The 576,716-nt window shown below is 38.0% G+C and overlaps 3 protein-coding genes across 16 annotated transcripts in view; 1 reads left to right on the top strand and 2 right to left on the bottom strand.

Annotated features, from left to right (window-relative positions):
* PATJ (PATJ crumbs cell polarity complex component) overlaps positions 1–142,138 on the bottom strand; it is a 167,885-nt gene extending 25,747 nt beyond the window's left edge. The window contains exons 1-34 of the mRNA XM_081325227.1: positions 142,066–142,138; positions 140,103–140,214; positions 138,700–138,754; positions 138,429–138,595; positions 130,262–130,444; positions 129,056–129,195; positions 127,301–127,496; positions 123,792–123,920; positions 120,099–120,320; positions 116,494–116,584; positions 115,412–115,503; positions 113,467–113,596; positions 111,868–111,981; positions 108,712–108,788; positions 108,116–108,172; positions 106,301–106,435; positions 101,989–102,156; positions 99,113–99,247; positions 72,419–72,628; positions 69,528–69,644; positions 68,434–68,802; positions 68,146–68,224; positions 66,984–67,116; positions 66,127–66,198; positions 63,974–64,151; positions 61,897–62,007; positions 61,619–61,687; positions 53,397–53,517; positions 30,663–30,859; positions 21,207–21,298; positions 13,351–13,423; positions 6,981–7,052; positions 6,506–6,626; positions 5,566–5,696 (exon numbers count right to left, since the gene is read on the bottom strand). Of these exons, the coding sequence (XP_081181353.1) occupies positions 5,566–5,696; positions 6,506–6,626; positions 6,981–7,052; positions 13,351–13,423; positions 21,207–21,298; positions 30,663–30,859; positions 53,397–53,517; positions 61,619–61,687; positions 61,897–62,007; positions 63,974–64,151; positions 66,127–66,198; positions 66,984–67,116; positions 68,146–68,224; positions 68,434–68,802; positions 69,528–69,644; positions 72,419–72,628; positions 99,113–99,247; positions 101,989–102,156; positions 106,301–106,435; positions 108,116–108,172; positions 108,712–108,788; positions 111,868–111,981; positions 113,467–113,596; positions 115,412–115,503; positions 116,494–116,584; positions 120,099–120,320; positions 123,792–123,920; positions 127,301–127,496; positions 129,056–129,195; positions 130,262–130,444; positions 138,429–138,595; positions 138,700–138,721 (4,203 nt within the window). The 5' untranslated portion in view covers positions 138,722–138,754; positions 140,103–140,214; positions 142,066–142,138. The remainder of the gene's footprint in view (positions 1–5,565; positions 5,697–6,505; positions 6,627–6,980; positions 7,053–13,350; positions 13,424–21,206; positions 21,299–30,662; positions 30,860–53,396; positions 53,518–61,618; positions 61,688–61,896; positions 62,008–63,973; positions 64,152–66,126; positions 66,199–66,983; positions 67,117–68,145; positions 68,225–68,433; positions 68,803–69,527; positions 69,645–72,418; positions 72,629–99,112; positions 99,248–101,988; positions 102,157–106,300; positions 106,436–108,115; positions 108,173–108,711; positions 108,789–111,867; positions 111,982–113,466; positions 113,597–115,411; positions 115,504–116,493; positions 116,585–120,098; positions 120,321–123,791; positions 123,921–127,300; positions 127,497–129,055; positions 129,196–130,261; positions 130,445–138,428; positions 138,596–138,699; positions 138,755–140,102; positions 140,215–142,065) is intronic.
* Positions 142,139–152,158: 10,020 nt separating this feature from the next.
* TM2D1 (TM2 domain containing 1) lies at positions 152,159–208,977 on the top strand. 12 transcript variants are annotated; one of them, XR_014025862.1, is made up of 11 exons: positions 152,159–152,469; positions 154,180–154,249; positions 154,837–154,945; positions 156,161–156,252; positions 161,398–161,471; positions 163,111–163,229; positions 172,170–172,681; positions 191,129–191,333; positions 191,922–191,954; positions 192,137–193,110; positions 193,626–193,911. XR_014025862.1 is itself a non-coding variant. In XM_081323210.1 (8 exons), the coding sequence occupies exons 1-6, from the start codon at positions 152,359–152,361 to the stop codon at positions 163,219–163,221; spliced, it is 567 nt and encodes a 188-aa protein (XP_081179336.1). In that variant the 5' UTR covers positions 152,159–152,358; the 3' UTR covers positions 163,222–163,229; positions 168,355–168,376; positions 172,170–172,184. The 12 variants fall into 12 exon arrangements, 3 of the variants coding, with proteins under 3 accessions (XP_081179336.1, XP_081179338.1, XP_081179337.1); XR_014025864.1 differs by adding an exon at positions 179,924–180,078 and having other exon boundaries at positions 191,129–193,110; XR_014025860.1 differs by lacking the exons at positions 191,922–191,954; positions 192,137–193,110; positions 193,626–193,911 and adding an exon at positions 208,261–208,977.
* Positions 208,978–240,413: 31,436 nt separating this feature from the next.
* On the bottom strand, positions 240,414–564,087 carry NFIA (nuclear factor I A). 3 transcript variants are annotated; one of them, XM_081325217.1, is made up of 11 exons: positions 563,928–564,087; positions 550,615–551,146; positions 381,903–381,968; positions 354,607–354,681; positions 337,162–337,279; positions 331,030–331,157; positions 300,150–300,275; positions 285,207–285,385; positions 280,376–280,541; positions 272,584–272,675; positions 240,414–248,233 (listed from the first exon to the last, which is right to left on the bottom strand). In XM_081325217.1, the coding sequence occupies exons 2-11, from the start codon at positions 551,030–551,032 to the stop codon at positions 248,216–248,218; spliced, it is 1,386 nt and encodes a 461-aa protein (XP_081181343.1). In that variant the 5' UTR covers positions 551,033–551,146; positions 563,928–564,087; the 3' UTR covers positions 240,414–248,215. The 3 variants fall into 3 exon arrangements, with proteins under 3 accessions (XP_081181343.1, XP_081181342.1, XP_081181344.1); XM_081325216.1 differs by lacking the exon at positions 563,928–564,087 and adding an exon at positions 556,809–557,081; XM_081325218.1 differs by lacking the exons at positions 272,584–272,675; positions 563,928–564,087 and adding an exon at positions 556,809–557,082.
* Between the last annotated feature and the right edge of the window lie 12,629 nt (positions 564,088–576,716).

Genomic DNA, 576,716 nt, shown 5'->3' with positions numbered 1-576,716 from the left:
CATGCAGCTATCAGTATTTACAACTATGATGCTGTTGCAAAATGTTACACTGCCGTATCACATTTCTAATTGCTCTGTTTGGGTTTTGAGGGACATTAGTGGCCATTTATTTACAGAACACCACAGAACCGCAAACTGCCGATTTAGGAATCAATCTGTTTACAGGAAGCTGCATAATTAAATTACAATTACTGATACAAAAATATGGTTTACACATGCTAACAGAGCGATATCGCTTTAGAGGGGGGGGAAATGAAAAATTCAACCAGCATAGGCAGAAAATTAGAGAATGGGTTGGGGTTTTTTTTAGTAGTACAGCAGTCGGTTTTTCAGATTGCGTCTCAAATAAACAAGATATCAAAGATCTGTGTGTCTTAGCTTAGACAAGAACTACAGTACAGTCTAAAAGTAAGATATGTAGATTTAATGTTGCACAAATCATAACTGTAAGTCCTTGACTTACAGCAGTTCATTTAGTAACCATTCGAAGTTACAATGACAGAGAAAAAAGTGACTTATGGCCACTTTCCACACTTATGACCATTGCAGCATCCCCATGGTCACGTGATTTATATTTGGAAGCTTGACAACTGGTTCGTATTTATGACGGTTGCGGTGTCCTGGGGTCATGTGACCATTTTTGAGATCTTCTGACAAGCAAAGTCAATGGGGAAGCCAGATTCATTTAACAACCATGTTACTAATTTAACAACTGCAGTGATTCACTTAACAAATGTGGGCCAGAGAAACAACATAGTCTAGCGCGGATGTATACATATACATGGCGAGAAAAACGAATCTTGCGAGTTTACCGGACGGATGGCTTAGGGAACAAAGCTGTTACAGAATCTGATATCCTACTAGAAATACTTCGAAACTTCCCCCTAGAAGGGAGCAACAGAAACAGACCGTGAAGTGGGTGTGTGGGGTCTAACAGTGCTTTGAGCTCTAAGCGCATAGCGCTTATAAGCAGCATCCTGAATACCAGGAAATGGGCTTCCTATAATCTTCGCAATTGTCCTTACCACTCTCTGTATGGACTTTCTATCTGAGGCACTGCTACCACCAAACCAAACCGTAATGCAGTTTGTTAAGACGGTCTCAATCGTACTTCTGTAAAAAGTGGCCAGGACAGAAGGAGAAAGATGTGCTCTCCTCATCTGATGCAGGAAATGCAGATGCTGGTTTGCACACTTCACTAAGGATGATGTGTGGAGAGATCAAGTCAGATTGTGGCTTATCTGCACCCCTAGGTACTTAATACCATTGACCATCTCCACAGCTGCAGCTTGATACAGAGTGGAATATGGCTATGCTGGCTCTTTCTAAAATCTACAATGATCTCCTTTGTTTCATTAACATTCAGAACCAGGTTATTTTTATTGCATCAGTCCACCAGAGACTTCACCTCTTCCCTATAAGCATCTTCACTGTCGTCCTGGATAAGACACACCACTGTCTGTTATCCACATACTTCACAATATGATTTGTAGCAGATCTGGCACAGTCATGGGTCATCAAGGTGAACAGTGATGGACTCAAGACACAGCTCTGTGGGGAACCTGTACTCAAGAAACTTTTCAGGGTAAAAAAAAAAGTCAAGATGGTAGTAATGACAGTGTGACAGTATCACAAGGCTCTGTCTTAGGCCCAGTAATCCTCAATATCTTCACAAATGACTTAGATATGGGAATAGAAGGGGAACTCATCAAATTTGCAAATGCCACTAAACTGGTAGGAATAGCCAACACCCCAGAAGACAAGCTCAAATCCAAAAAGATCTTGACAAACTTGAACAATGGGCCCTATCCAACAAAATGAACTTTAATGTGGAGAAAAGCAAAGTTTTACATTTAGCCAGGAAAAACCAAAGGTGTAAGTACAGATTAGGGAAGACCTGACTCAAAAACAGTAACTGTGAGAGGGACCTTGGAGTCCTAGTGGATGATTACTTGAATATGAGCCAAGAATGTGTAGCAGCAGCCAAAATAGCTAATACAATCCTGGGTTGTTTAAACAGAGGCATAGAATTAAGATGATGTGAAGTATTAGCACTGCTTTATAAAACCCTAGTAAGACCACACCTGAATACTTCAACCAATTTTGGTCATCATACTATAAAAAGGATGTTGAGACTTTGGAAAAAGTTCAGAGAAGAGCAACTAAAATGATCAAAGGCCTGAAGACTAAAACAAATAAAGAATGGCTGCAGAACTTGGGTTTGGCTAGTCTTAAGAAAAGAAGAAATAGGGATGACATAGTAACAGTATTCCTGTATTTGAAGAGCTGCCACAAAGAAGAGGGGGTCAAATTATTCTCCAAAGCACCAGAAGGCAGGACAAGAAACAATGGTTGAAAACTAATCAAAGAAAGAAGCAACCTGGAATTAAGGAGAAAGTTCCTAACAGTGAGGACAATTAACCAGCGGAACAGCTTGCCTTCAGAAATTGTGGGCGCTCCATCACTGGAGATTTTTAAGAAGAGGCTAGACAGTCACTTGTCTGAGATGGTATAGGTCCTCCTGCCTGAGCAGGGAGCTGGACTGGAAGACCTCCAAGGTTCCTTCCAGCTCTATTCTATTCTTTTTGATAGAAGCTCTGCTCATTTTCATGTGGGTCTGCACTCTGCAGATAACCCTGAATGAGATTGTTGCAGAAAGTATACCTAATTGATTACATCATCATAATTTTTCTCAATGGTCCTAGAGAAACACTATGTTGCAATGACATATTTATATCCAGAGCCCACTTAGAAGAGACATAGGAAACCCAAGATGTGGTATTGTGGGTTTGCTGAACTGCAACTAATAAGCTGAATCGAGGAGCTGTTCACAGTGTGCTAATTCTGCTCCAGGAAAATGATCAGCCCATGCAGTTTGGTTTCAATAATAATCAAAAGGTAGGCAAAATTTATATATGGATGTGAAAGTTTGCATTCTTGGAGGGAGAACAGATCCATGTGCGATTGTCATTAGGTACAAACAGCATTAACAACTCAAATGCATAGCCAAGTACCATTGCAACAAAATAGGCAATGTGATGTAGCTGTGTGTATGTATGTATGTATGTATGTATGTATATATAAACCTAAATAACCAAAGATATATATAATATATATATATATATATATATATATATATATATATATATATATATATATATATATATTCATTTTTTAAAATTTGAAAGAAAGCATATCCATATGCATTTTAATGTAATTTTTCATACCAAACTATCAAATGGTTTCAAGGAAACCACTAATATTAGCCTTATGCTTAGTTGAACCTTGTAGCTACATCTGGTCCCACTATTGCAGGTTGCATACTAGTGCCTTTATAGTCATAGCCTTTCAGATTTTAAGCCTTGAAACCTACCATTTTAATAGCAATATTCATTTGCATTTCTTCAATGTACTCTTATAAAAAGTTTCCTGGTTTATTTTGATATAATTAAATTAATTTAAATTTTAATGATTTAAATATTTTTAAAACATATTTCTGGCAATCATGTGCTGTAGCAAATGGTTGAGTTGTGTTTTAATAAAACAGAAAAGAAAGAAACTTGACAAAAAGGTAAAGCAAATAACTACTTTGCTTTGATGAGGTAGCTTTATTAACCCCACTGCCCCCACTCCCAAAACATGCTAAGTAAGCAGAAATTAGAATAAGAAAATTATGCTTAAGTTGCAAAATTCAGGTAACCTACTTCTTAGGCCTATTGATATCTTGCAATTTTTTTTTTAAAAAAATCTATCTATCATCTATCTATCTATCTATCTATCTATCTATCTATCTATCTATCTATCTATCTATCTATGTTTTTCATTTCTGTGCCACCCATTTCACTAATAAAGCAACTCTGGTAATGATTATACTGTATTGATAGCTCCTGGACAAAGAGCAGAATATAAAACACAGTTTAAAAAAACAAGTCTTCTTTACTGTAAATAACCTGTCAGAAATCATTATTTTCAGAGTAAAGAGACCAGAAACAAGATCCACGTGTTGGATTCCAAGTAGAAAAAAAATACTAAATTGGGATTGTGTCAAAACAGGAAGGGATTGATTGATTGACTGTATGCTCTTCAATTTTCAAGACCATTAAACTATAAGTGGCTGAAAGAGTTTGCATGTCCTCTAAAGGTCACAGAAAATTTTTCTTATGCACCAAGAAGATTGATATTTCAAAACCTCTTCTCTTGGAATTACAGGTGAGGTTAAAGCACATTAGATGAACAAATTGCCACCAAAATTAAGCAACATTTTAAATAGTGGCTCTATGTATTTACATTTGTGATCTGTACAGCTATTAACTTTATAAATTAAGTCAAATTCAGAGAGAATCTTGGGTGGCTACAAAGGTTAAACTCACCGTGCATTTATACAAAGATATTTGTATATCATTTGGAGTTATCCTAGATGATTTTCGAAGAAGTATACTAGAATGAATCGTTAAAAATGAACAATTAACATGCTAAAAACCTGCAGATTCAAATTAAAACAATTAAAAATATATAAAGTGATGTAATTATTTGCTACAACAGCCGTAGTTGGCAAAATTATCCTTTTCCCTTCATCGCAAATATAGTCACTTAAGTCCTCTTGACTGGTCAGCCTCTTACCTGTTCAGCTGAAGCCTAGTTCAGTGCTCTATCTCATGGGATATCTCCCTTAAAAGGTGAAACTAAGTCCTCTTTGAGGCAGGATGATTGAATGGAAGACAATTCTGGCTTTAGAATTTCTCCATAAAATCTATGGCCCTAATTAAGTTAGAGAGGGGGAATGGTTTAAGAACCTATTTAAGAAGTAGGCAAAATATTGCCAGTTGTTGCCTTCATTAGAAGTACAACAATGCTTACTTAGAACAGAAAGAGGTCAGTCTTCATTACAGACTATGATGTCAAACAGATAACAATGTTGTATCTAAATCTCAACAGGGCAGGTGATATGTCAATCCCAGGTCTTCCATAAGATAAAACAGGAACATTTCATGGGACATTCAAGGACTAATCTGTAGAGAAGAATTCCCTTAACTTCCAAAAGCTTCTTCTTCTATCAGCCTAAGAAAGTTGGATATAATTAAGGATTGTAGAGCATCATGGAGATCGCTTTGAGGAAAATATTCAGAAACCATTAGAAAATAAAATGGCAGAAGCGTTCCTTAAGACTTGGGAAAAGAGGTAATGTTAGAAAGAGATCAGGCTGGGTCCTCCATGACTCAGTACAGTATAAGAGGGATGAGAGGTAAAACACACTCAGACTTGCAAAGTACTGTCAATATAATCTCAATAAAACTGACTTTTAGTTGTCTTTTGGAGTCTGTTTTCTGATCTGGATAACCTTGAAGAGCTGACGCTTATCCACCCTCTTAACAAAAAAGCATTAGTGCATTTTAACTCTACAATCTCTCTATTCCAGGAAGGCCATTATTGTTTCTCTATTTAATGTCCTCAGATCACATTTCTATTTTCTTTAATTTATTATCCCACAAGTGAGAGGATTTGCCATTTGTAAAAACTGTCAGTTATATACACATACTCTCTCTCCATTCAGAACAAATGACTTACAAGCGGTGTGTCCTTTCCTCCTACAATGCTGAGTCCCAGACCTGATCGTCCTTTGGATATTTCAATAGTCATTTCTTGGCCAGGAATGATTGGGCACATTGCTGGATCTACTGGAGGAGGTGGAAAGTTGTCTGCAGCAAAAAATAAAAAGAATTACTCCATACAATTGGAAGAATTGTGTAAACACATTGCAGAAGAATATGTTAGTTAGAATGTCTTAATGGATCTGATTAAAGAAACATGACTCTTGTAAAAACTTAAGTTTGCTCAAGTAAGTAAGGAAGTAAGTAAGTAAGTAAGGAAGGAAGGAAGGAAGGAAGGAAGGAAGGAAGATAGTTGAAGTACAACAGGGGCATTTTTTTAAATAATATTGTGTTGAAATGGTTGTTTCCAAAAAAAGAGAGCAGAGATTGTTCCCTTGCAATACAGCTTCTTGATTTATTGTCTAGGCAATAGGTCCTATTATCACTATGCCACTAAATGCAGAATAAGCATTTGCTATTTAAAATCCATTTGGGATTTTATGTTTTGTTACTAACAGGGATTTTTCTCCCCTTTCCATATTAATTTGTTTACGTAAGGCATACACGAAGAACTCAGTTTTTCAGTTCTTAATGCTCTCCATCCATTTTTATTTTAAAATCCAAAAGTATAAAAACACATGCCACATGTTGAGGCGACAATTTTAATTAAACGCAAAGTAGAAGAAGACATTAAAGGAAACTTCATTTTTTAAAAAAGCTTGCATTTCTATGAAAATAAAAAGGACATGCTCAGTGTTGCAATAATTGAAGTGATACTTTAAACAATACTTAAATGCCTTTAGACATTTACCTCAGTTAAACTATATTTTTTTAAAAAAATAAAAAGCAGCATTACCACCCTAAATTCTGAGGATTAACACAAAATACTTCTTCAGATGGAAATAACAGGTTCATACTTCGGTTGCTGAATTCTGTCTCTGGAGGATAAGATGATTCAGGGGCCAAAGAAATTTCATGTAAATTGATGGGGATGGGGTTCACTGTGGAAGACTTTGTTTGCTTTAACTGGTTTTGAAGCTGGGAGAGGCAAAAGAAAAAATAAAATAAGTATTTGAATGTTTAACCTCCTATGAAATTCTAAACAAAAAGTTAAACCATTGTGCAAGTAATATTTACATGAATCAGGAATGGAGAATGAACAATTCTAGTTATCTGTCTACTTTTGGAACATCAATTTCATATCTCTCTCTACATGAATGTATGAAGAATTATTTAAAGGTAAACTCCTAATGAAAAGCTGTAAGAAACACTCATGTTTTGGGCTATTTTATGTGTCTCTTTTAATTGTCAATATGTAAAATTAAACTGAACAATGACTAATAAATAAAATCACTTCTTTTTTCATTTAAATAATAGAATTAAAATACCCACATTTTCTGGAGGCTGGTCTGCCTTAACCTGCTGATCTTCAATTGCCTGTTTTTCAGCTTTGCTGCTGATATCCTAATCAATATGGATACATAAATTGTAAAATATTAGCTTGTGATACATTATGGTCAATTTTATGAACATTTGCAGTTGCCATACTGCTGCTTCTGTTGAGGCAACAAGCTGATATTTGATTTTCAGTCCAGAAGCAATTAGTCATTGCCACAGTCCTGTGACTAAGAATTTATAAATCTTTACCTGCAGCATTCTCTAAGATAAATATAAAATGTAAAGCTTTTTACCTCACTTATTTGCCTTGGACTAAACTAGTATTGATCTAATCCATTTTACCTTTATTTGTTTGAATGTAACTTGTGCATTTGAATATATCAATCAATCAATCAAAGTGATTGAAGTGTTACCATGCTTGACATCTCAAATTTGTTTGCCCATTTGGAAAGGATCTTAAAAGTATAGTACTTATTTTGAGGACCTTAAGGATAGCATGATTAGAAGCTAGTCTAATGATTATCATCACATATTATCACTTAAATATGAGCCAGCAGTGTGCTGCAGCTGCCAAAAAAGCCTACACCGTGCTAGGCTGCATTAACAGAGGGATAGAATCAAGATCATGTGAAGTGTTAATACTACTTTACAATGCCTTGGTAAGGCCACACTTGGAATACTGCATTCAGTTTTGGTCACCATGATGTAAAAAAGATGTGAGACTCTAGAAAGAGTACAGAGAAGAGTAAGAAAGATGATAAGGGGACTGGAGGCTAAAACATATAAGGAACAGTTGCTGGTATTGGGTATGTCTAGTTTAATGAAGAGAAGGATGAAGGGGGACATGACAGCAGTGTTTCAATATCTCAGGGGTTGCCACAAAGAAGGAGTCAAGCTATTCTCCAAAGTATCTGAAGGCAGGACAAGAAGCAATGGATGGAAACTAACCAAAGAGAGAAGCAACCTAGAACTAAGGGGAAATTTCCTGAGAGTTTAGAACAGGGGTGTCAAACTGCCGGCCCGCGGGCCGGATGCGTCATGCCAAAACCATGCTTACCCCAGCTCCAGCAATGGGGGAAAAGTTGCAATACGTCACGACATGTCATGTGACGTGGCGAGTTTGATACCCCTAATTTAGAACAATTAATCAGTGGAACAATCTGCCTCCAGAAGCTGTGAATGCCCCAACACTGGAAGTTTTTAAATGGACAGCCGTTTGTCTGAAATGCTATAGGATTTGCTGCCTGAGCAGGGGGTTGGATGAGATGACCTCCGAGGTCCCTTCCATCATCATCATCATCATCATCACCATCATCATCATCATCATTTAACAGTATAACTAAACAACCATATTACTATTTCTATTTGACATGGAAAAATGAAGGATTAATTTTAATGGCTATTGTTAGCCAAGTAAAACCCTGGTTCCATACTAATACTGTCAGTATTACTGTTTAACATTTTCCTCTTTTGACGTACTGAATATTACCACATATATAATCTTAATGTTTAGCTGCTACACAAATCCAGAAAAGCATCCTATTTTAAGTAATGCAAAGAAATGGTACATTCATTCACTAGGAGCAAGGTTCAGGGATGAAGTAAAAGAATTTTCAAGTCATATCAGGCTTACTGATTATAATCCATTTCTGCTCATACTTGTTCGAGACGAATAATAATGCGAACAGCTTATCACCAAGGACTATGGAAATCTCAGGAGGAAGTTGAAGATCCTAGAGATGTAGGCGGCATTTCTGTTCATTTTTCAAAGAAGGCTACTGACAGGCTGTACATTTAATGTTGAGAGAGATTTATTTTCTATCAGCCTCAAACTTTAGTCCTGCTTTTTCACCTTGCTCTTTGTATATTAGAACATGTTTGTGTGTGTGTGTATTCTTGCATGCATGACTTCAAGTTAGTTTTGATTCTAAGCGACAACATGGACAAGTTCCTGAAGTTCTCTTGGCAAGATTTCAGAAATGGTGTGCTGTTACATCTTCTCTAGGGCTGAGAGAAAGTGACTGGCCCAAGATCACTTAGCTGGCTTTGTGAAGGAGAATTCAGTCTCCAAAACTGGCTCTTGAATTACTTTAAATTTCCAGCGTCAGATGAATTGTACTCTAGGGCAGGGCTTTTCAACTGGTGGTATGCATACCACTTGTGGTACTTTGTCACATGGCAGGTGGTACATGATTGCTAGCCAAGTGTAGCAGGGGAGGGGAATGAGCCTAAGCGAGCCAAGCCTGAGGGAGAGGGAGAGGGAGAGGCAGCTGCAGCTGCAGGACTGTGTGGGCTCGGCAGATTGGCTCCAGCTGATTGGCATTTCCAGAAGCAGCTTGGAGATAGAGGTGAACTGAAGAAAAAAGGGGGGAAGAGAGGAGAGGCTATAAAAGAATGTGGTTTGGGAGGGGGAAGGGGACAAAAGACAGCAGGAAAGGTTTAATCCCTTTAAACAAATGTAATATTAGTTTTACCCCCTTTGAGTCTGTCTCTGGTTTTTAGAAAGCTTTCTTTGAAGGTAAACTGGCTTAATTTAAAGCTAAAGCTTTTCGCAATTGCTGGAGCCTTTCTGTCTTGGATTGCAACATTGTGACACGTGACACGCCTGAGGCAGCTTAAAGAGAAAAAAAACCCGGAGTCTGTGTTTCTTTATTTTCTTGCTTTGCACTTGATTACTGTGTCTTTAAGGGTACAGGGAAGGGATTGGGGGTGGGGGGTTGCATTCTTACTACACTGTGGAAGAGCTCAGAAGGGCCAACCAGCTAGCTCAGGAGTCTACAAACTTTGAAACTTTAAGACCTGTGGACTTCAACTCCCAGAATTCCTCAACCAGCCATGAGGAATTCTGGGAGTTGAAGTCCACAAGTCTTAAAAGTGCCAAGTTTGAAGACCCCTGAATTAGCTGGTAGTGGTGCATATTAATAAACATGGATAAATTCATCATACATCTGTCAGTGCAAAGGAAAAGTGATTCAGCAAAGGAACAGCCACCAAAGAAATTAAAACGTACTTTTTTTTCTTTTGTTCTACAGTCTGCAATATTTTATTAGATTATAGAATAAAATACAAAAATACAAAAGCAAATAGTAGGACACAGTGGGGAGGAAAAAGGGGGGGGAAAGTGAGGGGGAGAAGGGAAAAAGAACAGAGTTCCTCTGTTGCAGCAGAAGGAAGCATTAACATTGAGCCTCAACTTTTTACTTTTCCATAATATTATAAACTAACCATTTCTATAACAACAAATGAATCTAATCAGTAAAACCCAAAATCCTCCCCCCCTTTTTTTAGTTATCAAGTTTTTGACACCTTGCTAAGCACTGGTGGCACCCAAATATTTTCATGTCCTAAAAGTGGTACAATCTATGAAAAGGTTGAAAAGCCCTGATCTAGGTCATGATTGCCCCAAATGTGGTTTTTCAAGAGGACTTTTGTTTTTCCTTGAAAACATTTCACTTCTCATCCAAGAAGGTTTTCAGTTCTGACTGAATGGTGGAGGATGGAAGATTTATATTCCTTGTAGTCATTTGGTCATTTGCATTCATTCTGAGAGCCATTGAGGCCACTTGGATGTTTATCTGCTTTCTCTGTGCGGATTGTGTAGTAAATAGGAGTTAGGCGGTGCAGTATCCCTCCTCCTCTGTTGAGAGAGGGCTGTTCGATCTTTATTTTAGCAAGCCTCTTTGACCGCTCTTTTAAATCAGTGTTCCCCTCTGTCCAGAATGTGGATTTTGCTGTCTTCAAAAGAGTGATTTTTGTCTTTCAAATGCAGATGGACTGCTGAATCTTTTTTTTAATTGAAAAGTTTTAAAATACATTTTTAAAAACATAAACTCCCTCCCTCCCCCTCCCCCCCACTTCCCCTCCCTTCCCCTCCGCCCCTGACTTCCCAGAGCTGAATACAGGGTATAAACTTTAACCAACTTAAGCTAAAATATGCTAACCAACTAAAAAAAGACACTTTAGATTCTATCGCACTTTAACTCCTCTTAACATAACTAAATAACTAAATAATAATAACTAATTGATAATACATCATATAATACTAATACTTATTCATATACTAAATGAAACTTTCTAGTCCCATATTTATTCTGAATATAACCGATCCATCTTCTCCATTCCAAAATATATCTCTGTTGCGAGTGTTCTTTCAAATATGCTGAAATCTTTGCCATTTCCGCCAGGTTTGAAACTTTCAAAGTCCACTCTTCTATAGTAGGCAGTTCCTCCTTCTTCCAATATTGTGCTACCAAGAGTCTTGCTGCCGTAATTAAATTTAACATCAATTTAGTATCTATAACAGTACAATCTGTAGTAATACCCAACAGAAATAACTGTGGAGAAAACCTTATCTTTTTCTTAAATATCTTCTGCATATTCCACCAAATTTTAATCCAAAAAGCTTTAACTTTTTTACAAGTCCACCATATATGATAATAGGTTGCATCATCACAACCACACCTCCAACATTTAGGCTGATAATTCGGATACATACATGCTAATTTTTTTGGATCTAAATGCCATCTATAAAACATCTTATAAAAATTCTCTCTTAAATTTTGTGCCTGTGTAAATTTCACATTTCTGACCCATATCTTTTCCCAGATATCCATCGCTATGGGCTCCTGAAAATTCTGGGCCTGAATCTTGTCTTGACTGGTTTGTTCTCCTATGTTGTGCCATGTGTTTATGAAGTGATTGTTTTGTTCCTCCATTGTACAGATCTGTACATGTCTTGCTGCACTGTATTGCGTATGTCACATTGCTCAGTTTGCGTCTGGGTGTTTTATCCTTCTATGTAGGATTCCAAGTATGAGGAGACCTTAGATAATGTGCTCAGAGATAGATTCAGGCATAATCCAGAGAGTGCTGTCAACACTTTCAGCCACCTTCATCCATTTTGCTGCCACTACTCTGTCTTTTGTCATCTTCCCCCACAACCACATTGCACAGTTGCTTTTTTCTTGGCTCCCTCCTCACTGTTTGCACTGCTGCTCTGCTTTTTTTTTTCATCCTCTCTGCCTGCTGGCATGAAAGAGTGCTAGTAGCTTTCTCCAGCTACCAACAGAAAAGCTGCAGTTTTGCACATATTTTTGCTTCTTCAAACTGTGATTGCTGGTTAAATAGCAAATGAACATCTGATCCAATAGAATACTATAGTCTTCTGTAATGCATGATATCGTGCTTGGCGTAGAAACTGGCTTTAAGAAGCTCCGGGTTCGGCTCAGTCTGGATAAGGCAGCAGCTATAGTTTCATGCAGACAGTCCTTGAGTTACGACCACTCAAAGTTATGATGATGCTTGACAAGGGGGACTTATGACTGGTCCTTGGAGTTATGGACATTGCAGCTTCCCTGCAGTCATGTGCTTACAGTCTGGGTGCTCAGTACCAAGCTCATGATAACAAAATCACAGCAAGCTGTTGTCACATGATCAGGATTTCTGACGTTTTCTGCTGGCTTCCCACAAGCCAAGTTGATGGAGAAGTCCGCAGGCGGCAACAAGTTGCTTCTTCTACTTCTCCTTTTTCATCTACCCGTGTTCTATAGCACCTGCCCACAGCACTCCCTTGCCATCCATGGCAACTGCCTGGCCACAGCTATCACCTGCCAGTCTGGGATTCCTGCTTCTTCCTGAATGACCTACACAGTCCTGGAGTTACAATGGCAACTGGGACAGCCATCACTAAATGTTATGATCACATGATGTTGTGCTTTACAACCACATCACTTAGTGACAGATTTTCCAGTTCCAGTTATGGTCATAACCCAAAGACTACCTGAATTTAAAAGATATCCAGTTCTTATTAATAATACAATATGGGATATCTTCACAAAAAATCTATAGAAATAAAGTTGGACCATATTTAGCAATGAAGTTATTTTTGTGAATGTACATAACCTAGTCATACCAATTTTGAATACTTAGATTGCATGCTATTATTATTTATCATTATTAACATTTATTATGGCTGCCCATTCTGGGTAGCTTACTGTATGTCTGTGTCTGTCTGCGTTCCTAAGACTGAGGAAAAGTACATTTTAACTCCAAAAGAAACTTTGCCTAAATATCAGTTTTAAGATATTTCTACTATCAAATGAAATAATTTGGACTTACTGTTCTTGGACAATATAATATCACAAATGCAAGTTTTCTATCCAATTCATCTCTGTTTTTAATAGCTCTTAACTTACATTGTGGAAATGTTCTTTCATTGATTACACCACTTAGTAACTGTTTGTCCTGTAGCCAAAGGATATTTCTAATGCTTACTGTTAGGATTTAATTACATACATGTTGGGATTATATAAAGCTAATTATGATTAATTGTTCTCATTTATAATACGTTGGAAAGCATTCTTACCTCATTGGAAGACTGGGTGCAAGAGGGTAATGGAAAAGGAGCTACAGCCATCTGGTTAAATGCATCCTCATTGCTAACAGTCAAGAGAAAAATAATTGATTAGTCAAACTAAAAGGACAATTCACATTCAATCTCCCTCTTTGCCCTCTCTCTGGTGAGCTAAAGTTGTTTATCATATTTGCAACCTCCTTTCCTCTGTGATTCACAAAAGGGTTTTAGGTCCCTCATTTCAAAATACTTAACCAAATTGAGATTGCTACATCATCTGCTTTTAATACTTGCCTCCAAAACAATAACAACAAAAAACCCATTTATTTACATTTGTGATCTGTACAGCTATTAACTTCATAAATTAAGTCAAATCAAAGCAAAATTAACAATATATTTCCAGCATGAAATGGACCAGGTAATTAGGATGCTGGATAGATATGTACCATTATTTGGAGAAATGTAGCTCATTTCCATATGTTCAGTTGCAGACAGTTAACACAAGACCCTTATGACAAAACAAGGGCTATTTCCCAAAGGATGATGAGGCTGAGCAGAACAATCCTATTTCAAAAGGGCTTCCTCTATGGATTAGTAGATGGGGAGTTTGAAAAAAAGATCTGGAATTTTGTTACGTTGACTGTGGTGAGAATTTTATACGCCCAGAAATGGAAAGATATTCCAGTCTCCACCATAGAAAAATGGATGGGAAAAGAAAAGTGATGGAGGTAGAGGAAATGGCAAAACTGCTTGTTTTAATCAGAGAAAAGGTTTGTTTCCTCTTGGAAACTGCTTCTGGACATTGTGCTTAAGGTAGAAAAAAAACCCCCAAACTCTTGACATTGGGTTTTGCTGATTTGTTATTATAGAAATGGCCGGTATTTGTTAAGTTGGTAAAGTAAAAAGTTGACACTGAAATTTTATTCTGTATTTTACTGTGTTGAAAAAAGTTGGAAGTTGATGTTTATTTCTTTCCCACTGTATCTATACCTTTCTTCTCCCCCTTCCCATTTTCCTATGGTATTTATTTTCATTTGTATTTTCTATTATGAAAATTTTTAATAACATTACTCTACGTGCCCTGTTTGTAGTTGGAATAATCTGATCAGTTCCAATAGCATTTTCATTATTGTTCCATGCTGTAGTAATTAAACAATGGTACATATTTTAATCAAGTTTATATTACAACAACAACAACAACAACAACAACAACAACAATAATAATAATAAAGTTGGAATGGACCTTGGACGTCATTGCTGTATTCAATGCTGTACTTTCAAAAATATGTTTTATTATTATTGTACCAATACAGGGAGTCCTCAACTTACAACCATTCATTTAGTGATTGTTCAAAGTTACAATGGGACTGAAAAAAGTGATTTATGATTGTTTTTCACATTTATGACCGTTGCAGCATCCTCATGGTCATGTGATCAAAATTTGTATGCGGGCAACTTATAGTATTTATAATGGTTACCGTGTCCCAGCATCATAGAAGCACCTTTTGACGAACAAAGTCAATGGGGGAAGTGAGATTCACTTAACAACCATGTTACTAAATTAACAACTGCAGTGATTCACTTAACAACAAGAAAGCTCGTAAAATAGGGTTTGCCCTATTAACACTTAACAAATGCCTCACTTATCAACAGAAATGTTGGGTCCAACTGTGGTTGTAATTCGAGGACTACCTGTATAGGAAAAATAGCACTCCCATGTTTATGACTAGGAATGAAGGTGAGCTATGATTTCTGCATAATTTGGACAAAGATATTGAAATCTACTAGATAAAAGCAGTTGGGAGAAAAACACCTTAAATTTTCCGCCAAAGTACTATGTTGAGAATTTTCCAGAACTCATATAGTTCTTAAGAATGTGGAATGAAAGAAAGCAAGGAAAAAAGTATAAGGGGATAAATTGACTTGTTTTATTGCTTAGCTATATAAATCATCTTATGGTTCTCTGAGTGGATTAGAATTTGCCTGGATAAAATAACAAATGACAGGAAGTCCTTTTTAGCAATAATGAATGTAAAACACATTTTAAAAATGTTTATGCCATTCTGCACTAATGCATTTTTAAGGAAATCCAATATCGCTAAGTGATATAATCAAATCTGTGCAGAATGTTAAGTAGTTAGCCCAACTCACCTCACAGGGTTGTTGTTGTGGGGAAATCAGAGGAGGAAGGTGTGTCAAAAAAAACAAACAAACGCTACACTGATGTCATTGTGTTTTACCTCCTTCTTTCTTTTGGGCCTCTAAGTAAATGACATCAAGTGGGAATATGAAATAAAGGTCAGAATTTGCACAATTCTTAGACATGATGAGTGAGCGCACACACTTGTTTAATGTCAGCCAAGAAAAAACAAGAAAACATACAATAGCTAAGAATGTCAGCAAACAGAGAAAAGGAAGAAAAAGAAGACTACGGAATTTAAAGAAAAATTTACAAACACCGGAGTACTCAAGAAGAAGAATAATGGGAGAGATTTAATAGAGGAAATTCAGGTAGGTTAGGGAAAGACTTTTAGAAATGGGAGATGAAACTTTTTACAAATTGAACTGTAGGCAGGCAAAAGCATTTTTTCACAGAACTGTTTTTTAAGAGGTTTTCAGAGAAATACTGTATTCAGTATTCGGGAACTTGTTTCCACTAGAAAACACAATGGCACAATTGGCAATAGAAGAACTATCACAAAGAACAGTAGCAGGTTGAGATGAAATATAATACATTTATATATGACCAACTGTCTCATTTTCATGAGTCTTGGTGGCTTAGAAAAACAGAAGGGAAATATTGTATAAATAAAGAACCAAGACTGAAAACAGCAGAAACAACATAACAATGGGTTAGAGACTGGAAAAGATCAAAGCCATGGCAAATCTAGGCAGCACACTAAAAAGCAGAGACATCACCCTGTCAACAAAAGTGTGTATAGTCAAGGCTATGGTCTTCCCAGTTGCAATGTATGGCAGTGAAAGCTGGACCATAAAAAAGGCTGAGCGCCAAAGAATTGAAGCCTTTGAACTATGGTGCTGGAGAAGACTCCTGCGAGTCCCTTGGACTGCAAGGCGATCAAACCGGTCAGTCCTAGAGGAGATCAACCCTGACTGCTCTTTAGAAGGCCAGATCCTGAAGCTAAAACTCAAATACTTTGGCCACCTAATGAGAAGGAAGGACTCCCTGGAGAAGAGCCTAATGCTGGGAAAGGTTGAGGGCAATAGAAGAAGGGGACGACAGAGAATGAGGTGGCTGGATGGAGTCACTGAAGCAGTAGGCGTGAGCTTAGATGGACTCCAGAAGATGGTAGAGGACAGGAAGGCCTGGAAGAACATTGTCCATAGGGTCGCAATGGGTCGGACACGACTTCGCAACTAACAACAACAACAACAACAACATATATCTATGCTAAAGAAGGGAGTTGCACGAGAAGGAAGAATCTAACTGAACCATTGCAGTACTTCTCATGCATACAGTGTTTTGAATAAGATCTTGCACAGAATAAAACATCCATAGTTGATGAGAGAAAAGATAAATGAATGGGCAGAAGGCCATGATATCAGATATCTAGCTTTAGCTGGGTAACCTTTGTTTATTGATACAGCAAGGCCTTTGATCACATAGATCATGCCAGAATCTGGAATATATTAAGATTATGGATGTACATTCAATATTTCATTCAGAAATATCTTGAATGAGAAACTACTGTAAGAGCTGAATTTGGAGAAATGCTGTAAAATGCTTCAGAATAAAACAAAGTGGTGGTGGTGGTGGAGTAAGGCAGGAAACAATTAATCTCCAAATCTGTTTATAATACAGGCAAAGTAAACATGGCACTAATTGGAAGAAATGGAATCAAATGGGAGACATTTAGCCAGAATTAGAGGATAGATGTATACCCTGGACTTTAAGAAGAACTAATTGATTGGTTCTAGACAAAAACAAAGTGGTTGGGCTAACTGCTCCTTTGAGAAAATGATCAACAGCTAGAAATTCAAATATTTTGAACATATGATGCAAACGGAGGATGAAAAGTGGGAAATGGACTAGTAAAGTAAATGAATGGAATCAAGGATCAAGGAATGTCATTAGAAAAACGATGGCTACTTACTAGAGACAAGGTCATATGATTGGCACGGTCTGAATCCCATTCAATGGCTATAAATTAAATTTGGACATGAGGTTCTAAGAAGGAGATTAAGGGAATATTAGACCCAAGGGGTGGCTCAGTGGGTTAGGACGCTGAGCCTGTCAATCAGAAGGTCGGCAGTTTGGTGGGTCGAATCCCGAGTGCCGCGTAACAGAGTGAGCGCCTGTTACTCGTCCCAGCTTCTGCTAAACTAGCAGTTCGAAAGCACGTAAAAATGCAAGTAGAAAAATAGGGACCACTACGGTGGGAAGGTAACAGCGTTCCGTGCGCCTTCGGCGTCTAGTCATGCCGGCCACATAACCACGGAGACGTCCTCGGACAAGCGCTGGCTCTTCGGCTTTGAAACGGAGATGAGCACCGGCCCCTAGAGTCGGAAACGACTAGCACGCACGTGCGGGGGAACCTTTACCTTTACCTTTAGACAGACCCAGGATGCAACCCAGTCGTTCTCTTTGATTCATCACTCCTATTCAATAAGCAGGTGGCAATAATGACTAGGAGGGAATTTGCACAGTTTTGTCTTGTGTGTCAGTCTGCCTGTTCCTGAATCAGCAAGCCCTGCTAAGAATCACTCCTGCCAAGTTGGACTACTACAATGAACTCTACATGGAGATGCCCTTGGAGAATATCTGGATGGAGCAGCATGGGCACTCCCAGAACATTAAGAGCATTTGTTGCTGATTCACAGAGGAAGAAAGGAAGGAAGGAAGGAAGGAAGGAAGGAAGGAAGGAAGGAAGGAAGGAAGGAAGGAAGGAAGGAAGGAAGGAAGGAAGCTTTCATATATGCAGAAAAGTATAAATCTATCTGCTGGAAAAATCAGACAAAAATACTTTTCCCTTAGAAATCAGTGATATGCACTGAGAACAAAAACCACAATAATTATCCATGGCAAGATGAACAACTCTATATTGGGTTGCCATTTTGAGCAGCAGCTACATGTCTGGTGTAACTAATGTTTAATGCACTCTTGGCATCTGCCATTTCCCATCTTCACTAAAACTGAATTGTGCATGATTTTAATCATATAAAGCCAAATTCATCATAGAAAGAAAACAAAAATTTAGGTCAAAAGAGGCTCCTTCTCATTATCTAGTTGGCTGTGCCTGTTGATATTTTAGCTCTGCTTCAAATGAAACTGCTCCATTGCAGATATATTTTAAACAGTAAAGTAAGCTGTCTTTTGTATAAAAGTATAAAGCATTTGCCTTTTGTTTCCCCATCCTGCAACTATTAAGCAATATAAAATTAATGACTGAATTATGAGGGAAAAGAAAAGTTATTTATGAAGTATCTTTGATTTCCTTTAAAGTTAAAAATGTTAAAATAAAAAGGAAAGGATCTAGGAGTCCTTTGATCTCATCTTTAATTCAAACATTTTGTTTAGGCAGACATCAAGTTCCTTAGATAATTTTGAGTATGTCCATATCTCTTTATTGCAAAGAGAATATCAAATCTCATTGCTAACAAATGAACATGCTCTGTGTCATTGCCCTTGGTTTTCACTATCTCCTTCCAATTCCTAAATTTTCCAAACAACAACATTAGTAACGAGAGGGAATTCTCATGAACAGAGTATAGTAATTAGGTTTCCATCTTGACAGCCTAACTGGGACTCCTTTTTGTGAACTTTTATGTGAGTAAATGCTGCCTAGATTGTCCTTTGCATTTCCTCAAGGCATATATGTGGCCGAGTGTATTTGTCCATGTGGTGTCAGGGAGACTGAATAATTCTCACATATTGTAAATTTTACAGAGACATTAGATCAGTTCACAATGTAACCCTAATAGATAAACTCTTCTTTTGCAGTTATATTCTAATTTAAAGACATAAGAAAAGCAAACATATTGAGAGATACAACGGGATGAAATTTCTTTCGATTGTTCAATTTTTTGCATTGCAACGAGTCACAATGAACACATCCAACTCTGTATATATATATATATATTTTGCCACACAATGTCAGCTTTCTCCCAACCCAGCAGCAGGGGGTGAACCTTTGTACATGACATTTAATTTTCAATAATTGTGTAAAAGGAAAAGCAGGCTGGAAGCAAGATCATTAATCACCCATGGAAATCTTGGAATAAAAAGTAGAGGGGGTTTATTTTAGTAGCATTGTTTTTCCTTTGTAGTCATGATCTGTCCATAGCAGAGTTTAAGATTTAACTAGATATATTTCAAAACAAATATATGGTGTAAAGATTAACTCAGCAACAGTATTTACTCAGCATTATTCTTTGTTCAGTATTAAAATCTGAGTATTGGAGAGAGTCTAAAAAACAGCCCTCTTCCATTTTTTTCTCTTTCTTCCAAACAAGAAACAAAACTAGCACCGATGATGTTACCTAGTTTGGCTAATGAAATATCTGCAAGAAAATAAGCAAGCTCAGAGAGCACCAAGAATCCCTCATTTCAAACCTTAGCTACAAATATTCTCCTTTATAAGAAACAAAACACGTGTAGACTAGCCTTCAGCAACTGGTTGGTAGGCCCAACACATCTGAAGGTACCAGGTGAGGGAAGAATGGCAAAAACTATCTTGATCTGTTCCTAAAAAGAGAGAGAGAGAGAGTGTGTGTGTGTGTGTGTGTGTGTGTGTGTGTGTGTGTGTGTGTGTGTATTTCCCTGGGAGGGGGGGGTTTGTGTGTATTTTTCTTCAACTGCAAGCCACTAAGAGTTGTTACAACATGTAACCATTAAAACACATACCACAGAATAATGTAAATGACAGTAAAAATAGAAGTAAGTAAGTAAATAACATTATAAAATGACACAATTGCATTAAATCAAGAAAAAACAAATTGGGTTTTAGCACCAGTCCACCAGATACTGGTATGTGGCTAGTTTAATCTCCAAGAGGAAGTTATTCCAGAACGTGCTGCCACCATACCTCCAACACTGGAGGCTTTTAAGGAGGGACTGGAGAACCATTTGTCAAAAATGGCACAGGGTCTCCTGCATGAGCATGGGTAGGGCTAGAAGAACTTCCAACTCTGTTATTCTCACCATGGGGTCCTTCACTTCACAGAAGTGTGGGACTGCCAGCACCTGCTCCCGACAAGATCTAATGGGGCAAGACAATACTGGTGAAGGTGAAGCTTCTGGAGAAGGTGCTTCTGCAGATATCCAGCAGCTAAGCCTTGAATGGTTTATTAGATCAACAGCATCACCTTAAATTATCTAGAATCTGGTGTGCATACACACACCCACAAACAACTTAAAACTGTCTTAATAGTTTCAAAACTATTTACTTATTTCTCCATCCCAGAAGCTTTTTTTGAGAATCCTCCTCTCCTCTGACCTGATAGGAACTAGCCAAAATATCCATAGTCTATTGACACATTATATTCCTTTATTACAATTGGCCTGAACACATTATTAATCACAATTATTCTTCCTCCACTTTTTCTTCTTTTCTAAAATACAGCTGCATGATGAAGAATTCTTCAAATTCAAAAGCTTGACTGTGCAACCCACAATTAGCCTAATGAAGTTACTGCCCCAATTGAATTTCTGACTTTTTTCTCTGCAGAGCTAATGTGACAGCCTTCACTTTGGGTACAAAATAGTTGCGCAACATTTAAATATTTTGCCCTTGACTAAACATGTTAGTAGCTTTCAGTTTTATGACAATACTGAATTTTTTGTTTCTCACTTCAGGCTATTATTTCTTGACCTCATCAGCCCAACTGTTAATGATTATCATTCTTACCGTATAAATACCAGTTTGACCTTTGATGGTGCCGTCTTAATTATTGCAGAAGCATTCTGGTGACTTCTCCCATATAAAATCTGGTTATTTATCTGTTTTGTAAAGAACATTTACCAATTAAAAAGAAGCAAAAGGTCCACTATTACTTCTTAATTTTATTGCAACATTGCATAAATCCCCTTCCCTTTCTCTAAATCTTATTGAGTTACAGGCAAAAATAAAGAAAAGTAAAAGGGCAAAGTGGATGAGGAGAGTGTAATTTCTTCCTTGAAAAACAGGACGTTTCTGGCTTTTTTTTTTTTAAAAAAAGCATTACATTAGCCAATCATGGGAATAATGGTGATAATCAACAGGAAATAATTATGTCATTGCTATAATTCAGGGAGTAAGATTGATTGCTTCAACATAATTCGGGGCATATGCCACTTCAAACAATATGACTGAATGTATTGGAAATGCTGCAGAATAAAGGAGATTTAAATCTATTATCAAGTCAAGCCATATTGGAGCTTTACCTTACTGTACCATTTTCCTTTTAAAGTCACAGATCGGTATTACCGAGAGATTTAAGCACACCAACAGTTTTTTGAAGACAAAGCATACAAATACATGAAAGGCAAAAAATAGTTAAGGCTAATCTTTTTCAAGGCATTTGCTTGGAAATCTGAAATCATGGCAAAATTCCATGCAAAGCAAGATTTAAATTTTTATGTGTGTCTTTGCAAACACTCATGGGTAATGCTAGCAGTTTTTTTAAAAATATATACTTACGTTTTGTAAAATTAAATTTTTGAGAGAGGGAAAGACAGAGAGCATGCACAAAATGATTGATTTAATGGTCCTATTCGCATGGAAAGTGTGTATGTGTGTCTATATGGATAGTATGCATCTTATGACAGTGTCAAGATAATAAATGTGTTGGGATGTTAGTTGCTACAAAGATGGCTTTATACATAGGAAATAGCAGATCTAGGAATGGAAACTTTTAAAAAAATATTTTTTTGTTATAGCAAAATTAAAAAAATCTCTAGAAGTTGGAAAATACAACTTTTTATGCACAGAAATCAGAAAGTGCTAGAAAATCAAATGGTACTGTTGTTTTTTGCAGCAAGAAGCACTGGAAAAATGTAAATTAAAAATAAATTATTGATGAAAGTTAGTGGGGAATTTCATAAAACTGATGGCTGGATACATTGCATACATTTTTTGTAAAGGCGGTTCTGCTTTCAGAATCAAAATTAAAAATGTAAAAGTCTTGTTTGTTAGGGGATATGCATCTGGAGGAACAGATGGGGAAACTTGTGACAAGCCAGACTTTTCCAAGAAAGACATCCAGCTTAAGAAACTGAGTAGTTTGGAGCTGGATAGAGGATGGAGGAAGAGTTTCAGGGTAGCCACACCCTAGAACAGAGGTCCCCAACCTTTTGGGCACCAGGGACTGGTTATGTGGAGTGAAATTTTTCCGTAGACTGGACGGGGGCCTAGTTTTGTGAACTGCCCGCATCCGGTTGCTGGAATGCAGTGGCCCGGTACCAGTCCACAGACTGGGGGTTGGAGACCCCTGCCCTAGAGGTTCTCATGATCAGGTCCCTGAGCTCAGGCTGTTCTATTTTAACGCCAGATCCGTCGTTAACAAAGCTCCCCTCATTCATGATCTGATCGAGGAGGAATGTGCGGATCTGGTGTGCATTACGGAAACTTGGTTGGGCTCGGAGGGAGGGGTGCCTCTGACCGAGTTATGCCCTCCAGGTTTCCGGGTGCTACACCAGCCACGGGCTCAGGGCAGGGGTGGTGGGGTGGCAGTGGTTGTTCGGGAGACTCTGTGTCCGCGGGAGGCCACCATTGTCCAGATGGCCGGGAGTGAATCCCTCTTCTTGAGATGTGGTCCTCGGGCTCAGTTGGGCTTGTTGCTCACATACCTGGCGCCCGGCTATGTGGCAACAGCCCTGCCCGAGCTGCTCGACACTCTCTCAGGGCTGGCGGTGGAGTTCCCCAGGCTTATAGTCCTGGGTGACTTCAACCTGCCGTCACTGGGAGGGTCGTCTGAGTTAGCTCGGGAGTTCATGGCCTCCATGACGGCCATGGGCCTGACCCAAGTTATTGAGGGCCCGACTCATGTGGGGGATCATACTCTCGACCTGGTGTTCCTATCTGGACAGTGGTTGGATGATCTGGGAGGGGGTTCACCAACCATCACCCCCTTGTCATGGTCAGATCATTACCTCCTGCGGCTGGTTTTCCGTTATGCCACCCCCCGCCGCTGGGCTGCGGAACTGACCAGGTGGTTCTGCCCCAGGCGCCTAATGGACCCGGAACGGTTCCAGAGGGCGCTTGGGCCTATACCCATCACCCTTACCCACAGCCCAGTCGATGCTCTGGTGGATGCCTGGGAAAGGGCGGCTGCTGGGGCACTTGACTGCGTTGTACCCTTGCGACCTCTGACCCGGCGCAGATCCCGCTGGGCTCCATGGTTCTCTGTGGAGCTCCGGGAGATGAAGCGTCGGAGACGAGGTCTAGAGAGCGGTTGGAGGTCCAGCCGATCCGAATCTGACCGATTGCAGTTAAGAACCTTTATAAGGTCTTATCTTGCGGCGATAAGGACGGCGAAGTCTAACTACTTTGCTGCCCTTATCGCGTCCGCAGATAATCGCCCGGCCGCCCTGTTTAGGGTAACTCGCTCCCTCCTTAATCAGGAGGTGAGGGAGGATCCCTTGCGGGGACGAGCCGAGGAGTTTAGTCATCATCTGGCGGACAAAATCGCTCAGATCCGGACCGGTCTGGACTGTGGAGGAATCGGACGGTCTTGAGCATGTTATCTGGACTGAGTTCGACCCTGTTTCCCCTGATGATGTGGACAGGATCATGGGGAGGCTGAGCACCACCACCTGTTTGTTGGATCCGTGCCCCTCCTGGCTAGCTTATGCGGCCCGGGAGGGGACACGAGGCTGGTTCCATGCAGTAATAACTGCTTCTTTGAAGGAGGGTGTCTTCCCTGCCGCCTTGAAGGAGGCGGTGGTGAGACCCCTCCTCAAGAAGCCTGCCTTGGACCCGGCTGTTTTAAATAACTATCGTCCAGTCTCCAACCTTCGCTTTTTGGCGAAGGTTGTTGAGAGTGTGGTGGCGCATCAGCTTCCTCTGTTCCTGGAGGAAACTGATTATCTGGACCCGTACCAATCGGGTTTCAGACCCGGACACAGCACGGAGACGGCATTGGTCGCGCTGGTGAATGATCTCTGGAGGGCTAGGGACAGGGGCTGCTCCTCTGTTCTGGTCCTATTAGATCTCTCAGCGGCTTTCGATACCATCGACCATGGTATCCTGCTGCGGCATCTCAGGGGGTTGGGAGTGGGAGGCACCGTTTTACAGTGGTTCTCCTCCTATCTCCTGGGCCGCTCGCAGTCGGTGTTGACGGGAGGGCAGAGATCCGCCCCGAGGCCTCTCATTTGTGGAGTTCCTCAGGGGTCGGTTCTCTCGCCCCTCCTGTTCAACATCTATATGAAGCCGCTGGGTGAGATCATTTGTGGTTTCAGGGTGGGGTATCATCAGTACGCTGATGATACCCAACTTTTTCTTTCCACCCCGAACCAACCCAGCGATGCCCTCGCCGTGATGTCCTGGTGCCTGGAGGCGGTCCAGGTCTGGATGGGGAGAAACAGGCTTCGTCTCAATCCCGCCAAGACTGAGTGGCTGTGCATATCGGCATCTCGGGTCAACCAGACTATTCCATCTCTAACGATGGGGGGTGAGGTGTTACCCCCCGTTGATAGGGCTCGCAACTTGGGCGTCCTCCTGGATTCACGACTCAATTTTGAAGATCATATAAGAGCCGTGACCAGGGGGGCTTTTGCCCAGGTTCGCCTGGTGCGCCAGTTGCGACCCTATCTGGACCAAGATGCCCTACGCACAGTTACTCATGCGCTCATGACCTCCCATTTGGACTACTGCAACGCTCTCTACATGGGGCTGCCCTTGAGGACCACTCGGAGGCTTCAACTGGTGCAGAATGCGGCCGCGCGAGTTGTGATGGGGGTCTCCCGATACTCCCATGTAACACCTCTACTCCACGAGCTGCATTGGCTTCCGGTTGCCCTCCGGGTGAAATTCAAGGTGCTGGTCATCACCTATAAAGCCCTACATGGCTTGGGTCCGGGGTATCTGAGGGAACACCTGCTGCCGGCATCAGGTTCCCTTCGTCCAGTGCGCTCCCACAGGGAGGGTCTTCTCAGGGTCCCACTGGTAAGAGATTGCCGGCGGGTAACACCCAGGGATAGGGCCTTCTCAGTGGGGGCGCCTGCCCTTTGGAACCAGCTGCCAGTGGAGCTGAGGACTGCCCCCGACCTCCGTTCATTCCGCTGAGGCCTGAAGACCTGGCTCTTCGAGCTCTCTGGCCCAGGCTGAGGATTAATTTATTTTAATCGGGGGTTTTATTTGTACAGGGATAAATTTAATCTTTTTTAAACTTGGTTTTTAACTTTTGTATTTTTGGTTTTTAATTCCCTGTAAACCGCCCTGAGTCCTCCGGGAAAGGGCGGTATATAAATGTAATAAAAATAAATAAAAAAATAAAATAAATATATGTAGTATGTTAGAAATTTATAGCTTTAGTTTGGCAAGATTCTGTCCATTAGATGTAAGCAAATAAAGGATCTCAGATGTAGATTTAATCAAATAATGCTTCCAATGAAAAGTCAGAAAGTTTGATCTCTATTAGCAGGATGCCAAGCTACTTTATTACTAATCTTATAAACTGTGAATATGTGACCCTAAAACATGAACACACATACACAGAACATGTTGTGGTTTCTTCTAAAAAAATAAAAGCTCAAGCAGGCTTCATGAAAGAACGAACTGTTTACTTTAATACTAAAATCTACTGATTTAGAGGCATTATCATAAGTGAAATGCATGTAAATAGGAAAAAGAAATAACAAAGTTCAACAGGAAATAAGATAAATGAATGAACAGAGTGGCCAAATTATGAACAAAGATTAAAAACATTATTTAACCGAGACAGTTCCAATTGTAGGCAACAATTTTAGAGCAAATGGCATCATAAATATTTTGCTGAAGGGGGATGTGACATGTAAGATAATGAAAACTAATAGGTGAAATTTAAGAAAGAGGATATAATGGCTGTGTTTCTTGAAGGGAGGCATATTAATCTGAAAAATTATTTCTACTAAACTTTGTTTTCCTTTTCTAAAACTACTTAGCTTAAACTGGGCACTTAAAGTTAACTCTTGCTTTCTGATTATTTTGGGTCTTATGTTGTTCAAGAATGTTTACATTTCATTAATGTTACTTTCAACCCCTGAAGAAAGCTTAAGAAAGAATTAATATTCTGCACTCTAAAATTAATATTAGAAATGCTTTGTAAATGAACTACATATAATTAACTGGTTTTTAAAACAGGTTGATTTAATTATTTAATTACAGTATTCAAAAACAGAAGAGTATGTGGAGAAATAATTTTGGGGAGAAGTATTAAATAAGATAATTATTACATTATTGTTATTCTCTTATTTAATACTTTTCCTATGAAATAATAATAGTTTGCAATGAATTAGTATGGCTGGTTATTCTTGTAACTCACAAGCTAAAATTTTGCTAATGCAGAAACACAAGCAGCAGTTTATATGTCAAGGAATTTCAGTGGGGAAAGTGGGTTAGATATGTTGGTGGTCCTACAATACTTTATCCTGCCTCTTGCAAATTTATTTATTTATTAAATTTGTGTGCCACCCATTTCGTTGAGATCAATGTAAATAAAAGCATGCTCCTACAGAATATGTCGTGTAGCCTTGCTTACGTGCAGCACAAATGAGGTCATTTTAATATTGTTTTAGTTCTGCAAAAAAAAAATTTTTAAACATTTATTAAAAAGCAACTGAGTCGCAAAACCAAACCAGTTAGTTTTGGAAAATATTCTAGACTAGAGGGAGGAGAAATATTAATGGGAAAATTAAGGGAATTTGCTATGCTAGCAGGTTTTAAAATTAACAATCAGCCAAAAAATATGAAATCAGGAGACTAAATAGAATTGATGGAGTCAAGCCATTTTAAATAGAACAAAAAGAAATTTGCTTTTGTAGACGAAGAAACAGGTTTTGCAAGGGAGCTATGTACAGATCATTCTCGACTTACAACAGTTTGCTTAGTGACCATTTGAAGTTGCAATGGCCCTGGGAAAAGTGATTTATGACCGTTTTCACACTTATGACCATTGCAGCGTCGCTGTGGTCACATGATCAAAATTCAGATGCCTGGCAACTAATTCATATTTATGATGGTTGCAGTGTTCCAGAGTCATGTGATCACTTTTTGTAACTTTCTGACAAGCAAACTCAATGGGGAACCCATTAACAACCAGGTTACTAACTTAACAGCTGCAGTGGTTCGCTTAATAGCTGTGGCAAGAAAAGTTGCAAAATAGGACAAAAGCTAACTAGTAATTTTGGGCTCAGTTGTGATCAGAAGTCAAGATACCTATATTAATGATATCTTATTGTTTTTATTTATTTATATGTATGTGTGTGTATTAATATTATTGAAAATGAATCAGGAGGACAATAAAAATTGTACGATTAAATGGGCACAAAGCTTTGGATAAAATATTATGCTAAATCTAGGGGAAATCATGTGGCATAAAGGACTGTATATTGAGTTATGATATGAAAGAAATTTTTTATAAAATGATGTATCATTGGTATTTAATACCTGATAAATTGTCAAAGGGTATAAGTGAATGTCACATAAGTGTTGGAAATAGCAATAGCACTTAGACCTATATTCCTCTTCACAATGATTTACAGCCCTTTCTAAGTGGTTTACAGAGTCAGCATATTGTCCACAACAAACTGGGTACTCATTTTATGACTTTGACAGTTGGAAGGCTGAGTCAACCTTGAACCAGTCAGGATCGAACTGCCAAAATGCTGGCAGTCGGCAGTCAGCAGAAGATACTGAAAATTGATGCACAATCAAAACTAGAGGTTTTTCTTTTAGACACACCGATTGGAAAGGAATCATGGGGCCTTGGTTCTTACTGTGCAGATGATAACAGCAGCAAGGCTTTTATATGTACACAGGTGGAAAGTTATGCAAAATCCTATAATGGAAGAATGGGTTGTGAAATGAATGGAGCCGAGTAATATGGCAAAATTGGCCACTTTGATGAACAGCAGAAATTTGCTAGTTTTGTTTTCATTTGGAAACCACTTTTGGATTTCTTGCTCACAAAGAATAGAAACTCTGATTTGTAGATTTGACGACTAGATCTGTTTCAATTATAGAAATATTCTGTAATGTTATTGCTTTCGTTTGTTACGCATGTTCTACATGTTATGCCTTTAATTTTTTATTTAAACTTAGAGCAAGAGGCAAAGTTATTATATATCTGTACCTGCACTGAAGGAAGTTGGAAGTTACTCTTTTTCTATATCTTTTTCTATATTTCTTTTCTTTTCCTATTAAACCTTTATTTTTTTTCTCATGCTTTTTTTCCTATTATTTTTTCCTATTACTTTCCTATTATTTCCTATTATCCTATTATTCATTTTGGAAATTTAATAAAATATATATTTTTAAAAAATGCAGTGTGTCTTGACATACCTTGATATGTCAGTCTTGTCTTATCTGTTAACCTTCAGATCTTTTGCATTTCAGCAGAGGCCTATCAGAAATCCAATTTCTAATATCTTTCTGCTGCTGTGTGATAGTTGCCAAGATGCATTAGATCTACTGTACTTCAGCTCTCATTAATTTTAGGTGACATGATCAATATATGCGGAAGCTCCACAGGGAGATTATGAGACACACGAATAAGACAGTTCTATATGATTGCTCCACAGGTCACAGAGTTGAAGTTATACTGAAAGCCAGCTTTTTAAAAGTGTGAAATTTCTGTAAATGTTGAGCGTTTTTTTCTGAGTCTGAATTCTTTTTCTGTTGGAAGAAAGAGTGCTCTAAAGAAAAACCAGCATCTTTTTTTCAGCCACTACTTTCAATGAACCTTCCTTTTTACCTTATCAACGCTTGCCAGACTAGCATTGTCCCCATATACAGATGAGGAATTGAAAATGAGAGAGAATAATAGCTCGCCTGTCTGTACTAAAATGAATTGGTTTCTGAAATGTATGGAAGGGCCAGAGCTCAGTAAAATCAATAGAGGAATATATTTGGTATAAAGTAAAACAACAAGGCTGTAATAGAATGGAGGCCTACTGAGAATACATGAATAATCTGACAAGATATAAGGCAGTTTTGTATGTTCTTACCAATGTACTTTTTGGATTAGTTAGTGTACACTTTCCTACAATTCTTATTGTAAACATTCCTTTTGAAGCCGCATTAAAACAACAGGTCTCTTGGGCCTGGTGTTTCTGTCTTTGATCACCGAGTCTGAAGTTAAAATAAAACTTGGGGCAACACTTTCTTCCTGAGCCTGCAGTGTCTACCTCATGAGCTACCTGTGCAAACACCAATTTAGCTAAGTATTTAATGTTTTTTTATAAGACTACCCTGAAGCAAGTTCCAATCAGTTGTTGCCTTTTACCTTTAAAACCCTTTATGGCTACCTGAAGAACTATCCAATTCCAATGGGATTCTCCTGCTCCACTCATTCCAGCAGAAGAGACATGCTGTGGGTCCCGTCAGACAGGGAATTGTCTCTGGTAGGGTCTGAGAGAACAGCCCTGTCTGCTGTGGTTCCTGTGCCTCGTGATCCACCCTTATCTCTTGGCCTTCTGAAGGGGCCTGAAAACCTGGCTCTGCCAACTAGCTGATGTTGACTTCCCATTCTGAAGGCGGGCTAATAGATTAGATAAGATCCCACCCCCCCATCTCATTTGTGGACGGATCCTTTTTTCTAGTTTGTTGTTAGTATTAATGTTTTGATTTATTGCGTAAATCAAACTTTTCAGTTATCTATCTTGTTACTGTAAACCACCCAGAGTTGCTTGATAGTAATATGGGAGGCATGTAAATTTAATAAATAATAAATTCTAATACGCATCACTCTAAAATAACTGAGTACAGAACGCACCTGCAGCATTTTAATACTCAACCAATAGAAGGAAAAATGTGCATAGAACAAATATCCCAAATAAAAGATATTCACCAAATGGGATTGCTACATTCCATACATATAAATTAAATTGTTTTATGGGATAGAGAACACTTCCAAGTAAATGTTTTCAAGCACCACAAAACTGGGCAACATATTCACGTAGTAAAATCCTTGCCTGACAGCATCAGAATTATTCTGAAGTCTAGGTTGAGACATAAAAATTGATCTGTTATTCTGGACAAAAGAAACAAGTAGAAGGTGACCTGTTTATAATTTCTCTATCATTATAGCAACTTCCACCATTAATTTTGTTGACAGTTCTCTTAAACAACTTTTTTTCACCATGATCAGCAAAACCATTTGATTAGCCTTATACAATCAAAAATTACCTCTAAAAGTTCATCTCCAATATGCATTCTTCCATCTTTTGCTGCAGGGCCATCCGGACTAATCCCCACAACAAAAATGCTCATGCAGGACCTATCTTTGTTGCCTGCAAGGCTGAGTCCAAGTCCATTCTTATCTTTTTCAAGTTCAATAATGTGCAATTCTCCAGGCAGTTCTGCATATCTTTGTCTGATTTTCTCTAAAAATAGAAAGATAAAAATGCATAGTATGAATAGGAAAGCATGTTCTGTGCAACATAACCAGCTTGCCTTATTTACTCAAAGAAGGTTACCATATGGAGAATCCTGCCTATTTTAATAAATCTCTTTTGGGAGGTTATCTCACTGTTCTGATCACCAACTCAACAGGAAAGGTACAGCAATATTTTTTTAAAAAATAACATTCATTCTGTAAGTATCAGTTGAACCGTAATTAAATACTATTGTTATTGAAGAAAGAAAAAATCTAGGGGGTAGAAGAAATGTCAAAACAATTTTAGGGAAACAAATTTAGAAGCAAGATAAGTGTGGAAAACAAGAACATATCAAGAGAACGCTAGCTAAGCTCTAAGGCAAAGGGTGAGAAATGGTTTAAAAGATGACAAGATTGCTTGGCTGTACATGCCATGGCTACTTTTAAGCAACCTGAATTTCTGCCAAGTTTTCTTTGGATGGAGCATCAATGAATGTTCAGAATAAGCAATATATTAATTTAAGGAATGACACGAGACCCCAAAATCATGCTGATGATTTTTTATCAGCGTCTGTCATGACTTCATTGGAAAAATGACTTCCTCAGAGGAAGGAAACAGCTTCAATAAACACACTGAGCTACAAGCCAGGTCTTAATACAACATCTGGACCAGAATCAACCCCATTAAATCAGGACTTCTATCTCACCCAGCCTATGTAAGATAAGATAGATAAGACAACTTTTATTGTCACTTTTCTGTGTGTACAGTAGCACACATTAAAGTGAATTTCCAATGTCCGCTCTCAAAAGAAGAAATGATACACACACACAGTTATGTACTGGGCTCTTAAAGAATACCACATGGGTTGCTGGAGCAGCTTAACGGCTCTCCAGCAACCCAGTCGCTGCAATTGGCTATCTCCAGGCAGCAATGGTTGATTCAAACCTACTAGCTGCCGCCTAGGGGCTAGACTATATATTGCGGCTAGTTGCAGCCTTTTCCCCAGTACAGTTTCTGCACGAAATAAACTATGAGTTACCTTGTACTCAGCTTCGCGTCTTCATTCCTGTGCCAAAGAACCCGCTATTTAACAGTGGTGACGAGGGTGGGATCCTGCTTCACTGATTAAGAGTTGAAGTCTACAAGGGAAACGCAGCGCACGCCGGAGGCAAAAGGCATTCCCCCCCCTCTCAAGGTCGGCTAGCAAGCTACGCTAGCGGCCTCGTGCTCAGTGGATTCATTCTACTGAGTCCTTCGGGAGAAGGGCGGTATAGAAATCAAATTATTAAATTAAATTAAATTAAATTAAATTCCCTGAGCCTGGAAGCAGGATCCGGAAGAACGCAGGAACCAGCAAAAGAATGCCGAAGGTCGGGAAACTGAGAGAATTTGACGTGAAACACCTGGAGGAATGGCCATCATATCTATCACAAGTAGAAAACTACCTCAGGGCCAATCAGATTGCGGAAGAAGGACTGAAGGCCGCAACGCTACTCTGCATGTGCGGCCCAGCAACCTTTGATTTGGCCGAAAACCTTTTCGCGCCGACACCAATCAAAGCAGTCTCCTACGCAGACCTCAAAAAGAAGCTAACCAGGCACTTCCAGCCCAAGATGTCTGAAATGGCTTGGTGGTTCAAGTTCGACCAAAGAGTTCAGCAACCAGGTGAATCAGCTTCCGAGTTCATAGCGGGCCTGAGTCAGGCCGCACGCCTTTGCAAATTTAGAAGAGAGACTACAAGACCAACTCGTCTGCGGTCTACGGGACAGAACGCTTCAGCAGAGACTTTTTGCTAGGCCCAATTTAACATTTTCTGAAGCACAAGACGAGGTGATGGCCGATGAAGCTGCCAGGGGCGCCATTCAAACAGTGCAGCCTGCCAAATTGACAAAGTCTGAAGAAATGGTGCACCGTGAGGATGCCAAGCTCACCGAAGAAATCAACCGACTCCAAAAGCAGCCCAACACACAACACCGAAACAGCCAGCAGCGAGAGTTACCTTGTACTCACCTTCACGTCTTCATTCCTGTGCCAAAGAACCCGCTATTTAACACACACACACACAAAATCATTTTAGCCATTGTCTATCCAGTACAGAATGAAGGCCTCTTCCATCTGTTTCCAACTAATATGTTTGTGAGCTGTCTTTGCCAGTTAGGCCCACAATACTTGCTGATGGCATCGATCCATCTTATTTTAGGTATCTTTCATGGATGCTTTTTATCGAGTGGGATCCATTCTATGACTGCCTTGGTCCACCTGCCATCAGTTCTTCTTGCTATGTGACCAGCCCATTTCCATTTCAATTCTTTTACTCTCTTGATGATGTCGTATACTTTTGTTTGTTTTCTAATCCATATATGTATGTATTAATCACAGTCCATTTTGAATACATAGCAGAAAATCAGCCGTGATCAGCAACGTTGCCAGATTCAGTATCAGAAAGCCAATATTTACGGATGAGCTCTCTAGAAAAGGAAAGCATCTTAAGAACAAATGAAGTTCTACTTGAAGTAATCTAGCATATTTGGAGGCCCTGAAAGTTGATCAGGCATAAGCACCCACTAAATAAGGACAGGAAAGTTACACCTTCTAATATAAACGTGTCTTCTGAAATATAATTTGTTGATGGAAACAGTGACTAATAAATTCAATCTTGCGAGTCCAATTGTCTTTGTACTTGAATGCTGATCTAAGACCAGGTTTTTATAGTTCTGGGTTTTATTGTGAGAGCCACCAAGAATTGTGTTTTAAGATGGGCAGTCATTCAAGAGGAAGGAAGGAAGGAAGGAAGGAAGGAAGGAAGGAAGGAAGGAAGGAAGGAAGGAAGGAAGGAAGGAAGGAAGGAAGGAAGGAAGGAAGGAAGGAAATATGCAGATAGTCCTCAACTTACGACCACAATTGAGCCTGGAGTTTACATTGCTAAGTGAGATATTTGTTAAGTGAGTTTTGCCCCATTTTACGACCTGTCAGTTGAAGGTCACAAAAGGGCAATCGCATAATCCTGGGACACTGCAACCATCATAAATATGAGTTAGTTAACAAGTGTCTGTCTGTGTGTGTGTGTGTGTGTGTGTGTGTGTAAACTATATACATATATATTAATCTCCCCTTCCATCTAGAAGATAATAATGTTATTGCAATAGTTAATGTTTCTATAGAAACAGTAAAGTACATTCTGACAGAAGAGAAACTATTAAATAAAATTACAGATAATGCTATAATACAAAACACTCCAAATATAAAACTAAAGGCACTTCTGCACAGGGACTCATTGTCTGTTTCAGAGCAGCTCTGGGCTTCTGTGATTTCTAAAATGAGACCTATGTTCAACAGTGGAGCTAATTTGTATCTAGCTCTCCTGCAGTGTATTGGAAACAGCAGGTAAAATGAATATTTCTTTTAAAAAAGCTACCACCTTACAGATCACTGGGGTCAGCCGGTGTAAGCAGAATTGAACCTATACTGGATACTGCAGTACCGCAGCCAATTTTGGTCACCATATCACAAAAAAGATGTCGAGAGTTTGGGAAAAATTCAGAGAAGAGCAACTCAGGTGATCAAAGGCCTGGAGATTAAAACATACGAAGAACGGCTATGGGTCTTGGGTTTTGGCTAGTCTAAAGAAAAGAAGAAATAGGGGAGACACGATAGCAATATTCCAGTACTTGAGGGGCTGCCACCAAGATGAGGGGTCACATTATTCACCAAAGCACCAGAGGCCAGGACAAGAAACAATGGTTGGAAACTGAACAAAGAGAGAAGCAACCTGGAATTAAGGAGAAACTTCCTGACAGTGAGGACAATTAAACAGTAGAACAGGTTGCCTCCAGAAATCGTGGGTGCTTCATCACGGGAGATTTTTTAAGAAGAGGCTAGACAGTCACTTGTCTGAGATGGTATAGGTCCTCCTGCTTGAGCAGGGGGCTGGACTAGAAGACCTCCAAGGTCCCTTCCAGCTCTATTCTATTCTATTCTATTCTATTCTATTCTATTCTATTCTATTCTATTCTATTCTATTCTATTCTATTCTATTCTATTCTATTCTATTCTATAGTTGGAAATGGGACCATTAAAAAATTAAAGGGCTGTGCTGTCTATTTGGGGAGACAAAAAATCCTAGTTAATGGCAATTTTTTGGCCACCACTTATGTCCATCAAAAGCATCACAGAGACATGCAGTTCTCAAGAGCTAAGCTCCATTTGAGAGACTTTAGCTATATGTGCCTATGCAGCTTGTGGGCAACCCATTTTCCAATCCGCAGAAACCCAGAATACGGTCTTCAGGTGATTTTTCTGCTTTTCCTCACTCAATCTTATATATAATCAAACTTCCAGCTGGAAGCACAGTCACCTCCTGTCTGTAAATGGTCAAGGAGACCTGGACATTGTAGGAAATAATTTATCATTTTTATCAATGACTTTGCCATCTCGTGACTATTTTACTTTTCTCCTAAACTTTATTTATGATATTGCCCACACTATATCGAATCTGACATACCATCAATATATCAAGTTGTATATTCAACTATTTGCATGGTATAAAATAGTTATTTCAAATAAATCCTCATTTAAGCTTGAGCCCAAAAGAAAAGTTGCTATTTCATGGAAAGTCCAAATACATACATGTTTCCCTATTAAATAATAATAATAATAATAATAATAATAATAATAATAATAATAATAATAATAGTAGTAATAGTAATAATAATAATAATAATAATAATAATAATAATAATAATGAGTGTTCAGTTGACTGAGTTTCATGTTTTATGAATAAAAGTTTTATAATAATTTATAATTATATAAAATATTTTTGTATGTTTTGTTTGACCACTTCACTAACATTCATATTTCAAATGGATTCATATTTATAAATACTGAACAAAGCAGAACACTTTGCACTCTACCATTTCTTTACTAAATGACAATGATATGAACTGTTAAAATACACTGTTGTCAACATTACAAAAATATCTTAGGAACTACAGGGCTAAAAAAAGCATCACACAAGCATGTAATATTTCATTTATGTAAAATAAAAGCTCTTGTATGGGAAGAAAAAATGAGTGAGGTAATGTTTAAGCTGAAAGATATAATTGGCTATATTCTAAACCCACAAGATAATTCAAAATCAGGTATGAATAAGTCTACAAATACTTAACTCTGGTATTTTCCTATTGAACTGACTAAAGTTCAAGCTACTTAGACAAGGGGCAAAACATTTCAGACAAAAATGAAAAGGGGTCCAGTTGCCATGACTCAACTTCCAAGCAGTTTCCTATTGAATGTTGCTAAGGTTAGATTAGTACTTGTTACTTTTCTTAATAACTATGTTAAATCCTTCCAATTTATTAAAAAGCATTTACAAGAAGAAATTTATATAAATTTATGCAATATTACAATATTTAAATGTATCTGGTCATGAAGACTTATCCTAGAGGTGATCATGACAATAAGCAACAGATTCATGTAAGTATTTTATGCTATTGATTCTTCATTGGAGCTAGTATAAACATAGTGCTAAAGATAAAAAAAAATCTCAAGTACTGCACAAGGACTCTGTGTCTGTTTGAAAACAGCTCTGGACCTCTGTGATTTCAAAATGATGCTTTTGCCTTTTGAATTACCATTAATTCTGCAGTAACTTAGCACTTTTTTTTCATTTGTGCTAATACATCACAAACTAGCTGATATTTTCTCAATGAAGTTATCATTTTAAGGGCCTGCTTCACATGTAACACTCGCACAGGAATTTAAACTATATTTTGCTGAATATTGTATTGATTAATATACAGCACTAAGTCCTAATAGGTGAGCTGAAAATAACCAACCTCAACATGGTTTTGCACAAGGTGGGAACCAAGCCAAAATTTCACTTAACATCACACTGTAGAAGTCATGGTGTTTTTTCTTGCTAAAATTTATGTCTTGCCTTTCTCCTAAGTGAAAAGACTAAGTGCAGTAATGCAAAACTCAATAACAACATGTTTTGAAACAGAAATTATGGCATATTTTTGAAACTCATAAATACAGTATGTCCAAATTCTAAATCCTATATTGAAACCTTTGGTACAACTCAAAAGTGTAGACGAAATGGTGGCAAAGCATCTATTATGTCGTGGGCTCTGATGAGCAGGAACGAGAACACGCAAATGAGTACAGACAAACTCATACTTTATTTAAGCAGAAACTGTACTGAGGATTTGGAGTCACCCTGCCACAATATATAGCCAGGCCCTCTGGAAGCAACCAATCAGATTGTACCCATGTTTGCCACCCAAAGTTGACCAATTGCAGGACCGGAGATGCTGTTATGTAGTGGGCTTTTGGAATATCACCACGTGCGTTGCTGGAGAACTAACGGTTCTCCAGCAACGCACATGGTGATATTCCAAAAGCCCAGTACATAACAGCATCATTCTGCGGGGAGTGTATGAGTGTGCATATGGGTATGTGTGACATCTCTTAAAGGTAAAAAGGTAAAGGTTTCCCCTGTCTAGTTGTGTCTGACTTTACCAGAGCAGTACTCATCTCTGTTTTCTAACAAAGGAAGCTGCATTGTTTGAAGAAACCTCTGTGGTTGGCATGATTATATGCCAAGGTACACAAAATGCTGTTACCTTCCCACCAAATATCTATTTGTATTTGCATATTTTCAAACTGGTAGGTTGGCAGGAGCTGGGGCAAGAATAGGAACTCACCCCATCATGTGGTTGGCAGTTTGAGACCTAAGTACCCCATCATATTGCAAGTTGGTACTTAGGTCTCAAACTGCCAACCTTTCAATCAACAAGCCCTTAATTAATTGCTTGTCTTAATTGCTAGGCTACCATTTAACATAGACATTATATATTTAATGAATGCAAAGCCGTACTTAAAATTCTGTATTTAATTTGTGCTTCACGCATGAAACTCTTCCATTCATAGTGTAAATTATAATTTATTGAATATGTACATAGAAATCTGTGCTCTCCATTTTTCAGTTAGACAGCAGTTGACATGACTTGTGGAATACTCAACTGGGAATCTTACATGCTCTCAAATCACACCGTTTCATTATATTTCTACATCTTTAGAATGAAGAATGAATTACAACCAGTTCCTTTCTACAAGGGACCTCTTTGTGTAAAGAAATCTAAGCCTAAATTACACTGTGATGAAATTATTGTTGGATTGAGTGAATACACTGTGTTCCTTCCTTAAGTACAACCGGTACTCTTGCAGGAAGTTATTTGTAATAAAGCATTTTGACTTAGCAGACATTAACTTCCGTAGTCCAGTTTGAACAGACAACATATCTAACAATGGCATAGCAGAAGCCTTATTAGAAGAATAAAAGAGCAACAGAAAGAAACAGATGCCATTAATTTTTCCTTATTAGGAATAAACAAGGCACAGATAAGAAAATTAGGTTAAATTTTCCTAATATTAAAAACAACATACATTTCAATAGCACAGATGAAAATAAAAAACAACCCTATTTCTTCTTTTCTGCAGATCAGTTCTAGACTTTATTTTAGATATTGCATCTTATTATTTAAGAGTACAGTGGTTCCAATGTCTTCAATTGCATTGTCGAGTTGTATGCAGAATGTCTTTCTGTCACAAGAATGGAAATATACATACAAAATGAGCAAGTATAAATTCAGGACAAGTGGTGGATGGACCCAAGCAGCTTGAATGAAATACATCATCTTCAGACCACTTCTTCATTCAATTTACTGATGTGAATAATTTTCCTTTAGTGTCCCTTATTTTGTATATACAAATGTGTACAGAAACAGTCACAATAAAATTGGTTAGCACCTATCTGAAGATTGGATAAATATATGAAAGTTAGAAATGTTTTGAACACCTTATTGGAGATGTAATTGAAAGGGTAGAATAGGATTAGAGACTGCTATAGTTAGAATCATCTTAAGTATTACTGATGTTAGCATGGCACCTCTACATATTTTGACTAAGCTTGGATCCAACCAAAAATAGGCAAGCAACATCCTAGTATTTTGTTCTTGAATTGATGGAATATTTCATTTCAGTATGTCATGCTTCTCGGGAAAGCATATGGAAAAAACACTTCACACTATTGTACTGTCTGTTATCTCTTTTAGTACTCAGATTGTATTTTTTTAATTTGTTAATCTCTTTAATTTTCTAGAAATCATATTGCTTGAAGCCCACTTTAGGAACCCAGCAACTTTCTCTTCCTCAATAGCATTAAAGTAAAATAATAGATGACTGAAATTCAGTAACAAACGTTTCCTCAATACTATATTTCAGTATTTCCCCCTCTAAAAGAACATACCCTAAAATTTATTAAAGTAAAGGGTGTTTGCATAGAGCTACAGTGGACAGTTCTTCCTTTAAAATTAATGCTTTTTCACTAGAATTACACACACTGAGGTTAAAGGAACTCTTGACTTCAACAACCTCCATTTCTTATCACTGGTCATAAATGGACATATTTGCAGGCCAATATTTCCTTTAAATTCCAAGATTTCTGGTATAAATCTTGAACTGGTTATATATTTGTCAAATATTTTCTCTGTGTGCTGACCTTGCTAATGTTTCAGTATTTTACTGATTCCAGGCCTTTAACATGCATTTTAAAAGATAACTGCCGTATTTATTGAGCATAAGGACAAATGCATTTCAGATATTTTTGTTCATCATTTTTGCCATTCTATATGCTACCCTGCAGTTTGTGTAATTTTTCAAATGCTACTTAAATAATGGGAAAGAGTTAGCCTTTGTTTCCCCAAAGAATTCCATTATCTGCTTTTATGACCATATAATTTACAAGGCAATAATAGTGCTTTCATTTTTCTACACAAAGACTTCTGATTTTTTTCCTCCCTTAGAAGTAGTGGAGTTATTTAATATCCAGCAGATAAATCTTGAAAAACTTATTTTATCAGGAGTGGAAGGATCACATTTTGAAGCAATTTGAAGCTTATTCCAATCACCCATCCGGCTTACCTATCATCTATTGTTGAACCCTAAATCTTTATAATTCACTATGTACTACAGCACTTCTGAGAACTCCAGGTATAGGAGAGAATGGGAAAGTTCAAATGTGTTGTTGGATCACATCCATAAAGAGATCTACACAAAATTACACTGTTTCTTTTGTGCATAATATTTCACCAGTTCATTAGCAAGACATTATTTTTCTGAAGAGACCAGGAAAATAAAATTCTGTACTGTTCTTATACTTGGCCAAATTTTCCTTCAAAAAGACAAAGACATGTCTTCCTCTGAACAACCATATATAATGAGCCTTAAAAACTATAAGAAAAAAGAAAAAAGAAATTCTTTATTCTACGATCGTGATTTTAAGGTTTCATATAAATAAACTGTTTCATATATAAATATATAAACTGTTTCTGTTGTGTATGTAAATAGTTGCAAACAGGGAAGATTGCAGATTGCAAAAGTAGTGGGGTTTGAGCGGGAGATTCTGTTGCAATCATTGGTTGCCATAAACAAGAAGCGGGAAAATAGTCTCCAACGATTGGTTACAGTTCAAACAGTTCCACTATAAAAAGGTTGCAACATTTGACAGTTGCCAGTTGACTTTGTGTATTCAATAAACTCATTCCTTGTTAAACCACTCTGAGTCCTCGTCTATCAGAACCAAACAATTGGCGACGAAGGTGGGATAGACAGAAGACCAGAGAATTGGCGGAATTGTCGCGCAAAGGCGGCAAATTCGAATACGTGTCAAAGTCAACCGAGCGGCCGCGGCAGAATAAGAAAAATTCTCCGAATGGCGCAGATTGGGTCATTGAAGGAATTCGACCCAAACTTCCCCGAAGATTGGGAAGAGTACGTCGGACAGGTCGAAGGGTTCCTGCTAGTGAACGGAATCACAGACGACCGGAAAAAAGCGGCAGCATTACTGACGATTTGCGGCACACCGGTCTATCGAGTCGCTGTCGGTCCGTGTCAACCGCAACCGGTCTCAAGCGTGCCGTATGCCGATCTCCTAGCCAAACTAAAGGTCCACTTTACACCTAGGAGATCCGAACTATTCTGGCGGCGCATCTTCGAGAAAAGAAACCAGAGGCCGGGAGAGTCCATACAAAAATTTGTCGCTGCCGTCAGGGAAGCCGCAGTACGATGTAAATACGATAATCTTGAAATAAGAATTCGTGACCGTGTAGTACTGGGCTTGAGGGACGAGCAGCTACAAAACAGAATTATATCCAAACCCACTGGCGATCTGCAGGAGGTGATCGACGAACTTCTAACGTACGAATCAACCGGGTATCGCGACCCCCCCCGCAGTAGCATGGCAGCATCGTCCGAGATCAACCAAGAGGGCTATGTGGACTGCGGGGAGGCGGACCAGCAGTGGGAAGAAGATATCGCCGAAGTCTCCAGGCGATTCGGAAAATTGGCGCCAAGACCACCCAGAAGCGAAGGGCCCGAACCTAACCGACGTCAACAACCCGCAACTCCGCAAAGACAAGCGACAGGGCCTCAACGACCATGGAGGGACACCGCAACCAGACCGCGCGACAATGAACCACAGAACCGGTGCGGCAGCTGCGGCGGCAACCATCCCCGCGCATCTTGCCGATTCCGCACCGCAAAGTGCAGGGCGTGTGGGAAGACCGGCCACATCCAGGCCATCTGCAGGAGCCGTGTTCGCGACAACCGCCTTCACGAAGTCGATGTGTGGCCCGAAGGTAAGGTAACCCCTAACGTTAGTGGCAAGGAGTCCCTTAAACCCTGGGTAAAAATTCCAAAATTAGGGGAGGTGGCTCGAGTCAACCGCAGGAGAATTGGGAAAAATGGCAATTTTCCAGAAGGAAAATTAAAAATCATAGTCCATCTGCAAGGGGTTCCTTGCAGAATGGAAATTGACTCAGGGGCTTCAGTATCAATAATTTCCAGTGAAACCCTTGATAGGATTGAACAAATAAGTGGAAGAAAAATTCCACTTAGTTCAACAAAAATTCAATTAACCGATTTCCAAAAAAGCCCAATTAAAATAAAAGGGAAAATTAGTCTTCGCGTAGAATTTAAGGGATTTAAGGGGAATTTAGATTTAATAGTAACTGAGGGTCATAGGACTAGCCTAATTGGCATTAACTGGTTCCCTGCCCTGGGCATTTGGATCGGGGGAATAAATTCAATAATTAAAAATAAGACCCTCGAATCAGTCTGCAATGAATTTGCAGACGTATTCGACGGATCCCTGGGTAAATACAAAGGACCCCCAATTAAATTCAATCTAGACCCCTCAGTAAAACCTATCAGGCTTAAGGCCCGCAGGGTGCCTTTCGCCCTGAAGGAAAAAATCGAGGCCGAGCTCGAGAGGCTTGTAGGCCAAGGCGTGTTAGAACCTGTTGAGGGTGGTTTGTGGGAAACGCCGATTGTCACACCCCTCAAACCCAATGGGGATGTGAGAATCTGCGCTGACTACAAGGCCACCCTGAACATTGGAATGAAAAAACATGCTTACCCGGTCCCGACGGTGAAGCAGGTCCTCGCCACGATCCAGGACGGCGCCATGTTTGCCAAGCTAGACTTGGCGCATGCGTACTTACAGTTGACTGTTTCTGAAGAGGCTGCAGAAGCACAGACGATAGTTACCCACAAGGGGGCGTTCCGAGTCCACAGACTGCAATTTGGCATTGCAGCAGCTCCAGGCATCTTTCAAGAAGTGATGGAGAGGACCTTAAAGGGTATACCAGGTGTATGCCCTTACTTTGATGATGTCTTGATAGCTGGAAAAAATGAAGAAATGCTAGTGGAGCGACTGGAACAGGTATTGGGAAGATTTAGAAGGGCTGGTTTAAAACTAAAAAGGGAAAAATGTTGCATTGGGGTTAAGTCCACTGATTTCTTGGGGTTCAGGATAGACAAAAATGGGGTCCATCCAACCCCTGAAAAAATAAAAGCAATTAAATTAGCTCCTGAGCCTAGGAACAAGGCTGAACTACAAGCCTTCCTCGGCTTAGTAAACTTCTACCATACATTTGTACCCCACAAGGCTGCCATTGCAGAACCTCTCCATAGGCTCTTAGATAAAAAGACTCCTTGGCAGTGGCAGAAGAAACATAGAATTAGTTTCCAAACGTTAAAAGACATTCTTTCCAGCCAATCAACTGTAACCCACTTCATAGAAAATAAACCAATTTACCTAGCGTGCGATGCTTCACCTTATGGTGTAGGGGCCGTGATCAGCCATTTAGACAACCAAGGAATACAAAGACCAATAGCATATTATTCCAGGACACTAACCAAGGCAGAGCGGAACTACGCTCAGATAGACAGGGAAGCATTAGCAATCGTGGCTGGAGTTAAAAAGTTCCACGACTACCTTTATGGTAGGAACTTTACCATACTGACAGACCACAAACCCCTGTTGGGACTGTTTACCACAGATAAACAGACTCCCCAAATCATGTCACCCCGGATGCTGAGATGGTCCATTTTCCTCTCAGCATACTCATTCTCTCTTCAATACAGACCGGGCAAGGACATGGGGCACGCAGATGCCCTTAGCAGACTGCCCTTAAACATCACCGAGGGTGACCCTGCCCCAGTGGGACAAATAATGTCCCTACAGGACATCCCTGACTTGCCTCTAACTGCTAAAGACATAGCTGTGGCAACAAATAATGACCACACTTTAAAGAGAGTAATGGCCTGGGTCCTGAGCGGGTGGCCAAATGCCAACCCGGATGAAAAATACATTCCCTATTTTAGAAGGAAAGATGAACTATCAGTTCATCTGGGTTGCTTACTGTGGGGAAATCGTGTGGTTATTCCTGGGATCCACAGATCAGCTATTCTATTAGAATTACATGAAGGACACCCAGGAATAGTACGGATGAAAGCGTTGGCTAGGAGTCACTTGTGGTGGCCAGGTCTGGACAACGACATTGAGGAATGTGTTGCCAATTGCCATTTGTGCCAACGTTCTAGGCCAGAACAACAACACACCCGTACGCATAAGTGGGAGTTAGCTAGAAATCCTTGGTCCAGGATCCATATTGACTTTGCTGGACCTTTCCAAGGGTTAACATTCCTGGTGGTGGTTGATAGTTTCTCTAGATGGCTAGAGGTAGTACCAGTTAGTTCAGTAACTTCAGGAAGAACAATACAGGTATTAAGGGGCCTCTTTGCCACTCATGGGTTACCGGATGTCATCGTATCTGATAATGGGCCACAATTCACATCTATTGAATTCCAGGATTTCCTCAAGGCCAACTCGATTAAGCACAAGACATCAGCACCCTTCTACCCATCCACCAACGGCTTGGCTGAACGAAATGTGAGGACCACGAAAGACGCCTTAAAAAGAATCATTCGGGGTGACTGGCATCAAAGACTGGCCGAATTTTTGCTGGCCCAACATTCGACCCCATGCGCTGCTACAGGCAAAAGTCCAGCTGAAATGAGGTGGGGAAGGAGATTGACCACCAAATTGGACAGATTACACCCTGACAGACTTATACCAAGCGCTGAATTGGACATGCCAAATAGAACATTTAAAGTGGGGGAATTAATCTGGGCCAGGAACTATACCCAAGGGGACAAATGGATTCCAGGGGTGGTTACTGAAATCTTGGGTCCCTTGTCGTACATTATTGAGGGGGAAGGGAATAGGATCATTAAAAGACATCTAGATCAGCTGAGGAAGAGATCTAGTGGATGCTTGCCAGAAGATGGGGACCAAAATATATTGGGGGGAAACAGTACATCCAGGTTCAGTAATAACATCATGCCAGAGAGTGAGGGAGAGGAAAGGCAAAATAATTCACCCCCTGGTACTCAACAACAACCATTTAGTCAATTTGACTGGGTAGCACCCCTGCGAGGTAGGCCAGTGACCACTAATCTTCAAGCACAAACAAATACACAAATCAGCAACAGGGAAACATCTGAGTCGGGTAGCCAAGAGCCCAGGTCCAACAGAGACAATCAGCCAAGCATAAATTCAGGAAAAGGGGTCCCTTGCAGCCAGAGCAATAGATACCCTTCTAGAATCCATAAGCCACCAAAATATCTAAAGGATTTTGTTCAGAAATAACAACAACTGGGGGGTAAGGGGTGTTGTGTATGTAAATAGTTGCAAACAGGGAAGATTGCAGATTGCAAAAGTAGTGGGGTTTGAGCGGGAGATTCTGTTGCAATCATTGGTTGCCATAAACAAGAAGCGGGAAAATAGTCTCCAACGATTGGTTACAGTTCAAACAGTTCCACTATAAAAAGGTTGCAACATTTGACAGTTGCCAGTTGACTTTGTGTATTCAATAAACTCATTCCTTGTTAAACCACTCTGAGTCCTCGTCTATCAGAACCAAACAGTTTCATATATAAATAAACTGTGAGATTGGTAGGACTTTCAAATCTTTACAAAAAGCTACTGAACTGACAATAGTAAAATAACTTAATCTCAGAACAAAAACCAAAAACCAAATCTGTTGAACATCTCCAAAAGCTTGAAAAGATTTGGTTCCAGATCAGCAATTAATTTTTAGATCAGCAATATGCTTAAATGTCCCACTCACTGAGACATTCCTTATCATGCCATTTTCCTATAAGAGATACTAAAATGCCTGTTTTCATAGATTTTACTTCATGGATTAGAATCTTTTTAAAAACCACCTATTGAGACTATTATTTGGAATATTGAGAATACATCTTGGATTTTATCACAAATAATTACTTTGGTGGTGCATAGTTACAAAATGGTTTCATGGAGGTTGAGGCCAGTCACAAGACACATCCATTTCACCTTATCAGTGAAATGGGCAGCACATAAATTTAATATTTTAATAATATACTGGAAGGCAATGTGTTTTCCACTATTTCCTTCAGGACCCTAGGTAGCTCTTTACCTACATTCTTATAAATTGTGGAGGTGAGGCATGACCACAGGTAAGCAACAAACAACTGTTGGCTACCAACAGGCACCATTTTATTCTTGATGAACACATTCAAGTGTCTATATGAGACACACAAATATGGTTACAACTTCCATCTTTATTATCAATATAGGTTACAGCTTCCATCTTTATTATTAAACAGCGTAACAATGTTAGAATCAGTTTGGGGAAATGTCAAGGGAGATGTTGGTAAGAACATTTAGTTTTTGATTATGTTTTCCAGTACTACACAATACCCACCAATTTATAAAACATTATTAAATGTCTTAATTAGTGGGAGTAAATAAATTAAAAAGTTTGCCCTGATAATCATTTACAAATCTGCAGAAAGAAAAGGAGACATTCATAGAATCTATTTGATCTGACAGTACTATATTCATAATTCAATATTTACCCACCTCAAAGTATGATTTACACTGATATATTTTTTAAAAGTTTCATTTGTTTGAAATGAATGTTCAGTTTTAAAAGCTAATCATGGGCTGTGAAGTTAAAACTTCTAATTTAAGTATTATAGTTTATAAGACCTAAATGGAGCAGATTAAAACCCTGCAATTTAACTAGTTGTGGTTCAAACAATTTTTACCATTGAAATAAGCAGGAATACTATTAAATTTTCCTATAACTTGAACAATCTTATCTTAGAACAACACATGCACTCAAGGTCTGCAACTATCAAGCAACAAAACAGGCAACCCTCAATAAATTTATAAAATGTGCAAGACAGAGGCAAAGTAGCTGAGCATTTTCAGAACCAACCTTCTTAGACTGACAGCAATTCTAGTGAGGAACTTTATTAAAAAAAACCCTGTAGCCCGTATTCTTATAAAGATATTTACTTCTTGAATATGTTATATCCTACTATACAGTACAATAACTGTTATATTGGCCATCCCTAATTGTTTAATCTAACTTTATATTAGTAGATTGTTGTACAGTTATTATAGATTTATCATAAACAACTTTAGCTCTTTAAAGTAAGTAGTGTATATACTGTAAGTACTGATTGCAAAAACAGTTATTTTAAAAAAATGAATTACTTAATTGAAACTACATTATAAATTCTAATTTAAGAAATTCAGAGCTGTAGTATACATTAAAAACAAGAACAATTACACAGTTCATCATCAGTAAATTGGAAGAAGCCATATAATCTGTACTTTGTATTTCATATAGAATAGGAGTCCCCAACCCCCAGTCCATGGACCGGTACTGGGCCGCAACATGCCAGCAAGCGGTCCACACAAACAAGCAAAGCCCTATCCACGGGATGCAGGCAGCACACAAAACCACGTCCCCTCTGGCCCACAGAAAAACATCTCTCCCTGGTGCCCAAAAGGTTGGGGACCTCTGATATAGAATGTAGAACATTTTCTTTCATGATTTTTAGAAAGCAAAGTCATTGATGGTACCATCAAATAAGAAGGCATGAAATCTTGCTATTTTCGATGCCAATAATTTTTAGTTCAGAAAGCAGTTTTATATCTTTGGTATCCCCCTGTTCAATCTTGGTCTTCCACAACTCTGAAAAATGTCCTTTCCCCTGGGCTATTTATTATCATTCAACTCAGACAGACCCGTAATAGTGCTTCCACATCTGGGAAAGCCAATGTGATTTTAGGATATTATTTGTATAGGACTCAAATGGAGGAAAATGCAGACTAAGAATGTTCACTTGCAGTTCACTTGGGAGTTTTTCTGTGGCAAAAATATGCAGTGGGAGGTGGAAGAAGATGAAAGTATCCAAGGGGACCATCTCTTCCTCCCTTCCAGGGCCTACCTCAACCCTACTAAGTCTGTGACTTACACAGAATCTCAGTGATGCAGTTATCAAAATGTTATCCACACTTTATTACACATCCAGACACCAGATTTTTCAGGCAAACCATTTCAAAGTTTCACCAGCTCATTGAGCATCTTGCTGATTAGGCTCTTGATCTGTCTCTTGTTACATCCCAAAATGTTCCCCTCCAGAATAAAGGGACACTCAGTTATACTCTCTTCCTTCTTATTTTTTCCCCCAACAAGGTATGCAAAATGTAATGAGGCAATCCAAGGATAGAAAGAAATTATATAAAGGCTGTTAGGACAGCTTCCGTCTAGCTAACAGTGAGGTAATTCTCAAGAACTTGAACCAAACAACCAGTTTGAACTTGAACTAATTTGGTGTGGCTCGAGAAGCTCGCAAAAGAAAGATGACTTTAGGGCTGTTAAAAAAAGAAAATAAATCCCTGAATAAATCTCTATGGCAGACATGTCAAACTCGCGACGTCACATGACATCACGTGACGTATCAGAGCTTTTCCCCGATTGCTGGCAATGGGGTGGGCGCAGTTACCTTGTGACCCATCCAGCACACGGGCCGGCAGACACCCTTGCTCTATGGGATAATGTTGCAAACTACTTCTTTCTAAGCCCCTCCCCTTAGGTAGCAATACCTTCAAATAAAGTTGCTATGGTTATCTGCAACAATTATTTAACCCTTTCTGCAACAGGGCACTTTTCCACTAGTTTTAAGCTGCTTTCCCCATTTTTTTTTAATCCCATTTATATCCCGCCCTTCTCCAAAGACTTAGGGTGGCTTACAATCTAAAGCACAAATCAATGTGCTTAGCAATAGCCTTCATTCTATGTATATGCCTGCTTATTTTGGCTTTCGCCCCCCCCCAAGCGGCATTATTACAAAGTCAGCTTATTACCCCCAACAATCTGGGTCCTCATTTTACCTACCTCGGAAGGATGGAAGGCTGAGTCAACCTTGAGCCTGGTGGGACTCGAACCTGCACTAATTGCAGGCAGCTGGTGTTACTTAAGGAAGCATTAGCCCACTGCTCCACCAAGGCTTTTATTTCAAATATATATTTACATTTAAATCATAAAATGAAATTGGAAATGAGAAGTACTCTTCCTTCTTTTGCAGTGGAGATGGCACTGGGTGGTCTAATTTCTGGAAATATTAACAATGTTTTGAAAAAAAAGCAGATTACTAATTTCTACAGTTATTGATCATATTCTTCAACAGAGGAAAGAAGACAATGAATTTTAGCCATACAATTTAAGGAAATAGCATGGTGGGTATTCTTATTGGAATGCTGCAGCTGTTGGCTAGAGCCTGGTATTACTATTCCATTTGCAGTTTGATAATATTATTTCTAAAGGCATTATTTGAGCCTCAAACATCAATTTAAAAACATCCAATGGCATGTAGCAATGGAAGTCAGTTTTATATTATAATAGCATTGTACTATAATATAAACCCCTTCCCAAATATGATATATGCTCACACACGTTATCTCACCACCTGTTACATCTGTATTGTGAGTCTCCGAAATGATATTAAATTTTCTTCCATTATAAAGCAGTAGCCTCGCTAAAAAAATTCTTTGCCCTAATTCCCTACTTGTCTAGAACCTTTTAAAGTTTTACATTTCCAACTTGGAATGTAAAGTACAAAGATACCAGGAAAACAATCACTATCATGAATAATTAAAGATTTTAACCAGATTCGTATTCCTGATATACATATACACGTACGAGTGCATTTGGATTAGAGTATCAAAAAGCAAAAAAAACCAGAGGGCCGCAAAGAAATATTGAACACTATAATTCTTTGCTGATAACTGTTGGCCATCTGGATTGTTGCAGGTCAGATCTGATAGCTTGAGTATTCTATGTATATACGAATGTATACACAGACACATAAAGGCACAATTTCCCCCCAATACTTTATTTACATTTAGATTTTCTATCACAGTTCTCAGCAAGCAAGCAAGCAAGCAAGCAATACAGTAACATTAGTATTACTCTTTGTGAAAAAGAGCATGTTTTCCTTTGACACTTACATTCTGCTGCCCTACAGAATAAAAATGCTGAACAAAATTTCAACAGCAGCTTATCACATGCCAAACATTTACCTATCGCCTTCTGAGACTCAGTGTAAGGCAACCACATCTGTTTCTGCGTTCCAATAACGTTAAGTATAATTAAGTTCTCCTATTATTTTAAGCAAACACAACAATTAACTGATATTGTCAGCTTCACAGCCATTCACTGCATTCCATTAACGGTTCCCAACTTAAACTTAGCTGGTACCTTCTTAAAAGCAGAATGCATCTAACCATCAACTCTTCCGACATGCAAATAACTCAAGCAGGAGAAAGAATGTCACATCCAGTTCGTGTTTCATTTTCACTCATCATTGCATGCTGAAAACAGGCAATGGAAAAAAAAACAAGAAATAGAATGCATTCGTGGATGCTTTAATACATACCTGGGAACCCCCCTTGCACCATTGCTGCATTAGAACACAATTCTAGGTATCTGCATTCCGCACAAACATTCAAATGCTGGGAACAGCTCCAATCCTCACCACACAACACACAGAGAGATTCGGAGCTCCGTCTTTCTTCTGACGACCTTGGGCCTGCTTGAGAGATTTCCCTCGCCTTAAGGGCAATCTGTCAGTTTTCTTTCCACTATGATACGTGACCAATCACAATTAATTTCAGTCTTGCCCACAGGCAAAGAGTTACATCCGTCAGCAAGCCTGCCAGCACAACCAGAGAAATTCCTGGTCTCCCATCTCTGACCCACCGAGGCTCTAGTGCTGTTGCTACTGCTGCTGTATTGTTGTTGCATTGCTGGAAATCACTACGATTCAACTAGCATCCTTCTTCTGAAACAGAAATCATTTTTAAAACAACGCTGCCCTTTTTCTTGATGGTGAGCCTAGCTGATTTGATTCTTAATGGCCCATTCTTAATTGCAGATAAACGGCTTGTAACATCCGGTCAGGCGCGCACACACAAAAACATATATATAAATGCTTGTTTCTGATTCTAATAATCAGTGAGTGCTTGCCAGCCCAGTGGAGCTGGCTAAGTATTATCTTTTAGTTTTCCCTTGATCAGAGCTGCAGTGTGGTATTATGCTTATACAGTATCTTCAGGAAAACTGTCTGCTTTAAATCCTTATCGTTGCCAAGCAGATGCTAATCCATTTAATGCCCCTTCAGTAAACAGTAAGAATATATTTAAAATTATTTATTTTATACGGCAATTAAATAAAGTCACAAGAATGATCAGTAGAAAGTTGGTATATATGATTAGTCAGTATTTACTCACTGGACTTAACATTCTTTCCATTTAGAAAGCATCATCTTTTGTAATATGCCTGCACAGAGCCACATCTGTTCAATGCATTAGCAGAGCAGAGCCAAAAAAAAAAATACTGGTTGCAGTCATTCTCAGACCTTATTACACTTAACATTTCTAACACTCAAATACACTTTCAGTATTTGAGAACTGAATCAATAGTTTTAAAATCTGTACAAAGCAGAAAATCTCTGCGCAGATACCCATGACGATGTATAATAACAGCCTGCTTACCTTTTAAGAAATATCATGTAGGAAAGCTAATTTCAGAACAAGATTTAAAAACATTAAAGGACGTGTGATAGCATCCAAATTAAAAGCTCTCTGATTGTCATTTTGTTTGATGGATTGAAAAGCTTTCTGATACAGTTAGAAAATCTAACACCATTGCTAGTGATTGCAGTGACATCTATTGGAAAGGCAGCATTTTAACTTTAGAGCCGTGTGGGATCAAACTAAAAGCCAACACTGCATTCCTATTGTGATCAATAAGAAACCATGCCACCCTTTTGCTGGTACTGCCAAATTAACTTGTCTTGCATTTTTCCTGAAACGAATCTGTTGTTTTAATTTTGTAATATGGACTTTCGATTTAAAATTGAGCAGAAAATTAAGGCAAAAGGCAAACAGAAACACATTGACTTTGATTGTTTACTCTGCAAAGTGATACATAAACTATGAAGAGTAAACATGTGCCTTAAGTAACTTTACTCCTCTCTAGTCCACAAAAGCAAGTGATATTCAGAGACATGCTTCGGGTTCTTTAATGCTCTCTGAGCACTGTTTTCTTGCAGACGTTTCGCTATCCAGTTAGGTAACATGATCAGTACATATCAGGGGGCTGATGATGTTACCTAGTTGGGTAATGAAACGTCTGCAAGAAAACAACCAAGCTCAAGCATCAAGAATCCCACAGTTTACCCAGACCTACAAATATTCTCTTCTATTAGAGACATGCTGCTTTTGATATTGGAAATATTATACAACTATTACTAGTACCTACCGCAGTTTTATCCTCAATCACCAGCCTTCTCAATTACACAAGGGCTTTGCAAGAGATTGCTAGGGGTTCCATGAGGAATTGTGACCAATAAACAGACAAAGAAAGAAACACTGCTTTTGAAACTTTTGTGCACTGTACAGTGCTGAGGTACCCAAAGTTTTAAAAAGCAATGTTTATTTTTCCAGTGGTAGCAGTTATTATGTGCTGGGACTCAGCTGCCAAGCAGCCACTTTGCCATTGTCGGAAATGTTATACAATTTCGATCGTGTAGGTTAGAGAGGAACTGTATTGTGCAACTTCCATAGTTTTTGGACATTTTTAGGCAGGGGTTCCCTGAGATCTGATAATTATTTCAAGTATTTCTCCAGGGGAAAAAGTTGACAAAGGTTGCCCTTTAAGTTTATTTAGCTTTAAAACTATCCAGATGGGTAACCTTCTCCAGATCTTTTGGTAGCTTAATAAAGGACTGTGTAGGAAGATGGAAATTACTCAAGGAGAGAACCAACCCAAAATAACGAGAAATTTCCTGACACTTAGAACAATTGATCAATGGAACGACTTGCTTACAGAAGTTGTGGGTGCTCTATCAATGGAGGTTTTTAAGAAGGGATTGGACAACCATTTGCCTGAAGTATAGTCTTCTGCTTGAGCAGGGGGTTGGACTAGAAGATCTCCAAGGTCCCTTCCAACTCTGTTATTTATCTGATGTTATATTTAGTCCTCAACTTACAACCACAACTAAGTCCAAAATTTCTGTGGCTAAGCAAGACAGTTGTAAAGTGAGCTTTGTGCCATTTTGCAACCTTTCTTGCCACAGTCGTTGTTAAGTTAGTAACATGGTTGTTAAGTGAATCTGGTTTGTCCCATTGACTTTGCTTGTCGTAAGCTAACCGGGAGGGTTGCAAATAGTGATCACATGACCTTGAGAAACTACTACCCTCATAAATACATAAAATAAATATTTCATTTACATATTTGTACGGAATATATAAATATTATATACAACATATATACATAATATATAAAATACAATCATGAGATTTCCAGATGATTCACATGTAAAAATGATTAGGGCCAGAGAACCTTGGAATTATTACCCCCAATGCTGGTTATGCCTAGTTAAACAGTTTACTGACAAGTGGCATATTCATGATCTCTACCTTAACTAAATTTTGTCCAGACTTCCTTAAAAAAAGGGTCTAGAATATCATGGTCTTGGCATTAAGGAACCTTTCCCCCATTCAATTCTAATATTTCTCTAGATTTTTTGGGTAGTTTAACAAGGGACGATGTAGGAAAATTTACTTCTTTTTATTTCTCTAGTCTTTTCCAGCATTCTTTCCCATTGGAATTCAAAATTCTCATATTCTGGCAATAAATATGGTGACCATAAGCAAATTTTTCTTAGGTAAGATCCCCAAAGAAGGATTCTGAAAGTAGCAATTCAACAGATCTAATAATACTTCATAATTTACCCTCTGTAAAAGCATTTTCTTCCTCTTCATCCTCTTCCTCTTCTGGATCACCCATGCTGGACTTTCTTGCTCCTTTGTAAGGTGGTGGCAATTTCATGGGTGGTGGAGTCCCACTTTTCTTCTAAAAAGAAAAAAAAAGCCTTTCACATTATGCCTAGAAATTTCAGATTGTTCTGATAAGGAAATCATTACATATGTGTCGTTTATAAATGCTGCTTTCAAAAGAAGCTTCCAGTTTCAAAGACTTTGGGTTTCTTTTGAATAAATCTCACTTTTTGTTCCCCCACATCAAAAAAAGAAAAAGAAAAAAAGAGTGATTTTGTATTAGCTTGTTAGAAGCAAGGAATGCTAGGATGTTAATGTCTCCTTATACCAAAACAACGAAGATAATACAGTGCTTAACTGACAACATAAATGTAAAAGTACAAGTTTCACCAAGGACCAGAATGCTTCATAAAATAAATCTACAGCTTTCGAGGCACTTACAGGAAAAAACAACAACAACACACCAACTTATAAAGCTCCATCAAACATTACAGGCTACGCAATTTTCAATATTACCTCTGGTAAACAAGTGATGTATCATAAAACTCACAATAAAATCTCATTACCTCGCATAAATAAAGGCATTTTCGATAATGGTGCATGTAGTGATACATATCACCCTAAAGAAGGAGAACTAGAGGACTCCAGTAGACACAACCCAAGCATCTGTTTCTCAGGCTTGAGTCATTTGTGAGCTGTCCTGTAGGGCTGAGTGAGCTCAACTACGATCACATCGCTAAAGGCAAGTGCATTTTAGTAAACAGACAGCGACTGCCAAGTGTCATAGGACCCACACAAATGGCTTGAAAAATGCTGCTACATACAGCAGAGAATCATGGTTTCACATGTCATTTTTAGAAAGATTTTTTTCTATAATACTGTAGTAAAAGCAGTGTTTTTTTTAAAAAAAAAGAGATTTGCAAACACAAGAGTTGCCGTCATGTGTACAATCAACATTTATTGAAAAAGCAGGCTATTTGAATGTGGGATGGAAATAAAATGAGAAATCGCAAGAGGCAATAAAGGAGGAAGACGGTTCCAGCTGAAAGCGATTGCAAATCAGGATAACATAAATTTCACGTAGTTTAGTCAAGAACAGCAGCAAAAACAAAGAGAATAAAAACAAGCTCCCACAGTTTACGTAGTGGGGAAAACCATTTTGCACTCTATCCAAATTAACACTAAGTTGAGGAGTTGAAAAGCAACAGATTTGTTAAAGTTAAAAACTCTGTCACACTGAATTCAAATGTAGTTATTTATTTATATCCCCTTACTATTATTATTTTACAAATAACTCAAGGCAGCAACAAACATAATCCTTATCTTGTTTTTCCCACAACCACCACCCTGTGAGGCAGGTTGGCTGAGAGTGGTTGACCAAAGTCAGCCAGCCAGCTTTCTATTGATTACAATATATGAACAAACCATATATGACCAATTTTGTCTTGGCTGTTATTTTGCTTCCCAAACTAATGGCCTGCTGCAATTTTCTTGTGGTTTCCCATCTAAATGCTAACCAGATCTAACCCTGTTTAACTTGAGCTTTGTGTTGCTGCTTGCTGTGGCAACAGCTGCTACTGAGAACAATAAAAATTAAACTGAGTCAACCCACTCAATTTGGATGCAGCTCTGCTTTGTTTTCACTTGAACCTTTCTCTGAATAGTATTTTCACATGCACTGTGAAGATGATTATTTTATGTTGCCTTTCTCTGAATAGGAAGTGTTGTTTAAATTCACCAAATCCACTAAATCCAATCTGCCGAGTCTAGAGGAAAAATTAATTCTTTTCCTGACTCAGCTTCCGCTCTAGGAAATGTTGTCTATCTTTTCATTCAGCCATAATCAATATTTTACCTTACCCTACGGAGATAACCAGCCAGAACATAATTCTATGAACTTCTATCAACTGAAGAATATCTACACAATAATACATTGGACCACCCTTGTAATGACATTTTCCCTATTTGTCATTCTCCAGCTGAAAGAGATTTCAAATCCAACATTATCTGGAATATGGTGGGGGAAGATTACTTCCTATTTATATTTGATATCACTACTTCCAGAAGTCATGTATTCCATTAGCTTTTGAACTTAACGCCCTTTTGCACTATTACTACCTCAGGGACGGAATCATTCACGTAGAACAGAAACCATTACCCATACAACTACTTCTCCGTGTTATGAATGCTGAAGTACTGCATAATTTAGCACTACAATCTTTGCCCAGGGGCTCGTGCAGGGCGGTATTCAAGTTTTATTCACAGGGGGGAAATCTGTTGAGTACTATCTTCACAATGAAATGGCTCTTAAAACTAGCTGGTGGTCCGCATAATTTCAAAGACATGATATAGCCAGATCAGTGACAAGTGGTATTTCTTCAACAAGCACACAAATAAATAATTTCTTCGTGGAGGCCCCCGGTACAGACAGCCTCAACAGCAGAGCTCCAGGAGTCAGTCTACACAGGCATGTTTATACCATTAATGGCTGAATGTGCACATGTGCCTTGAGAAGAATCTCCCTGCAAACCGCGTAGTCAGTTACTTCCAGGATGATAAACTTTCTTCCTGATGTAAGAAGAAGCTTGTTGTAATGACACCACAATATCTGCAATATAGCCCCCCCCCAAAAAGAGGGACATTCTAGAGCTCAGAACCTATACCTTCAACTTGAGGAAATCCACATAAACATTTAAGGTAAAAGTTTCCCTGTGTCCAACTCTAAGGCGCAGTGCTCATCTCCTTTTCTTGGCCGAAGGAGCCTGTGATGTCTGAAGACATTTTCCACAGTCATGTGGTCAGCATGGCTATACACCAAAGGCACACGGAACACTGTTACCTTCCCACCATAGTGGTACCCTACTAAATCTACTTGCATTTGCATGTTTTCAAACCGCTAGGGCAGGAACTATGGCAAGTAATGGGATCTCATCCCGTTGCGCATTGCTTGGGTCTCAAAACCGGACAGTCAGCTTTCCAACCACTCAGCCACTACAAAAAAAGGAAGTTCTCTACAAGAGGCATCAAACAAAGTCCCCAGATAAACCTTTCCAAGGCAGTAACAGTTTAAGAATACAAGTACAGTTAGTCTTCGACTAACAACCTTTTGTTTAGTAGCCGTTTGAAATTACGACGACACTGAAAAATGTAATTTATGACCATTTTTCTTACTTAAGACCATTACACTAGCCCCATAGTCATGTGATCAAAATTCAAGATGCTTGGCAACTGACTCATATTTATGATGGTTACAGTGTCCCAGAGCCATGTGGTCATCTTTTATGACATTCTGACAAGCAAAGTCAATGGGGAAGTCCAATTCGGTTTACAACCATGTTAGTAACTTAACAACTGCACTGATTCGCTTAACAACTGTGGCAAGAAAGGTCATCAAATGGGGCAAAACTCACTAAACACCTGTCTCGCTTAGCAACAGACATTTGGAGCTCAATTGTGGTCAAAAATTAATCAACTCACAAATATGTCCGGCAGACAAAAAGCTACACTTGTAAAGAGAAAGAAAAATCAGAGAATTATAAGAATACTTTTCCTTGGCCCCACTAGGACATCTGGACGATCATCTTGAGAACAGTGGATTAGACAAGGAGGAAGGCTCTTAAAAGTCAATTGGAGCAACCCAAATGGATTAAGGTACAGACAGCAGATTTTGCATAACCAAAGCTGTCTTGCTATTAGAGTGGCTGAATTGTTTGCAAACATCATTTCAGAGAACATGATCAGAAGGCAGTTCGAGGTGAAATGCAGTAAGAGAAACACTAGGGGAAAAAAAGGAAATTAGAAGCCAAAGTCCAGATTTATATTTGTCAATGTTTCTGAATGACGGATAGCCAGGCAAGGTTTGTTTCCTTGTTCCCTGGCACTTTTGCTTCAATTTTCCAATTTGTACTTCACGGTAAGTAGCAAGTGTTGCGAGACTTTCTGGTTTCTCCCAGATTTCCTTCTGTAGGAATTAGAGAGAGCAAGATTCTCATGATCTCAAAAAATAGGTCCTCCAAAGGACTTAGAAGTCTTGGAATAATGGTATTCTGTTTCTCTAGGCGTAAATATATAGATGCACACACACAAAAAGCTGCATTTCGCTATTAATGGACCGTTCTCGTAAAATGCCTTGTCTTGCCCATTCTGTTTGCAGCAAACTAGAGTTTGGAGGCAAAGACATCGATGTGAAACTCTATGGTTTACCTCACAGAAACTTAAGAGTGAAAAAATACTGCTGTTGATCCTACAGCCAGAAATGTGAAAGATAAAATGCTCTATGCTGAAGAGTACTCCTTTAAATACAGGTAATCCTCGACTTACATCCATTCATTTAGTGACTGTTTGAGGTTACAATGACACTGGAAAAAGGGACTTATGATCATTTTCACACTTACGACCATTGCAGCATCCCCATGTGACCAAAATTCAGTCACTTGGCAACTGAGTCATATTTATGATGGTTGCATTGTCCCGGGGTCGTGTAATCACCTTCTGTGATCTTCTGACGAGCAAAGTCAATCGAACAAACCAGATTCACTTAACAACCATGTTACTAACTTAACAACAACTGTGGCAAGAAGGGTTGTAAAATGGCACAAAGCTCACTTTACAACTGTCTTGCTTAGCAATAGAAATTTTGGGCTTAGTTGTGGTTGTAAGTTGAGGACTACCTGTACATAAGAGAATAACAGTTGGAAGGGACCTTGGAGATCTTCTAGTCCAACCCCCTGCTCAAGCAGAAAACCCTATACCACTTCAGACAAATAACAGTTGCAGTGATTCACTCAACGACAGTGGCCAGAAAGGTTGTAAAGTGAGGCAAAACTCACTTAACAAGTGTCTTAGCAACAGAAATTGTGGGCTCAGTTGTGGTTGTAAGTCAAGGACTACCTGTAGGATACTAGCAATTTCAAACATGTCATTTATTTTCCTCCATCAATGTACATTGCTTTAAAAATCAGAAATGATTTTCTAATCATTTCGACCAAGTTTAAACTATTCAAGCTATTTTTTAAAAAAAAACTTGAGAAAGGAGAGCTCCTCCAATCTATATTACAGCAGTACATTTATTAGTACAGCTCAAGATTTATAAACTAGCATGCAAGATCTGAAATCCCCAAGAACACCGCATCAGGCAAGATGATTAAAATTACAGAAAAAGAGAGGGCGGAAACATGAAATGTGCCTGTTTAAATCATCCCTGTTCCCAATTAGTCATACAAAGCTAGACACATTCATTCAAACAGCAAGCACTTTTCGTTTCATACACCATGAAAGTAATAGTTTCCATATTTTTTTAAGGAAAACCATGAGGTCTAAAGGTTCATCCTAGCCTACATGAATTGTCTTATGGAGAATCTTATGGAGATCTTCATGTAAATAGCCTTGCTGAAGAAAAGTGATTATCTATCAACAATCAATCAATTATATTGTGAGCCATGTTACTTCACAATTTGTTTTTACTTTTGGGACTTTCGGGGGAGGTATGGTGAACTGAAGATGGATTGCTCTGCAAAAGCAGAACCAATGACTGCAGTAAAGACCAAGGAACTTGTGTGTAAACTGATTCCTGGCAACTTCTCTGGATAAAGAGAGGACAGGAGATCACCCGCATGTGCTCTGCATGGCTGCTCTGTGCAAGAAAATATATAGGACATCAGTTTTCCATGAGTTTGACTGCTGGGAGATGATGAGATCAGCCATTTTGCTCAAAAGCTTGCCACAGCCCTTTAAAGGACACTAAGTTTGCAAACCTCACTTTTTAAACCCTTTCAGAAATTGTTTATTAACTATCTTGAAGCTATTAGAGACCTTCAGAATGACAAGTTTGGAAACTCTTCATTGGGTGAGTTTATCTTCAATTCTGAACAAAATATTAATTACAAGCTTAAGAACCTATGGAATATGAAACAAGCAGTAAAAAGCTAAATAAGATTTTTTTTTTCTAAGAAAGTTATAAATGGATTAAAGGTCCAGATAAATTTGGAATATTGACTTTTACTGTACAATTTTGGAATTTACTAGAAAAATAACTTCTTGAAGGACTTCTTGCTATCCTGCTTATTGCAAGTCATGACAAAAGCTAAGTGATGATTTTAGAAACTGGACACTAGAGGCGTCAAAGATTTTAGGCAGCAGGAAAAAAAATGCATATCTGGTTGGGTTAATACCGGGACTTTCAAAATGACAAAAATGTTACAAGGTCATAAATATTAAGAGAGATTTTTGAAGAATGGAGCCAGAAATTAATAATTTCAATATCAATACTATTACAGCACTATTACTATTTTATGGATAGGGTATATCTAAAAGATGTTAATGAAGGAACGACATATGGGTAACAATGACAAGCCAAGAGTGATTTTGAAAAGAATGCTTTACTGGACATACAAAAGGAACTGGTTGAAGTTTTTAAAATTAAAATAGAAATACAAATAATATACCAAAAGAATGAACTGCAAAATGTTTTCTTTTTGGATCTACAAAAGAAGCTTGTTAAAGCCTTGAAGAAATCTGTGTAATGGGATAAAGAAGAGTCGAAGAAAAATCAAATCATGTCACAAAGTTTGATTGAATCAAAGATTAAGACTTTTAGAAGTAAAAGGGAGAAATATAAAATTGGTTTATTTGATCAAGATTAAAATGATATTCATTTATTTAGCAATGGTCTGACAATTTTATATGGACTTTTTTTGTAGGGGAAGGGCTGTAAGATCCTAGGTGTGGAGTGAATCTCTTAGAATTCCTAAGTAGACATATGACAACTATGTCCCACTGTCCTTGAGTGCCATTGATTCTTATCTAACTCTAAACAGGTGCCAACCGTTAGTTGAGAAGATTCCTTTGGATAGGTTTTTTTAGCAATAAATCAGTTTAATTTAACCTTCATGTGTAGACCTGGTCTCTCGTGCCTGACACTTCTGTTGACATCAGGATTCAAAAGTAGATATTTTACAGTTTTGCTTATAGATAATGGACAGATATAGAAGAGGAAATATCTGTTTAACCTTATAGGAGAATGAAGAATTATCAAATTTGTTTATAATTATTGTGATGAAAAAGAGAAGAGAAGAGAAGAGAAGAGAAGAGAAGAGAAGAGAAGAGAAGAGAAGAGAAGAGAAGAGAAGAGTTGGAAGGGACCTTGGAAGTCTTCTAGTCCAACCCCGCTTAGGCAGGAAACCCATACCATTTCTGAGAAATGGTTGTCCAATCTCTTCAGTTGAAAGTCGCTTCTTTATATATATTTTTCTTTTCTTTTTTATTATAATCTTTCTCTTTTTTCCTATATTATTTATTCTTTCTTTATGCATTTCTCTCTCTCTACATTTAGTTTTCATTAGATTTTACTACTGTAATTAAAAATCTTAATAAAAATTATATTACAAAAATACAACCAATATGTTTTCACTTTTCTAATATGAATGATTAGAAAAGTTTAGAATGGAACCTGTTTCCAAGCTGGACCACTCTAGAACACTTAGATTATGTCTATTTTAGATGTGAACTATTTCTAGAAAATCTTTTCCAAAGTGGTTTGTTTATTCTAACCCACTTAACAAGGGAACAAGTCCCAATGAACTAATTGCCACTTGCTTCTAAGTAGGTATCTGTTGGCCTTGTAATTCTTCATTATTTTTAGATCATTGACACGTGACCTCAAAAGCCTATTTTCTCTTTGTTATTTGTTATTATTAGGTGTTGTTATTGCTTTTAATGTTATTTAACGTTAAATTTAACAATCTAACATATAAATACATATAGCATAAAGAGTAATAAAGATAAAGGGCAATTAGAAATAATTTTTAGTTATCTTTTCAAAACATCTCAGAAAGTCTACTATGTAAGTCCAGATACCATGTTTCCCTGAAAATAAGACTGGGTCTTATATTAATTTTTGCTCCAAAAGATGCATTAGGGCTTAATTTCCGGTTAGGACTTATTTTGGGGAAAATACGGTACTAAATGCATCTGTCTGGCTGACGATCTTAACTGGGGCTTATTTTGTTGGTGGGGTTTATATTACGAGCGTCATGCTACGGCTTATTTTCCAGTGGGGTCTTATTTTCAGGGAAACACGGTATTATCTGCCTTCTTCCATTTAAACAAATCTTGGAGTATTTTAAAATGATAACTTATTTTATGAATCTGGTTTTGGAAAACAAAGAGACTGGAGCTACCTTTTCAGTTTCTTCTGTATCCTGATCCTTGTCGCTTTCCTTTTTCTTAGGGTTTATTACTGAAATTATCTACAAAAAAAACCAAATGAATGGAAAAAAATGCATGAATGAATCAAAATGAAGGGAAAGAGAAAAATGAAAAGAAAGCAAACTCTATTTCTAAAAAAAATAGAGTTGCTAGATATAAACTGATCCCCATCTTTTTTTCTCTCCCACAATTTGAAATCCATTCTCTATCAAAATTAAATTTTAGAAAATAAATATGTGGAGATGATTACCCTTGGAAGAGTTGACAGACTTTGCACCACAAAAACAATGGGGTTGCCTGCATTTTTGATAGCTTCCACAGCTTCTTCATGAGTAGCATTTTGTAAGTCTGTTCCAGATACCTGCAGAGAAATGAGCTCATTTATTTATTTATTTATTTTTGGGACTTATATGCCGCCCTATCTCCCGAAGGACTCAGGGCGGCTAACAACAATAAAAGACAATAATACAAATGTTAAAAAATTCAATTAAAGCCCCAATGATAAAATATTAAAAACATTTTAGATTTACTTCTTCTGACCCAAATCCTGGAAAAAGGTTTCAGTCAGCTGAAAGACCTGAATAACATCTACAAAGAGCTTTACTAATATAACAGATGTAGTCCCATTATTAAAATGGTACTCATAGCATCAACACAATATCTAATCTATAGCAAAGACATTTAGCAATGCTTCAATTAGATCAGTGGTGGCGAACCTATGACACGCATGCAAGAGGGGGGCACTCAGAGCCCTCTCTGTGGGTACATGCACCTTGCTCTTTGGCTAAGTTTTCACAGGAAAAAGCCATTTCTCAAGCCCCTTCTGAGCCAAAATAAGCCTCCGGAGCGAGTGCACTGTTTTCAGCTTTGAATTATATCAAATCTGACACCAGAAACAGACTAACAGATGACCTGAGCGCTGCATGTGTTACTCTCAAACTTACAAAATATAAGCCAAGGTTAGACAAATTATCAGCATGCATACAACAGCAAAAATCACATTAATTGTTCAAAAGCATGCCAAATGCAAACTTTTACCTTTCAGTAAAAAGTTGTTTGTATCATTCAAAGCTTTGTTATTGTGTTTTTCTTTTAAGACAAAAGATGTTAATGTATGTTTTTTCTAAACTAAAACCTCAGTATTCAGATTAAATTGCCGTGTTGGCACTTTGCAATAAATAAGTGTATTTTGGGTTGCAGTTTGGAGGCTCAGTCTCTAAAACGTTTGCCATCACTGAATTAGATCAATAAAAAACTGAACCCTTGGACATTTTTTATAACATTAGGTTTATGCATTCAACTCAAGGCCAAATTAAACAGTACATTGAATTTGTTTTCCTTAATGAGCTGTTCTCAAACTTCTATTTCAAACTGAGCATTTTGCTTTATTTTCATGCATACAGGTAGTCCCCAACTCATGACCAGAATCGTACCCAAAATTTATGTTGCTAAGTGAAGCATTTGTTAAGTGAATTTTGCCCCATTTTACAACATTTCTTGCTACTGTTAAGTGAATCATTGTAGTTGTTAAGTTAATAACACGGTTGTTAAGTGAATCTGGCTTTTCCATGGACTTTGCTCGTCAGAAGGTCGCAAAAGGGGATCACATGACCCTGGGATACTGCAACTGTCATAACTATGAGTCAGTTGCCAAGAGTCTGAATTTTGATCAAGTGACCATGGGGATGCCACAATGGTTGTAAGTGTGAAAAAAATGGCCATAAATCACTTTTTTCAGTGACATTGTAACTTTGAACAGTCACTAAATGAACTGCTGTAAGTCGAGGACTACCTGTATTTGGTTTCCTAATACTGCATGTGTTTAAACAGCACTAGTATTTTCTGTTATTCTCTGACTGTTTTGGCCCTTAAAATGCTTTCCTCTTGACTGCACTACTCTACAGAGCAAATCCTCATAACTGATGGGGAAATAAGCTCCTTTTCAGGAATCCTTCCCCAAAGAGAAATTTCCCATGAATAGTGAGCTCACTTGTCATCAATAAGTCAAAAAGAAAAATTCTTTATTTATGCATGTGTTTCTAGTAGGACTTATTAATCTCTTCTCATGTAGATAAGCAGCATCTGCAGCTCTCAGTAGAGTATAAGGGCCAGCCCACTCAAAAAAAAGGGGAAAAAAAAGAACAGTAAATTCAAATACCCACAATTACATCTTACACAATCATTATTTTTTATTCACACATAAGATAAGTGGTTAAAGTTAAGCTGTAAATATTTACTATTTACTAAATTTGTAGCCAGTAGAATCTCTCTAAAAAATGAGTCTGTTCTAGCAGCTACAGTCTTTTAAATTGGAAGTCTGAACTTACTTCAAGTATTTTATCTCCTGTTTTGAGAGCCTTTGTTCTTCCTGCTGGGCTGTCTTCCAAAACCTGCTTGATAAATATTCCTTTAAGCTCCTCTCCATTCTTCAGGCGTTTTATAACTGTATGTCCACCAACAATACTGATGCCAAGAGGTATGTGGGGCTCCCGAAAAATTTCAATTCTGTATGGAGAAAGAATGCTCTGAATACAAGAAGTTGGAGCTTCATGATTTTTGCTAAAATCTGTGACCTTATAGAAATCCAAAGCTTCTGGTTTGTTATAAGGTAGACCAAAATACAAATAAAAATAAAAATAGGCAATTAAGGGAAGGAAAAAAAAGAACGGGGGAAAGAAAATATGAGGTACAAGGGAAGAAAGAAAAAGGCATTGACTTCCGACTCTTTTTAGCACGGTTCAAGATAACAATATTACAATCTAAACTTTTTACTTTTACACATTAGTATGTAACTAGCCATTTTTATAACAACAAATCTATCTAATCGGCAAAAGTTTTATTTCTTTTCTTCACAAGCACAAAACCCAGAAGTGATATCCAAAGGGGGGAAAAAACCCTAAATATATTCTCCTCTTTGAATAGAACAATCAATGTAACCATTACTGCTTTATCTTCCTTGCTGTTGAAATAATATGTATTTCTATTTCCACTTTTTAATCTTTATAAACTATCACCATTTATATTAACAAAATTCACTGTATTCTTTCAGATTCTTTAACGGGAAAAACATTTTTTCCAACATTTTTTAAAACACTAAGCTTTTCTTTAAAAAAACATTTCTAAAATTAAAACACTCTAATGCATCTTTTTTTAAACTCCCTCTTAGCCTACATATTTTAAAGTTCACTTTCAGACCAATAAAATTTCAACTAACTCTAATTAACATTAAATTTTGGGGGAGAAGAAAAGAAAAAAGCTATGGACACTGGGTAGCTCAAGAAAGATTGGGGGGTAGTAGCGCAATATTGGAAGAAGGAAGAACTGCCGACCATAGAAGAATGGACTTTAAAAGTTTTCAATTTGGCAGAAATGGCAAAGATTTCAGCGTATTTGAAAGACCAATCGCAACAGAGATACACTGTGGAGTGGAAGAGATGGATAGATTATATCCAGAATAAATATGGGACTAAAAAGTTTCATTTAGCATTTGAATAAGTAGTGGATTTATATGATGTATAACTAGCTTGTAGTTATTTTATTAAGAGTTAAAGTGCAATAGAATTTAATATTTTATTGTTGTTTGCATATTTTAGATTATGTTTGTTTGTATTTTTATACCCTGTATTTAGCTCTGGGAGGTCGGGGAGGGGGGGAGGGGAGGGGAGAGTTGGGGAGGTTTGGGGAGAGGGGAGGGGGAGGGGAGGGGTTTGTATTTAAAAATGTACTTTAAAACTTTTCAATAAAAAAAAGAAAGATTGGGGGTCAGTGGTCCAGGTAGATATGCTGTGCATAAAATCAAGGTAGAAAAAGAAAGGTACTGGGAAAATCAGGCATGGGCTGGCTGATTGCACAGCTGTTACTTCCATTGTTCTTGAGTTGAAGCACGGCACATCCAACTATTCTCCATTAGCACATCCCTCTTCCTACCTCCCTTTAGCTGCTACCTATTTGCTTGGCTCCAAACAAGATCTAACAAGCAGTAAAGAAAGGAAGCTACTGGGAAAATAAGGGGTGTGCCAGTATCCTGATCATGTAAAGGAAGAAAAGAGGGGTGGGCGGTATCAATCTGGTCCTACTCACCCAGTAAGAACCCTCCAAATTTTGTTTTTTGCTGAGATTGGAAACAATTAAAACATCCAAATTTTCAGATATGATGAACCAGAGCTCAGTGTCCCAAACACTGTATGTTTGTTTCAAAGTTGAAATAAAAACACTTTCCATAATTTCCAAAATAATTATATAAAAATCAATGGAACCGATATGCTCATTCAGCAGAACACCTGATAAATATTAATTCTGTCTTCAGCATCTTATAAGGAAGTATTGTCACACTGTTCTTCCCAGACGGTATAAAATACCCAATGATCAAGCAAAGTGCCTCCAGCAAGAGATTAAAAAGGAAAGGCATACTCATACTTAATGATCAGCACCTCAAATTATTACTAAGGCAAAAGAAATACTGAAATACTTATCAACATACATTTGGGGTGATCCCCAGTGACTGAAAATTGGAGTTTCTTCTCCTTCTCCTTCTTCTCTTTCAGGCAACTCACTAAAGAAAATTGATACAATACGCAACATTTATATGTGTGTGTGTCCCATTCTTTGTAATTAACAAAATTAAATTCCCAAGAATCTACAAGCTTCTCCGCCTTTCTGTAAACGCTAATGAAAATGGACCACTTTATTAAAGACACAATTTCTGCAATTATCCTCTTAATTAAGTATACGATGTGTCTCTGCAGAAAGGAAGGTAATCATTTTGTGAGTGAAATTGATACGTCTCAGTGTGTAGCTAGACAAGAAGAGTTTTATCATCCTGATCATCATTGCCATCATTAGCTATAAGAAGTAGAAGAAAAATACAAAATTAGTTGAAGGCTGGAGAATTCTGGGAGCTGAAGCCCACATGTCCTAAAGTTGATAAGGTTGAGAAACCCTGATCTAGCCAATGTTGCATGATGTTAAAAAAAAGTTATACAGTGAAGGCCTGTTGGTATTTAGATAAGAAACCAGTAGGACATCACAAGGCTGTAGACTTACAAGTTTAAAAAAATCACAATACAAATAACGGCAAACCCTTTCATATTTTGGTTAACATAAATTTGACTTGACAGAACTCTACTTTATGTTGTAACACCTTTGACCCTAACAGATTAATATACCTACGATTGCCTCCAATAGCTACTTAGTGAGTTAGAATGATGGCATATTAAAACTCTAAATATTGACAACTCGTTGCTGATTTCTCATAATGTAAGAGAAAATAGTTTCTCCTCTTATTTCTTTTCAGATAAATCAAAATTACCAACATATTTTTAGCTGAGCACTTCATACCTAGACAGCACTACTCTACGTAGGGCAGAATCTTGGGAGCTGGAAGGATCAATATCTTCATTCTTCATTTGGCATCTCTCACGATCAACATCAGTGTATAGATCTTCTTTAGGGTCACCTTGCTTTGCAATACCTTAGAAGAAGAGATTCATTATTATGCTCTGCTTTCAGATGCACTTACTTAAGAGTAAGAGTACTAATAGACAACCTTTTCTAAAAAAGACCATTCGGTTCACAGTGACAATTAGCTCTTTTCAAGTATTTATGTGAATCTATGAGGGACTGAAACTGAGAAGTGAATGAGAGGCAACATACAGCCTGCCTCTGCACATTCAGTTAAGTGGTTTGAAAGGGAACAGTGTTCACTTGAACAGCTCTCCTCTATCCAACAATCATAGAAAATCATTGTGAAAAGAACAGTTATATTCAAGGTACATCTGCCCTCTAGACTTTCCAAGAGAAAGCATAAAGAGATAGGCAGAATGCCTTCAAATTCTAGTACTTCTCGCATTATGCGAAGAATTCAATATTCTTAAAATAATTGATTTGATGATGAGTATAGAATGAGAATCGCACACACAATCTGACTTCAAAAATGTAGACTAAACAACTGGGATCATAAATAAAGGTTTAAATGGTGGTACGCTGAAGCTAAATACTAACGAACAGAAAACATTGTGGTTGAATATTTTCTTTTTCCAAAATGAAGGTAATTGGATGGGATATACTCCCAACCCCCAGTCCTGTTTGAACAGTTATAATATTTGGGAATATTTGTCCCTCATAGATTCACATATATGTCAATATGGATATGGATGTGTTTTCCACAGATTCAGGGTGTTGGTATTAGATATATAAAACCTTTAAAACAACCTCAATCACATCTGTTTTATCGGTAACTATAATTTGGGGAGAAGCTTTCTCTGTCCATGTGATAGATCGTCAGTTGGGACCCATGCAGATTCAAGTTTTCTCCACAGTGATGCATCCGTATACATATAATACACCCAAATTCTGCAATGTTTTAGGTATTTTTTTGAGACCCACTTTTTAATAGTAGCCCCTTTCAACCACCAAAGTCCCGCTAGGTCTTGATCTTTCATAGATAATTTTGGCTCAGAAATATATTTACTCATTCTGAATACTTGCTCATTTCACTTACCATCCGGCATAGGAGTTCCTTGGCTGTACTCCACTGAAACACCATGGACTAGTGCATGATTTGTACTCTTTTCTTCATTCTTCAGTAGAAAAATAAAGGCAATTCAGAATTGAAAGCCATTAGCTCAGCCCTATGCTACCCGAAACAAAGATGAGTTTAACAGAAGCCGGGTTTTAAAAAGTGACATATCATTAATTAAACCCTGTTTTCCAAAATCTGTTATGGATTCTTTAAGTATTATGCTAATGGTATCTAAAGAAAGCACCTGAATATCCTTAATGATCTTACCTCTTCAGTATTAAGATGGTTTGCAGGATTCAGTTCCACCATTTTAGCACAGTCTAATTCTTCATCCCACTGTCCTGCAGTTTCAAGGTCCACCACAGGAGAGGAAGATATTTCCCTTATATCTGCTGATGGACACCTTTCATAACCCTGATCCGTATCATCCACTTCATCCACTAACATCTCTCGTTCTTCACCGAGACGTTCTTCCACGTGCTTCAGAATCTCATGCATTTCCCAGGATTCTTTATCAATGTCTGTTTCGCTCTGCATAAGTTGAAACTGTCTCCCCAAATCCAAGTTTGGCTCATCAGCAAGCTCTTCCAAGACGGGCTCATCAACAAGTTCTTCTTTAGATTCATTTCTGAAATCCTACACAAAACATCAAAACAGAGCTAATTAGTAGTGGATAGAAGATGTGTGTGTGTGTGTGTGTGTGTGTGTGTGTGAGGGAGAGAGAGAGAAAGAGAGGATAGAGAGATAGAGAGATAGAGATAGATAGATAGATAGATAGATAGAGAGAGAGAGAGAGAGAGAGAGAGAGAGAGAGAGAGAGATAGAGAGAGAGAGAGAGAGAGAGAGAGATAGATAGATAGATAGATAGATAGAGAGAGAGAGAGAGAGAGAGAGAGAGAGAGAGAGAGAGAGAGAGAGAGAGAGAGATAGAGAGAGAGAGAGAGAGAGAGATAGGCAGGCAGGCAGGCGGGCAGATAAATAAACAGATAAACAAACAGATGAAAGAAGGTGCTAGATCTGATAAAACATTTCCTTAGTTTTTAAAAAAAACATTAATTTATAAACATAATTTTACATTTTAAAGAAATGAGGCTACCTCTTACCTTATCCAACTATACTGGCATTATTCTACTAATGAACTTTCAAGTTGCAAACTTTTGCCAATATGAACAAACCTGTCCACACCTGGAAGACTACCTGTAGAAACATTCTTGCCATCTAGATTTACAGAGTGGCACCTCTTAGAAATGACTACAACTGATTCAAACAAACATTTAGTGTACCTCAATTCAACTTTCATCCTGAAAAAGCCTTTACATAGGACAAATGTTATTGTAATAGAAATATAAACCAATAGAAACCTTTGGAGCTGCAAGGAGGATTGATGGCTCAATGTTATTGATTGATTCCTGAGATATTGAACTTCTGTTAAGTCCCTTGGGTTCCACAGAAGAAGTCCCATTGTGTTTATTTTCACCCTTAAAAAAGAATGTCAATGTTCAGGAAAATATCAAACCCCAACTTTGTAAAAAGAGAAGACAAAGCAAAAAAGCAGCCTGTGGACAAAGTAGCTTGTGGAGCAGGGATCAGCATCTGTGGCCCCTTTACGACTTGTGGGCTTCAACTCCCAGAATTCCTGCGTCAGCCATGCTCAGGAATTCTGGGAATTGAACTCCGTAGGCTATAAAGGGGCCATAGCTGCTCATCTCTATTGTAGAGAGGATGCTACTCCAAAGAAGTGCAGACAGTAAAATGGAAAGTTAACACAGGTAGTCCTCGACTTACCACAGTTCATTTAGTGACCTTTCAAAGTTACAGCGACACTGAGAAAACTGACTCATGACTGTTTTTCACAGTTACTGTTTTTCACAGTTTCGCAGCATCCCATGATCATGTGATCAAAATCCAGATGTTTGGCAACTGGTTCATATTTGTGACCGTTACTGTGCCCATGTCATGTGATCACAGTTTGCGACCTTCTAACAGGCAAAGTCAATGGGGAAGCCAGATTCACTTAACTACAGGTTACTAACTTATCAACTTCAGTGATTCACTTAACAATTGAAGCAAGAAAAGTCATAAACCGGGGCAAAAATCACTTAACAAATGTATCACTTAACAGAAATTTTGGGCTCAATTGTGGTCGTACGTCGAGGACTACCTGCAGTCAGTCCTAAGAAGAAATACATTAATACAGGAAATACAGAGACATGTGAAAAGAACTGCTAGATTCAATAAAGCAAACATACGGGCAGAATAAAATTATCGTTATGGTGCACTAATTTATTCTGTCTACTTTAAATTACTTCTGCCCACAAATTCCTATGTTAATAAAGTTAAGGAAAACAGCAGGGCAGTTTCCTAGCTCATCATTATCTGTACTTTCCACAGGCTTAAGCAGCATATTTTAACTTTTTAAATAAATGTTTTAAAGTTTTGGGACTAGTGAATTAGCTAGGAATATCTGAAACTATTAAGAACTCCACCGTTATGTTGTGATAATTGAAAAGAAACCACTATGGACCCATGAAATAACAACATAGTCTGAACCGCCTTATATTTTAAAAGTTGCGTAATATTTGCATTTTTATGTATCAAATGAAGTTTTCACTCATTTGAGATTATGATAAATTGTGGCAATGTATGTCTTGCAAACATTGCAAACAAATGATCGGCAAATAAATTTGATAAATAAATAAAGTACAATCCAATAAAGGGGAACATTTGTAGCTCAGGGTTCGTCCATGGTGCCCTCTGAGCCTATTTGTTTTCTTGCAGACATTTTCTTATCCAAACTAAGAAACATAATCAGTAGTAGTAAGAAGTGTGGTTTGCTCTCATTTTAATATGCCAATTGTTTGGCCAATCAGCATTGGTGGAAGGGGTCTTGGTGAGTCTTTGGTTGGGGTATTTACTGTTAGCTTGTTTGGCAGTTCCTTCATTGGGGCATTGATTACTTCTTGGTTGTTGATTTGATGTTAATCTTGGTGTTAATTTATGCTCATCTGGTGAGCATAAAGGTGTTTGGCTTTTTTTGTTTCCATTTTGGCCTGCTGATTGTCTCTTTTGCACAGTATGTAGATGTTGTTTATGTCTGTGTGTCTATTGATGTCCAATTAGCTAGGCTTCTAGTGTTTTTGGACCAGGATAGACACAGCTTCCAAGTTGAAATTATGGTTAAGTCTGTCATATCTTATGAAATTAAAGAGTTTTCATCGTGTTTTCTGACTGCTAGTTGGTGTTCACGGATGCATTCTGCTAGTCTTCTGCCTGTTTCTCCTATGTTGTGGCTGCTGTAGTCTTTACATTGTATGTTGTAGATGACTCCTGTTTTTTTCTTCTGGGACTGCTGGGTCATTTGGACTCCTCAAAGTACAAGCCATTCTATAGCCAACCATACTCTGATTATTATATAGTTTGTGCACATGTATATAAATAAATGTGTATTTTCTTTTAAAACTATATCAAAAATCATTAATTGTGTAGTACTTTTAGGACAATAAAAATGGCCCTGCTCTATATGTTTTTCTGGCTAGATATTAAGTCAACTGCTTTTGGCTACCTAAATGTTTAACAGTAGTATAGATCAGAGGTCCCCAACCTTTTGGGTACCAGGGACCAATTACATGGAGAGAGGTTTTTCCACGGACTGGAGAGGGCGTGGTTTTGTGTGCTGTCTGCATCCTGCGGATGGGGCTTTCCTTGTTTGTGCGGACCAGTTGCTGGCATGCCATGGATTGATACTAGTCCATGGACCGGGGGTTGGGGACCCCTGGTATAGATTATTGCAAAAAGAAACCTCTCAACAGTTGCATTTACTCTTTTTTTAATCATTCCACAATGTCAATTGTTTCTAGTGTGATCTCCAATGTTTTCTTAAATGACTGCTACTTGTTTTGTTTTATGAATTACTATTTTAATCCAACTGTAAATGTATATGTTTGTTTTAAATGGTAAAAAAAAACTATTTCAAGAATCCATTAAGGCAAAACACTGGGATATAAATTTGAAGTAAAAAGGAGATTAAAAAAAAGGAAAGCGTCATTTCTCCAAGACAAAATGTTCCTGTTTCTTTAGCATACAACATCTGGACCTCCAATCATGGCAAAACTCAGAAAGAGGATAAATCATTCAAAGAATTTATGGCAAATATATTTTGCTTCTGTTAAAATCCTGGTGACTTTTGCTCAAATGTTAACCATTACTGACCTGGAAAATGCAAGTTATAAAACATAAATTTAACGTCACTTACCCCCAAAGGTTTGCAGATTCCAAGATGAACTTCACCAGGTGGTACAGATTTTAGAACTTCTACAGCTTCTTTTAGACTAATATTATGCAAATATACATCATTTACAGAGACTAAGCGGTCACCAGGGAAGAGCTCACCACCACGTTCAGCCACTCCACATGGTACAAGGGAACTGACCACAAATGCGGTCTTTGTTGGATCTAAGGGATCCTGAAAAGCAAGCAAGAAGATGAAAAATATGTTTGTAGAAATGGTATTTCAAGTTCCCAGCTATATATGTTCATTCATCTGCAAAATATTCTGCTACTACATTGCCTTGATTGTGCTATAACGTTATAAAAACATAAAAAGTGCACCAAGCCAAATTGATAAAAATGTTAAGGAAGAAGAAAAAGGCAGGTATAAGACTGCCAAAATGTGCTTGAACTGATAACTTGTGGTTACACCAAACTGAACTGAATGTGAAACAGCAGCCTAATAAAGTAGCAGTAGAATATCATGATGATGATCAGGCCACAGTATAACAGTTCAGGTATTTAGAGGATTACTCATAATAGTTCCACTAGCTCAGACTTATTGGGTACTGCAGTCTTCAAATTTTTATATATCTTCATTCTGACATTGACACGTAAATGCTGAGAATATTCGAGCACTTGCTAGCTAAAATGTAAAGAAAGCAAAGTAGTGATTACACGATTTAGAAACATGTGATCTGAATGCACTGTAATTCATAACTTATCCTTATTTCACACAACTGCTCTCTTACCTCAGAACAAGAGATTTTAGGTAAAGAGACCTTAAAAGCTTTTATTACAATAATAAAAGCAGAAGCTTTATTCCCATTTCAATTATTTAAAGTGAATAGAAGCAGCTCAGGTCTTAATTATTCAAAGTGACCCCTTCTACTGCAAAGAAGAAGAGATGCTAGGCCTGGCAATGTGGATGGATATAAAGAGACTATATATTTTTTCCTTCTCATATGCTTCCTATCAATTTTCATAGCTCAATGATTTTCATTAGCCACACTTATTATCAAGTGGCAGGGAAAGAAAGTGAACAAATCATCTTTCTTCAGCTTGGTAACATCAGAAATATGGCTATACCACCATTTTGGATAGCATTGCTTCGAATTCTGGTCGATGTGGTTCAATTTTTAGCATTCAGGATTTAGGCAGCTTGTTCCTCTTCGTCTTACATGAAATTTACAAACCTACTTTGTACCCATTCTTCTAAATCTACCTCTCTCCATCCTTCCAATAAATATGAAACAGCAACAAATGTATAAGAATGTCCAAGATATATGTGCTGTTTTCATTCACTGATAATGAGTTTGTCTTGATAATCCTGTTGTTTCCATTACTTTTATTTAAGATCGAAATCTGAACCATCTTGAGAATTATGACATACAAAGCAATTACTTTCCTTCAGAAGCTCATGTTTGTCCCACTCCAATTTTTCCCGATAAAATAATGCTGTAAGTTAACCTGAGCTGAAAATAATTTGACCAAAACCACTTAAGCAGATGATGGTTGAACATGATGGGCATGGATCTTAATCCTACTATTAGGTATTAGCAGTGGAATCATATTACGGGCCAATTTAGCTCCAGATTGTTAACACTGACCTGTGAGCATTCTCTAGGACTAGAATTTTTTTTTGCCATTTCCAGAGGAATGCAGAACTGTAAGGTAGAATCTAGAATAGAATAGAGCTGGAAGGGACCTTGGAGGTCTTCTAGTCCAGCCCCCTGCTCAAGCAGGAGACCCTATCATTTCAGACAAATGGCTGTCCAGTCTCTTCTTAAAAACCTCGAGTGATGAAGCACCCACAACATCTGAAGGCAAGCTGTCCTACTGGTTAATTGTCCTCACTGATAGCAAGTTTTTCCTTAATTCCAGGTTGCTTCTCTCCTTGATTAGTTTCCAACCATTGTTTCTCATCTTGCCTTCTGGTGCTTTGGAAAATAAATTAACCCCCTCCTCCTTGTGGCAGCCTCTCAAATACTGCTATCATGTCCTCCCTAGTCCTTCTTTTATCTAGACTGCAACTGTTCTTCATAAGTTTTAGTCTCCAGGCCTTTAATCATCTTAGTTGCTCTTCTTTGCACTTTTCCCAAAGGCTACAGTATCAGGGTTGCAAACATCCAGATTATCACTACAGGACAGCAAAGAGATATAGGAAAGTCTGATTTCTTCAGCCCAGATAGGATAGTGGTAGTCACTCCCTAATTCTAAGCTTAACACCCTCTATGCCAGGGCTTTTCAACTAGTGGTACGGGTACCACCTGTGGTACATTAGCACAAGGCAGGTGGTACGTGACCATCCTAGAAAAGTGGTAGCTGGTGAGGGAAATGAGCTGAACTGGTGGCAGCATCGCACAAGCATGAGCGAGAGATGGCTGGAGCTGCAGGGCTGTCAGGGCTCAGTGGAAACGCCAGGATCAGCGCCAGGCTCCAGCTGGAATGTTGCAGCATCCCCAGGGTCTTGTGATTTACATTCAGATGCTTGGCAACTGATTCATATTTATGACGGTCACAGTGTCCCAGGGTCATGTGAAGTGACCAAAACCAGTGTTGTGACTCAGGGCCAGCCTGTGGGTCCGACAGCCGGGTCCGATGTATCGGAGGACTCAGATGTGGGGGAGGAGGGAAACGAACCGGCTGATGATGATTTGGAGGCTTTGCAGAGTCCTCAGCCGGGGACCTCTTCTCAGCTGTGTGAGCCCGAGAGTGCGGAGGATGATGACCCACAGCTGGCCCTGTTCAAGGACGCCCGACGCAGGAGGCAGACGAGCAGGGACAAACAAAGAAAGACTATGGGACTCCTCGGGAGGAGGCACAGGGAGACCACGCCCTGAGCTCTCTATAAAAGAAGTGTTTGGGGAGGGGCTGGTTGCTGAAAGCAACTTTTCCGCTTGAGAAGACAAGCTCTTGTGTTTTTGTTAACTGCGTAATTAAATCTTGGCAGAAGCCTTTTAGCCTTGGACGCTTTCCAGACTCTTCTCTTAATTAGGGGTTGCGAGGAGAGGGCTGGTTCAGAACAGTTTGCTTTCAGCCACCCACCCCTTAATACTACGATGGAGCAGCTTCTTGCCGAGAATGCCCAGCTCAACCAGCAACTCACCTTGCTGGCCACTCAGGTGGCACAACTGCAGGCTCAGGTACATGCTGCCCCCCCACCCAGGAGGAAATGTCAGTTAGCTATGCCGGATAAATTTGCTGGTAAACCAGAACTGTTTCCTGCCTTCCTGGGACAATGCCAGCTTTATATCAGCGTGAGAGCAGCTGATTTCCCCACTGACCGAGATAAGGTGGGATTCGTGTTGAGCCTTCTGTCGGGAGATGCAGCTCGTTGGGGCACGCCTCTGTTGGCACAGCCTAGCCCTTTGTTGGATAACTTTGGGGGGTTTTGTGACCATATGCGCCTCATGTACGAGGACCCGATTAAGGCGCAGACCGCCACCCGACGTCTGAAAGCTTTGAGGCAGGGTCAGCGCCCCCTACAGGCCTATATCAGCGATTTCCGGCTGCTTAGCCAGGATTCCGCCTGGAATGAGGCTGCGCTCGTGGATGCCTTTCAGGATGGCTTGTCAGAGGAGATGTTGGATGAGCTGGCCCGCGTGGACATTCCCTCAGACCTGAATGGGCTGATCCATCTTTGTCTGCGGATCGATGCCCGGCTGCAGCAGCGTAAGAGTCGCCGTGCCACCCCACAGACCCCTGCCGCCCCTGTTGTGCGTGAGCCCCCAGTCCAGAGGGAGGAGCCAATGGAGCTGGGTGCCGCCAGGTCCCGTCTATCGGTGACGGAAATGGACAGACGACGGTCGGAGGGGTTGTGTTTTTACTGTGGGGACCCTGGACATTTGGCTGCTTCTTGCCCGAAGAAGCGTCAGCGGGCGTCAGTGACCAAGCCTCCCCCGAGAAAGTCCCCTGCTTTGCTATCGGGAATACGGCCCGAGCCCGATCTAGACGGTGTGAAAGATCGGGCGACCCACAACGATCACGCCGAGCGACGCCGTTCCGACGGTGCCTGTGAACCTCCACGGCATTTGATTTTGGAGGCACGACTGATCCTTCCTGGCAAGCCAGAGGGGATTCCGGTCCATGCCTTAATTGACTCTGGGGCTACCACTAACTTTATGGATTCGGCCTTTGTGGCCAAATGGGCTGTTCCCCAGTGTCCGGTGGATCCGCCCATGCTTGTGGAGACCATCGATGGTCGAGTGCTCCTGTCCGGGCCTATCACGGCCGCCACGCAACCCGTGTGTATGGCCATCAGTACCCATGTGGAGGCCCTTCAGTTTTACGTCACTTCGGATCTGCACTTCCCCGTGGTCTTGGGACTGGCGTGGCTCCGGGCGCATGATCCACAGATCTATTGGTCTCAGAACTTGGTCACCTTCCCAAGTTTGCAGTGCGTGGACCACACCCGCCATATCTGTGCCGGCCAGGTGGAGGGTTCCTCAGGGGTTTCCTTGCCTCCCGTACTGTCCGACTTTGCTGACGTGTTCAGCGAGTCAGAGGCGGACCAATTACCCCCGCACAGGCCCTACGACTGCTCCATTGACCTAGTCCCTGATGCGCCTCTCCCAGTGGGGCGTTTGTACTCCATGTCGGAGCCCGAGTTGGCTGCATTGCGGGACTTCCTGACAAAGAACTTGGCTCGTGGATTCATCCGGCCCTCGTCCTCGCCAGTGTCTGCGCCCGTGCTCTTCGTCAAAAAGAAGTCGGGCGAGTTACGGCTTTGCTGTGACTACCGGAAACTCAACGCTATCACGGTGCGTAACCGCTACCCGCTGCCCCTCATCCCCGAGCTCTTGGACCGACTCCGGGAGGCTAAGATCTTCACGAAACTGGACCTGCGTGGAGCTTACAACCTCGTCAGGGTTCGGCCGGGTGATGAGTGGAAGACAGCGTTTGGTACTCGCTATGGACATTTCGAGTACACGGTGATGCCGTTTGGCCTGACCAACGCCCCCGCTGTGTTTCAGCATTTTATGAACGACATCTTTCGGGATCTGTTGGACCAGTTTGTTGTGATTTACCTGGACGACATCCTGATTTACTCCCCGTCGCGTGAAGCGCATCATCAGCATCTCCGTCAGGTCCTGCAGCGCCTCCGGAAACATCGGCTGTTTGCCAAGTTGGAGAAGTGCCAGTTCTACCAGGTGACCATTGATTTCTTGGGCCACCGCATTTCTCCTGAGGGCATCGCCATGGATCCAAGTAAAGTTGAGTCGTTGCAGAGTTGGCAACCCCCGCGTCGCGTGAAGGATGTTCAGCGACTTCTTGGATTTGCCAACTACTATCGGACATTCATCCCTGGCTTTGCTGCCTTGACAGCCCCCCTCACCCGGCTCCTGCAGAAGAAGACTCGGTTCCAGTGGAACGCCCCCGAACAACAGGCGTTCCAAGCTTTGAAGGACGCCTTCATGAAGGAGCCCATCTTGAAGCATCCTGACCCGCAACGGCCGTTTGTCGTGGAGGCGGACGCCTCCGACATTGCCATTGGGGCCGTGTTACTCCAGGCAGCGACGCCCAACGGTACCCTTTTCCCTTGCGCGTATCACTCTCGGAAATTGAATCCCTCGGAGCGCAACTATACCATCTGGGAGAAGGAGCTGCTGGCCATCAAGGCGGCGTTCGAGGCTTGGAGGCATCATCTGGAGGGGGCGCGGCATCAAATCGAGGTCCGGACGGACCACAAGAATCTGGAAAGCCTGCAGACCGCTCGGAATTTGAACCAACGCCAGATCCGGTGGTCCCTCTTCTTTGCGAGGTTTGACTTCCGGGTGCGGTACATACCAAGCGGGCACAACCAGAGAGCGGATGCTCTATCCAGGAAGCCCGAGTACACCCGAGTGGAAGACAAGCTTCCGCCCAGGACAGTGATCCCCGTCGAGTCTTTTGCTGCGGTACGGGAGCCGGTGGATATACGGGCTCGGATCCGGGAGGCGCAGCAGCAGGAGGCGTGGGTGGCTCAGCGGAAGGAAGAGGTGGGGCCAGATTCGCCTTGGTCGGTCACGGATGGACTCCTGTATTATCGTGACCGGCTCTATGTTCCAGGAGGGCCACTCAGGGGACTCGTCCTCAGCCAATGTCATGATAACCCGGCTGCGGGGCATTTTGGCCTGTTCAAGACTCTGAACCTGGTCTCCCGTACTTTCTGGTGGCCCCGAGTCCGACACGATGTCCAGTCTTATGTCACCTCCTGCGTCCCATGCAGGCAGGCCAAGTCAGCGACAGGGGCCCCGCCTGGTTTACTGCAGCCTTTGCCAACGCCCAAGAGACCCTGGGGGGCTGTGTCCATGGACTTTCTGACGGATCTACCCCCATCCTCCGGCTTCACGACAGTGTTTGTGGTGGTGGACATGTTGACTAAGATGGCGCACTTCATCCCCTGTCGCGGCTTACCGTCAGCTCGCGCCACTAGTCGCATGTTCATCCAACAGGTGTTCCGGCTGCACGGCCTTCCCGATAGGGTCGTCTCCGATAGGGGGGCCCAGTTTACAGCCCGCTTCTGGCAGGAGTTGATGCGGGCGTTGGACATTAAGGTTTGCCTCTCGTCCGCGCATCATCCTCAGACCGACGGGGGTACCGAGAAGGTCATCGGCATCTTAGAGCAGTATCTGCGCTGCTATGTTAACCTGCAGCAGGACAACTGGGTGGACTATTTGGCCATAGCCGAGTTTGCCTTTAATAACTCGCAACACACCTCCACGCAGATGACACCGTTCTTGGCCAACGTGGGTTATCACCCCAGGTTCTTCCCTCTTTCTCCCGTGGACTCACCGGAGCCGGCAGCGAACGAATTCATGGCGGAGTTACAGGCGATCCATCGGTTGGTGCGACGGCAGCTGGAGAAGGCCAAGGCCGACTACAAGAGGTTCGCCGATCGGTCGAGAAGGGATACGCCTCCACTATCGGTGGGGGATCGGGTCTGGCTGTCCACCAGGAACCTACCATCCACTCGGCCGGCGAGGAAGCTGGACCACCGTTACCTTGGACCGTTCCCAGTCGAGGCCGTCATCAACCCGGTCGCCTATCGTTTAACTCTGCCACGTTCCCTGCGCGTGCACCCCGTCTTCCATCGGTCCTTGTTGGTCCCCGAACAACCGGCCTGTCCACTTCGCCAAGCGGAACCTCCCCCATCAGGAACTCGTGATGGAGGCAGCACCCCCGAGTACGAGGTCGCCAGCATCAGGGATTCCCGCTGGCTGAAAGGTCGCTTCCAGTACCTGATCGAGTGGAAAGGGTACGGGCCGGAGGACTTCACATGGGAAGACGCGACCGCCGTTCATGCCCCTGCGTTGGTAACTGCTTTTCACGAACAGTTCCCATCCCGACCGCATCCGGATCGGCAGACCCGAGGGAAGGGCCCTGCGGTGCGGGATAGTGTTGTGACTCAGGGCCAGCCTGTGGGTCCGACAGCCGGGTCCGATGTATCGGAGGACTCAGATGTGGGGGAGGAGGGAAACGAACCGGCTGATGATGATTTGGAGGCTTTGCAGAGTCCTCAGCCGGGGACCTCTTCTCAGCTGTGTGAGCCCGAGAGTGCGGAGGATGATGACCCACAGCTGGCCCTGTTCAAGGACGCCCGACGCAGGAGGCAGACGAGCAGGGACAAACAAAGAAAGACTATGGGACTCCTCGGGAGGAGGCACAGGGAGACCACGCCCTGAGCTCTCTATAAAAGAAGTGTTTGGGGAGGGGCTGGTTGCTGAAAGCAACTTTTCCGCTTGAGAAGACAAGCTCTTGTGTTTTTGTTAACTGCGTAATTAAATCTTGGCAGAAGCCTTTTAGCCTTGGACGCTTTCCAGACTCTTCTCTTAATTAGGGGTTGCGAGGAGAGGGCTGGTTCAGAACAACCTGCTTTAACCACCCAGCAGACCAGGGGAATAAAAACCAAACACCCTCCCATCCCACCCCCACTGCCAATCCTCAACAGAAATGCTCACAACAATGAAAACCTTGGACAGGAGGAAGAGCACCGCTGGGTGGGCAGGCAGGTGTCTTGCTCGGCTGTGGTTTGGGGGGGCACTTTTTTCAGTGCCATTGTAACTTCAAACAGTCACTAAGTGAACTGTTGTAAGTTGAGGACTACCTGTACTTCATCAATTTTTTCCTCTTTTTTTTGGTCATCAAGTTTTTGACACCTTGCTAGGCGACTGGTGGTACTCGGATGTTGCCATATCCTAAAAGTGGTACAATGGGTGAAAAGGTTGAAAAGCCCTGCTGAATGCAAATCACATACCTGTTCTGTACCAGCCTGCTACCGGCCCTGCAGCAAAAGCAGGGACAACCCCTTTACAAACGGCAAGAGGCTGGAATAAAGCCTACCAAATTTATTAACATAAAACAGAGCAAGACAAGACACCAACCATGAAACAGGAGCTATGAAACAGGAACTATCCAAGCGGTTGCCTTCAGCCAACCAGCCCTCCCACACATTCCCCTTAAATACAATTCAGGGCTTGGCCTCTCTCTGCCTCCTTCCGAGGTGCCCCATTGCCTTCCTCTGTTTACTCCTGATTGACTGCCTCCTGTGTCGGGCGTCCTTGAACAGGGCCAGCTGTGGGTCATCTTCATCCACGCTGTCAGGCTCACACAGCTGGGTCTCCGTCGTGACCAGGTGGGAGGGGCCCGGCTGAGGGCTCTGCGGAGCCTCAAGGCCATCATCAGCAAGCTCTTCAACACCCCCCTCCTCCTCCTCTGAGTCTTCCGACCCAACTGCCGAACCCACAGGCTGACCCTGAATCACAACAATACCCTTTCACTGAGCTATGTTGTTGCTGTTCACCTATAGAATGGGTGTGCAATTAATTTTTTCAAAGGCCCACATGAGAAATTGGGACTGTTGTAAAGGGCTGTCAATGCTACACCCACACTGGCGCCACACTGCCAACACTCCATCCCCCATGATGCCCCATCCCCACCACCAAGGCCCCACCTCCTGCCAATGATGACTCCCTACCTCTCCCACCAATGCAGGTCAAACTGCCAGCCCATAGGCCAGATGCATCATATGGAAGCCACGCCCACCCCATTGCCAGCAATGACAAAACTGTCCCAATACTTTGTGTGACATCATGTGACATCACGAGTTTGACATGTCTGGACTAGAACCACCTACTGGCCGGATGCAGTCTGGGAGCTACAAAATGCCCAGGTCTGATCTACAGAATGGCCTCTGCAAAGATCTCACAGAAGTTCTCTCATAGAAATATTTAACTTCTATCTTGCAATATTATTTCCTTAATCCATATTTCTACTGACCTCATTACTATTGTATTGAGGTTATGATGGTGCTGTCAGAGTACTTGTGATTGTTCAGATCTGACCATTTGTTTTCAGAAGTAAAGACAGGAAATTCCTCGTGACTGGAGAAGAATAGGAAATGCTGCATTCAAACCAAGGATCTTGGATATGGAATCCCAGATTGCACGTAGAGAATAATGAATATGCTGAGCTAGGAAGCCAACTGAATAATGTCAAACCAGCTAGGTGCTTTGATTAACTGTACCTAAATAGTGCAGAGCTTTTATGCTACTATGTGCTAATATTTTACCGTCAGCAATTTTCGAGGGCAGATTTAAGAAGTGTTCTTATGCCAAAAGGTTATGCGGCTGTAATGATGGAACAGTCAAACCACTGGCCCATGTCTTATTATACTGTTTTCGATACGAGACTTGCACAACAGTTTAATAATGACTCTCATCACTCTTTTTCTGGATGATTAGAAGAATTTTATGTACATCAACAGAAAGCACGCCTTTGAATGCTCTGCTGAATTCTGATTGTTACTCTTTGCAATACTAGTCAGTTACCAGAATAATGAAGATTTTATTTAGTCTATTGGGAATGGAAAATTTCTTCTTTGTGTCACAATTACCTAGCATGGATGTAAAAATAATAATAATCCATAGCTGAAGGGCTAGGCTCTAGACACGAGGCTCTAGATCACTGTTTCCACAGTGATCAATCCAGGAGTTGATAAAACTGCTCTGGTACTTTTATAAGCATAAACATATAGCATAATATTAATAAGATGCTCTTTTTACACATTTTAGTCATTTTATTTCGGTCATTGAGCAGCAGACCTTTTTCTACAGGCCAAAAATTCCATTTTGAATAATGCCTGCTACTAAAATGTTTTAATATAAATTAATAAAAGATAGTCAAAGAATTTTAAATGTTCAGCTAGCAAGCTTTGACAAAACCAATTAACTTCAAGTAGAGGGAGCTCTTGTACAGGAAGAGAAAAGCTACAGAGCAGTAAATTAATGCAGATACAGTCTTAATGCTGCAGAGAACTGGTTGTCCCCAAAACAGCTGAATGGCAACTGCACTGAAGGTAAAGAGGCACTCTGAAAGCTAAATGATAATTGAACAATAAAAGGACCAGAACCACATTTGAGTTCAAAGACTTTTTCTTAGTCCTTTCTTCATAAAATGTTTAGGAAAAAAGGGCCTTATCTGTTTATAAATTTATTTTAAAAGTGTATGACTCCTCTTCCATTTTGGGATGCCAAGTGATTCGCATCATCTAAAATTCAATTTAAAATTCAAAACTAACAGGATTAAAAATAACTTAAAAGGCTTCTGTAATAGAGATGCTTGAAGCCCTTTTCTCAGTTTTTAAAATGTGAGTCCAGTCTCAACTCCAGGTTGTCCTATAACATAGGTCCCATCTCAAACAAAGCAGAAGTAGAAGCCAATCTTGACACTTCTATAGCAGGATCAGCCGAAGATGCAATTATGTATGGGAGTAGATGGTCTTTTATATAATTTTGGCCTAAGCCCTATATAAATAAATACAAGTTGGGTTCAAATCAAGTACAGCTGCTCCATCATCATGCATCATCAGCCACAGCCCCCACCCCATTACACATTGTGGGCAGCTGCAATTAGGACATCTTTGTGGCTCAAAAGCCACAGATTAAGGTTACAACTATGGCTTATTCTTAACTAGAACATTACCACTATCTTTTTTACTTGCTCCATTAAGCTAATCTACATTTATGATTAACTGCAATTCATATTTTAGACAAATTATCATTTGTAAATCCATTCCATTACTAAGAATGAATGAAAGAAATAAAACTCAACATATAGATTATATAGATGCTACTTCTATTTTGTTTTCGAATCCCAGGAAATACTGTGTTAGCTTCTGATTTCCTAGCTTTGTAGCATTTCATTGAACAAGAGATTGTGGTTTGTGGGTTGTTGTTTTTTTTTCCCTAAAAAAATCTGAATGTTATTTTGCTCCTTTGTGTCTTCATGGCTAGATCTAACTTTACTATTACCAAACCTCTCTAGATAAAACAACAAAAGATTACAGAGCAGCTAATAGTACACTACCAACTGGCAAATACTTTTTATATTACTGTCAGCTCTGTAAGATAGACCAGACAAAGGAACAGACATTGCATAAACCTTAAGCTACTTTGGTGAGAAAAGTTATAATAACATAATCTTGCAGGTCTGAACTTGCTTCTCTTCTTCCTTCTACCTTCATGTGAATTGAGATATATATATGTGTGTGTGTGTGTTTGCATGGGTGCATTCTGAGGCATTTTCGTAAATTATTTCCTTGTTTATCTGATTGTTGCTAATGGCTCTTCTACTGTCCTTCAAAGCCAACCTCTCTACATTCACTATGGTAGGTGAATTACCAAAAGTTCATTCTTCCTCAATTTGCTCAGACGATAGATATGAAATAGTCATCTTCCATATTAGCCAACAGAGGGCACTAAAAGACAAAATGAGCCAATTTTTCTACACTTAACATTTAATTGTGTTCAATCGTTAAAATAGATTTTATTCTTACTTGCCAAAAGATCTGGGCTACAAGATGAGTTGCACCAACATGCAATAAGACAAAATGGGATTTGCCAGGCTGAGATACAAGTTAATGAAGGAAAGGAAGAAGCCAAGATGAGGCATGGGACAGTAGAACAGTAGAGCTTCTAAGGAAAAGGATAGAAGGGACCCAAAGGTGGAAAACATAGTAGAAAAAAGCAACAAATCTACCTTCAGAAGGTTCCAGACTTCTGACAAAGGTACATTCTGGAACAATGAACCAACCTAATGCAGGCTAATATCTGACAGGTATATATTTTGGTTATGTTGCACGTAAACCCTTGTCATGTTAAAGCAACCATTTTGTGCATTGTTTTAGAGAAGCGTTGTCAATATAGATTCTTAGAAAGCTTCAAATCCTCCAGCAAGCCCTCAGCAGAGTTCAAGTCCATGCTATTTATTCTGAAACCTCAATTTTCCTGAGAACATTTGTATTTACTCAACAATTTATTTTTAGGAGCACAAACAAGAAAATGCCAAGGGTGAACCCCGTGCTTACTAGTTGCTTTCAGAAAAGATTGTCTTGATAAGGCTAGTGTTTATGGTTTGGGTAAATATATTTCCTATAAATCTGGCACTCTCAATGTTATGTACTGGTTTTTGGTGATACACCACATGGGTTGCTGGAGCAGCTAACAGCTCTCCAGCAACCCAAACTAACTGTCTCCTGTCCTGCAATTGGCTAGCCCCAGGCGGCAAAAGTGGGTTCAAACCTATTGGCTGCCGCCGAGGGGCTAGACTATATATTGCAGCTGCTTGCAGACCATGCTTCAGTACAGTTCTAGCAAGTAATAAAGTATGAGTTATCCTGTATTCAGCCTCGTGTCGTCATTCCTGCACTGAAGAGCCCACTACTTAACACTCAAGTTGCAAAATATCTACTGCCACAAATATAGATGAGCTGTAACACTGAACAGTTAAGAGACCTCAAAAGAGATATTTCCCTGTCATTTGTCCCTTCCGTTTTATTCTCTGGACACTTTTGCTACTGTCAGTATGTCTATGTCTATTTGCAAATTATATTGCAAATCCAAGAAAAACACACATTAAAGGTCTGAAACTGTAGTAATGGCATTGCAATTCGCAATATATTATTAAGAAAATTAAAGTATGAAACAATTTATTCACTGGTTTGTATCTTCTACACTCTTCGCACAATTACCATACTTTTTAATACTTAACCCTAAAAGGTTGCATATATTGTTGGCAACAATCTTATACTGACATATACTTGGCTAATGTAACTCTCACAAAATTAGAAGAAATCTTTCTCTTCCTGTCTGTCACACATAAAACATTTCTGTGAAAAGAAACTCCATACTGTAACCACATCCTGATATTGCTAGAAAATTCATCAATTCTATTGCTGGATTTCATTACACAGTTGTAGGGACGCTGAACTTTAAGGAACATTGCAAACTGCAACAGAAACCAGAGAACATAAAACAACATCGAAAAAAATCACAAGTAGCACAAAAAGATAAATTCTGTTCAGACTGAATGCTTCATTAAGTAAGGCGTTCTTGGTGGATTACTGTCTAAAAAGGATGACAACAATTTTATCATAATCATCTCATTATCTCCAACTGCACCCCAGCTACACACCTTCTCACCACTTTCAGGCCAATCGATTTCACAAGACTGGTGAAACAAGAACCTGATGTACTGAGAACCCTAAGAAAAGATAGGATATGAAGGCCTTAAAAAATAATGAAATAAGTTCTGATTGAAGTTACCAAAATTTCTCCAAATAAAAGTTAATCAAAACTTTCTTGGCAAGTTCACACACCTTGTTGCTAGAGGTTTTAAAGGAGAGTTTGTACAACCATTTGTCTGAAATGATATATAGGGTCTCCTGCTTGAGCAGAGGGCTGGACTAGAAGATCTCCAAGGTCCCTTCCAATTCTTTTATTCTGTTATCCTGTTTTATTGTTCTTTCCTTCTCTTCCATGGGCACAACGGATGAATAAGTACATAAGATAACTGAATTATGGGATAGAGCATGCTTCATATCATGTTGCCAGGATCAATATTTTTTCTTTTTAGAAAATTGTGAGGATAGTTTTGCTTTTTCTTCAAACCACTTTAAACAGATCTTAGGATTCAGGTTTTCGCCTGTTTCCTGCTTCAAAATTGGAAACAATACATCAATGATTGGCAGCACAGCAAATATGAAATTTGCAGTCAGTATGAATGTGTAAATAGAGAGGATTGGTTTGTATCCAATTCTTAAATCTAAACTAGGGCAAACATTGCAAGTGACACTTTCTGCAGTACATTAATTCTAAAATCATCCATCTGATACTCTCAAAGGAAAAAAATAGGAAGGCCTTCTCAAAACAAAATACTTCTTTCTAAAAATGAACACACATAGACCGCTAACATGTTGGAGATAGTATAATTTGTTTGCCTGTGAGTGTGCCAGAGATTTAAAATCTGTACTTGTAGATAATTAGTGGTTAAGGCACTAGGCTAGAAACCAGAAGACCAGATACTCTCTCGGCCCAACTCAATTCACAGGGTTGTCATTGTAGAGAAAATGGCGGCGGGGGGGGGGGAGGAGTATACGTATGTTTGCTACCTTGAGTTGTTCATTAAAATAAGTTATAAATTAAATAAACAAATAGCTTAGAATAGGAAGGTTTGACTGTAGAGGTTCTCTGAAATTGGTGGTTACCTAAAAGGTATTAAAACATTAGTACATGAAAACCAAGAGCAGAGGAACTGTACATGGCAATTTTATTGTACACCACCCAGAAAACTAAAGGGCAGTATAAGAGCTAATTGTAACTAAACCTATATAACTCGCTCATGGAAATTGAAAAGAAACAGGATGTGTGTGCCTTTGCATTCATTTAGAATGACTACCCTCTTCTCAGTGAAGAGAACACAATGGTTTTAAACAAAAACGTAAAACTGTTGAGTTATCACTATGACTTTGCCTCAGTCTTAAATTGTGTAAATGCATTCCAGGTGGAGGGTGTTTTTGGAACAGTGAAAGACAAACTTTAAAAAATAAAAGATGAGTATTTATCGATCTGCAATAAAGAATATAGCAATGAATTTTATAAAGCTTTGCTATACATCTGGCATTAATCAAGACTTCTGTTGAAGAAAATGTCAGTAAAGATCTAGAGAAAAAAAATACAAGACAAAAAAAGAAAAATAACTACAGGCAGAATTGGCAAAAGAATTGGTGCTTAAGGTTGCTCTCTGTTTAACATGCTGGCCTGAAAAATCCAGTGTCACTTATAGAATTGAAATAAAGCTCACTTTTGTTTTTATTCATCAGTTTCAACCCAATAATTTAAACTAGATATGATCTTTGTGCTAAAGAAATGAAACCATTTTAGCAGATAAACTATACTGTACAGTAACTTTTCAGGCTTATGAAACTAAATCTTGACAGTTTTGTTCAATCACAGGGGCTCTGAGAAATCATGTTAAATTTTGAAAAAGCAACAGTAATATGAATGTTGCTATCTCAGATTTTCAGATGCTACTATAATCCAGTAAAAATTTGTGTTCGTTTGCTATTGAACATTGACTGCAAACTATGAATGCTTGCAAATTAAATCTAACATTACTTCCTCCAAAAGACCTGTGTATTTTAAATTCATACACATTTGTTTCTCCATAGTCACTCGGACAAGTCAGAAATGTATCATTTGTACACGAAATATAAAAGAAGGGGAATTTGATGATGATGTTGTATAATTACCAAAATGTAACCTGCAAAATTAGCCAACATAAAAGCAAGCACAGGTAGCCTTGATGTACGTCCACTATTATGTCCAAAATTTCCGTTGCTAAGTAAGATAGCTGTTAAGTGAGTTTTGCCCCATTTTATGACCTTTCTTGCAATAGTTGTTAAATGAATCACTGCCGGCATTAAGTTAGTAACACAGTTGTTAAGTGAATCCAGTTTTTTCATTCACTTTTCTCATCAGACGGTCACAAAAGGTGATCCCATGACTTGAGACACTGCAACCATCATAAATACATGCCAATTGCCAAGCATCCAAATTTTAATTATGTGATCATAGGAATGCAGTGTGAAAAATAGTCCTTAGTCACCCTTTTACATGCCATTGTAACTTTGAACAGTTACTAAACAAATGATTGTAAATTGAAGTCTACCTGCAGTAATTCCATGAACCACCACCAAACAGAAGTGACTTCCAATAGCTTTGCTAAGACTTGAAACACTCTACCATATGGATTAGAACCCAGGTCGATTATTTTTGAAAACTACACAAAGAGAATGAATCACTTATTGATTGGGATAAATGAGAAAGAACTAGGTTGGGACATAAAATTCACAGACATTCTGGATCCTGTATTCATAGTATTCCAGGATTAAAATTAGATACTCAAGCTTCACTAGTTCTATTTTATGTACCCCAAAAATAAAATAACTCAAGCCATCTCCTCTAGGGCACAGTCATAATTCTTTTCCAGCCATCCCTTCAAAATGACCCTAACCCTAACCTTAACCCTAACAAAATAATAATATATATACAAAAAGAAAATGACTTTGTTAAGTAGCTTATCCTTTCCTCCTTCTAGATCTAGAGTAGGGGTGTCAAACTGCCGGCCCGTGGGCCAGATGCATCATGAGGAAACCGTGCCCACCCCATTGCTGGCAATGGGGAAAAAGCTCTGATATGTCACGCAACGTCACATGATGTCGCGAGTTTGACATGTCTGATCTAGAGGCTCCCTAAGCTGCCACTTCCACTGGTGACATTCCATGCCCTTTCTTTGCTCCTTTTAAACCAAACTGAAACTGTTGATTCAGCTCCATCGAGGTGTCCACCGAGCAGGTTATAAAACAAAGAGCCAAACAGATAAACCTTTAAAGCTCGTGTTTTTAAAGCTGTATTTTTCAGCATACTAAAAAAATTATATGGAGATCAAGGGGAAGAACAGCTTTATTTCCCTGGATTTGTATTAGAGACCACACAGGAAGAAATTAATGCCATCTTAGTTCTTCCATCTGAAGTAGTTGTTTTATTATCTAGCATTAATAATCTAATACAGGTAGCCCTTCACTTACAACCATTCGTTTAATGACCGTTTGACATAACAGCATGGAAAAAAGTAACTGATGACCAGTTCTCACACTTATGACCACTGCAACTTCCCCATGGTTCCATGATCAAAATTCTGGTCACCATTTGTGATGGTTCCCAACTGGCCTCCAGCACGCTGGCTGAGGAATTCTGGGAGTTGAAGTCCACAAGTCATAAAAGGGCCACGTTTGAAGACCCCTGGCTTAAAAACTTCATGATTCACTTAACTGCAGTGATTTCCATAACAACTGTGGCAAAAGTTGTAAAATCAGGTGTGACTCACTTAACAACTCCCTGGCTTAGCAACTATAATTGTGGTTATAAGGTGAGACTACCTGTATCAACCCAGTTTTAGATGCATACAGATAATCACATCAATCAACTACTTAGCAGCCACTCTTGATTCTAGGTTTCATATATTGTGCACTTAATCAGTTGAAGAGGATTTTGAAAAAAAAAATCCTTTCCAATTTACCTGCCAGGATTAGTCAAGTACTTGCAATGTTGCAATGTTGCAATCTTGATATTCATTCTGTAGCCTAGAAGCAACATAGAGTTTCTCTCCATGTAAATATAGGGAGCTCTACAGGTATAAGTGACCAAGTCTGCCTAAACAAATCTAAGTCAAGTGGAATTCAGCATTGAAGCTACAAGGAAAAGTGGAGTGTAGCAAGTGTTGGACAGGCAAACCAGGAATAATCCTTTTTTTAAAGTTCTTTCTGCATTTTAATTAGGAAAAAACCAATCGGTTTAAATTTTGTGTGAGAAACAGATGAATTGTCTGAAGTGGAGAATGTGGTCTTGGAGAATGTAGCTAACCCAAGCTAAAATAATTCGTGCTGTATTTCATTCACACACACTAATGAAGTACAATGTAGGTTTTTAAAATTGCCCACAACACATGAAGGACAAGAAACTCTGTTTTTAAAAGGTTAGTAGAGGTTGTTAATAGATTACCCTAACTATCCTTCAGTTTAGTGCCTTCCAGATCCACGGGCATTATGACTACAACATATGACAATTGAAATTCAACATATTTAGGGGATACACAATCACAGGAATCATTATAATGGATAACTATGTTGATTAGAGATAAGAATGAAATGGTCTTCAGTTCTTTATGGAATAACATTCTTCATATAGCTAGAACAGTTTATATTAGCACATATTGAACAGATTAAACATAACAAGAAAGCAAGATTCCAATAAACCATCTAGTCCTATGCAAATTTCACAGCGCGACAATGAGATGCATTAAATAATCCTAAACCATGATATTGAAAGATCATATGCTTTCTTTTTCTAATTAAATTTCTTACTCTTCAACAGGAATAAATCTAATGTGCTGGATTATAATACTAACTAGGTTTTCCAAGCAACGTTTAAAGCCTGGTACCATTGCAAATCTGAGTTAGCACAATTAAAAGTGCAGATGCAATGTTCTTAATCCTGAAGAAAAACAGAATTAATATGAATATGCAATGTCTTCACCCATTCCTGACCTATAATCTGGTGACAGGAAGACTTTCTATATGCCAGATCTGGAACTGCTGATTAACATTGATTTACATGTTTAATTTAAACTGAATGCACAGGGATTATAATAATAAAAACACCATGATATTAACTTGCAACCAGAACTATAATTCAACAATCACATTAAACAGAATGATGCAGCAATTTTCCAAGCATTACTGATTGGTGACTGCTCTTCCTAGGGTCGCTAAAAATTAAAATTAAAACCTCTAATGCTGAGAAGATGTAACTGCAGGCAACAGCATATATCGGCACATTCTGCATAAGGAAAGATATAGCCTGTGAGAGATATTTTGAACATATGAAAGACAGTTTCATGTTAGTTATTTGGCCATTTGGTTCTGGACTATAGTGTACCCTGGTACTCAATTGCTTTGAATTTGGTGCTCAATGAATTTTGACATGGGAAATTTTGTCCAGGTACTCATCATTTGCTGGCACTCAATGCACAAACTAGAACTTTTCAGTGCTGGTTGCCTTGTGACTCACTACATTATTCCTTATGGGAAAAATCTGTTTGGTACTCATCGTTTTTGGTACTCAACATGCCTTCCGGAAACAATTAATGATGAGTACTGAGGTACCACTGTATTAAATTAACACATCTACAAAGTACATGAATGCAGCCAAATATAAAGTTCCTTTAAGAAACCGTATGAATTATAAATGGAAATCATAACGTAGCACTTAATGGGGCTACGTTACAATAGTTTGTGCGGTATATCTTCCTCCTTTTAAAATGGCATTTATTTTTGTATGAAGTTTGGAAGATAAGTAGTTAGGGTTTTGCAACTGTCACATCCCAGCCAAATTATCCAGAAAATAAAATGTCATACTCCTCTAAGAGGACATCTCCAAAATTAGTGCAAAATGCATAGAGTTGCAGATTCTTTTTGACATTCCCATAAACCAAAGCCTGCAAGTAAATTATTCCCAATCCACTCATTTGAGGATTCCCTTCACCTTCCCAATGCATCTGGCATTGCTCATGGTGAGCAACTGTATACTGGAATAGACAAAGACAAGTGAGGAATGGCTAAAGATTCCAGAAATACAGTACAGAAAGCCTCAAATATGGCCTTTGTTCTCTTAGCAATAAACCTCTGTCCTGCTTTGCAAAAGTGAGTTTTACTTTGGATGATTTATTATGTAATTACAGCAAAGAGATATTAGAGCTCATTAATTATCTCAGAGTATAACACTTTTAAATTAAGTTATCAGCCATACAAATGTCACAATGGATGTCACTTACTGACTTTAACATACAATGATACATTGCAAATGCTGCTGGAAAGAGAGGATAGTTTTCCAGGAAGCTTTAGAAGCAAAACATGTGGTCCATACCCTTTGCATTTAGATTTTCTCTCTATCTGCACCTGCCAAACACCAACACGTAACTTCTTACTCCCAATATTATTATTTGTTAAATTTATTTGCCACCTATCTTGCTTTGGGGCTACTCTAGGTGGCTTACGCAATTATACCATGCTGTTTTGGGATTATCAAAATCATGTGTGAAGTTTGTCCCATTTGTACCCCACAATTCAACTTTCTAGAAGACCCCAAAGGCAGTAAAGGTAAAGTTTCCCCCACACATGCGTGCTAGTCGTTTCCGACTCTAGGGGCCGGTGCTCATCTCCGTTTCAAAGCCGAAGTGCCAGCGCTTGTCTGAGGGCATCTCCGTGGTCATATGGCCGGCATGACTAGACACCAAAGGTGCACAGAATGCTGTTACCTTCCCACCGCAGTGGTCCCTATTTTTCTACTTGCATTTTTATGTGCTTTCTAACTGCTAGGTTGGCAGAAGCTGGGACAAGTAGCAGGCGCTCACTCTGTTACGGGATTCGACCCGCCAAACTGCCGACCTTCTGATCGACAAGCTCAGCGTCCTAACCCACTGAGCCACACCACGTCCCTAAAGGCAGTAAAGATGTTCCTAATGTGAAAAAATAAATGTGTACAGACATAACCATAAATCCATTAAAAATGCAAACCCCTCAAAAATACTAACCAAGAGTAATTCTTCATGCTTGAAAATCATGAGCGAACACAAACTACTTAACCTGCATCCCAAAATTTGCTGGAGAAAAGAGAAAATGAATCTGTGGGCATCTTGGTGTCACCAAACTACAGCTCCCAACTTCTCTTACCATTGTCCAAGGTAGCTATAATGACTTCCAGCAATATTTTAGCAAACCCTAGATAGACAAGCTAAAGGCTTCGCAGAGCCAGTATCAGGGAAACAAAAGAAGGTAGGAAAAGATTGGTTCCATCTGGCCATCTGCACTTGTTTTCCTCCTTGCTGGAGGCAGAGAAGGAATCAAGTCTCATTAGATGGTCTAACACTGAATGGTTACTCATCTGAGGGTTTGTTGGAATGGCTCCAAGCACAGGATACGCAAAACCTTAAATGGTTCCTCACAGTATTTTGAAAAGAACCTGGAAACAGACTGGAAACCAGCTGAGCTCCTTTAACATCAGATTTATATCTTCCCAGCAGCTAATATAAGTTATTTTCTTATGCCTCAGGGATAGCCACTGCATTAATCTAATCAGAAGGTGATGCTGGAAAGGCTTGCCAATAATAAGGACATGGATCCAGAAAGAAAGGCAGAATCACCCCAATCACATAAATATTTTTTCTCCCCTTTCCAACAGTTTCCTATTGTTTCACCTTTAGTCTGGCTTTTTTCTTGCAATGCATTCATGACCATTATAGCAAGTCAATTCATATGGAACAGACATAAGACTGTTGCCCTCTACATGCCTTAGACTACAAATCTGTTAATTCCTAAACATTGTCTGTACTGCAAGAGACTTAGAGAAAATATAATAATTTAATGTTCATTTATAGATTATTTACCCCAGGAAACTGTTCCAACTGCCCCACATCACTGAGATAATTATGTTTTTCAGAGCCCTGCCTCTAAAGAAATTCCACCCTCTAATTGTCATCTCTGCTATATCCTCCAGAAACAACTACTGTATACTCTATTAAGGTCTTTATTTCTGTATGCCACCTATGAATTGCAGTAACTGCTAAGTTTTCTATTAAGTAAATTCAGGCTATTATAGCAATGCCAACTCTATTTACCTTTTTTATTTCTTTAGTTTTAAATGGCCCGCCAAGATAGTTCTTCTCACTAAATAACTAGGAAGTCTAAAAAAATTTCCAGCTTGCAAATACACATTTTTAATCAGTCATTCAGTTGTATCCAATTCTCAGAGACAACCTAGACCAGACATGTCAAACACAAGGCCCGGGGGCCAGATCCGGCCCATGAAGTGGTTTCATGTGGCCCCCGAAGCCATCCCGGAAACAGTGAGGGAACGGCCCCCACTGCCTTGGCCCTGGCCCAGAGACCCTCCTTCTGCCAGAGACCCTCAGATCTGTCCCACTCCTGCCCGGGCCCCCATAGGCACCCTTGATGCGAACGATGTAGAGCTGGCCATGCCCACCCAGTAGGCCATACGCACTCTAGCCACGCCCACCCAGTAGGCCACACCCACCCAGGCCTTATCCACCCGGCCCCCTGAGGGCAACTGCAATGCTGATGCAGCCCTCAATGAAATTGAGTTTGACACCCCTGACCTAGACGAATCCTGGCAGTTTACTTGGCAAGGTTTTTCAGAAGTGATTTGCCATTGCCTCCTTACTAGGGCTGAGAGAAAGTGACTGGCCCAAGGTCATCCAGCTGGCTTTGTGCCTAAGGAGGAACCAGAATTCATGTCTTCCAGTTTCTAGTCTGATCTCTTAACCACTACTCCAAACTAGTTCTCCACAAACACACAGAGTCCTTTATAAACCAATGCCTTAAAATGCTGGGAAATCTAAAATTAAATGTTTTACATCCAATGACCAATACTTTATGTTTGGCTACATCTCAGTCTAAATATTACTAAAGTTGCCATTAATTCTAAACATGAAATAAAAGCAACTGTAAAAGCCAAAAGGTTGTAAAATGTGAGCTCCTCAAAATAAAAAATAAAAATCTTTTAAAAGGCAACATAAGTCAAGCAGGCCCATTTCAGCTATTTCTTTTGTAACCTGTCTCCAATTTAGATCTCACATTGTAAAAATACAGCTGATTTTTACCTATTCTGACATATGTATATAGCAGAAGAATGTGTTTGTTTTGTTTAACTATAGTGTTTACAAAGCTTCCCTATATATTATACCTAGCAGCTAGCTGAGTTCTTTAGTAGAATTTTTTTAAAAAAAACAACAACACATTTATTAGCAAAGTATCATTCTGTGTTTTCTCATTCCCCATTACAGAAAAGTGAATTAGTGTTGCTGGATCATTAACTATGCCTGTAATTTTCATTGGCGGTATTCATCCTCATGATTCTATACTCAGTTTATATAAACTTTAGAAAATTCTTTGTTAAAAGTAAAATCAGCCTTGAGTTGAGGTCAACTGCTGATGACCTAGGGAATATTAATGCAGTTCTCTTAAGAACTGTACCCAAAATGGTTTCCCCATTGCCTTATTCCATGATGCTTTCCCAATGTCCAACATTCCTGGTCTCCAAAAACTAGCCAGACTCAAACCTATGTAGCTTCAGCTGCCAACTAGATGTGTAATTGTGAGGTCCTTGGTGGTCTCTGAGCTTGGTTGTTTTCTTGCAGACATTTTATCACCAAACTAGGTAACATCATCAGTTCTGATGCAGATGCACTTATGGCGCTATCTGGTTAGGTAATGAAGTGTCTGCAAGTAAACAACAAGCTCAGAGAATACCAAGGACTCCACAGTTCAATCCTGAGCTACAAATATTCTCTTCTATCAGTTGTGTGATTCTCTATTACATTTCATAGGGAAGCCTAAAACATGCATGTTGATCAAATCAGATTTGACTGTTTCAAAACCTCAAATTCTACACAACCTTAAATTCTCCTATTTGGAGGGAAAACAACTTAGACTTCAAAAAGAAGATGTAAGAGAAGTTTCTCTCTTATAAAATCTCAGGAAGGGTACTCAAAAGGAGTGGGAGTTTTGGGGGGGAGGTGTCTTTTAAACACTTTTCCCCTATTTTATTATGATTTAACAAAATTGCTCCCGACAGCATGTTTTTTTGAGTTATCCCAAAGGCAAAAGCAATAATGGCGTCAAGAAATGACACCTCGGAAACCACAACTGAGCCCCAAATTTAGGTTGTTAAGCAAGACCGTTGTTAAGTGAGTTGCATGTTATTTTACAACCTTTTTTTGCCACAATTGTTACACAAATCACTGAAGTTGTTAAGTGAATCATGTATTCATTGATTGAATCTGGCTTTCCCCATTAGCTTTGCTTGTCAGAAGCTGGCCAATGGAGTTCACACAATTCCAGGACAATGCAACCATTGTAAATGCATGCCAGATGTCAAATGCCTGAATTTTAATCCTGTGATCCTGGGGATACAACAGTCGTAAGTGTGAAAACCAGTCATAAGTCACTTTTCCCAGGGCCATTGTAACTTCAAACAGTCACTGAACAAATGGCTGTAAGTCGAAGACTATCCGCTAATACTGGTTTCACATTCTTATTGAAGGAATGGCCCAATTTACTTTAAAGCAAATTTTTAAAAAATTTATAAACTTTTCAAACCCCTACTTTACATTTAACCTGTATTTGGAGGCCTGTTAAAGAAACCTTATCCTACAGAGTTGATGGTTGTGACCTTACTTTTCCTATCACTATCAGCAGTTATCTTTCAGGATAAATTCTCAATCCTTGTTGTTCAGCACAATGACCCCCTTCTCATATCCCTTCCCTCCTTATTGCTCAAAAGGGATTTAATCCAATTTCCTATGCACCCTAGCTAGGAAGTAAGATATAGGTTGCCCCATTCTGATTGGCCTATATACCAATTAATCCATTTCTCTCCATTTTCCATATTAGAATATGAACTTAGGAATCTGCAATTAATCAGCTCCTTCCTGAAATTTTATTTTCACTAGAGGCTAAAGCATATACAAAGAATGGTTGCTAGAATGTCTAGTTTAATGAAAAGAAAAACTAGGGGTGACATGACAGCAGGGTTCCAATATTTGAGAAGTTGCCACAAAGAAGAGGGAGTCACGCTATTCTCCAAAGCACCTGAAGGCAAGACGAAACCAATCAGGAAGAGAAGCACCCTAGAACTAAGGAGAAATTTCCTGGCAGTTAGAACAATTAACCAGTGGAACAACCTGCCTCCAGAAGTTATGGATGCTCCAACACTGGAAGTTTTTAAGAAGAGACTGAACAACCATTTGCCTGAAATGGTATAGGGTTTCCTGCCTGAGCAGGGGGTTGGGCTAGAAGACCTCCATGGTCCCTTCCAACTCTGTTATTCTAATTCTGTTCTCAGGAGATTATGTCACGTTTCCATTTCACGTCTCTGTAAACCTCATTCCCCACTTCCTTTTAGCTTCAAATATTTCTGTTGTTCTTTTTGTTCTGCAAGGCTTTCTATCCTTCTTCCAATTATACTTCACCCGGTCCCAGGACCCTTCAACCTACCCAAGGAAGCTTTTTCTTGTCATAAATCAGGTCATCTATGCAACAGCAAAAATAAACTTCCCAACACTTTGTACAACCATGATTATTTTTACTGTTTGCTCACTGAACCATCACAGTGTTGAATACATAATGTACTAGAAACGGTCTGAAACTACCCATATGTTTTAGCCAGAGAAAAATGAAACAGCAGGAGAGAGAGGGAGAAAGGGATGTTACTCTACAAAAATTCCAGATGGAGCATATCAGATTGAAAGGTATGTTTTCCCTTATACTGCTGCTTTACTTTTTTTCTGTGAAAGTAAACAGCTGTTTGTTTATAGAGCTGAAAATTAAGGTGTGAATTCAGAGAGAACATTAAAGGGATGGCAACATTTGTTTCTTCGCCTTGCATTTATCTTCCTAGACCCATTCTGGTCGCTGCTTCTTGGTCACATAAGGTGCTTAAGTTATTCATTCAAATATGATGTAAACTTAGTTTCAAAATAGAACAGGTTTCTAAAGAATCCATATTAATTTAGGGAGTTGTAATGCAGAGTAGAAAACTGGCTTGTAAGGTCTTTTGCCTTCTAACTGCTCAGCAGATGTCCAGCTTCAATTCTTGAGAAATCCAAATAATTAGTGAAATAAATAAGACAGAATAAATGGCATTGGTTAAAAGGGCTGGGGAAAAAATATGGAATAGAATAGAATAGAATAGAATAGAATAGAATAGAATAGAATAGAATAGAATAGAATAGAATAGAATAGAATAGAATAGAATAGAATAGAATAGAATAGAATAGAATAGAATAGAATAGAATAGAATAGAATATTATTATTTATATGATACTGCAAAGCAGGTTGCAAAAAAGGGAAAAGGTTGTTCTACATTTTTATCAATTTTCAGTACACAGACACAAAGGTACTGTACTACTCTCATTTTAGCAAGTAAATACAGTGCTATAGCAATCTGTCTATACTTTTACAGTGTTAAAATTACAAATCCTGTTTTCTTTTCTATCTGAGAAGCTGAAGGTCACCTTATCTATATGTCACATTGTATGTTTATAAAACGAAAGACATGAAGTTAGCTAATATATTTTTCTGATTTTTTCTACAGCATTACACTGTACTACCAAGTTATTATTAGACAAATACAGTTTAAGTATAAAATGGTTCCACATATCTAGTGTACACATATGAAACCAACATTTTAAAATTAAGAACAAAGCCTGAAGGGTTTTTAACCCACTCTTGCACTTCTGCTGCTTGATAATATACAAAGATGATGTCAGCAACATGTAACAGTTGCAAGTCAGGTGTATCATGAAAAAATGTTTATGGATCCAACAAATAAACAAAAATTAAGGAATGCTGCCAAAACATAATGAACACAGATCAGTATCACATAAACAAAAATCCACTTCCATAAAGAGAGTTCTTTCTTTTCTACTTATCCCACCAAATATCCCACCATTATTTGTCTGAAATGGTATAGGGTTTCCTGCCTGAGCAGGGGGTTGGACTAAATGACCTCCAAGGTCCCTTCCAACTTTACTATTATGAATTATGAATTAGTCACTAAAGCCAGATCTGGAGAGTTGAAACTGTTGGAAAAAGTTTTAGAAACAGAATGGAACAGAATGTGCAGGAAAGAATGCCTGCCCCAAATCTAACATAAGAAAACCATTAATTTTTACCTTGTATGTTTAGCTGGGATACATTTGCTTGTTAAGGATGTAAGCATACCTGATAGTCTAAAATGCTGAATCCTAAACCTATTTTTGCATCTTTGACAAGGACAATGACTTGGACTTCAGAAGACCATAGTGCTAGTTCCACATCTTCATCTTCCTGCTCTTCCTCTTGATTTTCAAGTTTCACCTAAAACAAAATAGAACATGCTTTTTCTACTGGTAAAATGAACCTAGTATATACAAAGCAAAAAGGTCATTTGGATTGGAATTTAAATCTATATACTGCTAATACTCTAGTTGTCATAATCTTTTAACTGAGTAAAATGGTGTAATGTAAGACAATAATTTTTGAACCAAGGTACCTTTGTACACAAAATGTGACCAAAATTTGGGACTCATGAGGGAATGAAATTTGGGGAAGCTGTTGCTGCTTTCGTGCTATTGGCTGCTGGGCTGCAGCTGCAGTCACGTGATCTTTATTTTCAATATTCTGTAACAGTTTCCCAGCCAGTCTCGCAATCCTTCCCTCTCCCCCATCCAGCAGCAGCCACTGTCCTATGGGATGGGAAGGGAATTTTTGATGCTCCTTGCCAAATTCCCACAAGGAAACTTAATGGGAAAGCTTGCAGGAATTGAGAAGTTGCTCCTATGTCCACTGTTTTTTGTGTTTTCTTTTGGTGGCGATGCCTACCCTTGGTCATTGTGTTTCTCTCTTTAGATAGAGAAACATGCCCCAATGAAGCAAGGTTGCCTAGAGAGTTCATAGAATTACAGATTGGTCATAGGTGTTTTTATGCAAAGATGAAAGAATGTGTACCATGCATCCTCAGTTGATATTTTTAAAATGATTAACAGCAGAAATGGGCATTTATGAAGTATCTTTTCATCAGTTAAAATGGTATTTTGTTTACTGATACACTACCTAAATTGGGAAACCTAAGGAACATCAAAAGCACATATTTATTTTACAATGGAAATAGTAAAAATCAATATTTGGAATGTCTAGAAATTTTAATAGCTAAAACTATAATCTTCCAGGTACCATCAATTTCTTTGTTCACAAGATGGAAGCAATCAGCTAATGGAGAATTCAGAGATTAGGTATAATTCAAACTTTTGCTCCTTTATTAAACTGTGGAAAGATGAATGGGATGTACACTGTCAGCATGTCCTTGCATTGATTTACATACTTGGTATCATTAGTACAATGATGTTTCTAGCTACCTGCCTAGATAAGCCACTAGGAATTTCCAATTACATTAAAAGTAGTAAAGCCAGGAGCATGAAATATTTCTGCATGAAGATGTGCTTTCTGAACTACAAGGACAAGTTTAGAATTCAGAAGAACATACTTAGCACCATCACGTTTTGGAATTTGAAGTTCAAAAATGTTCCATTTTAAACAGCTCCCACTTGAGAAAACTAAAACAGGTAGGCTAGTCATTGTTGTCCTACACCAGGGGTAGGCAACCTTGGCTCTTTTATGACTCATGGACTTCAATTCCCAGAATTCCTGAGCCAGCATGGCTGGCTCAGGAATTCTGGGAGTTGAAGTCCATGAGTCATAAAAGAGCCAAGGTTGCCTACCCCTGTCCTACACAAATAAGATATTTTAAATGTTATTACTTCTTGATGGGATACATGAGCACAATGCCTACAGCTGGAATAGAAGATGGTTGATTATTCCTTCTAGAAGTAGCCCCTTAAACATATGGGAATTATCTTCCCCAAAGTTTCCTCACTGAGGTGGAAATTTTACCTGAAGAGCAGAACTTAGTACTTATCACTTTTCCTGCTCCAGATTCTAACTTAGGTGCTCAGAGTATTCAAATATAGCATAGATATAGCAGACATCTTCATATCTAATTCTGGAATATCCTTTAGATTATTTTACAAGAATTAATATGGAAATCAGATTTTAACTACTTTGGTTTTTCCTTCAGCTTCTTTAAATATCAGAACAGATGATGTAAACTGTAGACAGATAAATCACAAGTCAGAAGAATTAGAAATTTGGATCAATGGCTGTAGATTGTGAAGTGCTATTCAACAATATGGTATCAAGATCCAATGTTATCTACAGGTACATTCATCAATTTATATCATGGATGAAGCATCATAAATTTTGAGCATGGTGTGCTGTAATATAATACTGCTCACCATTTTCCATTCCAATACTGTTTATTAGAGTACTGTATTACAATATTTCACTAAATATGATAATAAAAGGTAGAATTTAATCATTTACAAGGTAACAGTGAAGCTTCTGCTGCTACATTCCTAATAGTATCAGAGATAATGAACCATTTAAAGAAAAGAAAGCAATAAAGAGCCTTGGTGGAGCAGTGGGCTAATGCCTCCTTAAGTAACACCAGCTGCCTGCAATTAGTGCAGGTTCGCATCCCACCAGGCTCAAGGTTGACTCAGCCCTCCATCCTTCCGAGGTAGGTAAAATGAGGACCCAGATTGTTGGGGGCAATAAGCTGACTTTGTAATAATGCCGCTTGGGTGTGTGTGTGAAAGCCCTAATAAGCAGGCATATACATAGAATGAAGGCTACTGCTAAGCTTGTAAGCCGCCCTGAGTCTTCGGAGAAGGGCGGGATATAAATGGAATTTTAAAAAAAAATATGCTAATGAATATGCACATTTCAACATGCCCATAATAAAATTTTTAAAAGGCAGATGAAGCAGAGCATTTTCTGTCATAATGTGGCTACGAATTTCACCTTTAAAAAAACATGACATTCTGAGTGGTAGGAAAATGGCTTATGAATCATTCACATTCATTATTTATAATGAAAATTAAATGCAAAGTAACCAATACTGAAAGCAGTAGCATAGTCAATTAATAATCTTTGGGAAATCCTTGGAAACATGCCATAGGGTTTTGTTTGTCTGGTTTTTTTTTTTTTAAAAAAAAAAATACCTTTGGTTCTAGAGAATGAGCAATGGTGGCTGTGGGCTCATCCACAAAAGATTCTGTGTCATCATCAAACAAACGCCGGCAACAAATCAGGGTAAATGGAGGGGGAACTTCTTTCAGAAAAGAAACAGCTTCACGACGGGATTTCCCATAGAGCTGGACACCGTTTACCTAAGGAGATAAAGGACACCATTCCTAAGTTGACCAATACTTTAAAACTATTTGGGTTTAACATAAATATTTGACTGCTTACTTTATAATGTTTCAGTGATAGGCAAGTGCGATTCCCCTGCCTCAATGTACATGTAGATGGACTTCATTTATAATTCCAACGTTGGAGAAAAGATCCTCTCTCTCTCTCTCTCTCTCTCACACACACACACACACACACACACACACAAAAGACACACCATTTTCAGGAAGCTGATAACTTCCTTAAACCACTAAAGCAATCAATCGTATTTATTTAGTTTTACTTGATCTCCATGGCCTTTCTACTCCCATCTCCTGTTTTACTGTAACTCTTTAGATATTCTTGCACTAGGATACCCTTCAGCCCATGCCAGCATTGAGAACATTAAAGATTGCTAGGAATTGTAGGTCAGCAGCATGTGAAGAGACACTGGTGAACTGTTAAGGTTTTGCTCTATGAATACTCCCCTTATTATCATTTGTTTTCTAGTTCTTTCTACAAATTGAATTTCTTGATGTCAGGGTAGGTCTTGTTAGTTCTAGTTTTGTGGCTCATAAAATCCACAATGAGTTGTAAAAAATGTAGACTGATGTGTAGGACAACCAACAGAAAAAATGTAAGGTAGAGAGAGTTACCTGCTAGTTACCTGCTAACCTCAAATTGGTTTTGGTAACAGTGCTTCTGTCAGTAACTATTAACCGTGTTGTGGTATTAACCAATCTGTAAATGAGTCCATCTATATTTTACTTGGAGTAGTTATCCATTTTATATAAAGAATAGTTCAACTCCATACTCTTAAAATACCACAGGTAAATGTACTGACTTCTTATTGCATCGTATATTGTGTATTCCTTCTACCGTGTTTTCCTGAAAATAAGACCCACCCAGAAAATAAACCCTAGCCCAATTTTTTAGGGTGTGACTAATATAGACCCTACCCCCAAAATAAGCCAGGGGGGTGGGCATGGCCAGCACAGGAGGTGGTGAGTGCACAGTGTCTGGCCGCAGCCTGCACAGCACAAATAAGTCGAGCGCAGAGGCACAGGGAGGAGGCAGGTGATCCAGATATGATGCACAGCCACCTGGCTTGCGGGAGGCTCACAAGAGGCTTGTGCGCCGGCACTGGCAGCAGGTGGAAGCGAAGACATGGGGGGGCAGGCAATCCGGATGCGCTGCACAGCCGCCTGGCTCATGGGAGGCTCGGAGGAGGCTTGTGCAGTGGCACTGGTAACAGGTGGAAGTAGAGGCACATGGGGGGAGGCAGGTGATCCAGATGTGTTGCACGGCAGCCTGGCTCACGGGAGACTTGCATGGCAGCACTTACAGCAGGTGGAAGCAAAGGCATGGGGGGGTGGGGAGGCAGACGATTTGGATGCGCTATGTGGCCACCTGGCTCATAGGAAGCTCGCGGGAGGCTTACACGGTGGCACCCTCAGCAGCCAGAAGCAGAGGCACAAGGAGGAGGCGATCCTGACATGCCACCCACTCTATCCCATCATCTCTCGACTTGCCCACAGCCGTGCCACAGCAGGCAGCCACATAGTGTGTCGGGATCAGCTGCCTCTGCCTCCATGCTCAGACTTACCTGTGCTTCACTAAGGAGCCGGCAGGCAGCAACTGCTGCCAGACACTATCGGCCCTGCGCACTTGCTGCTTCTTGTGCACGCGCCATGGGAGCTCCTGACTGGACTGATCACCCTGAAACCATGTTTCCCCAAAAATAAGCCTTAATGCATCTTTTGGTGCCCCCCAAAATATAGGACCGGGTCTTATTTTCGGAGAAACACTGTAGAATGTGTTTGACATTTTATAGAGTTTTTCTCACAAAAGAAATAAAATTTTGTGTGCATATGGATGAATTGAGTAACCATGATTAACTCAAGATTTAAATGGATTAATCCATCTCAAGCTAGAAACTGGGAGAGTGTGAGTTCTAGTCCTGCCATAGGCACAAAGCTAGGCGGGTTACTTGGGGCCAGTCACTTTCTCTCAGCACTAGGAAGAAGGCAATAGCAAACCACTTCTGAAAAACCTTGCCAAGAAAACTACAGGGACTGGACCAGCCAATCTCCAGGAATTTGAATAGAATTGAATTGTTGAATAGAAGGGGGGCGGGATTTATCTCAAGGGCTGCGTCTTATAAGCACTATTCATCAGTAGTTAATAGCCTTAGCTTTCAGAGAGACCTATCACTTGCACAACTTGCTTGTAAAGTCTGTCACATTTGGAACTATTTCATATAACATGGCATATTACTGACAGGCATTCAGACAACTGCAGAACAACATTCCTTTTGCACAGGTATTTTGAGAAGTAGAATGGGTTGTGAGGATTTGGCACCAGGCCTCTGGACTAATCTAACAATTATTATTTTTTGTTCATTGATTGAAATCATGAGTGAGGTTGAAAAACACGTGGATCATTAAAATGGATTCACTTCAATAAAGTTCCATTAAAAAGGAATAGGTTTCTCTCTTTGGACATACAAGATATATCTTGACTCTTCTTCTGTGATATGATTTTATTTAGGTCCTATTCACAGGAGATAAAATATGTAAAGCTTTTATCTTTTTGGCAGAATGAAATTAATCTACACAGAATTCTAATCTATTTTTTTTTACTAATCTTATTGTTGCTGACATTAACATTATAATATCAGGAGAAGGACTGTGTAATGTAAGCCTGTCAGTGACTTGGACAAATGGAATGCTAGATTGATTACTAGCATAATTAAGTGAATAGTTATTATAGAAACCTTTCAATATTTACACAGCAGGTCCATAGGAGGATATATGTTGGGGATGGAATTGAATAGCAAAGCCTATGCTATGTTGTAATAACAAAGCTATGCTAAATCCCCATTGTGAACTGGAGGGAGAAATTTCACATTTTAAAAATATTTCTCTCCCATTGACTTCAATAAGAGGAAAAGTACATTTCTGTAGGTTTTAAGGTATACTGCATTTGGGACTGGAAAGTCTTTTCATGCTGCAGATCAAATTGTTCTTCCAATCTATATATTCTTTACTTCTATAGAGATCAGACTGTAAGTAAGGCAGTAACCACACAAAAGTCCAGGCTGTCACGGTTCCAACAGATGAAACTCTTCAAAGAACTTCAAGGCATTGTTTACCTTAAAGAATCTTTATTTGAGTAGCATAGCATCAGCACTAGCACAATCAAAGCCAAAAACTGAGTTCCCCTCACCTGAGCACATAGTATCAAAGCACAATTCCCTCTTCCAGCTGACAGTCATAAATCACATTCCCCAATTAGTTTAAAATGTGGGCTTTCCCTCCAGCTCTCCAGCCCGCCAATTCTTATCATCTGTTATTTCAATAACCTTGGTTCTCACACTAGGTTCAGTATTATCATGTCTAGCTAGACTCTCATGCACATTCTTCCCCCCTCCCCAGCATCATCTGACTCTAAAAGCAAAAGAAGAAAATGGTTACATCTCCATTTGTTGTCAATGCAAAAACATCCAATGTTAGCAGCATTGACACAGGCCATTTGGGAAGGGATATATAAGTTTGAATCTATTTCAGCATACTCAAAAGAAAGAGATCTCAACTGTCTTATAATCCCTTCATAATTTTCTTCTAGGGACATAGAATGGTAGTCCAGCTAATGTCATGTCATACTAAATATATGCATGTACACTATATGCACCCAGAAAAAGACAGACAGCCAGCCACCTATTAGGGTTTCTGTTTCAAATAATTCCTATAGGCTAACACTGAATAGAATAGAACAGAGCTGGAAAGGGACCTCGGAGGTCTTCTAGAAAACTCAAGTGTTACATTAAACAAAGCAATTGGGGAATGAAATTGAAATCATAAGCTCTGTATGTAAATGAAGATTTGGAATGAGTAACAGAAACCAATATTCCATCCGATATTTTGTATACTCATAAAAATATCTCCTATACAGAGGTGTGGGCTTCCAATGGAAAGACACGTTGTAACTGCAGAAGCTAAGGACTCTGGAAGATTTAATTTTTCAAACAAATCTTGGTATCCTAAAGCTCATTTTAATGCACTTCAAACATACATTCCATGATACAGTGTTATTAAAAATTATACAGTATTTTTCATACAACATACTGTTTAAAAACTGTACCTCTAAAAGTTCATCCTCTAGTTGCAGTAAGCCAAGTTTAGCAATTGGGCCATCTGTAGCAATGGAAGAGATGTAATGATGTCCTTCAAAAGTATCCAGTTCAACTCCGAGCCTTAATGTGTGAATAGGCAGCAACTATTAAAAATAAATCACAAAAATAGTCAGACAGGAACATTTACAAAGAACGTGGATTAAATTCTGTAGTTCTGTGACATTCGAACCAACTGAATATTATTTTAATTTAGCAATTAGTTGGTTATGAGTTATTTGATTTACTATTTTTATTTTAATACTCCTTGATAAAAGGATAATGATGCCCTAAAGTCCATCTCAATTCCTACTAATGCATCCATGCAATTTTCTGCAAAGAGTCACAGAAGTGTCATTGTCTTTGCCGTTACTTTTTAAAAATTATTTGTTTTTCTTTTGTTGTTTTTCTTTTGTTTGCCAGTCTAGCCAACAGCCCTTAAATCCCCAGATTGTCACACTTATAAAAATAATAGAGGGGGATGCATGGGTGGCCTGGACGTCACATGATCGCTAGGATTTGCCTGTGAAAATATAAGTGGTCTTGTGACAAACCAATGAAAGTGGGATTTTAAATGTTTTATGAGAGACATTTAACCAACAAAGACAAATAGACAGACTAACTAAAAACTATTCTCAGCAGAATAAAAATGTTAGATTCGATAATTACTTCTCACCACTGTCCGACATACCTAAACAAATCAGGGAGAAAAGTACTAAATATTGTTTAAATAGGGCTTGAATTAATAAAATAAGTGCACAAATTATTATGTAAATGAAGGGATAATGAATTCTGGTTTCTGAGCCCAACTTTCTAGGTATTAAAAAAAAAGAATTTCAATTTCAACAATATATTTCTATCGAGCAAAAGAGCCAAGCTAAGCTGGATACATGCATTAGCATGCAGATAACTGTAGAGACTGGATTTTCTGGAATTCAGAATTATTACTGCATGCAGCACTGCAAGTTAATGTTGTTTTCAAGCAAGGTTTGATTTACAGAAGATCTCTTAAAAGATTTCTTCTTAGGTATATTAACTACATTTCTTTTCAGTTCTAATCCTAAACAATGGATATCCCAGGGAAGGTCTACAAAGCATTTTAACAAGTTGTAAAATATATTTGCAAAAACTAAGTAATTTCTCAAATTAATTCATGTCCGCATAACAGCAACACAACAACAGTAAGATATGCAAAGTGTCAAAAGTATTGATATCACATGATTCACATCCATTCCTGTTTCCATTGCTAACATGTCACATGAGTTTTAATAGGTCAGTATTGGAAGAAAGAGGAACTGCCGACTATAGAAGAATGGACTTTAAAGGTTTCCGACCTGGCAGAGATGGCAAAGATCTCGGCTTATCTGAAAGATCACTCGCAAGAACGTTATATTATGGAATGGCGAAAATGGGTTGAGTACATCCAGAACAAATATAGGGTTAAGAAGTTTCATGTAGCATTTGAATAAGTCTTCCTTCGCTTTCTCTTTCTTTATTTCCTTTTTTTTCCTTTCTTTTTCCTTTTCTATATATATTTAATATTATTAAGATTTGTATTATCCTGTATAAGCTAGAGAGTGATGGATTTTAGAGTTTATGGTTGTTAGCATATGCTTGTTTATGATTGCTTTTCTATACCTTGTATTTAGCTCTGGGAAGTCGGGGGGGGGGAGGGGGGGAGGGGTAGGGAGGGAGGGAGAGGGGAGGGGGAGGGGGGATTGTTAAAGATAAACTGTATGTTAAAACTTTTCAATAACAAAAAAAAGAAAAGAAAAAAGATTCAATACCTTTGAATATTTTTGTAGCTCAGCATCATCTGCAATTGGTGCATCTATTGTGACTACCTAAAAATCCAATTACAAAAAGACTTCATGGGTACAACGAAGAGCTATTTGAAAACTCAAAGAAATTGACTAAAATATATTGCAGATAAATTACTGGAACAAGTGAGAGATTGAAGTACTAGAAATATAGTCATATTGCTTGTTAAATCATCTAAAGTTTGGACTGAGAGAAGTAAACCCTAATCCAGTCTTCAGAAACAGGTTTAATTACTGAGAAGACTCATTGTATATTAATGGTCACATTTCTATAATTCAGTTTATTTAAATTATTTCCTATGTACTAAGATAGTGTTTCTCAACCTCAGCAATTTTAAGAGGTGTGGACTTCAGCTCCCAGAATCCCCCAGCCAGCCACGCTGACTAGGGAATTCTGGGAGCTGAAGTCCATACCTCTTAAAGTTGTTGAGGTTGAGAAATACTTTACTAAACTGTTAACCCTCTGCTCAAAAAGCAAATATTCTCATTTAAGGTCTCATTTCTTGAAAACAATAAAAATAATACATTCCCAGTAATTTAATGAGGGTAGATAGATAACATACCATAACTTCATAATCAGGTCCCAGCAGTGTTTCCCATTTGGATGTAGGCTTATTTTCTGATAAGTTCGAGGTGTTCCCTAAATTACAATTATTATTATAAGGCAGTTGTTAGGACTGTGCATTGTTTACTTACATTTTGGCAAAGCACAGAGCATTCTAAACTAATAGCCCTGCTATAGAAATACATATAAAAATTCACCCCAAGAACAGTTCAGTCTCCTATTTGCATCAACACTTACTTTTCTTTCTTGAAGAAAAGATCTTTCTTCAAGAAAGATTCATACCATCAAGATCATGATTAAATATATCTTACGAATTATTCCCCACTTTAAACACATGGTTATTTTTAGCTCACGATATTAGCATAATAAAATAGAAATATTGAAGTTTACTACAGTAAGTGAAGTAATAATCCATTTTGTAAATCACAATTTGTACTTTATGTTTGAAAAATGTTTCCAGAGTTTGAATGGACATTAAATTGGCAGTGTTTTCATTACTGATATTATAGTTAAGAGTCTGTCAGCATTTCCAATACCACTGCCTATTTTTAGAATTTAATCTGGTTATTAAATTCTGCTCCAGGATGAATTTTTTTACAGACGGTATTTTAAAATCATCTATTTTTTTAAAAAAAGACTATTATTAGTTTTTAAACAGGAAAGATGGATCAATGTATTTACCACTGAAAATAAATTTTATAATTCCTTTATCCTAATTAGGTTTGTACTTTTTTGTAAGAAAGAACAAAAAGACATACTGCTATAGAATTGCATGCCACACCCAGGCTACTTAATTTGCTCTTGTCCCATTCTCATTTGAGTATAAATGCCCAAATACGATAAAATGTTGATATTATTCCAAGTCATTGCAACTTAGAGCATCAAATAAGAAGAAAAGAATTTCTAAAATTGTAACATAATGTGCTTCAATGAAACATTTTACTTGGCATTAAACTAGCTAAACAGGAAAGCTTTGTTAATGTGTGTGTGTGTGTGTGTGTGTGTGTCTGTGTGTGTGTGTATTCTATCTAGTTCAGCTTTCTTCTTCCTGCCCATCTAAAGAACTGTGTATTTCACTATGAATAGAAACATGTTTGACTTTAGTATTTGAATTTTAGTTTTTGAAAAATGTAGAACAAGTGATTATCTTGTTACTTCCTCTATCCCAAGCTTCAGCCTGTATCTAATGGGAATTTTTCTGCATGACTATAGATCACTGCCACTCTCCATATAAAGGCAAACCATAGATATAGGTAGTTTAGACTTCCAACCATAAATGAACCTGGCAATTAGGAAGTAAGTCATGACAGTTGTAAAGTGGCCTCTATGGAGATTCTCACTCATTAGTTCGAAAGGGGTCAAAGAGGCCATCTATATCAAAATTGAACAGCCCTCTCTCAACAGAGGGGAGGGATATGACATATCTATCTCCAGTTTCCAACACACAGTCCTTCCAGCAGTTCCAAGAAGATTCCATATCCATTTGCATTGTTCAGGTGACTCTGACAACACAGATAAACCTCCAGGTGGCTGCCAGGACTCTCTAAAACAGGGGTGTCAAACTTGCAACATCATGTGACATGTCGCAAGACGTATCGTGACTTTTTTTCCATTGCCGGCAATGGGGTGGGCGCGGTTTCGGCATGACGCATCTGGCCCGTGGGCCAGCAGTTTGACACCCCTGCTCTAAATGAATGCAAATAACCAGCTGTCTGTCTGCAAGAAGTATAAATCCTTCCATTCCCCATCATCCAGTCAGAGCTGAAGAAGCTTCTTGGATGAGAAGTGAAATTTCTTCAAAGAAAAACAAGAAAGTCCAGTTGCCTTGTGAAAAAGCATCTTTGGGACAAATTGTAAAGTGGTGGTTGTTAAAACAACTTATTGTTTGCTACAGGCAATTTTTTGCCAGAAACCAGAAACACAGAGTCTGGGCAAAACATCATAACTCATGGTCACATGACCAGGGGACATTGCAAATGACCAATAATGCAGGCCAATTGCCGAGCACCCAAAATGTAATCACATGACCACGGGAGGTATTGGCTGTGAAAACTTAGCTATGAAGTTGTAAGTAGCTTTTATTTGCTTTATTTATCCAAGAGTAGGTGGTCTTTATTTATATTGCTGCATTTTATATATAGAACATAGAAGGCTTGGAAGGGACCTTGGATGTCTTCTAGTCTATCCCCCTGGTCGAGAAGGAGACCTTATACCATTCCAGACTGGTTGTCTAATCTCTTTTTCATAAGCTGGCAATAAAAATTATTCATATTTAGAAATACCAGGGTTAAGAGAATATTAACTTTTTATTCTGTACAGTACACCTGAGATTGATGAGGTCTGCTCACTCTTTTTTGCAATTAATTGGATGCTTTCAAAATGATTCCTTAAAAATAATTTTTACTATGAAATTCAAGGTAATGTTATAAAGAAGTTGATACGAAGGAGGCAGATATTCCAAGTCAGTCGGGGTCCAACATACACTGGTCCACAATCTCCCCCAAACTGGGATTCTCCATTGCTGCTGCCACTCTCTCTTGATCATTGATTTGTTTGGTGATGTCTTCTTCAATAAAATGAGGCCCCTCTGATATTTGTTAGAATTCTATCCTCCCTTTCTTTCAAATGCTCAAGGCAACATTCACTGTATTTTCTCCTCTAATTTTCTCAGGGTACGTCAGGCTAAAACTCACCAAATGAAGACGTTCCGATCTCTTTAGTCCTAATCCAAGACCTTAACCTGTACATTGTACTGAACTTCATTTCAATACTCCAAAAATTCAAATGGCTTTCGTAAAACCCCCTCTTAATATTTCCCCACAACAAGCCTGTCGACCGGCCCGAGTTCATTAAGAAGTAAACAAAAGTAGTATCCTTACAGATTGCGTGCCAGATATCTCATTCCTTTTCTGGTGTTTTGTTATCTCACAAGCAAAAGACCCAAATGACTAGACAATATAGTTAGCAATTTAATAAAATTGAAGCATATCCCTATCAGAATTAGAGCTAATTGTTCTTGATTCTGGTCTCTTTTAATGTATTGCTTCTTTATGAAATGTTACAGTTGGTCATCCTTAGTTGTTATGTACGCAATAATAATTTTGAAGCAACAACCTGGCAAAAAGGTTGCTTTCCAATAGAGTGTTTGACTTACCAATTTCATGTTGCTTTTGATTCCTTTCATTTTCAGTGTTGTCTTTTTGCTCTTGAGTTTCCTCATTTTCACTATCTCTTTCTACACCAGTCAAGCTGAACATGTGTGAATGCCCTGGAAAAGTTCACAAAGCATCCCATCACTTCTGTAATCAGGCAAAGACTTCTAAAACAGGTCTGAATTGATATGACATTAAAGTTTCCACATTATTCCAAATGTCCCTATTATCAAATCTCAAGTCCTCAGCTGATATTCAAACTAGTAAAGTCATAGGCGTCTCCATTTCCACTATCTCAAAAAGATCTTCAAAATGTAAAAGGAATACCAAAAACTGAACAATGACTCAACTATTCTAGCTTTCTAACTGACTTCCCTTCCACCTGCCCTGTGCTTAAATCTTTTCTGAGAAGATTGAAGGTCTGAGAGCAGTCTTTGAAAGAAGGGAAATCTGTATGGATTTCATCCAGAGTGTCAGATCTGAAGGAGAATATCTCCATTCTCAGGTTACTAAAAATGTTCCATAATCATTTAATCTGCCTTTCTTCAGCTTATAAAAATGATTAAAAAAAGAAAGAAATTAAGCACAATAGAATTTTAGAAAACAAATAAGGTCTTAAAAGTAGCATTGGTTAGAAAGTGTAACTGAAGGTGGAGCAGAAACAACAACAACAACAAAATGGAGGTACTACGGTTTGCTTTACAAGCCAATAGAGGATAAATCCTGTAGACTTCTAGAATAAAATTTAATCCTCTGTTTTTTAGTTTCACATGTTGCACCCAAAATATAGCAAATGTTATCCTCTTGTTGCAATTATTGCCACCTCTTTGGGGACATGTGCATAGCAACACCTGTAAAAATAAAATGGGGTAAGAGTGAAAATTTAATCTTCCTTCCTAGTATTTTACCTTGGCTGGTAAGCCTTTAAGGATTTAAAATTAGTTTAACTAGTTAAGCTACGTTAATTGTTGAGCCTTTTGGAGCAAAGCAGGGGTGTCAAACTCAATTTCATTGAGGGCCGCATCAGCATTGTGGTTGCCCTCAGGGGGGCCGGGTGGGTGTGGCCTGGGTGGGTGTGGCCTACTGGGTGGGCATGGCTAGAGTGGGTGTGGCTTACTGGGTGGGCATGGCCAGCTCTACATCGTTCACATCAAGGGTGCCTATGGGGGCCTGGGCAGGAGTGGGACAGATCTGAGGGTCTCTGGCAGAAGGAGGGTCTCTGGGCCAGGGCCAAGGCAGTGGGGGCCGTTCCCTCACTGTTTCCAGGATGGCTTCGTGGGCCACATGAAACCACTTCACAGGCCGGATCTGGCCCCCGGGCCTTGTGTTTGACATGTCTGGAGCAAAGGAACCAGGTTGACTGATTCTTATAATTCTACTGGCTGTATTATTTTGCTCACAATCTGTGAAAGCGGCAATCTCCCTACATGACATGTTTGTTTTCAGAAAAAGCCAGGACTAACCAGTTCTGCTGGCTTAACCAGCCTCGTAAATAAGTGGAACAATAGAAATCACTTCAAAATATCAAGGTGCTCATTAAAAACAATCCTGAACGTTTTTCCTTAACTAGAAAAGAATGTAGATAGAGAGAAGAACTTTACCTCTATCCAACCCTCTTTCTACATAATGTGGTTTCTTTCGAAGCAATGTCAGATGAACAACTGGTCCCGTCTTGCGTAATGCTTCCACAACTTCTTGGTTGGTATAATTCTGAATATTAATTCTGTTAACCTAAAGTACACATACACAATTCTTTTGAAAATGAAAAACAGCACAAAAACAGGTTGCTTAAATGAGATCATCATGTTGAGTGTCTAATTATTGCACAAAGGCAAAACATGAAGAAAAAAAGGTTCACACATACTAACTCATCTGTGAAACCAAGAACCGGCCACTTTCAGTGATGGGAAGGTAGCAAGCAGATATGTTTAAAACAAAAATACAAAACAAGACAAAATCTTGCAATATAAGATATAATTCCACCCCCCCACCAAGGACTGGTGTGTGTGTGTGTGGGGGGGGTAGAATAACGACGTTTCCCAACTCTCGCAGTTTATATAAAATCATCATTAACATGCAAGCCATCCAGGGTCATCTTATAGGGGAGATGGGTGGCATAAAAATTTAATAAATAAAATAAAATAGATAATGTAGAGAGAAAAAACTTTTCTTCCTCTCTCATAAGATGATCCACTGAAATTCAATGTGAGGTGAAGATATAAAGTTATATACTTGTGTGTGTGTGTCTGTATGTGTGTGTGTACACACACACACACACATACATATACATACACATACACATATATATTCATCCTTATATGCTTATGTATATATAATTAATAGCAAGAATGTATCAAATGTATATGCTTCTCAAATCCCAAGGATTCTAGGAGGTTCATGATTTGTTTTAAATACTAAAATCAAGAAACAACAACAACAACAAAAGGGTAAAGATGGCAGCAGGACAAAACCAGATGGAAACGAAGGAAAACAAATCAAGTTAAAAGGAGGTTGTCCTTGCCAAAGGCCTGGTCAAACAGCCAGGTCTTTAAGCCCCTTTTGAAACACCAGTAGGGCAGAGAAGGTTCAGATCTTGGAGAAACCTCGTCCCAGAGGGGAAGTATACAGAGAAGGTGTACTTCCAGAGTCCTGAGACGTATCATTGCTTAACTGAAGGAATTTGGTGTACACCAACTCTGCCAGATTAGATTGGCTGGGCAGGCACTATGAATGACTGGCAGTTCCTTAAACAATCAGGCTCTATAGGTCATTAAGCTCTGCCACTTGCTGCCAGCAATTATGGTAATAGCAGCAAATTTGGATCATTTTAAAAGATGGCCAGGCTTGACCATGGAGGTTCAGACTATCAATGGCCATTAATAGTGATGAGTGCTTAGCACTTCCTGAAGTATAAATAAAAGGTAAAGGTTCCCCCCGCACATGCGTGCTAGTCGTTTCCAACTCTAGGGGCCGGTGCTCATCTCCGTTTCAAAGCCGAAGAGCCAGCGCTTGTCCGAGGACGTCTCCGTGGTCATGTGGCCGGCATGACTAGACGCAAAAGGTGCACGGAACGCTGTTACCTTCCCACCGTCGCGGTCCCTATTTTTCTACTTGCATTTTTACGTGCTTTCGAACTGCTAGGTTGGCAGAAGCTGGGATGAGTAACAGGCTGTTACACGGCACTCAGGATTCGACCCGCCAAACTGCCGACCTTCTGATCGACAAGCTCAGCTTCCTAACCCACTGGGCCACCGCGTCCCTGAAGTATAAATAGCACGTCTGAAATACAGGACTTGCAATAATGACAGGAAAATGTGGTCCCCTCATTCCAGACTTGTCACCTTCTCAGAATATCCAGCTGGGAACCCAGAAAGCTGGTTTAAATGGGCATAGGACTTGGTACAGCACAGCTCTTACATTCGTCTAACACTCTATTCTGTTATCCCAGGTTCAAGTATTTATTCTGATTGGTTTCCCCCTCCCTCAAACAAGAATAGCAAGGAAAACAAAGAGACCCCGTTCCTATGAATGCAAGTTTCAACTTACTGCAATAATTTTGTCTTTGACTTTTATCTGACCATTGTGCTCCGCAGCACTGCCAGGTATTATGTTTTTTATGAAAATCCCTGAAGCTTCCCCTTAAAGGAGGAGGACGAGGAAAAGGGGAGAGGGAGGGAGAAAGTGCAGACAGAGTTAGCATACATTGGTTATCATTTCACACATATTCTAGAGCAGATGTAGGCAACTATGGTCCCTTTACAATCAGTGGACTTCAACTCCCAGAATTCTCTTACAAGTTTCTCCATCTGTTTCATCTTCTCAATCTGCTATGGTGTTGTAAAATTCTGTATTGGATTCCATTTCTCCACTATGTATACAGCTTTTACATTGTATATATTTTTATATAAATCATATGTTTATCCTGATTTTTTAACACTTATTTTCCCCCTAACTCAGACATGTCAAAGTTGTGACGTCACGCGACGTATCGGAACTTTTTCGCCATTGCCGGCAATGGGGTGGGCGTGGTTTCTTCATGATGCATCCAGCCCAGGTGCCGGCAGTTTGACACCCCTGCCCTAACTGTTCCTATTTTTGGAAGATTTCTTGGGGGGGGGGTTTTCCTGAATGTCTGAAACTTCCATGTTTCTTGATACACATTAGCATTTTCATAGTTAATTCCAGCTTTTTCATAAATGTCCATTTTTTTCTCATTTAGGCTTCAATACAGTATGTCTCAGCTTTTTTTAATCCCATAGAAGGCAAACATTTGGTGGCTGGTAAAAATAAGAAAACAAATGAAAAGCTGTACTACTATTTTGATGGAGACATAGTCATGCTGGCCAGATGACCATGGAAATGTCTTTGGACAACGCTGGTTTCCTTAGCTAAGAAACGACCCTTAAAATTGGACACCTGGATCAGGGAAACCTTTAACTTTACCTAATCTTCCTGCATGACTTAAAATCTCTGGGGCTAAATAGATACTTAAGAGAGAAAAAGCAAAGTAGCATTTCTCTCCCCCCCCCCCCGCATTTTCTGATAATGTTGTTCTCTATCTTAAACACATGTTCAGTAAATTATCTGATTTAGCCTCTTCCTTTACCAATCGATATTACACAGCTCACCTGAATCGGAAACGCCAGAATATCCAACAATTGTTATACCAAGGCTCTGTCCATCTTTTTTAGTCAACTTAACTTCATGAATTTCATTTTCCTGGGAAACAAAACCATAGTGCTCTTTCAAATTATATTAAGCATTTAATCTTGTGCCGAGAACTTTTCTATTTGTTACCTAATTAAAGCCTTTTTCAGTTCAAAGATCCAAAGAAAACAGGGTGTGTGTTGTTTTCACAGTGTCAGCATTTTTGGTGTTCAAATGTATTGTGTCTTCACACATTACTTTCTGAACATCAGAATATTATTGAGTTATTATTGCTTTGAACTTTTAAAACAGAAAAAAGAAGAATCTATCTTTTTTTAAAAAAATGTTTGCTAAATTTTAATATTATTTTCATTTTCACCTTTTGGATTTATTTTTATATCTGATTTTATAATTGTTGTGATATCTCCAAAGGTTTGTTGTTGTTGTTAGCTGCGAAGTCGTGTCCGACCCATTGCGACCCCATGGACAATGTTCCTCTAGGCCTTCCTGTCCTCTACCATCTTCTGGAGTCCATTTAAGCTCACGCCTACTGCTTCAGTGACTCCATCCAGCCACCTCATTCTCTGTCGTCCCCTTCTTCTATTGCCCTCAATCTTTCCCAGCGTTAGGCTCTTCTCCAGTGAGTCCTTCCTTCTCATTAGGTGGCCAAAGTATTTGAGTTTTAGCTTCAGGATCTGGCCTTCTAAAGAGCAGTCAGGGTTGATCTCCTCTAGGACTGACCGGTTTGATCGCCTTGCAGTCCAAGGGACTCGCAGGAGTCTTCTCCAGCACCATAGTTCAAAGGCCTCAATTCTTTGGCACTCAGCCTTTCTTATGGTCCAACTTTCACTGCCATACATTGCAACTGGGAAGACCATAACCTTGACTATACGCACTTTTGTTGACAGGGTGATGTCTCTGCTTTTTAGTGTGTTGTCTAGATTTGCCATGGCTTTCCTCCCAAGGAGCAAGCGTCTTTTAATTTCTTGGCTACAGTCCCCATCTGCAGTGATCTTGGAGCCCAGGAAAATAAAATCTGTCACTACCTCCATTTCTTCCCCATCTATTTGCCACGAATTGAGAGAGCCGGATGCCATGATCTTGGTTTTCTTAATGTTAAGTTTCAATCCAGGTTTTGCACTCTCCTTCTTCACGCTCAACACGAGGCTCTTTAGTTCTTCTTCACTTTCTGCCATTAGAGTGGTATCATCTGCATATCTTAGGTTGTTAATATTTCTTCCGGCAATCTTAATTCCAACATTTGATTCATCTAGCCCTGCCTTTCTCATGATGTGCTCTGCATATAAGTTAAATAGGCAAGGCGACAGTATACAGCCTTGCCGGACTCCTTTCCCAATTTTGAACCAGTCAGTGGTTCCGTGTCCAGTTCTCACTGTTGCTTCTTGGCCCACATATAGGTTTCTCAAGAGACAAATAAGATGGTCTGGTATGCCCATCTCTTTAAGAACTTGCCACAGTTTGTTATGATCCACACAATCAAAGGCTTTAGCATAGTCAATGAAGCAAAAGTAGATGTTTTTCTGGAACTCTCTAGCTTTCTCCATGATCCAACGTATGTTGGCAATTTGATCTCTAGTTCCTCTGCCTCTTCGAAATCCTGCTTCTGGTAGTTCTCGATCCACATACTGCTGGAGTATAGCTTGTAGGATTTTAAGCATAACTTTACTAGCATGTGAAATGAGTGCAACGGTGCGATAGTTTGAACATTCTTTGGCACTGCCTTTCTTTGGAATTGGAATGTAAACTGATCTTTTCCAATCCTGTGGCCACTGTTGAGTTTTCCAAATTTGCTGGCAAATTGAGTGTAGCACTTTTACTGCATTTTCTTTTAAGATTTTGAATAGCTCAGCTGGAATACTGTCACCTCCACTAGCTTTGTTGTTGCTCAGCTTTTCTAAGGCCCACTTCACTTCACATTCTAGGATGTGTGGCTCGAGGTCAGTGACCACCTCATTGTGATTATCAGGGATGTTAAGCTCATTCTTGTATAGTTCTTCTGTGTAATTTTGCCATCTCTTCTTAATCTGTTTTGCCTCTGTTAGGTCCCTGCCATTTTGGTCCTTTATCATGCCCATTTTTGCATGAAACATTCCCTTCATCTCTCCAATTTTCTTGAAAAGATCTCTGGTCCTCCGTATTCTATTGTTTTCTTCTATTTCTTTGCACTGTTCATTTAAGAAGGCATTCTAGCTATTCTCTGGAATTCTGCATTCAATTGGGCATATCTTTCTTTTTCTCCCTTGCCTTTCACTTCTCTCCTTTCCTCAGTTATTTGCAAAGCTTCCTCCGACAGCCATTTTGCTTTCTTGCATTTCTTTTTCTTTGGGATGGTTTTAGTTGCTACCTCTTGTACAATGTTGCAAACCTCCATTCATAGTTCTTCAGGGACTCTGTCTATCAGATCTAATTCCTTAAATCTATTTGTCACCTCTACTGTATATTCAACAGGGATATGATTTAATTCATACTTGAGTGGCCTAGTGCTTTTCCCTACTTTCTTCAGTTTAAGCCTAAACTTTGCAATGAGAAGCTCATGGTCTGAGCCACAGTCAGCTCCTGGTCTTGTTTTTACTGACTGTATAGAGCTTCTCCATCTTTGGCTACAGAGCATATAGTCAATCCGATTTTTGTAGAGCCGTCTCTTGGATTGTTGGAAAAGAGTGTTTGCTATGACCATCGTATTCTCTTGACAAAATTCTATCAGCCTGTGCCCTGCTTCATTTTGTACTCCAAGGCCAAACTTGCCTGTTATTCCGGTTATCTTTTGGCTTCCTACTTTAGCATTCCAATCCCCCATGATGATAAGGACATCATTTTTTGGTGTTAGTTCTATAAGGTGCTGTAGGGCTTCATAGAACCGGTCAATTTCATCCTCTTCAGCACTGGTGGTTGGGACATAGACTTGGACTACTGAGATATTGAATGGCTCCAAAGGTTAAGACAGGTTAAAAAATTAATATATATATAAGATAAATAGAATGAATAATTAGATAGCAGTTACAATTATAGACTGATCAAATGTAAATGTTGTAAACCACTCTTACCAGCAGAAAATTTGATTTTTTTTCTTTACATAGTTCTTTAGAAATGCATACTTCAGGAGTACTTACATCCAAATACATAAACTGAAAAACAAGGGGTAAGATGAACTAGAAAACATAGCTGTCAAGTCTGTAAATCTGAGCTAAAAAATTGATAATATATAAATTACTGATACTATGTGACCTTTTCAGAGAAAGGCATTCCATAACATGGATGCTGCAGCTAAATATGAGACAGATAGTCAAGAAGATATTGAAAGTGAAAGTGTCTACTGAGTCCAGTTGCCTTTTGAAAAACACCTTTGGGACTGAAAGTGAAAGCAGTTGATTTCCGCATGTAGCAAAATTACAGTAGTATTGTTTGGCCTACAGTATTGCTGGTCTATGACCTTGACTGATTGTTAAACTCAACGATAATGACAATATTTAGACCGAGAAAGTATTAAGGTCAATTTAAGAAGACTTTTTTCAGACTACATAAAATTTCCAGTGGTGCAATAGGACACCAGAATTAAGATACTTACTGTGTCAGATTCTCTGTCCTGAATAGCAGCTAATTCACCCACAGGATCAACCACAGGAGCTGGTGGGGTTGTAGATATTTCACACAAAGGAGATCTTGCAACTACCATCCTGACATGGTTTCCGCAGTTTCTCAACACTTGAGCAACTTGCTCGCTACTCATCCCTTGTACATTAATACCCCCAATTTCTAAGATGTGATCATCAGTTCTAAGTCTGCCATCCTTCAAGAAACAAGGAACATTTCTCAAAGTTACATTTAACTGGAACTGAATACTTTTTGTAAAGCAAAACTTCAATATAAAAATGCCATCGCATTAAAACAGTGCCGCAGTGGATGTTACACTGAAAGAATAATGTCAAATATTAAAAATATCATTAAAAATTACTGAAACTACCAGCATGTTTTAGCATATAATGTTCAATTCATACAGAAGTAACAAGAAATAGAAAAAAAACTAGTGAGCATATAAATTCATTAATAACACGTATCCGAACATAATTTCTACAATTCTGCAAGAGTTACTCACACATTGTCACAGTTATTTCTTTAAGTTGGAGGTACCCAATAACCAAGGATTTTTGTTACTGAGAAACCTTATTTTTAATTCCTCTAATGTAACTTGAAGTTACATAGTTACATAGTAACAGTTAACATAGTTTCTTCATATTCTTCAGGAAATAAACTGTCTCACAATAATGTCATCCAATCATTGTTACCTCTATTTTTTTGTTCAGAGTTTAACTTCATTACAATGTCTACCTTTCTGGACATTCAGAATATTATACAAAAATACTTTGGTACAATTAAGTTCTCCAGAAGAAGCAAAAGGGGAAAAATAATGAGACTGTGTTGTTGCAAGGCAAAAAAAGCCATATTTAATTTCTATTCTGTATAAGCCTCCAATTTTCATTGATACTATGAATTGGAATATATTCCCCCTAACCTCTTTTTGGAGGCACATCTATTTAATAAGTTACTGCCAGTTCAAAGCAATTTTGACAATTGCATAAGATGTAGTGTCTTTCAATATCAGCAGAAATTCAGGCAGTCCTCAACTTACAGCAGTTCATTTAGTGACTGTCCAAAGTTACAATGGCACTGAAAAAATGACTTATGACCATTTTTCACAATTATGACCACAGTAGCATCCCCATGGTCACGTGATTTATATTCAGATATATGAAAACTGGCACATTTATGATGGTTGCAGTGTCCTGGGATTGTGTGATCCCCTTTTGCAATCTTCTGGAAAGCAAAATCAATGGAGAAACAAGATTCACTTAACAACTGTGTTACTAATTTAACAACTGTGACAAGAAAAATTGTAAAATGGGGCAAAATTCACTTAACAAATGTCTCACTTAGCAACATAAATTTTGGGCTCAATGGTGGTCATAAGTCAAGGACTACCTGTATATAAAAGCAAGGAAGATTACGTTTTGGCATTAAAAAGAGCCTTGGTGGAGCAGTGGGCTAATGCCTCCTTAAGTAACACTAGCTGCCTGCAATTAGTGCAGGTTCGCATCCCACCAGGCTCAAGGTTGACTCAGCCTCCCATCCTTCCGAGGTAGGTAAAATGAGGACCCAGATTGTTGGGGGCAATTAAGCTGACTTTGTAATAATGCCGCTTGGTGTGTGTGTGAAAGCCCTAATAAGCAGGCATATACATAGAATGAAGGCTACTGCTAAGCTTGTAAGCCGCCCTGAGTCTTCGGAGAAGGGCGGGATATAAATAGAATTAAAATACAAAAATAAATAAAAAATACCAAATTGTAATTCTACATGTTTTTAACATTCCTCTTTTTACTTAAGAGCCAAGGCATACCGTATATACTTGAGTATAAGCCGAATTTTTCAGCCCACTTTTTGGGCTGAAAAATTCCACTTCGGCTTATACTCCAGTCAACAAAAAAAACTTACCGAGGACTTGTGCGCGGCCGAGGCTTTGGTGCTTCCGGGATCGCGCGCACCTCTCCCAAGCCACCGCCGTCCGGAGACCTGCCGAAGTTTGGGGAGGTTTGGGGAGGTGCGCGCGCAAACCTCCCCAAACGTCCTGCCTGCCTGCTTCTTTCCGCAGCGGAAAGAAGCAGGCAGGCAGGGCGCGGAGGTCCGGAGACCTGCCGACGTTTGGGGAGGTTTGGGGAGGTGCGCGCGCACCTCCCCAAACCTCCCCAAACTTCGGCAGGTCTCCGGACGGCGACGGCTTGGGAGAGGTGCGCGCGATCCTGGAAGCACCGAAGCCTCGGCCGCGCGCAAGTCCTCGGTAAGCTCCGGGCAGTCACTTGCTTCGCGTCTCCTGAGGGAAGGGGGGGCGACTGGAGCGGGCGTGTTTCCTCGCCTGCTGGGCGCCGCGATTTGCCCGGGGAACGCGCGGGCCGCGAATGGCAGCGTGGAGCAAGGAAGCGGACAGCCAGGGCTTCCCCGAGAGCCGCGGCCACACAGGGTATTCCTGTGTATTCAGGCTTGCAAAATGGCGGATCGAGCCTCTGCTGGCGGCAGAGGCTTGCAGAGCGCGGATCCAGCCTCCGCCGGCGGCGGAGGCTTGCAGAACGGCAGATCGGCTTATACTCGAGTCAATAACTTTTTCCAGTTTTTGGGGGTGAAATTGGGGGTCTCGGCTTATACTCGAGTCGGCTTATACTCAAGTATATACGGTATATATAAGATGTCAGTGACATTTAATTAGTATTCTTTAACCTACTTTTAATCTACATTTATGCATGCCATCAATTAGGCTTGGATGATTTAAATTTATTTTCATCATTTTAAGACAGAGCTCCCAACCTTTCTGGCTTGGCGGCCCAGGAGGAAAGGGAGCAGCAGGGAAATGAGCGCTAGCATGCGTGCGCATGTGCAAATGGGCAGCACACACCCATGGTGTGGCCGCTGGTGGCCGCACACTGGCGCCCACACACATGCGCAAATAGGTCACTGGCGCCATGACACTGGCAGCAATGCTAGCATCCCTGTGCATGCGCAAATGGGGCTGCTAGCACCTGCACAGCAGTGCTACTACAAGTGGGGGGGGCTTGCCAGCTATTCCCGTGGCCCGGTGGCCAACGGGCCACAGCCCAGTACTGGGCCGCAGACCATAGGTTGGGGACCCCCTGTTTTAAACAATTTGGGGCCCTTGCCAAATGTTTGCATATGCATACAGTGTAAAATACCAAATGTCATAGAAACAATGCTAAGTTAACAAACAGGAGCGGGAGACTTTATTCCAGCTCCTTATTCTACAATGCTTTATCTCAGCTGATACAGCAATGGAGAGATGACAGGTAACAATAAAGAGATGGAGAAGTTGGGACAATTTGATTACTACCCTCCTTTGCCCCAACGACATGCAATGTTGCGACTGGTTTTGCTTGTTAAACATTAACATAGTAACAATTAGTGATAAAGAGGTGGGCACAGCTCATTCCCCATAATTCTCCAAGGCTGAGAAATGCTTCTCCACTGCTGCTTCCACAGTCTAATAAGACCGGGTAAGACAAGGTCAAGGAGGTCGAACATATTTTCCTACTTTAGTGTCTGCTAAAAAACACTAAAAGACACTTCTTTCCCTCAAAGAAATTACAGAACCAAGTATTAACTATGTACAAATATACACCTTCACATACAAATACACAGAGAGAGAGAGAGAGAGAGAGAGAGATAAGAGAGAGAGAGAGAAAATTATAAACAAATTTACCCTGTCTGCTAGTCCACCAGGAACAATAGTCCGTACCACCACACCACTTGATTTTCTTCCTACAATTCCAAAACCTAATCCTGAGCCATCATTAATCAGTTCAACTTCCTCTGTGTGGCCCCAACTGACCTAGAAAAATAGAAAAGAAAAGTCATTTTACAATGATCTTTCAAAAAATTAAAATGCTAAAAACATTTACCATAGAACTTCCAATCCATACAATAACTTAAGTACTTGCTATTTTCCACAACAACTCAGCTGTTGTGAAAATCTCTTCTTCTTTGGGGCTACAACATCTGGAGCATATGTGAGATCCAGTGGCTCATGCAATTATAATAAGGTGGATTGATGGAGAACACGGACAACTATGCAGGAAAACTCCATAACGTGTTTTATTATATCATACCATAAATTTCCTCCAAAGCATTTCTAATTAAAACATTAGACCAGTACACTGAACACAATAATCATATCTGAAACACCGTAAAGGACACAAGAAGAGAGACTATCTTCAAACCATTTTTTTAGTGTCTCTGAAATATGGAATAATACATTACTATATGCCCGTAGATGATGCTCACAAATGAGTATGACAAATGCACTGGAATAATTACCTGGACCTAATCAGAACAACACATTGAAATGAAGCAAACAGTATCCATTTCCCAACAACCTAAACCAGTGGCCCCAAACCTTTTGGGCACCAGGGATCGGTTCCATGGAGAGAGGTTTTTCTGTGGACCGGAAAGGAAATGGTTCTACATGCTGCCTGCATCCACGGATGGAGCTTCACTTGTTTACGTGGCCTGGTTTGCACAGCCTGGTTTCTGGCATGCTCTGTGGCCAGTCCATGGACCAGAAGCTGGGGCCCTAAACCATCATGGTGGCTGGGGGAATTTCACAACAATCCCATAACAAAACAATGCCTGCTGATGCAATGGACATTCGTGTCATTTTGTTTTCCGTATGTAGGGTGGGAAAAAACTATTTAAGACTTGTTCCCTATCTGTGTATATATGAGAAAAGAACTTTACATTGAGTTCTGAGCATTTGAGGATACTAGATCTCAAATCAAGGAAGATTATTTGGTTCAGTGCAACCTAATAGATAGGTAACTAAAGATTGGTCAGCTGCTTGATATATTGAATATCAGTGACATTAACATACGGGGCTGAGTTAAAAGTGAGTGAGGTTTAAAAAAACCCATAGCACACATTTATTAGTGGGGGAGCGGCAGGTTAGGTAGGAAAAAACTGTAAATAATATAGTGAGAAAACTGCAGGTGATTTTGTAATGGGTTCTAAGCAGGATGAGCTATATAATCTTGACTAAGATACTTTTCTCTACTCTGGGTCCATATTTCTACTAATGGCTAGCCAGATTCTTCTGTGAAACATTCTGGCAGGCATGACAAAACCCAGTTATGTCCTTGCTTGTCAAATCTCAAAGGGAAACTCAAACTGACAGGACTGACTGGGCTGCTGGAATGGAATGTAGCAAGTACGGCTTTGTAGGAAATTGGGAGGAAGAATTTCTCATTCCTTTATTTTCTGTTTCCATCTTCTCCTGCTCATAAAATCTTAGTGGTGTAGGGTAGCAAGGCTTATGCTTAACCTAGGGGAAATCACTCTCTAGGACTGAGTTTCAGGAAACATTTGTTCAATCTTCTTGGTAAGTTCTTCTGATGCAGACAGTACAATGTTTTACCAGACAGCGCTATTCATCAGGGAATTTATCCTTCTTTCCACTTTTCCCCACAACAGCCACCCTGTGAATTAGGTTGGGCTAAGAGAGAGTCACTAGCCCAAAGTCACCAAGTGAGCTTCCATGACTGCCAATAGACTAGAACCTGGATCTCTTCATTTCTAATCCAACATCTGAAGCATCAACCACGCTAGCTCTACCCCTTCCCTTCCTCTTTTGCCATACTGGTAACTTGCTGCCTCACTGTTGCAGCTCCATCTCCTGCAGCTATCTTGGGAAAATACTGTTCTGTTCCACCTCCTGAGGCTGCAGTTTTTATATAAGGACATTAATTTTTTAAAGATTTGTTTTTTAACCTAGCAGTGAGTTGATCCAAACAAGCATTGTGTTTGATATGTAGCATTATCAGCAAAGACATTTGTGAGGTCAAATAAAAGCAAACTATGGACATAGGTTCAAACTTCCTGTGACTTAAGTGGAAAAAAAATCCAGGTTATGAGGATGATTTAATAACAAGTGAAAAGTTTAAGTCACAATTGTATGGAAAGAAAAGAAAAAAGGAGGTAATACTTTATTTTGTTAGTTTGTTCTATATAGATGCTCTATGGAAACAAAGTGGTTACGTTTCATGCTTTTAGCTTCAGAGAAACAACCACTATGATGAACCAGTAAGTTTAAGCAGTTTAACATAATTATATAAAGAAATAAAAGAACCTTCAGCTAAGATAGTTCCTTCATATCTATGTTTGTAGCAAATCATCAACAATTCAACAATTACAGATTTAATAATCTAGCAATCAAGCCACCTGAGCCTGAAGACTTGGTGAGTAATGGACAGTAGTAATATATAATAATGTACTATAAAGGACAAAAACCACAGTTCTGTTTCATTACTATAATCAATTGCTCATGTTTATGGTGCTCTCAAAGCTTGATAGTTTTCTTGCAGATGTTTCATTACCAAAGTAGGTAACATATTCAGCACTGATGATATTACCTAGTTTGGTAATGAAATGTTGCAAGAAAATCACCAAGCTCGTAAGATTTACTTTTTTAACCAAGCCATAAGTATTTCATGGGATAAAGTACTGTGAAACAAAATCCTCCTATTGTTTATACAGTTGACATCTGATTACCTGATTATCATCTGGAAATGCCTGGAATTGGGTAGCCAACAATTTAAACGAATGCTAATGAGAATGATGATGATGATGATAAGAAGGAGGGGAGGAGGAAGAGGAGATTATAAACTAAATATAGAAAGCTCACTCATAAATGGCTAGACTAAATCTTTCTTTAAATAACGGGCACCCCATTCTTAACAAATGTGAAAATCTCCATACATCCAGTTCCACAAACCTGTTGGTTTTGGATTATTCCCACTCTATCTACCAACCTTTTTTTAAAGGTTATGATTAGTACAATTATGAACAAATGTAAATCTTAAAAATGCTAAAAATGGGGAAAAATGATAGGGTAATAGCAGGAACTATATTTCAATTCAGTAGATTGGCAGCTACTTGCATATTTACAAAAACACTTATATAAAGTAAGTAATTTAAGAGCTAAAAAATGTAATACCCTGCTATCTTAGATTACAGGACTGAAAATAGATATTTTTTTCCATTATGTATGTTTCAAACAGCTCCTATGTTGAGAACAATAAGGCAATTCCAAAACCTGACCTACTAACGAACTGTATGGAGTAAAATTATACGGGGCAATTTGTCTAACATGCAAACCCTGGAAACGTGATGAACATTCTTGCAAAATCATATTTTGATTCTTATAAAAAATTATCTTACCATTTCTGGTTCATTAGTCTCACTCACAGCAGAAGTGTTCCTACTGCTGCTCTGGGTGGGCCCCCTGGCCACAACCAAATGTAAAGAGCCTGTGGACTGTTGGAGCAATAGGATTGCCTGTTGATGAGAAATGTTCAGGTCCAACGGTGTATGATTTACAGCCAATATCTGATCATTTTCCTTTAACCTTTGATCCCTAGGATAAAGCGCAAGTGATAGTTAAAAGTGCTGCAGAAATCTTTCACAAAATAGTTACATAATTGTGTTCAACCAACACAACTCACAGGTATTATGAAACAGATGCTTGGATGCAGGTGCAAAATGTGATATTGCATTAAGTCAGTTTATGTACTTATTTTTTTTGAGTAAGTACAATTGACAGGTTTTGTAAAGCATGGTAAATTATAAAGCATAGAGTACAATGGTCGGGTTCACATAACATGCTAATTCAAAGCTATTCAACCAACCAGCCAAACAGCATATTCTATTATATCGGTATATGAACCGAGTTACAGTGTTGGGTATGTATGATCAGTGTAAAGTGCCACCGAATTTCCAAATCCAGACAAAGGCTGGATCAGCGCACCACACTAAACAATGTTGTGATTTGGTTGGTTTAATCTTTAATTACAACTAAAATATTATGTGATTTGCTCTTTACCAATGGTATGTCAAATAGACAACTGTGAATTGTGCTGCACCAATTGCATATGTATCAACTATAACATTCAGATTACCTACATTTATAACCAAGTTTATCTAAGAAATATCAGGTTGTGTAACTACTATAAACAAAGACATGTTTTTCTTTCAGAAATTAAATTCTGTGTTAATAAACCACTCATTTATCAAATAACTCAGTTCTATTTAGGAAGACTATAATCTCTGTATCACCAACAATGATTATGTTTTCAAATGGCCTCTTGTCCATCATCAAGAAAGATTCATGATTTGTTTTACTTCTTTATCATGCCATGTTTCATTAAAAACCAAGAAGCATGATTGGGACTATTCAACAAGACAGGGCGAAAGAAGAAAGAGATTTAAGGCATCAAAGACGATGTCAGAACTTCAAAACATGATAAAATAACCCCAGAAGATGTCAAGAAACAATTAAGTTGCATCAGCCCCTTGAGGGAGACAATGTATTCTGAACAGAGAACAATACTGTGTACTCATCACAATGGAACTACAGGTTGTCATCAACTTAAACCATTCATTTAGTGATCAAAGTAATGGCACTGAAAAAAGTGGTTTATGACCATTTTTCACACTTAGGACCACTGCAACATCCCCATGGTGATGTGATCAAAATTCAGACGCTTGGCAACTCACTCATATCCATGACAGCTGTAGTGTGCTGGGGTCGCATGGTCACCTTTTGTAAACCTCTGATAAGCAAAGTCAATGGAGAAGCCAGATCCATTTAACAACTCTGTTATCAAGTTAAAAACTGCAGTGGTTTACTTAACAACTGTGGCAAGAAAGGTTGTAAAATTGGGCAAAACCCACTTAACCACTGTCTTGCTTAACACTGGGAATTTTGGGTTCAATTGTGGTTATAAGTTGAGGACTTCCTGTATTGAAATTCTTTACTATCTATACCACCACTATCCTATTTATCATTACAAAACTGACATGAGGTGCATTCTTCTAATCTGATCCTATTATCATCTGGGCAGGGAAACTATAAAATCCAGAAAATTTCAACAGGACATCTCAGAGTATCTCAAGAAGTGTTGCTAAATTTCTTACCTGGCTGCTATACTTCCTGGCTGTACTTCTTTCACAAAGATGCCAACTTCCCCAAAGTTTTGGTTTTTAAGAGCAATCACACTAAATCCAAGCCCCCCGTTAAATGGTTTCTCTATATCTATATACTCAATTTGCCTGCCCTGTGAAGGAGAAAAGTAATGTTATAAATACAATATTTTTACAATTGCAAATTGTTATTTTCTATCGATAAAATTTGACTAAGATTTGTACTACAACCCATGTGAAAATCTCCCAAACCTGCAGAACCTAAAAAGCATAGTCCCACTTTCTCCCTGGTCAAAACATCAATCATTTATTTACATTTATTTATATTTCATATTTCTAAACCTAACATCTCCCTCAAAGAGGTGCTCTGGAATGTGTTCAATAAAATATAACTGTTAAATAAAACAACGTATGTAAATAAACATTCTAAATTAAAAATTAGGGTTAAAAATTCAAAATTTTAACAATTAAACATCAAAAGGAGAGGGAAGTCCTAAAATGGCCATTAAGCATTGAATTACTACATGCTGGGGGGGGGGGGCTCTGAAGGAACTATCAGCCCCATAGTGGTGAGATCCTCTCTGCCCCCTATACAAAGCTGCAGAGCCAACATTTGACCCACTTACAAAAGGTCAAGCGTTTGGGGGCTTTCTTCACCTTTGGGGGCAGGCTGTTCCTCAAAGTGGGGGCAGTGGCAGAAAAGCCTCTCTTCCTAGACTATCCCACATCCATTCCATTTGGTATAAAGCCATTTTAAAATATAATGTGTGTATGTATGTATGCATGTCCTCATTTAGTGATGGTAACTTGGACAAGAGGTTCCATTGCTAAGCAATGCTTAAGTGTAACATTATGGGATTGCATCGCTTAGCAATGGCAATCCCGTCAATCTCCAGTGCCGTTGTTAAGCAAGGATCATGGGTCACAAAGCAAGGAGTCCGAATTACATCCACTTGTTTCAAACTGGAGTTACAATGGCCATACAGTGTAAGTAACTTGAATCAGCATCAAAATACTATTTTTGGTAAGAGGCACCCAGCTTGGTGGCACCTTACACTTGCAAGGGGCTGTAAGCTGTGCGTATATGCTAAGGAGGCAAAGAGACTATGTTCAAAAAAAATAATTCAGAAACTGGCTTTAATAACCATACGGTTTAGAATAAAAAGGAAACTTTTATACAATATACCACTGCATTTTTACCTCTGCCATTTTTTGGATTGTCAAATTAAAATCATCCATTTCAAATCTGGAAATTAGTGGAGCCATTTGCTTATCATTCTGGATGCTCCCATTAACAACAGGATGTGGGTCAGCATCAAATACCAGCAACCCTCGCCTAGTAAAATCAAAATCCACTGAACGATCTGGAGGCATATACCTAAGCTGTGAAGAACAAGACATTACCAGAAATTCTAAATACTGTACTTAATAATTAATACAAAATAATAGCACTAGTGAGCATACAGTACTGCTTAAGTAAGATGGAAAAACAACTTTTCTTTCTGGAATATTACTGAATCAAGGAGCAACTGAACATGTCAATATTCACCTTCTTAGTAACCTCAAGAGTATGAAACCCCCTCAAAGAGAATTCTTTTGCAACTAAAATCAAGGTAGAAAAAAATAATTATCCTGAATTGTTAACATAAGCTGGCACTTAATTGATTCATTCTTATTATGATTTCATGTTCTCTTTTTTTCTTACACAAAAGAACTTTTAAACTCCAGAAAGAATAAACTTCTCAGGATTGGGTTGTTTGTTTGTTTTTTGAATTATATAATTATATAATCCAGCCAATCCAATTGTAAAAAAGTAACAGATAATAGAAGGTAGTCCTTGACCAAAACTGAGCCCCAAATTTCTGTTGCTAAGCAAGATATTTGTTAAATGTTAAACAAGTTTTGCCCCATTTTATAGAAGGTCATAAAAGGTGATCCTATTATCTCGGGACACCGCAACCAATATGAGTCAGTTGCCAAGTGTCTGAATTTTGATCACATGACCATGGGGATGCTGCAACTGACATAAGTGTGAAAAACGGTCATGTCACTTTTTTCAGTGACATTATAACTTTGAATGGTCATTAAATGAACTCTTGTAAGTCGAGGACTACTTGCATTGAGACTGATCTTATATACAAGGCCAATTCAGAAATAAACGTCTTTGGTTATCAATGACAGACACTCGCAGATATAGAACTTTTATTGTACACATTAGAAAACTACAACATTTCATTTACATAATCACCATTCAAATTGAGGCATTTGTCATAACGTCTTACAAGGTTTGAAATTCCTTAGTAGTAGCTGTTCGGTGCCAAATCTGGGCTATGGATGGGGTGATCAAAACCAACCCAACGGAACTGCTTCAAAAGTTCTTGGGTGCATCTAGCAGTGTGTGGGCAAGCATTATCGTGAAACAACACCACACTGGAAGTCAGCATGTCCCGACACTTGTTATGGATGGCTCGTCTGAGTTTTTGTAACATTTCAAAGTAGACTTCTGAACTGATGATCAGACCATGCTCCATGAACTTCACTAGCAGTTCTCCTTTGGCATCTTCAGATTTTGTGGGATTTTCTATGGCATCACTTCCGGCGTGGTGTTGGTTCACCATAATGCTCACCCGCACAGCACTAGATGCACCCAAGAACTTTTGAAGCAGTTCTGTTTGGTTGTTTTTGATCGACCCCCCCCTTATAGCCCAGATTTGGTGCTGAGTGACTATTACTAAGGAATTTCAAACCTTGTAAGATATTATGACAAGTGCCTTAATCTGAATGGCGATTATGTCAAAAAGTAATGTAATGTTGTAATTTTCTAATGGGCAGGGCTTTTTTTCTCATAAAACGCTCAGAACGGCGTTCCGGCACCTTTTTTTGCAAAAAAAAAGCTCCCTCTATTGGCTTTTGAAAGCCTATTACCAGGGGTAGACAATCTTGGCTCTTTTTTATGACTCATGGACTTTAACTCCCAGAAATCCTGAGCCAGCCATGCTGAGGGGAAAGGGAGAGGTTTCCAAGCTGAGCTTGGAATTATTCCAAAATAATTTCTGGTGGTATTATCTGTACATTAAAATTCTGTTTAGTCACAATCTTTCACTTTTCACATTCTGGATAAGCAGTGGTCATGTATCCTAGCAAAAGAAGTTACATATGTGCATAAGCGTAGTCAGTAGCATATGCCTTTTTAAAAATATCAAACATGCAAAGAAACAAAAATAAGTCCAAAATATCTGTATTACATCCAGAAATGCTAACTTTGCAACCAATATTTCTCATCCATAACTATGGCACCCTAAGGATACCTGCATACATGCAAATGCTTCTTTGGGATCAGTAATGCAGCAGGGATTGCTTTTTCCTTCCAGTAACAGATTGCTGGGAAATACCAAACATGGCCTTGAGAATTCCAATGTTTGTGGTTGGAAAGAGGCCTAGAAATGCCAGCACAAATACATCACACTTGCTGAACGTGCACACACAACTAATTACAATCTTCAATTATATGTGATATATCTAAAATGAGATGGGCTGCCTCAACTGCAACTTGCAAACCATTCCGTTTTGCAGCAAAACAATCCAGGACAAGCTGATCAGCAGAGCTTAAAGAGGACTCATTAACACAATTTTTGGGAAGGAAAGAAACAGAAGGTCAGTTTAACATCTTCCAGTTGATGTTATGTTATGTAACATCTTCTGGGAGTTGAGGTCCACGAGTCATAAAAGAGCCAAGGTTGCCTACGCCTGGCCTATTGGCTTTTGAAAGCCAATAGGAATTGATGCTGAGCATGCCAAAAGACCCGGCCGACAAACGTTGCACAGGCAAGTTGTCTGCAGCGAAGGCAGGAACTTTGCACCTCTCCCTGCTGCCCAACTACACCATCTCAACTAGGTAAGATATTATTTGCAAATAGGATGGCAATAAGCAATGTAGGCTGCATTTACATCAGGGCTTTTCAACCTTTTCAGAAATTGTACCACTTTTAGGACATGACAATATTCCAGCACCACCAGTGCTTAACAAGGTGTCAAAAACTTGACTAAAAAGGGGGGGGGGTATTTTGGTTTGATTGGTTAGATTCATTTATCGTTATAGAAATGGCTAGTTTCTATTATAGAAAAGCAAAAAGTTGAGGTTCAATGTTAATGCTTCCTTCTACTCCTGTAACAGAGGAAGTCAGAAGTCAGTGCCTTTTCTTTTTCCCTTCTCCCCCTCACTTTTCCCTTTTTCTCTCACCCTTCGCTCGCAAAAGCCCCCCCACTCACTCACATTTTGCTCACAAAAGCCTCCAGTCGCTCTCACTCACTCCTCTCTCTTTCAAAGGCACCTCGTTCAGTCTCTCCCCCACTCACTCCATCTCTTTCAAAGGGCTATTGCTCGCTCGCTCACTTACTGCCCCGTCGCTTCCAAATGCCATTTGCTTGTTCACTCACTCACTTACTGCCCCATCGCTTCCAAACGCCATTTGCTCATTCACACACTCACTTACTGCCCCGACGCTTCCAAACGCCATTTGCTTATTCACTCACTCACTTACTGCCCCATCAGTTCCAAACGCTTCCAAACGTCACTTACTCGCTCACTCACTTACTGCATTTGGAAGTGACGGGCAGTAAGTGAATGAGTGCCGGTGCTGGAGGCCATCAGCTGTTTGGCGCCGTAGACCACTGCCACGAGGAACACAGCTCTGGGTCGGGTTTTGGAGCAGCTCCGGGTGGAGGCTCAGCACAGGCCGCGGAGTGGCAACTGCAGGGAGGGGAATCCCCACGGCAGCTGTGGTGAGGGGAATCCCCGCAGCATGTGGCTCCAAGCCGCAGGGGCGGGGGTGCAAAGGACGGGCGGCAACGTCGGAGCAAGACACTAGCATCGCTCCCAGTGACAGCACCTCTGAGTTCCAGCACCTTTTTTTTTAGAAAAAAAGCACTGCTAATGGGTATAATAAAAGTTCTGTACCTGCGAGTGTCTGTGACTGATAACCGAATGTAAGTTTATTTCCGAATTACCTTCGTATTTTCTCAGGAGAAAATCACTGATCACAGTGATTTGCATCTTCATTTTCAAAGACAGAAAAAAACACAACAATCCACAAAACTTCTTTTAATGTTCAAGAGCAAATCTTCAGTGCCTCTTCATTCTGCTCCTGTGCACACATATCACACATTTTGGAACCAGAGGCCTTTGGATTAGAAGCTGGGAGACCATAAACTCTAATCCTGCTTTAAGCACCAAAACCACTTTGATTCCTTTGGGTGACTTTCTCTCAGTCACAGGAAGATGGCTTCTGAAAATGTTGTCAACAAAACTGCATGGACTCGTCTATATGGTCACCAAGAATCAAGACTAACTCAAAGGTTTAAAAAAGAGGTAGAGCTAACAGAATATCTGAAACATCATGTATACTTTGGGTAGCATTTCTTTTCTAGATTTTATATCAGAGACATTTCTGGCTCCAAGATTTAGGCACTTTGCTTTTAAAAACTGACAAGAAAAATGGCACTATAATGATTTATAAATTTTTAAAGAAATGGTGTGCACCAGGGGTTAATGATACTGTAAAAGGAACTAAACTGCAACCATATATGTTTTAATAACATGTTACTCCCTAAAGCTTTCTTACCAGGTTGGAATATAAGCCCATATAAATAAAAAGCGTCTTGTAATTCTGAATCAAATAAAATACAGCTTAAACACATTTTAGCATAGGAGTTTCCACAGAAGTCACAAAACCAGACTCTATTGTAGACTGTTGAGACAAGAATACAGTCTTTATGATAGTTATTAACTAAAGTGATGTAATGCTTTAGGGAATGTTAGGTGAAGACTGGAGATGATCCAGATAAATATATCTCCAAAATTACACTGGCAGCTGCTATAGATAATACTGTAAGATTTTATTTATAATGGGAGACTATTCTGGAAAAGATAATCAAACAATGAATCAGCGAACACCTAGAGGCAAACAAAGTCATTACTAAAACCCAACATGGGTCGTGCCAGACAAATCTTACTGCATTCTTTGACCAAGTGACAAAATTAGTGGACCAGAGGAATTCTGTGGATATAATTTACTTGGACTTCAGTAAGGCATTTGATAAAGTAGATCACAACCTACTACTTGATAAGATAGAAAAATGTGGGTTAGATAGCATCACCACCAGATGGATTCGTAGCTGGCTGACTGGCCGTACTCAGCGTGTGGTCCTCAATGGAACTGCATCTACATGGAGGGAAGTGTGTAGTGGGGTGCCTCAGGGTTCTGTTCTAGGCCCAGTGCTCTTCAACATCTTCATCAATGATTTGGACAAGGGGATAGATGGGGAACTCATCAAATTTGCAGACGACACCAAGCTGGCAGGAATAGCCAACACTCCAGAAGTTATGCTTAAGAATAGATACAGGAGGATCTGGACAGACTTGAACATTGGCGCTATCTAACAAAATGAAATTCAATGGTGAAAAAAATGTTCTACATTTAGGCAAGAAAAACCAAATAATACAGGTATAGTTTCTTGCTCAGTAGTAGTAACTGTGAGAGAGATCTTGGAGTCCTAGTGGACAGTCACTTAAATATGAGCCAGCAGTGTGCTGCAGCTGTCAAAAAAGGCAACACAGTACTAGGCTGCATTAACAGAGGGACAGAATTAAGATCACATGAAGTATTAATACCACTTTACAATGCCTTGGTAAGGCCACAGTTTTGGTCACCACGATGTAAAATAGATGTTGAGACTCTAGAAAGAGTACAAAGAAGAGCAACAAAGATGATTAGGGCACTAGAGGCTAAAACATATAAGGAACGGCTGCTAGTTTAGTGAAAAGAAGTACTAGGGGTGACATGATAGCAGTATTCCAATATCTCAGGGGTTGCCACAAAGAAGAGGGAGTCAAGCTCTTCTCCAAAGCACCTGAAGGCAGGACCAGAAGCCACAGATGGAAACTAATCAAGGAGAGAAGCAACCTGAACTAAGGAGAAACTTCCTGACAGTTAGAACAATTAACCAGTGGAACAACCTGCCTCCAGAAGCGGTAAATGCTCCAACACTGGAAGTTTTTAAGAAGAGACTGGACAGCCATTTGTCTGTTGCGGTTGTTGTTGTTGTTATTATTATTGTTACTTTGCCCCAAATTGGGGTGCTACTATTAGGGCAATAAAAGAAATATAAGATTCTTATATGAAAGCCAACTTGTTTTTATTCAAACTTGGAGGTAGAATCTGTCTCACAATTGCTATTAAAATGTCCATTGCACACCCAATGGTGATCAAGTTTCATATTTCACTAATTGCCAATGTGGCCAGAAGGCTGTTATTCTTCTCCTGGCTGATTATTTTTCATAAACCACTAATAAGATTGCAAAATTCTTATCAATAACTGCAGCTGTTAAAAGCCTTCTGGTTCCTCCTTTGTGCTATTAACTATTACCTCCTTATTGCATTAGAATTTTCTTGTAATTTACATTTTTTTCTTTGATAATTATTGTATTACATGCTGGTTTTTCATTATTTTTGGTCTTGGACCATTTATACATTTTTTTATTTGATTTTTGGCTGTTCCTTATCTTAAACCAAGCCTTATTCCACAGCAATGTTTATACCAATGTGATTGAGGAGGCAAATCATGTAAATACTCTGAGATCCTTCTGAGAAAATCAGGATATAAATATAATAAATAAACCCTGATTTAATTCTTAGTGCTTTTAAAAAAAATAATGTTCTTATTTTTTAACCGTCAAAAGTGTTTAGGTCTACAACGCATTTTCACACAAAAGTAATGTAGGTAATCTTTGACTTATGACTACTATTGGGACCAAAATCTTAGTGACTGAGCAAAGCAGTTGTTAAGTGAGATAATGTGACTGCTTTGTTCAATGACTGCAATCCCAGTTGTGGTCATTAAGCAATTTCCCAGATTCTTGAGTGGAACATGCATGGAAGGAAACTGCTTTGATGGACTGTCTCAAAGGAGTTTGGATTTTCTGAATCTGAGTTCCATTTCTGCTCCCCTTGGTAGCTCCTCTTGGTAGGCCACACCATCAGCCAGGCCCCAGAGATGAGAGGGAGTCTTCTCAGCAAACAAGAGCAGTTTGCAATCTTCCTTGCTGGCTTCCCAATTGACTTTGGCAGTAAAGATTACAAATGTGATCACATGATCATGGGGCACTTGGCAATCAGTTGTAAGTGGGAACAAGTATCCAGATCGTAATCACAGAACTGAAGGGGGGGCACAACATTTTATGACAGCTAGAAGTGCTTTATGGGCTAAAAAAAACTTTCCAAACCTGTCTTAACTTGAACTAACCAGTCATAAGTTAAGGACTATTTGTACAAGTATCCCTCTTCCCTGATTTGCCACATAAAATTTGTCATGAGCAGTACACTCTTCTAAAAGGTCAATAATTATGCTGGATGTGGAGTTTTAACAGACCAGAATAACAAGGTTGGAAGGGACCTTGGAGGTCTTCTAGTCCAACCCCTTGCTCAGGCAGGAGAACCTATACCATTCCAGATAAATGACTGTCAAAGCTCTTCTTAAAAACCTCCACTGATGGAGCATCCACAACTTCTAAAGGCAAGCCATTCCACTGATTGTTTGGGAGATTGGGGAAGTTAAGGTGAATACACTTCAAAGTCATCAAGGTTGAGAAAGTCTAGATAAAGTGGCAGGTAGAGAAAGCAGAATGTTGCTGAACTTCAATTACATTAGTTCTCTCCATCTTTTTTTCTTCTTCCTCCATTTGGAGTTTAAAATCATCATGTCTGATGAAAAGCTTTTGGAAACTCAGAACCCTGCCCACTATTTGTATAACTTCAGCTAATTCAATCAAATGACTTAATAATGAATTACAGGAAGGAGAAAAGATGCAGTATAGGCAGTGGTGGGATTCAGCCAGTTCGCACCACTTCATCAGAACCGGTAGCTAATTTTTTGTTGCCCAGGCCCAGAAAGGACTTCCAGAAGCGGCATCCACACAGAGAACAGGTTGTTCACATATCTGAATCCCACCAGTGAATATAGAAATAGGAATAGGAATAGGAATAGGAATAGGAATAGGAATAGGAATAGAAATAGAGTAGAGTAGAAAATTAGTGGAGTGGAGTGGAGTGGAGTGGAGTGGAGTGGAGTGGAACGGAACGGAACAGAACAGAACAGAACAGAACAGAATAGAATAATTTATTGGCCAAGTGTGATTGGACACATAAGGAATTTGTCCCTGGTACAAAGCTCTCAATGTACATACAAACAACAAAGTGATAAGTCATCTTGGTGTGACTTCTTCCCAACAAACATTACTACTACTACTTCAAAATTTTCTTGAAAACATAACCAATCAGCATCCATCAGATCTTTCTATTGTATTACTTACTTGTTCTTTCAGCTGCTTTATTGACTGCTGAAGAGTCAGCACGTGGTTGAATAAAGGGTTCTTAAGAGTATTGTACAGAAAAACCAGATTATCACTCTGCGAGCTATCTCCTTTCTCATGAAGTTTCATTAGTAGACGCTCCAGAATCCTGAGGATCTGCTGCTTATCTGTTGGATTCCCCCCAAAACATCATAACAATTCATTAAAAGAAACTACTTAAGATAATTGAAATGTTTCAACCATGTGACAAGCTGATTTCAGACACACTTACCTGCAATTGGATTTTCTGGCATCCTGGCTTATCTGCACTGTAGATTCAATATAGCCTAAATTTTAGAACAAAGATGCAGGTTAAGCTTTGGTTTTCAACATATCTTACTCTGAAGAACTTAAATGGCAAGCACACATTTACATACACATATGCCTGTTTAGACATTACTGCCATATTAAAGGGTACAGAAAGAAGGGCATATTATACTTCTTTCTGTACCCATTTAATGTGGCAATAATAACTCTAAACAAATATAGGAGATGTGTGTAAAAGTATTACCGTGGGTTTAGAGAACATTTCAATCTTACAATGAGCAACACGGTTATTTAAATATCTCTCTCCCTCGACTTACATTTAGTGACCAACAGCACTGAAAAAAGTGACTTATGGCCATTGCAACATCCCCGTGATCCTGTGATCAAAATTTTGATACTTGGCAACTGGCATGTGTGTATGACAGCTGCAGTGTCCCGGGAGTCATTTGATCGCCTTTTGCGCCCTTCCGACAAACAAAGTCAATGGGAAGCCTGATTCACTTAACTACTGTGTTACTCACTTAACTGTGGCAAGAAAGGTAGTGAAATGGCGCAAAACTCACTTAAAACTACCTTGCTTAGCAACAGAAAGTTTGGGGTCAATTGTGTTCATAAATCGAGGACTACCTGCCCTGTGTTGCCACACACAAGAGATGTAGACCAATACAAAAAGGTTCCCATCACGTTGTCCTGCTGTTATTTAACTTAATATTACTTTCATATCCATACTATTTTGTAATATGTATAAACTGTGCATTACGACCAATAAAATCATACCAAGATAAAGAGAAGCCATGCTAACCAAATTTGTATTTTATCCTTGGCTTCCCATGTTGAATGCAGAATTCCCTCTCGGCTACAGATATATCTGAATAAATCAGTTCAGGGTTATAATGGAGAATTTACATTGCACTGTATTCAGGAGCATTTTCTGTTCATATTTATGTTTATGTTTATATTTATATTAAGCCACCATGTTATGTTTACTTAGCATGATGGGTGTAAGAATAAAATCGGGATTTGCATTCCATATTTTCCATCACCCTCAGCTAAAACTAAAACCTCCTACATGAACCAACAATGTAATAGAATTGTTTAGAACTGTAATTTTAAATTATTATCATTTTCCAACTAGGGAGTCCTTGCTCTGTTATATAGTGAAAACAAACCTATGTCATATATGCTTAAATATAAAGCCTCCTTAAGTCTACCTTAAATCTTAGTTATCTCATGGATACATCCATGTATCTTCTTCCAGATGTTCTTTCAACTTGCCAGTCTAGTTTACAATTCCAGTACTAACCCAGGCCCAACCCTCCTTACTTTTGGAGCATACGGAAGATTGAGGTTTTTTTAAAAAGGTCTCACCAAATGGAAATCCTTAGGCTGCAACCATGCGCCAATTAAGAATAAAATCCTGCAGACTTCAAATAAGATTGCTTTCGGATAGGCACGTAACATTGGCTGACATCATTGAGAACTAAGGAATAGAATCAGTCACATACAAGTTAAATAAGTCACACTGTGTTTATTTAATGGTATTTGCTGATGATTATTAGTATGCCTATTCAGAAACTGTACTGAGTTTACTCCCTGGATAGGTATGTCTTTTATTACATCACAATCTCAAGTTTCTTCATTTGGACTGGGCCTGCTGTGTATTAATACATACATATGCATGACAGGCTTTTTAAAATTTGACTACACTTGCGAACTCACTGCGATTTCTCAGGCATACAGTGACCTTGGAATTGCAAAAGTCTTCTCTCCAACTCTGCTTTTGGGATTAGGTAAATTCCTAGTTGTAAATTCAGCAACAGGAGAAACTGGAAATTCTAAGATATTATATCAATCATCCTCTAAGTCCTCTTCTGGTTTGAAGCATCCTTACACAACAGATACTACAATAAAAAAGCCTTCTTGGATAATAACGTTCTACTTGTCCCGGTATGTCCAGATTTAAGTAGAACATTGAAAGAATCCCTTCTTTTATTTTTTTAAAAATAATACTGAAATTTTGTTTTATTTGTGAGTTTTAGACTGGGAGATAAAAATGCGCTCTGAAGCAAATCTATGTTAATATTGATTTCATAATGAAGCTACCTTGAATTAGTACTGTACTTAATTTCCAAAGTGGAAAAAAAAGCTATTCTAAAAAGAATGCCTTTTCCATTCCTCTTTTCTTCCACATGTTCTTTGCTATTCATAAAAATTTACACTTAGCGAATTAGGGTTACTCTTATAAAAGTAATCATGGCTACATTTGATTAATGCCATCACACTTTCTAGGCAGCTCCTATCTGGTCAAAATTCTCCTTGACATCTGCCCCATTAAAAACAGAGGAAATGGAGAAGGCAGCATCTCTTTGCAACAGTTTTTACCTTATTTGCTATGGGGCATTCCCAATTTTGCAGCCCTCCAAATTTGTACAAACATCAGGTTCCAGAATTCAACAGCCAGCATAGCCAGGCTTCCTTCCTTCCTTCCTTCCTTCCTTCCTTCCTTCCTTCCCTTCTCTTTTTTAGAATTCTGGAAATCGAATTGCACAACTCTGGGGTTCCTCCACACAGAGGAATACCAAACCCTGAGGTTCTCCTTCAATGACTGTGGGTTGTTTAGCCCAAAAACAGCTGGTCGAGGATCAATAGAGATTCCCCAAGGAAGGAGCTCCCTCTTCTTACTTTCACTTTTGGGTTTACCAGCAAGGAAAGAGCACCCAAGCCAGCCGAGATCCAAGCCCAGCCTCTAATCAAAGGTCAGCACTGTTGGATCGTTGGCAGCTCAGACCCTGCACAACCACCACACCAACTGCTGCCCTTAACGTTTACGGCCAAGCTGAAAATATCCCGTCACGCCTGTACTTTGCCCAACTTAGCCTTAGCGGCTTTAAGCTGTTCGCTCAGGCTTTCAGCCCGGGCGCCTTTCAAAATCAGCGGCCCCCTTTGCCCAGATCAGGAGACGGGCAAAGTCACACGAGGAAATCCAGTCGGATTCCCAGCATCTATAAGGGGCAACCGGACTCGGATCTAAGCAGATCTAGCTCTGCATGCCTCCGAAGAAAAACCTACCGCGAGGGAGGGAGGGACACCCCACCACGAAAGCTCAGCAAACTCGCCCACCCGAAGCGCAACAAGTTCTCCCCAAGTCTTTTTTTTTTCCATTACGCTTCCAGCCTTCAGGAAGTGGGCGGCGGGCGCAACGCCAAAGCCCGACTGGCTGCATCTTCCAGCCACTTGCCCGCCGCTTCCTCTCCCCGCCACAGGGTCGACCGTGACTGCTCGGAGACAAGAAGGCGGCCCGGAGCGCTCACGGATCGTCAGAACGGCTTACCTGCTCGGCTGGGGGCGAGACCTGTCGCTGGCCGATCCTGGCTTGTTCTTACCTGGGCGGAAGCGAGAGTTTCGTTTTACCCGCACCTCTCCTTGCAACACAGGAAGCCGGCAGCGAGGGGGAGCCGCTGGGCGCTGAAGCAAAACAAGCCAGGCTCCGGCGGGATCAGAGGGGACGAGGCGAGAGATCAGTTGCCGCCGCGGGGCAAGAAGCTGGGGGGTCGCTGAGGTCGCGGAGTGATCTCCGGGATGGTGGTGGGCTTAGTTTCGGGGCAAAAGGCTCGGATCCTTACCTAAGTATACGGAGAAGGGCGGATTCAAGGAACAAGTGAAATAACGAGTGGGAAGGGGAATTGGCCATCGTTGCAGGAGGGGCTGGGTGGCAATTTTTAATTTATTTTTAATTTTTAATTTTAATTTATTGCACAGATGATTTTAATTTTATTTTTATCTTAATTTCTGTACTTATTATATGTTTTGTTGTTAGCCGCCCTGAGTCCTTCGGGAGATAGGGCGGGATATAAATCCCATTAATAAATAAGTAAATAAATGGGGTTGGGTCGTGGGAACGTTGGCGTCTGACTCCGTGGATTTTCATTAGTTGTAAATGGGGAAGAGGTTGGTAAGCAAACCCCTCATGCGCCGAGGAGCCTTGCTTGTGAAACCAGCAGCAAGTCAAGCTCAAGCCCAATATTCAGACATCATAAGACAGCAGCTGTTTTGCTGCATACACTTGATTTTAAAATTTAAAATTCTGGGAGTCTACCTCTGTGAAGATCTGACCTGGAAAGTTAATACAACCCAGGTGGCCAGAAAGGCCCAACAGAGACTTCACTTTCTCAGGGTCTTGCAGAAGAACAGGGTAGAACAATGACCCACTTTTACGGGTCTACTATAGAGAGTGTCCTCTTGTACTGTATTGTGGTTTGGTATGCTGGTCTGACAGCCGCAGATAGGAAAGCATTACAGAGGGTGGTGAGCACAGCATAAGACACTGTGGGCTGTCCCCTGACACCATTGGATGACATCGCCAGGGCTCGCTGCCTTGGAAGAGGAAAATTCTCAGGGATGACTCACACCCTGGACGGTATCTCTTTATTCTCCTACCATTGGGTAGGAGATACAGAAGTATAGCCAGCCGTACCAACAGGCTGAAGAACAGCTTTTATCCATGGGCTTTTAGGCTTTTGAACGGGAAATAGTTTTCTAAACTTTATGCATGATTGACTTGCGAGGCCGGTGTGTAGTGCAATTAGCTCACATGGTGTAATAAGATGGAGGGTTTGTGTCACTGTGAGTTGGGGGTGGGGGCACGAAGGGAGGCTCAGCCAATCTCAATGTAGACATGGTTGTACTTTGACAATAAAGGTTCATTCATTATAGGTAATGGAATTGCATAGAAATGGGAACGGGTGCATCTCTTTTAAGAGAAGAAATGGCCTTTGGATAACCTTAAATAGCTGTGGGAAAATAGCTTTTTCCTTTCCAAAAAAGAACATCAACCAAAAATAAGGTTTTTTTGTTGTTTTTTAAATGAAGGCGGTATAGATAATATGTAAATTGTTGGCTTCATGAAATGACAATCGGGATTTTTTTTCTTTTCCTATTATATTTCTCTCTCTGCTTATATTGTACCCACTATATATGGGATTTAAAAGCAATCACTTATGTGCAAATCATACATATAAAATTGCTACACATTTGGGAAAAGCTACTCTTATGTCAAGGCTGATTTCATGTCTAGAAAGACTTGTTGCAAAATATGAAGGCAACAAGGGACAAGCCTATGTTACTGGTCAAAAATCAACTCTTAACAACCCCTATTATTTTTAAAACATAATAGGGACTAAGCATTATGTCAACACATTTCTTTGGCATCCAAGAGTTTCTGGATTCATTTAGTTTCTGGATCCCTTCAGTGCTAGGATACCTGCCAAGAACTAAAGATCAACTGCAGAGGTTGTTCTCTAGATGCCCCACCAAATGAGATCTAGCGTGTCAGTTTTAGGTTAGTCTTAGCATCTCAGTTTACAAATGACCATAGCAAAACAGTTTATGGATTTCTTGGTGCTAAGTGATAGAATCATGTACATATATAACTTCATTGTGTGATTGGTTGATTTCACCTCAGACTGTAATCTTCAAAGGCTTTCAGAAATGTTATTACAGGTAGTCCTTGACTTATGACCACAATTGAGTCCAACATTTCTGTTACTAAGGGAGACATTTGTTAAGCAGGGTTTGCCCCATTTTATAACCTTTCTTGCCACAGTTGTTAGGTGAATCACTGCAGTTGTTAAGTTAGTAATACAGTTGATAAGTGAATCTGGCTTCCCCATTGAATTTACTTTTCAGAAGGTCGCAAAAGGGGATCATATGACCCCGGGACACTGCATCTGTCATAAATATGAGTCAGTTGCCAGGTGTCTGAATTTTGATCACGTGACCATGGGGTTGCTGCAACGGTTGTAAGTGTGAAAAATGGTCATAAGTCACTTTTTTCAGTGCTGTCGTAACTTTGAATGGTCACTAAATGAACTGTTGTAAGTCAAAGACTACCTATATTTGCTATGGTGGCTACTTTCTCATTGTTAACTGTTGTAAAGCCATCTTGTGTCCACATTCCATCAGATTTCATCTCCACACAACACAAATTGTATATATTCTACTTACAAATCAAGACTGGAGATTACTCCATATCTCCTCTTTTAGAGGAATGTTTTAAGAGAGACAGAAGTTGCTGGCCAAATTTCTTCTTGACCTCAGGTTTAATTTGGACTATGTAGGGATGTTTTTTTCAAGTAACAAATTGACCCTTATTCCCAGGGATCACCAATTCTCAACAGGAAAAGGAAAAGGTTAGCTAGTAATATACTGTAACATAAGGTTGTTTTCTTTATCTTCATGAGTTTAAAGTGTGATATTTAGTATGTTATTGTTTCTATACAAGCACTGTGTGTTTTGTAACTTGAACCTTCAATACAGTCCAGCAGAGCTATATATGAGAAAGAGTAGATTGGGGTCATTTTGTGGTGGGCCAGAGATTCTAATTTTGGGTCCACAGTTCTTTCAAGATATCCCAAAGGTGCTTTTTCAAAAGGCAACTGGACTTTTTGTATTTTTTTCCCTTGAAGACGTTTTACTTCTCATCCAAGAAGCTTCTTCAGTGTCAGCTTCAGAATCGAAGAAGCTTCTTGGATGAGAAGCGAAATGTCTTCAAGGAAAAACAAAGAAAAAACAAAGAAAGTCCATATTGCCTTTTGAAAAAGCACCTTTGAGACAAGCGTGACCTGGATGACTGAGAATCTCCATAGCCACTCTTTTAAGATATCTGATCTGAACAACTACATATAGTTTTATCTCTTTTGATACTGTTTTGTTTGTGACCAGATAAAAATACAAAAAAGCAATATAAAATAAAAAAATTACATGTTTTTCTTCCCCCCCCCCACGTATTAAAGTGTGATTTTATCTACCTCTTATGAAATGTGTCTACCCACAGAGGTGGTAAGAAGGAGCTGGTTCTGTTAGCCAAATGCTTCAGTGCCATAAGCTTGGACAGTAGCAGTATAGAAGTTATTTTTCTTTTAATGTGCTAGGAAATAACACAGAAAGTGGGAGACCTAGTTCCCTGGCTCACCAAGTGAGGCACATCCTGGAAAATAGACAGTATCAGTAGTCCTGGATTAACAACCATTCAGCGACTGAACTTGCCACAGCGCTGAACCGGTGGTACTAATGACTGGTTCTTGAAGTGCTGGCTGTTGCAGTGCCCCTGCACTACGTGACTGCGATTTGGGCACTCAAGCCAGATTTTCAACCATTGCAGCATCCTATGGTCACATTATTGTGATTGCAAGGTTCCCTGCAGTCTTCTCACAAGCAAAGTCATGGGAAAGCCAGTAGGAAAAATCAAGCCATGGTCCCATGAGGTCCTTGCTTAACGACAATTGCCGGAGACTGCTGGAACAGTTGTTGCAAAGTGGCGCGTTCAAGTGACATTGCTGTCTTTGACAGCATTACTTAGCAATGGAAATTGTTTCCAAATCCAGTCATTAAGCAAGGACTATCAATAGCTGCAATAACTACTGAACTAACTGTGTCAAAGATAATAGAGGACCTAGACTGCATAGACCCAGAAGATTACTGGGAGAAGAGACCTCCATTCATTTACCTACAAGCTCAATCCTGCCATTGCAATCACAGAGAATCTCTTTTATTTAGAGTATTTCCTCAGCTGTTGTTTTTGTTTTTCTTTCATGTTATTGTATTGTTTTGAAATGCTGTGAACCATGCAGAATTGTTATGAGATGGGATGCTGTATAAATGGAAGAAAATAAATAATTTGTTGCTTTTTATTTTTCTACCACTTTATCTCTTATTTTAAAAACCCAGATCCTTTGGGGTTTGGGTTGTATGTAAACATTATTGATAAATAACAGAGACATTAGGAAGCAAAGCAGCTTCATCGCTTTTGAAAATCAAGAATTTTTGTGGATCAAGCTATTAAAAGATATGCAAACCAAGTGAATCAATCCGTTCAAAATTTATTTTTGAGATCACGTAATTGTCATTTTCTTTACATGATGAAGTTTCAATAAATGAGAATATTGATTTGTTACTGAAACTACGGGCTTGGCTTAATGACAACAGGATGTGGAAAATTACACGAAGCTTCTATTCAGACAATAATGCAGCTAAGAAAAAAAACGAATCACATTTTGGTTTAATATTGTACGGGTTAGGTATCTTTGCTATAGAATATGTTGTAAGATAATAGATGGAAAGGTATGGAAATGAGCTTTATGTTCACCCACAATGCCATAAAAGCTTTCCTGGAAAAGGCGAAATGACAGTAACAAACATCATAATAATAAGGTTGTATTTTTGTTCCTCCATTATCCGGTTTTTCATTTGAACTGTTCTGTATACAGGCTTTATCAAGCAACAAGCTTCCTTGCCAAGTAGTAACACAGAGACCCACCTTGTACTGTTACACACAAAGGCTGTTATTCTTTCAGAGTCTCAGGCAGACCTTGAGAAAACCCACCTAACATTAGCCAGTTTCTGCCACCAAGAAAAAACTTGTAATTAACTCTATAAAAACAAAGATGGTCCTATTTACCAAAACATGTTGCAGTTGCCAATATAAATGCCGCATCAACAGCATCCAAATAGAACAAATTAAGTTCTTTAAATATTCATCCCCTAAATGATAACAAATTCACAAGGTTTTATCCAATGCACAAATACTATAATTAACTGTAAGCCATAAAGGTAACAATTTGGTCTCAGTAGCAGTTAAATTGTTTAGAACTAGGATAATGTCAATTCTGCTTTATGGTATACAAGCCTATCCTTACAAAGACTTAAAGGCTTTAGATTCAGCCTAGCTAAATGTGTGAGAATTATTCTCCATCCCCCTTGATTTATCCATCATGCTCATAATAAGATTTCAACTAGGATCTATTTTTATAGTGGCTTGCATAAGAATATATTATCTAACATATTAGCTGAAACTACACTTGAAGAGTGATTCAGTGCTTAATTCATTCTTATAAATTTTAGACAACCATTGCTAATGATTGTCTGTCTTTAGCCTCTCAACTCAAAGACTATGAATAAAGAAAACTATATCTTGAATTAAATAAGGTGTTCCCAGTCTTGATCTACACCCTGGAAGATCTAAGACTCCAAATTCTGTGTCAGGGAATAATCTCTTTGCTATTGCAAAATACTTTTTTTTCCAGTGAAAAAGCTGGTGGAAGGATGACTTGAAGTTTCTCCCCAGATTACTACTACAGATGCTCAGATATATCCATAAAATTATAACACAGATCCTGTTGCATTGTTCAGTCTTGAATGGTGAACTGCAGTTATATCCGCTCCTTGTTAAGCATGATCCAAATCTGAGGCGATACAATTTCTATTAGAAGACATCTTCACTTCAGCCTTTTAAGAAAGTCACAGAGGTTTTGTCAGTTGCCAGTAAAAGCCAGGCCTAAACCAGGGGTCTTCAAACTTGGCCCTTTTATGAATTGTGGACTTCAACTCCCAGAACTCCTCAGCCAGGCATACTGGCGGAGGAGTTCTGGGAGTTGAGGTCCACAAGTCATAAAAGGGCCAGGTTTGAAGACCCCTGGCCTAAACTCATTCTACTTTAGAATGGTATGTTGCTGTTTAGGAGGTTTAAATGGTAGCTTGCTAATATGTCGTTGCCTCTTGAGCATATCACTTTCTTTATTTGGTCTCTGACAATAAATAAGGAACCAATGTAGTTCATTCTCTTAAATGAATGTGTGTTATTTAAAACGGGGAAATTTAAAAGTTGTAGGAATTGGACTGCTGTTGAAAAGATGCATTGTTAATATAATCTTTCAAAAGAAGCCATGGAATATTTAAAATAATAAACCCTGCCCTAAGACCTTTTGCTGCCTGAGGTGAAAGCATTTTTTTTAACTTAGGGTGAAATAAGCACTCAAAATTAACCACATGGACTTTTGCCTGAGGCAAAAATCATGCAAATATCTGCCCTTTATTATGGCAACAAATACAAGAATTTTTAAATCAATGTGTTGTATTGGAGAAAGAAAACACCGTTGGCTGCTATTTTGAAGCATATGTATGAAGAAAGTACCAAATTCAGCCCATGGGCATCATGTTTGTTTGATATGCTGTCTGAAACAGCCTCTTCCAGATGTAGTGAATTAGACCTCTGGGACTTTAATGCAACATATCTGGAGGCGCAAGGTTGGGGACATTTGTTGACAGTGAGTTAGGATGAAGTCATCAGTATCCACTAACCTGAAAATAAGCCTCATTGCCTTCAAGAGAACTATTGAGTAGGTACATTTAAGTTCATTGTGTAGATGTCAATATTACTCATTTTATTTATTAAAGGTAAAGGTTCCCCCACACCTGCGTGCTAGTCGTTTCCGACTCTAGGGGCCGGTCATCTCCGTTTCAAAGCCAAAGAGCCAGCGCTTGTCCGAGGACGTCTCCGTGGTCATGTGGCCGGCATGACTAGACGCCAAAGGCGCACGGAACGCTGTTACCTTCCCACCGTAGTGGTCCCTATTTTTCTACTTGCATTTTTACGTGCTTTCAAACTGCTAGGTTGGCAGAAGCTGGGACGAGTAACAGGCACTCACTCTGTTACGCGGCACTCGGGATTCGACCCGCCAAACTGCCGACCTTCTAATCGACAAGCTCAGCGTCCTAACCCACTGAGCCACCCACTTACCAAAAGAAAACTCTGTATGGCAAATAAACAAAATACAGTAAAAATCACAATTTAAACAATTTTTTACTGATGCCCCAATATACTGTAAACTAAACTTCATTCTTTCTTTTACTCAAAACGTACAATCTCTGCATTTCTAGTATTTTATACCACATTGTACTGTATTCTGACAGCTGTATTTTAAGTGATAAAAGTTGAATTTCTTCTCTAAACCTATGCATACATTCCAATTAAGGTGGCTTAGTCCTTTAGCAAGGCCTTATCCTACTATACTCAGGTGCATTGAACTACAGGTCTCATAATTCTCAATCAGCACAAGAGTTTGGCATGCTAGCTGGGAATTGTAGTCTGGGACATGTGAAGTTTAATAAGAAAGTTGCTATATATGTACATTCCGTTCCCTGGCATATTCTGTCTTTTCACTTTCAAGAATCATACCAGCTCCTTCCCATCAAGTTTGTATTCTTCTTAAAAGCTGCTCTTCTTACCCCATAAATTTCTTTGTATTCGTTTACTTAACCCATCATTCCAATCCCCAGCACCTCATCTATCCCTGGTTTGGCTTTCTTCAAAGCAGCTCATCTAGTATTAATTTAATATTTAATAATACAGAAGCAGCAATTAAATAATTTGCAGAAAGTAACACAAGTTGAGGGAACCCTAGCTTTTTCATATGCCATGGTAGAAATAGGATGGTATTTCCTGAAGATATGCCAATTTAGGACGACCTTGCATTAATTCCAGGAAAGTTCAAACACGAAAGTGACCATTCTGAACTGCCATTATTACTTAAATGCCTTCAAAGAATGCCCATTATTTCAAAGGGTGGGCATTCTTGTCTTTTTCATGGCTGATGAAGTGGCTGATAACAGTAAAACATCTTCTGTATTAAGGGAAGGACAGAGTACTTCTGAGGTATGAGAACAGTTTGGAGTTAATGATTGGGTAAAATACAGGAAGAAAAGGTAGAGATTAATTCTAATTGAAAATAAGTTTTAAAACAATAGCCAAGAATCACTTTTTTTGGAAAAGGTCATAAAAGAATTATTCTTGAGAAGAAATATCACTTCATTAGGGTTTTTATTTTTATTAAAACTGTGTTTTTTATACTCGGCTGCTATTCACTGAGTGCAATCCTTAAGCCCCACGTTGCATACTAGCCTATGTTTTTCTACTCAATACCTTTAAAAATGAAACAACTAAAATAGATCCCATAATTATACAAATTATCTAAGACTACTTCATCGAGAAGCTACCCGTGGGACTCTGAATTGGCACTTCCTCAGCAAGAGTGCTAGATGTATCAGGTAACCAAGAAAAGGAAGGAGAAAACAGCCAGACTGTATACGAAAGCACTAAAATGTCTATCCAGTGAAGAACCAATGCAGCCGTTCATTTTGCTGATGCTGGTAATAACTGAGCAGGAACAGAACTACAGAATGTTAATAAAACAATACATAGTATCGGTTATTTATTTATTTATTTATTATTTATGGGACTTATATCCCGCCCTATCTCCCGAGGGACTCAGGGCGGCTAACAACAACAAAAATTAAAGGTCTCTATACAGTAAATTAAAATTTAAAATTGAAATAAATTAAAGATTAGAGTTAAAATTGTAAACATAATTAAAATCCCTGTCAGTCCAAGTCAGCCAGGTGGAAAAGGAGTGTTTTGAGGCCGCGGCGAAAGGACTGGAGATCTTGGGCCATCCGAAGCTCATGGGGGAGTTGGTTCCACAGGGCTGACGCTCCCACAGAGAAGGCTCTTCCCCTAGGGGTCGCAAGCCGACATTGTCTAACCGACGGTACCGAGGCCTTCTCTGTGTGAGCGTACTGGGCGATAGGAATTCGTTCCCGACAGCAGATGGTCCTGCAAGTATCCCGGCCCTAAGCCATGTAGGGCTTTAAAGGTAAGTACCAGCACCTTAAATCTCACCCGGAGGGCAACCGGTAGCCAATGCAGCTCACGCAGGAGGGGTGTAATATGGGAGTATCAGGGTGCTCCCATCACTACCCGTGCAGCTGCACTCTGCACCAGTTGAAGCTTCCGGGTGGTCTTCAAGGGCAGCCCCAGGTAGAGAGCATTGCAGTAGTCTATACGGGAGGTAACGAGTGCGTGGGTGACTGTACATAGGGCATCTCGGTCCAGAAAGGGGCGCAACTGGTGTACCAGGCGAATCTGCGCAAATGCCCCCCCTAGCCACGACTCCAATATGATCTTCTTGCAAATATATCGGTCCTCAATTGGTGGTAGTCGTGCTGTTGGGGATAATATAGAATATATTCTTTTATAGGCATCACGAAGTTGACGAGGAAAAACCACTAGCCCTCTGGCTGAAGCTCGCTCATCAGGGTTGGGAAAAGGCCCGATCCATTGAATCAAACATGGGTGGTTGCTCCAGAGCTCCAATTTTTAGCCCGAGGTCCGCCTGAAAGCAAAATCACGCGAGAAAATGCCTCTGCACACACCCAGCTGAAGAATTGCGATCGGACTTTCCCCCCCCCCACACACACACACCCACATTCCAACAACTTGTGTGTACCTATTATAAATTATTAGATGACAATGGAACGCGTCTACTTTGCCTTTATTCCGTATTTCTTCCTGCCTTCCATCAGCACCCACTCAGACAACTGAAACTGCGCACGGCATACAGCAAACAGTCTGTTCCAATTTCTCCGCCCTCCCAAAAAAGGTCAATCCCGGGTTACTTCCTTCCGTTGCTTTGAACCCGAGTAGCCATTTTTAGTAAGGGCGCTCGGCTTCCCATTTTGATGCCTGTTGCAGCCATTGCCCGAGAAGAAGCCGGCGGCTTCTGCCTTCGGCTCCTAAGAAGACAATGGGGAAACGCAGCCATCTTTGTTACGGGCAAGGCGATTCCCATTTCCCACAGGGGGACGCACCGCCCGTTCTGCCCTTCTTCGCGCGCTCTGGGATGGCGTCTAGCGTTCCGCGAAAGGACTACGGCAACATCTGAGGAGGAGGAGGAGGAGGTGGTTTCTTTTCCCACCTGGCAGGGGAAGCCGCTGTCAAGCGAAGATAGGCGGCATGATACCTCTCTGGCCGTTGGGGACCCTGTGGCTGGCTTATTTCGCAGCTCGGGGTGTGGCGAGCGACGATGCTCCCTTGAAGTGCGAAGATCTGCGAATCGGCCAATATCCTGAAGGCGGGAGGATGCCAAGGGAACCCAGTCACCGTGGTGATGGGCTTTACGGAGGGGGGGGCAGGGAGGAAGGGGGCGGGGACGGCGCTCTATGTTCTAAAAGGGTCGCGCGAGGCATAACCAGCCGGGTGCTTGAGGAAGCTGCACCTGTTGAATTACACTTGTGTAGTTCTAAATGAGGGACACGGTGGCTCAGTGGGTTAGGTCGGCAGTTTGGCGGGTCGAATCCCGAGTGCCGCGTAGCAGAGTGAGAGCGCCTGTTACTCGTCCCAGCTTCTGCCAACCTAGCAGTTCAAAAGCACGTGAAAATGCAAGTAGAAAAATAGGGACCACTACGGTGGGAAGGTAACAGCGTTCCGTGCGCCTTTGGCTGGCGTATAGTCATGCCGGCCACATGACCACGGAGACGTCCTCGGGCAAGCGCTGGCTCTTCGGCTTTGAAACGGAGATGAGCACCAGCCCCTAGAGTTGGAAACGACTAGCACACATGTGCGGGGGAACCTTTAGTTCTAAATGGCAGGTAGTAGTCCTAAGTGGAATACTGTTTATTGACTACAACCGAGGACTGATGGACCAAAGGCTTTATAGCATCACGCAACCAGGCCTAGGGTGGAATGAATGTACCCACTTCCATCCCTTATGAGTGGGAAGAGACCTGGAGCAGAAACTTATGGCTGGGTTCATAATAAGTCAGGCTTTGCAACCCTTGGGGAGCTAAGGATTGCACTTAGCTACGTTCCTGTGGGTAATGGGGCCAGAACAAAATCTAAATTTAGTTTACGTTCTCTTAATCCTTGCAAGTGAGGAGGTACTACAGGTAGTCCTCAACTTACGATCACAATTGAGCCCAGAATTTATGTTGCTAAGTGAGAAATTTGTTCGGTGATTTTTGCCACATTTGTTCAGTGAATCACTGCAGTTAAATTGATAACACCGTTGTTAAGTGAATCTGCCTTCCCCGTTGACTTTGCTTTTCAGAAAGTCGCAAAACATAATCACAGGGCCCCGGGACCCTGCAACCATCGTAAATATGAACCGGTTGTCAAGCATCCAAATGTAAATCACATGACCATGGGGAATGCTATAACGGTCATATGTGTGAAAAATGGTCATGTCACTTTTTTCAGTGCTGTTGTAACTTCGAACAGTCACTAAATGGATTGTTGTAAGTCGAGGAGTACCTTTATTGTATAGGTTGCTGAAGCATGATTAATTGTATAATTGTATACAATTGTATACACCAAAATTGGTTAGCTTTTCATATAACTGCAAACCATAAGCCATGATTTACAAAGCACGGTGGATAAGTTCATACAACACTGTAAAGCCAAAGAAATAATTATAGTGTATTTAGGCAAACCCATTATGTGTTACCTTGTTAAACCTATGTATTGTTTAGTCTTGCTTAATATGGTGCCTTCCAGATGTGCTAGAAACAACCATATTGCTATGATGGGAAATTCTGGTAGTTCTAGTTCCAGAGTATTGGAAGATTTCAGGCCAGAGAAGGCCATATTGTTGATTAAAATAGCTTCCCAACTTAAATATTGCTGTATCGCTTATGTTTCTGGCTAAAAGAAGGAAATACGGCAACTTCAGCTTATACAGTTTTTGGTTAATTGAAAACAAATCTAGATCATGATGCTAGTTTTAATCTTCTGCAGAAACTTGGGTTATGTTTGTTTTCCTTAGTTGTACAAACATATATATGCGAAGATCCTAAAATAGACAATGCAACCCAAGAACCCATGAAATGTACTAACCACACTGCATATGGTAAGAGTTTCACAATATGTTTAATGTTGCATATTCCTTAATCAAATGCTTCCAGTGAATGAACTGTATACATTTCCTCTTCTTAGATATCATAATTTGCTTTAAAGAAAAGTGGACATGGGGTCTTTCCCTGAAAAAATATTTGAAATGAATTAATAAGATTTGTGATGAGTTTATTCCAATTTATACTGCTGTCCAACTCATCTATATGACTCTGGATGGCTTGCCAACAATTATTAATACAATAAAAGCAACAAAAATAATACAGATATTTTAAAACAAAAAAAAACCAATATAAAGGCATATTAAAAGCATTCATATTGTTATATTGGTTATTGCCAATAAATATTTCTTGGCCGCACATACATTTTAGAGATGAATTAATATTACAGGTACAGAATAAATTTTGTTTTACTGTATGTTTAGTTTTTGAAGTTCATTTATTGTTCCTCTTTAAAAAAATAAAATTAAATTTAACATCTGTATGTTAGTTGTCTTGCTAAAAAGATATTTGCTTTATGTGTTCTATATTTGAAATGTTTTGCTGATGTCCTATATATAATGCTGTGTTATTTTTATGTCCTTAGTTGCCTGTCTTCCAGCCCCAAATATTACTTGTAAAGATTTCAATGGAAATGAAACTCAGTTTACTGGAAATGAAATTGGATTTTACCAGCCCATTGAGTGTCGAAGTGTGTAAGTAATAACTCTGTGCAATGTATAAGAATTCAATTGGTAGTATTTGCTGTATTAATTATAGAACACTTACATATTTGTATATGCACCTAAGTTACTTTATTGTTTTGAAATGTGCTGCAGTACTTTCCTTTCAGTTTTGTTAGACTGGAGGAGATTAGAGGAGAGATACCAGATCTGTCTTAATTAATACCTGCTTTATTTGATCATATACTGTAGCTATCATACTAGGGATGATACTTGGGATCAGAAAGGATCAAGTCCTAGGAGTGTGAAGATTATTATTACAATACCTTTTGAAAATACTTTTTGCAAGTAATTCAAAGATATATGCAATACTGCAATACAGTTGAATTAGAAAATATTGAGGTATGAAAAAAAAACTTGTTTGTTTTTACTTTGTTTTATAAAAATGGTCATAGTAAGTAAAACTGGCTTTACCGGGTTTGTGTTTTGTACAAGAAGAGCCAAATCTGAAATCGTATTCAAGCTCTGAAATGTTGTTGTGATTCAGGGTCAGCCTGTGGGTTCGGCAGTTGAGTCGGACGACTCAGAGGAGGAGGGGGGTGTTGAAGAGCTTGCTGAGGGGGTTGGAGAGCTTGCTGAGCCAGGCCCCTCCCACCTGGTCATGACGGAGACCCAGCTGTGTGAGCCTGACAGCGTGGATAAAGATGACCCACAGCTGGCCCTGTTCAAGGACGCCCGACGCAGGAGGCAGTCAATCAGGAGTAAACAGAGGAAGGCAATGGGGCTTCTCGGAAGGAGGCAGAGTGAAGCCACGCCCTGAACTGTATAAAAGGGGAATGCGTGGGAGGGCTGGTTTGCTGAAGGCAACCGCTTGAATAGTTCCTGTTTCATAGCTCCTGTTTCATGGTTGGTGTCTTGTTTTGCTCTGTTTTAAGTTAATAAATTTGGCAGGCTTAATTCCAGCCTCTTGCCGTTTGTAAAGGGGTTGTCCCTGCCTTTTCTGCAGGGCCGGTAGCAGGCTGGTACAGAACAAATGTCTCTTTCTTTGTCGCATGAAATATTAACAGTCTAATAATGGAGAAATCATTCACTCCTTTTTTGTATTATTGTTTGGTGAAAAGTGTAGCTGGATTTCCATTTGCTTAAGCTTTGACAGTTTGAAAGTTCTAGTGTTAAATAATTAATGGGATGAAGAAAAAGAACTCAAAAATGAATTCAGGATTTTTTTTGTCCTATTTCTATTTCTAGAAATGGTTACTCCTATAAGGTCGCAGTAGCGCTGTCTTTGTTTCTTGGCTGGTTGGGAGCAGATCGGTTTTATCTAGGATATCCTGCATTGGGTAAGTTCCTACTTTTAAATATTAGTCTAAATAAAAGTGAATGCTTCTGTATTAATTCATTTATATTCCATTTGTATTCCTCAGTGACAGTGTCCTATATAGATATCAAGCTGGAATATTAAGAGGTTGACATATTCGGCAAAGACAGGTAGTCCTTGACTTATGATCGCAATTGAGCCCAAAATGTCTGTTGCTTAGCAAGACAGTTGTTAAGTGAATTTAGCCCCATTTTATGTCCTTTCTTGCCACAGTTGTTCAGTGAATCGCTATGGTTATTAAGTTAGCAATATGGCTGTTAAGTGAATCTGGCTTCCCCATCGACTTTGCTCGTCAAAAGGTCGCAAAAGGTGAGGACACTGCCACCATCATAAATACATGCCAGTTGCCAAGCATCCGAGTTTTGATCACGTGACCACGGAGATGTTGCAATGGTCATAAGTGTGAAAAATGGACATCACCTTTTTCAGTGCTACTATAACTTTGAATGGTCACTAAATGAATTGTAAGCTGAGGACTCTTATATGAAATAGAGAACCTCCAAGAATGTTATACTTTTGTATTTCATCACACAATAAAAAAGATGGGTTGGATAATTTATTCTAGATTTCCTTCTGAGTTGCACTTGAAAAATTAAAACATTGCCCAGTAAGCATTAGCAGTGTTTGCTTACCATAAAACCTATTTATTTGTGAAAAATCACAAATGATTTTTCCCCATACAATAAGGTTCTTATTGGGGGAAAAAACCTTTTATAGTGTGTTGTAGATAGGGAAGGAAAAAACAAGGATTTTAATTGTTCTATCTGGCAGTTTGAGATATTATGACTATCTGAAATTCTTATAGATTATAGAGTGTTGTGTTGGAATTTCTCAATAGGCTCCTAACCCATTGCATTTTTTTCTGCTTGCTAGAAACAGATTTTGTGGGCTGGAGGTGCGGAAAATGACACAGTACTGTATTAAATTGGTTCTTGTAGTATACTACTGTGAAAGAATATCCACCACTTTTGGATTTTCAGTTACCATATTTTTGCAACTGAACATTATCAGAACATCATGTGGATCCTAGAGGTATATAAATAGAGAATGGCTAAAACTGATGATTATAGCTTTATCATAAGAAAATCATCAGATGGGTTTTACAGTATGAGCAAGTAGAAGCTAAGGTAAAGGTAAAGGTTCCCCCGCACATGCGTGCTAGTCGTTTCCAACTCTAGGGGCCGGTGCTCATCTCCGTTTCAAAGCCGAAGAGCCAGCGCTTGTCTGAGGACGTCTCCGTGGTCATGTGGCCGGCATGACTAGACGCCAAAGGCGCACGGAACGCTGTTACCTTCCCACCGTAGTGGTCCCTATTTTTCTACTTGCATTTTTACGTGCTTTCGAACTGCTAGGTTGGCAGAAGCTGGGGCGAGTAACAGGCGCTCACTCTGTTACGCGGCACTCGGGATTTGACCCGCCAAACTGCCGACCATCTGATTGACAAGCTCAGCGTCCTAACCCACTGAGCCACCGCGTCCCTAAGTAGAAGCTACGATTCACTAAAAGTATTGATACTTGTCTTAATCTGCCAAACAAACAAACAAAAAGACTTATGAAAAAGATTACCAACAGAGTACTCTACCAACAGATAATCCAAAATTGGCTACGTGGATGTCAGAAATGAAACAATGCATTCTTTAATAGGAAATTCGTGCCAGCCGTCAATGATGGTAGTGGTAGGTGGTAGCGTTATGTTTTGGAGATGCTTTGCTGCCTCAGGAGCTGAAGAATTTGCCATTGTTGAATGAAGGACAAATTTCTGCTTTTTGCAGAAGGTTTTAGAAGTCTCACGCTGATTTGCCTTCTCCTGGGAACAAACAGATAAGGTTCCATGGAACTTTGGAGGGATCAGCCCTAAGTCTCTTTAGTCTGCAGGACTCAAGGCTAGATCCCCGCTTGATCCCTCCTTCCCTGCCTGGCTGGGAGTTTCCCAACACAAGTAAGTCAAACAAGAAGACTGATCCCAAACTTATAAGGACGTCTATATGACAATAGATGCAGAAGAAGAAACTCAAATTTTGAACCTAAAATATCCTTACCCAAATATAGTATGACTTGAGAAGATGAGCACATGCCAGAAAACCCTCAAATGTATTAAGTTGAAATTGTTTTCATTGGAGAGATGGATCAGAATCCCTATACAACAAAATGAGAGGCTAATAATATTTTTGCTGGACTATTAGTTTTGTCGCTAAAAGAGGTGCAGCAACTTTCTATGAGGCTAAAGTGACAGTTACTTTTTCTCCATGGGGCATGGAACGTTCAGTGACTTAATTTATACATTAAATGAAACAAGCATCAAGAGTTGGTGTTATTTGTTCACTCAGGCTTCTTTATATCAGTGGGGCTTGTATGAAACTATGTTACTTGACAGTGGCCAAGATCAGCAAATACTAAGAAAATCCAAAATGGAATACTTTTCCATTCAGAAGCTTAACTCTAAAAACTAGTGCTTTTGCTGCCTTTTGCTGCTTTTACCTACCTTTTATTAATTTGGATGTCAGTAATTACTAAAAGAGAATTGTTTGTCATATATAAATATATAGGTAAAGGTAAAGGTTCCCCCGCACATGCGTGCTAGTCGTTTCCGACTCTAGGGGCCGGTGCTCATCTCCGTTACAAAGCCGAAGAGCCAGCGCTTGTCCGAGGACGTCTCCGTGGTCATGTAGCCGGCATGACTAGACACCAAAGGCGCACGGAATGCTGTTACCTTCCCACTGTAGTGGTCCCTATTTTTCTACGTGCTTTCAAACTGCTAGGTTGGCAGAAGCTGGGACGAGTAACAGGCGCTCACTCTGTTACGCAGCACTCGGGATTCGACCCGCCAAACTGCCAATCTTCTGATCGACAAGCTCAGTGTCCTAACCCACTGAGCCACCGCGTCCCTATATAAATATATATAAATATATAAATGTTTACACAAATATGAGCTTCCACTGCTGTGGCTATTGCCTGTTGATGGCCTTGGGCTAGGCTGAAACAGGAAATAAGATTTGTCCCGTGTCTGGGACTAAGCAAGTGTATTCTGAATGCTTAACAAACATTTAACAAATATATAAATATATATAGATATATAAATATATCTCCCTTTAATTCTTTGTTAGCAATCCAAAAATTTACATATATATATATATATATATATATATATATATATATATATATATATATATATATATATATATATATATATGTGTGTGTGTGTGTGTTTGTGTGTGTGTGCGCGCGCGCGCATAATAATACATAGCACAAGTCTTAAGTTAAAAATTAACCTAAGGGTGTTACTGCTTTCCAGCTTTGTTTACTAAAAAGTCTTTACAACAAGCTGTATTTTTAGTAGCTTGATGATTCCATACAAATAACAGCAATTTGAAAAGAGGAAAAATAATTTGTGTACAGAAATAATAAATAGTAACTAAGCCAGGATTTGTCTTATCTATAAATAGAATTAAAAAAGGTAGGCTGTCATTCCTTAGCAGAAAGTATTTATAGTTGGCTGAGTTCATAGAAAAAGCCACCTGTTTAACTTCATATGATGGTACTTGGAGAAGAACAATTATTTCTTTCTTCAGATTCATGTGGTTCAGATATCCCATGAAAGCACTTGCATCTCAAACTAAGGGCTTTAAAAGTCAAAATAGTATACTGAATTGTGTCCCGAAACAAATTAACATCTTATGAAATTCCGTTAGTATAATAAGATCACATTAATGGATCTCAGGATTGGAACTGGTTGAATTTTATGAAGGCTTAACCACGACAGACCCACACATAATAAAAATTGCCAAGACATAATTCTGAGCAAGTTATCCTTTTCCATGATACAGTTCTGTGTACAGATTTTGCTTAGGAGAATAAGCAGCGCTGTAAGAAATGTTAAGATATTTTTTTCTGAACAGCTTCCTGGGGGTCACTGCTCCATTATTTTAGACTGAAAGCTAAACAGAATGATTGAAAAATAAGCAGAAAGCCAGCCTTACAATGTGATACTCAAGTAACTTCAGTCATGTTTCACATTTTGAATCGCTTTGTACTTTCAGTATGGTTTGCTGCTGACGTCTTACTTGTTGAGAACTTTTAAAACATTTTGAAGTTGGAAGCAAAATCAGCTGTGTTTACACTAAGCTTATAAAGTTTTCATCTAATTATGGGCTCTTACCTTTTTTTTGTTTTGATGTTTGTATAAAGAAGTACTTTTAATTCAAATCTGTTTTCCTTTGCTAAACTAAACTAGCCCCTTTTCTGAATCCCAGACTATTTAGAACCCCACATAGCTGCTATTCATTTAATTCTAAAAGCATCCCATGGAATTCCTAGTTGCAGAAACGTTCGCAGGTCTGATACTGCCCCTTTTTGCCCAGAGACACATTGCTTAGATTGTGAAGTTATTGCTCACAGTAGGTAAGTGAAACATATGCCTGACAACTGCAAAGAATAGTTTTGTGTAAATTGGCTAAATCGGATTATTAATACTTGGTTCTGAGGAGGCCAAGCTGGATTGTTATTATAATTAATTGGATAATTACAGATTATAGTATATAATAGTATCGTATGACCACAACCTTTAGGAGTCCAGCCTAAAATAAATCCTAATAGCTAGAAATAGGAAAGAATGTCCTGTCATCTTGGAGATAAGTACTGTACTAAAAGACTTCTTGTCTTTTACCAAAATTATTTTATGTTGATTTATGTTAAATGTATAAACTACTTTCTTATGTACAATTTGCTGCATCAGCGGCTCACCAAACAAGGTTTTCCTTCCCTCTGTCCCACAAATTGAGTTGGCATTTCTTAGATTTAAAGAATCGCCATTGTTCTTTCAAGCTTGTTAAAAAATTGCCTTGACTGCCCTCTGGCTTGTTTTTCAGCGGTCCCTTCTGGTATTGAAACTTCAGTGGTTTATAGTTTTCTTTAGGATTCTCTGTGTATATGGATTAAGAAGAAGCTACTAATTCAGAAATAGTAAAAAAAATCCCTGTACCTATGGTAATGCATAATTTTAGGGGCATGGATAAATCATTACGGTGACAAAACATGTTTTCTTTTTCCTAAAAACTGTAATGCTCTGAAATACATCCACTCAATGGCGTAAATGCATCTTTTTTCACAGGTTTGTTAAAGTTCTGCACCGTAGGCTTTTGTGGAATTGGTAGTTTGATTGACTTCATTTTGATTTCAATGCAGGTAAGTTCAAAACATCCAGTATAAAAGTCTTTTTTTTAAAGTCTGAGATGCACTTAGACATCTAGCAACTGATTTCTGGGACATTACTATTTTTTGAAAATATGAATAGTTGACTCCCACATTGCCTTTTAATGTTCCCATCAGTTTTGAAAGTTTTTAGATTTGTTTTTAGATAAGAAGAAGCCTATTCAAATTCTGCTTACTTAGACATCTAAACATCAACTTGCCCCGTATATCATTATGTTGCTTTCCTATATTGCAAAATTATCAGAGAACCTTTTATATTAAAAATATATTCAGAAGAATGGGTAAAAATTGGAAAAACATAAAAATACATTTACTGTATTTGTGAATATTTTATTAAATGGATGTTTAATAAGTACATACATATGCAAACCTCCCTTGTATAAATGTAGCAGAAACATTTGCTAGCACAACGTTTCTGCTTGTTAAAAAGTTAGTTTCTATGGTTGCATATAAGCCAATCTAATATATTGGTTCCTCTTAGTCAAAGTCTTAAAGGATTTTAAAAAGTTCATTAAACTCCAGTAGTTTTAGTTGCACTCCTAGCAGTTTCACAAGTTGAAGTGCATCAGTTCTTATTTTTGTCCTGATAGAATATTTGTGATTACACATTTTTATACTTTTTCCTACAAACATGTCCTTGGAATTAAATTTGCCCATATTTAGTATGAAAAAGGTACTTGAAATTCCATGTATAACCTCAGAAGTTAATTTCCGTGTAAATTTTAATATAGCAAAAGGGAAAAATCCAGAGAGCTTTAATGACTGACGATGAACCCGAACTAGGGTTTCTGGTCCTAGGGGTAGGCAACCTTGGCTCTTTTATGACTCGTGGACTTCAGCTCCCAGAATTCCTGAGCCAGAATGGCTCAGCTTGGAAACCTCTCCCTTTCCCCTCAGCATGGCTGGCTCAGGAATTCTGGGAGTTGAAGTCCACGAGTCATAAAAGAGCCAAGGTTGCCTACCCCTGTGACCTAGACCAACTTGTTAGTTACAATTCCTTCTTCTTTTTGTACAAGTTTTGTTATATTTTAAAAATTTTACATTCAGGTATTTGTAAAGCAATACGGTGGTTGGGTAATCAAAAGTAAACAATAGCAAATAAATTATTTGTAAATAGCTCAAGTTGCATCAACAAAGATTTCCTCTCCGATTCCCTTAGTTATAACAATACCTTCTTAACACTGTGGCACTGTGATTCCGTAAAATTATAAGCATATTGGTACAACTTCTCCTCAGATAAATTAATAATTTCATAAGAATTAGGTTAGGTAAGAATTAAATATGCCTTTTGTTTTCAATTACCAATATATTTCACAGGTTCTCCTACTTTGTGGAAGCTTACACAGGCAAAGCCAATGTTCTGTCAAAATTCTCTCTCTCCTACTTTGTCTTTCCAAGTGTGTAACCTCTTGGTGAAATGCCTATTCCCTAAGACACATACAGGCTATTTGTCTGCTTACGTCAAGGAACATTTCATATGTGTTATGAGTTTTATAGCTGTTTTGTAGTCATATTAAATGCAATGTGCATATGGAGAAGGTTGCAGAAGATTTCTGTGTGGGGGGAATATTTCAAAACAGAATTTTTAACAATGTAATACTTTCTTTTCCAGATTGTGGGTCCTTCTGATGGTTCTAACTACATAATAGATTATTATGGTGCAAGGCTTACCAGGCTGAGTATTACCAATGATACATATAGAAAACCTCAAATGTACCCTTAATCTTACCAGTAAGTTCCTTAACCTGAATATCAAAAATGTTGTCTTTGACCAATCAAGCCATTTTTGTCAAACAGAGATTACTTTATACCAGGGGTAGGAAATAGTTTTATTATTTCATCCCTCTATATAAAGCAGGGGTGGGCAACCATGGCGACTTTATGACCTGTGGACATCAACTCCCAGAATTCTTGACTCAGCATGGCTGGCTCAGGAATTCTGAGAGTTGAAGTCCACAAGTCAAAAAGTTGCCATAGTTGCCCAACCCTGCTTTATATAGAGGGATGAAATAATAAAGCTGTTTCACTCCTTTCAGTTAGGATTTCTGAAACACTGTAAAAAAATAACTTAATTGGAAAGAGCTAAGGGATCGATATGATCTTGTTGAATGCCTTTTCAGTGTGGTTCTTGCCTGCTTTTTTGCCAGGATCGGTGGCTCTCTCCACTTATACAATATACATAGCCATCCTACACCAAGAGATTACTTTTTCAGGGGAGATGAATTTATAATGGGCAATAACACATAAAAAGGGCCTAAGAAACAAGAAGACACGTCCCGTGTAGATATGCGTTCTCTGATAAAATTGATTTTGAAATATCTTTCTAACAAATTCTGAAAAACATGTTTTATCCTTGATGAAATTGTCCATATTTATAAAGGGATGTTTTAAAAATTAGATTTTGAACGTAAGATACAGTGGTGACAATTTACAGTATTAAATTTATATCCCACCTATTTTATTTTTATAAACAACTCAAGGCAGAAAAAAATACCCAGTGCACCTTCCTCCTCCTATTTTCCCCACAACAACAAGCCTATAAGATAAGTTAGGCTGTGAGAGAGAGATTGGCCCAAGGTTACCTAGACCATTTTCATGCCTAAGGCGGGACTAAAACTCCTGGTCTCCTGATATTTAGCCTGATGTCCATTGTCCTGTGTATTCAATCACTGTCTTGGATATAAAATTAAAAACACAAAAATGCTAAAAATTGCCTTCCAGATGCTACAATTAAGAAAACGTCATCCAGTTGATCCTTTTTCTAGACGCACAAAAAGAAGATATTATAAATGTTGACAATCACATGCTAGTAGGTTGTATAATCATTTTTACTCTTCCTCCATGCACGAAGTCTCCTTATTTTTCATTTATACTGTGAAAACAGTGAAACATAGCCAAAGTGTGCACAAAACATCCAGAACTTGCAGTGTTTCACTCTTTTAATCATGGGATAAAAGATAATATATTCTTAAGTTTTCTTTTGTGTTTGTTAGTATATTTTTTAATTTATCCGAACCCTGGAAATTTACATACTACGTTAGCCAGCAGACTCTGGTCATGGATCCACCCCTGTTGTCATTGGCCTGAAGCTGAAAAAGTAGATAGAGACAAGGGAAAGGTCAATTAAACACATGTTCAGAAATTAAGAATCATTTTGGAAATAACAAAAAGCTGGCTACTGACTGACTGATAACCTTAGTGCTGCTTTTAAATAGTTTGTTCATGGCTGATTGTAATGTCATCATCCCCTTTCTTTGCAAGCTGTGTTTTTCAGAAAAAAGCTGCCAGGTTCAAAAATGTAGATATAGACGGACTGTTAGGCTGTTTGAACTCTTGAATTTCCAAATGCAACAATTATTCTACGTTTGTTGAAATTTGCTGTCAGCTTGTTAAATACAAAACAAAAGTGCTCTGTGCTTGTACTGTACATAAGGACAAAACCTCAGGCAAATTATGTAGGGATTTTTTTGTATTTTGGAGAAGTATTTTTCAAATTATTGCTGTCATTCTTTTGCTGTTTGTGCAAGTCTGGCAGCAAAACAAATTCTTTTACTGTTGCTTCTATTGTTTAGTATGGGGAAAACTTTAAAGCGTAATCTTTTAAAACAGGGTTTTTCAACCAGTGGTACGGGTACCACCTGTGGTACATTGGCACCTGGCAGGTGGTTCGCAACCATCCTAGAAAAGTGGTGGCGGGGGAGGGGAATGAGCTGAACTGGTGGCAGCACCGCACAAGCCTGATCAAGAGATGGCTGGAGCTGCAGGCCTGTCAGGGCTCAGTGGAAGCTGGAGCTCAGCACTGATCCTGGCGCTTCTGCTGAGCCCAGAAGAAGCACTGGTCAGCTGGAATGTTGCAGCATCTCCAGGGTCTTGTGATTTACATTTAGATGCTTGGCAACTGATTCATATTTATGACGGTCACAGTGTCCCAGGGTCATGTGAAGTGACCAAAACCTGCTGCAACCACCCAGCAGACGGGGGGAATAAAAATCAAACAGCCTCCCACCCCACCCCCGCTGCTAATCCTCAACAGAAATGCTCACAACAATGAAAACCTCGGACCGGAGGAAGAGCGCCGCCAGGTGGGCAGGCAGGTGTCCTACTCAGCTGTGGCTTGGGGGGCACTTTTTCAGTGCCATTGTAACTTCGAACAGTCACTAAGCGAACTGTTGTAAGTCGAGGACTACCTGTACTTTATCACTTTTTCCCTTTTGGGGGGGGGTGTCATCAAGTTTTTGACACCTTGCTAGGTGACTGGTGGTACTCGGATGTTGCCATATCCTAAAAGTGGTACAATGGGTGAAAAGGTTGAAAAGACCTGTTTTTTAAAAAATCACTATTTGGGTTAATTTTTCTGGGTCTAGATGAGAAGCAGTACTCAGCATAGAGTACTACATCACCTTTTTTTTTTACTGTAGGACACCAGGCCTATTTTGAATTCATTTTGCTCCCCATATAATATTGAGATTGTAACATTAATTCCCTCCATATCTCTAATGAATATACTGTACGTATCGAACAGTAAGTAGCATAAAGTCATGCTGTCAGCTTTCAGACCAAATAAGGCATTTGTACGAGATACCTAAAGACCTAATCTAATGTTCCAATTGTAGAACATTGTACAACTGCAAGGCAATTGTAACTAAAGTCCTCTTCTATCTATAGTGACAAACTTTGCATATGGTCCTTCTCACTGTTCTATCACATGCAGAAATGACATAGTTTAAGTGCAACATGTAGTCGTATTTTCAAAACAAAGTTACCTCTTACCTTACTTTGATAAGGCAATTGTAGTAAATATATTATAACTGCCGGTGTGTATTAAGGGCTTTAAATGTATCTTAAATGTGATAAATATCTTCACCCAGGAACAGAATCTGCACTTAAGTGGTGAAACTCATGAGATATTAATTATAGTTATCTTATTTCAGTGAAGCTCTTCAACCCATTAAGTGTGTACGTAAGCTCTTTGTTACAGTGGGCTGAGGTATTTGTTATATCGTTATAGCAGCTACATTTTAAGTAATATTTTTCACGCTATTAATATGCATTGAATTAGCCAGCACAGTATAATCTAAAGCTTAATTCAAAACTTGGGATAGACTGTCACGTTCAGTGGCAATCCAAAAACCCCCTGAATGTTACACTCTATCCCAAGTTCTGAAATTTAGACTTAGATTATACTGTGTAAAATCTGTAAAAATAGAACAGAACGACACACTTTCCAAGGCAGACTGGGTCATCCCAGTCTGGGAGTCAGGGAAAAGGGATTGGCAGCGTAAGGGCGGTGTTGGCATCGGGAGTGCGGCCACAGCATTGGGGATAGGTGAGCACAGCCTTCCACATCAGTCCCAGGTTGTCATGTGACCCCTTGGGAAAATTAATTGCCCACCCCTGTTCCAAGGGCATTTTTGGGGTAAGGGTTGAAGCTGGGGAGACTCGGATTCTCACGTAAAATAAAACGGCAGAAAACATCAAGGTCAGGAAATGATTAGCCACACAAATGTTGGCATGAAAAAGTGAGAGTAGATATCCAAGTTTCAAACATATATAAAAGAAAGGATTCTTCTGTGGTGTTAGATGAAAGATACAGTATGGCTTCCCAATTTTCTGCAGTAAGTTTATTTCTTGAGTCAGCTCTGGAAATAGGACTGGAAAGAGAATACCTTCACTTTGACATTGAATAATGTGACCACCACAATATGCCATTTACATTTTCGATAATTAAACCCGTACATATCTATCTATTCTGTTAATGGATAAAGGTGTTACTGTACTAGAGTATGCCAAGTAATGTAGCCGAATCTGTTCATTACTAGTAGCCATATTGGTACTGTAGTTATTTGAATTGTAGTTTGGAAGACAGTAAGAAACAATGTTTTTCCATACAGTGGATAATGCCTGATGTTAATTATGTTCTCTTAGTAAATCAGGCTATATTTGAGTTCATAAGCATTTATGGGCAAGGAATAACTGCAGAATGTATTTTAGCAAAACTGTTTAGTTTGATTCCCTCATACTTAGGTCTCCTATTTTCTATAGGTATATATGTCTAACTATCACCTATTACTTAGAATTTGCATTGTTCAGCTCAGCAGCAACATCTCTTTTATCCTGTGCTGAACACTTAAGACCAAAAGAGTTCTGTTTAAACCAAATTCTCATTCAAGGCTCAGGCTTTAATAGTAGGAAGCAAATACTGAACTTTTTAAATTCCAGTTGTGAATTCTGAATGTTTTACTCCTAGATTTTGCTTCAGTGACAACACTGCATACAATTCATCTATTTTTTAAAAAATGTTGTGAGCTATCTATGGATTTCTTACTTATTCTTTATGGGAGGTTATGTAGGCTTAAGTGGTGTGTTTAACAGTTCATTGCATATATTAAAAAAAAGAATGTGCCTGCTTGCAGAATCCTTCAGAAAACAAAGAGAATATATAGTAGTTTCAGCAATTGCATATGAAGCGTCATGTTCCTAAATTGTGTTTGACAGTTCTAGACATCGTAATCTATTAATGTAATTGCTGTGTAAATCCTCTTCTGAAGAAATTTGCTTTATCCTTCGTCAGAACTGGATGTTTATATGGCTGTTCAACTGTACATTTATACAGAGTAGAACTACATTGTTTATAACAATGGACTTATGTTCATTTTCAGCTTCTCCCTCAGACAAAAAAATATTAAAAAAATACTTTTATTTTATGATAAGCAGGGGAAAGGTTTGGCTTTCAGTTGATTGATTTTTAGTACGGTAATTATTCTAGCACAGTCTGCTTATAACCACAGTATATGTTCATGTCTAAGAATTGGAAAAAATATGTTTTTCCTTTGCACAATTCATTATCTTCTACCAGCAGAAGCGCAACCAAAAATAATGTGAGTATCCTTCTAACACAGTCTCTGTTTTTGTAATGTTGTCACCTCTGATACCAGTTTTTAAGGAAAACTTGCTCCACTTAAATGTTTCATGTAGACAGCTTTCTCAGTTCAAACCTTTAACCTGAAAATGTCAGTATCGCTAACCCATGCCTCCTTGCTTAATAGAATAACAGGGTCGGAAGGGACCTTGGATGTCTTCTATTCCAATCCTCTGCTCAGGCAGGAGACCCTATACCATTTCAGGCAAATGATTCAGACAATCTCTTAAAAACTTCCAGTGCTGGAACATTCATAACTTCTGGAGGCAGGTTGTTCCATTGATTAATTGTTCTAACTGTCAGGAAATTTCTCCTTAGTTCTAAGTTGCTTCTCTCCTTGATTAGTTTCCGTCCATTGCTTCTTGCCTGCCTTCAGATAATTTGGAGAATATGTTGACCCCCCTCTTCTTTGTGAAAACCCCTGAGATATTGGAAGACTGCTGTCATGTCACCCTTAGTCCTTCTTTTCATTAAACTGGACATACCCAATTCCTGCAACCGTTCTTCACGTGTTTTAGCCTCCAGTCCCCTAATCATCTTTGTTGCTCTTTTCAGCACCCTTTCTAGAGTCTCAGCATCTTTTTTACATTGTGGCAACCAAAAATAATCTCTATACTAAGTACAAACACGTCTCTGCTCCTCCAGACAGCTCTACCTTTTATGCCTAGGTTAAACAGGAAAAAGGTTTAATACGTGTTTATATTACTTCTATAGAACTTAGTAAGCTTGCTAGATAGGTTGGTATCATGTCATGAGGTTTCTTTGTATAGGTTGCTCTGTTAAAGGTAGTGACCATTTTGTGTGTGGCAGGTATGCAGACACATGGCCTTCTAAGTTCTGCCTTGTAATTGGGGTAAAATAAGTAACATTTAATTAGTGCGTGAACAACTGCCCTTGAAGGGGCTGCCCTTGAAGACCACCCGGAGGCTCCAGCTGGTGCAGAATGCGGCCGCGCGGGTAGTGATGGGAGCATCCCGATACTCCCATATTACACCCCTCCTGCGTGAGCTGCATTGGTTACCGGTTGTCTTCCGGGTGAGATTTAAGGTGCTGGTACTTACCTTTAAAGCCCTACATGGACTAGGCCCGGGATATTTGCAGGACCGTCTGCTGCCGGGAACGACTTCCCATCGCCCAGTGCACTCACACAGAGAGGGCCTCCTCAGGGTGGCGTCGGCTAGACAATGTCGGCTGGCGACCCCCAGGGGGAGGGCCTTCTCTGTGGGAGCACCAGCCCTGTGGAACCAACTCCACCTTGAGCTCTGGATGGCCCCGGATCTCCGGTCCTTTCGCCGCGGCCTTAAAACTTTCCTTTTTCATCAGGCTGACCTGGACTGACGGCAGGGTTTTTTAAAATGTTTTTTAATTTTTAATTGTTTAGTTTAACTTATTTATTGGGGCTGTTTATTTAATTTCTTTTAACTTTTGTATTGTTTTTATTGTTGTTAGCCGCCCTGAGTCCTTCGGGAGATAGGGTGGCATATAAGTCCCCAAAATAAATAAATAAATAAATAACTGAAAGCTGAACAAAAGTACATCATTCAGGAGTATTCTATTCTAGCGGTTAAAGTGAGATTCTACAACTGCATTGCATCTTTGTATCGTTCAAAGAAGGTGGCCTCAGGTATCTAATGTGTTGTGATTCAGTGTCAACCTGTGGTTTCGGCAGCTGAGTCTGATGATTCTGAAGAGGAGGAGGAGGAGGGGTTTGGAGAGCCTTTGGTGTCAGAGGAAGTTTCTGATGCACCGCAGAACTCTCAGCCAGGCCCCTCCCGTCTTGTTCCTCCTCAGACTCAGCTGTGTGAGCATGAAGGATTGGAAGAAGACGATCCACAGGTGGCTCTGTTCAGGGACGCTAGGAGCAGGAGGCAATCTAGCAGAACAGAACAGAGGAAAGCAATGAGGCAACTCGGGAGAAGGCAATGAGAAGCCACACCTTGGGACTGCTGATAAAAGGGGAATGTGTGGGAGGTGCTGGTTGCTGAAGGCAACCGTTTGAAGATCATCTGCTAGAGTCCTGATCTGTTATTCTTGTTTAACTCTTGTTTAACCTTTTGGTTTAAGTCTTGCTTGAATTTTTCGTTTAACTTTTGTTTGAACTCTTTGTAAATAAATTTGGTTGGGTTTTTTCCAGCCTGTTGATTATAAAAAGGGGTTGTCTTTGACATTCAAACAGGGCCGGTCGTAGGCTGGAAACAGAACATAATGTCCCAGTTCACATCTAGCATATCAAGTTTAGGCAGCAGTTTAAATACTGTAGATACACCAGTAGAAGAGAATATTAGTGGCTCTGGGTTGAACTGTGGTGCTCTTTGAGCTTGGCTGTTTGGGCTGCACTGATTATGTTACCTAGTTTGATAATGAAATTGGCTGCAGAAAAACAACCAAGCTCAGAGAGTACTAAGCATCCCACACTGTAGATATACCTTAGATCAGGAATTCTTAAAGTTTGGGAGTCCCCAAGACCCTTTTATGGGATGCACAAAATAAAGTAAATACTTTTTTTAATTGTTCAGTTTAATTTCTAATATAGTAAATATCAGCCTGAGGAAAGAGGCAATGGCAAACCATTTCTGAAAGCTTGCCAAGAAAACTGCAGGGACCTGTCCAGACAGTCTCCCAAGAGTCAAGAGGGACTCAAAGGCACACAGACACACAAATATCGATAGCCGACATAAATAAAAGCTCTTTGGGATCCTCAAGCATTTTTAAGAAGGCAAAGGGTTCATGAGACCAAAATGTCTGAGAACCACTGCCTTAGATTATAGACAATGACATAAGGAAGGAAGAAAAAACAAATATGTTTATCCAACGTAGCTATTGAACTATGGATTTGCGAGCAGTGGGTGGAAATATGTTTGAAGTACGTGGTGACATTGTCGGAAGAAAATTCCATTGGGTGTCCATTGCATGGTAACTTTTCTGAGTGTAGAATCTTACACAGTAAAATAAAGGAGAAAACAGAGTTGAAGACAAACTAACCTTCCTCCTTGGTAATATGGTACAACTGCTATTTATTTATTTATTTATTTATCTATCTATCTATCTATCTATCTATCTATCTATCTATTTATCTATTCAAGCTCTATATAACAGTCCTTTATTTTGCTATTGGAAGGGGGAATAAAGCTGTACAATCCTAAACTTTTGGGCTGTGCTCTGTCTACTTGGAATAGTGCATCCAGTCTTGGTCACCACGATGTAAAAAAGATGCTGAGAGTACAGAAAAGAGCAGCAAAGATGATCAGGGGACTGGAGGCTAAAACATATAAAGAACGGCTGCTGGAATTGGGTATGTCTAGTCTAATAAAGAGAAGGACGAGGGGTGACATGATAGCAATGTTCCAATATCTCAGGGGCTGCCAGAAAGAAGAGGGAGTCAAGCTATTCTCCAAAGCACCTGAAAGCAGGACAAGAAGCAATGGATGGAAACTAGTCAAGGAGAGAAGCAACCTAGAACTAAGGAGAAACTTCCTGACAGTTAGAACAATTAACCAGTGGAACAACCTGACTCCAGAAGCTGTGAATGCTCCAACACTGGAAGTTTTTAAGAAGAGACTGGACAGCCATTTGTCTGAAATGGTATAGGGTTTCCTGCCTTAGTAGGGGGTTGGAATAGATGACCTCCAAGGTCCCTTCCAACTTTACTACTATTGTTGTTGTTATTACTTGCCAAGGAGGAAAGCTTTAAATGTATTCTCTTGTACTTTGGCTATGCACCCGTTTTATGGCTGAACTTTCCCCCCCCCCAGGAGTTCACTTACTTTATTTGAGTGTGAGAAGATGCCTGCGTATGAAATGATGGAAGAGGACTGTCTTCAGAGGATTGAGAAATTTCATCAACTCTTGTCATCAGCTCTTTGTGTACAAAGGAAAACTAGTAGGCGATATTGTAATGGGCTCTGCTGATCCCACAACAGGAGTCAGAGCCTTATGCGCCAATTGTAACCTTATTGAAAAGAAGACAGTGACTTATCTTTTAAATGACTTGATAAATAAAAGCAAAAGATGGACTTTTAATAACAAACTCCTCATGACCTACTGCACAAAGGACTTCATACGAGTTGTACAAAAAACTGAAAACTGTGTGGATGTAAAGGGGAAAAACAGGAAGAAATTACCTCATCGCTCACCATCCCTTATCCCTACTGCTATTTGAAAAGGAGAAATCACACACCAGAATGTGTTGTTGTGCAGATGTACCAGGTTCCAGCTCATTCACTCCTTCCCTCCCTCGCATCAAGTACATTCTGTACTTTTGGCAGTAAGTTGATGGGATATTTAGAAGCTGTGAACTATTCTGAAAGTTTCACATAGTGGGTTATGGGCCATGTGTGTTTGATCAAAATTCAATTACTGCACTGCGCCAGGCTTGGAAACCTATCATTGCGAGTTATGAAGTATGACGAAATAAGCTTCTCTAATTGGTTCAGTATGGGGAGCAGTCTCAACCAAGCTTGTTATGATAAATAGCTTCCTATGTTAAAGGTTCTCCAGAGCTTAAGTGTCTTGGCTCACCTCCTTCAAAAGAATAAGAATATTGTTCCCTAGGAACATTTACATCATTGTCTCTTTTCCCAGGTTGGAGTTAAATATTTGTAGCATTTTTATCTTGCTGTTCTTGAGGAATCTAAACATAAATATATGTCACTTCACCAATCATAAAATACCTTGTGTCCCTGTACACACTGGTTATTGGTAATGTCACTTCTGTCAGCTTGGAAAATCTTAACTGTTGTTTAAAGTCAAGTCCACTTTACAAGCCCTTTAAAAAATGATGTTGAATACTCTGCAACTCCTAGCTTAGATTTGCTGCTACTAAAAGTATTCCACACATGGATTCTTTTTAGTAGATTTCTGTTATGGAAATAATCTCTGATTATCCTCTTGTAAGCAAACAAAGGTAGAACTAGAGCAGTCTCAGGCTACTATACGGGTCTGCATTATGGTGGTTCATGTGCACAGATGCTATTTCACTTTAAGAAAAAGGCATAAGTATATTATTTTTCTGCTTCTTTGTTTAAGAAACTAGGGAAAAATAAGCCTTGTCCTTCCTTTAGTAATTTCTCTCGTTGAACTCAAATTAGTTATCAGAATAGGTCATTTCTTTTTAATACACTGTTATATAGGTTTCATTTGTTTTATGAGCTTTGATCTCATCATAGTTTGCCTTTATATTTAAATGTCCTCCATAACCTTCTAACAAAAGATGTGTGTAACGCTGAAGTCGGCATTTTCAGCATGTACTACATTTACTGCAAAATTTCAATTTTATAAACCATTCCCCTTAGTCATCACTTAATCAAGCGATGACTAAGTTCAGCAATACAAAATTAAAGGGAGAAAAACTTGACACAATAAATGCAAAATCTACATCTGGGTAAGATAAGAAACGCTTAGCCCACCCCCGTAGTTTTTCAAAGTAGAATGGGATCAAATATTTTTAAATGGGTGATAGGAGGAGATACATAATGGAAAATATCATTAGCTTGGGCAGAGGACGCGTGTTTTTTTTAGAACAAAACTCGGAAGAATATTGTATTACATTTCTTAATAACAATTTTACAAGGAGTAACTTTACCTTTAAAAATAGAATATGATGGCAGGCATTTATGCTCATCTTCCTTCTGGCAAATCAGCTTTTTTTTATTGAATCTCACTTGATTGAATAGCATTGGGGTTGCCAGAGTAAATGCTATTATCAATGTACAGTAATTAAGGAAATAGTCCTTGTCACTCGGAACAGCATCCAGGCTGTGCCTGCTGTAATAAAGTTAAATGATAAAGAAATCTCTTTAAATAAAGTGCAACTACTAGAGCGTGGTTACTCTTGAAATGCAGTGGAACAATGCAGTGGAAAATCACTGGTGATAGGAAAATATGCCCACTGAACACAATGTAAGGCTTCTTAAAACATCTTAAAGTAGATACCATACATAATCTTCCAATTTAAAGGTAAAGATAAAGAATAAAGATGTCAATCCTTCATGTTCAAAGAGTGGCAAGCTTGCCCACACGTTCATCTGGAATTTGATCTTCAAATTACTAATTAATTGCATTATTAGAATTTAGAAATGTTTTGAAACCTGTGTCTAAAATGTACAAATTGAGTGTTATGCTTCTGGGTTGAGATCCTATACATTTTATTATAAAGTATCAATACCCTCAGTCTTAAGGCCATCTGAGCCTGATATAAATTATGCTACAAACCACGTTTTCTCCAAGGACAGGCCTTCCACATGAAAATATTCTTCTTCCAACGTTATAACTAACCATGTCTTGGTGGAATAGATAAATAGCTCATGTGAACAATAGGAAATGATCTTCCTACCTGTAAACGTAAGCTTCCAGCTTGCAAGTTTTTGAGATGAGGATGGCATTAAGACCTATTCTGAGAGCTGTATCTGGGAAATGTAGATGCCTAGGGAATGAGTAATTCAAGCTAAAGGAGCAAGGGGTTTGTTTTGCTAATGGAATCCTGCATTATGAAACATTTACAGTAGATGCCATTATAGAAGTGATTCCAAGATGTGTTTCTTAAAATGTCTGTGACTCTTCTGAAATTGTTTAGCTTCTGTAAAAAGAAGAATTGTTGTTGGGAGTCTAGGTTTCTGAGAATGCTGGTTGGGCAACTGGGAGACTATAGAAAAAAGTAGTCTGAATCTCATCTGGCCTTAGCCAAATTTTCTACAGACCCTGTTCTTGAAGATACAGCTGCATTCAAGGTTTTTCCCCCTTCTTTTTGTGGGATTCTTCATGGTGTGTTTGCGTAAAAGCAAAGGCTGTGGTATTGCAGGTTGCACTGAGATATGCTAAAGGTCAGCTGCCTAACCTTCCAGCTGAGATTTGATACTCTCTTCCTAATGGAATGAATAATCACCATGCCATTCCTCCCTTTTTGTAGAAAAAAAAATTGCTGAAGGCCTGGTTCAATTCCCTAAACTAAGTTTCACAAATATTTATTTTATTATTTATTCCGTTTATGAATGTTCTCTCTTTTTTTATGAAGTCCAAATGGATCTTTTCTCTACTGAATCACTCCTAAGGTTTGATCTTCTTTGAGACGTATGCTCCTTGGGCAGTCTACATGAGATCATTATGCTCTTGGAAATATGTATTCCTTAATAAATCAAAGCACATGTTTTAAAACAGATTGTAGTAATTTGCTAAATATTGTTCATACTTTATGCTGTGAGTAAGGTTAGTGGATTACTAGCATTGATATGTTCATCTAGTGCCATATTGCGGCTTTGCCTTTGACCATTTCCAGAGCATTTTGACAGCTGAATGTCAGTAACGAATCATGTGTTGACAACTAAGGAGGAGAAAACCTTTCCTTCACTTTGTATTTGCCATGGACTCAGATTTATTTATTTATTTATTTATTTATTTATTTATTTATTTATTTATTTATTTATTTATTTATTTATTTATTTTTATTTTTATTCCATTTATATCCCGCCCTTCTCCGAAGACTCAGGGCGGCTTACAAGCTTAGCACTAGCCTTCATTCTATGTATATGCCTGCATGAAAATACAATAGCAATAACACTTAGACTTATATATTGCCCTGTTGGGCTTTACAGCACTCTCTGAGCAGTTTACAGTATCAGCATATTGCCCCCAACAATCTGAGTCCACATTTTACTGACCTCGGAAGGATGGAAGGGTGAGTCGACCTTAAGCCCCATCAGGATTGAACTCCAGGCTGTGGGCAGAGTTTGCCTGCAATACTACATTCTATCCACAGCGCCACCATAGCTCTTAAGACACTGTTGTACTTCCTCTGATCACACATTATTATCATTCTCTTCTTCTGTTGTAATACAGAATACACGGTAAGAGCAATAGGTGTAATCATGAAAAGTAATATTCAGAGTTTTGTCTAGTCCGTTACAAATCCCCACGGGTTTTCATTTTTGTGGTTCAGTCATACCAAATTCAGAGCTCTTGAATACCCCTATGAAAACCTTTAAGGACTCTAGTTCTCGAAACAACTCCGTTGATGACTGCAAAGCATATCTTGTTAAGCACAGGTTTAGGCTGTGATTATTTCAATTATGTATTTTCGTAAATGGCATACAGTGCTGTGCACTGCTATTGAAGCAGGTGTGTGGGTGAGTGTGTGTGTATGTGTGTATAATATACATGTAGCAAGCACAATGGTAACTATTAGAACTGGTGGGGCTGAGGACAGGGTTGCAAAGTTTATACGCAGAAGCAAAGGTAGAGCAAGTTAACCTTCAGCCCAAAATAGAGTTGGAGGAATGCCTTTGATCAGCAGAACAATACAAAAATAGGCTTACAAGTTGCATTTATAAATGCAAGAGCAAAAGGGCAAAGTGAACCAGGCACTCTGCAAGATCATGACTTAAGAGGTATCATGAAATAACTCTTCAGTAATTAGATTAATGCAGCTCTTAAAGCAGAACACTTCCTTTTCTCAGGCTTGTGCAGAAGTTTGACCAAAAAACCCCCCAAAAAACAACCCAGGCTGCTTGAATAGTTGCTATACTCACAAAGTACCTCAGAATTGTTTTCAAAGAGTGTCTGGGCCATTATTCATCCCCAAAGCAGCTAGCCTTGGAAGAGACTGGGTTCACCCAAGGTCAAATCAGGACTGTTTATCCCTTTGATTGTTAATAAGACATAATGAATGAGTTCACACAGCACACTTAAGTCCAACAATTACACCATGTAATAGTTTAGGGATTTTGTGTAGATTGGCAAAGGGTAAGCAGAATTTATGAAACTTACACTGGCTACAGGGAAAGTGATTTAGCACTGGGACACTGGGATGGGCCAATTATACCTGCAGAAATGAGCCTTAATTTTTAAATTCTGTTAATCTGAGAGATGATGTCTGTTCTACAAGATGCACCTATTTGTTATTTCAAGGGCAAAAGAAGCACTCTTCCAATTAAAAGTGAGGTGGTAGCTTTTGGCCTTATATCTTTAATAAAGATAATTCAGAAAGAAGAATGTTGACCATCAGCCACAGTAAGTCTTGTTTAGAGTAATGAGTCTACTGTTAGGCTCACTTCCCGCGTCACCAACAAAACAAGCGCGCGCGCACACACACACACACACACATGCACACTATTTCTTTTTAAGAAAAAAGATAGAGTTAACTTTATGCATGGTTTCCTTACACAGGCAAGATTCAAGCAGGTTAACTATCAAACTAAAATGATTCATTCCAACTGCTACAGGTCTCCTATAGATTAGTTAGTAAAAGAAACATGTAAGTAGAAAAGCAGTACAAATGGATTATTTCGTTTATTGTTGCTGCACAAATATGCCCTCACTTCTTGCCAGAGGAATGAGCGATCAGAGTTTTAAGAGCAACTTAAGGGAGTAATTTTCTATGAACGAGTGTGAAAGTGGAGCCAGAACAAGCATAAGTCTGAAGTTCAGTATTTGTGTCTCTCTGTGTCTCTCTGTGTGTAGTCCTAGTCTGCAATAGGGTTACTGACAGAATAATGCAGGAGAAAAGGTGATTCTGGTAATAATCTTATCATCAGCCTACCATAAAAGGAAAATCAGTTTGATGGGACCGTGAAGACTCTGTGGTAGAATAAGGGTTATTGATACCTACTGACTACGATAGCTTAAGCAATATTGAAAGAAGAGAGCCTGCCAATTACGGTTGCTAGCTGTGACAAGTCATTAAGCAAAACACCCATGTGATCGCCTCATTTAATGACTCCCACCCCACTTTCCTCATCATTAATCAGAGCAAGGATGCTTCGTAGGTAGAGGAGGCCCTGTTGTGACTCAGGGCCAGCCTGTGGGTCCGGCAGCCGGCTCAGATGTCTCGGATGACTCAGATGAGGGGGAGGAGGAGTGTGTGGAAGACGAACCGGCTGATGATGGTTTGGAGGCTTCGCAGAGCTCCCAGCCGGGGCCCTCTTCTCAGCTGCGTGAGCCCGAGAGTGCGGAGGATGATGACCCACAGCTGGCCCTGTTCAAGGACGCCCGACGCAGGAGGCAGTCGAGCAGGAACAAACAGAGAAAGGCTGTGGGACTCCTCGGGAGGAGGCACAGGGAGGCCACGCCCTGATCTCTAAATAAAAGGAGTGTTTGGGGAAGGGCTGGTTGCTGAAAGCAACCCTTCCGTTTGAGGATTCAAGTTCCAGTGTTTTTGTTTCTTGTTCTGTTATTTGAGTAATAAATCTTGGCAGACGCTTTCCAGCCTTAGACGCTCTCCAGTCTCTACTGTTTGAACAGGGGTTTGCCTTATTGCAAGGCCGGTAGCAGGCTGGTTCAGAACAGGCCCTGGGAGACCTCGCACAGGCCCAGAGCCACCTGCCCCGGATCTCTCCCCACCCCGAGGTGCCTATGCGCCGCTTCCCACCCATTGGAATCCCCAGAGGCTTGGGGGCTTGCATCCTATCCCACCAGGTCCCAAACCCCCCCCCCCAACTCTCTTCCCCTGTCACTGATCTTTGGAAGAGCTGTGGAGTTGGCACTGGGGAAGGAGGACAGGCCACTATGTGAACAGACATGATCTTACCTGATCCCATTGTCTAGGGATCAAAACAATTGTATCCATGTAGTTACGTTGGTCTGACTCTATAGCATATAATATTATCCTGTTTTTGAAACAACAACAGTGAAATCCTTTTAATAACGAAAGACAATCTTGATCACATTTAGCTTTCTTTTTTTCTCCAGAGTTTTTGATAAACGAATTGATTGTGTGTCATCAGGTCGGTTTTGGTTCTTAGTGATGGCCTAGATAAAGAGTTTTCTCCGTGGTCATCTGTCCCTAATCTAGTCTTTTAGTTCTTTAAATAGTGTACCCATTGCTTCTGTAACTTGAGTTGCTGGTCATCTTCTTCTTCTCTTTCTTTTCACATTGCCCAGAATTAGCACCTTCTCTAAAGAGATTGCTCTTCACATGATGTGCCCAAAGTAGAATAATTTGAGCCTGGTCATTTGTAGTTTTGAGTCAGAACTCAGATTTGTTTGGTGATCAGTGCTTGCTTATTTTCCCTCTAATTCTTCTTCATTGTGAACATGATAAGCAGTCGCATTTGGAATCACATGGATAGGTCTAAAACAACAGTTCTTGTAACTCCTAATAAAGTCATGTAACTCCTCACAAAGTCATTTTTTAAATAGGATAAGAGACTATTTTTAATCACGTATGGGGTTTCAAGGCTGTTTCACTCCAAAATGTTTCTGGGAAACTTGCAATTTTTAAAATAATGTACCATATAATTTTCTTTAAAGGAACTTTTGCCACCCGACGAAAACGATGGATGGATGGATGGGTGGGTGGGTGGATGGATGGATGGCTCATAGAAGGAATGCTATTCCATATGTCAGGCAGGATTCCTGAGTCCCATAAAATGATATTGTTTTATTGAAAATATCCAGGATGGGCCAATCCATATCTTATTGAATAGGTTTATAAGATATGGGTACTCTGGCAGACATCCAGACCTGTAAACTATGAGGAGCTTTGTGGATGACAATCGGCACTTTGGATTGCCCCCAGAAACCAATCAACAACAAGTTCAGTTCATGGAATAGAGGACTCACATGAAAGTACCAAAGGGTACCCATAACTACTCATGCTGCCACATTTTGGACCTGCTACAGCTTCCAAGTGGTCTTAAAGAACATTGCAGTAATCCAAATGAGAGGTGACACGTAAGTGATGGTGGATTTGTGTGAAGGCCACACACACACGCACACACACACACACACCTGCATGCTTAAACTCAAGCAAATTATGATAATGTTCTTCCTATAAACTATGTAGTTCACTCTATGGAAACTCAGGTCAAATTAGACATTAACTTTATGGATGTTATTAATCACAGCTGGGCTTTTAAAGTTTTGATCTTTCTCACAGCATGCCTCTTCCTGCCTCCTTAGCAGCTACTCATTTTAGAGAAAAGAAAGTGCTCACTGGTCCATGAGAAAAATTTGCTAATAATAATAATAACAACAACAATAAGAACACCTAGGAACAGCTTCCATCCTGCGATGATATCTGTAATACCATCCAAACATTCAAACATCCACATCTGCCTATCCCAGGTCCTTGTTAAGGACTCTATAGGTAGACAAAAATGCCAAATCCAGTCTGAACATCTGGCTGACTATGCAATGAATAAAAATAAAATAAATAACCTCCTCCATCCCCTATGAGGCCCTACCTTGATGTGGTTGTGGGGCTTATGTGCTGTGAGAACAATGAGAGCTATGCCAAAGATTCAACCGTACTAGGCCATCTCATTAGAGGAGCTGGATGAAGAGTATCTCCTCCATAAGTGCAATAGCAATAGCACTTAGACTTATATACCGCTTCACGGTGCATTACAGCCCTCTCTAAGCAATTTACAAAGTCAGCATATTGCCCTGAACAATCTCGGTCCTCATTTTACTGACTTCAGAAGGCTGAGTCAACCATGAGCCGGTGATAAATGATATGGTAGGGTGTAATTTACAGAAACCCATACCAGACTGGTAATTGCCCAAGTTGAGAAGAGCTGAGCTAGGTGGAGTTCCTGAATAATTGGTGACAAATGGGTTACAGGAATTAGGACCATAGGCTTTGAGTAATGTAATAATAATAATAATAATAATAATAATAATAATAATAATAATAATAATAATAATAATAATAATAATATGGAAGGGACCTTGGAGGTCATCTAGTCCAACCCCCCGCTCAGGCAGGAGCAATCAGAGCTAGCAGCTGCAGAACGTCTGGAAGAAATGTTGTTTACAGTACCTGTCACAAATATACAAAGATTGAAAACAAAGGAATAATAACCAGTAGTAATAGGTGCCTTGAGTGCAATCCCAAATCAACTAGAGACCACCATTTGAACACCAACAACATTAACAAAATTACTATCATGCAATCACAAAATTCAGCTTTTCCTGGAATAGTTTATATCCTGTGCAAATACCTTGAACACTAACAAACTACAACATCTGTCTTTCCCAGGTCCTTGGGAAGGACTCAATAGGTAGATAAAAATGCCAAATTCAACCTAAACATCTGGCTGAGTTTGTGATGAACCATAATCATAACATGTTGGGAAAAAATGTGGTAGTCCAGTTAATGAAAGGCAAATTTAGTCATAGTTTAGCTTCCTTTCTTTTTTTTCTTCAGCTTTTTAAATAAAACAGATTGATGTGATTTTTGTGCCACTCTGTTAACTTTGTTAACAAAATAGGAGACAGTGATTTGTTTTTCCTAATTGCTTTTACTAATTCAATGTTACCAATTCATCTGGGATTGAAATTAATGTTTATGCTGCTATTTTATGATAAATTAACTGAAAGTCTTAATTGAGGTCTAGGAGTTATATCCAGGATGAGGGTTGTTGGCCTTCCCGTCAGGTTTGGCAAATATATAAACAAGACCGATACTTATATAAAACAGTATAAATAAAGCAGTTATAAATTGGGTGAGAAGTCTCTCATTTATGGTACAGGTAACCTTTCTTCACCAACAACATGTTCAGTGACCGTTTAAACCAGGGGCCTTCAAATTTGGCCCTTTTATGACTTGTGGACTTCAACTCCCAGATTTCCTCAGCCAGGCATGCTGGCTGAGGAATTCTGGGAGTTATTTATTTATTTATTTATTTATTTATTTATTTATTTATTTAATTAGATTTATATACCGCCCTTTCCCGGAGGACTCAGGGCGGTTTACAGGGCATTTTAAAATCATACCAATACAAAATACAAGTTAAAAGACAAATAAAAGATTAAATTATCCCTGAAAATAAAACCCCAGTTAAAATTCTCAGTTGAAGTCCACAAGTCATAAAAGGGTCAAGTTTGAAGGCCCCGGGTTTAAACTTATGACTGTTCCTCATAGTTGTGGGTGACACAGCATCCCTGTGGTCATGTGATTGTGATTTGGTTGCTTGGCAACTGGCTTGCAATTATGATGGTTGCAGCATCCCATGGTCAGGTGATTGCCATTTGCAACCTTCCCTGCCAATGAAAGTCAATGGGGAATCCGGCAGGAGATCTCAAGTGATAAACACATGACTGTAGTATGCTACGGCTGCAAGATTCACCTGACAACAGCACAACTGACTGCCAGAACTGCCGCCGTAAGTCATTGCAGCCATGTGACATCGTGCTTTACGACCACATTGCTTAGAGATGGAGTTTTGTCAGTGCCAATCACCATCGTTAAAAGAGGACTAGCTGTATACACAATGGCTTGTTTCCAGTTTAAAGTGTTTTAGTTTTCTAAATAATACAGTTGTTTTAGTATTTTCTCTAGTTTATTTATTAAGAAATGGAAATGATGATGATTTTTTTGAATTAGTCTGCTTCCAGCCTGGTATTGATCATGAACATATGTAACAAATGCCGTTTCTACCTCATTGTGTAGTTCTCTAATCTTTGCTCCATATACAAAACAATGGATTCCTTAGTTCAGGAAGCTGAAAAATAATAACTAGACATTGATTGTTGGGGTAAAAAACGCTGCCAGAGAAACTAATTTGTTTAATTCACTTCCATCCCAGTAGGTATTCCTTCCTGCATTGCGAGAGAATTAAGCTCCAGTCCTTGACTAATGCACAACAGAAATGGCATATCCTGGTCTAAGACCCTGACGCACAATGAAAAAGTTGGGTAATGAGGATTCAGATAACTGAATGTGCCACTTACAGGGTGCTGGAATTTATTGTGCAGATATGCTGAATGGCATTTTACCAAGTTAGATAAACAACACTTAATTAAAAAGCAGTTGGTAGTATGGAGATTTTTATTGTGGGGGGGGAAGCTTCAAGTCCTGGGACCGCAAATCCGGTGGCCAAGCCCAACTATTTATTAAAAATGAATATAGTAAAATAATAAAATTACATTTGGATAGCAAACAAAAGCGATGTTAAGTGCCTGTCTTGATTGTATTTTCTGCTGAACATACTAGCATCCTTATAAAGCACAAAAGGAGAAAGCAGTGAGAAGCAAAGAGGAAAAAAGAAAAGCCAATTTCCAGCTTTTGTCGTTAACTAATAGATCTCATCATAATCAATTATCCCTGAAGGCAAAGAATTCACAGAGAGATTTTCCAGTCAGGGAAGCATAGTACTGCCCCTCTTCCTTGATTGGTTGCTTCTAGTGATGGACAAGGAAGAAAGCCCATTAAGCTTGTTTTCAGCACACTTGAAGAAGCTCTGTTTTCTCTTCCCAGGCATACTGAAGGAACAATTTTTAAAAAAAAATTGGCAATTTTTTTAAAAAAATAATGTGATTTTTTTTTACCCGGAATTTGTTTCTTGTGTTCTGAATCATTATTTAACAATATTTCTTTTTCCCAAGGTTCAGAGAAAAATCCCCCCTGCCAAGTATTAGGATTAATTGTTGTTCGAGCATTATTAAACAGGTCGCAAAACACTCTGCCTAAAGCAAAGTCTACGAAGATTTTGTTGCTAAAGAAACATTCCTGTATAATTGAGACACCATCACTCCCTGCAAGGTATTAGCTGAAGGAGGCTGGTTCATCCTGCAGAATGACAAAATTGGATCTGTATCCCATTTGGTCTTCTCCTTCTTCTAAGGAACATACATTGAAAGGGCCATCTTGCTCTCTTTATTAAAAATAGACAAGTCTTTTTGAAATGTGACGAATGCTTCCATTTCCTTAAAAATGTTATCTTTGAAGATACCACTTCTTTGCCAAAGTGCACAGATGAAACTGAAGTGTATTCCAGGTCTATAAACTCTTGCACTCTCTCATCTATCTATTATCTATCATCTCTCTATCCAGTGCTTTTTTTGTAAAAGAAAAAGGTGCCGGAACTCACACATGTCATACAACCCGCCTTGCCTACCCTACAAGGTTCCATCCAAAAAAGGTGCCGGAACTCTGTTCTGAGCGTTCAATGAGAAAAAAAGCCCTGTCTCTATCATCTGTCTCTCTATCTTATCTTATCTTATCTTATCTTATCTTATCTTATCTTATCTTATCTTATCTTATCTTATCTTATCTTATCTTATCTTATCTTATCTTATCTTCTTATCTTATATCTATCATCTATCTATCTATCTATCTATCTATCTATCTATCTATCTATCTATCTATCTATCTATCTATCTATCTATCTATAACTTGTATGCCACCCATCTTATCAAAAGAACATAATTTTTTTTAAATAACATTGGTCTTTACAAATTTTTTTGTCTAGAGAAGTTTGGCTGGCTTGTAAAATTTTTGTTGGGCCACCAGATGGCAGCAGATTCAGATATCAGAGATTATTTTATGAAAACTTTTAAAAGAGGTAGGGAGGAAATGTCTATTCTGCTGAAACAATATAGATAAAATAAAAAAGCTCATCCGCTTTTTCATTTACATAAAAGGTATCCTAGACAATAGAGATACATAAAGACAACTAAACAAGGCTGTTGACAGGCATGTTGTGAGACAATCTTTATAATTTCCTTTTCAACAGCAGAATTGTATTCTGACAGTTTACAGGAGGCCAAAAGCACACTTAAGCTACTATCTTGTTAAATTAACAAGCATTTTTTTAAAAAAACAAAACCCTATGATCTGTACTATTAGCTGCCACCCATGTGCCTTATTCAGTTTTAAAACATTCTTGGAAACATCTTGAATCTTTAGAGCTTGATAAAGTACTCTTTAAATTATTTTTAAAAAGTGTCATCTGTCTTAATCTTTGGAAACTATGGTAAAGCTAATTCTCACATTTATGGTTACCTTAATGGTATTTGAATAAGAGTTAGACCAGGGTTCTCCCACATGGTAAACATCCACCACCACTGCCAATGGTTGATGAGACAATCCAAGGGGGTTGATAAGATGCACCTAGAAACAAAGAAGATAAAGGGGGGCACTAGAAATAATAAAGCAGCGAATAACTGCTATAGCCAAGAAGATCAACAGATACGAAGCTCAAATTGCACACCACAGGCAGAATCTCCCATTTCGATTTCAGTCAAATCAGAAACATTTCAACCAGTCCATCCATCAATGGAGAGAGCCAGTTAACAGCTGACAAAGAGCAAAGAGTGCAGTTCTGGGTACATCCATGAGGCAACCCAAAGAAATTCAACACGAATGCAGCTTGGATAAAAAAAGGTGGAGAAGGTAGAAAAAGAAGTTGAAATGAAAGAACTTGTGACGACAGCAGAAACAGTGGAGAAAAGGGCAAGGAAGATCAAGAATTGGTCAGCATCAGGTGTTGCGGGAGATAAGGAAGAGCCAGCTAATTACAGACTCCTCAACCTTCTCCTCAACATGTTACACATTTGAACCCAGAACTGCTAGACTGGGTGGAATCTGAATGCATAATTGGAAAAGAACAAGCAGATTGCTCCAGAGCAAATCGTATCTTCACGCGGTATCGTCTAACCCAGAGGCATAGCTATAAACTGAAATCTTTCCTTTACGTGTCATTTCTTGATTTCAAGGCTATGTTTGCTTTATCTCCCATCTCTCATCTTCTTACAGAGAAATTTAGAAATATGAATAGCGATTGGTGTTTATTTTTTTCTTTAATTTGGAAAATGTTTTTGAACCATTATAAAGTGTGGCCTTTACCAGAACTGAACATATACACACAAAAAAGTCAGCGAGGCTGCATTTAGGCTCCCGTTTCATATCAACTTCATGGCAAGTTCATTAAGTAACGCTGACTTTCGTGCCCCTAACATTTCTGGATACAGAATTTCTCTACTTCTCTATGCAGATGACAAGTCATTTTATGTATACCCATTGGATATCAAACATTTTGTGGTATCTGTGGTTCAATATAATAAGTAGAGAAAATTGGTCATAAGTTATCAGAAATCTAAAGGGTTGATATTTGTAAAAAAAATAATCCTAAAAAAATAGAAGTGGATTATAGATGGAAAGCAAATCAAACAGGTACTGTCATCCTCATCAGGTAAACCAGATGAAGAAAACAACCCCATGAGTTAAAATTTTGAGATTGGTTAAAGTAACAGAGTCTTGCAAGTCTGGTTGGGCTGTGCCTTCTCCTCTTTTTATACTCATGTGAAGTAGGGAGATTTCTATCTGAGCTGCTTATGCGTGCTTTCTTCTTGGTTTGGACTTATGTTTTTCCCCCCTGGTGGCTTTGGTAATGGATCTTGCCTCTCTCTATCAAGAGCATCTCCTTACAAATACTCTATTTGGATTATCTGGAAGTGGTTTCTCATTGCCAATGGGACTTGGAAAGTCCATCAAGAATATGTTATTCAAGTATAAGCTTTACAGTCCTGAGGGGCTATCAAGCAGTTCTCTGACATCAAAAGGTGGATTAATTTTATTTATTTAATAAATTAATATACCACCTGATTCATAGCACTATCAGCCCTAAATGTTTTTGACCTTTGCTCAAACCTTGTATGGAGCCCATATTGTCATTCATTCATTCGTTCGTTTGTTCGTTCATTTGTTCGTTCATTCAAAATTTCTGTAGCCACCAACTCAACCAAGTGACTTTGGGAGCTTACAATTCTCAAACAATTTAAACAATTTAAAATATCATTAAAACAATAAAAACATCCACAAAATAAATAAGCATACCCAATAAATGGAATCATACAAACTCTTAAGATTCATGCTTGCAGCTTCCAAGGGAACCCTACTCGGTTTCAAGACTGGTATGCCCAAAAGAGAGAAGCAAATCATGACATATAGGCTGAAGATCAAAGTTTCCCCTAGGAAACTTGTAACAGATGTCCTTCTCCACGGTTATCAGCATGGAAGAAAAAAATAAGCTTCTCTGAGCAGTCTATAGAATCTCTTCCGTCCTCTGGTTATGACCGGATAAAAAGACAATGCCTCAAAAGGTGAATGCCCCTGAACATCCATCTAAAGTTGACATCCTTTCTCAGAGTCGCAGAACACCCGGGAACCTCCTGCAAGTTTCCTGATGTCTTTCTATAGTCTGAGAAAGGGTAAAGAACCATGTGTTTCTACTGGGTGAAGTCTATTAACTGCACATGTGATTCTGGAGAAATTGAAACCATCCCAATGGGTTGCTTTACCCCAATTTTTATAAGGGCCTATTCAAGGATTCTAGATCATCTGCCTGATAATGTTTTTGAGAAGGGACAGATGACTATTATGTCAATCTTTCAGACTCTAATCATATTACCATCAATAGTGTAGTCACATTTTGTATGTCTAAAGTAAAAGCAAGGACAGAGTTGACCCCGAAATGTGCAGTTCTGTAGCAGTGGATATATTTTACTCCTTTTAAATTCTTTTGTTTTATTATTTTGGTGGTAGCTGATGTTTGAAATTATTGAAGGTTTATTATTTGCTTCAATTTCCTACACCGGCTTTTGAGGGCCTAGAGTGATTGTCATAAAAGGATTGCCTCATCCTTATTGCTCTTGTGGTTTTAAAAATCCTTTAGTCTTTGGTTTTTCCATGTGTTTTTAATTTCTGTACTCCAGGGGTCTTCAAGCTTGGCAACTTTAAGACTTGTGGGCTTCAACTCCCAGAATTTCTTAGCCAGCCCTGCCTGGCTGAGGAATTCTGGGAGTTGAAGTTCACAAGTCTTAAAGTTGCCAAGTTTGAGGACCTCTGCTGTACTCCAAGTGACTTAACAAAAGTACATAATTAATCTGAAATAGGAGCACTATTTAACTACCAACTGATAGAGATGAAGATACTAGGGGAAAAATCAGCAAAACATTCCAGAACAAAGTGTTTGTCAATTGGGAATTCTTGATTAATATCAAAATGAGATCTGTAATGAAAACAGTAGAAAAATCTCCTACATTTGCAATTGGGTGATATTTGCATTCAAACTATTTCACATGTAAAATCAGTAAAGGGATTGTGTTTAATGATTTCTAGTTAATACCTAAAGTTTAGCGAATTATGGTTTGTAACCAAGTAATATGCACTAGATAATTTGCAAGCACCAAAGGACCTAAAGGCAAGAGAAGAAGTAATGGATGGAGAAAAGCAACCTAAAACTAAGGAGAAAATTCCTGACAATTAGAACAATTAATCACTGGAACAACATGCCTCCAGAAGTTGTGAATACTTTTTAAGAAGAGATTGGAAAACTATTTGTCTGAAATGGTATAGGGCAATGATGGCGAACCTTTAGAGACCGAGTGCCCAAACTGCAACCCAAAACCCACTTATGTATTGTCGGGTGCCAGGTGGAGGTGGCCCATTGGATGGGTGTGGCCAATTGGATGGGCATGGCCCATTGGGTCGTTGTAGCTGCAGTGGTAAAGGCAGACTGGGTGAGATTAAAAAGTTCAATCAAGTAATTCCAACTTTGCGAGATCATTTTTTTCCCCGCGAGAAGTTGAAATTGATTGATACATTGAACCTTTTTCATCTTAGCACATGGCGGCGGAGGGCTAAAGTGAAAAGGTTTTATAAAAGCCAGCTGAAGCCCTAGGACTGGGGCAACATCACGCATCCCCACAAAGAGGGTTCGGGGTGTCACCTGTGGCATGCATCCCATAGATTCGCCACCATGGACTTAGGGTTACGGTTAGGACACCATGAAGTCGGAGAGCAAAATGGACATTGCCAACAAATTCAGAGTTCTTGGGTATGGTTAGGAGGGCAGTAACTTTTCTAACCTTCCCTATCTATGTTTCCTGGTAAAATACATGAGAAAACCCATTGGAGAAAAATTCCACTTAGGGTTAGGGTTAGGTTATGATGAACTCACACAGCAAAATGGACATCGTGAACAAACTAAGAGTGGTTGAGTATGATTAGGAGGGCACTCAGGTTTCTAAGCTGCCCTATCTATGTTTCCTGGTAATATACATTGGAAAATCCCATTGGACGAAAATTCCACTTAGGGTTAAGGTTAGGTCACCATGAATGCATAGAGAAAAATGGACATCGCCAATGAATTTGGAGTGCTTGGGTATGGTTAGGAGGGCACTCACGTTTCTAGGCTTCCCTTTCTATGTTTCCTGGTAAAATAAATGTGAAAATCCCATTGGAGGAATATTCCACTTAGGGTTATGGTCAGGTCACCATGAACACATAGAGCAAAATGGACATCGACAACAAATTCGGAGTGCTTGAGTATGGTTAGGAGGACACTTAGGTTTCTAAGCTGCCCTATGTTTCCTGGTAATATTGGAAAATTCCATTGGAGGAAAATTCCACTTAGGGTTAGGGTTAGGTTACCATGAACTCATAGAACAAAATGGACATCGCCAATGAATTTGGAGTCCTTGAGTATGGTTAGGAGGGCACTTACTTTTCTAGGCTTCCGTTTCTATGTTTCCTGATAAAATACATGGGAAAATCCCATAGGAGGAAAATTCAACTTAGGGTTAGGGTTAGGTCACCATGAACTCATAGAGAAAAATGGACATCGCCAACAAATTCAGAGTTCTTGGGTATGGTTAGGAGGGCACTTACTTTTCTAGGCTTCTGTTTCTATGTTTCCTGATAAAATACATGGGAAAATCCCATTGGAGGAAAATTCCTTTTAGGGTTAGGCTTAGGTTATCATGAACCCATAGAGCAAAATTCACATCGCCAACGGATTTGGAGTGCTTGAGTATGGTTAGGAGGGCACTTACTTTTCTAAGCTGCCCTACCTATGTTTCCTGGTAAAATACATGGGAAAATCCCATAGGTGGAAAATTCCACTTAGGGTTAGGGTTAGGTCATCATGAACTCACACAGCAAAATGGACATCGCAAACAAAGTCAGACTGGTTGGGTATGGTTAGGAGGGCAATTGCTTTTCTAAGCTTCCGTATGTAGATTTCTTGGTAAAATACATGGGAAAATCCCATTGAAGGAAAATTCCACTTAGGGTTACGGTTAGGTTACCATGAACTTACAGAGCAAAATGGACATCGCCAACAAACTTGGAGTGCGTGGGTATGATTAGGTTGGCACTCATTTTTTTAGCCTGCCCTATCTATGTTTCCTGGTAAAATACATGGGAAAATCCCATAGAAGGAAAATTCCACTTAGGGTTAGGCTTAGGTCACCATGAACTCATACAGAAAAATAGACATCACCATTTATTTATTTTTGCACATGGTGGCGGAGGCTGAAAGCTAAAAGATTTTATAAAACCCAGCTGAAGGTCTAGGACTGGGGTGGTGGCGCGCATGCTAGCAGAGAGGGCTCTGCGTGCCACCTGTGGCACAGGTGCCATATGTTTGCCACCACAGGTATAGGGTTTCCTGCCTGAGTTGGATTAGAAAAGGGGTCCCGACCTGTGGTACTCGTCTGTGGCCTCTTGGTCACCGGGCCGCGGGAAGGGCTATTGTGCACGCACCCTCCCCACTCATGCTAGTGCCACCATGCAGGTGCTAGTGGCCCTGTTTGCACATATGTACGGGTGCTAGCAGCCCATTTGTGCATGCGCATGGGCCCCAGTGCCTCCACCACGCCGCTGTGGGTGCACAAAGCCCACTTGTGCATGCGCCTGTTTCCCTGCTCCTCCCTTTCCCTCCAGGCCACCATCCCAGAAAGGTTGGGGAGCTCTTGACTAGAAGACCTCTAAGGTCCCTTCCAACTCATTTATTCTGTTAAGTATGCAGTTTGCCTCTTTAACAATTAACTAGAGAAATGAAGGCATGACTCAATATATTTTAGTCGATTAAAATAGTTGCCAGTCTGTATTCTGGCTGCTTTATCTTTGGATAAAGAGTTGGAGTATATGTTATATTTCACTTCCAGGTATTCCTAGTAGAATATGATTTTCTGTTCTTTGTTCATCCTTCAGGTTCTGTTCTACTCATCCTAGGCAGATTGTAACTCTACTGGCTGATCTACTGGATCACTCCCCTGGTACAGGATCAATCACAGTATATTTCTATTTCAGAAGAATAAAATTGAGAAACATTTTGCTTTATTGTCTCCAAGGAAAGTGTTGTCTGCAGTATAACTATAGGACTGAATCCCTTAGTCAATCTAGTTCTAATGCCCAGGTAAGTTATTTTCCTCCCCATCTTTTCTAATTCTGTGATATCACCTTAGCATTTTTTTTAGATTCTCTCAGCATTAACACGAGAGTCTTTATTGGGCTAGCTAGATTCAATGGAAGAAAGCATTCACCCTTCCCTTTCCTGCTACTAAAACAAGGGAATCAATTGAGTATCACAGTGCAACCTTATGACTGTTTTCCAGTTAACCGTTTTGATTTGATTAAAAGCTGTTTAGAGAAAGCATGTGATAATACCTTCTCCTTGTCCTGCCTTCTTCTTGCATGCTGACGAAGCAACAGATTTTCAGTTCCTAATTCACCATGTTATTTTTCATAGCTCTGGGGAAATCCATAACACAATATATTTCTCCCCACCACCACCCTTCCCCACAATTTGGCATGAATGATCAGAACTGGGCTGAACTTTATTATTATTTTTTTTAAAAAAATGCAGGAATTTGTAAATTTCTTCTTCCTGACTTTTCCCAAAGCCCAACGTGTGGTTTCATCAGTTTTCTACTGTAATAAATAGTTTGCATACAGTATTACTTAATTTGGGAATCTGGTTTGAGTTTGAGTTGTATTTTTGCAGTGCCTGTTCATTATACAACACTGACACGTTATTGTAAGTATGCCATCTTTCCCATTGTTTATATTCAAGGGCTGAGGCTATCATGATTTATTTATGTTTTAATTAAAATTTGGTGAGCAGACCAGTGGATATATATTTTTTTTTAGCCTGCTATTTCTAATTTGTAGCCTTGAGGAAAAAAATCAATAACCTTTCTACCATTTATATTTTTATAGTTACCTCAGGCATTTACAATGCAGACCTGCCATTCACCTGCATTCTGACATAGATGCTAGATGTGCATTGGATATAAATCTTAATAGAGGCAAGGCAGCTGTATATTTCTGGAGCGCTTATATTCAGTTTGAATAAAGAGAGCGATGTTACACTTCCATCCTCTTGTCAAGATGCTTGACTAAAATTAATATAGCAAGTAAATTGATGTACTGTAAGTTTTATAACACCTGACTGAATCCTTAACAGATGCTTAGAAGTTTAATAATTTAAACTCACTGGTTCCCTAACACCCGCCTCTGGTGACAATTGGTGTGCATAAATTAACAGGGTCCCAGGAAAAGCATAATGCTGTGATTGTATTGAAAGAGAACTTGCATTTCCTACAGCGCAGAGACATCAATTATAGGTACAAATGGGTGGTGTCAATATATTTAATTGTATGCACAGTTTAAGTAACCATTTCATTAAACTCCCCTTTTTTTAAAAAAACGAAACAAGATTGAGAAATTTACATAAACGTTCTGAGATTTATACAGTTTGAAAGCAAAATGTAATCCAAAGTATTTGCAAGACAAAAGTGTCTTGAATACGAAGCCCATGATTTAATATTCTTAAGATCAGTTTCTGAAATTCTTTAAAAAAATAAAAGCTTATCAAATTCAACTTCAGAATAGAGCTGGAAAGGGCCTTGGAAGTCTTCTAGTCCAGAGCTTTTCAACCTTTTCACCCATTGTACCACTTTTAGGATATGGCAACATCCGAGTACCACCAGTCACCTAGCAAGGTGTCAAAAACTTGATGACCAAAAAAAAAAGGGATGAAGTACAGGTAGTCCTCAACTTACAACAGTTCACTTAGTGACTGTTTGAAGTTACAATGGCACTGGAAAAAGTGCCCCCCAAGCCACAGCTGAGCAGGACACCTGCCTGCCCGCCTGGCGGCACTCTTCTTCCTGTCCAAGATTTTCATTGTTGTGAGCATTTCTGTTGAGGATTGGCAGCGGGGGTGGGGTGGGGGGTGTTCGGTTTTTATTCCCCCCCACACCGGTCTGCTGGGTGGTTGCAGCAGGTTTTGGTCACTTCACATGTTCCTGGGACACTGTGACCATCATAAATATGAATCAGTTGCCAAGCATCTGAACGTAAATCACAAGACCCTGGAGATGCTGCAACATTCCAACTGATCGGCGCTTCTTCTGGGCTCAAAAGAAGCACCAGGATCAGCGCTGAGTTCCAGCTGGATCCTGGTGCTGATCCTGGCACTTCCACTGAGCCCTGACAGCCCTGCAGCTCCAGCCATCTCTCACTCAGGCTTGTGCGGTGCTGCCACCGGTTCAGCTCATTCCCCTCCCCCACTACCACTTCTCTAGGATGGTCGCGTACCACCTGCCGGGTGGCAATGTACCACAGGTGGTACCCGTACCACTGGTTGAAAAGCCCTGTTCTAGTCCAGCTCCTTGCTCAAGCAGGATACCCTTTACTATTTCAGACAAGTAGCTGTCCAGTCTCTTCTTAAAAACCTCCAGTGATGAAGGACCCACAACTTCTGAAGGCAAAGCTGTTCCACTGGTTAATTGTCCTCACTGTTTGGAAGTTTCTCCTTAATTCCAAGTTGCTTCTCTCCTTGATTAGTTTCCATCCAATTATCAATTTATTTTATGACATTCTTTAACAATTGAAAGCTTCTCAATAAACTAAAGCACATATATAAGATGGCCCTCCTTCTTCTTTCCATCTCCTGGTCTATTCATATCTATCTTTATATACAAGCTGGCAATTTAGACCCTTTATTTTCTTCTTTTCCTTTCTCCATTGTCCTTCTTTCTCTCTCCCCATTCCCCTCTCTAATGCCCATAAGTCATACAATCCCCACTTCTACTTAACCCACAATATTGTATCATACAAAAGAGCCTGTAGAGAGTATAGATATTGAACGTCTTTCCTCTCTTCCCTAAAAAAAATGCTGTCTCATTGTTAGCACCTGGGGATTGTTCATTGTGCAAATGGTGTTTATCCCCTGGATGGGGATAAATTTCCACTGATTGCTGTTTTCCCTCCATTGCTACTATATCTTTAGCTGTCCTCTGACTGCTTGAGATGTGTGAAGACACCGAGATATAGAAGCAATGTGTATGGGAAACAGTGGGCCATCTCATGCCAGCGCAAGGGGCAGTGTGGATATGCCTGTTGTGTTGTTTCTTAATAAAATGAGCGCCCTTTCTGTGGGCATGCATAAGTCCAATTCATGCAAGAACGGAGTGTGTTTAATATTTTTTAGTTAAAAGATCTCATTTGCATAATTATACTTGCTGGAGGGTCTCTGCTCTCTTCTTGGAGTCTTTTTTCTTTTGCATGTTGACACTTAAAGTAAGCTTATGCTATAGCAATAAGAAGACCTCTGAAACTGGACCAGACCCAGACATTATGCTGCCTGTTGCAAAGATCTACTGAACTAGGAGGTGAATCTTACTCAACACATGCAATGCATCCAAATCCTTAGGAAGCATAAGACAGGCTATTGACACACTCATTTTGGTGCCCTAACACTTGAACACTGCCTAATTATTGGTCTGCCTGATGCTTATTGCCTACTTAAGCAAATGGTTTAATGCCAGCCATACTGCTAATCATCTGCCTAAGCAAACAAGAGTCTGCCACACTCAACATCTCAGATAAATAGAAGGCTGGAAATTCACTAAATAATTAAAGTGCTTTAAAGTGTAGACTCATCTGATAATGAGAAAAGCTCAGACTAAGATGTGATGGAAATTAATGTCCAGGCCATTTTAAGGTTCCTTTCCCTTCAGTCAGCAGTCATTCAGGCTGCCTTTGGCTTCTTCTACTAACAGTGTAGTCAAATCACTCTCCCACCAAACTTTAAAACTTCAGAAATTGAAATAATGTTGCCTCAAAGAGAAGGATTAGCACTGTTTCACCAATTTCCAAAATTTTCAGCAAGTACACTCCATCATCTAAAGCAATGTTTCTCAACCTTGGCAACTTGAAGATGTGTGGACTTCAACTCCCAGAATTCCCCAGCCATCTGTGTTGGCTGTGGAATTCTGGGAGTTGAAGACCACACATCTTCAATTTGCCAAGGTTGAGAAACACTTGTCTAAAGTATATTTATGTTTTACAATATGAAATATACCGGATTTCCATCCACTAATGAGTGGTGAGTGTTTTTGATTGTGCAGATTTTTCTGGCTCAAACTTTCATCAATCTCTGGCAGTTTGGTCAATGCCCAAAGTGATAGAAATTATAGTCCAATAATATCTGCAGGAAACACAGTTCCCCATTCTTATCTTAGTGTTTGCACATTTTGATCAACTCACACTAAAATGGTCAATTACATACAGATTAGGAAAAGAAACCCTCATGCTTCTTCTAGTTGATTCTGGAAAAGATATTTAGATATATCTAGTTCATAATCATAGAATCATTTACTGTAAGGCTTGAAATGGATTTGGAACATCATCTCAACAACCCTCTACCAAGTGATGGTGAATCGATGACACATCTGACAAAGATGACACATCACAACAGTTTGGATGATATGCCAGGATTAACCAACATTCCACAACTATTATTGAAAGCATGCCCCATTCTCACACAATTTTTGGATGGTGTAGAGGCTACCTGAGAATGAAGCAAGCTCTTGGGCGGTGTTCTCAGGTAGCCTCCAGAGCCCCTGAAAAGTGTGTGAGAATGGAGTGTGCTTTTGTGTGGGTTTGGGAGGCTTCAGAGGCTGCAGAAGAGTATTTTCTTTTCTTTTTCTTTATTGAAAAGTTTTACAGTACATTTTATCTTTAACAATCCCCCCCTCCCCCCACCCCTACCTAACCCTCCCTATCCCTCCCCCCCATTCCCCCCTCCCCCCCCCCGACTTCCCAGAGCTAAGTACAAGGTATAAAAACAAAAAACAATCATAAACATCCATATGCTAACAACAATAAACTATTAATTCTATCGCCCTCTAGCTCATATAAAATGACTACAAGCAATACTAATGTTACATATAAAAAGAAAAAAAAAGAAAAAAGAAAAGAAAACTTATTCAAATGCTAAATGAAACTTTTTAGTCCCATATTTGTTCTGGATATAATCGATCCACTTTTTCCACTCCATAATATAACGTTCTTGCGAATGATCTTTCAAGTAAGCCGAAATCTTTGCCATTTCCGCCAGGTCAGAAACCTTTAGAGTCCATTCTTCTATAGTCGGCAGTTCCTCCTTTTTCCAATATTGACCTATTAAGAGTCTTGCTGCTGTGATTAAGTTCAACATCAACTTAATGTCCACAACAGTAGCATCTGTAATTATGCCCAATAAAAACAATTGCGGACAAAACTTTATCCTTTCTTAAAGATCTTCTGCATATTCCACCAAATTTTTATCCAAAAAGCCTTAACCTTTTTGCAGGTCCACCATATATGAAAATACGTTGCATCTTCGCCACCACACCTCCAACATTTAGGTTGATAATTCGGATACATACTTGCAAGCTTTTTAGGATCTAAATGCCATCTATAAAACATTTTATAAAAGTTCTCTCTTAGGTTTTGGGCTTGCATAAATTTTACGTTCCTGACCCAGATCTTTTCCCACGTGTCCATTGTAATAACTTCTTGAATATTCTGGGCCCATTTTATCATACAGTCTTTAACAAGTTCTGTTTCTGAGTCAATATCTATCAATGCAAGATAAATCCGTTTAATATGTGCTGGACCCTGGTTTCTAATTTGCTTTATCAAATTTTCATCAGTCATTGAGAAACCAATTTTCTGATCTTCTTTCCACCTGGCACATAATTGAGTATATTGAAACCAAGTTTGAACGATCTTCTCATCTCGCAAGAGATTGTACGGCTTCAAACACCAGACGTTCCTTTCCAAGCTTAAGATCTCCTTATACGTAGTCACATCATGTTTGAAGCCAACATTTATGTTTTCTATTGCATGTTTCGGGATTGCCCACAACGGCATCTTGTAGTCTAATTTATGTCTATACTTCTTCCAAACTCTCAACAATGCCTGTCTTAAAATATGCACTTTAAACACATTATCTACCTTCTTATCATACAACAAATATGCATGCCAGCCAAATAACAAGTCGTGGCCCTCAAGATTTAATAATCTTCCTTGTGTCAAATTAATCCAATCACTTATTCCTGACAACGCAGCAGCTTCATAATATAATTTAAGATTAGGCATTTTAAGACCACCTCTTTCACGAGTATCCTGCATAATCTTAAGTTTAACTCGTGGCCTTTTCCCTGCCCACACAAATTTATTGATACCCCATTGCCATTCTTCCAAATTAGAGTCTTTTTTAAGGACCGGTATCATTTCGAATAAAAATAAAAATTTAGGCAGGACATTCATTTTCACTGCTGCAATTCTTCCCAGCAAAGACAATTGCAGTTTTTCCCAGCTCTCCAATTCTTTTTGAATTTTTCCCCATAACTTTTCATAATTATATTTATATAACTTTGCATTGGAGGGTGACAAATACACCCCCAAATATTTAACCCTTTTAACAATCTCAAATCCAGTTAATCCTTCTAAAAGGGTCTTTTGCGATGCTGTCATATTTTTGGCTAAAATTTTTGTTTTTTGTACATTAACCTTAAATCCAGAAACCTTCCCATATTGCATTATTATCTCCATCAGGTCCACAACAGAGTTTTCTGGCTGGGTCACCGTAACAACCAGATCATCTGCAAACGCCCTCAATCTATAATCCTGATCTCTAATTTGAATACCCTTAATTTTTTCTGAGTTCCGTATTTTTATCAATAATATCTCCAATGTTAAAACAAATAATAAAGGTGATAACGGACACCCTTGTCTTGTGCCCTTCTCAATATTGCATACTTCAGTCAGACTATTGTTAACTATTATTTGGGCAGTTTGTTTTTGATATAATGCCCTAATTGGTTGTAAAAATTTATCCCCAAAATTCATTTTATCTAAAACTTTCATCAGAAATTGCCAATCCAATTGATCAAAAGCTTTTTCAGCATCTAAAAAAATTAGCGCCGCAGGGATCTGGTTGTTCCTTTCCAAAAACTCCACCACATCAACTATATGCCTCACATTATTTTTCATTTGTCTACCACTAATAAACCCAGTTTGATCCCCATGAATCATCTGTTGCAAAACCCTCATCAATCTGTTAGCTAACACCTTAGCAAATATCTTGTAGTCTGTATTTAAAAGTGATATTGGTCTGTAGTTTTTAACTTGAGTAGCATCTTGATCTTCCTTCGGAATCAAAGAAATAAAAGCAGTTCTCCAAGACGGAGGCACCCTTCCCCCCCCTCTGAATTGTCTGAAACAATTCCCTTAATGGCTTTATCAGCTCCAATTGTAAATTTTTGTAGTAGACCGCAGTCAGACCATCCGTACCTGGCGCTTTATCCACCTTCAATTCCTTAATTGCTGTAAGAATTTCTTCTTCTGTTATCAATTGATTAATCTCCTCCTTTTGTTCTTGTGTAAGAACCAGGATGCTAGCATTCTTCAAATATACATCAATATCTGTTTCATTAATCTTCTCCTTAACATATAGTTTAGAATAAAAATCCACAAAGGCTTCCTTGATAAGATCCTGTTGAAACACAACCTTTCCTTTGTATTTAATTTTATCTATATTAGAAGCCCTTTGCTTTTTCCTTAACCTGTAGGATAACCACCTACCTGGTTTATTGGCATTGCAAAAAGTATTATGCCTAGCAAACCGTAGGTTAGTTGCCACCTGATCAGCCATCAACTTATCAAATTGTCCTCTTAGCAGGTTAATGACCTCCTTAATCTTCGCATCCGATGGATTCAAAATTAGGGCCTTTTCTTTTTCCCTGATTTCATTCTCCAGTTCTTTCCTTCTAACTTCCAAATTACGTCTATATTTATTATTCATATATATTAACACCCCTCTCATATAGGCTTTGCTAGCATCCCAAACCATGTCCATAGAGGTATCCTTATTCATATTAATTTCAAAAAAATCCTTCATCTGCTTTTTACATTCTTCCACATTTCTCTGGTTTCTAAACAAATTCTCATTTACGCGCCAGGAGCGCCTATCTCTATTGTCCTTGTTGATCTCTAACCAAACTGGACTATGGTCAGATATAGTTCTTGCACAAATCTTTACCTTCTTAGTCCTAGAAAAAAAATCATTAGTCAGTAATATAAAGTCAATCCTAGAAAAAGATTGATGTCTATCAGAAAAAAAGTATAATCCTTTTCATGTAAGTGTGTATCTCGCCAAATGTCTCGCAATTCCAGGTCATCCTTCATTTCAAAAAAAGATTTAGGCAATCTAGCATGACTCGGGGCACGCTTAAAGAGACCAGCTTTATTTATTTATTATTTATTTATTTATCCAGGACACCATTCCAATCTCCCATAAAAATAAAAGATTTATAATCCAACTGGGTAATCTTTGTATGTAGTAAACTAAAAAAATCAGTTTGTTGTTGATTAGGAGCATACAGTCCAACTAAAAGTGTTTTTTTGCCTTCTAACAGCAAATCTATCATAACATATCTTCCTTGCTTGTCTACTTCAATTAGTTCCGCTGTCAGAGTACTCTTGACATAGATAACCACTCCATTTTTCTTGTTCATTGCAGAAGCAATAAATTGCGTGCCCAGCCTTGAGTTCAACAAATACTTTTGGTCCATAACCCTAATATGCGTTTCTTGCAAACAAATAACATCAGTCTTAAATTGTTTTAAATATTGAAAAACTTTCTTTCTCTTCTGTGGTGAGTTTAATCCATTAACATTCCAGGTTAGGAACTTAGTCGCCATTCTTGGCGTCCCGAAGCTTCTGGAGCACGTCTGCCAGGACCCCTTTAACTTCCTTAGGCCGCGCCCCTCCCACAACTTCACTGTAAGTACGCTTTGGAGGTTCCATAACTTTCTGCTGATCTTGCTCTTGCTCTTGTCTCACTCGTCTTGAAGCGGCACGCGTTATCCTTTGCTCTCCAACAGCTGCCGATAAAACTGTAATTTGATCCCCTCCAGCACCGTTCTCCTCTATCTGTATTCCTTCAGCATCTTGAGGCTTTCCCTCGCCATATCCCTTTACAGCTTCCAGAAGTGGTAGAGGGGTTGCTTTTAAAACTTTACTGTAAAAATCACGTGCCTGAGTCACTGTAACCAGACGATGTCTTTTACCTTCGTGCATCACCACCATGCCCACTGGAATCTCCCATCTAAACTTGATGTCACATTTCTTAAGTTCCTGTGCTAGAAAGGCAAAATCTTTCCTTTTCCTTAAAATCTTTGGAGGAATCTCTTTTAAGACCAGAACGTCTTGCTCAGCAACCACAAACTTAGTATGATAAGCAACTTGAATAACTTCATCCCTAATTGCTCTCTTTGTAAAGTAAACCACCACATCTCTAGGTAGCTTCCTCTGCCTTGCAATCCATGAGTTCACACGAAAGATTTTATCTATACTTCCCTCAATTTCAGCTGCTGACTGGCCCAGTACCACTTCCAAAGCCTCGGAGACCAGCTGCTTTAAATCTTCTTTGGGATTCTCTTTTAAGCCCCTGCTTCTGATAGCAAACTCCATCTGATGGTACTGGACGAGGCTCAAGTCTCCATCCATTTTATCCCTTATATTTTCATTCTCTAGTACTTTTACTTCTAATATAGAATTCTTTTGACTAAGATCCTCCACTTTTTCATCCAAGCGTTGCACACATACAGCCACACTTTCAATTGTAGACAAAATGTCTGCCCTCATTGCTCTAAACTTCTCTTCCATCTTCTCCTCCAGTTTCTCCTCCAGCTTTTCCATCATATCTGACATTAATTGTGAATGCTTTTCGAAGGCATCCTGTAAATCCTTAAGCGTCAATCCCGGAGCAGGTGCAGGAGGGAGCAAAGCTTGCAACGAAGTCTGCTGCACCGGGGAAGCCCCCGCACTCCAAAGAACTTTAGAGGCTTTCGTCGCCATCTTCCCCCACTTTCACTTGTTGCGCACTTTCACTTTAAAGCCATAAAATCCATTAAGCTAGAGAGTAAAGATAAAAGTCCACTTCACCTTGACCTCCTGTACCGCTCTGCCTGCGTCTTAATACTCAAGAGTCTTTCCTTCTGGCAGGGGTGGTTGCTAACGCTTGGCTCTGCTCCAAAAATCACGGAGCAGAGACGCTGCGCAGCCCGGAGCAAACCCAGGCTTCGGGGGGGCTTGATCCTTCAGCCGCCCAAACTTAAAGCTCAGGCGGCCCCGGAGAGCTCAACCCCTACCTGGGGCCTCACCCCCTCCTCTTCTCCCGGGGAGGGGGCTTCCGAATCACCTAAACAGCTGATCGGCGCTGTTTTCGGTGATTCAACAAAGCTGCGGAGCGGACAGCCCGGAGATGGCTGTCTTCAGCGTCGCGTCGCCACCGGAAGTCCCCCAGAAGAGTATTTTCCAAGGCTGTTTCAAAGGCCCAGAGTTGTCTCAAGCAAGCCACAGTCAACAAAAGGCAACACCTACCTGGAGATAAGTGGCGTGTGGCAGATCCTGGAGATCGCACACGAGTGATTGGACTGTATATTTTTTAAACAAATGAATAAGTAAAGAATTGTTTCTCTTTTGTTTGTGTGACACATTAAGTTAGGCATTTTCTAAATTTTTAACATGCTGAAAGACTTACCATCACTAGCCTTGTGCACTACATCCTGATTAGGTCCTTGACAGGTGAAGAAAAAATTTACATTGTTAAAACAGTTCTCACCGTTAGGATTTTTTTTCCTGATGTCCACCCAAATTCTTGAATTTAAGGCCGTCCTTGTCCTCTTTTCTAAAACAATTTTGAACAAGTCTGTCCCACCCCCACTAACACTGACAGGGCAAGATGTTAGAATATAAACCGAGAGCAAACTCCACTCCTTATTAGGACTGATGATGTTACCTAGTTTGGGTAATGAAATGTCTACAAGAGAATACCTCCTGTGTCTCGTCTTACAAATGCCAGATCTTCAGGGGCTTGCAGAAAGCTGTCATGTCTACCTATGCAGGTAGTCCTTTACTAATGAACAGTCACTTAGCAACCATTACTAAGTTATGATCAACCACCAAAAGCTACATATCCAGTTTAGAGTTCTGATGGTTGCACAAACACAGTCACATGACTGCATTTTGGCTGCTTGGCAACCAGCTAACCTTTGTAGCTGGTTGCAGCATTCTGCAGTCATGTAACCATGATTTGTTTGTCAGTTCCTAGCCATTTTGGACCATAGTGTTTGCTTAACCACCAAAGTTTTTGCTTAATGACTGCAACTTTTGATTAATGACTGCAGTTTTCACTTATTGATCACCACAAAAAATCATAAAATTGGCTCTGGTCATGTGGGTGCCTTGACTTATGACTATCATATCTTATGATAGAAATTCCAGTCCACATTGCAATTGTAAGTAAAGAACTACCTCTAGTCTTTTTTTCTTCTCCAAGCTCTCATACCTAGTATTTCCAACTGTTCATCAATCATTCCAAGATCTTTATCATCTTGATTTTATTGGAGTTTATAAAAGTTGTTCCTAAAATATGATGTCATATTGCAGATGTTTCTGATCAGTGTAGAATAGAGAGTAACAATTACTTTTTTTTTCAATTTGACACTCTAATTTGGTTGATGTAACCTATGATCCCATTTGCTCTTTGCATCTGCAAAAAACACATTCAGTTTTTTACCCATCAAGATCCGCCACAACTTTTTCTCAACTTTTGTGTTTTTGTTTTACATTTGTTAACGGCTGCTGACTGAAAAAACTCATCGCTTTCACACATTTGTATTGCAAAGTTTATTCAAATCATAACTCTGCTTTAATGATGGCCCCGTGGAGTAAAAAGTTAAGAACAAAAGTAAAGCTTGAGATAGTCTTTGATAAACACATTTTCCCTTAAAATCAAACAGCTGGACTAATTTTTTTAAAGATTCGGTGTAAAAGTGAAGTAAAAACGATGCATATTTTAGATCAAATAACCATTCCCAAACCCGTATTCTGCCCAAAATGCTATTCCCAGTGTTCAGCATATCATATATAACACTGACAAATTATTCTCTCTCTTCTTTCTTTTCTTGTATGCTTTCTTTCTGTGAATATCAAGAAGCCATAATACCTATGCAGCTTCTACACGAATATAACTCTTGCTATTTTTGCAGATCTGGTAGTGGAAAATCTTATTCCAATGATACGGTTTGCTGTGACTGACTGGTTGATCGAGAGAACGTGGATTTCTATGCCTGTAGTACCTTATATTTTTTATCCATCTGTCTCACATCCACTCAAAAGTTGTTTTATGTGTGCTAAATTTCAGCCCAGAGAAAGATATAAATCAACTCAATGGCTAATAGTAGTGCCAGCTCACAGTGGTAGAGCTTGGCAATTTTAAACCTAAAATTTAATGGCCTTGATGGGGGTGGGGGTGGGGGGCAGGAGTGTCAAATAGCCAAATGGGCTTCGTTTCTGATCTTCACTCTTTTTCCTCCACCATGTTTGAGTTCTGCTTGGTTTGATATAACTAAACATGCTGCTTTCTGATTGGCTAGACTCTGCAATAACCTCTGATAATGTACAGATTCTATTGGCCATCCCATGCTGTAAAATATTTAAAGTAATAAAGGAAACCCTGGTGACCTTCAGCCTTAAGGAACCTGATTAGGTGTCAAAACAAAATGCTTGAATGGTTTGCTTCTTACGAGGATGTCTGTGAAGAAGGAGGGCGGGTTGTCATTAAAGCTTTGATTGTGATGGTGGCTGCCATCTTAATTTCTGTGAACACCCACCATGCACAAATGCCCTTATTTTCTCCACATCAACCATCACTCCTGGACAACCAGGTTGCAAAGAACCTGTTAGCATATCTATTCTTGAATCAGGATTAAAATTCAGAACAAATCTGTCAAGAGACATGGCACAGTGCATTAGTAGGTCCAACGCTATCTTCTAAAAATGAAAGTACATTTTTTTGTGTATAAAGTTTTTTATTGTTATTTTTTCCCCCTCTACATACATATGTTAGTTTTTCAAACAACATGCGAGCTGGGTTCATAACACGCTGATACATATACAAATTCTACTCTTTGGTTCTCTCTTCCAACCATTTATAAAATAAATTCCAGCTTTTGTAGTGTTCTGTTTCTTCTTTGTCTTTTAGTCTCACAGTTAATCTGTCCATCTCCGTGCATTCCAATATCTTCTTTATTACCTCTTCTTCTGACGATACTTGTTCATTTTTCCAGCATTGCGCATAACTTATTCTTGCTGCAGTTACAATATGTAGTACTTAGTTCTTGACTTACGACGACAAATGAGCACAAAATTTCTGTGGCTAAGCAAGACAGTTGTTAACTGAATTTTGCCCTGTTTCTTTCTCGCCCCAATTGTTAAGTGAATCACTTCAGTTAAGTTAGTAACATGGTTGTTGAGTGAATCTGGGCTTCCCCATTGACTTTGCTGGTCAGAAGGTCACAAAAGGTGATCACACAACCCCAAGACACTACTACAGTCATAAATATGAACCGGTGGTCAAGCATATGAATTTTAATCACGCGACCACAGGAATGCTGCACTGGTCCTAAGTGTGAAAAACGGTTTCAGTGCCATTGTGTAACTTCAAATGATCACTAGAGGAATGGTTATAAGTTGGGGATAACCCATAGTTTTTAAGGAAACCCACATAGAAGCGGATAAGAAAATGCCTGGGAAGGAGGGGAAATCAAGTAAATTCTTATAACAAAAACCCAGTTTAAGAAAACAAACAGAATAAATCACATGGAGGGTGCACGACTGAATAAGCTTGGCCAGTTTTCAATAATGCAAGCAGTGATTAAAGAAGCCTGTCTGAGATTGGGAACACTTTGAGCAAAGACTATGGCAAAAGCTTACTTATTTGAGGCATTAGAAATTGAAGGAGATTGAAGGAGCCTAACAAAAGAAGCGTCTAGTCATGCTGGCCACATGACCACGGAGACGTCCTCGGACAAGCGCTGGCTCTTCGGCTTTGAAACGGAGATGAGCACCGGCCCCTAGAGTTGGAAACGACTAGCACGCATGTGCGGGGGAACCTTTACCTTTACCTTAACAAAAGAAGCACCAGGGAAGGAAACGATTGGTGATGCTTGAGGGCTCGTTTCCCCATTGACTTCGCTTGTGGGAAGCCAGCTAGGAAATGCTTGCAAATGGTAACCTGTAAATACACGACAGTTGCCAAGTGCCCAAATCGTGATCACGTTGATCATGGGGATGCTGCAACAGTTGTTAAGGGCAAGGGCCAGCCATAAGTCACTTTTTTCAGCCTCATTACAAATGCTTGTAAGTCAAAAACTACCCCTTGGGCCATTTGGAGGCAGTTTGATGAGGCTAGTCATAAAGCATAAAGCTAGTCATAAAGGCCTGCTATGTTGCTGGATGTAACAGAGAGAAGGAATAAACTTGAGGGACAGGAGGAGGAATCACAGCCAAGGCAATGGTCAGATAAAAAAAGTCAGTACGGGGCAGAGATGTAATTTGAGAAAGCACCTCAGACATGATCCTCCTTAGTTTTCATAAAGATAAAGGGTGTGTGTATATGCATTCATACTTCCAGGTTTCTGTTACTATAACTTAATAATTAAAGTAGTATTAGCTTGTGTCTCACTAAATGTCTATTATGGAGATTCTCAATTATCCAGGCCATGGTTGTCCCAAAGGTGCTTTTTGGGGAGGCAACTGGACTTTCTTGGTTTTTTCTGAAGACATTTCACTTCTCATCCAAGAAGCTTCTTCAGCTCTGACTGGATGGTGGGGAATGGAAGGATTTATGTTCCTTGCAGACAGCTGGTCATTTGCATTCTTTTAGAGAGTCATTGGGGCCATTTGGAGGTTTGTCTGTGTCCTCAGGGTCACCTGAGTAGTGCAAATGTGTGTGGAGCCTTCTGTCTACAGGATGTTTCCTGTAATCTGCAATGTTTTCTGGAAATCCGTTGATAATCCCACACCACTCAAAGGGGGTTCATCCCAAAGTGCATAGGGTAAATCCTTCCATTCCCCACCACCCGGTCAGAGCTGAAGAAGCTTCTTGGATGAGAAGTGAAACGTCTTCAAAGAAGAACAAGAAAGTCCAGTTGCCTCCTGAAAAAAAGCACCTTTGGGATAGCTTGTGTCTCTTTGATTTCCAAGTTTGGAGGGCTCACCCTGCCTCCTTTTTTCCTCACGTTCTCTGCTACCCTCCCAAACACATCTAAAATAACTTAACATCCAAATGGAATAAGAGCATTAAACTGAGATCTAGTATTTAAGACTTAAATAATAAGATAGTCTTATTTGTTGTCCTCGTCCTGGTCTTAAATCATTTTGAAAGAGACATTGCAGCAGAGCAAATTATATTACTCGAGGTTCAGATTCAGAAAATAAAGGGAATCCTAATCTGAAAGTAGGGATGACGTCTGGGAAAGCACGATGGTACAGCTAATCCTTGACTTACGACAGTTCATTTAGTGACTGTGCAAAGTCACAACGGTGCTGAAAAAGTTATTTATGACCATTTTTCACACTTACAACGATTGCAGCATCTCCATGGTCATGTGATCAAAATTTGAACACTTGGCAACTGACTCATATTTATGACGGTTGCAGTGTCCTGGGGTCATGTGTGATCAGCTTTTGCTACCTTCTGACAAGCAAAGTCAGTGGGGAGGCCAGGTTTATGCAACAACTGTGTTACTAACTTAAGAGCTTCAGTGATTCACTTAACATCTGTGGCAAGGAAGGTCGTAAAAAGGGGCAAAATTCACTCAACAAATTTTTCACCTAGCAACAGAAATGTTGGGCACAATTGTGGCCATAAGTTGAGGATTACTTGCATTCCCTTCCCGAACTTATGTTGGACATCAAATCTAATCATTTTATGAATCCCATTAACATTGCAGATTTGAAAATGGAAAGGAAAAGATAGTCTTCACAGAATTACAGACACAACAAATGAAACATTCAGAATTTCTTTCTTTCTTTCTTTCTTTCTTTCTTTCTTTCTTTCTTTCTTTCTTTCTTTCTTTCTTTCTTTCTTTCTTTCTTTCTTTCTTTCTTTCTTTCTTAAGAAGCCCCTTTTTACTCAAGACCACAACTAGAGACTTTCTGCTCTACTGGGAAACAGCAGCTGATTCTGAATATTATCTGTAGCATTTCTTATCTTAAGACCATTTCCCCCCCCCAGAAAAATAAGTTTATGTGTCTGTCTATATATTTATATATATGTTATTTACCAGTTAATTGCAATAATACCGTTGCTAACAATTATCATTGCTTTCTATATTCATAAAATAATGAATGAGAAGCAACTGGACTAAAGCAGTGTTTGCTCCTAAAAAACGTGGGCTCCCAACCCAAAAATGCATCCATATAATGAGACAGACTGAAACTCCAACGCAGGCTGTTTTTAAAGAGGGCGAAGAGAATGTGGAAAAATGCTTGCCAGGATAAATTAAAATATATATTTAAAAAAATGAGGAGGGATACATTAACGAATAAAATAAAGATCTGAAGGACATCTTGCATATTTTGATTCAACTAACAAGGAAGGAGGATGCCCGTTGAAGAACATCTGGCCGATGAAGATAGGCAGGTATACTCTTCCACATGGGAAGGTACAAAGGCTACAATCAGTTCTCAGGGTGTTTGGAATGCATTTTATCTAAGAAAAGATAGAGCGTCTGCCAATTAAAGTTGATTTGGGAGCCAGGTAACAGAAAAGGAAAGAGCATTTTGGAAATACTTGGCCTTTACACACAGATCTGTGCAGTTAATCTTCAATTGAGTGGCTGTGGCTTTGAACCACTGATTAATCAATCCTTCCCTTCTGCCTTGTGAAGATGCCAGCGCCATCACTCAGAGCCAAATGTCACCCAGTGAGGTCTTCCCTTTCAAGTCCATTTGAAATCCTAAAGAAATTCTTGACATCCAGGATCACGAAACCTTGATGGTATGGAGAAACCCTGTTTAAAACGGTTCTGGGTACTTATGAAGAGTTTGCCATCTAAGCTAGCTTTTGATGCTTTCCTTTGCCACTTCACTTTAAATCGGAAAGGAGCCAGAAAAACAAACATTTGCAGAGTAATCCATTATTGTCATTTCAGGAACTGTGGAAGTTTTTGATGCGTGCCTAGCTGTTACTTGAATTCTTGGCTTCCTTCATGTAGACGGTTGCTTTAACTCCAGAGATGTGAATTACTCCTTGGTTTGTGAAGCGTAAATTAAAGACGAGAAAGAAGCAAGACCTTTTTTCCCCCTATAGAATAATCTAAATCAGAATTTCATGTAAATCAGAGTGATATCTATATAACTCCATTGTTTTTTAAAAAAAACAACCCAAAGAAAAGCTGAAAAAGCATTTGGCAACGAAAGCCTCCTTGGCAGAATTTTGGGAACATCATTTTTTCACATACAGTTCTTAAAAAATATATCTCCATTTATTTCCTGAAGCATGAGAACATGCCAGTGATGAATGTGGAAGATAGTTCTAACGAAACTGATATCCTGAGTTTTTGATGTACACTTTAATAAATTAAAACAAACCGAACTGCACTATGCTGATATTGCAGTGCAAGCTAGATTCTATGCTCCACTTTTTCCCAGTATAGCTTACGTTATCTTATGTAAATGTGTATTAATTAAAGCACTTTAACAATGTAGAATATTGACCTAATCGGCTATAATGGCTCTTGTGGAGCAATTACTATCTATCACAAGAGAACTACATTTAAAGATTATTTTTCTGGACTGTGCATTATTGGTTTGATGGAGCTTCACTGGTTCTGCAGAGCTGTTACTGCCTATTCTGTAGATAATTCTGGTTTCCTGCCACACTGAGATCCCTGATTGAAATTCCTTTGATCTGTTGTGGCATTTTATTTCCTCAAGGGCAATATTTCAGTACTGTCCTCTAGTACAGGGGTGTCAAATTCAATTTCATTGAGGGCCACATCAGCATTGCGGTTGCCCTCAGGGGGCCGGGTGGGTATGGCCAGGGTGGGCGTGGCTAGAGTGCGTATGGCCTACTGGGTGGGCGTAGCCAGCTCTACATCGTTCGCATCAAGGGTGCCTATGGGGGCCTGGGCAGGAGTGGGACAGATCTGAGGGTCTCTGGCAGAAGGAGGGTCTCTGGGCCGGGGCCAAGGCAGTGGGGGCCGTTCCCTCACTGTTTCCAGGATGGCTTCGCGGGCCACATGAAACCACTTCGCGGGCTGGGTCTGGCCCCCGCGCCTTGTGTTTGACATGTCTGCTCTAGTAGCTTTATAGCGATGTGCATGCATTCACAAGTGTGCTGTGATGAACTTAATATAACCACTTTTACACATGCACAGTGTGTTAGGCCAAAGTGCAACAGTAAAATATCATTAGCAGAATCAGTGGGGTCTATTAAACTGTTATATTCTGATGTAGATCAACAGCATGAGCTAAATTTCTTGATATTCAAAACCTGTAAGGAGAACACTTACCTTAATTGTTACGGATTTATCTCAATTCAACTTTCCCAGTCTAACCTCTTTTAATCATAACCCAACTGGCTAAATTGCCTTGTGGTATGGAAACTCAGAACTATTTAGAAGGTCAGGTGATTCTATAAATAAAGCATCTACTGAGATTTTTGCATTATAAATGGAAGTAAGGTCATCATTGGTCCAAACTACCCGTCTCTCCTAAGACACCAGCTCAAATCTACATAAATAAGAAAACTTTCAAACATTTGCCTAGAAAACAATTTCACATGCCCACTGAATACCAAAGGTCTTCTTGAGCAAGCAATTAATCAATTTTTTGCTATTTTATTTAGAATGCTTATTAGTTGACCTTTGTTTTAGTTTTCCTCTTTCTTTAGTTAATTTTTATTTTATTTTGAAGCCTTGTGTCCTCTCTACATATCTTATTACAGATTGCTTCCTCCCAACATGTCACCTTATAGAAGGGGTCTTCAAACCTGGACTTTTTATGACTTGTGAACTTCAACTCCCAGAATTCCTCAGCCAGGCATGCTGGCTGAGGAATTCTGGGAGTTGAAGTCCACAAGTCATAAAAGGGCCACGTTTGAAGACCCTTCCCTTATAGGGAAGAAGGTGGGTTACATAAAAATGTAATAAACAAAGAAAGAATCAAACACAATTGAAACAGCCTAGTTCTTTCAGCCAGTTTAGGGCTACAGGAACCAGATATGGGCTGCTACTTCTGTAAGACCAGTAGTCATTTCAAAGATGGGATTTGTCCAAATTTTTACAGCTCAGATCTGTATCTCTAAAACTGGACTAGTGAAGTGCTTCTCTTCTCTATTTTTGCCAATGTTCAGACCAGTCCTGTTGTTTATATGTGATAGATGAGATAGCTATATAGAAAGGCAGATATAAGAAAAACACAACAGCTGCTTCAAATGAAACTGGGTAGCACTGCAACAACTTTAGCAGAAAGAGTCACAAAACAAGTTGGTGCTATAGCTTAGTCTTTAGTAAGATTGTGCGTATAAGGTTAATCCACATACACATATTAAACTACGACAGTGTAATCTTTAGGTGATGTGCAGATGGGTTAAACCAACTGTTTTTCAGTTACTAAGTGGACCCAGTACTAAGTGATATTGTTAATCAGTATCTGTTCACAAGGATAATTCATATGAGTTAGATTTTTCAGTGAAGAAGATGAATGGTCTGATTCAATTAATGAATTTCAAATGGACAAGACATTGTAATTGTTTAATCCAAAGCAGTTTTTTTTCTTCTTCTTAGCTATTCCTATTTCTAGAACTTTGCTGTGTTTTACCAAGAATATGTCTAGCTTCATTCATCTTTGGTTTTAAGCTTATCCTGGCACCGGTCCAGGTTAGCACTTAAGTAAGTGATTAAATTTAAGCACATGAGTAGCCACAATGGTTTCAATAGGTTATTCACAGCTTTTAAAGTTAATCTAGTCTGCAGGAATCTAACCAAACCAAACCCTCAAAGACTGCCCTGGGGCCCACATGAAGTGAATGGGAGGGGTGACAAACATCCTAATTTCCTTTTATTTCTGTATGGCACTCTTTTGATAGAGAAACATCTCTTTTCTTATGGCTGTTTATAAACTTTGAAATCCAGGTAACCTGAAAGGAAAGTTGGTCAGTTGCAATGAAAGAATATACACATTGTGCTGTATTTCTGATTACATGTAAGGACCATACACTTAAGGTAATGTTATACCATAGGCTTAGCCACGCTGTACCTCCGAGGCTCATATTTCAATGGGAGACATTCTAATGTCTTTAACATGAGTCTAGCATTAGTGGTTTTATCAGATTAAAGGAAAAGTTTTATGTACCTAAAGGGACTCCATCCGTTGGACCTTGTCATTCATACCATTTGAGCTAAAGCTACTTTTCAGGAATGAAATCTCCCTATTGGTGACGAACAGAAATATGCAACGTGTAAGAAGGTATTAAGAAATACAGTGCTGCAATTCCACAAACCGTGATGGTATAATAAATTCAGAATTCTTGGGCCTTACTGAATTGGATCAGTTGAAAGATGTCACAAACCACGCAAAAAGTCTTTCGTCCTGACGGAAACTTGATATTTAGTTATTTTTGAGATTTATTTCCCGCCTATCTCACCATGAGGCTATTCTGGGCAGCTTTCAACAATAAAATGGAAAAAACATGATAAAAATGTAAACATAACAATAGTACAGGTAGTTCTCGACTTAACAACCATTTGAAGTTACAACAGCATTTGAAAAAAAGTGATTTATGGCTGTTTTTCACACTTACAATTATTGCAGCATCCCCACGGTCATGTGATCAAAATTCAGGATGCATGGTATTTATGAGGGCTGCAGTATCCTGCAGTCACATGATCACCTTCTGCGAACTGCTGACAAGCCAAGTCAATGGGAAAGCCAGATTCACTTAACAACTGTATTACTAAGTTAACAACTGCAGTGGTTCCTTTCACAACTCTGGCAAGAAAGGGCATCAATTGAGCAAAACTCGCCTAAAACTCATTTGTCTTGCTTAGCAACAGAAAGTTTGGGTTCAACTGTGTTTGTAAGTCCAGGAATGCCTGTAAAGCAATGAAGCAATAAAAATAGTCAATGAAAGTACAACAATATGAACTAAATCTCATTTTCATTAATTAATTTAAAGATATGACCGGCAAATGATTATTTTAAAAGGGTCTCAATCGTTAACTGGTCATGTGGCATGTAGCATAGTGTATTCTAGGCCCAGGCAATGGCTTAGCCAGTGTGCAAAGTATATTTTTGCTCTGCCAGTTAGTGAAGAAGTTATACTTAAATTTGTAGGCTTCCAGACAGCAGGCTAATACCGTCCCTGCCGCCATTCCTAATTTATTCACAGAAAGATCAAAATTATTTGGTTCCTTCAACAGGAAAAGCAAAAAGATTGTGCGCAGGTAATTCAAGAAAATTGTCAATAAAATAAAAGGGTTGAAAAATGAGGAAAAGTCCACAATAGCTGCCTTTAGTTGAATACTGTGTTGTGTGCAAGAAAGTTTCCTTCATATATTAAGCTGCCCTCAGATTTTGGAGCAAATGATTCACTATTTATATTCACAAATATTTAGAAATTCCACTTTCTGTATGAAGAAGGGCAGATGAAGTAGTAATCAGAAATATAGCTATCCACAGAAAATACAAAATGTACTATTATTTAATACCAATGTCAAGCCAAAAAAGCAATAATAATATTTCTTTATACTCCTTTAACAATCTACAGTTAATCAAATCCTGCAAGTTTTAATAAAAAACATCCCTACAAGTCCAACATTAATGCATAATTTGAGAAATTTTAAAATAACACACACACACACACACACACACACACACACACACACACGTATAAATAAAATAAAACTATAAAAGAGAGCCAGTTTGATGTAGTGGTTAGTGGTTAAGGCTCCAGGCTAGTAAGTGGGAAATGGTGGGTTCTAGTCTTGACTTAATCATGAAAACTGGCTTGGTGACTCTGGGCCAATTACTCTTTTAGCCCAACTCCTTCCACAGGGCTGCTGAAAATAGTAAGAGGAAGGTATGTTGGATCTGTTTCCTTTGTACTTTGAGTTATTTGTAAAAAATAAAGGCTGGATACAAATAAATAAAAATAAACAAGTAATTTGAATACAGATGAGAGATTGTGCCCATTAGTCAGTAAATCTAGAATAATAAAAATAATTTACAGTGCATATTTCTGATGAAGGGAAGCTATGCCTGGGTTGTCCTGCCTTTGAGGGTCACCCCATGTAGTGAACAGGTAGTTGAGTCTGTAGCTGTAGTACAGTGGACCCCAACCCCCGGTCCATGGACCTGTACCGGGCCGCGGCATGCCAGTAATCAGGCCCCACAAACATGCTATTGACCATCATTCCCAAATTAGAGTAATTTAAATCATTGTAATTTTGTTTGGATGATGCAATTTTTTTAAAAAAACCCCACATAAATTAAAAATGTGGTTGACCTTTCTTTTGGGTCAGACCTTATTTTAAACATCTTTTTTAACAGTATAGAAGAATACTTAAGCTTGGAGACGTTTCTGCAAAGTTTATTTTTACGAGTCTGTGATAAGTGGCTGGGATTTGAAGTTAAGAAGAAGAAGAATGAAAGTTTTAAGGAAATGTGAGCTGCAATGAAATTTGGGAGCCTATTTTTCTAACTGGAACTTGCAGGATATACCATGCAAACTTGATAGGATTATATATAAAAGACGATTAATACATTATCTTCTCCTCCAGGAAGAGCACTTTAGCTATTAGTGAAAGCCTTTCCCCCTTGTTTACATCTAGGAAGTCTCCCCGTCTCCTCCGCTCTCCATTCCGAAGTTTCTTTCTTTATAGAAAGAGAAGGGGGAGGATGCCATAAGATATTAGAAAACAGGATGCAAAATTTGCTGAAGATCAAAGGCAACAGAGGAGGAATAATGACTGCAGCAGCCTTTCGCAACATTGGGAGAAGAACAGGGCAAAGGAAGCAAAAGAGCTTGGTTATTATTCATGATCAGTGAATCAAGGGATAACAATCACAACTACAACCTGAAGAAGTCAAGGGCATGTAACTTACTTATGTCCCAAGGCTGCTATAACTCCTCCGCCCCATTTCAATTATTATTGCTGAATGTGCGTTATTTATGCCTTCTTCCAGGCCTGCACTTTTTCATTATACTTTACGGCTTTTTTTGGCATATACCTGCTTTGTATGCTGTGGCAAATATGTGGCCCTGCACCAGAACAGGGGGCTGGAAGTCTAGGATCAAACATGGCCTTATGTTTCAGCAAAGCCCAGCAGTAAATCATCAGGCAAAAGGTGAAATTACCAATTTGCCTACAATGAATTCTTTTGTAAAAGATAAAATTAAGATACACTTAAGTTAGGAATTTAAATCCCATTAATTTCCACAGGAGAATGCTTGATCGTACGTTAAGCTTTTCTACTGCAGCCTGTTTTAAAAAAAAGTTATAATACTGATTTATGGTAAGTAATTATAAAGGTATTGATGATGGATGTGTCTTTTACTTATATAACTACACAACTCTCAAATCCTATATAGAAACCTGGATGTTGCTGTAAACACTGAAGAAGAAACATTGCAAAATAGCTCTCTTCTGGGTGAACTTCATGATTGATTAAAAAAAGTAAAACACACCAAATGCCCTTTATTTTTTCTTTAAAGCAATTGAAACAGGGACTGGTGACCTGTCTTAATTGCTCCCAGATGAAGATTAGATAGATACAGATCCTGATTTTTTGCTAAGTGTTATTGAGTTACATTTGGAGAACAAGCTATGATGATAGACCTCTATAACACAACATGGAGGACTATTTTTAAAGAATAGTCCTCATTAATCAGAACCATGACAGCCAGTTTCCCTTAATGACCGCGTGATTCACTTAATAATTATGGCAAAAACAATCCTAAAATGGGGCAAAACTCACTGAACAAATGCCTTGCTTAGCAACAGTAATTTTGGACTCAGCTGTGATTGTAAGCCAAGGACTATCTGTATGGTTTTTAAAGGGAAAGAATCTAATATTACAATAGCAACTAGAGGCAATTTTAATGTGCTAATCATTTCCAGGTTTAACTGGAATTTTTAATTTTAGCCTTCATTTTTCTAAATTACAACAGGAGTAAACAACAACATTTAGTCACACTTCTGTGGAGTTACAGCACAGTAGTAGTATTGACCAAGACTGCTTTTTTCCTTTCTTTTTGTAAAAAAAAGAGAAAATTATGAAGAGTTTTTACATAGATTAAAGAAATAAAGAAAAGAGACAAAATAATTAAGATGTGTAGAAAACAATACAGTTAAAGAAAAAAGTAAGATAATGAAAGAAGTGACTTTCACAAAACTGCTAAATTTCAATTACCGTTGGTGGGGAGGAAGCAGTGATTGTGAACAGGATTTAGGGGCATGGTTAAGGCTGTATCTCTTGACTTTTCATAAACTCCTCTGTATATTAGTGGTTTCCAATCTGCTGAACAACCTTGAATCGGTGGGAGCCAGGTGGCATGCACAGCTGATAAAGAAATAAATAAATTTTGACCTAGGATACTAAAAGAAGTAACTACTTTTATACTCCAAGAGTGTAGAATTTTTTTAAACAAAGAATAGATTGTCATGGGTGTCATCTCTGAGGAAGCTAGGAAGGCAAAAGTAAATGGGACCACTGCTAGTTTCTTTGTTTTTTTGCTGTTTTTCCCCCCAACTGCCCTGTCCTTTGTCCGTGACATTAACAAGGAAAAGATTCTTCTCCAGTGTGTAAATCAATCATTTGCAGAATTTTATTCTGTTTTAAATGAACTTACCCAGATAGCAAGTTGTCTGGAAGTTCTAGCCTGCATAATCTCCCTGTCTTGACTCCAAAGGCTACAGTAGACACCGAGAACCTTCATTATATGTGATATAATGGGCATATTATATATAAACATTCATGAAAGAGTTAATTGTAATTTGGATGAATAGATCAAATTAAATTAAATGGAATAACGTATAAAGCAGCTTCAGAGAATAGCCCTGGACTCCTCTTTATATTTGGACATAATGTAATTGTTGATGGCTTGTTCACAGAATTAACTACTGTGAAATGTTTCCATTTAGCACAATCTGAATTATGCAAAAAACATCTTTTGCTGTTGCTCATTGCATAAGAGTTCAGCTGAGGTTACAGTCCTCTGCAGGGTTTCTATTTCCCTAGGACAAACTGAATACATGAATGCCAAACCATTGTTTATTACACTAATACAAAATAAACATTGTGTAACCAATGGAGAACAGAACAGCCAGGGTAAGCCATAGTAAATTTCCATCTGGTCTGGCACCTTGTTTCCAGCAAGATAGATGCAAAAAGCTCACAGCAGGCAGGAAGGGCCCTTGCCCACTCTCCATTCTTATCTACCTCCCTTCCTCCATAAGCAACAGGTATTTGTGAGTCTGCCCCTTATTTTTTATCTGCCCCTTATTTTTCTATTTCTTTCCCCTTGATTTTCAGGGTCTGACTCTCAGATGCCGAACGTGCTCAGTTCCACCTACTTTGTCATTCATCAATGGGAGTGTAGTAGACCAGCAATAGACATGTGTATATACTGTGTTTCCCTGTAAATAAGACCCAACCGGGAAAATAAGCTCTAGCATGATTTTTCAGGACACTCGTAATTATAAGCCCCACCCCAAAAATAAGCTCCAGTTACGATCGTCAGCCAGACGGATGCATTCAGTACCATATTTCCCTGAATATAAGCCCTAATAGGAAAATAAGCCCTAATGCGTCTTTTGGAGGAAAATTAATATAAGACCCTGTCTTCAGGGAAACATGGGTATCTGCTATGCTGAAGTTATACAGCCCTCCAAATTCAAGGGCAAAAATGGTTTTGGAGAGTAGAGGGTGTAATGTTAGCACCCAGCTTCAGAAACACACCCTTCCCTGCTTTTTTTTCCTTGGGAACTTGCCATCCTGATGTATTTTTAAGGTGTTAAAAACTGGCAGGTTGGTACCTACATGTACTCATAATACACCTTTTTCCCAAGATCTGTAAGATTATGTAGCCCTAATCTTTATTTAGGGACGCGGTGGCTCAGTGGGTTAGGACGCTGAGCTTGTCGATCAGATGGTTGGCAGTTTGATGGGTCAAATCCTGAGTGCTGTGTAACAGAGTGAGCGCCTGTTACTCATCCCAGCTTCAGCCAACCTAGCAGTTGGAAAGCACGTAAAAATGCAAGTAGAAAAATAGGGACCACTACGGTGGGAAGGTAACAGTGTTCTGTGCGCCTTTGGCGTCTGGTCATGCCGGCCACATGACCATGGAGACGTCCTAGGCTTTTAAACGGAGATGAGCACCAGCCCCTAGAGTTGGAAACGACTAGCACGCATGTGCGGGGGAAACTTTACCTTTACCTTTAATCTTTATTTTTGTCAAATTAAGGCAAACTTGGCTATTGCTCTTTAGCTAACAACTATTAGAATGCAAGAAAATAATCTGGCCATCCCAGTTTGTATGCCGTAGACTTACAACCATAATTGGGGCCAGAATTTTGGCTGCTAAGCAATGAGGTTGTTAAGTGAGCCATACCCAATCTTATGATCTTTTTTTTAACCACAGTTGTTAAGTGAATTGTGCAAGCCTTAAGTGTATCCTGCTTCCCCCATTAACTGCTTGTTGGAAGCTGGCTGGAAAAGTTGCAAATGGCAATTTGGGATGCAGCCACTGTTGTAAATAACACACCTATTGCCAAGTGCCCAAATTTTGATCATGTGACGATTGCAGATGCCAGGTCAGTGCAAGGATTGGTCATAAGTCACTTTTTTACAGTAGTGTTGTTGTAACTTTAAACAGTCGCTCAATGAGTGTATTGTTAACATTTATACCACTGATATACTGTTATCTGACATGCTGGCTGAGGAATTCTGGGAGTTGAATCCACAAGTCATAAAAGGGCCAAGTTGGAAGACTCCTGATGTAAGGGATATATTCTTTGGTTTAAAATCAACTTCATTGACTCACCCAATTCACATCCAGGCAAAATGGGTTGCATATAAGTTGAATGAATGAATGAATGAATGAATGAATGAATGAATGAATGAATGAATGAATGAATGATTCTCGTATTCTAACCATGGAAAAAATACTGTATCTGTTTCCATTTTCTCTATGTATGAATCACTTTATGCATAGCACATCTGTCACAGCATATTCCTCTCATTTAGCCACATTTTTTTTATTGAAAAGTTTTATCATACATTTTATCTTTAACAAACCCCCCTACCCCTCCCCTATCCCTCCCTCCTTACCCCTCCCCCCCCGACTTCCCAGAGCTAAGTACAAGGTATAAAAAACAAAAAAAAAGAATCATAAACAACCATATGCTAACAACCATAAACTCTAAAATCTATCACTCTCTAGCTCATATAGGATAACTACAAACACTATTACTATTAAATATAAAAAAAAAGAAAAAAGAGAAAAAAGGAAGACTTATTCAAATGCTACATAAAACTTTTTAGTCCCATATTTGTTCTGGATATACTCAATCCATTTTCTCCACTCCATAATATAACGTTCTTGCGAGTGATCTTTCAAATAAGCCGAGATCTTTGCCATCTCTGCCAGGTCAGAAACCTTTAAAGTCCATTCTTCTATAGTCGGCAGTTCCTCCTTCTTCCAATATTGACCTATTAAGAGTCTTGCTGCCGTAATTAAATTCAACATCAACTTAGTGTCCACAACTGTTGCATCTGTAATTATTCCCAACAAAAAAAGTTGCGGACAAAACTTTATCCTCTGTTTAAAAATCTTCTGCATGTTCCACCAGACTTTTATCCAAAAAGCCTTAACCTTTTTACAAGTCCACCATATGTGAAAATATGTTGCGTCTTCGTCACCGCACCTCCAACATTTAGGCTGATAATTCGGATACATACTTGCAAGCTTTTTAGGATCTAAATGCCATCTATAAAACATTTTATAAAAATTCTCTCTTAAATTTTGAGCTTGTGTAAATTTTACGTTCCTCACCCAAATCCTTTCCCACGTATCCATTGTAACAACTTCTTGGATATTTTGGGCCCATTTAATCATACAATCTTTAACAAGCTCTGTTTCTGAGTCAATTTCTATCAATGCAAGATATATCCGTTTGATATGTGCTGGACCCTGATTTCTAATTTGCTTTATCAAATTTTCATCAGTCATTGTAAAACCAATTTTCTGGTCTTCTTTCCACCTGGCTCGTAGCTGAGTATATTGAAACCAATTTTGAACAACCTTCTCCTCTCGCAAGAGGCTATATGATTTCAAACTCCAGACATTTCTTTCCAAGCTCAGAATCTCCTTGTACGTAGTCACATCATGTTTGAAACCAGCATGTATATTTTCTATTGCGTGTTTTGGAATTGCCCACAGTGGTATCTTACAATCTAGCTTATGTCTATACTTCTTCCAAACTCTCAACAATGCCTGTCTTTGAATATGCACTCTAAACACATTGTCTACCTTCTTGTCATACAACAAATATGCATGCCAGCCAAACAACAAATCATGGCCTTCAAGATTTAATAATCTCTCTTGTGTCAAATTAATCCAATCACTTATTCCTACTAATGCAGCAGCTTCATAGTATAGTTTAAGATTGGACATTTTAAGACCACCTCTCTCACGAGTATCCTGCATAATCTTAAGTTTAACTCGTGGCCTTTTCCCTGCCCAAACAAATTTATTGATACCTCACTGCCATTCCTCCAAATTAGAATCTTTCTTAAGAATCGGTATCATTTGAAATAAAAATAGAAATTTAGGCAGGACGTTCATTTTCACTGCTGCGATCCGTCCCAACAAGGACAATTGCAATTTTTCCCAACTCTCCAATTCTTTTTGAATATTCCCCCATAGTTTCTCATAATTATTTTTATATAACTTTGTATTAGAGGGCGACAAAAGCACCCCCAAATATTTAACCCTTTTAACAATCTCAAATCCAGTTAATCCTTCTAAGAGAGCCTTTTGCGAAACTGTCATATTTTTGGCCAGAATTTTGGTTTTCTGTATATTAACTTTAAATCCAGAAACCTTCCCGTATTGTGTTATTATCTCCATCAGGTCCACAACAGAGTTCTCTGGCTGGGTCACTGTAACAACCAGATCATCTGCGAATGCTCTCAATCTATAATCCTGATCTCTAATTTGTATACCCTTAATTTTTTCCGAATTCCGTATTTTAACCAATAATATCTCTAATGTTAACACAAATAACAAGGGCGATAACGGACACCCTTGCCTTGTGCCCTTCTCAATATTACATACTTCTGTCAGACTATTATTAACTATAATTCGGGCAGTTTGTTTTTGATATAATGCCCTAATCGGTTGTAAAAAATTTTCCCCAAAATCCATTTTATCTAAAACTTTCATCAAAAATTGCCAATTCAATTGATCAAAAGCTTTTTCAGCATCTAGAAAAATTAGCGCCGCAGGGATCTGGTTGTTCCTTTCCAAAAACTCTAACACATCAACTATATGCCTCACATTATTTTTCATTTGCCTACCACTAATAAACCCCGTTTGGTCCCCATGAATCACCTGTTGCAGAACCCTCATCAGCCTATTAGTCAACACCTTAGCAAATATCTTGTAATCTGTATTTAAAAGCGATATCGGTCTATAATTTTTAACTTGAGTAGCATCTTGGTCTTCCTTCGGAATCAAGGAAATAAAAGCTGTTCTCCAAGACGGTGGCACCTTTCCCCCCCTCTGGATTGTCTGGAACAGTTCCTTTAACGGTTTCATCATCTCTAATTGTAAATTTTTATAATAAGCCGCAGACAAACCATCCGTACCTGGTGCTTTATCCATCTTCAATTCCTTAATTGCTGTGAGAATTTCTTCTTCTGTAATTAATTGATTAATCCCCTCTTTTTGTACTTGCGTAAGAACCGGGATGCTAGCATTCTCCAAATATATATCAATGTCTTTTTCATTAATCTTCTCCTTAGCATATAATTTAGAATAAAAATCCACAAAAGCATCCTTGATAAGGTCCTGTTGAAACACAACCCTTCCTTTATGCTCAATTTTATCTATATTAGAAGCCCTTTGCTTTTTCCTCAATCTATAAGCTAACCATCTACCTGGTTTGTTGGCGTTGCAAAAGGTATTATGCCTGGCAAACCGCAAATTGGTTACCACTTGGTCAGCCATTAATTTATCAAATTGTCCTCTTAACAGTTTAATAGCCTCCTTAATCTTCACATCCTCTGAATTCAAAATCAAAGCCTTTTCTTTTTCCTTTATTTCATTCTCCAGTTCTTTCCTCCTAGCTTCCACAGCACGTCTATGTTTATTATTCATATATATCAACACCCCTCTCATATAGGCTTTACTAGCATCCCAAACCATGTCCATAGAGGTGCCCTTATTCATATTCATTTCAAAAAAATCCTTCATCCGCTGTTTGCATTCTTCCACATTTCTCTGATTTCTAAACAAATTCTCATTTACGCGCCACGAGCGCCTATCTCTATTCTCCTTATCAATCTCTAGCCAAACTGGGCTGTGATCAGAAATAGTTCTTGCACAAATCTTCACCTTCTTAGTCCTTAAAAAAAATCATTAGTCAACAAAATAAAATCGATCCTAGAAAAAGATTGATGTCTGTCAGAAAAAAAAGTATAATCCTTTTCCTGCAAATGTCTCTCGCGCCAAATATCTCGCAGTTCCAAGTCATCCTTCATTTCAAAAAAGGATTTAGGCAGTCTAGCATGACTTGGGACGCGCTTAAAAGCTCCAGCCTTGTCCATCTGTACATCCAAAACACCATTCCAATCCCCCATAAAAATAAAAGATTTATAATCCAACTGGGTAAGCTTTGTATGAAGTAAGCTAAAAAAGTCAGCTTGTTGTTGATTAGGAGCATATAATCCAACTAAAAGCGTCTTTTTACCTTCTAGCAGCAGCTCTATCATAACGTATCTTCCATGCTTATCTGCTTCAATTAAGTCTGCTGTTAAAGCACTTTTAACATAAACAACCACTCCATTTTTCTTATTCATTGCAGAAGCAACAAATTGCGTACCCAACCTTGAGTTCGATAAATACTTTTGATCCACAACCCTAATATGCGTTTCTTGCAAACATATAACATCTATCTTGAATTGTTTTAAATATTGAAAAACTTTCTTCCTCTTCTGTGGTGAATTTAGTCCATTAACGTTCCAAGTTAAGAATTTAGTTGTCATGCATATCATCCCAAAGCTCTTGAAGCACTGCTTTGATAGGACTGTCTTTTTTAGGCCGTGCTCCTCCCACTGCTTGGCTGTAAGTACGTTGTGGAAGTTCCATAGACTTCTGCTGATCTTGTTCTTTTATTTTTTTTGATCGTTTTAAAGCAGCACGCGTCACCCTCTGCTCTCTAGGATCATCCAAAGAAGTTATAGCTTGATCTCCTCCAGCACCGTTCTCCTCTGTCTGTCCATCTTCAGCCTCTTGATGTTCTCCTTCTCCAGATCTCTTTGCAGCTTCCAAAAGTGATAATGGGGTTGCTTTTAAAACGTTATTGTAAAAATCACGCGCCTGCATCACAGTAACCAGACGGTACCTTTTACCTTCATGCATCACCATCAACCCAACTGGAATCTCCCATCTGAACCTTATATCTCGTAGCTTGAGCTCTTGCACAAGAAATGTAAAATCCTTCCTTCTCCTTAAAATCTTTGGAGGAATTTCTTTTAGAACCAAAACTTCTTGATCAGCAATCACAACTTTAGAATCATAGGCAGCTTGTATAACTTCATCTCTAATTTCCCTCTTTGCAAAATAAACCACCACATCTCTAGGCAGCTTTCTCTGTCTAGCAATCCATGAATTCACACGAAACACTTTATCCATGCCTCCCTTTATTTCAGATGCTGGCTGATTCAATACCACTTCCAGAGCCTCAGAAATCAGCTGCTTTAGATCTTCCTTAATATTCTCTTTTAAGCCTCTGATTCTAACAGCAAACTGCATCTGGTAATATTGGGCAAGACTCAATTCTCTGTCCATTTTGTCTCTTAAATCTTCATTCTCCAATACTTTTGCTTCTAATATGGCATTCTTTTGAGTCAAATCTTCCACTTTTTCATCCAAATCTTCCACACATTCAGCCACTTTATGCACTGAAGACAAGATGTCTACCTTCATCACACTGAACTTCTGTTCCATCCTCTCTTCCATTCTCTCCTCCAATTTCTCCAATTTCTCCTCCATCTGTGCAAATTTATCACCCATTGAATCCAGAATTACCTGGGCATGTTTTTCAAGAGCATCTTGTAAATCCTTCGGTGTCAATACATCAGGAGGACGCAACGCCTGCAATGATGATTGTTGCACCGGAGAAGTTCCACCACTCCGAAGAGTTTTTGGGGGAGGTTTAGCCGCCATCTTTTACTTTCACTTGTAACGCACTTTCACTTTAAGCTTAAAAAGTCCTTCGAGCTAGAGAGTAAAATATAATAATCCTCTTCACCTTTTCCTCTTGTACCGCTCTGCCTGCTCCTTTTATTCCATAGTCCTTCCTTCAGGCAGGGGTGGTCGCAAACGCCTGGCTCTGCTCCAAGAAATCCGGAGCAGAGACGCTGACCAGCTGGGAGCGACCCAGGCTACGGGGGAGTTCAATCCTTCAGCCGCCCAAGCTACGAGCTCAGGCGGCCCCGGAGAACTCGACCCCTACCTGGGGCCTCACCCCCTCCTCTTCTCCCGATGAGGGGGCTTCAAATTCACCCGAACAGCTGATCGGCGCTGTTTCGGGTGAAAATTACTCAGCTGAGCCGCGGGCAGCCCGGGAAGGCTGTCTCCGGCGCCGCGCAGCCACCGGAAGTCCCTCATTTAGCCACATTTTTATAGATCTGAGAAGCTAAGATTTTCAGTCATGTTTTCTTTTTGAATGGTTTTTCTGCTTAAAATATAAACGTGGATTTGTACAAATAATAGGGAAGTCAGGCGTATACACGTGTAATTTGTGTTTTGATTAATGCCATCCAGCCTTTGGCCAAAGAATCATTTTATTTCCAAAAAGACAACAGAAGATAGAAGGCTGCCAAGAGCATAGGAGTCTAATTGTGTGAACTTTTTTTGCAAATGGGCTAACAGTGAAAATTTCCAAACATTGATAGGAAGAGTTCAATTCAGAAACACTGAACTACCCCATACCAACTTCCATGATGTGTTTTGTTTTCTGTCACAGCGGCAACTCGTCTTTTCATAACTACAGTTGGTCAGTTCTAATTTAGCTAAATAGGCATGAACTGTTATTCCCTTAAACAAATCTCATTTGTTCTGCCTCATTTTAAGTGGAGCTGCAGAACTATTGACTTCTGTGATCTATTTATCCTGTACAAGTAAACAAGATTGTAGAGATTTTCTGGGTTACTTTACTGTTTTTAAATTTGTTTAACCAAAAGAAGACTACAAAAGGAAAAAACAAAACAAATCCCAGAACTTAATAAAGGTACTTGGATTTCCTTCCTTCCTTCCTTCCTTCCTTCCTTCCTTCCTTCCTCCCTCACTCCCTTCTTTCTCCTCTCTTCCCTCCCTCCCTGGCCCTTTTTCTCTCCCTCCCTCCCTTCTTCCCTCCCTCGTTTTTTCTGCCCATCTTAAACAACTAACTTTGGGCAGCTGACAAAGAGTACAAAAACATAATTTTATAAAACCAGTCTAAAACAAAATACAATTAAAAATCATAATAAAATAATCAAGAAAAGTTCACAGTGACAAAACATGCATGTCAAAACCGTCCGCGCTGGAAAGAAGACGACGACAACGTGGCATGGATGACGGCAAGGATCTCTTTACTCCAGAAAATTCCAAGCAGTTACAAAGTCAGCGTTGGGAGCTAATCGCCCCAACACGCCATTTAAACTCTGAGGGTAATCGGTCCCACCCACCCCTGGGCAGACCAGCATCCGGCTGAGCCTGCTTAAAACTCCGCCCCCTTCCCATCTCCTCGTGCGGTGTCCCATCCTCTGGCCCCGAGATCCACATGGATTGCAGGTAGGTGTGTGCCCAAAACCCCTCTGCCACGCTCCCCTGGGCCCCAATTGTGCTCCCCTCCACCATCCTATGTCTCAGTGCTGCAACCCCCCACAACGCCCTGCCAGTTGAGCGTGGTTTTGGCCCGCTTGGCGCCGTCGCCAAAGAGCAGGCAGCGGAGAAGCCCCAAAACAAGATGTGGCTGTCTTTCTGTTTGCCTGCGGGTCTTTCCGGCAGCTTCGGCGACACGGACGCTCCACAAGGTCCCAGAGCAGCTGCCTCTCAGGAATGTGGTTGTGGGCTCTGTGCCCATGGTGGCTGGCAGCCATTCCGCCGCCGGTTGTGCTGCTTCTGGGTGGCATTCGCCATGGGGCTTGTGCGGGCGGTGTGCGTGGTGTTCCCCCAGCTCCCCTCGTGTTGTCGAGCCCACGGGGCTTGACAATGCATATGGGACTTCACTAATATCTTAGTTCTAATGATCAAGGGAAAAACCCAGGTCTTCAAGGTCTAAGGAAGGTCAGTTGAGTCAGGGGCATCTGGATCTTGAGGAAGGCTATTGCAAAAGGCAGGCACCCATGACCGAGAAGGAGGTATTTTGGGTTCCACTAGAAATTATTGTTTCAAAGAAGGGACCTGGAGCATGTTCAGTCTGCTGGATCTTGTGGGACCAACTGAGAACATTCGAAGCAAGCAATCCTATAGGCAATTTGGCTCTTGTCATGCAGGGCTGCTTAAGCTGATAGCCAACCTCTTGAATTGCATCTAGAAGCCTACTGAGAGCCATTGCAGATCACATAGTGGTAGTGATTGAGAACAAGATGCAAGTGTCATTGCATTCTGGATCAGCTGAGCTTTTGGCCACTTCCTATTGAGAAGTAATACCATGGGGCATTTTTTTCACTAGGCTTTGGATTCCCCGTATATACATATACATATACATATACATGTACATGTACATATACATATACATATACATATACATATACATATACATATACATATACATATACATATACATATACATATACATATACATATACATATACATATACATATACATATACATATACATATACATATACATATACATATACATATACATATACATATACATATACATATACATATACATATACATACACACACACACACATACACATATACATAGGGGATGCGGTGGCTCAGTGGGTTAGGACGCTGAGATTGTCGATCAGATGGCTGGCAGTTTGGCAGGTCGAATCCCGAGTGCCGCGTAACAGCTGTTACTCGTCCCAGCTTTTGCCAACCTAGCTTTTGCCAACCTAGCAGTTCGAAAACACGTTAAAATGCAAGTAGAAAAATAGGGACCACTACGGTGGGAAAGGTAACAGCATTCCGTGCACCTTTGACGTCTAGTCATGCCGGCCACATGACCACGGAGACGTCCTCGGACAAGCGCTGGCTCTTCGGCTTTGAAACAGAGATGAGCACCGGCCCCTAGAATTGGAAACGACTAGCACGCATGTGCGGGGGAACCTTTACCTCTATACATATACATGTACATGTACATGTACATGTACATATACATATACATATACATATACATATACATATACATATACATATACATATACATATACATATACATATACATATACATATACATATACATATACATATACATATACATATACATATACATATACATATACATATACATATACATATACATATACATATACATATACATATACATATACATATACATATACATATACATATCTTTGGATCTGAAGTAGACCCCTTCCACTGGAATGAGTGGGTGGGCTAGTCCCATCAGGGTGAGCTAGTTCCTCAACACTCTGTACTCATGCCAAATATTAGGTGTTCAGCCAAACAGGTGGGCAAAAGGTGTAGACATATCATCACTTTTGTGCTTCCAAAGTCTTCTGAGTCATCTGGGTCAAAGCAGGGGGTGGGGGAGGAAATAGAGACTAACTGGACATCTTAGGCCTTGCAGATATTTAAGGTATTCATTTTATCCCTTAAAATCTTGATTTTCTCCCCCCCCCAAATTGTTCTTAGCCCTGACACTTTTGGAAGATAGTATTCAAGTCACTAATAAGCCATCCACCACTGGCCTAAAGGATTTCTAGATGGTAGCAATCATGAAGATATTTCTCAAGTTTACAACCTTTCTGGAAGCAGGTCTCTTTCTGTGAATGATTGTAGGAAACATTTGCCTTTCCTTCACAAAGATGAGAGGCATCATTAATAGTGATGTAGGAGCTTTTAAGCTACTGATCATCTACAAGCTTTTAGCTTAGGAAATGATTTGAGCCAAGCTGTCACTGCACAGGGAAGACAACTAAAAGTTACAAATTATATACATGAAAGAGGAGGTGGCATGGCTAAACTCTTACATTAAACCCCCTCTTAATCTTTTCTATTTCTTTAGCCCTAGAGAACCCAGGAACATTATTCTCTGTAACCCAATATATATAAATATCCCTCTTTTGGTTGACCAAGAGAGAAATCTGCTTTTTTTTTAATGAAGACTTTTTATTGAAAAATGTATACAATGAAATCTGAAGGCGACATCAGGAGTCCAACCATAAGCATCAAGGTGCAATTATTCATATTGAGAAGAACATTGATATCTCACAAAAGAAAGTTCTTGACCCTTGTGAATTATACTGCCAAATTTAATTTGCTCCCTAAATCAGGTAGTATATTAATCCTCACCAGAAAACACATTCCAGTTGCACAAACAATATTTAAATACTATGACAGGGACATCTTTTATAAATACTTGTAACAAGTTCTGCAGAAAGTAATGCATGGGGTTATAATTAATAGAAATGCCAAGAGCCAGCTAAAGCTGAAAAACCTCAAACCTCATAAATCTGTCCCTAGCCCTCTTGTGTATGCTGATGGATGGTTACTTTATACTTAAATATTTCACAATCAATAATTTAAATACTGATCCTACCCTTTTAAATGTGTCACATTTATAAATAAATACAATATTTTGTTGAGTTTCACATAAAACATGCTTCATTCAGGAACAAAATATGTTTTTTGAAGGTGATTTTTTCTTCCTGAAGAGAAGGAATCCTCTACTTATCCTTCTAGGGGAGATGGTCTCACAAATCAAAGCCACAGACTCTTAAGTCTTCCCATTATTTCTTCTCAGAGAGCTGAACTTCAAATCTAGTCCCAGCTAATGTCTTTTAAAGGTAAAGGTAAAGGTTCCCCCGCACATGCGTGCTAGTCGTTTCCAACTGTAGGGGCCGGTGCTCATCTCCGTTTCAAAGCTGAAGAGCCAGCGCTTGTCCGAGGACGTCTCCGTGGTCATGTGGCCGGCATGACTAGCCGCCAAAGGCACACAGAACCGTAGTGGTCCCTATTTTTCTACTTGCATTTTTACGTGCTTTTGAACTGCTAGGTTGGCAGAAGCTGGGACGAGTAACAGGCACTCACTCTGTTACGTGGCACTTGGGATTTGACCCACCAAACTGCTGACCTTCTGATCGACAAGCTCGGCATAACTAGACGTCAAAGGCGCACGGAACGCTGTTACCTTCCCACCGTAGTGGTCCCTATTTTCCTACTTGCATTTTTATGTGCTTTCAAACTGCTAGGTTGGCAGAAGCTGAGACGAGTAACAGGCGCTCACTCTGCTACGCGGCACTCAGGATTCGACCCGCCAATCTGCCAACCTTCTGATCGACAAGCTCAGCGTCCTAACCCACTGAGCCACCACGTCCCTTAATGTCTTTTAATGTACACCAAAAGTACGCAAAGCAAAAGACAGCTAAAGTTCATCAGAGCCAAACTGGCAGTCAAGCAGCTGAGACTGAATCCAGTATGGTATGACACTGGATTACAGGTAGTCCTTGACTTATATCTATTTGTTTAGTGAAGTTCAAAGTTACAACGGGACTGGAAAAATTGTCTTATGCACATTTTTCACACTTACACCAATCGCAACATCCCTGTGGTTACATGATCAAAATGTGGGTGCTTGGCAGCTGGCCTGTATTTATGACAGCTGCAGTTGTCCCCGAGTCATGTGATCAACTTTTGTAATCTTCTGACAAGCGATGGGGAAGCCAGATTCACTTAACAACCGTGTTACTAACTTAACAACTGCAGTGATTCACTTAACAACTGTGGCAAGAGAGGTTGTAAAATGAGGTAAAACTTGCTGAACTGCCTTGCTTAGCAACAGAAATGTTGGCTCAATTGTTGTTATAAATTGAGGACTACCCGTATTTGCATAGAATTCTGTTGGTCTCTGTGTCATGTTTCTCATAGATTCTCATAGTCGCATTCACTCTTTTCCCCCCCCCCCCTCATTGTGAGAAATAAAATGCAGGAAATCTATATATGACATTTGTGTTGGAATGTAATTGTTCTAATTAAGAAAGGAAGAAATATATAAATATAGCCAAAATGGTTACAAGACAATTAAAGGTCCACCTTTTGATTAAAACATGGATTATGTTGCAGCAAAGGGAAGTGAAACAAAGATATGAAAGTAGAGGTTTAAGATTGTGAAGACAAGCAAGAGGTAAGAAAATAAATGCTCTAACAATACAATAGCACAGTGTTTCTCAACCCTGGCAAATTTAAGATGAGTGGACTTCAACTCCCAGAATTCCCTGGGGATGTTTTAGTGAAAATGTGGACCTAAAATGGCTGTTACCTACCATTCCCCAGCTATGCTGGCTGGGGAATTCTGGGAGTTGAAGTCCACCCATTTTAAACTTGCCAAGGTTGAGAAACACTACAGTAACACAAAGCATTATTTTGGATTCCATGATGATCCATCAAGATACACTAACCCCCTCCCCCCCATCAAGCCACTGGCACACACACCCTCCAAAATCAGATAAATTATTATTATTTCTTTAAATCTTTTGTTTTTCACACTGAAAACAGAAAGGAAAAAAAATACAAACAACATTATAAAGAAAGAAGCCAAAAGAAAACTTAACAGAATAACACTAATGAAATAAAAATAAAGGGCATATATTCATAGATACATATGCATACATAAATGTTCTACATAAGCATTTCAATAAAATAATTGATTATGTGCCATCATATCAATGTTGAGGATTAGCAATCATGTAGACTGACTTTTTCCAGGATGATCTGTCTCTTCAGATCTGTCATCCTTTTTCCTTTTATTCTACCATTCCTGGCATTATGGTTTCTCAGTGAAGCTGTATCTTCAGGTAATATGTTCAAAGCATGATAATTTGAGTGCTTCAAGTGAGAACTCTGAATAGTTCTCTGATCCATTGGTTTGATTTCTTGCTCTCTGTGGTTTCTTTAGATTTTCCCAACACTAACATTCATAAATTGTGACTGGAAAGACCTCTGCATGCAAGACCTTTGTAGTTTCTTCTCCAATACCAGGGGTCTTCAAACTTGGTCCTTTTATAACTTGTGGACTTCAACTCCCAGAATTCCTCAGCCAACGTGCCTGGCTGAGGAATTCTGAGAGTTGAAGTCCACCAGTCATAAAAAGGCCAAGTTTGAAGACCCCTGTCCAATACCTTCAAACTCCATTAAGTACTAGCCTGCAAGGTGTTTCTTGACTGCTGATTTGTTATGTGGATGGGTGATCCCATAAGGCTGAAACTATCCACCATTTCAGTAGCTTCATTGACTGATTGTCATTAGTTTGGTCTTCTTTATATTTTATTTTTTACCCAGTTTTTTCACTGCACTCCTTGACTTTTATCATTATCAGAGCCTCCTGATTATTAGCATTTTCAGTTATCGAATTCAGTGAATGAATACAATAATATATTCAGAAGTTACTCATAACATCATCTTGCCAGGCTAATCAGAGGCATCTGTCACAGTTCATTAGGCTAAAAAAGGAAAAAGTATGCAGCCAATTCAATAAGACAGCCACCAATCTATCTGATCCCCTCTTCCTTTTAATTTCTTCCATGGGATCCTACTTATGATGGTGATTACTTTGTGTTGATTTTTCATGTTACGTATTGTTTTATGTTACATGTTTATTTTAATATCTTTCAAACCACTTCAGTGATGCCATTCTTTGAAGAGAAAATCAGAGAATACATGTTCTTAATTACCACTATTAATAAATGGATTATATTTGTTACTTTATAGTCTGTATTGTTCGCTCTTGGCCCCTCTCTTTTGTGTTGTTCAGCTGACATAGCAAGAGACTCAGAAAGAACCTGTGAGAAAGAACCAATCAAGCTGTTCCTAACAGGGTCACTGAAAGAGTGTTTTCCACATAGAAATATAATATAAAGGCTAGTACTATAATATGAATTACATTTAGGAGTCTACCTCTCCAATTTCAGAGCCACCTAAGGCTGTTACCTGCCATTCATTTCTTTCAAGAGATGAATAGTTGTTCAAAAGAAGATTGATTAAGGAAATTTATTCATGAGTGGCTAGAAAGTCTATGCTAGTGTAACTTTCATGCAAGATCCTGCAAAGAAACAAATTTCTCTGGTTGAAATATTTAGGGTGTCCTATATTGACTTGCTGTGTAATATGTTTGCTGGCATACTAGCATTTCAATTATGCTTGTGAACGAGCATTTTCTAATACATGGGGCTTTGTTTTTGTTTAGTTTATGAATGATGAAAACTTCATGTTTTTTATTTTCCTGCATACATACTTATTTTTAAACAACCTATCCAGGTGTGTTGCACGTTCAGTCTCAACATTCCTGACCAATGTTGATTTTATCTGGGAATTACAGGTACTGGTGTCCGATGTTTAGAAAGAACTATACTGGAGAAGATTGAAATACACTTCCTGTGTAATGAGATTACAGTGGGGAAGAAATAATTATTTACCTTTTGGATTTACTCTTACAGCTGTTTAGGAACATATCTGTTTATGGGGAGAATTGTAATCGCAAATGCTTCACCACAAACAAAATTAAGATTTGCTGTCTTATACTGTGGTAACTGCTGTTTTGATTCCACATCAGGAATATCTTTCGAGAAGTTATTCTTTCAGAAGTTCATAGTCTCCTTCACTACTTTCTAGATAGCCGCTTCAATACATAGAGAAAAATTGAAAAATTAAATTGCATCATCCTCTTTAAATCATTCTTTGAGGCATCTTTTGTCATTGATGTTGAGTGGAGGGGGGGAGGAGAAAAACATGGATCTCTGGCTTTTTCTTATTTGTTTGTAATGTTCTCTATGGAGAAAAGTAAGAAACACAAAACATATGTAACTTTTTTGGGACAGGGCAATTTGCAGCTCCAATTGGTACTGGCCATGCATGCTGAGGTTAGCATTGTCACAGAAATAACCAACCAAAGAAAGAAAGAAAGGTAGTAATTCTTACTTAGGAGTAAACCGAGTGTGAATGAATCCTTAAAAATATGACTTTTGTTCCTAGAAAGTGAGAAGGAAGATTACCCTGATGTTATCACACAGCCTCATCTGATGTGCCTAACAGCACAGAATCTGAGTTATGATTACATAAATCTCCATTTCAAATTTATTACCATAATTTATCAGTTTATGTTGCTGAATGGCCAAGTAGTTAATTTTAAAATGAAGTGGTGCTATTTTCATTAATAGCCCTGTGCTAACTACCTATCAAAACACTCAGAGGCAATTAATACCATGTTGCCAAAGTATTGAACTAATAAATATCTTCCAGGCTGCCTTGTCTTTGGCAGATAAAAGGCATTAGACTAACCTACTCCCTTAATATTGCTTTTCCATTCCCTTTTGCCTCATATCACCAGAAACATTTAAATTTTAAGAAAGATATTAAATAGCCCAATAAGCTCATAACATGAATTTAAAATGCTGATTTTTTTTAATGACATCCAAGGGATCCCTTCAGAATATCACTACAATTTAAATAAGCTGGAAATAGAAACACATACACACAAATATTAAGTTACTCAAAGATTCTCCCACTGAATTGCATAGTAGCCAATTTAAATGCACCATTAGCTTGAAAATAAAATCAAATCTGGAAGGCATCGGTTAAAGTGAAAAATTGCCTTTACCCCAAGATACTATCTTCATATTCTCCATCCAAGCTCAACTTCTTTGGCTATGAATTTACTCAGAATCATGAAGTCAGCCAGCAAGAAAGCAAGGCTAGCATCTGCCACAATAGAATCATATCCTGAAAACAAAATTGGGGAACCTGTAAAGAAATTGCAACAGGAGTTTTGAACTGGGCCCAAGAAATAAATCTCAGAATTTCTTGATGTCGCCATGCAGAGGAAACACAGTTGTTGTTGCAACCAACATTGGAATCTTATGAAGTTATTCCAGAGGAAGACCGAAAAGGTAATTGATACCAGGAGAGTCCAAATGGGGTCACACAACCTACAGTATGCACTGAAAATCTTGGCCAGTTGTTCCCACACTTGGAGTAGGATATTTCTCCCCTGACATTCATTTTGATCTGAATGTCAGAAGATCACAAACATGGAAAGAGAAGCTGTCCATGAGGATGAGAATGGCCTGAAGTTAAATTATTGTTGAAAATTCAGCTCTCCCCTGACAATGTTTGTATATTTGCAGTGAAGTGCCTGTAGTGTGTTCTTTGTTATGGAGAGTGAGCAAGTCAGCTGAAAACCTGAACCACACAGATTGGTGTGAGAACAACAGACAAAAGAAATAGAAGCATGGAGTCCCTCTACTGATTCTCTCTACATTGTGTCATCCCTATAAGTCAGTATGTTTGTAGCACCAAAAGGAAGGTTGTGTAAAACTGAAAGATGCCCTCTTTTTCCAGTGACTTAGTATACCAAACGTTGAACTTCAAATGCTACCATTTGGCTACTACTGCGTTCCCAAATGAGCATCTTTGAAGGGATGGGTCCAGCTGTTTGTTGAACTGAAAACACAACATGGCTGCTCTACCTCTCTTTTGTTGTTTTACCTGGTTTAGATTGCCTGTTCCTGGAGACTGAGTATTTTGTTAGAGGAGAAGAAAGGGATTTTCTCTTACTTGATTTCTCAGAAAAGGGAGTTGCTATTTTGCCTACTTAGTAAGTAATCCCCAGAGAGCCTTTGTCATTTGTCACACTCCAGCCCTCCATTTGATAGAGGCTTCTCTGGAAGAGACTGTGCAATGCTTTTCTGCATGGAATATCAAAGAAGATGCAATGCAGTCATATTCTAGGCTTTCCCCTCCCATCCTCTACTAATTCATTTCTTTTCTTCTACAGAATAATCTTTCAGTGAGAAAAGATGGAGTAGATACCTAGTGATGTTTGATTGAGGGCTTATCCATGCCGCCTACTTGTCTGGTGGACCCAGCATCTCTTTTTGGAAAGCAGAAATGGACATCAGCCTTTACCCCTTCTTGCCCACCAAAATGTGACCTCCGGTGCATTTTCCTGATGTGGTCTGAAAAAAAGCCTGTTTCTCTCTCTTCTGTTGCCTCAAATGCTCTTGCCATGCAGACTGAAATGGTTTCATTATGTCAGTTTTAGTCCAGCAGTTCATCGTATACTTTGCAGAGGAAGAAGCAAATCTCAGATGAAATAATCATTATTAATAAAGGAGAATATTTGTAGGTCAGGGTTGACATGAGGGGTCCTTGGTGCTCTCTGAGCTTGCTTGTTTTCTTGACGATGTTACCTAGTTTGGGTAATGAAATGTCTGCAAGAAAACAAGCAAGCTCAGAAATAACCATTCACTTCTCAAAGTCTTAGTTATATACCATCAGCACTAAAGTGGTAAAGGAGCTAGCCTAGCCTTCAGGAGGTTGTTGGTGTGAAACACAGCGGAATAATAATAAAAAAGGTTTTCTTTCTCTCACCCACCCAATTACCTTTTTTCTCTGTACAAGCCAGTTTGGAGGGAGTGGTGAAGGCATCAGCTTAGAAACTGTGAGACTGTGAGATCTAATCCTGACTTGGGCATGAAACCAGCTGTGTGACCTTGAGCCAGTCATTTTCTCTCAGCCTTAGGAAGGAGGCAATAACAAACCACTTCTGAAAAATCTTGTCCAGAAAACGAACTAACCAGATAAAAGCCAGCCACTCTTCAGCTAGATAGGTAAAGATAGCTAGGTGGCTAAAGGAAATAAATTAGTAATAGAAAATGTCAGTTTTCGCCATTTCCAAACTGGCAACCTTTTAGATAGAAAGGCACATTTGAGTACCAATGTTAAAGACGAGATCTAGAAGTGATTATAACCACCAATTGGCTCATAAGAAATACATTTTACAAGTGGTTGTTCTGATATGTGCTGATATATGCCTTAATTTTGTATAAATAAGTATACTTTATGGATAATTGTGTTGTGTGTGTGCGAATGTGTGTATGTGCATACATACACACTTACATTGAACAAATGTACAAGCCAATAATGGAGAATATTTGTAACTCAGGCTTGAAATGAGTGTCCTTGGTGCTCTCTGAGCTTGGTTTCTTTTTATGCAGATGATTCATTACCTAAACTAATAACATCATCAGTGCTAGCACTCATGCCTTTTAGTTGGGTAATAAAACATTTGTAAGAAAACAACCAAGTTCAGAGAGCACCAAGGTTCTCAGAAAAATAAAATACCCACCTGTGGTCATTTTGATTAGCGAACAGGACAAATGCTACTGTCGTAAGAAGTATGCATAGTAAAATCACAGTATATAACTGTAAGAAGTTATCCTGGGGCCAGAAATGTCCTGATTTTAATGTAAGCGGAGATGCCCTTTCTCTCCTTTTCCAATAACTGGTTGTTGCTCTGACATTTACGTGAACCTTGCTTTACGTCTACTGGAAAAGAAAAGAAAAGAAAAGAAAAGAAAAGAAAGGGGAAATATTGCTAGTATTTAAGGCCTGGTGGGAAATTTCTTTTTGGGAAATAAAATAATAAGCAAAGAATTGACTTTTAATCTTGTTCTGAGGCACAGCAGGATGGAAAGTGTGTCCTTGGATCTATATCTTCTGGTTTTATCATGTGTAGTTATTTTATATGAATATAAATAATTTATTATATACTTATTGGGAATCTAATCTAATCTAATCTAATCTAATCTAATCTAATCTAATCTAATCTAATCTAATCTAATCTAATCTAATCTACTATCTCCACTAAAGGAAAGAGTTGATAGTTCCTATTTGTAAACACTGTAGTTTTCTCTTCAATGATATCCCAATCCAAATATCTGGCTCATTATGCATTAAATTCTATAGCTATGTTGTGTAAATTCAAAAAGAAGGAAATCCAAATGGACAGCCAAACTGAAAAACGAGGTACTGCATTTCTGTTTTCAGATACAGAGTGTGGAATGAAATAATCTAACAGGATAGAAGGGACAACACAGAGTTGTTTTCAATTCTTTGCCGGCCTCATTCATCACAGAGCAAAATGCTGAGTAAGTTCCTAATTTTAATCTTATTGTGCTGGGCCAGTACAATCGATTCCAATATCTGTATTCATGGTTATCTTTACAGTGTAGCAAAATGTGGAGATGATTTGTTCCTGACTGTAAATAGAAGTAAAATGAAACTGCAAGGGTGCAAAAGGGAGGGAAGAGGATACAATTTAAGGCATTCTTTCAACAGTAGACGTAAAATTATAAAAACATGCCCATTGCCTTAGGACAGAAATGTTGACATTTCAATGGCTTTCATCTGGACTTAGTAGTTGAATGGGAATTTCTTTTTTTGGAAGAACATTTTTCTAAAATGAAAGGGAGACTATTCTAATCAAATGATGCTAAAAGAATAGTTCAAGGATTATGATGACCAGGTTAAGGACAGTCATAGGATCACTATGATGCCTGGAAATGATGTTGGAAATAATCTAGCTAAGTATCCTGCCCAAGGTAGAGATCGACTAATAACACTAATGCAGTATTGCTGACAGAGATACCTCCTAACTCTATTCTATCACTAGTGTGTGGCTATATAATTTCCTGCAGTGGGCAGCAGAGGAATTCTGGAAATTGAAGTCCACTTTTACAGGAGCAGATTTAGTTTTAGAAACAGAATGAATAATAGAGTTGGAAGGGTCCTTGGAGGTCTTTTAGTTCAACCCCCTGCTCAAGCAGGAGTCCTTATACCATTTCAGACAAATGGTTCTCCAATCTCTTCTTAAAAGCCTCCAGTGGTGGAGCACCCACAACTTCTGAAGTTTACTTTAGTTTCAGGCTCTATGATTCTGATACTTAACAGAATTTAATAGTTCTCGTCCCTCCAATTAGGACATAAGAGAATCTTTTCCCAGTGATGCCTTCCCGAGCTAGAATGACCTTCTGAGGTCAGAAATCTTAATTCTGGGAAGCTGCCTTGGAGAAACATAATTTCAGGAGAAGGCCCAACAGGATGATTTATATTTCAAGACTGCTTCCCTTTAGTTTGCATGAATTATAGCAACTGGTTCCTGATTCAGGACAAAAAGAAGTCGTAAATGGTAAACTTCCATTAGAGAAGCCCTTCTATGTGTAGCAAAGAGAAATGCAAGTCATCATTTGTAAATGCCTACACAAACACCAGGCCATTAAAAGTGTTATTAACAAGATACCAAAGCTGTATGGAATTAAGAGAAGGGAGATTGATTGCAAATAAAGTAACTGCCCTTATTCCAGATGGAAATGCACTAGGTAAGATGACTACTGAAGAAAAAAAATCAAGGGGAGCATTTCCTTCAGTGGAAGAAAGTCTACTCCTATTGGCTGCCAAAGAACCTGCCAAGACAGCACAGAAATTCAATGCTTTTCATTATTCAGAAAATGACAGCAGGGTTATAGGTCAGAAATGGAAATAAAGGTTTTTTTAATCCAGAAAATCATATCTTCACAAAGGACTAACAAGAATGTATCATTTTACAAAGGAGAACAACTGCTTACCATGTGAGTGCTAACATGTTGCCTGAAAAGAGCTAAGTCCCTATCATGGAATATTATACATGGTCTTGTAATCTGCAGTTTTGTGCATCTGTGCTTGGTAAATAGAAACACATCAGCCATGATGTAAGTTTTTGTGAATCAGTAGGTTTTGATGTGTGTTTCTATTTGAGTTCTGTTCAATTCTATTTGCATCTACACCCACTCCCACATTTCCCAGTGATCCCAGTAACACACTCACTTTATATTTCGTTCTACACATTACTTCCTTTGCATACAAATACAAAATAAAATACAATAGAAGAGAATATCTAAGGTGGCCAGGGCATCAGATCCTTATTTCAGTCATTTTTTCCCCCCTACTGCTTTTGATGAATTTGGATTATTTTTCAGTCATTTTTTTTACAGCTCAGGCGCCTAATCCCCTAGTGCTCCCAGGTCTTGCCCACTATTTCTGCTGTCCACTATGATTGTATAGTAGAATATAACTCTTGCAAATAACAAAATCTACCTGTACTCAGCTAACTTTTCAGAATCCAAGAATCTGCCCCAGTACTGTAGATTGTATCTTGAGATAACAGTGCATCCAATTCTCTGAACTTGAATTAATTGTACCTAAAAACACTTGGGAGGTGAATGTGTGTTTTGGGGTTGGAGGCATTCCTAGTTGCATTCTGTTTAGCTAGTGAAGAGTTCTTAATGTGGTAGGCTAGATATTGTAGGAGAAGAGCCATGTTAGTCTATGGGGGCAAAAATCAAGAATTTGGTTGCACTTTTTGTGACTGACACATTTAATTAAAAGTTAACTTCATTAGATATACTGAATGATTAGACTGATGTAGAATTTCCCATCAGGCTCTACCCTCTCTGTATCACAAAAGGTGATACCACATTCCTGATATTTTTGCTGTAAGGTAAAGTCCCAGAACCAGATAAAATGACTATGATATATCTGTGAAGTGACAACAATGATCTAACAATACTCTAATTGTTTTGTCTCATCACAGTAGTTTTTGGGTACAGTATTAAAATCTCAGCTGGTCATAATTCTGCATATATATTGGATTTGTATGCCGCCCTATCTCCCAAAGGACTCAGGGCGGCTAACAATGATAAAAACACAAAATACAAACATTAAAAGGTATTAAATCAAATTATCCCATAAATAGTCCAATTAAAAACACAATAAAACAAAATTAAGAAAATCTCCCTTCCATCAGTCCAGGTCGGCCTGTTGAAAAAGCCATGTTTTAAGGTCACAACGAAAGGAACGGAGATCCGGGGCCATCCGGAGCTCCAAGGGGAGTTGATTCCAAAAGGCAGGTGCCCCCACAGAGAAGGCCCTCCCCCTGGGGGTCGCCAGTCGACATTGTCTGGCCAACGGCACCCTGAGGAGGCCCTCCCTGTGTGAGCGCACAGGGCGATGGGCAGTCGTTCCTGGCAGCAGACGGTTATATATATATATATATATATATATATATATATATATATATATATATATATATATATATATATATATATATATATATATATATATATATATATATATATATATATATATATATACTGTGTATAGGTAAAAGGTAAAGGTTCCCCCGCACATGCGTGCTAGTCGTTTCCGACTCTAGGGGCCGGTGCTCATCTCCGTTTCAAAGCCGAAGAGCCAGCGTTTGTCCGAGGACGTCTCCGTGGTCATGTGGCCGGCATGACTAGACGCCAAAGGCGCACGGAATGCTGTTACCTTCCCACCGTAGTGGTCCCTATTTTTCTACTTGCATTTTTACGTGCTTTTGAACTGCTAGGTTGGCAGAAGCTGGGACGAGTAACAGGCGCTCACTCTGCTACGCGGCACTCGGGATTTGACCCGCCAAACTGCCGACCTTCTGATCGACAAGCTCAGCATCCTAACCCACTGAGCCACCACGTCCCTATACTGTGTATATATATATATATATATATATATATATATATATGTATGTATGTGTGTGTGTGTGTGTGTGTGTATGTGTGTGTGTGTGTGTGTGTTTGTGTGTGTGTGTTTGTGTGTGTAAATTTTTTGGCTTGCTAACAAAAATTTACACAAATATGAGCTGCCACTGCTGTGGCTACTGCCTGTAGATGGCCTTGGGCTAGGCTGAAACAGGAAATAAGATTTGTCCCGTGTCTGGGACCAAGCAAGTGTATTCTGAATGCTTAACAAACATTTAACATATATATATATATATATATATATATATATATATATATATATATATATATATATATATATATATATATATATATATATATATATATATATATATATATATATATATATATATATATATATATATATATATATATATATACACACACACACACACACACACACACACACACACACACACAGAGATACTTGCATGCATGTCATAAACTAAAGAACAACAAAGCCTGTTAGCATTAGCAATTTTTTATTTTCCTTTTTTGTTGCATAGGAAATGCAGTACTTGCTTCCAGTAATTGTATTGTAATGTGAGAGGGTGGTAGCACTAATGGTTGAATACAAGAGTTAAACTAATCCACACCAGCTCAAAAAAAATATCTGCAGATTTAGTTGAAAAGAATGGATGCCCACAGTGATTCTCAACCAATTTCAAATTTTCACAGAACACAGTAATCCTAAAATGGTAACTATGAGGATCAATACAAGGATACTAGAGGCACAAGGGACCCGATTCAGAAAAAAGTGGAAACAGGGATATTAAAACAAGGATTAAGTGAATTTGCAGCAAATCTTCACATGAGAATGCAGACAGAAAAAAACAAATCAAATGTTTGATTGTTAGATGTGAGTAAGTGGACTGGTGAGTGGCTAACTGTACAAAGAAGCCAAGGGCAGGTATTATATCATAGATATTCTTATTTGCAGAATATTCCCACTACCATACTTTGCAAGCCTGGTAAAAAAAACAACTGCTAAACCTCTTGGCTGCCTTTTCCAGCAGAATGTGAAGTATTAGTTAGATTCTTAGATTCACTTCTCTGTTCCATATCTGATCTCTCCAAGATCACATGAACATAGAATCTTTCCTCAACTTGAATGGTCGTCCCCACCCTATTGCCAGCTCTCCTGTCTATGCTACTCCCATTCCTTAGATCTGGACTGCTCCTACTTTCTTCCTTTCTTTTGGAAAGGAAAAAAAAAGATTGATCTAAAGCATGGGTGAACTTTAGGAGGGGTGTGTATGTCAGAGAATACTTTCGGCGTCTTAAAAAGATACCCTGTACACTCTGGCATGATGTGTCATGAAAAGGTCTTGTGAATTCACAAAAGAGCTGCAACACTGGCAAAGCCAGATATGAAGCTCTCATGAACCAATGAAAGGTGAACAACTGAGACTGGACCTATCACCCTTTTTAGAGTTGAATCCTAGAAAAACTGGATAGATCTGTCCCTTATTTCCTCAAAGTGTTATGGGTTCTGATTGAGCCAAAGTGGTTTCCTTGTAAATTAATGTCACAACAGGAACAAGAGCTTGCCTTGCAGCATGCTTGCTTCCCATTAATGTTGATTCTCCCCCGCCAATAGGATTAAATAGTATGTTTAAAAAAACAAATAAAATCAGGAAGTTTAGGGCGGGTGCAAAGACAGATGTTGCTTAGCATGGATCAAATGAAACACTTGACATTGCATTAGGCAACGTTATGCAAAAAAAGAACAAAATCTCGCTTATTTTTCTATAGCCAATGGAATACTATTTTGCTCTGCGGAACAGTTCTCCAATCCAGCCTAGAGTGCATAAAAATGCTCTCTTTAAATCATTATAATCTCACATTTTCCCTTCTTCACGTCCTACTTTAATATTTTCAAGATATGCGATCAACACTTGCTCTGCCTTTCTGACAGCCTTTAAATAAAAGCAGTATGCTGAATGAAAATATTGGAAAGAAAAAGAAAGCTATACCACTTGGATTGGAGGGTGTGTGGCGGGGGGGGGGGAAACCCAGCCTGAATGCCAAAATCCTATGTTAATTCCTGGTGACCACTCATGAATCGGGCCCAAAGTTTATACAGAATTTTGACAAAAAGAAAAAGAAAACAACAACAACAACAGCAGTGCATGGAAATTAAATAGCCGTATGAGGTTTGTTCTTATACATTTCTGTCAAATGAGGAGGTCTGGTGTGAAACAGGGTCAAGCATGGGTACCTGGTTTAAACACTGTCCATTAGGAAAACATTTTCAATGTCAGTTCCAAGTTTGAGAATTGTCGCTTCCACTGAAGTCTTATGTCTGTTTTTTTTCTTCTTCTTCTGAGATAAGCTTTTAGAGTTCTTAGGCTGCTTAAGCAAAGAAAATACACCACCAGGCATGGATTTCTGGATTTCAAACCCCATACCTGCCCTCGAGAGTGAAGAATGCCCCCCCCACAAAATAATACTGAAGTGATTTTTAAGTTAAACGTGTATTTCCAAAATACTGAAAACACCCCAAACCAAGAAAAAACAGAATTGTGTTCTCGATGAAATATCTTTAAACCTATCTGACAAGGACCAAATCAGAGAGAGAGAGAGAAAAAAAAAAGACTAACATAACTTTGAGTAATATTCATACAGCTCACTAAGCATTATGGAATAGCATGCATTAATATTGTTTGGTTATTTTACATCACCTATATCAGAAGGCTCTGACAGACAGCGAAGGCTACTGGTGTAGAAAAATCTTAACTTCAGAAGAGCAATATAATACAGATTTCACAGGCACTACATTTTTAATATATCAGGTATTATGCTGGTTTTCTTATATTTCTTTCTGTCCTAAAGCTGGCATTTATAACAATGACCAAAAAAAGGCAAGGATTGAAGTAAACGGAAAGTAGATACCAAAGTTGATATATTTCTTTTTTTTTCAGATTTATATTAGTGCATAGTTCTCATGCAGATAAACACTGCTATGCATTTACATTATTAGAAAGCAGAGTGAATTGAGCCCAAGTTGTCACATTTTTGTAAATCATTTTGCCAGCCTGTAATAGCACCATGTAATGGATTTGCATTAAACATTAAATTGATTTCAGAATTGGTGACACAGTATTCACTACAGTTAAGTGCTATGGAATAGCTTCAATGTTACCTGCTATATATCAAAGCAATTTTCATCCCACTGGTTTTTTTTTATTATTATTATTGGAAAAAATAAAAGGGAAATGGTACTCAATACTAATTAGACTATTGCACAGCCTTGGACTTGATGATGGCATAGCCGGGTTTTACTGTCCAACAGTAATACATGCGTTGACTTCAAGACAAAATTGGCTTCATAAGCTTGAATTTAATGGAAACCTTGCCTGGCAGGCAGAGTTTATTTCATGAGTTTCTCCCCAATAGATTGCATGAAAGATGGGTTTCTTTTAGGTGCCATTGAAGCTCTCCTTACATTTTCATCCCCATTGTGGTTTGCAATGTTTGTTCTATAGAGGCCTTCTACCAAAGTAAAACCATAAAAAGATATTTCCAGAGACACAATGCAAAGAATAATATTGACGTTCGTTGTTGTTTTTTTAAATCACAAGGAAAAAAAGTTCAGTTTTATGCCATGTATTTGGATGTGGGGTTTTTTTTGCCTTTTCTCTTGTGTGTGCGTACGTGTGTGTGTGCACAGTAAATTTAATACTGTTACTATAAAGCCGAAAACTATATAGAGCAAAGAGAAGACATTGAAAGAAAAGTAGGTAGAGGGATTTTTGCATATTCCTCTGGGCTGACTGAATTCTGCAGAGATGAAAAAACAAACACCGGTTCTATTCTTTTACTTGTCAACTTGAAAGAGAAGACTGGAGACCCCCTTACAGAAAAGGTATGCCCATGGCTGGTGCCCTTCTCAAATCAATATTTTTCCAGCCACGTTTGTCTCTACAGCTTATCCTCATGAGCAAACATGGTCACTGACTATGCTATCCTGGGATGACAGGAGCCCCAGTCCTACACCCTTGGCGAACATTAGGTTGGGGAAGATTGCATTAGCCTCTGGTTCCAAAAAAATATATAAAACACAACGAATAAATAATGCAACATCTCGGGGGTGTGCAGGATGACAATCCGCTAAGCTCTATTTTGGAAAGAGATCAAGAGAATAAAATTTCTGTTAGTCAAGTTAATTCAAGGAAAGAACTGCTGTTTCTATTTGGGATAAGGAGGAAAAAGGGTTGGGTGTTGGGTATATGGTCATTTTGAAAGAATGACTTGGGCAGAAAAGCTGTTTGTGCAAAGAATAAAAAAGCAGTTTCGAATTGGGCAATGGATATGTTAATCTGATTCTGCAGCATGTGTTCCAAGATTATTTTTCTATTAAGGACTACACACCCCATGCAGCTGTCTCCCTTCAGAGCTACATTCTCCACTTTGCTTTGAGGAATAGAACTCGGTTCTCCACACCTGAATAGATTCAAACTGCTGTTATTGCATGACAATAAGATGAAACAAATGTTAATTTAGTGCCTTTAATACTTTACAGCTTCTGTTGGTAAACACCCTTGATCACATACCTAATGTTTAAAGCCTTTAAAAACAATTTGTTTTGCGTGATTCCAATCAGAATTCCCTAACTTTACCACCTTCAAACTTAATATGATAAAACACCATCAAAAATACAGCATATCTGTAATGTCCATTTACAATGGTTTTTTTTCAGTAGCCTATACTTCTCAAGCATAGGAATATGCTATACTATTGAGAGAAGGGGGGAAAAAACTGTATTTAAATACATACAAAAAAGGAAACAGGAAAGTTTTTAACTTAAATCCAGTTCCCAAAGGGGGAGGGGAAAAAAAAAAGCAATTCTATGAATGCTGCCTTTATAACGAACAATCAGAATTTCACTAAGCTAATTTGACAGAAATTTTCCTTATTTAAACAACATTACAAAAGTCCTGCATTATAAAATAGGGTAGAATAAATCAGTGTAATCAATAAAACTATACAACATACACATTACATAGCTTCTGAGTGGGCAGCTTTGATTCTCTCTTTCTGGCCATGACTATCACATGCTTACTAAAAACAACTAACTGCCCAAACTATTGCTTAGTTTGCTTTGTTTCTTTTTTTTTAAAAAAAGGGTGCAATTTTGTTGTATATACAACCAATTTACTGGTAATACCTTGGCTTAGAGCAAGGTTCTGACAAAATGTTTGTCTAGGCTTTTTTTTCCCCTTCACTGTGAAGCACTGAAAGCTGCTAATTTTTTTATTTTTTTATTTTTAGTGCACATATGTCTTAATAAGGTAATGCCCTGCTAAGTGCTATAGGGAAGGCAAAGGATGCTGGCTAGTGGATGTGATACCGTAACACTAACAATCACACAATACAACAGAGCAAATGACTACTCAACCACTTATTTGACATATATGAAAATCCAAAACATTTTTTTCCTTAAATAGAGAATAACCAGTAAACAATTTTCCAGAACTTGGAAGTTTAAAAACGTGCATATAAAAATGGGCATTTCATACTTTTTTTTATTGAATGTGGTTTGATTGCAATCTGCTAATAAAAATGGGTGTGGGATTTGAAGAAAACGGGAGGTTTTTTTTTTATTTTTTAAGGCTTGCTTGTGAAAGGAAGAATTGAAAAACAAAAAACTGCTTGAAGCAGGGTTCAGCTTAGTGCTTCACAGTTTGACTGCTTCTCTAAGAAGAGCCCTTCCTGCGTGTGCATTCAAAAATCACACACACAAAAAAAGTACAAAGACAAACACCTAAAACACGCTGCTTCAAGTGCAGCACTGACTTTGGTCAAATTAAAAAAAAAAAGAAGACTTAAAAGAAAAATTAAGAATTGCTAAGCTTTTCTTCTACATGATATAAGCAGGTATTGCATATTTTCATATATCTGGGAGGGAAAAAAATAAAAAATAAAAACGAACAAAAGGAAGACTCCAAAGGAAATGGTAAAATGCAGCCACATCAAAAATACTGATATACTCTAGCATCTACAGATATCAGAATAGCACTGCCACTGACCATACAGGACAAGAAACACTACCCCTATCTGTGAAACAACTAACGTTCTATTGTATTCTAAGATGCTGAAACTGACAATGGCGGACATAAAAGTCACATTTACAAAAAAGTGTCTCCAAATGCTTGACTAGGGGAAAAAAAAAACCCTTTCAATAGAGGAACATGTGCAACAATTCCACAAATAATCGCTATCCAGGGCAAGGCACATTGATATGGAATTATTATTATCATTATTATTATTATTATTTTGTTTCGTGCAAATCAAGAAAACAAAACAAAACAAAACAACAAAGTTTTAGGGAAAAGATGAGGAGCAAAGTGTCTTCCCAAGAAATTCAGTTTACTTGATTGTATAGGACAGTAGTAGAAACCCTTCTGAAGGGCCGAACAAACATAGTTTAAAGGCAAGTGCCTGGATTAGGGATTACAATATTGTGTCTTAATGCACTCTACTTTACCCTACATTAACTATATAAAAATTAGTTACTAACACTAGAACATGCAGAGACTTTCTCTGATTAGCTAGATTTGCCAACCAGAACGTATATATATGTATAATATAGGAAACCTTCTTAAAGTTGCATGGAAAGCAAAGGGGTGCTCCGCTGTCTGATAGGGAAAAAAATCACTTGCATTTTTTTGCTGTTTTTTTGCTGTTTTTTTTCCTTTTTTTTTTACATAAGATACAGGACATTTGGGGTCCAAACTTTTTTTTTTTAAGCAAGTGCCCTCACTTTGAACTGGCATAAAATATAAATCCACATTTTGCTTCTCTACTTATGCCTTTGCAGTCCAGAAAGAAAAGAAAAGAAGAAGCCAGTTCAGGGACACAGAGGCATTTTACTTTCTGGACAGCTATCTCTTATTATATTAAAGGACCACAATCCAATGCAGGCTACAAAATGCTTAAAGCTACTTTTTAAGCATGCCTTCCTCTGCATTAAACTGTGGCCAAGGTATTTTAAGAAGTGATATACCCTATATTGCCGGAAACATGAATGATTTGTCAGAATTGTCATACTCTATTACAATTGATTTTTAGCTTATATAATGAACAGATATTAAGATTTAATTTTAATTATGTGCTTTGATAACAGAAAATAATTAGCATTTAATGAAGATAACATATTGTGGTAAAAGCACCATTAAATTTTGTGTGTGAACTTTTTAAATTTCCTTCAGTTTAAAGGGATACAAGTTTAACAATAAAAAACATAAAAAGCAAAAATAGCTCCCCCCCTTTTTTTTTCTTGCAAGGCTGTTTTTTACCCCAATAATTTAGAGTCCTGGGGTGGAAGGACTTGGAAAACAAAAATAGAATTTTCAACAATCTCTATCTTACAAAGATATTTAGCTATCCAATGAAATTGCACTTTTCTCAATTCAAAATTCGATTGTTTTGATTGATTCCTGTCAGTTTCTATCAAAACAGACCAACTTCCCCATTTCCATATGAATTTTATGTCATTGTTGAAAATTGTCAAAAATGTTTCATGTTAAGTGCAGCATTTAATTTTTTTTCTTTTTTGTTTGACCTGTAGTAGGTTGATGGTTTATATTTCTTTGCCACTTGTGTGGAAACCAACCTGTCAATTACCATCTTATGATTCGTGTCATATATTGAATTGCTGATTGCAAAATTAAAAAAAAAATCCTGATATGTTACAGAAAAAACATGCCCCACGACTGTCTTGTAAGCGCCATACTGAAGAACTCAGCTACTATAAAGTTATTTATGTGTAGCTCTTCGGATCTCTCAGTAAGTCTCACACTTGTATGGGAAATTAATCAGTAAAAAATACTATAAAACAGTTAGGTGCTGTATGGAAAGGGTTACAATAGCAAGTCAGTAAGTAGCCAGCAGGCTCGCTCTGCTACCCAGTGTCCCTAATTCTTATACTATCACTTGAAACACTTCAAAAATATGAAGCTCAAACATTTCCAGCACCATATGAGAAATTACATCGGTCACTAAGGTGTTCTTTTAAAAACAAACAAACCTCAAACCAAACCAAAACCCCAACCCTCAAACTCCCTCCCCCCCAATATTACGGCCTTTGATGCTCAATCATAACGTTTGCCGTCTCTGAGTAAGAGCAGTTGCTTGATGTCAATCTCTGTCTGCTCTCCTTCCATGGACGTGAAGTAACAACACTGTTTTGTGGCTGCTTCCAGGTTACAGAGTTGGGACGGGGGTCAGGTGGTCTGTCTGCTGGATGGTGGGAAGCTGTGAGTCTTATCCCAGGTACCAGGACTGCAAAGAAGACAAAGGGAGACAAAATTATTGGTCCGCGAGAGAACTGTAACATAAATTCATTGACATGGATGGAGACTGCAAAAAGAAAACTGTGACGCTAATCAAGTCAGATTGAAGCGTGCATCCTCATTCTCTTATTTATCTGTGTAATTTACTGAAAAATTAGGAAATGAACAATACTGATTGGACATACCAATATGAATTTATGTAATATGACAGCACATGGGATACTAAGTAACTGCACGCCCACAACTCATTAAAAAATACTAAAAGAAGAGATACAGGGTGTTAAGGGGAGAGCAGCACAAGAACTTGTGACTCTCTGTTACACCTAGTTTTTGCAGTGGTTTCCACTGTTAGAAATTTGTCAAATTCTTAATTAATATCATCACAAAGTTGGTAACTGTGGCTTGACATAATTGACTAATAATTCTTCCTAAATATACTTACTTGACATTTTTTCAGCAGAGTCTAAACACAGTTATATGCTCTTGCAAGTGTTATCAAAGTTCACATTTATTTAGGATACATTTTGACCAAAATATTGTTTAAATATGACATTGCATTTATTTTCCTATAATTATAATAAACATTGTTTGCTCAAACAATTCAAGACTAACATCCAGTACAATCATGCTAAGGCACAGTCACTCTGCCTTGGCTATTCTAATCTATAGCCATCCAGAGTCACCTTGTAAGGGAGAAGGCATAGAAATTTAATAAATGAATGTAAAATAAATAAATAAAATGTAGAAAAAAGCAACTTTTACAATGAAGATTTCTATTTTAATACTTTGGTTTACATATATACCTTTTGCAATGGAAGTCTATGAAACAGAAGGTGCAAAATTGTTTAAAGCATCTTAAACTCAGCTTCAATTTAAAATACAGAAAACAAGTCCTAAATTAAGCAACAATTGTTGCTGATCTATGCTAAATCTATGTTAAAAAGTAAAAAACCTCAGATAAAATCAATTGTTCTATTACAGTAAACAAAAAGAATCATGTCATAATATAAAATACAATTTTAACAAGTTCAGGATAGTCTTTAATCTCAATAGCTTCATTATAAGACATATCGGTTTATTTCAAATATGTACTGATGCTGATAACGTTATTCATGAATGAGAATCTAATGATCTCATCATTGATTATGAGATTATAAATTTCAAAATAACAAGGCTATGGAACGTTTTGAGAGAGATTTTGTAATTCTGAGACTTCCCCATCACTTTGGAACCAGCTGATTTGAGATAGTTTCATATTCATTGAAGTATATCTTTCAGAATAGGAAAAAAATAGGTGGTGAATGGTGGCTTATCAATAGCTAAGTTAACAATAACTCTGTTGCATTTAAAAATCTCTTGTTGGCTGCAATAGCAACAAGGCTAACATGCCAGCAAATGTGCAAATAAATGCTTTTCCCAATAGCAATAATCATAACTGCCTGCTGTTCCAGTAAACAAAGTGAAGAAGGGCACTATAAAATTTGTAAACAGTGTAAATATGAACAGGATGTGAAAGAGCGTGATTTTTGTCTTCAGTCCAGGCATGATGAAAAAAAGAATTTTTACCGATAGGAAAATAAACAACTGATAACTTCTGCAGAGGTTCATGAATTCAGAAAGGGGCGGAAGGAACAGGTTTACTCTGGTTTCAAATAAACTGGCTTATAATCAGAAATAAATTGAATCAGCTTCAAACATCAGCTGACATCAGGGCTGATACTGAACTACTTCAAAGTCTTGGTGAAGATATGCCCTTTAGAATGGGATTGATTGGCAGGAAAAATGAATAAAAACCAAAGGACATTTTCTTCAGAGAGCATTTTAGAACTGGGACATTCCCAGAAATATTATTTTCTTTCTGACCAAGATTGAGAAAACAGCTCACTTGTGGAGAAAAGCTATGTAACCTGTGTACTTAAAAGTTGGCACTGGTGTCAGGTTGTTGGCCAGTCTAATGTTCCAAGTCCACACAATGATAGCATCTCTATATGGAAATGACTTTCTGAAATACTATTTTCCATACATTTCATTGAAAGCACTTGTAACTGATGGCATCCAACTGAGTCTATGGTACCAAACTGGCATCCAACATTGAAACAGAGTCCTTTTTTCTTTAAAGCAGATTTAGAGTTGTAAATGAGGAGGAAAGGGGGAAGTCTTATTGCTGGAATAGAGGTCTGGATGATTACAGTTTTCAACTGTCTTTTTCACCACATTATCTTTAATTAATGTGATAGTATTTTGGCTGTCTTTGACGACTTCCCAAGTAGCTGACACAGGATTTTATAAGATTCTACTCCAGTGGGCAAGACTGAACTGAATGATCTGAATAATCTAAGACCATCAACTATATATAGACCTCCCTGTTCTTTAACTCGGCTTTTTTCACTTAATGCCCATTTTATATCTCTATAATTTCTGAACAATGACACATCGCAAAGACAAAACACACTGCACTTGTACACTTCATTTTAAGAACAACAAAAATTTACACTGATGTATTATTAATAATGTAAAAGTCATGCTTCCAATGAAGGAGACAATACTTTTCTAGAGATAAAAGCTGATTTTCAATTGTTACTGAGTCCACCAAGTAACCAAGTACTTATATTTAAATTGTACAAGACAAAAAATGGAAAAAGTTGGCTGGCTTAAAGATTTCATAGTTTAAGCTTTGGCAGAATGTCATGAAGATATGTTAAACAAGTATTGTCTCATTTAAAATATTCAACTGTAAAATAGAAACTTGTCAATGTGTATACTTTAGTGTCGTTTTTCACTTGACTACCCAGTTCTTTGGACATTTAAAATGTTAATACATTTACATTTGCTATGTTTCTCAGCATTCTTCGTAAATCAGATTGAAATTGGCTGAGATTAAATAGAAATCTGTTTGTTTTGGAACTTTTTACACAAAAATTTCCTTGGGTGATTAAGGAATCTGTATTCATTATCTTGACGCAGATGTTACCCGCCAGATTAGTGTGAACATATTCTGAGAAAATTAATTCACTTAATAAAGCAGAGTAAATAAATGTCTAGTTTCATAAATATGCTCTGTATGAATTATGGTTTATGCTGTTGCCATCAGGAAAGTATTACATTTAAATACCTTGATACTAAATATACTTTAATTTAAATTACCTTCATCTTCAAATACGGGCTCTTCCTAAACAAACCCAAGATTTGTTTCAATACTTAACATGTTTTCATGACATGGGTCTTCGCCACCTGCAAGAACTCCTTTATGCAGCAGAACAGCCTTTTTTTTTTATCAGTGCCCCATTTTAGAATCAAGATTCAAAAAGTTGGACAACTTTCTAATTGTCAGGCAAACTATAGTCCAAACTTTCCTATCAAGGGTCTAAACCCTGGCATCTGGCTTGATTATGGATCTAATATAATGTTTACTTTAGAAGCTTTAAATAATTGATAGGGCTACTTAAATTTGGTCTGAGTACTTACTTGCTGAAAAGTAGTATAGTGATTTGATTCTGAATCTGGACATCAATATGCCTGGGATCACTTAGGAACATGCGGTAAAAGACTTAAACCTAATTTACACTATTGCCGAAGGCAGCCTGTATACACAGCCCCACTTTTTTGGTGATACACAATCCGCATTTTGGACACCAGGAGGTGCCCTTTTCCATACAACATTTTTCTCCTCTGCTACTCACTGCATAACTTTTTCTTTTTTTAAAAAAAAGATTTCTGCAGTGCTTCTGCCCTCCTTTAAAAAAAAAAGAGGGCATAAAACTTTCTTTGCCCATCTTACTATTCAGTGTGTGCCTTGCAGACAAGGTTACTCCAAAGCAGCTCTGTAATCCTTCACTGAAATAGGCTTTATTGATTGCTCTGGTCTATTGTTCCCTTTTCAAGTCCCCAAGTTCAAGTTCATCCTGGTGTTACATCATGTCTGGTTGCTAGGAGCAACCAGACAGACCCAGACGTGACTATCATTAGCAAGAAACACAGGGCTCTCCTCCCACCAACCTTCCAGGGGCTCTGACGTAGCTGGCCCACTGCAAACACATTGAAGTATTTATTCAGCCTAATTTATGACCTACCCAGAAAGCAAGACACCCCCCCCACTCCAAAACCCAATGCTGTTGTATATTTAATTAATCGGCCTCTCTCTGGCACTTGGGAAAGTTAGACAAAGGGCTAATTATTGTGTTGCACTCCCCCCCACACTTTTCTTTTGGCGGGGAGGGGGTAGCAGGGAGGAGGAGTTGACTATCTGCATGGGAAAGAAAACTTTAGAAGGCTCATGCTAATCGAAATGTCTCCTCATAAACACCTTTCTCCCTCTTTTTGCCCCACTGACACTTCATGAAATGCTTAGCTGCTTAAGGGAATGGGGGGGGTGGAGGAGGAAGAGGAGGAAGAGGAGGAGGAGGAGAAAACCCTGATGTGAATGTAACTCCTTCAGAGTTGGTATGCAGTAACACAAATCAACTCATGACATGTTTAAATTTAAATGCTAACCACACACTCCGAGAGTTACTTTAAAGGTTAGTTTTTAATCAATAGAAGTTGCTGACTCGGGAGTTTTGAGCGGCGCACTGCAGCTCTTTGTGCCTTTGTCGAAGCCTTAAGGCTTTCAAACTTTTTCTTTCATTTTTTTTAAAGATGATTTTAGCGGTGATTTGCAGACAGAGTGCTATTGTGTTCTTGGCAAGCAACATGTCAATAAAGGCGCAGAGTCGCCCTGCACTGGAGGTGTCAACATGACACCTGCAGGCACCAATCACACCTGAGACAACAGGGGAACAACATTAACTCTTTGCGGATCAAACCAGATGGTCACAATGCAATTACAACCCAATTTAGGCTTCTGCAAATGGCACAGTGTCATATATACTCACATGCTTTTATTAGATTCAGCCTATGTATCCTTAATTTTAACTACCTCTCTCAAGCTAATAACAAATTAATTAATAGTTAATCAAAGTAGTACTTCTGCAGTGTTCCATTATTCTTTTGGTGTGTTTCCCCCCCCCCACTTTCCTTTTGGATCAAAAGTTTACATGCGCATTTCAAAGGCAAATGATCCTTTTGATGAACTTTCATTATTGGAGAAGCAAGGTTAACAGTGTGTGCTTGTGGTGTGCCAAGAGATTTATATATTTATATTCCATGAAATTTCCAACTGTTTTGGTGTATTATATAGCTGCAATCTAAGTTCCTTACAAAAAAAGAAGAAAGAAATTCCACTATATTACTTTTAATCTGTTTTTATAAGCTCTCTCAGGAACTGCCCAGATCTATACTTGCTCTTAGAAATCCTTTGTATTGGATACTCCCAGGATGCTGCCTGAGCTGGCATGCAGACATTTTGTCTGCCTGCACCCAGAGCTATTGCAATTCTGTACAGTCCATAAAATGGATTTCACCGCCCTTTCCCAAATGTTCAAGGTGAAACATCAAAAAGAATTCTGCAGCCCGGTACAAGATCTTAGCTTTCCTTTCTCCAGTCAAATGAAGAAGTAATCTCATCATGTTCAAAAGTGCTGACTAAGGATTTAATAAAGTGCCTGCAGATGTGTGTCATCTCTAAGGTATTCAACTCATGTAATGCAAAACAGTTCTACACTGAATGCACTTTATAAAATTCCATTTAACCATTGCTGAGCTCTGTTTTAATGTCCTCTAAGGAGTATTAGCATACTCCCCCCTCCTTAATTTACAGCACAATGAAAGTTGAGACCCTATACAGTACTGACAGTATCCTGAAATCATCATAGTTGTAAGATTTTATGAACCATAAACAATATCTTTTGGACTGAATCCTAAGCAGAGAGCCTGAAGTGGCGATGCCATTACTTGGAGAATGTCAGCTTATATCTAATGCTGATGGGAAAGGAAACTTTTATAAAGAAAAGAAAAGAAATTCAAATAAAGTTTAAGAATCACCACAACTTAAAATAATAACAAAATATGGACGTATGTATCTTGCAGGTTTTGGCTGTGCTATCAGTATAGAAAATACTTCAAAAGATAATTAAAATCATATCACCACCTTTTGCTGCTTGGCTAAAAATCCAACCAAGCTCTGTGAAAAAGTTTTTTTTTTATCAGTATATTTTAAAAAGGTGATATTAGGGGGAAAAACTGTAGGAAAACAGATTTTTTAGGGGGGGGGATTTTTCCAAACACAATAGCCTCATCCCCAAAGTACATGTATTCTACCATATTACTGTCATTCCGAACATTAAATATGTCCCATTTCAAATGAGGTTTCAAGAACTGATTCTGATTTGATATTAATTCTGAATCTAAGCATTTATTATTATGCTTTTCCCCCCTTTGACTTGATGCTTCATGCTGTCAGAACTTTTTGGGATGGGTTATTAATATTATAAAATAAACAAAGAAATAAACTTATTGTGCATTTTTTTCCAGTGCAAATGAATCAAAAACTTTATGAAGACAATGCTGCTGAAGTATATTGTTTTTATATCTATCTCTCATTAATATTATCACTATATTGCATGCTAGTTAGCCAAAGGCCATTGGGTTAATTCATATCTGAGTTGACATTTTAATTTGTGTCTTTTTGGAACACAGATCTTAAACCTGAATGTGCGAAGTAAATTTTTCAGAAGTGAACCAAAAGGAGTTCAGATGCAACACATCAGGAAAGATTGCTAAGAATGGTAAACAGCTAGTTTGTCACATATTTATGGCCTACATTTTTCCTGTGGTATTATATATATTTAATTTATTAATTGACCATCTCAGGCACAGAGGGACTTGATACAGCTTACTTAATAGTAATAATTTAAAAATAAACAAAAAAAGAATCATCAAGAGTATGTAGTGCATATAAAATCAATGAATCAATCAACCAATTGTGAGGAAGGAGGAAAACACAAATATACCTTGCCCACCAAACTACCACATGGGAGCTGGCCACCCCATCCTATTGCAGGAGGGCACATTAATGATTTAAAATGATTTTATTGTATTATTTTGTTTTGAGTTCTTGTAGGAAGAAATGATAAACAGGGTGTCTAAAAATAAGAATAATATAATATATTCATTAAAATGATATGGAAACGAAATAGCCAATGTAGCAAATAATTTACTTATAATAAATAAGTAATTCATTAGCATGTGTAAATGTTGCAAGCTTCTCTTGTAAAAGTTCACATTTAAGAGTTTCGATCTTGTCTTTTAATTTTGTTCCCCTTAAATTCTTATTTCAAAATTTTGACTTTGTGGATGAAAAGTCTTTAACAGAAAGACTGTAGAACTCCAATAAATGACTGTTTAAAGAGGAAAGTCACAAGCAAATACAGACATGCATGTTATATCCCCACACAGACACATCTTTGAACTGTCCATTTGTACAGGCTGAATATCTTTTAATCACATGTTGGGGTTCTGCTTTATTATAATTTTTACTGAGATATTTGTAATGAGCTACTGACGCCTCTTCTTAAAACATTATCGGGTCAGACAGAATTCTATGCAGGGTTTTGTGGGTTTTTTGGCAGATAAAAATCCCAAGATAATTCTTGCTGTAGCAAAGTTGTATTTGTAGCCTGTAGACTTTGTGTGCTGTTGACAGCAAGAATTTGTGTGCTGTTGACAGCAAAGCAGGCTAACCCCGAATACACTTTTATTATGTATGCTATTGTATTTTGTATTGCACATTTTATTTTCTTCTGCATAATCAGAGTCTTTAATGATAAAGGAGTTAAATGAGATACTGAATAGCTAACAGAGATTAAAAGAATAGAACAATTAAAACAAAATTCCAATGGTATTACTGGGTTTAGTACCAATACTGCTACTGGCATTTCATGGTGACAGTATAGCTAACAATTTTTGTCTTAATAATACATCATTTTCTGTTAAGGTGCATGGAGAAAAAACTATCAAAAATAAATTATAAAGAAGGGAGGATTTTACCAAACTGGGTAAAATAGGCTTTAAATACTTTGATCTGAGCTGGCAAGGACTAAGAAGAAATTTTTGAAATTATGAAAAACAGTGTTAGAAAAAAGTGGAAAAAGGTCAACTTACATAGAGGTTTGAAAACTTGTAACATTGTTCATACTTTTAATAATTCTATTTAAAATACATTGTGGACTTGTAAAGGACAGAAAACTGAGCAATCATAACAAAGAAAAACTAGAGCTGGTTCTGCATGAGGAAACACTATAGTGATGTTTTGAAGGAAAAAATCAGTTGTATATAAAATTATACAAAGTTTTCATCTCCTTAGAATATTAGAATTCAGGATCATTAATTGATTCAGAACAACACAATACTTACTTTTACTGATTTATTTTACCAATTTAAATTAAATTTGTGGCAGTCAGATAGGGTGATGGTAACCTATTTGGATGTTTTTTCAAGGGAGCAATAATGATGGAGAATCAAGCTATCGTTATCTATCACCTCCAATGGCTATACAGTATATTTTCAAAGACAGTATTGTCTTAACTACAACTTGCTACAGGGCAACTGTGGAAAAAAAGCAAATTTATCTTCCTCATATCCTACTTGTGAGTTTTGTGGGTATATTTGATTGGCCAGCAGCACAGTCAATATTTTTGTCCCTTCTTCTCTTCTTCTGTAAGTAAAACAAAATATGCCAATGCTGATTATCTGAGATGGAAGCATATAGCTTCTTCCTATCCTAGGTACCTAACATAGGATATTTTATTTTCAATCCAGAAAAAAGAGAAAGAAAGGAACTTCAGTAATAAAGGGACAACTAAGCATATAGAAAGGAATGGCTCTAACATATAAACATTTATTCAATGTTATACTAAAGCAAGCAAGCAAACAAACGAACGTAAGAACTACCTCAGCTCATAGTACTTTCAATAAATTAGTACTGAATGATATTCTTCTTCTGTGAGTTAAGAAATCTTTTTTCAGTTACATCTAGTTTAGGTTGAACTGCAAAATTTTAAAAATTTTGCTTTTCTTTCTCTGAGGCACATTGAAACCCTTTTGCAAAACTTGCATAGCAATTATTTCTATGGATTCCAGGCTTCTGAACATTAAACAGAATGAGCAATTGATCCAGAAAGTTTGCCATGTACAAAGTATAATTCAAAAGAACGAATTCCTTATTCCTGAAAACAGAAGACTTAGTTCAAAGGGTGGTTTAACAGCACTACAGCCACAAGTAGTGTCAGAGTAATATAATACAAAATAATCGGTGAGAAACCTTGAAATGTAATCCAAGCAAGCAAGACAGATTGCTAGTTTGAGTATGATACATAAATTATGGATAAGAATACATGATCTAAATTAGATCTATTGAAAAAATAGTTTCACCTTCTTCTGCTTCCAAGGCAAAAAAAATGTCAGTGTATTTTTTTTTAAAGAATAAGATTAATGTTCTTATTTTTGTAACGTCTTTGAAGGGAAAAAAATCATGTTTCTGAATACGGCAATTAAAAGTTTTATTTATTATCCCATTTGTTTCAAATTAACATCCTCAACTTTCAAGGTCACACACATTCAAACACAAATTTAGACTTTGCTAATGGAGAGGAAGGAAGTATAAAAAGAAAAGAGAAAGTAGTCAAGCAAACAAGAGAAAGAAACAATCCCATTCTCATGTTATTATAAGAGGGTAGCATAGTACATAGATCAGAGGGTTTTAAAAAAACTACAAACCCCCACTGTACACAAAGCACAGGAAAATGTGAAGAAAAAAAAGAGAAAAACTAAAAGCAGCTTAGGGATGTGTTAACTCTGCCATTCTGTCGGCTTAAAGAGTATTTTATGCTTGATCAACAGCTCCCTTTTATTATGCTTTTCTTTCATTCATTCAAGACATCAAAGCAGTGAACCACCAGTGTACCTGATCTACTTCGAAGAACTAGTAAGGGTATTCTAAAGAAATGGGAAGATTGGAAGCCAGACACCCCTGCAGACAAGCCAGTTCAAAGGGAGTATCTCAACAATGATTACATTTTGTAAATCTTTTTTTCCCAGGAAAGGCAGCTTATTTCCTCCTTTTTCATGAAAAAAGAAAAAAAGATTGTACCCATTAAAGTAAGCCTGTGAAATGAAAGTTACTTAAGAATTGAAGTACAGCAAGACGATTAGGTGGAAAGAAATATTCAGTCTTTTAGAGACTTCCAAAGTATTGCATCCTGTATTTTAATACGAGACATAAAATTCCCTTACAATGATATAATTCCTTCACCATTCTAAAAACACACATATAAATGGATTGTTTCCTGCTCATATTATATTAGACATCACCATCCCAAAACAAACCAGTATTCTTAGTTTAAATTACAGTCTAGCCAATGGACATTTTAAATATCTGCATTGGTTTCTCCATTGGAAGGTTTACATGCATGGTAAACTAACCAGAATTTCCATTAAATTGGAAGAGGAAAATGTGCTAGTACCAAGTGGTTTTGTGGGTCCATTCTTCTGTTTAACGAAAAGCTACATATGTAGTCTTCCTCTGACTGAGACAGAGGAAAAAATAGAAGACACTATTAAATATGTAACATGATGGACCATTGATAATGTACAGAGGGGAAAAGAAGGATAGAAAATTAACATTCTTTTATATGACAGTGCCTGCTATAAGCCTGCATTTATGAACCTTGGACTTGAAAAGAGTCCTAAGCAAAAAAACACACAACCTTCTTTAAAATATTGTAATTTTCATACTAATCAAAAATTGATTCAAACTAAAGTGCGGTATACTAATGATAAATAACAGATAGCATTTCATTCTAAAACTTTGGTGACAGTTTAAGTTGCAGTTTGTATTGTCATCTATATGTTTACACAGGCATGAAAAGGGGGGGACCCCCACCCAGGTGCTTTCCTGAAAATTGGGGCTACAGAGTGAACTCTTTTTATCTGGTTAACACCATTTTTGCAACAGGCCTGTATTTTGAGTTAAAATAGTTTTCTGCTGAATCCAGCAATACTTTGAATGCCCAGTTCCACTGGAACACATTCATAGGTTGAGATATAAACTGCATACAATTCTCCCTGGGAGTCTACAGCTATTCTTCATTTACATGTGATTTCCCCGAACTCCTCTTGTGCTAGCTTGCACTGTTTCCAGGGCACAGAAAAGGAATGTTCTGCAGCTACAGCCTACAGTCCTTTGTCAGCCATCTGAGACCCACAGGCACAAGTTTGAAGTTGGAGCATACATTTTTCTCATAACTGGAGAAAAGAGCAAAGGAGACTGTAGGCTAGACTATATTCTCTCTCTTTCTCTCTTTACATATGGCATTACATTTAACGCACTGTTGTTTTAATGGAACATAATCTAATCTAACCTAACTGTTGGCATATATTTTTATCCTTTTTGTTCATTTTACCTTCCACTTTTTTGCAAACTCCTTAATAAGCCCATTCTCAAGACTGTACTTGTAGTTTTATTCAAGGAGAATCATAGCCAGGCTCCAGAATAAAATAAATCCAATCTTACTATATATACTAGGAATAACAAATAGAATAAAGTATTCTACTCTTCTTTTCTAAATGATTGCTAAATACAATTAAAATATATTAATTGTCTCCAGGATTATTATTTTTTGGTTAGTAGCTTCTCTCCATCTGGTCTCTGACCCACTTGTTGGACTTGGGTAGAGTTAAATATATTAGCCAAAAACAGAAAGCAATTCTCAAAGTATGCATTGCTGCAGAAAGCTAGCATTTTGTTACAATCAGCAGTTTTGAAAGTGGCACAATAAGAGTATCACCTTCAAAGAAGGAAGGGGATGGCATTATTCCCATGACAATATTGATGCAAAGCATTGTACATTTAATTGGAAGTGATAGTAAATATATCTCTTCTTCAAGTTAAAGTAAATAAATACTTCCCAGTGCTTTTTTTGTAAAAGAAAAAGGTGCCGGAACTCACACATGTCATACAACCTGCCTTGCCTAACCTACAAGGTTCCATCCAAAAAAGGTGCCGGAACTCCGTTCTGAGCGTTCTATGAGAAAAAAAGCCCTGATACTTCCATATAATTGGACCTCCGTGTCCTTTAGACTGAAAGATTTCCTATGGTGGCCTGGCTTAATACTATCTGGTGAGATGGTAGGATTATGAGAAAGCAGAAACAGAAACTAACCAGATGCAACTACAAGTTCCATCACACATTTCATTTTTAGAGTTCAACTAAGGAATATTTTAGATGTAAGCCTCAAAGCCATTTTTGTGGCCCTGAACTACATGGACAAAAGCAATGTTAAACTGCAGCCAAAGCTTGCCTGCTCCTACAAACTGTGAACATACTTGGGAATATCTGAAGGACTATGCAAATCCTTCAAAAGGAAAATATACCGCAAAGCACGCAAAAATCTCATGAATCATTAAAGCAACTGCACATGTTTTCTAGGCTTGGGTAGCTGTTTAGGAAGCTCCTCCACGATGTCCATATTGCTCCCAACAATCTGGGTCCTCATTTTACTGACCTTGGAAGGATGGAAGGCTAAGTCAACCTTAAGCCAGTAAGAATAGAACTGCAGGAAGCCAGCAGTCAGCAGAAATAGCCTGCAATGCTGCATTCTAACCACTGCACCACCACAGCTCATATGTAGCAAAATGTATGCAACAAACTTTTGTATACTATATGAATGGCTTCCCTATTCACTTTTTCTATTATCATTGTCACTTCATGAACAAGGGATTTCAAATGAATCTCTTTTAATGAATAAATTTTGCATTCAGGCCTCCCAGTAGTTTTAAAAAGTGAAAAAAGTATTGTTGTACTAAAAGAGCTTGAATAAAAGCATTATGTGACAGCCGTAAGAGGAACAAAATAGGTATGTTTAATAAAATGTTTTCTCTATAAACAAACACGAGGAAAATAAATAAATAAATGGAAAAAGGATGCCACAGTCCCAAATAGAGAAACATTCTTCATGTAACATATTTCCAAAATCTTTTTTTATTGACAGTCCTAAAATGGTACTATGAAGAAATAAGGAATTCAAATCACAATATTTGGGTTTATGGATATTGTATATTGCCCACTTGTTTTATCTCATTTTTATCTTTTTTTTTGCTTAAACATCTTGATTGATGAAAAGGTGGAATATAAAAAAATAAGCAAGATAATTCAGCAGATAGTGTTACACTGCTAAATACACAAATGACACTGTTTTTAACACTTCTTGCATCTGTAGTCCTGCCAAGTCTTGCCTGCCCCCATTAGCTATGTACTCCTAGAAAGTTTTTGAAATATGTCAATGCAGCAAAAGTTATCTTGAAAGCCAAGTATCAGCTGGAAGAAAAATAACACCATGAAAGTGTTAATGCAGTTATCATCCATGTACAATTATGGCAATCTAGATTGCCATGGCTGATACTTCTAAAGTGAATTTAAACAAAAAATACTAAAATAAAAATAAATCTCATAATTATATAAAATACTTTTTATGACACAGGACTATGTTGAAAGTACAAGGAGCCTGGAAAAAGGGTTCCATGTATTCTTTTTATACAACAAAGCAATATTTGCAGTGGTGCATGAAATTTTGTGAACCTATTTGAATTTTCAATATTTCTACCTAAAATATAATCTATTTTTTCCAATAAATAAATGAACAAGTTTAATGTTACTGACTTATCTGAATTTCTTAATCCAGTTTTAAAATTGGTTGGAAAACAAATTAAGTTTTTAGGTCATATTTATGCAGAAAATTGAAAATTCAAAAAGGTTCACAAACTTTTAACTACCACTGTATTTTGTGAAGGCTTTTTGATAGGAGATATTTATGATCTCTGAGATTTTAATGGCTGTCGTATAATAAATACTTCTGATCGTTTTTTAAATAATGACAATGAGAATGTTTCTATTTTCAGTTTGGAATTAAGTTAAATATGTTTTATCAAATTTCTGACTTAGAACAAAACCCTTTACATCATGTTTAGATTATTTTTTGTAAATAACCAAAAGATGGGGGTGGGGGATTCCCTTTAAGCATAAAATTACCTTTTGCTTTATTTACAATATAATTCCATTTTAGCATAAAATTAACTTGTAGTTTATTTCACTGCTTCTAACTGGATGAAAGCCATGTGATTAGTCCAAACATTTATGATTTCTGGGTCCAACATTCCCAGCCTACTTAATTTTGTCTAGACAGCAGTAATATGAAAAGTTTTCAGAGAGATCTATATTTATATTTAAGGCATATATGTGTCACACTAAAATGCAGTAAGTTTTTGACCTGAATAGAAATAAATGGCTACAGAAAACCACCCCACTGTCTCTTGTTTCAAAAGGGTATTTTGGCTGGAATTTCCTTGGACAGGATGAAAAGATTTTTGTTCTAGAGTAAATTAAAATTATTTTAATTTATAATTGACCTAGCATTGTAATATACGGTAAGTTGTAAATAACGATCAACTGTTTAACACACAATATATTTCTTTACATTCCGCTATAGCTTCAAAATTTTATTAAAAATCAGATTCTGATTATGTGCTTTGTTCTAATATGTAGCATATTAATCAAGAGTCTAGTAATTTTATTACTGAGATCTATTCTTGTCAATATGCAGATCTTTGAAAATCAACAAATAGAATATTAATTCAGCACTTATTGTACTTCACAATATTGAAATAAAATACTGTATTTTAGTTTTGTAACTGAAATTTGAAACATACGATTTTGTGATCACTCCAGCTCATTACACATACCAGCACGTAAGAAGTGACGTGAACCTGGTCAAGTGGGGCTTATCACAGTCCCATTAATTGGCAGCCTCCACATAGTTCACTTTTATTTAATAATTAAGACTTGAGCACAAGAAAGTGATTTCAACACAGAGTAGTAATCAAAGAAATTAATTAATCTGAGCCCCATTAAAATCATGCAATATAAGTACTTAACTGTATAGTTCAGGGGTAGGCAACCTTGGCTCTTTTATGACTCGTGGACTTCAACTCCCAGAATTCCTGAGCCAGCTGTGTCCACGAGTCATAAAAGAGCCAAGGTTGCCTCCCCCTGGTATAGTTAAATGGAATTTAGGCATACAGAATTTCTTTTGGATTCTGCTGTCTTCATCTTTTGCAATCAAGTGCCCTACTATGCTTCCAAGTTTATTTTTGGCCCTAAACAATTGCTTGAATAATGTGACTCCTTATTCACTGAAGATAAATGCTTTGGAATCGTTCAAAGATAATAAATATGGTTGCCACCACAGTGTTTTTACAAGATTAGTTTTTAGGCTATAACTACACTTGTGGTTTCTGCTTGCCAGGAAACTGGGTATTTTGACCTTTGTCCTTATGATGAAACATGAAAGTTACATAGTTTGCTTGGCAATTTAGTCTGAAGCAAACTAAAAGAGCTGATTTCTTTTTCCTTCTAAAAAGAATTCATTGTAAGAATGAACTTTTATGCATGGAAGTTAACAGTATAAACGAATAGCAGAATCCCAATTGTACAGCATTTTTCATTTCATAATATGTAATTTCTAGGGCGTCACATTCATTTTCTTTACATCCACGGCTGATCACACAGATGGGCTGTGTCAGACAAGGAAATGTAACTTAATGATACCTTTTAACAACCATCAAAGAAGGGTAGGGCCTCCCAAATTATGCCAAACCAAACTACTATGATGTAATTGGGGCTTTCCAGTACCGCAATAGGTATGTCATATATGCGCTCTTAACTGTTACAATTAATAATGCAGTAAGAGCTCATAAACAAAAGCAAAGCACTCTTAACTGTGTAGACAAAACAAAAGCTGTACAATAAGAAAAAAGAAGATGAAGAGAAAAAAAACAACAATTTTTTATGTGGACATGTTCTTGGTTTCCATTCTGCTGTTGTAACAATTACTGTACTAGCTCCTCTGACAGAGTCAATAAATCGATTGGGATCTAATGCAGCTGCAAGGGAGGTTAATCCAATACATCGTCATCTGCTGTGAAGGTTGTTGGGAGAGGTAGAAGCAGAGAGCAGGAAATCAGTAAGGAAAAATAAAGGTGAAAGAAGACCTAAGAGCATTTTAGGGTCTGCCTTACATGGAAACAATGTTTGCAAAGGGACAGGTTGGAGGAAGGTTGCTTCTGCACCGGAGAAATGTATAAACACAGAGCATTATAAATTCTGTAGTGCTGTAATAAGTACAATTAGCAGCTCAGGTTTGTGTGTGTGTGTGTATGCATGTATATGTATATGTATGTGTGCGTGTATATATGTGTGTGTGTGTGTGTGTGTGTGTGTGTGTAAGTTTTCGTAGATTTTCACGGGTACAGGTATGTAGGTCTTGGCGTATTCGGGTCTTTTCCCGTGTAAGCCAAGACACTATCAATCTTACACGGGAAAAGACCCGAATACGCCAAGACCTACACACACACACACAAACACACACAGACACACAGACACAGACACACACACACACACACACATATATTCTCTAAGGGACTTTAAAAATTAGCTCCGTTTATCAAAGGTATACACTGCATTTTTTCTTTTTAACTTTCCCACTATATATGTGTTTAATGGCACGAAAATTGACTAACTTCAAAATAAACCAAGATTTTTTAACAAACATTATAATCCATCCAAAAGACTTCTTCTTATAATAAATTATTACCTACATGATCATCATATTGACTGTACTATTAGGTGAACCTATGTAAAGACCATTGGAGTGGCTGTCAGAGATTCAGATTAAATTGATATTTGAGGTTCTCAGTCTGGCAGTTTTACTTTTCAACATGCTGAATAACTAGTGCTAAGAAGCAGGTTAGGAGCAATACAGAAAAAACAGAACAATGCTTTTTTGTGCCACGTAGTTATCCATGACTACCTGGTCCTTTTTTTTTACTTTCTGCAGTCTTGTTAAGAATCAACCTTTATTATATTAATTCTTCATATGAGTGGCATCACAGTGTCTTCCATCCCTGTCTCTAATCCTCCATCAGCCAATAAGAAATGTAGCAAGTATGAAAAACAGATTTGTGACTATTTGATTACTACCTGATTTTCCTATGTTGCTCTGCCTGGGAGATGGAACTGCATGGAAGGGAGGGGCAGGAGAGGAAAGGAGGAGATTAAAGTTGTCAAAGCATTATTTTATTTATTGTGAAATCTATATTAACACATTCCTGCCATTAAATGCAAACCCAAGAGTAAATTAGAAATTCAGCTGAGAATAGGGAACCAAGTACTTCTCAATTAAATCAAACACTTAAATTATTTGCAATAGTTTTGCATAAAAAGTTGAGTGCAATAATGCAGAATTGTCTTGCTAAGTATCTGTTTATATAAAGGAAATTTATACAGTCTGCAGAAAAAATTACTTAGCAAAACAGAAATTTCTATAGCACATTTATTGTATTTACTAATTTGCTAACTTTCACAAATCAAATGAATGTTTAGAGCACCAATCTTGAAAAAAAGCCTATGTGTATAAAAACCAAACAAATAAATGACAGGTCTTATAAGTAAGTTAGAGACTTTTAAAATTAATAGATTAAAAATATAAGATTTAGCACAACTGTTTTTAGAAAGCTATACTGTATATATGTGTTACAAACAGATTCCAATGAAACTGGAAATGCTCACCAATAGATGTTTTAGTGAAGGAAATTCCCAGCCAAGGTTGTAGGAAGAGATTGAAATGTACTTGTTATGTCAATGAAAACCTGATCATCCAGGTATCTAAAAATATCTAAAAGGTAGCAACCGGACCAAAATGTGTTAATTTGTTGCTCATCGAAGCAACTTCATCAGTCAAAATAAAATATTAGATAGGCAGAGAGTCAGAGAATCTTTGGAATGTACCAACTCTTGCCATACCACCTTCAAGGCTTTCTCCCCACAATGTATTGCAATACATCAATGAAGACTCAGTTTGGGTACAGTTGCCATGATTTAACCTTTTAGATACTTTTGGTCTGGATGATTGAGTATGCATTGACATATTGCAATACAGCTCGTAGAGAAACCCCTGAAGTTGGTATGGCAAGAGTTGGTACATTCCAACGACTCTCTGATTCTGCCTATCTCTTTTTTTTTTAATTTTGACTGATGAAGTTGCTTGAATGAGCAAAATGTCTCAGATTAACAAATTTTGGTCCAGTTGCCATGATTTAACCTTTTAGATAATTTCTTAATACTTTCAATAGTGTGATTCACGACTACTTTGAAATAAGGCCAATAATGGTTATTTTGACTCCCCTGTGAATCTAGCTCCTTTTCTTCCTAGGCAGGGTCAGTTTATCTGAAGCATTTTCTTCTAGACCAGGGGTGTCAAACTGCCAGCCTGTGGGCCGGAGCGTCACAGAGAAACCGCACCCATCCCATTTTCGGCAAAGGGAAAAAGTTCCGAGACGTCGTGCGACGTCACGTGACGTTGCGAGTTTGACATGCCTGTTCTAGACAGTGTTTCTTGACCTGAGCAACAGCAACTTTAAGATGTTTGGACTTCCAACTCAAAGATTCCACACACGAGAAACACTGCGGATGAGAAACACTGTTGTAGACTGATCCTGAGTCTTTGGAGAAGGGCGGGATATAAATGGAACTAAAATAAATAAATAAATAAAATTAGAGAATTGTTCTCCTTTATCAAGCAAAGCTTTATTCCCCGCTTTAAAGGAGAAACTACAGCGTGTGCATGTGTGTGTGTGTGTGTGTGTGAAGATTAATTCTATAGGAGCTGAAGACAGATGAATAGAATCAGTTTCCAAATCAAGTTTCAGAATCAGAAGCTTAAAAAACAATGAAGTTGAGCAGCAGCAACTTGGCTGACAGGATTTAAATCCTGGTTGATTACTTTCTCCTTTGCTCTGGCCTTGAAGGATAGAACTGCTTTCCTCCCAAATCCACCCCTTCACCCGTCCTGCTTATTTCCCTTTTAATTAGTAAGACCGAGGGCAGGGATTATCTCTTTCTCTTTTTAACTGTATTAGCAATGTTCTCTGAAAAACAGAATAAATAGGAAATGTTTAACAATACATAAAGCAAGGTGAGACTGCAAGTGTATGCGTAAATATAGTCAAGAAATGGATAATTTGCACAACTGATCTATCAACAGTTAAATTAACCCCAATCTATCTGAAATGAAACACATCAAAATATGAAAAATTACTATATTAAAAAAAGTAAAACTTAAGCTTTTAGCTCAAACCTAGAAGTTACTACTGTCAAAGATTTTCTGGGAGGAGCCATATTTCCAAAGATATTCATGACTAGTAACTTCTTCCCTATGCAAACTGGACACAATTTCCTTCAAATTCCAAAGATGTCATTTCTAAATTAGAAAGCAGTACCACACTGAGAAAGCAAGCACACTGACGCCCACAGTTAGAAGGACTTGCTTATAACTCTTGCTTATTTTCATTTTAGATCTTAAAAAGAGCAGGAAATAGAAATAAAGTTGTATGCTTTCCCCATGGGTCCTTCAGCACACTAGTATGATAGCAAGCAAAGCATCTATGCTGTCCCGCCTATAAGAATCACTACTCCGAATGAAAGCTGACAAGGGAAGCAAGTTTTAGCTTTCGCTTTACTGAGTGGCATGGATTAGCAGTTCCTAGAACTAATAATATGAGAGCTGGAGTTGCCATAAAGAAATCACAGCGTATCTAATATCACTTGAGTCCCTAATATTAGATATCAAAGAAAGAGAACTGACTATTTTCAGCAGATGTCTGCCGCCACAGGGTACAAATAGGATGGCATTTGTACATCTTTACAAATGTACAAACCTTTTATTTAAAAAAGGACTATTATCTTGAAAGAAAATAAAAAAGTTCAGTTACATATTAAACATTTTAATTCAGTCAAATAACACATTTACATTGTAGCTTTCCCTACATAGAAAGGCCACAGTGTAAATCTTCCCAAAAGAATCCAGCAGCTGTATTGGGCCACCACTCCCATCAGCCAACAACATTGGCTTTATAGGCAGAGAATCATAGAAGTTGTAGATCATAAACATATCTGTAAAGGGGCGAGATTGGGGAAGATCATCATAATCATTTATTGCACAAAGTGTAGGGTAAGAAGGACAATAAAGTTCAAATGTCCAGATTTTAAGATAGTAACAAAATATCATTTTCAATTGTTTTCATAATTTATAAATAAACAATTTCGTTCTTGAGAATACTAATCCTGAACATTAATGGCACCTACTATTTTTGTCTAAGTTCTGAGATTTTTTTTAAAATAAGTTTAAATAAGTTAGTCCAAAGACATTCATTTTAGAATGATTGTACTCTATCCAATCATGCTTATTTTTTGTTACTTCCTGAAACAAATAATGTACTTCTAGTGAATTTAAAGTGAGCCTGTTAAAGACTAGGCCAAAGCAGATAAAGATTGTTTTGATAGCTACTCAAAAGAATAAAATAAAACAAAACAAAACAATTGAAACCCCGTTGTGGGAATTAACACCATGGAATTATTAACAAGATATTCTTGTCCAGAAGCAGAACTGAGTTCATTGAGATGCAGTTTTAAATAAATTTGCATAGGGTTTATAAACTATTGTATAACTGGCTTCAGAACTGTAGCTTTAAACAACTCACTTTAAAACTCCTCCCAATATTAATAGAATTCCTTAGACTAAAAAAGAAATGGTTTCAATGTAAAAGTAAGTGAATTGTGTTCTTGTTACAGCCTTTGAATTAGAGGTGCTTCAAGGGAGCTGGAACTATGGAAGTACAGAAATGTACGCTGCTTTTCTGCTACTTAACCAATGGAAATAGGCCTCAAAGAGTTAAAATATTTCCCTGAATAGCTGATGTACTTTCTGTGACCTTGTGGTGCAGAGGCTTGAAATCCAACACAATTTAACCACTTCCATCTATGCAGCTATAAAGAAGAGCTCTTACTGAAGACTGCAAATGGAGAAATCACTTCAAAAGCCAACAGCGCTCTCATTCTGAGTTGTGAAAAGTATTGACTTCATCACTGAGGGCAGCTCACAGGATTTGTGAATATGATACGATATTGCCTTTTTCTATATTCTAGCTAATTGCTGCTGTTGGGTGACTATTGATTGCCTTATTGCTTAAATTGACTGTTCTTCTTTATTGTGTCCAATTGCCACAAACTAATTTAAAAAAAAAGTTCATCTCCAAAGGGTGACTAACAGTATCTTTGTAAAAATATGCTGTACCTGTAACAGGCTCAGAGACACATTGATTGTTTTGTGGATCACACTGAAAGATACACAAGCCCAGTTTTCAGGTGCAAACTGTGGCAATTAGCTGCATGGCGTATGATTGCAAAATATTGAATCTTGTTGCACTTGGTTCATGCAAGGCAATCTCTATTTGAGATCTGGCGATGATCCTTAAACTAGGAGAGAGATTATTCAGTATGTTATCCAATAGTTGATGACAAGGTCCACAACTTGGTTGTGAGCTGTTCTACACAAGCAACTCTTCACATTGGACTGAGCATGTCCCAATGCTTAATTATTATTTAAAAATTATAATTGCCAAATAAAACCAGCACTCTCTTGTTCTTGACTTTTAAAACACTGCACAGGAAAATTTTTATAAATAATGCAACTGATTCTTTTCTTTCTTCACAATTATGGCATGTTAAGTTATCGATATGGCAACCATAAGGACAAACCTGAAAAGGGACCGTCTGAAAGAAAGGCATATGGATAAACAAATGTAATCATTTAAATCACTTTGCTTTACAAAGGAAAATTCAAGAGCAAAACCAGGAAAGACTAATAAAATGCGCATTTTAATAAAAACATCTAAAATTATACAGTATACATAAATTTGTTTTAAAAAGTTAATTTCAATTTCTGTATTTTTCATAGGAATGCAAAAGATTGTCCATTAAGTGGTATCATTTGTACAATAAAAGTCAAATGAGCTAAACATCACTAAGGTTAAATTAATATTGATTGAACCCAGGATGATGGTCCAGGGATTTTTTTTTATTTTAAAAATTGTGTTCTATGCTAAGAAACAAGTCTTTGAAGGCAATTTTTAATCTTATCTTTTCTGAAGGAACTGTGTTCTCTAAGCTACAAAGGATATTATTCATATTTTTGGGATTTTCTTCTTTTCTCCATTTGTAGAATCCCAATAATCTGTTATTTGTTTTCAATAGTATGCTGAATATTATTAAGTAATATAACTGAACACCTCTTGAGAGATAGCAAATAAAGTAAGTTTAACTTTGGTTCCATATTATTAGGTTCTAAATAAAAGTAAGTTATTCCTTAGATACAGTATTTTTTTATTTTTTTTTTAAAGAAGACCTTAGAATGTGAGGTCATTTAGAAAAGTTTTAACTTTGCCCCCTTGCTTTGATTGAATTTAATAGTATCCATTCAGCCTTTCTCATATACTACAGGTATAAGTCTTTTAGTTCTAGTTGGTGCTTTTTCTTCGTGATAAAGCAGGTCAAGGGTTGTGGCTAATCTAGAACAAAATTACTCCAGCCAAGGACATACGACCTTTTTACAGCTGGAAGCTGCACTTAGCATTTGAGTGGTACACCAAAGTCTGTGCACTGCAAAATATGTGAGCAATGAATTTGGCAAGATCAGGACAGTAAGCACTTAATTAACAAATGTGCTTATGTATTGGATAGACATGCCCACTTTCAGTTATCCGTTTCTTAACTAGACTAATGGTGCAAGGCTAAAGGTATCTGCTCAACAGTAGCTTCAACGAGAACTACTTTATCAGTCATTATGAACTCACAGAATAAAGGGCTAATGGAATTAGGATAATCAATACATTCTCTGCATCGGCTGCATGGACCAAAAAAGGAGTGTTTCAGTCAGGTCAGAAGTATTTGCTTTCCATGAGACTTTTTACTCCCCTCATGAGCTAAATATCATGGCGACCTACACAGCACGCTAGCAGCATTCCACATTTAATTAGGTGCCATTCTTACTGAAGATATTAATCTCATTTAAGCATAGGCAATTCATAACATACTGCAGCTTTTACAATTCCATACAGTGGTCAAATTGTTACAGGTTACAGATATATTAGAAAATATCAGATGCCACTCTTCAGGATGAATGCATTTTAGAAGAGCTGTTTGTGGCTTGTTTGGTTTTTTTAAAACCATTGAACAAGCATAGCAAGGTGGATGGTTTGTTTGAAATTGCATGCTTTTCTCTGCAATGGAGAAATCACGCATCTCAAGCATGCAGTATAATATGATTGCCTATTTCATTCTGGATTCTTTGCTCTATGGCATTCAATGTATTTTTGATCCACACAGTGATCAAAGCCTTTAGCAACTGCCTTGAATATTATCTATCCTGATTGGAGATTAACTGAACTGACAAACTTACACTCTAATATTAAACATATGAACAAAAAGTATGTTCCACTTATTTGGACTATTTCCAGAGTAACTATGTCTGACTTTGGCTAAAGTCAAAGCAAATAAAGCAGGATCAGATCTTGTTAACATTTGGGAGACCAGTAGAAAATCCAAGGGCTGTTGCCTTTTAGCAGGTGTTAAAGCTGATTCACAGGAGACTTTCCTTTTTTCTTTTCAGCTTATCATATGGAAAATTAGATTTAAATTTGAATTAATTGGTAAATACAGTTGCTAATTGCCAAAATTGGACTGGACTTTCTACTTGCAGTTACATGAAATGCATATAAGGCACAGCATTTCTTATAATGTTTGTCATGTGATGTCAGTGCACAGAATGAAACATTAAAAATATCCTGAGCTGAAAGTACAGGTAGTCCTCGACTTACAATTACAATTGAGCCCCAAATTTATGTTGCTAGGCGAAATATTTGTTAAGTGAGTTTTGACCCATTTTACGAATTTTCTTGCCACCGTTGTTAAGTGAATCATTGTAGTTGTTAAGTTAGTAACACGATTGTTAAGTGAACCTGGCTTTCCCATTGATTTGGCTTGTCAGGTCACAAAAGGGGAATCACATGAGCCCGGGACACTGCAACCGTCATAACTATGAGTCAGTTGCCAAGCATCTGAATTTTGATCACGTGACCAAGGGAAAGCTGCAACAGTCATAAGTGTGAAAAATGGCCATAAGTCACTTTTTCAGTGCCTTTATAACTTTGAATGGTCACTAAATTAACTGCTGTAAGTCGAGGACTACCTGTAGTCATTTGACTATCTTTACAGCAGAAGATTGTCAGAAAAGAAAGAGGAAATAACTATCTGTGGGGGGGGGGGAAACCACACTATTGCTGTGAGAATTTCTCAAAAAAAAAACAACCTGCCAGAAGTGACATTTCACTAATATTCAAACTGTGAAGATGAACTGACTGATGGAGAGACACAAATCACTTGCCAAAGCAACACTAAAGAACAACAAAGTTGTTAACAAACAGCATGACAAACAGAATGGAAGTTGAAAGCATCCCACCTGTGTCTGTTGAGGGATATTTACAAAGCTTGGATCCCGTGGTCCAACACTGACGAATCGATTTGCAGGGGAGGTGCTGGGTGTTGAATAGGCTGTGAAGGGAAGGGACACATGCGTTCAGGAAGCAGCACTAGATCACAAACAAACAACAACAACAACAACACTGATCTCAGAGCCACCCAAACAAATGTTGAATATGAAAATGGAGTCACATTGTAAGGCTCAAGAATCTGACTTAGGACAACTGGATTTTGAAAGATGGAGAAATAAATATGGACATCAGTGGGCAACGGAAGAGTATCTTGCTTTTTAATGTCAACTAAAGCTATGTATTTGGAGCTAAGCATGGAAAGTTAATTCAAACTGCTTTTGTTGTACAAACATCCCTAGGCAAGAAGTCTTGGGGACTGCAGTAATATGTTTGAGTGACCAGTGCTTTAAATTAGTCTAAGTTCAGAACAAGTTGTGAATTGCTTATGTTCAAAAGTAATAAGATGAATGGCTCATAAGCATAATACAATAAATTGTGAGTGTGTTTCTTAAATAGGCACGTATAGAAAACGGCATTTACGTAAAGCTATTATCCTTACTAGTGAATTTTGGCTCCATTACTGGCAATTTTTTAAATTTAAAAAATGCAAATATTCCTGGCTCTCTAATTATTATTGCACATGATTTGGGGCTAGGACTATACTACCTCTATTATCAACCAGTTTATGATCAAAATCTGATTCACTGCAACAGGCACAGCAAATCTAAATATGGTAGTACGGAAGAAGATTGTTTCTGATTTATACAACTTTACTGACCGTATCAAGGATTCTTTTTTAAACTATGCCTATCTAGACTGCTCCAGAGTCAGAAGAACCATAAAAAGCACTGGATGCTGCATAGGTTGTTGTTTTTTTATATATCCCCATAAGTTTTGGGGAGATATATTACTTTGAAAAAAAAACACCTCAAGATACACAAGTGAAATATCAATGCTTTTGATTGTTGCCATCTTATATTCTATTCTATTGCTCTTATTTCTATATTATTATGATAATTACTGTTATAAACCTTTACTATATTATTATTCAATTTCTATATTCTATATATATTTCTATATTCAATTTCTATTAAATATTCCCTCTATACTTTATTTAATATACTTTATTTATTTAATTCTATGACTATTCTAAAGTGGGACGCGGTGGCTCAGTGGGTTAGGAAGCTGAGCTTGTCGATCAGATGGTCGGCAGTTTGGCGGGTCGAATCCCGAGTGCCGCGTAACAGAGTGAGCGCCTGTTACTCGTCCCAGCTTCTGCCAACCTAGCAGTTTGAAAGCATGTAAAAATGCAAGTAGAAAAATAGGGACCACTACGGTGGGAAGGTAACAGCGTTCCGTGCGCCTTTGGCGTCTAGTCATGCCGGCCACATGACCACGGAGACGTCCTCGGACAAGCGCTGGCTCTTCGGCTTTGAAACGGAGATGAGCACCGGCCCCTAGAGTCGGAAACGAGTAACACGCATGTGTGGGGGAACCTTTACCTTTACCTATGACTATTCTATTACAACATTGCCTCTTTACTATTACCAAGCTCTTCCACCTTCTGCGTTAATACTTCTGAGATTTCTAATGTTGTTTTTCCTTCTCTATTATTGGCCAGTATTATTATTCTCTATTATTGGCCAGTACAGGCGAGGGATGCGGTGGCTCAGTGGGTTAAGATGCTGAGCTTGTCGATCAGAAGGTCGGCAGTTTGGCGGGTCGAATCCCGAGTGCCGCGTAACAGACTGAGCGCCTGTTACTCGTCCCAGCTTCTGCCAACCTAGCAGTTCGAAAGCACGTCAAAATACAAGTAGAAAAATAGGGACCACTCCGGTGGGAAGGTAACAGCGTTCCATGCGCCTTTGGCGTCTAGTCATGCCGGCCACATGACCACGGAGACGTCCTTGGACAAGCGCTGGCTCTTCGGCTTTGGAACGGAGATGAGCACCGGCCCCTAGAGTCAGAAACGACTAGCACGCGTGTGCGGGGGAACCTTTACCTTTACCTTTATAGAGTACAGGCAGTCTTCGACTTACAACAGTTCATTTAGTGACCGTTCAAAGTGGCACTGAAAAGTGACTTATGACCGTTTTTTTCACACGTACAACCTTTGCCGCATCCCCACGGTCACGTGATCAAAATTCAGGCACCTGGCAGCTGATTCATATTTATGACAGTTGCACAGTGTCCTGGGGTCATGTGATCCCCTTTTGCGACCTTCTGACAAGCAAAGTTAATGGGGAAGTCAGATTCACTTAACACTCATGTTACTAAGTTAACCACTGTAGTGATTCACTTAACAACTTTGGTAAGAAAAGTCGTAAAATGGGTAAAAATTCACTTAACGACTGTGTCACTTAGCAGCAGAAATTTTGGGCTCAATTGTCGTTGTAAGTCGAGAACTATGTGTACTTGTACCTTTCTATGTCCCGCTTTGCTTTGCTGTGGCTCTACAATTCTTTTTCCTCTCCACAATCTACTCTCTTTTTTTCTGCTGCTTTTCTGTTTCCTGATGGCTGCAGAGCTTCTAAAGCACACATCTCCTCTGTTCTCCCTCCTGTACTTTTTTCAAGGTTGTAGCTTTATTGTCAACTCTGTTGTGTTGATACTGGGGAAAAGAAATAAATAGGAGGGGAAGAAGGTAGCCCAGTTTTTCTAAGCAGCCTTCTCTTCCACAGACTGTTGTTCTGCTAAGGGGTTGGGCAGGGGTAGGCAACCTTGGCTCTTTTATTCTGGGAGTTGAAGTCCATGAGTCATAAAAGAGCCAAGGTTGCCTACCCCTGGGCGTAACAAAATGAGAATAGACAGACCTTCTTCATGATTGTCAATTTGGGAGTTTTTCCCCCCTCTCCTCTTCCACTGATTTATCTGAGAGAAAATAGTTGAGGAACTTGATAGTGAGGGCTCCTTGACTACAAAGATGACTTGAATTCAGCAGATCAAAGGATTCATTTCATGTGCCTTTGCTGCCTTCCCAGGGTGCCCTATTTTGGTACCAACTCTGGTAGAAACATGTATTTTGCTAGAGAAGGCAAAGGAATTTATTTTTGTTGATGAGTTAGGGTTCTTATACATATAGTTTTGGAAACACACCGTGGTTACAATCAGAAAGCAGCTGCCATAAGAGACTTGCAAATTCATAAAATTGGCATTATAATGGTCATGGCCATTTATAAAAGGGGAAAAAAACAAAGTTTTGGAACCCAAAGCATTAATAAAAATAAAAATCATACTTGTGATCCCTTCCTTCCCTCCCTCCCTTCCTTCCTTCCTTCCTTCCTTCCTTCCTTCCTTCCTTCCCTTCCTTCCTTCCTTCCTTTCCTTCCTTCCTTCCTTCCTTCCTTCCTTCCTTCCCTTCCCTTCCCTTCCCTTCCCTTCCCTTCCCTTCCAACAATATCAGATTGGACAGCAAATTAACACAGATTCTAAAATGCCAAAACTCCAATCAACTGCACTAATGCACATGTATAGCTTTCCCTGATATATGCACATTTAATTTTTAATACATGAGCATCCTCTTTACTTTTAGAGGGATTTTTTAAATGTACCATTGTAGTACGTTTTTAGCAGATTTACGAATTAGTCACTAATTCATTTATTTTTTGCTGTTTTTCAACGCTTCATACTATTCAAATACAAATGTACAGAACATTTTTACAATGAACTATATTGGACATTTTCACACTAATCTATCAACTAAATAGATCATATATAAGAAGCCCTGTATATGATACTGTTGCAAGTAATTATTACAAGTAATATTTCAGATTTTAGAATAATAATTTGTGAATAATATAGAATAAAACCTTTTTCCTCAAGTAAGTATATAAATTCTTGTTTAAAAAAGTAAAAACTATCTACTGTATGAAGACTGGGGCTTTGTGTATTATTCCAGTGTCCTAAAAACACAGTTAATGGCATCAATTAGATATTCAAAGTAATGATCTCTCATAAAACTACTATGTAACTCAAAGAAATAGAATATATAGGTAGGGATCAGTCAGGAATTTAAGTGAGCTTCTCATTGGAAAAAAATAATCAGAAATAAACAATATATTTCAGCAAGCACCATCATAAAAAGCATGACCATAAGAATTGTGTAATGTATGCACCCATCCCCCACCTATATACATACATAGTGTAAAAATTCTTAGATATTATGTCATTTTATGAAAAGTCTTCTGCTCAAGTTTTGGATACACAAAATCAGTCATACTGGTTAAATGAACAAACAATATGACCTGTGCAGATAATACCCTATGTTCTTACATCTTTGTGTTAAAAGCTATCTGTAACATTATCAAAGCAACTTACTACATGTAGAAAGGATATGAGTGAAACATATTTTTTTGTGCTAAAAAATTAGCTCTCTACTAATTAGCTTCTAAACAAGCCAGCTGAAGCTCATCACATCAAATCTGAAATATCCTTTTCCTATAATGTAATATAATAATGGTTACTTCTTATTTATGCATCATCAACAAAATTCCTATTTATTTGTGTTTCCAAATATTTAAATCCAATTCTATACACTGTTTGTCAATCTTGAAGTTCATATTTGTAAATCTTTTTCCTAATACTGCAAGCAGTCAGTCCCATTTTGAAATAAATGCAGACTGAATGGTTCCAAAACATCTCTAATACAGTTATTAACTTAGTAGCAACTTTGACACTTCTAAATCAGTGTTTTTCAAACTTGGCAACTTTCACTTGTGCGGACTTTTACCACAGAATTCTGGTAATGCTGGTTAGGGAATTCTGGGTGTTGAAGCCCAGGTTTGAAAAAAAACTGATCTAAATGAATAATAATAGAGTTGGAAGGGACCTTGGAGGTGTTCTAGTTCAACCCCCTGCTCAGGCAGGAAACCCTATACCATTTCAGACAAATGGTTGTACAATCTCTTCTTAAAAACTTCCAGTGTCGGAGCATTCACAACTTCAGGAGGCAGGTTGTTCCACTGATTAATTGTTCTAACTGTCAGGAAGTTTCTCCTTAGTTCTAGGTTGCTTCTCTCCTTGATTAATTTCCATGCATTGCTTCCTTCAGGTGGTTTGGAGAATAGCTTGACTCCCTCTTCTTTGTGGCAGCCCCTGAGATATTGGAACACTGCTATCATGTCACCCCTCATCCTTCTATTCATTAAACTAAACGTATCTAATTCCAGCAACCGTTCTTTATATGTTTTATCCTCCAGTCCCCTAATCATTTTTGTTGCTCTTCTCTGTACCCTTTTACTCTGTACTTTTTTCTCAGTATTCTTATTTATCTACTATGTTTCAGATTCTATTTAGAGAGCAAACCCACAGAATCTGCATGCGTGAGGTCACGATGCAGAAGAGTACGGTGTTTATGGTGAATGAATGACAGAAATATAGACAGACAACAAAAAAGAAAGTAAGACACTTCACACTCTCTTAACATCCCCTGAATGCCACGCTCATTGCCATTAGGCAATATTTCAATCGTCAAATAATCTATTTTAGAGAAGCCCTTAAGAAATGAAAAATGCTGATCTGAAATAATAGTTGTTCTTGTTGCTATTATTCTTACATATTTGCCCTTCCAAATATCTGAAATGTAACAGACATTATCTCCAGTTGCTTGGTCCCAGATAATGTATCAGGGAAGGATTAATGTTTTAGAGATGTTACGCATTAGAGCTGAAACACCAAACCAGAAGTTCTAATTCAATGTACCAAAACATGGAAATTGTGACTTGTTTTTCATTTCCTGTGGCACAAAAGGGTAGTCTTAAAATTCCTTTTTTTCTGAAATAATTATTACTCTCAAAGAAATATAGTCAACAAAGCAAACTCCCAGGCAGCTTTAACCTAATACAGCATGCATTTTCATCTTTCCAAAGAGGATGGCATGGATGATACAAGCAGGGCTGCTATTCTTATATGATTGGTAATAATATTTGATCTTCTACAGATGCTGTACTACAGACGCGGACAAGAACCTGAGAGAAGAAATATGAAAAATAATCCTCCAAAACCAGCCAGTTCAACTACTCACCTTGTTTTAATGTAAGATTCATCTACTATGGCATACCATTCATTTTTTTTCCAAATAATAATTTATCACCTATTTGTGATTGTGGGAAGTCCCCATCTGAGCTTTCAGGAGGCTAACTGTGAAACTGCCTACAGTCATATTTCAGATTCCATAGCTATACAAGTTATAAATCTCTCGGAGGATTAACAAATCCAGCAATCAGGAAATTTCACTTTTATTTAATCTAGTTTAAATCAAAGATTTAGGCACACAGCAGCTGTGACCCTTCTTTTGAAATGCGTTTGATGAAATCTTAAAAAAAAAAGAAGAAGAAACAATTAGGAATGCAATTTGTTGTGTTTCAACAACCCTTTGTCTTACAGGCCAGAAGCAGAAATAAAAGGTGTGAAAAACCAAGTCATAAAATATATGTTTCCTTCATGCAATGTAGTTTTACACTGTACATTGTACAGTACATTGTACTGAAACCAGTACTTTTACTTTACTTTCACTTGTCAGAGTGAACAGCAACGTTCTTTTTTAATACAGCATTTGGAACTTACAAAGCATTTTATATCATTATCTTATTTCAGTCAAATAGTCTGTCATGAGTGAGTAAGACAAAGTGGATGTGCTGAATCTACAAACTATCAACATTAGTGGTAGTGATAGTAAAGGCTAAAAGGCCTTTAAATCTAGTTATCATTTTATTAATAGCCTTGAATAAAGTGACTGTTACCTTCTTAATTATCAAGATGGGTACTTAACTTAATTCAATCAGTGCTCTTTAAAGTCTTCTTTTTATTAGCATGTTTTTACCTCTTTCAGAGAAGAAAAAGTGGTTGTCTAAATGTGAAATATTTTTATTCCTACATATGGACCTAAACAGATTAGAGCATCAGTGTGATATGGTATGCCAAAGTCTTAAGCTTTCAAAGACAAGACTGCAGTTTATGTCTTTGCTCATTCGTTTATTCATTTATTGGCTTCACACTGCTAAAAATGGCTTCTTTGCAATGAACTAGAACAAAGAATATTACTGTAGACCAAACAACAGCTAAATCACCAATGAGATCTTAAGACTTTTTGCCCAGAGATGTTTGCTTGTGGGTGGTACTTTTAAAGATGGTTCGAAACTAGTTTCCAATGAATGACAATTTCTTTCGATATTTGTTCCTTCTTTTGGTAATACTGTTGCAATGACTTATTACTAATTTCATTTCTTCTTAGTCTGATGGTATGTATTCAGTGTCAATAGGATTTTTGTGCTTTGCTGCTCTCAAAGTAAAGACCACAAATCACCAAAAAATTTCCTCTCCCCTTTGGAAGCTGTAAAGCATTAGGCCACAGAATGACCACTAGACCAGAGATGCATCCTGGCGATCACTATAAAATATTAGAAAAATTGGGCATGAGATGTTTCTGCATTGTTGAAAATTGTAAAACAATGACAAATCTTGACAAGGAAAAAAAAGCTTATGCACTTTTAATTGAAGGCATGTGATATTAATAAGAATCAGACATACTGCATATATATCATATTGCTTGCAACTCTTCTCCCCTCAAAAAATACACTATTTTGCAGAAATCTTCCATTGCTTATTTGCACAGTCATTTTTTTCCTCATTAAATCATTAGTTGATGTACTTATTGAGAGGAATGTTTTAATTCAATTTAGGCTTCATTTTACGGAACTATGAAAACATAAATCTTTCTCAAACCATGTCAGCCTCTTGTTTCCTCCTTCTGGCTCTACTTACTCGGTGATGTGGGAGAGGCGGCACCTCCTTCTGTCGATGTGGTTGGAGGCTTTGTGTCTGGCACTGGAAGGGGCACAGGCCTAGCCATTGGGGGAGGAGGCGGTGGTGGCAACATTGGTGTGGGAAGGAATGGATTGTGCACCTTGCCTTGGCTGCTACCATTGGGCTGTCAGATAAAGAAGAAACATTAACCATTAATTGCTTCTGGAATCAAATGACTGGGATAAATACACATAGCATAAACATAATATGGCTAAATATTTAAATAGACAGGGAAAACTCATGTCAATCAAAAAGAATGCATACATTCAGTTTATATTAAAGAATACCTGAGAGAACATCTTATGAATGAAGGCAAATATACGTGTTCCAGGATAATGATGTGGGATTGGATTTGGGTTGGCCACCAGGACCAGAGATTTACTTTTATTTATAAGAACATCTTACATTGTTTTTCATATAGTTTATACTGCAGGGACAATAGCCAGACCTCAAAGTAGCAATGCATAAATGAAGCTCTACAAAACAAACATAACACACATGATTCTCTGATGTAACTTCCATACCTTTAATACCTTCTTAAGAAATTATGCAATACAGCTGGTAGCTATTTTTCTTCTGCGCTTTGTAGTTCTGTGGATCCAACTCTGAAGTTTGGATCTAAAACACTAACACCCATGGAATTTTTATTATATGTAGATTACAAATTGAGTGCTAAAAGCAAGAAAAATTCTGCTATCAGAAATATAATGAGTAAAAATAACTATGGCCATCATTATTCTTCACTTGTACTCTACTGTGACAGAACCAAATATTATTTTAGGTAAGGCTATAGACTGAGGTAGTCATTTGCCCATATAAATGGAATGTTATTCCAGTAACCTGAAGATAATTGTTAAATTTAACAACAAACTAAGATAATTCAACCAAAATTTTGGAACACTGTTTAATTTTTCAGTGATAAGGAAAGAAGATAATAGCTCCTAGATATAACAGACCATAAGAAACTGTACTTTTATCTTCCTGAGTTCAAGTGCTGGTCAAGTAAATCTAAAATGCTACAAGAAGCCATTTTTTAAAAAAGTAAATGTGGCTGATTTAAAACTGCTGGTTTTGAGTCATTTTTCTACAGAAATAATTAATAAAAATTACTAGTGTTCTATAGTTTGAGTTAACCTTGGAAATCCTGGAATCAGGTCATAAGAAACTAAATAGTTCTCTTTTGGGATCATGTTAATTACGCTTATTCTGAACATGAATGTGAAGTTCAAATCATATATAAGATATTATTGGGCAATGATCACATACTTTATAAGCAGAAAATTGTTGTGAATAAGCAATGATTGCAACATGGGGGATAATAATAATGCAAATACTAGCAATACTGTTTGATGCCAATGAGAAGATGTTAGAATTAGAGAGAAAGAGAGTATACGCATATAGGACAGGGGAGAACAAAAAGTCAAGATGACCATCACAATTATGTGAATGAAGCCCCGCTTTTTGGTATTTATGATAATGTTGCATGAATGTACAAAAGTGGAGATCTTGACTATTTTAGCTTCCTCCAGCCCCCTATGGATGCCATTGTATGTATATACATCAATCAGTGTTCCTCAACCTCAACAGCTTTAAGATATGTAAAGTTCATTTTATAGAAATTTTGGCTGAAGATTTCTGTGAACTGAAGTCCACACATCTTAAAGTTACTGAGACTGAGAAACACTGATATGCATGTATCACTCCCCACACACATACTAATTCGGAAAGCGGTGCTTCAGACAGAAGAGAAAGGAGAAACATCTTGGTCTCTTCCACTACCTCTGCTCAGCTGAGACATAAAAGTAGCCTTTTCTACTGGACATATGCTATAATAATTAGCATTTATGAATGAGCTTGAGAAGGCAACATTCCTAACAGAACCAAAGAGCAGTTCAAATGTATTCACCACAGTGTTAGGCTTTGTACATCTTGTGTTGTGAGCGAGAGAGGTCCGATTTAGATGTAAGTAAAATTGGAGTTCGGAAGTACATTAAAGACCATTTTCCTTGTGGAATTTCCAGTCTTTTAATGGAACCAACAATTATGGTGGAACAAATAGGTGGTCAGTACACCTGTTCATTGTAATTCCTCTATGGACAAAGAAGGGATTGTCCATGAGTGCTCCGGATAGTAGTCTCCGGTGGGTTTAGAGCTCTGGGAGACAAAGAATAGCTGTGTTGCTCAAACCATAATTGGTGCCTTTAAAATGACACTGTATTTATATACCTCCTTTTCTTTTGGAAATTGCTTGTTTCTGCTATTAGAATCTTTGTAACAAAATGTTCTATAGCACCAGGTGAGTTTCCTTCAGTCCTTAGCAAAAAAACTTTTAAATACAAGTTTAAGGACTTATTTTTTCCTTTTGAAATAAATAGCAAAAAGGTGATTAAAATTTTGATTTGACTTAAATTTCATGTAAAAGTTACAAACAGACTAAAGACCCAAATGGATTTGAAATAAGATTTTAGAAATAATTATAAGAAACTTTCCTCTGTGGGAAAATGCTTTGTTTTGAATTTTCTTGGATGATACTTTGAAGGTTGGCCATTAGAGAAAACCAAAAGTAACTAAAGATTATGATAAAGCATAAAAGCTCTTACATTCAACTTAATAATATACAAGGAAGCAAAATATATTAACATTGGATATACTGAAGGATATTTTTGAACAATGGACCCAGAAATTAATTTTAAAATGTCTGTCTCTATAGGTTGTATTTAAAAGATGTTATGAAAGAGGAACACGCTTTGACAAAATTGGGACTGATTCAAAGGTAGAGTTAAGAATGACAGGCAACAAGAATGATATGAAAAAATGCTATCTATACTTAACATATAAAAGAAATCAGCCGATCTATTAATAATTAAAAGGACTATACAAATAACAAAGCAAGAAATTGACTTGGATAATGCTCCGATGTTGGACATACAAAAGAGATTTGTTAAAACTTTGAAGAATTTTGTGTGAAAGGAAAGGACAAGACAAGAAAAGACAAGAAATCAAATTCTGGGACATTATTTGAGAGGAGTAAAGATCAAGACTGTTGTAAAAAGGAAGATAAAACTTGATTTATTTAATCAAGGTTAAAATAGATATATTGCTATCTCTGGTAAGCCTTTATGGATTTACTTGATCAGAGCTAAATTATTAGGATTTAAGGATTTGTTTATAGATAAAAAATTGGATATGGGATAAAGAGAGAGATGATTTGTTGTTTATTAAGAGAAGGTGAGTAAGTTACTAAAATTGTTTACTTGCGAAGAAGGGGAAAGCCATGTCTTTGCATGTTTTTTTCTTTTACTATATTATTTTTCTTTCTTTTCTATTTTTTGTTTCTGCTCTTTTTATTCTTTGAATTTTTTAGTTTGTGTTAGTTTTTAATTGTTTAATTGTAATTTTAAATAAAATTAATATTAAAGAAAAAAGAAAAAAAGCTTTTCCTCATGTGCTTTTTCCTCATGGTCACAAAATGGAGAACTGGCAGTTTTTGCTTCCATTCAATTCACGGCAATTAAAAGTTTCACTGAAACGCTAAACTGGCTATGGGCAACCCAAATCCTCTGCAGCATATTGGTTCCTTGATTTCTCTGTGGCTGCAATTCAGGTCCTCAAACATTCTGGAACAGGGTCATGCAGATTCTGTGATGCTAATCAGCAGCAGAGTAGTATGTCAGAAAAAGGCCAGAGCATCTCATAAACCTTTTGGTAGCTACTTTGAAATCTTCTAGAGGTTGTCAATAATTTTGTAACCAGTATAGTTTTGTCTGTTGTTAATCTGTTAATAAAAATGCTTTTTTTTATATCTAAGAAGAATTTGATAATATGTGATCAATATTTGACAATTCAACTTTCCAAATAAGTAGTAAAATGTACTCAGTAAGATATAATAGTAGTTTTGAGTTTTCAAGGCTTACATATAGACCTGGGATACTTTTATATTTCCCTGTATGCCTCCTTCACGGTGTAGTCCTGAGAGCTTATTCAGAGTATGGTATCTGGGTGCTATTTGTGATAGTATTAAAGACTTTTGTGGTACTGTATAAGTGGCATTTAGGTCAATATGAACTGTTAGTTTATTTATAATCTTTGATCCATTGTAAAATGTTAGTATATATACAGGTAGTCTCCATCTTACAACAGTTTAGTGACCAAAATTACAACAGCATTGAAAAATGTGACTTATGACTGTTTTCACAGTTACGACCTTTGCAACAATGCCATGATCATGTGATCAAATTTCAGATGCTTGGCAACTGGTTCATATTCATGACCATTGCTGTGTCCCAAGGTCATGTGGTCACCTTTTGCATGCAACCTTCTGAGAAGCAAAGTCAATGGGGAAGCCAGATTCGCTTAACAACTGGGTTACTAACTTATCAACTGCAGTGATTCAGTTAACAACTGTGACAAGGAAGGTTGTAAAATGGGGCAAAACCCACTTAACAAATGTCTCACTTAACAACATAACTTTTGGGCTCAACTGTGGTTGTAAGTCAACAATTACCTGTAGTATGTTGCATTAATCACTTACATCAAACTTTAATAGATTTCATTACTGGCAAAAATTGATTAAATTCTAGCAAGTAGAAGGTGTAAATTATGGGCACAAGGTAGCCAAATAACGATGACTTAAATTATATTAACTCCAATCATAATCAACATGAACATAACATATTTATTTTGGGATGGTTTAGGCCCCTATGATTTTCTTATGTGTACAAATCTGTTTTTATCATTCCATGGTTATAGAAACAAAACTTCTGAAAAAAAGTAGAAACAGCTTCCTTACATTTAGGAACCCCACCTGTCCAGCCTGCTGACCAGCGTCCGGGCAGACAAGTTGGACAAACTCTTTCAGAGTCTCCTGAGGATGATAGCGAATTGCTGGGTGTGAGAAGTATGGCCCAGGCTGTTGAATAATGGGTGATGTTGGAAAATGAAGAGTCGATGGTGTTGCGTGTGGACTTGCTAGAAGAAAGAAAACAAAGTACATTATAAATAATAGATTTTTGGAATTTGATAAAAACAAATTATCTGTTTTTGTGCTTTTTATGTTGCTTTCTTATGAAACGTTAAAACAAATGTTCTGAAATGTATATATCCTAAAGTACAGAACTGATTTCTAGTAGTGATTTTCATAATATGTTGTGTCATACTAAATTCTACTTTACTTCAAATATAAAGGCAGAGTGTAAATACAGCCAGATTTTAAAATGTCTCTTCTGCATTTTTAGTGGTTATCATTTATAAAGGAATCAGCAGTCCTTGGTAAAAGTGACTGACTATTCATTACTTTAAGAGCCTATCTAATGAATCCAGCAATAAAAAATGTATCTGGGAGATTACAGTTGATTTAATTGACATTCTGCATAATTCTGGTTTGCACACGGGGAACAGTTTTACTTTGAGCTATAAATGGGCAGTAACATAACACTGATGCTCTTGCAGCTTTATTTATGTCACTTTTTCAGTTCAGCTGCAGAATATTATTTTTATATAATTTGCGTTCTTTTTTTTTTATTAAAGAGTTTTACAATATTTTACAATGTATCCCCAAATCCCTCCCACCCCAACCCCCCCCCACTTCCCCCCCCCACTTCCCAGAGCTAAATACAGGATTATAGTTACAACAATCATATTCTAAATAAAAATTTACACAATATACAATCAACCAAATTCGTACTGCGCTTTAACTCTCTCTTAGCATAACTACCGTACTAACAATAACAATATCCCACTAAATTCTACTCATAAGCTAAATGGAACTTTTTGGTCCCATATTTGTTTTCAATATAATTTATCCATCTCCTCCAAACTGAAATATATCTCTCCTGTGAGTGATCCTTTAAATAAGCAGAAATCTTGGACATTTCTGCAAGATTAGAAACTTTAAACACCCATTCTTCTACCGTGGGCAGATTGTCCTTCTTCCAATATTGTCCCACCAGTAACCGTGCTGCCGTTATCATATTCAACATCAGATTAGTCTCTTTGACATCACAATTTACAACGATACCCAGTAAGAACAATTGCGGGGAAAACTTTATCTTCCTCTTAAAAATCTTTTGAATGTTCCACCAAATTTTAATCCAGAAGGCTTTTATGTTTCTACAAGTCCACCACATGTGGAAATAGGTAGCTTCTAAGCTACCACACCTCCAACACTTAGACTGCAGATTAGGATACATGTTGGACAACTTCTTGGGATCCAGATGCCATCTATAAAACATTTTGTAAAAATTTTCTCTTAAATTTTGAGCCTGGGTAAATTTAACATTTCTAACCCAAATTATCTCCCAGGTGTCCAACGAGATTGGTTCCTGAATATTTTGTGCCCATTTTACCATGCAATCTTTAACCAATTCCGTTTCCGAATCCAATTCAATTAAAGCATTATATATCCTCTTTATATGTGCACATTTTGAATCTCTAATTTGCTTTACTAAATTTTGATCTGTAATTGTGATACCAACCTTTTGATCTGACTTCCACCTAGCTTTCAATTGGGTATATTGAAACCAAGAGTAATTTATGTTTTCTTGTCTTAACTCCTCTGCTGATTTAAGTTGCCAATCATTCCCTTGCAATTTGAGTAGTTCCTTATAAGAAACCATATCCATACTCACTCCCATAGATACACCGTCTATCGCGTGTCCAGGAATTCCCCAAATCGGTATTTTATAATTTAACTTATTATAGTACTTTTGCGTTCTTGTATCTCCCCCTCCCCCCACCCCCCAAAAAATGTTTGTATTTTATCTCTTATAAGTGAGAAATGAATAAATGTGTTCCCAGGTAGGTTTTAGGAATACTGCTTCAAGGAGGGAAAAGTGTAGTCACTGAGAAATCGCAAAGTGATTGCAACACAAAAAGCAGCCGGTGAGTTGTTTTGAATTGGTCCAAGGCAAAAAAAAAAACAACAAAAAAAAAACAGGCCAGTTATGAATTTGGAAGGAAAAGTTAAATACTCTTAAAGTCCCAGCAGTGCCACTGAATAGCTTAATACTGGGCCGTATGTAATAAGAAAGGTGTCCTCAGGGTCGAATCTGTCTCTCCATCTGAAGTACTTCAATTCTGAGGTGACCCATGCCTGGGAATAAATAGCAACTGGAAAATTAGATCCTTTCTGCAACCATCCCTGTACTATAAACCACTTTCTCACATCCCATCCGATCCCATCACGAGAGGACTGTAGATGTTTCCAGAAAAGAAAACGAAAACCAAACCGAAATTTAAAGAGTCTGGAGCTCAGCCAATCTAAGACAGTTGCTAGAAGGCAACTGCTCACTTCCAGGATTTAAACATTTGTTAGAAAGATGAGGATTTAACAAAAATCAACTCTATTGAAGATGCAAAAAGAACCTAAGGTTCCACATAGACAACACACACAATTAGAAAGAGATAACAAACTTCCTTCCTAAAATTTATTTACTGAAACCAAGTCTGGTTCCACAATCATCAGGGCTGGAGATCTCAATTTAATTCTCTTTTCCTTGTTTGTCCAGCAAAACTTCACATAGACAAAGGGCCCTTCCTGCTTTACTAGTCTCTCAGTCCATGCCATGATTTCCTCACTTCAGGCTGTGAGTCTTATAATGACTTCTGCAGCATGCTGAAGGCACATTGGAAAAGATACAGATGATGAAGCCAGGTCAATAGCAAAGCTCTTTTCAGACAATCATACCTTAGTGAAGAATGTTTAAGTGACGCAGACACTTGCTGCCATAATTTGGTGGCAAATACTATTGCCCAATTTTAGTTGCAATACAAGCGATCATCCCAAGAGTTACCGGAATATTACGGAGCCAGTGGGTAGCCTACTCCTGGTTCTTTTATCTTTTTCCCCATGGTATACAAACAACTATCTGCCCACATGCTTCTTCCATCTCTTCAACTGCATTGCTTATTTAAATTGTTAGGGGGAAAAAAAACTATGACGTCATTGTTAAGTCAGCCACGTTAGCTTTCTAGAAGCATAATTTTTTCAGTCTGCAAAATTGTTTAATAATCTGAGGAGAATTGATGTATGTTGGAAAAAGATTTAGGGTTCAAAGGAAGTTTAAAACAACCTAAGATGTTCTCTGTAATGCTAGAACAGAAATAAGATAAGCTCTTGTTATTATGGTCAACCTAGTGTAGTCGATGGCTAAAATAAATCTACTCACCTCAAAGCCTAATGAGAAAAGATATGGCACATGGATTAATCTACTTATAAAGAATAGGAGTTTAAAGTATAAGGCCTCTTTTGATTTGAGCTTGGCTCCTGGTAAATTCATACGTATTTCATGTAGTTATCCTGGCAATCTAAAGACTTCCTGGTGCCATTTCCCAGGATGACTTTCAGTTCTCCAGTCTAACCTACACTCTCAAGCTATTTCCAGGAGTGTTCCCATTCACGTCCTAATCAGGTGCCAGGCCTGGTTAACTTCTAAATCTGGGCAAGATCAGGCAGGTGCTGCCACCTGTTGAGACCAGAACAATGTTCTATTGGCATTATTTTTAAAGAACCAATTAAAATTAAGAAAGCTGGTGTTAAAAAGTACTTAAAGAACATTGAAATTAATTCCTTTTGATATTTCTCTCTCATTTCTTTGAGATGCTTCAGACTACTGTGATCCAAAATGTCACTTCTACCATTATAACAATGCAAGAGCCAATTCAAATTATGCAAGATATATCCCATTCTTTATTCTGCCAAAGTACTTGTTTTCAGAAATGATTGTATTAGAGTATTAATTGGCTTAGCCACCATGCTGGCTGAAGTAAAATGCTTTTAAATCTAGCAACAGCTGTGTTGATCAGGAACAAGAAGAGAGACTTTTAAATAAGAAATGCTGGCAAAAGGTCAAGTTTTTTTGAAAGAAATTTGAACTACATATAATGCAATGGAAGAGGTAGGGAACAGAAGTCTGAATAAATAGCTTTCAAAATTTGGTGGCAATCCAGCACTATTAAAATCAATCGGAAATATTCCGCTTCTAGCTCAACTTGAAACCATAGTCAACTAACAATAAAAATCTATGAACAAAAAGTTGTAAAAACTGTTTAGTTCTTTAATCCTACTCAAATGGAACTATTCAAATAAAACATCCACATCTGTTTTAGCAATTCCAAAAAGCCAACCTTAGAATTTCCATTCATTGAATGCAATTTCTCATACACTGAACTCAGAAGAAAAAATGTAAATAAAAGATTTAGAATTTATCTTATAGGAAGGCTGCTTTCCCTTCCTGTGTATGTTTTCATATACACATGTGCACATACAAATGTGTCACATACAGACATTTAAGGGAGGGCGGAAAGGAAATACCAGAATTGATTTCAGCTGAATATGACCCTAAGTTGACAAGCTGAGAAAACTAGACACTGCAGAAAATGTTTGTTTTGGTTCTCTATATTCTTGTTTTCCTTTGAGAAGCCTATAATGGTGGGAAAACTGGAAGGAAAGTGAAGAAGATGGCTAACTGCAAAGGAGATGAAGTTGATTACACTGGCAATGAATGGAAGACCTGAAGAACTGGATTGGGAAGAGATCATACAGGATATAATTGAAGATGTCCAACTCCAGTCCACTTTCATTCTCTAATGCCTGAGGTCTCAATGTGTAGTAGATCACTTAATCTTTCACTGTGCTGAGTTGTTCCATATTCATGTTTCTTACATTCCACGTTGCCACTATAATTCTGTCTTTGTAGCTTGGAAGTTCCTTCTTCTGAAAAGTAACATCAGAAACGTGATAACCCAAAGGCCATCTAGCCACACCATAAACATGTGCCCTGAAAGATCCTCAACTCCTCCTCAATAGCATGCTAACCACCATCCAATCTCAGGGGCTCATCATCCACACTATATTGCCAATCATTTTATTATTTTCTATCCATGTAGTCTTCCATGAGAGTATGAAAGGATGCCTTTGTTGTTGTTACTAAAGTGATAGTTCTGTCTCCAGCATCTTCCTATGCCAGTTCTGCTCAATACAGGTGTCTGTCTATTTTAATGGGGTGGCTAGGAGGACCTTTGTACCTTGGATGACTCTTGGCATACAGTCATAATGCTCTTCACTCATCCTTTTCAAGAACAGTTCCATTGCAATGACTCAGCACAGCAGGACTTCTAGGATTATGAATAGATTAAACTAATGATTAATTACACACACTTCCTAAAATTCAGGGTAAAACTCCTTTTGGGCAAATATGATGTCTGTATAAAAGGGGAAGGTGTGAACGAATGATGCAATAACTATACAGAATAAAAATATACAATATTGGAGTGGCTAACTGAGAGACTACCAGAGAATTAGCTATGTATTGAGTTACATGATAGAAGAAAGGAGAGATATAAATGGAGAAAAAGAAGTATGAATCAGGACTAAAGTGTTAAATTAGGAACATAGAGATTCAGGTTTAACTTCCTCGTTGGCCAGATAAACTTGCTGGATAATGTGAATCTAGTCACCACTACCCAAGCTTCCTTTACAGAATTGGTGAGGGGCTAAAACAATAAAGGAAAGAAATCAGACACTCTTATATTATGCCAAAAATGTTCTAGCATTCTGGTGAAGTCAGTGGATAATTGAGCAAGACGACAAGCCATTTTTAGAACTGTTGCAATAGATTAAATTATTTGACTGGTAAGTACACTTCTTTGCTTATAATGTTAGGCTTGGCATTCATATTTTAAAAAGGAATTAGAGTTTTATTTTGACTTCTGAGCCATGTTGTGTACATAATTTGATACAAAATAATTAAATGCAGATGGTAACATATGAAGTACAAATAGAAATCCTGGCAGGGGAAGGGGGGGGTTGTAGGCAGTGGATATAAATCTGCTTTGATACTAAAAATGGCATCTTAATGGAATTGATGAATCTGAATGATATATTGCTGTTGTGTTATTAGAGGTCCACTTCCCAATTCAAATATCAGTGTTTCTCTTCCTTCCCATTCTGAACAGGGTAAGATGACACTACATAAATACTGTTAAAGCTATAGATGCATGGGACAGTAATTCACTTAATTTAATGTGATTTATGATTCTGTCAATATGAGAAGTTGGAAATCCTGAGCTCTGATGCTTAAACATGAGTTCTGTATTTAAACATTATGATGTATCTTGGTGGGGGTAGAGCTCTAAAGAGGATAGACAAATTAGCGTAAAAGGAAATTGAGTACAAAGCACTAGAGTTTATTACCCTGTTTGATGTTGATGGGCATATCAAACAAAAGATATGAAAATAAGCATGCCATCAGAGAACACGCTAAATACTGTAGTCAGGGAGGGATTATTATTATTATTATTATTATTATTATTATTATTATTATTTCAGAAATACATAAAATCACATTCATAAATGTGTTCAAATGCCTCTCCTGCTCTGATTCAGCCTTTTTTAAATTTATTATTATTATTATTATTATTATTATTATTATTATTATTATTTCAGAAATACATAAAATCACATTCATAAATGTGTTTAAATGCCTCTCCTGCTCTGATTCAGCCTTTTTAAAATTATTATTATTATTATTATTATTATTATTATTATTATTATTATTATTATTATTATTATTATTATTATTATTATTATTATTTCTACTAAATGTCTATGGAGATTCTCAGTCATGGTTTTCCCAAAGGTGCCTTTTTCAAGAGGCAACTGGACTTTCTTGTTTTTCTTTCAAGACGTTTCGCTTCTCATCCAAGAAGCTTCTTCAGCTTCTTCTTGGGTGAGAAGCAAAGTCTTCAAAGAAAAACAAGAAAGTCCAGTTGCCTCTTGAAAAAGCACCTTTGGAATTCCTACTAAAGTTTACAAATACAAGGGAAAAACTAACACAAACTAAAAAGAATATTAAGAAAATGAACACTGCCAAAAAAAGAAAATATGTAGTAAGAAAGATATTATTCCCTCCAAACAAATAGAAACAACTTCAGTAACTTAACACCTTCTCTGATATTTCAGTAAAAAAATCACTTCTTCATATATCATATATCTTTATCCACAGGCAAATGAAGAAAATCTCATTATTCAGTCCTAGTGAGCAAATGTCCTTTAAGAGCTACAAGGAATAATAACACATATATTTTATTTATTTATTTATTTTAATCATAATCAAATAAATCAGTTTTGCATACCTTTTCTTTCTGTTATCTATAAACAAATCTTTAAAGTTTTGCCATTCAGTCCTGGTTTTTTTTTAAAAAAAGTCATTTAAGAGCTACCAGAAACACATATATTTATTTTCTTTCAATTTATTTTTAAAAAATTAATTTTGATACTTTTAAATATTGTCCAGCTAGATTACTTATTATTTTCTTTTTGTCTCCTCTCAGAAATTCTTCACTAGTTTAATAAGATTCATTTGTAAATCTAAGATTGGAAACCTATCCAAGTCTCTCTTCTGATTTATTATTTGTATGTCCTCTTTGATTATTAAGACATCAGCAAGTTTCATTTATAAATCACTTTTGTGGTTTAGATTTTTCCCCCATATCATTCTTGTAAATGTCATTTTTAAACCCACTTTCACGTTGCCCTCAATCTTTCTTTTGTACAATAAAATCCGTTCTTTTTCTGTAATTTATTTTAAAACCATTTTTATAGTAGCAGACAATCTTAAGAATAATTTCTTGGTGCATTATTCTCAAATATCCTTCCGCAGTCAAATAATATTGTTCAATTGTATTAATATCTTCTTTAATTGTAATCTTTAGTACTCTCTGATTCCCTCTAGTCAACTTTCAAAATCCCTCTTATCGTATTTTTTTTCCTAATCAAAACATTTTCCCATAGGAGGATTTCTTACAGTTAGTTTCAAAATCTTTATTTGAAAATTTGAGACAACCCACAGGAAATATTATGTCAAGTTCCTCTAGCCTCTTCATCTATTTATAACTTTCCAAAATCAACATCATGGTCACCCTTTTACTGTTTATACAAAAATAAAAAGAAACCTCTTTGTAAAGTCCTTAAAGGTAAAGGTAAAGGTTCCCCCGCACATGCATGCTAGTCGTTTCTGACTCTAGGGGCCGGTGCTCATCTCCGTTTCAAAGCCGAAGAGCCAGCGCTTGTCCGAGGACGTCTCCGTGGTCATGTGGCCGGCATGACTAGACGCCAAAGGCGCACGGAACGCTGTTACCTTCCCACCGCAGGGACCACTGCGGTGGGAAGGTAAAGTCCTTAAACATGCATAAAACTTCTTTCATCAAGGATAGAAGGAAACTCATTAGCGTAATAAAACTTTCCCTTCTGAAGGAAGGTTAACACCTGGAAAGCCATCAAAAACCAATTTCCTAAGGTGGTTAAGAAAGGAAGTACGCAAACTTAGGTGAGATGACTTTCCCTGTTTTCCATAGTTGTAAAATCCATTGGAGACTGCTGTCTTAAAGGCTCCTTGCACGACCTTGTGTATGGAGCACTTGTGGGTGATCCTGGCTCCCCCCTTGCTCTGGAAAGAAGTTCTGATGAGCTGATTCATTCAATTGCTCCTCTTTCTGACGTAGCCATTGGCTACCTTCTCTGCAGAATGCTCTTTAGCCTGCCACTGCTTCCCCAGAAGTCAATCCTAATTCAGTCTTATCTTTGTAATACGTTGAATCAAACTTTAAATCTAGGTTCCATTGGTTAATCACCCTCATTCTTCTCTCTGACACTTTTTTCTCTGGGCATTTCTTGCCTCTTAAAGGAATTAAATGGGCACATCATCTTATTGCTGTATTATGTCCTCAGTGGACTAGCATATTAACGTAATTTCTCATAGGAAAGGCTACTCTAAAAATTGTTAGCAGAATAATAAATTAACTAAGCATAGTGCCCCCCCATCTATCCTTGTGCAAATTATTAGTGTAATAGACCTTTTAGTTATGCATTTATCTAGAATTATTGAATGGTTGCACATAATGAATCTGAACAATGAGAATCCTTTATGAGATAATCTCAGTGGGTGGGCTTCATAGTTAATTTAGACTAGTAGTCTTTTAAGCTGTTCACTTACATATAGATTAACTAAATAAGCTACTTCTTTAAATATTTTCTGTGTCATAAGGCAACTCTTTAAAATCCAATAAAGGTAGTACTTCAATTACACGCTTCTTGAATTTTGTTTAGTTCCAGTTTTAATTATCTTCAAGCTTCTTGCTAACATGAGTGGCATTCAAGAGCAAGAATGTACCACTTTAAATAGAAACCCTAAATAGCTAGTCAGGTTAGTTTAATGAATGAAGCTTTCAGAGTATCAACATGTCTTTCATTGTTAATGCCTGAAATCCAATGGAGAATGAAGCATCTAACTATTTATTTATTAATTTTCTTCCACATGTATTAATTCAAAGGTAAATCAAGGTGGCAAATAATATATAATATTCTTTCTTCCTCCTATTTTCCCCACCACAACAACCCTATGAGGTGGGTTGGGCGGAGAGAAAGTGACTGGCCAAAGTCATCCAGCTGGCTTTTATGTGTAAGGCAGAATTAGAACTCACAATCTAGAACTCACAATTCTAAGCCAGCACCTTAACCACTACACCAAACTTTTCTTTGACATAAAAAAGAAAATCCTTTTCATTCAGTTCACACCAACTGAAAGCTGGAAAATCTAGAGTAAGTTTACACAGGTCTTTATTTGAAAACAAAATGGAATATTTCCACAATGTATGGTCTACTATGGGTAAGTTATTTCTAGACTACATAAACACATCTGACATTTGTAACTAACCAAATGTACAGAGTCCTTCACCCAACATACTTTGAGGTGCCATGAAATTGAGAGCAGCAGGAGATTAGATGTCTGTCTCCATGAAGCTCTCTGTAGAACAGGTTTTGGCTGCACCCTTTGCCTTGCTACTTACTTTAAGAACCACAGATGTCCAGCAGTTAAAAATCACACCTTTTTGTGCCATAAAATCCTTCTATAAATGCATCTTAATCTATCTGATGCTTTCCAAAGGAGAATGTTTTAGAAATGAAGAATAGGTTAAAAATATTGGAGCACTTCCTCAAAGCTTAGGTTCGCACAAAGTTCCTGTCAAATTAAATCCCATTCCAATTTACAAAATTATTGGACTTCTGCAAGTTGAAGCTTGTATTACCTGATTATATATTATAATTACCTAATTTATTATTAATTACTGTTACACATCAGTCTATAAAACATTTTATGAAAGAAAGAGATCCCTGCCCCAGAGGGATTGCAAACAGAGTACCAACAATTTAATAAGAAATAAACTCACCAGAGGAAAAGTGAAGATATAGACAAGAGCAATAAGGACAAAAAAAGAATATGAGTGAGTTCAATTACAAATGTTTCATTTCACTCACTTAAAAAAAAGATATTGATAAGATTGACTAAGACCAGAGATGGGCAACAAAAATTGTGCAAGGTCTAAGGGACAAACTTATGAGGAGAGACTGAGGAACTGAATATGTACAACCTGGAGGACAGAAGAGAAACCGGGGGGGGGGGCAGGATTGAAACCTTTAAATTCATTAAGGGTGTGAATAAGGTTCTAGAAGGCAGCATTCTCAATATTAAGCAAAAAATCAAGAACATGGGGGCATAACCTCAAAGTGACAGGAGGGAAGTTCAAAAGTAATGTTAGAAAGTATTACTTCATAGAAAGAGGTAGTAGAAGCTTGGAACCAAAGGTCAGCAGAGATAATAGGTCACTCATCAGGAACTAAGTTTAAACATGCTTAGGATAAACACATGTCCAGCATCTGACAAAAATAAATAAAATAAAATAAAAATGAATAAAAATAATAATTAAAAATAATAAATACATAAATTAAAAAGAGGGGAAGAGGGCAGATTCTATGGACCACTGGATTACTGCCTGCCAACTATCTGGTGATCTGTGACTGTTCAGGATGAGAGGGTTTTATTTGAAATTTATAGATTTTTTTTTTACAATCAGTGGAAGTTTGTCTATTCAACAATGAATGGCTATGGTGGCAATCCCAGAAAAATAGCCATTTCACAAAAAGTGAACAAATACCATTCAGAACTATACATGTCTATATACAAATGAACACATAAACCAGGCAAATGCATCCCTCTAATGTGTCATGGACACAAAAAACATACTAAAGCAAAAACTCACAAGACAAAATCTGCAGATGTAGATCTTGCAAAACAACCTCTTTTCTTATTAATTCTCCCTTTTGGCTCCCATCGGTTTTCCTTTTCATTCCTAGATTCTTTTGTCTTTTTATTGATTCAATATATATTCAATACCTTTTTATTTCTTAAGGAGATTTATGGTTCAAATGAATATGGTGCCAGAGGCATTACTAGAAATACAGTTGAAACTGCTATTTTCTTTGCAGCATGCTCTATTCCCATTTTTAGAGTACAAGGATTTTTTTTTAAAAAATTGAGAAGTCATACGGAGCAGGATGAGGAGCATATGGTAGGGGCCAAGGAAAGTAACCATGGCAGACATCACATTGGGAATCTCAATACTATAATTTTCAGGAGAATATCTAAAATATAGCATTTACTAAGCAATATAGAATTTGCAATTTCAAGATCTTTCTTTATGATAAATACAGTATGTTGCAACAAAGATTCTAATGATTTTGGATTGCATTCAGCTTTGATCCATACTTGCTTTATTTCCCAGATGATAAAAAAAATTGACAGCAATGATCAAATTATTCAAGATCCTTGGCTTCTTAATTTTATTACCATATAAAGGAGCCAGTTTAGTCTAGTGGTTAAGGCATCAGGCTGGAAAGCAGGGGACCATGAGTTCAAGTCTCACCTTACTCATGGAAAGCTAGCTGAATGACCTTGGGTGACTCACATTGTCTCTCAGCCCAACCCACCTCCCAGGGTTGTTGTGGAGAAAATAGGAGGAGGAAGATATGTTGGATATATAATAAAGGTGGGATATAAATAATCAAATAAATAAAATACCTTGCATTCAAAATTGCTAACTGACTGTGACCTCCAAATGTGCAGCATAAAAATTACGTGGCCTTATTTATTATTAAAGAGTATTCCTGAAGAAACTTGCTAGCTATCCATCCATCCATCCATCCATCCATCCATCCTTCCTTCCATCTATTCATCCGCCCACCAGGACACTTCCTCTTTGCCTGCAAGTGATGCTTTTCTGCTTTTCTTTCAGCTCTCCAGCTGCATCATATTTGATCAGAAGTTATATAATCTGGATGTACAGTCAGCCTGCACATGTCACAGCATAAATTTGCTTTGCACAGAAAGTAGCTGTTCAGCCTAGAATAGTCTGTGTTTTGTCCATTGTTTCTGTATTATCCATACAATGGTCTTTTCTCTGTCTTCAGTTCTTATCTGTTCGTGTGGAATAGTAATCATGGGGCTCTTCATAATTCGAGTCAACTGTCACTCCAAATCTAATTTATGGGCAGAATACAAATACTGGGGTGGAATTCATGATGGTTGAAACCTCAACTTGAATTTAAGGAATTCAACTTATCTGAAAACATATTAAGAAAGCAACTATTGTTAGCAGCCTAAATATGTACTACAGTAGCAAGTGTGTATGTGTGTGTGGGGGGGGAATTGTCCCCTTCCCACTAGAATTCTAATAGATCCACCTAAAGTTTAATTAGAAGAGTCAAAGATGCAAAAACATAAATCCTATCTTGTTAAAATTTCTGCTCAAGGTTTCACCTTATTCTTGTTTAACAATGACCTTATATCTAGATTTGCTGAATAAAAGAAGCAATACAGATTAAATTCAGCCTTCTTAATTGAATTGGGAGGCCAAGAAATGCAGCTTAGCCATAAAGGTTTGAGGTGAGTTTGCTCAATGCAGCTGCTTTTGAAGTAAAAAGTGCGTTTTCACATTAGTGCTCTATGGAAAAGTGTAACAAGATTTTCCATTGGTTGATTTTTTAAATTAAGATTTTTCTTTAAAAGGCCAACAGTTAGGAACATCAATTCAAGAAATCTGGCCAAAAACAGATCCCTAAAAAGCCCATGAAAGCTGAATGAATCTTTAGTGTTATTCTTCTTCTTCTTTTTTTAAAAAAACCATCTTTTCCAAAATCAATTGAGCTCCATATCTGATTTTCATGCAGTGTCCTATTAGCAATGGAAATCTTCTGGAAGCAATTCCTGTTGAGAGTATAACTTGTTCAAATTTCAGGGTGAGACTCTGCAATCAGCTGGTGTACAGCTGAATATACTGCTAATGTAACTTTGATACTATGAATACCTTACTATTATCACCAATTATCAAGGCTGTTTTTAAAATATATGTGGGCTTACAAGCAACAGGCTACATGACTGACAGCCAATAAGTCTATCTAGCTCTCCAGCAGAATGTGATTTTGTTTGAAAGCTATGAGGATTACTTAGCCAACTTCTATTGTGAGCTTAAGGTTGATATTATAATCATTTACAACAAGCGTTTAAGACTGATACCTATACCTAATTACCTGAAAGGATTCCCCACAATAATAAGTCTGAGTAGACACATAAAACTAGCTTTAAGGAAAATAATATCTCAACTTTTTCTTTATTTTAAATATGAATCCTAGTAATTAAGTATATACAATTTATATATTTGGGAAAAAACAATACTGCAATAGGGAGAAAAGTTATGTCACAAGTATCTGTTTTACTTCGTCATTTTTAATGAGAAAGTTTATCAAGAGTAAAAGACATGTTACATATGCCCCTTAAGCAAAGAATAAATAGATTTTCAAAGTGAAAAACCACTTTATGCAAATGGAAATCAAATGCATCTCATTTTTCTACTACAGTATGTGTGTGTGGTCAGTGCAACTTTTCTTTTATATATTACACTTTTGAAAATCCTCATGTAATTATTCAGCCCCAGGAAATCAAGAGTCAGTTTGCTTTATTTTAAGTCACAAAATATTCTAACAAACACCAATAACCAGAACACTATAAACCATTTAAAAAGACTCACAGTAAAGAGGCTAAAAACTCAGAGTGAACACTACTTATTAAAAATAAAATGACATTTAATGGACGGCTGAGGACTTAAAGCTCTGTTGCCACAGAACAGAATGCCACTTTTACTGAATGTCTGTGGAGATTCTCAGTCATCCAGGTTATGGTTTTACTTTTACTGAAGGTAAAGGTAAAGGTTGCCCCACACATGCGTGCTAGTTGTTTCCAACTCTAGGGGCCGGTGCTCATCTCCGTTTCAAAGCTGAAGAGCCAGCGCTTGTCCGTGGTCATGTGGCTGGCATGACTAGATGCCAAAGGCACACGGAACGCTGTTACCTTCCCACCGTAGTGGTCCCTATTTTTCTACTTGCATTTTTTACGTGCTTTCGAACTGCTAGGTTGGCAGAAGCTGGGACGAGCAACAGGCGCTCACTCTGTTACCTGGCACTCGGGATTCGACCCGCCAAACTGCCGACCATCTGATCAACAAGCTCAGCGTCCTAACCCACTGAGCCACCGCGTCCCTTTTACTTTTACTGAACCAGACACAAATAACTGCATGTAACTATCCATCTACAAATACATGTTTATCTTTCCCAATCATAAAACTTCATCGATTAGCTAGAACCCTCTCCATTTGTCTTCCTGAGACTGCCATGAAGCAACCTAAGTTAGGTTCAAATGAGGGAACAAAATTAACAAGCCCTTGTCTACTTTTGGTTCAAAAGCCACCACACTGGTGCCCCAAAGAGGTATGTTCTCATATATCCCAACCTGAGGACAAAGGCGCCATGGAACAAGAGGTCATGGATGTTTTGGTAAAGCCTCACCTCTGGGTCCTGTAATGACAGGTCGATGATGCTGGGTGAAGGCCGTTCCAAGAGAGGTCTGTGAAGGCGAGGGACTGCTGAAACCAGACTTCTCTGACTTCTTTAATGTAGTTGGCGATGGCAATCCTGGCAAGAATGATTGATACATGCAATTTAATAATGCTAGCTCACAGGAAAAAAAATGCCTCTGCATTTGGAAACTGGGTGCGAAAGCAAATAGATAAACTCAAAGGACAAATTAAACTGCATACAACAGCAAGCTTACTTTTATTTATGACTGTCTTTGGGAAGAATGGGCGGCTACCGCCAAGGTAAAGAAAGGCACATTTAAAATGCAGGCATATTTTTTCTTTTTTAAATCTCTGAGGGCAGGAACTGGCACCTCATTCATTATCACTCTTATCAAGTTCCATCGATAAACGCTACTTTGAGATGTGTTTGTGTTTTTAAGGGATCGTTCTATCGTTTATTCTCTCCAGTTTATGAACAGGTATTACAAATGTCTCAGGGAAGTCAACAGAGTTCAGTGGTTTGGAACCTCAATGATTGGACTGTGAGAATGAGTAAACACTTCTCTCTCAAGTTCCTGCTTGTTTCATAGTCTCTGAGAATTTGGAGTAGTTTACAACAAGTCAAGCAACAGAATGAAGGCTGCAAAAGGTTCTGTAAAAAGCATTTCTGTGGTTGGAAACATTTTGTGGGAATAACAGTATTCTTGAATTTCTCTTTTAGTTGCTCCCAATCTTTCGTTCAGTACACATCTTGTTTCACTCCCGGCAACTATGATCAACTGAGCTTCATTCCACCACATTCTGAATTAGGAAAGACTGTTCTGTATAGCAGGTTAAAAGGTCGTTTCCCAAATCAATTTAGCATGCTGTAATTTGAATGTTGTTATATGTGAGTATGTGTACACACACACACACACACACACACACACACACGCTTTCTTCTCCTACTTAGTGTTGACTTCTGGAAAAAAAATCCTTACTGGAAAACAAACTGTCTAAGATACTGAGAACTTTATAACATCACTTGAAACAAATCAGCTTTAGTATTATCAGAACCACAGGAAGATCCCTTGTGCCCAGCCTCTTTGTCCATCTGTTCCAATATTCCAGTAAGACTGCCTACACACACACACACACACACACACACACTGCCCTCCTAGCACATGGAACAACTCCTGGATCACTATGCCTTCTTTGTATCGAACAAATCTGTTCAGGAAATAACCAGTATGGAAAAGTAACTTATTAATCTTTTGCTTTGAAATGTTGTATTCAGCAATTTTACTGCATGATAGACATATATAAAGATACACACATACAGTGTTAAGATGCAGGCCTAAAATTTAATGAAGCACAGGCCAGGAAGGAATGGTTAGGCCAGAACAAAGGGCAGGTCCTTAGTCTTTCTTGTCATCTATCTACCCATGCATTTCCAATTTCTAGTCTATCCAACCCCCAAAATAATTCTGGGTGGCTTTGCAAACGTGTAATAATAGAGAAAAATCAAATACCCTGCTCCAATCACTCCAAGGGAAGAATGGGGGGGGGGAACCACAATCTCTCTCTTCACTCTTAATCAAGAGAGATCTACCATTCAGATTGGCCTGAGGGAGGAGATATATTTTAGAGCTTACTTTAAAGCAGATATGGTAGAGGCTGAACAGACATTTGTGGAAGACAGGCACTGTCACAAGGAAGGACTACTTTCAAATCCCTCTAGATGACATGGCTTAATCCTCAGCACCCAAAGCAAGGCAACTTTCTTTGATCATATAGGACAGGCAGACACTATAGAAGACAGACATCTCTCAAGTACCCAGGCTCTATGCCACACAACCCAGCTCAGGTCAACTCCTGCTGTGAAATTCTGCTGATATTCATTATGAGGTCCTTTTAATGGAGCTAAGCCATTAAAAACTCACTGAACTGAACAGTGCTTTATTTCTAAATAGACATGCTTACGGGTTCACTGTAATGTCAGAAATTTTACTTTCATATGAGATTCACTATGTTCGAGGAGGTGTAATCTTAGAAGTAAATGTTCTTAACGCTGCAGTCATAATACGATCATAAATGGCTATATTAGTTCAACTGACCTTGATGTAACTGAGCTGAAAGTTAAATTTTGAATTACGGAAGTATGGGAATTACACTTTATAGTGTAAATAATGATTTGTTGGTGATGAGTAGCCCCCAAACTGCTATGCTATGCAGATTTACCCGGGGCAGAAACGTAACTTCATACACCGAGATCTGCTTCTGAGAAAGCAGTTTCCCATTGCTTGATTATAAATCAGAGATCCCTATCAACACACAGCTTTATCTCATAGAATTTTACAAGAATTACTAAGATAATGTATGTGAAGTCATAAGGAAATGCATACACAGTATCAAATGCTAAATTATCAGTTTACTGCCTGTTTACTGTTGTTAGCCATAACCAATTTAACCTTTCGAAAGGGCATAAATGACTGACTTCTGAGCAAACACATATAAATGTTAAAATCTTCTTCAAGCTGGACCCAACATCTAAGGACCACATGGACACAACCATGTAGTTTACTTGACAGCAATATACAAGAGATTTGTCACTGCCTTTTTATAGAATGTTGCTCGACTTCCCAGTCTAGCTCAATGAACTGGTATTTTCTAGTGAATTCGCATTCAAAAAATAACCAGGCACAACCCTGGTTAGGTTCTGAACTCTCACAAAGTTGGCCAGCTACTCTCATCTACTTTTATGAATTATTTGTTTGATGTAGCAAACCAACGATTCTATTCAATTTTTTTTAAAAAAAACATTATATATACATAGCATGGTTTTATAAAAATTATACATATTACATTAACACACCCACAAAATATACTAGTTATGGCTGGCCAGATGTTTAGACTGGATATGGCATTTTTATCTACCTGTCAAGTCCTTCCCAAGGACCCGGGATAGGCAGATGTTGTTCCGTGGTGTTAAAGGTATTATCACAGGATGTAAGCTGTCCCAAGTAAAGCTGCCATTTGTAATTGACTGTTGGTGATTTTAGCAATGCTGGAAAAATGCTTGTGGTGCTTCAGATTATTTTGGACTGCACTCACAGCACCTATTACTATCGGCACTATCTTTGCTTCCTTTCCCACAGTCATTCTACTTCTATTTGCTGGTATTTGTATTTTGTGGTATTCTCCAGTTCTTTCTCTTCTCTTTTGCTGTCTCCATGCACACTATCCAGACTTTCTGTGGGAGGTGCTCTGTGGCAGGTGCTTGTCTGTTTGAATGTTAAAGTCTCAGACCACTGTAGGTTCTTCGTTTTCTATTACTTGGTCTATTTTGTGGTCCTACCAGTTTGTGCTTGCAGGCAAATGGCATTTCTTGCAGATCTTCCAATGCACCATTGTTGCTACTTGTCATGCCCTTGCTTGTAATCAGTCTGTACTACTGAGGCAGTTAACCAGGTGGTCCAGTGTTTCTTCAGTTTCTTTGCAAAGGTAGAATCTGCTGCCTGTTGCTTTCCTTTTGATTTGGGCTTTGTATGCCTTTGTTTTTAAGGCTTGGTCTTGTGCAATCAGAATTAAAAATGAGGACCTAGAGTGTTGGGGGCAATATGCTGACTCGGCAAACCATTTAGAGAGTGCTATAAAGCACTATGAAGTGCTATGTAAGTCTAAGTGCTATTGCTATTAGCCCCTCTGTCTCTTTCTTCAATTTTTCTTAGCCATTGTTGTTATCTCCTTTGCCTGCTATTGTAGTAATATAGCAATACTTTGCCTTGTCACATCTCTTGTTTTATTCTTCATTTGTCTTTCTTGTAAAACAGTTTGTCTCTCTGGTACTCAGGTATATTAGCTTCAGTGCATCTTCACTGTCCTTCAGAGATTCTTCCAATACCCAATATTCCATATAATATGCTATTAATATTATTATTATGGTTCATTGCACATTATTATTATTATTTGGGGTGATTTGTGGCCAGTCATCCTCTCTCTGCCCATCTATCTCACAGGATTGTTACTGTGCAGAAAAATAGAAGGAGCATTATGTGCATTGTATTGCGCTGTCGATAAATAAATAAATAAATAAAATAAAATAAACCTATTTTGTCTTTTTTTGTACTGCACAAATCAATAGAAGCCTAATGCAACATTTCTGGTGTACCATAATAATATTCTGTTTGAAGGTGAAATCAGATGGCTTAGTAAAATACAGATGTGAACCTGCATGCAAGAATGAAAGCTTTAAGAATAATCTAAAATAAATGTTATTCTTCTAAAGTTATTCCAGACATTTGATAATGTCTTTTGTGAGAAATGGCTACATTTATAATTAGAAAAACACAAAACCCAGGAGGCCATTTTAGTACCCTGTGTTTTGTTAAGGTTGCTGATATTTCTTAGCATGGTCTCTTTCATTTCTTCACTCTGTTAATTTAAATCAGCATCTGATTTACTTTTCTAGTCCATATTTGATTAAATGTTTACCTACCTGGGACAAACAGTGTAAATGAAACTTGCAAATGGAGATAAAACTTTGAATATTCACTGGAAAATCAGACTCATTTCAAAACCGAGTAATTTCAAGAGGCTGAAAAGCACAAGTTCCACTGACATAAAAGGGATTCTGACACTCTGTGAAAGGATTGTGTGATGAAAGTAGAGTAACAAAATAAAACCAAACTGACTAATATGCCATGTAGTAGTGCTTATTATTCAACAGAATATTGTTCTATCTAAGCTATAGATCTGAGGCAAGTAGAAAGAAGGGTTTAGGCCAGGGGTAGGCAACCTTGGCTCTTTTATGACTCATGGACTTCAACTCCCAGAATTCCTGAGCCAGCTCTGCTGGCTCAGGAATTCTGGGAGTTGAAGTCCATGAGTCATAAAAGAGCCAAGGTTGCCTACCCCTGGTTTAGGCCATAAATAAATGCAGATCAGATGGAGGCATATCCTCAAACCTTGCCTTCTCTTTGGGATGAGCAAGGCCTTATGTGAGGTATATGACTCCATGTGACTAAATGCATTAGCAGTCTTTGTGGATGACTGTAACTGTATTTAGCCAAATGCAATTATGCTCTCTTTGTTGACGTGCAAAAAATCATGGATGATGAGACTGGGTTGGATCAGGAACCCATGTCTCATAATTTGTATACTGCAATTCCAAACAGAGGTACTGAAGGCCAAAGAAGTAAGGTAATTTAGTGGCAATGAGCGTTGTTACTTTTGAATTAATTAGATCACTTATTACTTTCCCCTTTTGTCCCTTTTTGATTGCAACACTTTGCAGAATAATTATATATGAGATTCTTGTAAGAGTAACATAACAGTGTTGTAAAATCTTAAAATTTAACTCTGCATTAAAGGAGATCTTTGTAAAGGTTGCTTTGAGTCATCCAATTGTTTACTTAAATTTGACTCCCAAAGTTTCCAACAACTATGAATCATTTTTGATACTGAATCTTGTGCAACAAGTTCATAATTAATTTCTCAAAATTGGATAGCGGGCAGTAAAGAGACTTTTATCTGTTTCTGAATTGTTACCACATAGTTCCATGCTCATCATCTGACCAGAAGTTAACTAATAGTAACTGAAATTACACAGATATATGTTTATGACCGGCATTGTTTAACATGCTTTTCAACAGAAAGAAATGTTCATTATAAATCAGAAATGTAGCCTAGCCTATAATAATGATGCTATCTTAATCATGCAGGGAGCATCCATTTCCTGCTGTTTTGCTGATGGTAGTGGAACTGGCAGATGACAATTTCCCCACCTAGATGCTGTAGTGGTTTAGGATATAATTTGGAACAACTTTTGTTTTCTGTGAGAGACTGAAAAAATGGGAAAGTGAGAAGATGACCAAAGACACAATAATTTTTACCTGCTTGTACTAATGAGGAAAAAACTAAGGACAATAAAAAAAGGAAAATAGGCTTGCCAAAATAAAGCTGTTTTAATGATTATTTTGGCAAAATCTCTCAGTTATCAGATGAACTTTAATGCCTTCTATTTGTGTAGCATAGTTAGAATTCTTTTAAATACATGTGCAACACCAAGTTGGAGTGGAGGGCTGTTTTTATACATTCCTGGCTTCATTCTTAAGTTGATAAAAGTATCTTTATCACCATTATCTGCCATGTAAACATTACAAAAATAATGCAACAAAAATCCAGTTTCACAGTCTATTGCATCATTGTGGATGTACTGAATAAACCTAAATCTACCAAAAGACTGGGTTTCTTTAAGAAAATTCTCATCTATTATGCCTACGTTTTCCTGCCAGTTAACAACTATCAAAGCACTGGCTCCAATGTAAATGAAGATCCAAGAAGACAGACTTAGTTATTTTAAGAAATATCAATATAAAGCTGAATAGTTGGTAAGGCCACACCTGGAATACTGCATCCAGTTTTGGTCACCACGATGTAAAAAAGATGTCAAGACTCTAGAAAGGGTACAGAGAAGAGCAACGAAGATGATTGGGGGACTGGAGGCTAAAACATATAGGGAACGGTTGCTGGAATTGGGTATGTGTAGTTTAACGAAGAGAAGGGTGAGGGGTGAGATGATAGCAGTGTTCTAACATCTCAGGGGTTGCCACAAAGAAGAGGGAGTCAAGCTGTTCTCCAGGGCACCTGAGGGCAGGACAAGAAGCAATGGATGGAAACTAATCAAAGAGAGAAGCAACCTAGAACTAAGGAGAAACTTCCTGACAGTTAGAACAATTAACCAGTGGAACAACCTGCCTCCAGAAGTGGTGAATGCTCCAACACTGGAAGTTTTTAAGAAGAGACTGGACAGCCATTTGCCTGAAATGGTATAGGGTTTCGTGCCTGAGCAGGGGGTTGTTGTTGTTGTTGTTGTTGTTATTATATTATTATTATTATTATTATTATTATTATTATTATTATTATTATTATTATTATTATTATTATTATTATTATTAGGGGTCCTTGGTGTTCTCTGAGCTTGGTTGTTTTTCTGCAGACATTTCATTACCCAAACTAGGTAACATCATTAGTGCTGTTGCTCAGAGAACACCAGAGACCCCTCATTTCAACCCTAAGCTACAAATATTCTCCTTCATTGCTACATATGAATTATGAATTATTGAAAGAGCAATACAACTAAAACTTTTTTTTTAAAAAAAAGCAAAAGTGGCTATTAGCAGCTGAATTTTGAAGTCATCAAAACAACTTTGCAAGAAACATCAGCATTCTTACTAATTGTCTCCTTCTATAGTGCCAATGTTTAGGGTAGACTCTTGCCATTAGGTACGCTGGCTGTGGTGATAGGAGGTAAGTCCATAGTATTTAAAGGGCATCAGTTTGTTTCTTCCTGCCAGGCATCACCACACATCATGAAATTATTCTCATTAATTGAAAACTTACTGTTCCTATACTTACAGCTCGCACATTTACTGTAATTAACACTAAATTATGCAATATTAGCTCTCTATTGTCATTATCAAGGCCTCCTCATTCTTAATGCCTTAAAGCCCTATGTCAGGAGTAGAAAAATAGGAACCCAACCCAACCATCATTCTGTTTGCAACATCCAGAGTGGGAGTGGCCAAACATCTGAGAAATTAAAAAGAAAAATATATTGCTTAAAACTCTTCATCCTCCCAACAGATCCTTATCTTCCCCCCCCTCCATTTTTGACATGTTGTGCAAAGCCTGGGGTGGCGTTTTAAGCTATAGAAGTTGAGCATTCCTGCCCTGTGTAATGATTTAAGTGTTCATATTCCTCAGATGACTTACTGTGAAGACTTCAAAAGCTGTTTTTTGCAGGTAAAAATTATACTGTGAAAATCAGATACACAGTGGGAACAAATCAGAGAAAAGCCAGGCCTAAAAAAAAATTCATTGACAAAACTACCAAAATATGAAACTTTTGCAAGTCATTGATGAACGATAAATTTACAGTTGTTATCACAGCACATTATGAAAACTGATGAACTGCCAAAGGAATGATAATCTGAACAAGTGTGCCTGTTGTGCCTGCACATGTTGAGTTAGGACTGTGCAAATTCTTTGAAATACCTCATACAGGATGTGTAGGAATATGCCCGGATCATCTACTGAATAATTAAACAGCTAAGTCTTTTTCAGGAAGCACTTGCACTTGGCTATCTGGGAAGCTGCTCCTGGGTGTCTCAGCATTTGGGGGGGGGGGAGAAAGAGCAGTGAAGTGGCTATGGGTGTCCATTAAGGCCAAAAGACTAAGAAGCAGCCTCCAGAGCAGATGCATAAGCAGCTGCTTAATGATTCCAGAAGAGGTGCTTTGAATGTTCTCCTGTGTGTTCCAAGTCGCCTATTTGAAAAGAATTGCACAGTATGTTTGGGTGTCTATGTATGCACACATTTATGCCTTTACATAAGAGCACATCTCTTGAAAAATACGAAGCTGTAAACATAAACTGGGCTCAAAATAAATTTTACTAGAACAAAGGTACATTCTGTAGTTGGCTTAGGAACTCGGAAGAAAAAAAAGAAAGTGAAAGAAAAGAAAGATGACCTTATAAAAGAATCAACAGACTGAATCTCTCTCATCCCAAGAATCACCAAAAGGGCATTGTTTTTTCCCCTCCAACTGCATCAGATTTAGTGATCATATTAAGATGATCTAATTAAGCCTTTTACTATGGATCTACTTTAATGCATCATAAATCAATTTGTTTAAATTAGACATATGGGCCCCAGATTTCTATAGCCATCATAATGCAACATTTTTTTTTTGATAAGGGTTATTTCCTTATGTTAACTGGAACCACAGTTCTGTGCTGCTTTAAGATTCTTTAAGAGCAAAGTTCTTTAGATTTTGATCCTCTCAGACTATCTTCTGTATGGAGCAAATCCAACTGGTAAACAGCATCTAGCTGAAAACCATCACTTCCTCTGGCTGCTTTCCCACCTGTCCATTCTTCCCGTGAATGCATTCAACTAAGCAATCATGTTCAAATTATTTTATGCTTTTGAATGGTATTGGATATGCTTTTTCCTCCTGATGCTACTGCCTGCTTTGCTTTTCTGAAATATCCACCCAGCCAGTGAATTTCTTCTTAATGGATCATTGGAATTGCCTTCTTCAACTATCAAGTGTATTATCTGTGGAGTTTTTGAAATTGTAATAATATAAGTTGTAATGCTGGCAGACTTTGAAAAAAGAACCCCAGCCTTCAAAAATAAAAGACAGCACCCAAACTCGGTTCCGTGACAATATAAATGTTTGTGAAAATGTATAAAAAAAACCCCTACAATGTCCAGAATACCAAAAACTACAGACTTAAAAGGATGTTTTAAGTGCATGTATTACAAAGATGTCTCAGCAGATGACAATACCTCATTCAAAAACTCCTTAGGGACAGGCCTATTAGTACCAAGATGGCAGATCTCCATTGAATACTGGTTGCAGACTAAAGGGAGGGGTTCAAATAATATCCCCAAAAGAAGACAAAGGCAAACCATTTCCAGAGTGCTGCTGAGAAAACAAAATGGATGTGTCTATGAAGTCAGGGAGAGTTGTGACTTGTATAAAAGAATTGACTTTTTTTTTATTTTGAAAGACATACACAGTATATAGAAAAAAGATTATGATCATCATAAAGCTTGTTTAAGTAATAAGAAAAATTTGACAAGAAAAATAATGGTATATAGTTATGATAACTGATATATAATACATTCCAATACTGTTAACATGAACCGAACTTTTCAGAGGCAACAAAATACAAAAAATAAGAATTTAAATAACAGAACACAGAAAATAAAATTCTTGTCAAGGAGATGAAAAGCCATAAATGTACAGGTAGTCCTTGACTTACAATCATTTGTTTAAGTGACTGTTCAAAATTCCATCAGCATCAAAAAACCTGAATTAAGACCAGTCTTCATACAGCATGCTGGCTGAGGAATTCTGGGAGTTGAAGTCCACAAGTCATAAAAGGGCTAAGTTTGAAGACCCCTGCTTAAAAACATCACAGCATCCCCTTGGTTATATGGTCAAAATTCAGGGACTTTGCAACCTTCAGGTAGTTACAATGGTTGCCATTCTGGTATCATGCGATTGCCATTTGCAACCTCACCAGCTGGCTTCCAACAAGTAAACTTAATGGGGAAGCCAGATTCACTTAATAACCACACAATTTACTTAACTACCATGGTGATTCACTTCACAACTCCAGCAAAAAAGATTGCAATGTTGTTTTCACTGTTGCTACTTTTATGTTCCCCCTGGTCATCCATCCAAAGAGATGGGTGGCCATATAAATTTGCTAAACAAACAAACTCTCAATTCTACTTTCATTTCTACTTACATGCTTAACACCCTCACCTAGCCTGATAATTTTTAGCTGGATTTACTGGCTTACTATCATAATGTTTTCTACGCTTCCAGCCATAGATATTCACTGATGAACCTCTCTTATGTCCTAGATAAATGATACTGCTAAATGATACTCCTGCTTGATCCCTGTAGAAATCAATTGTTTTAGCTATGAAACTAGAAAGTTCAATAAATTGTCATGGTGTAAAAAAAAAAGGAAAAAAGAAAAAGAAACAAAAAAACTATGTAAATTCTAACAACTGATCCAGGTTTTGCTACATGTATGCTTTTGCTGCCTTTACAAAAGCTTAAAAGTGCAAATGTAAACTACAATGACTTTAAAGCAAAATTTGGAAGGTTATCAAAATGCTTTGTAGAGGAGAGCAAGAATTCAATGAGCCCTCTTAAAATTGACTGAAGTGTAAAGAATCTCAGAAAAAGTTCTGTCAGCTAAAAGCAAAGCTTAGTTAGATTAGTTTAGCATTTGCACTGAAAACCTTACTATAGGGAGGCATTTGATTTTTCTCCTCTATTCTCCAGTCCGTCCAAAAAATAAACCCACCTCACATATACCTGTTACTTTATGAAGTCCACTGATCTTTTAATTTGCAGCTTTCCCATCAATGCCTTTGAGAAAGCAGAGAGATGTCAAACATTAATTAATTATGCTTTTTGATCTTGTGTTTTAATTCCATGTTTTCTTTGCGAAATGAAACTGATGGGACCTTGGAATAGGACATTAGGAAGGAAAAAAAACCCTTCTCCTAACATCATTTTCAAATGAGGAAAGTGCCATTCCTAAATCTGCTTGTCCAGATTTTAAACTTAGCGCTTATGAAATTTCTTCATAAAAAATGCTGCTGCATTCTGGAAAGGACAGGCTAACTTCTCTCTTAAGACACTTTTGAAGGAGTTCTGAGGAAAATGAAACTAGTCAAAACAGCCTCTCTTCTTTGAGAATAATTGTGTGGTCACAATTAGTGTAATTTTTAAAAAGTCAAGACAGGTATCTCTCATCAGAGAGGTATTATATATTCCACCCCTGCCCTCCCCACATGTCCTTAGATTTTAATATTTGGTTTTAATTTATTTTTGTTTTAATGTAGATATATTTTTATGACTGTAAACTGCCCAGAGTTACCTTACGGTAAGATAGGCAGCCAATAAGCAAACAAACAAACAAATAAAAGTGTACAGAAAAAAGTTAATCCTCTCTTGCTCTGTAGTTGCACTTTAATTTGGGTTCCCCTCACAATTGTTTTTAAAAAGAAAGTGATCTACTAAGCAGAATGATTAAATATATATACGGTATACGGCATTCAGCTATGAATATGCATTTTCTTGAGTCTCATAAGATAACCAAATTATTTTTGAAAAGTTATCAGAATCTCCCCCAGCCGCATGAGAAAAGCAAGAATATGGAAAATAAGGATTCATGTTGCATATATCAAATAGCAAGGAACTTATCGTCCAAACTATGACTGTCATTACTTTGAGTATGTTATCTCCACAAAAGTAGTGAAATAGCACAAAGGAATATTGAGAGAAACTCTTTTCTGTAAAATTGAGCTTTTCCTCCTGATTAATGCTGGTACAACAAAGGAGACACTGTCTGCCTAATTATGTTAAATACTTATCTTTGGGGATTAGCAGGGTGTTTCTGCTCAGTGTCACTCTTCCTGACAACCTAATGATAGATCTGTTTACCTAAGAGAGCAATTAGTAAAAAATTTTACTGTTTTCTTAACTGCCTTCATATCATGAAAATATTTGATTAACACATTCTAGCTTATCTTACAGCGAGAACAACACATTCCACATAGTTTGTGCTCTTTCTTCAAAGCACCACAAATGCATTTTGCCGTTATCTTGCAACACCCTCATATTCCACCTTCAAAAAGTTCAACAAAATGGATACTGTGTGGAAAAAAATATTTCAACAGAGCTTTTTGCCATTGCAGAACTATTAAAAGTTAAGGAACTGTAAACAGGAATTCGGCCTATTTGCATCCATGTTTGTCAGTCAGCAAGCTATGTTTCCAAACACAGGCAGAACAATCACAAAATGGCATGGATTCAAAAAGAGATATTTTATCAGTTAATTGAGATAAACCTCTCTTTGATGGAAAATAGAAGTTGGAGATGGTTTTGAAGGAGACCTGATTCACTTCAGAACTTTTTTTTTATGCACATAGAACACAGACAAGAGAAATTATCTTTGATTCATTCATCATTTATATACTAGGAAGAGCTCTGAACAAAATCTATGGTTTGGATTTCTTAGTGTTCAAAATTTATTTTAATGAAGAATGCTGTTATTTAGCTTTTGTGATTTACTAGCTATCATCGGGTGTGTATTGAAATGGGCTGAAAAAAAATCTTTCAGCAAAGCATAGAAGGAAAATAATGTTAGAATAAAATATACCCTTGGATAAATGAGAATGCTATTGCATTGGATTTATAATGAGATGACCATACAGGGGAATAAATGCAATGGATCTACAGACTCCAGCCCATCTCTGTTCATTGTCAGTCAAGAGCTAATCTTGTTTAGCAGACCCCAAATTAAACATACGATGGCATGAATAACCAATTGTCTCCACAAGAAATCTGATAAAAGCTATGTTTGTTTGGAAAACCAAATTTAGCACCTTGAGATGTTGTGAAGGACAGGCAGAAAACTATTTCAGACCGTGGGTGCAATATTTATCAGGAAATTACTAACCAAAATTAAGGAGGTGCTTCAATTATGCTTCCGTCATGAACTTTTCAAAGAGTTATCAAGAGTATCTGCAATGCAGTGTTCCAACGTGGGAGCAGCAAAGGCAGCAGCCATGGAGACATCAGGACCGCATCAAGCAGAGGTCACTGTTCTTTTGTTAAATCTGCACTTAACATAGAAGAGGCTTTAGCCAGCACCCATAACTTTCCTTGATGCTTTCACGGCCTAAATTTGAGCTGGCTGCAGACCCAGCATGGTTTCAGTCCACACCGGTCCTCGCAAGTTAAGTTGTCTTTTGAAAGACACAAGATAAAGAGTTTGGCAAAGCGAAATATGATTATAGAATTCAATATGATCAAGACAGATAAATAATAGCAAAATAACAGGATATGTCCTAGAACAAAATTTGAAAGAAAGGGGGGGGGGAAAGCCCTTAAAAATTACAATTGAAACAGGCAAAAAAACCCACAAACCACCAAGTAAGAAACCCTGCAATAGATTCGTGCATATTTGTGTGTAACTGACATGGAATTGAATGTTAAGCTTAAATAATTAGTAATGTTGATTAGAATTTTTCATAAATGCCTCAGAAAAAATGCCACACCTTATTAAAGGATACACTGGTCACTGTACAGAAATACTGTAGAAAGTGTCTTGTTGTAAATTTTCATCCTTCATACAATCCCCTCTTTCTTCCAATTTCTCCCACCTCCCTTTCCTTTTCTAGTTTTTGCACAACCATGAAATACTCATAATTCTTTCCTCTAAATATTTTTTAAAAAAGTTCTTCTGTTTCTTGGCTCATTAAAAGTCATACAGGCAGAGGTTTGGGGCAGGGTTAAAATCTAGCTAGGAGAACATATGATTTTCTTATATATATATTGACGTCTAATATTATCTACATGGCACCACCTTTGAGAAAATATTCACAAATTTTAATCAAAGTTGATTTGAAGACACTTTATTACATTTCATGTTTGCATGTTTAAATGAGGACACTGTATTTCAGACTGTACATTATTACTGTTATGGCCACAACCTGCAAAAGCTGCCACTTCAGGCACATAATATACATTGCCATAGATTCAGGCATACAATCCACCTTTCATAAAAGGGAGGTGTGATTTGTCACTACTGTGGCCACAGAATACAGTAGGGGTGTCAAATTTGCAACATCACATGGCGTGTCGCGACGTATCGTGACTTCTTTTCCATTGCCGGCAATGGGATGGGCGCGGTTTCACTATGATGCATCCGTCCCGCGGGCTGGCAGTTTGACAGCCCTGGAATATAGGGTTAAATTGGCCTCAGCTCTGCTTTACTGGAATAGGAAAAACTTGTCAAGGAATAATTCTTCCTATCAGAGGGTGATGGACCCTGCTTCAGATGATGCATAATGTGTGTGGGTGAAGGAAAACAAAACCCGAGGCATATTCTATTAAAACCTTTAATTACAAAAGAAAAATAGAGAGAGAGAGAGCTAACCGACTACATTCTCTCATCAGGCAGAAAAAGAAAGGTAATGTAAAGACCAAAACTAGAAAAACTTTTTACGCTGGCACACACAGCAAAACTAACTCATAACATAGCTAGACCACATGACATTCACTATGGTTACCAGATAGGTTATCAACACAGGTGCAGAACAGAAGGAAATGTACAATTAGAATTGAGCTTTTCAGACAAAATAAAAAAACGTGCAGTGACAAAAGTTTCAGGTTTTGGTTTTTTTTTTAAAAGGACAGAAGTTGTGGGATCAAGTTGGTAAAAGAATGGGGTTTAACAGAGTTCTCCATAGCCTCTGATTAATAACTGGGAATATCTAAAACTAGAACATTCTAGATCGGAGATAGGCAATTATGGCCCCTTTGTGACATGTGGCCTTCAATTCCCAGAATGTGTGTGTGTGTGTGTGTGTGTGTGTGTGTAAATAAGTAACAAACCCTGGGAGGTGAGTTGGGCTGAAAGAGTGACTGGTCCAAGATCAGCTTTCACTGCTAAGGCAGAACTTGAATTCTAGTCTGGTGCCTCAACCAAACTGGCTCTTGCTCCTTCAAATCACTTCTCTTTTTGCATTCTTCCCTTTTGTCCTCTAGGAAGAGAGTGCTGCTGGAGAAGACCTTGTTTCTCTTATGCATCAGAAAGGGAGAGGGGATGGGCAGCAGGTGAGGTGCTTCTAGAAGGTACAGGTAGAAGGGACAGGTGCTTCTAGAAAGGGTACAGAGAAGAGCAACAAAGATGATTGGGGGACTGGAGGCTAAAACATATAGGAAACGGTTGCTGGAATTGGGTATGTATAGTTTAACGAAGAGAAGAGTGAGGGGTGACATGACAGCAGTGTTCCAATATCTCAGGGGCTGCCACAAAGAAGAGAGAGTCAAGCTATTCTCCAAAGCACCTGAAAGCAGGACAAGAAGCAACGGATGGAAACTAGTCAAGGAGAGAAGCAGCCTAGAACTAAGGAGAAACTTCCTGACAGTTAGAACAATTAACTAGTGGAACAACCAGTCTCTAGAATCTGTGAATGCTCCAACACTGGAAGTTTTTAAGAAGAGACTGGACAGCCATTTGCCTGAAATGGTATAGGGTTTCCTGCCTGAGCAGGGGGTTGGACTAGATGACCTCCAAGGTCCCTTCCAACAACTTCTTCTTCTTCTTCTTCTTCTTCTTCTTCTTCTTCTTCTTCTTCTTCTTCTTCTTCTTCTTCTTCTTCTTATTATTATTATTATTATTATTATTATTATTATTATTATTATTATTATTATTATTATTATTATCAGCAAAAACTATCAAACTGCTACTTCAAAGCAGAAAGCAGGGCCTGGGAGTAAAGACTTTCTGGAAGAGAAGACTGGAAACTTACAGGGTGCTCCAATTTACAGATTTGCCCATTCCATTACAATTGCTAAGCTCATTTATAGTTTGAACATAACGTCAGTAAACTTCTCAGCTGTAAAAACCTGAAATAATCTATGGTGATGTAATAGTTGGAGGAGAAGAGAAAGACAGGAAATAGAGATACTGCTGTAGTGTCTTTTCCCGTTTTTCTCCCATTTTATTTTTCTCTGTAATCTTTGAAAGATTACAGAGGATGCATGAATAACAACAGAAGAAGGCTGGAATAAAATCTGTTCTAACAAGCGTGTTAACTTTCCCAAGACAAGGATTTAAATACCCTCATATTTAATGCATATTATTCCGGCTAAAACCAGGTTTCGCAATCCTAACTCTCATTCTGGGGGTACCAAGATTGAAATGTTATCTCCCCCTCCAAGTGTGTTTTCTTTCTGAGAATATGTAAGTAAGGAATACAGGTAGTCCTCAACCTAGGACCACAATTAAGCCCAAAATGTTTGCTAATCAGAGGCAGTGGTTAAGTGAATGTTGCCCTATTTTGCAACCTTTCTTCTCACAGTTGTTAAGTGAATCACTGCAGTTGTTAAGTTAGTAACACCGTTGTTAAGTGAACCTGCTTTCCCATTGACTTTGCTTGTCAGAAGGTGGCGAAAGGAGATCACATGACGCTGGGACACTGCAACTGTCGCAACTATGAGTCAGTTGCCAAGCAGCTGAATTTTGATCACGACCATGGGGATGCTGCAACGATCGTAAGTGTGAAAAACGGTCAGACACCACTTTTTTAAATGCCCTTGTAATTTCAAACAATCACTAAATGAACTGTTATAAGTCGAGGACTGCCTGTAATTAGTCTCCCCTTTATATGTGGGAAAGTAAATTCAGAATTTTTCCTTTTATTGTTATTCTATAACTATAGAAAGAGGCCATTTGTTGTGGTAAATGGCCACTATGTGGCTTCCAAATCTTGTGACTTCCACAGGTATATGAAAGACCAAGCTAAAACAAGTCCCACATAGTGAAGGAATATTGGAAAGGGACTCATATTTAGAAAAAAGCCCAAGAAGATATACTGCATTGCCTAAGAGAAAAAAGATGCAATTTTCTGACAGTCCTTTCATCTATAACTTCTATGGTTTTAATGCAATGATATCAATGAAACAGATGATTGTCACAGATAATGGTCACTGGCTGCTCCATAAATTGCAAAGAAAGAGAGACATATTGATCCAATGCTAAGTTTCTGTCATCGTATCTAGGTCTATAAGAACAAATGAAGGGTATTTAATTATTTCACTTAATGGCTGCAATGGAAAGCTCCTACTTGTCTCCAAGTCCTACTATTGACCTGCTGCATTTATTGTAGTTTCATATTCATTAATAGATTTTTGTTGGCTATAGTCAGATGGGCATAACTGAAGTGAGGCTGTATAAACTCTGAAAGTATACAAAAGGCAGTTACGATGATTCATTAGACTCAGTGAAATATTGTGTGCCTGAAAGTGGATGACAATTGCTTCTAATGGTTACCAACAGAACATAAAAACAAACCAAAAAAAACTATTACAGGGTTGGCTGTGTTTCTTTAATCAGGAATATATAATAAATGATTGCTTTACATATGTGACTTGATGCCTATAGGTAGCAATGCTCTTTTTTGGTAATTGGATGATTCCTTGTTCATCTATATTTTAAAAACATTATTTTAATTAAATAAAAACTACAATACAATACAACATGTTTTACAAATATATTTGGACATCACAAATGCCTAGTAGGTATCTGAAAATAAAACTGATGGCTGGCCAAGTATTTTACTGCTAAGTGTGCCTAGCAGTTCAGAAATAAGTGAAGTGGATGCATTGATAGAATTAGATTCAGAAACAGAACTTGTTAAAGATTGTATGATAAAATGGGCCCAGAATATTCAAGAACCAATAACGATGGATACTTGGGAAACAATCTGTGTCAGAAATGTAAAATTTACACAGGCACAAAATTTAAGAGAGAATTTTTATAAGATGTTTTATAGATGGCATTTAGATCCTAAGAAATTGGCATCTATGTATCCAAATTATCAGCCTAAATGCTGGAGGTGTGGTTGTGATGATGCAACGTATTATCATATATGGTGGACTTGTAAAAAAGTAAAAGCTTTTTGGATTAAAATTTGGTGGAATATGCAGAAGATATTTAAGAAAAAGATAAAGTTTTCTCCACAATTATTTTTGCTGGGTATTACTATAGACTCTACTGGTATAGAAACTAAATTGATGTTGAATTTAATAACGGCAGCAAGACTTTTGGTAGTGCAATATTGGAAGAAGGAGGATTTGCCTACTATAGAAGAATGGACTTTAAAAGTTTCGAACCTGGGAGAAATGGCAAAAATCTCAGCATATTTGAAAGATCATTTGCAACAAAGATATATTTTGGAATGGAGAAGATGGATTGATTATATCCAGAATAAATATGGGACTAGTTTCATTTAGCATTTGAATAAGTATTAGATTTATAAGATTTGTTATTATTTAGTTATTTTTAAGGAGAGTTAAAGTGCGATAGGACTTAAAGTGTTATTATAGCTAGCTAGCATATTATAGTTTAAGTTTGTTAGGGTTAATACCCTGTATTTGCTCTGGGAAGTCGGGGGGGAGGGAGAGGGAGGGATGGGTTTTATGTTTAAAATGTATTTGTAAAACTCTTTAATAAAAACAAAAGAAATAAGTGAAGTAGGAGAAAGTATTGCACATCGTTGAAGGTTAGAAGGAACTTCTAGTCTAGATTCCTTGTCCAGGGAAAGAATTATCATTATCACCCTAAACAAAAAGCTGACAAATCTTTGCTTGAGAACCCTTAGTGTTGACTCCAGGGGGCAGGCTGTTTTACTGTATAATAGCTGTCACAGTCAGGAAATTCCTCCTTATTTTGAATTTGAATCTTTCTCTGTAAAGCCCTGTTCATCCAACAATCTTAGTAGTTGAAAAATTGATTGTATTCAATCAATGCATTGAATTTTGCATCTACTAAGATTGTTGGATGAGCAGGCACAAAAACAGCCAGGGAAGTGATTGAAGCCCAGGAAACAGGCCCCTCAAGTCAACAGAAGTGCTGGTTTATCACCAGTTTATCATGTACTTAGGAGGCGAAGGCTTGCAGCAAAAGGAAACAAGAGCCATTGTGTTAATAGCCAGTCATCAACACCCAATCAACATCTAAAAAGGCACACACAGCACCATATAAATACCACACAGAGAACAGCCCAAAGCATAGACAGAAATTCCCTGAAGATGGGCTGCAGCTGCACATGTCTGAAACCCTGGAAAGCTAAATGCAATGTTCTGCAAACCATAATGACAGCTCCCGCAAGCACACGCGGCCGTTTGACAGCTGTCAAACGCCGCGCATGCGCACACAGCCGCGAACTGTCAAAACCGCGGCTATCCCACAGCGGCAGCCGCGAGCTGTCAAATACTGACGCATGCGCATTCACCACTCATCTGTCAAACTCGCGGCAACCCCCGGCGGCCGCCGCGAGCTGTCAAAGTTGGCGCATGCGCAGTCGCGGCGACAAGCTGTCAAACACCGGCCGCCCGCCAAAACCAGCTGACAGGATTCCCTGCCTAGTTACCTGCTAAGCGCTGTCGCTGGGGAAATTTCTGCCCTAACAGCTGACTGATTGGCCCCCTGTCTTGGAGGGAAAATGCGCCCAGCTGATTTGCTGTCCCGTTAGACAGCTACCTATATAAGCATGCTGTTTTGCCGTTCCCGTTGTCCGGGCTGACTAAATAAACCTGTTAACGAAGACGCGTCTCCCTTGTCCTTCCTGCCGCCAAACTACCTGGCGACGAGGATGGGATTCCGGTACTAGCCGAAGCCACGGGCCAGGAGTGTTGCTGTCCGGTCAACCGCTGAAGTCACTTGCTAAGTCACTGACCGGACAAGCCAACCTACCAGGCGCCCAAGTACCGCGGACCCGGAATGGCAGCCCTAGGACACATAAGGGAGTTCGACGTCCGGCACCCCGAAGGATGGGAGTCGCATTTGGGCCAGGTTGAGGGGTACCTCCTTGTAAATAAGATCACGGAGGACCGCCACAAGGCCGCCGCGCTCCTATGCCTGAGCGGGCCAGCGGTGTACGATATCGCCGTTGGCCTCTGCAGCCCGGACCCGGTCACCACCATTCCGTTTGCCGAGCTCACGGACCGCCTCAGCAAACACTTCGTGCCAAGGCGGTCCGAACTATATTGGCGGCTCTCGTTCGCCCGACGGAAGCAGCAGCCGGGTGAAACCACCACCGCTTTCATCGCGACCGTCAGGCACGCCGCCCGCAAATGCCATTTCCCCGACCTGGAGGACCGGATCCGCGATCAAGTTATCGCCGGTCTCCAGAACCCGCGCCTGCAGAGGAAACTTGTGGCGAAGCCCACAATGGACCTCGCAGAGCTCACGCTGGAGATAATGGCATACGAAGATAGCCACCGCGACGAAATCGAGCCGTTTGGCGAAAACCCGGGCAACTCTGTCCATCAGGCCAGGGAGCTCGGCCAGGGGCCGCCGGAGCCCGAATCCGGGGTCGATGCGATCCTCTCCCGCTTCAACCGGATGACCGCCGGCCGGGAAAGGAGCCGCAACCAAGACCGACAATCGGGCCCCAACACGAAGAAGCCGCAGACCAACGCCAGAGCAAAGTGTGCCAGTTGCGGCGGAAGCCATGCCCGAGCCACCTGCAGGTTTAGGAACGCAAAGTGCCACGGCTGTGGCAAGACCGGCCACATCCGATCAGCATGTCGCAGCCTAAACCGGGAGACCCTCCACGACCTTGACGAGATCCCCGCAGGTAGGACAGTCCCTCCCCGCCCTCAACCAAAGGTCATAGGGTCCGTTTGCTCCTTAACTAAAACCCCCGCTAACAACATCCCCAGAGCCAAAGTTAGGACGTGGGTCAAAATACAGGGAATCCCCTGTGAAATGGAGGTCGACTCAGGATCCTCCGTTTCAATCCTGTCAGGAGACACCCTCCAAAAGATAGCCACCAAAACAAACCACCACATTCCTATCCAACCCTCCAGGGTCTTGCTGGCAGATTTTCAAGGGGCGCAAATAGACTTAAGGGGACAAGCCGTCCTGAAAGTCGATTTTAAAAAATTCTCAGGCCACTTAACAGCCCAAATAACTAAGCAACCAAGAACTAGTTTAATAGGACTAGATTGGTTTGAGGCATTAGGCATTCGCCTCGAGGGAACAAACCGCATCCAAACCGACTCTTTAGATACTATCTGCAAAAAATTTGCGGATGTGTTTGACGGCTCACTGGGCAAATACAATGGCCCCCCCATCGACCTCAAGTTCAAACCAGAGGTCGGACCAGTTAGAATAAAAGCCAGGAAAGTTCCCTTCGCCCTAAAACCAAAAATAGACAAAGAACTAGACCGCTTGCTCAAACTAGGAGTCCTAGAACCCACTGACAGCGGAACTTGGGAAACCCCCATAGTGACACCTGTCAAACCCAATGGTGACGTCAGAATCTGCGCAGACTATAAAGCGACCCTCAACCGCGCACTCAACCCGCATGCGTACCCAGTTCCGTCAGTAAGAGATGTTCTATCGGAAATAGGGTCCGGCTCCATTTTCGCCAAACTAGACTTGGCACATGCCTTCCTGCAACTCCCTGTAACCAGGGAAACCGCAGAAGCCCAAACCATAGTGACGCACAGAGGGGCGTTCAGGGTGAACCGCCTCCAATTTGGCATCTCCGTGGCACCTGGAATATTCCAGGAAGTCATGGAGCGCACCCTCAAAGGCATCCCCGGAGTCTGCCCGTATTTTGACGACGTCCTCATCGCGGGCGATTCCACCCAGTCCCTAGCAACCAGGCTGCACGAAGTCCTCTCGAGATTCCGCGCAGCTGGTTTAAAATTAAAACGTGAGAAGTGTTCAATCGGAGTGCCCTCCGCAGAATTCCTGGGGTACAAGATAGACGGCAAGGGCATTCACCCCACCAACGCAAAAATACAGGCAATACAAGCCGCACCCCCCCCAAAAAATAGAACGGAGCTCCAGGCATTCCTAGGGCTCCTAAATTTCTACCATTCATTTCTACCCGCAAAAGCCACAATAGCAGAACCCCTTCATAGGCTCCTGGACAAAGGGGCCCCCTGGAAGTGGACTCCACTTCACAATGACAGCTTTAAACAGCTAAAACAATTACTTTCCAGCGATACAACCATATCGCACTACAACGAAACCAAACCCCTATGCATCGCCTGCGATGCTTCCCCTTATGGCATCGGGGCAGTCCTCAGCCACTCCCTTAACGATGGCACGCAAGCCCCGATCGCTTACTACTCAAGGACACTTTCAAAAACCGAGCGCAATTACGCGCAAATAGATAAAGAAGCCCTGGCTATTGTGGCTGGAATTAAAAAATTCCATGATTACCTCTATGGCAGACCCTTTAAAATCTATACAGACCACAAACCTCTCCTGGGCATATTCACATGGGACCGCCAAACCCCGCAAATTTTATCCCCGCGAATGCTTCGCTGGACGACATTCCTCTCTGCCTACTCCTATCAGTTGATCTACAAGCCTGGGAAGGAAATGTCCCACGCAGACGGCCTTAGCAGGCTCCCACTTCCCCAAATAGACCCTGATCCAGCCCCAGCCGGCCAAGTCCTGGCCATACAAGAACTCACTGAATGCCCAGTAACAGCTAGAGACATCGCACTTGCCACAACCAGGGACCCCACCCTCAGCAGGGTACTCTCATGGGTCACATCAGGTTGGCAATCAACCTGCCCCTCACCTTCCATCCAACCTTATTTTGCAAAAAGACAAGAGCTTTCAACACATTTAGGCTGCATCCTTTGGGGCTGCAGGGTAATAATCCCCTCATGCCACAGAGCAAAAGTTCTCCAAACACTACATGAGGGCCACCCTGGCATCTCAAAAATGAAGGCTCTGGCACGCAGCTACATCTGGTGGCCATCCTTAGACAGGGACATCGAGCAGCATGTAGCCGGCTGCTATCTCTGCCAGCAAACCAGACCCTCCCCTCCACACGCCCCGGTCCACAAATGGGAAACCACTTCCAATCCTTGGTCCCGCATCCACCTCGATTACGCAGGACCGTTCCAGGGACAAACATTTTTAATTATTGTAGATAGTTACTCTAAATGGCTGGAGGTTCTCCCGGTTTCAAGCACCACATCAGAGGCCACTATTCAAGCCTTAAGGGGAGTTTTTGCCACCCACGGTCTACCAGATGTCATAATCACTGACAACGGACCTCAATTTACCTCCCGTGATTTCCAGATCTTCACGAGGAGGAACTGTATTAGACACGCAACATCGGCTCCGTTCCACCCGTCCAGCAATGGCCTCGCAGAGGTCATGGTAAAGACCACCAAAGACTCTCTGCGCAGAATGATCGTCGGGAACTGGCACCGTCGACTCGCCCGCTTCCTCCTCGCTCACCACTCCACTCCCGTGTCAACCACCGGTAAATCCCCAGCGGAACTAAGATGGGGTCGCCGACTGGTCACTCGACTTGACAGACTGCACCCAGACAGACCAGCGGCCGAAAAAACCAACAACTTGCCACACAAAACATTCTCTAAGGGACAAAATGTCTGGGCCCGAAATTATGGGGGAAGGGATAAATGGACCCAGGGGGTGGTTCTCGATCAAACCGGGCCCCTGTCATACACCATCAATGCTGGCTCGGGACTCACACTACGGAGACATGCAGATCAACTCCGACCCAGGTCACCCCCCAACACCTCCACGCCAGAAACAGCGGCGGAAGATCCTGCACCCCCCAGCACCGTTCACCCAGAGAATGTCCCTGATCCAGCCGACCTTCCTCCCGAGGAAGCCCCCGCAACAATGGAGAAACCGTCACCTCGCAGATCCACACGACAGAAAAGGCCGCCAGCATACTTACTGGACTTCGAATGGGCCGGGAATGCGCCAACAAGTTCTAACACTGTTAAAAGTTAAAAATAATTACCTTGTTCAGTTCAAGGGGGGGGGAAAGGGGTGCAATGTTCTGCAAACCATAATGACAGCTGTCATAGGCCGCATTTACGCGGCCGCACTGACAGCTGTCAAATCTGACACATGCGCAGACGCTCCCGCAAGCACACGCGGCCGTTTGACAGCTGTCAAACGCCGCGCATGCGCACACAGCCGCGAACTGTCAAAACCGCGGCTATCCCACAGCGGCAGCCGCGAGCTGTCAAATACTGACGCATGCGCATTCACCACTCATCTGTCAAACTCGCGGCAACCCCCGGCGGCCGCCGCGAGCTGTCAAAGTTGGCGCATGCGCAGTCGCGGCGACAAGCTGTCAAACACCGGCCGCCCGCCAAAACCAGCTGACAGGATTCCCTGCCTAGTTACCTGCTAAGCGCTGTCGCTGGGGAAATTTCTGCCCTAACAGCTGACTGATTGGCCCCCTGTCTTGGAGGGAAAATGCGCCCAGCTGATTTGCTGTCCCGTTAGACAGCTACCTATATAAGCATGCTGTTTTGCCGTTCCCGTTGTCCGGGCTGACTAAATAAACCTGTTAACGAAGACGCGTCTCCCTTGTCCTTCCTGCCGCCAAACCACTAAACCTCTGATTCCAGTGATTGACCAAGATTGGATCCTGCTCTTTAATGCAGAGTTAGTGTGAACTAGACTGAAGAACCTCTGAAATTCAATTATTCCACAGAAGTTTCCTATTACTATGGTAAATGGTCTTTTAAACCAGTGTCAACTTCAGAAACTTTAAGATAAGTGGACTTCAATTCCTGGAATTCCCCAGCTAGGCACAGATAATTCATCTACCAGATGAAGGTTTGGGTGCAGGCTCTATAAGATGTTTATCTTATAGAATATGCCCCATGACATAAAAAAGAAAAGAGAGACTATAGATGTACCAGAAAAGAGAAGCGAACAGACAATTACAAGGTGTGAGATGGCAATAGCTGGAATTGTTGATGCAGTTTTAGCAACACAAATAACAGCTGGATTGACTGTTGAGTATTTGTTTGCTCTCCCTCTGGTGTTCTGCTTACAAGGGGAGGCAAACAAATGCCCAGCATATAACAAAATACTTACAAATAAAGCACATATTGTACTGAATCCATTAATTCTTCAGTGTGCTTTTATCCAAAGGAAACTAAGCTATATAGCTTTTATTCTTATTATTTTAATTGCTTAGGGGAATTTAAAAAGCACATAACAGTGGGAAAAGAATTGATTTTGAAAGAAACGTGATTGGGGATTGTAAAAGTTATAGTAACTTACTTGTTTATTTGTTTATTTATATTCCACCTTTATTATTTGTTATAAACATCTCAAGGTAGCGAACATATCAAACCCATTTTCCACTTCCTATTTTCCCACAACAACCCTGTGAGGTGAATTGAGCTGACTGAGAGTGACTAGCGCCTGGGTCAGCAACCTGAAACAGTGAAAGAGCCACTCGGAACCGGTTCCCTCAGTAAAGGAAAAACTGGGAGCCGCAAAAAATGTGTGCGCATGCGTGTACATGCGCACATGCGCAGAACAGGGTTTGACTGAAGAGTGGAGCCAAGGCGAGATATGCACCTACCCTGCATATTTGAATTGATTGGTCAAACTTTTTTACTTCTACTTTTTTTTTGGGGGGGACTGCACATGGCAGAGGACTGGGAGCCGCAGGAGATGGCTGAAAGAGCCGCATGCGGCTCCGGAGCCGCGGGTTGCAGACCTGTGGACTAGCCCGAGGTCACCCAGCTGGCTTTCATGGCTAAGGCAGGCTAGAACTCAGTCTCCCACTTTCTACCCTCATGCCCTAACCACTAGACCAGGGGTAGGCAACCTCGGCTCTTTTATGGCTCATCGACTTCAACTCCCAGAATGGCTGACTCAGGAATTCTGGGAGTTGAAGTCCATGAGCCATAAAAGAGCCGAGGTTGCCTACCCCTGCACTAGACCAAACTACATAAAGAGGCTACTGTATTTCAGTACACGTATTTTAAATCTAGGCTTTAAATTCACTTTTAAAAATAACATTTTGTAGGAGTTGGGACATTCTTAGCACTGCTGTAGCACTTAAGAATATGATTTTCATGATGGAATCCTGGAATTCAATGCCATAACCATAAAATTAGCTAAAGAAGTGCATTAGTCGTATTAACAGTAAAACCTACTTATTCCAATATGCCAAAATGTGCCACGTGATAACGCCCAATTTCTGTAGTTGTTTTCTGTCAAGATATTTCAATTGGGAAATCAGAGAATTCCTCCCCAGTTGCCTGAAGAATTGCTTCTGTTTTGCTTTCTGCTCTACTCTGGGTTAACCGTGCCTCATTCTTTACAAGGACTGGCAGTTACTTATCTGATTTCTTATTGCTCCCTGCATATATTTTTCATACAGAGTCACCTGCACTTGTGTACAGAGATTTAGTTTTCAGAAACCTTATAACAGAAACTTATAAGCAGAAGATTTCTATTTTCCAAGAAATAGTAATAAAGAAAGCAGAAGAACCCCTAAGATTCCCAGAACTTTATAAAATACATATAAGATTAGCACCAAAGTTATTTCAGGACATAGTTTCAACAGACTTCGGAATTTCCTCCTAGGATTTATTCAAAATTCACATGGTAGTCTCTTACACTCATCCAATGTAGGAGACCAAAGCTTTATGCTACCTTGGGTATTTGTTACAAATTGTAATGAAAAAATATATATGAACCATGCTCTGCAACAGGATAAAACTAACTGGCTTTTGAACCTGCGTTTTAATGTCACACAATAGTACAGTAATCACCTGCTTTATGGTTCTGTCATTGGCCACCTGCCTATAACTCCCAATTCCAAAAATGCCTGAAAAACAGGCAACCAGACAAGCCAACTAGATTGGATCTTCTGCAAAATTATCGAATAATTAAGCTTGTTTTTAAGGGGCAATAGTCACATTTTAAAAAAATACTGTAGTACTGTAGTTCTGTACTATTTTAGGCACACACAAAAAATATTCATGTTCACTAAAGGGGGTGAGAGAACACTGTTCATTTTAAAATTAAATATCTGCTTGTAATGTTTATTAAAATTTGGATGATAGGCCAGACAACTGTCAATTTTAAAAATGGCCACATTAATTATGAAGGAAGGGCAGAGCATCTTTAGTGGGTTAAAGAATGCAATTTGGGGGGGAAAAGGTAAAAGGCAACTTTTTATACTGTATTATTCAGCTTCCCAGAGTGCATTTGACTGTGGCAAATCAAAATAAAGTGACTTTTGAAGCCAAGAGCTTTTCAGGTGCAATTACAGCTATATAATCAGTATAACTGATTATACTAATATTTAAAACGAAGCCAACTATAGAATTGTGGTACAGTGCAAATTCAAGACTGAAGCTGCACTGACTTTCTAACCAAGTACCTTCATTATCTCCTCTTGCCTTCCTTCTCCGTTAGCAAAAATTTACGTGATGAAAGTGCTGAGATAAAGTAACAGTAAAGCGGATACCACAAGAGATATTTGAAAAGCAGAAATAATTTACTTCATGTCTGCTTTGTTTTACTTTGCAGTCTTCCTGTGTGAAAGAAATTCATCTTTTCTGGCAGACTCCAGCCATTCCAGGCCTGAGAACTCCCTAAGCACACTGGAGTGCAGGTAAATGGATGTGAGTCTCCGTGAGTACAATATTAGGAGCGAAGATTTAATGCACTGTTTTGCTTCACTGAGCCACAAATCACAGGAACACAGAATTTGAAAGTCAGAAAGGAGTGGAGTTCATCTAGTCCTACCCCCTGCTCAGTGTAAGAATCTTGAAATTAAGACAGTGTATTATGACACTGAATAAATTTCGAGCTACAACAGAGTTTTTGGGCAGTGTTTGATATACTGTCTGCCTTGGAACTAAAAAAAGGAACAACACTCCCAAGACATATCCCGTGTGGATATCCTTAAACTTGTCCATATTCTGCATGGAATGATCTTTCCAAAGTTTATTCCAACACTTGCAACAATAAAGCATTCGTTTAAACCCACAGTTCTCACACTATTCACATGTGTGAATTGCTACCTTATTACGTGCAACCAATCATGCAGTACAGATAAAATTTAACAACATCAAAGGTTATTAACTCAAAAGGCTTAAAACTGTGTTTCTCCCATTTTTTTTAGAAATGAATGAAAATATAACTTTCTGTTCTTTTTTTTTCCAAAAGTGGTGCAACTTATCTGATGTCAGTATCACTATATTAAAGCAACTAGCAAAGAAAAAAAAGATAGACAGAAAAAAGATATAAATACTGTATATGATATTATTTTGGCCATGATGAAAACCAAAGCAATGGTTCTGGATTTTAATTCTTTCCTACAACTCATCCTATCTATTCCTCTTCGCCTTTTGTTCCTCCATTTTTTACTCAACTTCTTTTGAATATGTGCCAGTTTCTTTTGCTTCCCGAGGTCTAATAATTTCACAGAGTTTTTCCTTTTCATCTTGCAACACATAATAAACATTATGGTCATCGCTTCTCTCATTTTCCAGTCCCTCCAGAAATTTATCAGCACTCTTCCCTAAAGTGAACTACTCTCTTCACTTAACAACCCTAATTGGGAGTATAATTTCCATCACCAAATAAAGTCGTCATTAGCATCACGTGAACGCACTGCTTAGCAATGGCAGATCTGGTAATCCCAATTGCAGTCATTAGGCGAGGATCTATCTCACTGCTTCTCCCACATAGGTTGTAAGTTTGTCGACTGGGCCGTAACTGCCTTTTGTTCTGTGCGATCGTAAGTTCAAATGGTTGCCGAATGAAAGGTCTAACCATTTACTTTTTTTCTGTTAGAAAATTCTGTTTAGAGAAAATTTCTCTTAAGGGAAAAATTCTAAATTATCTATTCCTTCTGATCTGGGAATACCATATAGTTGGATTCAATTTATGATTATCAAGTAATATGATCCAGTTGCACTGATTCACTATTTCTTGGTTAGATCACAAACAGAAATCCAGAATCCGTGTCTGCCTTTCGCTATTGCATGCAATAAAACATGCAGCAAGCAAGGAACAGAATTTTCATACCAAAATTGAAGGTCCTATTTTAACACACAACTTATATCATACCAAACAGTGATATTAATATGTCCTTCAGCAGCTGAGAGTTATTGCTTGTTTATTAATAAATCCTTTCAAAATACCTTACAGCTACTCTGGTGACTCTGGTGAATAGACTCAAAGGAAAGAATACAGAGACTGAAAAATACATCAGAAATATGTGCAGTTAGAAAACACGTAAGCTATTCATACTGTTATGTAAAGTCGGGGTTGCAGAGGACTTCACAAGACCAGCTTAAAGCCAGTATTCTAAAAGGATATATAATGTAATTATCTGAGGAATACCGACCATCAAAAATATTGGCCACCATAGATACATCCCTTGTCTCTCGTGTTTTCCAGTTATATAACTGTGGCAGGTATGAAGCTGGCCCATATAGAGGACTCCAAAATAGTTTCTCTTGGAAGCAGGGAACTCACAGACAGATTCAATTGTTACTGATCTTATGAGTTCTTCTCCAGATAGCGATAAACTTCCAACAGAAGCATCCCAAGCTGATGCCTTGTCTTTCAAGGAGGTGATAACTGATCTGGTTTCACACGATCACTTAGAATAACACAATTCTCATTTTTTAAAAAAAATAAATTCTTCCATTTTATCTGAATTAAATTTATCTTGTTCTCCCTCAACCATCCCAATGTCAAAAGAGAGCCCAGACTTTATAGGATTTATGGTTAGAAAACATTAAATCAGCATGACTGATGACATTATAATCTTTCTGGAAGGGTTTCCTATACTGAAAGTATGGAAGATAAGCTGCACTCCAAGGAAGTGAAACAGCCTGCAAGTATACCAGAAATCTTTAGCGCTACTTTGCAAGGAAATACACATAAAATAAGTTGTATATCTACATCTGTATGTGAGTGTGTGTGTGTGTGTATTGTTTATTGACTGCCTGGCTTCCAGTTTTTTTCCAGGTGCAAGGTGATGGCCATCTTTAAAGCCCTCCATGGCATTGGACCTTGTTACTTATAGCACCCCCTTTCACTAATATCAGCCCGTTTTACTACACCAAGGTGGGCATGCTCCAAGTCCTCTCCTTGAAATCTTGCCATCTTGGAAGTGTTCCTTTTCTGTCACTGCTCCTACCTTATGGAACCACCTCCTGCTGGCAATTTGAGAATTCCGACCCTTGTAGCCTTTTGGAAGGCTGTTGAGACCTAGCTTTGTACTTATGGGCTGGGATTGTATGGTTAGAGGACATGGAAGCAGAATTTCTGAGGGACATCCCAAGGGGGACAAAAAGAATGTTCTGTTTATCTTTTTTTATCGTTTTAAATTATTGTTTTATTTATTGGTTTTACAGCTGTTGTAAGCCGTTCAGAGTTGCTTGATGGGTGGCGATACCTTTTAAATAAATAAACATGTAGCAACTTATACAAATGTTAAATCAAAATAGACTTGAAAATTACCTAATAAAGCCACAGTACAAACTTTGAAATTAACAAAAGCACCTCTTTTCCTACAACGCCATTGCAGAAATAAAATCAGTTGAAGTGAACAATTTGAAAGGTTTTCTTTTTCTTTCTTTTTTTTTTTAAGAAGAATCAAGCATCTGTCGTTTTACAATAAAATACAGTTGCAGCATACATTCCTTTTGGGGGCAAGCCAATCTAATTGAAAGTAATATTTTGGGCTAAGAAAACCTTGACAACCATGGAAACCATTATTCAACACTACAAATGCCTGCCTAAAGAACAAAATGGATATTAACAAAGGATTTACAGCTGCAGATGTATTCAACTCCCATAGCCTTTCAAATACCAATTCACACATTAATACTAGTTCTCATCAGAATAAGTAAATGGAATTCAGGAATGCTTAAAAACTCCTCCTTCCTCCAAAGCCACATGTGTGACTTTATTTACCTGGCTCCACTTCATGCCATCCACTTGATTGACTTCCACTTCCTGGAGACCGCCCTTGGCTTGTATAGAATGGCTCTTCACCAGGACTGTCCATTTCATCCTCTACAGATTTGAGACGCTTTGTGGAACTAGAATCGAAGCATATATGCATTAATGCACAGCCTGAGATAAATAAAATATCGGATTATTTTGCAGGGTTACATTCCAGGACAAATGGCGAGCTCTCATCTATAGGTGATGTAACTATTGCGCCTTCTTTTCTCTGTTAACCTTCTGGCTCTTTTAACCACCTTGACATCATGCCCTACAGTGGAAAATAAGGTTTTGCTTTCCATGAGCATTTTCCTGAAGAAAATTGAGTTATGATGGTTATAGGCAGGCAGTTTCTCTGAAAAAAACAACAGATGGAATTGCACTTCTCTTTTAGTTTGGGCAAACAGAAACCCATTTTTGAAAAGAGAAAGGAGAGGGGTCCTTGGCACTCTCTGAGCTTGCTTGCTTTCTTGCAGACGTTTCATTACCCAAACTAGGTAACAAAAAACTGTATGCCACATATGCATATAACAATCTATGCATCTAGAATTTCTCTTTACTGTACAGGGAAACAGTCATTGGTTCAGGAGCGATTCTTCCGTTGAGAGCCTCCATATGTTTGGAGAATTGTCTGAAACCCACTTTACTGCATTTCCAGGTAGCAAACAAAATTGTCTTAAAGCTTGCTGTGTGGCTTATTTCCATTTCTTAAGAACCTATCCTTAGATATTGGTTGGATCATTCCAAAAAACACTGCATTATATGCCTCTTTGTTTTTAAAGAATTCAGAGGTGCAGGATGACGTAGATTTGTTTTTATAATAGATTCCTCTGGGTTATATATTCCTTGAAGCAAATTAGCCTCATTTTTATAGCCATGTGGTATAGTACCATGTACAGTTCTGGGATGTCAAGAGCAAAAAAATTAAGATTTGAGAGATATTGCTCCTGGCTATATTTGTTTATACTGTACAGGTAGTCTTTGGCTTACAGCCAGAATTGGGACCAGAATTTTGGTTGCTAAGCAGATAATCACATTTTCAGTTTTTCTATTCATGATCACTGAGCATTGGATTATCTTAATCTTGCTTTTTTGCTTCCTTAAAATATTTTTGCTTATACTCACCCTCAGGTTATTGGACCTCAGTAGCATGCTTCAGATCCAGTGGATTAAATCCACTCACCATTTTACATGTTGTTTTAGACACTTGTAATATCCCATTTATACCTGTGTAACAGCCTATTTACCATTTGATGAACATATGAATCTCAAAGATACTCCTTCTTCTGTATTAGACTGTTTTGTCAAGGGTTTATTGTACTTGTTATTTTCTATTTTTACAGATTTGGGGATTTCCTTATACATGTATATAATTTCATCTTTGGTATTGTTCTTGAAGTGTAATCTACAAAATTGTATGCTTTGCTTGCTATCTGCATAGTTGACAAATGATATTTTCAATTTAATTTAATGTAGACATGTTCTTTACAAAAGAATGAATATAACTGTGTGAATACTTATACCTAGGATAAGCCAAGTAAACACTTTAGGAAACGGACAAAATATTGAGAGACCAAATCCATTAGGACCCCTAGAAATGAAGCAAAATTATTGATAAGGTAACTAGACAAAGAAAGTAAGGCTTGGTTTCTTTAGATTACAACCCCCAAATTTAGGCCTTTGAGCCAAAAGCATTTTTAATTTGTACAGTTCAGAGAAGGACAGAAAGATGATTATTCCCTCCTTGCCATTTACATTCTCGTCTTCCTGTAATATAACCATCACAGCAGTTGACTTGAATTCTGACAAAATAATGTGAGGAGTTGCAGAAGTCGGAATCCTTGGGTTTCAGAACTAGAGTTAGAATATAGAATAGAATAGAATAGAATAGAATAGAATAGAATAGAATAGAATAGAATAGAATAGAATAGAATAGAATAGAATAGAATAGAATAGAATAGAATAGAATAGAATAGAATAGAATAGAATAAAGCTGGAATGGACCTTGGAGGTCTTCTAGTTCAGCCCCCTGCTCAATGAGGAGAACCTATACCATCTCAGACAGGTGAATGTCTAGTCTTTTCTTAAATATCTCCAGTGATGGAGCGCCCACGATTTCTGGGGATAAGCTGTTCCACTGGTTGATTGTCCTCACTATCAGGAAGTTTCTCCTTAATTCCAGGTTGCCTCTCTCTTTGATCAGTTTCCAACCATTGTTTCTTGTCCTGCTTCTGGTGCTTTGGTGAATAACGTGACCCTCTCCTTCTTGGTGGCAGCCCCTCAAATACTGGAACACTGCTATCATGTCTCCCCTATTTCTTATTTTCTTTAGACTAGCCAAACCCAAGTCCTGTAGCCGTTCTTTGTATGTTTTAGTCTCCAGGCCTTTGATCATCTTAGTTGCTCTTCTCTGAATTTTTTCCAAACTCAGCATCTTTTTTGTGATACGGTGACCAGAATTGGCTGAAGTATTCCAGGTGTGGTCTTACTAGGATTTTACAAAGTGGTACTAATACTTAGTGAATGTATTTTTCATGACAAGATTAAACAATCTACTGTCAGCTTTATAAAATCCATTGTGTATTTCTCTGTAAAAATAAAGCAAACACTTCAAAGTCTAAATTTTTGGCTACTATGTGATCCCAGACACATTTTTTCCATCAAACTTCTATTAAAAGTAATAATCCACTGCCATTGTCCCATCGCTTCTAAGACCTTACTGAGATTACTCATAGTTCTTAAAATTTTGTTCTTTGAAATTTGAGGTGATACTTTCTTTTATTTCTAATACTTAAGGAGAGGAACAACTATGCCTCCCTCAATGTGTTCCCTGTTTCATAAGTCTTTCAGTTTTACACAAAGGCAGGTGTACACAGATATGCTATTGCTGGCATAAATATAAATCGGCATATTTAGTTGTATGACCTCAGCTGCTCTTATATTTCAGTTGATCTCATGAATGGTTAGTCATTTATTTTTAAAATAATTGTAACAAGAATCCTGTCATAACTCAGGAATGCTAAAAAAAACCTTCTGATGCCTACGTTTATGAGGAAATGTAAATGTCAACAACAGATTTTTCTTACCATACAATCATTGCCTCAATTATTTTGCTAGGCAACAATCCTAAAATGTACTTTGAAGTAAATTTACTGAAATCAATATAAACATACTTCCAAGTAAATACATTTAGAAATGAATAATTTAAGACTTTTTTTGCCCTACAAATACAATATGAGGAAATAGCAAACCTACTGTGCAGCTATTCATTACTGATGCTATTTTACTTAGCTTCTTATCTGTTATCAGGTATTTGTAGAAGCAGATAAGAATGACAGTTGTGCTTTAAGTATCACTGATAACATGTCTATTTTAACAATCTTGGAGTGGAAGCAAACAGTCTGAGACTAAGTTTAATTAATGAGAACTAGATACACAGTAATCGGGACTCTCATAAAAAAGGAAACCCTAAAAATGGATGTAGTATTTACTAATACATATTAAGTTTTTTTTCTTTTTCTTTTGGTTGGGGAAAAGGCCCTGAATATAAATGAATTATCACAAACTAATAGCCAGGGATGGCTTTTACAGGTAGTCCTTGACTTACGACCACAAATGAGACAAAAAATTATGTTGGTAAGCAAGACATTTATTAAGTGAGTTTTGGCCCATTTTACAAAGTTTTTTGCCACAGTTGTTAAATGAATCACTGCAAGTTGTTAAGTTAGAAGTGTGGTTGTTAAGTGAATTTGGCTTTCCTATTGATTTTGCTTGTCATAGTGTTGCAAAAGGTGATCACATGATCCTCTGACACTGCCAGCATCTTAAATATGATTTAGTTGCCAACTGAGAGAATTTTGATCCCATGACCATGGGGATGCTGTAATGGTCGTAAGCGTGAAAAATGGTTATAAGTCACTTTTTTCAGTAATGCTGTAACTTTGAACTGTCACTAAATGAACTGTTGTAAGCTGAGGACAACCTGTATTGTAGGATTAACTATATTTTAAAATTCTATGCAGAACAATTTGTAGGACAACTTTACATGTTACTTCCATAAAACTTTCTTCTTTTGCTAACACTATGTTAGTTGTGAAGCAACTAAATGCAGCAAAAGGAGTTAAGATGGTAGTTTTATTATTTCTTTATTTCTGAGCTGATTTTTAAACAACAGTTGTTCAAACTTAAATGATTTTTCTCGGCAATATCACAGTCCTAGCAATTTAAATATGTCTTATACATATGGCAAAGAAATGTGAATAGGAAGTATGGTTTCTTGCTATGTAAATGATCTGGCAAAGATCTGACCATGAGCATTCCTTTTCCAAGGTGTATTTTTTCTCTTTTATTACTCTCAGGTAAACTTATAAGAAATGAAGATGATTTGATTTCTTCTTCATGGTCTTGCAGTTTACTGAATTAGGACATTATAGAGGGGAATAGAATCCTCGCACACTTATGAAAGTTAATAGAGAAAATAGAAAAACCAAGGTTTCCTCTCATATCTTGATTTGGTAGTGTATATTTTTAAAGGATTTAACAAGCTGTTCTAATATTTCAGATGTCTCAGAAATTGAAAACACTGCTGGCCCAACCAATGTTGTTAACAAATGTTGTAACTGTAAATATGGCTATTAGGTTACATATGGTAGAAGGTAGATAATATTAGTCACTTAACATAGAGTATGTTCGAAATTCATAACCATCTATCATTTGATCCAAAGTCAGTATCCTTGCTTCCATTTTATTTTTCCATATCACCATCTTTTTTCCAATTTTTAAAATTAAGTTTCCCTAATTCTTCATGAGAAAAAAGGTCCATTTAAAAAAAATTGGTTGCCAAGCACCTGAATTTTGATCATGGGAGCATGTAGATGTTGCAACGGTTATAATGTGAGGACCACTGTAAGTTACTTTTTTCAGTGCTGTTTTAACTTCAGTTACTAAATGAATTGTTATAAGTTGAGGAGTATCTATATTATGATGTAACTCTTGAAAGAACAAATAAAAATATTCTATTCATTTGTTAAGGGCACGCGGTGGCTCAGTGGGTTAGGACGCTGAGCTTGTCGATCAGAAGGTCGGCAGTTTGGCGGGTCGAATCCCGAGTGCCGCGTAGCAGAGTGAGCTCCTGTTACTCGTCCCAGCTTCTGCCAACCTAGCAGTTCGAAAGCACGTAAAAAATACAAGTAGAAAAATAGGGACCACTACGGTGGGAAGGTAACAGCGTTCCGTGCGCCTTTGGCATCTAGTCATGCCGGCCACATGACCATGGAGACGTCCTCAGACAAGCGCTGGCTCTTCGGCTTTGAAACGGAGATGAGCACCGGCCCCTAGAGTCGGAAACGACTAGCATGCATGTGCGGGGGAACCTTTACCTTTTACTTTTTAAGTAGGAAAAGTAATTGCCTGAAAAGGGGACACGAAGGAGGCAATTAGCACACATGTGCGGGGAACCTTTATCTTTACCTTTATCCATTTGTTAAGTTAACATCCAGCCCTTTATTCAGGAGTTCAAGGCAGTGTATAAAACACTCTCTTCCTATTTTCACTTTTGTGAGGTATGCTGGGCCAAGAGAGAGGGAGATCTGGTCTCTTTATAATAGTCAAAAAGAAGGACATATTATAAGATGTTAGTGCAGAGATTGCTGGTTAAAAGGAACTGCAATGCCATAGTTGTTGAGTTTGAGAGGAATGGCTACTGGTACTTATTTTTCTAAAGATGACTGTACATAACGTGCCACTTGAAACAATTGCCCCCCAAATGCAATATTCATGGATTAGATGTGCAAAGAAGGGAACTTGGAGGTCTTCTAGTCCAACTCCTACTCAGGCAGGAAACCCTATACCATTTCAGACAAATGGCTGTTCAGTGTCTTCTTAAAAACTTCCAGTGTTGGAGCATTTACAACTTCTGGAGGCAGGTTGTTCCACTGATGTTCCCTGTAGAAATAAAGTCATTTCCTTTGCTGGGATTTCTTTTGTGATAAGACTCTATATATCTGTAGGCAGCTTTCAATTTCTATCCATATTTGATTGCCCGAAACACTTATCATGTCACAACCTTTTAACTCAACAAGCATACTATACCGAAATTACCTGGTAGAAGAGGTGCTTGGTAAGGATCTCCTCATTGCTCCGGGACTCATACTGTAATACGAGGAACTTTCCAAATCTGAGAGAGAGAAATTAGGGCCTGTTCCTGCAGCTATTGGTGCTGGGGAAAAAAGAGGGGAAAAAAATCAGGAAGTCATGTGAAAAATTATCTCCTTCACTTTGATGACTTTACCCAGCGTACAAATCGAAAGACATGAGATAACTGGCACTATAGCATTAAGCATTTTTCATTTAATCTTTTCTTTGAAAATATTTTTTTCTAAAAGGGAAGTCTAACTTTTACTAATATATTTGAATACCCTCCTCCTCTGCTAATACTATATGAGTATTGCTACTTCTGAAAAAGTTTCCTGATGACTGATACATGGGTAACTTTGCAAAACCAACTACTTATTATTCTATGAAATGGTTATATTTGTAAGTTGCTATAGTTTCTTTTCACCTCACATGCATGCAACAAAATTGTTTATTTATATATTTACAAAAATGTTACCAACTCCTTCTTCTTCAGAGTAAAAGAAGTCACGAATATATTTCTGTCAATAATACGGGTTTGATATTCACATACGATGTCACTGAAGCTCTTTCCAATTAATGTTACATTGTCTGATACATATGCATGCAGTTAACATAGTTTTTGATAAGAAGCTAAAGCCTACTCTTATCTCTTATAAGGAAACTACTTTTTTCAAGAATTAGTATATAGGTATATTGCAATGGAGTTTCAACTTTTGCAAATAAGAACACTGCACAAAACTGGTTATTCAATCATAGACACATAACAGTGCTTATTCACAAATTCATATTCATCACTTGAAATATATATTTAGAGGTATTAAATCACATGCTATTGATCAATGGATGCAAATGAAGTTACACTTTCAGCTGTAATTAAGGTTTTACAGCTACACATTCTTTAATGAATGGAGCAGTTCTGGAAATTGTGCACCATAGATAGTCAAACCATCCTTTGACATTACATAGGAACAATTCTTCACAAAAATAGCAATATGCAAGTATCATGAAATTACAAGAACCAATAACACAGCTATCACTCTAATGAATCCTGATATAGGAAAAGCGAAGCTATCCGCTGTACTGCAAGGACAATGGCAAGCATCAACACTTACTATGGAGTTTGCTCCAGATCTACTCCTAGCCATACAGCACCTGAAAAATGATGCACTATCTACCTAACAATACTAAGAATAATGAATAGTTTAACATTTGACAAATATGAAAATCATTGAATAAAACCAATTGATGAGAACCAGATAACAGTAGCCACTACATTAAGATGAGCTTCTGCAACAATGGCTTTTACAGCTGAAATGCAGAGATAATATGCATTAAAATCGCTTTTCATTCTGGTGGAAGAAAATGAGAAATGAAACTGGCACGAATGTCACAGGCTCAGCAGAGTGTCACAGGCTCAAACCCTCTTGAGAACTTGAAGAAAATAAGATTTTACTTAGGAAGAGAGAGTGCTAAAGAGTAACTGCCCCAAAATTCAAATTTAGATATACATCACAATAATACAAAACTCTTTTAAGAATTTCCTACAGCATGCCCATATAATGTAGTACCACACTGTATTTCCTTTGAACTCAAAAGGCTTCTCAACAGCTAACTCAGAGGTAAACACAGCTCTTCTGATTCAGTTTGGTCTACTCTGACCTAAGGATGGCCATCTGCAGACTGCCTGTGTCTTGTCACACACACACTTTTTTTTTGACCAAACAATATTTATTACTACAAAACACGCTCTACTGATTATAACATAACTATTTTTATCACTGTGCTCCTTGTTTACCAAACAGGTTATCACAATCTGAAGTAATAGATAGGTTCTGGCTAAAGCAGGAGTGTCAAACTCAATTTCATTGAGGGCCGCATCAGCATTGCAGTTGCCCTTGGCGGGCCAGGTGGGTGTGGCCAGGGTGGGCATGGCCTACTAGGTGGGCATGGCTAGCTCTACGTCATTCGCATCAAGGGCAGGAGTGGGAGAGATCTGAGGGTCTCTGGCAGAAGAAGATGGGACCAGGGCAAGTGCCAAGGCATGGTCCACTGGAGGAGCCTCACTGTTCCTCTCAGGCCATGGGGGGGGCTGGACAGTGGTGCGGAGGTCAAATGCCCAGCCCAGCCGTCAAGAACCCTTGGCACTAAACCCAGCCCCACTTCCCCAAGGGGGCGCCCAGCTGCACTTACCTCCTCCTCCAGGCTGCTGCTGCTGTGCTTGCTCTCCTTAGCCAGGTTGCCCATGATGGGTATGAGGGCAAAGTCAAGAGGGAGGCCCACTCGCTCTCCATGTGAGGAGACCTGGCTTTGTACCCAAAGTTTCCTTAGCAATAGGATCGGAGACCCCCCCATGATAGGCCAGGAGGAGGGGGCAAGGGGATGGTAAAAGGGCAGCAGGGAAGGACTAAGGCAGGACTTCCTTCAGATCCTCCCTCTCCTTCCTTCCTTCCTTCCTTCCTTCCTTCCTTCCTTCCTTCCTTCCTTCCTTCCCTCCCTCCCTCCTTCCTTCCTTCCTTCCAAGAACAGAGTGGTAGGAAAATATTTGAGATTAGGGAGGGAGAAAAAGAGGCAAGAAACACAGCTGGGGAAGTGTCATCCTTCGTGAGGAATGAAGAAATACACCATCGCTTGGAAGTGGCCAGCACATGGCCCTCGCCTACTTCACATATCTGGCTTGGTGGGGTCTGGGGGAGGGGATGCCATGAGCAGCATTAGAGTCAATGTGTTGTGATTCAGCATCAGCCTGTGGTTTCGGCAGCTGAATCGGACAATTCTGAGGAGGAGGAGGAGGAGGGGTTTGGAGAGCCTTTGGCTGCAGATGCATCGCAGAGCTCTCAGCCAGGCCCCTCCCGTCTTGTTCCTCCTCAGACCCAGCTGTGTGAGCCTGAAAGATTAGATGAAGACGATCCACAGCTGGCTTTGTTCAAGGACGCTCGAAGCAGGAGGCAGACAAGCAGAAGTGAACAAAGAAAAGCAATGAGGCACCTCGGGAGGAGGCAAAGAGAAGCCACGCCCTGAGACTGTTGTTTAAAAGGGGAATGTGTGGGAGATGCTGGTTGCTGAAGGCAACCATTTGCAGAGCTTCTGATATAGTCTCGGTCTGTATTTGTTTTACTGTTTTGAACTGTTTCGTTTAGTTTTTGTAAATAAATTTGGTTGGCTTAATTCCAGCCTCTTGAATATAACAAAGGGGTTGTCCCTGACATTTCTGCAGGGCTGGTTGTAGGCTGGAACAGAACACGATGTTACCTGCACAATGCTGCCCAGCCCCCAGCTTGCCCGGTTTTGGCAGGCAGTGGGGCACTTTCCTGACAGTGCCGTGAGGCTGAGCCAGGTGGCACGAATCTGAAGAGAAGCACAATGCTGCCCAGGCCCTAACCTGCCCAAAGTAGGCAGGGCCATGTGCTGGCCACTTCCAGGCGATGGTGCATTTCTTAATTCCTCACAAAGGGTGATACCTCCCTAGTGTGCGCCCAGGGGGCAGTGCCGACGCAGCATGGGCCGTTCCCTCACTGTTTCCAGATGGCCTTGTGGATCTAAGACTGAATGTATTTCAGCATAGATGACCACCACGAAATTGTACATTGGCTCCCGGCTGGCCTGGGCCGGGGCCAAGGCAGTGGGGGCCGTTCCCTCACTGATTCCAGGATGGCTTCGCGAGCCACATGAAACCACTTTGCGGGCCGAATCCAGCCCCCGGGCCTTGTGTTTGACATGTCTGGGCTAAAGCATACAAAAACAAGTTGCACTAAGAATACAATCCTTATACTGTTCCCTGAGGTCTATCATGGAATACTATTGAATTCATGTGTTCTAATACAATGCATTTTAAGAGCACAGAAGAAAAAAAAAGAATGTTATTAAAATGGGAATTAGTCTATTGTGATCTTTAAAAGGAACTAACTTGGAAAATAAATTTATTTACCATCTAATTACACTATGTTTCCTGTACAATATGTGAATGAAGTTAAGAATAAAAGGGACATTATAATATTAACTCATTTTATCAATTTGTGCTGTCTGCTAAAATTTCCTGACGTGGAGACAAGGGGCTGTAAAACTGATAAATTTGCATGGAAAAAGAAACCAGTGTAAGTAATTTGTGTAAAAGGTAACAGAGACATGGACTGCAGTAATTCAGACACCCTGCAAAATAGCAAACTGCTGCAGTAAGAACAGTGATGGGTTAGAAAAATGACCACACTGCAGTCAGTCTGACTTAAATGGAAATCAATCATAAAAGTACACTCTGCCACATCTACTTTATACTTTTACCAACTTGGCCAAACATCCTTATGTTTTAAAAACCATTTCCTTGATAAATTTTCTTTCATGAAAGACCTATAGTAGGTCCAGCTAAAAGATTAATCATGATTCCTAGGGGCCGAATCATACACTATTTTTTCTTTATGTTTTTTCAATACAAGAGACAAACATCAATAAGAAATAATGATAAAAATAATAAGAGGGGAACCCCCACTCTTTGATAATATTGACACAAACATATGTGTTTGTACATATATTGATATATACCCCATTTACACCTCAAGGCTTCCTTTTGGTAGATGGACAGCCAGATATAGTAAGTGTGCTTAAATAAATAAATTACAATTTTAAAGAAAAATGCAATTTTTTTAAAAAATCAATCCAATATTAAATATTGAACTTATTGTACAATAAAGATGATTAGGAAACTTTTTGTTAATATAACTGAAAAATAGAAAGCAAATGTAAATCAGTTAATAATTAGATGAAGAGTTCTTTAACGTTCTTTATTTCTATGCTAATTTTTCAATAGTGCACAGTTATATTCTTAAATTTCATACCTTGGTATAGATGTTTTCCCCATATTTTTTTTCATAAAAATAATCCCAGATGGTATTCTAAGGCACTGTTCTAATGCCCCCCTCTCTTTAAATAGATATAATCTTATTTATGTTCCCTTTATTTCTCCACAGAACACTGAGGATGACTTATAGCAAGATAAAACAGAAATGACAAAATATATGAATAAGAACAATGTAATTAAAATAAGGCAAAATTAAAATATATCATATCAAACTAATTAAAAATATATATTTTAGTTTCCCAAAGATTTGCCAAGTTTTTTTTCTTATACTAACAGAGAAAAATGAATTAATTTATTTTGCTGCATACCATACAAGCAATACATGGAAAGTAGTATTAACTGCCAACAGTTGTGAAGTAATTTTCTAAATTTCTTTGCCCAAATAAATAAATAATGAGCAGTACCGCTAGGGATGTTAATATGTAGGGATCTGACTTCAGCTTCTTCAGCACAATCTACGAAGTATTTGACTGCTATAGTAATTTTAGAAGTGTGAAATATCATCTATTAGATGCCTTTTTCATAAATTCCTGATGACCTCCCAAAAGAAGGATTGGAAGAAATTTTATTGTATTAAGAATTCCAAGCTGATGGGATATAACACCTTTTGTGTGTCTTGAATTCCATATACATCATTCTTCACCTAACCTAATTGATGAAATAAGCTATGATAAAAAAGACCTTCAACATAAGTTACAAAAAAATCAGGTCCAAATCTGCAAAATGTTTTGAAATGACATAATAAAATCTGTTGCCAAACAGTCTTTTTTCTGTTGGCGATATATACCAATTGCTCAGGTGACTATGGAATAGAAGAAGGGAAGAACAAGAAACCACATATTGTTTCCATCTTTTCCTGATTGCTATTGAAATTTCAAATAAGGATTTCAAATAATACATAAAAGTATATCATACTTTTGTTGTTAGTTGCGAAGTCGTGTCCGACCCATCGCGACCCTATGGACAATGTTCCTCCAGGCCTTCCTGTCCTTTACCATCTTCTGGAGTCCATCTAAGCTCACACCTACTGCTTCAATGATTCCATCCAGCCACCTCATTCTCCGTCGTCCCCTTCTTCTATTGCCCTCAATCTTTCCCAGCATTAGGCTCTTCTCCAGTGAGTCCTTCCTTCTCATTAGGTGGCCAAAGTATTTGAGTTTTAGCTTCAGAATCTGGCCTTCTAAAGAGCAGTCAGGGTTGATCTCCTCTAGGACTGACCGGTTTGATCGCCTTGCAGTCCAAGGAACTCGCAGGAGTCTTCTCCAGCACCATAGTTCAAAGGCTTCAATTCTTTGGCGCTCAGCCTTTCTTATGGTCCAGCTTTCACTGCCATACATTGCAACTGGGAAGACCATAGCCTTGACTATACGCACTTTTGTTGACAGGGTGATGTCTCTGCTTTTTAGTGTGCTGTCTAGATTTGTCATGGCTTTCCTCCCGAGGAGCAAGCGTCTTTTAATTTCTTGGCTACAGTCCCCATCTGCAGTGATCTTGGAGCCCAGGAAAATAAAATCTGTCACTACCTCCATTTCTTCCCCATCTATTTGCCAGGAATTGAGAGGGCCAGATGCCATGATCTTGGTTTTCTTAATGTTTAGTTTCAACCCAAGTTTTGCACTCTCCTTCTTCACCCGCAACAAGAGGCTCTTTAGTTCTTCTTTAGTTCTTCTTCACTTTCTGCCATTAGAGTGGTATCATCTGCATATCTTAGGTTGTTGATGTTTCTTCCGGCAATCTTAATTCCAACTTTTGATTCATCTAGCCCTGACTTTCTCATGATGTGCTCTGCATATAAGTTAAATAGGCAAGGCGACAGTATACAGTATACTTTTCATCAAAATTCCAAAACTTTGTTCAAATCTACCAAAATGCAGAATTGCCATCCAGAATAATTCAAAAATAATTGAAAACTAAATGTTAAGAAGTCTATGGCTGGAGACGGCTAATCTAAAAAGGTAGAGTTTGATAAGGCTAAATGGATCAGTCCCACTGCCTGGTACACAGCAGAAGAAAGATACCTGAACACTGCCATTGTGGACATGTTGACATTGCATCATTTCAAAAGCAACAGCATAGCCAGCAAGGCTTCTCTCTGAACATGTAATTAGATATTTCTAAGGATGATATAAAGGCTGATGATCTTTAAGGTTTCTTAATATTTGGAAAGGAAATGTATGCCTTAAAATTACAAGATCAGATCAGATCAGGTCAGATAAAATAACCTTTATTGTCATTTTTTTTTACTGTGGGCACAATGGCACAAATCAAAAATGAAATTTAGTTGCCCGCTCTCAAATTGAAACACAAACATGACACACACCTAAACATACTATATACAACATATGTATAGACCCACACCCCTACATATACATAAGAAATAAATATTAAATACTGTCCATCTTGTATATATATAGTGGAAGGAGGAAGCCTGAGAGTTCACAAGGTTAATGCTGTATGGAATGAAACGATGGCGGAATCTGGATGTTCTGCTACGGATACCACGAAGCCTCCTCCCAGAAGGTAACAAGGAAAACAGGTCGTGAAGAAGATGTGTAGTGTCCCAGATAATCTTATAGACCCTGTTCAAACAACGCTTCTGTGCTATGTCCTGGATGGGAGGGAGAGAACTGCCAATGATTTTTTTGGCCATCCTCACCACTCTCTGCACCGCCTTCCTGTCTGAAGCAGTGATGCTTCCAAACCAGACTGTGATACTGTATGAGAGGATGCTCTCGATCGTCCCCCTGTAGAAAGTGGTCAGGACAGGGGAAGGAAGATGTGCTTTTTTCATGCATCACAGAAAATGCAGGCACTGCTGTGCCCGCTTCACCAGTTTCTCACTATTGAGCGACCAAGCCAGCCTACTCGTTAGCTGGTAACCATCTTCTAACTTGACTTCAACATTTTCACATTTCTAATAGTATGATCTTATTGTATTCATTTATTTATTCCTTGAATGATTTATATGCCATCCAATTCTAAGCAGGCTCTTACAAATGATGCAAAATAAAATAGAAAGAATTTAAAGAAAATAATAACAACATCCAAAACTTGATAAACCCATTTTTAGTCAATGTACACTGAAAAAAATAGCGTTGACCAATCAGCAGAAAATGGATCCACAAATATTAACTTCTCCTGTCCTTCATGACATTTGATCAATTATTTCACAGAGTACCTTTTAATAAAATAAAACGTAGACTAGACTATCAGGCTCTCGTAAGCAGGCTCTTACAAATGACACAAAATAAAGTAGAAAGAATTTAAAGAAAATAATAACATCCCAAACTGGATAAACCTCTTATCTAGATAATTCTGATCTAGATAGGTTTCTGATCTCGATACTACCTTGCAAGCCAACAGATTGTTGCTCAAACCCTACCAACCTCAAAATGCACACACTCAGGATGCAGAGAGCCTTTTTATCAATGATGATTACCTTATTTGATGAAGCTTGCCCTCAGGTAGATAGCCACACGGCCTCATCTTTTAACACTATCAACAGCATATCTGTTCAGACATAAGTATGTGGTTTGATGGGACCTACCTCCAGTTAAATATGGACAAGTTAAATATGTATAATCTATATTCCAATTATATCTTCTGTCTTCATATTCTCATTTAATAGCTCATTTAAGAGGCTTGATTTAATTTTACATTAATAGCTTATAACTTGGAGGCACATACAAATATCATGGAAGGGATAGAAGCCAACCTTTATATATAAGTCTCTGTGTGTACATGTTTGTGTGTGTGTGTGTGTGTGTGTGTGTGTGTATCTGTATATCTATAGATATAGATATATATAAAATGTAGACTTGCTGCCTAACTACTTCATTTGGTATGATGTCATGAACAATTTCTCTTTTATTGAATTAGTGGGAAGTATGAATTTAAATAAGGGACGCAGTGGCTCAGTGGGTTAGGATGCTGAGCTTGTCGATCGGAAGGTCGGCAGTTTGGCGGGTCGAATCCCGAGTGCCGTGTAACAGAGTGAGCGCCTGTTACTCGTCCCAGCTTCTGCCAACCTAGCAGTTCGAAAGCACGTAAAAATGCAAGTAGAAAAATAGGGACCACTCCCGTGGGAAGGTAACAGCGTTCTGTGCGCCTTTGGCGTCTAGTCATGCCGGCCACATGACCACGGAGATGTCCTCGGACAAGCGCTGGCTCTTCGGCTTTGAAACGGAGATGAGCACTGGCCCCTAGAGTCGGAAACGACTAGCACGCATGTGCAGGGGAACCTTTACCTTTACCTTATGAATTTAAAATATATATTTACTAATTATACATTTATACATTAAGCTTATAGCCCCTATTTATTTATCGATAAAAATGTAAAATCAAGAGCTCCAGCAGCAAGCAAAATTTTTAGGGACACAATGGTTTGGGATGATTGTTCAAACAAAATAGAATTCTTACTGATCCCAAAAGCAGCTTGCACTTACCTATTGTTGCATTTATCTGAATTTTATAGGGCAGGTCAATAAATATTTTTTCTCTTAAAATGTATACAATCTGTGCATTAATCTCTTTTCAGTGTATGGATCATCCAAAACTGGCTTTGACTTCACATATATTTTGGTAAGCATAACAACAATATTTCAGAATGTTAAATTGATTAAATGAGGATGACCCAAGAAATAATAATATCTTTTAAGTACTAGATACTTTCATCAATTGATCAAAATAAAGGGAAAAAATGATCTGGAAAATATGGCTGAAATTTGTGGCTAGTTTTTTTTCTTTTCAGACGATTGTATTAAGCTTATGTAAGAAATTTGTATAATATTGCAGCTGCAAGTTCGTTTTAACATTACTTCTACAGCACACTATTGACCATCCAATTATACTGAATGTCATTTATATACATAAGTGACCACTAAGTTTATGGAGACTTTTTATACTGATTTAATAGAATATTGATTAAAAGCAAGGTTTGAGTGGGTTGCCATTGAACAGTGTAGTGTCATATAAAAGGCAAGGATGCAGCAATATCTATTCAAAGCCTATAGCTATTTTATGTTATATATCTTTTCTTTTCTTTTTTATGTCTGGACTCAAATGGCAGGCTTTGTGGAAAGCCAAGCTTTCCAAATAAATATTTTTCATACTATCATGCCGTGGAATTTATCTACTCTTGAATGATGGAAGAAAGCTTACAGTGTTTTATGTAAGCAATCAACACAGTTAATGGATAAGGCAAAGGAACCTGAGAATTATGGATTCCACAAATGTCTATTTTTCAACATTCCAGGTAACTCTTCGGCTTATGACAACAGCTGGAATTCCCATTGCTAAGCAAGACAGGTATTAACTGAGTTGTGCCTGCTTTTGCAAACTTTTTTTTTGCCATGGTTATTAAATGAATCAGTGAAGTTGTTAAGCTATGTGATGTGGAATGTCGTCTGGATTTCCAGGGAAGGAAGAGCTGCATTCCAGATGAGACTGCAAGTTTGGAGATTTTGCTTGGGAGAAAGAAGGTCAGGATAGGTCAGAATACAGTATATCTTTAATGATGCAAGTAGTTGTTTTACTTTCACAAGATCTTTGTCCATAGATGAGACACAGTAAGAAAGGTGCTTAGAAGTAACACTGCATTTCTTTGGTTTGGAGCTTCAACATGAGGTTATTAGGATAATTTGGCATTTCCACTGATTTTATTTGTCGGAAGCCAGCTAGGATGGTCTCAAATAGCCTTCATGTGACTCTGGGACGCTGCAAATATATTAAATATATGTCCGTTGCCAAATTTTGATCATGTAACTAAGAGGAATGCTGCAATGGTTATGAGAGGACGGATAGTAAGTCAATTTTTTCAGTGCTTTTATAACTCTGAACAGTTACTGAACAAACAGTTGTAAGTTGAGGACTACCAGTACTTCTACTTGAATAAGATCAACTCTTGGTTCTTCCTGCACATAGACAAAAGGTCCTGACCATCATGTTGTTTAACTCTTACCAAAATCCATTATTGTTGAGATGACAGCATAAGTACAGACCAAATGCAATGTAAGAGTATGTTACCAACGTTTAATTAATTAAAGGACTGAACAAGGAACAGAGTAAAATGTCAGCCCTGGTTCAAATGCTTTGCTGGAAACCCTTTAAAATATGAAGGTACATTGTTGGTACAGTGGTACCTTGGTACTCAGCTGTTTTGAAACTCATCGAATTTGGTACTCAAAGATTTTGACACAAAAATTTTGTCTGGTACTCATTATTTGGTACTCAATGCACAGGTTAGATCTTGTTGGTGTCAGCTGCCTTGTGACTTGCTACATTATTTCTCATGGGAAAAATTTGTTTGGTACTCATCATTTTTGGCACCTCCTGGAACCAATTAATGATGAGTATCAAGGTACCAATGCACATAATTTCCATTTATCAAGAGCTATGCTTCCATGATTTTATATAGTTAATTCAAACAGCTCTCCTAGCTAATCTTTGGAAAGTTCTGACTAAATCCTACTTGCCATTTTTATCTGCTTAGGTAGTTATTGTTTGAAAACTGGCCAGGATACATAAATGTCTTGCAACTGGCATCAAGATTCTGAAATAGATATGTTATTTTTCATATATAACGTTTTCATACTGAAGAGAGCAGTGGTGACCGAAACAGTTTCCCTTTGCCCAATCCCCATTTCCTGACCCAGAGCAGTGATTATTTAGAGGAGAACTACTGACACTCTCCCAAATATTCTAAAATCCTAGAAATCCAGTATTTTAAAATCTAGGAGGGAATTGCCACAGGTAAGGGAGTAAACTTTCTGCAATGAATTTTTAATGTAGAGGACCATAAGAGGGCAAGGCTCATCCTTCCTCTTCTTTCCAGCAAATCACAAGAAACACAGGAATGTATAACAAGAAATAAACTGCAGAGTTGTAGAGTGCCTTTGAGTAAAGGCATGTAAAATTATTCCCCGCCACCTCTGGTGAAGACTGACTTCTACAGAAACTATATGTTCCCAGAAGCCAGCTTTGCTTACCCCATTGGACAATTTCACACAGACAGTTTCAAAAATAATATTTTCGAGGTGGCAGACCAAGGAGCTGGTGGGAAGGTGGCTCTCCAAAACACAGTCAAAGGAAACAATGCAAAAACACATATGCTGTTTCTGGTTGAAGCAGAAGGATACAAAAACATCCACTGAACCACTGAGAGGCTGCTTGGGATATTCCCTGCTTTTCAGGGGCTGTTGTGAGAGCACCAACCCCCTGTTCCCACAACCAGGGCTTTTTTTCTCATAGAACGCTCAGAACGGAATTCCAACACCTTTTTGGGATGGAACCTTATAGGGTAGGCAAGGCGGGTTGTATGACATGTGTGAGTTCCGGCACCTTTTCCTTTTACAAAAAAAGCACTGCCCACAACTATCACATTCTTTTATACAGCATTTTTGCAGGTAGTCCTCAACTTACAACCATTCATTTAGCGACTGTTCTAAGTTACAACAGCACTGAAAAAAATGACTCATGACCATTTTCACATTTACAATCACTGCATGGTCACATGATCAAAACCCAGAAGCTTGGCAATTGACTCATATTTATGATGTTTGCAGTGTCCCGGGGTCATGTGATCACCTTTTGCAATCTTTTCACAAGCAAAATCAATGGAGAAGCCAGTTTCACTTAACAACCAGGTTGCTAACTTAACAACTGGAGCGATTCACTTAACAACTGTGGCAAGAAAGGTAGCAAAACTCACTTAACTGTCTTGTTTAAGCAATGGACATTGGGGTCATAAGTCAAGGACCATCTATATTTGTACATAGAGGTGACCAATAAATTACTAATGGTTTGTCTATGCAGATTCTCTGCCCAATCTATAGTCTAATCAGCTAGTTTAAATGACTGATATGTTTGGGAAGGTATGACAGTCAACTTGTAATACAGAACTGCCCAATGGAAAAATTATGCAGAAATTCCACTTTCATTATATTATAGACTGATTTCTAATGGGACCAGTAGGGATAGCCTCGTTCAAAATACTGGTAGTTCTCAACTTACAACAGTTCATTTAGTGACTGTTCAAAGTTACAATGGCACTGAAAAAGTAACTTATGACCATTTTTCACACTTACGCCCGTTGCAGCATCCCCAGGGTCACGTGATCAAAATTTGGGCGCTTGGCAACTGACTTATATTTATGACATGTACAGTGTCCAGGGATCATGTGATGACCTTTTATGACTGTCTGACAAGCAAAGTCAATGGGCAAGCCAAATTCTCTGAACAACAATATTACTAATTTAACAACTGAAGTGATTCACTTAACATCGGTATCAAGAAAGTTCAAAAAAATGGAGCAAAACTCACTTAGCATCAGAAATTTGGGGCTCAATTGTGGTTGTAAGCGATGGACTATCTGTAGTAAGAGTAGATCAATGGCTGCACATCGTGTTCTCTGTGATTGCTTGCCAATTTCATTCTTCTCTTAATCTTATTTTAAGCCTTCTGCATTAGTACTACAATACTAAATTGCCAGTGAGAAATGCTGCTGCTTTGCCTTACAAACGTTTTCAAGTCATAACGGGGTGATCCTCAAGGTGATTTTGGGGAGGCATGCTATACATGAGCAATCGCTATTGTCTTTATTGCTTTTAAGCAACGGTGATTCATGCTATGCAACAGGAGAATTATTGCAAGTCCCAAATACTAGGGTGCCACCTTATGCCAATCTAAGGATTTTATTCTAGTCCATTATTGCAAAGACTGTCCAACATACCTGATGGCAACAGCAGATTGTTATTTTCCAGATGTTGTAAGTTTATCTAACCTTTGTAGATTTTGATTTATTATTTTAATGGAACTGGGTTGCAATCTAAAATATTGAGCATATATTTCAAATCAGCAGCAGCCAAAAACTATCATATTTCTTCAAATGATGTCTGCCTTAGGGAGAAATCCTCGGCCAAAACTTTACAAATATTTCATTGCTTTGGATATTTCCTGAAACTGGGATTCAGAACTCATACACACCAAGAGATCTCTAGACAGTTTAAATGGGAAATTGCTGATAAGCATAGCATCCAAGCAGGTAAATGCTTTCTACTGAAATGAATGGGGATGCATTTCTAAGGGTACCAGTTGCTAAATCTGCTGCAATTAAAACTACAAAATATAAGGAAAAACTTCCAGGGAAGAAAGAGTGGACTGACGACAGCTCCAAGAAAAGCAGAGCTGACATCTGCAGTGAAATGAAGAGCGGGCTTGAGATTACCCACCAGTGCTCCAGACAGTTGCTCCTTGTAAGGAGACTGCCAGACAGCAGTCTCCAGCAGGTTTAATGCACCGAGAAATGTGAGAATAGCCATCTTACTCAAAGTGCAATCTGTGCCTTTGAAATGATACTAGATTCACATTTTCTAATTAATTCTGGAAATTGCTTGTTGGTTGCTTTTTCAGCTGATAGGAATCTTGGGACTAACAAGAGTTATAGCACAGAGTCTCCTTCAAACCTTAGAAAAAGTAGTTTTAAATACAAGCTTAAGGACTTAATGAACAGTAAAAGAATGATTGAAACTTTGATTTTAGAAAGTCACAAACAAATTAAGAGTCCAGATAAATTTAAAATAATGTTTTGGAATTAATTAAAAGAATCCTTCTAGTGGAATAATGCTTTTGTTTGAATATTAACACACACACACACACACACACACATGTATATGTATGTGTGTATGTATGTATGTGTGTGTATGTGTATATGTGTATGTGTGTGTACAAGAACATACAAGACAAGAACAATGGTCACAGGTGTGGGCACATATGGCTAGTCACAACCATGTTTGATTTTGCCAACGCTGAGGCCGTAGCCTGGGATAACACCAAGGGCGGCCGGTTGTTCAAGGAGGCCTGGCTATCCGATGAAAACTCCATTAACCATCATACAGACCTTTTACCTGCTTGCCAGATGGTCAGGGGATGGGAGGAACGATGCTATGACTTACAACGGGCACAACGAGCCTGCTCTTTGCAGGACCTGAACAACACTGCTACAGGCAGAACAACAGCGATCCCCGGGAAGGATGAATCTTCAATGTGCCCTGTGTCAGACTTTGGGACATGCCCTGTATTAGATCCCGATTTGGAGGGCGTGGCCACAACAATGATCCCCAGGAAGGACGAATCCACAACATGCCCGGCTTTAAGTCTTGAGACGGAGGCTCAGGTTCAACCAAAGAAGAGGGGGGGAAATACAAAACAACTGCGGCTGGGTAATCGGCTCCCTGATGTGTATATGCTCACCAGGGGAGCGACCATGAATAAGAAAACAACTTTTGATCCTGCAAGCACGCGAAGAAATGCGGGACATTTAGAAACGCTATGTCCGATTGAAGTCATTAGACCGCTGACCCGCTCAATGAGCAGGGCGCAAAAGCAGCTGGCTATATAGGCAGACTCCCGGATCTCCTATTCTTACTCTGATGACATCAGCAGTTTGGCCGACGAAAGCTAAGTGTTTTGCATATTAAAAAGTTTGTGTGTGTGTGTGTGTCTGTGTCTGTGTGTACACACACACACACACACACACACAGACACTCTGACGCTTGATACAAATATCAACACACACACACACAGACACTTTGACGTTTGATACAAATATCAAACTAAGAGAGTGGCCTGGATAATTGTCATATACTGGATGTACAAATGAAGCTTGTTAAAGTTCTTTAAAGAGTTTTGTGAAAAGAGACCGAGAAAACAATTAAAAGATCTAGGACATTATCTGAAGGAACTAATCAAGATAGAAGTAAAAGGAAGAAATATAAGGTTGGTTTATTTTATCAAGGTTAATGTAGGTATGTTGTTATCTCTGAAAAGAGACTTTTCTGAACAAAACTAAATGACAAGATTTTAAGGATTTGTTCATTGAGATGAGATGAGATATGGGAAGAAAGAGATCATTTGCTGTATTTTAAGAGATGATAAGATTAAAATTGTTATGATGAAGGGTGAAGTAATTTCTTTATACATTTAATTTTCTTCACAATAGTCTTGTTTTTTCTTTTTGATTTTTTCTTTTCTGCATAATATATTTTTCTTTGTTTTTTAACTTGTATTAATTTTTATCATTGTAATTGTAATTTTTTAATAAAATTACTATTAACAAGCTACAAATATAAAGATAGCAATACTTACAGGATAAAAATTTTGACTTGGGGCTTTACTAAAGCTGAAAATTTTCATAACTTTAAATTTTTAAGCCCTAGCACACTTGTCAACGAGCAGAGCAAAAGCACTCTCCTTGTCTCCTTGGACTCAAGATTGTGTCGCAGCAAAATACAATCAAGAAACCTTTGATCAATAGAATAGGGTGGTGACAGGTACTCCTCATTCACTGTTGTTAGTGATTATTGACAAACTGGTAATGATCATACTGCAGCATGCCATTCAGACTAATGACATTAGCATTCTGTAAAGGTCAAAAGAATGGCGAAAAAAAAGAACTGAGTTGTGTATGGGTTAGTTGTCAGAAACCCTAAACTTTAGTCATATTTAGAGTACAGAAGAATTGGAGCTTCTATTTTTACAAAGAAGGAGTATGATTTTACATTAGGGTAGAAACCTACCCTTAAGGGTCCTAAAATCTGTGTCTCTATAAATCAATGCACAAGGTAGCTGCTGAACTTCCATGCTCATAGACAACAGACATGCAATCTTTGTGCTATTGTGTGTGTAAAGAGATTTATTTAGCCAGTTCAATAAATGTCAGTGTTCTAATTTTGAAAGCAAATCAACTGCCACTGAAATGGTTTAGATTTGGGGGTAGGCTGCCTCTTTATGAAATTACTACCACAAATAGCAAATTATCCACATCTTGTTTTGAGACACAATAGGTCTGTGGTAGCGAACCTATGGCACACGTGCCACAGGTGGCACGCAGAGCCCTCTCTGTGGGCACACATGCCATTGTCCCAGTCCTAGGCCTTCAGCTGGGTTTTATAAAATCTTTTCACTTTAGGCCTCCACTGCCGTGTGCAAAAAAAAAAAAGGTTCAATCAATTTCAACTTCTCGTGGGGAAAAAAAAAGATCTCGTAAAGTTGGAATTGATTGATTGAACTTTTTAGTCCCACCCAGTCTGCCATTACCACCGCAGCCACGCCCACCCAATGGGCCACACCCACCCAATGGGCCATGCCCACCCGGCACCCAACGATACATAAGTGGGTTTTGGGTTCCAGTTTGGGCACTCAGTCTCTAAAAGGTTCCCCATCACTGCAATAGGTCCTAAGATATTCTTGTTCTGGCCATCAAATACAAATAGTACAATGACTAAATTTGCCTCTATGGACTCTTCCCAGAGCACTAGTTCTAATGGTCTGCCAAAAACCTGATGTTAATACTAGAACTGCCTAATCAACTGAATCTTTGACACCTGCCACATTAGAAACATATTTCATTTTCCAGTAAGATAAAACTTGTAAGGTAATTTTTTTTTTGCAAAATTGGATCTTTTAATATGTAATGCACATCTTCATTTTTATATAATGGTTATATGAGGTGGATTAATCAAAGCAAACAGTAAGGAAATAAGTAGCATAATTATTGTACTTACTTTGAGAGACTCTTACTAGCTCAGTGACACTGAAAACACCTGATGTGACAAAACTGTCTTGGAAGCCCAAATGTCCTAAAAAAACACAAGAAAGTTACAGATGTTGTTATCCTTAAGCACTTAATGATAGTATTGTCAAATATTTAAGTCAGTGTCAGTTTTAATGTGAAAGAAACTGAATATTTAATTTTTCACTTATCATTAATTGCTGTTTGGCTAGACTGACATATGGTGAGAATATAGAGAATTTAACCCCATAGCCATGAGAATTGTACTTATTAAAACACAACCCTGGAAACCTGAAAGAAAAGAAAGTCATTTTAATAAATATTTATTTACATGACCATAATTAACTACTAAAATTAAATAATCATATCTAGAAATGGGATAACTCCTTTTAAATATTATTTTTCATAGAAATATTTAGTCATAAATATCCGTTCAGATGGTCAAAGCGGGATGTAAGGATGTATTCTTCATTTTCTGAAGTTGCGTTAAGGAAATCTTAAAAGAACAGCTGTTTAAAAAGGTTTGAAAGTATTTTCAAAAGAAAAAGAAAAAAAAGAAAAGAAAAAGAAAGGTAACACAATCTTTACATAAGAAAGCTTCAATCCTCCAAAGCTTTTTCAGATATAAAGGTGTACAGGTTGTTTGTTCTTTTTAATAAAAGCATTTTACATCAAATGTTATTTTCCTTTATGTAGCCAATTTTATTTACTTTATCTATTTTTCAAGTTTATATAGCCGCCCATCTTACAAACAAGTGACTTTGGGCAGTGTACTACAAAGTTAAAAAAAAAACAACCATTCATAAATAACAATATTTATGACGATTAAAAACATTTAAAAATATAAAATGCAGCTAAAAAAATAATCAGCAAAGGGGGCTTAATAATAACCGAGCCATCTTGCCAGTTCCCTGGGGGGGGGGTTCCTTGGCCCAAAGGCACAACCAGGTCTTGAGAGACTTTTGGAAAGTCAAGAGCAATGGTGGCAGCCTAACCTCAAGGAGAAGACATTCAACAACATGGATGCCACAGCGAAGGCCTACTGCTGCAGGTCCACCAAATGTAACTCTCTATATATGACAGAACCTGCAACATGCCCTCTGTACTGGATGTGATAGGGTGGAGATGTGTAATTGGGAAGCAGCAGTCCCTCAAATAACCCTGTTCTGCAGGTTATTTTGAAGGTCAAAATGTCAAAAACAGCTAGATATCCTGGGTTTAAGTCCCATGAACTATCTCTGTTTATGAGCCACAATTCAGAATCTGAGTCTGACAATGTTGCTCCAGCTGAGCCTGTGTGGATTGGCAGCTTCAGAAACCATTAATCCAGGATTCATTTGAGACTAAGCAGCCCCAGGCATCTCCTGATCAACTGGAGCAGTCAGATGATGAGGCACAATTCCTAGCCACCACCTCCATCCCCCCATTACAAGATGCATGTAGCAGGAAGCAGAGCAATGTTCCTCAACGAGGCTCCTCACTAGGCAAATGGTGAGAAATGAATAATCGCAGCCAAGTATCTGCAGACAGATTTATGTAGCTGCTTTGCCTTTAGTCTTTGTAGGAAAAAAAAACCTGTTTGGATTCTTAGTTTGTGATGCTTGTTCTTCTGTTTACTAACCTGGGTTACTTTAATTTGAACTATTGGACTGATCACTATGTGACTTAGCACTTTAACTCCTGGGACAAATTTGGACCACTCTACTACTAATTAAATTCAAGCTGACTTATTCAAGCAAGCTCTCTTTGCACAGATCTTGACTTGCAATCTTGTCTACTGTTATCTGCTTAACGTCTTAGCAATTGTATCTTCACATGTGAGTCTGCAAACCTCAGACAGAGTAATCTCTATCTTAGGCTAAGACAGCTTGACCACATATTACTAAGTATAAATCATGAATATTTTCTTTGAGGTAATGTGTAAAATCTGTCCAAATGTACAGATTAAGCAAAATAACCCCCACCAAAATTGCAACTCTGTAATTCATTTATTCTGTTATTTATTTATTATGTAATTTATGCCATGCTTTCTCTTTTTAATGGAGAAACAAAATTATAAACAACAAAATAATTCAGAGGAAAAATAAAACTGAAGTACACTTTTTTTGACTGCATACACACACACGAAGACCTACCCACATAGTAATTATCATGCATCCTGGATGATTATGGGGACATATAAACAATCAAGTATTTTCTAGTAATACCTATTTTCTAGTAATACCTATGACATTATTTACAAGGACACTTCGAAAGAATCACTAAAATAACAGCAATATGCCAGATCAAGGTGAAAAAGGGGGGGAACCCACAAGTCAGGCACAATGCAATATTTACTGGCTATAATGATGATCGTGTGAATAAGGGATGCTATGAAGGTTGTGATTTGGTTGTAAAATTATTCTTTAGCACTGTAAAAACTGTAAATGGTTACTAAATGAGTGGTTGATAAGTGAGGACTATTTGTACTGTGAAATCACAATAGCTGGAAGTGAGAGTGTATAACTTAAGAAATGGGGGTTTAAGCCTGTCCAGATGAGACTAGAAATTGCTTCCAATTTACTAGGTTGCAATAATGAACAATTTATTAACACTTTCTAGCAATTTGTGACAATTGCTTAAAACTACAAATGACAATTGACAAATCTCTTAAATAAGGTATTTTCAAAGTATGGCAACTCTTCACTAGAGTAGTAGTAGTTCTATACATATTTAAAATTATCCATCCAAGAATAAGTCCCACTCTGTGTATGTTCATTCCATCCAAGAATAAGTCCCCTCTGTGTAGCTTATTCAATTATCCATCCAAGAATAAGTCCCCTCTGTGTAGCTTATTCCTACTGAGTTTACAACCACTGCATTCAAACTTACTGTTGCCAGGTAGAATACATGTTTATATATAAAACTGAAAAATTTGGAATACCACTATTGCAATGGGATATGAGAATGATTTGGGGAGACAGAAGAGCCTCAGATTATGCAACAGTCAGATAAGAGACAGCTAAACCAACAGAACGAATGAAGCATGGCAAACATCTAAGAAGGGATCCTTCCTATTTTCTGGACTGTAAAGGTTAGGTGAGGGAGATGTAGTTTTAGACTAGTATAGATGATGTTAATGTAACCTTACAATAAAGATAGAGATGGTACTGGACTTGCCTGGACTAACTTGCAAGGCTGACAATTATATTTCTTTTTTGTATACTACATAAGGTAAGAGTAAATCTCTATCTGGCTTCGAAATTATGACTGTGATCTTGGTTTCGTGATATTCAAATGTCAGATTAAGATTCCTAAATGGGTCATGAAAGTTTTGTTTACATATATTACATATATTATCAATATATTACGGTATCTATAGATGGCTTGGCGGAACAGTTAATTTGGACAAAAATACCATGATTTGTTCTATGCATAGTATGAAGTTATACTTTCAGATATTATGACATCTACCCAAAAGAACAAATATAAAACACTTTTCAAAGGTGTTTTTATCCCACCTTTATTGTTTTATAAATAACTCAAAGTGGCAAACATACCTAGTACAACTTCTTCCTTCTATTTTCCCCACAAAGCAACTCTTCTTTTATATTTTATTTACTCAGTTTATGCCTTTCTACTCTGCTGAGCACTGATCTGTTTACCTAATACTGCAATATATTTAATGTGAGGAGAATGTATGATGTTAAATACATGATCATTATGTTAAATATTAATTGTTTAACAGTGTAAACAGATAGTTTAGGTCAAGGTAATTTGCTTCTCTTTTTAAAAAAATACACCAACAAAATTCTTCTGTACTTGATGACAGAATGGCTGTTTAGTTTAATAAACTTTTTTTTTATTGAAATACAGTAGTTATCTCTCATTTTTCCCCCTTTTTTATTCTGTCAAACTATTATCAACCTTTCATTAGAAGCTGTCAGGAGCTGGCTTTTTCCTGCTTTCAATCAACCTTCAATTGCTGTTGTTTGAAACACATATCCAAAATTCTTTTAAGACAGCACTAAAAACATATCTAAAAAACCAAATATCTTGTTTCCCCCCCAAAAAAGAACACTTAAACCTGTGTTTTGGAAAGCATTGGATATTATGTGAGTAAATCGCTCCGCGAAAGTCATGTATTCTATCTACCTCAGCAACTTTAAAATGTGTGGACTTCAACTCCCAGAATTCCCCATTCAACATGAACTGAGATTGCTGTGGTTGAGAAGCACTAGTAGTCTAATCTCTCCAAATTAGCATGAAGGATGATGTGATGAAAAGGACGGAGATGTACCTGTAGCAGACTGGACTGTTAATAAAGCTAAATATATCTATCTGTTGAGTGTAGAAGAATAATTGTCACTTCATGACAGAACTGAAATAGAGACAGTCATCCTAAACTGTAATACAGGTAGTTCTCGATTTACAACAGTTCATTTAGTGACTGTTCAAAGTTACAACGGCACAGAAAAAAGTGACTTATGACCATTTTCCACATCTCCGTGGTCACATGATCAGAATTAGGATGCTTAGCAACTGGTTCATATTTATGATGGTTGCTATGTCCCAGGGTCATGTGATCACCTTTTGCAACGTTCTGACAAGCAAAGTCAATGGAGAAGCCAGAGTCACTTAACAATCAGGTTACCAACTTAATTACAACGATTCACTTAACAATGGTGGCAAGAAAAGTTGTAAAATAGAGCAAAACTCTTTTAACAAATATCTCACTTAGCAACATAAATTTGGGGCTCAATTGTGGTTGTAAGTCAAGGACTACCTGTACTGTAAAACTGTAACAGAGAATTAGGACAGCTTTTCCTTTTAAATTTGTCTCTATACTACCCCAAAAAGTCTTAAAGAAAAGAGGCTGCAAAATATATCAAAGTTGTCATCATAAGCTACAATCCTACAAGGCTAGTGTACATTTAAGTCCATGCAACTTAAAGTTGCTAGCATCCCATTCAGATGACTGAAAAAGATGACCCAGAGGAATCATTGATGCTCTCTGAGCTTGGTTGCTTGCTTGTAGTTGTTTTGTTACTAGATTTTTAATATCCAAAAATATAATTAGAATTGAAACTTCAAAAGATGAATATAAGTCAAGTAGACGAAATAAGTCAGTACTGCTATAATACTAAAAAACAATAATCTGGAGTGAAATAAAAATTAACAATTTATTCATAGCACAGATACCCTTTAAGGCTCTGCAACAGAGAAAACAACAGATGCCTCGTTAGCATTTTTAGCTTTTGCACATTTCTAATCCAAAGAAAAATGTTCAGAGTAGAATCATAATTATTAATAAACATTTCCATTAGTCAGAGTAGATTATGACACACTCTTCAAATTCCTTTCAAAATAATTGAAATGGAATCTATGGAAGATTAATCATTTTGGAATAGTTATGGCCTCTCAAAAAGACAGAGAAATTCTACCCTAAGAACGTAATAAAGAGATGTTCTTTTAAAATCATTGTTGCCATAGTTCTGTTGGCTAGTTGTAATCAGCACCACATTTGTATCTGTAATAAATGAAATAACAATGGTGGCTTTTTAGATTCAGCTTTAAAATCTTCAACCTACCTCAGTGATTCAATATAGCATTAGGCACGCAAAAGATAGAAAACAGTGATTATTAAAATAATAATAGGCAGAGGCCTACCTCTTCTCTGATTAATCCAGATAGAAGGACATCTGTAATCTATTCAGGAATTTTTGCTGGTATATTTTAGAAAGCCAAAGATAGCTAGTGGGCAATTATTACCAAATTATTATTTTTTAAAGATAAATGTTCCATTTGGGAATTTGAGGCTTATTTAATTGGGTTAAGAGAGACAATGGATTAAATTCAGTCAGCCAAATATTGGAATGCATTATTTCTTCTTGTTACCAAAGTAAAAATAGGCAACATGTAACTATGTGACTAGAATCATCTCCAAGGGATTTACTTAGTTCCAAAAAGTAAATTTTTGGAAAAAAGAAAAGAGTTTCTTGTAAAAGAAAAGTCTTGCAGAAGAAAATTCTTTAGAAATTCTTTAGAATGAAAAAGATCATATCACTATGGCACAATTCAGAAGTGAGTATTTACCACAGATTTAGTATTTATCATCAATGCCTTGAAACCACTCATCCAGCAATCCAATTCTCTTTCTCTGTCTCTCATTTTCTCATACACGCACATAAACCTGCATCAAATGTCTAATGTTTGTTATGGCTGACATGTACTCTTAAGTGTATTTAGTTACCTTGCATTGCTAAGTAGTAGTATTAGTCCAATAAGATTGATGATTTATATGCCATCAAGTTGTGGTTAATTCTTAGCAAACACATAGATTTTTTTCCGGGATGATCTGTCCCAAGCTGGTCTTCCCACAGTGTACCCTATTCTGCTGAATCTGAGTCCATCTACCTTGCTGATGGTCAACTTCCCATTCTCTTTCCTTCTATCTTTACCAGGATTATAGGTTTTGTAAGAGAGATAAATCTTTACACAATGTGTCCAAAATATCATAATATGAACATAGTTATTTGTGTCTTGAATGAGAAACTTTGGAATGATTTGTCTGATGATCCATTTGTTTGGGGGGGGAGGTTTGGCTGCTTTATTATTTTCAGAAGTCTTCAGTAACTTCCAAGTTTAAAAATGCAAATACTTTTTCTATCTTGCTTCCATAGTCCAACTTTTGCTTTGATGTCACAGGGGAAAAACACTACTTGCATGATTCTGTTCTTTTGAAACAATAGACATATTACAGTATCTGAAATGCTACTGTTCCCAGATAGACTACCACAATTATGAACCAAGCTTTACATTCTATCTTATCAGCATTTACTTCTCCTAATATAGGAGAAGTAATACTTATGTATCGTCGGGTGCTGGGTGGGCATGGCCCATTGGGTGGGCGTGGCCCATTGGGTGGGTTTGGCTGTGGTGGTAACGGCAGACTGGGCGGGACTAAAAAGTTCAATCAATTCCAACCCGTGCCATAGGTTCGCCACCACGGCCATATAGAATGCATGGCATAAATACAATGTTACATATTTATATTATTTTTCTTGTGACACATGCAATGCACTTTCCTTGATATTCATGATAGTCACATTTTTAGAAGGATATTTGGCAAATACATAGAAAATAGCTACAACTGATATGTTTAACATCAGATACTGATACTTAGAGCTGATGACCTTGCTCTCTTATATTCTCCAGACAGCTATTTATTGTTGACAGCAAAATGTTAAGTAAAAGGGTAATTTCAAAAACGTACACATATCTAAGGGTTAATAATAAAATCAGTCTACAATATTCAATAAAGTCTATATCATATACTGAATTGATTTAGGCTGATAATAATAATAAATTATCAGCTGAATCCATTCACTGCAGAATGAAAGCCTATTTATTGAAGGTTATGGATTATGTTAGTTCAGTGCAAGATTGGTAGATGTTGTCCAACTTCTTTGGCTAGGCCTTCTGGGTCTGAGGACTAGAATGTTCTAGTCTCCCTGCTCCTATCACGTTAACTACTTGAACCACATTCATTCATTTTTGTATGTGTGCTTGTGTGTAGGTAATATTATTTGTAAAAATACAATTATTTGTAACCATATTTACAAAAGCCAAATGAAGAGTAAGAAGATATTGCTGAGCACCATTGTCATTGCCAAGTACAAGATGTTGATGAAATTTGAGGTCAGAGTTTGAATGTTATTAGTGCATCTATCTATGTGGTTGCTTACATACATTACAAAGCTTCCTTGGTGCCCTGTATGAAAATGTAGAAACAATTGGCTTTAAAATGTTTATATCAGGGGTGTCCAACTGCCGGCCCACGGGCCGGATGCGTCATCTGAAAGTGGTGCCCACCACACTGCCAGCAATGGAAAAACCCTCCCGATATGTTGCGCAATGTCACGTGACATCGCGAGTTTGACATGTCTGGTTTACATCTTTTCTACATATTTAGAAATACATAGCTGAAATGGGACAGGGGAAAGACACAGTATACTACAGAGCACATTTTCACCCAAAACTGCTAGGGGTTAACTGCTGCGAAATAAAAATCAAGAGACAAACAGCTAAATATTATCACATGGTTACCTCTGCCCAAATGCCCAAGCAGAAATGTGAAGAATCTATCCCAAAATTAAATAGGCTTGCCCAGTAAAAAAACAAAAACCAAAGTTCTGGAGATAAATCCTTTTTGCACATCATTATAGTACAGAAATATGTTCCACATTAATCAGGGCTAGATAATAAATCAGCAACAAAGCCTTCATGCTCCATTCTTCAATCTTTCTTTGTTACTAAGTTCTCATGTGTTTGAGATCTGAACTAAATGACCCTGAAATCTGACTAAATGGGAATGCAAACCAAAAGATTGTGTAGTTGCATTCCTGAGCATTTTAATTCTTCATTTTTAGTAGTGGTTGACATTAATATGTCATTAATATTTAACTTTCAAAATTCTTTAGTATTGCAACAGTAAAGCACTCAAGCCATCTATTAACGTTCATATAAATGTCTCCTGGTGAACTAAGGGAAGCCAGTGCCCAATTTTTGCAATGATTTACTATAGCCAGAAGAAGTTAAAGGACTAGTCATAAGTTGAGGATCAGCTGCATTTCTTTTGAGTTGGATGGGCAACTCTAATGGCTTTAAACTTCATGCATTTTCACGTTACTAGTTGTGAATTATTGTTGCAGATATGTTTTGATAGAGGAATGTAAAAATCACCATTGAATTTTACAGTCTCATGAAGCAAATACATGTTGAAAGGAGCAATAGAAGTGGCAGGGACAGCTTCTCTTTCAAAAATATTTGGAAAATCAATTGTAGATTCCACATCTCTAAGCACCCCACTTGTGTCCTGAGGCAGCAACATTTGAAATCTGTTCAAGTAATTATGACAAAGTTTTAAAAGCTCTCCACATCTGCACTGCAGTCAACGTGAATTCAGGATGCAGGAAATGCAAACAATTTTATTTATGTAATGCCTAGCAAGTAGGAATGCATTATCCCAAACACAAGGCTCTTTCTGCTTAAAAAAATTCCTTGGATAATGCCTTGTAGACATTATAATGATGAAAACCTGACCCTTCTTTAGTGTCATTGGGTAGGCTATATATAACTTCTAGCTGATGTTTTTTACTGGATTTACTCTGAATTTCTCTGTGTCTGCATTCTAGTTGCTGTCCCAATTGCATCATTACTCCAAGCTCTCTGGTTTCCAAGCTTTTTAACCTATTTCATGTTAGTGGGAGAAGAAGCATAATAGTGGATATGAGCATTTCTTACATAATTTATTCTAAACATTCAATGTTCCCTGTGCAGGGGCCCAGTTACTTTACTCTATATCAGGGGTGTCAAACTCTATTTCATTGAAGGCCACATCAGCACTGTGGTTGCCCTCAGGGGGCCGGGTGGTTATGCCCAGGGTGGGTGTGGCCTACTGGGTGGGTGTGGCTGGAGTGCATATGGCCTACTGGGTGGGCATGGCCAGCTCTACATCATTGGCATCAAGGGTGCCTATGGGGGCCTGGGCAGGAGTGGGACAGATCTGGGGGTCTCTGGCAGAAGGAGGGTCTCTGGGCCAGGGCCAAGGCAGCGGGGGCCGTTCCTTCACTGTTTCCAGGATGGCTTTGGGGGCCACATGAAACCACTTCGCGGGCCAGATCCGGCCCCTGGGCCTTGTGTTTGACATGTCTGCTCTATATCATCTTAATTTTAGTACATGAGATGCTAAAGTGAGGATTACATGTTTACATCCAGTCATTTAACTCTCTTGACATATTTAAGACTAATTTGGATTCATTTTTGTGTCTTAGTTTTTTAGTATCTCTTTTTCTCAATCCACTTATCTGTTTTCCTATTTTACTTCTCCCCTTGAACTCAAACCATTTCTCATGGAAATGCATGATAATTTGGTCCCAAACCATAAAAAGGTACACATACACAATATCAGCAAGATTCATTTTTAATACTGTGAATGTATAAATTAACTGCATCCAATTTTATCAATCAGCCAATCAAATCTTTATTATGGTCATTGACCAATCTTAAATAATGAGACAACAAAGGGGGAAAAAACCACATTTTGTCAGATACAGAAAAAAGTTTATGGTCTGAATAACTAACCACAAACACAATTTCCAAAAATTAATTTAGTGGACCTGGCAAGCTACAGGACAAAATTTGACCACACGCTAAAAGTAGCATTTTACCTGTATCTGGTACAAGAAAAAATACCAGATCTACATGGACTGTTAGTAATAATGGAGTGATATGAAAAGCATTGCTATGTCAATAAAATGAGTAAAAAAAGGGAGAGTTAATCAGGATCTCAGCCATTCTCTGAGCCACAAAACCGGCCTTATCCCTCATAGGGATATTATATAATTTACCTCTAAAGGTGTAAAATATTAAGAAGAACCAACATAAATGCCTTAAACTGCCTCAAGACATAAGATATCTGAATATTTGGAAAACATAAAGGGAATCTGGTAATTCAATAATGCCGGTGACACAATCTGAAATCTTTGCCTAATAATGTTTTGGGGTTTTTTTGACTGCCAGAGAAAATAAGGAATTAAAAAAAATCAACGTAGTGCCAATTAAACTTCAAATCCTCAAACAGAAGGCTTAAACAGTATATTAAAGCAGCTACCACTATGACAGCGTAGATATGCAAATAGATCTGCACGTTAAAAAAAACTGCAGTAATAAAAAAAAATGTGCAAGGAATAAGCCCTTTTCCAGAAGATCTGGATGAAATACTGTATAACAAGCTAGAAATTCCACTGGATATTCTATGCAATAAAGCCTTTTCTACAAGAAATTTCTTTCTACAAGATAACCAATATCTAACCATCATGTATCAGAATAGAATAGAATTAATGATCATTAGTAGATGGAAAGATAGATCCTCTCAAGAAGTAACCTGAGCAGCCCACCATGCCATCAATGGCGTCATTAGGCCCTTTACATTGTGCCATATCCTGGCTTAGTCTTGCTCTAGTGTAGGGGTGTCAAATTGCTGGCCCGCGGGCCGGTTTCATCATACCGAAGCCGCACCCATCCCATTGCCAGCAATGCAAAAAGAGTCACGATACGTCACAACATGTCATGTGATGGTGTGAGTTTGACACCCGTGCTCTAGTGACAAGGTGCAAATGGATTCTTTCCTCTTTAACTTACATTACATTTAATATAAGTTGCATTTAACACAATCTTACATTCTTTAATTGATCTACTCCTTAAAATAGCTTTACTCTTTTTCAGCTTGAAAAAAAAGTCTGCTTAAATGAATCCCAGAGACGTAATGTGCTTGCCCATACTTCTTTTGACGGCACATGTATGAAATTCATACATCCTGATAACAACTAAATGGGCGAGCTCTTTTTTAAGTATTAAAAAAGGCATGGCTAAGAGATGTGTGCTACGGCCATTTGATTCTACCTCTACCCTATTATGTCAGAGAAAGTCTTTATGAAAGGTAACTGCATCTGAGGTAATTGCAGACTGACAAAATTCTGTAAAGATTCCTCATGAGACATTGGAGGAGGGGCATTAAAAATGGCAAGATGTTTCTGTGTTCACCATTTTGATTTTTTTTACCTTTTCCCCACAGATGTTCTTGATAGGCAGGGAGATCAAGAAGGAGATGCTATTAGACACCCCTTCATTGTTGTTATTTTAAATGCCAGAAGAACAAGAATATATTATATGTTCTGTTTGCTGCAACCAGAGAGGTGGACGTAACTTGTATTTCCTTTTCTTTCCCACTTGCTGGAATCACTAATATTGAGAAATGTTGTCAAACCCAAAGCATTTGCTTCATATTTCAGTACTTTATATGAGTCTTGCTTGATTAAGTCCTTTCCCTTCTTTATCAGTATATTCTGCTGTGGAGGTTAATGGTTAACAACTGTGAAATATGTAGTCCTTCATCAATTGGCAAATCTGAAATTTATAGAGGTCACCGATGAAGCAGCTTCCAGATTTGGCCTTAATAGTGTCTTCAGAATTGACTGTGAATTGGATTGACCTTTATTTTGGGTTGAACATCAACTATGTTCCATATCTATAACAGGGGATTCAAAAAACAATGGCAGTGATGATAGGTTCCCAGGTATAAGTGTCATTGGATTCATTTAAATGAATTTCTGATTAAACATGCCCAGAATTGCACTATAGTTCTATATTCATGTATATCACAGTGTCATAATACCAAAGAGCCATGCCTCTCAAAAAACCTGCATACATACCATATATAAATGGTGCTATAAGAGGGTTCCCTTGAGATGCTGTGTTTTTGGTTAATAAGATTTACATTTTTAAAAAATCATTAAGAAAACTCTTACTGTACATAACTTACATACATATACGGACATACTTGCATATTTGCAAAAGTAAATTAACTCATGGAACAAGGTGTGCATACTTCAAGAATGAGTTAGAACAGTGTTTCTCAACTTTGGCCTCTTAAAGATGGCTGGACTTCAATTCCCAAAATTTTGGGAGTTGAAGTCCACCCATCTTCAAGGACTATGGTTGAAAAACACTGATTTAGAAGAAATGCTTCAGACTTACTCTGCTAGTCATTAAGACAGCCCATCTCTCCCTCTGTCGCTCCCTCTTTTTGCCAGGTAGGACAACTGTGTGAGCATGAAATACACTGTGAATGTTTTAAGAGATTGACTTAGTTATCTAACTTAAATGGATCCATGTATTTTTTTTAAGGCTCACAGAGAAATTTGAAAAAGATGGTTGCTTTAACAAAGAACAGAAAAGTGTTGTACTTGTATGAATTCCAAAATGCTTTTTAAAAGTATAATATATATGGTAAGAAATGCAACTAGAGATGGATTATGGAAAAATCACACAAGCCTTTCTGTAATGGTAAGACATAAATTATATCATCAGTGATATAGCTGTACATGCCCACTAGACTTTTGCTTAATATATTCCATCCAAATTATTCATCCAAAAGGAACGCAGTGGCACAGAGGCTTAATGATGTTGGAACTGCTGGTCAGGAATGGTCTGTAATCTGGCGATTTGAGCCTGACTCTGTGAAACAAAGGGAGCTCCCGTCACTTGATCCCTAGCTCCTGCCCACCCAATAGTTTGAAAGCATGAAATACTGCAAGTAGATAAATGGGCACCACTTCAGTGAAAAAAATCTAGCTGTGTTTGTGTGTGAGAAAAGTGGAAGCTGGCACTCGACGTGTCTGGACACAAGGCACTGCAACACAAGACGAGAGCGGAGGAGGACCCCAGAAGAGCCAGCAACCCGAGTGCCACTAGTTAGCTGGTATACAGCTAATTCACACCCTACGGTGCATCAAGGATAGGCGCATAAGTACTGAACAGAATGAACTAGCCTTCTAGGCTGTCAAGACTGCATTGTGTGTCTAACACACATACGCTAAATAAATATTCATCTAGATACTTATTGCTCACTGATGTAATAGGAGCTTTTTCTTAACCTTCTAGACTCCAGTGGCACAGTTGCTTTGGATAACACTGGGAAGAGATTGTTATGTATTGGTGTAAATTACTTGGAAACCATTACTGATAGTTAACTGCTGTGTCTGTTTAAACTCTAGACTGCTTGTCTCCAGAATTGTTACTTGTTACTTGTGTTTTAAGCGGGAAATACTGCTTTAATTCCATTGGCCACCTTCTATATATATATATAGAAGTTAAGCGGCAGTTCGTGCTGCTTCTGTGTTAACTTTCACCACCACCTCGTCAATGCCTCACTGATCCTGATACTTAACAGTGATAATCTTGTTGAAACAGATATGAAGGGCAGGATAAAATAAGAGTTACTCCATGCTACACAACTGGCTATATTCATGTAATATGTCTAACTGTTCAAAACGAACTGTTTTGCTGTATGAATACGAAAGCCCAGTCAACCCAAGTAGATCAACACAGCCTAGACACTGGGAAGGATAATACTTTCACCTACTGCTGAAACAATAGCAAAGACCCAGAGCAGCCCCACAAAAACAGACTAGCTTTAGAAATTCTATTTGTAAAAAGATTTTTTGCACACAGCTGAGGGATTAAAATGAGAAGGGTGGGGATGAGTAAGTCATTCTCCGTTGTGTTTGTGAAGGGGCCAACTCTATCTGCTGCTTAAGAATGATGTGTTTCCTATGAGGGAAAGTCTGGGTTAGTTGTGCTAAGTGTACAAAGCCACTTAGTGAAATATGTAGCTTGGCACTAGGAAACCAGGATGATGTTTCATTAAGCCAGTCTAATGTCTTCTTTCTCTGGCTGGAATCAGGAGATCACTTCTGTGTATATAACCAGCACATATGCCTCTTTCTGTCTGGCATCTTTTAGACAATTTGAATTTCAATTAAACTGATATTCAGAGAATGTGGATTCATTCTGGGAAAACAGTGAAACAGTTGTATAATTGTTCACAGTTTTTCAGTTCACTGTAATGTGTTATAAGTCTAGTGCTTATTAACTCTTCTCCAGTATCACAGCCTGAAAATTTTGATAGGAGCACTATGCCATGCAATCAAGCTGCATCAAGATGCCCTGTTCCTGGAATGGGAAATCATTAATTTTCTTTGAAAGAATTTGTTCTTCCCCCTTCCTGATTTGAGTGTGGTATATTTGAAACCATTCCAATTAGAATAAAGCAGAGTTGCATAACTCCAAGTGGAGAAAACTTTGTGGAATGACTCCAGAATGAAGCATTTGTTCTTCTCTCAAGCCATGCCTCATGTTTATACCAACATATTTTATCAGAAAGTTACTAGGCCATGCTTTGAACATGATGTAAAGAAGGGCTACAGACTTTGCCTATAAACATAGCACTCCCCTTTTCAGGTAAATGCTTTAAGCCTGAGACTTTAAGTATCTGCAACCTTTTATTTTTTATTTTTTTGGTTTCATGCAACCTTAACAATTAGAAGAGAAGTATTGTGCTTGCACTCACCTGAGCTTGGAAGCACATCTTTCAAATCATTTTGGAAATATGTGCCTTCCCAAAAGCTATGACTACTATATCTGACCTTGGTGATTAACCTATTTTGAACTATAATCCTGTGTCTGGGGGCGTTCCTGTCTGCCTAGTTACCTCCCTAACTTTGAAAGTATAAAGGTCTTTCTTTTAGCTTTTTTCTTCAATGTCAGATAATGTCTTTCGTTTATACTCCTTGAACTGCAATTTAAATACTATAAACCAAACTGCCTTATTGATTGATTGATTATATTTATATGCCGCCCTTCTCCCTAAGGACTCACAACAATAAAAACTAAACAAAGAACATGAAAATACAAAATTTAAAAAAGAATCAAGCAGTAGATATGTTCAATACATAGTAATTTAACCCCATAAAACCAAATTTAAAACCATAGTCAGTCCAGGCCCGATTGTTGAAACATCCATGTCTTCAGCTCACGGCGAAAGGACCGAAGGTCGGGGGCCATCCGCAGCTCCGGAGGCAGCTCATTCCAGAGGGTCGGTGTGCCCACAGAGAAGGCTCTCCCCCTAGGGGTCGCCAGCCGGCATTGCTTAACTGACGGAACTCTGAGTAGGCCAACCCTGTGGGAGCGAACCGGGCGATGGGAGGTTGACAATGGCAGCAGGTGGTCTCGCAAATACCCTGGGCCTAAGCCATGTAGGGTTTTAAAGGTAATTACTAGCACCTTGAATCGCACCCGGAGGACAACTGGAAGCCAATGAATCTTGCGCAGGAGTGGAGTAACATGGGAGTATCGAGGAACTCCCATAAGTACCTGCACGGCCACATTTTGCACCAGCTGAAGCCTCTGGGTGTACTTCAAGGGCAGCCCCATGTAGAGAGCGTTACAGTAATACAGGCGAGAAGTGACAAGGGCATCGGTGACCGTGCATAGGGCATCTCGGTCCAAAAAGGGGCGCAACTGGCACACCAGGCGAACCTGTGCAAAGGCCCCCCTGGTCACAGCAGTTAAATGTTCTTCCAAATTAAGCCGTGAATCCAGGAGGACACCCAAGTTGCGAGCCCTTTCAGAGGGGGGCAATACCTCCCCCCCATCAAAAGAGATGGAACATGTTGGACAATATGAGATGCCGGTATCCACAGCCACTTGGTCTTGGAGGGGTTGAGCCTGAGCCTGTTTCTTCCCATCCAGACCCATACCGCCTCCAGGCACCGGAACATCATGTCAAGGGCATCACTGGGTTGGTTTGGGGTGGAGATGAACAACTGGGTATCATCCGCATATTGGTGATACCTCACCCCAAAACCACAAATGATCTCACCCAGCGGCTTCATATAGATGTTAAAAAGGAGGGGGGAGAGAACCGACCCCTCAGGCACCCCACAAGAAAGGGGCCTTGGGGTGGATCTCTGCCCCCCTGCCAATACAAACTGCGAACGGCCCGAGAGGTAGGAGATCCACCGTAAAACAGTGCCTCCCACTCCCAACCCCTCGAGCCATCACAGCAAGATACCATGGTCGATGGTATCAAAAGCCGCTGAGAGGTCAAGTAGAACCAGGACAGAGGAACAGCCCCTGTCCCGGGCCCGCCAGAGATCATCTACCAGTGTGACCAATGCTGTTTCCGTGCTGTAACCAGGTCTGAAACCGGACTGGTACGGGTCCAGATAGTCCGCTTCATCCAGGAATTGCGGAAGCTGACGCGCCACAACACTCCCAACAACCTTCGCTACAAAGCGAAGGTTGGAGACAGGACGATAGTTATTCAATGAGGCCGGATCCAAGGCAGGCTTCTTGAGCAGGGGCCTCACCACCACCTCTTTTAAGGTGGAGGGGAAGACACCCTCTGTCAATGAAGCATTGACAACTGCCTGCAGCCAGCCCCCTGTCACCTCCCTGGCGGCCGAAACTAGCCAGGAGGGACATGGGTCCAATAAACAGGTTGTAGCGCTCAGTCTGCTAATAATCCTGTCCACATCATCCAAAGATACAGGGTCAAACTCACCCCAGTTGGTATAACCAAGACCTGCCCCTTCCACTCCGCCAGATTCCACCCAGTCGGAGTCCAAACCAGACCGGATCTGAGTGATTTTGTCCTCTCTAGGCGTCTTTTCCGGCACTTCATCTCTCGGAGTCCCTCGATAAACCAGGGGGCCACCCGGGATCCACGCTGGGTCAGAGGTCGCAAAGGCACAACTCGATCCAAGGTCCCAGCAGCCGCCCTCTCCCAGGCTGCCACTAGGGCCTCGGCAGAGCCGTGGGCAAGGGAAGCAGGAAATGTCCCAAACTCCGTCCGGAACCTCTCAGGGTCCATCAGGTGCCTGGGGCGGAACCACCTGGTCGGATCTGCCTCCCAGCGGCGGGGGGTGGCATACTGAAGGTCTAGCCAGAGAAGAAAATGATCGGACCATAACAGGGGATGGATGGTTAAATCACCCCTACCCAGATCATTAATCCACTGCCCAGAGATAAAAACCTGGTCGAGTGTGTGACCTCCATTATGAGTCTGGTCCTGAATTATTTGAGTCAGGTTCATGGCCATCATGGAAGCCATGAACTCCAGAGCCAACTCAGATGCCTCACCCATGGAAGGCAAATTGAAATCCCCCAGAACTATAAGCCTGGGGAACTCAATCGCCAACCTGGGCAAGACGTCGAGGAGCTTGGGCAGGGCCGATGACACGCAGCTGGGAGACAGATACGTAAACAATAGGCCCAACTGAACGCCAGGACCCAACTTCAAAAGGAGAGATTCACACCTGCCTATCTGAGGGACAGTGGCCACTCACGGACAAAGACTCTCCCCAATAATAACCGCCACCCCCACCCACCCCTGCCCTGGGCCTGTGGCTGGTGAAGCACCCGGAAGCCCGGTGGGCATAACTCCGAGAGGGGGACACCTCCCTCTTGTCCCAGCCAGGTCTCTGTGATGCAAGCCAGGTCAGCGTTCTCCTCCTCAACAAGATCATGTATGAGGGGAGCCCTGTTCACCACGGACCTGGCGTTGAAATAAACCAACCTAAGCCCAGGGTTCTGCAATCCTATGCCCCCGGGGAAGCGAGATGATAAACAAGCTAACCTCCAGCAGATCCTTTAATTCTGTGACTTTCAGAAGAAGGGATACTAAAATGAGATACTTTGAAAGTTTTAGACAACATTGCACATGATGTAATTATACTCTCAACACACATTGAACGAGTTACAGCAAAGCTATATATGACTTGGTTCTATAGATATATAGAACAAGGAAATGATTTTATGATTTCACAGAAAATCAGAATTGAGATGCTAATTTCTGTTTGACAATGGAAGAGGAAAAAGACAGTAATGTATAGGAATAGTGTTTTTGTATATTTAGGGCTAATTTACACACAGAATGCACAATTCAATGTGATTTTATCATTACATGTCAATCAAAAATAGAAGAGAAAGATAACTTTGTCCTATGTGAATGATTTTCTAGTGCTAATTTCTTCCTGTTTGCCTCTCAAAAGGCAGAAGAATATTTCTGAAATGAATTTTTAGACATGAAAGAGGGAAAAAGTTACCAAACTTGTAGTAACTTACTCTTAGTAATGCTATTCCATTCCTCTTACTACATACTAGAGGATAATAATATTTTTATTTATTTATTTATTTATTATATTTGTATACCGCCCTTCTCCCGAAGGACTCAGGGCGGTGAACAGGGCAATACATGTTAAAAAACAAGAATACAAAAGTTAAAAAAGATTAAACAAGATGCCCAAAAACTATAACAATAAGTTAAGTTAAAATACATAAAAAACAATAAAACCCAAACCCATCACCCATCAGGCCAGGCCGGCTTGTTCGAACAGGTAAGTCTTTAGATCGCGCCGGAAGGAGCGAAGGTCAGGCGCCATCCGGAGCTCAACCGGAAGATGGTTCCATAAATCCGGTGTGCCCACAAAGAACGCCCTCCCCCTGGGGACCACCAGTCGACATTCTTTGACCGGTGGCACCCTGAGGATGCCCTCTCTGTGGGAGCGCACTGGGCGGAGGGAAGTTGATGCTGGCCGCAGGTGCTCCCTGAGGTATTCTGGACCCATGCCATGAAGGGCTTTGTAGGTCATTACCAGCACCTTGAATCTCACCCAGAAGACAACTGGGAGCCAATGCAGCTCGCGGAGCAGGGGTGTAACATGGGAGTATCGGGAGATTCCCAACACAACTCTCGCGGCTGCATTCTGTACCAGTTGGAGCCTCCGAGTGGTCCTCAAGGGCAGCCCCATGTAGAGAGCGTTGCAGTAGTCCAAACGAGAGGTCACGAGCGCGTGAGTGACTGTACGCAGGGCATCCTGGTCTAGATAGGGCCGCAACTGGTGCACCAGGCGAACTTGGGCGAAGGCCCCCCTAGTCACATTTACTATATGGTCTTCTAAAGAAAGCTGTGAATCTAGGAGGACTCCAAGTTGCGAGCCCTATCTATGGGGGGTAATAACTCACCCCCCATAGAAAGAGATGGAATATTCTGAATATCCCAAGATGCCGGTACGCACAGCCACTCAGTCTTGTCAGGGTTGAGTCGAAGCCTGTTCCTCCCCATCCAGACCCGAACCGCCTCCAGGCAACGGGACATCACGTTGAGGGCATCACTGGGGTGGTTTGGGGTCAAAATGAAAAGCTGGGTATCATCCGCATACTGATGATACCCAACTCCAAAACCACGAATGATCTCACCCAGCGGCTTCATATAGATGTTGAATAGGAGAGGTGAGAGGACCGACCCCTGAGGAACTCCACAAACGAGAGGCCTCGAGGTCGACCTCTGTCCCCCTGCCAACACCGACTGCGAACGTCCCAGGAGATAGGAGGAGAACCACTGAAGAACCGTGCCTCCCACTCCCAATCCCCTGAGACGCTGCAGCAGGATACCATGGTTGATGGTATCGAAAGCCGCTGAGAGGTCTAATAGGACTAGGACAGAGGAATATCCCTTGTCCCAAGCCCTCCAGAGATCATTCACCAGAGCGACCAATGCTGTCTCCGTGCTGTACCCGGGCCTGAAGCCCAATTGGTACGGGTCTAGATAATCCGCTTCATCCAGAACCAGAGGGAGCTGATGCGCCACCACGCTCTCAACAACCTTCGCAAGAAAGTGAAGGTTGGAGACCGGACGAAAGTTATTTAACACAGCTGGGTCCAAGGCAGGCTTCTTGAGGAGAGGTCTCACCACTGCCTCCTTCAAGACAGCGGGGAAACTATCCTCACTCAAAGATGCAGATATAACCACCTGGAACCAGCCTTGTGTCCCCTCCGCATAAACCAGCCAGGAAGGGCACGGGTCCAATAAACACGTGGTGGAGCTCAGCCTCCCCATAATCCTGTCCACTTCCTCCGGAGTCACAGGATCGAACTCCTCCCAGATAACATTGACAAGACCACCCGTGTCCTGATCGTCAGACTCTGCCCAGTCGGAGTCCAAACCGGTCCGAATCCGAGCGATTTTGTCCGACAGATGTTGACTAAACTCCTCGGCACGTCCCTGCAAGGGTTCCTCCCTCACCTCCTGATTAAGGAGGGAGCGGGTCACCCTAAACAGGGTGGCCAGGCGATTATCTGCGGACGCGATAAGGGTAGCAAAGTGATTAGACCTCGCCACCCTTATCGCCGCGAGATAAGACCTAATATAGGTTCTTAGTCACAATCGGTCGGATTCAGATCGGCTGGACCTCCAACAGCTCTCTAGGCCCCGTCTCCGACGCTTCATCTCCCGGAGCTCCGTGGAAAACCATGGAGCCCGCTGGGATCTGCACCGGGTCAGGGGCCGCAAGGGTACAACTTGGTCAAGTGCCTCCGTGGCCGTCCTTTCCCAGGCTTCCACTAAGGCATCCGCCGAGCTGTGAGCAGAGGAGGCAGGTGGGGACCCCAGCGCTGCCTGGAACCTCTCAGGGACCATTAAGCACCTGGGGCGGAACCATCTAGTTGGTTCAGCACACCCACGGTGAGGAGCGGCAAAACGGAAGACCAGCCGCAGGAGATGATGGTCGGTCCATGACAGGGGCATAACAATTGGAGAGCCCCCACCAAGATCATCTAACCACCGTCCGGATAGAAAAACCAAATCAAGGTTGTGGCCTCCCACATGAGTCGGTCCATGAATTACTTGCATCAGGTCCATGGCCGTCATGGAAGCCATGAACTCCCGAGCTAACTCAGAGGATCCTCCCAGGGATGGTAGATTGAAGTCACCCAAAACCATAAGTCTTGGGAACTCAATCACCAGCCCCGAGAGGGTATCGAGAAGCTCAGGCAGGGCTGCTGCTGCGCGACTAGGCGAAAGGTACACCAGCAGCAAGCCCAACTGCGCCCTAGGACCACATCTCAGGAGGAGAGACTCACACCCAACTATCTGAAGAACGGTGGCCTCCTGCGGACACAAGGTCTCCCTCATAACTACCGCCACTCACCCGCCCCTACCCTGAGCCTGAGGCTGGTGCAGCACCCGGAAACCTGGTGGGCAAAGATCAACCAGGGGGATACCACCCTCTGGGCCCAACCAAGTCTCCGTGATGCAAGCCAGGTCCGCATGCTCACCCTCAACTATATTATATTAGTAGTATGCCATGTGACCCAAAGAAAAAAAATAAAATTTTAACAAGTGTACCTAGAAGTAGAGTAAATATACACATGCCTACAACTTTCATAACTCTTATGCAAAAGCACTTTAAACATTAAAATGGGTGACAATCACATAAATACAAACAAGTTGAAAAACAATATAATTATGCTTTGTTTTGGACAACTTCATTAAATTAGACAAACCCAATTCCAGCAACCGTTCTTTATATGTTTTATCCTCCACTCCTCTAATCATGTTTGTTGCTCTTCTCTATACTCTTTCTAGAGTCTCAACATCATTTTTACATCCAGTTTTGATTGCAGAGTACAGAAAGAGTACAGAGTACAGAGAAGAGCAACAAAGATGATTAGGGGACTGGAAAATAAAACATATAAAGAATGGTTGCTAGTATTGCGTATATCTAGTGCAGGGCTTTTCAACCTTTTTACCCATTGTACCACTTTTAGGATATGGCAACATCCGAGTACCACCAGTCGGCTAGCAAGGTGTCAAAAACTTGATGACCAAAAAAAAAGGAAAAAAGTGATGAAGTACAGGTAGTCCTTGACTTACAACAGTTCGCTTAGTGACTGTTCAAAGTTACAATGGCACTGAAAAAAGTGCCCACCAAGCCACAGCTGAGCAAGACACCTGCCTGCCCACCCAGTGACGTTCTTCCTCCTGTCCAAGGTTTTCATTGTTGTGAGCATTTCTGTTGAGGATTGGCAGCAGGGGTGGGGTGGGGGGGTGTTTGGTTTTTATTCCCCCCATCTGGCTGGGTGGTTGCAGCAGGTTTTGGTCACTTCACATGACCCTGGGACACTGTGACCATCATAAACATGAATCAGTTGCCAAGCATCTGAATGTAAATCACAAGACCCTGGAGATGCTGCAACATTCCAGCTGATTGGTGCTTCTTCTGGGCTCAGCAGAAGTACCAGGATCAGTGCCGAGCTCCAGCTGGAGCCTGGCGCTGATCCTGGCACTTCCACTGAGCCCTGACAGCCCTGCAGTTCCAGCCATCTCTCGCTCAGGCTTCCGTGGTGCTGCCATTCCCCTCCCCCGCTACCACTTTTCTAGGATGGTCGCGTACCACCTGTCAGGTGCCAATGTACCACAGGTGGTACCCATACCACTGGTTGAAAAGCCCTGACCTAGTGTAATGAAGAGAAGGACGAGGGGTGAAATGATAGCAGTGTTCCAATATCTCGGGGTTGCCACAAAGAAGAGGGAGTCAAGCTATTCTTCAAAGTACCCGAAGGAAGTACAAGAAGTAATGGTTGGAAACTAATCAAAGAGAGAAGCAACCTAGAACTAAGGAAAATTTCCTGACTGTTAGAACAATTAATCAGTGGAACAACCTGCCTCTAGAAGTTGTGAATGCTCTAACACTGGAAGTTTATAAGAAGAGATTGGACAGCCATTTGTCTGAAATAGTATAGGTTCCTGCCTTGAGCAGGGGGTTGGACTAGAAGACCTGCAAGGTCCCTTCCAATTCTATTATTATTATTATTATTATTATTATTATTATTATTATTATTATTATTATTATTATTATTATTATTATTATTATTATTATTATTATTATTGGCTAAGAGTTACATAGCATATTTTTATAAATACATGGAACAATGATTGCTTGATAAAAGAAAAATGTAATATAAAAGGATGGTAGAAATGACTTGTCCAACAGGTATAAGATGATTTCAATTGCTGGGAAGTATTGTGGGAATCAAATTTTCATTCACATTCCAGTTACAACTGATCATTTTTACTTTTACTGATGAAAGCCTACAAAGTAAATATCCCATGACGTAGGGATTAATATGGTTTATCTGGACTTGGCTAAAAGTCCTAAGTGAACTCTTGTGATTTGTAAACCATGGTTTATCGTCTCATATATGAGCCCAATCCAGTTGTGATGAGATCAACAAACCAAACCATGATTAAACAAGACTATGGATCAGTGTATTCAACACATGGCTATAAAAAATGTCTGAGCATTTTCCTGAATGTAAGTTTCACTGAAGATAACACATTTCTATGACTAACTGGAATAAATCTGGGTTTTAAACAAGAGGCTTACTGTATTTTTCCATTGTCCAATCACAATAATAAAAATAATGGTCACAATCTAGTCTTTCAGTTTTCCAACTTTTTCAAACAATGAGTAATTTTGGTTGGAAATCAACCAGAAATTGTGTCAGCAAAAGTTTTCCAGTTATTCTATACACGACAAAGCAACAACTGGCAGTAGCATTTGTCCTTACCAATTTTTCTCCAGACTAGATTTCTGTAAAGTTCAGAGTTGCTGGGAGTTGAATGGTATATAAATGTAATAAATTATTGTGCCTGCTACTAGCACTATTATTAATCTGCTGTAGGCAGAATTTGTTCCCTTATCTAGTGAAAAATACAGAATTAATTTAACAGGCATAAGATCACTCCTGGGAAACAAATCTCCTAAAATTAAAAAGATTGGACAAAAAGCTAATAGCTGCCACTTGTAAAGTAATTTTAAAAGGGTGATATATAATGCACTTTCATTCATGGGAATATGATTAATATCAACACCTGTTAACACCTTTTAAAATTACTGCTTAAATTAGCAACCTTTCTACATGTTTTCTTCTTTACTGATACACTGGGTTCTCAGCAAAGGCAAATGAATGCTAGATACGGTTTTATTTATTCCATCCTCAGTTTTATTCTTATATTACTACAATAGGCTAGTTTTAATGTCAATCAATGTAATGCAATTAGTATATGGCCAGTGATGATCTAAACTACTGACTTTCCACATAATCCAAATCCGTAACATATTTATATATTTTGATTATGTAAATATTTTTAAAAATGCAAAATAATTGAGGGGATGCCACAAAGAAGATGGGGTCAATATATTCTCCAAAGCACCTGAAGGCAAGACAAGAAGCAATGAATGGAAACCAATCAAGGAGAGAATCAATCTGGAACTAAGGAGAAATTTCCTGACAGTAGGAACCAGTAGAACAGCTTGCTCCAGAAGTTATGGGTGCTCCATCATTGGAGTTTTCAAGAAACGATTGGACAGCCAGTTATCTGGAATGGTATAGGATATCCTGCTGGAGTATGGGATTAGATTAGCTAATCTTCAAGGATTTTTCCAACTCTGTTATTCTGTTAACAACTTTTTCATACTGCTTCTAAATGTTAAGTCTTGAAACAGAACATAGAACACAGAATCTTCTCTTCCATTTCTCAAAAACCAAAAAGTCATGTACTAATGGGAAAAGGAAGATTTGTCCTGAACTGAACAACTTGTATCAGCAAAGAATTTTTTTTAACTGTTCCCCACCCAAACAACTATCTCTATGACTCCAATCTGTATTTCCAAAAAAAAAAAAATATATCATGCATTTCAATGGACAACTCTAAGTATACTTTGTGAAAACAAGTCAGCTTGAAGAGTTTGACCTCTTTTCCCTAATAATAATTAACATTAACATTTTAGGGTCTGGGTGACCTTCTAAAATGAGATAAAAGAAAAACTTGTAGACTCACACCTCTTTATGATTATTTTGGAAAGGATGCACACAAGCCTTATTCTAGAAAGGATTAGCCACTCAAGAGGTGACTAGTTTTGGTGTTGTTGTTCCCTTTATAGTATATTTCTCCATCTCTTTTCTTTCTCTTTGACTACACCTTTTCTAGGCTGCTTATTCAATTTCTTCTGTCTAGCTTTTCAGGGATGGAAGTGTCATTCCCCCCCCCCACTTTTCTATTATTGTAAAACTAGATCCAGGTTCCATGTATTTGAAGTCCATAGGCCTTGCTTTGAAAAGTGTCGTGTATCCAAAGTTAAACATATTGTAAAATTACATTGATACCAAGAGTAACACTGGCGCACAAATTTAAATTTTACTGAAATAAGTTTCATGCTACAATTTAGACCCACTTAGATTTCACTTGATCATACTTCTGTTTTTTTCAAATATTCCTTTGAATCACCAACTTAACCAGTATGTCCAACATTACCTTTATAAATAAATAAGTCTATAATTGACTACTTATATCACATTAACAAACTCAGTGCAATTATCACAAAGATTCCATGAACAAGTGTAAGAAATTGTTTGATACTTTTTACTATTAGGAAGAACAAAGTATCTTTCATTTTTGAAGACAGAGTTAGGGCATGCTTTGGAATTATCAAGATGTTTGATTTGAATATTGAAGATATTCAGGGGAAAAAAACCTCCTTTTTAATAGGCAATTAAATCAGCAAGCACAGGAGAACAGCTGGGCTAATGAATACCTTCTTCAACTTTATATGTAAATATAACCAATTCTTTGAAAAATGTGTATCTATTTTTTTTTTGTTAAAGCTATGTATTATCAACCGTTTACTCCAAATCATAACTGTTAAGAATGTTGGTGAATTTCGTATTTCTTTTAATTCTGTTTCCCACCTACTCCAACATCAGTAAAATGAAAGAATTTAATCTGATAACGGTAAGCAATCTATAGCTAAGAAACTGTATGCTATATTTCAAGACCAAGTATTAAAGGCCTTAATTTCATAATTATTTGTTCTTTTGGCAATAATTGAGAATTTTAAGGCAACATTTTTCCTTTCAGTTTTTTTTATACATGATGTGGTATGGCTCTGCAAATACTAAGAAATGTTCTTGCATCTTTAATACCATGAGGCATCGCCTGCAAATTCTGATAAGACATATCACTGATGAATACTTCAATGATTTATACTGGTGAAAGTACTAATCTCCCTAAATTGTCTATATTCCAAAAGACAAGGTGAATGAACACTGCTGAATCTTCCCCTCATTCAAAACTGAGGTAGGTCTGTGTAGTGTATGCTGCTAAGCATACACCACAGCAGGGGGCTGGACAGCTCCAGGCTATAACTGCTTAGGCGGGAAAGCCTGAATAGAGTGAGTCATTGACAGCCCAGGCATGGTCAGCTCTGGCGGGAAGCCAGGGTTTAAACCTATTGGCCACCTGCACTGGCGGGAAGCCCAGGTTCAAATCTATTGGTCACATTCACCTGGGCAGGTATAAGAAACGCCAGGTAAACCCCTTTGTCCCCAGCTTCATCCCTGATCCAAATAAAGAAGTACTACCCAGCTCAAGTGTCCGTCTCTCTGTGCGACCACGCGACATTGCAGTCTGCTCAATAGGCATGACTCTATTCTAAATAACACTCTGATTTCCTGTGTCCCACGCCACTTTGCAGTCTTCACTTCCATGCTTCTATCAAGCTCTAGTACTACCTACTTAAATCACTGTAATCACAGGAACCATGATACTGTCCTTTAGAACTTGCCTTGAATCCAAATTCAACTGAATCCAAATTCTTCTGATCTTTTCCATTATCCTTTCAGTTCTTCATCTTTTCTCAACGAAAAAGAAAATGGCAGAGGTGTAGCCAAAATCAATGTGCTTTCTCGCTCGCCTTGTTTGCAGCTTCAAATAACAGCCTGCTCAGAACTACTCAGGCCTTACTTCAGGGGTGAGGAACCATGGCCCTTTTATGACTTGTGGACTTCAACTCCCAGAATTCTTGAACCAGCCATGCTGGCTCATGAACTCTGGGAGTTGAAGTACACAAGTCATAAAAGGGTCATGGTTCCCCACCCCTGCCTGACCTGAAAGAAAAATGGGCATACCTAATATACCTAAGGCATCTCCTGGGGGTCTGTAGTTGAAATTCCCTAAAAAAAACATACAGACTCAATTGACATAAGCTCGGCAAAACTCACCATTTTCAGGCTGGTCCTTAATATCAGCTTCGCTTGGCTGGCTGGGACTTTCTGACTGACTTGAATCTAAAAGACATAAATATGGTCCAAAATTATAGGAACTGACTGTGGAAGAGTAGCAGGTTTTATAGTCTGAGGTATTTTTCATAGACAAAACCCAAAAGCAAAACAGTCCCCACAGGAAGCAAGGTAGTGATTTATATTAATGTTTCATTTTTATAGCATTAAAAAAACCCTTGATGCCAAAATTCATCATTTAAGACTTCAAAGCTTATAAAGGTAGTCCTTGACTGTCAAAGTTACAACAGACCCCGTCCAAAAAGTAATTACAACCTGGTTCTAAAGTTCCAACAGTCAGACCCCCCCTGCCATGGTTTTGTGGCCACATTTCGGCCTCTTGGCAACTGGTACGCACATATGGCCATTTGCACTGTCCCATAGTCATGTGACTATGATTGCCAAAACCACTTACTTCTGGTTTTTAGCAAAAACACCCCTTAGTAAACAATGGTTTTGATTAACAACTGCAGTGTTTGCTTTACAACCAAAAAAAGGTTGTAAAAATGGGTCCAATCATATAGTGACTCACTTTACAACCATCACAACTTATGACTGTAATAGGCAGGCTCCATTACTATCATAAGTCAAAGACTACTTTTGTATTATCAGTGAAGACCTTGGCTTTGTATTCCAACGATGTTTTAATATCTATAAAAATTTCTAATATTTTTATTTTAAAAAAAATATTTAGACTTCATATTTCTTAACCGCCCATCTCCCTTGGAGAGGATATTCTAATGTTATCAAAATTCATTAACATGCTAACTGCTTGCTATTAAAATACTACATTTTTCATATTTATATGAATTACCCATGTCTATACAAATACAGAAGAAGCTGTTTTAATTTATAGATCCTTCTTAGTGAATTTTAGTCTGAAAAAGAAGCTAGGAAAACTAAACGAGGGCAATATTTTTTTTCTTTCTCCCAGAAGCAGGGAAATCTGTTTGTTTGTTTGTTTTTTAACTGTAGCTAATAGCTAATTTCCCACTTTTTTTTTACTCAAAAGTAACCACAGAACATTTGAGCTTGATTCAGACCAATAAAGGGTGTGCAGGGGAACCGACCAATTTCCCGAATTAAATCTAACTATCTTCCTCTTGCTTTGCCAAAGAGCAATCAAATAAATAAATAAAAAGATCACCTCTGGCTAATGTAGAATACACATATATCTAGCCCACGATGCAAAGTGGGACTGAGTGGGGGACAAAGTTACAAAGCCTCATACCGCTTATGATTTGGTTCCATTTGTTTTTTTTTTAAATGACAAAATATTTACTTATTTTATTGCATAGTTTTTATAGTCCCCCCAAATAAGAATAATCTCAGCAGACTGTGATACACTAAAATGGTGGAGCAGTGGGCTGATGCCTCCTTAAGTAACACCAGCTGCCTGCAATTAGTGCAGGTTCGCATCCTACCAGGCTCAAGGTTGACTCAGCCTTCCATCCTTCCGAGGTAGGTAAAATGAGGACCCAGATTGTTGGGGGCAATTAAGCTGACTTTGTAATAATGCCGCTTGGGGTGTGTGTGAAAGCCCTAACAAGCAGGCATATACATAGAATGAAGGCTACTGCTAAGCTTGTAAGCCGCCTTGAGTCTTCGGAGAAGGGCGGGATATAAATGTAATAAAAAAAATAATGAAATAAAATAAAATAAATAAAAATATTTAAAGATAACAATCATATACAAATGTTCCCCCAAGCTGAATGCAAATATTTAACAGGGACTGAAGGCTTGGTGAAATAAAATTGTGCGCAATGATCTTTTTTAAGTGCCACAGACAAGGGTGCTTTACAATATATCCAGAATAATAGGAGCCAGGTAGCATATATATAACACAGAATAACAGAGTTGGAAGGAAGCTTGACAGTCTTCTAGTCCAACCCTCTCATCAAGCAGGACACCCCATTTTCAGGCAAAACTCCAGTAATGGAGCACCCACAACTTCTGAAGAAAAGGTGTTCCATTGATCAATTGTTCTTGTTGACCTAAATTTCTCTTTAATTCTGAGTTGATCTGTTTCTTAAGCTCCCATGTGTTACTTCCTGTTCTGCCCACATGTGCTTTTGAGAATTAATTGACCCCATCCTCTGTGATAGCCCATAAAATACTGGAAGACTGCCATTACATCAGCCTTAGTCCTTTTCTTTCTCATACCCAATTCCTGCAACCGTTCATTGTACAGTTTAGCTTCCACTCCCCTAATCATCTTTGTTGCTCTTCTCTGGACTCCAAACAACCCCCCCCATCTTTTGGTATTGTGTTGATTATGTTATTATTAAATACAAATATTTATATGAATTTAATAAATTATTATTAGTAATAGTTTCCAAATGTGGGCAAAGTTCAGTGTCTTTCCATTTCCCTGTAACTTTAGACACAGGAAGAACATGAACAGGCCTTCCCCAAAAGTCATTGGATGGATTAAAGTCCATCAAGGTGGAGTCTGATGTGACCTAAATATATCAGTTATGTCCTTTTCTGGATCAGGAAGCTCTTCAGATGCTATGCCATGCTATCTGAGGGGATAGATGGGGAACTCATCAAATTTGCAGATGAAAACAAACTGGCAGGAATAGCCAACACTCCAGAAGATAGGCTTAAGATACAGAAGGATCTTGACAGACTTGAACATTGGGTACTATCTAACAAAATGAAATTCAATGGTGAAAAAAGTAAGGTTCTACTTTTAGGCAAGAAAAACCAAATGCACAGGTACAGTATAAGTGGTACCTTGCTCAATAGTAGCAACTATGAGAGGGATCTTGGAGTCCTAGTGGATAATCACTTAAATATGAGCCAGCAGTGTGCTGCAGCTGCCAAAGAAGCCAACACAGTTCTAGGCTGCTTTAACAGAAGGACAGAATCAAGATCACATGAAGTGTTAATGCCACTTTATAATGCCTTGGTGAGGCCACACTTGGAATACTGCATCCAGTTTTGGTCACCATGATGTAAAAAAGATATTGAGACTCTAGAAAGAGTACAGAGAAGAGCAACAAAGATGATTAGGAGACTGTAGGATAAAACATATAAGGAATGGTTGCTAGAATTGGGTATGTCTAGTTTAATGAAGAGAAGGATGAGGGTGACATGATAGCAGTGTTCCAATATCTCAGGGGCTGCCACAAAGAAGAGGGAGTCAAGCTATTCTCCAAAGCACCTGAAGGCAGGGCCAGAAGCAACAGCTGGAAACTAATCAAAGAGAGAAGCAACCTGGAACTAAGGAAAAATTTCCTGACAAGTTAGAACAATTAATCAGAAGTTGTGATTCCAGAAGTTGTGAATGCTCCAACACTGGAAGTTTTTAAGAAGAGACTGGCCTTGGGATAGAGTAGCTGAGTCTCCCGCTCAATGCTGTGGGATGTTTGAGTTGTTGCCAGGTTTACCATCTTATTGTTTCCCTTGTTTTCTACTATAGTTTTTGTTTTATGTCTCTTCTTATCACATTTATTTTACTCTGTTGTGAGCTACACAGACTCTCATTTTGGAATTGGGCAACGTAAATTGAATGAATTAATAAACAAGTAATCTACTTAATTTTTCCATGTATTTAGTACACGGTTTATAAATCTTAATGGTTTATATGAACTTGCTTACAATGACATATTTTATCACTCTCTGGAATAAGATATTTAAAAAGAAACTCTTAATAGCTGATTCAACATACATCCTATTTTGATATTTCATTTGGACTCTAGTGATTGCCAAAAATCCTCTTTTCAAAAAGACAAATTTCAGGAAAGACAATGCTCAGGGTTTGTGTCTGTGAATACGTCTCTCTCTGCATATCTGTATATAAAACATAGCTTAAGAAACATTTCTCTGCTACATTTTTGTCTTAAAAAAATAATCACAATAGCAAGTTATCTGGATTCTGATATTTTCCACCATGCAATGCATTTTTCTTAGAACAATCTAATGTCTGTGTTTATGGCAAGAGAAAGGATTTCCTTTTTTCATGTTAGGAAAGGCACAGATTTAAAATCTGACTTCTGATACCGTATCATGGAAAGCTTACCGGATACAGTAGTCAGAAAGTTAAACAAGAACTTCATTGTCTCTCTTAAATAAGAATAGAATTGTGACAGGAAATGCCTGCATTTACATGGACAGAAGTCATACGAAGACTACATGTTATCTTTAGCATGTCATTTCCCCCCCCCATATCTCTCAGCTGTTTTTGATCACACTGACCACAATATGCAGATGACACTCAACTATATCTCTCAAATCTCAACAAGGTGAGATAACACCAGGAGAAGGAAATGAACTGGATGAGAGCCAGGGAACAGAAACTTAACCTTTCACATACACTTAATCTAGTATAGGTCAAAGATGTCCAACTCGCCACATCACGTGACGTGTTGTGACGTATCGTGACTTTTTACCCATTGCCGGAGCTGGGGTGGGCGCAGTTTCGGCATGACGCATCCGGCCCGCAGACCGGCAGTTTGACACCCCTAGTGTAGGGTAATTCCCAAGTACAGAAAACTGAAGTGATTACATTTTCTGGATGGAGTTGAAAGAATATTACTATATCCAGTTTGTCACTAGAAACCAGCTTCATCCCTTCCCAGACAAGACAGCATAACACAATAATCCATTACTTTGCATCTTTTCCTCTCTATTGCTTTTCAGATGTTAATAGAGAACCTTCAGACAATCCAAGAAAGCGTGGAAAACATTATGCTTATTTTATATGATCCCTACTGGTTGTTTGCTTCTGAACATATTTATTATTTTATTTTTGAATTAGAAGGCCAAAAATGCTTTAGTACCAGAATATATTATACTAGCATGTACTAATCTGACCTTTAAAATCCTTGAAAGAAGTCCTACTTCTGGTGCCATTATTGGGAGCAGTTATTCAAGGTAGTTGTGAATCCTTGACTGTAGAATGTTCTGCCTTGGAGATACATTCAAGCATCTTTTTTTTCAAATTGCATATCTTTGCCTAGACCTTTGACTTTTCTTTTTTAACATTTTGCTACCTATTGTTGCATATTTTTTGCAGCATTTTTCCAGGGACTTTTTTGTCACTTTATATTTTAATTATGTAATGCCAGGTAGCAGTGCAGTGATCAGAATAACTAGCTAGGCTGAAGTTTTTTCTTTATTTAAAACTAAGAGATGAAACTTCTCCTAGAGATGGATTAAAACAGGGGTGTCAAACTGCTGGCCTGCGGGCCGGATGCGTTATCTGGAAGCCATGCCCACCCCATTGCTGGCAATGGCGAAAATGCTTCGATACGTTGCACGACGTCATCTGACGTCGCAAGTTTGACTTGTCTGGATTAAAAGTTAACCAAGGGACTTTTCTGCTATGTTATAATCCAGGATACTTTGGCCACCTAATGAGAAGGTAGGACTCACTGGAGAAGAGCCTAATGCTGGGAAAGGTTGAGGGCAAGAGAAGAACGCAATGACAGAGAATGAGGTGGCTGGATGGAGTCACTGAAGCAGTAGGTGTGAGCCTAAATGGACTCCAGAAGATGGTAGAGGACAGGAAGGCCTGGAAGAACATTGTCCATGGGGTCAGACACGACTTTGCAATTAACAACAACATAGTCCTGGATTAGACTGCTAACATGCACACTTGAATCTATATTGGAAAGCAGCAAACAGGTATATTTCATGCTATGAAAATTTCAGGCATGCTTTTCTGGTTATGAATTTTGTCCATAGTGGGAGAAAAATGTCCTTACATTTTATGAAAAGATACATATGTATCTACATCTGGTTCTTTGAATAAGAAAACCATTGGTATAGCTGCATCTTCATGCCAAATATTTTGTTTCATTTGTTCTAAATTCAATCTGATCCTATAAGTAAATCAATTAACAGCTATTTTACTTGGTTCCTTTTCACGTTCTTTAATCACTGTTTAATTACAATTAAAACAATGTTAAAATGCTATAAAGCAATAAATATAAAAATCAGGAAATAAGGAAATAAAATAAAAGTTAGAAATAACTTTCTAACCCCTAGAAAGTTTTAGTGGGCTACCTGGGAGACAGGGAGAAAGTTCAATTATTTAATATAAACCTTTTCCTAAAAAAATTAACTTAAATATTTGATACAGATTTCCTATGTTAAAAATTGTCTGGTGTAAAAAAAGAATATAGATAGTGCTTTCTTTTTCCAAAACAATAGTGCTGAAGTGTATAAATGAAATTACCACCATTTTCATTACAGCAAGTACAGTGCTCATCTTATAGTAGTGATGGCTGTCATCTATGGCAACTCAAGAATTTCAAAACTCTATTTCCTTAATATTTTCAAATAGCAAATTACAAATATTGATTATTAGAAGTTTAGTTATTCATTTATGAAATTTATTTGCTGCCCACCTCATATCCAAAGACTCTTGTTATTAGAAAAGAGATGGTACAATGGGTCTCAAGACTCTACGGACGGAATTAATATCGCAAATGTTATAACTTTCTTCTCCCATGCCATCCTTAAAATCTACCATTATGGGCCTCCTGTAGGATGAAAAGCATGCAAGCATTGCACCCAAAGGCATGGGAGAGGGAGTAAGACACCTATTAGCAGCTTCCCAAAAGAAGGAGACACTCACATACATTACCATCCCACCAGTGATCTACTCTAGCAGGCTTATATTGCTTTCCTCCACTTTTCCTTGGCAACAGGATGGTGGCAATAGCCACCTTCTGAAATCTGCTCTATAGGATACCACAGTTGCTAGGGTGGTAGGAGGGTGGATTGCAGAAGAAAGATGAGAAAAAACCCCACCAAGCTGATGGAAATTTGCCTACTTGGATCAACCTTGCAACATTTCATAGTCTAGCTCAGGGGTAGGCATAGCTGACTCAGGAATTCTGGGAGTTGAGGTCCATGAGTCATAAAAGAGCCGAGGTTGCCTACCCCTGGTCTAGCTAGCAGATTTATTGATAAAGTAGCTATAATTTCCACTATATCTAAAATGTAGATCATAATCCACATTCACCACATATTACATACAAAATCCTGCATTCGTTCCCCTTTGTATGACAATGCAGTTTTAAAAGGCAGATGTATAAAACAGGTAAATAATAAAAGTTAAAAAAAGTTTCAGATGCATTTTGGTAAAATTACCACTTAGAGCTCTAGATAACATTTAATTTTCAATTCTATACAGAAAGAAACAAGCAAAAGCTACATTGTGTACCATTTAGAAAAAATAAAGCTACTGGACACATACACAATACTTTAGGTATTACATATTATTCTCTTTCAAATCAGTTTTCACCATTTGTCAAATAGTGTTAAAAACACAAATAACTACAAAATATCAAGGTTCACATGATGTAATTAGACTAAAAAAAAGTTTGCATTTCATTAATTGCAATAAAAGAAAGGTATACCCATGACTGGCCCCCGAAAAGGAATTTAAAAATGGATTGTGCCCAACATAACTTACTACAGATGGAGCTAGAGGCATTATAGTGAAGAATAACAATTTGAGTTACAGCATATTTTTATATAGAAAGCTAACAAAATTTGATAGTGCACTCTTAAAACATTTCAGAGGCTGAAATAGGGATATTATGGAACAAATTAGTGAAGAGTTATATGTATTGTTTCATAGGTTTTGTGTTTCAGAGATCACTAGCAAGTATACTAACAGCAATATATAATCTCTGCAAAATTGATTTGAATGATACATTTTCTATGATAAAAAGGAAAAGAGAAAATTAGAGATGTGTCAAGCATTTTATTTTGGATGAAGCATTTCAGATTTTCTGAAACTAAGTAGCCTTTAGACAGGATTTCTTGACTTTCATAGGCACAGTAATGTTGTATAAAAATCCTTGAAACTTTATCCCTTTAAAAACCACAGAAAGTTACATGAACATGAAACCTCTTGACCCCTTTTTCTGAAACAAATTTAGTCATTATTTTGCTACAAATGATTTAGATATGGGATCTGTGACCTTTATAAATCTGCTTTTAAAGATAAAAACCCCTTTTACATTTCGAACAGGGAATACGTTGGTGAAGTTAATGCTATCAAGCTTATAATGTTGGCAATCTTATCAACTGTCTTAACTTTTAAATGGTTGCTTGATAGTTATGATTTATTTCTTATTGCTGTGGATCACCCCGAGAATATTGGTATTAGTGGAAAGGTCGATAAATATGGCAACCCTTTTGTTTCTCTGGAAATGGGGGCATTGTTGGCTAATCTCATCGTTCATACCTCCTGTTTGATCTACTTATAGTAACCTTTTCAAAACCATTATCCTCCAGATGGATGAGACTATTATCCATAGCCATTGCAGATGGGTTGAGGACAGTTGCAGCACAAAGAGCTGAAAAGTTTGGAAGCATGCTCTGTGAGACTTTTGGATCTCATTGAAGTTAAATCATTATATCCTTCTAAAGTATTATTTCCCCCCCACACACACACACACACCAAGGTGCAAATCAATAATGTGTATAAGGGATTCCTTTGCCTATCTGTTAATTTAGGCCAGATTTATTGATGAATTTATTTTTGCATTAGAGATACGCCTATATTCCACCATTTGGGCTATCTTTAACTCCGTTTGCTATCTTTAACTCCTAATTATTTTTCCCTTCCTTTTAGCAACTCTACTGTATGTCATCAGCTCCCGGGTGGGGTGGGGAGGAAGAGTTTGACATAGTAGTAAAATCACCGCAATTCCAGACTCATTTTTGTGACAGGCTTTTTAATTCCCATACACTGGGAGAGAGATTATCTTTGATAATAGAAATGTAAATCAAAGCTTGCTGTTGTTTATTCCAGACAGACATTTGTGTGTTAAGTCTGTTTATCAGGCAACACTCTGTCTAAGCCAGGAAGCAGTCAGCCTTTGTGAGGAGATGTATGCAAATATACTTCCCAGGAGTCCCTGCAGCAAACCTTTGTGGCCTTTTACTCCCCCCCTCCCCCGTCCAGCCTCCCACTCCTCCTTACTTTACCGGGAAAACTGTGCTAAGCCAGCTCCTAAGCAAATGAGCAAAAACAACTAGCTAGACTGCGCGGATGAGCTTGAATGGAACCAAAACATGTGCAGTCTGCTGCCCTTTATTCTGAGCAGACTTTGTGTATTACATCTGTTTAGCAAGCAACACTTTGTCTGAACTGTCTTGTAAAAAGGAGTTCCCAGAAACTCTGAAGTACCTTTTGTGTATGGGGAATCCTTATTGTAACCTATGATGTATGAATCGATACATGAGGGCAATAATGAGCAGAACGCCAAAATCTCTATAAAACTGGGCTCAGTGTTTACTTATTTTATTTTAGCATTAAATGTATTGGCCCTGAGTTATTGGTTTGTTTCTTTGTGTGTGTGTGTGTCTGTGTGTGTCTCCGTGTCTCTCTGTGTGTGAGGAAGAAAGATTTGTTCCCATCTTTTAATACACTTCAATGTTTACTTTAAAAAGTTCTTTTACCTTGTTTTATTACAAGGGGAAAATGCAGCAGTAGCATTAATTCATGTTTTAATTAAAGCTGTCATAAAATTGCTAAGCACATTGGTTTGTGCTTAAAATTGTAAGCCGCCCTGAGTCTTCAGAGAAAGGCGGGATATAAATGGGATTTTAAAAAAAATGCCTTATCTTGAATATAATAGTCTGAAATCCCATTTAAGTGTTGTTATTTTTTTCATTTTTTAAAAAAATCCAGTTGGGTAAAAATCTGTTACCCAAAGGAATTAAAGCCCAGGTTTTCAATCCTCACCCCCCCCCCCTGTCTTCCCATTAGACCAAATAAACACTTCAGGACTTCACTTGTTTGTATTCTCCTCAGTGGTGTTGTATGCATCAGCAACTAAAAACAAAGAAACTTTTGGCTGCTCAGACAAAATGCAGAAGCTCCCCAAACAACAAAGCAAGAGGGGGTTTGGGAAGCATTCAAAAAGTCTGACAGTCCATTCAATATATGGATGATGGCCATAATGCATCCAGAGTCCCCTTGCTAATTAAATATGCATTGGCACAGTTTTGATCGATGCAAGCCATGGATCAGATGACACACCTGCAAAATTGTGAGCCTAGTGCTCCCAGGGAAAGAAAAAAAGAAAAAAAAAAAAGAAGAAGAAGAAGAAGAGAGGGGGAGGCAAATACAGCCTGTCTCCTTATCTTTGTTTTCAAAGGCTCTCAATTTCTGTGCTTAGATATCTAATTTAATTCTCTCACCCCTCGGCAAACTGGATTAGGAAAGTCAATACTGCCTTTGTGCATCGACAGGAACACACAGCTTTCTTTTTATTCAATTTGGCCGTGACCTTTAGACAAAGATAATGACAACTGTCTAAAAGAAAGGTACAGCTTCAAGGAAGGAGCTCTTGAAGGGGCCTCCTTTAGGTCTCCTGCAGTTCCACGGCTCTGAATTTGCCGACAAGATAGGACTCAAAATCCAAATATTCTCTCGGCAATGAACCAGCGTTAAGCTTTTGCCAAGCAGAGCTTAATGGAGTCAGAGTATTGACGGTACTTTTCTTTGAGCACCCCTTGCCCAGACTAGAAGTCACTTTTTTTAGCTGCGTGTCAAAAGAAACTAACCATCATTCCAACAGTATATTGTTCGATTGTTTCAGATCCAAAGGGAAGACAGCTGATATACTGATATAAATAAAAGGTAAAGCGGATTCTATAAGAAGGCAGGAGGGGGCTTGGCTTTCATGTAGAAAAGGGACTTTGCGTTTCATTAATGGATGGATTCTAAAACATCAATGTAAGTCCTGCGAAAATATCCTTCTAAAAGTTGCTCTTTTGCTATAACGAAAAGACTCATCTGTGGCAGAAGAGTCACAATTACATTTGCCACCAAAGACTGTACCTTAATTGGATTCAGTAACATGGTGCATTTTCCTTTGCAAAATTATAATAATTCTTTCCCCAGCTCCACCACTATTTTAGTAGCAATACTAAATACTAGCAATACTAGCATATCATTACCCAAATTTATATTGGTAAATTGCCACTAAAGCTTTAAATCATCTGGAGAGTTTAAAACTTTTTTTCTCATTGGTAAAAGACATATTTTATAGTTAGTTACTGGCCCTTTTCCTCAGCCATGCCACATATATAATGCTAGGGAGAAAGCAAATTAAATAACAGATTATTACTTTCTAAGCATTCCCCAAATAAAAACCAAACATAATATTTAAGTGCCACAACAAAACATTGCTGACTTCCCTTTATACACTCTCATTTCATTATTAATTACATTATATTACTCTTTCTTTCAGGTTATTTTCAGTGAATTTCATAAAAAGAATTCAAATTAGAGTCTCCATCCTATGATCTGTTTCCTAACATGCCCTTACAACTGATTTACATTATTCATGTCTATCATTTCTAACACAATTTGAATTTATTGGATCATTTCAAAATTTAGAGAGCTTCCAATTGGCTCTATACGGTTTTCTAGAGATACGCAGAGCTCTGTTGTTTAAACTAATTGCTGTACAATAGTTTTAAATTACTTCACACTGTACTAATCTCAAATATAGCTGAACAATACTATTTAGAAGTTCTGCTGTGTATTGGCACTACAAGCAGTTTAAAACACTGACTGGAACTTTAACATTGCCAAGAATCTGATGATCTTGGTGGACTTAATCTTAATTATGGCATCCCAAAATTAATAATGAATCTAGAGATTTTTTGTCCAAATTTAACTTTTAAAATGTAGGCTTATTTTCATATAATTTAAAAACAATTACAAAAAGTCACACTGCTAAAAATAATTATTTTTTGAGATAGAGTTACGTAAGGATTTTTTTAAAAAAAAAAATGTCTGTAAAAAAACCAACTTGATAAATTATGTTCCAAAATTCAAGATAGGAAAATCATTGTACGGATAATAGGTGAAGAAATGAATATTACTTTCGTGGCCTTAAGTTATTTATAAAAAAAGAATAAAAGCAAGATATAAATAAATAAATAAAAATACTACCTTGGGCAATCTCTTGTATATTTCTAGATTACTGGAAGAAGTAAGCTACAAAGGTCAACAATGTTGGAAACAGAGATGCATTCCAAAATATCAGAAAATGTATGTATAAGCACAATTCCAATTTGTTCTTGAAGTACATTCAAAACATTCAAATACAGCTGGTTTTCTATCACGAGGCACTCCCTTTCGATCAGGGGTTGTGGGAATTTTTTTAATTGATTCCAAAACATGAAAAAGTTTGAAAACTCCTTTGCTAAGCAATTTCTACTCTCTACCGGAAGAATGGGATGTACTAAAATATCACAATCCCAGGACAGGCAGGGGATGGGGATTGAATAAAATAAAAGAAAAAAGAAAAAGAAAACGTCAGACATATATGTTCTATTAAAAGCTAAAATTAATGCAGTATTCACAATGTATCCACTGGTGAAAAACAGCCTTTGAGTGAGAAACTATTTTGTAGTATGGAAGTTCAAGTAATGCCTCTACTTTCCTCTCAAGATACTTTAAAGCAGAAGTCCCCAACCTTTTGGGCACCAAGGACCGGTTCTATGGAGAGAGGTTTTTCTACGGACCAGAGGGGGCTTGGTTTTGTGTGCTGCCTGCATCCTGCAGATGGGGCTTTGCCCGGTTGCTGGCATGCCATGGACCGATACTAGACCACGGACCAGGGGTTAGGGACCCGTTCTTTAAAGGATTAGAGGACAGTTGTCCTCTTCTTGTCAAGTGAAAGCTCTAAAATGTTTACAATGTTTCAATACGAATAATAATAATAATAAGAAGAAGAAGAAGAAGAAGAAGAAGAAGAAGAAGAAGAAGAAGAAGAAGAAGAAGAAGAAGAAGAAGAAGAAGAAGAAGTTGGAAGGGACCTTGGAGGTCATCTAGTCCAACCCCCTGCTCAGGCAGGAAACCCTATACCATTTCAGACAAGTGGCTGCCCAGTCTCTTCTTAAAAACTTCCAGTGTTGGAGAATTCACCACTTCTGGAGGCAGGTTGTTCCACTGGTTAATTTTTCTAACTGTCAGGAAGTTTCTCCTTAGTTCTAGGTTGCTTCTCTCCTTGACTAATTTCCATCCGTTGCTTCTTGTCCTGCCTTCAGGTGCTTTGGAGAATAGCTTGACTCCCTCTTCTTTGTGGCAGCCCCTGAGATATTGGAACACTGCTATCGTGTCGCCCCTCACCCTTCCAAGTATCTTTGGATTTAAATAAATTCTGAGGTCCAGAAGAGAGAGAGGCCTTTTCAAATAAGTCAATAATGTGATTTGTTGTTTTTTCTTTAAAAGGAGCTAGGAGGTGCTCAAATTTTGAAAAATTTAAATACAATGATTGTGGTTAGAACTAAGGCATTAAATGTGAAATGGGATAGAGACAGCCAACCCATTTGAACACCATTTCCCATTGAAAAAATCTTGAAGTGGTTTCCTACTTTTAGTCTAATTCATCTTTGATATTAGCTGTTTCAGGATGTAGTGAAAGTATCTGCAGTGGTAATGCATGAGAGGCAAAGAATGATACAAAGAATGCAAAGAAGAGCAACTAAGATGATTAAAGGCCTGGAGACAAAAACATATGAAGAACAGTTGCAGGAATTGGGTATGGTCATTAGGGTGACATGATAGCAGTATTCCAGTATTTGAGGAGTTGCCACAAAGAAGAGGGGGTCAACTTATTTTCCAAAGCACCAGAAGGCAAGATAAGAAACAATGGATAGAAACTAATCAAGGCAAGAAGCTATCTGGAATTAAGGAGAAACTTCCTAACAGTGAGGACAATTAATCAGTGGAACAGCTTGCCTTCAAATGTTGTCAGTGCTCCATCACTAGAGGTCTTTAAGAAAAGCCTGGACAGACATCTTTTTTAAATGCTGGGGTCTCCTGCTTGAGAGGGGGTTGGACTAGAAGACTTCCAAGATCTATTCTGATTCAAATTAAGAGGCAATGTCAGGCATCAGTTGAAAAAATTAGACTTCAAGTCTTACAGAGTGCCTTTAAAAATGTTGTTACTCACTCAACCAAGTCATCTTGAACAAAGTCAAAGATATGAAACATGAAAAATAATAATAATCACATAATGGAAAGAAAACATGTAGAGCCCAGAAATATAAAAAAATACAAGACTTCTTTACACTTATTCTCACTTACTATTAAGTGGGCAATTCTGAGATCATACCATCAAAATTTGGTCAAATGCCTAATTTTCAGCACTGACCCCCTTTGGGAAAGAAAAGTGGGTGGCTTAGGAGGGCAATAAGAAAAAATTGCCCCCTGCTCTTCTTCCTCTCTTGTATCTACCACTATAGTAAAAGGTAAAGGTTCCCCCACACATGCGTGCTAGTCGTTTCCGACTCTAGGGGCCAGTGCTCATCTCCATTTCAAAGCCGAAGAGCCAGCGTTTGTCTGAGGACGTCTCTGTGGTCATGTGGCCGGCATGACTAGACGCCAAAGGCGCACGGAACGCTGTTATAAAGGACGAGAATAAAACAGAAGTAGTCAAAAATTCAACACACACACACACAAACACAAAACACGAAAACAAAAGACAAAAAAGAGTGGAAATATCAGGGCATCTGCAAGGCCAAGCAACAAGACCCTTATTCTTAAACACTTCAAAATCATCAAAAGTTGAAAGTTCAAAGATCTTCAACCAAAGGGAGTTGAGTCCAATCAGAATGAGAAAGTGCTCTAAAGGAAAAAAATGTAGCTGCTGAATGGAGCCCTTGCAGGGTCCAAGTTTTTCAACTGTCAGTTTCTATATTTTGTGTGGTAGATTTCCCCTATGCTTGATTTGTAAACTGAATAAAATGGCATTCATGAAATTAGCAGATAAAGTTTATGCTACAAAAATGTTATTAACCACTTAATTGCAAAGAAAACAAGATGGATATTGCAGACAGGAAAATAGTTCTTTCACAATTCAATTTTTTTTCTTTAGTACTAGCTGTTCCAACTTTTGAATTGAGGAGAAAAATGAATGACTTTAGAATAATAATGGAGATACCGCTCTTTATATGCAATATCCTAAATATAATAGTCTGAACCTCAAATATGATCATTTCTTTTATTACTAAGATGCTAATAACATTGCTAATAATAATTTACCCCAAACTAATAATCCCTATTATCTGTCACATATATGTTGCTTTCAAAATGCCATTAATTTTGTACATCCTGATCTTTAAAAGCAACAAGCTTTGCTAAAGAACCATTATAAGGGATGGAGTGAGAATCAGATGATTCACAAAAGCTTCATGTTCCTAATAGCTCAATATTTCTGTTTATGTGCCATGGTTATTAACTTTGAGAGCTTTATTTAATTTAAGGCTACCATATGATTATGGTGCTCATCATTCAATGCTTCTACATGATACTGATATTTGTACTGCAATTTGATATTGTACTGCATCTAAATGAATATAGTTCTGCATAATAATTTATCTAGAATTCATCGAATAGCTTGGTAGTTTGCCTTATTTTCCTTGCCACATCTGGAAGAATATAATGCTTCTAAAAAAAGCATGTTGCAGTTATAGTAGTGGATATATGACTCTATATGGATGCAAGGAATGATGTTACATTTTTTAGTCTATTATAACATTTTATTAGATTATAAAATAAAATACAAAAAAACAAATAGTAGGACCCAGTGGGGAAGGAAAAAGGAAAAAGAAGTGGGGGGAGGAGAAAAAAAAGCATTGACTTCCAACTTCCTCTGTTGCAGTAGAATAAATCATTAACATTGAATCTCCACTTTTTACTTTTCCAAAGTAGTATAAACTAGCCATTTCTATAACAACAATTCAATCTAATCAGTAATCCCAAGATCAAAATTTCATTTTTTCCCATCTCAAACACAAAATCCAGAAGCGATCTCCATGTGGAAACAAAAGTACTTATATTCTTTTCTTTAATCAAAACAGTCAACTTCTGTAGCCATTCATCCATAAGGTAAGGTAAAGGTTCCCCCGCACATGCGTGCTAGTCGTTTCCGACTCTAGGGGCCGGTGCTCATCTCCGTTTCAAAGCCGAAGAGCCAGCGCTTGTCCGAGGACATCTCCGTGGTCATGTGGCCGGCATGACTAGATGCCAAAGGCGCACGGAACGCTGTTACCTTCCCACCGTAGTGGTCCCTATTTTTCTACTTGCATTTTTACGTGTTTTCAAACTGCTACGTTGGCAGAAGCTGGGACGAGTAACAGGCGCTCACTCTGTTACGCGGCACTCGGGATTCGACCCACCAAACTGCCGACCTTCTGATCGACAATCTCAGCGTCCTAACCCACTGAGCCACCGCGTCCCTTCATTCATCCATAGTGGGAATCAAAATGTCCTTGCATTTTTGTGCACACAATAACCCTGCTACTGTTGACATATATAGGATCAAAGTTCCAATTTCTTTTTCCTAAGTCTTTTTCCATTATGTTCAGAAGAAAAATTTTTGGTTTCATCTTTATCTTTAGTGTAAGAATTTTCTGTATTAGGATATGAATCTTACTCCAATATTTCTTTGTTTTATCACATGTCCACCTAAGTGATAAAAGGTCCCCTCTTTACATTTACATTTCCAACATTCATTTGAAATGATGTTAAATTGAGTCAATTAGTTATTAACATCAGCATAGGTTTGTAATGTACAATTATCTTTATTTTAAGAATTTTCTGTACCAGGATATGAATCTTACTCCAATATTTTTTTTGCTTTATCACATGTCCGCCATAAGTGATAGAAGGTACCCTCTTTACATTTCCAACATTCATTTGAAATGATGTTAAATTGAGTCAATTAGTTATTAACATCAGCATAGGTTTGTAATGTACAATTATTTTAGTCCTGCTTCTTGAAATAATTGAACTGTATAGCTGCACTTGTTAATGCTAATGAAATCACTGAGATTTGAATTAAATAAGATATTCTCTGAAATAATATGGCATACTAAAGCAATTTGTACCCTATAAAGACAAAAAATATAAAACACAAACTATACAAACATGCTGATTTGCTAAATTTGTTCTGAGTTCCTAATTACACAGTTTGTTCTACAATCATGTAATATATGAACATACAAAAATAAATAATATACACAGACCTATACTACTGTCTTTTAAAAAACAAATATTTAACAAAATTATATTCTATTTTATAAAGGAATTCTATGTATGTTTATTTTATAAATTACATTATGTTCAATGGGCTCTACAGAGGTATGTGAATACAGTACTGTACAGTATAAACTATTTTTATACTGCACTTCTATATGAGCTTTGGATACTAAACACTTGTATTTAGATACATCTTATTCCATTATCTGCAGTTATTAGTAAAACAGTATTAAAAGGATAATTAAAAATAATATTTGATCCATTTGCTTAAAATTACAAATATTAGATTCTTTAGCAACCTTTTTTTAAGCTACATCTTTATCCAATCATTACATTATTTCATATTTGCCAGAAAGCATAGCAAGCACCACAGTAGGCTTTTACTTCATATTTACAGACTTAATTTCTTAAATTTCTTAGGAACCTTTTATTTGGGGGGGAGGAGTTAACCCAACATTCCCTATTTATTTAAATATGTACAGTAAAAAATATTTTCATCCTAAGAAGCTCCTGAATACTTTTCTTGAGTAAACTGCATAAAAGTCATATTATACAATTACAAATGTTAATAACAATAACTGTTCACTATTTCCCAGCTGTTCTCAAATGTCTATTATGCCTAACTAAACTGGTAGTCTTAAGATTCATTGGGCTACAACTTGCAGGTAAGCAGACCAATATGTATGAAAGGCTGGAGAAGGATGCATTAAATTACATCATTTATTCATGCACCATTTGTTTTGAATAATTATACTTAATAAAATTACCAAAACTGATTCAAATCATCTATACATTAAATAAGTTTACCTTCTCTTAGTTAAAATACCTTCTAAGCTTTTGGTCTTTAATCAGGTAAGAAATTGAACTTATGTTGCTTACAAATACAGGTATACGTCCTTGACTTATGAGCACAACTGGGACCAGAGTTAACGTGGTTGTTAAATGAGTCGCACCAAATTTCTGTATCTTCTATATTTTCTATATCTATATGTGTTCAAAATTAGTCAATTCAGTGCTACTGAATACTGAAGTTAAATGGAAAATAAAGGTAATGACCATATAAATTGTTAGGAACCAATGGAAAATTTGAAAGAAAACAGATAATTTGATGGATTCTTGGCTGAAACATATTCCTTTAAATTAAAACAGAAGTGAGATAATAGCTCAGCTCTCATTTTTGTTAAATCGGGGTGATTTTTGGATAGTGCATCCATGCAGAGAATATTCACAAATAATATCTATAATGATAATTGAAAAGCTTTATGAAGACACTTTAGTCCACTTTGTTTTCTTCTAAAGTATGGTTTTAGTAATAATTTAGTGAAATATTGATAACCAATTTTGTATATAGATTTAAATGACTCTGAAAATTTGGTTTAACCGTACTATAAGGAAAAAACTATAAATTCAATGTTATAGTATTACAAATATGACAATCATCTATCAATAACTTATTGATATTTCAGATGGTTCTGAATGTTATTAGCAAACTGTAGTGAAAATAGATAAGTTTTAAATGAAATACTTCCATAGCTTGAGTATTTTAAAAGATGTTGTCATACAGTTCAATTGCCCAAAAGCTATCCAGATCAAAGCACCAAATTTATTCTGAAATCTGACTGAATGTATATTTCATAGCTGTCAATATTTATAGTTCTTCGTGAGTAAGGAAATCAGGAGGTAGGCAGATTGGGTATGTATCAGTCAATGTTCCACATAATTATGTGTTGTAAAAAACACTACTTACAATAATAAGAACTGATAATTATTTTTTTAAAAATGAATTACCAACATAGTTTCATGAGTATATTTATCATAAACCAATCTGATCACCATGCCTCAACACTGCAGCTCAATAAGCACAGCAAAATTGCTTTTAAAAGGATCATATAAACAATAAATTTATATAGACCAAAAGAGACTGGAGCTTGTCATCATAAAATGAATCGTTATGTTTGTCTGACATCATTCAATTTTAAGCCCTGGAATAACAAATCTAGAAAACTTTATGTGAATAGCTTCTGAGAACTTACAAATCTATGTACAGTGGTTTTGGGAAGCTCTGATTTGGGGTGCAAAGTATCTACATTTTAAGTAATTTCCCATTTTTGTTTCCACTTTGTTTGCTACATGCACAGATAAGCCACAGAGCAAGCACAGAAAGCATACCTAATTGAAATCTACAATCAGGGAAGCCGCAGTTGAAATATGCAATTTCATTAAACCATTAATTTGCAAGCAATATAAAAATGTATCTCAGAATAATATCACAGAAATGATAGTGCACTCCTGGTAGGATTTTTACTTATAGCCAGCTGGATACCTGGAGAAGGGTCACAAAATGGGGAAACCTATCCTATATTTAACTCAGAATATTACCAGAAACAAACTGTCACTGAACACAGAACTGTATTTCTAGATCCTAACCAACATATGAGTCCCATTTCCTATGATGTTTTGTATTTAAATAATGTATAATTTATCAAAAAAACATGAAGAGCCTCGGAAATATCCCACAGAAAATTTAGAATGATCTTTGACTCAAATACATTTTGTTTTCGTAGACCAGCTTTTCTTATGCTCGTTTCAATGTTGTTTTTTAAACAGTTTTTCATAAATCTATATTTGTCCTTATTGTAATTGCAGAACTCTGAACGTTACGCTTGATGTAAACATTTTACAGATTCTACAGTAAACTCTTCTATCCCCAGGCTCTCCAAATGGTAATTTTAGAACATTTTTTAATTGTAAAGATTTAAGGCTTAAAGGATGAGAGCAGTTATTGCCTAGAAGCCCTCAATTTTTATTCCTGCCTGCCAAACCTGAAAAACAGGCTGAACAATTTCTAATATCCTATCATCGAATAGCTTCCAGAAGTTCAAGAGGCTGAAGTAGGGGTTCCAACTCCTCAAAAACTGCTGACCTTCTTATCAAATCCAACGTTTATCCCAATGGAGTGATTTATTTATTTATTTTGTTAATCAGTATAACTAAACTACACAATCCCTATATAATTATACAGCCTCTTAAAAATAGAATAAACACAATCTATGGAAATTACAGCCTTTAAGTCAGGCTTTCCTATATGTCTCACAGAATGGCCTTTATCGCCTTTTGTAAAGATGGCACGTTGAGAGCCCTACACACATTAAAGCATGCTAATCTATAGTGTAGAAGCAGTCACTGAGAAAGATCATTTCCTAGACCCCACCCTTTATTTTCATGTAGCAGAGGAGACGCCATACATCAGTGGTCCCCAACCTGTGGGCTGTGGCCTACTGGCCACCGGGCCATGGGACAGGCTGGCCAATGCGCCCATTCATCCCCACTTGAGCTAGCGCCACAGCTACACAGCCTAAAGGAGCCACTGCACGGCCTAAATAGGGCTCCGCACAGCCTAAACAGAGCTCCATGCGGCCTAAATGGGGCTCCACATGGCCTAAACGGCACCACGTGGCGAAAACAGGGCAGCACTAGTGCCCATGTGGCGAAAATGGGGCAGGGCTAGCGACTGTCACATGGGCACTAGCACCGGCCTGTTTGCGTCACATGTAAGTGTGAAATGCTTCCCCTTCTCTTTCCCTCTGGTCCACCAACCGAGTAAGGTTGGGAACCTCTGCCATAGATTATAGGCGGTAGTCCTGTACAGTAAGTCCTATATACTTGTTAGTACAAAATATAGCATATAACATATGCAATATATAACAGTCCCAGGTCACTTTGGATAGTGAAACAAGTGGTGTATAAATTTAATAAATAAATAAGTTCAGATCTTCATAAATAGATTTATTCACATTGGTTTTTATTAAGCATCTCTGGCAAGGTTCTTTGCATAAGTTAAGGAATACTGTTGCTTTCAGTAGAATAATTAGCAATGAATTGCTTTCCTTTGCAGGAAGAAAGTATGACGAAGACCTCTGAGAAATAGAATGACAGGAATGTCTACAATATTTCTTGAAACCCAACAGTCACAATTCAAGTTACTCAAAAGAAATTCCCAATTACTTATCTCGTCAAGTATGCAATTTTGAAATTAAAAAAAGTTTTCTGTCCATATTCCAAATCTTTACAACGTATCACTTCTCAAACATAAAAAAGACATTTCTATGAATGGGGTTTTTTTTCTCCTGAAACTTATACCACCTTTTATTTCAGCAATACATACAAAACTGAAGAAAACATATTTTATGCCTGATTAATCAAATGCGGAATAGCTCATTCCATTTATTTTTCTTCTTGTATTAAAACAAAATTTGGTATGAAACTGCACGTACTGAATTCCGATTATATATACACTTTCAGTATTTTGTAATTCTTGGAGATTTCTACCAAAGGAACTTCTGGAACAGTGGAGAGAAGCATTTGAAATCTCTTGGAAGCTTGACTGAAGCTTTGCTAACAATAGAATGCATAAGATTCAGACCATATTGCTGACACAACGACATCACTGCTTAAAGAAACTGTGGGAAATGTCAGATTTAGAGTCCTATGGGTGACGGGTGGAAGGTTGGTTTCTCCCTCTGCAACAAGGCTCTGTCAACTTCTAGAAAGTTTTTGGCTATATCCCAACAAAGCAGAAGGAAGCTGTATTCCATACTTCCCCAGGGGCCCCATGAAAATATACAGCCTCTGGGCTTTTTTTTCAATTTAGTTTTTCATATTGTTAAACCAATGGGGGGAAAAGAGATCCTGGCTGCTAGGACATCACATGTTTAGGGTCACCTGCTGCTGAGGAGTTCTCCTGCCAGAGTTGTTGATATAATAAGCAGCTCATAAACTTTTAATTACAATTCACTGTGTGCAAACTCTGCAATCTGTTTTTTTTTAAAGCTCATTATTTTTAAACAATAGTCTGTATTGTTGTTAGCTCAAGGAAAAAAACCCCTCAAGAAAGCAATCATATAAAATCCCTTCTTGGCCCTATGAACGGTATATGCCTTCTTTGATCTCAGTTCTCTATCAGAGGCCTGGAAATTTGAGGGTTCTGCATAGTACTATGGGGTTTCTAGCAGCCCCCCACTTCTGGACAGAGAGCTCTGGGATCTGTGCACAAGAACAGACAATAAGCACCCTCCCAGATTCCCTCCGAGTGCTCTTACCACCACTGAGACCACTTTGGTCTTTACTACACAATAACATGATATTGGAAGAGACCTTGGAGGCCTTCTAGTCCAACCCTTGTTGTTGTTGTTAGCTGCGAAGTTGTGTCCGACCCATCACGACCCCATGGACAACGTTCCTCCAGGCCTTCCTGTCCATTACCATCTTCTGGAGTCCATTTAGGCTCACGCCTACTGCTTCAGTGACTCCGTCCCCTTCTTCTATTGCCCTCAACATTTCCCAGCATTAGGCTCTTCTCCAGTGAGTCCTTCCTTCTCATTAGGTGGCCAAAGTATCTGAGTTTCAACTTCAGGATCTGACCTTAACCCTATACAATTTTAGACAAGTGTTGTCTAATCACTTCTTAAAGACCTCCAGTGATGGAGCACTCACAACTTCTGAAGGCAAGGACATTTCTTATTTCTAGGTTAGTTCTCTCGATTAGTTTCCATCCACTGCTTCTTGTTCTGCCTTTGGGTGCTTTGGAGAATAGGTTGACGCACAGATACCCTCTTCTTTGGGGCAGCCAATATTTTTATCATGTCAACCCTAGTCTTTCTTTTCATTAAACTAGACATACCCAATTTCTGCAAGCATTCTTCATATGCTTCAACCTCCAGCCCCCTAATCATCTTTGTTGCCCTTGTCTGCACTCTTTCCAGGGTTTCACCACTTTTTTATATATATCATGCCAACCAACACTAAATGCCATATTCCTTGTGAACCTGAAATCTCTGAAAATGTTCAAGAGTCTAGGACCAGTTTTTGGTGACATCTCACCGACATCTCTCTTACAGATTAAAATATGGATAAAATATTCTTCCTTTCCTCACTACTGTTATTTTTTCCCCCTTCAGATGGATATTACTTGAATGTTTACTTGTTCTCTTCTTTGCAAGTAGCAGCAGATATATTTAAATTATTCCTCTGCTACCACATGTTTCTGGAAGATGTGGCTGATTCCAAGAACTGCAGACAGTGCACTTTTGCTCCCTGGACACTCAGAAGCATCTTTATGGGATTTAATTTGGAATTTATTTTTGCAGCCCTATTTAAAGAATTCTTTCTCTCAGGGCTGCAAAAATGCAAGGCTTCTCACCCATCGTAGCAAAGGGATAGGGCCTGCTTCATCAGAGCAAGGTTTTAGAAATTCAGAAAGTACCTATTAAAATGTACACATTAAAAGACAAAAATAAAAAAGGGAAGCCATTTACACTTGTAAAACCAAGTGAAAAATCTTTCATACTCTTTTTAATATTTTCAAGAAATTGACTTTTCCTAACCTTTCAAGAATCAAGGAGTAGTGAGTGGCTAGTAAAGGACTTCATCTGTATAAACATTCCATCTGCATTTATGTACACCTATTTGTGTGCAGAGTAATTTACCTGTAAGTTAGCAATGTCCATTACTTATTTACCTAATGTATCAATTATTTTCGTGTTAATGTGGCACAGTAATGGGAGAATACACATGGTGACTCCATTTGAGTACTTTGGGTATGCATATAAGTAACAAAACAGGCAGGTCTTTTAATTCTAGCACACTTTATATCTCTTTAGCCAGCAAGATAGTAATTATCACTGACCAAATAGAGCAGACATGTCAAACTCGCGACGTTACGTGACGTTGCATGACATATCGGAGCTTTTTCCCCATTGCCAGCAATGGGGTGGGCGCGGTTTCATTGTGACGCATCCGGCCCATGGGCCGGGAGTTTGACACCCCTGAAATAGAGTGTTCATACAGTAGCAGTAATTGTAGCAATAGTATCAGTCACTATCTGAAAAATTAGCAGCAAGTTGCAAAAGCAAACAAAACACAAATGCACCGATATATATCTTTTTTCTGTCAATGCCAGTGTACCCTGCACCCATTCCTTATTCAAAAGGAAATGAAACCCAAAAATAAGGCATTAAACAGAGACTTTAAAGTCAAGAGCTATGATCTCTGAATGCTATACCCTTCCCCAGGCAGAATGCAGAAATAATAATAATAATAATAATAATAATAATAATAATAATGATGATGATGATGATGATGATGATGAAAGAAAGAAAGAAAGAAAAGAAAAGTAATATTTAAATACAGTTATCCTGCAGCCTTGCACATGCTTAAGAGAAATGTATATACTTATTACTATTTTATTTCTGAAGTCCTGAATATCATCTCCGTACTGATACCAACTGAAGTAAGATCTCAAACCAGGCACAATCATAATGCAAATTTTGAACATATGTTTTCAGCACTTAAGGCCAAGGAAAGAAAGAAAAGTCATGTTTTACTATCTACCGTAAATGAGAAAAGTTGTGGCAAACATGTACACTTCACATGTGACTGCCCTACTAAAACCATCAAGCAAATAACAAGAGTATTAATAATTATGTAATTAGCTGATGGAACAAATCAATGCGGTTACAGAGTGGGTATTATGGCTGTTATTTGTAATTTGCTACACTCCCAAAATTGAACACAATGTTTTGGAAATGCTGTTCCATTTTACAAGATTTTTGCATACAAATTGGGAAGTCACCTTCTAGAACAAAACAGATAAAATGTAACAATAATTGAAAAGAAAATACAGTATATATTACCTGGCAGTACAGGTAGTCCTTGACCTATGACCACAATTGGGCCCAAAATTTATGTTGCTAAGTGAAACATCTGTTGAGTTTTGCCACATTTTACTTTCTTTCCACAGTTGTTAAGCGAATCACTGCAGTTGTTAAGCTAATAACATTGTTGTTAAGTGAATCTGGCTTCCCCATTGACTTTGCTTGTCAGAAGATCACAAAAGCTGGTCACAGGACCCCCGTCATAAATGTGAGCCAATTGCCAAGCATCCAAATTTTGATCATGTGACCAAGGGGATTCTGTGAATGTCGGAAGTGTGAAAAACAGTCATAAGCCACTTTTTCCAGTGTCATTTTAACTTTGAACGGTCACTAAATGAGCTGAAATAAGTCAAGGACTACCTTTATTCAAGAAAAAGGAAAAAAAAGATATATAGTTCTATAGAGATCTATCAAAATGGATAAATTATGAAAAAGGTTTTGCAAAGTCATCCTTACACTGATTGGCACGTTAGGCAGAATAACAAACAGATTACACATATTTTTACAAGAAAGAAATATTTTGGCTGTGTTAGCTACTATTCTTGAGAATGGAGGAATTTGTTTCACAATGAATGATTAGATGTTCCTACCTTGAGTGAAGTTTTATGGTTCTAGCATTACACTTCAACAGCTGAACATTTTACATCATTTCAAGTGACCATCTCTCTTTTCCATGACATTAGGTGTCTTCCATTAGATAAAACACATATCAAGCCAAGGTTATCATGCCAAGACTCACCAGCCAGAGTAGCCAAAGCCCATTTTTACTATATTGAAAATATCTAACCATAATCTTTGACTCCTTTATGAATTGTAAGATCCTTATTAAAACGTAAAAATACATATGGTCCAATCTGAACACCTCACACATTGACTTTATGTCATTCCAACACATCTAGTTGTCATGAATTCTGAGCTCCTATGAACTATTTCTGTTACTGTAGGAATGGAAATATTTTGTTTAACTGAATTAGCAGTTGATGTGAAATACTTTACATGAACCTTAGAAAACAAAACATTTGCTGAAAGAATTGCCTTTCGGTATGTTATGTGACTGAGCTGCTAAACAGAACAAAATGAAGCTTTAAAGAAATACAGTATCTCAAGTAAAAAGCTTCAAGTAAACTTCACCCAACTTTAATGGGATATTATTGAGAGACAAAAGAACTTTTGCAAATATTTTTAATTAATCGGATGCATTATCTTGATGAGATTTTCTTTCACTTTCCTTTTCTTAAATTAATCCATTTATCTATTGTGGAGTTCTATGAAGATTTCATGTACAATTATTTTATTACTTGTTATGCTGGAAAAATATATAACTGAATGGCTCTATTATCACGATAATCAACCTTCTGGTGAACAGAAAGGAACTTTCCAACAGCCATTCACTGTTCTACTGTCTTAGATTCTATGGTTTGTCACATTGAAGAGGAAAAAAGCCTTTACTTTTTCTTTCCACTGTTTCCATTTTCAATAGTTTTTTTTTAAAAAAAGCAGCTTCCACTGTATTTATACTCCTTAAAATGAACAACTTCCAGCAAATGAAATTCTTTCTTAAAGGAATCACAATGAAATGTGGCATTTAACAAGATTTTTCAGGATTCTGGACTTTCAAAAAATATTACATATGCTCCTTTTCCTCCTGCGATAAAAATGACAACATAAGCCAAACTTAATAAATTTCATTAAAACTACTCCACTTACATTATTTTTCAACCAGCCAAATACAAGAAACATACATACATAAAGATTTTCAATCCCATCTAAACATACCAAATTTGAAAGCTACCATAGAATCCTTAAAATATCTCCTCAGTTTTGTTCATTAAAACAAGTTCAGCTATTGTCAAAAATATTTATTGTTTTTTATTAAAACAAGTTCAGACTATTGTCAAAATTTCAACAGCAACTTAGTTCAGAGTCCAACAAATGTACAAAGTCTGCAAGTCTTAAATTAACTATTATAACTAATAAAATCATTTATAAATAACTCAAAAGTTCCAAGAACAGAGATCTTTTTAATCTGCTCTTCTACAGCAGAACAGGAAAAAAAACCAGATCAGAAAATCATTTGATAAGAACCTGCATTTGAACATGTGCAAAACGCAGCAGGATCTCTTAAAGAGAACGAGTTCATTGTTTTAAAAAAAATACCTTGCTTTTGTAATCTAGCCTTCAGGAGATTTGTTGGATTGTGGTTCTGAAACACTAGGCCTTAAATAATCTACACAGTTCTATGAAGTCTAATAATAAATAATAGTTCCTTGCAATATCATTAATTCAATTTCAAATTGTTTTTGAAAATGTAAAAAGTAAGGTCTACAAACAATTAAAACAATTACATTCTTCCCATCTATTAATCCCAGGGAATTACTATGCATTTCTTTAATTATAACACAAGACACAATAATCAAATTTTATTGAAGAAGAGAGAAAGGAATGTTAGACCAGTTTTTCCCCCATTAACTGTTTCAGATTTGTGGATTTGTGGAACCGTTTGCCGGTTGAGCTCCGGATGGCGCCCAACCTTCGCTCCTTCCGACACGATCTGAAGACTTACTTGTTCGAACAAGCCGGCCTGGCCTGATGGGTGATGGGTTTGGATTTTAACATTGTTTTTAGTGCATTTTAACTTATTGTTGTTAGTTTTGGGCACCTTGTTTAATCTTTTTTAATATTTGTATTATTGTATTTTTATATGTTTGCCCTGTTCACCGCCCTGAGTCCTTCGGGAGAAGGGCGGTATACAAATAAAATAATAATAATAATAATAATAATAATAATAATAATAATAATAATAATAATAATAATAATAATAATAATAATAATAATAATAATTATTATTATTATTATTATTATTATTATTATTATTATTATTATTATTATTATTATTATATTCTTCTCCTGCAACTTCACCAATATGTACTTTTGCCATTGCTGGCTAAGATCATGTAAAGCCACAATAAATGACTTTAGGTAGCACAAGAACTGTCAGAATCTACTCATGAACTCTACCGTGTTTCTGCAAATAGATCCCCTTTTTTGCGATTTGGGATACACTGCAGTTGAACAAACATAAATCAGCTCAGTGTAAATATAGATGACAACATGAGAACACAGAGGTCTGAAACAGGGCAAAGAGCTTGTGTGGAAGTGCCCTTAAGGATTAGTACAGTATGTGGACTTGGCTACTACCTCCACTAAAACAGAAATAGCTTCGGTGGCTTATGCATATATAAATGTAATATCTCAGCAATCTGGTTTATACTTCTGAGGCTCTAGGGTGTAATCTCCTTGTTTTTAAAGCTCCAGTTCCAAAAGTATTTCCTAATCCTCTCAAACACATGACAGCAGCACTATAGAAGTCACAGTCAGCAGCAGACCAGTTAGTTCACAGTTTATTTAAGTCAAAGTTATGGTGTGCTGTCATTAAATCTAGCTCAGAGAACATGTATATCTGCATTTAATGCAGTTTGTTATTCTGAATACTCTTTAAGAGAAATGTACTAATTACAATGCTGCATTATTACTGAGAAGATAGTGTGCTACCTTTGAAACTTACATAATTTGAGAAACTACTTTCTTCTGTACTATTTAAAATTGTCCTTTTACACTGAGAACATACTATTATTTGGATTCCACTTTTACATTTGAGCATGCTCTGTAGGTTAAAAAATCACTTGGCCTAAAATAGTCTGGCAGAAGCTTTGGGAGAGTTCGTCACACTCTCTCACCTATGTTGGCAAACCCAGAGCTTTGGCTGTGAAGAAAACCACAATGTGGGAAGGAAAGCCTACAAAAGAATGAAAACAGAAAGTGTCTAAAGCCTTGGCAAAAGGACACTAAATAAAACAGAGAGCAGTGACTCATTCTGGCAGGGAATCCACCTCAACCCCTTCAAAGGTTTTGGCAAGAGTCCTCGGAGGAGACCCTCAGCTTTTGCCAAGCCACAAACACCACAATTATTATCGCAGCAGTCATCAGCAAAACAGATTTTGTAAACTGACTTGCTGGCACGTAGGTTAAAGAAGCTATTAAAAGAAATAACAGCTGTTTGGGTGACCCTACACTGAAACTCACTTTACAGAAAGTATGTGAATTATGTGACAAGCACGCACGCACGCACACACACACACACACACAATGTACTAAATACATGCATGCCAAAAAAATATTCTTCTTTCCAAGCTATCTTAAAACTAAGGAAGCAAATACCCATAATAAACAATGCTAACTTTACTAAACTGATTAGTTACATCAAAGGTAAACTGTCTGAAACCAAGTTTACATACAGCTTTAAACCATAGATTGCTTATCTGTGATTTACTGAATAAACCTCAGATATGGAAAGTATATTGATACTGAACCATAAATCATGATTTGCTACAATGGCTAGGTTTAAATAAAACATTTATTCAAAATCAAACAAACTGCTGTATTAGTGTAATAACTCAACGCTTCCCTGAGTTCAGTGACCATATCCAACTCTTGGGTGGGAGAAATGGAAGCCTGAAAGCATTTTTTTTCATCATCTAGGGATAATCCATCCCATAATTCTAGCTCTACCCTATGCTCTTAATATTTACCAAATCAGCTAAGACCTGGTTCTTCCAATGAGCATTTCAAGACAGAGTAGTATTGTGATATGGAATCTTTTTAAATTTTATTTTTTTAAAAATCTGAGCCATTTTGGGGTAATGATAAAGGCACCAGGCTAGAAACTGGGAGACCATGAGTTCTAGTCTCACCTTAGGCAAAAAGTCAGCTGGGTAACATTGGGCCAGTCTTGTCAGTCATAAGAAGCAGGCAATAGCAAACCACTTGCCAAGAAAAATCAGAGGACTTCTCCAGACAGTTGCCCGGAGTCAACATTGACTGGAAGGTGCGCAAAAAACCCTCATTGATTTTAAGTGCTTTTAAATGTTATATGAACTTCCCAAAGTTTGTTAAATTGATAGATAGATAGATAGATAGATAGATAGATAGATAGATAGATAGATAGATAGATAGATAGACAGACAGACAGACAGACAGACAGACCGACCGACTGGCCGATGAATGTATGGTATGTAAAGGATATGTCAGAGATGTTCATGGTTATTTGTACCCAGTTATCCTTATTGCTATATATGGTCAGCCTGGGCCACGAACCAAAAACTCAGGCCACAAGGACTTCATACATCATACTAAGCCAAAATCAAACAAACAATGTAGTGGCTTAATAAGATATGTGAAGCAGGCCAAAATCAGAAGGAGTAACACAGTTACTAGAAGCAAGGTAACTGCAAATCCTCACATAGTCAGAAAACTAAGTGTCAGAGAGTAGCAAAAGGCCCATGAATGAAGTAGGGAAGCACAATGCCAGAGATTAAAATGGAGAGCGACATCTGTGAGAGAAAGAGGAGCAACCAATGGGCTACCAACGCAAGGGAGGAAGCAGACTTTTCTTGCTTTGTAGATGTTGATAGAGATAAAACTCACTAGGAGACAGCCACTACTTTAAGCATGCTGTGGGAGGTCCAAGTTGAAAGTTTAGAATTTCTGTGTTTAATGGACAGTGCTCTCTCCTTAGGTGCTTGTTGTCTGTATTTTTAAGTTCAGAACTTGCAATAGAGAGGAAAGGAAAAGAGTGCGCCTCTTTATATTTAGCAATTATTTTGAAAATTTGCAAGGATCTGGATCTGAAAAGTCTGCCTTGGCCTACAAAGCAGCAGTTGACATGGGCCAACTCTGCTAGATTTCTCACTCTCCTGGATCAGAAGAGGGCATAGTATGTACAGTGGAAACCAGACAATCTGTATGACTGTGAGATAAGTGCTGGCATAGAATATGCTTCTGAATATACATCTGAAAAATTAAGGCAGCTGAATCTATATACCTATACATTTGACTTTTCTATCATGATAGGGTATTGTTTGTTTTTTGTAGTTACTTCGGGATCATGGTTTAGTTTCTGTTTTGGCAGAGAAATGCTACAGAATTTAATGACCGAGAGAAGGAAAAGTGAAGCATGTAGACTTTTAATGGGATTATTAATTAGCTTAACACTGCCTACAGATGATAGGCATTTCTCTGAAGGAAAAGTTCCCAGGAAATGCTTAGGATGAAGCTGGCTTTGCTATATAAAAAGACATTTTTTAAAAATAACTTTTGTTAAAATTCATATATAGAACCTGTTTATACTCTGAGAGCAGGAATCGCTCCTAGTAAGGCAATCAACCCTGTATTTCAGATTTTCTACTGAATGGTGCATTCAATGCTTGTCTTTTCAGACAAATATTGAACGAACAATTCCTTAGGATTTGAACACATTTCAACTTTCTTCTGTTTTGAAGGTATGACACTGCATTTTCTTTTTCCCCTTTCTTTATAACTACTATGGAATTATTTAATGTAGTTTATAACTGCATTATTTACCAGCATCTCAGTAGAAGTAACTAAATTCCAAGACTTCAAGTTCTGAAAAAGCATCCGAGTATGCTGTTTTCTCTGTAATTCAAGAGATTTCTGTTGAATCTTTGCCAGATCACAGAAGAGTTGGACCTGACATCCGGTATTTACACTACACTAAAATTCTAATCAGCACTAACAGCAGTGTGTTTTAATTCAACCTTATGATTTTATTTCAATCTGCTAAGTAGCTCCACTGCCAGAATGCAACTTACTATAAATGTTAAGTAAACAAATGCAAGTACCTAAATACATTTAGAGCTTCTACTATATGTATAAAGCTTGCATTTGTTTAGAAGCACATAACAAAAGAAAATAGTCTGAAATATTGTTGACAGCTGCTTACTTCAAAGTTCTTTGAAAATAATATATCCTTCTAGTTCATGTTTAGTATACTGTAGCCAAGGAAAGGAAACTTGTACTGTTATTTTATACTAGCTAGTTCTCCTCATGCCTTTCTTTAAAGAGGTCTCTGCCAAGTTCTGTGAAACAAGAACATACTTACAACTTGGATCTCTGGATGACTTTATAAATGGGAGTGCCAAGAAACTGATGCCAAGTTCAGCATCTTCCTTGCTTTCATAGAAAAAAAAACCCTGTGAAATTCTGCAAAGTTGTTCACTATTTTGGACTTATTCTGTATAGTCAGGGGTTGGCAGCCATCTTATAGCTTGGCAACCATTTTGAGAATTTATCTGGCATCAATTTAGAATTGATTTTGTTTAAATAGAATTCTGGTTAAGTAATCTCCAAAGTAAACAGTATGGTATGCTTTCAGGTAAATTAGTTCTTTATAAAATTATCCAGCAAACAGATTATTCAAATTCCCCTTTCTTCACCCTTATGGGTGGTCTGTGTCTCCTTTGATTTTGGGTCTTCTATCAGAAGCTGGGAGCTTGAAGGTTGTATGAGAGATCTTAGCTGCTCCTAGCACTGCACTCTTCTGGACAGAGGTTTTGGAGCCTCTCTCCCAGCTTAGGAGTCACATCTCTGAGTCCTCCTAACACCTCTGGGACCCCTTTGCTTTCCACATCACGTGTGTGTGTGTGTGTGTGTGTGTGTGTGTGTGTGTGTGTGAGTGAGGCATGCACAAGCAAGCGCAGCTCATTTGCGCAAACGGCAGCACACACACCGCTAGCACAAATGTGGCACATGAGTGTGAGTGCCTGCCATTTGCACACAAGGAGCTGCCGTGAGCTCTCCTGCTTGCCAGTGGCGTGGCATGGTTCTGAACAGGCCAAGTGGTGGGTTGCAGCCCAGAGATTGGGGACCCCTACACTAGGGGATAGCAAATATGTGCTGATAACTCTACTGCTATCTAAGGGCCATCTGGATTTTTGAAGTCCAAACCAGGCAGCCTTGTCTTAAAGCACAACACCTTTTATTAGGGAAACTCAAAAGTGCATAAGCTTTAATCCTTTAGCAGACAAAGAACACTGTGCTTTCATAAATGGTTTTGGGTTTATCATATGGAATTTTACAGCCCTGAGTAGGTTGGCTGGCGTGATATAAATAAATAAAACTACTGAGATTTCAGCTGCATTGTTCAATAATCACGTGCTATCGCTATAAGTGACATGCAATTAAAAAGTGACAGATCAAGAATTCCAAAAGAGAGAATGCACTTTCCCATTTGTTAATCTTTAATGAGGCCTCTGTAACTCTAGCTGAATTCAAAGTACAGGATCACTATTTCCTTTGGATAAAGAAAATAGAAAAGTTCACATGGGGAAACAGATAAAGAGGAGTTTTAACTGAGATATGAGAAAGAAGCAAGTGAAACATAACAAATATGTCAGCTGCTTTCTCAGGCAGTATTTCACTTCCGTCCAAATTCTTATAGTTTACAGCCATATGCAGGAACCTCATTTTTCCAATATTTTAAAATTATACAATTTTTTTTATTTCTTTATTTCTTACTGACTTTTAACACAAACGGCTATGCATTTTTAAAACAGAACTTCCAAACAATCTTGCAACATTTCCAAACCATGCCTTCGTACTACAGAATCTGTACTCACAAGCAAATTCCACACAACAAAGATATGTTCAAGTGCTATTTATAAACTTCCTGTTCATAGGTTTAGGCTTTTATGTTATTTCTCTGGGTTCTGCACAGTAGGGGAATTAGAGAGAAACTGCCCCCTTAGTTGCCCCTTCCTTAGCCAGATTTTCTTCCTTTCTCTCTGTAGGAATTGGAGCATACTAAATCGTTTTTGTTCCTCTTTCATAAAGTGAAACTATTGGAAAGTTTACTTCAATTTCTTTTTAATCAAAAGAGAATACAAGGAAAACAACAGAAAGTAACCAGTAATTGAACATCTACCACAATAACAGATGTAATTGCCATAGAAACACATGCATTGAGATCTGCTTCCTATGGTTTTGTTTTTCTCTCTTCAAGTGCAGAAATGAGAGTTCCCATTGAAAACAATAGAGAAATCTGTGAAATCTGTATAATTGTGCTTGTGATATTACATGTGGTGGCTTGCCCTGCAGCACACAAGATAGCCATAGATATTGGAATTCAAATTTTTAGCATACCCTGTCTTTGAAACCAGGAAAACTTCAAGATGTATAACTCAAAAATGTTGCTGTTTTTCCATCCTCAATACTCCAGTGCTGCTAAAAACATATATATCCTCAAAACTTTTTCTTAGGACTGTTAAAAATATAAGGTGAATCGTTGTTACAGTGTTAACAATGATTTGACTCTGTCGTACACATCCAAACCTGTTTTCCAAGCATCTCATTTTAATTTTTATTAGTAAAAACAGGGTTTTTTTGTCATAGAACACCCAGAATGGAATTCTGGCACCTTTTTTTGGATGGAACCTTGTAAGGTAGGCAAGGCAGATTGTATGACGTGTGTGAGTTCTGGCACCTTTTTTTTTTTACAAAAAAAGCACTGAGTAAAAATAATGGAAAACCAAAACAAAACAAAATATGCACATACTACTGAAGGACAATGTACGGGAAATAGCTACATGTACCTGGCCTTCCTTAGAATCACCACTCTGCTATAACCCCATGCTAACAAACTTATTTTGGTTCTGTACAAACAAGCCTTTTGCATTTCTCTTTTTAGCGCTAGGCTATTCACCATTAAAGTCCTTAGTTTACCACTGGTCCTTGTAACAACCCAATCTGTAATTTGAAATCTTATCTTTCTTCTTTCTAATATAACAAATAAATGACCAGGTTTATATACTAATTCAAAACAAAAATATTAAGTATGAAAGTATCTGAATGAAAGAGAGAGGAACAACACAGCCTTGCTAGACATTTATAGTTTGAGGAACAGTATCTGCAATTGCATGACGTCATCTATGCTATACAAGTTCAGAATGCATTGATAAATTGCTCCATCGATTCTGTTCTGCTTCACTTACCATAATTATAGCACAGTAATGGATGGCATGAATGATATATTCTTACTTTAGAGGAAAGCCAAGAGTTTGCCTGTTTCTTTATGAGATTAGACCAAATCCTTTCAATTAATACAGTATGATTGATACCAGAAAGTATAATAAGATAGATTTCTATATATGCACACTTTAAAGTTTATTGATGTATTTAATTGCTGTTTCAAATATTTAGACAAAACAGTGATACAGTGACAATCTAGAAGATTGTCTCTTGAAGTAGAGTACAAAATTCATTTTGCAGATCAAATTGACGTGTTTTTTTTTAATTTTGGCACAACATGGAAATTTGCACATCAGAAGCTAACCCCACTTTGCAATGGTCTTTCCTTCTGAGAAATAACAGTAGATACATCTCTTCAGGTTAACCTTCAATGATATGTAATGCGTTGATAAATATTTTATGCATTTTCCATTTCTTGTGGGAACTTTGATTCATAATATAATAGAAAATTAGACAGAAGGTTATTTGCTGTTCACTGAAAGAATAAATTTACCAGCTTCTGGTATTCAGACAAGAATGCTAAATTAACTGGAATTTGGTCTCATCCAGCATCACCAAAAATTGCATATTCATGATGATGCAGCAGACATCAATAAGGAGTATCAATTTGTGCACCATAAAAATATTACTTTAAAAAAGCCATGCAAAAGCTCAGTCTTCCCTGGCTATGTGGCTAAATGTTTGATTATTCACCTTTTATATAGATTCACCAAAGAATTTTCATTGTCAAGGCTTTATATAGGAAGCCTATATATTTCAATTCATACCAGATTGGATTTGGACTTAGTTGAGTTTCAAACAGAACCACTAAAAACAATAGGAATTAAATTAAATTTTAGTAATTGCAATGTGTATATCTTGCAACATTGCTTGATCTCCACTGCTGCCGGCATCAAATGCCCTTCGCCCAGTGCGCTCCCACAGGGAGGGTCTGCTCAGGGTCCCACCGGTAAGAGAGATTGCCGGCGGGTGACACCCAGGGATAGGGCCTTCTCAGTGGGGGCGCCTGCCCTCTGGAACCAGCTGCCAGTGGAGCTGAGGACTGCCCCCGACCTCCGGTCATTCCGCCGGGACCTGAAGACCTGGCTCTTCGAGCTCTCGGGCCCAGGCTGAGGAGTAATTTATTTTAATCAGGGTTTTAATTGCACAGGGTTAGTTTAATCTTTTTAAAATTGGTTTTAACTTTTGTATTGCTGGTCTTTTAACTCCCTGTAAACCGCCCTGAGTCCTCAGGGAAAGGGTGGTATATAAATGTAATAAAATAAATAAATAAATAAAATAAATAGGTATAACCTAGTTTAGGTATGTGTCAGAACAGGTATCATGTTTATTAGCAGAAATATATTTTTAAGACCATAATGTTTAACTTAATATAAGGCACTAGTTATTACTTTTGTTTTACTGAGCATATTTGTGTTGTGCCTCAAATTCAGGTCCAGGATGAAATCTTAACTTTTTCTCTCGCTCTTAATACTTAGCAAGAGAAGTCCCACAACAACATTTTAGCAACACTCCATAAACATTCCTCAGTAGCAAGAGTCTTTACTAGAAATCAGGAATCTGGTAGATCTTTTCCAACTAATAAATTTTATTAAAAAGTATAAGCTGTTTTGACTTACAAATCAGCCTTGGTGGAGCAGAGGGCTGATGCCTCCTTAAGTAACACCAGCTGCCTGCAATTATTGCAGGTTCGCATCCCACCAGGCTCAAGGTTGACTCAGCCTTCCATCCTTCCGAGGTAGGTAAAATGAGGACCCAGATTGTTGGGGGCAATTAAGCTGACTTTGTAATAATGCCGCTTGGGGTGTGTGTGAAAGCCCTAACAAGCAGGCATATACATAGAATGAAGGCTACTGCTAAGCTTGTAAGCCGCCCTGAGTCTTCGGAGAAGGGCGGGATATAAATGGAATTAAAATAAAAATAAATAAATAACTAATTTTGTTTATACATATAGTGACTATACTGATGTAGCACCTAAACTGGGATGAGGAAAGAGAAGGAAAGAAGGGAAGATAGGTTGATTATGGAAATGTAGGTTACATGTTGACAGATCACAAGTACCTTATCAACTAATAAGCATAATGAGTTAAAAACCCATTGTTTGTTGAGACCATTTGAGAGTGTTGAGTGATGCAAATTCAACGATTTCTCATTCAGAGATGGTGTTAAAAGTCCTGCTTCTCCAAAGGAATCATGTTGAGGTCTGCTATGGAATGTCAGGGAGGCTGAAATGCTCAAATATTATTTTATCCTTGTTTCCGATATCAAACTTGCATCTATTCTTTTGCATCCCGTGCAGAATCTAAACTGGCATTGCACATTGGAGAAAGACCATACGAAAGTATTTCTAATCATGTGTGTACATCTTGGTTTCTGTGACAGTACAGCTAGCATAGAGATGGAGGCAAAGTAGTCATCTAACTTTGTTACAAGGTTTGGTTCCCATGTTGGCATTATTGTCTTACTGTTTCTAGTTGCTTGTGAGCATGTTTCAGGTTGGATAGTTGTAAATTTTTTGAATGGATTCTTCCGATCCACACTTTAGAGCCCCCTTGTAGGAGCCAATTCCTCCTACAATAGAGGAGTATGGAGGTGTGCTTGAAGACACGTGGAATCCTTGGTACTCTCTGATCTTTGTAGTTTGCTTGCTGATGTTTCATTACCCAGCTAGGTATCATCACCAGTGTTGAAGAAGGTGTGCAACAGCTGTTCCAAAAATATCTCTCCCTAGCATGTAAATAGCAATAGCAATAGAACTAAGACTTATATACCACTTCATAGTGCTTTAAAGCCCTCTCTAAGTAGTTTACAAAGGGACGCGGTGACTCAGTGGGTTAGGACGCTGAGCTTGTCGATCAGAAGGTCGGCAGTTTGGCGGGTCGAATCCCGAGTGCCGCGTAACAGAGTGAGTGCCTGTTATTTGTCCCAGCTTCTGCCAACCTAGCAGTTTGAAAGCACGTAAAAATGCAAGTAGAAAAATAGGGACCACTACGGTGGGAAGGTAACAGCGTTCCGTACGCCTTTGGCGTCTAGTCATGCTGGCCACACGACCACAGAGACATCCTTGGACAAGCGCTGGCTCTTCGGCTTTGAAACGGATAATGAGCACCGGCCCCTAGAGTTGGAAACGACTAGCACGCATGTGCGGGGGAACCTTTACCTTTTTTTTTTTTAAAGTAGTTTACGGAGTCAGCATATTAGCCCCAAATAAAGATACGAAGGGATGAGGAGGAAATTCAAGATTGTTCTTCCTTGACATTCTTTAGTATGAAAGGGAGAGAAAAACTCTTCCAGGCCTTCAAGATTGTTATATTCATAACAATAGAGATCTTGTGTTTATTGTGCATTTATTTCCTGACCTGGCTTATATTTCCAATCTAAGAAGGCTGGAATTAAATTGGCATTTTTACAATAAACAGCTGCTAGATGGAAACATTCACAAAGTAAAAGGAGAGAGATTAATTGATAGACAAAAATTTAAAGTATTAAACGAGTAACCAGGTCTTTATTTTTTATTAATAATAAAAAGAAAAAAGTGAAACACAAAAATAATAGTAATGGTGATACAAAAATTGTAAGAGAGAAGAAAAAGAAAAGATGAAAAGTGCTTTAAGAAAAAGTAAAAAAAATATCACAATAAAAATATGATATGTCTTTGTAACAATAAATGGTTCCAGTTCTATACTTACATGTGTATGTGTGACCAGGTCTTAAAGAAACACTGATATTTAATTGGAGGAATCCAGTTTGTTACTGGTCTACATTTTGTGTGACTGGAAATAAAATTCTCTGAATACAAGCATTCTTATTAATTAAATCTAACACTATTATTCTGTTAATAAAGCAAATTAGCTCTTTCTGTAACTGTTTTTTCTTTTGTTTGTTTTTGCTCTGAAGTCACAAAGCACCAAAACAAAAAATAAATACATAAATATGTTTATGTTTGGGTAATTGTTTAATAAGACCCAATTTTTTATAAAATTAATTTTTGGAGCAATGACCTTTGAATTAATAATCTGATCAAGGGCTTAAACAGAACAGCTTTTTTTTTTACAAATTGTATGACTTAGCTACTGCAACAGCACAGAATTGATTTGTACTTAGAAATGTTAAATTCCTTCCCTTCTCATCTTACTAAGTCTATCACTAGAAATATAAAATGTAATTTAGGATGCCTGTAGCTACTATCATACCTCATTTAACACATCACAATGTCTGAAACTCAGACGTTGATGGTTTACATTTGAAAAATTTCACTGTGTAGTGAACAACTCAAAACCAACTATCGATCATATATATTGATCTTTTACAAGAGAAGCTAAGGCTCAGGAGGTCTAACACAAGATAGGATTTCTTTCACCCACCTTCATCTGTAACTTACTCACTCCCAAATTCAGGTCTTCTCAGGATAGAGAAGCTAACATTTGTGCTGCAGCAAACCAGGATATTTGCACAAGATATTTCATGCTGAAGGCAAATATACTCTTTACTGGGGGCTGATAATCCAATGAATTCCACTGTGGACTGAAAAGTCCCAAAGGACATTTTTATATATGATAAAAATGGATGGACTTCAAAATAGTAAAGTAAACTTTCCTTTGTCAGCAGGTACCATTATCTTTTCCAAGGCTAACAGTCTTCAAGAAAGTGGTAAATTTAAAATCAAATTGTCACTATGCTGTTGAAAAGGAGGGGAAATTCTCATGAAATGTACTTATTATTAGATCAGATTTCTTAAAACTTGCTGCAACCATGCCACACTCAGCAAGGCACAAACTGGAAGCAAAATTGAAAACTTAAATCATAAAAGACTCACAATATAACAGCACAATGTAATACAAAAACAGCAACTTAATCTGAGCAAAATAAAAGGAAATTTTGTCAATAATTTAAAACAGCTTCATTTTAATTTGCTTTTGGACGGACAATATTGAGACTAATGTAGTTGCTTGGGGAAGCTATTTCACAATGTAGGGGTTATTGCTGATAAATCCCACCCCAATCTCTCAGCTTCCCTAATTTCATGGTGTTGAGAAACTACAGGTAACCCTAGTTTAGTGACTGTCTCCTACAGCAACCATTTGCAGTTAAGATGGTAATTAAAAAGGAACTTTTTTTCAGTCCTCTCAAAGCAAAGGAAAGCTGAAGTAAAATCATAAGCACAGTTGGCGTTTCATTTAGCAATTACTTTACTTAACAACCAAGTTGCTAGTGCTGACTCTCGTTGCTAAACAAGTACTGAGCAATTTTTCCTGAGATATTTTTTTTCGGGAGGTTTGAATTTTACTAAGCAAATAATAATAATGGGATTAACAGCCCCCAGTACTGAATATTTGCCTTCAGCCTGCATTATCTTGTACAGACATCCTGGCTAATGGCAGCAAAACTTTAGATGGCTTTACCCTGAGAAGACCTGAGTTTCCGAGTCTGTAAGTTACATACGGGGGAGTGGGGGGATAAATCCTATCTTGTGTGAGACCTCCTGATTCTGGGCTTTTCTTGTAAAAGATCAATGTATATGATCAGTCACGGTGGTTTTGAATTACTTGGAGGAAATCAAGCAATAATGCCATGGAAACACATAGGATTTAGAAGCACACTCATATTTTTAACCCCAAAGGACAGTTTACTAAGGCTCTGCAAGCTTCAAAAAAATGGTTCAGAAAAAGAAGCACTTCGTATCTCATGCAAAATCAGCACTCACTGGAAGTTAGGGCTAACTCCCTGTGAGCTTAAACATATTGTGGCTGCTTTAAGAAGTGCATTAACTTTAGCGGGTGTTTCTTCACAACTTTTTTTTCCCTTCAGGCTTGTACAAGGTCAACATTCAACCCAATTTGGTTGCTGCCTTGATCGGCAACCCCTTATAAGTTCAGCTCAACATACTCTGAGGTTAGCATTTATTCCTCCTGACCCTTTATAAATTTAACTGACTTTTAAGCACATTTTAATAGAAAACAATGAAGAGAGTAAAAAGGTAAGGTAAAGGTTCCCCCGCACATGCATGCTAGTCGTTTCCGACTCTAGGGGCCGGTGCTCATCTCCGTTTCAAAGCCGAAGAGCCAGCGCTTGTCCGAGGACATCTCCGTGGTCATGTGGCCGGTATGACTAGACGCCAAAGGCGCACGGAACGCTGTTACCTTCCCACCGTAGTGGTCCCTATTTTTCTACTTGCATTTTTACGTGCTTTCGAACTGCTAGGTTGGCAGAAGCTGGGACGAGTAACAGGCGCTCACTCTGCTACACGGCACTCGGGATTTGACCCGCCAAACTGCCGACCTTCCGATCAACAAGCTCAGCGCCCTAACCCACTGAGCCACCACGTCCCTTAATGAAGAGAGGTAGGGTTAATAATTATACACCAATATTTATGATAACTTAATTAAGGCTTATTGCCACCTAAAGATCAGAGAGACGCTGAAAAAGAAAACACTGAGCTTTGTTCCTCCCTAATTTAAAAACAAATGCAAATATATTTCTATCACAATGTTTTGATATCTAATTCTGAAATAACTTGGCTGGTGTTGCAACACCTAAGAAAGATTTCAAACTTCATGTTTCACCACTAGATAAACAGTTTCTCCCCCATTTCTATAATGTGTGGTTCAGGATATAAATTGTCATACACATTTTGCATAGCATAAACTCACTAAAAGAAACTTTAATAGGAAAGCTTTTAAAAACAGTTTATTTTATAAAAATATCTCTATCGAAAATATGTTGAGACATCATTATTGGAACAATTTATCTGTCATTTTTGGGGTTTTTAATAAGCTCTGAATTTCACTCATGCCATTACTGTAATGGACAAAAATATTGCAAATCACTGGCTTTGCTATGACTTATGCTTAAATCTTTTTCAGAAGTGGCATTTCTGCCCTTTCCTTGCTGCACGTACATTTCTGAGCCATTGTATTGCACCCATTAACTTTTCCAGCTTTAAATTCATGTTTTGTTGGATAAGTAAAATGAATCATTTTAAACACAGCATTACAAATTGCAATGTGCCCTGGTCATTTTGAGCTGAAATGAGATGTTGATTTATACTAGCTGTTTTTAAAGAGTTCTCCTGAAACATGAGAAACAACACAGGTGATAAACTCCACCTAGCTTTTCATAATCTCCTTACTCAGGCATTTATGAAGGAGCTTTGTTTCAGACAAAATGCAGCATCATTCCCATGGATTTCCATACTTTCTTCTAACTGCTCTTTCCTGAAGTTGTTTTCCTTTCTAAAAGTCTGCATGTTCTGTCATTCTGGATGTTACAGGTACAAATGTGTCCAAAATTTCAAAAGTAAGTTAAGCAGAGTTAGGTCTTTTGGTCAATATATATATATTTTTAATATTCAACTCTGAAAATCCACTTACTACGATCTAAGAGCTAATACTGATTTGCAGCTACAGCTCTACAGATATTCCTCTCACTGTTCATTCAACTATCCTTTGAAGTTACGATAGTGCTGAAAAAATAACATTATGGCCCATTTATACACTTTGCAGTGTTCCTTCAGTCACATAATCACTATTAAAGTCAGGATGTGTTGTCCTCTGCCTGATCTGTGGTTTTTTGATTTACTTTTTCCCCCTTGCAGAGCAGAGAAATTGAAGAGAAAGGAATTGCAGGAAGCTTTACTCACTGCTGGGATGATCACATTGTTTAAGATGTGTAGAAAAGCAAGCAGCTTTCTTTCTTTCTCTCCAATCCCTTTTTCTCCAATCTCCCCAATCCCTTTCTCTCTAATCTCTCTGCTCTACTGTGGCATGATTGCATTACTTTTAATGTGCACATACAGTACGTAGGCACTTGAGCTTTCCATCACTCATTCCTGTTTAAATTACAATATTGTTGTATTGTATTGTATTGTATTGTATTGTATTGTATTGTATTGTATTGTATTGTATTGTATTGTATTGTATTGTATTGTATTGTATTGTATTGTATTGTATTGTATTGTATTCCAGCTTGTGTGTCTCAAGTAGCTTTGAGACACTGTTGATTTCTGGCAACTATCTGGACAGATCCTTGCAGTTTTCTTGGCAAGATTTCAGAAGTGGTTTGCCATTGTGTTTTTCCAAGGGCTGATAGAGAGAGTGACTAAACCAAGGTTACCCAACTACCTTTGTTCCTAAGGTAGGACTAGAACTCACAGTTTCCCAGTTCCTAACCTGGTATCTTAACAACTACATCAAACTGGCATTGTATTGTATTGTATTGTACTGTACTGCATTCTGTATTGTATCAAAGTCCAGCCCACCGTGAATTCCTTATCTACCACCAAATTGCTTTGACCATTAGTAGTTCAGATTCTTGTAGAGAGCTGAAATCTTTATACTCATTTGAACTGCCTAGATCTCCTGATTTCTCTGGTACTTGACAGTATTGGAATTGGTTAGGTTATGTGATGGCATGGTATTATTGACCCACTTCCCAGAGCATGGAAAGCACTTTATATATGCACCACAAAGTGAGGTACAGGGCAGCAATTTGAGGAGATAGCAGGTGGAGGTAGTTAGGAGGGGCTTCAGGCTGGGATAGACCAAAATCGGATGGATTAGATTGGATTGGAGTGGGCCCTCAGGTAATGATTGGTAAAATTCGCTTAAAGCAACATGGATTGCAGTCATGTAATGCCTTGCTTTATGACTGCATTGCTTAACAACCAAAATTCCAGTTCCAATTGAACTCATAAGCCAAGGACAACCAATAGAATTCTTCCATGAAATATTCCAAAGATTCAGCATCAAAATCTAAGCCCAAATCAGGAATTAAAAGGGCTTTTTAAGCATAGATTGATCCAAGTAATTGCAAAGTTATTATTGGAAATAAGTAATAGCTTTCCATTAAAGCTCATAAAAGCTGATATTAAATTAAATTTTGATTCCCCATGAATATAAACAATAAAAATATTAATAAAGTATTATTTTTGGAAGTCTGGTAAATTCTAACCTTCTTTGTCAAAAGACCATCTCAGTTTAGCCAATGAAATTCTTGGTGGGCCTATTTTCCCATATAAATCTCCCCAAAAATCTATCGATCTGAATAAAATATGTCCTATAAAAAAAAACCAGGGAAATTACCAATTTTATGTGAAGGCATTGGTGTTGTGTTGAAAAGTTAAGACCTACAAAGCATTTTGCAATGATACGGTATGTAACTTTGTATACAGTGATAATCTATTATTCCCACTTGTATCGGTATTTCTCCTAGTTATATGTTATCAAATACTTGCTGAACTGAAGTGTCCTAGTTCCTGCCTTTGTTCTCAGAAGTCGTGTACTGCATTAAATCACAACCAAATTAGAAAGTATTAAGGCATCCATAGGGCTCAAACAATTTAGAGGTTCACTCCCCGTGCAGAATGGACGTGAAAATATTCTGTTGCAAAACTGACAAAAATCCTTGGTAGGATCTAAGGATATAGAACACAGAATTTCTACTGCTTTAGAAATGAAACAGTGGCTTGTCAGTCAATTAATCTAATTGTGGCATTTGGGTGAGGCCTTCAGTTTGTTATTCCCAGACTCATGTTATGGCCCCAGTTCAACCTGACTGAACTGCACTCCAGACAAAAGGCGCTGGGAACTGTCTGGCTAGCCCAAGCTATAGACCCTGTCTAAATGTGTACAAACTACTGACAGTAGAGACACGGGATGTGGTGGGCAAGTCTTTAGAGCTTTCTAAGAGCTTTAAAATAAAAGCTGGCTGAATGTTAAAGCTGGCTAGTCAGAATGGCATATTTGGCTGCATATGTAGCCAGGTGGCTTAGACGTATTGGCAAAGTGCCTGATACATATGGCTTGAATTGTTTTGCTCTTCCCTAAAGCTTTCCTAGACTCTCAATCAGGCATTTAATCCATGCATTCCAGTTTTAAAAGAAAAGTGTCCCCCCCCCAAATTTGTGTCAGCTTGTACTTTTGTCTTTACACAAAGGTAAGTGAAGATGTGTGTATTTTCCCCTCTCTTTTTCTTTTTTCCTTTTGAAAAAGTATGTTGACTGCTGTTTTTCTCCCTGGGTGACCATCTTTCTCTTGATTTCATTACTCTGTTGGTATTCAAGAATCTAAGCTTCAGAAGTGAAACTTTACAAAAACAGTTTTTTTCCCCAGCCCAACCACAGCCATTGCTAAATACAGTCTGTCTTTACTAAAAAGACAGTTAATTGATTATGCTTTTAGAGGCATCACCCTCTTCCTTCACACGAGCATCTTTCAAAACAGAAGACAGTAAAAGAGAACAAGAATGTATCAAGAAGATATTATTGTTATCTATAAAAATACCAAAAGGAAACAAAAACTGGTTTGTGACACTGTAGATCATGGGTCTTCAAACTCGGCCCTTTTATGACTCATGGACTTCAACTCCCAGAATTCCTGGGAGTTGATAGATAGATAGATAGATAGATATTCATTCCATAGATATTATTTATTTATTTATTTAATTTAATTTAATTTTTATACCGCCCTTCTCCCGAAGGACTCAGGGCGGTGTACAGGGCAATACAATAAAATACAATATATAAAAATTAAAAAAAAATATTAAATACAATAGCCCAGTTTAATAAATTACAAAACGTTAAAATAGCCCTAAACCCATCAGACCAGGCCGGCTTGTTCAAATAAATATGTTTTTAGGTCACGTCGGAAGGAGCGAAGGTCGGGAGCCGTCCGGAGCTCCACCGGTAAACGGTTCCACAGGTCTGGCGCGCCCACAGAGAATGCCCTCCCCCTGTATTACTCAGCAAGGTAATTACAAACATTTAGAGTATGATTCTAAAGTTTATGCCAGGAGGCACTGCAAATCAGATAAAGTACAAAAAAAGGGGGGGGGAAATCAGATATTAAATATTTACCTAACATTATTTTTGGGAGGTGGTGTCTTTTTCTGTTTCTTCCTTTTTAACATTTATAAAAAATAATATAGTAGAGATTTTGGCATATATTTACTGTATATGTGTGTGTGTGTGTGTGTGTGTGTGTGTGTGTGTGTGTGTGTGTATTAAAAACAATGTAACAGACTACTTGATATCTCTATCTATTTTACACTCAGTAGTAACTGTATAACCTCCGTAATTATCTGTTTGCTCGTATGTAATATTTTTAAAAATACATGTTTTAAATGAAACAAAAGGATTATAAGACTATAAGAATCATTTGATGTAGATCCCCTTGCTAGTTATCTTTTGTGGTGAGCCCTGCTGCCTGCTTGAAACTTTATCACAATTCTCACCATTTATTTCAGTTTTCTTCAGCCATTCAGTTCTAGACTTCATTTTCCCCCAAGACCTTCTTGATTTCTAATATTTTAGCCATCAGTTTAGGCCCTCTTCTGACCAGAATTTGACTCCCATCTTTCTTTTTTGTCAACCTAAAGCTCTGTAGTCATGTCTAAGGTAGTATAACAAAAATAATCTTAGACTTAATGTCTTTCCAAGAAGCTTCTTCAGTTCTGCTTAGACTTACTGCATAAGCAGCAAGCCAGATCTGGTTATTTGATAATCTTACTGTTATAATATTATGGTTATATGATATATATGGCTATGGTTGTGTGTGTGTATGATTATATAACAGTTTGGTTATATGATCACCTTACTGTGGGTATCTTCAGAATCCAGTAATGAACACAATCCAGAAACAGAAAACCTACTTATATGGGAGTATGATGTTATCCAAAATAGACATTTTTCTGAGTTTGGAAGCACTCACCAAGAAGAAGCTAGTGACCAGAATAAATTCCATACTTTTTAACTTTCTGCAGGTCATTACTAATCTCAAGCAGTCACTGCTTCACTTACCAAATCTGTTCTAATGGAAAGCAGAATTACACAGCAATTGTGCTCTGTAATTAAGGCTACTTTTTATGGGTTATCATTAAATTAAAGTTGGTTTATATAATTTGTATAATTCAGGAGTACTTGAATCAAATAAAAATGTTAACCAAATAAAAATGTTTGACCAATTTTGCAAGAAAGTGAGATAACATTCTGTCTCAGTTACAGTCCTCTCTCAAACTAGTTTATGAAAAGCCTTTAATTTAATGGCAATCCATAAAAAGTGACCTTAATTTTTTCCCATAAGCTTGATAGATAAGACCAAGTAAGCACACAAAGTGATTCAAGTGTTCTGCCCAGAATATTTTCTTCCTCCTCATTGACTGTTTCATTTTTGCCCCAATAAGTTTCCTATCATGTTTTTATGTTTTTAATGTGTCCCAATGAAATGATAGAATGCAGTTAGGGTTAAAATAGTTTATGTTATACGTTACTGTGTAGTGGATCCATTTTTTAATTGTTGGGAAAAATTCCATAATATTGATCTAAATCTGAAATATTCCATGCAAGCTGAGGAAGGTTAAGCCTTCAATCTCCCATTAATTTAATGTCTCTCTCCTGTATGCACACAGTTCAAAAGGAAAAGAAAGGAAAATAACTTTCATTCCTCTCTGTGACATAAAAGAGGAAACTTTTGATCAAGCTAGTTGTACTGCACATCCATAAACACTAGCTAGCTATCAGAAGAAACTGACTCCTTAAAAAAACCCTCTTTAATTTCACAAGACATGAACAAACATAACCATAATTTCAACTGGAAAACTGTGAGCATCCTAGACAAAGCTAAATCCCAAAATCTTAGGTAATTCCTGGAAGCTTGGGACTCAGATAAACTGGCCATCTACAGGTGAATGGAGATAAACAATATTTACATACCATTGAAAAGGAATAATAAAAAAGTTACAAAGGAAACAAAAATATCAGAACATCTCCTTGCCTGCAATCGATATCCAGATAAACAGGGATTAAATCAGAAGTACACCAGAAAAATCAAACAGTAAATGGCAATTCAGTCCCGAGCTACAAGTGCTCTCTTTCATTGGTAATTTATTTTCCACCAAGCATATCATAACAATTTCCTTCAATTTTATTTCTGATCAATGGTTACATACTTTTTACCTACAGGTATGTATGCATAACAAGTCAAGATCATACCTGCTTTATTCAATCAATTTCCTTTAGAAAAGCTTGAATTGCCCTGGTTTAAATTAATGTGTACTTAGAAAGTGTGTGTATGGTGGGGGCTGATTTTGCAAGAAAAAAAAATTGTGTAAAAAATTTAGTTACATTTTACTATCAAATCAGATACAGTATTATTCAGAATGAAAGTCTACTGGAATATATGCCCTGCTAAAGATACTTAATCTTCAGCTTTGATCTGTTAAAATCTCAAAACCATAAATCTACAGTTATTTGGGCATCAGGGATACGGGAAACTTATTTAGTGATTTGAGGAATTAATTCCAGAATGCTAATGAGGAGGATATGAAAGAAGGAGTAGGTTTGATCAGATCTGATGAATTTTTGCCCATACCATTTGCTAAGCAGTGTGGTGTGCGCATTCTCTGCAATACAGACCCAGTTGAGTTCTCTTAAAGAGATCTAACTCTATACCTATAACTGCTGAAGGAGGAGAAAGTTTCTTTTTGCCTTTTTTTCTTTTTCAGCTCATTTTCATTAAAGTTCCAGTAAGAAGAGGGTATGCCATCTGTTCCAGTTTCATAATAAATGCATTATGGCAGGAAATATTACACTTTCACTAATAATACATTCAGAAGAAAATTCCAAATTTTTATTGATTAGTTTTTCCTATTCATGGATGCAATATTCCCTCTTTGTCAGTGGGCTGTCTAACAGGTATCTGTATAATTTGGACACAACGAGCCCTTGATGATGACCTGCCAGATGCTTGATTACCTGCCTATTTTTGTAGTTACAGCCAGATAGGAAAAACAGGAGATCTACTGAGAGTTTGGCTAAATTAACTGTATTTGCCTGGTGAGTAATGTGCAGATGTAAGAAGCCCAAACCTGGGCCAAAGCAAGCTGGACTATCTTCCTTTCCTGCTTGATGAAACTGTATCATTTGTTTTCTTAATTCAGAAGGTATTTGGTATCTAAATTCACAAATCTTAGTCATCCAAAATGTGAAGTTATTTGTTAGTAAGAAAGAATTCAAAATTGATGGAGGTATTGTAAAATATTTTGATTTAAATTCTTTTTTCCACACAGGGTGGATTGGCATTTCAGTACTTTTGTATGGATACAAAAAAAACACCCAATTCAAACAGGAATTCCTTATGCTACTGAATAAGATGAGCTAATTTAATTAGAATTTACACAAATATAATTTTCTTATTGTGCTCAGTGAACTAGTTATTGGTACAAAACCATTCCCATTGAATTAATTGGGACTGGTAAAAGGAATGACTGATCTCAGCTGGCCTTTTACTTATTTCCTAAAGAGAGGAAATTATTCAAGCTAGGGTTTCTGTCAATCTGTTTAAGTGAAATAAATCTCTGTGTTTCATCATTCATTTTTTTGGAACAAACTATCTCTAATCTTCAATTTCTACCATTTGAAATGATGAAATAAATTAATGCTGAGAATCCAAGAATTCTAAAGTCAAGTTCTCCAAAGTATTATCCTCCAGATGTATTAGATCCCAATTCCCAAGTGGCCTAGGATGGCTGGGAATTCTGGGGGTTGAAGTCCAAGACATCTGGAAAACAGCTGGTGAAGGAAGCCTGCTCTCTACTCTTAGTAGCATTTCCAAACACATGGGAAACTATGAAAGTGTATTTAACAAATGTTTAAAGAAGACAAGCAGAAATGTACTAATAAAGGACAAAGCCACAGTATCCAGCTGTGAGATTTTCTTATAGGGCTCACAACATCTTAAATATATAACACTATTTGTATTAAACACATTAATTTACTGGTAGTAGAAGAGTATTTTCTCTTAGCCGCTAATAAGGAAAAATCCCCCCCAAGCCTCCTGGAAGACATTAAAAATTAACCACCGATAAAGTAAGTGTAAAGATCATGACTATCAAAATGTGTCAGGAAAAAGGAAGATACAATCAATGGTTATCAGGTCCTACATTTATATGCAATCCTTTAGTCAACTTTTGAAGTAAAAATGTTTCTACGTTAGGTTCTGAAAGTTCCTGGAATCCAAAGAATAAATATTCAAGTTTCCAAACCGACAATGCCTATTCATTTTGTCCCAATCTTTCCAGCTTAAATATTCACAATGTACCATTATGATAGAATCATTATCTGTCTTTAGCTCTGATAGCAGCATCATATGGGCTATGAAAGGCCTCTTTCTTCTCATGATTAGTCTCTAAAATATTTTTTTTCATCTTACCGAGCTTTTTGACTCCCAGAATACACTGCTCAATTACAGTGCTGAAATTAACTCTATGCCAGCCTTATTTATCAATAAAAGAATAATCAAGCCTACAGCCATATCCTGCTTTAGCCATAATTTCAGTATCATGTTCCAAGTAATACATTTAACTCTTACCAAGACTGAAACTTGTTAATAATCACCACTGTCAGCAATGGAATTTCCTTGTACACATGTCACAAATGTGCTGGTCTTACTTTGAATCCATCAGCTTATCAAATCTGTAATTTCTTCAACAATCCTCCCCTCTCCCAGCAACAATGTGAATCGGCCCTGCCTCCCTCCGTCACTGTGGCCAGATTTCAGCAACAAAAATATCTGTGACAAGGTTATGCCAGGGAGTACATATTAGTGATCTAGAACAGTGTGCCCAAAGGAATATTTAGGCAGATAATGTGCTGATCTCAAAAGTCTGATCTTGCATTTTAGCTGGTATTTTTTATATATATAAAGTAGCTTTTACTTTTAATATTTGTGAACGCATTCTACCTGGTTGTATTTCAAAAATATTTTTTTATAAACATAGGATACAGCTATATATTAGGGTTTATGAATCAGTTCTAAGAGCTACTGTGCTGCAGTAATCTATCAAAAAGGGTCAATCATTATAGCTTCAACAGACACAAAGGGTGAACTTCCAGGGAAATGGCGATAGATTGAAGACAGCTCTGCAGACTGGCCATCATAGAAAGAGAAGCCAGTGAATGGATATGCTCTCTGAATTCCTCTCTGGATCAAAGAGAAGACTAGGACTGCTTACTAGTGCTCCTAACAGAAAATCCCAGTTATAGTGGCAACCCATTTCCCACTGTTGTTTAGGAAACTACAGTATGTGACCCCATTTCCCACTGTTGTTTAGGAAACTATGTGACCAAACTCATGAATTCATCTTGAAGGTGTCTTAACACTAAGTACACACACCGAGTTACAAATATTCTAACCTACATACAGCATATTCGAGCTTTAACTGATGCTTTTTTACTCACTCTGTCTCATATTTGTTTTTAAGGGATATGAAGCAGTTCTAAGGAGAGGACCTCAAGGCAGTGTATGTAGGATTCAATTTTAATATCAGGACATTAGAAACAAGTGAGCAAGTTGTGCTGAAAAGAAAGGCATTTCCTTGTGATATCAAATGGTTACCATTTAATGATGGTATGTGCAGTGGCCAAGAAAAGAATGAAAATGAAGACATTCTTTAAACCTCAATAATATTGGCTACATTAATCATTTATACCACATGATTATGGTTTAGCATTTCTGCAATAACACAAGACAGGGGGCAGGAGTTACTGTGGGTTTCAGGAAACCACATTCTATTTAGGCAAAGCCAACTATTTAAACAAAAAGTTAACTTGCCAAACCAAGATAAATACTTGCCGTTATTACTATGACATGAAAGCCCTTCCTTCAGTATTACATTTTCTCTTATACTTGACATTGTTATAATTAAATGAATTCATATGTTTACAGTTCATATTTGATGGAAAAGTGATTTAGCAATGACGGCATCTTTAATTTCTTGTAGCTGTACTGCATACATCACTCAATCAGCCCTATTAATAACACATTTGCCATAATAAATTGGTTAATTGTCTAGTAAAGTTGATGCCGCTGTCAAACTTAAAAAATACCACAATGTAAAAACTAGTTACAACTGAGTATATTCTGTGAAAAAGATGGATTTGTTGTAGATAACCATAACTAAAAGGAAAATAAAAAATAAAAATTATGATGGAAAGTCCATTCATTGTTTTTATTCCTACAAATTATTACAAATGCATGGATAAAGTTGTTGGAAAATTCTATGCAACATTAAATTATCTCATGCTATCATCTTATCAGAACTCAGAACTATCTGAGAGTTTGCTTAAGACTTCAGGTTACCTTGTTTCTCCCAAAATAAGTAGTATTGGTTTCTCTACCATTTATTAGGACAGATGCTAGTATGTATGCAAAAATATATCACCCACTAACAAACCAGAAGCTAATTAGAGTAGTTTAATATTGTGCTATCACTTAATAACAGGGACGCGGTGGCTCAGTGGGTTAGGACGCTGAGCTTGTCGATCAGAAGGTCGGCAGTTTGGCGGGTCGAATCCCGAGTGCCGCGTAACAGAGTGAGCGCCTGTTACTCGTCCCAGCTTCTGCCCACCTAGCAGTTCGAAAGCACGTCAAAATGCAAGTAGAAAAATAGGGACCACTACGGTGGGAAGGTAACAGCGTTCCGTGCGCCTTTGGCGTCTAGTCATGCCGGCCACATGACCACGGAGACGTCCTCGGACAAACGCTGGCTCTTCGGCTATGAAACGGAGATGAGCACCGGCCCCTAGAGTCGGAAACGACTAGCACGCATGTGCGGGGGAACCTTTACCTTTACCTTTATCACTTAATATGGCAAATGCCCACTACTACAGTATAAATTCAGTTCTCCTACATTGCTTTGCTAGCAAGGTTTTTTAGTGGTAGCAGGGGGAATAATTTAATTTCAGAAGTATTTCAGCACTTTTTCCCCTTAGAAAGAAACAAAGGTAACAACCATGTAAATTGCACCATTTTTCCTGCCAGCAATGCCCAGATCCTCAGAGCAGAGTCAACTCAATGGCTGGACAAGTGGTTCAAAATGCAGACAGAAAAATCAGAAGGCATCAGACTGAATCTCAAGTTGCAAGAGAAGGCTCCTCAGAATGAAAAGCTGACTTGGGAGCAAGTTTTGTACTATCATCTCCCTCATCAGTTTGAATCCAATGATTATCAGCTGGTGAAGGCTCTACGGCAGGGGTGTCCAATCTTGGCAACTTTAAGACTTGTGGGCTTCAACTCCCCGAATTCCCCAGCCAGCCACACTGTATGGACAATTTGGGGAGCTGATGTCCACAAGTCTTAAAGATGCCAAGATTCACCATCCCTGCTCTGAGGTATAACTTTTTCATTTAGGATATGTTGCTGGTATAACATATCAGTTTGGTTTACATGGGTTGTTTTATATTTCATTCCTGAGCTATGCTTCTTTAATCGTGGCTTGGTATGATTTGCTTGTCTGGTCATTAACCACTACAACAGTGGTCCCCAACCTTTATGGCTTGGCAGTTCAGCAGCGGGGAGAGGGGAACTGGCCCAACACTCATGCAAGTTGAGAGCATATGCACCAGCCAGCCACTCACGCGGCCCAGTTCCAAATGGGCCACAGCCTGGTAGTGGACCACAGCCCGGAGCTTGGGGACCCCTGCACTGCAGTATCTACTATGCATCACTGCTATCTGTTCCTGTACCAATGTTTGTCTTTGTTCTGGTGTTAGTTGGCTTAAATATGGCGAAGAAAGGGATGGGCAAATTCAGTGTTCATGAGAAATGCAAAAGTTTTCTTCTTTTTCTGGCTCAGTAATTGCAGAAGAAAGATATATAATAAGCAGATGGAAAGAAACCAAGTGAAACAGAACCTGGATACTAATAAAATCATGTCTGAAGAGCTAGCCCCCTTTTCACTGGAACAAGAATCCATGAACTTCAGCTGTGGAAATAAAAAAATGGGAGAATTTGGGGGGGGGGTCTAATTTTTTCCTACAAGAAGTTGTGGATTTGTCTCTTGTGGCATCAGCTGTAAACGTTGTGCTCCATAAATGGATGCTGAGGGCTTTATTTGAAAGAAAACACATGAGACCACAGCTGATGCTGAGAAGATGGCTTAATACCAAGTGTCAGTGAGAACTATAATATATTTGGTCCATTTATGTTTGCAGAAATAAAAGCCAGCATCTTGAAATGAAGAAAGTATATTTGATTGTTCAATTGAAGCAGGATGTTTCTAAACAGGATGAAAAAGCCAATTTTTCTGGAGCAAATCGAATTTGAAAAGTAATCAAGAATACCAGGAAGTTCACTGAGGTTTTCCAGGAGGATTCAATGTTCTTATTGCATACATGCTTCTATTTTACATCTATTTATATTCTATTTTCTTATTGCAAGTATGCTTTTATTTTACATCTCTGATTAAGGCGGCACTAAGGATAAAATGTATTGTGAAAAACAACTTACTTTGTACAAATTACAGAAAGTAACAGAAGTGTAGTGATACCATTGGAGTGTGTCACACTGAAAGCAACCTTAGAGGAATCACCTGGAATGATATGTAGAGTTAATCACTTTCTCTCGCTAGAGAAAGGGTAGTGTTCCCTGACATGGTACACATCCAATGAATTTTAAAACATACTGTTTAGTACAGAGGTCCCCAACCTTTTGGGCACTAGGGACCGGTTCCGTGGAGAGAGGTTTTACAGTGGACCGGAGAGTGCATGGTTTTGTGTGCTGCCTGCATCTCGAGGATGGGGCTTTGCTTGTTTGTGTGGCCCAGTTGCTGGCATGCTGTGGCCCAGTACTGGTCCATGGACTGGAGGTTGGGGACCCCTGCTCTAGCATATCTGAGGAATTGGAAAATTATCTTAATATGATGATTCCTCTGCCTTACCTAAAATTTAACAATGGAAAATCTAATTATGGATTTACTAACAGCATATATGGATTCATACATATTAATTCCAAATTTCTGCTTAATAGGTCATATGATTATCTTGTTCTTTAAATATAAGGAACTCACCATGGTTGGTATATGAGTTCAACTACCATTTGAAATTGTCTTTTACGTACTAACTCGTACTTTTAAGTACAATATGCTAAAAGATATACTCTTTCTTGGTCCCTTTCAAACCTAATAATATTCTGAAAAATATTATCTAAAAGACACATAGATTTACATTAAAGTACACTCTGATCATATTGAATAAAAACACAATCTATTACAAATTAGTGCAGATTTCTTCCCTAGTGATTTTAGTACCTTACTGAAATACATCCAGATGGTAAACCAATCTGTGTTTAGAAATGTAATAAAAATTTGGGAACATAGACTAGATGTAGGCTAGATTTAGAATATCAATTAATAGTATGAAAAACAAATCCTGTAATGGGTAAATTCAGTATATCTTCGATTTGTTGTAGGCCTTACAAGTCATTTCAAATACAAAACAAAGACAGATAATATGAGGAGTTTTCATGGATTATTGTACATTTCTTTATTTTGCCTTGGGTCCAAATGACTTGGGTTTTGTGCACTTGAATCAAGACGGTATCATCTGCTGTTCTGCCTCAGGCAGCAAACTGTCTGTTCTTTGCTCTGTGAAAATTAAAGGGGGCTGTAGAAAAATCCCGCAGAGTTTTATGTTCATCTTAAGTGAATCAATAACTAAGATTATACTTTGGGCCGAACTTATTAGAATACAAAAGCAGTTTGCAACTAATCTTTAAGTCTCTCCCCATTTCCGTGCTCCAAATACTTAATTTAGATTCTTATTCTTATTTAAATTCTTATAGCTAACCATTCAAAAAAAAATTCTGGGTAGTTTATAATATCAGAATACACAACTAACACAGTTAAAACTTTGATTAACCAAATAAAAGTGTATATTTTTAACAAATAAGTCTTGAATCATCTGCAAAATGGGAATTCAGATGATTGCTTTAGGGATGGCCGAAGTATATACATACAGTACTCATATACCTATACAATAGGGGAAGTGGGAACTAGGTCCAAATTACATCATTTTCTCCAGAGTAAAAGCTTTCCACTATATAAAAATATAGCTAAAGTAATCAACTGCTTGTGCTTTGTGTTCAGATGAATTGTCTCTATTATCCTAACAGAAGCTTCTGTTTATCTGTTCAGTTTCAGGGTGTTGTTTTTTTTAATGACCTGCTAAAGCTTCCTACTCTGGTGTTCCAAGTCCAAGGGAAATCCCTGTGGCACTCAGCCACTGTCTCTCTGGCTAGAGAACACAAGGAATTGAGGCCAGGAGGAAAAGCCCTTTGCCTTGGCATCCTTGGACTCACTCATAGAGCTGTCCCTTGAGGCTACAGGCAGGCATAGTAGATGAAGTCAGCCGCTCTCTCTCCTCTCACTCTCTCTCACTCTCTCTCTCTCTTTCTCTCTCTCTCTCTCTCACACACACACACACACTCTTTCTCTCTCTCTCTCTGACAGAACGGAAAGTGCATGTTGAAGCTTCCAGCGCAGCAAGGACAGAACATTCAGTATTCTTTTACTTTTTCTACAAACTTTGAGAAAGCAAATTAAAGATGGATGCAAACAAATACACACACTATAAATATTGTGCAATGCTATGAGAATTAATAATTGGTGGGGTCTCTAACATTTAATCTGGTAATATAGAAATTTATCATGGCTACTCCTCCTCATGAATATCTATTAGCCAAAATACATATAGATCATAAGTTTGGCATTCTGAAACTGGCTGTGATTCCTATAGCCAGCCAGCCAGCCAAATATTAGGGGTAACACACAATGGGTTATAAGGATTTGGGTGGATTAGGAAAAAAAAAGTAGTTAAAAGTTATGAAATGCTTATATTTTGTACTAAATGCAATATCCACAAGCAGTTTCAGGCAGACTAGTGCCAAACACAATTAATAAGCCAGGAAGATAAACTTGGCATGCATCAATGGGATAACACATTTGTGCATAAATGATATTTAAAATATTTTATTTAGTTTAAAATGGGTGGGCACCCTGGATTTTCACACATTCTGATCAGCAAAGGTGTCTTATTGTGTACTGCTTGCTTTTAATATCAAAGGGACAACTACAATTTCGAACTCCAGAAAAAACAACCCCAAATTTTATGCCTAACTGTAACAAAGTAGGTTTGTTCTATGTTCCTGTCAGCAACCAAACACATTTTTGTCACTTTTTCTCATCCAACCTTGCATATAAATATACAGCATACATAGCAAGGTGGTGCCAATCACCATGTTCCTGAACACTATCCGTAACAAAATTTTAAAGCATACTTCATAATCCTTGGTCAAATAAGGCTCATAGTTTTAAATTATGTATAGCTTTGCTTTCAGCATATAATTTGAATTTTTGAAAGAAATATTCCTGGAAGCATTTTGTGATCACAAGTCGCTCACTAGTGGGATTTACAGATAACAGATGAACAATTCCTTAACATCTGTTCTCCGTAACACTTTGCCAATTGTCTTGGAAGAGTCGCAGATGTACAAAGGACAAAAGGGCAAAATAAGCCATTACATGAACAGATAGAAGCTGCTGCTGGAGTAGGAACCCTTCCCAAACCAAACCACATCACTGTTTGTACAGTACAGACTAACAGTTCATATGAACTCAAATTTTCTTCTCCTCCCGTGGCCTTGAATTGTTAACCCTAAAAACTTTTAACCAATATTTAACTAAAGATAGGCAGCCAGAAACCGATTAGTATCTGAAAACAGTGGCGTAGCGTGGGGGGTGCAGGGGGGGCCGGCCGCACCGGGCGCAACATCTGGGGGGGCGCCCATTAAGCTCGCCGGAGGGGGACGATTCCGCTTCGCCGAGGGTCGGAGGAGCGAGTGAGTGAGCGAGCGAGCGGGCGGAGCGTAGAAAGCAACCGCATTCGCTGCGCCCAGCCAGAGCGGGATCCCGTCCTCTCGCGGCTGCGGATCGCCTCCTTTCTCGGGTGGGGGTGGGGAGGCTTGGCGGTGTCTTGCCTCCCTCTCTTTCTCCCGCCGCGGCTCTCCTCCGCTTGGCTCTCAACCTGCAAGCCCGGCGCCCCCGACCCAGCTCCCGCCCCCGTCTCCTCCTTTCCCGGAGGTAAAGGTAACAACTGCAGCTGCCGCACCTGCGGCTGCTTGCTGCTGCTGCTCCTCCTCCTCCTCCTCCTGCCGTATTGACTCTCTGCGGCCACTCGGTTCCCCCTGCAGGAGGCGATCGGGACCGCCCCCCCGACACACGTCGCCAGCAGCGAGAGTTTCCAGCCAGGCTGGCGAATCTTTGGGGCGAGGTGCCAAAGAGAAGGAGGTGGCTTGGCTTGGATAAGCAGCGTCTGGGCAGAAAATAGGTCAGGCGCCGCAGCAAGTATGAATTCCTGGGGTACAGCCTAAGCAGGCAAAGCTGCAGGGTGGGTTGGTTGGCTTTTCCGGCTTTGGAATAACCTTGGGAAGCTGAGGCATTGTAAGTTGGAAGTCATTGTTTGTCGCCTAACATGTTGGGTCAACCCCATGCCACATGCTAAGCCATAAACCGTGGTTGGTATCCAGGGTTTAGGACAAGATGGAGAAAACTAGCCAATTGTGGGATCATAAATCTTGATGAAGCCCATCATCGCTCCATGTGATGTATGCACTCAATCTACAAACGTAGTCCAAGCCTATTCACATCTGTTGTAAGGTCATTCTCTTGTGGGATTTATCCTGACGTCCACTAAGAGTGGAACAAACATGCCCCATTAACCATTTTCAACGCCATGTCCTCTCTTTGTCTCATCCTAAATCACAGCTGAGGCACCTTAAAGTTGCCTTGTTTCAGTTTTAAACTAGCATTTTCCCTCTTCTCCAGAGACCCTTTTTTGCCTTGAACCTAACTCAGGGGTAGGCAACCTTGGCTCTTTTATGACTCATGGACTTCAACTCCCAGAATTCCTGAGCTAGTGGAAGAGACTCGAATGCTAAAATCCACAGGTTAGGGGGCGCAAATTACTTGCCTTGCCCCGGGTGCTGACAACCCACGCTACGCCACTGTCTGAAAATAAGGAGGTGCATCTCTTTTTGTGGTTTCAATGGAACCGTTTGGGGGATGTAAAGGGTGGACCTCTTCCCTAACTCCCCGAGGTCTCTTTTCTTCCTTGCTTCAATGGTTCTGCAGACTACCTCAAAAAAGGATTAGAAGCTGATATCCATCCCTGTACTCTGTTTTTGGTCGATGGGAAAACTATCTAGTGAAATGGTGAATGAAGAGTACATTCTCATTTCTGCTCTCTTGTCATTTTTACATCAGGGTCATAAATTAAACTGGGACATTAAAAAAAACATTAAGAAGGCCATGGCAGGCAACTTTTATTGATAATGTGATTATGTGCTACTAAGTTGGAGTCAACTCTTAGCAACCACACAGAGTTTCTCCAGAAGGATCTGGATCTGGTCCTTCAGATACTGTTGCCAAAAAGGTACATAGAAATACACACACACACACACACACACACACACACACACACACAAAGTCATCAGAATTAGCTATACTTGAGACACTCATTAATATGTATAGAACAGGGGTAGGCAACCTCGGCTCTTTTAAGACTCATGGACTTCAACTCCCAGAATTCTTGAGTCAGCTATGCTGACTGAGGAATTCTGGGAGATGAAGTCCATGAGTCATAAAAGAGCCGAGGTTGCCTACCCCTGGTATAGAACAATTGGGCCGAACTGCACTACACAAATACCCTCGGATCTAAGGAATATGATGTATCTTCATTTTTATTTTTTGCATTTAAAAAAAGTGACAGTCAAAAGACATACGCACACATAATATAATTTGTTTAGCAAAATGCAGGTTATGAGCTCCTAGACTAAGATTTTAGAATTATCCATTCAGCTTGCACTCTGAATTTTATATATGAATTGCTTTATTTCTGTATAATCTTCTTGGGGAAGATTTGAACTTTCTAAAGACCTTTCAGAGTGAGGAAACTCCCCTGTAAAGATGAGAAGCAGTGTTGGACTAGGTGCAATAATATAAAGACGTTAGTTTTGCCTACATTTTACAACTGAAACAACTATAGCTTAAAATTTCCTAGAGGAATATTTCCTTTTTCGTCTTCAGTAACACTTGAACAAACATCAGCTATTTCAATTATATTTCACGTCAGAACTACTTTTCAAATTTAAAAACATAGGTTTTATAATACTCCTATTAGGCACCAAGCATTTAAGTAATGCAGAAAGCAGTAATAACTACACCAGAAGACTAGTCTAGTGCTATTGAGTACATAAAAATGGAGCCACTTTATTATAGCAGCATCTTAGGAAGAAAATATTGTATTAATACTACAGCACAGCAAGATTTGAAAAAAAAATAGGTTGAATTCCATACAACTTAAAAATGTAAAATGAAAAATTAGGTGCACAAATTATTATATTCAACTAAATCAAATCATTAAGCCATACATAAATGGCACATATATGCATTGCATTGTATCCATCTACCTTTGTAAGTCAGATATTAGTCCTTGACTTACAACCATTTGTATAGTGACCCTTCAAAGTTACAATGGAACCGAAAAAAGTGACTTAGGACCATTCTTCAGATTGCAGCCTTTCCATGGTCACATGATCTAAATTCAGACAGTTGGCAACTGGCTCATATTTATGATCATTGCAGTGTCCCGAGGTCACATGATCATTTTTTTTGTGACCTTCTGACAAACAAAGTCAATGGCAAAGCCAAATTCATTTAACAACCATGTTACTAATTTAACAACAGCAGTGATTCACTTAACAACTCTGGCAAGAAGGGCTGTAAAAAAAGTGAAACTCACTTAACGACTATATCGCTTGGCAAGAAAAATTTGGGCTCAGTACTGGTTGTATGTTGAATATTTACCTGTACTACAATATATACTCGGCTAGAAGTTAAAACCCATTGAGTTCTGGTTATTGCAAATGGAATGATGCTCTTTTAGAGATATTAGAGAGCATCCAATATGAAGAAACAGTTTTCTTGAAATGGAAAGATGTTTGTATGCACATTACAATCTGTGTTGATTCCTAGTGGCTTCCTGCACAAGTCCCTACAGTTTTCCTATATAGGTTTCTTAAAATTGGTTTGCCATCACTTGTTTCCAAGGTTACCCAGCTGGTTTTGTGCCTAATATAGGACTAGAATTCATCATCTTCCAGTTTCTAGCATGGTGCCCTAACCCATGGGTCCCCAATAGCCCAGTCCATGGACTGGTAGCGGGCCGCGGCATGCCAGCAACTGGTCCACACAAACAAGCAAAGCCCCATCCGTGGGATGCAGGCAGCACACAAAACCACGCCCCTTCCAGTCCACGGAAAAACCTATCTCCACGTAACCGGTCCCTGGTGCCAAAAAGGTTGGGGACCTCTGCCTTAACTGCTACATTTAATGGATTTTCAAATAGAAAGATCCTGAAAGGAAATATATTCCAAAAAATGTTACAATGCCTTCACTCCATGAGCACTCATTGTGACCTTGGCTTTTTTATTGCTTACTTTATTTTATAGAATAATTAGAAAAAGAGAACAGAAGAAAAAAATCTGTGTATATGTCTATGCAAGCAGTCCCATATAATTTAAATTAAAACAAAAGAAGAAATACTTTCAACCATCATTTAGAATTAACATAAATTTTTATCTACATCTGAAGGGGAGGGCACATATACACATGGACCAATTTTTTTTCAAAAATTGAACATTTGAAACTTTCAACTAGTTTTGTATTCCCTAATATGTAGAGCCTGCATTTCTACAATGCCAAAGCACAAGCCTGTTTTGAAACTGAGGGAACTTCTAAAAATTGCTTGCAATGCGTACAGTGATCTATTTTTCAGAAGGGAAAAGAGAAGAATAATTTTGGTGGCCAGGCTAAAACACTTAAGGATGCTTGAAGTAGCTATTTGGATTCCAGCCACCAGCTGCAGTGGATCTGAATCAACAATAAGAAACCTCATAGAACTATTTTGCCACCTCAGCATCAATATATGTATAGGAAAAGCCACAGAGGATGGAAAACAATCTCAAATGCAATCAAATGCACTGAGTCTTTAGTTGTGTGCGCGTGTGCGTGTGTAGAAATATCAAATTGGAGTAAAAAATGTGGGCTTGCATTAAGAACCGTGCATTTATTTCTTACATTCCCACTTTGTTATTAATAGATGTACTACAAATAAGTTAGCCCTGGAATGGACATCATTGGTTATCTGTGACAAGGTTTTTAATACTGCAGGACAAATCAATACCAATGCAAATTAAGCAATGTTGTGTCAGGCTTGATTTCTCAGGGAAGTCAATGAGGTAACCTCCATTTCTGACAATCAGAGTTTGGCTCTGCAATATATAATGACCAAAAGGGTACTGGAATGATCACTGGTTTTAATAGAATAATTTTACAGCAATCTGATTGTAATCTCCCCAAAAGTGTGTCATAAGAATCAACTAATAAATAAATTTTATATTAAGCAAATTACATGAATCTCTTTCTGTTGTTCTGTGAATATTTTTTCTAGTTGGTGTAAAAGAAGTTGTCTCTCACTCTGTTTTTTGTTGTTGTTTAAAGTTATCCATAATTCTTATTTCACACCTCAGATTATATGCATGTATCAAAGTTAATGGGAATTTAACCATTGATTTCAGTGGAGCCAGAATTCCTGCTATAGAAACTCAATGGAGCCCTCTAAAAGCACAGGTTAAGAGAAGGTTACTCTGTATTGGATTATGTATATAAATCTTTTATACCACTTTAATATGTGTACAAGCTGATGCTCTATTTTCTTATTAAGCCTGATCTAATATTGTAATATCAACACAGCTGTACCTACACTGAAAGCAGGTATTTTTATTTGGGTTTTGCTTCTGATTGAACTCCTTAGCCTAATTAGTTGCCTTCCGGGTGAGATTCAAGGTGCTGGTGATGACATATAAAGCCCTACATGGCATGGGTCTGGATTACCTATGGGAGCACCTACTGCCGGCGTCAACTTCCCTCCGTCCTGTACGCTCCCACAGAGAGGGCCTCCTCAGGGTACCACCGGTCAGAGAATGTCGACTGGTGACCCCCAGGGGGAGAGCGTTCTCGGTGGGCGCACCAGTCCTTTGGAACCGCTTACCGGCTGAACTACGGATGGCCCCCGACCTTCGCTCCTTCCGGCGTGATCTAAAAACTTATCTATTCGAACAAGCCGGCCTGGTCTGATGGGTTTGGGGTTTTAACATTGTTTTTAACTAACTTACTACATTGGGCACAATCATTTAACTTTAAATCTTGTATCCTGTATTCTTATTTTTATTGCCCTGTACACCGCCCTGAATCCTTCGGGAGAAGGGCGGTATATAAATCAAATAAATAAATAAATAATTCAGATTATTATTTACACTCTCATACACTTACGCATATTCAACACGTGTCTTTATTGGTACAATTGTACAGCCAGAAATTGTTTATTCTGTGGCCATATAAGTTACCACTCCCATTCCTATTGAAGACATAAGTTTTTTTCTGTACCAAAGCAAAGCACCTATCTATGTACACCTGTGCAAAGATATGGAGGAACACCTTCTATAGTAGCTTGGCATCAGGAAGGGCAGCCCGCCAGCAAACGCTCAGCTCCATCCAGTTGTTCTGACTTTATCCCGAATTAAGGGATTACAGGGTCATAAAAAGGGAGCTTCTGTAGTAGTTACAAGAATAGAGTACATCTCTTTCAAAATAAAATATCAGAAGTTTGCTAACCCGCATGAAAAACTAAAAGTCCTTTCTTGATCCTGGTGTCGGAATAATTTAGTTTTCACAAGGACTAACAGGATGCCCAAGATAAATGGAAAAGCAAAATATGTAGAGGATATGAGTCAGTTTCAGAAACCAATGTTTTTACCACAAAGACCTCAGTAGCTGCTAACCCTTGTCAAAGGTCATGAAGCATTAGTCATCATGGTTTTGAAAATTGACTTTTACCACCCAATTTTCTATCGAACAGAATATCATAGATACAGGATGTTTCTTTCTTGCATTTACTATAAAGTGGTTCTCACCCAAAATTGGACTTAAAAAATTTGGCTGTGAAAGTTTGTGTTCTAATCCATCAGACACTTGATTTCTTTTCACAATCTGTTGCATATGGATTTCATCATAATCATTGAATAAACCCATATGTAACTTCAATGTGGATTTTACGTCTGGACAAATCTAGAAAATGTGCTGCATAACATATTGGAGTACAACATCAGTTCTGAAAACTGAAGCTTCAGTTGGTGATAAGGATACAACTTCCCAGTGCAGCCTTCCTTGTTTTGTTTAATTCAAAATTAGGCTGCTGTTTGCAAAGGCTATTTCAATTTAACCATGAAATTGTACCATTAATATTAAGGGAAGCTGGTTTTGATTATCGTAGCTGGGATATTTACTATGGAAATACTGACTTGGACAGCAAATTTATATTTATTTTGTCGTTCTGTTTGAATGGTTGTGGATTACTGGCGAAAGCAATTAACAGTATGGAGACTGAAAAAGCAATCCCTGCAGCTCTGTATCTGAGAATGGTTCACTCTAAGAGGTTCAGTTCAACTGGTTTGAAAGTGAACAGATTCTAAGAAGAAATTAAAAGCCCGTTTGGCTCTCCTAATCAAAAACTCAAATACAGATAAACTTTCTCCCCAGTTTTCTCTCTCCCCCCAATACCAAGGCCAACAGAAGCCTGACAAATGGCTCTGAAACAGAATGCCTGGGTATTTTTTTTTTTAAAATGTTGCTATAGCATCTATAATTACACTTTTTCAATGATGCTGCCTGGGCAGACACATGTCCATAGAGGACAAATGGGATTGGCAGGGAAGAGACTTTTTGCTGCACAATGGGTTAAGATCCATTTGTGTAGCTGGCAAAATTGATGTGATTATTTTTTTTAAAAAAATCAGGGTGGCATATGCTGTTGACATATGGCTACACACTGCCATCTGGGTTCAGAAGGAAATTTGGGTTACCAAGCTGTTGCTGAGCAAAGCCAAGAACACTGCTAGGTGCTAGGTCAGACTGGTTTGGGAAGATTCTGCCAAAAGAAACCCACAAAAAAAAAACACCAACACCCACCTTTGGTTGCATTATTTACTTCATAATTGCAGGCTGTCTGCTTGCCCTCTACGGTAAAGGTATGTGCAAGAAAAATGATTAAAACTACTAAAACATCTACCTTTCAGTGTTATTATGTACATTCAATATGTAAGTGTACAGATACTCATAGTTACTATACATTACGTAAAAAAGAATTCTACAGCAAAAGAGGAAGAAAAAAATAAGTATTTATGTGTAAGCATTAGCCTCTGTCAGCAAGCAGTTATAGGGAGACAAAACAAGACTAAGGCACTATGCATTGAAGAATTTACAATCTAAAGGATGGAAATATAAAAAGATAGTTTGATCTTCCCAACGTTTTTCAAAGTTACACATTGAAAACAAACTAAATGCATTTCAGAATTTAACAATGTTATAGCTACTGTTAAAAGCTATGTTTCTGCAAAAAACAAAAACAAAAAGAGAGGCCAAGTGTCAGCTACTTCAGTAATATTTATTAATTTAATTTAATTTAATTTAATTTAATTTAATTTAATTTAATTTAATTTAATTTAATTTAATTTAATTTAATTTAATTTAATTTGTATACCGCCCTTCTCCCGAAGGACTCAGGGCGGTGTACAGGGCAATAATATGATAAAATAATAAAATGATAATAAAATATATATAAAAAATCAATCACAAAGTTCATATAAAAATTTCATTACTAATTTTAATGTAAACAGAACCCTTATTTTTAAGAAAACAAGGAACAACCAATTATGATCTAATCATTCTAGAAGTTTAGAAAATTTATTTCAGATTATTTCATCTTTAGTTGTTTTCCAACTTATCAGGTAATGCTGTGAAAAACACAGTATTACCAAGTATAGGGAGAAAACCAAACTGATTTATTTCAATTTTAAAACAGAAAAAGGTACTAAGAAAATGTTGGGTTTTTTTATTACTCAGGTCTCTATTTCTTAACCACTGATGATTTTCACATACTGTAATGGTGGATTTACAGAGCAAATTTAAGCAAGTTTTTTTTATTATTAACTTCAGTTGAGTTTGGAATAATTACGCAATTTCATTAACTTCATCTTAAATTTTCTACCAATCTTGAAGACAGAATTAAGGCATTTAGATACCGTACCCTCATGTGAGCAGATTTTATCAAGCTCTGAATTCAAATGGTAATTTTTAATCAGCTTTTAAAATGTTAGTTGATTAATTACACTATTGAGGTCCTAATAAAAATGTTTTTAAACACTTTGTTATTAAGACCAAGTATGCAATTAACAGATTACATATCATCTTCTATACTATCTTGTTTGACTTTTTATCTTGCACTGAATTACTTCAAAATAAGTTCAATAGGTTCAATAAATAAAAGTAAAATAGATTTTGTCAATGGACATGTAAAATAAACGAATTTAAATAATATTGTACTTTGTTTCAAGTTAAATTTTGGAAAGCCATAAAACAAATTTGAGTTTAGCATGAGTTATTCAGACTTCAGAAGCCACTGCTACAAGCTAAGAAATAAAAAATATTACAGTTTTATCCTCAATAATTGCAAATCTATTAAATTGTGTTGATAGCAAATACTTATTTGGTGCTCATACTCCCTAAATAAATTTCCACTTACGCATGCATCTACAGTATAAAATTTGTGAATACATCTCCATTACATATTCGGTTAAATGAGATAGTGATCACTATTGCCAGGACAACTAATTAATAAATATGCTTTTCAATCACATTGATGCAAGAATCGAAAATGATAAATACATATTTATTCCATTAAGGTAACACAATATGAAACAGAACAGGTCCGTCATACATAGAAACATTTCACAATCATTTTCTATGAAAATTATTTGTCACAAACAAGTAAAATGGACATTATTACAAATCTATAAAGATTTTTTGTTACGTATTGTAATATAGCAACTATAGAGCATAAAAATGTAGCAATTATATTAGAATTACTGAGGCTCCTCTCACAGTGAATATATATTCAGATAATCAAAATCTAACATCAAAAGCTCTGTTTTTATATTTTATATCATGATCACAGATTAAGAAGAGTCAAGATATATTTTGAATAGAACTTTTGGTTACACTCTGGAAAACAGCAGTTGACTTCTGTTTAACACCAATTTGTATAGCCCTTCCCATGTGGCTAATAATACAACAAGACACTGGACTATAACATAGGAGAAATCAAAACCTTCCAGATATTTCCTTGTTTATTACACAGTGAATGTCTTATTCATATTGTCTCAAAAATGGGCTTAAAAAGGCTAAAATAGGTTAAAACAGCTGATAGTTTATGAAAACATTCATCTGAGAGTAGGTGATTTACGGAAATAAAAGAATCTCCTCAAAATCTATTATTATTCCCCAGGAGTCTCTAACAAATACAATCAAAGCCTATAAGTATCACTTACAAAAACACAGACAAATAATCTCTTTCCCAAGATATCCGCATAGCTTCTCATGCACGTCTGCCTACCTTCTTATCACCTCCTTTCCTTTTCTTCTCACCTCCCCCTCCCCATTCCTTTCTCCTCCCTCCTACAGCTATTACTTAACCTTCAGGTACTCATTTAAACAACCCACCAACCAGCAATAATGATCACATATAGTTACTAGATTGCTAAGTAATCACCTTGCCTGCTGCGTTAATGTCAGTTGTCTTTTGCTTATGTACATGACATTGCTTTATCCTTCCCGTATGTTAAGTGTGAATTACTGTTTGTTTGGTATCAGCTATTCTTAACTGCACCTGGGCTCATTTTCAATCCTTAAAATAAAACAAAAATTACCAAGGCTGGTACATACGTGAATGCACACACACCGATGGATAATAAAAGATCTACTCTTATCCTTCTGTCACAACTGTGAGAGCTATAGGGTAATGATACTTATGGAGAATCAAGTCCTCTGCCCTAACAGCCCCTACTACGTATACAATGTTATATTTTTACAGGTTCCCTTAGTCTCAATCAGGTGACTTTTTAGTAAGTAGGAGTTATCAACCAGTGTTCCTAAACAAGTCAGCAGGGTTTATGAATACATAAAACTGAACACCCTTACATCACTCTGAGCTATGCTTGGTGCCCACCCTGGCTGGGTTCAAAAGAGCTCTTGGAAATTGCCTCTTTTGCAGGGTTCTGGGTCAAAATGGTGGTGAGTCCTGCAAGTCTGTTTGCCTCCGAAAGGTTGCTTTTCTTATGGCATTTGAGTGTGTTTTTCTGTTTGTTTGTTTGTTTGTTTGTTTTTATTCATGTAAGCCAACCAGCAATCCGTAAACAGTCTGCAAACTCTAATAATAAAAGTTAAGAAGCAAAGTGAAAAATGGGAAAAAAATTAAATATAAAAAAGACCAAACTAATGGTAATAGATAGAACAAATCAGCCTTAGAATTGGCAATGAAGCTATCAAAGGGGTGGATAGCTTGAGCCTTTTATGATCAACAATCAACACTAAAGTAAAAAGCAGTCAAGAAATATTCTGAGGACTAAACCTTGGTAGAACAATCATGAAGGTCTTCCAAAAGATATTCAAACTGTTGTGATTTGGCTATACATACTAAGATCAGAACTGTGGAAGCTGTGATATTCCCTGTGACATCCCAAGGAAGTGAAAGTTGGAATTTGAGGATAGAATGAGTGCTTTTGAATTTTGGCTTTGGAGAAGTCTCCTGAGAATACTGTGGACAGCCAAGAAAACAAACCAATAGATTATTCCCCCCCCAAAAAGCAACCCATAGTTCTTACTCAAAGCACAACTGATCAGGCTAAAAGTACGGTATCCTACTTCAGACAGTTTATGCAAAGACCTAGCTCTCTAGAAAAAGCTCTAATGTTGAAAAAGGTAGAAGGAAAAAGAAGAAGAGGACAACCAGCAACAAAGAAAGCCAGTTTTGTCTAGTGGTTAAGGCAACAGGCTAGAAAGCAAGAGACCATGAGTTCACGTTCCACCTTGACCATGAATCCAAGCTGGGGGACCTTGGGCTATTTACTCTCTCTCAGCCCAACACAACTTACAGGGCTATTTTGTGAGAAAAATACTATTATTATAACTCATAATAAGGATTAATAGTATTATTATCTTTTGTGTTGTCTTTACTTTGGTCTTTTATTGTTATTATTTATTTATTTATTTATTTATTGAATTTTTATACCACCCTTCTCCCGAAGGACTCAGGGCGGTGTACAGGTGTACATTATTACTATTCTAACTGTTGCTTTGCAAGTACATTGCCTACTTCTGTACTGGAGACAAATTCCTTGTGTGTCTAATCACACTTGGACAACTAAAGTATTCAGTTCAATTCAATAGAAGGTATGTAGAATATGTTCACTGTGTCAAGTTATTTGTAAAACCAAAATAGGGGGATACAGATAAATAAAGTGGGTAGAATCAATTATTCTGGCAATGAGTGCACCATAAAAAGAACTGAAGAACCAGTTTAGGGAAAATTGTCCCAGAGAAAAACTATCTATGTGGTTGTTAGGTTGTGTGAATCTAAATATCACTTAAGGTGGATAAATCTTCATGGAGGTAGCTACCTACCTATACTGCTCCTGTCAAGGAAACATATTACAGATATTAACATCTTAGAAACTTGACTTAGGATCCTTCAAATACTCTTTAAAGAAAAGCAATAGTGGAAGAGTGGCATATTTCTATCGCATAGGAATCCAAAAACATCTGGTTTACCACTGTGAGCTGCAAACTGCTGAACTATTACGGAACTTCACCTGATCTAGCAGGGCAGTTCTTCTGGTCCTATTATTATTAGCAATCATGCAATCTATAAACTCAGCACAATGCAACAACAAATTATAGCAATGGGATTTCTCTCATACATACATAATCTAAAAAAAAAGATTAGAGATATTCAAACCCAGTGTATTCATCAACATGAAGAAGTTATTTCTTTCCCCTTGTCTATTGGAAGTTGGTATTTCAGCTTCATCAATTACTGGGAGGATACAACTGAGAAAAATAAAATATTTTCAACCCTAAGTCTGGACAATTTTCAGACATTTTCAACCATAAGTTGAACGTTTTTTGGAATTCTAACGTTTTCAACCCTAAGCCCCCGATCATTGTTAAACTTGTATGAGAACAGAGAAGGAAAACAGACAGAAAAGCAACTTTAGCTTCTGTCACCTAAACTGACACATTAAAAACTGCCACATAAACTGACACATTAAAAAAAATCGCATAAAGCTTTTACTTCTCACAAATGTTCCAAATGAGACCCACCAAATATCTATCCCCTGTACTTGTAGCAATCTGATGCACTACAATGAATTAAACACACACTCTGCCACTATATAGTTAAACGTAAAAGTTTAATTTCTAAAGTATGGTATATGATGTCTACCTTCCCTTAAGCTGTCAGAATAGACAGAGACAGATATCTGGGGAAACACTAAGTCTTCAATTTCTTGCAAAAATATAACTGGATCAAGGCCATTTAAAATTCCAGGGGGATAGTGTTCCACAGGTCAGATGCTGCCACTTATAAATCACAATTTCAGAGTCCAGCAAGATGGCATTGTTTAATAGAAAGGACCTGAAACATGTCTTCTCTAATCTCTGCAGGACAGGCAGGAACAATGGGGGAAAGGCACATCCAGTTGAACTAATTCATCTTTTCTGTAAGATTACATTAACAGAATCTGAAAATCTGAAAATACATTTGTCTGCTGTCATTCTTACAGCTGATGAAACTAGGGAGGGTCCCTCCTGAGACTTTGTCATGCCCACATACCAGCTGAGGGGTAAAGTTGTTCTTATATCGCTATTGGCCTGCTTGTGGCTCTTCCCCATCTCCCAAGGTCACTCCCATGTACCATTACACACTGTGCCATGGACAGCTTTGGAGGTGATGACCATCACTTCGAATTGCACCTGATAGCTTACTGGGATCTGGTACAGCTCACAGAGCAGTGGTGTTACATGGGCATGCAGGCCACATCATTGCATTATGGACCAGTTGCAGCTTTCAAGTGCTTTTTAAGTGCAGTCCCATATAGAGTATGTTGTTGTGAACATCCACGTGTGATGAGGTGTAAATGTAAATGCAAACACTTAGGCACTTCTGGTCATACCATATCCTTCATGAACAGAAGCTGAGATAATTTGATTTATCTGGCCTGGACTGAGGGGTTTTAATTTTTAAACTTTTAAATTTTTAAACTTTGGGCTACTAATTGTTATTTAATCTTATTTTAATTCTATTTTAACTCTTATTTTGTCTTTTAACTTTGCCCTGTAAACCGCCCTGAGTCCTTCGGGAATAGGGCGGTATATAAAACTAACTAACTAACTAACTAACTAAATAAATAAATAAATAAATAAATATTACATGGTTTGAAGTTAAATATATAACCTTTCTACAAATCTAAATATATACCATTTATGTGACATCATTTATAGAAATGAAATAAGGAAACATTGACTATGTCTGGTGTAAAAGTGTAAACACCTGTTCAATCAATACTATGTAACACCCTCTTTGAAGGAAATAATAGCTTCTAAATCAGACATGTCAAACACAAGGCCCAGGGGCCAGATCCGGCCCGCAAAGTGGTTTCATGTGGCCCGCAAAGCCATCCTGGAAACAGTGAGGGAACGGCCCCCACTGCCTTGGCCCTGGCCCAGAGACCTTCCTTCTGCCAGAGACCCTCAGGTCTGTCCCACTCTTGCCCAGGCCCCCATAGGCACCCTTGATGCAAATGATGTAGAGCTGGCCATGCCCACCCAGTAGGCCATACACACTCTAGCCACTCCCACCCAGTAGGCCACGCCCACCCTGGCCATACCCACCTGGCCCCCTGAGGGCAACTGCAATGCTGATACGGCCCTGAGTTTGACACCCCTGTTCTAAATATTTCCTGTCACAGCTAAATATCTTTTTATTCATGTTTTTGAATTTTTTGCTACTTGCAGAACTTTTCTACTTCATAAACATCCTTGGATAAGATTGTCTGAGATCTTAATACAACCTGTCAATAACATTCAAGTCTAAAGACTGGATATTTTTACCTCTAATTTGCAAGCAATATATATTCAAATCTGAAGAAAATCATTGTCTTTCGGATGTTTCTGTGGTTACTCCTACTAAAACATGTTAAGAGGACCCCAGCATCTCTTCAGATCTATATGCCCTATCCCCTCCCCCCCCCAAGCTGTAGTGAATAACTGGAAGAAAGGAAACAGCTAACTCTCATGACAATAGAGGTAAAATATAATTTTTTATTGAACAACATTGGTTAAGTTGGAAAATCCTGACAGCCTTAAACAAGAAAGTAGGCACAGCTCTAAAACCACTTGTATGATAGGCAGAATGACAACAGCTGCAACACTTTGTATCATTCCATGTTCAATAAGTTGCCCATCCTGTATAATGGGACTTCTGAAAGGATAAAGTGGGAAACAACCTCAAAGGAGAATTATTCCACTGCTGTTTTCTGCTTTAGGTTTGTCCACAAAGCTTCTTTACACTGTGCTTTACATTAGAGTAGTGAACATCTTTGCCACTTAATTTGTTGCTTGCCAGGTTATCTGGGGGAGAAAAGATACATATGAAGTAGCAATGACCAATGGATGCAACAGATCTTTTGTTCAAGTGTGACTGGAAACAGATGGACAAGAGGGTTAAACAAGCCATTACTCTCCTTGTTCTCATTATTGGATGTCATTCCTTCTTTGGTCCTGTTCTTTTAATTGCTATTTAATGGCTCTTATATAGGTAATAGATATAGATATAGACTATTTTTTTCTACTCAATGTGTCAGATTTCTGCAAAGAAAATAAATTCATAAGTAGCTAGCTGTTATAAAAGTCTAGAATGTCTGATGCTCACCCATACAGTAGTAATTATGAGAGGGACCTCGGAGTCCTAGTGGACAATCACTTACCGGTAAATATGAGCCAGCAGTGTGCTGCAGCTGCCAAAAAAGCCAACACAGTGCTAGGCTGCATTAACAGAGGGATAGAATCAAGATCACATGAAGTATTAATACCACTTTACAATGCATTGGTAAGGCCACACTTGGAATACTGCATCCAGTTTTGGTCACCACAATGTAAAAAAGATGTTGAGACACTAGAAAGAGTACAGAGAAGAACAACAAAGATTAGGGGACTGGAGGCTAAAACATATAAGGAACAGTTGCTGGAATTGGGAATGTCTAGTCTAATAAAGAGAAGGACGAGGGGTGACATGATAGCAGTGTTCCAATATCTCAGGGGCTGCCACAAAGAAGAGGGAGTCAAGCTATTCTCCATAGCACCTGAAGGCAGGACAAGAAGCAACGGATGGAAACTAGTCAAGGAGAGAAGCAACCTAGAACTAAGAAGAAACTTCCTGACAGTTAGAACAATTAACCAGTGGAAGAACCTGCCTCCAGAAGCAGTGGATGCTCCAATACTGGAACTTTTTAAGAAGAGACTGGACAGCCATTTGTCTGAAATGGTATAGGGTTTTCTGCCTGAGCAGGGGGTTGGACTAGATGACCTCCAAGGTCCCTTCCAACTTTATTATTATCATTATCATTACACATGCTTACAAACCCCAGTGTCCTCACTAATATGTTATGAGATTTACTTGCATTTGGAGCTGGGGGCCACTAGGACCCTTCTTTCTCTACAAGGCACTTGATCTACAGCCCGTTTGTAAAACTTGTTATTTTAGTAGGTTTAACTAGTATTGTCTCTTCTCATTATTACCCTAAGGCAGTTTTTCCTCATTGTCATTCCCCCAATTCATTGGCTTACCTCTGTGGGAAACTTTATCAATGCAGCCCCAGTTGCAGCATTGAAGTTGAAATTCCAGTTCTGTCGTTTTATCTGGAGTCCTGAGACAGAGTATCTCTTAAGAGTTCTAAGAAATCAAGTATTAAAATTATGTCTTCCTCCTGAAACCTTGACTGTTTCAATCAAATACTTTAATTCATCAAATGAAGTTCCCATTTATGAATGTCAAGTTCTATAGGAGATTATTGCAACCTTGACCCCTGATGTATGAGATTTATGTCTACTAGTTAGGTTAAATACACTGCTATTTGAATTGTGTGACTGCACATTAGACCTATCCTACATTCTAATTATGAGGTCTAATTATGAGGGTAAAGGGCAAATATGTTTGGGTTTACCCACTGATTCAATAAAGTTATGCTGTCCTATAGGTGGTGATGATTTCTGAGCAAAATAGCCATTCCTAACCAGTAGTACCAAAGTCAGTTATGTCAGCACCACAGTAGTGTAGCACATATTGACCCCAGTGAGATATAGCAATGTCACATTCTTCTGCTAGTCCATAAAACTTACTATCTAGCAGATCTAAATTAAAGAGTTTGATTTTAGTTGCTGTGTTAATAATATAACAACATGCATGCTCTAGCAACCCATTCTTATCTTTTTTTTCACTGACAACTTTGATTTTAAGAATTTAAAACTTATTTTTAACACTAAAATTAAGATTTTGAGTTTGTGGGCTCTTAAATAAAAAAGTGTCTTCTTTTAAATGTTTTCCATATAATTTAGACCTCTGGATCGGAAAGCATTGGGTTAACCTGAATAATACAGTGCAAGTTTGGGAGGGGAAAAAAATCCTCAGTAAAGTAATTTTAATCCATTCTTTCTCCCTCCCTCCCTCCTCCCTCTAGCTCTCCTGTTTTATGTTGAAACTGTATGATTGTATTCATTCAATACTTTACAGTTCTATTTCCTTCCTTCTCCTGAAATAACATTTTTAAAGTGCTGTTTTGAGCTTCTGTTACATTAAAAAAAGAAAGCAGCACTGGTGTTCAGTTCTTGTGAGCCTTTGCTCATTTTGAGTCCTGTTCTTATTACACAATAATGTGTTATTTTGTTGAATTCTGGCATCTATCTCATTGTCTGGTCAAGTGCCAAAAATTTAGAGTGTGTCAGTCCACCAGTTCCTCTGCAGAGAAGCTCTCTTCTTGCCCAGCGAGTGTTCTGTGCTTTTGGATTGAGGCCAGGAGGGGAAATCCATTTTCTATAAAGAATGCACACAGCTCAAGTGCTTGAAGATTTTTTTTTAACCTACTAAAATAACTTTGTGGACAAATGCCAGCTTGCAAGACACGTTCGGCAAAGAACATTTGGCATCAGAAGCAAGGTAAAGTAATCTATCGAGGTAACAAAGTTTTAGAAACAAGGAAATGACTGTAAGTGCATTCGTGGCATGTCACATGATTTGGCACAGACTGTACGATTGGCCGGTACTGAAGTAAATACAGCCGCCATGTAAGGAGTCTGAAAGCTTCGCCCTTTGCTGAATTCTTAAAATGGCGGACTTGCTGCGCTCCATGAGAAGCAAAATGAGAGCCAGTCTCAGATTTTTTTTTCTCCCCCTCTTTCTGCCTCTCTGAAGTTTTTATAAACCTTACAGATTTGAGTAGAAACAGATTTCTCACAACTTGCTCTGCTTCTCAGTTTCACAGTTCAGCATACACTCCGGCTCTGTCAAAAGCTTGACAGCGTTCCAGGGAAAATATTAACTGTAAACTTTCCAACAGGAATTAAAGGAACAGAGCTCAGATCAGGATGCTCCTCTTTTAAAAATACATCTAAGCCTGATGTTTAAACAAATTTGCAAAGTTTATGTTACAAGATACACAGTTGACACAGAAATAAGACTCAAATGGAGCTCCATTTCACCACGTCACAAATGCCATTTTTTTAAAAAAAGGAAACATATCCTTTACGGTCAAAGAGCCCAACTGCTCTCCCACTTTCTTGCAGGCCCGACCAGTTGAACACTGCATGCTCTGATGAATAAATATTTGCCTCTGGCTAAAGTTCAAGCAGCCCAGTGTGGCTGCCAGACACAACAGAAAACCAACTTCCAAGGAAAAGTGTTTACTGCAGCCCTGGCCGAAGAAGCCAATGCCAGCAAACTATCAAACTCGATTGGCCCACGCCTGCAAAGGCTTATCATAAAGGACCTGGCCAGATGCCACCAGTGTGTCCCCACCCTTTTTATTAATGGCTGATTTATCTAACACAGCTTTTCCATGCTTAATATGTTTACAGTGAGGGCCAATTCATTTACACATCTTGTCAGTTCGGGAAGGTAGGATGAGTCACATAAAAACAGCTGTCCCATATTTTTACTTTCAGTATGGATTTGGAACTTGATCCTCTGTTTACAGAAGAAGGTACAGTCAGAGTTAGAAATAATTCCTCTGCAAACGAACATCATCAACTTAAAGGAAGAGAATTAAAAAGGATAACAAGGCCCAGTACATTTTCACACAATACGTTGTCTGGCCTTTCCATTTTGGAGGTCCAAGTCCTCTCTCTCTCTCTCTCTTTTTTTTTAAAGATGTCTCTCATTCCTGCTTATATTGAGGAAGAAATGGCAGTATCCTCATGAATTATGTCTGGCTGGCTAAGAACAACCCTTGCAGTTACTTAACTCAATTTGAAGGAATATTTTTGTTAACTTTCTGAAGAGTCTCCAATTCAATATAAATCTTAGCTAATTTCAGGGGGAAAATCCATATCCAGTTGCAGTGAGTGGGTACATCTAGATCATGGATGGGAAACGATGGTTTTTTTTAATGATTTGTGGACTTCAACTCCCAGAATTCCTGAGCCATGCTGGCTCAGGAATTCTGGGAGTTGAAGTCCACAAATCATAAAGAAGCCATTGTTCCCCATCTCTGATCTAGATGAATGAAAATAACTGAAGCATTTCAGAAAGGATCATCCCTAGTTTTCTGAGGGAAAAGTAAAGAAGAGTCAAGCCAAATGGCAGGATGGGCGATGTAATGTATTGGGCCTTTTACTTGAACTGTTTTCACATGTCTTTGAATGCTGCTTGAGATTGCTTAATTAGGGTGTCTGTGTAACGGTTGCTGGCTGCCCAGACATGCAGTCTCCAGGACGATCATTGGTTGGCTCTGGGGCGGGAATAGGTACCTTTAAACCTATTGGCTACCACCTAGTGGCCAACTGTATAAGTATCTGCGTAAAAGCCTCTGTTCTCAGTTCTGTTCCTGTTACTACAATAAAGCAATGTTCCTGTTTGAACCCTCTCGTCTCGCCTCCTGCTTCCCAAGAACCCACTACACAACAGGTGATATATAAATTTAATTAATAAATGCTTTCAGACTTCTAAATTAAAGTAACCTTTGTTAAGAATAACTTTACAATAAAAACAATGCTAGTACTCCTGGTATGCTTCTTCTCTAGATTACCTTGAAGGATTAAGATTAACATGTCAAGGAAACTATCTGCTCTGCTGAGACACCAGCTCCATTTGATTCTCCCTCAAGTATTTCCATTTAACTGGTCAGTGCTGCAGGCCCAAATAGTTAGACACATGGCTAACTGAAATATCTTTCACATACAATTGTATATATGTGGTGCTGTAAGGCAGACATGTCAAACACAAGGCCCGGGGGCTGGATCCGGCCCGCGAAGTGGTTTCATGTGGCCCGCGAAGCCATCCTGGAAACAGTGAGGGAACGGCCCCCACTGCCTTGGCCCTGGCCCAGAGACTCTCCTTCTGCCAGAGACCCTCAGATCTGTCTCACTCCTGCCCAGGCCCCCATAGGCACCCTTGATGCGAACGATGTAGAGCTGGCCATGCCCACCCAGCAGGCCATAGGCACTCTAGCCACGCCCACCCAGTAGGCCACGCCCACCCGGCCCCCTGAGGGCAACCACAATGCTGATGCGGCCCTCAATGAAATTGAGTTTGACACCCCTGCAGTGTAAGGGATATATACTATTGTCAAGTGCTAAATATTCCAGAAAACTCAAAGTAAGTCTCTGGTTTTTCCCACTGCATTTTAATATGTAATCCACATGTTTGTATAAAATTTCTTGGTCTAGAGATTCAATGCAAACCATTATCCTCTTATTTAAATAATCAACATTTTATCTTAATTTAGAAGTTAAGAGTGTTTGCTGCTGCTTCACTAGTCAGCATTTTATATGGATTACCCTATCGTTGCTATTGCTGTTTTTGACTTTTGGTTTCTAAATATATTTTCAGATGTTGAATTAAATAGTTTTCATTTCAGTTATAAACTGCTTTGGAGCCCTTGAAACTAGAAGGCTACTTATGAATCTATATATTAAATCAATAACCAAACATTGTAGATAATTTTTTTAAAAAACCAATGCATCAGAGGCAACAACCAGAAATAGCATTAGTCACAAAAGTTAAGGAAAAGGTAGTTGCAACAGAAGCAATAGGAAATAGAAAAATTAGTTATGTCATAGGAAAATTTAGGATACATAACTCTTAGGTAAGTAGGCAATTGGAAAATTATAATAAATATAATGGGAATTATAGAAATGATTGATTCATTATCAGTCATTACCAGAGAGGTTTTTCTGTGCTCTCTTTTCATTAAAATTTCCTTACTATTAAGGCCACTCTCAGTTTCATGATATATGCTTTGTTTTAAAATCAACATGGAATTGAAAAGTTACTTCAGAGGGGAAAAGGTGGTACCAAGATGAATGAAGGTAAACCCAAGAGATTTCAATTATCCCACAGAACCCTATTCCTTTACAGAATTTACATTTCCCATTAGCACCACAATCCTCTCTCAAAACAGTTTATTTTCATATTTTCAATTGTAAACTTTAAGAGATGAGAAAATAAACCATTATAAAAACAGCATATCTCAGTAAAGTTGAGTGAGTTTAAATGCAGAAACTTTCCTATTAGAAAATCCACATCCAATCTGGAAAAAAATATTTCTATATGTCAACATTCATTGTGGTCTACCATGGGGGGGGGGGAGAGCCAACACCTGTTTCTGTCTGAAATTCATTAAATTAATTTAACCTAAATCTAAAATTTAATTGCTTTATCATATAACAATAGAAAGAATGAACATTGTGAAATAAATATAATGATATTTATATTTATATATAAATATAATTCATGGTCAAATGATTTAAAATTTTAAATAAAGTTTACATAAATTTCACACTAATACTTTAATATGTCTACATGAAGTAACTTATATCAAACCACACTAGTACAGAATTGTCACTATCAAGTTAATGAAATCAAGTTGTTAGCTTTATATTATATTTTATCTATTTATTTACAGTCTTTATATCACAGTATTTCCAATAAGGTTCCCAACAGTTTACAGTTCAATTTAAATTTAATTAAAAATAATAAATTAAACAAAATGCACCCTGACACACAATCAAGTGGTAGCAATTACATCTTAAATATTCCCTGGAACTCTACCAATTCTAAAGTCTTCTTAAAAGTGTCAAGCTAAAGGCCTGTCCAATGTCTGGGGGAAGGCTATTCCAAAGAGAAAGGGCTGCAAATGAAGAACAGTGCCTCCAGACTCTCCATCAGTATTTTGAATGGAGAGGAAACATAACTGTCCCCTCCTGTTATAAGTCTTCAGAACAAGGTGCTTTTTATTTGAAGAACACAATCCTGAAAAAAATCTGAAAACTATGAAAGAAGTTATAGGTTAAAGCCAGCATTTTGGAAACTTACTGGAAGTCACTGCAACACTCATAACAATTGTAACATAGCAATACAGCTGTTCATCCAGCAGTAGATGGGGTGACCCATTTTGTATGAATTGCAGGCTACTAGCAGGCTTTACGGGCAACCTAATGGAACATGAACTGAAGGAATCTAAGACCTCCTAGTTCAAGCTGGTCTGCAACTGATACACCCATCTGAACAATAAATCCCTCAAGTAGAATTCATTTGCAAATCCAGCAGTAGCTATGAATTCAAAGAAATCCAAAGTTGCAGATCCAGTCCTTCAGGAGTGGTGCCACTCATCTCAGAATAAGGGTCAACCAAAAGATAAGTAGTATTTCCACAAACAGGGCCTCCCTCCATCTGCAAAGGTTTAATTTCTTTCATTGAGTCTCACAGATTTTAGATTTCAGATTGAGACCTAGCTGCAGCCACCACTTGGCCTGAGATGGAATTGTATAACTAGGTATTGAGGATGCTGATACCTCATCCTGAACTGATTGATGATCCTCCCAAGCGGCTTCAGATGGTTGTAAAAAATAAAATAAAATCAGAAGACAGTGGCTGAAGCTAAATGGCACTTCCCAGGGAAGAAACTACCAACTCTTAACTCTTAATTTGCATAACTGCAGATTCAAATTCAGAAGTACAGATGCAGGAAAGTGCCCTGGTACTTAATCTCATTTTCTACTTGGCTTTTTATGAAATAGTTCTCAATGGCTCTACTTGGCTGGTCCAATCTTTCCCCAAATTACAAAGCATCTGTGATGTCACTTACGTCAATTTACTTTAAATCTACGTATCCACCACTAACATTACCAAGAGGAAACCAAACTGAAACATGTGACAGAGAATCATAAAAAATGTTTTGTTCCACTGAGAACAAGCTGCAATTAATTCTGGAAGATCCCTCCTCCTGTTACTCTGTTGTCAGAAAGGTCAACATTATTAGCGCTTGTATACTCACTACTACTATTCAAAACAAAACATATGTAAAACTATAATACACACCAAGTATACACAGTAAGAAAATAACCTAGTTACATCAACATGGGCAAATGAAAATCTGGCTTTAATAATGTACTAGATCTATACTTGAAATATTAATACAAAATAATGATGCCCAAATGCATATAATATAATAAGCAAATTATGACAATACCCATCCTAAAATGATGCCCAAATGCATATAATATAATAAGCAAATTATGACAATACCCATCCTAATTTAAGTGCTAGATCATTCAAATGAAAGGAGAATCTCAGCAATTTTAAAACCTGCAATATTTTCCTCATTGGAATCCTAAAGACTTTACTCTAAAGTTAAGTCTAATTCCATGTAAAATAGTCTATATTTTGCAATATTATAGTCCCATAACCTCAGACTTTTTAAAATTTTGTTCCTTAATATTGTTGCTTTAATTCTTACAAAAGATCTGATCAGTACCTAATCAGATTTAATTCTTCCATGCCATGATCAAAATATTGTTCTCAAAACTGTACCTAAATATTCCATCCCTACCAGATATGAAGGAATAAAAAACTTTTCTTTAAAACTGAGGGATTATAAGAATCATATTCTGGTCGTGGTCATCTACTGCAATCCAATGGTTCACTGGACTCTTTCTATTTCCTATGGAAGATACTGCAAGTGTCATACATGGAAAGAATTTTGAACCACCATAAATACATTAATGAGAAATAATTAACAGATCCTGTAGATTAGTAGGGAAATGGAAAGTTATTTAGCAATGGTAATTTGTGAACTAATTCCACTAGTCTATCAATGAAGAGTCTGAAACATGCACATGCAATGTACACATAGAATTTTTAAACAATAGTAATTTCCCCATTGTCAAATATAACATGATGCAAGAAATAATGTGTATCTAAAATTCTGTCTTATATTGCTGGACTTGGGCAAGTCTTTCTATGTGCAGGAATGCCTTGTGTGCTTATCAACACCCGCACCCACAAGACTGTATGGATTGAGGCTTTTATGTGTCTTAATTACTGAATCAGCATATGTACCGAACGGATACAAAATGCTATACTCCATAAAATCCTGCAACATGTGCACCTAAAGGGCATTTTAAAATGTTCAAACAATAATCAAATAAAACTAACAGCATCCAATTGTGCTTTCTTTCGTTGTACATTAATGTCAATATAGTCTGAAGTAATCAAAATGCCAGAAATATAAATATTCCCTTTAACGCCACTGAATCCATCATTTTACTAGGAAAAGGCTTAGCTATGTTATTTGCAATTCCCCCACTGCACAACAATGTACATTACTGTCTGTAAGCTCTAATTTGGCATAGCGCATCATTAATGACCTGAATGGTGGCTGTTTCACACATACATATTTAATTACAACAGCTGAACAAATTACATATTTATGCTTTATAAAGGGGATTGCCAGTCTAATTCATTTGCTATGCATGCAGGTACAGGGCTCCATCTGCAGCAGCATCTGCACAACAAGAGCTAACAATTATCCATTGTACAGTGAGTGTATCTGGTGAAACCTGTAAGAGATGCAATCGCATTAACCACTTCACTACATACGTGCCATTATTTTTCTCAATGGCCCTAAATATTTTAAATAATGGATTATTAACCATAACGATTCCTTGCATGTCTTTCGGCACGTTCCCAAAGCACTTTGCAAACAACAATAAAGAAAACCTTGGGAAAGGCTCTTTGGAGGTACAAACCCAACACAGACTAGCTTTATGGCTGAGGAAGCAGGGCAGAAGTTAAGTGAAACTAAGGTAACATGACAAGGAAAAGAGTAAGAAAACAATCAATCAGAACAGAGCTGGATGGGACCTTGGAAGTCTTCTAGTCCAACCTCACATATTCCCTTTATCAAACTCTTTCATACTTGTTCCAGGTATCTCTATTAGTCCATTGATGGTGGGGAGGGGAAGGAAGTCTTGGCATCTTAAATTTGAGAATGGCTTTGTGTTCTCACTGAGTGGAACATGTACCCATGAGTTAGCTAATATTTCTGCTGAAACAGTTGGATTGCTGGTGACTAAAAAAAATACCCTAAAAACTTTGACTGCTCTGTTTTATAGACCTAGATGACCAGAAAGGACACTCAAGGAGACCCTGGGATTTATGCCAAGAACCACTCACAAATAAACCTTATCAGGAGCGATGCCTGAACCCAGGATTGCTCTCCCTCCTGCAGTGGTGGTCACTATTATATGATTTAGGGAGTTGTTAAAAGGAGTCTTCAACTTTCAAGCCTTGCCAGAGGAATGAATAATCCCAGTTTGGTTTTGATTTCCATAATCTCCCCTCTTTTTAATGCATAGGTTTCATTATTATATTTTAATCACTTTATTGAGAATTGCTTTGAAATCAACTATATCTAAAGGATGTACAGTAGAAACCCATGAAATAAATAAGATAGCACAAATAGGATACCATAAATAAATTTCTCTCCAAAGTTACTATGGATTCCAAAAGGAAAGATTGGCCCGCCTCATCAATGCACTTGCTACGTGCAGCTGGGGGCTGTTTGTACCTCCCAAATGCAGCTGAGCTCATGATACTATTGACATGGGAAGACCAATTTGTTTTGCTAATTAGAGAGAGATAGGAATTAAAGGAGTTAAGAGGTAAAATGACTACCTAAATCACAGAGGTTGTCCCTTATATGCCTCACAGCCCAAACACATAAAGGACAAACAATTTAGCACCACCAGCTCTAAGGATTCTCTATGGACCTTAACAATAGTGCTGGCGAGTATATGCAGCACAGAATTCCTGGTCTGAATATTTTGCTAAATCAAACATTGTTACTTTTGGCTGTAAAGTAATCTGTTAACGCAAGCTAAAATTTGCAATCCTTATCAAGTCCCAATGAAATTAGTATAATTTAGTTCTGACTAGACATTATAAGCAATGTGTTGTAGGTTGGGAACTGGGAGTACCAAATAAGAAGTTATACAATATGAAGTTTAATTCAAAAAAGGAATCACTCATATTGCAAAACACAATTCAAGGTTTTGTTTCTTCAGGTTCAAATATGCTTTTAAGCCAACGTGTTCAAGTGAAATTGTATTCCTCTATTTTTTTTTAGACTATACTGAGTTTCTTCATGAACTCTACTTTTTCTTGTCTTCCTTCCAGCAAAGGGAAATTGCCTTATTTTTATTTGTTTGCACATTGGAGAATGCAAGCAGAAGACACCTGATATAAATAACCTTGTATAACATTCAAAGGAGTAAGCATATTATGAGATAAAAGAATACAGGTAGGCCAAACAGGTACTTGTACATTATGAGAAAACCCTAACAAGATTCATCAAGTGTCTGAAAATGCCTCTCTTCTTCGTGAACTTTCACACTTCACTTTCTTCCCTTGCATTAGGTGAATTATCTCTAATCAGCCACCCAGAAAGGCCAGTTGAAAATTCCAAATCCTTCAGTCAAATGCTCACTGTTGTAGCCCACTACACAAAATATCAAAGGACAACCACCAAACTAATTAGGGGACTAGAGAAATGGATTAAATGATTAACACTTCAAAGAACTAAACATGTACAGCTTGATTATGCAACAACATCAAAGATGGCTCTAAATATTTAATAGTATAAACATCAGGAAGAGTAATACAAGATGGTAAAGCTAAGAACCAAGTTATTAAATTAAGAAACAAAAAAAAACCATTCAGGAGACGATGAAAATTGTCCTTGCAACACAACAGAATGGCCTGCAAAAGAATCTCACAAAAAAAACTGATAAAAAGGGAAAGCTGGACAATGTAAACGTACTGTAGGGAACAACTTCAAGAGAAAAACATATTGACCTATTGGATTTCTAAGATCTATCATTTTTATGGTTCTATAAGGTTGAAGAACTTTCAAATACCACATTTCATATATTCATGTGCAGCATTAACATTGTATTATAGAATTCAGCACAGTAAGAAAATTGGGCAGCAAATTAATAAATTAAGACTCTCACCATTATAAATTAATCTTAAGAAATAAATGGGTTTAAACAAGAGTTTTCTCCCCAAGGTGCAGCTGTTTGTATTCATCCAATATAACATGCTAGAATACACATGTTTTCATGAAGTTACACTGAATCTCTAAGTATCATTCCTCCTTTTTCTGGGGGCCATTCAGAGCGTAACCATTGTTCCTGAGGACCCAGTGACATCGACAGCAGTCTGATTGGGGAGAGAAGAAAAAGACAAGATGACAGGGGCTAAAATGGTGGGTACCACTTGAGACCTTGCCTTTTATATGTGCATTGACACATGTCACACATGTGTGTAAAAGAATACCGAGAGCCAGTTTGGTAGTAGTTAAGGCACCAGGCTAGAAACTGGGAGAACATAAATTCTAGTCCTGCTTTGGCATGAAGCAGCTGGGTGATCTTGGGCCAGTCACTTTCTCTTAATCCTAAAAAAGAAGCAATGGTAAACCTCTTTGGGAAAAACCCTGCCAAGAAAACTGGAGGGAGTTTTTCAGGCAGACTCTGAGAATTAGATACTGTTTCTGTTTACATTCATTTTACAAGTGGGATCTTATTTTTAGTGAATTGTTATTTAATAGTAATTAATTCAATAAATCTGTATTAGATTTGGAATTAAATAAACCCATACTCATCATGAGCCTGGAGCATAAAGCCAATACAGGTAGTCCTTGACTTACAACCACATTGAGACCACAACTTCCTTTTTTAAACAAGACAGTTGTTAAGTGAGTTTTATCCATTTTACGATCTTTCCTGCCACAATTGTTAAGCGAGTCGCTGCAGTTGTTAAGCTAGTAACATAGTTGTTAATTCCTACATGCAGTTATTTATTTCTTAAACTCCACCGCCCTCCTTGCTCCCTCCTTGTCCACGCACCCATCTTTTATTCTCATATCACTGTATTATTGCTTTCTTTTTCATTGTTTATTCCATTGTTCCATTACTTTACTACTGTTACGTTTAGACTTCTTTTTCTTTCTCGTGTTTATTATGTAAGCTGCTCAGAGTAGCCCCAAAGCAAAACAGACAGCAAATAAATTTATTACATAAATAAATAAAAAATATTGTACAGCTGAGAATACTTCTAATGTTTATGACAATCTATAATATAAATTTCTGGACCCATTTTCCCCACAATAAACCTTAGAAGATTTTAGTTAAAGATTTTCAGATTCTATAGTTATGAAAGCCAGAAACCAATTAAAAGTAAACATATAAACATAGAGAGATGCAGATAATACAATTATAACTACCATTTGCTATTGTTAAATGACGATGTATGAAACAAGCTGATATAACTTCTAATTAAAATATTTTATTAAAGCAACCAGTATAATCCAATATATAAAATGATCTGATCTATAATTTATGTTTCAATTCTATACCTCAAATAACAGCTTCAGGTCATTCAATCATTCTCCTATGAAAATTAGTATATAGCTACCAAGTAGTATATAAAAAATAATAAAATTTCCCTGTTGTTACCTAAGTCTTTCAAAGTTTTGTATCCAGTTAGGCAATTTACAGGTAGTCCTCGACCACAATTGAGCCCAAAATTTCTGTCGCTAAGTGAAATGTTTGTTAAGTGAATTTTGTCCCATTTTGCAACCTTTCTTGTCACAGTTATTAAGTGAATTACTGTAATTCTTAAGTTAATAATACTAGAGCTGAATTGGTAATTCATACAATTCAGGCATTATCTAAAATTAGAGCTTATAACTACTGGTGCAAAGTTAATGAAATGGAGACTGATAGACTCCCCAAGTTATGCCTACTAGAGCAAATAAAACTACAATCACAAATCTCTTGGATCACCAAACTAACGAATTTTGTAAGAAGCTGTGGCCTTCCCGTCTCTCGTGTAACAGGAGAACAATCCCAAAAAAGAGTTGCCCAAAGAATTAAGGATATAGAAGCACAAACTGATATAGCTATCCTTGGTAAGGTGGGTAACTTGAAATGGCTAAGTAAATACAAATGTACTTTTCAAGTAGACAGTTATTTGAAGTCACAACTCCCAAAACATCTCAGGGAGATATTTACGCGAGCGAGATTCAAACAGCTTGACACAATAGTCAGATATGGGAGATTTCATGCTATACCCTATAATGAACGTCTCTGCATTTGCGGAGCAGCAGAAGTAGAAGACCTGGCTCACATCGTATTTGACTGTTGCCTGTATAAGAGGGTGAGAGACAGGTATCTTGGTCTACATACCAAACGAATGACCCATTGGGATCCCCATATCAAAACAACTTACCATGTGTCTGGTCAGAACTTGAAAATAACATTTAACGTAGCACAGTACCTAAACAAAATGGTCGAGTTGAGATCTGCATATGTGGGGCTGATTGGGGTAGATTGCAAGGGCGACTCCGAAACATAATTTTATCATATTTTATTTATATCTTAAATTATTGTACACTATTACCATTTCATTTTAGATTGTATTTTATTACCATTTCATTTTAATTCGTATTTTATTCTAATTCCATCTTAAACTGTATTTTATCAAATTACATTTTAAATTGCTTGTATCAAATTTTAGTAACAATTTGTGCTGGAAATTTGCACTTTGATATGGCCCAAGGGCTAATCAATAAAGTTGTACTGAATCTGGCTTCCTCATTAACTTTCCTTGTCAGAATGTCACAAAAGGTAATCACATGATCCCGGGACACTGCAATGGTCATGCATATGAATCAGTTGTCAAGTGTCCAGATTTTGATCCCGTGACCCTGGGGAAGTTGCAAGGTCATAAGGGTGAAAAACAATCATAACTCACTTTTTCAGTGCTGTTGTAACTTTGAAAGGGCACTAAATGAGCTTTTCTAAGTCAAGAACTACCTGTATACTTGAATTAAACCAATTTCACCAATAACTAAAAGAACAAAAATTATAGGGAAGATTATAAAACAGTGGCCCACTAAAACATCTTTTTTTAAAAAAAAATCTGATATGAATTGGAATTCAAGGAACAGTTTTTGCATTTTCTTATACAGCAGATAAGATTGCAAATATCCAATTATGTACTCTTTATTTATAGAAATGATTTTATCCATAGAATATCTTTCCTCTTATTTCCTAGTCTTATTCAGTGAAATTGCTCAAGATATTTGCATAACAAAACCAACAAGCTGGAAGAAAATTTAAAGGACTCAGGTGTTCTAAATTTTACTTTTAAAGTATGCACCTATTTATTGCATAAATAAGCCCAAAGCAGCACAAGCTGGAGTAACAGGTTTGTGAGAGGGGACACGTGTATTATATGTATTTGTACTACAAATTTTCAGTGACAGAGAAGTCCACCTCTAATCATTAGCGTCAGCCAAAGTTGATTTTAGATTTTATCTATGGTTCTAATGAAACAATGGAACCAGGCTTACTATGCCCTTCCATGGTTCTTCTTGAACATATCAGATTCAAGGTTTTGGTAATGGTTTTCAAGGCCCTACATGGCATGGGTCCGGAGTACCTCAGGGATCACCTGCTGCCGGCATCAACTTCCCTCTGCCCTGTGCGCTCCCACAGAGAGGGCCTCCTCAGGGTGCCACCGGTCAGAGAATGTCGGCTGCTGGCCCCCAGGGGGAGGTCCTTCTCTGTGGGCGCCCCAGATTTATGGAATCGGTTGCCGGTTGAGCTCCGGACGGCGCCCGACCTTCGCTCCTTCCGGTGCGATCTCAAGACACATTTGTTCGAACAAGCCGGCCTGGCCTGAAGGGGGATGGGTTGGGATTTTATTGTAAATATTTTTACCTATTGTTTTAGCCTGGGCAGTTGTTTAATCTCTCTTTTAACTTTTGTATTTTTGTATTTTTAATATGCTTGCCCTGTTCACCGCCCTGAGTCCTTCGGGAGCCTGGGCAGTTGTTTAATCTCTCTTTTAACTTTTGTATTTTTGTATTCTTATATGCTTGCCCTGTTCACCGCCCTGAGTCCTTCGGGAGAAGGGCGGTATACAAATAAAATTATTATTATTATTATTATTTGACCTAACTCCTGTATTTTATTTATTTTTACATGCGGTTTGCTCTGGATCTGTTCATTATTTTCCCTTAATAGCCCTTATTTGGGCTCTTGTTCCTTTTTTGCCACCACTAGTAATAAAATCATATATCCCGAAAGTCTTAAAAGTTGACTTTGGGGAGTTTTATTGATTAACAATTCAGCTGCATGAATATTAACCAACAATTCAATTACGCGAATGTTGGACAGATATAGCATGCAGAATGTCACACCATCAAAGATATCCTTGTGATTATTAAGACTTAAATAAGTGGCTAATGCTTACTGAGAACTGAATATTCACTAATCAAAATTTCCATAGACTAACCGCCAGAAATATATATAGCTATATCCATCCTAAATTTCCACTTCAGGATCTCACATAGGATCATGATATTTATAAATGTGACAGTTAAAGGTTGAAGATAAGACTCAAGAGAGCTGCTTTTTCTCTGCAGTTCTGTGATGCTGATGTTATAGCAATCTTTGCAATATCTTCAACTGGCAACAAGTGAGCTATATAGAAACAGAACAGGGATGAACTGTCCCACTAATCCACTGACACTGCCTCCAAAAAAATCGCTTCCCAGATATCGTCTGGTTATTTTTCCTGTAGCTCCCTTTACACTGAGGAAAATTTCTTGCTACTCTCCACATGCAAAGGTGACACCCACATTTATACATAATGCTAAACCGAGACTTGTTTAACCACTGTTGAACAAGCCAAACCAAAAATCACACATTTGGCTACAGACAAAACAAGGCCAAACATATGGAAATAACAAGTCATATTTTTTTAAAAAATAATTGATTGCCAAAAATAAAACAAAGATACCATGTTAAAACAGGATTGTATGTCCAAATCACACTGGATGTAAAAATCATGTGCAAGTCTCCCCACTAAGAACCAGAGGAGAAAAGAACAGAACTACAGGAGTAAAATCTTTGCCCCTGCCCTTACCTGTGAAAGGAGTTTACACTCTGAGCTACTACACATCAGGGTGTGTATAAATTCTAAGGAGAATTTATTTCTTATTTGTGGATTTTGTTAAACCATTTTAAAAAGGTATATTTATTTGTTTATTTGATTTATATACCGCCCGTCTCCCGAAGGACTCAGGGTGGTGTACAGGGCAATAAAAATAAGAATACAGGATACAAGATTTAAAGTTAAATGATTGTGCCCAATGTAGTAGGTTAGTTAAAATAATGTATATGTATATATAGATAAATACATATACAAGGGCAACTACTGAAAAATATTTAGCTAAAAAGTAGCCAGTAAGGCTGCTTAAGTTTAATGTTAGCTATTTTAATGTTAACCTCATTTATATTATACTGATTTTTGATATGTTAAGTCCAAAAGTCTTTGCCATATTTTTAAAGAAGAAAAGCGCAACGTGTGCAAATGGTACAAAATGTCTCCATTATTTTAACAATGTGAAACATAATTTCTAACTTTAGTATATAAAAATGTCCTTTTATGAACAAATGACATATTATGAAATTTGCAGAGCAATATTTTCCCAAACTTATTCATATACTAAGCAGTTCTGCTTATCAATTTAATGAATTCAGCAAATGATTTTCGAAGCCACTTTTTAGAACAGATACCCTTCAAGGCATTGTATACAATACAATCCTATCAATACTTTTAAAAAAAATTAGAGAAAAGTAGAAAATATTAAGACACACTCACTCTCTCTTGTATTGTCTGGATTGTTTTACATAAAAATCTTCATAATTCATATTTTCAATGTTTAAAAACCTGTTTTTAAAAAGCATGTCAAGAGCTCCAAAAGAGAAAGCACTGGATAGGAATGCAATTCAGTATTGTCCTATGTTTCCAATTTATGAATCACAAAAATAAATGATAGATAATGGCTATTCTCACAAAATGTGTGCCACGATGGATTCAGTTAGTAACAAAATATCAATTTCATAGACTGGGCAATTGGGGAGCGTGTTAAGCCTGTTCAGTATTGGAATACACGACAGGTGTACATCATGGGTTTTAATGCACAGAGTTTGTTTCATCCAAGTTTACCACAGCTTCTCTCTTTTCTCACACACCACATTCTAAGAACGTAACAGCTTCTTCATTCTTTTTTCTTTTTAACATCAGCTCTCATTTTCTCTCAGTAACACTGAAAATACATCCAACTGATTACACCTTTTACTTCCTCCTCTGTATTTGGATTACTTTAGAGATACTCCTAAATCCCCCATTGCTCTCTCTAGATTGCTTGATTCCAGTCCCCATTTTCCTGTTTTCTTCCTCCTTTCACCTTGTTAGCCTAAAAATACCTTCCAACTTCCCTTTCTCACTTGATCAGGAACTTTCCAGAATCTTCTGGATTATTTTTCTACTGGAATGTCATCTCCAAACCACTTGATTTATGCCTTCCTTCCTTTAAGTTTTAGGTTTAATCTTTCTGAGTAACAGACTTACTTCCACCTTTCTGCAATCTTTACTTTCTAATTAGTTTTGGGCTCTATATGAAGTCTAAAAGCAGGATGTTGGCTTTCAGCTCTTTATTCTCAGCCAGCTATTATTGACGTTGTTCTTATTATTAGACTCCAGGTATCAACTGAGACCATGTGTGTATAAATGTAAGTATCTGTGGGTAACGCATTTTCTACTGCACTTTGGTTTGTGCAGGAAAAGCAAAAATAAGTCGGATGGGGCAGAAAGACACACTTTTGTTTGCTTCATTTGATAATCCAGTTTGATCTCAGACAGTCTATTTTCATGAGCATAACTAATAGTTTTCAGAATGGAAACCAAGAAGGATTTTGTATGAAACACATATTGAGTTCAGGTTTCAATATTCACTTTCAAGTTCACTTTCAATATTTAACTGATGAATAATATTGGATAAATTTGATTTTTTTTTAATTTGGACATGTTAACTCTCCCAATTGTACCAACTTAATTTCATAAATCACTTAAAACAACAAGATGTGTTGGCTATGACAACCACTGTTCATTTTACTAAATATATTGTGAATGGTCTACAGTAATAACTTGCACTGAATATAATAAGAATTTCTATTGTTTCACTTCTACTTATATTTTGGATGGAATTTCCCTCATATGCCTTATGTAGTCTAAGAGTATCCTAAACAAAAGATATAGTAATTTTGTCCAATTAGGATATTTGGAACAAGTCTTGGATATAGATACAAATAAAGTTGAAAATTAATGCTTTTGTATAAAATTCTAAATATTTAAAAACACTGCAATATTTAACAAATAGCAATGACACTTTTTCCACTGAACTGATCTACTAACATTACAAATTTTGAATAGAAAAAAAGTGATTTTCATAGCGCCTTTAGTCTTGCTCTGATCTGAATATTTCATTTCTCCACCCTACGCTAAACAATATGATAACTGAGGCATTGTTTTTTAAATAAATGGACAGCTCCCCGTCAGCTAAGCAGCCATGCAAAACCAAACTGCTGATAAGTGACTTTAAAGGAAAGATTCTCCACTACCAGCCACAATTAACATCTGTTTTAATGAACCGAAAAAATACAAAACAAAGGAGATATTGCTGTAACAGATGCTTCCAGGCCTCTTTGTATACTGTTGCCAGGAATAAAATTGGTAAACCAATGTTTTTCCAGTTTACCTAAAAAATACTTTGTGCCTGAGGTACCTTTGCTCTAGACATGGCCACTAAGATGCAACCTCTAAAGAAAATAAGCAGATTTTTTTTTTAATACTTTGGGTTGACAGTAGCAGGGGAAGGAAATTATATTTCCAAGTAAAGCCTAGCATGCAGGTTTTGCCATTGTTTGTTATCTCTTTGCTACAGAGTAAGCCTTTGTTAAAATGTACTAAATTCAAGCACTCCGATTTATACTGATTCCATTTGAACTTGTGATATACTTGATCACACTGCTTTGTATGTACAGAATGTGGCATTATAGACCAGCTCATTCTGAGGACAGAGAGAGGAAGTATGCAAATAAAACATACTGCAATAGTAACAACCCTTTATTTTAATGTTAAACACCTAGATCAGGGGTGTCAAAACTGCCGGTCCACAGGCCAGATGTGTCACGACGAAACCACACCCACCCCATTGCTGGCAATGGGGAAAAAGTTCCGATACATCGCGCAACGTCACGTGATGTTGCGAGTTTGACATGTCTGGCCTAGATTGATTATTGGCAAATACTGAACTAGACATCTCTGGTTTGAACTAATTTTGAAGATGAAGTTGTAAAATTGTCACACTGTGCTCTTTGATTCCCAGATGTATATGATACAATTCTAATAAGTAACAATAAATAGCCAATGTTATTCTCACACCAGTACCAAAATCTGGGGTATGAATTGTGTCTCAGTTATTTTGTTTCTCTGATTCAATTATTTATTTGCACAGTGTTTATTAATGGGAATCTTCCTTTATTGAAATTAGGGGTTTTTAAAGCATTTTTTTACTAAGACAACCATATATATCAATGAATTGTAAAGCTTAACTGATTTAAAAGGTTAGATCAACAGAAAAAGATTACAATCTATGTCTATGATATAGCTTCAGACAAAAAGTGGGATTTAGGTTCAATGTATCATGCTGTGAAGTTATATTCCAACAAATTGCAATCTTATATAATATATACAGGAAAAAAATCAGATTGCAGAACTGATTTCTACTTCTTGGAACGTATTTTTCGATTACTTCAGAACAACACAACTATCTTTTGCCATCTGTAAACACCATTAGGACACTTTTTTCTAATTAATTCTGAAAGGTATTTTTTAATTCCTTATAGTAAGAATGGATAATAAAGATTATAAGAATATTCACTAAATATTCTTTTAACCAAATAGATTTTTTTACATTTCAGTTCAGAAAAATGTTGGAAAGGAGCTGCAAACCAGGAAATTGCTAAATTACCAATTAACACGGTGGTTAAGTGAGACAGTCACTAAGTAAAACCATGACTGTGCCTATGGTCTTATTTCAGATTCCCTTTGCTTTACAAACATGCAAAGGTTTCATTTGCGAAGATTGGTCACACCATTGCTTCTTTATTACCTTTGTAAATGCAGACAGCAGCCAAGGCAATTGCTAAATGAGGATCACCTCTCCAGTCCCAATCTAGTATCTTCACAAGAGTAGCACAGGTTATGATTTCACTGCTTTTTGAAAAATATAAAGTTCAACTCTAATAAAAAGCACCACTATAGTTACCACTACAAAATCTTTTAATGAAATTGTGCAGAAAATAAATGTTTGCTTATTTTTTTATTCCAACTCAGTTTTATTTAAGAAGGTGAATGTAGGTAAACTGTTCTACAAAATTTCATAGATAGAAATATTGCCTCTTTCCTACTGCAGAGGAGAAGGACCTACCGAGGATCTGAGGCCACAAAGGATGACATCTCTCCTGATGTCTGGTAAGCCTATCCAAGAGAGACACCAGTTTCCCCTCTCGAGTAATATTGTATGGTAAATATGCTTTGATAAAAGCCTGGGAAAGTCAGGCTAAAAATCTGTCTTGTTAAAGAATTCATTTTTCAGCTGGAAAGAAGAAACTAATAAAAGGATTCAGGTACATATAATGTCCCTATTAGCATCTAGCATTGCTTCCTATCCAAGATTGGTCTTGCTTTTGACAATAGTCAGCTTTTTAGTTGTTTGCCTATTGATTGTAGGTGACTATGTTCCTTATTCAATACTACTTCCAGTCTGATTTACATTCTATTTTAAGGTTCAGGCTTAGCAATATGAGATACTGAACTTCACAATTGTCTGTGGTAGTTAACTCTGATAAACAGTTTTTGTGCTTAGACTAGTTTTACTGTAACTTAAATTTGAATACAAACACAAATTCTGCTATGCTGATAGTCTGTTTTGTGTGGTGCTCAATATTTTTTAAGAGTATGGTTTATTGCTTGGTTATGTATGAACCAAGTCAAATGTGGTTTATATATCAAACTGTCATTAGTGAAATCAAGGATTGTGCAAGGTATAATTGCAGTTCTAATTTGTGTACCACCAAAGTTCTGGAATATCCTTCCTTTAGGATATTCCTTTTAGACTTTCTTCTTCTGGGTATTTGTTAGACAGTCTTTGTGTTGCAAAATCCCTTGTAATTTAACTATAATTTTATTGTGTTTTTAAAATAATGCTCCATAAATAAATACATGTACAAAATTCTTTGTTTCTATGTAGAGAACAATGGAATTGTGAAACAGTGCTGAATAGAAACAAAACATTTTTAAAAGTATTAAAGTGTTAAAAAAATGAAATTACAGAGCTCAAGTACATAATGTTTTGTGCTGCAGAAGATTAAAGAAGAGAATGTTGCCCATTTAACTCAACACAAATTTCAGGAAGGTGACAGCATGGAATTCTGTGTGTATATAATAGTTCCATATGTTATCAAAGTAGATGATACAGATGCAGGACAGATGTGTTGTGCAAATTAATGCAGTTGAAGCCACTTGGATGAAAATTGGATACCTGAAATCAGAGCTTAACCTGCAATTGACAAAAAGTACAGTTCTGCTTTTAATGGAGGCTTCAGATAAAGAATATGGATAATGGGTTAACTGCTAAATATGAAGATAAATTAACAAAATAGTATTCCAGTCCTCCCTCTTATAGAAAAATATGATGAGCCTCTAATGCTTATAAATGCAAGCAGAGCTGCAGCTTTGCTGCTTATTTCTACTAAACTTCCCTTCAAGCTGGTTTTCCTAATGAATATATTGATTTTAAACCTATGTGTGTTCTCAGAGACAATACAGACGAATTTAATTATAATCAATAAAATTTACAGACAGTGATGCAACCCAGTAAAAATGTTATCCAGAAGTACAGCAAGGATATTGTTCCACATTTTTTCCTAGAGTGCTACAGTTCTATAACCTTAATAAATATTTTATAGTATATAGTGAATAACCAAGTATCAAGATAGCAAATTTTAATGGCCGAGAAATAATAGCCTGAATGAATTTACTAAAGAAAATACATCTACTCACACAAAGAGATTTCTTGCCTCTTTACAGTTAAACCTAAGCATCTACAAAGCCTATACAACAATAGCAAAGGGAATGTATTACCTCAGTCTACCCCACTGTCTCCCCAACTGCTTTCTATATAGTCATGGGATAACAAATATATTTAACTTATTGTATTGTAAATTAATGCATGTTGATGAAAAGCTGGATCTCCTGAATTATTCAGAAAATATGTAATTGTAAATTTTGTCTTTGAGAAATGTTTGACTATTGAATCCTAAAGAAAAGTCATTTTTTTGTAACTTTCTCCTCGGAAGTAATAAAGGAATCAGTTCTAAACAAAGGTCCCAAGAATCAAAGGCAACAGGAATTTTGAGAGCATATCACAGGCTGTCTTTTACCAGAAGATAAATTGATGAAGTTGCTTCTCACCATCCCAACTAACTTTCTAGGACATTCTTTGCCATCTCAGCTTACCTCTGTCTTTTGAAGGAAGGTAAGCACTCTTTCAAATGAAACAGAAGGTTACAACTCCTATCATTTTTATTTTATACAATGCCTTTAGGCTTTGAGAGATGATTACTAACAAACTTTTGAGGCTGCAGTTTTGTAATATACTCACTTTTCATTGAATTGTTTTGAAATAAAATCATATATAAAAATCAAATCAGGTAATATGGAGCCTACTGAATGCTAAGGGAAGTGTCATTATATGTAGTCCTGTGTATGTCTTATTGGAATCTTAGGTGTTCGACCATATAGGACCAAAGTTTTGCATTATAACATATTTGCTTATTATCTCTTTTTTAATAATTATTAATTTAATTAAAATACCGACTGTTTCTCTCTTCTATAACTATATACTGTAGTTATTTTATTTTGTGCATAATAGGTGCTTTATGTTTCCTTGTTATACCCTATAAAGATACAATTAGATCAGGGGGTAGGCAACCTCGGCTCTTTTATGACTCATGGACTTCAACTCCCAGAATTCCTGAGTCAGCTATGCTGACTCAGGAATTCTGGGAGTTGAAGTTCATGAGTCATAAAAGAGTCGAGGTTGCCTACCCCTGAATTAGACTGTCTTAATTACTGATTTTAGTAATTCTACTGAAGGATTAATGTATTGAAACCTGTACAGTGTACCTTCAGAAAAGAGTTTAAAATAAGACAGTAACCAATGAAGTCCTTTTATTATATAGTATAACTTTTCAACAGTTAAAAAACTATTAGGATTCAGTTCAGACCTTTCAATTCAGCACAAATAAATTAACACAAAGCTTTCTACTTACTTTCTATTTCCTGTTCTGTGATAAGTCACATATAAACAAAGAACAAATAATCAAAGAATATCTGAAAAGGAGGAGATTTCTATATGGTATGCTTGTTTTGGAGAGCATTATTTCTTCAATAAAATATTCTTAATAATAACCTTAAAATATAATATTCAACCGGAAATCAACTTTGTTGTTTCTGTCAAAAACTATTCTGGATGAGCCAGTCAAACACCCTCTACTTTTTGATTAAACATAGGTACAATTACCAATTACAGTATATAGTTTTCCATGGACAAAATGACCTTATTAACTAGTAACACAAATTATACCTTTAGATTTATTATGACATCATACAATTAATAACTCCACACTGCAGAATAGATATTAATATTAGAATAGAGGTACAACCTTTCATATATCACTGCACTGTAATAACATGTATATAAATTCAAACAACTGTGCAAAGTGGAAAATAGGCAACAAAGAAGAAATAATAGATTATATTTTTTTTAGAAGATCAACAAATTACAAAAGACTAATTCAAGAATTCAGTTTAGTAACTGAGTTCCATAATTTTAATGTTATTCCTTTCATGGAATAAAGAATTGATTTTTATCCTTTCATTAAACGTGGACCTAGTCTGTCAGGCAGTCAGAATCTGCCAACTGCCTAGAATGTTCAAGACATATTGTTTAATGTTTCTTACTCCTCCAGCAAGTAGCACAAAGCTATTAGTGGTTTGCCCTGCTAAAAGCTCAGCAGTGGGCATAAATGAATTTAAGATGCAATTTTAAAAAAAGAAGCTTGGAACACAATGTAATGCAAACTTGTGCTTGTTTCAAGATGTCTAAACTCTGACCACACCGTCAGTCTGGCAAAAGGCAAGGGAGGAAAAAAAACACTCTATAAAAAGTTCTCACACCCTCTTGGCTTAAGACAGACAGTGGATATTAATCCTCAGCCTGCCTGCTTAGCTTCCTTTTTGTGGTGAGCTGAGAAGCTGTGTGTGGTTGGGCTGAAGGAGATCAGTCCCATTTTTCTGCCTGTGTTAAAACTAGAGAAAGTTGGTCTGTTACACAGTGAATAAACCACAGACAACCTTCTCTACTGCTGCTTTTCCTTGAAATGTGACCAGCAGTTATTCAGCTTTCCCAAAAAGATTTAATTTAAATCATACACAGTTCTGTGTGCTGCCACGTTTCCAAACTAATACATTCCTTTCTAATCTGTGCTCTTCAAAACTGACAGATTCTGTTTTCACTGATAGCCAGACTAAATGCAATGGCCAACATCCAAAGACTTTGTGAAACAAAGGTCAGGTTTTCACGGAGAAGTGTTAAGTCTACACTATGGATATCCTTTGAGCTGCAGGTGGGGCATTTCTGTTCAAAATATAAACCGTTTCCCACATATAGAGGGAAAAATTATTTCTAGGAAAAAAGAAAAGAAACCTGTTTGCCTTCATTTTCGATTTTTTAATCGAAGAACATAAATCATGAAAGTTCTCAGCCTAAATTCTGGAACAGTACTGTGGGAATGAGGCATATCATGAATCCAAGTTTACTCTGAACATGTTATTCTCAAAGAGCAATTTCTCAGATATGAGGATCAATCTTCAGAATTTTGGTTAACCAATGTTCTATGCCCTTCAACTGCATTTCAGTGCCAGCTAATATGCTGCAACATATTAGAGAAGGAGCTGTGTCTTACCTATCCACCCATTAATATTTGCTATGTGAGAGAAACCTAAGATACCCCACATTAATGGAAACGTAACACGATGGTCTAAGAGGCTTTGTATGATTCCTTAGATAAGTAAGAAGTCCCTGATTAGGGCATGGAAAAGCAATAACTACCTACCCTAGAAAAGAAATGAGTACTGATATGACATTTTTAACCCTTCATCCATCTGATTTGTAACTCCTGTCTTGCCATTGCCCCTATCTGGTTTTGTAATCAGGCCTAAAGAGACTTGGCCATAACAGAGTGCCACATACAGACAACAGGCCCTGACTTTCCCTAAGTGAGCAGTGTTCACAGGATAGCAGGAAATACAGGTGGTCCTTGACTTATAATGGTTCATTTTTCACACTCAGGACCGATGTAGCATCTCCATGATCACATGATCAAAATTCAGGTGCTTGGCAAGTGGTACATATTTATGACAACTGCAGTGTCCCAGACTCATGTGATCAGTTTTTGCAATCTTCTGAGAAGCAAAGTCAATGGGAAATCCAGATTCACTTAAGAACCATGTTACTAACTTAACAAATGCAATGATTCACTTAACAACTGTGGCAAGGAAAGTCATAAAATGGGACAAACTCAATTAACAAATGTTTCACTTAGCAACATAATTTTTGGGCTCAGCTGGGGTCATAACTCAAGGACTGCCTGTAGTGCATGCCCATTTAGCTTTTCAAGAATGCTATCTTACTAGAGTTCCAAGGAGGCATAACCACTCTAAGGTAACCATGCTGCTGTAGAGCTTGTATAATAGTCTACTACTCAGCCAAGTATTGTTACACAGGGATAATGCAGTCAATTGTCACTCTGCAAAGCTACAGGTTAGGTTAGATTGGTTGAACTACACTAGGTAACTGAAAAAGGCTGCTCGAGCTGTTCTTTTAGAAGTTTAATAACAGTGATATTTCAAAATTTGCTGTATAACCCCAGCTGTTTTATTATATTTTAGAATCTTGGCCACATAGAGGAGTCTGGTTGAAACAGAAAACAAGTCTGGGGAAAAACTGACATGAAGCCAAGAATTCAAATCTGTTCAAAGAAGTCCTCTGAATCCCACATACTTTTTGCTTCAGTTTTAAGGGCTGCAATCAAGCAAAGAAAAAGAGATTGGAAGAAAAAGAGTTAAAATTAAAAAAAAATCAAGCTCTAACTTTTATTTTTTTATGGTTTAGATGCTAGCCAGAGAGGATACTATTGTACGAATCAAGTACGGTACATTTTTGTTGAAGTTTTATAAATTTTTCTCCCTCTAGTACTCATCTGGTTTTCTGATAGTTGAGCGGAAAGTAAAATGGATAAATGTTCTATTTAAAAAAAAATAGAATAAAACCTACTGATTTTTAACAGAGATCATATTGGCTACCCTAATTAATCTAACCTCAAATTAAGAGATATTTAAATGATGGATAAAGCTTCGATCACATCATTATAATTCTTATGCACAGAAGACTAGGTATATACAGTAACCCTCAAATATATGGACAATAAAACTGTTCTTGAAGAAAGACTGACATTTTCTTTTCCACAAGAAAAAGAAAGGGCTGAGACTTCTGCTCATGAGGCTTGATATTTTAGGGTTTGGGTTTTTTTTAACCTAAATCTTCCTGTTGTACAGTAGACCTCTAATCACTAGGTAGAATAGACACTGGTAATATCATCCTCTGGGTGCCTAGGAACTAAAGAATAATTATTGTACGTGTATCATTTTTTGGAAGATTTCAGGGGATTTCTACTGAAAAAAACTAAAAAACATGGTTATTTTCCTGCACTGTTTTAAATTCTGGGAATTTTACAGCTCAAATCCAATCATCCAAATCTTCTAAAATTCATCTGCATTTCCCCTCAGCAAAAGCTCTTGTAGAAGCCTTATCCTCATCATAAACCGCCTACAATAAAAAGTTCACCATATGGTACAAAGTGCTATAGCATACAACATAAATTGCAATATATTTTGACCAAGAAAGCAGAAGTATTTTATTGAATCATCTGGATCTTGTTATGGGAGAAGAAGCACAGCAAATTCCTAGAAAAAAAATATTTCCTCTCAATTCATGAGCAATCCCACAAGAATAAAAGCAGTATTTCAATCTATTCTGAGAAAGCTACATTGATTAAAAGTTTTAAGGTGATTTCTTACTTTCAGAACTATTAACTTTATAAATACCATTTTTAAATCTAAGGATATGCATTACCAAATGTATAAACAAAACAGCTACAATGGTTAATGGTTACTGTAATATCAATTTGGTGTGGTATTTTTTTTCTCTCCAAGAACAATTTTAGAAACAGCATTTTAAAAAGAGTAAGCTCACAGTCTGATTTATATCTAAATATTTTAAGAAACCTACAGCTTCAAATAAAATGGGGTTAAAATATAAGAAACCTTATTATTGCATTTAAGAACTTATTTTACAATAGGAAGAAAAGACAATGTAACTGCAACATAATCAGCTTATGTCATTTATTACAATTTGTCAAAAGGGTAGCTGGATAGAACGGAAAGATTAAAGGTTTAATTTAATTTAATTTTTTTTATTTGCTTCAGGAGTTTTAATAATTTTAAGTAGCTGCATTGTTTTAGGTTCTTTATTAATAGCCTACAACCTACTGATGTTTAATTCTGACCTGAACACAATGAACAGGTCCCCTACAATTCTTATTTCTATAAATAGATTATATATTAATAGTGTTTGTCACCTGTTGTGTTTAAAAGATCACTATATGTTGCATTTTCTTTTCTTTTAAAAAGAAATGATGATGCACTATTACAACTACAATAACACTAATGTAGTTTTGTCAAGAAAAAATTGTTTACATGTTTCCTTCAAGTTAATAAATTTTAGGCATGCATTATGTTAACAAAGAATGATAAGTGAATATATCTGAATGTAGGGTATTCATTCACCAGGAGAACACACTGACTCCAGGATTCAATTCAGTTCCCAATGCAAGATTTCAGATGAGAGCTCAATTATTGGATTGGGATGCATGACAGAGGTTCAACCTGGACATTCAGCATTTTCCAAATAATCATCCAATAATAAACTCTTCCCCGTAATACAACTTCCTTCAAAACATTTCGGTTTTTGCTTTTGGGAGACCATTTTGGTTCAGACCAGCCTTGTGATAAATTGCTTCTACAGTCTTCACTGCAGCACTTGGATGGCAAGTCCCAGCAAATCATTCACTGTAAATCAAAACTAGAGTTGCCGGTCACAAAACTAAAATCTCTTCCTCTCTCTTTCTTTTTTAGTCACCCTGAAAGTTACTTTATATAACAATTTTAGGAAAAATTGTACCATTCTTTTCAGGCTATCTATCTCAAGGTCTCTACAATACTGTGAAAAGTAATTGTAATGGGTTGTAAGAGTAACCTTGAGGAACTGGAGCAAGAATCACAACCAAGACAATGATCACACAAAAGGAATTTGAGTCCAAGACAGAAATGTAATTTGAGAAAGCTCCTTGGGCCTGCGCCTCCCTATTTCTCTTGGGAGAGAAGAGAGAAGCACATTCAGACATGTAAGGTTCTGTTATTATAAACTTACAATAAAAGAATTAGCATTCACAAGTTTGGTTTCCTTCTCAGGTCTACTTTGAAGAGCAGACCCTACTGAAGATGCAGAAGGAATTGGATTCATGTTGGTTGGATCTCTCTCAAATCAACATACCACAGCAAGGAACAAATTCTCCAATTTTCCAACTATGGAAACTTTACATCCTGTGAACTTCAAACTCCCAGAATTCCTGAGCCAGCCATAAATACACATGTGGGCATGTGGAGATGTTGCAACAGTTTAAGTATAAAAAAAAAAACCCCTGTCATAAGTCACTTTTTTTCCAGTGATGTTTTTAACTTCAAGCAATTAACAAATAATAAACAAATAAATAGTTGTAAGTCAAGGACTACCTGTAATGTGGCTTTAACCTGGGTTATATAACAGGTAATACCGTTTTGGTGAAACTTGAGTTAGAAGTTAATTTAATATAGACTGGTAATTTCCATGTTAAACAAGGCAATTGTTAAGTAAGTCATGCCCCATTTTACGATATTGTTTGCCATGGTTGTTAAACAAATCACTACGGTTGTTAAGTGAATCATGGGGTGATTAAGTGAATCTGGCTTTCCCCATTGACGTTGCTTGTGAGAAGCCACCTGAGAAGTAGCAAGTGAAAATCCCAGCCCCCTGGGATGCTGCAGTCATTGCAAATACCTACTGGTTACCAAGCATCCAAAATTTGACCCCATGAGACTGCAACGGTCATAAATGTAAAAATTTGTCATAAGTCACTTTTTTCCATTGCCATTGTAACTGTGAACAGCCATTAAATGAATAGTTTTAAGTTGAGGGCTATGTGTATTATTTTTTAAAAAAATTACATGAAAGTGTCTATACTGTGACATCACAGAATATTTTCTAATGGGATTTATATTACATGCCGTAAACATGGGAGCCGCTTTGCTAAACATAAAATGAGAAAAAAGGTATAGAAAGGAACAGCCAGCATAGCAACAATACAATGCTGATTCAAAGGTAGTGCAACCACCGGAATGCAAAAACCCAGGATCTACTTTTACGCTCCTTCCTGGATTAAAGATTTACAGAAAAAACATGATTCCTACCTCTCTCTTATGTACACACTTATACAGAAGTATACAAGTGTCCCAAGAATTGTGTGCATCAGTGTGAAATGTAAACACTCTTCAAATATCTATGTGCCTAATACAATTCAAACACAGAAGTTCAGGCATTATAGTCTATTGCACAATCATAATTCACACCTCCTCCTTAACTGCCTTATCATGAGTTTTGGAAATAACAAGAACAATATTTTGTGTGGTGTATTTTTAGTAGAGAACTCTGTGCACTGCACTTTCACTGACCTTTGTAGCACAGACCTCCCTTCTAATGGTGTTAATTCCATTTTCAATACATGTTAAAGTAAACCATGTGTCAAAGCTAGACAAATGGCATTAACCTTGGGCACACTTACACAGGAGTCACTTCAAACAAATACATTGTGAAAGAATGAAGCAGACCTGAACAGGAAAAGAAAACTTTCATGACATTTAGAGGGACTGTCCAGGGTAAATTTAAAGTGGCAGACTGGAATCTGTTTTGTATGAAGTTTTCTTCTTCTTCTATTCCAACGACCTGCAAAAATTACTTAGGAGGTTTTTAATAGCCGTGTAGTCCAGTGCTTTTTTTTTTAATGGACACGGTGGCTCAGTGGGTTAGGGCGCTGAGCTTGTCGATCAGAAGGTCAGCAGTTTGGCGGGTCGAATCCCGAATGCCGCGTAACAGAGTGAGTGCCTGTTACTCGTCCCAGCTTCTGCCAACCTAGCAGTTCGAAAGCACGTAAAAATGGAAGTAGAAAAATAGGGATCACTACGGTGGGAAGGTAACAGCATTCCGTGAGCCTTTGGCAGCTAGTTATGCCGGCCACATGACCACGGAGATGTCCTCAGACAAGCGCTGGCTCTTCAGCTTTGAAACGGAGATGAGCACCGGCCCCTAGAGTCAGAAATGACTAGCACACATGTACGGGGGAACCTTTACCTTTACTTTTACCAGTCCTTTTATCTCAACAGCACTATCAATGCTATGGTAGAATATTTATTTGATACTAAAGCAAAGGAAGATATCAGCTAATAAATTATAGTTGGGTCTTGTATAAAATATCTCACCTTCAGCAGAATTCTCTATCCATCAGGCAGTTCTTCTTAGCTATAAAGAAGGCATCCCTTTAAAACATCACATTAAATGTAAATGTATATATATATATATATATATATATATATATATATATATATATATATATATATATATATATATATATATATATATATATATATATATATATATATATATATACCTTTTAAATCTGCATAAACCAGCTCTTTAGATCTAACATTTTAACAAGCAATATCATTGTAAACTTTAACCCTGAGTTTACTTTGATACTTGTATTATAGTATTACTGTTATCTATAAATCTTACTTCAATAGTCTGGTTCATTTAGGCAAATTTCATGCATCACAATGAACCATCTTTTAACATGACATACATGATCTAAGATAATAGCTAGGCTTCTGTGGTCCCCTTTTATCTTTCATCTCCTAAAATTGATTTGTCTGTAACAATGGTACCTACAGTTTCCCATTTGAATGACAAGGACAGTTATGACCAACTAAATTACCAAATTTTCTAAATTCTCTCCCAGTTGCTCATGCTGGTTAGAGCTGAATCCTGTTTATAGTTATCATGTTGAACCATGACTCAACATGTCTGGAAATGTAGCTACATTCTGAAGCACTTTTTGAATTTTTAGATTAATTTTGGGCTATGTCTAAATTATTTTTCTCTATTTTCAAAATAGAGATGAATAAGACTCAAACAAAAGTATATGCATTAACAGAGAATACAAATCAGTTTATGGTTTATTTGAATATAACAAGAAGTAAGTTTCCTTCTTAGGTTCTGATAATTCATTTGTGAATTAAATATGCAATATAGCTAGTTTCCTGTGATTATATTAAAACCACAGGGAAAAAAATCTCACATGATCTTCTAGAATAGAGGTCTCCAACCTTTTTGGGCACCAGGGACCGGTTTTGTGGAGAAAATTTTTTTCGCGGACTATAGAGTGTGTGGTTTTGGTGCTGCCTGCAGCCTCTAGATGGGGCTTTCTTGTTTGTGTGGACCGGTTGCTGGCATGCCGAGGCCCGGTACTGGTCCACGGACCCGAGGTTGGGGAACCTCTGTTCTAAAAAATGGCTGTTTACTTAATTAATATCTTACCAAATATTCTCAACTATAGTTACTGTAACAGAGTAAGCCCACATTCAAAGCAAGGCATGAATAATTTAAAATTTTAAACCTTGTTATTAGAAAGATGTCAAGTTCACATACTGTCAACACTAATAAAACTTCCAACCTTCTCAAACCAAAGACCTCCCTCAATGTTCATCCTTTCGGAATCCAAGGCAAAGACAGAGCTGGATAGTCCTTTAGAAGAAGGACAGAAGAATGTCTGCAAAAATGAGCTTTATGGTTGGTCGAAGAAGAGAATGTTTTGTATAATTAAGACTTCCCATCTTTCACACAAATATCTACTCCATATTATAAAGCCTGTCAGATGAAATGCCGTATCAGGAAAAATACAATATAAAAAGAGGTTAAAAATACATAAATCTCAAACAAAAAAGTACAGTTATTCATATTATAAATTATGGTAGGAAACCAGAGGTAGCAGAAGCAACAAATTTCATTATCTTTTCTTTCTTCTGAAGGTAAAGGCAACACAAGTTTTAAGAATGTCCTGGTCTGTTGGCCCATCACAATAAATATCAGTGAGCGTTTTTGGCTCAATAACAGAATGTGTTCCTGATATAAAAAAACTGAATACATTCCTTGCTACTCTGATATTTCCATTATTAAAAGGCAAATGATTTTATCATAGGTGAATAAGGCAATAATATTATGAATGCCATAGATGACCCTAGGGAAACTTGGTTGGATGTATCATCCTGCTGAAATGGCAATCTATTACTATCAAGAAAATATCAAAGTCATAGGACTGCACAATATAATAACAAAGACTAGTGAGAATGAGAAAATGACAAAAATGAGTCCATGGTCAAATATTAAAGAAAGTATGCTTCACAAATACTTAATTGGCCTTAGTAGCCCACAAATCTTTTTGGTTGCCATTGAAGTTGACCTTCCCATGTCTTTAACATATTCTCTGATATTAGGCCAAATTTAAAGAGATGTTATGGGGCTTCTAGGTAACCATTTGGTATTTATTACTTCAGAAATAACCAAGATTTCTACTGAAATCCAGAGATACATCTTTGATGTACGTTATACTTCAGTGCATTCTGCAATATGATTTCAGCTGCTAAAACACTATTTGGCTTCAGTGCTATCCTAGCTTATATTAAAACAGAATGCATGCCTAAATTTCACCATTCAAAAATATAAGGAAAAATAAATTACTAAAATCAAATAAAAGAATCAGTAGTTAAGGCTTAAAATGGTGCAGCTAACGGAATGGTCAGTAATAGCCAAATCAGTTGCATCTTAAGAGGCACTGAAACTGTATTTTTTTTGGTGACAATTTCAACAACAGACAATATCAGCAAGTAAGCAGTGGATAATGTCAAGAGTTTTATTACTGATGCTTCAGCAAATTGCTTATAGACCCTCAGAGGATCAATTCATCAATTCAGATTGTCAACATCTAGATGCATGCTAAAGGTTTTCACTGTCCTCCTTTAAAACACAAATGATTTCAGGGGCATACAGCCAAGTCAAGTGGCAGCCTTGAGCTGTTTGGAGGATAAACCTCAGAGTTTGGTAGATGCAATCAAATCCAGCTGCTTCTATGGCAGCATATGGTTAAGTAAGTCATGCCTGAGGGCAGGCTGGATGGTAAGCAGCCAAACCTCTTTAAAATGGGCACACAGATTATTAAATCATCTTATTGCCAAGCAGACCACATGAAGATGCTTGCTGGTCTTTATAAGATCCCTATGTGGTGGCCTCCTGTAAACTAACCCTTGCTTAGACAGTACCACAAAAATTAAGACAAATTATGCGGCTGTATGATGCCAGAGCAGTGCCAGTGGCCTTATCTGAAAGCTCTCCTTAGGTAATAAAATGTTTCTGTGTATGGTGTTGAAAACAATGTTCAAGATCAGAACTCTTCTGATCTTGAACATAAAAGAGTGTATTGCATGACCATAAATGACAATACATTATTATATTGTACAAAAGCAGGTCCTGCATTTGCTAGTACTGTTAAACCATTGACTTTGTCCTGATTATTGGCCATTTTTGGTCTAGTGCAGAGGTCCCCAACATTTTGGACACCAGGGACAGGTTACATGGAGAGAGATTTTTCTGCAGACCAGAGGGAGCATGTTTTGTATGCTGCCTGCATCCTGTGGATGGGGCTTTCCTTGTCTGTGCAGACCAGTTGCTGGCATGCCATGGCCTGGTACTGGTCCACGGACTGAGGGTTGGGGACCCCTGGTCTACTGGTTAAGGCACCAGCTAGAAAATAAGAGATTGTGAGTTCAAATATCGCCTTAGCCATGGAAGCCAGCTGAGTGACTTGGCCGATTCACTCTCTCTCAACCCAACCCACCTCACAGGGTTGTTGAAGGAAAAATAGGAGGAGGAAGGCGCATTGGATATGTCTGCTGCCTTGAGTTATAATAATAAAGGTGGAATACAAATGAATAAACAAAAATATAACAAAAGCTCTGCATAAACAAACAAATGTGATTTGGAGACCGGATCTCCACTTTTTCTTTAAATGAAAAATGATTCCCCACTCATACAAATATAATCCTAAAATGTTAAACTATGTCTGCTGTACAGGGATAATGTGTAGTGTTTCCAGCAATAAGAGTTTTTCAGAGTGGAAATAATGGTGGTATCATAAGGCAGGTTCTTCCTGAAGAGCTTGCTCCGAAGACAAAGCATATTTCAGCATGCATAGTTTTCTTAAATCTCATTCAAGACCCTGATCTCTTGATTCTGAAAGAGGCTGGAAATAGAGTAAAGGAATAGAGTGAAGGAAATAAACTTCTAAGTTCTAAAGACATTTATCACGTGAAGTGTTAATACTACTTTATAATGTCTTGATAAGGCCACACTTTTAATACTGCATTCAGTTTTGGTCACCATGATGTAAAAAAGTTGTTGAGACTCCAGAAAAAGTACAGAGAAAAGCAACAAAGATGATTAGGGGACTGGAGGCTAAAACATATAAAGAACGGTGGCTGGAATTGGGTATGTCAAGTTTAATGAAGAGAAGGACGAGGGGGGACATGATAGCAGTGTTCCAATATCTCAGGGGCTGCCACAAAGAAGAGGGAGTCAAGCTATTCTCCAAAGCGCCTGAAGGCAGGACAAGAAGCAACGGATGGAAACTAATCAAGGAGAGAGGCAACCCAGAACTAAGGAGAAACTTCCTGACAGTTAGAACAATTAACCAGTGGAACAACCAGTCTCTAGAAGCTGTGAATGCTCCAACACTGGAAGTTTTTAAGAAGAGACTAGACAGCCATTTGTCTGAAATGGTATAGGTTTTCTTGCCTGAGCAGGGGGTTGGACTAGATGACCTCCAAGGTACCTTCCAACATCATCATCATCATCATCATTATTATTATTATTATTATTATTATTATTATTATTATTATTATTATTATTATTATTATTGACACACCATAGACATTTACTACCAGTAGGCTTAATTCTGCATGTATTCACAGAGAAGGACAAATTGAGTTAGAGGATTAGTCCCTCAGGCTTTGTCAGAGAACTGATTAAAGAAGTAAAATCAAAAAGCAACAGGCAAGAAAGCACACGGGGCACAGAAATACAGCAATACATTTCTGCAGTTAATTGACCTACAAACCAACAGGCAATTTGTTCTTCCTCTCCTTGACTTATGACTCTCCTTTCTGATCTCTCTTTAATTTGTACTCCTTACTGCATCTTCACATAGTGCCCTGGTAAATTTAATGCAAATCTCATTATTTTAACCTTACTTTAAATGGAATCAGTACTTGTAATTTGCAAGTACAGTGCAGACTGTGAGGGCAATGGCTTGTAGTTTAGCATGTTTACATACACACTATGTCAGCAGAAACCGCTCCTTACCACAGAAAGATTGTTGCATGTGCAAGAAATAAATAGCCTTTGACATGCTGGTTAATTACATCAGTTAGCTACTATCACACATGCATGAATGCTGTGCTAATGAAAAACCTTCACTGTGCAAAATGGAATAGATCAAGATATTGGCAAGTATTGTACTAGTTAAATCTTTATACAAATGTAAACAATAGTATTAAAGTGGCAGGCTTTAAGTTAAATGGAATAAAGGTTTCATATAGGACAATATGTATGCTAATAGACACTACATGCTACAAATACAAAAAAATGAGAATATTTAAACATGACATTCAGTCAGTTTTAACCATTAGCCTCCAGATCAAGGACTCTTAACAACTCCCCATTAATCCACAGCTGCTGATTTAGTTCTGCTTCTTGAGTGAGAAGCTCTTCACTTTCATTTCTCCAGCAGCAAATAAATCTCCATCACCTAAAGTTGAGAGTTTCATGAGAAAAATATTGCTTCAAAAGAGCTACTTGAAAATACAAAGGGGGCAGAGAGATAGAAATTGTCTGTCTATCTGTCTACATGTCTGTCTATCTATCTATCTAAAACTGGTATAGGTTAATGCAGAGGCCCCCAACCTTTTGGGCATCAGGGACCGGTTACGTGGAGAGAGGTTTTTCCACGGACCGGAGGGAGCGTGGTTTTGTGTGCTGCCTGCATCTTGCGGATGGGGCTTTCCTTGTTTGTGCGCACTGGTTGCTGGCATGCTGTGGCCTTGTGCTGGTCTACGGACCGGGGGTTGGGGACCCCTGGGTTAATGTGTGATAGGCTGCTTTGCATATAAACATCTGTTGAACATAAGTCTAGATGTCCTCAAGCACTGTCAGCTTTTGATATTCATGGATCATTCTGAATCATACTGATCTTTAAGTAAATATTTGGTTGACTTTACTTAGAATGCTTGCATTCTACTGAAACTAGTAAGAGTGAAAGCAATTGCCTAATGCAAATGCTTCCTTAAGAGCTTTGCTTAAATGAATTCTAAAAAAGTGTGAATCAAGCATCCCTAAGGAAGTTGCTAAAGGACACAGGAACAGAAACAGAAAATGTCACGTAAAGTAGCCACTTGAGACCCCTAAGTATTAAGAGTCATTCCAACAATCCCATCAGCTGCACATGAAGTGATGAATGGATAGCCTTAAAAACATTTATGACAGAGCACAACAACATTTTTACTAATTAAATAAACAAAATGGTTTTCACATTCAACATACTTAAAAATGATATGGCCAAATCCTCTTACAGAACACATCTTCACTGCAAGAACTGGAAATGAATAACGGGATACTGTTACATTACTACAATTAATATAATATAATATTAAATTAAAGCTAACACTAAACAGGTTCACACTGCAGGAAACCATTATATAGTTAGTCTCTGCTTCCTTGAGCTGGTGCCCAAAGCCCTGATTAATTGTTCTTTGTGTGTGTATGGGGGGCAGATTATTAAGCTAGAAATGAATGACAACTTTGGAGAGCAAACTGTCTCTTTTTCCACTTTCTCAAAAAAGGCTGAATAAAATTTTGAAATCACCAGATACAAACAATTTTGCTATTACATTTCACTGGCAGAATGGGAGGTGTGTCTGTAAATGAAATGTTAAGGGTTTTGTGCAGATTGCAAGACACAACTTGTAATCTCTGTAATGCCAGGTATAGTGAATTATGATTCCCATTATCTCTGGAAAATGTGAAAATTCTTTATTTCCACAGATGGATACAGTCCCTCAAAGCCTTGGGTAAATCTCTTCAAAATACACCAACAATTTGCACTTTTTAAACATGATAGGAGAAGGAATTGATTACATGTACTTGGAGTCAACATAGTATGTTCAAACTAAATTTTTATCCTGAAATGCAGACCCTATCATATCAAGGACCAACTAACATCACTGAACCGAAACACTGTATGTACGCTTCTTGGAAATATCTACTGTACCTTTCCACAATTTAGAACATTACACATTGACCAAAGCAACAGCTCTTAGGATTACATTTCATTCAAACTCGCAATTTGGGAGTTGCAGTTCCAATATTTTGCGAGGTGAAGGCTGGTAAGTGTTGGTGTACTATTAACACAAGACAATCTTCTCTCACTGATCTAGATTTCAGTAGTGATCTGCAAACCCAGTGGATCTGGGTATATACTACATGCAGGATTGTTATTTCAGTAGCTAAAATAAATTGTTTAATTGTATCTCTGAACCATAAAGGCTCATCTTCCACAAAAGCTAAGGAGGAACAGATCCTCAATAATATTTATGATTTCATATTACATAGGAGTATGGACAATGTAATTGTTTATTTTAACTGAATAAAATAAAAAATAATTCAGTGCAGTTTAGGCATTTTTATTTTTAAAAGTTTTGATTATAATTGATATGGGGAGAGGGAGAAAATTCATCTTCAGTTGTCCATACCATTGTTAAGCTACAACCACAGTGCTAATATATGAATTTTCTCATTTCTAGTTTTCATAAGATTTTAATACATTAATATTTGTCAAATCACATTTTACTTAAAAATATTTATTAGGAGAAACTTTCTGCCATATGTAATCATTACATTAAAGATTTTCAAAAAAAATTAAAATTCCTTATAGATTAAAATTAATATAGTTCTTGGAATTAAAGCAGAACCAAACCCCAAGACTAACAAGATGATGATGATTGATGATGATGATGGTGATGATGATATGGTACTGGACAAAGAAGCCTTCTTAGAGAGTATGAATTGGCAAACTTTTGTTAAAAAATCAAAGGGAAAATCAATATTCTCTTCTGCAAGTTATGTTCAACATTTAACTTAAACGTTCAAAAAATTAAGGTGAAAAGTCAAAGGGAACTTTGGAAAAATAGTATTTTTTAATTAAAATTAGCAATTTTTTTTAGGTTGGTGTTAGCAGGGACTCCTCTTGTCCAATAAATTACATAATTTCCTACCATGATAGAATAAAAGCAAAATGGAAACATTACAAGCAGGGATGTGTTTGTTTTTGGCATTTTAAGAACCATCATAAAAAGATCATGAATCTTAATAAATTAAAGGCATGGGTTGTGTCTCAAAAGAACATTTATATTTTATGGAGATAGAAACTCAAAAATTCATTCTGCACACTTCTCCTTCAGCAACTGCCTTCTTATTTTTGGATCACAAGAAGTAAGTTACAGGTTGCAAGAAGCAGAAGCTACATACAGTATTGTTTCGGATCTAGAAAGTTTGATATACCATATCAAATCTGTTTTATCCATGTAACCGTAATACATTGACCCTCAATGGAACCAACTTTTAAAAAATCCTAATTTATTCTTCAATAAACTGTCACTTGTCGATCCAAGATTTTCTTAGCTAGGTGACAAGCATTAGCATCCATCCCTTGAAATCCTTTATTTTTCATCATGTTATACACTAACCCAATACAGAGTGTTATTGCAGCACAACGTATCCTGCGTCCCTGTCATACAAATGCATATGTGTGACATGAAACACATTCAAAAGTTATGGAACTTTTATCATGACAAAGCAACACTCATTTTGTCATTTGTCCTCTAACAGAGAACAGCTTACTTCCTGGGACAACACCTTTAGCATTAGCACACAACATCTGCCTATTCCAGATAGGAACAGATAGATGGAAAGGACTCGATAGATGGATAAAAATGCCAAATCTAACATAAAATCTGGCTGATTGTATGACCAACAGTAATAATAAATATGAAGTAATAGTTGTTCCGGCTAAATTTTGACAGTAAGGAAGCTAAAATGTAAGCTGATTCATTCATGCAACTCACTACAGGATTATCACAATGGATGACTTATCACTTTTGAAGTTGCTATAAAGACATAAGCTATCCCAGTGCATACAGAGGACACCCAGAGGAGGAAAAAGAGTTGTCAGCTATTTTTCTGAAAAATTCTTTGGCAGCCCATTGTTAATAGGAGAATCAATGGGAAAGAGCAGAGAAATTCACCATAAAGAGGGGAAATAAGTAATAGGAAGCAAGGAAGGGAGAACATGGCAAGGCAGATCTTGCTTTGTTGTTGGCTTGAGTATCATGTCCAACATTATCTCTATTTTCTCTAAAAGTCCCAATGACCAGGTTTGATATACATCAGCTTTACCTATCCTGGGCTTTCAAAAGCTCCCAGAGAGTATGGAATGGAACTGAAGTCTAACACCTGGTTTCCATCCATATCCATGCAGACTTCACTGGGCGCTGGGCAGATCTGGAGGCAGGTTTTTGTAACAGATTTATAACAAACATTCTGTACATGAAAAATCATGCAAGGAAACAACCATTTATCAAAAGCATTAATCATTCAGTACGCTATCTGGGTAAACAGTAACATGCTTCTGACACCGAACAAATCATTTGTTTACTTTAAGCAGCCTTGGTTTTTATAGAAGTCAGCCAAGACCCCACCAGTCCAGCTCAACAGGGAAAAGACTTCAAGTTCCTGAATTATCTGCTGGATTGAGCTATAACACATGCAGAAACCCTGCAATAAAAAAAGCTGTGGATTATGTCCTGTCAGCAGCCTCCTGTTTAAAATAAAAGGACTACAAAAAAAAAGAAAAGGTGACGCACAGATTATGTCTGCTGGCTATTTAGCTGATAAGCACAGTAATAAACATGCAGCTAGTAAATATCAGGGACATCACCTAAAGAGAATTCCGCAGTTCATAGTATATTACCAAACCATTTTTATCCAACATTTCCTCCTGGACTTTTCCTTCACTGCTTGCCCTCTCTGTTTGCTTGACCAAAGCAGTCAGTATTTCACTGAACCTGCATGAGTCAGCATTAACTGGGCAGCAAGGTCTGCATAGAAAATAAAAAAACGCCACCACCACAACTTTCCTTTGCAACATATTTCAACCTGATGGGTTTGCAAGTCATGCAAACCTTAAACAGAATGGAGGGAAGTCACCATAAATAATACTTTTTTTAAAAAATCAGGAAGAAGACTATAACAAAGCAATATTGAGATTTCATGTGAGCTTTTAAGTTTGGTACCTTGTGTTAATTTTCTTCTCAGTACAGGGTTTACATTTTTTCCCCTGCTGTCTGTAGACTCCTTATTAACTGTAATGTTGATTACACTCTTAGGGCATCAACTAGGTTGCATATAATTTGTCTAATTAAATGTAAATACAAGATGTTTTGTGGTACGCCAGCGTAACTCAGGCTCATGCACGCAGACCTTGGGCTTCATGCTGTGGCCTTTAATGAGGACCTAAAACACTAGCTTAACTTGCCTTCAGTTCATTTGCCTTGTTAAGATGAATTTTTTAAACTCATCCAGAAAAATAGCTTGATTAAGTTCACAGAACTCTTGAGGGTTTGGGACTAATCAAGAAGGAAAAGAGTGCCTAATTAAGCTAGAGTCCTAGCTACATGTTCTAGCTCCCATCCAGAAGGGCATGTCACAACACTCACTCTTTGGAATCTCATTCATTCTGAGGTCAAATATGACAAATTTTGCTGGCTTTTCAGAATAGGCTGAACCCTTGGCTTTGCCTTTTGGTCTCGGGATCTAGGAAGGCGGGTATGGAGCTTGCAAAGTGGCTGTTGTAGGCTAAATCCAAGGGAGGGGTCAAACACAACATCAGTGTTGAGTCTCTTCACACCCACAAGAGACCTACTGTAAGTCCAGCCCACCTTGATTCCATTGGTGCTTATCAACCACCAATTTCCTTCGAACGTTAGTTGTTCAGATTCTTGTAAAGAGTGTTAGCATGCAATAAACCTGAGGTCATTTGAACCATTCTGGCTCCTTACTTCTTATGGTTGAAAGAAAGGTATGCTCTGACACAGGTGTTTTTATGGTTTTTAAATGTTATTTTTAATTACAGGTAGTATTTGACTGGTCACCATAATTGGAAACAGAAATCCAGCCATAAGTTCTTATGGTCATGAGTTATTCACATGACCAGAAATAATTTTATAGCCTTTACACATCAGCTGCTGTCAAACGAATGGACAGTGTTGTTGTTGTTGTTTTGCCAGAAATCAGCAAATGCCTCCCTTCTGTCAAGAAAGCTGTCAAAGACAAGGTGGGATGATATGGAGCATCAAGAGGAGAAAGGCCCGGAATGATATGAAAGAAATATTTATTTTCTACTGAAGGAGAATTTTGTGCCTGCCCATGCTACCCTCAACAGCCATGTTCTGAAGAATACCAGTCCCAAGATTTCCAAATATAAAATACACCCTTTGACTCCAAAATGTTGTTTTGCACTTTCTAAATATGCAAGAAGTTATTACAGAACATTCTGTTTCTTTAAAGGTAAAGGTAAAGGTTCCCCCGCACATGTGTGCTAGTCGTTTCCGACTCTAGGGGCCAGTGCTCATCTCCGTTTCAAAGCCGAAGAGCCAGCGCTTGTCCGAGGACGTCTCCGTGGTCATGTGGCCGGCATGACTAGACGCCAAAGGCGCACGGAACGCTGTAAAGGGACGCGGTGGCTCAGTGGGTTAGGACGCTGAGCTTGTCGATCGGAAGGTCGGCAGTTTGGCGGGTCGAATCCCGAGTACCGCATAACAGAGTGAGCGCCTGTTACTCGTCCCAGCTTCTGCCAACCTAGCAGTTCGAAAGCACGTAAAAATGCAAGTAGAAAAATAGGGACCACTCCGGTGGGAAGGTAACAGCGTTCTGTTTCTTTAGGCCATGGTAATCAGTGTGGAGGAAGCTCATCAATTTCAGTAGTATGCAAGTGTAATCAGTCTCACAGTGAGTCTCTATCAACTTACTGTCATGCAGGTGGCATTTACACCATTTTTACAATGCCCTTTGGACATTTCCCTCTCCTACCCATACAGTTTTGGAAAGATGATGAGGATTAAGGAAACTTGGAACAATGCTCCATAACCAAGACTTCTTTCTGTGATATTATACAATCGTTTAGCCATCCTTAATTATTACCTAGTGCTTTAGCTGTGAGTTCAAGTTGCAAACAAGCAAATGCCCTGTAAGAAATCTCTGGGTAGATAAGCTTAAAAAACAAAACAGATCAATGTTTTATTTCTGCCTCTTTTAACACATTATTAAAAAAAAAACCAACTCTGTGGACTTTTCAATTACAAGATATGTACACTTATTAAACTGACGCAAAGGCTATTTGTCAAAAATGTGGATGCTCCTGTCTTTTTTTTTTTTTGTGGGGAAGGGGTGCAGGGTACAAGCTTCTAAATTGGATGGGAAATAGTAAAACCAACTGAAAATTTAAAGTGGAAGCTTCAATTATGCTTGTTTATAGTCTAATGCTGCAGAGGAAACTATATAAATTCTAATAGCAGAGACTAAGCAGTTAAGATAGTAAGGGTACCCCAGTATATTTATAATACTTCAGAGTTATCAGTGGAGTTTTTTTTAGTCTGTTCTAATCATGTTTATTAAGCCAAATAACTTCACTAAATATTTTGTTTTTACCTGGTAGGACTGTATTAGCAATTTATAAGGGACCATAAATGTAGACTGAAATTTGCTAATGGTGCCAAATGATGGGAAGCCTGCTTTCTGACCTCTGCAGCAGTCACTGTTTTGTTTTTTTGTTTTTAGATATCAATATCTACTGGCTGCCTAGATCTTTGCAACTTTGCTCACAGCAGATAGACAACTCCAGCTCACTGAGCTGTAAACAGAATGTCAGTGCACAAAGGTGTGAAAGAAAGTCAACTGGACATTGCTGGCTGCATCACTTCCTTTGATTAAATTCATACCCATTAAATTGATAGGTATCAAGTAAAGTATGTAAAGACACAATTGTGGCCCTGGACACCATGCTTGGAATACCAGAACGAGGTTTTCACTGAAGACAAAAAGTCAAGCCATGGTTAAGTTCAGATTCATTAATCAGTAACATATTATGGCTTCAGCGAATGGTATATTGACCCAAAAGAGAATACAGTTTATAACTTGGGATAAATTTATACCATATTAAGCTAAGAGCCAAATAAGTCACATTATAATTTAGGAATATCAAACTAGTGAAAAGTGGATTATAAATGAGTAGCTGGAAATGAGACAAGTAGTGAAGCTTGAACAAGACGGAGTAGTTTTTCTAAAAGCCTATAATTTTTTCCTATTTACTAATTGAAAACAGAAGTGGTCAAAGAGCCCCAATTTACTCAGAGGTATACTTATGCATAAAAAAAGTTTGTATATATTTTAAGTTTGCTAAAGCTAACAAAGACCATCGGGCTTATGAAGCAGCTGGCAAAAATTTTATATCACAGTCCACTACAAAAATAAAGAGAATTCCAATCAGATACTCAATCAATCAATACAACCATTAAATAAAACTTATACACACATACTTGAACACTTTTATTTTTGGTTCTTTATTGGAATTGCCCTAAAGGTCCTGTGAAAAGTCTCTTCCTCTCATAATTCACACACCAACTACTATACTAAATCATAAGGGGTTAATTTTGTACAAGGGAAACAAATACAGCTTACAGTACAATATTTGTATATCATCATAATAAAAGCTAGTCTGTCCATTCCAATTTTGCACATGTAAAAAAGAAAAAGGTAGTGGAGGAAATACTTATTACTATGTTTTCATCCTCTCTTTTTGTTTTGTTTTACTGTACAAATATTATACCAGCTAAAACTGGATATGTTTATAATTTCAATAGCGTTCCTAATTTGGCATGGCACCAAATCAATCCAAATCAAATACTTAAGCCTCTGTTTTGTAAGAGTTCTATCAAGACCATTCACATCTGTTTATGACTTAAACAATAAAAGAAAGCATTGTGGGTGAGGCTTTTTAAGGTTAACTATAAAAATGGTTCCTAGAACTTGAGGTATACACAAGGATATCCTGTTAGCAGGCCTGTTTGCCAAGAATGAGTCTGAAAAAAGGCCCATTGTGTATGCAGGCCTCATGTCCATATTTTATCTATATTCTAAGCCTTCTGGAATGTTTTTATACACTCGTACGTTTTTTCTAAACTATATTTTTTTTCTATAGCCCTAGCATTACTTATATTAGTAACAGTAAGTTTTGAAATAGAAAGAAAAATAAGTAACATATTCAACAAGCACTGCAAAAGCAGTAGCCCCAATGCAACTCCTCATAGGTGAATCAAAAAAAGTACCATGGTCAGTGGTATTAAAATCTGCTGAGATTTTGAGAAGGACTAGGACAGTTGCATTTTGCTTACTGTCATGCAAGGTAAGCATGATTAATAAAAATTCTATGCTCTATCCCAGCCTGAACATTAAAGGTCCAAATAATGAAGAATCCATTTCTTCAAGGGTATCTTCTCCACAACTCTTCCAAGAAAAAAAAGATAGAAAACAGATTTAAATTGTCCAAGACAGTTTGGCTGAGGGAAGGCTTCTTGTGCACCAGACATTCACCATTTGTTTCAGATACGATAGACCATCCAATTGTTTTGTTTATTGATTAAAGCCTATTTTTTGCTACCTCATGAAGGGCCTTATCCAATTGGCTATGGGAATCGCAAACAATTCCTTGATCACTTCATAGGTTGAGACCCTAGTCAAGTTCATTGGCACTGTCCAGATGAAATTCAGTTCATTTTATATCTAAGGGGTTTTGTTTGCAAAATACTGTGAAAATGTTTCACAATAGACTTTCAGATAGTTTTGGCAACGATCCTTCCATAAAAGGGAACAAGTCATGATAGAAGTAGCAAAGGCAGTTTAGTTTTTGTCACTCAATTTGCCACCGTGTCGAGATCTTTTCAGTGTCCAGTCAGACTCGAATCAGCTCTTCCTCCTGTGGTTCCCCATGTATTTTCCCAGATGCTTTATCTCTTCATTAAACCAAGGGACTAAAGTAAACGGACAAACCTGGAGAGGCTACTTCAAAGCAAGCCATTCCATCACCTACATGCCTCTCTAATCCAATGAGACTATGCCACAGCCCACTTTGGGAAATGTCCTATGATCCCTTAGAAAGCTCACAGGATCCACCAGTTGCTTGGAGTTCAGTAATATAATTCTGTACCATGGGAGGGGTTACACCACAGACTTCCAGGGCAATCAAGGAGTGATGTGTCTGTGACAAGGGATGGAGTTCAATACCTCCACACTCAAATCACATCATGCCTATGTGATCTCTCATGCCATGGATGAAGTGATTCAGGTCTATGGCTCTCAAAGCAGTTGCAGACACCAAACTGCTTTCAGAATCTACATCAAGGGAAGATAAGTTGAAATTCCCAAATGTTATTAACTGGGAAAAATTCTACCACCACCTCAATGATCAGGTGAACCAATCCTATCAAGGATGCTAGTGTACAGTAGAGGAAGTGGTACACCAGCAGCAGATGGTCCCTCTGATCCAAATGCACAAACAAGACCTCATATCTGGTTTCCTGCAGAGGAGTGCCACCTCATGCAATATTCTTACTGATAGCAACAGTAAGCTCTGATGCTAAATATATGAAACTTAGGTGGGATGGATTTCTGAGAGGAAACCTCCTCCTCCTCCTCCTCCCTCACCAAGGTTTTGGTAACATAAGGCATCCAAATTATGGGTCAGGAAGGTATTATTACAGACTGACTTGGCATTAAATAGCATCACTTTATTTCACAAGTTTTGTTTTTCACCATTATGAGCAAAACCTAGCTGATTGTTGCAGTGGAAAAGAACAATGGTGGTAAGTGTATTCCTATTGGGATTCTTCAGTTACACCAGTTTACCGTATGTGGCTCTGTAGCTGTACCAGGGTAAAAGACTGATAAGATTCTATAATTTCATGCCTCATGATAGTCAAATTGAAGAGTAAGAGCTTTTTTTTAGAGAGATGAATGAATGAATGAACGTACATATCCATTGCCCCAGTCCTCTTTCCTCTCACCCATACAAATCAAATCAAACCAAACCAAAACCTTTATTATAGCCTTGAGAGAAAATTACAATAAGGTACATAAACCCATAATCATTAATGAAAGTAAAAGCAAACATAAAATACGCACCATAATTCTGTCAAGTCAGGCAAGGTTTACCAAGAAAGATACAATTATGGGATAGCATTAATGGAATGCTATCACAGGATTATGCTGTCATGTTATTTTGTCTTCTTTCTTCTCTTCTCTCTCCCTCTCTCTCACACACAAAGTTATAAATTAAATATAAATCAAAAATAACTTCATGCAAAGCTTTCGAACAACTGAAAAATGAAATTACTGTTATTTTCATTTTTTAAAAAATTGCGTTTTTTTTTCTTTAATGTGGGCAACTGTTCTTGAGGACTGGAAAACAGTTAACATGATTTCCTTTTTCAAAGTGAGAATGATACCTATAGGCCAATATTTCTCAACCTCAGCAACTTTAACATGCATTGACTTAAAACTCCCAGAGCTGGAAAATATCCCATGCTGGCTGTGGAATTCTGAGAGCTGAGGTCCATACATCTTAAAAGTTGCTGAGGTTCAGAAATACTGCTATAGGTCATGTGAGGTAACTCATTCTCCCATGGCTCTCTACTATCCTGGCATTCATTTACCCAATAGATATGTAGCAGGGCTTGTGAGTAGGAAGAGTACTGCTGCTGCAAGGAGAAAACTGGAGGCTTTAAAAAAAAGGAATGCTGGGAAGAAGAACAAGAAGCGTAATAGCTACAAATAAAATGTTGAGATACTGTTAGCTCCAGGAGAACCAGTTGCAGGACTCTTGAACTGGAGATAAGCAGAGGCTCTAGAGAAGACCCGTTGGAAGTCAAAACACAAAAAACTGTTCTACACATCACAGCCAACTCTCATGGAAAGCTGAAGAAGATAGGGGAGAAAGCATAATTGGCCAGCCACCAGGGAAAAAAAATGCCATCCTGAAAGAGAAAGCCAGCAAGTCTAACCATCCCTTACATAATACTTAGGTAGAAGTATATAATATGGAAGTAACTTGCTTACATATCTAGGAGAGAGATCACTTCTAATTACTTAGGCAGATACTAAATGAAACCTGTTTATGGCCTTTCCTTATTGCTGATTAGAAGAGTGGAAAAGGGATTTTAGTGCCTTTATTATATTTGATGTCTGAAATCTTAAGTGCTTTGCATGTTTAGGAAAAGAAAAATCCATGAGAGGTGTCTTGTGTGCTATGAGTTAAAAATCATGGCCCATGTATCCACAAAACTTTTATGATACCTGTTCTGGGAAAAGAGGTGGAAAAGCTTTCTGAAATGTGCTTCTAGCAAAATAATTGTTTCATCAACCTAATTTATTTATTTTTAGGACATTAGCAAGCAGATAAACAAGGGAGACCTAACAGGCACTGTACCCTTGAACTCTAACCAAAGGCTACTGAGTAAACTCAGTTTCAACGAGATAAGAGGACAAATGTTCTCCTGAATAGTAACTGATTAAACAACAACAATGGATAGGAGTAAGAGAATACAGTAAATGTGAAATGCTGCTGGTGTAAATATCCAGACTGAAGTCCCCAATTAATCAGTGCTATGATCTTGTTTTAGGACTAAAGTCTGAAGTTTAGCTATGTTGATGGATGTTAGGTAAAGGTTCCCCCGCACATGTGTGCTAGTCGTTTCTGACTCTAGGGGCCGGTGCTCATCTCCGTTTCAGAGCCGAAGAGCCAGCGTTTGCCCGAGGACGTCTCCGTGGTCATGTGGCCAGCATGACTAGACGCCAAAGGCGCACGGAACGCTGTTACCTTCCCATCGTAGTGGTCCCTATTTTTCTACTTGCATTTTTACATGCTTTTGAACTGCTAGGTTGGCAGAAGCTGGGATGAGTAACAGGCGCTCACTCTGCTACGCGGCACTCGGGATTCGACCCGCCAAACTGCCGACCTTCTGATCGACAAGCTCAGCATCCTAACCCACTGAGCCACCGCATCCCTTTTATGATGGATGTTAGCGAACTATATTCAGGGTGATAAAATTAAAGACAGAAAGATCTGCACATGGATTAGAGAACAAACGAAAGTATACAATATCATCAAGAAAGTAAAAGAATTGAAAAGGAAATGGGCTGGTCACATAGCAAGAAGAACTGATGGCAGGTGGACCAAGGCAGTCATAGATGGATCCCACTTGATAAAAAGCATCCATGAAAGAGACCTAAAATAAGATGGATCGATGACATCAACAAGTATGGTGGGCCCAACTGGCAAAAAGAAAGCTCAGGGCTGTATTGGTTGGAAACATGCAGAAGAGCTAGCAGAGATTGACAAAAGAAGGAAATTTGAAATTATGATGGATAGTTTAATGGAAGCATCACCCAAAGTGTAACTGGTGTCAAAGATAAATACCATGCTTGGACTCATTAAAAATCAAATTGTGTCCTTATACAAATTTTGTAATGAAGCCTCACCTGTGGGGCTATATTACTAGTTGTCCAGGGCTGCATGTGGCCCATGAGCCACGCATTGGACATAAATGATATTGACATTCACAGTCTTAGGATTATTGAGGGAAATGATTTAATATTATAGCCCAAGTATAGAATTTATATTAATAATAATATAAAATTTTGTCTTTCAGCTATTTGAAAACAATGAAAACAAGAATAAAGAAAAAACTGGAGAACATTATAAAGACACCTTCTGTCCCATATTTAACTCTTTTTTCAATCAACAAATCTAAAAATCACCTTTTTCCCATTTTCATCAAAAAGTCCATTAAGGTTTTTAGTTTTTTATAATAGTACTTACCTTAATTTTTTTATCACTGGCCATACTAAACAGATTAATCATTTCTGCTAATTTTGCATTCTTTACACTGTGGGTATTTCAGTATTTCTCTATCGTTCATATAGTCATTTTGCATCTTGTCATATGTTATTAAACCATAGGCTAAACTCACATCCTCCTCATATGTTGAATTATAATCCCTAAAGTTCTCCACCATATAGCCAATGGCAATAATTACAAAATATTAATTTGGAGCAAACTAGTTTATGCATCCTCAGTTAAGTTAGCGGTACAACCCTACATTAATTTTTCCAATTATTGATACTTTTGTAGTGCTGTAACTTCAGAAGAAACATGTATTTGCAATAAACTTACAGTTGAGGATCCTATATGTTTATTATCTATCATTACTTGAAAATACTCTGGTATGGACTTTAGGAAACCTTTCAGCTTCTGAAAACATGTAACTGTCATCTGCTTTTGTGATAGCATTCTGTGGCTCTATTCCAAACATCCACTGGGGATTTCAAAGACAATAACATTTTGTACAGACCAGTTAACTTCCTCCATAGAAAATTAATTTATACATCCACTTTCCTTTGAGAAATGACATGTTGTTCTTTAAAAACAACTGAAGAGCAGGTTCACATCCAACAAGCCTCCAATTGTTCCCACTACAGAATTCTGGGTTCTCTTTCTCTCAAAAATATCCCCATTCAATAGCAGCGTATGTCCAATCTGGATCATTCACTAGGACCAGACATTTTATTTTCCAAGCTTTCAGACTTGTGCTGGAGTCCACAGAGAAGTTCCCTGAGAGGATGGGCTCCAGCACAAGTCCAAAAGTCAGAAAACTAAACCTCCGATCTCAGTGACTGACCCAGATTGACCCGGATTTGAACACTGGAACTGCCATAGAGAGATAGAGACAGAGAGACAGAGACAGATAGACAGAGTTAGATTCTAGATATAGATACATATACACATATACATACATACATGTATATATACATGTATACACACACACACACACACACAATTTTAACCTGTGCTGCTCTACATAGAGCTTCTTTGTACATATGGCTTCCTAATTCTGTGCAGTAAAGAAACTTATTTCATATCCTTCTGCTTGGTTGAGAATGCGCAGCTAAAGGTTTTATAGCCTAGCTTGGCATAACACCTTGACAGCTAGTTCAGCATCTCATTACTTCCAACACAATGAGATCACAGCCCACCCTCTGACCTTGAGATTAAACAAAGGCTAGAGATACTTTTGCTAGCATGCTGACCAGTACTTTGTCCAGTATCAGAATCAACACATTAATACAGACAATGAAACAGCTAACCCAGAAACAAGTAGTTATAGTTCTGCTCCTAGAAAAATAGCCACTAGCCACTGATATTGCAACAGAAGTTGTCCAACAAAAAAAAATGCCCATGTCTCTAATGAGAGAAATCCTTGTAAATTTATGATTTAGCTTACTCAATATATAGCTTACCATAGTTCATCTTGGATAGGATTTATAATCAAACCAATGACTGCAAAATGGAAAGCCTTCTTGAAATAAAGAGAAACACTAAGGGCAACTATGCCAATTTCATGATATTCCTGAATCTTTTATGATACCATCAAATGGATGACTTCCAACCACTATATCCATCATTTACAATAATGCTGGTTGTAGCTCAGGAGTTTATCAGATGAAATACAGTCTAAATTAATTGGGCAGAGAACCCAGAGATTTTTTGCCTTTCTTAATTCAATGTTTTGGTATCAATACAAAACCCGAGAAAATATGCCAGAGTATTTATATGAGAATTCCCACCTGCTCCTGCCTCCCAATTCAGATATTTCAGAAGCTAAACCATGCAGATTTTCTGCATGACAAAAGTTGTATCAATATATGCAAAATCTACATTTATACTGTGGAGAATCTGGTTATGTGTGAATGCCCTGTTAACACCCCTCTTCTGGTTCATCAACTAAGTACCATGCTTGTATGGAAAAGGTCATATTTTGCTGCAAATGTTCATATTTGTCCCAAATGTTCTAGATCTGACCTTCTGGGACTGAAATACTTCTAGCCACAGGACTTTACCTCTACCACATCAATGTTATGACTGTTCTATTAAGATCACGGCTGGAGTTCAGATTCCTACAATGCACCAGTGCCCAATATCAAAGACAAAGTCAGCCTTCATAAAAGAAAACTGGAAAATATGTAGAAAAGGTTTATCTCACCATCCTTCTCGCACTAAAACTGATTCTATCTTTTTGGGGGGAAAGGATGGATCCTTCCATATAGTCCACAAATACTAGCACCAAAATGCTGTAGTAGTAGGGATTTCTATCCACTTTCACTCATATTTAAAGTCTTGGAATAGTAAAGAATTCATCCATTTTTACCAAGCTGGATTGGATTTACATGAAAGAAGGGCATAAATGTATAGTCTTTGATCCCTGGCATGGAAATTTAAATATACAGCTTGGGAATTTGTGTCTTGTTCTCAGTGATTTATTCATTTATTAATATAACATTCTTGATCTTTGAAAACTTTTTGGTAGGTTTGTTTGGACCATTTGCTTATTTCACTTGAGAATTCCACTCTCTACATGGAACATATACAGTTAGTACTGCAACTTCTGCATGAGCACAAAGTCTATGCCAAGCTGGGGAAGCCTGACTTTGATCTGCCTGCATTAGTTTATTTGAACTATTGTATTTTCTTTGGAATCATTCAGCTGTATCCAGCTAAAGGTTAAATCTCTTCTGTCTTCAGATTGTGACCAGCACACGATTGAGTTAGGACATACAAAATTTACTGGACTGGGTCAACATTTACTGAAAATGTATTCCTAAGTTTGTTTTCCAACTGCGCTCATCTTACCATAGGATGCTCTTTAAAAGGGATTCTTGGTCAACAAAATCAATCTCTTGCTCAAACAGACCTTTATTTTTCAGCCTATTCTCCATCAGCTAGATCCTATCTGCCTTTGTAATTCAGTTTGACATCCCTGGTTTTATTTGAATGCTGCGCCTATTCTTTGGTAATTTTCTTTCCAGCTGCTCCTACTGCTTTTTTAACAAGTAATTGTGACTAATGAAGACATCTTCCATCAACTCACTGAAGATGCAGAACATCCAAAATGACCATAAGAACTTGGAACACTTACATACACAGCCTTGTTGAAAACCAGGTTTGATGGCCACAATTATTTTGACATCAACTTTCATGTCCCTACATTCCTACCTTGCAATTTGTATTGTATGATCCAGAATATTTCTTGCCCTTCCTTCTTGGCAAAGGAAATGCCAGATGGCTGGGGCACAGGAAACACATACATGTATACACACAGGAAGCATAATAATTACCTGTGGTAAGACTGATCAATACTTTTAATTAATTAATGATGATGATGATGATGATGATGATGATGATGATAATAATAATAATAATAATAATAATAATAATAATAATAATAAACATACATCAAAATAAACATACATCTCAAAGCTTTGAATGTTAGCATATTGCCAATGTAGCTGCCGAGCTTTGACAGCTATAGATGGCACTTGTTCTTACTTTCTATTTTCAGTCTTGCAATGATTGTTCTAAATGCTGAATCATTGCAAAGTTTCCTTCAGGAGTCCCACAATTTTATTTCACCTTGCAAGGTGTCTTTAAATTTCTTCTTTTTCAGACATTTGTTCTAAACAAGGGATAAATGATACTGAATGCTACCATACCATTGACGTTAATGGTCATTAGGCTGAAACAATGTACGGAGAATTCCATGACTGAATATTCCTCAGTTATTACTGTTTTTTAACTCTGCACACAGTCTTTTTGGATATTTTAGAATGCCACGTAGAAACCTAACTACAACTGTCCTCCTTAGAAAAGCCTGGATCTTACTCTACCAGTAGAGGATAAGGATGGAAATATGCAGGAACCATTACCTAGCAAAAAAGGACTGGAAACATTTAAGTCCAGAGCAAGGAAATAACATTTAGAAGTAGCTCAGACAGACGCTTCCCTGATTAACTGTACAAAAATGGGGGAAGAGGTACAGGACAATCAAGCTTGCAAGTTTACATTATTATTGTATAGCCAAGTTCGATAAAATAGTTTTAGCCTTCCTTTGGACTCAATTTCCAGGTCTGCTCTACCTATCTTTGCCGTTGCATATTTTTCAAGTAAACTAACATTTTTCTTGTTCGTGAAAGAGTATGTAATTAATTTAGCTATTCTTTCATGACAAAATGTGTGTCCCCATATGTAATATCAATACAGATAATATAACTGAAGTAAACATAGGTTATTCAGGCCTGAAAATTTCATAAAGCAAATATGTATGTATATGTAATATGCCTATGATCTTTTTACTGTATTCTTAGTTAATTTAAAGCAGGTATGGGTTCCATATAGAAATAAGGTGTAGCACAAGTGAATCTTAACTGGCATAGTCAGTACAACCACATAATCTGTGGTTACAAAAGCCAGAAACTTTTACACTGCTTTATAATATATATATATGGAATTCAAACCAAAAATTCAGAGAACACAGAGGGAAAAGATTGGAATAATAAAATAAGATGCCTACTGTGGGAATGGCATCTCCTGGACTTTTTTATACTGGCTGAAGGAAGTCAACCGATTCAGATGTTCATGCATGTAAGTACTATAGTTCTCTGTGGAACTCTACCATCACAGAATATCTAGGGGGAGTTTTTTCAAATGTCTTCACATCAATGCCTCATGTATATGGAATACTTCTTTCTGGCAACATGATTTTCACATACAAATTAGAATATGGACAAAACTATCTACCACATGAACACCAACAGGGGATGCGTGCAAAATGACTACTCTGTGAGCACCTAAGTATCTGAATTTGCTTTAACAGACTAAATAAGGTGTTAACAACTAGGAAAATGGACTAAGCATGCTAGTTTATCTTCTTCAGTCTTGATCTTTGTCATCTGCAGTGCTTTGAAATTGATTACTAACAGCCTTCCCTCACTCTGTCTCTTCCTAGCAAGAATGACATACATTAAGGATGTCTCAACAGATGAAATGCCTTTTTAAAAGATTTCTTTTAATCCCACCTTTATTATTTTTATAAATAGCTGAAGGCAAAGAACATTTCTAATACTTCCTGTTCTTCCTATTTTCCTACAACACCGTGAAGTGAGTTAGGCTGAGAGAGTGAATGACTGGCACAAAGTCACCCATGCCAGCTCTCATAACTAAAGTGGTACTAGAACTCACAATCCCCTGGTTTCTAGCCTGGTTCCTTAACCACTAGACCAGGGTTTGGCAACCTTGGTTCTTTTATGACTCGTGGACTTCAACTCCAAGAATTCCTGAGCCAGGCATGTTGGCTCAGGAATTCTGGGAGTTGAAATCCACGAGTCATAAAAGAGCCAAGGTTGCCTAACCCTGCACTAGACCGAACTGGCTTACTTCGATATATCAAATAGGGTTGATGCAATGCAATAATCCAATTCCTCCTGTTATTAATTTGGATCACTTGATTATTGAGGGCACTCATAATGCCACAATGTCCTTGATTCCCATTTATCAACCTTGTTATCTAAATGGTTTAGATATGGCCTGGATTTTTGGCTATTGCCATTCATTGTAAGCTGCAGCTATCCACAGATGCTATCTCCATACATAGTAATTGTTAAGGCCAAACACCCCAAAGGATGGATTTTCCAACTGTAAACAGACAACAAGCTCATCAAGCGGGTACATGCTGTTATAACTGCACTGAAGTCAACAGATTTATTACACAATAAGATAACCTCAACTGTAGATGCTGCTTTACTGCAAGTCAAATGTTCTGGTAAGTTGTAGGGATGCCCTGCTGGCACTTCCTAGTGTGACCCATTTCTAAAATGACTGCAGCTTGAGTCAGAAACCTGTTAAGACCCAATTAACAAAAATGTTATGCATCATTGGTGCATGTTTCATCTGGAACTTTAATTCCACAGTTTTCCCAAGTAAATTCTCTTTCATTTTCTAGTCATTAAGTATCTTCTTCCCTAGAGTACAAGAAGAAGCTTCCCCCATTCCAGACTTCCTTTCAAAAAGAGGCAACATGGCCAAAACAAAAACAAAAACAAAAATGTCAACTGAGAAACAACAATTGATTAGTTCTATTAAAATAATGAAGCAAAAGAAAAATATATGTTTTCCTTTGAATGAAACAGGAGTCATCACAACGGGGAAAGAAATAAAAGAATTAACCATACTCTCATTTTGTGTAATGACCTACTGAAAAGACACCCATAACTTAGGACAGGCTTCTAAGTCCATTTATTTAAAAACTATGAGACAGCAAAAAGGAAATAGATAGATGGAGCAAGCATATTACTAGCTGCCCAAGAGGATGGCTGGTTATTTATTGCATATGGAGAAGCCATTTTAATTATTGTGAAGAGGTCAGATGCTCTGGCATAGAGTCCTTAAACATTTGCAACTTCAAAAAATGAAAATTTATCTATTAGTCTATTGCACTATACTAATCTTCTAATATGCAGGCAACATAAAAAATCCATTTCAGAAACTATTTCTTTTACATTTAGCCTCCCTGTACGTATTAATTGGAAGGATCGAGCATATAACTAAAGTCAGCATATAACTAAAGTACACATTCCAGAGTTGTAGCCCTATTTATTACTAAGATCCCTGCAATCCATATTTCTCCTTCAGTTCATTCCTGCATTTTTCAAAAAGTTTTAAGTTCTACCATACGATCAGATTTTAAAGATAATTTAAGTTACTGCCATTACTTCAGCAAAATGTATTTTTTTTCTGCTATCTCAACAATTTCCTGTGTACAATCATTAAAATCAGGGTATGTGTACATATATATATGTATGTGCACAAACATGCATAAAAATACCGCCTCCATGTGTAGCTATGAATTCTAATCAATTTTTGCAAATTATTTTTTCTAATTGATAATGGCTGTCTTTTTTTAATAAGTGTGTGGCTCAAAAATAGTAATTGTAATATATGATAAGAGAGATTACACAAAGAAACATCCAGTAATACATAAGTACAGCAAAATGCTAGTAGTACTTCTTGCTCTTTAGTTAAAAGATTTGATTTCCTCAATATATCTTAGAAAAGGTACTAAGCCAGAAACTTAAAATATTCTAAGAATGTTTTTACTTGCCCCAAATAGGAATGCTGATCTTAACCAGCTAATGGTCTTAGAACCATCTGTCATAAAGTAATGAAAACTGAACTTTTTATCTATCATAAGTTTCAGAATAATGCATGTTCTTAATTTATTTCAAGTAAGACTGATGGGACTGAGCCAGGCTTATAGTTAACTGGATCTGGCCCAAAATTAATGTATCAAAAGATTTAATCCAATAATGATGCTCATTCCTGATGGACACTGTATTGGTAGAGCTAAAAATATATAAAAACTGTATGGATGAAGTCGAAAAGCCACTTTGTATCTGCTACAATCCTTTATTAATTTTCTCAAGAGGAAAATTTTCTCAACTGTATTTACTGAAACTACTTCCAAATAGTCAAGAAAATGGATATAGTCCAGGGACAAAAAAACCTGGGCATTTTATTCAATAACTTATATAGCTGCCTATCTACCAGATTACCAGAAAGAATTCTGACTGCTCAACACAATGAAAACACAGTACGGGTAATCCTCAACTTACAACCATTGTCGTAAGTGTTCATTTAGTAATCATTCGAATTTGCAGTGTCCCGGGGTCATGTGATAATCTTTTGCAACCTTCTGACAAATGGGGAAGCCAGATTCACTTAACAGCCGTGTTACGAACCAATAACTGCAGTGCTTCACTTAACAACTGTGGCAAGAAAGATCATAAAATGAGGCAAAACTCACTTTACAACTGTCTTGCTTAGCAACAGAAATTTTGGACTCAATTGTGGTGGTACATTGGGAACTACCTATGTGAGATCCTATGTATGGCATACGCACATGTGCACACACACACAAACTCACAAATATCAATACCACAGTAGTTATAGTTCATTTATTTTCCCTGTCTTGTCTTCTAATTTTCCAGATGGACTATCAAGGCTTATACTGTTATCTTTGTGTATTATATTTAAAACCAAAATGTTAGTAGAAAATTCTATAGTCTTTACATCTATTTCAATGAGGGTGATTCCCAGCTAAGTAAAGGGAAGGGTCTACAGACTAAATGTGGGATGCTATGAAAACAGCTTAAAAAGAATACTCTTTAAGCAAGAGGTATGCAGTATGAGTAAAGATATGCTTGTATACTTGAAAGTTAATAAACGTAAGTGAAAAATAACTGTGCTACTTGTTCTCAAAAGAAAATTCCTCCTCTGAAATAAAATTTCTTCCCAGTATTCAAGAACTGAAACTTGTGCTGAGCCACTTTCTCCCCGCTAAATTATACAGACTAACCAACAATTATGTCATTTCATTCAAACATTCATTTGCACGTCATGTGCTCAGATTAAACAGTAGCACTTTGTTTTAAACATTCCGCTCAAATTAGCAAAGTAGCATTTCCGTCACCTATATTTAATTGCTTGGTAAAGCATTCAAAGTAGCCTCACTTGAACTCAGCCACATCCATGCAAGACTTTGTAACTTTGATTTAAAACAGCCAAGCAATAAACCCTTAGTTCCTTTTCTTTTTAAAATGAAATATTACACAAGATGGATAGTATTCTCTGTTTGTGAAATTGATTTATTATCAAGGATCTCTGGAAAGATTTAGAAGCAACAATGTATCCACTGTAGGAAAAAAATAATTAAAAGAATTATAGCATATAGATTTTCTTGGCCATTTTTTTAAAGGAAAAAGAAGAATTTTGAAATAACACCAACAGCAGAAATAGGATAATAATCTGTAATCCTGAAAAATACAGCGTAATTTTTCAATTAACTATGCAAAAAAAAAGCCACTACATGTACAGTGCAAACACAGAGAAGTTTTATTTCCTACTCAGGTATGGGGACATATTTGTTCATAGGTCTACGGGCAACTGTTTACTTTCATTATCCAGCAGCTTGGAAAATAGCTTCAGTTTTTTAAAAAGAAAATGCATGTAAGATACAATATCCAATTGCAATGGTGTGTATTCTGAAATTTCATTATAAAGATATTTTAGCAAGATTATTTGCACATCAAACATCAGTACCATCTTTTCCCCCCATAAACTCATATAAGACAGAGAAGATTCATGATGCACAATGATTAGCATTAGTATTACAAATTCGTAGTGCTCTTATAACTTCCTGGATGTCAGCCTGCTTTTATCCATTTTGTAGGACCAAATAGGTTGTATAATTTAATTAGCCACATTAACATAAATCTATAGCAAACTCTGAGAGACATGTGGATTTGCCTAAAAGTCTAAAAATATGGCCTTTACGATGTCTTGACTGCCATAGCCACAATTAATTCATTCTTATTACTACTAATCTTCTTGCATTTTACATATGGTTGACATTTTTTCTGTAACTTAAGTATTTTTTGCACATGTAGGCTATACGTAAATATTAGGAAATATGTACAAAGAATGAACTGTAAAACAGAATGTTTCCATTTAGCAATGAAGGATGGATGCAAAACCCCAATCCACGCAACATTCTGTACAAAGATTTTGCACATAAACAAAAAGGTCCATGAGTGGACGGTACATGAAAACATCACGTTTTCCACACATTTTTTAATTCACTAAAAATGTATGAGCAGAGGAAATGAAATCAAGACACGAAAAAGCACAACTATTATTTTCTTTCCATGCGAAAAGGGAGTAGCATTAACTTTCTTTTTGTCTTCCTACAAATCACCAACTTGCTTTTGCATACCATTCAGCCAAACCAAGCATTTCCTGGGTTATCTGTTGTATATATTGTCCAAACCAGCATGATATCTATTCAGTTGAAGTCTATTTAGCAAAATTCATTACGTCTCCTCATCCTGAAAGGAATCAAGTGATGTGTGAACACTAAAGACATCGAACAGATTTATGTGACACACTCCAAGTGACATACCTCCATCCATGGCCTTTTTCCCCCTTTTCACATAACCCAGCCATTTGCAGATTTACCCTGGCCAAAAGGCAGATAGGGTATGGAAAGTAATGCTAGGTATTTCATGCTATCCCATCCTGGGAGAAAAGTAAATCTGTTTTGCTTAACTGTCAGAACTATTTCTACTCACTAAACATACTATGTGTCATATTTCATGGTTTCCAAAATGAAATCACTCTGCATGTTAAGCCAAATAGCCATCATTCAGTCTTCGTATGAACTGTGTTCTAGTAAGGCTCCAGAGGACAAAGACATAACAGGAATTGCAAAAAAACAGCAAGTTTCTGTCACCTCAGAATGTTGGGTTTTTGTGGTCTAAATTATTTCACCTGGATGAAAAAAAGATCCTTGAACCATCAAATGATATTCCACTCTCATCTTTGTTCTATGCTGTATTAATCTAGATCAGGGGTGTCAAACTGCTGGCCCACAGGCCAGATGCATCATAACAAGACCACAATCACTCTATTGCCGGCAATGGAAAAAAAGTCACGATACATTGCAACACATCACGTGATATTGCGAGTTTGACACCCCTGATCTAAATAATAATAAAGCTGGAAGGGACCTTGGAGGTCATCTAGTCCAACCTCCTGCTCAGGCAGGAAACCCTATACCAGGGGTCGGCAACCGGAAAAAGGAAAAGAGCCACTCGGAACCGGTTCCATTACACAAACAAAAAAGTGGGAGCCGCAAAAAGTGCGCGTGCGTGCATCTACGCACGCTCATGTGCAAAATGGGAGGCACCTGCGCGGCGACGGGTCTCCCCTTTGGAGAGGTGTGCGCGCACCTCCGCCCGAACGGGCAGTGGCGCCGCTCGTTTGGAAAGCTGCCACGTCCCGTTTGCAGGCTGCCTGCAAACGGGCCGCGGCAGCTTTCCCAATGGATGGCACCACTGCCCATTCCGAGAGGTGCGCGTGCACCTCTCTGAACGGGTGGAGGTGTGCGCGCACGTCCACCCGTTCGGAGAGGTGCGCGCGGTGGGCAACTGGGAGCCGCAGGAGACGGCTCAAAGAGCCGCATGCGGCTCTGGAGCCGAGGGTTGCCGACCCGTGCCCTATACCATTTTGGACAAATGGCTGTCCAGTCTCTTCTTAAAAACTTCCAGTATTGGAGCATTCACAGCTTCTGGAGGCAGGTTGTTCCACTGGTTAATTGTTCTAACTGTCGTTGTTCCGCTGGTTAATTGTTCTGTCAGGAAGTTACTCCTTAGTTCTAGGTTGCTTCTCTCCTTGATTAGTTTCCATCTGTTGCTTCTTGTCTTCCCTTCAGGTGCTTTGGAGAATAGCTTGACTCCCTCTTCTTTGTGGCAACCCTTGAGATATTGGAACACTGCTATCATGTCACCCCTAGTCCTTCTCTTCGTTAAACTAGACATACCCAATTCCATGATGACTTTAGACAAAGGAGGACATGTGCAAACCAGGAAAGTCCTTAAAGCCATCATGTCAAGCCAAGAACATGGCTGCTTTAACCCTTTGAGGAGCTTTGCTTAGACTAACACTATAAAGTTTCATTTTTCAATGTTTTGCACACTATAGAGTTGTTTATAATTAAAGAAAAGGAATAATACAAATTTATTACTAAGAGAAATTTCAACAGACATATTGATTATGATCAAGTATTAATTTTCCCTACCCCTATTCCCCTTTTAAACATTGCATTTAGAATGTAAATCAAAATATCAGATTCCAGTCTTTAAAATTTCAAACATGATCAAACACAGTACTTATACATCAAAAAGTTCTTCTCGTAAGTGTTAATGGTCATACAGCTGGCTTGAAGTTTTTCCCCGTTTTTTACATGATAAAAAATACAGAATAAAATCTTCCAATACAATGGAAGATTATAATTTGGACTTTGCCTTGGAATGAAAAATATTTTGTGCCAGAGACACAGTATCAGCTAAATGAATTTTGGGGAACAAGAGAAAAATGACTGAGATCTGTAGGTAATCAATGATTCGGGATAATGAGAATCAGTCAGAAAAGACTGGCAACTGATACAGATGATAAGGATTATTTCTGAGAAAAACTTCCGATTCTTCAAATTGACTCCTAATTTTATTTTTGAGATATCTGTAACTCCTGTTCTTTTAAACCATTATGAACACTTAAAAGCAGAGTTCTCTAAAATCCAATGAGGTAATAAAAATGTTCCTGCATGGAGATGTTTTTATGTGTAATTAAGCCTAAAGAAAAGACAACTGGCAAGCTTCTGACAAAGTACTATGAGTCAGGATATTGAAGTCCTTGAGTATCATAGTTTTGGGTGAATGTTTTAAAAACCACTTGCCATTAATTAAATATCAAAAAGAGCTATTTCTGTTAGTCTAATTACTTAAATGAGCTAATGTATGCCAAATAAAGATGAGCAATGCTCTAGAATGACAATTTTCTTGATTAATATGTTTGTAAGATGCACTGTTTTTACATTTGCTCCTAGGACAGGACACACAGTATCTGTCTATCCTAAACAGTTTAGAGCATTACTTAACTTTATAGTGCTTTCTTTGGTTGTATATTTAATTCAATTCTCTTGATCAATGATACACATTTTTATTTAAGAGGAATTAATAATCCAAGTAGGCAATAGTTCTTCATATTGCAAATCCTGAAGAATCAATCTGGACATTCTATACTGCTTGCAGAGCACTGGAGTGGAAACAGCTCTAGAATGTATGACAATGTGTAAATAAAATAAAATAATAGAAAACCTCCCTAAACAACTACATCCGCTGGGTTGTCTTTGATCTATAATTATTCCAAAAATCAATTTATTGGATTGCTGAACTGTTACACACATCACAGATACAGATGGTAACTAACATAAATGAGATTCTTGTTTTCTCCCAACTTGCTTACTTTCAGCAGTCTTGGGCACTAATCTTTAATTATGACTAGAAGTCTGCTGTGCTGCTTTTTCTTACTTCCATTTTCCACTGCAAACTTCGATATCCTTTATGTCACCATCAAAATATTACTACAACTAAGAAAGTATTTTGCACAACTATGTATGTACGTTCCCCCAGGTGCTATCGCGCTGGTGCCATCACTCAAATATTATATATTTCCTTTGTTTACTGCATTTACATCCTACCTTTCTTCCAGGAGCTCATGGCATAGATTGTAAAAGCAAAGCTCATTTTATTTTATTTTATTTTATTTAGAGCTATGAAAGATGAATTGGTTCAAAATAATCCAGTAAAATTCGTAGTTTAGTTAGATGTGAACAGAATCTGTCCCCTCTTAGCTCAATAGTTTGACCACTGCAACTCTTGAAATAAGAGCCTTGGTGGAGCAGTGGGCTAATGCCTCCTTAAGTAACACCAGCTGCCTGCAATTAGTGCAGGTTCGCGTCCCACCAGGCTCAAGGTTGACTCAGCCTTCCATCCTTCCGAGGTAGGTAAAATGAGGACCCAGATTGTTGGGGGCAATTAAGCTGACTTTGTAATAATGCCGCTTGGGGTGTGTGTGAAAGCCCTAATAAGCAGGCATATACATAGAATGAAGGCTACTGCTAAGCTTGTAAGCCGCCCTGAGTCTTCGGAGAAGGGCGGGATATAAATGGAATTAAAATAAAATAAAAAAATAAATAACAACTGTATGATGTCTCATCTTCTGCTTTCCTGTTTCTGCCTTTGAAATTGTGCTGTGCCCAAATAGCTGAACAGACAGTTAAAAAGCCTTACATGTAATATACATAATTCACAGCATTAATTTTCAGCTTAGGATAGCATCTTTAAATTTGTGTGTTGTACACTATGCAAAACTCATAAATAGTCATAATCCAGACTTTACTTCTAATGAGTTTTCAGGCCGTTAGAGGGGAAATGCATCTCTGAATACCAGGTGGCCATCATCGGCATTGTGCCTTTTCCCCAAGAACCCCTCTCTGAAATCAAATCTTACATTTGGTGAAAATATGGTAACTGAAAGAGATTATTTTTTTCAGTTGTAAAGTCAAAATCTAAACATAAGATAGAACATTGCTGAAGCAGATGCCCTAATGATCATCAGAGCTTTACATTAGATTTATCTTCTACAAACATTTGGCTTTGAAAGCACATGAGATTCATGCATACTTCCCCATTCACATTAATAGGAAGACACAGATGGTAATTTTCCTTTAGCACTCCAAGAAACAGGGATATTTTGTAGATGAAAATTCTTCTATGAAAAAATTCTACTCAATGGAAGTATTATCTCTTTTCATCCTACTATAATCCTGTATACAAATAAAAATGGTTGTATTAACCACCATTGCTATAATAATTTGTATACAGGATTAGAGTATATGAAGTACTAATGGTGGTTAGTACTTTAGACATATGAACTATGTCTAAAAAGATACATAAAATGAGGATTGAGTACATTATATCTCTAATTTTCAAAGGGTTGATATCAAGTTGATGGCACATAATCAGTCCTAAATAAAGTAATGGCTTAGTTATTCAATCATTTCCATTATGTCCTTCATGGTGAAGTGGGAAATTGTAACACAAAACAACATTCTCCAAACTTTACTTTGGGTTGAATTGTGGCTCAGAAATATCTATGTGTTTCCCATCCAATTTTGTAGATAATATAGTCCTTAAGTCTTCAGTGACATGTAAGGAACAAATTAATACTGTATATTTGTATATGTTAACCATATACTGAAATGATGCATAAGCAGCCTCGGTGTATTAATTATAAATTCAAAATCATCTTTCCTAAAAACTTGCAATGTCTGATCAAAATTAGCAAGAAGCAAATTTTTACTAGAAATACAACAACATATAGTTCATAATTTAAAATCAATTCAAAGGTGTAATATTAGAATTAATTAATTAGCAATATCCAATTTAATTTGTAACATCACTAAGCACCTATTTCAAGAACCCAAACTATTATGAATAGATCAACTTCTAGACAGTTTTTTATTTGGGTAGAACAATGAATATTATCTAAACCTTAAAAGAGCACTTTGAAATAATACACTCTGTCAATTTGGGAGATGTTAATATACTAACACCCTATTACTTAAACCAGCTTTGTTTTTATGCTGAATGAACTTAATTAATTACACTGAAGTTACAATTCTATAACCCCATAGTTGAAAATAAGTCCCACTGACCAACTGGACTTACAACTTAATAGAAATAAATAAATACAAAAAACATGGTTAAGTTATTTAGACCAGTTCATGTGGCAATGATCATTTTGAAAAGCAATGTAACCAGGTCAATGGTGGCATAGAACCTATTTTTATTTTTTTAAAATTTAATACTTCTATTAACATATGAGATAGAATATATTGAGGAGAAAGCTACCATATACCTGAATAATTTTCATTCTTTAAGAGAATATTAAACACAATTCTATATTAACATATATTTTAAAAAATTATACATCATGTAATTAGTTCACTACAGAATTTTCAAAATATGTACTTAGCATTAGAAATATCAAATGTAAATGGACTTCTACAAAGAAAGACTAATACATACAAATTTCTCCTTCCTTTATTCCGTATCCAATCAAACATTTATATGTGCATTCTTCTGCTCAGGAAAACAAGGATATAGAGGCCTGCTATTCTGCATTTATGGCAAAAAAATAATAATACTGCCTTTCAAATTTAACTGGTTTTATTTCATATAAGCAATGATTTTGGCTACTGTAATATATTTAGGTATATAGGAGGACTCAAATGAAGTACATCTCTACAATGGGCCTCATTGTAGTGGCCGAGAGCCTGTGATGCCTGAACAAAATGGGGAATCAGTCACTAAGGAAACAGGATACCCATGTGGAGCTATGCCAAAAACAGCTATTCAGAGAATTTTTTGTCAATGCAGATATACATTACCAAAATATAACCCTCACCCCCCACCTTCCTAAGTCCTACCATGGTGAGGTTCTTACAGTTATGCTGAAGCTTGTTTGTTTGTTTTATTCCCCTTAGTATTTTCACAAGTAACTCAGTGTGGTGAATATATAATAAATAATAAATTAATAAATTAATAAATTAATAAAATAATAAAATAAAATAAAATAAAATAAAATAAAATAAAATAAAATAAAATAAAATAATAAAATAAAATAAAATAAAATAAAATAATAATAATAATAATAATAATAATAATAATAATAATAATAATAATAATAATAATAATAGAGTTGGAAGGTACCTTGGAGGTCATCTAGTCCAACCCACTGCTCAGGCAGGAACCCTTATACCATTTCAGACAAATGGCTGTCCAGTCTCTTCTTAAAAACTTCCAGTGTTGGAGCATTCACAGCTTTTGGAGGCAGGCTGTTCCAGTGATTAATTGTTCTAATTGTCAGGAAATTTCTCCTTTGTTTTAGGTTGCTTCTTTCTTTGGTTAATTTCCATCCGTTGCTTCTTGTCTTGCCTTCAGGTGCTTTGGAGAATAGCTTGACTCCCTCTTCTTTGTGGAAACCCCTGAGATATTGGAACACTGCTATCATGTCCCCCCTCATCCTTCTCTTCATTAAACTAGACATACTTAGTTCCAGCAACTGTTCTTTATATGTTTTAGCCTCCAATACCTTAATTCTCTTTGTTGATTAAACTGTATGCAGTATTCCAAGTGTGGCCTTACCAAGGCATTGTAAAGTGGTATTAACATTTCACACGATCTTGATTCTATCCCTCTGTTAATGCAGCCTAGCACTATGTTGGCTTTTTTGGCAGCTGCAGCACACTGCTGGCTCATATTTAAACAACTGTCCACTAGGACTCCAAGATCCCTCTGACAGTTACTACTATTGAGCAAGGTATCATACCATACCTGTGCATTTTGTTTTTCTTGCCTAAATTTAGAATCTTACTTTTTTCACCATTGAATTTCATTTTGTTAGATAGCGCCCAATGTTCAAGTCTGTCCAGATCCTCCTGTATCTTAAGCCTGTCTTCTGGAGTGTTGGCTATTCCTGCCAGCTTGATGTCATCTGCAAATTTGATGAGTTCCCCATCTATCCCCTCATCCAAATCATTGATGAAGATGTTGAAAAGCACTGGGCCCAGAACAAAGCCCTGGGGTATCCAACACACCTTTCTCCTCCTATTTTCCCCACAACACCCTGTGAGGTGGGATGGGCTGAGAGTGTGACTGGCCTAAAGACATCCTGCTGGTTTTTACAGCTATGCTGGGACTTGAATTCGCAGTCTCTTGTTGGAACATAGAACAGTGCCTTAACCATGTTAGCCCTCTGAGATAGCCCAAAAGAAGCACAATCAGAAGTATTAGAACCTTTAGTCTAAGCTCACACTGAAAGACTCTCCACCCCTCTCTATGCTTTTGCCGTGGACTGAATTGCCTCTTATCGGAAGTCACCTGCTAAATATTTCACGTATTGTCATGCTTTATGATCTCAGCAAAAGGCTTTTGGTTGCCACAAAAACTTTTTGATACTACTGTGTTTTTATCAATGTGGTCATGTCTATCATATCTAAGAATGGATTTTTCAATAGCATGATACTTTTGCATGTCTTCAAGATAAATATTTAATAGCTAAGAAGCAGAGCAGTTCATGTCTATAAGTGTGTGTGTGCATATACACACACACACATGTATATATACATGTATATATATACATACATGTATATATACATGTATATATATACACGTGTGTGTGTGTGTGTGTGTATATATATATATATATATATATATATATATATATATATATATATATATATATACATACAGTATATATATATATATATATATATATATATATATATATATATATATATATATATATATATATAATGTAAATTTTTTTTAGATTGCTAACAAAGAATTAAAGGGAGTTAGCAATCTAAAAAAAAATTTACACAAATATGAGCTGTCACTGTTGTGACTACTGCCTGTCGATGGCCTTCGGTTAGGCTGAAACAGGAAATAAAGATTTGTCCCATGTTTGGGGCCTAGCAAGGTAATCTAAATAGTTAACAAGCATTCAATATATATATATATATATCTTCAGAATTTTTTTTAAAATCCCCAAGGCAGTTGTTATATTTTTCAAATACACACTGAAAATATATCCTCTTGTTGTTTTTCTTTGTTGTCTGTGTTCAAGTATTTATGCAAATAAGATATTAATTGAAGTATCTATAACTAAAATTATGCTTCTGCAACCCTTTTTATCGATAAGATAGTGTGGAAATTTAGACAACTAGTATTTAAATTAGTTGTATGAACTGTCCTGCAAAATAAAAATTACCAAGATCAGTTTCATGTCTTTACAATATTTTTTCAGGTGAATCCTCTCCTCTCAAATATTAGCACCTTTTAATTTTTCTTAAGTGATATTCCTATATTTGGCTTATTAAGAACAAAGTACAATATTCTAGCTATAACACATTAACCACTGCATAAAAACAGAGATGCTAGTGTGACTACATAAAGTTTTGAAAAGTGCTTTGCACACTCTTAACACTCTTCACTATATATGTTAATAATAATCATTTATATCTATTTCTTAAAATGCAACTCTTTAATCACATCAGCAGCATTTAACGGAGAGCAAGTTCATCTCAATAACAGCAATCAACTCAAAGAATTAAATTGTTAAATTGTTAAATTGTTAATTTGTCTTGCATTTCAAGCCTAACCACTCCTAATTTTCATTTTGAGCTTCAAGGATGTTTGGAAAGAAAGGATATTGTAATAAAAAACAAAACACAAGGTTTTCATTATTTGCAAATTCTACAATACTGTATATAATGCATTCTCACCAACTATAAGTCAAATGACAACCAACGTGGAAAAATTCATGATGGGACAAAAAGATCATCACAACAAACAATCAAGAAAAGTCTAGAAGAAAAATCACTGTGAAGTAATGACATCCTTCAATAAATAATGTTCGGCTGATAGTTCTGCTTTCTCAACTGTAAGACTTTTACTTTTGCACTGCAGCTTTTGCTGAGCCCTAAAAAAAGATAGCAATTTAACATACATCTCAATTACATTCCCATATTGTAGACGTAATTGTACAGCATTCCTTCCAATAAATGTCTGTATGAGGTAAAGCCACGTATACATGTTTGGATTTTCTCATGTCTAACTTCACATGTGAATCAACCAATTGCTCCTTGCAAGGACTTTATTGGCTTGCCCTCTGCACTATGTTGTAAGCAATTGGCATTCACAACAGAGTCAACTCTGATGTCTATATATATTAACTCATGAGTTTAGGGATGTAAAGCAGTTCAAGGGTATAAATATTTCTTAACTCAGTGCAAAATACTGTTATTCTTCCTGAAGTGTAATTCCCCAATAACTTTTCTAGTTTTAGCCAATTTCAACTTGGTAGGACCAGTGATTCTGCACTCAGAAGCATTATAGGCTTCTTGGTCACCTAACGTTTGTCTTGGCCCAGTCAGTATAGGCCAGGGGTAGGCAACCTTGGCTCTTTTATGACTCGTGGACTTCAACTCCCAGAATTCCTGAGTCACTGCTGGCTCAGGAATTCTGGGAGTTGAAGTCCACGAGTCATAAAAGAGCCAAGGTTGCCTACCCCTGGTATAGGCAATTATAAAAAATTCCTCTACTGGCAGACTGAGTGTCCTAATCCAGCAAATTAAGCCAAAAAAGCTGCCATCTGAATTTAAAATTGCATTACCTTTAATTATACACAAACCTAAATAATCCTGAATTGTTAAACAAAACAGCACTTGCTTCTTCCAGCAGGTTTAAAAATGGTTTCTGATCCTTTGATAAATAAATCATTGTTACTTAATGGCTCAAAGAAAAACAGCCACTAGGGCCCAAACCTTATGTCTCTCTTTCACCAAGTCCACTCATTTTAAACTTAAATCTGTAAACATTTTCAAGCTGATTCACCACTATCATGTATTCCTTAGGGGCCAATAATTTAAGCTGATATCTTTGCCCTTCAGCAGGCCTCTGATTTGTTTTTGTTTTGTTTTGTTTAGACACATAGGCACCATGCATGCAGAAATTCTAACTCTTAAAAAAAGGAGCAAGCAAAGAAATGTGTGTGGCAGTTTAGAAATAGCCATTTAACCAAATTGCATACCTGTGCTGTGTCAGCTGTATAGTAGATTCATCTCATTCCATTGGTCTAATGGATGGCAATTGAATTTAATTAGTGAAACTACTTTGACTTAGTCTCATACTGTGCTGAATGTAATGAAATCTTCCCCTCTCCCTCTTCAACTAAAGAATGTCCTTAAACTGCATTCCACTATCAGAATATTAACTGCTATCTGTGTTATACTTAAAGCCATAATGTTTCATCTTTCTTTCAGGGGATTTTAATTTATTATATAATGTAACAAAATCATTTTAAGGAAAAATTAGCTGATAAATGTCATTTCTAATCTAAAAACTTTGGGGTATGAAAAGATTAGATTCAATTACTTTCCATGCTTAATTAAAAAAACACACTTTTACACTAATAACAGTATGGGAAAAAAATTCTGAATAAATATTTGAAATTTAGTTCCATGCTTCATTCTTAAAGAGAAGTGAGCCTTATTAAATTGCCTTTGTATCCTAAAATGTTATATATGTGTTGTGTTCACCAATGAATGAAAGCAGTTAATCAAAATTGGGCTGAGTTCCTTTGAGTCAGCCTTGACTCCAGGCACCTACCTGGACTACCCTGCAGTTTTCTGGCAAGATTTTCAGAAGTAGTTTGCCTGGCCCAAGGTCACCCACCTTGTACTTACGACGGAACTTTTAAAGTCAAATCTCCTGATTCAAAGTTTAATTCCTTTGACCACTACCCCAGACTCTATAATCAATGTTTATATTATACTTATTCTTATATCATTAATGTCCATATAGCTTTTTCCTCCCACCCTTTATTGTTTGCAATAAACATCAAAGTTGTGTGATATCATCTAAGAGGAACTGAGGTACCCCAAATATCATTTACTGAAACAGATTTTTGGCATTCAAACCAATTTATATGTATATGTCTATATATGTGTATGTACGTGTTTTTATGTATGTATATATACATACATAAAACACACACACACACGTAAGTATGCATATCCATCCATCTATCTATCTATCTATCTATCTATCTATCTATCTATCTATCTATCTATCTATCTATCTATCTATCTATCGTGATTGCCAGCAAAAATGCAAGTGTGGCAAATCTAAAGATGCAGCATTACTGTTGAAATAGTGCCAGAATTCCATGCAGAAATGCCTTTGATTCAAAGTTTAATTTCTTTGACCACTGCTCCAGACTCTATAATCAACATTTATATTATACTTATTCTTATATCATTAATGTCCATATAGCAGAAGCAGACAGTTTGAGATCTCAATGGTCCATGGCAATAACAATACCACATGGACAAAAGAAAGGTATTTCTACAATAAATAAGATTTGCATTTTACCCTTGGCAGTTGTTGGATTTCTTCTAGTTCTTTCTATAAACATAACTTATCAAGGACCTACATCTTGAATCACTGCCTACAAGGCTTCCAATTCTATTCTAGACCAGAAGAAATCTGACAGTGCCATTAGTCAATAGCTTACTCAACTTTGGGAATATTTTAAGAGGCACCCACTATTCCTTCAACCTGTGTCTAACATTCTTTTGATTTACAATAACTGATTACCTTTATCAGTGACAAAAAATGAAAAAAATGTGATTCAGAATAAACATCCATAAACCATCCCTATGAAAATCAAATCAGAGAACCCACTGCTTTAATTTGTAATGCTTCTCATGAACCAAGCTATACATTCCAAACCTTAGATCAGACATGTCAAACTCACGACGTCACGTGACATCACACGACGTATCGCGACTTTTCCCCCACTGCCAGCAATGGGGAGGGTGTGGTTTCATCGTGATGCATCCGGCCTGCGGGCCGGCAGTTTGACATGCCTGCCTTAGATGGACATAAGTTAATGAATGCCGAGGGGTTATTCCCAGGGGAAGGGCGTTCTCTGTGGGTGCACCTGCCCTATGGAACCAACTACCCACGGAACTTAGGACTGCCCCCGACCTTCGCTCATTTCGCCGGGACCTGAAAACTTGGCTCTTTTAACTGTTTGGTCCAGACTGTGGGGTTGTTAATTTAACTGGGTTTTAGATTTACTCTTGGGGCTTGAATTTAATTTAAGTGTTTTAATTGATTTTAATTTTTGTATTTCATGGTTTTAACTGCCCTGTAAACCGCCCTGAGTCCTACGGGAATAGGGCGGGATACAAATTCAAATAAATAAATAAATAAATAAATAAATAAATAAGTAAGTAAGTAAGTAAGTAAGTAAGTAGGTAAGTAAGTAACCAGGATGGAGAATAAGGGCATGATTTTTCAGACTACTTTCAATGAAATGATGTCAGTGGTAGCCTTCTCTAGATGTAATAAGAATGCTCAAAGTGAATGGATTCTCCCTTCTCCCTATCATTTTAGAACTTTTGATTACGACTGATGTATTGGAGGTATGTAGACAAATATGAACTACAATATTACTTCACTGTACATCCCCCCCAAAATTAATGTCTACTAAATAGCATTAAAGGTCCCTCAGTACAAAATAGATTACACATAAAAAGATAGTATTTTTTTCCACTGGAGTTTTAAATAAATTGATGGGACTGCTGTATAATAAAAACAAATTATCCAAGCCTCAAGTGGGTTTTAAAATTATAATGCTCCTAAGACATGCACTCTTTCTGATGGTTTTTTGCAAGATACTTTACAAATGTTACCAGAATACATCTTATGCTCTCTTCCAATCACACGCTTATAACTATTGTAAATGGCTGTTTTCTTTCTTTTCCACCTTTTGTTTAATTACAGCTTATGTTTCAAAAATTGTGCTGAAATACTTCAGTAATTTTGGCAAGAACTTTATGCCCTTTCAAAAAAAATGCTTTAGGACAGAAGGACTTGTTCAAATTATATGAAAAAAATACATCAAGAGTTTTGCAAACGAGATAAATGTTTAGATGGTCATTTATGCTATTGCCAACTTATATTAAATGGAGGCTCATAGGAAACTTTAATGAACAAATAATTCATTAAGGCATTTTCCATTTTCCACCGGTGCAATTATTGACTGTTGAGAGAGAATAAACACTAAAATAGAGACATATAGACCAAGTGCTTCATGCTTTTTAATGCTACCTATCAGGCTGGCATTTTACAACATAATTTCCTAGTGCTAAAGGACCCATATTTTATTTGATGTGAAAATTATGGCCATATGAACTATACAGTTAACAGGAATATTTGAACTAGCGTAAATGAAACTCAGCATCTTGCTCCAAAGCCACATAGTTAATTCCTATTTCTGATTTGAACTTGAAGTACCAGGGAGCAGAAAGTCAAAGCACTAAAGCTGATGCATTAGTATATTGAACTGCTAGGCTGGCAACCAAGACTGTGCAATTTTGGAGAGAATCCAATCTAAAACAAAAGCAATCAATTTCCAGGTGTAGGGCAGGGGGTTGGAAATATGCTATTGTGGAGCAACGCACTCTGAGGCAAAACACAGGGAGGAAACAGGGTAAAATGACATCATTGAGGATCACAATGCAGCTGGACACTGTGTTTATTTGCAGAAAGGTACATCACTAGAACCTATTTATTATTAAGGAAAATGCTTTCATCTACTGATTATATCTAGAACAATCACACAAGACAGCAAGTAAGGGGGCAACAAGAACTGAAGAGAATGATTTGAAAAATGCTGGAAAAAACCTGTGACAAATTACAACAGTGGGCAGGATCCAACAAGAATAATTTCTACAGAAGCAAATGCAAACTCCTTGTCAGGCATAAAGAATCAGGATCATATATTAAGTTTCTATAAAGCTTCATCGCTTGAGACTATAAACAAGAATCTAGTCAACTAATGGACAGTACTAAATTGACGCTAGATAAGTGTAAACAGAACTCAAGGGGGGGCTGGATTTGGAGCATGTGTGGACATGTAATGATTCTAGGTTTAGTCCTCTCTTGACTCTGCATCCAGGCTCTGCCTCTTCTCCTAGAGTTCTTCATTTAAAAAAGAAAATTCCAAGGCAGAAATTAAGGATGGAACAGACTCTATTGGGCAGGGCCACGTGCAAAAAGGATCTGGGGATCTTGGTAGATTACAAATTGAACATTAATAATGTAATGCATTTATATCTATTCCAACTGAAGAACACTTAACTTCATTCAACCTACTATTCAACCTGCCCATATTGAACAGCAATTTGTTCTGTCATCCTGGTCTGACCATACCTAGAATACTGTGTCTTCATTTTAGGAAGGATGTTGACAAAGTACATGTTTGTTTATTAAAATAATGTGCTGCCCATCTCACCATCAAGAGCAACTCAGTGTTTTCAGACCAGCAACTAAAATGTTAAAGGACCTGGGAGGAAAAAGCTATGAAGAACTATGCTACATATTGAGAGAAAACTCCATAGAGACTTTATTAGTTGTCTTCAGGAATATGAAGAGCTGTAATGTAGAACATAGGGAAGAATTGTTGAGAACTGTTCTATAAAACAAGGCAAGAAAGACAGGGTAAGAGATCCAGCATGGTATAGTGGTTAGGTGTTGGGACTCAGAGCAGGAAAACCCAGGTTTAACCCATCCATCTTAATAAATCCACCTGGCCATTTACTGCTGAGTCTTAGTTCAGTCTAGCTACCATATGAAATTGTAGTTTTCCAGTTTTCACAGCTGTACATTGCCACTGGAAACACTACTGGTTTAACTATTGCAGTTTTGTTACTGAAACTTTTATTATCTTTCCTGGTTTTATCAAATGGCAAACAGATGGGCAATTATTATCAGACAAATGTGTTGGGTTTTTCAAAATATGGGATTTTTTAAGGAGAATGGTGCCCTAAAGCAGAACTGGAGGCCTAAACTAGCTCTAAAGGAACAGGAAAAACAATGGGCTGTTATTTCAAAATAGATTTTCAATATCCATTGAAAGATTTTGTGTAACAATTTATAGCCTCTAAAACAGGAAGCACATACATTTTCTTTTTTTGGAAAAGAAAATTTTCTTTTAAACTATTAGAAAAATATTCCACTGGTAACCAGACTTTCTTCTTTGTCCTGACGGCATTCTCCTGTTCAAGAGAGGATGTATAGATTCCTGAAGAAGCAGGAAGTTCTTTTTATATTAGAAACTTTTTTCACTAATAAAACCATACAACCAGTTTCTATGCCCACATCTTCTTGCTTCCTGTTGAACTGCTGGAATAATAGCTAGAAACTCCCAGTTGCCTCATGTTCCCTGACATGTAAACATATTATTGATCATTTATATATGCATTATTCCCCAAAGCCAAGTGTTATGACTATTGTACATAAACAGTGAAGTAGTATGTTGAAACTTTAATCTCATTTATTTGGAGACAGGGTCTGGTCTGAACCCTGGCAACTTGGTTCTTCACCCATCAACTTTCTTTTCATTATGACTCAGAGATAAGCATTTCATTGAGACTTGAATAGCAACATATGTCACCATAGTCATTATTGTCTTTTGACTTATGACTGCAAGTGGCACCAGAATTTCCAGTGTAAGTCAATGGAGTCATAAGTTGATTTGGACCCAATTCTGTGACCATTTTTACGATGGTAATTAAGTGAATCATCAGTCATTAAACAAATCCATGGACATTAGGCAAACTTCCAAATGGATTCTTTTGCCAGACACTAGCAAAAAAGGTTATATATTGTGATCATATGGCCCGTTGCCAAGTGCCAGATTTGTAATCACATGATCATGAAGGTGGTATGAGGTCATAAGTGTGAAGACCAGACATTTTTCGTAACTTCAAACGGTCACTAAAGAAATGATTGTAAATGGAAGACTACATATTTTTGATAGGATGTTGGGATATATCAGAATAAATAAATATTGATTACTTCCACTTATTTTTTAAATGAAGTAATTTTATTTTTGTTTTCTACCACTATTAGTCAAATCCAGGTTTGTGTCATTTACTTTCACTTTTTCTATTAACAGAAAACAAACACCATCATCACCATCTGAAAAAAAACCCCACATTTTAACTGTGACTAATTCAAACCTAAATTCATGCAGTCTTACGGACACCATTATGACAAACTTGTGACATGGTAAATGTGAAGAAAACCATATGTTTAATTATCTCCTCTAATAATCCTATGTCATGTAATTTGCAAAATATTTTCTGCATATTGCAAACAGAATGTGACCTGAAACTCTGCAGTCACTTGCATTTCCTGGCTGAATCACTGGAAAACCAAGAATTAAATACTGCACCCCAAAAACGTATAATTTACAATGATCAACCAACATAATGCATTCCCCCCCTTTTTTGGTATTTCATTTATCAGCCATGCAGTCATCATTCTCCTCCTTACTACCATCTGTACATACTTTCCCAATAGACCATCACAGCTGTCCCGTTTTTCACACACACGGAACCTTTTATATGCTTCCCAACTGTTTTTAATAAGTGTTCTGTGCTTAGCACTGTAGTTCCTTTGTCTTCTTCTCAAATATGAAAAGATATTATCCCAACATACAGGTCATCTCAGCAAAAGGCTCTCCCCCTACCATTTTTTTAAAAAAGAAAGAACAATGAAAATGTTTTATTGTTGATCCTTCCAAAGATTGAAAACATTTTAGAGTCCAGCTTATGGGGTGAAAGGTGTTAAGAAAATATTTTCATGCATAGTAAAAAAAATTAAAATTAAAACAGTCTCAAAATTTTACTTCACTTTTATAAAACACAATTCATCTGTCATTAGCTGTTACAGCATTGGCTGACTACTCAAACAGCCTGTCCCAGTCCACAATGTCGAAATTATATAGTCATGCCCACCGCCAAGGAAGGAATCAGACTTTGTACTGGCTGAGTATGAGGACTTCATCCAAGCATAGGTCTCCAAAGGCAAAAGTTGCAGTAGGTATTCTTTTTTTCAATAATGCGGGGGGGGGGGAATGCATTTGCCACAACTTCCATCAAAGAGAGTCTACAGCCACAAAAAGGAAAAAGAAAGAGCTGTGACCTCAGTGGAAATGAATTCTTCTAGGAATGAGGTATTTGGGGGTTTGCCCAGAATATCATGCTGCGAAGGACAATGAGCTGTGTGAGTCCAATACCTCTTGAGATATTATGTATCTCAACAAATTATCATTATTTTACATAATTATTACTATTCTGAGATGGAGAAAAGATGAAAAATGAAACAATGCAATCCTAAATTTATTGGGTCTTTTTTCAGGATGATCCGGGCAATCTAAATGTCTTCAGCATTTCCAAACTGAAATACATACTGAGATGAGATTGTAGATTGCCACTTGGCAGGATGAGAAAAGTAACTGTGAATAATGGCTTTTTTAAAAGGGCCTTCCACAGGCTACCATAGTATTAACTACAAAATGCATTTCTACTAAGTAGATGGAAGTGTAATTCTTTTTCCAGTTTGGTATTATTTATCTTAGATTTTTTAAAAAAATCAGCAAAATGTGAGCATTCTTACCAATCACTACAAATGCTGTTAACCAGGAGGAGGCAATAAGTCAGCACATCTGGATTTTTAATGTATGTTCTGGACAACTTCATAAAATGGCTGACAATAAAGGACTTGCCTAGTCACAAAATGGATGAATGATGGGCACAGTAAATCACAAAATTGGCAACTAAGAAAAGAAAAAGTAGAGATGGCCTTTTCCAATGAATTTAATTCACTAGGATTTTACCTTCTCACGTTAATATAATTCCCAGCTCTCTTCGGAGAGGGTACACTGCTGTATCCATAATTTTTAATATTTGAGAACTTCTAAAGAACCAATGTGGAGCCAATAAGTATGTTTGAAAATAAAGATGCCACCTTGTAAATTAAGATAATTATATAAGCATGTGATTAATTTTTAGTTAGAATATCATACATACATAAATATACATATACATTCTTCAAATCAGATACAAAACCTGCCATGAAACAAGAGAAATCTCCATAGGTACTATGTTGCCTTTTTATTTTATTGTGGTACTTTTGAATCAGTCAGGACAAGTCCCTGCAGTTTGTTTGGCAGGATTTCAGAAGTGGTTTGCCATTTGCTCCTTCCTAGGGCTAAGAGAGAGTCACTGGCACAAGGTGAAACTTACAGTCTCCCAACTTCTAGCTTGATGCCTTAACCATTACACCAAACCAGCTCTACCATGTTACTATCCAAGGTATAAACTTAGTCCAGAACATAAGTATTAGCAAATATTTCTCTGGGAACAAGGTTGTGAGCTTGTTCAGCATGTAACTGTGTAAAGAAAAGACATTCTAGCATAAATTCACACTGCAAGTACATATCTGGAATTGGGTATGTGTAGTTTAATGAAGAGAAGGGTGAGGGGTGACATGATAGCAGTGTTCCAATATCTCAGGGGCTGCCACAAAGAAGAGGGAGTCAAGCTATTCTCCAAAGCACCTGAAAGCAGGACAAGAAGCAACGGATGGAAACTAGTCAAGGAGAGAAGCAACCTAGAACTAAGGAGAAACTTCCTGACAGTTAGAACAATTAACCAGTGGAACAACCTGCCTCCAGAGGTGGTGAATGCTCCAACACTGGAGATTTTTAAGAAGAGACTGGACAGCCATTTGCCTGAAATGGTATAAGGTTTCCTGCTTGAGCAGGGGGTTGGACTAGATGACCTCCAAGGTCCCTTCCAACTTTATTATTATTATTATTATTATTATTATTATTATTATTATTATTATTATTATTATTATTATTATTATTATTATTATTATTATTATTATTATTATTATTATTATCATCTTTCACAATGGATTTTTGGCCCCATATAGCATAGATTATTTTATTACATACATCCTGTTATATGGAAGTTACATACTGTTTCTTTGAAACAGAAGTACAATGAATTATAAAGGGAGATATAGGACATTATGTTGTATCTCGACAAAAAACTGATAAAAGAATCCTCCCACCCAAAATGTGTTATTTCATTGAACGTTCATCAATTTTTAATATTCCTCAAAATGTCTATTTTATTTATTATTTTCAAGAATCTCGATGTGCTTGGAAATGTTTCCGAGCAAAATTCCTTATTTTCAAGAATCTCACACTGAGATTCTTGAAAATAAGGAATTCAATAATGAAGGATAAAACCTTTGTTATGAGATCTCTAAATCTCATTGATACTCAGCTCCAAAGGGCTCTGGAAGAATAGATTATTTTCATCTTTTTCAGCTGGAATTTGGGATGGGTTATAGTACTGAAATCAGTCCTGCTTGCGGATGACCTTTGGAGGGCTTGGGGTGCCATCCTAGCTCTCCCGAGTCTCTCAGAAGTTTTTAAAGCCATCAACCATGGTATCCTTCTGGAATGGAATAAAGGATTAAAGGATTGGGGTGGGCATCATGGTTCTCCTTTTTCCTCAGTGGCCAGTTCCAATCAGTGTCAATAATTGAGAAATCAAGCCCTACGCCCCTCTTAAGTGGAGCGCTTCTCTCCCTACTCAATGTGTATATGAAACTTCTGAATGAACTCAGAGGCATGGGGTTAGTATCATAAGTATGCTGATGACGCTCAGGTATACATGTCTACCTCGTTCAGATACTGATTGACTGAATGATTGAAAGTTGTAATGTTTGCTATAGGGAAGAACTGGTGGCAACGTAAGCCTAGTGAGACCAAATGGGCTTCTTCATGACAATTCTGATGGATGTGACCAACAAATCAGTAGAGATGGTTCCTCCCATCAAATTTAAATCTGTAAAAAAATAATCAACAGTCTATATCAAGAAACTAAGGGCCAGTCTTATATGTTTCAGAAATTAGAAGGGGGGAGGGCTATTTCTTTTATCCTGGAAAACTTCATGTGTCACACAAAGCTCTGCCTTTTTCTCCTCTGACAGACCACTAAAATGGACAGCAGTTTCGGCTGTAGTCCTGGGAGGCATTATATTACAGGCCTGCACTGCTCCTGCGGTCCAGGTCACAGTCAATATGAAGAAAAACAACCAGGAAGGGAAGGGAAAGGCAGCAGTCAAAGGTGGTCAAAAAGAGGACAGATTTGTGGGCCAACAAGATTTATGTCAGCAGAAAATGGAAAACACTACTGCCATATTGGATCAGAAAATGTTGATGTTATGTGGCCACAGGTATAACTTGGAAGGAAAGGAGGACCACATCAAGAAGAAATGCGCATTTAGAAGTGAGGATCTATCTCTCTCTCTCTCTCTCTCTCTCTCTCTCTCTCTCTCTCTCTCTCTCTCTCTATATATATATATATATATATATATATATATATATATATATATGTGTGTGTGTGTGTGTGTGTGTGTGTGTGTGTGTATGTATGTATGTATGTATGTTAAATGTTTGTTAAGCATTCAGAATACACTTGCTTAGTCCCAGACACGGGACAAATCTTATTTCCTGTTTCAGCCTAGCCCAAGGCCATCTACAGGCAGTAGCCACAGCAGTGGCAGGCAGCTTAAGACGCAGTCGGCCCAGGTTCGAATCACAGAAGGGTATGGCTGACTGAAGAGAACAAATAAGTTTGAAATGATCATATCGGTCTCCCTTTATTCTTTGTTAGCAAGCCAAAAAAATAAATAAATACACAAATATGAGCTGCCACTGCTGTGGCTACTGCCTGTAGATGGCCTTGGGCTAGGCTGAAACAGGAAATAAGATTTGTCCCGTGTCTGGGACTAAGCAAGTGTATTCTGAATGCTTAACAAACATTTAACACATATCTTCCTTGCTTCTCAGCTAACAGAGAGAGAGAGAGAGAGAGAGAGAGCCTTCCTATATATAGGAAGATACTTCTATGAATGCTTCTATTTTCAGTGTTGCAAAATGTAATATAATATTTAGTTGCTTGATTTATATAAAGGGATAGAAAGGAACAATTGCTGTAACTACAAAATAATTATTTTGCAAAGAAAAATTGGTTCAAGACTTGTCCATTTGTTTGTAACAAAATTGTTATGATGTTGCTTACATATTCATTTAGAAAATCTAAGTTAGATTACATGATGTATTTTTTCATCTCAAAAAACACACTTGATTTTTACCATTTTACGGTATATTGTGGTGAATGACTACCAGAAAAAGTGCCTTAATGCAGTTATTCACCATTTTTAAAGGATGAATCTTGGTTCACTCTTTGTTTAAAACAATTTTTAAGATTTGAGCAGCTGCTTACATGTTTTTTACAAGATGAAAGGCAGAAACATCCAATACATGTCCATTTTCCAGTCTTTTAAAAATCCGTAATAAATATTCTCAGCAAAATGAAAACAGAGAGCCTTCGGTGCTTGCTAAAGTTAATACAAACCTATTTCCACTGCATTGTTCTAAGAAGCTGGGCCATCTTCTTGGTAAAAGTAAAAACAGAATAGGAAATCAATCATAGGTTTTCTGTGTCGGCCTAAAGAAAGTCCAGCTGCACTCCATGGTGCTTTCATTGGTTGTTCACTCTTGTAGAAGACTCTCATGTTTCACATTTGGAAATGTTCCTTTGTAATATATTCCATTAGAAAGACTCTTAAGAAAGAATTCTTAGTAGTGATCATAAGACCCAAATATGAAACAAACTTGACAGTCTCTATTGTCCATCGTATCTATATTCCACTTGGTGAAATGGTTGGAAGTCTCTTTGTAGTCCTTGGTTCTGATGTTTAGCTTTGTTATAATCACTGCCCCTGGATTGGGGAACTTTGAAAAGTTGTATTAGAAAACTCTTACCACTTCCTGAACTGTACACTCAAGATACAAAGGTTTAAGTTCATTATGACATTGTAGTAAGAATTTAATCTTGTAAACAACTTTTTTCCAATCAGATCAAATTCCATAATATCAAGAGGTTAAGGCTGCTCCAAGTTTCATAAAAAACTCAGAACATGCCAGAAGAAGGCCCATCTTGGTCACTAAGGTAAATCATCCCTGAACATGGTCCTCAATGTCAAATCAGGATATTCGGTGAGAGTTTTGGGCAATGATGCATACAAGGATCAATTCATATTTAGTGTAACTGGCTCAATCATTATATATCCACAGTCCCCATTATCTCTCTGTTCCAATGAGTGATGCATATAAAATTAGATTTATCCGAAGTATTTTCAAAAAATATATATAATTCCTCCTTTATTCTACCTCCAAAAGCTCCCTCAGCTTCTTGCACCATTGCTAGGTTATAGAGATGACAGCAAGCAAGTCAAAGAATCCTCGATTAACTTGCATTTCGATTATGTATATTGTTAAGCTGCAAACTGTGACTTGTAGTAATTATGTAAGAAAAAGTGATACTTTTTAACTGAAAAAAGTAGAAAATCTGAAAGGATTTTTTTTCTTTATAGAAAAAGCGACATAAAAGAACTAGTCAAATTCAGATGCTCTTTGGATGAACAATTCATTCTGAGCCTGCCACTAACCATGATACAGGAAAATCAAGCCAGGCGGTTTCTGATAACTGAAATCAAAGGGAACATCAAGTTATTAAAAGTACTGTGAGTGACACACTGAAATCGAACACACTGATTTTTTGCATTCTGGCAGATATTAAAGGGAGCTAGGCAACACAGACAATAAAGGAACAGATAAGCATTATAGACACATCTGTAACTAGACCCTAGCAAATAGCAGCACTGAGATACAAGACAAACTAATACATGAAACTTTTAGAATGTCGGTACAGCAACCCAAAAGATTGAGAAAAGGGGTTTTTTTTCCCAGTACTTGAGCTATGTCTGCACAGAGGACATCACCTGCAGAAACACATTATCCTATTAAAAATATTTTGCTAATATGCTTACTTTTCATAGAGTTTCAACTTTTTTTAAAAAAAGGTTTCTGGGCTACTTCATGAAAATCCTGTAGTACTGCAGAATATAAAGCAAAACAGAGAATCTGGATAAGGTCTTAATTCACCATATAGACCAGGGGTAGGCAACCTTGGCTCTTTTATGAGTCGGGGACTTCAACTCTGGAATTCCTGAGTCAGCTGGGAGTTGAAGTCCACGACTCATAAAAGAGCCAAGGTTGCCTAACCCTGATATAGACCAAACAAGGCCATGCAGCGTCTCCAAATGTTGCTGAATTTCCAATTCCCAAAGCCTAACCAGTAAAGGACAAGGAAAAGGTTACCCATTATCATCAGATTATTTTGTTATTGTTGTAATCATGATGCATTTGAATCATACTTTACTTCTTTTAGTTGTTTTTGAGTTTTATATTAATTTAAGCCACTCTGGAAAAATCTAGTCTTGAAGGCCAATATGCAAATGTAATTTAAATTAAATGCAAATGTAAGTTAAATACCCTGATGTAACAATTATGAAGAACAGATAAATAAAAAGGCACATATTTACATGGTACCTTTTGACTGCAATAATCCCATTTTTGTAGCTGTACACTAAAGACCAGTCTATTAGTTTGCTAGGGACAAACAAATGAGTTATGGCTCGGGCTAATAAGATGCATTGATATAACACTGATATATTAGACACTGGATCTTTAAGAAAACAAAGCTTGGCAATGCAGCACATAGAATTCCTAAATATGTACTTCTAGAAAGAATAAATGCAACCTATTTTCTAATGCATGTACATCTTTCAGTAGCATTCCATTTGTTGATTACTCCATCCAGCTCCCCAAATGGAGCAGTATCTAATCAAGCGTTTCTTTGGGCTTTTCCATGAGTTAGAAAGAGATCACACTGAAGCAGTTTTCATTCTGCTTCAGAATGTAACGTAACACAGGTGCTGTTTATATTGCCTTCACAAAAGCAGCTATCATTAAAGTTGCACATTAAGTTCCACATACCCTCTTTAAAATCTGTATATCCATTTTCATAATGCTATGTTTCCAAGTTCCTTGCTATAGTGATATTTAATAGTTTTTAAATTTACTCTATACTCTTCATGCACCTCAATCAAGATAATTTAATCTTTTAAGAATGCCCATGCAAATAAAGTGATAATACAAATACATTTCTTTTAAAGAGAAGATTGGATTTTGATCAGCTTTTAAAAAACCTGGTAATATTTTTCTGTCTTTTAAGTATGTTAAAATATATGTAATGACTTTCATTTACAGTATCTAACTTCCAAGTTATAGTCTTTACTTAAAAATGCAGCTGTCATAACAGAGACACTGTGGTATAATCTACATGTTTATTTTTATATAAAAATTATAGAAAATATACAATACCATTAAAATGCAGAAAGACCATTACGACAATGGTTAATCCTTGCGTGGCATATTGAACAAGGTCATAATGTGGTTTGGCTTTGGTTTTACGCAATGCACAAACCCATCACAATAACTAGTTTAGACCCACAGTTGATGACTTCGTTTATTACACTGAACAAAAAATAAACCAAATTCTACCTTACTGTAATGTCCGAACTCTAATTTTTTTACACGTTAGCTATTTTTCCCCAAACTCAATTAAGATACCATGTTCACAGGTTAAACAAGAGGCCACATCATATTCTTGCACAATATCATAATTATTTTAGAAACAAAACTAAGTTGGAAGCTATCACTTTTGCTTTTTATAAAACAATAATTGGTACTTGATAGAAAAACTATTGTTGAATTGCACTGATTTGTCCTTTCCACCCTACCTCTGTCAATTGATTAACCATTCCTGAGCATAGATTATTAAACAACAACAGGCCTGGGGAAACGAGAGTGGGATGGCACCCATTAAATGGTTGTTTTGAGTGTGTGTTGTCACCGAGGGGTGGGGAGGGGGGGTTATTATATTATTATTATTTTTTCCACATTGAGTTTTTGTTATCTGTAAGCTGCCTAGAGTCGCGGTGATCAGGCAGCTATATAAATTGTTTAAAACAAACAAACAAACAAATGAATAGTGCTTACTAGATATACCGAAGTACAAGTAATACTAGTCACAGCCACCAAGGACAGATGTAGATGGTGGGAGTCAGCATCCAATATGAATGGCTAGATTACAATACATGCAGTTCATAAAATGGGATGGTAGTCAAAAGTATAATTTAAAATATTCAAAGAATATGCTAACACAATGTATAATTTAAGGGGGAAAATTAGAATGCATTTATTAAAATTAATCATTGAAATCTGAATCAGTCCTGGAGAAACCCAAAAAAATTATGGAATCCATGTGGTCTTAAAAGATATTAATAAATATTGGTGGCAATAGCCTCTCTCAATCTCCCCCCTTTATGTCATACACAACAACTTTAGACATTAAATAATTAACTCATAATATTGGAATCATAGCCTTGAAATTCTATTAGTTCATTCATTATATTGAGCCTGATGCCAAATATTGTATTTCATAGAATCATTATAATTGTTTCCAGAATGAAATCTAAGGATTTTATCTATTAAGGATTATATTGATTAACCTAAGGATTAAATTAAGCTCTAAGGACTGTATTGATTAATTTACTCACCTAGATGCATTGCACAAAGTTCACTCGCCTTCAAAACTATTAGTATTTATTTCAGATGCAATCCTATGTAAAACCTGTCCGCATTATTATTTAGGTCACTAAGTCATTACTAGAAGGTAACATAATGCAGTTCAGTAGAAATTACTATGTATAGGAGTTTTTTTAATCCCATTACTCAAATAACAGAAACCTCTCATTTTATTTTAATTTTTCTGTTTCAAATGTTACATTATGCTGTAGCAAAATTGTGATGTATTAGCCTCCATTTTGCAAATCTTGATTCAATGGACAACTTACAACGTAGACATTCTCAACCTATTGGACAAGTCTTCCTTATATAAAATAAATTGTTGGATTTAATGGATATTTTGGGTTAATAGTCACTTTCTTACCCCACTCCCAGTATATTAATCTGCTTATTATCCACATTTAAGTAGAACCAAGGTTAATAATCAAAGGCCTTAAACACAACTCAGCTGCATGCTAATTTTTACTTGCAACAAGGCTAAGAATTATGTAACACATATTACACTAAGAGTTTACTTTTATTAAAAAAAATTCCATTAGTTAAAAAACTTTAATAAAAGTCTCTTGACACGTAATTTATTAAATTGTTAATCCTGAGAAAATATCAATAAACAAATTCACAGATATAATGACTTGGTCCCAAAAATCTCCTAGCAGAAAATCTTGTTCTGCACACCAAAAGATCATTTTACCCTCACTGGCTATCTCTATACACGCAGGATTTTGTCAATATTGTATACCTTGCCAGTATTTCCTTTATGACCCACAAAATGGAAGAAAAGAGAAAAAAGTGTAAACCAGAGAACTTGCCAGATGTAGTCAAGGCTTCAACCTCCGTTTTTATTTCCATTTTCATCCTCAATGCCCTGCACATGTTGTAGCAAATGACTTTAGCCGAAGAACGGTTTGCTTCTTATGGGAGTTACAGAATAATTTAACCCCCTAATTTGAATGATGCCAGTATCTGCAATTAATCTTATGGCTGATTTCAGTCAAGATAAATGTGCTAATAGAAAAGCAAACCAGGTGAAGAAATGGAATTGGTATTTTCAAAAACCTAATAATTTATATTGAAATGAGGAAGGAAGGAAGGAAGGAAGGAAGGAAGGAAGGAAGGAAGGAAGGAAGGAAGGAAGGAAGGAAGGAAGGAAGGAGGGAAGGAAGGCTCCATGACATTTAAAAGAAGTCTTAGCAGGGGTCCCAAACACCCAGTCCATGGACTGCCACTGGTCCACGGCTCGTTGGTAACTGGGTCGTGGAAGTGGCTGGCAAGTGAGGGACATTCCACTTGCGCAAGCGGCATGCACACATGCAAAACTATCCCCTGCCCACCTCTGCTGCTGGTATATGGAGCAGGAAACTTTGGGGGATGGTGATATAAAGCAATTGTTAGAAGACAACTTATTTGCTTTTTCCATTTTCCTATTCTTATCTCACCAGACAATAATACATTTAATTCTGAGATTAGCAGATACTTATGGAGTATCTACCTCGGGAGAAAAATGTTGCCTTCAATACTACTAAATATCTCTATGTAAGTGCTTGTTTCATACATGACACCAAGTGTACTTTATTTAACCTGTTCGTTGAATATTTCACAGGACAGCATGATGTTTTGGATTCAACTCCCAAAAGGTGCTTTTGGAGGATGTGGCGATTTTATCATCACACTTGTCTGCAAATCTTTAAAATGTAGATAAACAGCATCAAGACACTGCAATACTCTGTTCTCTATTATACAAAGACATGGATGATGATTACTCAGCCCACTTTATACAGGAACAGGCACAGCTGGAGTAGCAAATGAAACAGATAAAAAACATTCTGGTCCAAGACTGCCACCTGTGCCTCCAGGAAAAAAGCCAGATCCCAGATATTCTTGAACTAAAAACTGATTTATTCATGACAATGAAATTGCATTAGAATATGCAGGCTTCAGATCACATAAGCTGACCACTCTAATTGCTTCCATTTTATCTCAATTCTCTTATAATTTTTCTTATCTACTTCCAAAGAAATTGTGTATTTTATGGTTAAAAAAATAGTTCCTGGATTAGATTAAAATTAAGCTATGGAATTAGATGTAATTAATATTCAAATGACATCATAATACAAATCCATTCTTTTAAAATTTCATGGAGATGTATCCAAAACAGATGAGGAAACAGATTTTTGAAATCCCAGGAACAAAATCCTAACTATAAAATAAAATTCCTAATTACTGCCATCAGGAAACAACTGATTAATATCTGTTTTTCTACTAATGCAATTAAATAATCCAATAATTAATTTATTTCATTTATTATTAATTTATTTTCAAAACAGAAGACATGTTTTGATAAGAGATTTCCCAAAAAATTGTCGAGTTTTTCTTTTACAGTTCAGTGCAGAACAATTAATTAAACACTGTTATGATGTGGCCTAGTTCTTTAAATTTTGACTGTGTGAATCTGTAATTTTAGTCAATCATTTCTGTTCATTAATTTTGTTTCATTTATATGAACAATCTACACACTTTTACCAACCATTAAAGACAAGTACACAACAGCATGATCTCCATCATGACATCATTGTGTCCGTATCGTCATTTTCATAGGTAGCCTATGGTTTCATATAGTTAAAAAAATGCCAAACCAATAAGAGTGTGAATAACAATATGTATATATTATAGTAGTATACCATATAATTTCCTGAGTACTTATTCAGCTGTAGCAAAAGGAGAAAGCTAAGAATCCAAAAAATATATTACAGGTAGAGTATATTTATTAACTATCTAGGTTATAAATGATAAAACAAAGGAACGAAATTGATCTTGTTCATATGTAACTCTAAATCATAATACCATTTTTGGCTTGGTGTGATATGTGAACCTGGCCACTAGGATACATTTAATAAGCCATGGCTTAACAGTTCTGGTTTAATAGGTTGGAACTTTATCATTGTGTGCCTTTAAAAAGACTGTCCATCCACAACCTATTTGCTTAATCAGCTGAAAATTGTTCACTGAACATAGGCTTAGTCTTAAAGTTTCTAAGACAGCCAAGAGGAGAAATAAAAAACACAATGAATGGTAAAAGTTATGCTACACTGTTTTAAACAGAAAAATAAAGAGATTCCAGGTATTCACTGCACTGCAAACCCAACTGGAGTAAATTAGAACTAAAACACAGCACAGATCTCACTTTCTTTCTCTAAACTGCAGAACACACTTACAAAATTTAATTGACTCCACAGGACCATCAATTTAGAAACATAGAAAACTGAAGGCAAAAAAGACCTAGTAGTCCATGGATTCTGTCCTTTGAGGTATTTTAATGGTTGGGGGTTTTTTTGTTAGATGATGGACATTTGTTTATCCAAAGAATGTTTAAGCTCAGTTCCTGATGATTGACCCATTGCCTCCACTGAAAGTTGGTTCCAAATTTCCATTACTCTTTCTTTGAAGTAATAGTTTTTAACATTTTTGAACTTCCCTCCTTGTCAGTTTGAGGTTATGCCCCTGTGTTCTTGATTTTTGCTTAATACTTTATTGAAAATACTGCTTTCTAGAATCTTATTCACATCCTTAATATATTTAAAGGTTTCAATCATGTCTCCCATTTCCTTCAGGCTATACAGTTTTTCTGAACTCTAATATGTTTTTGCCCCTCAGACCTTGTGCCTTTTGTTGCTTGTCTCTGGACCTGCCCAGTCTTATCTCTGTCTTTCTTTAAGTGAGGTCTACAGAACTGGGCACAGTATTCCAAATGGGGACTGAGTAAAGCTCTAAATAGTGGTAATCCTCTCGTGCTGCACCCCAGAATTTTGTTTGTAATTTCTATATACCATAGAAAGAAGTCTAAACATCAGGCTATTACTGTTATAAATTCGCACATTTCTAATGTGGTACTGGAACCTCAGTTGTTCTCGAATTTGGCCTATAGTTCTTTGAGTACATTAAGAGAAAGATCATCAACACAAAAACTATCATAATCCTTCAGTTCAGTTCTACACTTTGACCAAAACAACTGTGAAAGCTGCTTACTATTGGGACTTGCTTCAAGAAATATATCGTGCTTAAGTTTCCAAAGGGGGAAAAAAAGCATATAAAAACTGACTGTTTGGTGTGACTGTGGACTCCATTAGGTTTCAGGACAGTTATTTTCACAGAAAATTGAATTGTTGTTGCTCTGTTGTTGCCACTGGGAACATTAAACACCCATTCTGTAATAATTATTGCCATTACAATAGAACTTTCACTTCTTCTCATGCAGTTAGAAAACAGATGACATGGCATCTACTAGAGTCAACTTTCAGGCCTTAGTCAAGTGAAACATCCAACCCTGTTGTGTACACCACTGACCACAACAAAGGCTGTGGTTTCTCCCACACTTGCCTTAAATAGATTTAAATTAATGCTATTCATCATTGGGTGGAAAAAAAGGGGAAAATATAAAAGTACAGTAACTTAAGACCGGCCTGGCCAGGACATTGGGCAATTTTTATACTATTATGCTGGCTTCATAGCTATAAAAGCAATGGATTCTATTCAAAGGCTTTTCTTATTAGTTTTATTCATTTATAAAATAAAATGTGGAAGTACAAAAGCAAATAGCAAGGGACAACAATAGAGAAAGGGAAAGCAAAAAAGGTGTGAAGAAAGAGACGGGAAGAAGCAAAAGGCATTGACTTCTGACTCTCTCTGTTGCAGTAAAATCAGACATTAAAATCAAATCTCAACTTTCTACATTTCTACAGTAGAATGCACTAGCCATTTCTGTATCGGCAAATCAGTCTAATCAGTAAAACCCAAAATCATAATATCATTTTTTTCCACTTCACGCACAAAGTCCAGAAGCGGTTTTCAAGTAGAAACAAAAGTACTTATGTTCTTTTTCTTTTATCTGCACACTCAATTTGGCCATCTCTCCTAGCAGAGACCAGGAACCTTCTTTGCTGACTGATTGGGTCCATTTGCTATTTCAGGATACAGGAAAGAGCATTTAAATCATGTGATATATTTTTTTTCTGAAAACACCTGGGAGAATTCTAAGAAATATTAAAACCCTAGCATACTGCCTGGCTTTGTTTCTGTTTTGGAGAAAGCTTAGCCCCATGACTGAATAGGTGCCAACAGTTCGTGATATAGCAAATACTCCTAAGTTCCTCTACTGCTAGGGTTCAAATTAGAATGAATGCTTACCATCTCAGTTACAGCACCAGGAAAATTGCAGTTGTCCTCATCTAAATCCTGCTTCTGTCAAGTACAATCACTCACTGCTAACAGTAGAAACAGAATCCTCTGCTTGCCAGAATAGAAAATATCCATTTTCTATGCAGTTTTAGAGATCAAGTGTTGCAACCTGGAGTTGAATATAAAATCTTTTGGCAGTTAAGATTAAAAACCATGCAAATATTTATAGGTGACTCTTCCAAGCCAGAGAGTAGACCTTGCAGAATTCCATTCCGAGCATGTGAAAGTTGAAAGAAGGGCATTATCACGGCAAACCCTTGACAGGATTTTGTACAACACTAATTCTCACAAGAGAGACAAGAGTCAGAAGTATGAGAGATCAGATCATAAGCATTTTAGCTGAGAGACTAAGTTAATTCATCACAAAAACTTTGTCAGTGCAAGAATCAAGACTGGCTGAAGTGTTAATAACAAATAGCTCTTGTACATTTTGTTCTTACAGCTGTTTTCAGATCTCAAGTTGGAGGAGATGTAGGGACAAGTTACCTTTAAGTCTCTTTGGGGAGACGATTCTCTAGTATCAGACTCTGCAATTAAGCTGACTTTGTAATAATGCCACTTGGGGTGTGTGTGAAAGCCCTAATAAGCAGGCATATACATAGAATGAAGGCTACTGCTAAGCTTGTAAGCCGCCCTGAGTCTTCGGAGAAGGGCAGGATATAAATGGAATTAAAATTTTAAAAAAAGTTGGAAAACTATTGTCCAAACTAGAGTTAATATATAAGAGGCATCTTTTAGCATCAACATGCTCTATAGGTACAGTTTGCATTGGTATAAATGTAACTGAACAAAATGTCTTGGAAAAGGTTTACAATCCTTCTGCTACAATTCACTGCTTTTGATACAACTCAGAAAAATATGGATGCCCTGCTGCCTCACTCATATTAGGATTCCTTATGTACATGGTAAAGCATAATTAGCTAAATAGGTAACGTGCACAGATATATCCCTATCACAAGGGCAGGTAGATTTTCTGCAGCAACCAAAACATTCTGCACATACAACTTTGATTTACAATTGCTTTCCAACTATGCAGAAGATACAAGCACCTCTGCTCACCTGCTCATCAGAATATCATTGAGATTTGCTTGCCTAGAACTTATTCAAAATGTTTCTGACTGTCATATTTAAAATCATACTCCCTGGTGATTTATTCATTTAATGTACACATAGAATCTAAGCAGATTTATTCATTTAGTGTACACACAAGAATCCAAACAGTGTTGGATACCCAAATAATTTAGGTTCTGATACAGACCATCAGAATTACTTGAATCTGAATCCATTATGGCATCTGGCTCAGATAGTGTGAATAAAGCATATTTAATGTTATTTAATGCTTAAATTTAATGCTTAAATTTAAAATGAAATTAATTACCTTTACTATGAGTCACTTACAATTCTGAAAGAAATTTCCAATCCATTTCAGGAGAAACTAGAAATCTCTGTGATCTTATACTTGCTTTTTATTAGTATATAGCAGGTTCTCAGTCTGTTACCTTGGCCATATGGTTCATCAGCAAATCATGCATAACTGTACTATCATTCGAAAGAATAGCAATAATAATTAGAAAACCAAGGAAAATGCAACCTGATATAAACAAGTTTTTATTTTATTTATAGTAAATAATAATATATTGAACAAGAAAAAGAAATTATTATTTTAAAAGCTAAATAATTAAGAAAAAATCTCAATCCTACACTGATGTAGAAATAATGTGATAAAATCATATATATTTTTTCCTGGAAAGTATCATTGACTACAAAAACTTGTAACTATTTTATTTGCAACTTCCTATACAAGTATACCTGCAGAAATGCTGCTGCAAAATACAAAATGATCTAAGATCAGGATGAGTACAATGAGTATAATTTATATCAGAGGAGTACATTATAAAATTACAAAGCCCAAGTCCTATAACAGTATCCAATATATTTTATTATTGAATACGTATCAGCTTATTTAAGATTAAAGACATGATCCCATCTCTAGTAGACACTGATTTATTTCCAGAACAAAATACCTTTTCACCATTATCAAAATTAAATTGGCCTCGCAGCTAGTTTTGATTCAGTACTTAATAGCATTAAAATCTATATAAAACAACCTAATTCAAATGTAAAAGGCCTAGCTTTTTCAAGATAGTTTTATCATTTTGAAAAATTCCTCCTGAAGTTTTTTAACTATTTTTTTTTTCAAATACAGATTGCATTCTTTAATAAATAAATCCACTATGGAATAAGGCCGTGGAGTTTACTTCAGAGTAAAAATGAATAGGCTTGTGCTGTTAAAAGTCATATCCAAAACAAACAAGAGACAAAGCCGTGGACTATTGTGTGGCCAACAGGACACAGCTTTGCCTGCAGGAGAAAGGCTAAAAAGAAGAGAAAAAGGAGTAGAGAAACCCACACAGAAAATCTTTAAACTTTTCAACTGAACCCAATACTTGAGCTAAGAATCACTTTTAACAATGTGATCATGTTAGCAGCCGCAGTAAAAAACAAGGAAGTTCTTGCTTGAGTGCCTCCTAATGAACAAAGGTTAACTTTATCACAAAGGTCAAATGCCTGGTGGCGAAGGTTGTGACCCCAACAACTTAAATGGTGACCTTGCCACGTGCCTAGTATATGGGAGATTCTGATACAGATCATCTGGTAAAAGACTGGTCATAAATTTCCTGGAGACTTATACTCCCACAAAGAAATACAGTTTGCCACAGTCATTTCTAACGTCATTTGAAGCAGAATTTAAAAAATACAGATATAGCTATAGATCCCTTTTTAAATTAAGGTTCACAAGAATCAGCTCCCCCCCCTTCGGTACAGTAAAATCAGAATAACATCTTGAGACCTCCAAGCAAATGACTTATTGCTCAGTTTTTAATATAAGGAAAATATTTTTAGTTACAAAATTGCATTTTCTTGTTACTACATAGGACCAATATTTCTTGTAATTTAGCCTACTTGGAATAGGACAAGGTGGCTAAATAATTTTAAAAGTTTTTAAAAAGAAAAGGACAGCTTGTCCATATGGGTTGAGCAATAAATTACTTCAGAAGAGTATAAAGTAATAATAATAATATACGAAGTGAAGATATCACAATAGTTTTAGTACATATGTGAGAAAAATCTTACACAATGTGAATTTCTTTTCATTTCTGATAACTTCTGACAAAGTTTTACCACCTAAAAATGTTGAGGATTTCTGAACTGCTCTTCAATTCTCACTGCATGTAAGCTGATTTTTGTGTTATTTCTTCATTTTATACTGGCAAATTCCTTACTATAATTAATAGGTTATCACCATTTAAAAACAAATGACAACAACGGATGTCTAAGACTTGTGTTAGTGTTCACATCTGATGTAAACTGTAAACTGTCACATACATGTGAGTTGGGTGGCTCTATAAATTTAATAAATTAAATAATTAAATAAATTGTGGTTTCATTACTATAGCTATCCAACGGCAGTTAGCGTGAACCTTGCTGGTATTCTGGGGTGACAAAGGATTCTGGGAAATATAAGAATAAAGCAGATGTCAAATACGATGTTTCTTCCTCCTTCACAAATAATGAATGCTGCCAGTGATATATTGCATATAAAGATAATAGGAATGCCTTTCATTCTTTACAGGTGATTACTCAAATATTGTCCAAAACATGGCATAAAACATGTGATACAATACATACATGTAATAAACCCATAATAATGCACACTTTAAAAGCAAATCTATTTTTATTTAAATAAAACTACAAGTACCATCTGTATTTTATATAAAAACACCGCTGAACTCAAATGAACTAAGTTTTCAACAAATTATATGGTTGAATACCTTTAGTTGGGTTTCAAAACAATTGAAAAAGGTATTCAAAATGAGATTTGGTACTCTTCAGTGATAGCAAAGCAGAAGAGTAGTAATTAAAATATCACAATATGCTCTTAACATCTATAATGGCACAAAGGGTTATATTTGGCCTACTTGCATTCATTGTTTTCTTTTTCCACTTTGTGCATTTTATTTTTTTCTAATAATATTATAGCATGGTTATAGTTTTAGAAAAGTTTTTATAGCTGTTTAGCTTTTTTGCTATGTTAGTGATTAACAACTTAAATAAATAAAGTGAGAAAGGAATAGCATTTAACAAATACTTTCAATGAAATATCATGGATCCTTTAAAAAAATCAATTTAAAATTTGCATTATACATCAACAAATGTGCAAAAGAGTTTGCAATATGGCATGAACACCAAATTTATTAAATGTTTGTATTTTTAAATCTGTTCTTAATTCGTGAATTTTTCCACTCAGCACACTATATATAGCTATGAACTCTCACAGAGGCCACAATCTATTATAAACATTTGCACTTAATAAAACCCAGTCATTATTACACACAAAACACAGATCCCAAATAAAAGTCATTGACTTACAGTATTGTTTTTTAAAAAATAATCTCTTTATCAATATTTTCAGATGCTTCATTAGTCAAAAGTGCATAATAGTTCATATTCAGAGCACACCACTCTGTGTGATTCCATAGCAAAAAACCAAAAATTTAACTGCATATACCAATTATCACAGTAACACTAGTACATATAAAGCCGTTAAGAGACACAGGCAACTTCACTTTTGTACAAAACCACTTAAAAGCTAACAATATGCCTCACATTTTAAAAAGGCTACATACAAACACAGATGTATGCATTTAACAAATTGAGAAACCTATGTCTTTTCTTTTCCATATCTGAAATAAACTGAACTCTTGGAAAAACTAAATTACAATGAGTTGCTTAGAAATATCACTCTGGTGCTCATGTTAGTCTCCAAAAGTCGTTAAGATAACAAACTTCCTCAAAGCAGGCTACAGAAAAATGTATCATTTTGCATTAAGAATAAAAAAGAATGCATATATCCATTTTCCAACATGCAGCACTGTTAAATTAATAAACCATCCTTTAAAATCAATTAAGCAGAAGTTTCTTTAATCTATAGCTATATAGATTAAGGCCTGGTAAGGCCTCCGTCTTTGTCCACTTCTTTTTAGGTATTTTAGCCAATTAAACACTTGGCTTATATCATAAATATTGTTTTCATTTCTTTTCTTCATGGCCAAATTTACACCAAATGAAAAAAATAATTCTAAGAAATACACAATATTCTAGTGCCAAGCATTTTCGAAAGGCATTCTAATAAAAAATACTTTAGGTACATTGCACATTAGGCCAATAGTGAAAGACACCACTCTTCCACAATCACTTTTTTTGAACAATGTTGCAGTTTTACACAATCTATAGCTTCTCTGCTTCTGAGGACATCCGGACCACCATCAAAGACGCAGTGCAAAGTAACACAGTTTAATTAACTTACATGGTCAGGTGCAAGCATGCCTCACACTGAAATAACCATTCAGTTAAATTCTTGCACAACAAACGTATTCAACAGTGGACAACTTTAAATATAGGCACTTACCTGCCGCGTGCACAAAGTATGCCAAATATAAATCGAGTTCCTTAACAGAAACCCCTATATGATGGGGCTGTACACACAGCCCTGGATTTGAGCACTGTGGGGACTTTACAAGGCGTTCGCCATCAGTACTTTCAAGCGGAATACCTTTAAATAAAATCACCATAACAAGGTCCAGCCTCCAGACCTTATCTGCCTGCCGTAAACAGTCAATTCTTCTCATTTTGCCCTTCTGGTCTGGATTGGAAAGAACACAACAAGGAGGTTTTTTTCCTGTCACAGTTAGAACAAAATCTTCCCGATACTCAGGCCTGATGTCTTTCCGAAGCTTTGCCAAAAGTCTGGATGCCCATTTCTGTTTAACCTCAGGTTTTTCACTTAGCAATTCATCCTTCACCGCTCTTTCTTCTTCTTTTGACATGCGCTTTTCGTGTTTTTTAAAGTATTTTCGCTTTCGAGCTTGTAAGTTGAACCATGTGTACGCAAATGCTCGGACATGGGGAAGAAGTGCTTCAATGAAGGGATGAAATTCATCCTGAAAATAATCAAAGTGAAAAAAAATTACCACAAGGAAAGCTGAGGTATGAAAGGTTTGTTGTTTTCTGAATGGTGACTGTAACTTATAACTAGGCCAATAACATAGCAACACCTACATTATGTACAGACACAAACGTTTCTACGTTTATGATAACAAAACAAGAAAATCTCTAAAATATATCATGCAATCAACTTTCTACAGTCACTCAGTCCCAGACCCCAAGTGCTGAAAATATTTTGCCATAGCAGTGTGAATCACATTTGCTACAACAAGATAATTCAATAAAACTCATGGCACTGACTTTGCAGCAAATGTTATTTTGGGTCAGAAAGGTGAGACTCTAAGCTTTAAACAGCTGACTTTACAACAGTTCAATGTAAGTCAACAGGGTAACTCCAAAATCAATTATTTCAAGTCTGCAATAAGACCACTGTAATTTTCATCCATTTTTTTTAAAAAGGAAGTAGTAGTATATTCTTTTGCTTTTTCAATGACCCTCTTGTGAATGTGACCAACATGCTATATGCTTGACAAATCGGCAAAATTTTAACTTTTGAAAGTCTGAACGTGATCAGTCAATTATCTGATATATGATAAAAGTATTTAATTTAAGGTTGAATCTGTGAACATAACACAATAGAATGCTAAATAAAGTGAAATATATAAAAAGAATTTCATACTAACAAAAAATATTAATTTCCATACACAATAAAACAGAAAATTTTCAATAAAGCTTTCTGGTCTTTATTTAGGAAACAGTAATAGCATAGAATATATTATGGCTTTAATACTGTACATTCTAAGCCACAAATATTTTAAGAAAAAATGAGAAATAGAATTGAAAAGCTAGTGCGCCTTAAAATGCATTGTATGTATGTATGCATGCATGTATACAAAGGCTTCTGCATGTTTTTAAAAAAATATGTGGACAATCGTTGCTAATGAAAGCATTATCCATCTTTTCGTGTCTTTTAATATGAATTTTTCCTGTTATAAAACCAAAAAGTGGTTTTTAACATTTCTCCAATGTCTACCGTACAGTAAGAAAGATTGCATTGTAAATATTTAAATAAATAAAGCATCCTTCAATGCTAGAAAACATCACCTGAAATTAGTACCAGTGCCCATTATCGATACATAGGCAGTTAGTTCTAAAACCATGTATAGGGAAAAAATGTAAAAAATATGATCATGCACTATTTTAAAATGTTAGGATATCTCTTGCCAAATCTGGGCTTTCTTGGTAAGAAGAGGAAGCGCTGTTGGTATACTAGAAAACAACATGGTCTTCCTCTTGTTCCTAGAAGTACATGTCCTTGAATACTGAATGTCTACTGTGCAAATCTATATACATGACTATTCAAAAGGAAGTTCTTGTGAATTCATTGAGACTTCCTTCCCCTAATGATGAATAAGATTGACGTTTAAATTTCCTAATTCTTAATTTAATTGATTAAAACTAATTGATTAAAACTAATCAATTCTTAAAATAATTTGATGGTATTCTTATAAAGGATATTGTTATGAAATGCTATAGGAGTATCTAAAATTCCTTGATCAAATGCAGGAAATTTCAGAACCAAAAGATCAGGGATAATAGAGCACAATATATGAGAGAGTCCCTTTCATCAGTTGGATCTGGTGTGATCTTCTAAAAATAATTACCAGTTTTCTACCAATATAATGATCTACCAATATAATGAAAATATTGAATTGTATTAATTTTCTATAGAAAATTAATATAGATTTTTTTTTCTATAGATTAAGTGTATTGCCAGATTTTGAAGGAAAAAATGGCTTAATATTTATACCGTTTAACACATGGTTACATGGAACAAAGTAGCAATTTACATAAATTCCATAAAAAAACTAGAAAAAATATTATATTGACAATTAAATAGCTATATTTTCAAATATTTCCTCTCAAATCCAAGTTAGTCACTAACAGGAGCTGCAACTAAAGATAAAATAATTATGCATAGAACAGAAAATGTTAAGGCCTTTCTCATGTGCATACACTTTAGCATCGCCAATGATACCCCCCCCAAAAAAGAAAGAACGAAAGAAATAAAGAAAGAAAAAGAAAGAAAGAAAGGGGAAAAAAGATTTGGGAATGCTTATCCTTCTATGCCATACAATACATCTGCAAAATTACCCATCCTAAAATAAAAGATTACTACAAATCTTTGTCCTTTCTTAAATGCATCTTGATCTTATTTTACAAACTTTTTTTCACCATTTATTAATTATACCTAGAGGCTCACATTTTGAAATAATGTTACCATATTATGAAATCTAGCAGTGGTAAATATGATTCAAAAAGGAAGACAATAGCTTAAAAATCTACCTAAAATATTCAAAATCCACCAAATAAGTTTCTCGTAATGATATAATTAAGAGATTCCCCACTGCTGATATAAGTAATGCTATCCAGATTGGCTTCTGCCAAACTGTGTAGGAAAGATCAATTGTTCAACAAGGATCTGTCTACTCTGTAATATATTGTCTTTTTAAAAAAGGAATATTATGTATATTCACAATTAAGATCAGGAATATCATTATGGATATTCACAATTAAGATGAATTACTGATTTCCAGGTTTGCAAGAAAATTTAAGAACATTTAGATGTGGGTCAGAATAGATATGGGTCAGAATTATTTAAAAATTAAAAGTAACAACTACCACCAAAAAAAGAGAAAATATAGATATGTATGGTTTTATTTTTAAAGTTGAAATTATAAATAAAAGTTCTAGAACATTAAACGAAGAGGTTTAGGATTTTTTATATATCACATGATCCCATTTATATCTTCCAGATTGGCAGGAGAGGAAAATAACAAAAGTGAGTTTATAATACTTCTTTATGGTTCACAGCTATGGGTTCTTAATAACACTTTGCCATAGTTATACGGGTACATTTGAATTATTTAACAAAAATCTTGTTAACGTATATTTGAATATGGAATATACAACACAAAAGTCAAGCATACATATTTAAGTAAAAACATACCACAGCAATATTTAGAAACAATTCACTGATCTGCTCCATTTGAAACTTTGCCAGATTTATAAACTTTCACAGCATTAATATTCCATTGTCCATAAATCTACATAATAATCTTATCTACATAATAGCTTATCTAGGATAAGCTATTAAAATAAAGCCAAAACAGTATATAATAAACAGCAAATAGGTAGTTTCCCTATATTACAGGGTAAATGTAGAAAGCCCCTTTGCAGGTATTATATTCTAATCTTCCAGTACTGTGGATGACTGTTTATTTAAATTTAAAGAAAATAACATGTTAAGCTAAGCCTTTCTTAATTTTGAAATCTTTCGGTCCTAAGCAATCAGGTGCCATGTGCACAACTTTTTTAAACAGGTTCTCTATAAAGATGTCTCAGAATCTCTAAATGTTTCCAAATGTACTATTGAGACTGGAAAGCAACATGCCACAGAGTAACTCTTAGGTTAAAGACCAAGGTACAAAAAATATATCTGAAAACTTATAAATGCATAGCAAGGCCTAATAAAATAGAGTCTCTCCCCCCCCCCTTGTGAGAGGTGGGAACCGAGAACAGGTTATTGGTGTTTAAAGTAAAAAATATTAGCTATTTTAAGGAAGTAAACAAAGAGAAAATAGATCTGACTTGAATTTTCTGTGAGAGATAAAACTTCTGAAAAAGTTGGCTTTGAAAAATTCACCCTCAAAATGCAGTAGCAGTTATCTTCTACCTATAATCAATGTAATCAATGGAGTTTAATGGCATTGTGTAGTACTTTTGGTTTGATATGTTCTTATAAATAAATATATGCTTTAGCTCTAGGTGACAGCTTTTGTGAATCACTGGGCACAATTTTTCTAAGTTATTCATTCCTAAGTTTCTATTAGAACATTTGAAACGTGTATTGTTCATTCTTCCCTCTTTCCGGTGTTTTAAAGGTGTTCAAAGTGCTCAATTCCAAGCCACCCTTTTCATCACCATTTAGTAACTAAAGTATGCAAGTGTTGTTGTTTTTCTATAGGGACAAGAAGTGCTGAAATGGCAATGGAAGAAGCTACACAATTTCCCTAGGAACTTTTCCGGTTTCACTGTTCAGAAGGGCAAACACCAAAGGTCTAACAAAGATTATCAGCAGAAAAAGAGGGGGCGAACAATGTAATTTGCTAAAACCATCAGCAGAAGCAGAAATGCAAGTTATTTTTCTGATTTTAAACCGTGGCAACGTATCTCAGAAGGAGCACGGATGGGGGTAGTGTGGGAATGTTGCCAAAAAAATCTGGCGCTGCATAAGAGTTTTCTTTGGGAGGGGGCAAAGCGCTGAGGGGTGTGTGTGTGAGAGAGAGAGTTATGTAGGGAGTTAGAAAAGTTGCCGAACTCCTAAAAGTTCGCAGCTTCCCAGAAAGATCTGCCTGGGCAGTATTTAGGCGTCATCCGCACAACTCTTCAAATTTCAAAGTAATTTTTGAACTCTTCAAATTTCAAAGCAATCAGGAGATCTGGGAAGGCGCGAAGTGGGCTGGAGACCCACTTGGAATGATTTGTAATCCACGAGGAACTTCGCTCAGATGCAAACAAAAGGAACCCAGCAACTTTCTCCAAACAGCAATTCCCTTCCCCGCCTCCTTCTTTCCCCGGGCAGGACATTACAACAAACCTAACTTCCCAAAGGAAACAACCCCAGGCAAATATGACACCCGAGCAAGTGACAAGCGTTAGAGGCAGCCAGGAGGGCAGCTCTGACTGGGGATGGATAGCCCTGCTCAGCCGCCTTGCAGGAGGCTGCTGGAGACTCCGAAGATCCCGAACTGGGCCGTGCAGGAGAGTAACGGAACGGATTGCAGAACTGCGGCCGCGGCAGCTAGAGCGGTGCGCAATGTGGATTCCTTAAAGCTCTTAAGTTCTCCATCAAAGCGCGTTGCAACAACGTACGGGAGGGAAAGTTAGAGGCTTAGGTGCAATGCATCTCTACAGATCTCCGGTTCCGACGAGGACTGGAGCACACGTTGCGTGCCGCGTACGGGCAAAGGCTGAACCCAAGGCTGCCCAACACAGTGCACGTATACCCAACACAAAACTGTGCGAGGACTTTAGGGGGGGGGGGAGAAAGCAATGCAGCTCCAGCAGTCCGGGAGGCGGGGAAAAGAAATACACGCAGCACGCAATTACTTAATGCTACACTTTAAAAACAACACACAAAGCATCTAATTGTATCTGGGTTGCGTTTGTTCCACGTTCGTCCGCTTCTGAAGCACAAACAGTAAGTATTGATTTCAGATGACCAAGCATGTAATGGGGCTGCGAGACTGCTAAACACGTGCAGATCGTCCTAAAACACCCACACAACGCAGACATCTACACCGCATTTCGGTACGAACCCTCCCCGTTGCCGAGAGACACCCGGTTTCTCCAACACAAAAAAACTCGCACATTCCCATATTAATTAAATAAAACCTTAATAACAAGGCGCCATTAGCCATGTGTCTATACAAATGGCCGAGCCAGAGCAAGAATGTAACCTCGCGGAAAAGAAAGTTACTTTCCGCAAGCTGGGTCTCGCCCTCGACGCCCCCCCCCCGCAACGCTCAGACGACCCTCCCGCACTCCCCCCTCCGCCATTCCCCTCCCCCCGATTCAAGCCGAAGAGCTTCTTACCTGGGTAAGGCAGAGAGGAGAGTACATGATTGCTGTGGGGGGTTTGTGGCTTGGAGGTGTGTGAGGGAGAGGGGGAGAGGGGGGGAAGGAGAGAGAGAGAGAGAGAAAAGGAGGGGGAGGAATAGAAAGAGGGAGAGAGAGAGAGAGAGAAGAAAAAAAAGAAAGGGGGAAGAACCGAGCCTTCTTCTTGCTTTCACATTTCCAACTCTGCTAAACTGCAGCCAGCGCTGATCAGCTCCATGGGCTGAACTTTAACCCCGCCTAGAGTTTCCCTACACTACACACTATACATGTCTACTGTACCCAGGCGTTAAAGGCATAGCGCACACTTTCCCCCCACCCTCCCCACCCACCCTCCCCACCCTTCCAGCGACAGCAGCAGCAGAAAGCCTCCGGCTCCAGCTTCTCCGGGTGCCTGCCAGCCTGCCTGCCTTCAGCCAGCTTCTGCTCCGCTCTGCACCGCTCCACAGCAGCAGCAGCAGCAGCAGCAGCTCGCTCGCTCGCTGCCTTGCCCGGGGGAGGGGGGGCTGCAGAGCTACTGCTCGGCCAGCCCTCCCTATCCCAGATCCCCGCGCTCAGTGCATTACTGGGAACGCAATTAGGAGCCGCTTGCATGTCGGGCTCCCGAGCGGCAATAGGCTACGCAGGATGTGCTTAAGCAACCAAAACTTCTTTTTGGCATTTCGGTCTCTCTCTCTCTCTCTCTCTCGCCCACCCACCCCCGACTCCCAAGCGCGCACACGTCTTTTTCTTTCTGCCCCCCCCCCTTTTCTTTCCGAAGGATTTCGAACTCAACTTTCCACCGCTCATCTCGTGCAGAGAGAGATTTTTCTCCCAGGAAGAACCATTCATAAATCTGATGGTTGCAATATTCTGTCCAGAGTATTCAGCTCGCTATATATATATATATACACTCTTAAAAATGGATACGATTCTAAATAGGTGCTATCTTGAACACACTTCTCCATGTAGCAAAAATTATAGGGTTAAGGTACCAAAAGCTGCATTTTCCCCAAGGATTCTCTGCCTAAGTGAAATTCTTTGGGGTTTCGAAAGTTGTTTTCTTTAAATAATAAAGATGATAATGCCTTTACCTACAAATGCTGACATCTATGTGGCTCGTTTGACAAAAGAACCATGGTGAGGAGCTCAGCACCAAACCTCACTTTCCAGCTATCTCGTGAAGGTCCATTGCTTGTTTGTTTCTACTTTGAAAATGTTGAAGCTTTGCTGCTTTTACTAACAATGCAGAACTTAATGACTGCATTGCAACCCACAAGAAGAAAGCATCAGTATTTACTACTTAAAAGTGATTAAACTAAGAATCCAGCCTTCCGTCCTTTATTTATCATAATGCATTGTTCTGGCACAAGAAAAGCTTTGGTTTTGGGGGTTTGGAAAATTGCCAGCCAGCCAGCATTTTCTTGCCCTGAGCTTTATATTTTCTTTCCAGTCTTACTAAATCTACTAAGTGGAGTCCTTTCTGATCTTCTTTCCATTTCCCAAAAAAAAACAACAGTCTTCAGACACTTGACAGATCCATAACCATTCATTTAAAAAAGGGAAGAGGATACCACAAGACATACCACATTCTGCTTGCCAGTCTTCCTTTTTGGAGCTTAGATTTAGGCGCCTTGAAAGTTTAAAATGTTACAGACTTTTAAAAGTTTTCCTGCCTCTTTTTTTTTTATGTCTATTCAGGGGATAAGGCCTATGTTACTATATTACTTGATCCATTTTGAATGTTCCATTCAAATCTTACGATTTGTAGGTCGCAGATATTCAGTGAAGGCTTTCCTTTCAGTTCCAAGCTTCTTAAGCACAACAACAACAACAAAAAAAAGTGGCCAACATACCTTTGATTAACATAAAGCCATGGAAAGAAATTTAATGGGATTTTTTTTTTCATTTTCCAAGTTTCCTGGACAGGATTTTCTGGTTGACAAAACTTGCTTACAGCGAAAATACTGTGGAAAAACAACTCAAATACCATGAAAATACCATTTTTATTACTTTCCTTTTGCTACAAATGTGGTTTGCCCTCCTTCTTCATCATTCTCTGAACTCAAGAAAGTTGCTGGTCCAGAGAACATTTTCCTTTCCTCTGCTGTGTATCCCAGAATGTAGATTAGGTGTAGTTCCTGCTGCTTGCCACAACCAATCCAGCTTGAGGCTATTCACAGTCCCTACACCAGACACTACACACAGGTTTTGGCATCTGTGGGGCACTACAGCCACAAATACTTCCAAAGCGGTGTTTGTGGTGGCAAGGGGAAGCTGAAACCTTTACCCATGGTAGTGAATGTGCCCCATTGGTTAGCCACAGACTGACAGCTTGGCACCAGTTGTAGCAGTCCAATAGTTGTGTGAACGGGCAGACAAGTTAAGCAGGCACTGGGTTTAAATGAGACCACTAAGCTTATTTTGTTGAGCAAAAGACCACAAAAACTATTGTTTTTTATGGTTTAATACCTTTTTTTGGGGGGGGGACAACTGATAATATTTCTGTTTTCTATTGTGGGTGTCCATTTCACAAACTTCCCCTTTCCCCCCACCTCATTCCTGACCATTCGGTGTAACTTAAGCCAGATTTATTTATTTTTTGCTCCGTTTTCTCCTAACGGAGGAAAAGGAAAGGGTCAAAAAGGAACTGGTGATGGAGGCAGGATCGAGCCCCCTGGCTGTCCTTCCCTCGCTGGCAAGCAGTTTTTGCTCTACGACTTCCAGCTCTTTGCGGTTAGCAATATTATCTTAAGTAACTTTTGGCGCCCTTCGTAAGACTTTTGGACGCGGGATGCTGGTTTGCGCCCTCTAGGCAGTCGTTGCATCCAAGTTCAGCGCCGAGCCGTTCACATCCGCTCCCTCCTCGCCTTCCCCTCCCCCGCCCGCCCTCCCGCCCGCCAAACCTACACAAAAATGCTCTCAGAGGAGCGCGCTCTCCCTCCCTCTTCCTCACATACATACACACTCACACCCCAACACAGTGGAGCTAGTGAAAAATCGAGGGTGGCGGGGGGGGGGGAGGAGAGGCACAAATAATAAAACCTAAATCTTTCTTTTCCCAGACCCCAAAGGAGGTACAAAAAAGAGAGACAGAGAGAGAACCGTATGAAATCTTTCTTCGGGAAGCTGACGGAGGGTGGAAGGAGAAGTCTCCAAAACCTAAAATGTGCGTGCGTTTGTGTGTGTGCGCGTGCACGCGCGTAAAAGCCAAGGGAGGCTAAAGTGTGTGTGTGTGTGTAAAGGAGAGCGCTCCATTACAAACCCAGGACAAAAATCTCACTAGAGCCAGCACGTCTCCTTTGGAAATGGGAACTTTTTTGAAAAGCGCTATAGGCTGCTACCGTGAAATGGTATATGTCTCTGCGAAAAGACTTTCTGCCATGATCCCTGCTATCCATATTGTACCTGGCACGCTGCCCGGCATTGCATTTACAATGTTTTATTTGCAGAAACTTTTACCTCGCCAGCCTCTGTGAAATCCTCTTAGATATATAAATTACGTTGCGAAGGGTTCACTTATACGGACCATCTTGAATATATATTAAGGACAAGCTTAACGGGAAATTGCATTAATATGATTTAAAAACTTGAGCCTGGGATGTTTGAAACCACTTCCTCGAGATTAGTTGGTCGGCCCAAAAAGGAAGCTACTCCGGGAGTAGAAAGACTTCAAAGTCAGAATTAATGGTGGATTTTAACACCATTCCTCCACACCCTACCCCACCCACACCCCGCCTCTCCACCCCATAATTTTTATTTTAAAACAAGCATCCCTTCCAAGTCCTTGTACAATATGCAAACCAACTCACATTAAAAAGAAAGTCTCCTAGGGCCAAGGAGACAATATTTTGCACCCAAAAGGCACAACTCTCCTTGTGTCAGTTCAGCACAAATACCCAGGACTTCTGTAGGATTTTGCTCCCACTAAATTTTCAACCTTGAGGATTCTGTCAGCCATCAAGTTTTTTTTTTTTAAAAAAAAAAGCGTGGAGACCCTACACCACTGTACCAGGCAAGTTTTTGTTTTTTTTCTAAAGGAGACTCTTGATGCAGTCTGCTGGAAGCCCAGCTGAGTTCAAGGCCTCATTTTCTTAGGCAGCTTTCAAGATTTACACTGAAATAAAGGGTGTAAATCTTATCTCCAAGGCCAAAAGTTATCTTCAATTTGCTTTCTTCTGGATGGTGGGATTCTGGAACAATAGGACCAGATTTCCAACTAGTTGGGTACAGATCTCCTTATATTCCCTCCAGCACTGGGCAGGAAGGGTGGGAAAGAACCACATCACACTTGCACACCCACATCCACTCTCTTTTCCCAATAGTTTACAAGATCCCTGACTTATCCATTCTGGGTTTTTTTTCTGACTTATCCACTTTTTTCAGCCCCCTGATTTAAATTAGTGTGTATGTGGCATTTATTTATTTTATTTTATTTTATTTTGAAATTAAGAATAGTTAAGTGTCCGTGTTGGGCTTGACAGTGCCATTATTGCTTCAATGAAAAATGGGAAAATGCTTCCCCAATACATGCATATAGGACAACAACCACTAATTTGGGTAGAGTAAGAAAAAGTTTATAGCCCATGTTAACACATGGGTTCACTCCTGATTGTGCTTCCTCCCAGAAATCAGAGTGTCATAATTCTGTGTAAACAGGCTGCACTCTTCTGGGACAAAATCAGTACAATCATGGATTTACAGTACCATAGAGCTGGACACTCAGAATAAAGTACAGGTAGTCCTCAACTTACAGCAGTTCATTTAGTGACCATTCAAAGTTACAGCCACACTGAAAAAAGTGCCTTATGACTTATTTTTCCATATTTACCACTGCTGTAGCATCTCCATGGTCATTGTTCAAAATTTGGATGCTTGACAGGTGCAGTGTCCTGGAGTCATGTGATCCCCTTTTGTGACCTGATAAGCCAGGGGTGTCAAACTCAATTTCATTGAGGGCCACATCAGCATTGCAGTTGCCCTCAGGGGGCCGGGTGGGTATGGCCAGGGTGGGCGTGGCCTACTGGGTGGGCGTGGCTAGAGTGCATATGGCCTACTGGGTGGGCATGGCCAGCTCTACATCGTTCACATCAAGGGTGCCTATGGGGGCCTGGGCAGGAGTGGGACAGATCTGAGGGTCTCTGGCAGAAGGAGGGTCTCTGGGCCAGGGCCAAGGCAGTGGGGGCCATTCCCTCATTGTTTCCAGGATGGCTTCGCGGGCCACATGAAACCACTTCGCAGGCCGCATCCGGCCCCCGGGCCTTGTGTTTGACATGTCTGTGATAAGCAGTTAATGGGGAAATCAGATTCACTTAACTGTGTTATTAATTTAACAACTGCAGTGATTCGCTTAACGAATGTGCCAGGGAAAGTCGTAAAATGGGGCAAAACTCACTTAACAAATGTCTCACTTAACAACAGAAATTTTGGGCTCCATTCTGGTTGCATATCAAGGATTACCTGTACAAGCATTCAAGTACAATAATGTGTGTGTGTGGGGGGAGTCATATCTATTCCCTCCCTCTGCTAAGAAAGCGAGTGGAAGAAAGCAAGTGTGAGAACGTCCAGTCTTTCAAGTGATAGCATTACAAGCCAGAGCAATGCAGCTCAGTATTTTCTCTAGGAAAAAACCATCCTCTTTTTGTTGTTAAGGATTCTTGAATATGCGAGTAGTTGGATGTACCGACTCGACCATTTGTAGCTAACCTTCCCGCTCCAGAGCGGGAAGAAACTTCAGAGAATATGGGAGGAGGGTTACAACTAACTCCGCTCTTATTCCCCCCCCCCGCTTTCTCCCACTTGGGATATTTCGAACGTTACCACATCCAGGCTGCTCTCTGATTGGACCGCGCTGGAGTCCATCACAAAGCTTTACTACATTGATTAGAGAATGCGCTTGTCAATTACATCCCAAGTCTAGACACTTCCTTTTGTGCTAGCCTGGCTGCCGATCCCAGACGTCTTTTAACAGCACGTACTTTTCGGAAGGGGGGAGGGGGCAACGAGCAAGCGCTATGAAGCAAAGGGGGGGGGAATCTGTCAAGCTCAGCGGTTTTCCTAAATCGCTGGGGATGGGGGGGGGGAAAGGAAACACTAGTACATAGACAAACCCACCCACCCTGCCGCTTTCCTCTGCATAGTGCACTGAGTACACGTTATTTTGTAGCAAATAGTAAAAAGGTCACCAAGCAAACGTCTGCAATATAATAACCATTATAAACTCGCGACACTATACTGCACTGTTCCTTTCCTATTTTATCAAGGGAAGGCAAAAAAAGTCCCGTATAGAAGAAAAAAACAACACGTGAGCAACTTTTAAAAGAGAACTAAAGGATTGGCTTCATGAGCTGGCATAAGGTTTCTATTTTTTCCCCCTTCATCGTGGAACGATGAAAACTTAAGCTCGTGCTTAAGAACACTTTTTTTTTTAAAAAAACACCCCTAAGTAACACTTTCATGGGCAATGGGCAAGCTTCTCTCTCTCTCTGTGTGTATATGTATGTATATGTATATATGTATATGTATATACATATATATATATATACACACATACATACACACACATATACATATATATACTGCTCAAAAAAATAAAGAGAACACAAGATAAGACATCCTACTATTAAATACAGTACATTGTGTTGTTTAAGTGTTCCCTTTATTTTTTGAGCAACATATATATATATATATATATATATATATACATACACATATATATGTATATACATACACACACACACACACACACACACACACACACACACACACACACACACACACACACACATATATATATATATATATATATATATATATATATATATATATATATATATATATATATATATATATATATATATATATATATATATATATATATATATATATATATATATATATATATATATATATATATATATATATAAAATAAAGGGAACACTTAAATAACACAATGTACTGTATTTAATAGTAGGATGTCTTATCTTGTGTTCCCTTTATTTACATACACACACACACACACACACACACATATAAAGAACATTATAAAAATCAGACAAGCACTGGCGCATTATGGCTAGTTTCTGTGTTTTTGGAAGGCGATCCATCCGAGGGAACTACCCGATAGCTGGGTTTTCAGATACTCCGGCCTCTCTCCGTTTGGGGGGCTCGTATTAGACTTTGCAGCACTTGCAGTCTACTGCGATCTCTCTCTCTCTCCCCCCTCCGCGCGTGGATTTCCGCAACGGTTGCAATTTGCATAGGACTCCCCCCTCCCCCCCCCACACACACAGGCACCCGAAGAGGGTTTGTTCTCACGGAGCCCCAGCCCTGGGCCAATCGCAGTCGCCGCCGCCGCCGCCGGCGGAATTCTTTTCAGGCTGCGCTCTGGCCCGGGCGGCGCTGCCAACGGTCTAGGCCCAATTCCAAGCTTCGCAGCCGCAGCGGCAGAAGCAGGAAGGAGAAAAGGAGAAACGCTCTTTATGCGCAGTGCGAGTCCTTTCTGAATGAATGAAAAAGGGAGGGAGGGGGAAGCCGAGAAGGACGAGTCGTGGATCTGGTGCGTGCCTAAGCCTGGAAGGGTAATAATGCACGTGCGAGCCCACTCCTGCCACGTTCACTCAGTCCCTCTCTGAGCCCACCCCACACCCCCCCTCCCAGAACTGGCCCCTAACAAATGGTTTGCCAGTGAAAAAAAGGATCCAGCCTGCAGAAAGGCAACCTTGAACTTTTTACACTGTTGGGTGAAAGGGCTGCTCATCTCCTGCAACCCGGATTTCACCTGACCTTGACCCACCTGTACTGCGCCCCTTCCAATGGCCTATGAATGGGGCTGCAACCCCTGGAAAAGAAAGTGGTTGGTGGATTCTTGGGGTTTTCCCCTTTTCGGCCTATCACCCCCTGGTGGACGTTGTGGGCCGGTGTCCTGGAGCTGCAGGAGGGGGGGGCAGAGATGGCCCCTTTCTTATGTCCCCCTCCTTATTGAAAACTCGGCCGAATAAAGTAAAAAGAAAAAGTCAGGAAAGGAGAAGAGGGATAAGCAGCACTTTCTTTTGCATGGATGAAGAATGTCAGTTCTCCAGATTTATTTTTAACCCACCTTCATTGGTTTGTTTTTTTTTTTTCAAATAAATAACTCAAAGCAGCGAGCATACCTAATACAGGTACTTCTCGAATGAGTTGACCCTAAAATTGACCCAAAGCAAAGCAGTTGTTAAGTGAGTTTTGCCCCATAGGGCAGATTTTTCTGTCACAGTTCTTAAGTGAATCATGTCATTAAGCGAATCTGGCTTCCCCATTGACTTTGCTTGTCAAAAGGCACCTGGGAAGGTTACAAATGCCGATTACTTGACCCCTGTGCCCGTTGCCAAGCACCTGAATTTTGATCATGTTACCATGGAGATGCAGCGACGGTCCTAAGTGTGAAAACTAGTCAATAAAGTCACTTTTTTCAGTGCTGTTGTAACTTTGAACAGTCACTAAATGAGGACTATCCATTTTCTTTCCTCCCCTGTTTTCTCCACAACAATCCTGTGAGGTGGGTTGGGCTGAAAGAGAATGAATGGCCAAAGACACCCAGCAAGCTCTCATGCCTAAGGTGGAACTAGAATTCAGAATCTCCTGGTTTCTAGCCTGGCACCCTATTCCATTTATTCCTCTGTAGCGTTGTGGAGATAATGTTTATTTGTTTGTAGGTGGGTTGGGCTTGTGAGGTGGGGTAAACTGAGAGAGAAAGACTGGCCCCAGGTTACCCAGCTGGCTTTTGTGGCTAAAGAAGGACTTGAACTCACATTCTTCCAATTTCTAGCCACTATCTTAACCACTAGACCAGGGGTAGGCAACCTTGGCTCTTTTATGACTCGTGGTCTTCAACTACCATGCTGGCTCATGGAATTCTGGGAGTTGAAGTCCACGAGTCAAAAGAGCCAAGGTTGCCTGCCCCTGCACTAGACCAAAATGTCCTGAATGTTCCTGACATTCTACTTTTTCACTGTTGCCCAATTTTGATAGGCCGCTGGCAAAGCAATACTGTATTCAGTTCTTTAGAGAGAACGGCACAGTTAGGGTTAGAGACTGATTAGGAAACGGAAAGGAATTGGTGTCCCTGCCATAAACTCTATAATGACCTCCCCCAAGTCTAGGTCACTTGATTTTTTCCCCAGCATAATGTACATATCTTGTTAATGTGTAAAAGATTGTACACACCTTGTGGCTGTCCCTGAATACAGACAGGTTAAGGTAGAAAACCTTGCTTTACCACTGGTGTAGCTAAGGAAGACTTAATCTTTTTTCATGGTTGGCCTGTGATGGAAAAAGCTGTGGCCAAGAAAAGTCTGTACAGTATTGTGCTTCAGTACAAATGGGAAGTCTCCTAGATTGAAGGGATAGATCTCATTCTACGCGAATCAGTTATTTGTTTTTCCATTTCATGTGCATGGATTCTTTTGAATGAGATGGAATTATATCCAAGCAAAATTTTAATGATAAATACAAGTTACTGCAGGGTTTCTCAACCTCAGCAATGTTAAGCTGTGTGGACTTGAACTCCCAGAATTCCTCAGCCAGTGCTGGGGAAGTCCATGCAACTTAATAGAATAGAATAGAATATCTTTATTGTCACTGTGTAGTTCACAATGGAATTAAGTGCTGTCCACAGTGCACAGCATGCACACACATCCTTCACATTCTATTCACCATTGCGCTGTCCCTAATATTGCACTTCAATACAGTAATATTTACTATGGTTACAGCTGTGGGATGAAAACTATTTTTCAGCCTATTTGTCTTTGTTTTTATTATCCTGTACCATCTGCCAGATAGTAATAGTTCAAAAAAAGAATGTCCGGGATGAGATGAGTCTTTAAGAATGCTTTGACCTTTCCTAAGACAGTGGAAACTGTACAGCCAATAATCCTCTGGGTGATGGTAATGACCCTCTGGAGCGCCACTTGTGCAAGCGTTATGGGTGTTTGCGGCCCCTCTTGTGAAAGCATCACGGGCATTCGCAGCCTACTCACATGAGCACTCACGGCCCTACTTGTGTGAGCAATGGATGTTCATGCACGTGCATGCACTTGCGTTCACTCCCCCCCCCACAAAACCATTCCTTTCTCTCCTCCCCCTGCTCCAGGCCACCAACCCAGAAGGGTGAAGAACTTTGTCTTAAATTACTTGGCCCTATGTCAGCTTGTCGATCAGAAGGTTGGCAGTTTGGCGGGTCGAATCCCGAGTGCCACATAACAGAGTGAGCACCTGTTACTCGTCCCAGCTTCTGCCAACCTAGCAGTTCGAAAGCATGTAAAAATGCAAGTAGAAAAATAGGGACCACTACGGTGGGAAGGTAACAGCGTTCCGTGCACCTTTGGCGTCTAGTCATGCCAGCCACATGACCACGGAGATGTCCTCGGACAAGCGCTGGCTCTTCGGCTTTGGAACGGAGATAAGCACTGGCCCCTAGAGTCGGAAACGACTAGTACGCACGTGCAGGGGAACCTTTACCTTTATGTCATGAAGGGCTTTATAGATAAGAACTAGGCCCTTACACTACATCTAGAAGCTTACTGATATTGAGAGTGCAATTCACAAAGCAAAGGTGAATCAAAGGGGCAAGACAGTAGTGACCACCATTTTGCAAAACAGAAATCTAAATATGGGGGAAAGAATTCTGTGCACCTATTGCTTTGCTTTGCATGTTGTTTTTGTTCTAAGAGTTTATGAGAAGCCTTTTTGAAGGCTTCTCTCAGCCACATTACCCATTAATTGTTGATATTCAAATAAAACATGCATCAATTTTAAGGATGAGGAAAACATGCTTGATAGAGTTTGACCAATCAGCCGGTTGCTTGACCGTTTCTCTTCACCTGTTATTACACGTAATAGTATGGGAGTGTTCAGCTAGACCAATGAGTAGTCCTAATCTCATTAATAAGATTATGCTGCGTTCCTTCCTAAAAATGAATCCAGAAAACGTGTGCAGTTATAAGTCTGTGAGCCAAATCCCCTTCCTGAGCAAAGCGCTTGAGTGAATATTCAAGTTAAATGTATCTGAACCCAATTTTCTGGTGCTTCTGATGATACCTGAATGGTCATCTCTAGAACATAGCACTAGGGAATTCCTCCTCAATTCCATGGTATTCCACAAAAAGTCATTTAATTCCCCCTGCTGTGAAAGATCTATATAGAACCACTAATTGTGACCATTTAGAGCAGGGGTGTCAAACTCAATTTCATTGAGGGCCGCATCAGCATTGCAGTTGCCCTCAGGGGGCTGGGTGGGTATGGCCAGGGTGGGCATGGCCTACTGGGTGGGCGTGGCTAGAGTGCGTATGGCCTACTGGGTGGGCATGGCCAGCTCTACATCGTTCGCATCAAGGGTGCCTATGGGGGCCTGGGCAGGAGTGGGACAGATCTGGGGGTCTCTGGCAGGAGGAGGGTCTCTGGGCCAGGGCCAAGGCAGTGGGGGCTGTTCCCTCACTGTTTCCAGGATGGCTTCGCGGGCCACATGAAACCACTTCATGGGCCGGATCCGGCCTCCGGGCCTTGTGTTTGACATGTCTGATTTAGAGATTTAGAATAAAATATTAGTATCCTGATGTCATGCATCTTTCCTTTTCACCAAATTCCTTATTGGTCTAAATGAGTGGTATTCAACCAGTTCTGGGTAGGGTTGAATACTTCTCTACCCACTCAAGTTTGGACACAATTTTCTAGGTTGAGCTTTATTGTTAGAAACACAAGTTCCTTTGTAGCACAACACATTTTTAACAGCTTAGGCTGATGCATCAGCTAGCCCTATTTGTATAAAGATAACCTTGGTTGACTTATTCCTGCCCTGGTAATTTATTACTAAGACTAATATTGCAAAAGTGGATCTGCATTTGAAGATAGTCTGCATCAAGAGTACTGACTGGAAATGGGAATTATGAATATATTGTCTCATTTTTATAAAACTCCATTGAATCCCAGTTCACTTTCAATTCAAAATACTGTTATTAACCTATTAAATCTTTATGGCTTCAGATTACAGCATCTAAAGCAGGGGTGTCAAACTGCCAACCCGCGGGCCAGTTGCATCATGCAGAGGCTGCACCCACCCCAGCTCTGGTTATGCGAAAAAAGTCGTGATACATCATGACATGCGGCGAGTTTGACACCCGTGATCTAAAGAAACCCCAGGTTTTGAGTAGCATGTACAATCCCAAGTTCTGAGCAGCATGTACAGTGTGCATACCATTTTTATTTTCAAAATGTTTTAACAAATTCTGCCATTAAAGCTTTTTAAATTAATTCAGAATCTGAGAACTGGAGAGATGTTATGGTTCTTCTAGTCTTCCTTGAAGCTCAGTGCAGGGAATGCATAGTTAGAGACTCAAATGGATTTTCAATTTGGCTTGAAAGCCCTCGAGGGAGAGTACATGATATTCTCAAGGTAACTCCAGGTGAGTAGTTAACAGTGGGGCTAACCCTAACCCCAGTCACTCCTAATCCAATCACATCTTCTTAAAATTGGATCTCCCAACACACAGTTGTATAAATAGGTCAAAGTTGATCATTGTGGAGAATACAAAGTATCTTCCCTTTTCCCTAGTTCTGTCTGGTATCTCATAAGCTCTTGTACTAGGAAATTACTACAAAGCCTTCGTCAGTGGCTCTTCTCCTGGCCAGGCCGACTGTGTGAATAAATGGAGTTCTTGAGTTTAGTTGTCTGCTTTCAGAAGTTCCAACAACCAACTAGCTAGCATCATGATGTTACCTAGTTAGGCGATGAAATGTGCAAGCAAACAATCAAGGTCAGAGAGCATTCAAAAAAGCCACAGTTCAACTCTGAACTGCAGATATTCTCTGCCGTAAGAGTATGGATAAGCTTGGAGGTTGTGGCTTATCAGTATTAGGAAGGCATGCTCTATACTTCTTGAGGTTTGAAGCACCTAGATTTTTAAAATCACTTTCCTTCTAAAGAGGACTAACTGGGGAGGCTTAAAAGTGTTGTTCTGTCACAGTACTGACTGGGTTAAAATGGGTACCTCACCATTGATCCAGTAAACAGCATCGTACATGTGTAACCAGGCCAATGAAAGCAAATATAGTATGAACACCTGAAAAATTTGCAGCAAGCGTTTCAGTTTCAGGTCTTAATTTGGGAAAGTGTGTGGCAACCAAAGCAAAACACATCGGCATAGGGAGTAAATATTGAAAGTGGTCCGTTGAGAAAGCTATTTAGGAATAAGCAAAATTAGGATGAGTCTCTTTCCTTTTCTTATTTTCCTTTTTGTTTTTTTGCCATTGAAGGATCTGTCCCGTGAAAACATTGATCAAACGAGACTAAGAAGATTAGGAAGGTCAGGAAAAGCTAACCTTCTGGGAATCTGTGTTTTTAACCTGCTGCTTAAACTTGGTCAACTGTATCATGTTGTCATTGACATAAACGAGTGTTCAGGAAAGCACCGGGAGATGCTGTAGGTCACGGGTGTCAAACTCGCGACGTCACGTGATGTCTCACGACGTATCGTGACTTTTTTTCCATTGCCAGCAACGGGGTGGGTGCGGTTTTGGCGTGACGTATCCGGCCCATGGGCCGGCAGTTTGACACCCCTGCTGTAAGTCGTTCTGAAAGTTCTCAAGTCTGTGTTGAAGTTGCCCATAGAAATTAAAGTAATAGCAAAGGCATTACTGTACCTCAAGGGTTTTTAAAGACTAGGCTTCTCTTAGGAGCGTCTTCTAGATGTGTTTCTCAACCTTAGCAACTTTATGATATGTGTGGAATTGGGAACTGGGAACTGGCTGGGGAATTTGGGGAGCTGACGTCTACACATCTTAAAGCTGCTGAGATTGAAAAATACTGATCTAGGCTGAGGTACCTACTTCCTGTCTGAGGATTTGTCCAGTAAGAGTAAGAAGAACAGGTTGTGGAATGAAGGCCTCATATGACAAGTTAATGGAGAGTTTAAATGGAATGTTCAGTCTGATAATCAACAGCTGTGTTAATAAAATGTTAATAATTAATTACAACCTACAGTGCTGTTTACTTTCTGATATATTCCTTATGAATAGTCAGAATTTCCTTCTTTTGAATGAAAATCTTTGGGCCGAGAGAGACCAGAATGATTTAGGCTGTAAATTAATAACCCTATGGGACATATTGCATAAGGCTATTTCTGAAGAACTATGCAGCACACACTAAGTTAGCCACAACTCAAGTAAGTCTTGTTATATTTTGCCTGGAAAAAGCTGAGCACAAGGAATAATTTGTCCTAGCCACGACTGAAATGTCTATTCAAAAAAATTTGGAATTTTCAAGAATTCTGGAAATCCAATGAAACAGACCTTTTATAAGCAAGATTTAATTACTGTATGCTAGTTAAATAATTTTAGGAATTCTTAATACTTGCTTTATGGGGCAATCTCCCATTTTCACAAAATAAATTATTGTATCAAATTTCACAGGAATAAAAGGAAGGCTCTTATACGGCTAGAGCAGGGGTGTCAAACTCAGTTTCATTGAGGGCTGCATCAGCATTGCGGTTGCCCTCAGGGGGCCGGGTGGGTGTGGAATGAGTGGGCGTGGCCTACTGGGTGGGCGTGGCCAGAGTGGGTGTGGCTTACTGGATGGGCCTGGCCAGCTCTACTACATCTTTCACATCAAGGGTGCCTATGGGGGCCCAGGCAGGAGTGGGACAGATCTGAGGGTCTCTGGCAGAAGAAGGGTCTCTGGGCCAGGACCAAGGTAGTGGGGGCCATTCCCTCACTGTTTCCAGGATGGCTTCGCAGGCCACATGAAACCACTTCGCGGGCCAGATCCGGCCCCCGGGCCTTGTGTTTGACATGTCTGGGCTAAAGTTTCAGAACATTCCTATATAACTTTTTTCTTGATAGAAATTAACTTGAATTACATACAGATTTATAGATCAGGAAAGTAAGTTTGTCCTGTGAATATTACTGAATAGTTTAAAAACAGGTCCTCATTTTTACCACTTGTTTAAAACTAATTACTTGTAGCAGGAAGCTAACCTGGTAGGCAATGTAGTATAGATTAATTTAAAAATTTCAGTGAACACGGTTGTAATTAGCCCAGCAAAATGATTTGGAAATAACGTTTAGTATATGAAACATGTTACAGTAACATTGTAATATTAATAGATACAAGTGTTTTTAAAGCAAGTTCAGCAATTTTATTATTACTCATGCTTTCAGAATCCATCTTTAGGAATCAGGGCTAGGAGGTTGGAAAACGTCTGTGGGGATTCTCAATCATCCAGGTCATGGTTATCTCAAAGGTGCTTTTCAAAAAGCATCTGGATTTTCTTAGGTTTTTTTTTTCTTGAAAACGTTTTGCTTCTCTTCCAAGAATCTTGGATGAGAAGCAAAACATTTTCAAGAAAAAAACTAAGAAAATCCAGTTGCCTTTTGTAAAGCACCTTTGGGATGTTGGAAACCAACCTTATTATTCTTAGGGGAGACCCAATACATTTAAGTGCTCAATTAAAGTGAACATAGCTGAACTTGATTCACTGACTGCAAAAGCATGACAAGCCAGTGCCTTATTTTTACAGAAGCCGTCCTGAGAATCTGTTAACTCTTAAGCCAAATAAAATATAGTGATGTGTTAAAGAAACAAGGAATGTTATTCTATGTCCATCCTGAGTAAGGCCTTGGGACACCTTGGGTTACAGAGAGAGGCCCAGGACCCTCACTCTGCAGAATGCGCAGGAATTAGAGGCCCATGAAAGAAACAGGTTAGATTATCATATTTTGACATGCCAACAAAAAGAATATCATTGAATGGCAAGCAAAGGGAGGGAAAGTAATAAGAAGGTTAAGTTCAAAATGTACCACTGTTCATAACATGCTTTGGTTGTTATCGACAACTACTGCAAGTCTATGGAAGAAGGCTTTCCAAAAGCCAAACATTCCTATAGAACTTTTCTTGATATTATGACATAACACAACTGAGCCATGGCAACAGCTAAATATCCTGCATTATTGTTACTATCATTTTTTGTGGAGTTCTAAGAATTGAACGAATCATTGTTCTCTGAACACTGTGGTTCCTGGTCACCCAAATTAGGGAGATAATTAGAATAGGGCATTTTTATTTTTGAAATACACATTTAAGAATAAAAACTACAGTGCGATTTGGTATTTACTAGATTGCAATGAAGCATGTGTTTAGCTGACTTCCATGGAACTAGTTTAGTACTTGGAAGCCCACCATTGAATAGTAAATCCCCTTTAAGTCTAGTTTTAATGCCTTGTATCTCTAGCCCAGACATGTCAAACACAAGGCCTGGGGGCTGGATCCGGCCCGCGAAGCCATCCTGGAAACAGTGAGGGAACGGCCCCCACTGCCTTGGCCCTGGCCCAGAGACTCTCCTTCTGCCAGAGACCCTCAGATCTGTCCCACTCCTGCCCAGGCCCCCATAGGCACCCTTGATGCAAACGATGTAGAGCTGGCCATGCCTACCCAGTAGGCTGTACACACTCTGGCCACACCCACTCAGTAGGCCACGGCCACCCTGACCATACCCACCCGGCCCCTTGAGGGCAACTGCAATGCTGATGCGGCCCTCAATGAAATTGAGTTTGACACCCCTGCTCTAGTTGAAGTTATAGGACTAGAAAATACTTTGAGATCAGAGAACATTAAAATGAGTCATGCTAGGAACTACTAACCAGAACGACAGAAATAGCTGTCAATGAAATACAGGTAGTACTCAACTTACAACAGTTCATTTAGTGACCATTCAAAGTTAGGACAGCAATGAAAAAAGTGACATGACCATTTTTCACACTTATGGCCTTTGTAGCAGCCCCATGATCATGTGATCAGAGTTCAGATGCTTGGCAACTGGTTCCGACGTATGACGATTGCAGTGTCCCAGGGTCATGTGATCACCTTTTGCAATCTTTTGATCAGCAAATTCAATGGAGAAGCCAGATTCACTTAACCAATGTGGTACTAGCTTATCAACTGGAGTGATTCACTTAACAACTGTGGCAAGAAATGTCGTAAAATGGGGCAAAGCTCACTTAACAAATGTCTCACTTAACAACTGAAATTTTGTTCTCAGTTGTGATCATGAGCTGAGGGCTACCTGTATGCGTGACTAAATATAAACACAGGTGTGTTACAATATATATAGTTTATTTATTCCTATATATAAAAATAGCATTAATTTCCTGAATCTGTGTAATTTCTTTTACAGATATTGCTACAGACTGAAATAGTAAAAGGGCAGCCATGTGATTTTCAGCTTTTATATAGGATAAAAAGTAAAGTAAAGTTTCCCCCGCACATGCATGCTAGTCGTTTCCAACTCTAGGGGCCGGTGCTCATCTCCGTTTCAAAGCCAAAGAGCCAGTGCTTGTCCGAGGACGTCTCCGTGGTCATGTGGCTGGCATGACTAGATGCCAAAGGCGCACGGAACGCTGTTACCTTCCCACCGTAGTGGTCCCTATTTTTCTACTTGCATTTTTACGTGCTTTCGAACTGCTAGGTTGGCAGAAGCTGGGACGAGTAACAGGCGCTCACTGTTACACGGCACTCGGGATTCGACCCGCCAAACTGCCGACCTTCTGATCGACAAGCTCAGCATCCTAACCATCTTCAATAAAACACATGTCCAAAGATTTTTATATCAGCTTTATTGTAGATAACTTGATGTCATAATACATATAGGATAATTCCAGTAATATCATTCATTTCCAGTGACACAGTTCTCTCTCCCATTTGGAAATTTTTTTTTGGGGGGGGGGAGTTTTTTTTAAAAAAAATATATATATAAATTTTAAGTATTACCAAATTACATCTGTCAAGCTGAGAAACCTCTAGGCTAATGCTAAAGAGAGCTGGAGGGAAAGAGAAATATCAGCTTACTTATATATTTACAATGTCAAGAAAAAGTGTTCCCAGAGAACTTTAAAAATATTTTTGCAACACAAATGTATACAGTAATTATACGTTAAAAGCAATATTTACAAATACACAGGATATAAACAATAACACCAGAGAACAACAGAAGTGAATTTAAATTATCCATGCAAATATAACCTAAAAGTAATATTCAATATTAATATTAATATTTTTAAAAATATTTAAAAACCCATGAATAAAGGTTTGCACGGACATGGAAAAATTGAAAAGAAGTCCTTTAATCGGCTTCACTTAAGGAGGCATTTCAGAACTGAATATTTGGTCATTTCAAATGAAAAGTCTGAATGAGTTACTCACGTACAATGCCAAACATTTAATTTTTCTTTGTAAATGTTTGTAGATTCATTTTCTGACTTCATGAAATTAAAGTTTTCCAACAAACTGTGAAAGGAGGTATACATTTCCTGAAAAATTGAAAACCCGAGAGTAAAGTTGTTCCTGCTTATTTTCACCTGCTTTTCTATCCAGGTATCAACTCTAGATTGCGCTGTCAGTTTTAATTTTTGGACTTACACACTAGATCCTAGTACACATAAACTATGATGCAACGTCAGTGCAGTTTTCTTCACTGCGTTTGTATAGCGGGCAGGAGTCAAAGTAAGTTACTAAAATCAATAAAACATTTATCTGGTTAAACATCTTTCCGAGAGATGGAAAGATCTTCAAGGCAGGCATCAGAAACACGAGAGCTTTCCTTTGTCAAAACTATCATCACAAAAGCATAATAAATGGCTTCATATCTGACCCTTTGTATCTGGAATATAGGGAGGTGTGTATATTCCACACAGAAAGGCTTAAAAGTGAATCTCAGTCATGGCCAGGACCCAAACCGTTCACAACCTTATTAACAATGATGTCATTGTAAACTCAATCTGCCAGTCTTCAGGGACAAGAAGCCAATGGATAGAGTGGAGAACTGGCCTAATATGGATGCAACCTCTCTGGCTAATAAGTAGTCATGCTGCTGTGATTGGTACAGATTCCAGACAATAGAGAAGCACTAACGCTCGAGGTGGGGGGGGGAGAAAAAAGAACAGGAGTAATAGTATAACAGTGGCAATAATAATACCAACCACCATTGTAATCATAAAAGCCTGGCCTGCTTTGGCAAAGTCCCTATTGGGAAAAGTGAGGCTAACCAATGCCAAATGGAGCAGCTGAATAAAAGGCGCCACTGCAGCCCATCTTAGATGTGATATATTCGTTTGAAAAGCTTATCCAGCCAAACTCAAAACGTGCTTGTAACAAATTTTAAGACAAGCAACTGCTGTCTCCGAATGAGCCCTATCAATAAAGTGGAAAGATGATGCAAACAAAGCAAGCACTATTTATAGCAATTGTCCATGGTTTACCAAAGAGTGTAATCGCTGCCTTTCTTTCTCCTACTTTTGTTTCTTTTAGTCCTGATGGACTTGGGAATCTTGGTGTATATTCTTCCTTTGATACTGACTGCATGTCCAAATACATTTAAAATATATTTCAGTGCAGTGTTAAAAATAACAAAATGGATATTTTATAATCACCATGTCTCTGACTTGAATAATAGACTGATTTTCAAGCTTTGCATATTATTGTGTTTACTACGGTTCAAGAACTCAGAAGTTACAGGGGTCTGGCTGTTTCAGGCAGCTTGTTGCTGTTGATGAATATGTTTTTCCCCCCACTGTAATGATGTGTAACTAAGCAATGATGATTTATCAAGCCTGGTAACCAATAATCATGTTTATTTATTTATTTATTTATTTTATTTTATTTGTATACCGCCCTTCTCCCAAAGGACTCAGGGCGGTGAACAGGGCAATAAATACCAAAATACAAAAATTAAAAACAGATTAAACCATAGTGCCCAAATACAATAAATAAATTACTTAGAAACAATAATTAAAACCCAAACCCATCAGACCAGGCCGGCTTGTTCAAACAAATAGGTTTTTAGATCACGTCGGAAGGAGCGAAGGTCGGGAGCCATCTGGAGCTCA

The sequence above is a fragment of the Vipera berus genome (genome assembly GCF_964194415.1).
Source record: "Vipera berus genome assembly, chromosome: 3".
NCBI classification, from domain to species: domain Eukaryota; kingdom Metazoa; phylum Chordata; class Lepidosauria; order Squamata; family Viperidae; genus Vipera; species Vipera berus.
The sequence above is the reverse complement of the archived record's forward strand: the minus strand, read 5'-3'. Positions and strand labels throughout refer to the sequence as shown.

What these genes read in the sequence shown, in the direction of transcription:
- NFIA (XM_081325218.1), bottom strand. Translation starts at nt 556,835, where the DNA reads ATGTACTCTCCTCTCTGCCTTACCCAG. An exon ending in TGTCATTACAGGACCCAGAG is followed by an intron (nt 285,386 to 300,149) that starts GTGAGGCTTTAC and finishes TCTTTCTTCTAG; the next exon opens with CAAGTCCACACGCAACACCA. An exon ending in GACAGGTGGGGTTCCTAAAT is followed by an intron (nt 280,542 to 285,206) that starts GTAAGGAAGCTG and finishes TTTATCTGACAG; the next exon opens with CCCAATGGTAGCAGCCAAGG.
- TM2D1 (XM_081323212.1), top strand. Translation starts at nt 152,359, where the DNA reads ATGATACCTCTCTGGCCGTTGGGGACCCTGTGGCTGGCTTATTTCGCA. An exon ending in TACTAACCACACTGCATATG is followed by an intron (nt 154,250 to 154,836) that starts GTAAGAGTTTCA and finishes TTATGTCCTTAG; the next exon opens with TTGCCTGTCTTCCAGCCCCA. An exon ending in TCATTTTGATTTCAATGCAG is followed by an intron (nt 161,472 to 163,110) that starts GTAAGTTCAAAA and finishes TTTCTTTTCCAG; the next exon opens with ATTGTGGGTCCTTCTGATGG.